The 549,559-nt window shown below is 42.1% G+C and overlaps 1 protein-coding gene across 1 annotated transcript; it reads left to right on the top strand.

Moving 5' to 3' along the window:
* Window positions 1-205,869: 205,869 nt before the first annotated feature.
* Window positions 205,870-468,164, top strand: SPON1 (spondin 1). Its single transcript, XM_028730502.2, has 16 exons — window positions 205,870-206,653; window positions 216,825-216,931; window positions 258,674-258,807; window positions 283,318-283,391; window positions 286,418-286,540; window positions 297,296-297,444; window positions 413,923-413,987; window positions 444,564-444,765; window positions 452,181-452,321; window positions 453,443-453,521; window positions 456,004-456,186; window positions 456,302-456,472; window positions 456,585-456,752; window positions 459,860-460,024; window positions 462,124-462,387; window positions 463,292-468,164. Exons 1-16 carry the CDS (start codon window positions 206,404-206,406, stop codon window positions 463,453-463,455), a joined length of 2,439 nt encoding a protein of 812 aa, XP_028586335.1. The 5' UTR covers window positions 205,870-206,403; the 3' UTR covers window positions 463,456-468,164.
* Window positions 468,165-549,559: the final 81,395 nt, after the last annotated feature.

Consider the following 549,559-nt stretch of genomic DNA (forward strand, 5'->3'; position numbering starts at 1 on the left):
TACCCACAGCGCCACCCGCGGCACAATTAGCTTATGCAGATTATTTTCACTAGGTCACAGCTTTCCAGCAAGCCCATGGGATCTTACAGCTTGCACAGAAGTCACCAAAGCCCTTTTCAGGTGACCTCTGTGCTCGGTAAACACATGTGGAATGGCAGGGATGAATGCCAATGAGAATGGCTTCCAAGGGTCTGAAGCTGCGGGGTGTGTGTGTGCTGTCTTATGGAGACTCTGTGCTCCCATGGAACACCCCTGAGCTCAGGAGACTTCGGACAGGCATCTTCCAACTCAGGGAGGAGGGTGAGAATGATGTCAGAGGGTGGGGCTAATCAGACTGTCCCCGCTGTCCCCGCTCAAGTGTTTATTTTGCATACTTAAATAATGTCTTAAGAGGCCCTGAATGTCTGAACAAAGCCTTTGTTTCCAACAAATCAAGGATTCTCTAGGGAGAGAGCTAAACCAAATATTTATGGCTATTGGATCCTCAGAAGATAAATGACATTTTTTTTGTCATTCATTTTTCTATATTTTCAGTACAGTGCTTGGCGTCTAATATGTAAATAATAAGACAAGTATTACAAAGACACTGTAACCCTCAAGTGTTCTCTCTCATCCAAGGGAAACTAAACAAGTGCTGTGCTGAAAATATCTTATGCTTCCTGCCCACCCTGACAATGCTTCATCAATTAATGAGAAAATTATCATGGAAACATTTAAAAAAGAAATGTCCCTTTTTAAAAAAAGCACAGGGAGTGAGCTTCTAGCATCTGTTAAAGCACACCATCTAACATTCCTCAGATGAAAATAGGTCCTTTATCACACCCCTCAACTAATCCCCAATCCCCCATTTTTGTGAGCCCCCCAGAGCATTTTATACCAGAAGAAGGGCAAGTGCCACCAGCCCTTCACCAATGGGACACAGCAGATACTCCCTCCAACATCATGAGAAAAGTCCTGAATCCCTATTTTATTTTATTCTTTTATTTACAGAAAGAAAAACTCACACCAATCAATAAATGATAGAAAGGGGTAAGATTAGACACAGGTGCACAAAGTCTTTAAAAAAAAAGACTCCTTGCACTCCGCTCCCCATTTCTTTCCACTCAGAGCGGCCATGTCCACTGCCTGCCCCTCAGAGCTGGTGTGTCACATGGGTCTGGGCCTTGATGGTGACAGCCTTTCCTTTTCCTCGCCCACTCTCCAGCAGCTGCTATAGGTTGCCCAAGGGAGGAGGCCGGCAACAGCAGCCATGAAGAAGCAATGGAGAGGCAACAGGATGCTCCCTTGCTGCTGACACCACTTGGGACAAGAACCAGCTCACCCTTCTTCTCGAGCTTGGTGGCAGCTGCACTGCCAGGGGAAACAGGGACATTCTGAGATCAAATCAGAAGCTCAGATGGCTTTCCTAATTCCAGGGCTGTCCCTGGAATATTGGGACACTAGGAGGGCATGACTATGACACAAGGGAAAATATCCAAAGGCAACTCCTTCCATGGGAGAAATTACCAAGAAATTCTTAAGCACCCTATGCATCAGGCAACAAAACAAAAGACTCATTCTCAGCGGAAGAAATCTTTCGAGAAATTGGAGGTCAGGGTTGAACCCCATATTAAACTACATTCTGCGTACGGTTAACCCTGGAGTTTTCACAAAGCAAAGTAGTTTGCAGTTTAAATTTAGGAGAAAGTAGATCAGAGTTGTGAATTGAGAGTTGTGAGACTTTCAGGGAAATTCATGCTGTTGAACAGTTCTGCAGAACTGAAAACTCTGTATTGCTCAACCTGTAAAAAAAAACCAAAGGAGGATCGTACTTTATTTTTACAAAGTAGGAGATAAATTCTACATTGGGAAATATGCTCACAATTTCAAGGACTAGATACAACATTTTTTTTCTTTTCAAACAAGAGAACAAAATCTCATATATATATATATATATATATATATATATATATATATATATGCAGGTTTTGGTGTCCTCGGGTGTCTTCCCGTGTAAAAGTTGGGGTGTCTAGGCGACGTTTCGACGAGGTCTCACTCGTCATCTTCAGGCTGGTGCTTTCGGCTTCTTGTTACTGGAACAGAGCAGGATCTCAGTGTTTGAGTTCCTATAAATACTGTTGAGGGGTGTGGTGTATAGCCTCCAATGTTCTGGGCCGAGAGGAAGTTCCCAGGCTAGTGTGCCTTTTCTTCTTTTGTTCCTTAGTTGCTTGAGGGATATCTTGAGTGATTTCTTGAGTGATATCCTGAGTACCACTTAGGTGGGTCATTAGGTGTGGATTAGTTGCTAAAGCCTTTGTGTCTTGACCTCTTGAACTTTGTGAAGAGTTTTTCTGAGAAGATGGCTGTAGTTGTGCTCTGGCTTGGCTTCGTGTATAGGGGCGAGCTGTGGTTTTGTGGCCTGTGCCAGCCAGATCTGTGTAGGGATTGCAGGGGGGTGCAGCATCCGGAGGTGCCATCATGGTTTGGCTACTGGATGGTGTCTGTAATTTATCTGTGGAGAGGGTCTGGGTTTGGGTCTGGTGTGGTTGATTGGTGATGGCGTTCTGTGTGCCTCTGGATCTGGTGTCAGTTTTTGTGGGGAGGGCTAATTTCCAGATGTCTGGCAAGCGGGATGTGTCGTCACGCTTGTTCATGTTGTGAGGGTGTTTCTCTATCTCGATGGCTTCCATGATTATTCTCTTGTGGTGATGTTCCATGTTAGAGAGCAATTTGGAATCTGCAAAATTAATTTCGTGTCCTGTTTCTTTCATGTGTTGGAAAAGAGAGGAAGTTTTTTCTTCTTTTTTGACGGCATTCTTGTGTTCTGCGATACGTGCATTTATTCGTCTGTTTGTTTGTCCAATGTACGTGGCTGGGCAGACTTTGCAGGGTATTTCATAGACCCCTTGGTTTTCCAACTGGATTTTATCCTTGGGGTTTCTGAGGATATTGGCTATCTTTTGGTTGGCGCAAAAGGCTGTTTTGATATTGTGTTTATGGAGGATTTTGCTAATTTTATCTGTAGTGCCCTTGATATAAGGAAGGAGGGCCATGCCATTGTTTTCTTCTGTGTCTTGGTTTTTGGGGGGTGTTTCTTTTTGGATTAGCTTCGTAACCCTGTTTTGCTGGTATCCATTGGCAATTAACACATTTGAGAGATTCTGTAACTCAGTTGTCAAGTGGTCTTTGTCAGCCAGGCTTTTGGTTCTGGAGATGAGAGTCTTGGCTACGGAGTTTATTTGTGCAGGGTGGTGGTGTGATTGTGCATGTAAGTAGCGGTTGGTGTGTGTTTTTTTCCGGTAGATAGTGTGTCCTAGGGAGCCATCAGGTTTTTTGTAGATTAGGACGTCAAGGAAGGGAAGTTGGTTGTTGGCTTCTATTTCCACGAAGCCAAGCCAGAGCACAACTACAGCCATCTTCTCAGAAAAACTCTTCACAAAGTTCAAGAGGTCAAGACACAAAGGCTTTAGCAACTAATCCACACCTAATGACCCACCTAAGTGGTACTCAGGATATCACTCAAGAAATCACTCAAGATATCCCTCAAGCAACTAAGGAACAAAAGAAGAAAAGGCACACTAGCCTGGGAACTTCCTCTCGGCCCAGAACATTGGAGGCTATACACCACACCCCTCAACAGTATTTATAGGAACTCAAACACTGAGATCCTGCTCTGTTCCAGTAACAAGAAGCCGAAAGCACCAGCCTGAAGATGACGAGTGAGACCTCGTCGAAACGTCGCCTAGACACCCCAACTTTTACACGGGAAGACACCCGAGGACACCAAAACCTGCATACCTATACCCGTGAAAATCTACGAAAGCAAATATCTCACCTCTACGGGGAGGAAACCTTCCAGCTGACAAGAACCTACGAGAAACTAGAAATCCGAAGAGCCACCATCTTATGTGATCTCTTGTTCCTACGCAACTGCCGAGACAACAACTTAATTCCCACATGCTTCCAACTTAAATTCCACTCTAAAACCCCAGCCACCGAAAGGATCCTGAAACGAACTGAACTATCCCTAATCAGAAACGAACTACACAAGAAAAGATACCTACTAAACCAAACCAACAAAGATCTGCTCACTCTTCACCTCAAACTCTGTAACAAAATCCACCCTGCACTCTGGGACAAATGCAAACAACTAGCCGTCTGGAGAGCTGAAACGGAGACCTCACATAAGACAGACACACACACCAACAAACTCCACAAACTAGAGAAACGCCAGAAGCCCAGCCACCCTCCACAACAACCCATGAAACAAACAGTACATAACATATCAGACAGGATCCTCACCTCAACTGAAACCAAAGTACTCTCCAAAGGTTTCAACTTTGCAGTCGCCCCGAGACGCATCCCCACGGAAAACATCATATGCGGAGTCGAAGCTAGCCTAACCAAAATCAACCCAGATGAAGCCAATAAAATCAGACTTGAAGTCACCAACATCCTCTGCTCCAGCAAACCACCCAGAAGCAATTTACACAAAGAAGAACAGAAAGCACTCACCAACCTGAGGAAAGACAACAACATAATCATTCTCCCAGCAGACAAAGGTAATGCCACTGTTGTGATGAACACATCGGACTACCAAGCAAAACTATCAAATCTACTCCAAGACCCTACCTACCAACCTATAAAAACAGATCCCACCACCTATCTGGAAAAAACCACCAAATCCAAAATAAAAGCCTCTCCTATCAGTGAAGAAATCCAGCTAAGAATCATCCCCAGAGAAAAATCATCCAGATGCCCCAAACTCTACGGCCTCCCCAAAATACACAAAGAGGGAACACCACTCAGACCAATAGTCAGCTCCATAGGCTCACCTCTACAAAATCTCGCTAAATTTCTCGCCAAGCAACTTCAGCCCTATGCAGAATCCATCTCTTCACACGTTCCAAACTCCTTCCAGTTCATAGAAACAATAAAGAAGCAAAACCTACATCCCAATGACCTACTTGTGAGCTTCGATGTTGTATCTCTCTTCACACAAGTGCCCATTAATGAAGCCTTGACAGCCATTCAAAACAAATACAATCCCCCCGAATACATCTTGGACCTGACCAACCACTGCCTAACCAACACGTACTTCATCCACAATGGACAAAGATACAAACAGATAGAAGGAGCACCTATGGGATCACCCCTCTCACCGGTCATCGCAAACCTGTACATGGAACACTTTGAAACCAATGCTTTAGACAAGTCAGAACACAAACCCAAACTTTGGCTCAGATATGTTGACGACACCTTTGTAATTTGGCCACACGGGAAGGAAAAACTGGACAGCTTCCTCACACATCTCAACAGCCTACACCCCAAAATACAATTCACTATGGAAATAGAAGCCAACAACCAACTTCCCTTCCTTGACGTCCTAATCTACAAAAAACCTGATGGCTCCCTAGGACACACTATCTACCGGAAAAAAACACACACCAACCGCTACTTACATGCACAATCACACCACCACCCTGCACAAATAAACTCCGTAGCCAAGACTCTCATCTCCAGAACCAAAAGCCTGGCTGACAAAGACCACTTGACAACTGAGTTACAGAATCTCTCAAATGTGTTAATTGCCAATGGATACCAGCAAAACAGGGTTACGAAGCTAATCCAAAAAGAAACACCCCCCAAAAACCAAGACACAGAAGAAAACAATGGCATGGCCCTCCTTCCTTATATCAAGGGCACTACAGATAAAATTAGCAAAATCCTCCATAAACACAATATCAAAACAGCCTTTTGCGCCAACCAAAAGATAGCCAATATCCTCAGAAACCCCAAGGATAAAATCCAGTTGGAAAACCAAGGGGTCTATGAAATACCCTGCAAAGTCTGCCCAGCCACGTACATTGGACAAACAAACAGACGAATAAATGCACGTATCGCAGAACACAAGAATGCCGTCAAAAAAGAAGAAAAAACTTCCTCTCTTTTCCAACACATGAAAGAAACAGGACACGAAATTAATTTTGCAGATTCCAAATTGCTCTCTAACATGGAACATCACCACAAGAGAATAATCATGGAAGCCATCGAGATAGAGAAACACCCTCACAACATGAACAAGCGTGACGACACATCCCGCTTGCCAGACATCTGGAAATTAGCCCTCCCCACAAAAACTGACACCAGATCCAGAGGCACACAGAACGCCATCACCAATCAACCACACCAGACCCAAACCCAGACCCTCTCCACAGATAAATTACAGACACCATCCAGTAGCCAAACCATGATGGCACCTCCGGATGCTGCACCCCCCTGCAATCCCTACACAGATCTGGCTGGCACAGGCCACAAAACCACAGCTCGCCCCTATACACGAAGCCAAGCCAGAGCACAACTACAGCCATCTTCTCAGAAAAACTCTTCACAAAGTTCAAGAGGTCAAGACACAAAGGCTTTAGCAACTAATCCACACCTAATGACCCACCTAAGTGGTACTCAGGATATCCCTCAAGCAACTAAGGAACAAAAGAAGAAAAGGCACACTAGCCTGGGAACTTCCTCTCGGCCCAGAACATTGGAGGCTATACACCACACCCCTCAACAGTATTTATAGGAACTCAAACACTGAGATCCTGCTCTGTTCCAGTAACAAGAAGCCGAAAGCACCAGCCTGAAGATGACGAGTGAGACCTCGTCGAAACGTCGCCTAGACACCCCAACTTTTACACGGGAAGACACCCGAGGACACCAAAACCTGCATACCTATACCCGTGAAAATCTACGAAAGCATATATATATATATATATATATATATATATATATATATATAGTAACTCAATGAAGATTCTGACAAGGTAATAATAATAAATAAAGCAATGTCTGTAAACAGCAGGATAAAACAAAACAAGAAGCAGCAGACTGGAAGAATACACATTTTCTTCAGACTTTCATCTTTGACTAAAGTATGCGCTGTTTCCCACAAGATTGGTCCCCATAAAGTGGGGCTGTTAGAAAGAACAGTGGAAGTCAGGATATTTGTCCATACAGCATTGTCTACTCTTGACTGGCAGAAGGTCTCTGTCCAACATGACACTCTCCAGATGTTTTGTACTACAACTCTCATCAGCCCCAGTCTAGCCAGTGGTCAAGGATGGGAGTTGCAGTCCAAGGCATCTGGAGGGTGTTCCATTAGTTGCTTCTGCTCTAGGTGCTTGCAAATACAGTAGAAGTTTCACCTGTTACCTAATCATTTAACTAAAGATTCTTGGGATTAAATATTTCCCTTTCAATCTGTAGAAGACTTCGCTGTAGTCTAATCTTGAGGTGGCAGAGGAATCAATTGCATTTCCAGATCCATCTTGTTAAAAACAGTAGTAGTCTTCTCGCCAGATTGAATGGGAGGGCTTGGCCAACTTTGACATTGTTAATTTCAATGGGACCTTGGCTATCTTTTATTGAATTGTGTTTTTAATTTGTAAAAGCCCAGCCATATTTTTTTTTATAAAAAAAACCAAGTTATAGATTACCATACGTGTACTTATAACATGCCAATCCTAAATATCTTTACATGGAAAGAAATTATAAGGCTTCCAGTAGAATTTAGGCAAAACTAAATCCAATTAGGATTGCAGCCAGGATGGCTTCTGACATCAGAAATACAGAAGGGAACTAGAAACATGAGGCACTTTTTACTTCCTGGCCAACTCCTAGGGGCCATGAGTGCTTTGGGCCCCACAGTAAAATATTTGAGGGGGCTGGGCCCTCACAATGTTGATGGCCATTCCCATTCAGATGGTGTGTGTGCACTGCATCATGTGGTCAGTTATGTGGGGCAGGGCTTACCTGGGCCCCCACAATATTTTATTCAAGTTGGCACTCCTGGTTCCCTGCAACTCTCTTTAACATCCAGAGGGAAACATCTGCATCTTGCCCCATGGTGAGATGTGCCAACTGTCCTTGCATTAGGAAATTGGCCGAATTACTGTGGTGTGCATGGTGCACACAAAATACAGCTAGCGCTTTTAGAATCTCACTCAAGGGCTCTTTAGTCTAAAATTGTGAGAGGAAGAAAACAAATCTGCATTTTTCCAATACATTATATATTCTGGAAGGAGGAAAAACATGCTTGCTTTAAATCTTCAAAGGATGATGTATAAGCTGGCTACTCTTGATAAGGTTTCTCAGAGGCTAAAGACACTCATTCATAGAAATCTGCCCAGTTTTCCAGTATGAATTTTTCTGTCTTTCAGTCATGGGCTTCTTTTCTGCTTAGGCAGTCACCTCAAATCAGGGATCTTTGCTCTGTGAAGGTACTTATCAAGTCCTGCCTCCATCTTCTCATTGATAAGCTAAATTAAGATGGGTTCTCTCACAATCTTATACTATAAAGGTGCTTCTCCAAACCCGTAAATCATTTTATAGCTCTGTGGAATGCCTCCTTTTTAACACTGCAAAGGATTTTTCTCTTGTCTTGGAAGGACAGTGATTGCTGTGCTGCTTTAGAAGTATTAATAGATATGGAGAACCCCCTTCTGTTTGTACACATTTTTACATTAAAGGCTTATCACAAATGGCAAAACACAAACCTTTTATCTTGAAAGATACTTTAATTCCAAGTCTGCATATTAAAAATCCAATTTGCTCTTCTTAATTAAAGAAAAAGCTTGCATGACAATTTGCACAACCTGAGTTTTATACTGAAGAGGCCTTTTCAATTTGGTAAAGGATATGGATTGCCAATAAATTTGGCAAGTGAAGGCAGAAGTGATTATTGAAAGGGCTTAGCCCCACTCCCATGTTATCCCTCCCATTCACAGGTTGTGCAGATCTTTTTTTTAAAGATCATATTTCTCTTCATCTGCATACAGGAAGCATTGCTTTTAATTCTGCCTTCGCTTTAATGCTGTATTTCTTGAAGCCAAATCCAAGTGAGGGCAGAATTGTTTTCTATCCTCATTCTAAGTAGGAATGTTCCTTCTTAGCCAAAATATATCAGAGTGAAGGTAGGAAACATTATCACTCAGATTTGGTTTGAAGATTGAGGGCAACACTTTATGTATGCAATCACAACCCTAAACATGTGTGTGTGAAATAAAGAAAGAAATGGGGAAAGCCTGCTATTCCCTGCTCTACATTTATTTATTTCCCCCCACTCATGTACCCTGCCAGTTTTCCTTGATTACCAGGCTCTGAGAAAATTTCAGCAAAGCCCTGGGAAGCTCCCAGAGCCCTCACCCCTCCTTCCCAGACACCAGTAAGTGAGATGCCTTGCTTACTGGGCTTTGGGAAGGAAGTTTGAAGACTTTGGGAGCATCTGAAAGGCCAGCAAGGAAGGCGCCAGTTTGCTTACCAGGCTTTGGGAAGGTGATGGGAGGGCTCTGGATACTCCAGCAGAGGCGGTCCCAGGGATTCCTGATTTTTCATGATTTTCCCTTTGTGTACAGATCCCCGGAACCGAACCTTCGTGTAAGTGGCAGGCCAACTGTACACTTCTTGAGACTACAGTAGTATTATCTCTGGCAATACACCAGAAATACAGACATGGCTTCAACAGGAAGAGAAGTCACATTGTAATAGGAGGAGAAACCCATTATCTCCTCTGTGTGTCGATGATGATGTTCAAGTGTAAAGAAGTCATGCATAGATCCCTTCCTCTGTCATTGTAAAGAGATGAGCCACAATCATATGAAGTGAGAACACCAGGAGGAATGACTTACAGAAGAAACAGGGGATGTCCAAGAATATCCCTGGCATTGTTGTTTCCAATCCCAGGGTGTTCCTTTTAAGCGGTATCGTTCATGATTTCACTAGCAAAGGAAAGAGAAAACTCTCTATACGTTAATAACATATAATAAAAGTGTTTGTGTGAACAGAACGCTAGAGCGAGTTAGTTTAGGATGAGATGAGACGAAAACCAAGATTAACAAATAACAATTATCACCTTCCATACTTATGTGCAATTTAAAATGGTCTGGCATGAATTGAGTAAAATATCAGAATACAGATGGCTTAGTAAAAAAGGTTAAAATATCACAAGAACACAGATGGTTTGATTAAAATGTGACAAGAACATCACTCATCCCTGTAAGTGTGATTCGTAAGCAAATTCAGCCAAGTGTGTGGATTTGACTATAGACACCATGATTTTCAGAGTACAGTTCAGAAGTGACAGGATCGTACATGCAACCAGATTTTTTGCCTCTTCAGATTTCAGCAGCAAATTAATGCCGGTTGTTTATACAGCTTTTCTACATGCTACTAAAGGGACAGCCCAAAACATTTTGCTGACTGAGGCAAAGGACAAGGCGGCTTCTCCCTTCATTCTGCGTACCTAACTGAATTGGCAGTTGAATCTTCCTTCAGTACTGGCAACAGGATAGTATCCATAAGTACACTTGATGTCAGGAAGCCAGTTAACAGGAGCTGCTTAACAAGCCATGTCATCCAACAGAAGGGTATGGAAATGAGGCTCAGGAGGACCTGCCAGGGCTGCCCCCGCCACCTCCTTCCTAAACATATGGAACCACTTTAGATCTTTGGTCCATCTAGCTTAGCATTGCCCACACTGACGGGCAGTGAGCCTCTCGGATTTCAGGCAGTGGTCTCTCCCAGTTAGCCAGGAATCCAACCTATGACCTTTCAGATGCAAAACATGTGCTTCCTCACCTACCCACAAGCACCCTATGGCTGTTTCTTGCTGGATCATTGCAATGCCCATCCATGCTGAATCACTGCTTGCTGTTGTTTGTTTTGACATCACTGATGATCTGTTTGGAAGCAGAGTTGACCTGCTTAACAGGTGATCAGCACTGCTCAAGACAACAACATCATTCACTGAGCTGTAAGATGATCACAGGCAGAGAAATCTGCATACTCTGCTGTTTCAAAGGAGATTTTTTGGGTTGTGGCCTCTGTATTAATATATAAGACTTTAAAGCTGAGATTTTATTTCTTGTCTTCTCCAAAAAACCCTATTTTTTTCCATTTAGAAGAGTACTGTATTATCTGTAGCTGGATTTCCTGATTGAACATGAGGCCTAACTTTAAATTCTAATTCTGTCGGCTTTCAACCTCCTCATCCCTGGTGTTGCACGACATTTCCCTGCTTGCTTTTTACAGTCGTTTATTGTACATAGCCAAAGGTCTTTACAATATGTAAAATATAAAATATCCAAAGCAATGCATTAATTAAAGGAGAAACATGTTGTGGAGAGTCATGTGACCACCCTGAATAGCTATTTATACTATCCTCCCGGGGTAACAAAGCACTGAATGAAAATTTATACTACATTATAATTCTTGATATGCCTAGAATGCTGCTTCTTAGCTGCTAGTGCAAATTTAGCTACGCAAAATGTAAAATTGTTTGTGTCTATAAGTTACCACTTCCTGAGATGATTGATTTGAATACAACTGAAGAATAGGTGACATTCTCCCCCCCCTCCTCTGGGCTCCAAAAACAGCAAATATTTTCAATCTTATATATACTTTTCCATTCTATAACTGGGATTTCAAGGTATTTCCCATCCAAATGTGCTGATGGCACCTGTTGAAACCCAAGTTCTGTGAAAGCTCTGCAATGCTCTGAAAAAGGTAAATGTCTTAAAATAATGGGGTCTTGAATGACTAATCTTTATTTGGAGGACATTTTAACGAAGAACAGTTTTGATTGTTCAGTTTGCTGATATTTACTGTGGTCTTCAAGGAAACAGCTGCGAACACACTTGGACATTGGTTGCACTGAAATCTGTTGTTACTTCCTTCCTAGTAAACCTGTGCCAAAATGATATTAAGTGGTTCATTTTTAAAAGGCAAGGGCTGCAATTAAATCTGCCCAAAGCTCTAACTCTGCCTTGGTGAAGTGTCCCATGCAGTTGATTTCCAGCTTCCTCCATGCAGAAGCAACATACTGATTGCACATTAGAAATATAAAGAAAAATGGCTTTATTATTAATCTCCAATTGGGCTGCCTAGGGATTAATTAGCACAAGCATTTAACAGGGATAATCCTTCACTGTTATGTATGGGGACTTTGCTCTGGAGGTGTATTATTATGGGCTTTTAATTTTAGCATTGTAATAACCAACTTCCCTATTAATGATAGGGAGCATTAATAGAAATAGCCAAATAGTATTTTAACTCGTAGGTAAACTACTCAAGAATGAATGATCATAAGCATTTAGGGTGAGCAGACTTTAGTCAGAATTACAGATTATTGTTTACACTCACTGCAGACCCCAAGTAATGCCTCATCCCAGACATTAGTTTATTTTTCACAGATGGTAATGTGTAGTAGTAATTACAGTGGTGAGGATGCCAAGAGAGATGTTCAGTCATTTTTTTTGGGGGGGGGGGGAGGTGTTGCCTCAAATTATAGGGATTAAAATAATGTGGAAAGAAGCTGCCAGAGTGTATAAATTAGATAGTTAAGAGCGGAATAGGCAACGCATGTTTGGGCCCAGCCCAGAGCCAGGCAGCTGTGTTGAGTTAATGGCAAAGTATGAGGCAAGAAGACAGGTGTACAGCTATGAAGACTGGCAAGTCCTTGGATCAGACAGGCAGGCAATAGGCAGAAAGGCTAACGGCCAACAACAGATGGTCAGGTATTCTGGCAACACACCAGAATCTCATAGGGTCTTCTCTCTGTGTTAGGTGTCTAAGGTGTGTAGGTGTATCTTGAATAAGGGTCTCCAGCAGCCAGTCCTCAGCATTTCATCTTGCGCTCCATTCCCTTAGCAAGCCAGGCAGATTCTGTGGATTGGGGTGATCTCTCGACCGCAGTTTCAGCCCAAACCCTACCAGTTTATTCCTCAGTTTGAGCAGGTTGAGAGCTTATACCTGCACTTCCTAAGTCACTAGTGGGCTTCTCTCTCTCTCTCTCTCTCTCTCTCTCTCTCTCTCTGCGTTTATAATGTGAAATTTTCCTGCATACCTATGATGTCCATCTATTCTATAGGGATCCAAGGAGTGCATTATAAACAGAGGCAGCAATTCAAGCTGTCCAAGACCACTGCTGGTCCTCTATGCTGTATTCAACTTTGCTCCTGTTTTTATGACTACCTTATTTGAACTGCTTCACATCATAGCTCTGACATCGTGTCCAAAGGATGGAGAGGATACTATCATCTAAAAATACAACTGACAAATGAAAAAAATTGAGCAAACCCTTATTCTAGAATATTTAGATAACGAATTGAACCATATGTTCACCAACATAGGGTAAATCCATTTTATTCTGGGTTACTTAATCTGCACTGCCAACTATCTCATGGTCCCAAATTCACAAATACTAATACGAATTAGACATTTCACTTCATGTATTTCTATTCAAATGGGAACAGGTTTTATTATCTGCTTTTGCTACTTGTTGACCATCCTGAGTGGATATTCAAGAGTGGATTAGAGAAAGTATATGTAAGGGTATCCAATCTGTTTTAAGCATGCATTCTACAAAGATTTCAGATCAGCAAAGAATTTATCTCCAAGACATGTGGCAACTATCTAATGGATGTTTTCTGCACATCATTTTAAAGGAATAATGTGAATAATTTTATCTCCTTAGAACCCATATCTGCTGTTCTTGCTCTGATAAAGCAGAGCAACATTTTTCCCTATAGAGTTCTGTATTCACTCAGAGGTAATGCTTTTTCTCTTACACATGTTTCTAAAGAAGAAAATGAAACAAGTTCCTCATTCATTCATATAATGGAGTGCTCCCATTACACAAGCCTTAAAAAACCTATATTTTTTTGCTTCTGCTTTTCTAGCAGTACTGTGAGTTATAGCAGAAATGAATTTTAGCTACACAATTTTCATTATATCGTGGGTGAAGTTTATGTGGATATAACACACACACACACACACACACACACACACACATGAAAAGAGAGAGAGAAATTCCAACTGTGTGTTAAGAAGAGTTTTGAAAAATGTATAGCCAAACCCCACTTTAAGAATATATAAATTTGATAGAGACTAGGTGTGTATTGAAAAGCCAATCTGGGCTGTAGTTGAAAGCTTGCATCCTTACTGGATGAGAGGAAATAAGAAAGAGAATGAAAATATAATTAGAGTGATCAATACTCAAGTCCTCCAGTAGGGAATTGTGTCTACCTTGCAGAGAGAAGGAGTGTACTTCAGTCAGTCCACATCTTTCTCTGCCTCCTGGTTGATGAGTGTTCAGGAATCCACTCTAAGCAACCATAATGAGAAATTAACTTCACACTCCTCCTGTACATGTCTGGTCAGAATTTCATTTATTTTGCTTTTTCTGTGGCTTTTTGCAGTCACAAAGACCCACCTTTTTGCTCCTCTATGCCATTTCCCCCCTCTATATCTCCATGTATCTCCAAAGTGAGACTTGTTCATTATCTGCCTTTCAATTAGCTGTTCAGGTGAATTCCTCTAAAACAAAGATGGTGAACTTCAGGCCCAGGACTCTGTATAGGCCACATAGCTTCCTGAGCTATACATCTCAAGTGCCTCTTGCTTGCCTGGATGAAGCATGGGGATGTGTGCATGTGAAGAAACTAGTTTACTGTACAAAAGTGATTTTGCATCTGGCCCCACTCATTACTAGCATCTGCCTCCCCCCCCCAAAAAAAGGTTGCCCAGAGAATTGTGCTGAAAAAGTTTGCCACTCCACTCTAAAAAAGAAGCAAATGACCTCTTGAGAGGCCAGTGTGGTGTAGTGGTTAAGAGTGGTAGTCTCGTAATCTGGGGAACCGGGTTCGCGTCTCCGCTCCTCCACATGTAGCTGCTGGGTGACCTTGGGCAGTCACACTTCTTTGAAGACTCTCAGCCCCACTCACCTCACAGAGTGTTTGTTGTGGGGGAGGAAGGGAAAGGAGAATGTTAGCCGCTTTGAGACTCCTTCGGGTAGTGATAAAGCGGGATATCAAATCCAAACTCCTCCTCTTCTTCTTCTCTCCCACCTGAATATAATTTTAACAGCCTTAAAGGTGTCTCTGTATTGACAACTGAGGCAAATTAAAAAATTGCATTTCACTTGCGACAATTCCAATCCTGCAGTGTTAGCTTGGCCTCCCAAGGTAAACAACACAACTCACTTTTGTGGCTTGGAAAATAGGCTTTTGAATTATCCTCCCAAGTGCATCTAACGTTCCCGCTGATATGTGAGGGTGCTGTATCAATGTTTCTTTTCAGAAATTTATATTATTTCCCATTACACACAGTGTAAGTCCTTTTTTTTGTTTGTTGTTGTTTGTTTGCTGATAACCCACTCCGCAATAACCTTGCTTTGCCAGTCCTTGCTTATATCACATATCATCAAATTAGAAATCCTTTTTGGTTTGTGAGGAACAATAGAAATTGCTCCTTTTAATAGTCCTCCAAGGGGGGGGGGGAGGAACGTGAAGCTATTTATCAGGTTTTGCTACCTAATCAGTACCAGTTGCAAGGAAATAAATAAATGAGTTTCCCCCTTATTAAGAAACTATATCAGACTCATAAAGTGTGATTTTAATTGGGACTGAAAAACATTCATGCTTAATATTCCTTAGATGTTTAATAGTCCTTGCAGTGGTAGCAGCATGCATCATTCAGTGGCTTTGCATGGAACGCTGCAGAATATTATGAAATAGCTTTGTTGGAAACAATACCGAGCTAGTGTTATTATCAGTATTATAGCAAATTTTCTTTTCGAACTCATTCACTAATTTATCCTGCAACCCTTGGCATATAATCAGCTCTCTCTCATTCCGAACAGGTGCCTCCGGGAAGAACACGAAACACCAGCTCCTTCTGAAAACAGCACTGAGCTTAATGCCCTTTAGGAAAAAAATAAACATTTCTTAATTAAAGGAACAGGTCTGATTTATGAGGTATCTGTTTGCTTCTCTTCTTTAACTCAAATGCTCCCTAGGTGCATGTTTTCTTTAGAAAATGGACTGTATCTCTGAAGTAAAATGCCTTTTAAAAAGACTTTTTCTGACTATTGCAGAAGGGCATGAGAGTCAAAAGCCTCCCTTGGGATCCACTTGACAGTTTTTAGATAATTGGTTTAAACAAAGGGTTTCCTTGGCATTGTGATAGGGCTTCATTGATCTATTTTGGGGCTTTTCCTTTTGAATTTGTGCAAAATGATGGATCTGTACCATTACTCCACTACAGATATAGGTCTCCAGAAAAGGGCATTTACTTTGCTTTGATCCTTTGCACAGCTGAAAATATTACAGGTCATCTGGAAACAAAGAAGGAAGCAATTCAGTCCATTGTAGAGCTGAGTGAAAATGACCTCCTGAATGAAATTGGGGTTGAGGGGTTGTTCTTTGGGGCTCAACATTCTCCAACAGTTCCCAAGAGGTGAGTGTAGGTTGACCATTAGCAGTAGTCACAGCATGGCTTCCTTTCCTCGCTTCTTCCAGTGTGGGCTCTTCTGTTTTGTTTTGTTTTGTTTTGTTTTTTGTCCACTGTAAGCAACAACATCACCATAGCAGAGCTCCTGTGTTGTCAGCCTGACTGCCATATTGTGAATGGGGAGACCAGAAAAAGAAAATTGTCAGAAACTTGCTCCACAAAATACCCAATGAAATTTTTTGGGGTTCAGTTCTAACTCAACACAATTTTTAGACTTTAAATTCAAATGGCAACAGCCAATCAGCCAAGTGGGGGAAATTCCTGCTGTGCCCCTGTCCCAACGACAGATGACACACAACGGCATAGCAAGGTCAAGTGCAAAACCCTAAAGTAGGGAGAGTTGGGCGGGTGTTCCTAATGCATGCGCCGAAAGAGGAAGCTCCGGGTCACGTGCATGGGTATAAATAGTCCCCTCGAACCGTTTGGACTGTTTCCCATTTGCCAGATTGCACCCAGCTACGAGGGACCTACCAATCAGGTGCTGTGGCTGGCCAATCGTACCCACCCACAACACAGGGTGCCAGTTTCCAGGTCTCACCGCAATTTGTGCCCTCTTTAAGGGAGCAGTGGCGTAGCGTGGGGGTGCAGGGGGGGCCATCCGCACCGGGCGCAACATCAGGGGGGGCGCTCGCACTCGCAGCTCTCTGCCCCTACCTGGCTCACTCACTCTAGGGGGCACAAATTACTTGCCTTGCCCCGGGTGCTGACAACCCATGCTACGCCACTGTAAGGGAGGACCTGATTTATCAGCATAATGAAAGTTGGTTCTGAAAACTTTAATTCTGCTATGTTCTGCATCTAGAATAGTTAGCTTTCCAAACACAATATTTGTTCAGCATTTACTGAAGGGAATGTTGTTTTCAGACTGTATAGATGTACCTAGGTTATTATGAGCAAACATGGGCAGATAAACAGAAATTATTTCTGGCAGAGTAAATACTTTAATTTGTTATCAACATTCATTTACTTGACATACCCAGGCAATACTGATTGGCCCCTTTCCTTTTGGCCTTCATTCACCAAACAAAGCAAACAAATCAGGGCCACCAGTTTCTGCTCACAAAGCCATTGACACAGACTTTGTCCATGGATTTTCATCTGTGGAACAGGATTTGGCATGAGTGTTTTTAAATGAAATCCCTGCCAATCCGAGATGTGTGTGTGTGTGTGTGTGTGTGTGTGTGTGTGTGTGTGTGTTTTCTCTATGCAAAAATTCATTTAAAAAAAGACTGGAGAAGAAATCAACTCTCTAAAATCCTTGGTAAAAAGGGACACAGATGTATCATTCTCCTGGTGCTTTGGCCGCCTGAATTCATGTGCCCCTCTATTACATGCTCTCTAAGGTCCATTGCTGCTATTTCAAGGATTAGATAATAGACTGCCCAGCTGTGTTATACAGACAGCACAGTGTTCTCTTCTGTAGGTGAATGATTACAAAAGCCCCACACAGTCTGGTCTGTTTGGAAATAATGCTAGTTGTCTGCTAGACATTTCCCTCCACCCCTAGACCAGAATGGCACTAGCCAAAGAGGGTGGGGGGGGGCACACTCTGACAAAGCCCATAACAAAGAAATAACAAAGAGTTGGTGTGTTCTGCTCAGTAGACAGTTCACAACAACTAATAGTTCATTGGCCTGGGAAACAAAGAATGAGCCAGGAATGTCCATTCACTATCCTCTGAAGTAACCATTAGCAGTGTCCTTAATGAAACTCAGTTTTCAGGAAAACAGATAATCAGGTTATTTATTCACAGAAACCAAATCCAGAACTTTACTGTTTCTCAACCAGACTCATTTGTCACAATGTGGATTTTTAAAAAAAATAATGAAAACATATTCTTATGGAATCAGCTTTGTTTATAAAGGTTTTTCCAAGATGGGATGTGCATTTTCTAAAGAATGAAAATTGCTGCTTCCGCCTCATCTCCTTGGACATAGTTATGGCCTCTTCTCCTGCCACCATGTGTAATTTTCATAGAAAAAGAGGTCATGAATCATATTATCTGAGATGTTACTATAGGGAAAATCCTAACTGTTTTCTGATAGGCTTGAATTAAATCCTAACGGTGTAGACAGTGGCAGAGGTATGTATTGGAAGAGTTAATGGTTAAGGATGGAAATAAATCTTTGTTGTCTATGTGTCATTGTTTCAACTTACTGAACACAGACATGGGAATGAATGATTTGGTCATTATGATCCCACATGTTTTAGAACTTAATGTATTATTATGATACCATGGGGATCAACCACAAGCTTAACATGAATCAGCAGTGTGATGCAGCAGCAAAAAAAGAGATAATACTGTTCTAGGCTACATCAACAGAGGTTTAGTATCCCAATGAAGAGAAGTAGCAGTATCACTCTATTCTGCCTTGGTCAGCCCACACCTGGAGTTCTGTGTCCAGTTCTTGGTGCCACAATTTAAGGAGGATATTGACAAGCTGGATGAGTGCAGAGGAAGGTGACCAAGATGATCAAGGGTCTAGAAACCAAGCCTTATAAGGAAACTGTTGAGGGAATTAGGTATGTTTAACCTGGGAAAGAGAAGGTTGAGAGGAGATATGATAGCCATCTTCAAATATCTAAAGGGCTTTCACATGGAGGATGGAGCAAGCTTGTTTTCTCTTGCCCCGGAGGGTAGGGCCCAAACTAATGCTTTCAAGTTACAAGAAAGAAGATTCCAACTAAGCAACAGGAAGAACTTTCTGTCAGAGATCTTTGACAGTGGAACAGCCTCCTGCAAGAGGCTACTTCATTGGAGGTTTAAAAGCAGAGGTTGGATGGCCATCACTCATGTGTGATCTAGTTGAGATTGCAGGGGGGTTGGACTAGACAACCCTTAGGGGCCCCTTCCAACCCTACATGATTCTATGATTCCAAACATGGAGACCAAGCTTTCTTGCAGCTACTTTGAGAAAAAGACATAGCTCAGTGGAACAGCATTTGTTCTGCATATAGGAGGCACTAAGTCTGACCATCTGACCACCTGGTAGGACTAGGAGAGACTCTGTCTGAAACCCCAGAGAGCTCCTGCCAGTGACAGTAGACAGTCCTAAGCTACATGGACCCATGGTGTGATTCAGTATAATGCCGCTTCCTATGTTCCTTGCTATATCAATAACAGGTCTAAGAATATAACATCTTATATTTTTAAATCAGACTGCACTGTGACTAACTCATTTGAGCAACAACATACATGCAAGACCATAGGAGTGCATAGGGGGTGTTTGTTTTATTGAAAGAAAACTGGTATCATGGGGCAGAGAGACACAGTCCGAAGAAGAAGGCTGGAGTGGAGCTGAAATGGATCTGAAGCTTTTGCCTGTGTCTGTCTCTGGAAGTGGCAGTGGCAGTGGGGTGATTGGCTCCAGCAGTGGCGGTAAATGGGGAGGAGGGACTCTTTCTTCTGCAGGCAGAAGCTGGGGATCCATTCCAGCCTTTCATTTCTGCCTTCATCTGTCTCATGTCTATGTCTCCATATGCTTGCCACTTTCGTGGAGAAAGATCTGCAGGGGTGAGGTGCTGTTTTTGTGGTGCACAAGCAGTAGGAGGAGAAGCCATTCCAGCCTCAACCCTCCAGATCTGCCCTGCCTCTTGTTAGCTTGGCGTAGGTCTTTTTCTCTTGCAGGAAAAATACCTTGTTTTGGCTTCTTGACCACTCTTGTTGTTTCGTTAGCTTTTTGTCTCTTTACCTCTTCTTTTTCCTTATTTCTTTGTCTTGTCATTCCCCCTTCCCTTCTTTCTTTATTGAAATAAATAAAAAAATCCCTGAATGTTTTATTCAACCTAATGAAATGTGCTGTGCACATCTGTGTGAAAGATCATTGTTTACCATGTTTGTAGTTGTTTGATCTTTTTTCCCCAGTCACAGTGTAGTGACAGGAATGTAACCTACAAAACAAATCAAGCCTGTCTATACTCTATAGACTATAGTTACCAGATCAACACTGCTTCATCTTAGCTTTCAAACTGCAAAATCAGCATTAAGATAAGCTAATGGGAACCCCAATCAGAAACACCACTTTTCCCCCCCAGAAAATGTGTATATGCTGAAATATACCAGGACAAGTCACAGCTGAAGCAGGGCCCAATTCCTAAGAAGCAAGAATTTACTTCCAAGGGACAGGACAATCCGAAGGGAGAGGAAGAATCACAGGCTGAGAAACTGCTAAATTTAAGAGCTTGTAAACTCAAAAAGTGGAAAAAAAACTCTTCCACTTCCTATCTTTTTTTTCAATGTGGGGATTACTGTATCTCTAAGATTTCCTCTCCAATGGGAAGGAAAATCAACATATCAGCTCCAGGGCCTGCATACTTCCAACTCATATTCTTGGCATGTGTTGGAAGAACAGGAGATCTTTGCAAATCTCCTGCAATTCATTTCACCCCCAACACAAACCTTTTCTTCTGTCACTGATGGAACACTGATGGTGGATGAAAGATATCCAGGCCATATATTTGCTTGGGATCCTTGAGATATGACAATCAAGCAATAATCCCAAATAATTTTGGACTAAACACTGGGGGGATCATTTTGTTCTGTGTTAGTTTTTATTAATTTTATGTGTTGTTGTTCCAAATTGCCCAGATAGCATATGTTATTGGGAAGTATATAACAGTAGTAAATAAATAAATAAGCAAATGAGAGCATATAAAAGCCTCTTAGCATCTGTACCCCTGAAGAGAAGCATCTGACAGTTCATTAATCCTCACTGTTGGGTACTGGGATAGTGAGGAATATATGCTGTTGAAGATACAGGCTTTGTGAAATGTCCAGAAAATGCAAGCTAATGCTCACCAACAGTTAGTAACCAAACATTTTGGAGCAAAGCTTGAAAAGGACATTTTCCTTTATTTGAGGTAATGCCTTAATCAAAGCATTGGAATAGTTCAGCTAAACCCATTATTCTTGTAACTTGATAAGGCTGCATTTTCTATATGGTTCTTTGTGTTGCAGTAATGGCAGAGACATCCATCTTTGTCTCAAACGGGTGGCAACCACCTAATTTCATGTAGGTGGCAAGGTGGGAGGAAACAAGCCGAAAGTGAATGGCAGAAAAAGGGAGGAGGGCGAGGAGTGGCAGAAATAAAAGTGGGGGGAAGGAGTGGAAGAGAGTGAACAGACTTGCCCACTGGTAGTATAGAACCCCCAATAGATCGTCCCTGAGGGAATATGTCCTCAGCAGGATAAAAAGTTGCCCTGCCCTGCTCTTTTTTAAAATATAGCCATGAATCTCCTGCAGCTGGACATTTCTGGGTCTGCTTCGGAAAACAGGTTAGCAAAACCTGCCATGTTTCTCGCATGTTTATACTTCTAACTGAAAAGTATATTATTCTAAATGGATTTATATTCCTGTTGCAGTATAAATAGGGAAGAGATGATTAAGAGCGGGTCAAGATTGCCAGTTGTTATAACATTGGCTTGACCAGGATAAGGCTGGTAGATTGACTGAAACTCCCTCCTTGATTATTTGCAGATCCTGGAGAATTATGTTGTGTGGCCCCAGTCCCATTTTAGCAAAATGTGATTGCGGTGGGACAAGAGACTGTCTGTATTATGTTCTGTGTTCTTCTCTGAAGTTAGAGGCTTGTGGTGGACTTGGTGCCCATTTCCCAGCCTGCTGCAGGCAGCTGTGTTCTCTGACTTGTCGGCAAGAGTAATAATAAGGTATGAGAAAAACAAACAAGTTCAGTGTAAAAGGTATCATTCAAGGATGGTCCAAGACTCTCAAGGCTGGCTCCTTGTCAATGTGGACTCATTTACAAACTTGAGCATGCTGCCGCGAATTCAGGGAAAGCCCTTAGAGTGTGAATGTGGATGACTATATGTTATTTTTTGGGGTCTCAGACCTTCATTCTTTAGCTGTGGAAGGTGGGTACTTTGCATCCCAAGGCTTTAAAGGTAAAGGTAAAGGTACCCCTGCCCGTACGGGCCAGTCGTGTCCGACTCTGGGGTTGCGCGGCCATCTCGCTTAAGAGGCCGGGGGCCAGCGCTGTCCGAAGACACTTCTGGGTCACGTGGCCAGCGTGACAAGCTGCATCTGGCGAGCCAGCACAGCACACAGAAACGCCGTTTACCTTCCCGCTAGTAAGCGGTCCCTATTTATCTACTTGCACCCGGGGGTGCTTTCGAACTGCTAGGTGGGCAGGAGCAGGGACCGAGCAACGGGAGCTCACCCCATCACGGGGATTCGAACCGCCGACCTGACGATCGGCAAGTCCTAGGCGCTGAGGTTTTACCCACAGCGCCACCCGTGTCCCCAAGGCTTTAGGTGCTGACAAATGATTAGGGCAGAGATTATGAGGGTAGCCAGATGCAAAAAAAGGGACAGGGCTCACCAGTGCTTCTTTTTTAAAGAAAATAATGGGGGCAAGTACTCACCATGAAGTTATTACAGTAAGTGCCACAATTTTTAACATGGGTGTGTGTGTGTGTGTGTGTGTGTGTGTGTGTGTATGTACTGCATACTCTACTGTGGCTTATTTCAGTTTTGATTTGCGTACTTGCTTTTTTCATCTCCCTCTTCCTTGTTATATATATCTTTTCGGAATAAACTGCTGAATTGGATTTCGGAGCTGTACTGGTTTATGGAGGCATTCAAGGACTAGCTGTCCTTCCATGTGGCTCAAGCAGATTGGGCAGTGCTACTGGTCACAGATGCCAATGCCCAGGGGCCCTGGGTGCCCGAGCACCCACAAAATTCTCCATGAAGGGGCTGGGCACCCACAAATTTCAGTGCCAGGACCATATGGCACTCACGGCCCCGGGCACCCATGGTCGCAGGCCCACGTTGACACTCCTGCTACTGGTTGTGTAGTGGCTGAGAGAGCAGGAGGGGAGCTGTGGTGAAGCTGCCAAGCTGGAGACTTGGTATTCAGAGGACTATTCCCAAGCAGACAGGCAATGGGATCCGGCACCCTTGCCCTCAGTGATCCATAAGCAGGTGGTGGCAGCTGAAAGAGTAGAACAGGATGGGTTCCCCAAGACTACTATGTCAGTGCTGCACCAGGGGCAACCCTTACATTGCACCAGGTCATCCAGAATGCAGCCATCAGGGGTTTGTCTGGCAACAGATTATGTCTGAACCTTACCCACTTCACGGATGGTTGTTTTGTTTCTGGGTTCAGTGGTACTTTTGATGTTTAGAAACCTAAACGGCCTCAGGATGGGCTAGCTGCCTTTTCCTGGAGAAACCTGCCCAAGAACTTCAGCCTATTTCTGAAGCCCTCATTTATTATTAACTGCTTGTTTATTAGAAGTATTTTTACTACTCTATGATTGTATTCCCAGTGTATTCCTGTCTGCCTGTGTTAAAACAGAAGGTTTTGTTAGTCTTAAGAGAAGTGTAAAGCTCCATATCTTATAAGGTCTCTATGCATTATGTAGTACTGTCTGAAGCAATGTCCACTTTTTTCTTTATATATGCTATCTAAGTACAGCCAGGTCTCTCCCTCTCATATTTAAACGTCATAATTTCTGCCTTATCAGCTGAGATTCCTCAAAGGAAGTTAAGGGCAAATTCACTTTCCCCAGATATTTTAGTGCCTTCTGTGACTGAGGTGGAACTATTCTTCAGGCAAAGTCAAGTGGGAAGAAGGTACTGTACTTGAATTTTTTGTAATTAAGCAAAAATTTCCTTTGGATATTTCAGACTTCTGAGATGATTTGTCTTCGTGGCTCGGTTGCTCCTGGGATAAGGTAACCTATGCAAATATAATACATATAGCAAATAAGAAATAAATATTTTTTCTGCCTGTAATCATATTGCCATGTTTGTCCCAGACAAGCAGGTGAAATAATAAGCAGGCAGACAGAATAGGAAAGGTAATAAACTTCTCGGATTTTTAGAGCAAATGGTACGATTTCATTTATTCTGTAACTTTTATAGTTAGATAACATTGCTTCAGGGTTGCCATTTTCCTTGTGAGCATTTCCTCCCCAGACTTGATGCACTTTGATTTTGTGGGGTAATTTATCAGTTGATCACAGTGATTCTCATAGAAATATCCTCTAGCATTTAACTGGATGTTATGTTTCTGTTTTTCTTATCTTTTTACCGTGCTTAAGACAAGATCTCACTTTCTGACACCAGGAATAACAGAGACACCATCACTGTTTGGGAACCAGAAAATGCTTCTCACAAATCTATAAAACATGATTTTGTTGGAAGCACAAAATGGATGTCACATATCTACACTAGCAATCTAAAGTGAATAAGAAGAAAATTTTCAGTGTGAATTGTTGTACTCTTTCAAGGATCATTTGGACAAGGTCTGTAGCTCAGTGGTAGAGAGCGTGCATTGCATGCCAAAGGTCCCAGGTTCAATCCCTGACGTCACAAGATTGGGCTGGGAAAGAAATAGTCCTCTGAAGCTCTTGAGAGCTGCTACCAGCCAGTGTAGACAATACTGACTTAGATGGACCAATGGTATAAGGCAGCTTCCTGTGATGTATTTTAAGATTCAAAAAAGAAGGAATGTATTTTTCTTTTAAATTTTTCCTTAGCCAATTGGTTTCATGCAGTGTGAGGGTCATCAAAGGAGATCAAGAAGATATGGCATGATGAGACTAGGATGGAGGGATATATTGCCCGTCAATTTGTAGCATGGTCTGCTTTCTTGAACCACTTTGGCACACTAGCATTGTAACTGCAAAGATATGCAGAGTTGCAATGGTACACAGCTTGATGCCTTGTGTCTATTTTGCATACAACTTATGCAAAGACAATGGAGTAGTTATGTGTGTTCTATGTCTATGTTACAAATCTGAAGAAGTGTGCAAGAAGTGTGTATTGAAGAAGTGTGCATGCACACGAAAAGCTCATACCAGTAACAAACTTAGTAGGTCTCTAAGGTGCTACTGGAAGGAATTTTTTTTTTATGTTATCTATTATGTTACAAATGAATAGGGTGGCATTTGTGTATCTTCACAAAAAGCACATTCAGAAATAGATATTTTGAGAAACATGTGTTTAGAAATGCACATTGGAGGGAAATAGGTTTCAAGTAGAAAATAGGTTTTAAATCTCTCCAAAAGATGATATTGGAGCACTCCAAGTCATTTGCCCATGTATGTGCACAGAAAATAGTAGATGTAGCTGAAGGGCAACACATGGAGATTTTTATTGATTGTTGTAGACTGGCCAGGGCTAAGAAGGTGGCTCTGTTAGAATACTACAGGGCTGCATTGTCAGTTCAGAATCCAATACTTTCCCCCTAGAATTCTCTTGACTGCAGATATCTATAGGTTGCTGTGCTGATGTGATTTTCAAATCTGGAGGTGGCAAGGGGAGGTCAGAGAGATGTCTCTTCCCTGTGTGCAAGATAAATTCATCCTGTTAGTATCAAAGATAGATTTCCCCCCCTTAAACACAAAGAAGAAAAAAGATCCTGCCATGTTCCTTCTTTGAACTCTCAACGGATTAATAAAAACAATAGCAGGTTGCTTCCAATCCATTTTGCCTAGCATAACTGCTAGCTAAAGTGTGGCACATGACTCACTCTTGTCAAATGGAGACACTGAGGAATTGGAAATGGGGAATGGGGAGGGAGGGAGGGAGAGCTGCATATGTCTGTTGGAATGTATTGGATTGTTGTTGTTTTTATTGTGAAAAAGCTTAAAATGCAACTTGCTGTTAGCTTCATTTTGTAAAGCATACATTTTAACAACAACAGAATAAATTTAGAAAAGTGTTTGATGCATGTACACTGGTACCTCGGGTTACAAACACCTCAGGTTACAAACGCTTCAGGTTACAGACTCCGCTAACCCGGAAGTAGTACCTCAGGTTAAGAACTTTGCCCCAGGATGAGAACAGAAATCTTGTGCTGGTGGCGCAGCGGCAGTGGGAGGCCCCATTAGCTAAAGTGGTACCTCAGGTTAAGAACAGTTTCAGGTTAAGAATGAATTAAGTTTGTAACCAGAGGTACCACTGTATTAGAAATGGGATCTGAATTACTATAGTGCTGAAGACAGGAACATGGTATTTTGTCCATGTACTATCAACACCATTGTGAGGTTCTAAACAGGCTTCTGTGAAGAAACAAATGCTCAGAGGCCCTTAAGAGTAAACTAACCCAAATAAAAATGAAGTAAAGGTAAAGGGACCCCTGACCATTAGGTCCAGTCACAGACGACTCTGGGGTTGCAGTGCTCATCTTGCTTTATTGGCCAAGGGAGCCGGCGTACAGCTTCCGGGTCATGTGGCCAGCATGACTAAACCGCTTCTGGCGAACCAGAGCAGCACACGGAAACACTGTTTACCTTCCTGCCGGAGCGGTAGCTATTTATCTATTTGCACTTTGACGTGCTTTCGACGTGGGACCTAGCAACGGGAGCTCACCTCGTTGCGGGGATTCGAACTGCGACCTTCTGATCGGCAAGTCCTAGGCTCTGTGGTTTAACCCACAGTGCCACCCGCGTCCCAAAAATGAAGTACAAGATCATAAATAAAAAATCGGAAGGTAAGCGGAAGAAGGTCTGTTCTAATTTATTTACTTCTTTATGAATAGAGACGGAGCATCTGCATTCTATGGCTATTTTATTCCAGGTTAACCTATGGAACTGCCAAACAGTCAACGAGCCATTTATTGCAGCCAAAATTGACATTTATGCCTAGTGGCTGTTGCTGTGTTTCCAATCTTCCCTTAGAGCATCCTCTGAGCCAAGAAGCCAATGGAGATCAGGAAGCAGTCAAAAGTTGTAGGTCTCCTGTGGCCAATTTGTAGATTATTGCTTAGGGCTTTGAACATACTGGAGATGTCTTGACAGCAATATATATATATATATATATTGCTAATGTTTAAAATGGTTATTAATGTCTAAACACATATATACAGAATGAAGAGAATGAATTTATTGAGCATTGACATGTTTGTTTAATCACTGCCCACAACATCTGCCTTGGTTTATGGTGTATTGCATGCTAGGAATGGTAGCTTGTGATATCTCTAAACAGGGAAATGAACAGCTTGAGCTGGCACTACCCACTCAGCTGTGTTTCTCTTTTGCTTTTTGCATACAAATAAATATCAGCTCCCCAAAACACCAGTGTTTTCCCCACTTTTGTGCTGGGACAATCCTTTTTAATTCTTTTTTTGGGGTGGGGGGAATTAAATCATTCAAGTTACAACAGGCTCCCCCATGAAAAAGAAACATATTGGAAATTACACAATAACAATATTTCACCATTTTCTAAAGCAAATTGCACAAACATATCACAAACGTACGGGGATGATATCTTCCATTCTTGTTTTTATCTTGAATTCTCAATGAACATGCCTGCTTTTGTTTTTCCGTGTTTCTTTGTTTGTTTGCAAAGACTTTGTTCAGTGTTGGAAAGGAAATAAATGGGCTGGCATTGCCCACCAAGAGAACACTTTCTATTGGGAAGGAAACCAAAACTAAACTCTAAAGCTAATTCAGAAAACCTTTCTTTGGGTTTCCATGGAAGTAGAGGCAACCAAGTAAGACTCCTACACAAAGAACCCTGAGGGTGAGGGGAGGCTTCAGGGAAGTTACAGATGATGAGAGTCTGTTGGTGCTTGTCCTCTCACAGGGCCTAATCTGTCAAGGAGCAGAACTCTTTGCGCCTCAGAGTACATTGAACACCTCTCAGCTCTCCTTGACATGAATGAATTCCAATGGCCTTGCAGAACAGGGCCTGCAGTCACCTTCCTAACTGTCTCCTTCTGGCCAAATTGCTGATGGCATTAGTTGTGTCGTAACGAAATGCATACCAATGAAGCCTGGACAAAGAAGGCTGTGGAATGAACTCGCTGAAAAGAATCGTTGAGTTTGTTTTGTTTCGATATCAGTTGCTGCTGGTATTAATTTCTATCCTGCACTTCCAGAGGAACCCGGGGTGTCAAACACCAAAAGGGTAAAACAATATAAATAAAATAATAATTTAAAATAAAACTAAGACATTTTAAAAATATTTTAGAACAGTTAGAAACATCTAAAAGCATTTTTGAAGTGCTAAAAACAAAAGCCACATACCCTCACAGCTAGTATTGCTAAGGTTGCCAGGAACAATGTATTTCAACCATCAAATGCCTGGGCAAACAAGAATGTTTCTAAGTTCCTCCTGAAAGGTGAAACTGAGGGACACAGTGGGCAAATGGGGAACCATAACTTAGAATGTTCTGTCACAAGTGAATGCCAGCCAGGCAGCACCCAGTGTCAGCAGCACCTACCTACCTCCCCTGCTGATCCTAGAGCCTGAATAGGTTGAAACTGGGGGAGACAGTCTTTTAGGTTGCTGGGTCCCAAGCCGTTTAGGGCTTTGTATGCTAGTATACCTTGAATTGGGCCTGGTAGCTCATGGAAATGAATCTTTGTCTTGCATCTTTGGGAAAGCTTGCATCCCATACTTTGGGAAAGCTTATGCAGGCCATACAGAACACAACATTGCAGGAGAATGCAAGACTTCAGGGCCCTTCCAAGTCTACAATTTGATGACACATTTAAGCTGTGTATTGCAGTGCAGATATCAATCTCTAAATATATTCCACATTTATCAGTCAAGTTTATACCTGCTATACAAACTGTTAAGCTGGGATTTATTCAGAGATCTCAAAAAAAGGAAAAGAAAGATAAGAGAGTGAGAGAGTCCTTCTTCCGAATGTGACTGATTAAAGGGACTGTGAAAAACTTTGTGGTCAGTAGAATTTAGAATGCAAGTTCTATTTCTCATCAAAGCAAAAGTCTCCAGTTGATCTTTCATGCAAGGTCAAATCCAGATTCAAACCTTTGCCTTTTAACACTGGAATTGTTATTTTCACTGCTTTTAATTTTTTCTTGTTTTTTTTTTTGTAGATTGTTCAGGGAGCTCTTCTGGGCTGAAAAGCATGGCAATAAGGACATGTTTGTTTGTTTTTTTAAACAAATAAATGAACCAACCAACCAACCAACCAACCAACCAACCAAACAACGAAGAAGCTCTTCAAGGTTCCATGGTTTTTCAAAGAATGAGTCTTTTAAGTTGTTACTAAATTTCAATTTTCTGAACTCCACTTATGACAGTATAGGTACTCACAATAATATGCAAATTACAGAGGGAACGTCAGTGAACCCAAGGTTATTTTCTTATTATATTCCCTTTACTATATCCAATGCATTCTTCATAGCACTGAATGTCAGTAAATTCCATATCACATTGCCTCAAATGCCATGCTATGAATGACAGTGTTGAGCCACACAGCAACCAAGAGATAGTATGCATCAGACAGCTTCCAAGCTTTCAGGTGTGAATCCCTTTGAAGTATGAAATCCATATAAGAGAAATAATGTCTAACCCAAAGATTTATTCCCTGTATAGTTTTCTTCATGGCTCATAAAAAGTGATGGATGGACTTAATTTTTAGTTTAATTTCTAGCTGCTCAGTTCAGTAATTCCTATGATATTAAACAAAAATTATTAAGAATCTGGAACTATTCAGCAGTCGTTAGTAACTGAGCACATCAGAGCCTGAGTTGTCATTTTGTTTTCAAAAAGATGGCGGAAGGGATGTGGTAGGGGTGGGGTGGCAAGCAGTTTGGCCTGAGATGGGAGAGAGCGCCTAATTTTGAAAAACCATATTTTGGGGAGTGGGAGAAAGTTAAAATGTGTTTCTGTTTTACTGCGGTCAGCTTATTTCTCTAGCATGGCGTGTCAGAACTGTTACATTTCCATCTCAGTTTATTGTCCATTATATAGCACTTCATAGACTTCTAATTTATTTGACCTCACAAAAACCTTGGGCAGTATCCAATGAAGTAGTTCCATTAGCATAAGGACTTCTGGCTGCACAATAGAACTTCTCCTATCTCTTCTCTCCTGTGTGTCCAATAAATCTCTTCTGGGTTTCCCCCTAGACTTCCAGCACAGGTACAGGGTGAGTGAGGCATGCTGGGAGAGGATGCTGGGAGAAGAGAGGAAGGGGAACTGTCAGGTTCCTGGCCCAAGAAAACAATGACAGTGACTCTTAATCTAAAGAAAGGAAGAGGTCTTTATTCAGGTTAAAGGTAAAGGTAAAGGTACCCCTGCCCGTACGGGCCAGTCGTGTCCGACTCTAAGGTTGTGCGCCCATCTCACTTAAGAGGCCGGGGGCCAGTGCTGTCCGGAGACACTTCCGGGTCACGTGGCCAGCGTGACGAAGCTGCTCTGGCAAGCCTGCACCAGCGCAGCAGACGGAAACGCTGTTTACCTTCCCGCTATAAAGCGGTACCTATTTATCTACTTGCACTTAAGGGTGCTTTCGAACTGCTAGGTGGGCAGGAGCTGGGACCGAACGACGGGAGCTCACCCCACCGCGGGGATTCGAACCGCCGACCATACGATCCGCAAGTCCTAGGCGCTGAGGTTTTACTCACAGCACCACCCGTGTCCCTCTTTATTCAGGTTAGCAGTGGTTTATTCTCACCAGCAACCACAAGCTTCAGAAGTCAAGATTCCAAGGTACAGTATATGAGCAAGGCAAGAGGTTCATGACCAAGCAGAAGCTATGAAGATGTCATGATAGTTGGCACATCCCTCCCACCAAACTTTTAAAGACAAGGTAGGGTGAGTTCACTCATGAGATCCCCCTATGGTTCTGCTGCGCGTTCACAGGTATGATCTGTCATGGAGCGTGTTCTGATCTCACTTATGTTGATGGTATCTGGTTCTTGGTGACAAGACTTTGTCTTGCCCCTCTGCCTCCACCGCTACCTCTACCTCCACTGGCTGGGCAAAGTTCTCCCCTCTCCTTGATGATGCTCGGCAGCCTACAGGAGGGGTGGGGAAGACAGATGGAAGATCTGTTTCATTCTATGTGACATATAGAGTAGCTATAGATACTTACATCCTCGGCAGATTCTGCTGAAGGCAAGGGACCCATGACAGGAAGTTCCACTGGTAAAAAACACACACCCAATGCTGTTTTGTTGGGTACCATCCCTTATATGAAGGATGAAAAGAACCATAATAAACATTTTGCTCATGAGAAGCTGATACAGTGGTGCCTCGCAAGATGAAATTAATTCGTTCCGCGAGTTTTGTCGTCTTGCGATGTTTTTCGTCTTGCGAAGCACGGTGTCGGGAAAGTTTTGGAAAAGCTTCAAAAATCACCAAAGTCTTTAAAAACCTCAAAAAAGGCTACCACACCACGTTCTATGAGTTGCTCCTCGAAGTCAAGTCACAACTGTATTAACGGTGTTAAGAAAAAGGAAACAAACTTGCAAGACGTTTCCGTCTTGCGAAGCAAGCCCATAGGGAAAATTGTCTTGCAAAGCAACTCAAAAAAACCAAAAACCCTTTCGTCTTGCGAGGCATTCGTCTTGCGAGGTACCACTTTACTGTGATTAGTCCAAAGCCTCAGGAGAGATTGGAACCAATTGCTCCCCTTATGATTCCAAGCAGGGACAGCAGTTGTGAACCATTTCTTCTTAGCTCATCTGCAGTCACCTTGCACCTTTAAACTCACTGTAGGAAGCAGAGGAGAGGGCAGATAAAAGGACCTGGAGAAAATAGAGTGGTATCAGCCATCTCTATTTCAGTTCTCAAAGCATCAGAGAAGATACAAAGGCAATCTTTGTCCCTAGTCGATCACAGATACGATCTGGAGAGGTATCCCCATAGACCAGAAGCATGACTCATATCAACAAGGAGACTTGCCTCACTGTGACTGGCCCAGCTCTATGGAACTCCCTCCCATTAGAAATCTGGTAGGCTCTGACCTTCCAAAATTTCAGGCCCCAGGCTAGAACAGTTTTATTTCAAGAGACCTTTGTGCCATCAGTTGTTCTACTGTTTTTATTTTCTGATATTTAGATCTATGTTTAAAATTTTATAGATAGTATGTTTTATTTTTAATTTTTTTCTGTTAGCCTCTTTGAGGCATAGTGAAAGGCGGGATATAAATTCCTTAAATGAAGAAATAAATCTCTAGGTTACCATCTGGCAATTCAAGCTCCATCTCTAGCACTCACAGAAGCTGCAGCGGCTCTTTCTCTAGCTGTCCACGAAAAGAAAAGATGTGATTGTATCACATGCGCACAGTAGGCTTCCAGAGAAATTTCTTCTCTGGGATTATATGGATCATGTGGCTTGTCCCTAAGGAAGATAGCGCCTTGGCATAGGCATATTTTTCTTGACATTCTCAGGATGTTTCTATGCTTCTCCATTGGAATGAGCTGCAAGGCACTATACAAACAAGAATTTATCACTGTTGGCCCAAGCTCCAGTCATATATGCATGCTGGGGCTGAATCCCAAAAACTATTTGCTACTTGCTGTGCTGCTGTTGAATTACAAAAACATTCCTACTGTTATGCTGTGGCTAGTGTAGTACATTCACTTGACAGATTCAAATGCAAGATTTTTTTCTTCTGTTTTGAGTCTTTCCAGTTCTCAAGAGGAGGAAATAAGCTTCACTGGGTGTCTGGCTATCAAAGGAAGTAAAAACAAACAAATAAATAAGATAGGTTTGTTGGTTCAGTGAGTTATCACTCAACTCTTCTTCCGAGGTTGTCATGCTAACATTAAGCCATTGTTATCTCCCAGTTGACAATTTATTCATTTTCCCCCTCCCAAACTGGCTCTCAAGAGTTTGCTGCCCCCAAATGGGGCATTTCTAATCTCAGGTACTCCTCCCAATGGTCACTGAACACCATGCATACTGTATATGCTCAGTTCTGCTGTTGCATTCTGTTGGTAAATATACAGCCACACTGAACATTTCTTCAGAGATGCACACAGAAACTGAGGGCTATGAGCAACCCAAGGTAGCTACAGCTGTAGTTTTTAATTTTGTCCATGGCATTCATCATTCCTCCAAGGGGCTCATAGTTCACTGCATGCGCGCGCGCACGCACACACACACACACACACACACACACCCCAAACATGAAGCTACCTGTGCAACTAATTGAAATATCAAGGATGTCCTTTAAAGAAAAGATTCTTTCCTGCGTTGACTCTAAGGAAGGAACTATATTATGTGGGAAATATACGGGGTTCCTAAATCTGTGTTTCACTCATAAGGCAAATAACTGATGGAGCACTCTCAGGGAAAGAACTGATGGGATGATTAGGGTGCATGTTTGTATAACCCTTTCAACCATCTTCCAATTCTTCCTTGAAAATAGCTCCTTCCTAGCTAAATCAATTCCCTCCTAGCTGGGCTCAGAAAATAGAAGCAACCGCAGTTCTGCGCTATTTTGCATTTGGGGGTAACAACAACAATAACATACAATGATTCCAGCTTGATACTGAAAAAATAATTGGAAGATCAGACTAATTACCCTGAAAGGTTTTGTTATTGTTATTGTCCATTTAAAATATATTTATTTCCTGAAATATTTTCATGTGATTGAAGATTGCCCCAGTGTGAAATGAATCGTAGTGGTGAGGGTTTGAACTGTTATTGTAAAGTAATCAATGATATATGCCCAATACATGTTACCACCTTGATATAATCTGCAATAGTATTTAATTAATATTATGGTAAACTAGACCCAGAACAGGCCTAGGAAGGAATGACCTTATACTCTGTCCATTAGTTTACCTTGTAGTTTCAAAACATTTATGAGAACTATCTGGTTTTAATCAAGGAATGGGGAACCTTTCTGGCCCAGCAGGCCATGTTTTTATCTCCACGCAACCTGGCAGACCAAGTGTAATAGGTGGGCAGGGCCACTCACCTGTCAATTGTTTAACATCAGGTCATTGATGCTCATCTGTCAAAGTTGACTCATGGAGGGTGGGGAGAGTGCCTGATTCACCAGCATGGTTCCTACAGGGGATGTGCTGGCAAAGCAGCGCCCAGCAGAATTAACCTTGCCCTCTCCCATCAGCAGATGTCATCCAGTGATGTCTGCTAATGGAAAGGTAGGTGTTGTTTGGGGGAAATTGGCCTTGCAGGTCAGCTCAGACCCCCTGGTGGATCAGACTTGGCTCACAGGTTGAAGCTTCCCTGACTCTACTCTAATGCCTCATGTGACTATGACATAGTGAAACAAATACTATATCTTCTTTGGTTTCTGCGTGGATTTGCACCTTTTCCATACTAGTGCTTGGAATGAACTTGCTCACTTGAACAGAGTTTACTGAACTAGTTCAAAAATCTCTGAACAATACCTGAAAGTAGGTCCCATAACAGCCAGGTGAACGAAAGCTGAATAAAGTTAATCTTAAAGTAGAATTTGTAATGATTTCTCATTTATCTTCATTTTCATTCCCCATCCTAGTCAGAGGCCTGTTTAAAATAAATAGATAAGTTAGAAAGCAAAATGTGAAAGCAGTATTCTAAGTTTTATTAAGTACATATGGAGGCTGCTAAGGACATTTAGATTTAGTCACTCATTCACTGTAGGCTAAGTAATCTGAAGGAAGGAATGTGACAGGAACGGTGTGCAATGAGAAGTACAGGTACAGGAACAAGTTGAATAATGCCTTGTGCCTTCAACAGCTGTATGGTTGGAACAAATTAAACAGGGCAAGCCTTTTCTTTCTTTCTTTTTGTAGGCACTGCTTTTTTATTTTATTTTTTAATTTTTGCACAAATTTTCCAACTTAACAACTCCAAAACAACATGACAAATATTTGGCTATCACAGCCTAAGACTTCCTTCAACCCCTTCTAATGGTTTTCTAAATTTCTAATTTTGCATTTTATTACTACACTTATTGCTATAAATCCAGCCCTAATCTTAATCCTTTTCACAATAATTCATGAAGTCCTTCTTACAAAACTTCTTGTAACCCTACAAGCGATGTTAAGTAATTACAATTGTCTTTTAGATACAGCATAAATTTCTTCCAGTGCTTTAGGAAAGTCTGGTCCTGCTGGTTTCGAATTTTCCCTCTTAATCTCACCAGTTTGCCATGCCCAGCGGGCAAGCCTTTTCTGGTATGGAAATACAATCATGGGGGAAATTTCACCTGATGACTTTTTGTCTATCAGACCTCTTATTAATTATGTTTGGCCACTGATTTACTTTTGAACACTATGAACAGCAGCTTGCAACATTCTGAATGCTAGGAAAAAAAACGCTGAAGATGAACTGTGTATTAACTAAAAGGTTCATTGGAGAATTTGAGTTGAACTAGTTTGCTTGATAGAAGAACAAACTGAAACTAGTTCCTTTTTAGACAGAATGAACTTAAACCAGATCCATTTCCTTTTTAAAATGAACTTTCCAAGCACTGCCTTCCCCGCACTAGTTCATCTTGAAGTCAGAAAAAGCAATATTCGTGCTCAAGTACTTTCACAAATCCCACCGACCCACCCACCAGATATCTTCTGGGAGCAATGATCTGATAATGAACAACACAGTTTATTGTGAATTTGAGTCTTAAATGATTTTCTTGAAATGTGCATGATACTCCAGATATATTTGTAGTATCATGTACCCTCCCCCAACCCCAACCTTTATCTTGCAAAACTTTACTCACTAAGCAAAGTTCCAGGGCCTGTTTTCACTTAGGCTGTTCATTGACTGGAAAATCTATTGCGGAAGAAGTTGAGTGGGACCGTTGGTATGGCGTTGAATACATCACATATGTCTTCAGATTGACAAGATAATGGTAGCTGGTAAGTAGCTGCTGTAAATAGAACTGAAATTTTTAAAAGGCAGTAAGAGCTTATTTTTTCTGTTGTGACTACAACATTTATAAATTAACTGACATATTAGCACATTTTTTTAAAAAAAGTGATAGCATTTAACAAAGCTATCAGTCTGGACAGGTTCATGTCGTTTTCACATATATTTATAAGTCCCTTCCACCTGTTTCTTCAATAATTTTACTGCACAAGAATATTGGCATTTAACAAACTTTAAATACATTTTAAAAATTCATTTGAAGTATTTTCTCTCATAAGGCACCTTTCTAAACACATTTTCTATCAAGATATGTCCATATCAGAATATTTTGGAATTTTGGAATTGAGTGAATTTTGGAATTGAGTGGATTGGTTAAAATAACAAGGGAGGGGCTACTGAATCCTGAGCCAGCCCCACTGTCATCATGTGGTGGGATCTGACCTGATCCCAGCCTAATCACTGCAAAAGCTCCAGGCCGGCACAGCTCTTTGCCTGCCCCTCACCTTCATATCCTTCCAGCATCCGTGGTATGGCCACAGATGTGATGGTGGCTTGGCCACTCTGTTAAGACCCGGATGTTGGGAAAGATTGAGGGCACAAGGAGAAGGGGGCAACAGAGGACAAGATGGTTGGAGAGTGTTCTCGAAGCTATCAACATGAGTTTGACTAAACTGTGGTAGGCAGTGGAAGACAGGGGTGCCTGGTCCATGGGGTCATGAAGAGTCGGACATGACTAAATGACTAAACAACAACAACAAAAGCAGTGGCTAGAGTTAGGATTGCACCATTAGTTCCAATCCACAAATTAACCCAGGAGGTGCAGATACATCAATTTGTATCTTGTCTCAAAAAGGTTGAATGCCCCAGTTTGGTCCCCATGAGAATTTCTACTTGGTTTTATTGGGAATGGTTTGCCATGTTACTAGAGATTTCCGTGTAATGCAAGATTTGGTTTGGTTTGGAGGTTTGGAACCTCAGTTAACTGGGACCATTTTGGAGGACACCTGCTTCATTTCAGGACCAAATCAGAATCTTGCATCAGAAAATCTGAAACTTTGGGTCTCCCCATCTACTATATATTTCAGAATATTTTTTGCTGTGCATATGGACACTTCTTGAGATATTGTAACCAAATTCTGGATGACGGTTCCTGAGATCAAGGAATGGGTTTTTGTCTACATTTGGCTACAGTTGGATGCCATTTTGAATCAAAATTGGTAGAACATTGCACAGCTGCACAGATATTTTGGATTCTTTGAATGCCCAAGCAATACCAGGTATGACTATAAACAAGATATCAACAAATGGCTGTGGTTTTCTTTTGCTTTGTGTTAGAATTGGACGGAATTTGCAGGTGTAACCTATGGATGAAGCCTGCCAAATTTCAGACAAATAGGTGCAGCAGTGATAAATGTGCAGATATGTATAAAAATAGCCTTTACATTTTTGAAGTTTTTAAAAACAAGAATTGCTTTTATTACTTAAAATATATATTTTTGCAGAATGTGCACAATGGGATAAAATCTGCAGGCATGGTACCTAATGCTGAGGAGAAGAATTGTGCCAATTTTTAGATAGAGGCAGTGGGGTGGAGGAGGCGATTAGTGCTAGGAGACCTTACTGTATGAAATGAAGCATACTGTGATTTGATGAGAATTCCTTTCTTTTCTATGGAGTGAGCCATTTAAATGCAGGCCACCATGCTACAATGTTGGCAGTTTTGTTTCCTTTTTTTGTAAAATAGGCATCATTGTGCAGAAGACCTCATAAAAGGAAATGTCACTTTAAATGCAAGATATTTCCAGCTAAATGGCATTGTAATTGCTAATTTGGCAGACTTATGGTTTTAATGAAGCCAGAAGAAAGACTCTTAGTCACTGGTGTAGTTGAAAACTACAAGCTGAGAAACAAGTAATTACTTAATCTGAAATGAGATTTGTTAAACAAATCTGATTCAAATGGTCGTTAAAGAGTTCCCCCCCTCCCTGTCTCTATTCCCTCTATTAGTTTCTTTACACCAGCCTTCTTAGTGACCCCCTATAATGGTGGTTTGGTTATGTCAGTGTAATTATTAAAAGTGGACTGCTGCCTCAAAAAGCTGTGTGAATGAATGCCCAGTTGATCTGGTTTTTAATTTTTGTCTCCTGTGTGTGTGTGTGTGTGTGCCTGTGTGTTTTTAATGCAGGAGCAACAATCCCTCAGCTGAATGACACCTTTGCCTGCCTCGTCAAATCTCAGAGACATGGAGCTAATTACAGCATTCATCATGATACAAAGTGAATTTGCAGGCTTCCAAGTGCAAAAAGCGACAAAAGGCATTAATTGCCCTACGATGCTCAGCCAAGCTGGAATGTTACAGGAAAAGAAAAGGGTGGAGGAGGACTCATCTAACATTTCTGACTCCCCAAAACTCTGTAGCACAACTCCTAATATTTCCCCGCTAAAGTCCAGCAACAGTAGCAACTTGAAAAGTTCATGCTGTCTTTAATTCACATAGCTCTAAGCCAGCCCAGCAACCTTCTACCACCACCACCCAAGTGTAAACCACTGCTGATCCGATCAAATAGTATTACCTGCTGCCTACAGTTTTATACCCACAACTTGAATTGAACAGAGAGCGGCAACAAATTGTCCCTTAACACAAGGGTCAAGAGATGTGCTGCCTGAATGAGCTGCACAATGCTGCATTGGTAGGAGGTTAATGAAAAAGAGAGGGACTGGAGAATAACTATATAAAGGCCTGAAATATAGGGTCCCTTGGTACTTGACCTAATTGCATTCCTGCTGTTCTACTTATCTTAATCATATTTATTCCTGGATTGTTTTCATTTAGAAACAGATGAGGCTAAGTATCAAGGGTATTCAGGAAGCTCCAAGAAAGAGAATCGGGTTATATTTTGAAGGGCTTTTGAATGTCTTACACATGTTTTAAAAAAGAACAATGACATTTCACATACATTTAAGTTCCTTTGAGCTCTTCTATCAAATGTCTAACTTATTTACAGAATTGGTAGAACATGCACAGACCTCAACACACTCTGGGGAGTTTGGGATTGTTGAAATATATACAACAAAAAATTAATCAATTTGAGTAAAAAAAAAAAAAAAAGGTAAAGGTAAAGGACCCCTGAAAGTTAAGTCCAGTTGCAGACGACGCTGAGGTTGCAGTGCTCATCTCACTTTACAGGCCGAGGGAGCCGGCGTTTGTCCGCAGACAGTTTTTCCAGGTCATATGGCCAGCATGACTAAGCTGCTTCTGGCGCAACGGAACACCAAAACTAGAGCAGCGCACGGAAACACTGTTTACCTTCCTGTTGGAGTGGTACCTATTTATCTACTTGCACTTTTTGGCATGCTTTGGAACTGCTAGGTTGGCAGGAGCTGGGACCAAGTAGTAGAACTCAAATTGCATCAACTAGACCCATTATTTTTTAAAGCAATGTGGACTAACATTACTTTGGGGGCCCCTCTAGAATTGGGAGCCCTAACCTTAAGCGTCATTAGTTTCATAGTACAGTCATACCTTGTGAGTTGAACATTTTGGCTCCCAAACGCCACAAACCCGGAAGTGAGTGTTCCGGTTTGCGAACGTTCTTTGGAACCTGAACATCCGACGTGGGAGCTTCCTGCAGCCAATTGGAAGCCGCGCCTTGGTTTCTGAACATTTTGGAAGTCGAATGGACTTCCAGAATGGATTCCGTTTGACTTCCGAGGTACGACTGTAGATCCACCCCTATTTTGGAGACTCACCAAAAGCCTTAGACCTGAGACTTCCTTTGACAGTATCATGAAATTTAACTTTGTCAGTTTTCACATACTGCTTTTCACCTTCCCATTTGGAAGCCAATGACAGATGATTCTATGATCTATTACTTATTCTTCATTACATCAAAACATATGGTTCCTGTGATTTATTATGACAGAGAAATGCTAGTCTCCCCAGTTGATCTAATTTGGGTCTCCCCTGTCCGAAATCTCTCCCATAACCTTGGTTAGCTTCAAAACTAACAGTGGGTATTGCAGAGTCACCAACATAACCAAATGCTAAAGTTCTTCTTATTAGTAATGAAGCTACCTTTTCACACATAATCCCTGTTCCTAGTCAGACAGTTATAGATCCATGAAGAAACACTTTTATGACACACATGAGTTGAGTTCATGCTTTACATTTTTGGATGCATCTTAAATACATCTTAATGGACATCTATTCATGTAATCTCCAAAGTGGTTCTTAGTTGTGGCATTTATTTAACTACTTAGAGAGTGAATTCTTACCTCAACGAAGTATAATTAATTTTGTTTCTTATAAGGTATTTTCCTATTTAAGATGAGATCTGTGAAGCCACAAGAGTTTATGGATGGCAGTATGGATCACATAGCTGGGAACTTTAAGAGCCAACTAAATAACATCAGTTTATTAAAATATGGGAAACAGCTGTATTGCAGAAATGCCTGCAGGTTGCACCATACATTGTTGTGATTCTATTTTTGCCTAAGCGCCTCCTTGGTCATTCTTTTTCATTCCCTGCAGCAGGGAGGGATAAACTATTCTCATTAATCCACAGATATAGGAATATAGAAATAGATGCAGAAATAGAACAAATGTAAAATAAAAGTGTAGCACAGGCAATTTAGGGCACTAGACACAAGCTGTTAGGACTCAAGGTTTGGTGAATGGTTACAATTTTAACTACAATTACACAGAATGTCAAGCTGCAGCTTTACAAACTAATAAAGATAATAATAGGCCCGGCAATTTGATTCTTTTAAAAAGCCTCAGTAACTCAAAGGGCATAGCTGGGAGTTCTAATATGGATTCACAGAATATTATATGCAATTTCCTCCTTTCCTGCTCACTGCTTCAAGGTATTTAAATTATTGTGGGCTACTTTGTTATATCAGTCGGGCCTTGGGGGCTTGAAATTGTAAGAGGCTACCTAGGAAACTCAAGAGGTTTTCTAATATACTTGTTTGCCAAACAACCTTTTGTACAGAGTTGCAAGGAATCTCATTCAACCCTCTGCAATACCAAGCGTTTCTAGGCTAAGGCTGGTTCAGCCATTGTTCTTGGCAGTTTTAATCATTCGCAGAAGTGGCATACATAGGAATAGAAAATAATGTGACTGGAGCTGTTAATGCAGCAATTTGCCCCAAGTTTTGTGCTCATAGGCTAAAAATATATATAATTACATTCGTATACAACTTTCCTAGATGTCAACTTTTTGCTTATTTGTTTGATAAGTCTGTTTCCAGCCTCCATGGGATTTCTGAGCCCCAAATGGAAGCAGAGATGAAAAAATCCTCATTATCTGGTTATTTTATTTTTGCTTCCTATATGCTTTTTGTAGATGGCCAAGACTATGGGACTCTTAGGAATAAGAATCAGGATGCAGAGTAGTTTAGGTAAAGTTAGAATTTCATGGGCTCATTCTATTCTTGCACAAAGCAGCAAGATTACACCATCTCTTCTCCTTTCTAGAATGCCCTCTGCCCTTCCCTGTCTAGTTTAAGTCCTGGGATGGACAGACCTCTGACTAATTGGGACATTCTGAAATATTGGCTTGAATCAAGATCTGCCACAAACATTTCAAGGAATGAATTTGCCACAGACTTAACTTGAACATGTGGAAATATTGTCTTGGAGCAAGGAATGGATCTATCACCAACATTACAAATAGTTTATTACTTTGGGCACTTCCAGCCTGCCACTAGTTGCAGGTGGGATTCAGTCATATACCAGCAAATTCAGGTTGGGCAATTATAGTTGCTTGAGAGGTCTTGTACTACAACAACAACAACAACAACAACAACAACAACAACAACAACAACTTGAGATTTTAAATGCTTGAGATGTAAAAGTTGGCAGCTTTAATTTGTTTTAAATTTTAAATTTTGTACATTTTATTGTAAGCCATTTTGAGACATGTATGGTGAAAAGCAGAATATAATTTTTTAGATCAACAGACAAACAAACAAACCAACCAACCAAGAAACCTGTCTCTCACTCCCCACTCCCCGGCAAAAAAGGCTTTTTGCAATAAGGAAAGTGACAGAAAAGTTCACAGCACTTATTTTGATGCAACATCATCTAATCTGCCTGTACACTGTCAGTGTTTTGGGGTTGGATTCAATCATGTACAAAAAAAATCAAGTTGCAAGATTATAGTTGATCAGCAGATCTTGTACTACAAACCTGTCCCCCATTCCCCAAAGATCAGACTTTCTGTGATAAGGAATATGATAGGGATGTTCACTGGAAGGTGTGAGATATCACTTGCTCTGATGCATCGTCATCTAACAAATCAGAAAGTAAGTTCATTAAAGAGATAGTATTGCTGGTGTACATGGTCTGTTTTCCCTTGAATTCTCACACCACTCCACCAAAACTACTTTTTGCACCCAGGAAACGCTTCAAAGAGAAGTCAGTTTAGGGCACCACAGAGGCACATTCTGAGAGAGAAGCTCTTGAGAAAACTCAAATGCATGCATGGATGATTTGTGAATGCAGCTCTGGGTTGATTGTGGCCTTAGTTTCCTCCAGCTTCTTTAGAAAGAAACCTGTTATTCTAAAAGGTTGTTTTTCAAATGCAATTTCCAGTGCCATTTGTAGCCTTCGTCATGCTGCCTCAGTGAAGTTGACAGTTGCCTTTAAAGAACAAACAGACTCTTTTTGAAAGCTGATCTTTCAGGCTGAGTGTTTTAGCCAACTGTCTGTCATTTGCTCACCATGCCGGTTGTTGACATTTACCCATGTGCAGCAATATTTAATTTTAAATTTTTGTACTTTGATGTCAAATCCCCATGACAGCACTTTGTCATTTTTCTGCCCCACTGCAGCTGGTGATAGCAGCTGATGCTCTGCTCTGGTCTTTGGGTACCTGGGCTGTTTACTGCTGCTAATGGGAGGCAGTGCTGTCCCTTTGGGGCGTAATTGTTTATGGCGGGTTGCATTTCAGCCCATAAAGAGCATTCCACAGAAGCGATGAGGCTTCTTACATATTATGGAACAATAAGAAATGCATCTACTCCAACAGCCCCTACTTACCAGCAACAGTCTTTATCTTCTTTATCTATCTTTATCTTTTGGTCTCCAAAAGTGTAGGGGTAGATTATGTATGCATGGAATAGCACATACATGAACACTAATACAACATGAAGGTGAACTGTGATATCGCTCACTGATAATCAAGAGGCTTGTTTTGAGGTGTTAAGTGCAATGATTGACAGAGCACATTTATGTTTCCCTAGTATATCTTTAATGAAGAACAACTTTGTTTTTGAACTATGTGATATGAGGGAGGCTGTGACCGCACTCATTCCTTCGTTGGTTGCTGAAAAAAGCAAGGAGACTAACTCAATGACCTAGATGATATAAGTTCCTGGAGCTGTCTCAGCTGCAGCAGCTCTGTAATATCCTCCACCAGGTGCACTGTGAAATTTAAAATCCCGATTTTGGTCAGTTTACATACACCCATTTTCAGTAGCCAGTGCAGCAAACTAAATTAATACAGCATGCTGCGGACAGACAAGACTTCAGCAATGTGTGTTGTGTGTATGTGGATATGTAGGGGGTATGCTCAGATAGTATACTCAGCTGCCTCACCTAGCACACATCATCATGGCTTGGTTGGTGGCACAGCTATGGCATTCACCTGTCACATTTATCACCTCACAGGTTTTCAATTCATCACCATCCTAACCTGATGGCTGGGGAAGATGGGGTTGTTGTAGTCAAACTTGTACCCTCTGGATGTTAGACTGTAATCTCCATCATCTCTGATCATTGGCTAAAGTGGTTGGGGCTAATGGGGATTGTGATCTTAAAAAATCTGGAGGATGCCACGTTGTGGTACCTGGTGACTCAACAATATAACAGGTTTCCTGAGTATATTTCCCAAGGACTCACTTGGTTATCTTTTGCTTTAACCTTTCACAGGGTGAGAACCAGTCTTCTTTCCCAAGCCACTGGTGAGATCTTACATACACTGTGGAAATTTATGGGAAATCATACCTTTTATTTATTGTTTTATTTGCTCTTTCATTGGGTTGTTGCTTGTTCTGTCTTTCAGTTTATATTTATCTATTATAGTGGCTCTAATTGTCCTGCCAATATCTTGGCATAAGCTACCTTGAAGACTGAATGGTGGCAAGGCTGAATATCCTTTTAAAAAAGGAAAAGGAAAATAATAATAAATAAGAGTGCCCCTATTGTCATCTGTGAAATGTTTGAGAGTAATCAAATGATGAAATATTTGGAAGGCCAGTTCTGTGAATTGGCTTTAGCTGAAGGGGCACAAGCAATGACTTGCATCAGTGGAGTGAAATCCTATTACTGGCAGCTCTGCCCTGCTTGCCAGGAAACCTGTTTTTCTCTTTTTGGTCTGTGCATGTTTACATCAATCTCTTTGGCTACTGTGGACCAGAAAGGACCAATGGGACAATGTGGAATGTCTCTGTAGAGGGGCTCCAGGACAAGCAAGGAAACACAACTCACAGGTTAAAATCCCCAGACACGCCAGCTTCCTGCTGTTCCTTCAGAACTGATGCATGCATCCCCAATTGCCATTAAAGTGACCCCTACAGTGGCAGCCACCATGTCTTGAAAAGCCTATTTCACAAGCATATACATGTGCAATTAAAGTAGTGAATGCCACATGCAAAGAAAATAATGGAATTAATAATGCTATTATATGATTTTTCTGATTCGACCTGTACATGGATACACCATGCATACCAACATGTTATCCAGTGAAGAGCCAATGCAGCCTTCTCCAACCTGGTGCCCTCCAGATGTTTTGAGGGACTCCAGCTAGTCCCAGCCAGTGTAGCCAGAAATCAAGAATGGTGGAGAGACGTCATCTAAAATATCTGGAGGGCAGTGAGTTGGGGAAAGTTGTGTTGTAACAGGAGCACGAAATCTACTGGGGGAACACTTGCCTGCAGAGTGCAGATAATCTAAATGCAGACCAAAAATGCACATATAAATCCACCCTGAATTTGCTTGGGAATCCTATGAAGTTAAATAGCATTATTGCTAAGAGTAGAAATGCTACACAGGGCAATTTAAAAACTACACTCAATCACAGAGCTCTCTCTCTCCACCCCCCCCCAGCCCTTTTCTTTAAAAAGCTATGAACAATCTTGTTCTGGCAAGAAATTATCTGAAATGCATTTTCTAACATCTGAGTCCATTTGAGCGCTCCCTTGATTCCCGGAGATGGGAGTGGAAGGAGTTTCGGAGTCATCAATTGCTTCACTTTGGTTCCCCTTTCTCTCTTGCTGGCTTCTGTTCCTCACAAAGGAAAGAAGTATAGGTGCTTTAGAAATTATCTTATAATCAGCATCATTAGCTGGAACTGAAGAGGGGACAGATCATTAGACAACTACTCTGCACAACCTAAGTGTAGGGAGTTGCAGGCATAGGGAGCAAAAGGCTAAAAATAATAGGCCATTTGCACTCAGCAGATGAAACAAGGAAATTGCTAGCATTAAGCTAGCCAACTTCACATGCCTGGGTAAAAAAAGAAAGCTGTAGAAAATTTGAAGGAGAAACTTCACGGGATGAGGAAGATGAGAGGGCAGTGGGAGGCAGAGAAAAGTGGCAATGGAAGTAAAGTGAAGCTCAGAGAGAAAGGCAACACACCAATAAGGAGTTTGTGAAGCAAACTCCAGCAAGCAGAAAGTGAAGGAGAGCCATTTAGAACAAGGCGCATCCAGAATTTCAGTAAATTCACAGGAATATTTCTTATCATTTTTGTCTAGTTGCTGCCCTAATGAGACAATATTCCTACTCAAATGAAGACATAATGTCCCAATAAGCAACAGCGGATGTGAAGAAGCCATGAGATAATTTGGCCCCTTCCCCTGTGAGCTACCAGGAGGGTTAAATTAGCTGATGCATTAAAATGGATACCTAAATTCATTTTAATAACACCTATGAGCGTGGAGATCAGGTTTAGGGCAATGGTGCCATGGAGGAAGAAATGAGCTGTGCAAACTTTCCCCTCTGCTACAGTCCTGACAACAGCTCCCACCCAGCTCCTGTTTGCCCTAGGAGAGAATTTGCCATTGGGAGCTTCGTTTCTGAAAAAAGTTTGAAGCTTCCTGGAGAATTTTTTGTTGTGACTGGTAAGAGGGGGTGAAAGAGTTTCTTCTCCATGATCCCAATCAGAATTCCTCCTTCACCAACACACACATTTAATAAATTGTCTCATGTTTGACCCTTAGAGCTTATGGTTGCTGGAGATAACTTTGGCAAAAAGATGTGATGTTTGGGTGGGGTTAGGGTTGGGGTTGGCGCAAGTAAATTGCTGATTGTCGAAACTGACTTTGTTATGATGGCAGGATGCTGTTGCAGAGATTGGAGCAACTACTGTTGGAGGGAATTGACAAACCATCCTGATCTTACAGGATGCTTCAAATTCCAATAAACAAAGTAAAATAGGAATGGTTACATCATGGGAATTCATGCAGGGCAATACCCCCACTGGGGAGCGGGGAAAGGCTCATGGCAATGCTCCAAGTTACACAATTTAGGTGAACATGCAACTTTACAGTAGAGCAGATAAGCACCATGCCTGCTGTACTCGCCCCAGAAAAATGCTTTCCTTGAAGTGGCAAAGATGAATTCCAGCACTAAAGTACATTTAGGTTCCAAGGCTGAGGAAACATTAGTATGATCAATGAATGCAAAGCACTAACGAGCAATTTAGATGTAACCTGGCTGGCTGTTAAAGCTCGATCCTTCTTCCCATCCTCATAAAAAGGCTGACACCAAAAAACAAGTGCTATATCATGTGTCTGAACACTATGAAGCACTAATTAGAAAATATTGCCCTGTAGCTCTTTCATTACGTGCCTTCACATGAAGAAAGTCGCACAATAGATCTGTCAGACTTTGGCTAATATTAGAAGGAGCATGTTCAAATTTTCTTTATTTCAACTCTGTTAATACTAAGATTGCATTAAAAGCAGCAAAAGGGGAGTGTGTTCTTTGTCTATAGCAAGGAGAAGGAACCTGTAACCCCTTCTGATGTCATTTAGCCACAGATCCCATCAGCCTTCAAGGACTCAGAGGAGAAGGTTCTGATGAGAACCAGATGGCTTCAGCCTTCTTTAGCAGGGCTTCCAGCCTCAGCCAGATGCTGGAAACAATGCTTATCATTCCTGGCCTGACCTTGCTGCTTCTTGCTCCTCTTGACCTTGGGTAACTAAATTCTCTGACCACTGGACCATCTGAGCACATGAATTTCTGTTTGTCCAACCCCAGGACTGGATCTGACTTTGGATACGGACTCTGCCTATAGGCAAGTGCACCTCTGAGACTCTGTTGTTTGGCTGGCCTCCTACTCATCTGAGCTTGCTCTCTGTTGCTCAGCATAAGACTGCAACATAGCTGAGTGGAAAGGTTCAGAGCCCACTTGAGAGCTCCCCTGGCCTCTGACAAGCTTGCAGGATACTTCTCAGAACCAAGACAAGGAGCCAACAGCACTGAGGGTGTGCCATATCCTTACCCATTAACTTTGCAGCACATTCTAATGAGCAAGGAAAATGGGAGGTAGGGACCTGGTGTGATGAGCTATAATTGTCCACAGTTCTTAATAGGCAATGCTCCTAGTAATTAATAATCCCCCTTCAAAAAACAAACAAGAACCAGACAGCTGAACAGATACACAGCTTTCCCTCTGAATCCCAAATGGAGCTGGGCAATTGCATTGTATCTTCCTGACCGGGTTTTATCCTTGCAAGAACGCTGAGACACAGGCTGACTGTGAGATACTGCTTTGCCCTTGGCCACTCAGGGAGCTGCATGACTGAGCAGGGATTCTAACCCGAGCCTCTTAAATTCTATCGCAACTCTTTTTAACATTGACACTTGGCTCTCCCAAAGTAACAGCTAAACTCAACACAGCTGTCATAAGGCAGGGGAGTTTCTGTAGTTACTATCCACCATAGATTTTTCAGAGCCGCCATCCTTAGCTGCCCATATTCAAATTTCCACTGTGTAGGTTTGTAGACTAATCATAGCATGGTATTGCCATTGTTACGGGATGAAGAAAAAAAGGCATTGTGGAAATAAAGGCTGTCTCTTTCATTGGCATGGATCCCAATTTAGATGTTCACAGTCTAGGGCTGGCTAGGGGGCTGATGACTGTGGACATTAGCATTTCATCACAGTTACAAGCAGCTATTGGCTTTATAAACTTTTAACTAGTGAGATGGCGTTCTCTTTTGTTCAGTTTAGCTAAATCAATTGGTTGCACTGCTCTCACAGGGCTGTAGCCATTCTAAGTGTTCTGGGTTTTTTAAAAAAATAATATGATGATTTAATATTTTAAGGATAAAACAGTACGGGAGGTTCACACTGTTAATAAGTGCTTCGGGGTTCACTACTCTTCTGTTATCTTTACATGCTTCATGCTGGTTTTCAAAAAAATTGGGAATGTAAAGGCTTGATTTAACTATCGCCACTTTTTAAAAAGAAACTCTACCACCCAGATACCTCACAGTGGGAAAGAGAGAACTCTGTGTCCTCTTCCTTATAACAAATTATTCTGCTTGCAGACTAGGGGACCACTGGCAGAGCAGAGAAGAACATTCACCTCGTTAAAGCTAGGAGATCACCCTTTCTTTCCAAAATGTACTTTTAGAGGCTAAAGAGGCACATTCAAAGCAAACAAAATTGTTGACAACAAAAGAGCTATACAACTACCTTAAGGAAGAACTCCAAAATATGATTGATTCTAAAGCTGAAACAAAACCATTCAGATGATTTGACTTGTTCCAAGGGGGCCACAAATGAACACAAAGGAGGGTTACTGCCCATCCCTAGAAAAACATGGGTCTGGTGGGAGGAGAGCGAGCGAGAGCCTGAGTGGGAGTTTGTGCAGGCAGAGGGTTGGGTCCATGAGGAGGAGAGCTGAGCGGGGGAGTGAGAGTCATTGCAGGACACAAGCAGAGGGTGGGCTGGGGCTGGGAGTTTGAAAGAGAGAGTTTAAATGGGCAGAGAGCAAGAGAGGGAGTTTGCAGTGTCTGGGCATGCTGCAGTCAAGTCTCGGGTTTTGAGTGGGCAGGGGGTGAGTTAGAGAGTGAGAGAGAGGGTTTGCAGGGGCCTGGTCCAATGTGGGAGAGAGAGTGTTTGCACAGGCAGAGAGCCTGTGGTGTGTCACACTTGGAGAGTGGCAGGGGGTTTGCACGTGACTTTTCCCCCCATTGAATAAACCACTGTAAACACCATGTGCCATTGTAATGGATTGCTTTGAAGCCATTTCCGTACCAGGTAAAGCCATTTTAGCCCTCCAATTCTCCTCCCAACCTGTTCCGTATTTTGCCCGACCTGTCATTTATTTTGCCCGACCAAAGGTGGCAATCCTAGCACAAAGCCAGGTTCACGTTGGCTGCAATCTTTTACATGCCTACCTGGGAGAAACTTCTATTGAACTCAGCATGCCTCATATCTAATTGAGTAGCACATTGGTTTTGATGGCTGAAGAACCCATGCTAGATTGTGAAAAGAAAAGGTGTGACATATTACAACGCTGTCGTTACAAACATGTCACATTAGTGTTTTCTCATTTTCATTATCTCCTGGTCCATCTCTTGGCTCACTGTAGCCCAGGACCTCCATCCACACTGACCAGGAGGTCACTTCAGTGCTGCTAATGCAGCAATTTGACTTCACCCCCAGAAGCACACTCCGTTGCCTCTCGAGACTGACGGATGCCAACTATCTATATCTATATCTACATCTATATTATCTGTGGTTTTAGAGTGTATTTTAGTGCCATGTGGATGTTTTATGACTCTCTGCCTTATATTATTAGACAGTGGCGGAGATTGTATGAAATCTGCTCTGATATGTTTTGACATGACTGGTTTTGTGGATTTCTGTGTGGCTATTTGTTCACAATTTACTGGATTTGTGATTTTTTGTTAGCTTTTCATTTTTAGCTGCCCAGTGAACCTTGGTTATGAGGTGTCAGATAGAGAAATAGATTGGGGTTGTGGCCAATTGTTCCCATCCACAGATAGAAGGCTTCCAGCAGGGGCTTCCATTAGTGGAAATGGGTTGAAAATGTTTTTGCTGAGTCCCCCTGCAACCCTACTGTGAACAAAAAGACACAAATCTGTTGCAGAGGGTTGGGATACCATTGGAGCTCTGTGTATTTAGATGGCTTGGCGAAATACAGGAGAAAAGGGAGAGCTTCAAAAATATCTTCCTCGCAACCCCCATTTTTAGCTCATGGAAGACTGTTTGGTTAAAGAGCCTTCCATTAGTGGAAGAAGGACACAGTTGGATATAGCTCTATACAAATAACAAACAGTCATACAATTATTTGGAGCCACTTCTATCCCTCAGGTTTGGCAATCTCTTTCCCACCGGTTTTTCCTTATCATTCACAATTTACATTATTTATTTACATTTTACATTGTAATCAAACTCTTAGCAGATTTTTTTTCATTCAACAACAACATACCTTGGGCGGTATCCAGTGAAGGAGATCTGCTTGTGCTAGCATCTCTGCTTGGGCAACAGAACATGCCCTCCCTCCTGTCTCTCTGTGTGCCCCCACACCCTTCCCAAATCTGCTCTGGGGGTTTGGGAGCTCCCAAGTGAGACAGGGGGAGGTGTGCAGCAAGAAGAGGAGGAGAGGAAGGCCCCTTGCACTAGCAGACCTAGTTTGTTGGATACCACCCATTACTAACCCCCCCCCCCCCAAATTTCTACTCAAAGTGGCTTCAATGTCTAATGTTGGGCAAACTGTTTGATTCTAAATGGTCATATGGGAGGACCACAAGCAGCTCTGGTCATCGTCTCCTATTTGCAGATTATGGTCCCATTGATGCCATACATTGAAAGCACATGCTTTCCCCCAAAGAATCATAGGAACTGTAGCTTGTTAAGGGCTCTGGGAACTGAAGCTCCATTCCTAGGATTCTCTGGGGAAAACAATGCGAGAGCAAAAGGGGTCCTCCTTGGTGAAGTGGAGGGAGTGTGTGAATGTCTGTGGTCCATTCCTGAGTCAAGGCAGAGAGGTGGCTGGTGGAAAGGGTGTTCAAACCCATTCGCCTCCTCCACTGTGCGCCTCTCGCCCCATCACTTGCCTTGTATGAACAGCAGCCCATTGAGAAGCAAAGTAGCTGCAGTGTTGTGCATTGGTGTGTTTGTGTGTGTGTGTGTGTGGGAGTTGCATGAGTATTGGGAAGGGCTTGAGATTATCATTATCTCCCACCCCCTTTCCCCTCCCCTCCATGTCTCAGGGAACAATTTAAAGTGGTGGAGAGATCAGGCCTCCCCATTCCTTTTGGAAACAGGAGCCTTTGCCATGATTGAACAATTTAAAGGGCAAGTTTGCAAGAAAAGCACTGGTGTATTGCTTGCTTATATATGCGTTCTATGTGGGTAAGTGAACTTTGGCTGCACCAAACCTGCTGAGTCCTGTGGGTGAGTGGAGGGTGCCTCTTTCCCCCTCTGTCACTGGTGGGGAAGGCAAAAGGGGCTATGGGCGATGGTGGAAAGAGAGATGGCTTCATATAAAAGGACAGAGGTTGAAACTGCCACTAAAACTGCCACAGAGTCCTCCCAGCCCCCTTGCATCACGGCGTGCTTCACCTGCCCCCCCCCCAATATTTTATTCAAGTTAGTGCTCTTGGCTATTGGTGACCTATACCTCTCTTCAAGTCAGCAAATATTGCCAGGGATGGTGGAAGAAGTAGTTATTCAGCAACTTGATATTATTATTATTATTATTATTATTATTATTATTATTATTATTATTATTATTTAATATACCACCCCTCATCCGTGGATCTGAGTGTGGTTCAAACATAGACAGTGCTTTAATCCAGTCTCCTACCCCTCAACCATTGTATCCACTGATTAAAGCAAAATAAGTAATTCCATGTCTCACAGCTTAGTAGCTGCTGAAGGCATATATCCAAGATGAAATATGTGATGTGAAGCTTTTCTTGTGTACATTACAAAGATTTTGACAGCAGGCCAAGAGTTTCACAACAGCGCTCTTCATTTATATCTTTCAAAAGAACGTGAATTCCACTCACATTTGATGGTTGACAGATTTCTTGTTTAACCAGATATCCACAAAGAGGTTGACAAGTTACACTTCTTTACATAAAGAACTTGCTTTTCCTAATGGTAGCATATGATGATCTGGTATATCTGGCTGGTGGCATCCATGGTGAAAGGATTGCCATCTAGGCACCAGTGCCCTAGAGTGAAGCACTGTGTGTGGTAGGCTGCATAGGTAGCTACTTAATAGCAGGCATATGTCCATTGTCTCCTCCAGTCTTTCCCAACCCAATACCCTCCAGAATTTTTGGACCACAACTCCCATCAGCCCCAGACTATTCGTCTACTCTGATTGGTGTTAGCTCTCTAGGGTCCTGGGGAGAGTTTTCCCCCAACATCTACTACCGCAAATACTTTTAACTGGAACCGCTAGAGATTGAACCTGGGTCTTTCTGACTGCAAAGTATGGCGTCTACCACTATGTTCCACATACAGAATGGCAGTATACAGTAGAAGCCTATGCATGTAAGTTTCTTTGAGTTCAATAGGGCTTTCTCCCCGGTAAGTGTGTATAGGAATGGGATAAGTGCGTGCACAAGGGACATGAACCTTTAGGGAAGGATGGGATGTTTGATGGCCTAAAATCTATCAAGAGTGGTCAGTGGGGAGGCCTCCCTGTAGCTGTGCCACTGCTGTGTACCAGTACAATGATGGTGGGGTGGGTGGCACCAAGTTCAGGGTACTTTGTATAGGAGCCAACTCCTAGGGGTCATAAAATATTTGAGGGGGCTGTCCCCCCAAAGTTGATGGGCACTGCCATTCAAATGGTGTGTGTGCACCGAGTTATGTGAGTGATTATGAGGGGCGGGGCTTACCTGGGCCCCCACAATATTTTATTCAAGTTGGCACCCCTGGTACTTTGGGTGCACCTGCAGAGCTGATATGGCACTCACACCTGTGTGCCCAAACTACCCTGACCTTGCCACCTCCCTGACCTGCCTCTCACCCTTGTGATGCACAGCAGCAATATTGGCGCTGGGAGGCCAGTTCTTCCATGCAGCCCCTCCCCACTGGCAGATCCCCAAACCTATGGCTTCCTGTACAGTGGTGCCCCGCAAGATGAATGCCTCGCAAGACGAAAAACTTGCTAGACGAAAGGGTTTTCCGTTTTTTTAGTCGTTCCGCAAGACGAACTTCCCTATGGGCTTGCTTCGCAAGACGAAATGTCTTGCGAATTCTTGCGAGTTTGTTTCCTTTTTCTTAAAGCCGCTAAGCCATTAATAGCCGCTAAGCCGCTAAGCTGTTAATAGCCGCTAAGCCGCTAAGCCGCTAAGCCGCTAATAGCCGAGTTTCGCAAGACGAAAAAAACGCAAGACGAAGAGACTCGCGGAACGGATTAATTTCGTCTTGTGAGGCACCACTGTATTATACTTTGCAAACCTTTTCCAGCACTCCTGCTGGTGTGGCCATGCAGCTCCAACCTCACTACTGCCTTGCCTCAGCTTAGTGCCATCTAGGTAAGTTGCAGTGACACCTGTAGTGGTTGGGTGGCTCTGACCCATCACACCAGACAGAAAGGGTGCTTTTTTGTCCCAGCCAATGCAATGTGTTGGTGTAACATTCTCCCACCGACAAAAAATGACTTAGTGATGCAGATTGAAGTGTCCAGAGAGATGTTTCCTTTAAAAAAACCAAAGAGAGCTCAAGAGGATTCTATGTTCCCTGCTCCCCACACTGGGGCGTTCTATTGTTGTCACCCCAGCAAATGTTAATATATGGTGGGGTTTTTTTAAAGTGTCCATTGAACATTTTACTACCATGAAACACATTGGAATTTATCTCTGAATCCCAGATGCTGGGGGTCACAAGTGCTGTTGTGTTTATGTGGGATTCTGGTGAGCATCTGCTTGGCCACTGTGAAAACAGGACGCTAGACTAGATTATGGGCCTATGCTCTGCTATATCTTCTTCTTATATTCTTATTTCCCACCTTAAGAAGGCAGGTTGTGCTTTGATTCGCAGGAAAGGAAATAGCCCTCCAAGCTTATATATCATCTATTTTCTCCCGTGATTGATGCCTAATTGAGGAGGGAGAGTTCAGGCTTGGGGAAGTCTGTTCTCTTTCTTTGTGACAGAGACAATAAAAATGTTGCGGAAAACACCCCTGTGAAATATGAAGTGATTGATCTTCTGGCATGGCTTGTATTTCCGACACCTGGATGTATTGCAAAATTGCATAGATTAATTAAAAGCAGACCTTATATCGAATGGCTCAGGGTTTTCACAGGAGAAGCAGTTCTTCTGCCTGTTTGAAAAGATGGCCGGTGGGGGTAGTGAGGGCAAAACACTGAGCGCATGCAGTAAATCTCCCGTTCTATCGAAGTGCACTGGACTATGGGGCTGCAATCAAACATGCCACCACTGGTTATAGATGGCCCTGTTGCAAAGAATGGAAGGGAGGTGACTCTTAAGGTAGCTAGGTTCTGAACCACTGAAGCTGGCATATTGAATTACGCCTGGAAGCTGGCACACAGTTCATTGACTGCCCCTCTCCAGGCACTTTTTAATGCTCTCTTGCCGCTCCTGTGAGAATGCAGCAGTTTGTTACAGCACCCATGGCTTATTCTTTGCACCAGTGTCCCCATCTGAGTCCTGAGCTCTATTTAATGCAGGGAGAAGTAGGACCATGTTGCCAAGCATGCTAGTATCATGCATGGGACAAGAAGAAATGCAAGGAGCTTCTAAGCAAGTTTGGATGAATGTTCTTAGAATCCTTCATGTAAACTAGAACTCCTGTAGAGAACCTCACAGTCCTTATTTGTGTTGATAATTCTCTGTCTAGGCATAATGGCTTTAGTGTTCCCTCAAATGACCGCCCTAGGAGCTAAGAAGGCAGGACTTTTTGTTGCAGCCTATGGAACTTCTAGCCTTATACATCAACTTTTATTTCCACATCCTACCCCAAAACCCTTGCCTTACCTCCAATAGGGAGACAGAAAGACAGACACACAGACAGACAGACAGAATGTGTAATTCCAATCAGAATTATAGTTAGATTACATTTCTGTCCCCAGTGGTGGAGCAAGTGATTGGGCACCTGGGGGGGTGAGCATGCCCTGCGCCCAGGGGGCGGGGCCAGCCGGGGCAGGACTCTCTGCGGGGCCGCCGAGGAGTCTGCCTGGCTCGTTTGGGACCGTTTGGGGCACTGTGGAAACTGCAGGTGCCCAAGCCACCATGTCACTCCCAGGAGAGACATGTGGCTTGGGCGTGCTGCAGGCCCCGCAGTGAGTGCCACCTGGCATTTTGTCATCCCCCCTTCAGTGGTGACACCCGGGGTGACCTGCCCCCATCACATCCCCTTCCTCTGCCCCTGTCTAGCCCACCTTTCACCGAAGTGCTGTAGACTGTTTTCCCCCATTAATATTTTAGCTTCACAACAACCGTGTGAGCTTCATGGCTGAAATCGAGATTTCAACATAGTTCAACACTCTGACCACTACACCACGCTAGCTATGGTTCACAGATTACTGCCAGCAAGATTTGGCCTCTCAGCCTGGCTTTGAACACCCCATTCCTTTAAATCTTTTGAAATATTACTTTTGTCTTAGTTAGAGCCATATATCCTGTTCCCACATAGCAAAACTGGCAACTGGCCCCATTTATTCCACCTGCGTGGATTCCTCTCCTAGTTAGTCTGCAACCCTGATAATCTCGGCAGCCAGGTTTATGTATGTGCCAGATGTTCCACGGCTTCATTCCGTAAATACATTGCAATATTTTCTTGATTTTAAGGCTTGCCAGTTTATAGTGGTGCATTCTCAGGAAAGGGTGGGGTGGAGATAATAAAGTGCATACAGCACTGCTTCACAAAACAGATACAAAAAAAGAGGGAGGGAGCTGTGTTGTGAATGATTATACTTCTGTGAATTATATGGCTTTCATTCTTGCTCTCCTTTTAACCACATGGTATCATCTCATTAGGACATATGCTGAAAATGAGAGAGTCAGCAAATGGCATGTAAGGGTGCGTAACAAAAAGATGCAGAGTTGGCAAAATTCCTTCCTTTGTGTAAACTAACAGCCTCGATTGCTGGCAGCCTCACTTTATGCTGAACCTACAGTCTGTACTCCCGGCTCATCTGCTCTTGCTCTCAGCACAATCTACAATACCTACTTCTTCCTCTTCTTTTTTACAAAACACGCACAGCTGAAATATGTGTGCTCAGTTATTGGTGACATTAATCTGCCTTACTATGGCTCCTCTTCAGTTGTGCCCTTGTTCTGCTTTCTTAAAGCAAATCTTCAGCAGAGACATGTCACCCTGCAATGGAAGGATTGGGTGTAACGGAATGTAGGGAGGTGCCTTACACTGAATACAGACATTTGCCCATCCATTTTGCCTGCACTAGGGGTTGGGAATCTGTGGCCCTCCAGATGACTCCCATCATCCCTTATCATTGGCCATGATGGCCAGAGATGATAGGGGTCACAGCCCAATAACACCTGTAGGCCTACTGGTTATCCACCCTTGGTCTACACCAGGGGTCAGCAAATTGTTTTCAGCAGGGGGCTGGTCCACTGTCCCTCAGACCTTGTGGGGGTTATTTTTTTTTGGGGGGGGGGAGGGAATGAATGAATTCCTATGCCCCACAAATAACCTAGAGATGCATTTTAAATAAAAGGAAACATTCTACTCATGCTGATTCCTGGACCATCCACGGGCTGGATTTAGTACACCGACTGGTAGCAGCTCTTCAGAATTTCAGGCAAGGGTTTTTTCCAAGCTCTTGCAGTAATTATTTCTAAATTTGTGCCTATTTGTATTACCATACAAAAGTTTTATGGAAATTGGTGTCTTCTTTAGCTTCCTTTTTGGTGATGCAAATCCTTCTTCTTTCCTCGCCCCCACTTTTGTGGCAATACTTAACTGGCTTAGTCTCAGTAGCATAGCAGTTTTTACAAAGTGCATTATACACTTACTAGCAAACTTGGATCTGACGTTGGTCCACAATTCCAAGGAACAAAAAAAAAATCAGTCCAGTTCAAAAAGTTCATTCCACAATCTTGATTCAAAATGGCATCCGACTGTATCCAAACATAGATGAAAATTTGTTCCTTCATCTCAGGAACCACCATGCAAAGTTTCATTATGATACAGTGGAACCATGGTTTTTGAACTTAATCTGTTCCGGAAGACCATTTGGCTTCTGAAAAGTTCAAAAACTGAGGATCAATGGGCTGGCTGCAAAGTCAATGGGGGAAAAAATGAAAAATGTGGCTTGGAAACAGTTCGGTTTCTGAAAATCATTTGAAAACCAGAGCAGTTACTTCCGAGTTTTCGGTGTTTGGGAACCAAAACATTCCAGAATGGAGCTGTTCCGGAACCAAGGTTTGACTGTATCTTAGAGGTGTCCAAGTGCATGGAGAACAGACAGATACACAGATTTCCAAAATAGATACACTAGATAGATAGAATTGATTTGGTGCTCTACATCTCTACTAGTCTTATTGATTTCATGGAGCGCAGTCTCAGGTAAGTGTGTATGCGACTGCAGCCTTAGTAAATCATAGGCTTAAACTTCAAAACAGATGGCAAAGATACGAGTCTGTGCTCCTTTTTACCTTTATTAAACCACCATAGCTTCTTCTTCAGTTTTAATATGCAAAACCACATTGCAGTACATTCATTTCAAATGCACTTCTCCACTTAACAGCCTGCAAGTATATTTTCTATGTCTAATGAAGTTGTACTCCATTGAACTAGCCATTAAAACAGCCAAGACCTAATGTGTCAGGTTTTCTTATTAGGCCAGATTTATAGAAGAGCTTATTCACTCCTTTGCTACTTCTGCATTTAGTTTCCATTTAGTGGCAGCAGAGTATTCAAAATGTTAATGAGTTTGGGTCAGGGTGGGGTTGCTATGTTGATCCCATAAAAACGAGAGTAAGTGAAAAATGACAGGCTTGGGCTCCTCTGGCGATTCCTTGAGGGTGTCAAAGCTTTTGATGAGCCAGTATGGCCTGTCTGCCCTCGTACAGCTCCACAAATGGGGAGATATAAGCAGGGAGCTCCCTGTTACTATTGCAATGAATGGGACTGGCTCTCCATGTGTACATCAGAGTGTGAAAGGGAACTTGGGAGAAAATGAACAAGCAGAGCAAACATGTAACTCTCCAGTTATGTTAGGAAAAATCAGCAAGGACACACTATTTTAAAAGCCATTTTGACAGGTTAAACTACAGCAGCAAAAGCATTGTTCTAAAAAGTATTGTGGCAAATATGAGCAAGAAAGAGAAAGAAACATCATCAGATGAGATTAACAAAAAATAAATTATTCAGTCCTAAGGGAAATATATAATTTACAGTGGTACCTCGGGTTACATACGCTTCAGGTTTCATCCGCTTCAGGTTACAGACTCCACTAACCCAGAAATATTACCTCGGGTTAAGAACTTTGCTTCAGGATGAGAACAGAAATCGTGCAGTGGTGGCACAGTGGCAGCTGGAGGCCCCATTAGCTAAAGTGGTGCTTCAGGTTAAGAACAGTTTCAGGTTAAGAACGGACCTCCGGAACGAATTAAGTACTTAACCCGAGGTACCACTGTATATAGGCAAGTCCGTCTGTCTAAGCAAGTATCCAAACAAGATGGATAGTTAGAATCATAGAGTTGGAAGGGACCCAACTCCATGCAATACAGGAATCTTTTGGCCAATGTGGGGCTCAAACTCATGCCCCTGAGATTAAGAGTCTCATGCTTTACTGACTGAGCTTTCCCAAGTTATATGTCAAATGGAGAAAGGCAGTGGGATCTTTAGATCCCCGAGTAGTAGGTATTGGGTATTGTTCTTTTCAGCCTTTCAGTATAAGTTTCTCTGCAACCTTAAAGGCTCACAGGGTTCACTTTGGTTGGCTGTCTGTTAGTCCCTACACTAAGCAGCAAAAGCGCTGAGGGCAGCTTGTCTCAAGGCATTGTGCACCTTGGTACATATACATTATGTGCACATATTGTGTTGGCGATGGAGTGCATATGAATGTTTCGATTGCAGTTGTCAAAATATTTGGAAGGGGTGACTGGGAAAATAGGATTGGTTCCCAGGCTTGATCACCCTTGATCTGCTCAATGAGAAGTGTGCATATTAATAATTTATAATAAGTTATTATTTGTATCCCACCCATCTGACTGGGTTGCCTCAGCCATTCTGGGCATACTACGACTTACACCAAAGATGTGTTTTTCATTAGGTTAGCATAGCTGAATTCAACAGGACTTTCTTCCAAGCAGATGTCTGGAGGTAATGAGATAGACGTTATATTATCAGTGCAGATAACTGATTTTTTCTAGAAAGGGAGCGTACAGCGGCTGCTGGCAGAAATGGTGCTGATTATCAGCATTCTCTTGGCAAAAAACGTGTTCTTTACAGTCTGGTACTACAACACACCACAGTCCAGTGTGATACAAAGGTCATAACATAGACGACGAGGGGCAATTAAATATGTGGTTTGAGAAGGCGTGATAAATGAAAAACAAAACTTTTCTATGGCTCTGATCAGAGTTGGTAGATCAGATAACATCACACCAAATGTTCACTGATTACCAATTAGTTTCTAATCTCAATCCAATATTTTGGCCTAAATAGTCTAGAACCAGAATATTTTGTGTATTGCCTCCCTGCCTATGAGCCTGCCTGGAAACTTTTTTCCATTTCTGAAGTTCTTTATTGTGTTCCTGCACTGTCCCATATACAGTGGGTGTCATATATACAGATGTAGGGATGAGGGAAGATTTTCAGCAAACTTCCCTGCTCTACATAAAATGAATCATGCTCAGATCAGAACACAGACATGTGGATTAGATCACATGTCCATGAAGCTTTCCAGAGCATGGTCCATCCAACAAATAGTTCTGCAAAGGGTATCTATCAGTCTCTCTTTCTGGCTTTCTTTTTCCTTTACAACCATTTCTAGCTGCTTGCTAGTTGCTTGTCACTTAATAGACCATCTGTTCTATTTAGGATATCCTGGTCTCTGCAATCTGAGAGGGAGGCCCTTGTCGCCATACCACAGCTTATGGATGCTCAACTGGTGGTGGTGCAAAGGAGAGCTTTCTCTGCTGTGGCACCTACGTTCTGAAATCAGGCAGGCACCAATTATGAGGTGTTTCTGCTGCCCCCCCAAATGTATCTGTTTATTGGTGTTCCTGGCTATTACTGCTTGACTACTGTGACTAATATATGGTTATTAATATAGGGTGGCAAGGTGTGTTGTGGACCACTTTGTAAATAATGTTCTAAAGATAAATAAATTTCACAGGGTGGGTGGGTAATGTTAATCTTGTGCTATTCGGAAGAAACCACACTGGGTCATTTAGTTTCACCTCCATCCCATATTTGTTCTGATCTGGGTAATTTAATGAGGATATTCACCCTACTTTGCAATAACCCTTTCCTCTTTAAGAGACTGGACACTCTCTCTTGGCCAGGTGTTAGTCAGGCTTCTTCATCAAGTTTCTCCCAGAGGGTGATAAGCCTTCCACAGTTAAGGAACACACATGCCCAGTCAATGAGACTGCATATTATTTCCACATTACTTATGTCACACACAGCATCAGATGGCAAAGCGTTCTTGCAACTTGATTGCAACACTTTCCCTTTGAGTATTGTGATTCAGTTTTGAGAGGGCTTCCTGGGGGTAAAGTGAAATTTCTTCATGGGCCAGATTCAGCTCACAATATATCTGCTGACTAACATTGCACCAGGCTTCGACCCTCTGGCCCTCTTTCATTGGTCTAAAGATGAGAAGTTGTATGGAAAGAGCACTCTGTGAATTGGATTCGGCATTCTCTATCTCTGACAACTCCAAGCCTTTTAGCTGTGCTTACTAATGGTTTGCTGCATTTGCCCCTTAAGTTTTTACTCTACATTCTGATGAGAAATATCAGCACTGGGCTGCCAGCATGTTATAGGTGACCAATAAACTCACACTCTCTCAGGTTCATCAGGAGTTTTGTCTTGAAACCACCCAGCCCAATATTGTATCTCATGATTGAGCTGTGGCTTACACAGTGCTGAGTGAAGAACATTTTTTTTAATAAAAATGTCAATAACCTGGAGAGGTTTACAGGGACAGCTATACTGAGGATAAAGGCTTTAGATAGCAAGATGTAAATGGAGAGGTTGGATTGTATTTTCTGACACAATCATTATGGCTGACAGCCCTTTCTGAACAGTTACTCTGAAGCAATCCACATATATGCTTGGGTTTCACACCTCTGCAGGGAGGTGGGACCAATTCGGATGGTCCGCCCCCGCCACTTAATGGATCCAAATGGTTTCCAGAGAGTGGTAGGGGATGCTTTATCCCATGTTGATGGCCTTTCAGCCGATTCCCTGGTGGCCCGCTGGAATGTGGAGTTAACCAGGGCTATTGACTGTTTGGCTCCAAAGCGCCCTCTCCGATTGCATGGAGCCCGGAGAGCCCCGTGGTTCTCCACGGATCTGAGGGCAATGAAACAATCGTTGAGACGGCTAGAGCGCCGGTGGCGGATAACCCATTCCGAATCTGACCGGACACAGGTTAGAGCTCAACGTCGAGCCTACCAAGTGGCGATAGCGACGGCGAAGAAGACCTTCTTCGCCGCCTCTATTGCATCTGCAGAAAACAGCAGCAGGAGACTTTTTCAGGTGGTTCACAATTTAGCGGAACCACCTGCGACATCTGGGCCCAGTATGGGCCACATGATCTCCTGCAATGATTTTGCAAAGTTTTTTGCAGATAAAATCGCTCAGATTTGGGAAGAAGTAGACTCCACCGTGGGAGCAGAGCCAGGGCGGGAGAGTGCTAGAGTCCTGTCTAGTCAAGTTGTGTGGGATCAATTCCAACCTGTTACCTCCGAGGATGTGGACAGGCTGCTTGGACGAGTGAAGCCAACCACCTGCCTCCTGGATCCTTGCCCATCCTGGCTTATAAAAGCTAGCCGGGAAGGACTGGGCGATGGGCTTCGTGGGGTGGTGAATGCTTCCCTCCGTGAGGGAGCCTTCCCAGACCCGCTGAAAGAGGCGGTTATTAAACCGCTTCTTAAAAAACCATCTTTAGATGCGGCCACGATGGCCAATTATCGCCCAGTCTCAAATCTTCCATTCTTGGGCAAGGTGATTGAGCGAGTGGTTGCTGAACAACTCCAGGCACGCCTGGAAGAAGCGGACCATTTGGATCCCTTCCAGTCGGGATTCAGGCCTCATCATGGGACTGAAACTGCCTTGGTCGCACTGGTTGATGATCTCCGGCGGGCTAGGGACAAAGGTGAGAGCTGTTTCCTAGTTCTGCTGGATCTCTCAGCGGCGTTTGATACCATCGACCATAACATCCTTCTGAACCGTCTTGAGGGGCTGGGAGCTGGGGGCACTGTCATACAGTGGTTCCGCTCCTTCCTCCTGGGCCGTGTTCAGAAAGTGGTGGTGGGGGATGAGTGTTCAGACCCCTGGGCCCTCACTTGTGGGGTGCCTCAGGGCTCTGTCCTCTCCCCCATGCTTTTCAACATTTACATGCAGCCACTGGGAGAGATCATCAGGAGGTTTGGGCTGGGTGTTCATCAGTATGCGGATGATACCCAGCTCTACCTCTCTTTTAAATCAGAACCAGTGAAGGCGGTGAAGGTCCTGTGTGAGTGCCTGGAGGCGGTTGGAGGATGGATGGCGGCTAACAGATTGAGGTTGAATCCTGACAAGACAGAAGTACTGTTTTTGGGGGACAGGAGGCGGGCAGGTGTGGAGGATTCCCTGGTCCTGAATGGGGTAACTGTGCCCCTGAAGGACCAGGTGCGCAGCCTGGGAGTCATTTTGGACTCACAGCTGTCCATGGAGGCACAGGTCAAATCTGTATCCAGGGCAGCTGTTTACCAGCTCCATCTGGTACGTAGGCTGAGACCCTATCTGCCTGCGGACTGTCTCGCCAGAGTGGTACATGCTCTGGTTATCTCCCGCTTGGACTACTGCAATGCGCTCTACGTGGGGCTACCTTTGAAGGTGACCCGGAAACTACAACTAATCCAGAATGCGGCAGCTAGACTGGTGACTGGGTGCGGCCGCCGAGACCATATAACACCGGTCTTGAAAGACCTACATTGGCTCCCAGTAAGTTTCCGAGCACAATTCAAAGTGTTGGTGCTGACCTTTAAAGCCCTAAACGGCCTTGGTCCAGTATATCTGAAGGAGCGTCTCCACCCCCATCGTTCTGCCCGGACACTGAGGTCCAGCTCCGAGGGCCTTCTGGCGGTTCCCTCACTACGAGAGGTCAAGTTACAGGGAACCAGGCAGAGGGCCTTCTCGGTAGTGGCGCCCGTCCTGTGGAACGCCCTCCCATCAGATGTCAAAGCGATAAACAACTACCTGACATTCAGAAGACATCTGAAGGCAGCCCTGTTCAGGGAAGTTTTTAATATGTGACATTTTAGTGTATTTTTTATCTTTGTTGGAAGCCGCCCAGAGTGGCTGGGGAAACCCAGCCAGATGGGCGGGGTACAAATAATAAATTATTATTATTATTATTATTATTACTTGCAGGACTGTTTAATTAAGAAGGCATCTCTAAAGCAGGTTTCCATCCTGAAAACAGTGCTCTGTCAACACAAGCAATGCCCTGCTTTTACAGCAAGCAACTTTAAACTATTATTCATGACGTACACTTTGTAAACCGTTGTAAGTGTTGTAAGTGTGAAGAAAGAAATATGGGAGAGAGAAGAAGAGTTTGGATTTGATATCTGCCTTTCACTCCCTTTAAGGAGTCTCAAAGCGGCTAACATTCTCCTTTCCCTTCCCCCCCCCCCCACAACAAACACTCTGTGAGGTGAGTGGGGCTGAGAGACTTCAAAGAAGTGTGACTGGCCCAAGGTCACCCAGCAGCTGCATGTGGAGGAGCGGGGACGCAAACCTGGTTCACCAGATTACAAGTCCACCGCTCTTAACCACTACACCACACTAGCTCTCTTTAAATAACTCTCTTTAGAGTTCACTTTAAATAATGTAGAAGCACATTGTGTTCACTCTAGGCCTCAGGGGGTTAAAAGAAATGGCAGGTCAAGATTAGAAGGGCAGTAATATGATGTAAAGAATGGAGAAAAGAGAAGTGAGAAATAAAAGAATAAAAGTGGTAGAAAGGGGGCAAGGTCAAGAAAGGATGAAACAGAAAGGATAGGAAAAGGGAACATGGAAGGAACAGGAGTGGAATGGAGAGTTACAGGAGAGGTCTGGGTGTTGTGTTTTTGGTCTTGGTTGAGGGGAGAGTTAAATTTCCAAGTAGCTATTATGGCTGGTGCTGTAAACCAGCTGTGACCATCAGAGTGTGCATGGACCAACATCATGTGAAAGGAGAGTCTCTCAAACATATCCCCCCTCATACGAAACAAACAAAAGTTCCCTAAACCAGTTCCAGATTTAGCTGAGGTAGTTCATGCATTGAGGCTCCACCAAGTTTTTGTCACATAGCCTGATCTAGCAAACATCCCAATGGCTATTAAACGTGGCCAAAATTCATTGTCAACCATATTCAGCTGCAACAATTTTGTATTCCACTCTAAATTTCCAGAGAGAGACACTAAGGGTCTATGAGAAAGGAAGGGAATATGAGTAGAAACACAATTTTGATGCATACATAAAATGAATTTACTACCTTTTTTTTTTAAAAAAAACCAACACCCCAAAGATTGCTGCTCATCTCATCAAATGGGTGCATGAGGTCACTGAGGAAAAACAGTGTTGCATTTAAACAAGAGTGGGGAACCATTTTTATGTCCAGGCAGGGCCACATACTGGTGGTGAATAGGGCTACAGCTGGTGGTGTGCATATGATAAAGCTCAAAATATGTGGTAAAGATGTGGTCACAGCCAGAAGTACAGTAGGTGGAGTCTCTCTGCCACCTTCTTTTGTCCCCTTCTTTCTCCTGCTTGGCAGGAAGAAAGAGGTTTCTCTTCCTCTCCACATAAAATGGAAGCCAAGAGAGTTGCCAGACAGAGAGGCCTTTGTCTCAGCATGGAAATTCAACCAGTTGCTTAAGGAACCGCAGCTCACTGTATCCACGGTTAAGAACGTATGAAGAGCGTTGCCAGATGAGCCCAAAGGCTCATCTAATTCAGCATCCTGTTCTCACAGTGGCTAACCAATTGTCTACAGGAAATCCAAAAGTAGGACAGGAGTGCAATTCCTCACTTCTGGTTCGAAGTAACTCGTATTCGGAGCCATACTACCTCTGACAGGGGAGGTAGAACATGGCTAATATCCATTTATCACCTTAACCTCTGTGATTGGTCTAATCTTATTTAAAAGGTTGGGCAGCTCATGTGGATTTCACACTGGGTGGGAAGAAAGAGAATGGAAATTCAGTGGACTGGGGATCCGAGGAGGACATAGGGCTATGAAGAAGATTCAGCCTAGATCCAGTCCAGAGACCAGTGCTTGCCCGCCCCTGCATTGAAGGAAAGAAGTGCATAGCAGGAAAAGTATGTATTATGCAGTCCACTTTATCTAAGGTGGCACTTGAAATTTTAAGCATTACTTCCATACTCAGTGGATTTTGTCCTGCTTTCCAGCTGTCATCACTGTTGCTCTTGTGTGTGTGAGGAAATGGCCCATTGAAACATAATGTTCTAAGTATTTCAATTGTGTTCAATATATTTGCAAAAAAATTCAATACTGTTGAGTTCAAACATTGACAACTAAAAATGTGCATTGTGTATGATTCATTAATAGCTGGTGTCTATGAATTGGTACGACTGTAATGCTTAGGCAGGGGTGAATAAGATGAATCTGTGTCCATGCTCCTAAGTATCAGCCCACTCTTACATTTCCTTTTGCCAGTATTATTTTCCCAATAGTCTTTTATCTGCAAGTGTTCACTTTCTAAAGGCCAACACATTCTTTTGTCAAAGGCACTAACGTATAACTAGGTTTTAAAAGCACATTTGCCCTTCGTTGATTTATTGCAGAGGTGTGCTGCTTGGTGATATTTTCTGACATTACTGCATGCTGTAAAGTTCATAATATAAACAGGTTTTGCATATAACTCTTAAGAACCAGGGTTGTCTGAAATATTCTCCCCAGAAAGGTTCTGGGAACACATATACTCACTAGGTTCAAGACACTGTTTCCAAAGGATTTGCATTAACTGACTAGGGACAGGGACAGAACTTTCTCTTTTTCTCTAGGATATCCCTCGGATATCTTCCTGAGAGTCTTGGTTGATTGGAGTCAGGGATTGTTGTGGGCATCTGTTTGTCTTGAGAGACAATGGAGTGCACCTCCAGAGGGGAAGACAAAGTGCTGGATTAGCTTCACTGAAGTGACCTCACTGGAGCGCAAGCCTGGACAGTGTGTATGGAGGTCCTGGGCTACCCAGGCTGGGATTGACCGATTGCCATTTAATTTAAAGCCAGGAAAGTCTTTTACTAGGTCAAATTGGCTGATAAATCTGGAGGGTCTTCAGAAGTCTCCTGGTGTCCTGGCTCCTACCCTTGGATGAAAGACTTGGACTTCCATCTTGGGGAATCCCAAGAGCTGTATTGATAAAGTCAGCATATGGCCTCAGCATCAGCTCTGAGAAAATAAGCAGCTTCCATTGATTTAGAGATGGAGGAACATGTGGCCCTCCAGATTTTCTTGAACTGCAACTCCAAATCATTCATGCCCATTGGTCATGCAGGCTGAGGCTGATGGGTACAGGAGAACAGGAACATCTGGAGGGCTACACATTTCCCCATCCTTGCTTCAAAGTGACAGCTGCAGAGGTGGAAGACTAACATATCATTATTATAATTTTATTTATATGCCATCCCTCTGACTGGGTTTCCCCAGCCACTCTGGACAGCTTCCAACAAAATATTGAAAACACAGACTTCTAAAAGTCAAATAGTTGCTTATCTGTTTGACATCTGATGGGACGGCGTTCCACAGGGCGGGCGCCACTACCAAGAAGGCCCTCTGCCTGTAGCTTCATGTGTTGCAGTGATGGAACAGCCAGAAGGCCCTCAGAGCTGGACTTCAGTGTGGTCAATGGTGGTGGAGATACTCCTTCAGACATACAGGGCTCATGCCGTTTAGGACTTTAAAGGTCAACACCAACAATTTGAATTGTGCTCCCATGCATACTATTTTGAGGAGTAGCCCCCAATGAACTCTGTGAGGCCATGCATAAGACTGTGCTGGAAAAGAAGGAAAGAGCATTTAAGGCTGTATTTCAATACACACTTGAGCATAGTGGCACTTCCTGAGTAAAAGTGTATAAAATGGTACTACAGGTCTCATTGGAATAAATGGAACAAGTTGCAGCTAACCAGTCCCTTTAATGGGCTTTATTGGAATTAAACCATGATGTCTGTTTCAACAGAACATTTTGGCCAGGAGTCAAATAATCTCAAAACTAATTCTGTGCTCCTATGGGTATTAGAGCTCACATTTCTTGAACTGCAGCTTCTGCCCATGTCACATAATGAACCACTTTTGAAAAGTGACAGGACTTTCAATAGTAGTTCGATACAGCAAGGGGATTTGTGGCTTAAAGGGAGCTTAAAGAAAAGTTTGTGACATGCCCAAGGCATTGCATGTGCATATAAGTGAGTGCTTTGGAAAACTACAATTCTGGTTAAATCCTGGTCTCTTCAGAGAAATCAGCTAGGCTTCAGCAAGTATTTCTTTTGAAAATTCAGACTTATAATACTGAGGTGTGCTAAACGTAACATGATCAAAACAGATCTTTCTTTAACTAAAGACCACAGTAGTGAAAAGCAAAAAGAGAAGAGAAGCATGAAGTGCTTTTTAAAAGTCAGTGCAACATCATCATCATCATCATCTTGGTTTGTAATTTTATTCTGCAACAATGTAGAGTAACATATTAGCTTTTCTTTTTGCAAGATTGATAGCTGAGCTACCAAAGGATTGAGATGGACAGCCAGAGACTTTTTAGAAGGGCTTGAAGTTAACTCATTTGCAAAACAAGGCATGAGTGAGATCTCATAAGACCTGGCTACAAGATTGCCTTCTTTTCCTCCACAGGGAATACTGATCCAGGAAATGAATGGTTTGCATCATATCTCTACAACTAAATTGAAACAAAGTATGCCTGACACTTTCTCTGTTTGACTATGCAAAGCGGATGCTTAGCTGTATTTGCCTTCTTCTTTCCATTTAGATTACTCTTATTATTTTCAGCTTGGCTAAAATTCTGATTGTTTTCCCGCTCTCCAATTTTCTTTTAATGCATCAGAAGAATTCAAAGTAAGTGAAGTATGAAGGGTTGGAGGCAAGTACCAAGTCTGGGGTGCAATCCACTGCTTTAATAGCAACCACTTGAATTGCTTAGATTCTTTCTTCTCCAGTGTCTTATTTCCCCACTTTATTTCAAAATTTAATTTATTAACTAAGTGTATTGTTCCACCATGGAACTGAATAGTGAAATAATAAAATTATTCTTACAACTCTGGAGGCTTTCCTGCATGGTCACCCCAAATAATTAATAAATTACATGCTATACATTCTGCAAGTCTAATGCACTGTCAGGATCAGCCAGAACTTGAACCAGAAAGTTCTTGGTATGTATGCCAGTACATTTCGTGGCTGACCATTTGAGGTTGTTCTTCAATGTGTTCCATTCCCATGTCCTATGAAGTTGCATGAAAACAGAGACAGCAACACACCGTGACCCCATGGGCCATGCCATCTCATGGTGACATGAGAGGTAACCACAGAGTTGTATGAAAGTGAGGACAGTGGGGCACATCAGCAGATTGACATGAGGACACAAGGGTTTGGTTTCTTCAGCTTACCATATGCCTGGCTTTCCTTTTTGTAGCAAGAGGTGGTTAGAGGTGAAAACGTTCCTTTTCAGACAGTGTTCACATTTCCACTTTACGAAACAAGGAAGTTGTGATAGTTAACATTTTCGCTGTGTTCTGGGTTTTTTGAGAGAGAGTATAGCTCTCTTGATTTGATCATGTAATGTGAGGCTAACCACTTGGGAAGAATTATGAACTAAATAGGGTAGCCTAGATGGCTGATAATCCGCCGAGCAATTTCAGAGTATCTGCTTCTAAAGAGAACTTTTGTGATGGACACCATGCTATGAGTCTACAGGTGTTTGTGACAGATTTGTAAAACAAAATTAATTCTGAACTAAAAGATTGGGAACTGTGTTAAAACTACCGTTCATACAGTCTATTATTTAAAACGGTGACTCCAAAAAGTATCCAGCAGTCTACTGGAGAAGGCTCCAAATTTAGAAAACATTGCCATCATGTTGGTTCACCACATTCTTCATTCAACAGCACAGCCAGCACAGGACATTTTGCCACTTGAGATATAACAGAAAATGCCACCCTCCGCTGTCACCAAAACCACCCCCTGCCCACCAAAACTGCCTCTCCCTACTGAAGCCACTCCCCATAGTTGTCGCAGCCTGCCACCACCTCCCCCCACTGCTGTCTGTCAAAGCAAACCCCCCCCACTGCCTTCAGGAGAAAAAAATGAGACTGGAGAGGATCAGTGGTGGCAACAGTCACAGCAGCAATAGAGCAGTCCATTGTTAAAGAGTGCCTTTCTTTATTGGCCAACTCCACAATTCTCTGATTCTATGAATTCCCTAAACCAACAATTAAAAAAACCATAAATTGTGAGGGGGAGGGGGAGCTGTTCATGGCCACAGTTTCCCTGATACCTGTTTCAGTCTCACCCCCCCCCCCCCTTTTAATGGCAGGATAGTGACCTCATGTTGCTTTGTATCAAATCATATTTGGTTATCTGATGACAAGCCACTTGAGAATGAAAATAGTGTTTCCTAGCAGTTGCCACATGGGTGATCTGAGCCAATCAGGGATCATGTAGTAAAGAGAATTCTCTTAAACTGCTATTTGGCCAAAGTGATTTGGCTGTGTGATGTCTCAACCAAAGCCAACTCAGGGTGAGGGCAATGCTTTCTGAACTGGCAATCTCTTTTAATAACAATCATAAGGAGGAGAGGGAACACTGGGGCACTTTTCAAACCTTCAGAAAATCTTCATGAAAATGACACCCCCTGCATTTAGGCTCAGCCGTATGGGTGAGAAAGATGAATGTAAAGAGTGGAGGCAAGGTTCTGAGACAACTTTGCTTTCCCTAATACAAAAGCTCATTGTCTCACATGTTTCCAAATGGGAGGGATGCACGTTAATGGCAAGTGGAATATATTTGTTTTCCCACCAAGATTGACACCAAGTTCCAAAGGTCAAGCATCGTCTGATACCAGCTTAAGCCTCACTTTCCCACAGGGGATGGGTTTCTATGAGAACTGACCCAGCTGCCTGTCCATCAGCTGGGGAATTCTCTTACACATCTTTTGTGTAAGAACTGAACTTGTTAGAAGATGATAATTAGCCAGGAACTGGAATCTTTTCCATCCTGTGTGGGCAAATGGGCCTGAGGCAAATAAGCACAGGATGGATATTCAAAAGCAATCACTCTGTGCCTTAATAATTCAACATTTCATTTCCTTCCATCCCCTCCTCCTTGCATGCTTGGATTAAGAGTGACAAATAGAATACAGCTCTGTTTGGTCACTTCCCTACTTTTTTGTGCTTTGTTCAACCAGCCCACCAGCCCTCCAGACCATCTTTCAAGTTCCAACACATGTTGAAAATGCCAAACTTTATAGGAGTGTCTGAGAAGAGTATGCAGTCAGATATATTTCACAACCTCAGAGGGATTCCTGTAGATCAGTGCCTATTTGCACATCATATTGGCTTGAAAATGGCATTTTCCTTCCTCTTGCCCATATCACAACTAGGCATTCTCGAGAGAGTTGATCTTTGTGAATTCCAGTGGGTACTGGATTTTATCTGCACCTCCCTAGCTAATGTGTGGATTAAAACGTAAATGTCTGTCAGATTTTGCATTGCTCCTACTGCTGTGATGCAGTTCTCAGCTTAAAACCCATGTATCAAAATGTGTTTTAGAATGTGTCTTTTGAGAGAGAATACATCTAGAAATGTGTGTTTTTAAACAACGTGTGTTTCAAAATGTAGGTCTTAATACAAATTTTCATGTGGATAAAAAGAGTAAAGTAGCAGATTGAGGTAGAAACAAGATAGGGCAGATGCATAAATGAACAATTTGAAAAGTGACAGGAACCAGAAATGGACTGATTAGGGATGGGTGTTTCATAGCCAGCAGTGACCTGGGTTAAGCACAGATATCACATAATTCACCCCAGACCTTCTAGTTACCCATGGCAAGTGCTAATATAATGCAATCTTGCATTCAGCCGAGACCAAACTTGCCGAAGCATAAAATCAGTTATTTCCAACTAGCTCTCACTTGATTGAAGGAACAACTTCCAGTTGCACAGAAAAAGGACTAACTTGTCACTCACTGAAGCAATTCACCTGTTCGGAGACAGCCACAATTGTTTTAGAGTGGAAGCAGACACTTTTGAAAATAGAGGCTGCAGAACATTATGGAGGTTTGCAAATGATTGTGGCCAGGCTGCAGATATGTCTTCTTTATTACTGATGGTGTTGTTAGAATATATTTAAAACAAAAACAAAAAACAACAAAATTATCACAGGAGACAGGTTAAAAATATCGAAGCAGCTTAAATCTTAAGAAAACATTTAGATAAAATATTTGATTGGATGCATGATGATGGCAAGAGGCACATAGGGAGAAAGAAATAGTCCACTGCACACCCAGGGAAAATAAGTTCATGGTTTGATATAATATTATGGGGTGGGGCTAGAGATGCACAAATCTGTCAAGTCAATTTCCTCTAAGTTTCTTATTTTTAAAATCTTAAGTTCAGTTCTCCGTATTTCCACATCATTTTGAATTTTAAAAAACGTGCTCATGAGAATTCATCAGCATTCTATGTGAATTTCTCTGAATAGATACATTTGTATTCAATTTTGCCTAATGTGCACATTTGTCCAAATCAGTGTTCCAAATACATTTTGTGTGCTATTTTCACTCATTTAGCACGGGGGAGGAACTCTACTTGAATAGATATATTTTGGTATTTGTTACTTGGCTGGAGAACCGCGTTACGAAATTCAGAACAGTGCAAATTTCAAAGGATGGCAGTTTTGGTTTGTGTACTGTTTCGGAAAGTGCGAATAAGGTAATTTCACCTTTAAATGAGAACTGAAGGAAATTGATCCCCCATGCCTAGGTAAGGGGATAGGTTCTTAAGTAGCAAGTGCCGAGTTGTCATTTCTGTTTTCCCTTGTGAAAGATCCTTCAATCACAGCAGGTGAAATGATAGTGCTTTTAACAAAATTGATCTTCTCTCCCCCCCCACCCCAAATCTCCCCCCACCCTTGAAATGGCATGTCATTGACCCTTCTTCATAATGGTGTTCCTACTAGTGCTAGCTTGAGTACGATAATTGCTTTTCTTCATAGGCTGACCGAGGCACCAGCCTGTGAAGTATATGTTAAAGTTCAAATTACGCAGCCTTTGTTCTTTGCTTAGCCCTACCTGCTCTGAATATGTAAGAAAAGAGGGCAGGGAATAAAATGAGTTACAGTTAAGAATTATTTCAGGGTTGAATGGAGGGAGGAATAAATCTGCTTACTATGCTTTCTCTCTCTCCTTTCTCTCTCTCTCTCTCTCCAAAATAAATACAGAGGCTACATTAAATGAGCCAGCACCAGTGGACCCTTCAGGATTTTGTACTAGAATATCCTGACCTCCTTTCCTCTTAATTTTTCTTCACCAGATGGATTTCAGTTCTGTTCATGCCCTTTATTGTGGTTTCCATTATAGCAAAACACATGGTAGCAAAATCCCTGTTCAGCACACCATGTGATTTCACACTGTTTGATGTTTACAGGGCTTCATTGCCAGTGGGCGAAGACACTAAATGTTAAAAATGTTGAACTGTCACCTACCTAAGATTTAACTGTCACGTTAAAGGTCAGCCTTATGTGTATTTTTTCCCCTTTATGCCCTCTTTCCTTGAAAATGTGCATTCATTATTATTTGCGGTACTAATGAAAGACACACACCATTAAGAAATGCAATATGTGGGGTTGGGGGGGGCAATTTCTTACACCCAGCACCTACAAATAATTAACTTGGGAATGGAGGTTGGCATTCTTTCATTACACTCACTAGATTAAACAGTCTACTTATTTGTATTTTGAAAAGTGCAGTGTTATTTACACCATCACCAAATAACAACTTTAAATTTTCAGCGGTGTCTTGACTTCCTCTCTGGATGCCAAGTGCTGTTAGCAGTCAAATATGCCCAGCACTAAATGTCGAGCACTGTAGTCGTGTGCATTCCATTCATTTTAAATTTAAAGTTACACTCCTGCCTTTCAGCCTTGCAAGGTGGCTTATTTGATAATCCTAACAGGAAAAAAAAGAAGAATTAAAAGTTAACAAAACTGCATTCATTTTGAACAATTAATAACGAAGGTATTAAACCTGCAAGCTTATAAATCACTTCACTGGCTTGTAAATGGCAGGCTTGCCAAGGGAGTAGGGGTGGGTGACATTTAACAGTTGACATTTAACAGCGAACCCACCTAATTCACACTTTGCGAAACAATGCACAAACCAAAATACAACCATCCTACAAAATTCAGACTTCTCCAAATTTTGCACCCATGATTAGGCACGAAAATACACTAAAATGAATTATTTGAAGACTATATTGGCTCACCTTGAATTGGGGCCATTACTTTTAATCCCTCTCACCCACAAATTCATCCCCCCCTTGAACAGGGGCAGACTGGTAAATCTCCCTTTCATCCAAGGACATAAGAAGAGCCTGATGTGTATGGCCAATATCTCCATGTGGTCCAGCATCCTTTTCTTGTAGTGGCCAACCAGATGCCTATGGAAGCAAGACCTGTGCACAAGAGCACCCTTCCCACTCATACCATATTGGCCTGTACATAAGCTGCATTTTGCCCCCAAATTCTGACCGCGAAAAGTTAAAGTGCAACTTAAATTCGCAACCTTGTGGTATGCAGCCAGGAACGTGGGGCAAACAGCGCCAGGAGCATGGTGAAGTGGTGCCCGCCCCATGCGTAGTCCCCCATCCTCTCCCCCAAGGCCGGGAAGGGAGAGAGCAAGGAAGGGGTGGCTCCTCCCCCCAGGAGCGGCGAGATAGGGAGCGGCTTATATTTGGGTAATTTTTCTTTTTTACTCCCCCCCTCCAATTTTAAAGGTGCAGCTTATATTCAGGTGCGTATTATATTTGGCCAATACGGTACATGCCAACTTAATGGGGTCAGGAGTGCCCTGGCTCCCGCAACATTTGAATGAAGGGGCCGGGCCCCAACAAAGTGTGGCAGCAGCTGTGCACACACTCTGCAGGGTGCACATGCTACGTCATCACACCCTTGGCATGTGCATGCTCCATCAGCATGGCCCACTACGTGGGAGAGTGACATCAGCATGCAAGGGTGGTGGTGATAATGTAGCATGCGCATGCTGGGGGGGGGGCATGATGACGCAATGTTTGAACTTTTATTTATGAACTTTGTAATTTACTTTGAACTCATCCATTCTGCGAGAAATGAATAACAAGCTCACCTGTCCGAGGGGTGTGTTTTGAAGAGGTCTTGATTTGTTGGGGTTTTGTTTGTTTGTTTTAAATAATGACTTTTCTTTTATTTATGTATTTTCTTTCTTTCTTTTTAAAACTACTGCCAATCTTATGTTGTGTCAGTTTGTTTCTTTGAAGTGTATCATATTGTTTTGACAGCTGTAATTTTTTTTTCATAAAATGTAATTATACAGTGTGTGTGTGTGTGTGTGTGTGTGTGTTCCCATGACTTAGTGCTACTCCTGAGACCTGGAAAAAATGGCTTCTGGCAGCCCTTGACACAACAGGATAACTGTTGGGGTAGTGAGCTTCTCCCCACAGCAGTTTTTGAGTGGGCAATCTTTCCCCTCCCCAATTTCTCCATTTCTTTTCTCCAAAAGCAGTTTGTGGAGAGGTGAAATACTTTTCCCTACCATGGACACTTGGGACTGCTGTGTCTTTGCTGGTGAATGGGCAACCAATTACACAGTGCTGGTTGGGGCCACCCAGAATGCCTCAGAGCAGCAGTGGGCAATACCTGTCCTCTTCAGCCATGAAACCTGTGCAAAAGTGGCTAGCTGAGCAACTCTGGTGAAAAGAGGCATGAGTGTTTCTAACTAGTGTCATGCAACACATACTTCACTGTCCCTTCCTTCAGTTGTATTTCCTGCCCTTGATTGATTTGTACATCTTACTGATTTTTTACATCTATATTATTAAAACTTATATAAAAGAGTGGTGGGAGCATATCCCAGTGCTGGTTGGAAGAGCACCAAGCACTCTGAATAGCATTACATAACACACACACACACACACACACACACACACACACACACACACACAGCCAGCCTCTCCCTCTGGAGAAAGGTCACTTTGCTGATCCACTTTGATAAAGTTAAAATCAGGACACACACACATACCATTTCAGGGTACCTATTTTTATACCCTGAAACGGCAAATTTCTGAAGCTGCAAATTTGAGCCCAAACTATTAAATGCTTGTTTCAGCTTTAAAGCAGATGTGAATAGGGAAAATTTGGGACCCCTCCTTGAATGCATTTAAGGGGGGATGCAGTAATTCATGCAGGGAAATATCCTTTAGAATTGACAGTCTTATTCTTGGCTATCTCTATTCAAGTAGAAAACATTTCTCCTGGTCATTCTGCCATCCTAGGCATGCAGGGGATGGTGCCCAGGAAAGGTTTTTTTTTTTCTAAATTATGGGACTCCCTCACAATGAGGTGCATCCAGCTTCTGCCATATGCTGAAAATGTCTCTTTACTCTGGCCTTTGGCAGTTAAGGATATTTATGTATTTATTGGTGAGACCCACTTCTTTTTTATTGTTTGCTTATATTGTTGCAACTCATTGTGAAACCTTATGGTGAAGATCAGGCAAGAAATCTCCTAAGTAAATAAATAAGATGTGGTGAACACAGCAAGATTCCTCAGGACAGGAGTGTTGAACCCGGGAGTGTGCAGAACAATGTTAGCCTGACATTAGAGGCAATTGCAGCTGTGAATCTGCTGCAAGCAGTTAAAACCTTCTCAATATGTTACTTTCCTTTAATATAACAATATCCTTGCGCAGTACATCCTATATAGCATTGCATGAAAATGTCTCCTTTTGTACTGGCCAAAGTCAGTTAATCCATCTATCCATCAACCCATTAATGCTTCTCTCTGCACAATTCATGATGCTTCTGACAGGCCTGTGAAGAGTAGGGCAGGTTAAAAGCAGCCTAATGAAACACTCCATTACAAACATACCTGACTCAAGTCCCCATCTATCCCAGTCATGATCGATATATCTGCTATGTGTAGACTCTCAATTAGATCAGAATGTGATCAGAATGAGCATGATGTCAGGGGCGGGTAGGGTCGAGCTGGGGGGAGAGACCATTCAACTCATTGGATCCAGTGTCTTAGCACAGAAAAATTGGAAGTATTAAAAGTTTGCCTCTCTCGGGAGGACTCCCAAATTACATTTCCAATAATGTAATGCAGAAGCAGCTTCTCTGATCTACCACCAAATAAATAACAAAATTGTTGTCCGTCTGCACCAAAATGTCCAGCACTCCTGCTTTTGCTATTAACCCTCAAAGGGGGAAGCACTGGAAGGCTACCTGGGAATGAAGCAGTGCACCATGTTGTGTCTCACAGGCTTAGCAATGGCTCTAATAGCCATCACTGTTACTCTATCCAGCCATCACCAGCTTTAGGATGGTGCTGGCAGTTCCTCCATACAGGGCATCTGGGTGAAGGTGTGCAAAATTGAGAAGACCCATAATTGAGAAGATCCATTTGGGGTCACCAAAACTTGGACTCACTCAAGGTGCCATATTATGAAAGATTACAAAATCCACTCCTGATGCAGCTAGTGAGCTTCCATGCGCACTCTAGGACTTAGTCCTTCTATGGTTGGGATGGGGATGTGCCCAAGGGCTGAATTCTCTTCTGGGCAACCTTCTGAGGCACACTTGTCAGTGGTAGGCAGGGCAAAAAGTAGGTGGTGCAAGGGATGCAATTTTCACCTCTGTAAAGTTGGCTTGTTCCTATACACCTGTCCATTCAGGCAAGCGAGAGGCAGTATCAGAGTTTCAGGACACATCCAGCCAGACAAAAGAAAACCAAGGAGGGTGTAGAGCAGGACCAAGGACAGTTCCAAGGGCTAGATAGAGTGGTCTGGAGGGCTGCATTTGGCCATGGGCCTGAAGTTGCCCACCCTTGCTGTAGAGAAAGGGACTGTATTTCTGTGGTAGAGCACATGCGGACACGCACAAGGTCTTAGGGTCAGTGTAAAGGATCAGGATGTCAAAAAAAAAAAAAATCCTTCCAGTAGCACCTTAAAGACCAACTAAGTTAGTTCTTGGTATGAGCTTTCGTGTGCATGCAGACTGAAGAAGTGTGCATGCACATAGTATATTTTCGTGTGCATGCACACGAAAGCTCATACCAAGAACTAACTTAGTTGGTCTTTAAGGTGCTACTGGAAGGAATTTTTTTTGTTTTGACTATGGCAGACCAACACGGCTACCTATCTGTAACTGGATCAGGATGTGTTTAAAATGATTATATAATGCCTCATCTGAAGCCCAAGAGAGCCACTCACAGCCATAATAGCTAATACTGTGCAAGATGGACAAATATATTCACTAGGCAGCTGAGACGTAATGGAGTGGAAGACCATTTTCAGCTGTTCCCCTACAGCCCCCTGTACTCCCCCAAATCTTCTTTAGGGAGTTAAGGGACCCCTTAGGTCAGTGTGAGAAGTAGCTCAGAGGGCTGCAGGACGAAGAAAAATCAGTGAAAGTCCTCTCCCCATTCCATGGACAGAAACCTCTGCTATTTTATGCAGGAAGGAGGAGGAACCAGTTTCTATCATTTTGCATTTGGTGTAGCAGGCTCTTCTATGTTATTTCGCTTTATGGAGACACATCAAGGCTCATCTAGTCAATTTGTGCAGTTACACAGCGATGAAAAAGTAATCCTCCTCTCCATATCCCTTTCAGTTTCCCCCCTTTTGGAACTAAAAGAGTGAACAAGATTTCTGCGGGAAGAGGAGCACTATCCAGCTTTTGTATGACTTGTTAGTGTTTCGGTAGTGCTTTAAATATTTGTTATTATCACACACACACACTTCAAGGCAGAAGTGGCCAATGTGGTGCCCTTCAGAAGTTGATTGACTGCAATTCCCATACTACCTTTGGCCCTGCTAGCTGGCACTGATGGAAATTAACACCCAAGAGCCTCTGGAGGGCACCATGTTGGCCATCCCTGCTGTAAGAGATAATATTATTATCGGATAACTTTATTGGGGTCACCTGTGGTATGCTTTCCAGTTTAGTTTGCAATTCCGTGACTCATACCTTTTGCTGCACTGCATGCCTGCTGTGCTGGTACAGACTCATTTTGACTAGCTATGATTGCTTGCTATGCCTGAAGAGTGTGAGTCACGACCAGCTCAGGCCAGCAAGAAGCAAACAACATGGAGGAAACAAGGGCTGGCAAGAGCTCACCCTGTGTGGTAAGTTAGCCTGAGAGGCCATTAACTTCATGACGCAGCAAAAATTGAATAGATGTTTTTGTTTGCTGTTTCATTAAACTGAGCAGCAGTTGAAAACCAAGTAAATGTTTTCACTTTTGTAAATTTGGGAGTGGGGGAAATCTTTATCATTTTTTTTTTTTAAAACTTTATATACATATTTTTAATTTGCATCTCGCATTTTCTAACTTCCCTTAGTCTTTCTGAAACAGACACTTAAGGCTCCCCGCATAGCCAACCACTGCTATAAAAAAAAAAAAAAAATCTCAGAAACCTCATCAGGAGGGCTTTAAACTGACTAATGTGGGGGAGGGAGACAGTGCTCCTGAAGGTAGGAGTCTATCAATTGATGAAGATGATCATCCAAATGTCATAGACCGAATGGAGCAAAGAGCATGCAGACCTAGTGGTGGGAGGAGAAAATCCTTAAATAAGAGACACGGGGGAATGATTAATGGACTTCAATGTCTGTACACTAATGCGCAAAGCATGGGAAATAAACAAGATGAGCTTGAGCTCCTGGTACAGCAAACTAAATATGACATAATAGGAATCACTGAAACCTGGTGGGATAAATCCCATGATTGGAATGTAATAATGGAGGGATACAATCTATTTCAAAGAAACAGACCAGACAAGAAAGGAGGAGGAGTGGCATTATATGTCAGGGATGTGTATACTTGTGAAGAGATCCAAGATTTAGAACCTCAAAGCCAAAGTGAGAGCATTTGGGTCAAAATTAAGGGAGAGAAGAATAACAGTGACCTCATTGTGGGAGTTTACTATAGATCCCCAAGCCAAACGGAGGACATAGATGATGCCTTCCTGGAACAGATGGCCAAGCATGCAAAAGGAAGGGAGATAGTAGTAATGGGGGACTTCAATTACCCGGATATTTGTTGGATGTCAAACTCAGCCAAGAGCATAAGGTCAAACAGATTCCTCACTGCCCTTGCAGACAACTTCATTGTCCAGAAAGTGGGAGAAGCAACAAGAGGAACAGCCATTTTAGATCTGGTCCTAACCAATGTTGATGACCTGGTTAGTGGGGTAGAAGTGGAAGGATCATTAGGCGCGAGTGATCATGCTCTTCTGAAGTTTACTATACAGCGGAAAGGAGCAGCCAAGCATACTAGGACTCAATTTCTCGACTTTAAGAAAGCCGACTTCATAAAGCTTAGGGAAGTGCTGGGTGAGATCCCATGGACAGTAATACTAAAAGGAAAGGGAGTTCAAGATGGCTGGGAGTTTGTTAAGAGGGAGATAGTAAAAGCACAACTTCAGGCAATACCAATGAGACGGAAACATGGAAGGTGCCTAAAGAAGCCAGGGTGGCTATCTAAAGAACTTTTAACTGAGTTAAGATTAAAAAAGGATGTGTACAAAAAATGGAAAAGGGGGGAAACCACCAAAGAGGAATTCAAACAAATAGCCAGCACGTGTAGACACAAAGTCAGAAAAGCTAAAGCACAAAATGAACTCAGGCTTGCTAGAGAGGTTAAAAGCAACAAAAAAGGCTTTTATGGGTATGTTCGTAGCAAAAGGAAGAACAAAGAAACCGTGGGGTCACTCAGAGGAGAAGATGGTGAAATGCAAACAGGGGACACAGAAAGGGCTGAACTCCTCAATGCCTTCTTTGCCTCAGTCTTCTCCGATAAAGAAAACAATGCCCGACCTGAAGAATTTGGAGCAAATGATTCAGCAGAGGAAACACAGCCCAGAATAACTAAGGAGATAGTACAAGAATACTTGGCTAGTCTAGATGTATTCAAGTCTCCAGGGCCAGATGAACTGCATCCAAGAGTATTAAAAGAACTGGCAGATGTGATTTCAGAACCACTGGCAGTCATCTTTGAGAATTCCTGGAGAACAGGCGAAGTCCCGGCAGACTGGAGGAGGGCAAATGTTGTCCCTATTTTCAAAAAGGGGAAAAGAGAGGACCCAAATAATTACCGCCCAGTCAGTCTGACATCAATACCAGGGAAGATTCTGGAGCAGATCATTAAGCAAACAGTCTATGAGCACCTAGAAAGGAATGCTGTGATCACCAATAGTCAGCATGGATTTCTGAAAAATAAGTCATGTCAGACTAACCTGATCTCGTTTTTTGACAGAATTACAAGCCTGGTAGATGAAGGGAACGCAGTGGATGTAGTCTACCTTGATTTCAGCAAGGCATTTGACAAGGTGCCCCATGATATTCTTGTAAAGAAGCTGGTAAAATGCGGTCTTGACTATGCTACCACTCAGTGGATTTGTAACTGGCTGACTGACCGAACCCAAAGGGTGCTCATCAATGGTTCCTCTTCATCCTGGAGAAGAGTGACTAGTGGGGTGCCACAGGGTTCTGTCTTGGGCCCGGTCTTATTCAACATCTTTATCAACGACTTGGATGATGGACTCAAGGGCATCCTGATCAAATTTGCAGATGACACCAAACTGGGAGGGGTGGCTAACACCCCAGAGGACAGGATCACACTTCAAAACGACCTTGACAGATTAGAGAACTGGGCCAAAACAAACAAGATGAATTTTAACAGGGAGAAATGTAAAGTATTGCACTTGGGCAAAAAAAATGAGAGGCACAAATACAAGATGGGTGACACCTGGCTTGAGAGCAGTACATGTGAAAAGGATCTAGGAGTCTTGGTTGACCACAAACTTGACATGAGCCAACAGTGTGACGCGGCAGCTAAAAAAGCCAATGCAATTCTGGGCCTCATCAATAGGAGTATAGCATCTAGATCAAGGGAAGTAATAGTGCCACTGTATTCTGCTCTGGTCAGACCTCACCTGGAGTACTGTGTCCAGTTCTGGGCACCACAGTTCAAGAAGGACACTGACAAACTGGAACGTGTCCAGAGGAGGGCAACCAAAATGGTCAAAGGCCTGGAAATGATGCCTTATGAGGAACGGCTAAGGGAGCTGGGCATGTTTAGCCTGGAGAAGAGGAGGTTAAGGGGTGATATGATAGCCATGTTCAAATATATAAAAGGATGTCACATAGAGGAGGGAGAAAGGCTGTTTTCTGCTGCTCCAGAGAAGCGGACACGGAGCAATGGATCCAAACTACAAGAAAGAAGATTCCACCTAAACATTAGGAAGAACTTCCTGACAGTAAGAGCTGTTCGACAGTGGAATTTGCTGCCAAGGAGTGTGGTGGAGTCTCCTTCTTTGGAGGTCTTTAAGCAGAGGCTTGACAACCATATGTCAGGAGTGCTCTGATGGTGTTTCCTGCTTGGCAGGGGGTTGGACTCGATGGCCCTTGTGGTCTCTTCCAACTCTATGATTCTATTCTATGATTCTATGATTCTATATTTCATGCACAGAATTTCTATCTATCTACATGCTGCTTTTTAGTCTGGCAAACTGGAGCACAGAAACAGTCTCTTCTTACAGCTATCATTTTCTACTGTAGACAAGGATGCTTCGGGAGTAACTGTTGGTGTTGCGATATTAGTCCCCCCCCCCCTTCTGCAACAATCGCTGTGCTGCTTCCTTTCTCCACTGGGCATGCATACAATCAGAACTGCATTTTGCCAGGATTTGCCTTGGCATTGTGCAGCAACAGTGACGATAGTTCATGCATAATTCAAATATTGTGCATTACAATAATGCGAGGATTGAAAAATACTAGTATCTTGGAGTAAAAGGTAATTTATAGTTCTGTCATTTTCAGGAATTTGAGCTAAAACACTACTTGGCTGCCGGTAAATTTGCATCTTCTTTTCTTTTCTTTTCTTTTCTTTTCTTTTCTTTTCTTTTCTTTTCTTTTCTTTTCTTTTCTTTTCTTTTCTTTTCTTTTCTTCTCTTCTCTTCTCTTCTCTTCTCTTCTCTTCTCTTCTCTTTTCTTAAAAAGCCCTTTATTTAATGTTCTGGGATTTAGCATTTTTCTTTTCAGTGTCTGGAATTGTCTGTAAAGCCCAGGGCTCTTACATCTTCTGCTAGTTCAAAATTGCTTGTCTTAGCTATTGCTCAAGAGCTTAGGCCAACCAGACTTGGAAAAAGGCATGCTAGGGCCAACACACTTAATTGCCCATTGTGCAATTCACAAGGCAGGCTGCTCTACATCCCATATAAATCTCACTGAAATGATGTGCTTTGAAATTAAAGGCCAGCAGTGAATAGTAATAATTAGAATTTTTTAAAAAATGAATGAGTGCTTTCAACTATAGTCTTCATCTTGATTTTCACAGATCTGTAATCCAGATCAAGTATTTGCTGGAGCAACATAGAGCAGACCATGGTGTCCTTATGCAGAAGCTTCCAGAGATGTCCTTGGAAAATAGGGACACTTGGAAGGTTTGGAAGCAGCGGGTGGACTCTGCCACTGCATTCACACAGTCCCACCCCTGCTGCTGGGAGATTGAGCTGTGTGAGATGCTCCTGGTCTAGTGAGGTCTGTCTTGTACCTATTTAATGCCTTTCTTGTGCCAAGCAAATACATTTTGTTTTACCAGGTCTTTTAATTTATGTATCAGTTTAGTACTGTTTTAGTTCTGTGAATTTTTATTCTTCTGTTTTGTGGTTTCAATTGATTGAATGCAGCTGAGCTGTGCTCCTCGGCTCTGCTTTTAGAGTGGTTTGACTTTATGGTTGTGCTTTATTTGCTGCGTTTTATTGTAACTTTGATGCATTTTAACTTGTTCTTGTCCTTGTCTTGTAAACTGTCCAGAGCGCTTCTGTTACAGGGTGGACTTAGCTGGCAGAAGGTGCTTGCACTGCCACCAAAACTATTTGGAGCTTCATGAATAAGGCTAGATCGAGTAGCAGCCCCAGACTATGAACCTTGTCCAAAGCAGGCAACCACTTTCTCTTGAGCCAGTTGCGTCATTTCCTCCATTCCCACTTTGCATGCTGCAATTTGGCTCTCTGATCAACTCCAGCTCTTGTTACCCTCCAACCAACAGAAAAACTACTACTGTCCTGGGGCAGGCTGACCTTGGGGTGAGCCATTTCTGCTCTGGACAAGGCATCTGCAGCCCAGAAGACAAATGCTGAAAAGGCCATTTCACACACAGCCACCACCATCCCTCGTTTGTCGGGGGCCCTCAAAGAAGTGCCTCAGCTCATGATCTCAAGGCACAGGAAAGTAAATGTGGGGAGAGATGATCAGGAAGCGAGGTTCCAAGCTGAGAACAAAGCTCTCAGCCATACCAAACTCAGACAGCTTCTCCATAAGGACACCATGGTGAATTGTCTGCTGAATTCTCTTTCTCTAACAGACAGATCCAGAGGTCGTAGTCTTCTCATTCCCTATACAAGGTAGGGCTGGGATATAGAGCATCACCAATGTGTGTGCATAAGAGAAGGGACTCACCAGGTGGGGTGGAGCCACCATACCAGCTTTCCTGCTATTGCATACTGGGTGGGAGAGGAGCAGGGCAGCATTGGGGTTGGTGTCGTGCAGTTTCACTGGCAGAGCCTCTCAGGTGCTCCTGCTGAATATTCAACATTGTTCATAACAAACAGCCTTGTACACAGCCCTTGGATGTGTGCCCTCCACCTGATGGTGGGAACAAAAGACATCTTGCGGGCCTTTTTTTGCTTTTGGTTTAAAGCTATTTTATTTCCTAGTTCAAACATGATACGGTTTTTGTTATATCTGCAGAACAATCTGATTTTCTTTGTCTGCAGTTCAAAGTCACATACAAGAGTGGATCAGCCTCATGGTTATATAAAATGCTTTTTTGCTACACAGCCTCTGACTGGGTAGCATTAGCTAGCCTATAAAGGATCAAAACATACACATCGAGTGGGGATATTACGGTGGGAATCTCTCTGAAATATACTGTCTGACTTTGATCACTGTTGTCACTTCCTTTCGCAACCTGAAATGTGCTAGTCAAATATTTTCTTTTCTTTTCTATATTAGCATTTTAATTGCTTAGATCCAACCAGCCACCAATATGGAAGGATGAATTCTCCTCTGAGAATCGTGGCTTCATCCTCATTTAGATTGGAGTGGTCTGACCGTAGTAGGGCATCAGAAATGCCAATAAACTGACCGTGCAATGTGCTCTGAGAAAGAGGTGTGCCAGCCATAAAGGGATAGAAGAGAAATTGGATTCCGTTCACACTGAAAGGCGGACTGACCTAAGTCACACTTCCTGAAACAATATGCAAACTGAAAGCCAGCCATCCTTCAAAACTCACACTTCTCCAAATTTTGCCGTACAGTTTTCCAGCCAAGTAATGGGCACAAAACTGCATACACCTGGCTAAAGTGTGCATATAAATGCCTGTATTAGTGAAAATAACACCAAAAATGTACAATATTAGGGGAGTTTACTTGTCAAAATTGCCTCAAAAATATGTATATCAGGAGAAATTAGCACTAAAATGATGAATTTCAATGAGGACCCCCTCCACCTGCCTCTAATCCACAAACTGATGTGGGACTGTGAAGAACTGAAGGCTGGGAAAATGTGAAACTGAAGAAAACCAAAATCGACTGATTTGCTGTTGTACCTTTTAACTAGGAAGGGGGCCTCAAGTAAGTAAACACCATCCCATACTCATGTTGACAAGGTAAAGTGAATGGGCTTCCTCCGTTATCTTTTAGGCCAGTGTGTGCAAGGATGATGAGGTGAGTGAATTTGATCCCAGCATTGACTTGGAGCAGTTGCTCATGTTGAATCTCTAAGCAAAGAGGCCCACATGAAGACCTGGCATTATTGGGCAGCTGGTAAGGACAACACATTCCAGAAGGGTCACATGGGCTGATACATAGGCTGTCTGAGCTCCCACCCCATCCCAGTATTGCTTCTGGTGCCATTTGGTCATTCAGCAGCATGGATGCTGTGCTCAGAGATTTTGCTACCCACATTTCTTGGATGGGCTATGATGTCCAACAATTCAATGATTCTGGCAGCGATGCTAGGGAGCAGAGAGACTGTGGAGTTGAAGACTAAGCCCAAGCAGTGAGCCATTTTTGTGCCTGAGGTTATCTGTAAATACCAGGAAGCCTATTGGGGGCATTTAGCCTGACTCTGTCCCTGATGCTACAGTGTATATAAGAAGTACATTTATCGGTGCTAAACCCTGTCCTCAGCTTATCTGCATGAATGAGTTGGGTGGGTGTGTCTCTGTGTGTATGCCATATCTACCACTGACATGCGGCCCCCAGAGGGTTAGTCCAGAGTGAATGTGGCCCTTGGTCGAAAAGGTTACCTACTCCTGATCTAAATAGGAAAAAATACCTGTCAAATTGATACTCCTGTGCATTTCCACATGTGCATGGTAGTTTCTTGATGCTGGCTGTGAGGAGCTTTTATGGTTTTCTCTGTTCTTCAGAGCTGGAATTTAGTTGATAAATTAAGATTGCTAAACTCAGGCGAGTGTCGCTTTAGCAGTATGATCTCCAAAGCACACAGGAAATAATTTCCTCAGATTGATAAATAACACAATAGGAACTTGCAATCCCTGAGACGATCATGCATAAAAGGGCACGTTCTTTGAGTCAGTCACCCACTAAATGAGCACCGAGCCTTTTACATTCTTAGGCAGGTAAGTCTTAACAGCTGCTTCAGTGGCGGGAGGCTACACTTCCATGGGGAGCTGGATTTTAATTTACATTTTTAATAAAGGGCTGCGCTAGTGAAGCCTGTTGTGTTTTTTTGTTTTCCCAACACGATTAGCTTATTCTTCCAAAATCCTGAAGTTCTTTTTATCTTATTTTCTTGTTACAATTCTGTTTAGATATGGGATCAGTTTCACAAGACCACTCTGCCAGGCACATTGGAATTGTTCATAATGATACATAGTCTGTAGGTTTATATATATATATATCATACATCTTCTAATCGCTGGGGAATGATTCAGACCGTCTCTTGATCATGGCAATAATGCAATCTGGGCAGGGTTGGGGAGCAGCCATCCATTACATATCCATATGTTTGAAATACACTGGAGGTGGAATTGCTGCTGTTAGCTGAAATGAGGGGAGGGAAATTTTTGAGGAAGACTCTTCATTCTTGCCAATTTTGCAGGGGCAGAAAACAGTGGTGGAAGTTTTTGCCCCTTCCAAGTGTGGGGAACGCTTCCTCTCCTTCCTCTTAATTGCTTAGTTACATTGCAATGTTGCCATATTTGAATAGTTATGCAAGGGGTCAGCAAACTTTTTCAGCAGGGGGCTGGTCCACTCCACTGGTCCACTCCACTGCCCCTCAGACCTTGTGGGGGGCTGGACTATATTTTGGAGAGAAAAAAATGAGAAAAAATGCATCAATCCTATGGCCCACAAATAACCCAGAGATGCATTTTAAATAAAAGCACACATTCTACTCATGTAAAAACATGCTGATTCCCAGACCGTCCGCGGGCCAGATTGAGAAGGTGATTGGGCCGGATTCGGCCCCCGGGCCTTAGTTTGCCTACCCATGGATTATGCCATCCCTGATTGGCTGAGAACATGATGCCTAGTTGTCTGGGATCCTATATCCAGGAGAAAAGACATGGGGTGGTGTTTAACTAAATAATTGTGTGAGTGGAACCACTTCCACTTGTGCAGTGGGATTCCTCCCTCCTTCCCCTCTACCCCACTAAATCTGCTCTGAGGTCTATCCCAGCCCTCCAGAGTAGTTTGGATTCTCAAGAGTTATGCACATGGGGAAGAAAGCCCTGTTGCTCAAGCAGAAGTCATTCTTTTCACACAGTTATTTAGCTGAATACTACCTATACTGCTTTAAAAGGATGGTGCTAAAGCAATTGTGGATTTGGCAGAAAACCGCTTTCAGGCAATTTTGAAATAAATATGGGGAACAGAGCTGGAGGCCATTTGGCCCCTTGAGGGCACCATTTTTGAAATGTTCACCTGTGGTCGTTCTAAAGAGCATGTGGTATGGAATTTAAATACTTTGCTCTCTCACTCTTAGGCTGCAATCCTGTACCCACTTACATGAGAGTAAGCCCCACTGAACTCAATGAGACTTACTTCTGAATTGCAATGCATATGATGGTGCTGTTAGAGATGAAAGATGGAGGCAATTGTATACATGTGAAACATATTTGTCTTGTCTTGGATGAACTATTTGAAAGATTCTAACTAATGCATGATCCCTTTTGTTTTAAGAATTTCCCATCTCTACTTTTCTTTTCTTTTTTTAAGGTTTGGGCAGCCTTTCCATCTGCTGTTCATCACAAGGATTTTGCATCTTCTTGACGGCAAGACTTAATTGGCACTCTGAGGACTTATTATCTCTTAATGTCTCCATAATTTTATATGCCTTTCTATATCTCTGAATCCTTTGCCAAACAACGCCATTGTTATCCTAGAACCCTCAAGCCAAATCCCACAAGCTGTTGCCTGAGTGCAGCCTCCCACAGGACCAGGCCATCAGATATTCAGGGCTGATGTTTTTTTAATCAGAGAAAGGCACTCATCAGAAGTTTTAATGTGTGTGATTATTAACTATCACTACGCAGCTTTTTCTCAGGAACGCGAAAAGAAACATATAAAAAATAATGTGCTTGAGGGATGAGGGAAAGGCCGCAAAATATTCTATTGAGAAAGTATGGGGAAATCGTAAGTTTAGATGGGATGTACAAGTGACATATCAAACATTATTTAATTTGGTCCTTCTTGGACTGCAAGTTTCACAGGTTCAGTTTCAAACAGTAAAATTTATTGTTTAGCATTTCTACTGGGGGAAGAGCCATTTATTGAATTAATTTGGGTTTGTTTATTTATTCCATTTATATCCCACCTTTATTTCCAAGGAACTCAAGGTGGTGTACATGGTTCCCCCTCCCCTCATTTAATCCACATCACAAACTACCCTGTGAAGTAAGTTAGGCTGAGAAGGCCCAAGGTCACCCAGTGAGCTTCATGGCAGTTTGTACCTGGTCTCCCAGGTCCTAGTCTGACATTCTGACTGTGACACCACACAAACGAATTCACTGCGTGAGCAAAATGACTACGGGACTTCCGCTTTCTCTACTTCTTCTGCATGTCCCCTGCAGCATCCCCAAATTAACTCTGGAGTTCCCCAGAGCAGATTTGGGGTGGGCTGCATGGGCGGAGGGAGGGAGGGGAAGTTCTGTTGCATGAGCAGGTCGTTCCATGTGCACAGTGATATTGTTTACAATATTTTTATACCATCCTCCATCAAAAAGATATCAGGACAATTTACAGCACGTATAAAAAGGAATAGAAAACAATTTTGCACACTTGTATACAAAGCAAAGGAATAGATCATACATAATGAAACAGGAAATAAAGTTAAACAAGACTGAGCATAATACATTTTAAAATGCCATGAGGAGCAGGCTTTTCAATTAAATGCCCATTTAAAAGCCAGGTAAACCGGGTGAGTTTTAAAATATATATAAAATATATCCACATACTGGTGCACACATGAAGCAGGGGAGGGCAGGGAGATTTTAGAAGAAAAGCACTGAGTAGAACCCTGACCAACTGGTTCAAGTCTGAAGAGAAAACGTTTGAGGCTAACTTCCTGCATCAGTTCAACAGTGGAATGGGCAGCCTGGGTAGGTGGTGGATTCTCCTTGAACCTTTTTGGTCACCTATTAGGGATGTTGCAATAGCGGATGTCCTGCATTGGCGTGGGAATGGAGCAGGATGACCTTTGAAATCCTTTCCAGCTCTATAATTCTGTGATCACCTTCACACTTTCCTTCAGTGGAAGAAGGTGGCATTTTGAAACCATCTTTAGTTGAGCTATTGTAGACATCTTGTGCCGTTACAGTGGTACCTTGGTCTCAAACTTAATCCATTCTGGAAGTCTGTTCCAAAACCAAAATGTTCCAAAACCAAGGTGCGCTTTCCCATAGAAAGTAAGGCAAAATGGATCAATCCATTCCAGACTTTTAAAAACAACAACTAAAACAGCAATTTTACATGAATTTTACTGCCTAACGAGACCACTGATCCATAAAATGGAAGCAATAATCAATGTGCTGTACTATAAAATAAATAAGACAGTATTGTAGATGATGAAAATAATAATATTTTTTCTTTCTTACCTGCACTGATGATAGTCATTGTTTGGATGGGGGGCTTTTATCCATTTCCGCAATCACACAATCAGTCAGTCAGTCAGTCAGTCAGTCAATCAATCAATCAGTAGCTGAACTGGGTTCCACTCAGTTACAAAAACAAATTAACCAAAAAAGCCTCAAAAACAAAAAAAGCAAAATAAATAGCAAAAACAAAAGCGCCAAACTTAATCGGTTCTGGAAGTCCATTCGACTTCTGAAATGTTCGAAAACCAAGGTGCAGCTTCTGATTAGTGCAGGTATCTCATAAACAAGAGCCGACAGCCACATTGTTCGGCTTCTGAAAAACTTTCTAAAACCAGAACACTTACTTCTGGGTTTTTGGCATTTGGGAACCAAGGTGTTTGAGTACCAAGGTACCACTGTATTCTTTAGTGTGTGTGTGTGTGTGTGTGGAGGGTGGGGATTGTTTCAGAATCGGGGATAAAGTTTTTCTGTCTTCAGGTGTAAATCTTATTATCTTTCTGTTTAGATCATTCATAAAGGATATTACTTCTTTTATAAGAGTACAACACATCTCCTCTGTATTTTACTAGCACATGATTCTGATATGGTGCTGAAATTCATTTACCATTTAACTGCAGATAATAACCTTGAATATATCTTTCCCATGGTTTTAATATGTACTTATCGGAATAGAATAGCAATGCTGTCAATTAATTGCAATACGTAATTCTAGAATGTGTTATTATTGATGGAGACTTATTTATGCCAAAAAAGAAAAGATAAAGCAGTAGGCTACAGCAAAGAGAATTTGAACTCGATTCTGCTGTCAGTCTCAAAGGGGCACTTTTGAAATATGTCTGCATTTTTATTTCATGGGCATTAAATGAAATGTTCATGGCATCTCATCAGCCCATACCCTTGACATCTGATTTGTGTTTATTAGGACGCTCAGGTAGGGAGAGAATTTGCAACTGATAAATTGCCAAGATGTCCCCAAAATTCCTTAGATTACATTGAAGTTGCAACCTTCAGGCCACTTGGCTTAGAACGAAGTGATTGATTGGGAAATTGAACTATGCAACCATGGCGTGCAAACCTCTGGAAGACTTGGTTCTTCATAGCTCACAGTTTTGTAGGGGAAAATAACACCAAAGTCAAAACCGGCATCCCGTTTCAATAATACCCCCTTAAAATCCTGAAACTAGTCATTGACCCTCTACAACATGGAATCCTTGGGTTTGCTCTGACTCCAATTCACCCCAGTTTGTCTCATTATTTGGCCCCTACATACAGCCAATGCACAACCAGAGGATCCAGCTAATGAGTCCTGTTAGCATATGCCCTGCACAATATTTTTGTTTGTTTGAATAATGGAGATTTCTCCCTTCTCCTTTCCTTGTTTCCCCCCTGTGCTCCCTGAAATTGGATCGAGGGGTTGAAAGAACCCCTGGAAGAGCACAGGGGGAGGAAAGGGGGATAGTTCTATCGGCCAAGCCAAAATACTTGCCCTGACTGATTACTTTAGTGTGACATTGAATTTCTCCCTGTGTGTGTGTGTGTGTTTGATTACATTACATGGGTACATAGGAGTGAGGTGGTCTAATCAAAATTCATACCCTTTAAAGTACCCTTCAAATCATCAACTAAGGATGTACCATGGATGAATCTGTCAGTTTTCTCAGTTCTCAAGTTCAATTGACCACATTTTCACATCTGTATTGCATTCCCCCCTATTGTATGAAAGATTCGCTTGGAGAACTGCATTACAAAATTTGGAAAAGTGTGAATTGTGAAAGGCAGCTGCATTTTTGGTTCACACACAGTTTCAGGAAAAACAAATTGGGTAGAATTCTGTTAAAGAAGCTCCCATTCCTGCCCTCAATTTCTTGTTAGTCTGAATGAGAAATGGAATAGGTGGGTAACAATACACCTGTGAAATGTCTTTCAAGTGCAGAGTCTCTTTTCTCAAATTGCTGGAGATCACTCCTGTTTGATGAGCAGGAGGTCAGTATTCTTCCATGCAAAATCTTTTTTGTTTTTCCCTGATGTTGCTGAATTGGCACAACATGCATGATTCATGAACTGGTGCTCATAGATATTTTTGTTGCAAATTAAACTGTGACCCTTCCATTTTAGTGATAATGTAATTTAATGGAAAGCGGTAAGAGGAGCATGAAGTAGTAGCCCACTTTAACAAATACGCAGCAAAGTTAGCTATCTTCTTTCTTTTTTAAAAAGCAACCCTACATACTAAACAAGGCAATGGCTAAGTGGAAAAAGTAAACCACATAATATATTCTGATTTAATTGCCTCCAATGAAATATATAGAATTAAGTGCTTCAAAATTATTCAGTGCTAGCTCCAAAAGAAGTACATTTTGGAACTTAAATGCTGAGATGTTTCATTTAATCTTGAAAGCTTTGAAGTGAATGTGAATCTGAATGATATTAGAGCTACCACACGAGGGGAATAATAATTTTCAATAAAGAACCACAGATGGAGAAATTGTACATTTTAGTAGCTTGCCGTATCTGCAGAATATACCAAGTGAAGACAGGTTGAAAGAAAAATGGTTTCCACATGAGAAGCACTTTGCTCTGTTATTAGCAGGGAAACTAGGTGGCCTCTGTTTTCTGGGTTCCCAGACCCACAGCTAATGCCAAGGATCCATTCTTGAAACATCTGAGGAAAATGCTCAGCCTTGGAGTCTTACTGGTTTCACTTCCCTTCAGTCCATCTCTTTATATCATGTGGCCAGACCTATGTGAATGGTGGTTTAGATTAAACCCACAAGCAGCATGCCAGGTGGGATGGAACCTTTGCATTAGCTTCCAGGCAGGTGGGTTGCTGTGGATCACTGGATGGAAGAGGGTTGAATTGGCAGGAAGGTTGGTATAGAGCAAACACACCAGCTGGAGTGGCTCCATCAGTGTGTTTGCACCACACCAAACTCTTCACTACCTGGCCTCTCCTTCTCTCCCTCCTGTGACCAACCTGTCAGGGAGCTAGTATGGCTTTATCCCACCCAACAGGGTAATTCTGATTAAACATCTAAAAAGGACTACCATGGGCATGACCATTGCATGAGCATTTGATGAATGGGGAACATATCACCTTCCTGTAAACTGGTGTTGGGAGCAGGTGTCTATGGGGAGGAACAGAAGAAGTTCCTTTGGAATCTATGCTGTCAATCCATAAGAACATATGAAGAGCATGCTAGATTAGGCCAACAGACCACCTAGTCCAGCATCCTCTTCTCACAGAGGCCCAACAGATGCCTGTGAGCCAGCCATGACAGGCTTGCACAGATATCCTTGCAAGCAACATCAGCTAGCACAAGCCACAAGAGTCCCTGCACCACACAAAGTAGGGTGCTTCTATTCTACCTCTTTTCTGTTTAACTTTTATATGTTGATATTATTATTTTGTACTAGTCTAATAATTGTTGAATATTACTTTTTGTTGTAGGTTGCTTATTTTAAAGTTTTGTTTTATTATCACATTTTTGTATTGCATTAGATTGTTATAAATTGTACATTTTTTGTTTCTTCAGCTTGTAAACTGCCTTGAGTATTGTAAGATAGAAAGACGGTATACAAATAAAAAATGATGATGATAAGAAGCTGTCATATACCAAGTTAGTTCACTGGCCCATTTAACTCAGTATTGCCTACACCACGAATGAGACGCCTATGGCATTCCAGATGTTGTCCCATCAGCTCCAGAGAACATGGAAAGAGGAATGATGGGAGTTGGAGTTCAGTGACATCTGGAGGGATACAGCTTCCCCATCCCTGTTCTGTGTTGATTGGCAGAGGCTCTCCAGGGCTTTGAGGCAGAAGCCTTTTTCAGCCCTATCTAGAGGTGCCTGGGATTGAAACTTAAGACTTTTGGCATGCAGAGCATGGGGTCTAATGCTGAGATATGGCCCTTCCCCAGTTCAGCAGTAGTGCTCTTAATGTTAAATCAAGCAGCTCCCATAAAATGCAGAGGTGATAGAAGATGCTATTTCTTATGGACAAAGTAAACTGTTTTTGACATACTACCCAAGTGCTACACTTTCTGTTTTCTGCAGGAAATGATGGGCCAATTTTTAAATGTCATGTACAAATTGTGAAATTAATGCGAAGCATGGAAAATAAATGACTCACAGAAATAATGATATTGGCATGTCTGTGATACCTTTTCATCTGGGGATCTCTGAAGCACTTTATAAACATTAATTAATCACAATGGCATCCCTTCAAACACATAAAGGGCTCAATGTGCTCTTTTCACCTACCTCTGAGCTCTGCAAACAGTTCTTTGAGAACACACTGCAGAAAGTACAAAAGGCTGGGTATGGGAAGCCACGGAAACCAGAGCACACTAGGTGAGAGGAGTAGAACTATGCAAAAGGTAATAACCAGGGGGGCACATGCAGTTCAATTCCCCCCTCTGAATTTCCTTTGCAGCAGGTGCCTTGAAGGAACCCTCAGACAACATTCTGGACTCCACAAAGTTTCAAAAAGCAATTTCAAGATTCTTTTTTTTTTTTAAGAGGAATTTGGGAGTCAGTGAAATAGCATGTTTTCAGTTGCAGAGGACTCACAAAAATAAACAGATCAGTGTTCCACTGATTTCAAATGGGGGACATTTTACAGCACAATCCCATGTGTACTAACTCAGAAGTGGCCTCACTGTTTGCTGCACATGTTTATCTGTCCATGGGAACAGATGGTTTGGACATCTGATTAATTTTGACAGCTCTTCCTATATGCATCCAGCCCACCCGAACCTGGCAGAATGGAAGAGGAACTAGGCTTGAGAATCTAGGCCATATTTACACTGTGCATTAGATAGCACTTAAACAGTCATGACTCCCTCTAAAGATTTCAGGGAGTTGTAGTTTATTATGGGTGCTGAAAGTTGTAAGAAGACCCCTATTGCTTCAGAAAGCTAGCATTTCTTGTTAAGAGGGATTGGTTGTTAAACAACTCTGGTAATTGTAAACCCTCACATTGTATCCATTTAGATATTCTCCAAAACAAAAAAACACCCCCAAAACATGACATTTTAATGATGCTGTTTATAATTGTATTGTTACGATTGAGGTATTTATATATATAATCCTGATGTAAGCCACTCTGCATACCTTTGCAAAATGTGGTATACATAAGAAATAATTTCTTACTTATTTGGGTGTAAGTGGGCATAGAATTGCAGCCCCAGTTTTCTAGAAGGATCTTCCCACTGCTCCTTGTGAACGTCATCCCCCATGTTGGTCCTCTCATATTTCTTTCCATATCTTCTTCATTCCCTTTCCTTTGCCATGTGCTCATTCTGCTCTTGTGGGTGGACCCTTTTTACAGGTCTCCTCTACTTGAGCCAATTCCACCAGTTATAAATGGGCAGAACAATGTGCCCTTTCAAATTCTTCATACGGTTGTTTGTTCTTGAAGGTAACTGAAAAATCTTCAGGGTAGACAGCTACAGTGGTACCTCGAGTTACAGACACTTCAGGTTACAGATTCCGCTAACCCAGAAATAGTACCTAGGGTTAAGAACTTTGCTTCAGGCGGCATGGCAGCAGCGGGAGGCCCCATTAGCTAAAGTGGTACCTCAGGTTAAGAACAGTTTCAGGTTAAGAACAGACCTCAAGAATGAATTAAGTTCTTAACCCGTGGTACCACTGTATCATGTTTTCAAGATTTCTTAAATTATATTGAGGACTAGAAACAGGCATTTAATGAAAAAAGTTTAGATTCTCAGAAGCCTATGAAGCATTCCCTGCCTGGATTTGGTGCCCCATCAGAGGCACAAACATCTTCACTGAGGATAACTAATAAACATGGATGATCCAACTGCACACATCAACATGGTGGCTGATGTGTGGATTTGTAACTTCTACTGCTGGGAATGACTCAATTTTTCATCAGGTTTCCATGTATAAGGTAGGTGAGGTATTGGCAGTGCTTTATTTTTTAGCCGGAACTCACCAGAACTTAGTTCTGGCGCCTCTCAGGTGTGTGCTATTGCCATTGTAAGAGAACAAGGGAGGCATTCATGGTGAGTTCTGGCACGTCTTTTTCTAGAAAAATAGCACTGTGTATTGGTCACCTTCACATTCAAATTTCAGAATGTCAAGGATTCAAATAAACTTGTGCCAGGAAATTTGCTTGGATAGCAATTACAGCATTTAGCCCTCTGGGAATACGATGGTTCATGCAAAATGCTCTCTCCAGTGAGCATATATTTCATGCAAAGAAATTCTTGGATGCTTGATCATGTCTTAAATTACTGAAGTACTAGCTAATATTCTTTTGTGTAAACATAAATCTGCAAAATCAATAATGGCCTAAAATAAAAATAATTTAGAATAACTATTCCAGGTTTTATCACCTCATTACTTCCCCCTGAGAAATTATCTGTTCCTTTCCTACCAATGAAAGGTTTCTAGCTTTTTGCCCTCAGGAAGCATTCATCTGGTAGGGAGATAAATTAGAAATAGAACTTGGTGGCTGTTATTTTTATAGAAAAGAAGCAGAACCCAAGGCAGGAGCAGCGGAGAGAAAGAATTAAGGCCACAATCCGCACTCCACTGAAGTTAGTGGCAAAAATTCCCTTGACTTTTATAGCTGTTTACTGTACTCTAACTACTTGCCCTTGGCTCAAAGCACCCCAGCTCGGTTGGGCTGGGAAAATATAATCTATTTCACAATCTGCAGAAGAAATACTGTCCCTGAGAGTATTCATGTGAAAGGAACCATGAAATCATATGAATGGCAAAGGTGTGCCTTGTAAAGCTAATTGGAATATAAGCCATTGTTTTTAAACCTCATAAAGAAAATTCTGGTTTACAGTCTCACAAGCAAGTCCTGTTTTTCTATACACAACATTTGTTCAATGAATTGCGAGGTTTCTTTTTGACAAGAGTGTTCCTTTTGTCTGTTTAAAAGAATGAGCAATGAGAAACTGGTAGATATTTGGGAGTTAAAACCAATAAGAATTCTCACACACACACACACACACACACACACACACACACACACCCCCCTAAAGTGTAACTGCAGCAAGCACATGAGCTTGGGAGTGACACCAATGAAATGCTTTCAAAGTTCATTGTGATTATTCCATAGTGCTGTTAAAAAGAAATGCACTAGCTTCTTTCAGAAACTTAGTTCCTGGCTCAAGACATCTTGCAATAAAGAATAGCTTATTTGTAGCTCTTTCCCACAGATATAAGCAAAACGGTGGTTTGTTGGATTGCTGTTCTCTTAATGCGTAACCGACTCAGTACTCCCATGGGACCTTGTACCTTGGGATTTATCCATTCTAGCAGAGAATCCCTTTGGCTTTTCTCTGCTGTCTTTACATTGTACAGCACATGTCGTTTTACCTGGAAATATTCCTAGGGTAGAGTTTGGTCTTTGCAAGCTTTTTAAACAACCACTGAAGACTTTGAAAAACAAGCAAACATATTCCTTACAGACTGACTTCAGTTCAGTAAGTGAGCATGGAGGTAAACAGGATGAGAGGACTTCAGTTTTGCACTGAGACTGTCATTCCATCAGACAGACAGACAGAATGATCACTCCCTGTGCTGTTCTGGGGGTTCCCCCGACCACTCTGAACTAATTTCAGGGGCACATGGGGTGCGCAGAAGCTGGAGAGAGAGGCAAGCACTATGGTGCAGGCAGATGTCCTTGTACAGGGTTTCCATTGATGGGACTCGTTAGTTGAATTATGTATGGTGTTTACATTCATAGTGTTACATTTAGTGCTCCAACTATGAATATCGTGGGCAGCCAATGGGAATAGCTGCTCTGCAATTTGTTGGAATTAGTTGGAATAAGAGATAGCAGCTGAAACTGCATATCTTGGGGACAATGCCAGATGGAGCTAAACTCATATGGAATAGTGAACAAGTCTGTAGGGGGAAAGTGTTGGGGTTCAATCCCGTAAAGATAAAGGAATTATATCATTGTTATGTTGCATGGAATTTATGTGTGCATGTGCACAAATGCCTTGAGGCAGGTAGTAATTTTTTTTAAAATATAAAAACATGCCAGACTATACCCATTTATATATATACCCCGGTATATATATATTCTGTAAGTAGCCTTGGGTTGTTTTGAGAAAGTGATTAAAAAATTTAATAATGATTTAGTTTCCTGCTGAAAATCCGTAGAAATCAAAGGCTGACTACCCAAGACTAAACCTGCTTGCCTCTACTTTGGCATGTGGAGCTGAATTCTTGTCTCACCCCATTTTAAGCAGGGTTTATATAAGCTCAGAGCCAGTGATGGAATCTCAGTAACAACACCACAGACCACCATGACAGATTTTGCCCACAGCCACCCATCAATGCCATGTAGTTATTGGTTATTCTTGAGAAATCCCAAGCATAATGATTCCTCTGAAAAGCTGGTTATGTGTGGGCTAATTCAGTTCACATATTATCCAAAAGAAATTTACATGGTCCAGCTCCATGTCACAGTGGTATTTTATGTGTCAGCCAACCATGCGGATTTCTCTGATCACAGGGTTATTTCTTACACCAGGACCTTTATTCAACTGCAATCACATTGTGAGTGTGCAAAGGAACTGCTAGATCAGTGCAATCCACTTGGGCGGGCCTTGTACACATTATTCTTGTAAGCTGGAGCCCAGCCACATGGAAGTGGTTTTCTGGTAGCTACAATATCACCTAGATAGTTAGCCATAGTGATCCATGACTTGTGTAAATAAGAACTACCAAGCATGACTACGCTGCACTTAAAAGTAATATCCCCCACTTAAAAATAAAATGAAATCCCAGCAGCAGGCATTATATGAAACATTTTTTTACTCTTAAAAGTCAGCTAATGCTTTGAGTTCCCCAAAGCAGCAAACCCATTCTCTAGTTTTAATATCCATTTTAGGTTTATGCATACTAATGAACATTTCATTAAGACTCACTCAAAACTCATTCTTAGCACAGAAAGCAACAGAGTTAAATTCTCTCTGGAGAACAGAAGTTTAATATTTAATGTACGCCTCTAGCGAGCCTTGTCTTGGTCAAGGTTTGAGGTGCAGATGTTGGTTTTTAAAGACTATTTCATCTTCATATATTATAATGAGCCTATAGATAAAGCCTGTCAGCATTTCTGTTGCAAAACCTGTTAACTTGGGTCCTTATATAGCTTGACTATAACTTTTGTTTTTGCTTTAGGCTAAAACTAGTTAAACCAAACTTCAATCTGAGAGCAATTTTCTGAAGCAAATTTGATTCAAACTGCTTTCATTTATTTATTCAGCCATAGTTTAGCTGTCTTAGAAAGTCTTCACAAAGGAATGAAGGATGAGCAAGCTTTTAGAATCCAATTCTGCACTTCTTCTCACAGGAAGTAAAGCTCTAACACAATTTAGTTGGTTGGAGAATGCATTTATCCATTAGGGATGGCAAACCGGTCAGCATTTTACTGGTCTGAGCTGTAAAAGTGTGCTCTGTTTCTGTTAAGAAACTTCTGTTGGGATGCAAAAATCCCATAAACTTCAACTTGCCATGCTTTCGCATGGAGAGGCACAGTGCTCATTCATGAAGGGTTCGCCATAGAGCTCAACAAAGACTTGTCTTTCCATTCCTCTTATTGGGGTGCACAGAGAGGCATGTACAAGTGCACCAGAGCAGTGTGTGGAATGGGACATTTGCACACACCATGCATCCCTGTCATCATCAACCTGGTGCGCTCCAGAAATTGTGGACTACGATTCCTATTAGCTGAAGGGTGCCGGGTTGGAGAAGGGCACCAAAACCCATTCAGACCTTCCCCACTGCTCAGTTTTGTCAAGTCACTTGAGCTTTGAAATGTGAATAATTTGATTGATTATAGCATGAGATGCCTCTCATTCCCTATCAACAGAGCATTGTACTGACCGTGTTTACATCAAGCAGAGGGAAGGAAAAACTATTTCATCTCTTAGGGAGATTTTGGCAGGCACCGCACCCTTACATGGAGAAAACTTGTGATCTCAAATTTCTACCTGTCTGTATCCATAACCCACCAGATTCTGCCAGGGTTTACGTGTAACTGGTTCACACTGTCGTCACTGCTGACCAACCAGCTTCTATTTTAGCTCTGCCCCAAGTTCCTTGATTCCTCTAGACTCTCCAGGCATCTGCCTCTCCAGATTTAACATATGAAGAGCCCACTGGATCAGGGCAAAGGCCCATCTAAGTTCAGCTTCCTTTTCTCTCAGTGACCAACTAGATGCCTGTGGGAAGCCTGCAAGCAGGACCTGAGTGCAACAACATGCTCCCCATTTGTGATTCCCCACAACTGGGATTCAAAGACAAATTCCCTTTGACATTGTAGAGGTAGGACCTAGCCTTGATAGCTAGTAGGCTTTGATAGCCTTGTCCTCCAAGAAATTGTCTAATCCTCCTTTAAAGCCATCCAAGTTATGGACCATCACTGTCTCTTGAGAATTTAACTATGCAGTGTGAGAAGGAGATCTTTATTTTGCCCCATTCAGGCACCACTGTGTATGAGACTAGTTTTGTATTGATACATTGAAAGCCACTGAAAGATCAAGAAGAATTAACAGGGACACACTCCTGCAGTCTTTCTCCCAGCAAAAGTTATCATACAGGGTGACCAAGGCAGTTTTGGTGCCAAAACCAAGCTTAAATCTCAAGTGAATGCAAAGGATTGCATTCTCAAAATGCTTCCCAAACAAGCGACAAGAAGCCACCATTGATTCTACCACTGCCTCTGGGCCAGAGTAAAATAGGGCCTGAGCTACCCGGAAAAGCTCTGCAATGGAGGATGCAATGAAAGCAGCACAATACTCTCAATAATGCATTGAAAGTAATTATGTCATTTTTAGTCATAGTGATTAGTGGGGTGAATAGCATAAGTTTTAGTGGAAGCTGAACTGTAGTGGAATAGAAACAGTCCCGATTATGTTGAACCCAGGACCGGATGGAAATCGCTGCTTCCTTTCATCCCTAACTGAAACTCCCATTATCCCTGACCATTGGGCCATACTGTCTGTGGCTGATGGAAGCTAGAGTCCAACATTACCATGCTGCCGAAAGCTGCTCTAAGCAGTGAGTTTTTCAGAACTTAACATTCTCTTATTCTGGGGAAGAAGAAAAGACACGAGCTCCTTTTACAGATAGTTGGAAGCTAGGGATCCAAACGTTAAACCAGTGCAGCAACCTTACTGTACGCTCGTGGAACACGGACCACTTATAAATGCCATCTCCAACTCTTCAAAAGATTCCATCAATGGTGTCTCCGAAAAATGTTACACATCACTTGGGAAGACAAGCGAACTAATGCCAGCGTGCTGGAAGAAGCAAAGATCACCAGTGTCGAAGCAATGATTCTTCAACATCAACTTCATTGGACTGGTCATGTTGTGCGGATGTCTGATTATCATCTTCCAAAGCAACTACTCTATTCCGAACTTAAAAATGGAAAGCGTAATGCTGGTGGTCAACAATAGAGATTTAAAGACTCTCTCAACGCAAATCTTTAAAAAGCTAGTATAAAGACTGATAATTGGGAAACACTGGCCTGCAAGCGCTCCAATTGAAGAACAGCCTTTACCAAAGGTCTCATGGGCTTTGAAGATGCTCAAACTCAGGATGAAAGGGAGAAAAGTGCTAAGAGGAAGGCACGTTTGGCAAACCCTCACCATGATCAAGTCCTGCCCGGAAACCTATGTTCCCACTGTGGCAGGACGTGTGAATCCAGAATTGGCCTCCACAGTCACTTATGGACTCACTGTTAAAACTGTGTTCATGGAAGACAATCTTACTCGGCTATGAGTGATCGCCAAAAAGAAGACTTTGCACATCAAGTTTCACAGCTTGTTGCTACAATTTCACTGTGTCAGGATGCTTTCCTTTGAAAAAACAGAAATCCCACATATTCTATTTTATGCTTGTTTTGCAACATTTACATGTTGGTCTTACAATATGCTCATTTTTACTGTCCTTGATCTTCACAAAGCAGCACTGACAAGTGATTTCATAAGCCAGTTATTCAAAGTATCCAAACAAAAAAGTTATTTTTTTAAAAAAGCATACACTTTATTATGAGAAAGGTGGTGACATTTTTACAAGTCCTACAAAAGCCCCAAAAGTATCCATTTTATTTTAGTGCTATACAACAGAGATCTTAGGGAAGAAATTCAGCATATGAACTGTGTTATCTCAACACTTCTCACACTTTATTTCTCAATCTGGTGTTGTTGTTAAAGTTGTAAATGCTTCATCAAACTGTTGATCTAGGGATACGGTTGCCCTTGGAGAAGTCAAACTTTTCATCTAGCTTGCATTTCCCTACTTAAATATATCTTATATATATATATAAAATCTGTACTTTGGGGGGTTTTCTGCGGAAAGCCTCTGGAGACCAAAATCACCATATTTAAAACACTATAGCACTCTAAGGCAGATGGTAAGAAAAGCAAATTTTGTTCAAGGGGGAAGATGAAAGAGGGTTGGATCCAATGCTCTCTTTCTTCAAGCATCTGGTTATATTCAGGCTGTATCGGGGAAGTGAGATACTTGCATCTGACAACTAAAATCATGCTGAGGGTCACTTGAATGTTTTGATTAACTCAAGAGGTCTAGGAAAGCATTTTTTCTACCATTTGCACACTGTTCTTCTTAATCCCTTTCTCTGTTTCTATCTTTACATCCCATAACATGCTCTTGATGCACAACTGCACCTTCTCTCCATTATCCCTCCTATTTCCCTGTTTTCCCAATCTGCAGATCTCTCTGCAGCCCCATCACTCACTGACTTTCCCTTCCAGCCACACACTGGACCCCAGAGTACTTTCTCCTTTGTTGGTACAACTATAGGCCCTTGTCTCTTGTTACCTCAACTGTTTCTTTGCACTCTGTGTTATCTACGTTCTCCCTGCATCCCATACTATGAAAACTATTTCCCCATCACCCTGCTCAATAATGCCTACACTTCCAACTCCGTTACCCCTTCTAGGGTCTCTCACTTTCACTTTTATTTCCTTCCCTTTTTGCACTGTTTCAAGTCCCCACCCGCATTGCTGCTTATCTCTGTGCTCTTGGCTGAATCCAAAGCTACAGCCTCCATTCATTGCTTCAGCTCACCTGGGAGCCAAATGGCCAAGACGCAAAACTCTCTGTCAAAATTTTGTTGTCTGGTAAGCAAGCGCTTCTTCACTTGGGTGTGTGACCCATGCTGAACTGGTGTGTTCTATCATGCTATTTGTTTTATGTTCTCTATTGTATTGTATTTTATTTATTTGTTTGTTTATTAAACCCATATCCTGCCCTTCATGAGAAGACCTCAAAACAAGTTACAACAGATTCATACATAATACACCATAGCAAAAGATCACATCATGCCAATAATCTGTCTGTTTCTTACATATACGTCACTGCCTTCAAAAGCTGGTGTAAAAAGGGCAGACCTTCTGTAAGTGCCTAAAAGCTGTATAATGTTTCTGTTAGCCTTAACTGTGTCACTTATCTTGTGAACCATTTAAAGATTCTGTTCCCCAAAATAACCTGACCACATTTTGTGTTTTACCTTTACTGTAGCATGGTGCCTTTAGGGCAGGTATGGAGGACTGGATTCATTGGAGAGAACTCCCAGGGGTCGAAAATATAGCAAAATATTTGAGGGGGTCAGGACCCCCCAAAGTTGATGGGCATTGCCATTCAAATGGTGCACGTACACTGCGTTATGTGTTCAATTATGTGGGGCAGGGATTATTACCTGCCCCCCCCATACTTTATTCAAGTTGGCAACCCAAACTGGATGCTACATGCATCAGAGATATAAGTAGGGCCTGTAACAAAATGAGAGAGTGTGAATTGCACCTGTTCATTGTTCCAGTGAGCCATGCCTTCCTCCCACTACTCATAGCTGTCAACGTTTCTCTTTTTTTAAGGGAAATTCCCTTATTCTGAATAGGATTCCGCACAAGAAAAGGGAAAAGTTGACAGCTATGCCACTACTACACAATTTCTGTTTGTGCTCCCAGTGGTCAGTGAGCATTCAGCGATCAATGAACATGCCAACAATCTTCAGAGGGCTGTTTGGGGTTTTCCACACCTCCCTTTTTAAATAGTTTTACAAACATAAGGTTTCTCCCAAACCTGCTGATACCCAACTCTTGAGCATGCAGAGTGCTGTTTTGGCTACATAAGGACCAGCACTCATCTCCAAACTTCAACAATAGAGGGAATGACATGCAAGCAATGTGTGTTTACAGTGGTCCCAAGCACTTTCCGAGCAATAGCATGGTGGGTTGTTGGTAGGCTTTTCTCACCACTTTCTAGGGTGCGCTTGACTTCCCCTTTCGGCAAGTGCTTATGACTCAGTGAGCTTGCAACTTTCCTCATTGTTGTTTATTCGATAGGCTTGCAAGCAATTTGTACATCACACCTGTTGGGCGGAATGCCAGCTTTTAAACCTGACTTCTCATCTCCCTGCACATGTAAATCAGCTTCCATTGTCAAGTGGATGGGAAACTGGAGGAATAGGCAGCAGCAGTGGGAACTTTGGCAGAGATTGGAAGTTGCTTGATGCTACCACCTGTGAAACTGATTGGCGCTCTGCCAGATATGCAGGAGAAAGTTTCAACAGCATAGGAAGGATCTTCAGCAGGTAACTACAAGCAGAGGTCAAGGGACACAAAGCAGAGATGCTTTCACTTGCTTAGGAAAGAAGCTGTGTCATGATTAAAAGAGCTATGAGAAAGTAAACAAGAACTTGCAAACTCTCAACTGTTTCTATAAAAGCCTCAAGTATTTTGTTTCTTTCAAGCAAGCCTGACTTATGCCAGTCCCTCTTAATAAAGGGTCAACAGGTTTTGCTGAGGGGAATTATAGTTAACTACTTTCCCTGCTTGTTATATCTCTTTAGAGCCCAATAGGTTTTCCTTAATAACCACATTCCTGCTGATAGTTTGTTCCCCCAATTACTAATTTCATGCATCGTTATTGTAGATGGAACAGCAAAAAAGAGACACAACTTTAGTCTGTGGCCTCAAAAAGTGACCTGAACTCATAATTAGAGAGTAAAACAATTTCGAGAAGCAAGCTCTAATTGGGACAATAAACTGAGGGGAGACTAGCTGAGACAACCCCAAACAGTTGATGTTGGAGGTGGGAAACGTGTAAATGTTAAAGTTCTTATTTCACCCTATTACAATTTCAGTGCAATAGAAGCCACAAACCAGAAGCTGTATGCACTACCTTATAATATGAAAAACTGGTGGCCTTTGGGGATCTCACAGCATTCCAGACCTAATGCAAATAGCAGTAAGATTACTGCAATAGTTGTGTGAGCCTACCTGGCTCTCCATCTCATCATCTCCAGTTCTGACAGAGCAATCCTATGAAGTTAGTCCCACTGCATTCATTGGGGTTTACTCCCTTATAAGTATGTTTAGGATTGCAGCTTGAGTTGTGATGCAGATTATCTAAGGAAAGGTATGTCTTCACTTTGAAGTATGAACCATGGCCAGGGATGGTGGAACTATAGTTCAACATCATGTGGAGGGCCACAAGTTTCTCATTTCTGCTCTGGAATGACTGTATGTTTTGGGATGGTGACGCATGTATGAAAACTTGGGTAGCAATTCACATTTCTAGTTGGAGAACTCAGCTAGAAGAAACTGAGGAATTGGGTAAGAAATTCTCCTTGGTTCTGATTGTGATGCAAACCTACCTAAATCACACATTCTGAAACAATATGCGAACTGAAATATACCTACCCTTCAAAATCAGCACTATTCTGAATCTTGTGATGCAGTTCTCCAATAAAATTATGTTCACAAACCTTATATTAGGGGGAAGTACGCATAAAAATGCATATATTAGTGAAAATGAAAAAATGAAAATGGATTATATTGCGGGAAACTGCTTGTTAAAAAATGTTACATTTTATAAAACTGGATACAAAAATGTATAGAGATGCATGCTAAATGCCCGTACATTTTTATGACTTTATAAAAAAATCACTAATGAATGTGTAAAGTATTTCCAGGCTTATGGTTGGAAAAATGAGAAACTGAGATTGACAGATTCGTCCATTCCAACTTTCACATTGATTCTTTTCAGCACCTTCTCATTATACTGAATCAGGTCAGTATTTAACTGCAGCTCCAGGTTCTTTGGTGATAGGTTCAGCTTCGTTACATATGGAAAATAGGTGAAGCATTAAAATGGGATTGGACAACTTAATGGGGAATAAGACCATCAATGGTTACTAATGATGACTAATATATACCACTTCCAGGACCAGAGTCAACATTTGTCTGAATACCAGTTGCTAGGGAACCACAGTGCTGTTGCACTCATGACCTGCTTGTGGGTTTCTCATAGACGTCTGGTTAGCCACTGCAGCAAACAAGATGCTGAACTAGATAAGACTTTGGGGTGATCCAGCAGGCCTCCTCTTAACATATTCACATTATAATAGGGTTCCTCGCATCACTTCCATTAGATACACAATCACAAGACCAAAAAATCTAATTCACTAGAGTGGACACTCGGGTTGCGAACATGATCCGTGCGGGAGGCACGTTTGCAACCCACAGCGTTCACAAGCCACAGCGCCATGTCTGGGCATGCACGGGTCGCGATTTGGCACGTCTGCGCATGCGCAAAGCACAATTTAGTGCTTCTGTGCATGTGCGAGCACTGAAAGCTGGAAGTAACCCGTTGCGGTGCGCAACCCGAAAACATGCAACCTGAAGCATCTGTAACCCGAGGTATAACTGTACTTTATTATACAAGAGTGCAAGCACATTGTAAAAACAGAGCTGTTCCAATAGAAGCCACTACAGATAGGAGAATTCCAATCCAAGATGCTACTACAGAGCCCTCTGATATGTATTGCAACCTGAGCAACTCATCTTTATTTCCCCAAAACAATTTATTTTCCTCTCGCCCACCCTCTCCAACTGCTCTGTGCTGCTATTTCTACACTGATGAGTTGCTACGACCATTGGCTTCTGTTCCAAGCAAATTGCCTCAGAAGAAGGACTGCATCTCTCTTAACTTGCACAACGGCCAGGTCACTGATGGGCATCATAGTCAGTGGGAAATGCTACTTAACTATTACCATGGAAATCCAAATGGAATTTCAGTCCTGCAAGTTCATCAGATTCACCTCAGACCCCCCTGCTGTCTGTTAAAAAAATGCACCGGTGATCTCAGCTCTCACAACCTTTGCATGCTAGGTATAGCTCATGTTGCTTCAATTCTTTGTGTGTTTTTGATTAGGAAGCAGTTGCTACTATGTTCTTCGGCTTTTCATTTTGCACTACACTTACACAAAAGATTACCAAAGTCTGCCCCTGCTCTGCCTAAAAGTAAGGCCAGCCCTGGATGCAGACACAATATCAGACCCAGTTCTGTGTTTGAATTTCCACGGGAGGTTCATTGTATCAAGTGTAATGGGTATGCTATGTACATAATGGTAATGTGATGCAAATGTGAATTGTTAACCCTTAGAAATTTCTGGGACTTGAGGACTAAAATATGTTTGTTGATTTTATAAACATTTTATAAATTTTCAAGAAAAAAACATAAATGTAAGCAGGGCTTTTTTTTTCAGCTGGAACTTGCCAGAACTCAGTTCCGGCACCTCTCAGGTGGGTGCCATTGCCATTCTAAGAGAACAAAGAAGGTGTTCATGGTGAGTTCCAGCACCTCTTTTTCTAGAAAAATATCCCTGAACATAAGCATTATCAATATAATTGGTTTCCTACCTCCCCACCCCTCCCCCCAAACAGAAAATTAATGTGTGCAATTTCCCCATAAATCTATATGCACAATTGGTGGGTGTTAGTCATCAGGATGTTCATATGAATATTTTATAAAGAGGTGCCATACTTCAAAAAAAATCATCCGTATCAGACATGTCATTCAGGGGGAGTGTACTTTAGTTCTTAGTTTCTCAGATTAAGCAATTGTCCACACATTCTCGTTTCTTAAGCAAAATACTGTGATAGAAGGAAGCATGAAGCCATTATTGTGTTTACTAAATGTAAAAACCATTCCTCTGCAAAACTGTAGCAAGCAAGTTATAAAGAAATTCACATTCTAAAAAAAAGGGGGAACCGAAAACTCTCTTCGGGTAATATATAGTCTCTTAAACAAGCCTAAGATGTATGCAGATGTTTGTGCCACTGGTGCAACTGTTCTCTTTAGCATTATGTTTTTATGTCCCCATTCTGTCACTTTCCCTGGTTTTAAACAAACAGCTCCAGATGCCACTGATTTTTTTCTTTAAAGGAAGTTTCCACAGCTCTTCAGAGACTGCCTTAATTAATAACTGCACCAGAGTCTGTGATACATCACGTTTCAGCATTTTCAATGCACATCCATGCCCAACTAATTTGTTAACTCTCCACATGCTCTTTTTGCTACAAAACTAGGGGAAAGGCATTTGTGAACCTCATTGGACATGATTTGCTGTTTTCCTCTTTACAATCCAATATGCCACAAGTTCCTGTTAACATTCAGGCAGAAACACATGCATTTAACTGAATACAGAATATTTCTGACATTACTAGGCAGGAACATGACTTTTGCATTTTATTTAGCGGGGAACGAAAACTTGTTTTGTTTCCGATTTGCTATAAACCCTCTCAAATGTTTAATTTCAAGAGTGCGCTTGAAATGATCATCACTTCTTTTTTTCTAGTTCTATGTTTTGATTTGAGCATTATGTGTATAAATCTCCACTATGCTGGGCTGGAGTGATGGTGGATTGTTCTGCCTGCCCAGTGTGCAGGTGGGCAGAAGTCCTCCCAGCTAAAAGCTCTGAAACATTCTGGGGTGAGAAGGAGCGGAGCTGATCCAGCCGCCATCAGATGATTGTGTCAGACCTAATCTGGGACCAATTGTGCACCACCTCCAGGCCGCTGCAGCAATTTTCCTGTCACCAGCTTCCACCCTAGTGGCATGTGTGGAAGGAATGTGGATTCAATGGTGGCCTGACCACCCGGAAAGGACTTAAGATCATGGAAAAAAAGTCAAGCTGAATCAGGTCATAGGTCTCATCCAGCATCTTGTTCTCACAGTGGCCAACCAGATGTCTTTGGGAAGTCTGCAAGCAGAGGCAGGTTTAGGGCACCACAACCACTTCCTCTGCAAAAGGTGCAGGGGTCAAAGGAACATCTTCCCAAAGCCCAGGAAGTGCTGGGCTTTGGGAAGAAGGCATGAGGTCTCTGAAAGCGTCCTTGAGTCCTTAGTATTTGCCTAGCTTTGGGAAACAGGGCTCTAGGAACCTGCCAGAGCCTCGTGCTTCCTTCCCAAAGCCTGGTGCCTCTGTTACTCAGCTTTGGGAAGGCAACTTTGGGCCGGGGGTGGGGACATAAAATTCCGGACACACAGGGCACCATATTACCAAGGCCCACCCCTGCTGCAAGCTGGCATGAGCACAACAGCACTCTGCCCGCCTGTGATTCCCAGTAACTGGTATTCAGAAGAGTGCTGCCTATGACAGTGGAGGCAGAGAACATTGCCAATGTGGCTAGCAGAGTTTGGATTGTGCCTCTAGTCCAGGGACTGTTAATCAGGTTTACCCAATTAAAAATATAGGCAAGACAAAATCCACAGGTGTATCTAACACGAATCAACCTGTTAAGTGCTGGAGATCACATCACATCACATCATTTTGTGGTGAGAGATTCCTAGCAGTCTCTTACTTCTCACTGCAACTACAGCTTTATAGCGCAATGTGCGAGGGCATACTTTCAAATGAGGCTAGAAGAAAGTTCCCAGTAATCTGATCAATCTGCATTTGTCATTCTAACAGTAAAGAATTCGACCTGGGTTAAATACAGATTCGCTCAGAGAAACATTTTGATTACCTCCTACACAGACTGACACCTAGGCAAGAGATGTAAACAGCAATTGTTGCCTCTCCTTTTTAACTTTTCCCACATACTGAAAAGTCACTGTGTTAATAATGGGCCCATGAGGACTTGATCTTCTCAACAATTATTCTTTAAAATTGCAGTCATTAAAGAATGACATTTGGTGGTGTCTGTGGAAATCTCAGTTAATGAATTGTAAGTGCAGGGCTGCTTTCTAAACATGGATAGGGGAAGTAGGAATCCGTATTGTGGTAGGATGCAGCTCCCACACTACAGCCACTCCAAAGGCTAAATAGTCTTTAGAGCTACAAAAAAATGTAACTATACATATAACAGAGGCTAGGTCAGAGCAGGTTATCTAATTTGGTGGCTCATGTTAAAGCCGAAAGTTAGTCCCCTGAAGTCGTCAAACTAAAATATGCTTCAAAGAAAACTGGACTGTTGAACAAATCATGGGGCTTGTGGGTAGGGATGGAGGAATCAGTGTCCAACAAATATTATCCTTGTTTCTCATATTTTCCCTATTTAAAATTCAGTTCACCACATTTCCACAGCAATTTGCAATTTCCCCACGAAAATTTCTCAGTATTTTACTGCAAAGTTCTCCTAATATACACATTTTTTAAAAATCTGCTGTTATTATTAAGGATACAGTATACATAAAATACATTTTTGTACACGTTGTTTGGCTTGGGAAATGCACTTCAAAATTTTGAGAAGTATGAATTTCAAGGGACAATTGTGCTTCCATTTGAATATTTGTTTGAAAAGTGTAAATGAGGTAGTTTCTCACTGAAACGCAAACAAATAAAATTTCATCCCATCCGTAACTGTGCCACTATTTCATTAGTTGATCAAATCCAGGAAGTACATTTTTCTGCTTCTCCATCTACGCATTCCATCCATGACCTTATAGGTTTCCAGCAGCAGCATAGGTAAGCCGCTTGAGTGCCTGCCAGCTGCCTCTCTGTCACTTGCAGGCACCGCACCACCCGAAAAGGTAGTGTGAGGCTCGTGTCTGCCCGCTGCCTCTCCCTCAGCTGGAGGAGGAGGAGAAAGACAAGATTTTTGAAGCCTTGTTATAGCTAAATAAATAATACGAAATAGCCGTGAAGTTTGCATATCTTAGAAATGATTGCAGAATGTTAAACTCCAGTTGTTGCCATTTTCCTCATTCTTATCAAGTATAAAGCTAAAATAGTCACTATCTTTAACAGCCAAATCCCAATCTGCAAAATTTCATGCGTCAGCATCCTGGGACGTTGTGTAAGCCTGCCAACTGACATAAAAATCATGTTTAAAAGCAGGTTTAAAAGGAAGGCTATGAGTGTGCATAGAGTGAAATTATCCACATAATGGAAGATAACTCACCCAACAGCTTCATCTGAAATTTACAGATGGTGGGTTTTAGTTATCTTTCCTGATTTTAAGTCTCGTAGAATAGCCTAAGAGATGAAATATAAGTTCTATGGTGCTCGTGATACTAAGTCCTTTAAGACCTTTGAGAGCTCATAAAGCATTCGAGGAAATTATAGACACCAATATTGATCAGTTCAAGGATGGTGCTGAGACATCAGCTTACTAATTAGAATGTCCTCCACTTCGTTAATTATCTTTCATGTTCCTCTTTTGTGCAGCAGAAGGAACTGAACAATTGCTAATGATGGATAGCCCACATCCAACTTACTCCGGGTGGTTTATTGAACAATACTTCCCAAGGTGTTTTAAATAAGCTATTTTCTTTCCACTGGCACAATGATTCTAAAATGGCGGCCACCAACAGATGAACAAGTTACCTTTTAGATGGCTTTCTAGATTGGTAGCAGTGGGATTGGGAAACAATGCCACGAAGAAAATGGACAAATTAATATCCTCCTGATTTAAGAAGAGTGGCTGGCAATGTTTTATTGAGCAGGCCCCAGGGCAAAAATTGAGGGAGAATCTCTGCTCTAGCTAATTCCTGTGTCATTCATTTAAAATGTCCAAAATGCTCACTCCTGCTATATGCCCAGTGTTCAGAATTATTTGTAATATTATGTATGTTGGATTTTTTAAAAATTACCTGACAAGCTGAAACACACCTATGTTTTAAACTTCCTCAAAACCCCTCCTAGTAAACATGGGACATCCCACTCCTTCCTCTTCTCTCCAGTTTTATGCTTTTCTTCTTGGATTTACTCTTTATGTGGAGAATTTCAACAAGAAGGCTTTTTGAAATAGGAGTCCTTTAGGCCAAAGCAGCTAAACTCCACTGCTAGCATGAAAACCAGGTTTCCCCTGGAAACATGTGTGTTACATATGTTCAGCCTTCTCACCTGGAGCCTGCACCTGTTTCATTAATAGGTATTATGCAGAAGTGATGGTTCTTGTCCCTTTATTACACCAGGCATATTGCCTACTCTTCTTTGTACTGTAGCAGGACTCCCATTTTGTTCCACCTAAGGCAGAAATGGCAAGCATATGAGAGTCAGATTAGTGGGCAGGAAAAGTGTGGTTCACAAATTTGGAGTGGCAATACATACTCTCCAACATTTCTCCAATGAAAATTGGGACATCCTATTCTACATCCGGAAGCTTCTCCTACGTTTCATCTCGCCGCATACACAGACATCATATACACATCTATATTGGTCACCTTAGCCAATTACAACCTCACTGCTGAACCTACCTCGCAGGATTGTTGTAAAGAAAAATGTGCAAGGGAAGGGATTGTGTGCAACAATTTCTACAGATAAATGGAATAAAATAAAGATTTAGCTGTAAGCTGCCTTGAGTCCCTATCAGGGATAAAGGTGGAATACAACAACAACAACAACAACAATTTATTTATACCCCACCCAGTCACTCTATAATAACAGAAACTGTGAGAATGATCAGGAACATACCAGAGAGTAAATCCTATTGAACTAAGTGGGACTTATTGTAGTGCTGAGTAAAAATGCTTTGGATGGCAGTGTAAGGCTGCACAGTCTATACTCAATCACCTGGGAGTCAGCTCCATGTAATACAGTGGGACAGTGTAAGGCTCCATTTACAATAAAGGAATAAATACTCCATGCTTTTCCTAAGAAATGGCTGGCTCTGAAGCATTGCCCATGCTTACTAGGCATAGGGCAGGTAAAGAGTGGGGGAGCCCTGAGCCCAGCTGACTTCAGTAGACCTTGCATAGGACCAGGTTACATGAAATGTAGCAAGGAACTGTTTTCTCCTCCATGTGCATAAAAGGAAAGATCACTGTGTGATTCTATAGATGTCTGCTCCGAAGAAGTAAGTCTCACTAAGTTTCATGGTGCTTACTTCCAGATATGTGGGCATGGGATTGCACGTTAAGGAAGTGGACCAGGGCCCTGTCATTTCAACACACAATGTTCCTATACATTGTAAGGCCATACAACATGTAACTCTTCAAAGATATTTGGGGTTGTAAATGTTGGACAGATTGTTTTGTATTTTGTTTTGTAAATTGCTTTGAGATGCTTTACGAAAAACAACCCACAAATATTAACAACAACGCCAAAATACAATATGGAGAAACTTTTTTAAATGTTTCAATTTCTGGTTCAGAATCAGCTGTTAGTAAACTGCTGTGTCAACATCCATTGGCTCTTTGCTTCACCACATCAAACCATTTATTCTTATTGTCAGCAAATTTTCCATGCCATGCTTGCCAGAAGTGAATAATGCTGTCAGTTTTCCTTCTTAGTAAAATAAACAATTTATTTCTTCTGAGATCAACAGGCTTCTTTCCTCACATTCAAGTAAACAGAGTGCATGTTCTTCTTCAAGTTTCTCTTTTGGTTCAAGAGGCCTCTTTACCCCCTGCCTGTTGATTTTTAACATGGAATTTTATTTTTGAATAACCTTTAAAATACAGGGTATGGAAAGAGAGAGCACACATAACAATGCAACGGGTTCGCTAAGTACAGGGGAAAGGAAATCCACTGGCTACAGTCTTTAATATGTTATTGTTAAGTTTGTGGGGCAAGTAAGAATGTAATGTCCTAAAGCAATACTCACCAACTATTGAGAAAAATAGGAAATTTAGTTAAATTATTTAGCTGAAACATAATCTGGATGTGTCAATTATTTTGCTGAAACATTTTTTTTTAAAATATGGCTTTTATTCTATAGTTCTTTGCATAAATCCTGGAGGTTTCTCTGGCGATGCTTTGGGAAGGCCCCAAAGTCATAAGTGGTACATTTTATGCAAACTCTTGGCTAGGTACCCCTTTCAGTACCCTTGCAGAGTCTTTTGGGTCTCCTTCTATTTCATAGTGTGAGGGCATCTGTCAAATTTAAGGCTGCACCTTATTTATTTATTTATTTATTTATTATTAATAATATACTGTCCTATACCCGGAGGTCTCAGGGCAGTTCACATAAAAGGATCACAGCATATAAAAGAAAAGCAATAACCCAATAATACCCCTATGTAGGGGGCAATGAGCTGTTTCCAACTTTTACTCTGTAGTATCCAATTATCCTTAAGAGTAGCAATGTCATGGTCAATGGTCAAGTCCACAATGGGTTTGGCAGAGAAGGGTTTGCCAAATTGGGGACGCTGGCGATCCCTTATCTTAAAGTCTGCAAATCTAAACTTCTATTTCTCCTGCTTTCTAAATAACATTAAAAGAAATCAAAAGAGACCAGTAAAAAAAATAAGAAAGGAAGGATACGTCTAAAACAGGTAGCAGATCCTCCCCCAAAGCAGTTCAATGCTGACAGTGGTATGAAAATAAATTATAAATGCAAGGACCACTGTGGTCAAGGTATCTCTGTCCAGGAATGATCATAGCTGATGTATCAGCAGAAGCTGGTAATAGCCGCTCCTCTCTACAGAGGTCTCTTTGGCCTCTAGCAACAATTATGAATTCTGAAGCACTATAGAACAAGAGGGGGACGCGGGTGGCGCTGTGGGTTAAAGCCTCAGCGCCTAGGACTTGCCGATCGAAAGGTCGGCAGTTCAAATCCCCGCGGCGGGGTGCGCTCCTGTCGCTTGGTCCCAGCGCCTGCCAACCCAGCAGTTCGAAAGCACCCTCGGGTGCAAGTAGATAAATAGGGACCGCTTACTAGCGGGAAGGTAAACGGCGTTCCGTGTGCTGCGCTGGCTCGCCAGATGCATCTTGTCACGCTGGCCACGTGACCCGGAAGTGTCTGCGGACAGCGCTGGCTCCCGGCCTACAGAGTGAGATGAGCGCACAACCCTAGAGTCTGTCAAGACTGGCCCGTATGGGCAGGGGTACCTTTACCTTTTATAGAACAAGAGTAGGTGAAGCCCCATCCATAACAGGTAGATCCCACAATTCCTCAACCTAGGAACTATTCACTCCCAGACAAAGGCTTTCTTATCAGGATTCAATTATAGTTCTAACCTCCCTGAAGGATGGAGATTTCAGCAGGACCCTCAAAATTTTGAGCAGAATGGGAGGATTACATTAGGAATGGCAGTCTCCAAGGGATGTAGGTCCCAGGTATTTGGGGATGAGGGCTGTTATGTATTCTGTGTTTGCCTGAGCTTGAGTCTGGACTAAGGATTCTGAGCCCCTGTGTTCTGATACGATACATGAGATCCAATCACAGAACATTTCAGGATTTGGGCCTCTGCCATTGGCCCTTCAACTCCGAGTCATGATTCACAGCTTGGAAGTTTAGACAGCCAATCACGTTGGGAGTGGGAGTGGCCCAGGCCTTCAGAAATGTATATAATAATAATAATAATAATAATAATAATAATAATAATAATAATAATAATTTATTATTTGTACCCCGCCCATCTGGCTGGGTTTCCCCAGCCACTCTGGGCGGCTTCGATAGAAACCAAAAAACACTAAAATATCATACATTAAAAACTTCCCTGAACAGGGCTGCCTTAAGATGTCTTTTGAATGTCAGGTAGTTGTTTATCGTTTTGACATCTGATGGGAGGGCGTTCCACAGGGCGGGCGCCACTACCGAAAAGGCCCTCTGCCTGGTTCCCTGTAGCTTTGCTTCTCACAATGAGGGAACCGCCAGAAGGCCCTCGGCGCTGGACCTCAGCATCCGGGCAGAACGATGGGGGTGGAGACGCTCCTTCAGGTATACTGGGCCAAGGCCGTTTAGGGCTTTAAAGGTCAACACCAGCACTTTGAATTGTGCTCGGAAACGTACTGGGAGCCAATGTAGGTTTTTCAAGACCGGTGTTATGTGGTCTCGGCGGCCGCCCCCAGTCACCAGTCTAGCTGCCGCATTCTGGATTAGCTGTAGTTTCCGAGTCACCTTCAAAGGTAGCCCCACATAGAGCGCATTGCAGTAGTCCAAGCGGGAGATAACTAGAGCATGCACCACTCTGGCGAGACAGTCCGCGGGCATATAAGCAGTTGCTTTGCCCCTGTTGTCCAGTTCCATTAGTTCAATAAAGGTTCTTGCTGTTATCGCCTCATGGGAACCTATCTACACTTCACAAGCTTTAAAATCAAAGCTTGAACTGGGCCTAGAGTTGTTAGCAAAAAAAGAAACAAATGAAGAGGCAGTTATGTAGTGGTCTGAATATTGCCTTATTTCTTTTAAAATAAGGACCCTCCCCGCCCCACAATCCAGGATTCCCCTCCCTTCAAGGTACCAGAGGTTTTGTTTTCATTGCCCTAAAATCAAAATTGACACTGCGACTCAAGCTGCAGTACATGCTAGAGCACACATTACTCAACAGAGTAATCACACAGCAGATTAGGCTCGAGGCATGGATACTATACTGTACTAAGCATTTATTTTACATAAATCAGGGCAAATAAAAACATGGCCTCTCTCCTTATCGTTCTTCTCAGAGAGAGAAACCAAAGCAATACAAAGCGGAAGTTCCGCTCACGCCAGCAATCTGTGCTAGAATGTAAACAGACATGTGACATGCGACATGTAACAATCCCACATATCTGCAGCAAAGGGTGTAATGGAATTCACAACAGAAAACACTCTAGTCATATGGATTCTTTCCTGCCTCCTTTATGTTAAAAGGGAAGCTGTGTATTCTGCATCAGCTGAAGTTTCAGAGCGATTTTCAGGGGAAGCCTCTTGAAGACTACTTCACAGACATTTTTAGTGAGTACAAGCAGTGGCGTAGCGTGGGTTGTCAGCACCCGGGGCAAGGCAAGTAATTTGCGCCCCCTAACCCGTGGATTTGCGCCCCCTAACCCGTGGATTTGCGCCCCCTAACCTGTGGATTTGCCCTAACCCCAGATGTTGCACCCGGTGCGGCCGGCCCCCCCTGCACCCCCCACGCTACGCCACTGATTACAAGTGCACAACAGATAGCAACCAGTTTGGACACAGCCAGTGTAACTGATGATATTTGCAGCAACTCTGTTAAATACATTTTCCCCCAAGTAGCAATGCCAGGTCTATGAACAGCCCCAGACTATGGCAATGTTTTGGCAGAGCAATAATAGCTATCCTGCAGAATACAATCATGCTTACTGCTCCCAGAACATCCATAGATCCCAATAACTTTAGTATTATCATGTCTGGAATGAATTCACTTTCAACCTAAAGGCCTTCATCCATTGGATTATGGTCTTCTAAGCACTAATTTGGGGTGCTTCTCATTCTGGGTGCTGAATAAAAATATATATAAACAAGAGTATGATCAGAATATTGACACAGCCAAATGCAAAGCTGAAAACAGTCCCTCTCAGAGGTTTCACATAAATGTTGAACAACATTGGTGAAAGCACTACAGAAGTCATCAAGACAGATCTCAAAGAGCTGAGCACATCACCAAAGGCTATTATTTGCAGTCATTCTGATTTATTTATTTTTTAAGAGCAAAGCCATTCTTAAGTCAAAACTCTTACTGTCAGTCATTGCAGAAAACATGAGCCAGAATTCCAAAGGCTGTTAAGAAATCCATAGGAAAATCAGAATGGAGGAGTCTGCTCACTCAGCTTCTAGATCCCTGGATCTCGAAGGGTGTGGCATGCCACACTGGTGTGGCAGGAAAGGATGACAAGTGTGGCACGAAGATTCAAGATCAAAGAATTATTTAAACATTTCAGTGTAATATAGTATCAGAAGAGTTTGTCTTAAAGTAGACCTAATATAAATGAGATTACCCAGCAAAAGCAAGCTCACGCTTCTTAATTGCGTTTGTGTGCATATTTAAAGTACATATGCAAGAGGCTTGTTTATAATTATATTCTAGGAATTATTTAGCTGCATTGTTTGATACTTTCTGGATGTCCCATGGTCATATTATGAAGTAGTTGTGTTCTATGTTATGAATCAAGCACTGCTAGTTGTTGTTATTTTTCGCCCACCAATAAATTTCTTATAAATAAAAAAAATTGGTGTGGCGTGAGCAAATTATTAATCTGAAAGTGTGGCCCAGAGAAAAAAGTTTGAGAGCCTCTGTTCTAGATGGTCAGTCAGTCTTCTCCCAGGGCAATGAGAGCAGTCAGAAGCCAAACTGAGGAAAGATGTTTCATATCCATGAATATCTGTAGTTTCCACATATGTTTATGGAGCATGTCACATATTTCAATATGTTAGCATTTTAAACAAAAATGGCAGAAAAAGCAAAGTAAGATAGCAACAAATTGTAGTTATAAATAAGATAGTTTCCCTTCTCCCTCATTTTTTGATGGGCGTGTCTGTTTTGCTTTAAAAGCTCTTTTAATAATGACAATATTTTACATTTCCATTATGAAATATTGAATGGGACATTTTACACACTCTCATACCTCAAGTATTTGTTACCGGGAGGGAGATGTTTCACAAGCAATGCCACCAAGCCTTGTTGTGATTAATCCAAAATGTCACCACAGTAATAAAATACTGTCCACAAGTCTCCTTAAAAACGAGACTCTCTCAGGTAAATGAACTCGCAGGCAATGAATCACTGACATCTGAAAATGCTCTCCCAGAGGCTACTTTTTATGTTTATGACTTTTTCAGATTAAACTGTTTCAGAAATTATACCATAAGGTAGATTGAAATCTAATTGAATAATTCCTCTTTTATTTTATCTTATCCTCAAAATTGTACTATCTCCAAAAATTGTGACTTGAAATATATGACGGGAGAAGCTAATGCAGCTGAAGTATGTCACTGTTGCTTGTAATCAGTCACGAGTCCTTTCTGCGTGGTACTGTTAACTTTCCGCTTGGTGGAAAACGAGAAGCCATTTCATTCTTCTCTGGGAGGTGCAAGACAGCTTGCATTTTTTTAGGGCAGAGGTAACACAAAGGCCTTAGGGCAGCAGGCACAGGATTAATGCAGCGGTCCAGTCTGGTGGGTCCCAGGTGAGCACAAGGGAGCATATTAGAGACGGTTGAGGTATTCAATCTCTGTGAGTTCTGGTGAGAACTCACCTGTTGCCCATGTTCCAAACTAAGGTACGAATCTGAATGTACGGTAATTATCCTTCAGATTTTGTACTCCTCTGGATATTACGGTAACTGTTCCTGGTTCAAAAAATGTATCAAAAAGCATTTGAAAATATGTAGGATAGAACCAATTTTGAACGAATATATTGAGATAAAATGCAGACCCATCAATCTGTATTCCGTGACAACATGCAAATTTAAATGAACTTCCATGCAGACTTTTTTCAAATATGCAGATTAATTCAGAAACGGGTCAGAACAGACTTATGAATGAACACATGGGAAATGGGAACACATGGGAAATAGAAAGAAGAGAAAATCCTATTGCACAAGCAGAAATCCTTGTGCTAGTGGAATGTGCTGGCATTGTGGGGAAGGGAGGTGAAGAGAGGGGAGTTTAATTGGGTTTTTGACTTGCATGGCTGTTATGGGATGGTTTCTTTGGCCTGTGAATAATAAAACAAAATCCTTCCATAGTATATCCATAGTTCATCCATAGTATATCATAGTATAGTATTGGCGCTATATACCTGAAGGAGCATCTCCACCCCCATTGTCCAGCCCGTACTCTGAGATGCAGCTTCAAGGGCCTTCTGGTGGTTCCCTCACTGTGAGTAGTGACATTACAGGGAACCAGGCAAAGGGCCTTCTCAGTAGTGGTGCCATCCCTGTGGAACGCCCTCCCATCAGATGTTACTTTTGGCCAAGTGAGTTTTTGAACCGCCTTGTAGAATTATAGATCTCAGAAGCATCCAGTGAACATCCAGTGAGCAATCTAGAACAAACCCTGCTTCAAAGCATGACATCTTATGCTACACACGGATAAGCCGTGACCCCTGTGATCCCCATCATCCCTGATCATTGACCATCCTAGCTGGGGCGGATGGGAGCTGGAGCCCAGCAATATCCAGCGGTTCCACATCCCTGTCTTTCCCCAGGATATTCTGGCTTGATCAATAGTTTACATGGTGAGATGAGCCTTGAAAGTTACAAGCCAAAACAATTGTTCATATTGTTCATTTGTTCGACAATCCAGGGAAGTTGCTGCAAGACTTCCATGCCTTATTCATGGTCTGAATCCCAACTTTTGAGAGCTCCCATTCGCAGAGAGTTGTGCTCATGGAAGGAGCTTTCTGTTCATCAGGGTCCAAGCCATTGAGTTTATTTTATAACTCCAAATGCTTTTATGTTTCATATTATTACCTTTAGAACTCCCATGTACAGAGGCCAACATGAAGATTCATGTAGGAAATTTGATTTCAGTTTTCAGTGTAATTCAATCCTGAACGCTTCCTCAATGGTGAAGCTCTGTGCTGTAACTGAATTTATTTTTATAATGTTTTGTGCTTGGCTGTGCTGTTGTCTTGGCTAATGATTTCAACATTTTAAAGCGTATAAGAGAGCAGACAGGGAAGTCTCTGTACGGAGATGTTGCTGCTGTTTATCTTTCATGGAAGCTTATAGTTGGAATATATTTGTGGCTTCCAGCATTTTTACTATAGATGCAAAACTGGGAAGCACACAAAGTCCTTCATCTGATCCTTGTAAAATGTCATTAAATACTCCCAATGTGTCTTTGAAATGGAGGATGCATTGATTTATCTGTATTTCTGTTCTGTTCCACGATTGAAATAATTGGGTCCCTTAACTATTCCTTCCATTTGTGTTGTGTGTGAGAGGGGTCTTTTCTGTTTTTATTTAATGCCTTACTTATGAGCACTACTGTAGATACACTTTTAGAAAAACGTGAATTCACAGGTAGTCATTTTTCACCTAGTTTCATTAAGAATGTGTTCATGCACAAACTAGGACAATCCTAGAAATAGATTATGTTGTAGAAGTGAAAGTTAAATGAGTTTGCCTCTTATGTCATTTATCAACACAGAACCAAATTTCAGTGAGAAAAGGTGGCGGGTGGAGAACAAATCAGGAGACAGGAAACTTTGGGGAGGGAACAAAAGAGACTGCACCTCAGTACTAGGCCTCTATTATTCACTTAGTTTTATTTTTGCTTAGCTCAACATTTTTCTCGAGAATTTTCTTGTTCTGAAGCCTTTGGAGCCTTCTCTTGGAGAGGAGAAGGGATTTCTTGCTTTGAGCATATCCCACCTTCCGTTTTTGAAGTTACTAGTCTGCCTTTTTTGGTCTGGGTGTTTGGCTCATGAAAAGTTTTGAACAGATGCAAGTTTTATAGGGTTTTGTTTCTTTGATTTAAAAAAATTGATTTTACCTTATGTTTATTCCCTTGTGAGGCTCAGACTTTGCTTTTCCAATTTTCTCTTTATTTTTATCTGAACATATTTTCCTCCTTGAAACCTGGAGTTATCTTTTTTCAGCTTCCCCTCCTGACTCCACAGAAGTCAGATTCACAGTTCCCTGTTTGGATTGGTAGCTATATAGAATCACAGAACTGTAGAATTGGAAGAGACCCCAGGGTCATCTAGTCCAACTCCCTGCAATGCAGGAATCTCAACAAAAGCATATATGGCAGGTGGTCATCGGAGTTTTGCTTAAAACCTCCAAGGAAGGAGAGTCCACCACCTTCCAAGGGAGTCTGGTCCACTGTCAAACTCTTACCATCAGAAAGTTCTTCCTGATGTTTAGTAGAAATCTCCTTTCTTGTAACTTTAATCAATTGGTTCAAGTCCTAGCCAGAACTAGACAAAATACTCCAGGTGTGATCTGACCAAGGCAGAATAGAGCAGGACTACTTGATTGGGACACTGTACTTCTACTGATGCAGTCTAGACACCTAACAGTTACATCTTCCAGCCTACATTTTACTAGTTTCTCTGCAAGAAGATCATGGGGGACTTTGTCCAGCGCCTTACCAAAATCAAGATACACTACGTCCACTGCATTCCCCTCATCCACCAAGCTTGTAACTCTTATAAAAAAAAGAAATGAGAATCATCTGGCATGATTTAGTTTTGCTAAATCCATGCTGGATCTTAGTAATCATAGCGTCCTTTTCTAAGGGCTCACATACCAACCATTTAATTGTCTTTTCTAGTATCTTTCCTGTCATTGATGTCAAGCTAACTGGTCAGTAGTTATGTAGATTTTCTTTTCTTTTCCCCCTTTCTGAAGATGGGACAACATTTCCCTGTCCCCAGTCTGCAGGGCCCTCACCTGTTCTCAATAATTCTCAAATATTATAGACAGAGGCTCTGGTATTACATCTGCAAGCTTCTTTAGCACCCTTGTGTGCTGCTCATCAGGCCCCGGGTATTTGAATTCATTTAAAATACCCAGGTGTTCCCTTACCACCTTGGGCTACATCATTTCTTCTGTTATGACTAGGTTGGGCACTGCTTTCCTTTTGGGTGAAGACAGAGGCAACGTAGGTGTTGAGCAGTTCCACCTTCTCTGTGTCACCCAATAGCATTTCTCTGTCTTCTCAATGCAGAGGACCAACTACTTGCTTGTTCGTCCTCTCGCTTCAAACACAGCCAAAGAAACCTTTGAAAAATTATTGTTACCTCTCTTGCAAGCCTGATCTCATTATGAGCTTTGGTCCACCTGTGGTTCTCCCTGCAACTGTTGGCTACTATAATTCCTCCATCCTTTAAATTTTTAACTTAAACTGCTATATGGCTGGGCAATTAGAAAGTTTCTAACTAGTTTGGAAGTTTTAGAAGGATGAAATTCAGTAACTGCTTGGTTAATCTAATGTTTTTACTTTTTGCAACCGATTCATACATTTTAAAAATTCTTATATTTCAATTATTGCTGGTTTGTATATTTTTATCACTTCTGTGCGTTGATTTAGATAAAACTATCCTGTTAAATTTATTTTGAGTCTTAACTCTGGTCCCTTTCTGCCATCCCAACTCACTGGAGTAAAATGCAAGAGCCTATTTTCTGCTCTTTGTTAGACCACAAACTACCTTATCAATTAATTTATATATGCATATGTGGATGGTTATCTATACACATTACATGGGTGTATATGTAGTTAGAATAAAGGGCAATATAAATAATTACAAAAACAGATATTTTATTGGCATTATTTTATAAATAGCATAAATGGGTTGTTAAGTGACATTGTCAAGAATGGAATAAATTCTGTTGATCTTAGCTTGTAAAATAAAATAAAATAAATATTTATTTCCAAATTGTTTTTATAATACTCACTTCCCCTTTTTAGAAAATATGTATTGAAAGTTTGTTTTCAGTTACAAACAAGATGCAGTTGCCAGACTGAGTGCTCATGAGAAAGATATAAGGCATTCTCCCCGTAAGTCACAGCAAATAATACAAGAACTAACAGCACACAAACCATTTCTGATCCTTCTGCAACTACAGTGATTTGCACAGGAAAACTTAGATAGGGAGTTCAATAAATCCCCCTTCCAGTTTACCCTTAGCACAAGGGCACAGGAGCTGTCAAACACAGCTCTTCTCCTCTCTGATGCTTATCTGAGTGCACCTCTGCTGCCCAAGACCCCAGCCTGCTGACCTGGGCTCTAAGAAAAGTTGGAACTGCTGGATACGTTTATTTAATCCTTGAAGATATTTGTAAATATTAGGCTTGCATGCCCGGATCTGGCCAAAGCCCAGATCTGAAACTGAATCAGGCCCAATTCGGGAAGCCCACCCAAAGTGATCCTGGACTGTTATGAGACAGTGTATCGGGCATCAGGCGGCAAGAAGGAGGGGCAGGCTTCAGTCTCTGCAATAAACCCCACAGGGCTGTTGACCTTACATTGAACTTGTTGGTACTGACCTTTAAAGCCCTAAACGGCCTCGGTCCTGTATACCTGAAGGAGCGTCTCCACCCCCATCGTTCAGCCCGGACTCTGAGATCCAGCGCTGAGGGCCTTCTGGCGGTTCCCTCATTGCGAGAAGTAAGGTTACAGGGAACCAGACAGAGGGCCTTCTCGGTAGTGGCGCCTGCCCTGTGGAACACCCTCCCAGCAGATATCAAGGCAACAAACAACTATTTTACTTTTAAAAGACAACTGAAGGCAGCCCTCTTTAGGGAAGTTTTTAATGTCTGATGCTGTACTGTTTTTAATATTCAGTTGGAAGCCGCCCAGAGTGGCTGGGGAAACCCAGCCAGATGGGCGGGGTATAAATAATAAATTATTATTATTATTATTATTATTATTATTATTATTGTTGTTGTTGTTGTTTTTAAACTCTAATTAAACATGCAGTTGGGAGGCAGCAGAAAGGCCAGTGTCTCACCTACCATGTTTAATAAGGGCTGGCCCCCAAATTGGGGCCTAGATCTGGGTCTGGTCAGCCCAGAGTTACAGCTACTCCTGGATCCAAGTTCTGAATGGGATGTGGAGGAGCGTGGATCACCCTATTGCATGCTCATTTTCTTAAACAGGTGATTTCCCCCATGACTTCATACATGGACCTTAGGCTGCAGTCCTACCACAGCCACTGACCAGTGGGGTTTCATGGAACAGCAGGACCACCACATACATGTGGCTGCCAAGGCAAGGCATAAGGTGGGGAGGCCTGGAGCTTGCACAGATTGGTCCTAAGACTGTTGTGTGATGGTAGTGGGACCAGCTCAGAATCCAACATATCTTGGTCTAGTTCAGCCCCTCCCTGGCATGAATGCCACATTTTGAGGCCTTCTGTTGGCTGAATTGCTGCCAGTGGCACTTCTGGCCACTTGAACATTCAATGGGTAGGAGAGGAAGCTCTGGGAGGTATCCTTGGGTGACAGAGTAGGGTGGAGGGATGCCTTTTCCCAATCCCTGCTCACCACAATGCAGCGTACCTGTCCCTAGATGTCTCTTTCTGTGGATTAAAGCGGGACACAAACCATGGATTAATAATCCGTGGATAAATGTGGGACATCGGGGACTTTCCAGCTGTAAAATGAGTATAACACTTATCTGCCTGTTCATGTTCAAATTATATGAGTAAAAACTGTAAAACATGTCACATATTAAGGAATCCATTCATCAAAACTGGGTGATAAAACAACTATTAATTTAATTTGGGCTGTTGAAAGGAAAGAGAATCTGGTCCCCCCCCCCAAAAGACTATTTGCTAATAAGAATTATAGTATGGTATCAATTCTGTGAGACACTGACATCAATCAGGACAATGATTAGATTTCCACAGCCATCTTGTTTCTAATGACCAGGAGAACCTGCCATTAGATAATTAGAAGGAACTAGGGATCTGAATTTGGGGGCAATTGACTCGCCAGAATTCAACTCATCCTTCATAGACTGTGAATTTGGGTTCTTTATGGTCCTTTCCCATTTAGCTAAAAGCAAGATATGATTTGTGTGAAGTGTATATCACAGCTACATTGAGCAGTCAGAAAGAATAGCATTAAAATTAGTATACCAGCAGTGGAGGAGGGTGGAGAAACGGTTACACAAAAGCTTCACAGAAAACTAAGCTCTGCAGAAATCCAGCTTCTGATCTTGACTCAAGGCTGCAAAACTGTGAAATGCTTACAAAGGAAGGAAAGGGACAAAGCAAGAGATGAGAGAAGATACTGCAAAACGGAGAACCATTTGGAATGTGAATGAGCAGGAACAAATATTTGAAAAGGAGCAGACAGCTGGAATCGACAGTTGCTAAAGCCAGCAGAATCAATGGGAAGTGTATTTGGAGAAGCTCACGTTACTCATTCATGTTGCTTTATTACCGCATGCTCTCCCTTTCCCTCCGCAGAATAAAGACATAACTTTCATTGTAAGACTTTGGGCCTTTTCACACACTACGCAGAAGCAAACACAGGTTTGTGACTGCGGGCGACTTCTCAAAAGATGTGGATGCTGCAATGAAACAATGCATTCCTCTTCCTCCATATTTTCAGGTCTCATGCCAAGGAGAGAGGGACATACATATCCCCTTCTGGATGGCTGCACGTTATATCCATGCAAGGGAGGAAAAACCTTCCCCCATAAAGGAAATGTACATGCTGCAGTCCAGTTCTATGGCCCTGCAAGCTTGGGCACATAGTCGTTGGTGGAAAGTTTTCATTTTAACACGCAGTGCTACATCCACGCCATACATTTAAAACACTATTATACCACTTTAAGAGGGACACGGGTGGCGCTGTGGGTTAAACCACAGAGCCTAGGACTTGCTGATCAGAAGGTTGGCGGTTCGAATCCCCACAACGGGGTGAGCTCCCATTGCTCGGTCCCTGCTCCTGCCAACCTAGCAGTTTGAAAGCACCTCAAAGTGCAAGTAGATAAATAGGTACCACTCTGGCGGGAAGGTAAATGGCGTTTTGGTGTGCTGCTCTGGTTCGCCAGAAGCGGCTTAGTCATGCTGGCCACATGACGCGGAAGCTGTACGCCGGCTCCCTCGGCCAATAAAGCGAGAAGAGCGCCGTAACTCCAGAGTCGGCTACGACTGGACCTAATGGTCAGCAGTCCCTTTACCTTTATACCACTTTAAACAGTCATGGCTTTCCACCAAAGAGCTCTGGGAGCTGTAGTTTGTGAAGGTTGCTGAGGGGGGTCTCCTATTTCCCTCCCAGAACTACAGTTCCCAGAGTTCCTTGTGAAGAGTGATTGGATGTAAAACCATTATCTTGAATAACCAGGTTAAAACCAGGTAGTACTGACACCATAGTCCCCCTATCTAAGCCAAGGGAAATTCAGGCTATGTCTGGATGTACTTGGGATTCACAAAGGCAAGGACCAAACAGTCCACTCTCTGTCTTTTGAACCCCAAGTGCCACAGCTTACTCGGTAGCATAGCACCAAGCAGTCAGGTATCAGATTCAGAGCCAAACTTAGTCCAAGAAATCATACCAGGATAAATCCAATACTTTATTACACCGCTTATTACACAGCTTATTAACGCAGGCATGAGAACCCATTAGCAATAAAAGGACAATCAAGAAAACATTGTAAATTGTAAATTTGATTACAGAATAGAAAATAACAACACCAGCCCACCTACTACTAATCGTGAGTGTCACGGACCCCATTGAACCAGCAAGCTGCATTCAGGCACAAGTATGTGTTTCACAACAGGGGCCATCAGATAAAAATAAGAAACCATCTTTGCACAAAAAAGACCTGGAAGCAGAAGGGCAGATAATGCTTAGCTAAGCAAGGCCTCAGGACATGCTTCCCAGCAGTTGAGGGTATACGTGCTCATTGACAAGGCAGCCACTCAGCTAATTTCTACACAGTCATAGTAACCTTGATGCCATCTTGCATCAGACACTCACAGGTGTCAAAATAATAATAATAATAATAATTTATTATTTATACCCCACCCATCTGGTTGGGTTTCCCCAGCCACTCTGGGCGGCTTCCAACAAAATATTTAAATACAATAGTCCATCAAACATTAAAAGCTTCCCTAAAGAGGGCTGCCTTCAGATGTCTTCTAAAAGTCTGGTAGTTGTTTTTCTCTTTGAAGCTGATGAGTGGAACTCTCTCTCCCCACCCCCCAGGGAAAACTGTGCACAGAATGCTGAGTATGTTTGTAGCTCTTCTACTTTTATCTGTAAGCCACCTTGAACCCCTCTCAGGTAAATAGGTGGAGTGATTAATTAATTAATTAATTAATTAATTAATTTCCAGATCTCTTTTCCAGATCTCTTTCCTTGTCCAGATCATGAAATTTTGGGGCTTTTCACTGGGCATCACCCCCCCTCTCTTTCAGACTTCCATGCCAGGAATGAGTAGAACCAATTGAAGGCAGTGCCAGAAACTGTGCCCAGATGATCGTGAGATGCTGGCGTTATACAATATTGGGCACAGTTGTATTAAAAGCCACAGAAGGGTGTAACAGGATCCATGGGGTGCAATTTCCCCTATCCATCCCATAAATGGAGTTTGTCAAGGCCACAAATACAGCTAATTAACCCTGCTGAAAAAGTATAAATTGCTCTGTTACAGGAACCATTTAATAGTCAGAGTTTGTGGTACAGGAGGGAAGAGGGGAGCGCAACCCCGCTTTGTGACGAGACGGCCAGTGTGGCATGACTTGCGGGGAGGGAAACAATGCCCTAAGGGGGCGGGGATGTTGAATGAAGAAATTAAGAGAACTGTGGCTTATGCTGTTGCACATAGCAATGAGTCCCATAAAAGTCAGGACAGAAAGAAAGAAAGACCCAGCACTTTTTAAGCAATTCCCGGTCCAGCATTCTCGCTGGTGCTGTGGTTTATTTATGCACCTAGAAGACTCAAATGCAGGATTCTCTTTTGCCTATGACAAATAAACCAGCAAGCTGCAAAGAACACCGAAAAGATAATGCTGGTGGCAGAGGAATCATTGATCTTCCTTAAACTAACATTAATTTTAGAAAGGCAGCTGGAGGGCTCTTGGTCTGCTCCATACAAGCTGACAGCAGTAAATTGGAAAACAAAGCTTGACATCTTTCCATGCGTTCCTTATTGTACAGCAAATTTTTTATAACACCTTGGTTCCCGGCTGGCTGTAAATTTCACTTCATTAAAGATTTCACATCTGGAGCATAAATATGCACTCTTTAAAGTAATTAGCTCTTGGAGTAGTCTGTCTGCAATATAAATGACAACAAACCCCAACACAACTTCTTTGACTGAGCACTTTGGTGATAAAGTTTTGTACAGATGTGAACTTGGAAAGATATCCTTTATTGATGCAGCAGAGTTGGGAGCAAATTCGAAAGGAGGGGAAAGTTTGACCAAATTAATTATAAAAAGGACAGCGCAAGCTTGAGGAAGATCCAGAAAATATACTGGGCATTACCTCACTTTCTAGTTAGGAAAATGAGTAAGAATTGGATGTATTTTTTATGAATTGTAGCTTGAAAGGGCACTGCTTCTTCCTGCTGCCCTCTGATCTGCAGTCTTGATTTTTCATCTACCATTCCAGACCTCAGTTATATCAGAAAGGCTTATGTAACACAATAGGGTTTATTACATTAACTCTAATTGGCCATGATCCAGGATACTGAACAAAAGAAACAATAGCACGAGCACATCCATATTTTGAAACTTGATTAATTTTCTAAAGATTGGTTATTATTATATATTTATCTTACAAAAGAGCAAATGGAAGGTAGAATGGCGAACACAATTCAATGTAAACCACTTTAAAGTGATACATGGGGGTGCAAAATAAAATGTTATTTTTGCATATGTGCCAATGGGGCCTTGAAATGGTGGTAGCTGACCAGGAATGAGACAACAGACAGATGTATGCAGATGGCAACCCTGTGCTCAGCAGCTTTGAAAAAGGCAAATTCCATGCTAAGGGATTATGAGGAAAGGAATTGCAACTGCTGACATCACAATGGCATTATAGAAATCGATGGTAAGACCACATTTGGAATACCATGTACATCTCTGGTCCCCTCACCTCAAAAAGGGTATTGTAGGGTTTGAAAAAGATTCAGGAAAGGGCAACCAAAATGATCAAGGAGATGGAAAAACTGCCCTATGAGGAAAGGTTGCAGTATCTGGGAATTTTTATAGAGGAAAAAGGTGAGTAGGAGGTGACAGTAGACATCCAATGAAGCTGAATGTTGGAAGAGACGGGATGCATAAAAGTCAGTACTTCTTCACACAATGCACAGGAGGCAGTGATGGCTTTGCAAGAGGTCTAGGCAAATACACGGAGGAAAAGGCCGTCCGTAGCTACTAGACCAGGGGTCTGCAACCTTTAAGACAAAAAGAGCCACTTGGACCCGTTTCTGAAGGAAAAAAAACACTGGGAGCCGCAAAACCGGGAAGGTGACATCGGGACAGTGCGTGACTAACGCACACACCGCCCCCATGCGACGTCACAGCCAGTACAGCGCCCGCCACAGTGGGGAGTGTCAGGGCGCACAATGCGCCTCCTCCCATCGCTAGTATCCACCCCGGAGCCGCAGCAAAGGTGTAAAAGAGCCACATGCGGCTCCGGAGCCGCGGGTTGCAGACCCCTGTACTAGACATTGTGGCTGTGCTCTGCCTCCATGGGTGGAAGCAGTAATACTTCTGACTGCCAGCTGCTGGAAACTGCAGGAGCAAAGAGTCCTCTTATGTGTGGGTCCTGTTGGCAGGTTTCCTACAGACATCTGTTTAGGTGTATAAAATTTCATAGTTCACCCATCTCCTATTCCCCCCCCCCATCCGCTGTGACTGTTTATATTTAAAAGAACTAGACATGCTGCTCACTGGAAGGACAGATCGTGAAGTTGAGGATCCAATACTTTGGCCACCTCATGAGAAGAGAAGACTCCCTGGAAAAGACCCTGATGTTGGGAAAGATGGAGGGCACAAGGAGAAGGGGACGACAGAGGATGAGATGGTTGGATAGTGTTCTCGAAGCTACAAACATGAGCCTGACCAAACTGCGGGAGGCGGTTGAAGACAGGAGTGCCTGGCGTGCTCTGGTCCATGGGGTCACGAAGAGTCGGACACGACTAAACGACTAAACAACAACAGACATGCTGCTGGAGGTTGTAGTCTTACAAGAGAAAGAAGAAACTGTAATCTTCCAAGTTGTCAGACAAAAGACTAGAACAAAAATTACAAACGACAACTATGTACAGAGCATTTCTCTCTTGCAAGGCAACCGGTTTTCATCCTAAGATACTAAAATTGCCTGAGAGTCATCTACCTCATGGTTATATAAGTTTGCATCTGATGTAAGGCAGAAACAGACTTTATAAACCAAACCAATAAATAGCCAATTAATCTTTAACAATTTATAAGGAGCAGAATCTTCATTTCATTAATGTTACTAATCAATACCTATACCCATTCAAGAGACAGCACGCTGAAGTGAATAGAGAGACTTGGGTTCTTTTCCTAACTACCAAGCATGGATGGTATGGAAGGTGGGCCATAAATTTGTTTATATTGTACAAAACATGGGAACATAGGAAGCTGCTTTATCCTAGGTTTGGCCATTGGTTCATCTAGCTTAGTATCGATAACACTATCTGGCAGCAGCTCAACCGGGGTTCAGGCAGGGGGAATTCCCAGAGCTACCTAGAGATGTTGGGGTTTGAACCTGGAACCTCCTGGATGCAAAGTGGAAGTTCTACTGTTGAGCTATGGCCCTTCTGTAGCTGAAGCTATTGATAGACTTCATATATATTCTTGTCAGAACTTGAAGCAGGCATTTGATTTCAAATGGGACACTCTTTGTGCTTGGTAAGCTTGGAGGAATCTGTAAATTGGCAGATGAATTTGTTTGTTGATTAGGAATTGTGAAACCAAACATCAAACTCTCTAAGTATTGTTGCATTTCCAGCTTGATCTGTAACCTTTGCAATAGGAAACAGGCAAAAATGCAGGCATCGGTGATACTATCTGAACATTTCCTCAGGATACTGCTCACATAGATAGGAATAAACATTAACATATATAGTGTTTTTCTCCACAAATGTATACCAACTTATGATTTTCAGAATTATTTCCTTCTACGTTTTATTTACATTTCCCATAGTCATTATTGTAAAAAATGAATCTCAATGCATTTTTAATCTAACCCTATTTTTGGAAGACATATGAAAATTGAACCAGAACATAAAGGGAAGGTTTACCTATAGTTGTGTTCAAGACTAGACTGGTTTTGACAAATTCAGAAGCTGCACACACAATATTATTGTTATTTATTTTCTGTGTTATTCTCATTTGGGCATCCATGATACATTTGGAAACGTAGCCTCCAGTGAAGAAAAGTCAGATTCTGTTTTGCAAAGAGGAACTTTTTCTACATATATTACTGTCCGGTCATTTTTTCTACCTTTTCTTCTGAAAGGCATTACAAAGTTTACAATTCATGCACAATATTGGGTTCAGGAAAGATTACGGCTAAGGCAAATTCCGGTTTTCAAATATCTCTCAGCTCAGATTCCATTCATTAATTTGAGTGAAATTCTCACCAGTTTATAGGCTTACTATATTCAACTAGCTAGAGCTTATTTTTTCTAATGATAATGCATAATCTCTCCTCATGTACTTAACAGTATGTGTGAGGGCTTAAACTGAGTAGGGGGTGGCAGTCTGAGAGGTGTGTGTCAATGAGGGACATCCCAGTGTCTTCCACCCTACCTGCTCTTCTTCAGGGTGTTGGGAAAGTCTAACCATGTTCAGATGGATGGGGTTAGAATCCTCATTTCGAACTGGAGCTCTGATTCGGGGGGAAAAGGAACAAAGGAAGCTGCCTTAGACCATTGGTCCATCTTGCTTTCCAGAGTTTCAGGCAGGAGTCTACACCTCAACAGCCCTACACCTGGAGATGCTGAGGATTGAACTTTCGACCTTCTGCAAGCAAAACAGATGCTCTACCACTGAGATATGGTTCTTCCCCTTGTGCAGAGTTTCCGATCTGAGGGAAGATTGTTACCATATTCAGCTGGTTAGAGCATTTCTTTAGGCCATCATAGAGGCTCTGGAACATGTGTGTCTGTACGTTGGGGGCAGGGCTTGCATGCATATCCCCATGCCCAAACATTAAGCCTGCACATGTTTTTTTAAATGTCCAAAGAAAGCTACATGTTGTGGCTCCCAAGGCCCATTTTCCCATGCCAAGAATTAGAGTTTTCAGATAAAAAAAGCTTCTAGTCCACATGCTTGCAAAGCTATCGTTGAAGATATGATTGCACACATGTTGATTAAGATTAACATTTGCAAAGAGTAATGTTTCTGAATAATTTCCAGAATTTACCCAGGGTTCAGTTTCCTTAGAGTGAAGTTCAATGGAGAATGTAGTGTTTTTAGGATATATGGGGTTGCTTCCAGGGCACTTGTCACTATGGCAACACACCTGTTCTTTGCAAGCTCTTTAGACATGTAAATGGAGGGTGTTTGCAGGCCTGGCGAGGGTCATTAACTTAACAGATAGTGGTTTAACCATTTCAGCAGACTTTTCTACTATAATCTACTATGTTGTAGATACAAAATATACAACATTGGGACCCAAGGGCATAATTCAAATAAACCCACCAATCTTAGAAAATATAAAAACCATCGTAATATATATTCAGGATCCCTAATATTCTTGAAAAAGACAGGTAAACCATATCAGATGTAGGCAACTAATGTTGTCTGGTTTTATTGTTGTAAACTGCTGTGGTATATTTTTATGATACAGCGGTATATAAATGTTTAAATAACAAACAAACAAATAATACCCCTGCTTTGTTGCAGTTTTCTGGCTCATGATATGTCTCTGATATGGTCCACAGTGCTGAACAAATTGTTCATCTTTGATACTTGATTAAATGGCAGAAAGATTTTTGTTGTTGTTGTTGTTGTTAATCAACAACAACAATCTTTATTACGGTCCAGAGACCAACAAAACATTACAAATCAATACAGAGTTCATACAGCCTACCTCCAGGTTAATCAAGCACTTTGTTTGGAATATAGGGCTCATTTGTTCTTGCAACCACCAATAAAAACTTTGCCACTGCCAACGTTCTAGCTTTTGTCCGGTCTTCCAGTAGGAACCTGACATAGTGAGCCTCTGACTTTCCCGGGAAAGGCACCAGCAAGGGTAGTATCAGTTCAGCCCTGGCCTGCTCATACTTCGCACAATGTAACAAAATATGATTTATGGAATCGATGTCTTGAGCACACGAGCAAAGTCTGTCCTGGTAGGGAACTCCTCTCAACCTACCATCCAGCACTGCAGAGGGGAAGACATTCAGTCTGGCCTTGGTGAAAAGCCTTCGATAGTTAGGTATTGTCAGATTTTTGATGTAAGATGTTAACTCAAAGACATACCCATATTGAACTCCTGCTGCCAGTGGACTACAGACTGCGTGTGACCAAGATCGCAAGTCACTGTGTGCATTGTCCCATAATCTTTGCTTTAAAACCTTTTGGGCGCCTTCATAGCCCAGGTAATACAGTTGGGGGGGGGGAGACAGACCAATAGAGGTGGCTTTTTTAGCCATGGTTTTCTGCCATTTGCTGACAAATTCCTCATTGGTCAAATGTTGGTACAGACCCTTCCCTAGATTGAACACTGAAATCCTGAGCCAATGTCTTAGGGCAGCCCACCACGCTCTAGCTGAAATTGGGCATTCACCCGCTTCCAACAGAAGTACGGAGTTGGGGACGCAGTTAGGTACCTGCAGCAGAGATCGTATAAATTTTGCCTGAAAGCCATCTAGCTTTGGCAGGTCCCCATTATGCCAGACATTTGCTGCATACAGGAGTTGGGAAACGGGCTTTGCATTGAAAACCCTTAAGGCTGCTGGAACATATTTGCCACCCTTTGTGAAGAAGAATCTATATATGGCTAGCTTTGTAATCTCCGCCTTTTGAAGGGAGGTTTGCCAATGGTGCTTCCAAGATCCTGTATGATGGAATGTGAGCCCTAGGTAGCTGAAGTATTTTACCTGTTCAAGGTTTTGGCCATCCAGCACCCATTTAGACTGGGAGAATCTTCTTTCGAAGACTAAGATTTTAGATTTTTCATAATTAATGGATAAACCATTTCCAGAACAGTAATCAGAAAATTTCCTCAACAGATAATCCTTATGTAAGGTTATAAATGTTTTGCATGTTTTACTCTCTTCCTAGCATGATGCCTTTCAGAGCTGAGTTGGACTTCCCCTTGCTAGCATGACGCCTGTGCCTTTAATGTCAGGCAGGAAGAAACTGAGAAGATGAAGTTCATTTCAGCATGAAAATGATATGAAAAGCCTTGTTAAATTTCTGTCAGGTAGGTGTTAAAGGAGTAGCCTTCCCAGGAAATAATTGGCAATTACAGAAGTCAAGGTTAACTATATAAAACCTGATATTTACCTGATGTTAGGAGACAAACTTTCCTCTTGCAAGCAGCAATGGACAGCATGACAGAGCTGCACCATTCAAATTAAAGGCAAAGCTATCTAGTTTGCAGTTCCCGAAATAATACACGGACTGAAAAAGGCATCCTTCAAAATTTCCACTTCTCTGAATTTTTCAACCACTTCCGCAACTAAGTAGTGTGTACAAAAATGCATATAAGTGATAAACTGTGTGTTAAAATACACATATTTGTGCAAATACAGTGGTACCTTGGGTTACAGACGCTTCAGGTTACAGACTCCGCTAACCCAGAAATAGTACCTCGGGTTAAGAACTTTGCTTTAGGATGAGAACAGAAATTGCGGGGGGCGGGGCAGGGCGGTGGCAGTGTGGCAGCAGCGGGAGGCCCCATTAGCTAAAGTGGTACAGTGGTAAGAACAGTTTCAGGTTAAGAACAGACCTCCAGAACAAATTATGTTCTTAACCCGAGGTACCACTGTAACATACAAAAATACATTACGTTATGGGAAATTGCTTTGCACAATGTGTGCATTGGACAACACTGCATACAAAAATGTGTATTTTAGAATTAGAATATTCACACAAAAATGCTGGTGAACTTCCACGAGAACTTTAAAAGAAAAAAAGAATTGGCAAAGTGATATGGGAATGTGGAAAGCTGAACTTATTACCGTATTTTTCGCCCTATAGGACACACTTTTTCCCCTCCAAAAATGAAGGGGAAATCTGGGTGCGTCCTATGGGGCGAATGCAGGCTTTCGCTGAAGCCTGGAGAGCGAGAGGGGTCGGTGCGCACTGACCCCTCTCGCTCCCCAGGCTTCGCGGACCTCCCCGCAAGCAGCGGGAGCGCTCCCGCTGCTTGCGGAGAGTTGCCGGTATGCCGAAGCCTGCGCGCGCTGAGATCAGTGCGTCCAGGCTTCACGGACCTCTCTGCAAGCAGCGGGAGCGCTCCCACTGCTTGCGGAGAGTTGCCGGTATGCTGAAGCCTGCGCGCGCTGAGATCAGCGCGTCCAGGCTTCGCGGATCTCTCTGCAAGCAGCGGGAGCACTCCCGCTGCTTGCGGAGAGTTGCCGGTATGCCGAAGCCTGCGCGCGCTGAGATCAGCGCGTCCAGGCTTCGCGGATCTCTCTGCAAGCAGCGGGAGCGCTCCCGCTGCTTGCTGTGAGTTGCCGGCATGCCGAAGCCTGCACGCGCTGGGATCAGCGCGTCCAGGCTTCGCGGACCTCTCCGCAAGCAGCGGGAGCGCTCCCGCTGCTTGCGGAGAGTTGCTGGCATGCCGAAGCCTGCGCGCGCAGAAATCAGCGCGTCCAGGCTTCGCGGACCTCTCCGCAAGCAGCGGGAGCCAGCGCTGGGCTCCCACGGCTTGCAGAGAGCTGCCTGTTTGGGGGCTGGGGTTGGGGGAAGCTCGGGCCTCCCCCGCCCCAGCCCCGCGCCTGGGGGGGGGAAATAATTTTTTCCCTTTATTTCCCCCCCAAAAAACTAGGTGCGCCTTATGGGACGGTGCGTCCTATAGGGCGAAAAATACGGTATATAGAAAAATGAGAAACTGACAGAAACTGAAATTGACAGATTTCCCCATCCCTATCCTAGAGTAAATAATTTTTGTACTCTACACACTTTCAGTTTTCTTCTTCCTCTACAGGTGTGGCTTGCCAGTGTAGTCCAACAATCACCCCTTCTGACACCTTGTAATGAACCCTTAGCCTCAGAATGTAATGCATGTCTGTTAAAAGTAAGATGTATTGAGTTCAATGGGGCTTACTTCCAGAGTTTAGAAGTAAGTGTTGAGAGTTTAGCTCAGTCAGTAGAGCCTGAGTCACTTAATCTGGGGATTATGGGTTCAAACCTGACATTGGGTGAAAGATTCCTGTACTGACTAGTCGATGATCCTTGTGGTTCCTTCCACTTCTACTGTTCAATGATTCTATCCCACCTTTATAGATGGTTCAATTTCAGTTTCCACACTAGGGCATTCTAATTATTAGCACATCTGATTTGGTCCAAATTTAGCCAATGGTGAAACAAATACAAATAAGCTATGGTTTTTACACCATCGCAATAAGCGATGGTTTTTAAATTGTACTCTCTAAAATGTGCTTAGTGAACATCACAGCAACTAAATATGTTTTTGCTTGACATGCCATAGTAGAGTTAGTATTCGATCAGTATTTCATAGCATGATACAAGAAAACAGGGAAATGGTTTATATTTGTTTGATAAGGTTAACATTTTTTAAGACACTCAGAATAATTCTCTTTATAAGGCATGTCAAAATAGCATGTCATTATCGTCGCATAGTCACTCCAAACTGATGAATCTAATTTTCCGTAAGACTGACCACTCTTCTGAGATTCCTGCGAAAGGCTGAGGGGATGCAAAATTAAATTAATATACTGATATAATATAGTGCAGGTATGAAAAAACAGTGCCACCATTAGTCTGAGTTGCACTGCTGCATTCATTTTTAAATATTGCCAAGATGCTGTGTAGGGTATACATGAAAATATGAGTTCTCATTAATGACCAGGCCAATTTATGAGAAAATAAATAGAGAGTCTGGGCCTTGTGCCAATGGCATGTATCTGAGAGGCTGTAGAAAGGGTCCTAATGCAAGGGTTTATGAGACTATTTTAGGTAAGGTCTATGTGCAAGTGCATGTGTTATACATATCATGATACAAATGCCCACTTCAGTGTATCTCAAAATTTAATGATGGTCTGCAAAATCCTCAAAGGGTGGTGATTATTGTAAGCCATTGCATATGCTAGGAGCTCTGCAATGCCTGCCTCACAACAGGGAGGGCAAAGGGTAACTCCTGGAGGTACTTGGCATATAATTATCTTTGTGCTTTATTTGTGAGCTCTCTCTTCAACTGCAAACGGAATGAAAGGACCTAGGTGAGTTGCCTCACAGAGCCTAGATAAAATAAAGAGCTTAGGAAAGATTTTTTTAAATAAGCTCACTGACTTCAGCATCCAGTATCTATTTCACAGTTTCTTCACTAGGGCTGCTTGTAAAAACCTCCTCCTGGGCTAGGAGCAATAATTCCCCCATCCATGATCCGATTATGAATGAGAAGGCTGATCTGGTCTATGCCACTGAGACCTGGGTGGGTGAGCAGGGTGAAGTTGGTTTCACCTAGCTGTGCTCACCTGGGTACTTGGTGCAACACCAGGGCAGAATCGAGGGATGGGGAGGGAGAGTTGCTGTGGCCTATAGGAATTCTCTCTCTCTCTCTCTCTCTCTTTCTCTCTCTCCAGGCTCTCTGTCCAGTTCTAAGGTGGGGATCTAGTATGTGTGTTCCTGGCATTGGGAACATTGGTTCCACCACACAAGAGAGCTAGTGGAAGGGAATTTCTCCCACTTTCCTCACACATACATACATACACACACCGCACCATTCCCAAATCTTCTCTGGAGTGTTGGGGAAAACCCAGAACGCATTGGGGAACAGAAAGTTGGAGAACCTTACATCAGACAAGGAGAAATCCTTTCGCTAGTAGAATTTTCTCATGAGTGCTGTGTTGAATACAAGTCTTAATAATGATTCTAAAATGCATCTAAGCATGGCCGCTCATCACCATTAAAAAAAATATGGAATTAAGCCAAATTTAGATACATCTGCTGGTGACACCTGTCAAGAACAACTGTTTTTGACGACATTTCCTGTCCTATTTACCTACAAGGGCATTTGTAATAAAACCTTCTGCAGAACCATGAAGAAACAGTACAGCATTCTAATCTGGTTGGTCCAATTCCTTCTTGTAGAAACTCAACTAACACTTTTCAGCTGTTTTTCTTTTTCTTTTTTTAGGTGCCTGATATATTTTCCTGCTACCAACACTTAGTAGTGAAATTTGGGTCCTGCTATAATCTACAAGCTACGATTTCTCTGGAGTGCCCTCCTGTTCCCCAGTGAAATTACTTAGCACACTACAGTGTGAATTTTGTCCTGACTGCATTTCTTTCCCCACCTACCCTCAGTCAACTCAAATTTCAGCCGAGACAAATTATAAAGCTAAGAAGTAAAGGTCAAGGCAAATTGCTACAGGTTATCTTAAATGTTGGTTTCCAGCTCAGTTATTGCTATTTCTCTGGTGGCTTTCAAGTATTTATGAATGTGGTGGTGGAAGCACTCATATGCCCACCTGCAAACATGTTGCCTACTTCTACGGGATGGCCTGGGCAGAGAAAATGGGGACATTAGCTGAAAATATCCATCCAAGTCTCATTTCATTTGTTCTTTAAGTTGTTTCCCAAGTACAGGTGCGGGCAATCTTTGGCTCTCCAGATGCTGCTGAACTACAACTCTCAACAGCCCCAGATAGCATGGCCATTCGCCAGGGAAGATGGCAGGTGTAGTTCAGCAATATCAGAAGAGCCATGGGTTCCCCACACCTGGCTGAGTATATGGAAGGTGGGTTGGCACTTCACCTCATCTTAGTTGAAATTCCACTGGTGCATGACGAGATGTAGCTGCAGCATCTGCCTTGACTCACTGAAGTAGACTAGCTGTTGCATTTAAAAATAATCCAGCTGAATGAGAAAAAAATGATGGAATAATAATAATAATAATAATAATAATAATAATAATAATCAATACTTCATACACTGTCCTTCAAAGATCTCAGGGTGGTTCACAACAGAAAAATGCAAAATGAGAATACAAAATATACAATAAAATGAAAACAAAGAAACAAAAACAAACCAATAACCCTCCTTCTACAAACACATTTAAAAATCCATAGAATGCTAATCAGCCAAACAACTGGCTGAAGAGAAACATTTTCGCCTGGTGCCTAAAGCTATGTAATGAAGGCACCAAGCGAGCTTTCCTGAGGAGAGCATTGCCCAAGTGGATGGTGTGTTGAACTAGGATGATTTGGATCCACATCATAGCTCAGCCATGAAGGTCACTGACTAGCCCTAGCCAACTTAGCATTGTCTTGTAAACATAAAATAGGTTGATCTCATTCAGTCAAATAAACAAGATGCTATAAACAGGGCCATTTCAGCCTCTGCTGAAATGGCTTTATCCACCTGTAGTGGAAAATTTGTGAATTGGTATGTGTGTGACTGGATGTGAGACTTCCACAAAGTCTCCTCTTATGATAACATTGCCATTGTAATTTTTAAAAAAGTTCTTATCTTGAGAGTCTGCATTGAAATTGTAAACATTTACATGAATACACTTATAATGAACCAATTGGTTTTCTAAAATGTCAGCCCTCTGGATCTGATAACACCTAAAACACTTATAGGTTTGGTGGAGGTTTTTGGGTCAGTCAAGGTTGCTGCTCCTTTTGTTCACAATCTCTTTTTTGCAGGAGTTTTCCTTTGCAGAGGAAGGGAATTTTAACTCTTGAAAAGAAAAAAAGGGGGGGAGGGGGGGAGAAAAGCTTTCATTTATCCTCTACTTTGCCTCATACAACTTTATTAGTCTCTCTTCAGTATTAAAATGACAGAAGAACAATTAAACAAAAACAAATACAATATTTAGATCAAGGTCTTCAGCAAAATTTTCAAATGATAGGGACAGCTTTTATGAAAACTGCACCTTGGAAATTGAATTACCTTGGAACACAAAGCAAGCAAGTTCTAAAAATTAATGTGTTTGAACAGAAATTCTGGTTACAAATCAACTTCAGGAGGAGGAGGAGGAGGAACTGCATCAGACTGTTGCAGTGTGAAGTGCTCCTGTTCAGGTTCTAACCATGCATCTTCTAGGATATTCAATTCCCTTCCTTCCTGGTCCCTCTGCCCCTGATCAGCCAGCCAGTGACCATTCCATGTCAGCTGAACATATTCAGTCCTCATTGGGCTGCACTTGGTTCCTCTCAATAGGATTCCTCCCCCAAGATGTTTTGGACTCCTGCAAGGTTGCAGGTGCCTCCGTCTTGTATGTCGACGGTACTGTTTGAGCTACTTATGAGATGGTACTTGGAGAACAGACTCATGAAGAAAGAGAGAATGTAAAGAAATAAAGCTTTGATGTGAGAAGGAATAGCAGGAATAACAGAAGGAAGGAATAACAACTGGTAGTAGCTAGGAAAAAGAAAATAACAACAACAAATGCCTTGCTCCATCTCTGTAGCTAATACAAGGTGGTTAATTTTTATTTTATTTTTTTTAAAAAAATCAGGAATCTGGATGGAGCCAAGAAGTGCCAGAGCCAGGATAAGCTCCCAATGCCTGTCACCCTCCAGATGTTGCTGACCTACAACTCCTGTAATCCTCACCCAGCATGACTACTGAAGAGGGGCGATGGGAGTTCTAATCCATCAATTCCCCATTCCTGCTTTGGATACTACTGAACTACATAGAATATTGGTTTGATTCAGGGTAAGGCAATCTCCACCTCTATTCCTAGAGTTGGAATTAACCAAGCTATTTCCCAGTTTTGAAAGCAACAGCATTCTGTTTGCTGAGCCCAAATCCAGATCAAAACAGGGGAAGGGTTTGTCAAGCACTAAATGTTCTATGGGTCTAATATGGCTCTCCGTCGTATTTGCATAACTGGTTCATCTTCTTTGTTGGTAGCTTTTTGGTGAAACGGAGGATGTTACATTTTCAAGGCAAGAGGGCCGTTTGCATGTTTGATGGATGGCCTGCAGAGAACTTTTAAAGATCAGAATAGATGGATCACCCTTGACACCCAGCTGTGAATCTCAGATGTTTCTGCCACAGATTTATAATGCTAAGGAGAGCACTTGAGCCGAGGGAACTTTGTTGTATGCATAAGAATGAGGAACACAAGAGCATTAAGGTGACCCCGGGTGAGTCTGGCGCGCATGATACTGGCTCCCTTGCTGTGCGCTCACTCTAGTTGTGTCATAGAGGAACTGCTACTGAAGCCTGTGCTTTATTGATGCTTTTTAAATGATTCTGATCATTAGGGCTCAGCCAGTAGTCCCAGTGTCTGCCTTGTCAAGTACCATCAATATGCAGATAGCATTTTTTAAGCAAGTAAAGCTGTATGTGTTAGGACGTTTAATGAAGCAATCCAGAAACTTCACACCAGAGCTTTCCATGACACACTAGGCACAAGTCAAAAGCCAAGGAAGGGGTGACTGAGTTGTGCTGATAATATATAAGGCAAATTAGCTCCACTGTGGCCATAACAAAGCATCCCTGAGCAGAATAATTAAGACAGAATCTCTTTAAAAGTCTTTGGGAATGTGATGCACCACCACTCAACCACAATGGATAGTTTAAAGTGTGTTATTTTATTGCCCTTAGGGGAGGTAGGAATAGTTTAAAAGTTGTTGTTGTTGTTGTTAATTTAGATTTCTTACTTGTTCTTCACTATAAGGTCCCTGGGTGGGCACAACAGCAACAGCAATAAAATAAAATGCAGACTTCCGGTGCGGCAAAATGGTCATCGCCACGGAAACTATTTATTTCAGTGGATCCACTCGCTGAAGATATAGTATTTACAATGGGACTACAACCTGTTATAAATACTATATCTACAATGACCAATACTAAAATATCAGGTATTGAACACCTGAGGTTTGACGGATGACTTTAATCAAACCTAGTTCACTGGATTTCTGACTAGGTGTAGAAGTGTGATAAGAGTCTTTTGACTAGTTTGAGTGTGGATACAGAAAGTCATGTTACCACCTATTCCACTACATATATACTCCTGATGTACAGGAAAATCCCCCATAATATTTGGCAGGATGTTTCAGGCAGCAACACGATCCTAACACGAAATGGCTGAACAGAAGGTAATTTGGTTCTGTGGTAAGTTATTATTTAATGAATGGTCAGCTGTAACTCCAGTTGACTGGTCTATCAAGTGGTTAATGCACATAGTTGACTTATATGGTCACCCTAGCTCTTGTACCTATTTGCCTGATGCCTTGCAGTAAGCTCATGCCAACACTCTCACTCCATTCCAACACGGACCCTTTCTCTATCCATTAAAAAATAAAAACCCCCAGCATTTATTCATGTTAGCAAAGGCCTCTTCTGCTTCTCTATTCCAAAGAAAAGGGCTTATGACCAGACACTCCTTTACATCACAGTTCTACACCATCATTCAAAACCAATAGCCTCCTCTTTTGATGAGGAAGTCCCTTTCTCTGCTAGAAGAGGTTCCCAGGTTGGGTCATTCTATGGCAGCAGGGCAGTTGATACTAATCCTACATCATGACCACCAATGGATGCTGTAATATATGGAAGGATGGATGTAAATTGGAGGCAAGTGATGTGTCAAGCATGGATTTTGTATTATCATTATTATTTTTTTCATAGCTATTTTAGGGGATTTTAAATTTCTAGAATGTACCCTAAGGTAAACAAATTTCAGTAATTGGCTAAAATAATTTGTTTTGATAATGGTGCTTGCTGGAAATAAATGTACACATGCATTTTATCTTCTGGCCCAGACAAAAATGTACTTTTCCAAGCTAAAGAACTCATTTTCAAATGTACTATCACACTGAGTTCATTAAAAAGATTGAAGGCACATCAAATATATCTATTTTAAGGAAAGATGACTAAAATATGCAGAATGGGAAGATAGTTATTTTGATACATTGTAATTACATCAAATGCACAGGTGTGGAGTTTATCTTTTTAATCCAAAAAATGATTGAAAATGCTTTCAAATACTTTAGCATCTTTTTTGGGGGGGGAGCAATTCAGATTCAGTGTAATCATGTTAACTACACAATTAAATATATTCCTGCCAATAAACATTGCATTAAATATTTTGGAACTTTCACGTGCAAACTTTGTAGTGCTTTCTTAATGGAAACTAATTGCCATGCATATTTCAATAATACATGCATTGCAGTGAACATCCCTTGGAGAGGATGAGGGACCCTGAGTCCAGGGGTCTGGCCATTGGGACTCTTTCCAGGTCTCACCTTCTCCTCAGGTATCACTCCTCACCAACCCTGTTCTGGACTTTTGCTTGGCTGGAATGTCTTCTTAAGAACGTAAGAAGAGCCTGCTGAATCGGGCCAATAGCCATTCTACCCCATCATCCTATTCTCATCGTGGCCAACCTGATGCCTGTGGGAAACCATCAGGCAGGATTCGAGCACAGGAGCGCTATCCCCTCAAGTGATTTCCAGAGATCAGAAGCATTGCTGCCTCCAACTTTGGAGGCAGAGCAGAGCTCTCATGGCTAGTAACCTTCAACAACCCTCTCCTCCATGAAACTGCCTAATCCAGAGGTGTAGCTAGCTGAGGCGGGAGGCACTAGGCGCCACACCACGGGGGGCGGCACATACCATGGGGTCTGCAGTGTGCCCAAGCCACGTGTCTCTCCTGGGAATGATGTGGTGGTTTGGGTGCCTGCAGGTTCTGCGCTACCTGGAACAGCAGTGTGGGGCTTGCATCTGTCCGCTCCCTTTCTCACAGCCACCCTACAACTGAGGGGGAGGCAGCGGAGAGGCGCGGTGCACCCTGCCCTGGCTTGCACCTGTTAGGAGTTCAGCCTATACACGAGTAGGACCCTGGCAGAGACACATGCCCGACTGGCATGTTCCCTCCTTCCTGGTTGATCGTTCAGGAGCTTCAAAAGCTTTCTTCTGCCTGAACATCACAGCAGCCGATGCCAACAGACATTGGCACACTTAGGTATCCGCAGAGTTTGTGCAACTTGTGTAACAGAACCCCAGCAACTCAACATTTTGGCTATTCTACATTATATACACACAGAGAGCACCACAACATGGCTCCCTCTCTCTCTAGCATCAGACAGCAAAGAGAAAAAGGACAAAGGACAATAGTCCCACTTCACGGAACACAGTAACACAAACATCCTGTTTCGATCACTTCCCACTCTGTGGAGTCAAAACATATACCGTCATGTGAAAGACAACAATCCTATGACTGAAATCATAGATCAGGAATTCTAACAGCCCCACCCCCGCCCCTGGGCGCAGGGTGTGCATGCCGCCTCAGGTGCCTGAGCAGCTAGCTACGCCACTGACCTAATCCTCCTTCAAAGCCAAACATCCTTGAACTGTGATGTTGCCTACTGCTTGTCTGGATCGAGGTGTGTGTGTGCTTAGAAAACTGTGACTTTTGCATATCTTGCTCTAACTATATAAAAATAGCATCCATTGTTTTGCCCACTTTAATCTCTAAACCATTGGCGTGAGGCCCTCAGAAGGTTGTGTCTGGGGAAATGTGGCCTTCAGGCTGAACAACATAGCATATGATTCCACCAGCATTCAGAATGAAAGAAGGACTTGATTCTCAAGGCCTCAGAAAAGCTACGCAGTACAAGTTGAGCCGCACAATTTATGTGAAAATGTATTCAGTTTCCAGATCACCCCTTCTAAACATTTGTGGCTGTGCATCTACTTATACTGTTGACCTAAGGTTTGCATCATAATGAATTATTGCAGATGCAATAATTCACCCCCTTCATTTTATGCATGCTTTTGGCACACATCCCTCCTTTGCATAATGATATCATATCATCTGGGTGTCCAGAGAAAAGGTGGTTGAGAAACACAGGCTGAATAAAGTAGCCTCGTGACTACTTCATTAGTCACCAAATCCCAATTTTTGAGTGTGCCCGAATATCTTACTCATCATTGAAAGACCTTTGAGTTGGTCATCACACTGAAGTTTTGGGATTTGGACAACCAGATGTCATTTCTGTGTGCCCAAACTCAGCTCACACACTATCAATTGGCATTACATTCAACCAAGGTTATATGTCGAATATTTATTGGATTCATTTTCAGCTCCTGAAGGTCACTTTGGGTGTACCCCAATTAAATGAGAACGTTTGACGGTAATCATCTGAATAAAGTCCATGATTGGTCCAGATTCTCTTGATACCACAGATCTTTTTAAAAGCATTTTACAGGGATGCTTGCAATGTCTGAGCATGGGCAGAGCTTTCAGACAACCACATCTTTCCATCTGCATTTAATCCTGAATGACTAAAAAAAAAAGAAAAGAAAAAAGAAGCTCTCCAGTTGGACATGTGGATTGGCATTGACTCAGCCCAACTTTAATAATCAAATAGGTAGTGAAGTCCTTTCTTACATGTTTGCTATTAAGAGACAGAAATGCAATATAGTATTGATTTGTCCAACATCATTTAATGCTGTTTGCTGTATCCAGCTAGGTGATATCTGGATTCTAAGTAGGAAAATCATTGAGGTTCAGCTAATAACAAACTGACATTATGCTGGTTTTCAAAACAACATTATGTAAATATGCAGTAATGAAATCGCACCAGGAGAAAGAATCCAGTGAGGTTTCCCCCCCCCCACAACCATATGTATAGTCTAGATTTAAATTCTAATTTTGACATTTTTTAGTAAACATCTATTGGAATATAATGAGCATGACAATATTGAATTGGTATAACTCAAGGCATATAATATCAAAGCGGAAGCAGCCTAGATATTGCAAAATAATATTGGTGCATGATGAAATTCTTTGAATGTTATCTAAATGCCTTATCCAAAGGTTGTTGCTGGTGGATCAATCTTGCCAGCTGATGGTTCTAATAGCCCTTAGTCCTCAGGGAACATTGCAACAAAATGTTTTAGAGAAGCTCTTATGTTCATACTTTGTCATCTCTAAGATTTTTGCATAACACTTTGTTCTGTTTCATTAAATGAAAATACCCTAAAAGTCTTACAAAGTATTTTTTAGGATAGGCATTATTGGATTCTGCATTTATTGGATTTAAATTGCTCCCATATGAATGCATATTTGCTAAATACAAGGCAGGGTGAATGAAGCCTGTTACAGGCGAGTCAAGCTGGGTTTTGTTTTGTTCAAGATTACCTGTATGAAAAAGGTATGAAAGAGGTACAGGATAAATTGTGCCCTTGAGAGTACTTAAACGAATCCATTGACTCTGCTAGAGATGTAGCTGAAGGGAAATGCATTAAGGGAATGTGCCGATAATACCCAGAAAGAATTAAACTTTCTCTCTCACACAGATTAGTTGGCTTTGCAGAATGAACATAAAACATTTGCAACAATACTTATTTTTGTCAGTTTGGACAACTGATAGGTCTAAGTAAAGAACAAAATACAAACAAACAATATCCCCACTTGAACAAATCCAAATAGCCAAAGGACCACAAAAGAACAGCTTTTGTAGACCTCACGGACCTCAGTGTATATATAGTCCAAAGGCGCATTGATCAGTTGGTTGACCAGAACCATGTCAATGCAGTCATGTTGTAACAGTACAGAAAAATAAGGAATAATTAGAATGGGACTGGGAAACCTTTGGCCTCCCAGATGTTGTTGGATTCCGACTCCCATCAGCCCCAACCACAATGGACACTAGCAAATGGTGGTGTGTGTTGCAGTCTAACATCTGGAGGGCCAGAGGTTCCTCAACCCTGAACTATAAATATTTTAAGAACAGAATTATTTCACAGCGAGATCAACCAGCATGGTGCCTTCTAGGTGCTGTTGGGCTCCCATTATGCCATGCTGATGGGAGTAGGACATTTGCTGCAGCCCTGTCATTAACATTTATTGAATGGAACTCTCTTGGGGAACAATATTTTAAGAACAGGCCATGCTCCAATGCTCTGTGGACACAGATTCAGGTGGCGGTTGGGACATTTTTCCTCCTCTCCATCTGCTGGAGTTTGGTAAATATTTTGCAGTGGTGTGCAGAAAGAAATGCAGGTAATTCACATCTTACACTTAGAATACTTACATGGTTGCAACTTTATGTGGGCAGTGGGGAAATGAATGAATGGATGGATGGATGGATGGATGGAGAGCAGGGGAACCCTGCTGCAGGAATTGCTTTTTAAGCCCTCCACCTTGCTTCCTGGGCTCTGGGAAGGGCATATGAGGGTTCTGGGAGTAACCCACAGCCATCACATGTCCTTCCCAGAGCCTGTTAAGTGTGGCAGAGGACAAGGTCCACTCCAGATAAGTAGGAATGGTCACAGGGCATGCAGTTCCAGGGGTTTCTGCCTTTATGCAACTTTGGGTTTACACACGGACCCCCAGAATCAAACCCTTGAATAAGCTGTGAGTTACCTGTAGCCTGGTAAGAAGGGAATAAAGGGATAAAGAAAATTTAGGGCTTGTTACTCATGGCAAACAAAGTCGTTCTAAGTATGTGTTTTACAAGCGGCCAAGAAGTTAACACTAGCACATGCTAGCTCATACTGCTTTTGACTGAACTTGGAGAAGAAGCAGGAAGGAAGTAGAGCCTGAACATAAGTGTTTTACTGTACAAACAAATAGTTACCATACCCTCCAACATTTAGCCGATGAAAAGAGGGACGTCCCATTCCATAATAATGACAACAATTTGATTATGTATACCCCACCCATCTGACAGGGTTGCCCCAGCCACTCTGGATGGCTTCCAATATATATAAAAACATAATAAAACATTAAACATTAAAAAAACATCCCTATATAGGGCTGCCTTCAGATGTCTTCTAAAGCTTGTAATGCTACTTATCTCCTTGGCTGGGGGAGTCACATAACTGCATACCCTCCAACATTTCTCTCATGAAATGTCCTAAGGAAAAGCAGGACAATCTGGGATCAAATCAGAAACCAGAATGGCTTCTGTAAATCCAGGACTGTCCCTGGAAAATAGAATCTGAGTTACTAAAAGTGAAGGAATCAGTGGCAAGGAAGAACAGGTTGCCTTCTGTCTATCACCACCACCACCACCACCACCACCACCACCGGTTCAGGTAGCTTATTGGGAGCATTATTGCTTTGCTCGCAGCACCATCTCTCCTATCAGCTCTCATCTGAGCACATTGACAACAACAGGACATTTAGGAGACATTTTTTTCTGTTAAGGGATACATTCCCTCTGATTTAATCTCCTGGGATCACTTGCTGGTGGTAGGAGGAACTGAAACCAGTTGCATGTGGGGACAAAGGGGTGAGAGGCACTGCTTCCCCTCCCACCCCTTGCAACCCACTTGAATTACGAAAAGGACTAAAGCCCCTGGTTCCCCCATCTCTGCATTATGGTAACCCAATTGTTCTCTACAACGTGGGTTTGGTGGATACTGTTTTACATAAAAGGTTGTGCTTGCATGTTAGCCATGCCTGGAGCCCAAAGGTGTGTTTTGAGAAAGGAAATGGATCAATTGGTAGAACAAGTCCCTTCAAGGAAATATTTCTTTCTTTTTGTGCTCATAAGATTGTCCTGTAGTATTTTAAGGCACCATGTAGCCTGCTTGTGCTCAATTCAAAATGTGTTAGTATAACGGCAGCTGTTGAAGGAATTCCACACAAACACTACACAAATATATATTGTTTTATAAACATTTTTAGTCAGTAATTAATTAGCAATAAATAACCGTTTTAGGGGCAACTTGTCCTTCAGAAATTACCCCCCTTCTCCTCAGCTTGTTTTCTTGACTGTTCCTTGATTGAACAGTGTGTGGACAGTCTTGAAACGTTTTGCATGATTTATGACAGAGACAGATGTCTGTGTGGTGAACAAAGCCCTGTCAAATTTCAGAGACAGTTTAAAAATATATAAATCTTGTGATGATGACGGAACTTTAAGGAAATAGAGAAAAATCTATCGTGGGAGAGGAGGATGACAAAGATAGTGAGAGGCCTCAAGAACAAGAGCTATGAGGAAAGATTGGAGTTGGGTATGTATCATGCCCATGCTCTGAAGAGGATCAGGCCAAGGAGAATTCAGAACCTGCAGAAACCAGGAGGACTCCGGAACAGAAAGCTCCTAAGGTGCTTCAGCTGGGGCCTGGCAGCTCTGACTTAAAAACCTCAGTGTGAGGCAGCAGTTGCTGCTTGAATGATGTCTTTTCCCCAAGCTGGGAGAACTACCTTTGTGTGGCTTCACCTTGGACCATCTCTTGTCTTCTAACATCTATTCCCTGGCTGTGGGCAAGGAACAAAAAAACCACGAGTAAATTCACTTTTTATTTGTCTTAATGATATTTACTGCCGAAGCATGGAAGACGAATGGGGGGAATGCTAGTGCAGTTTTGTCATTTCCAGAAGTGCCTTGCTGGTCAGGTCAGAGAAGTGGTTTGGGAACGGTCTAAGAAGTGCTTCAGACAGGCTGCTTGAAAGGCTGCCATGGCAAGCTGACCTCATGCAAACAAAGGAGTGCACCGCTAAGCTTCTTTGTTCCAAGTTCTACAATCTGTCTCCTGCCAGTTTGACAAGGAAGGCCTGTATGGGATGTGCAGGAGCTCTAGGACAGCAATAGATGTTTTCCGGAGACAGGAAGAGAAGATCTGAGGAAGACTCCCATTTCTATCCCACATCAACATTCCATGGCAAAAAGTGGACTATAAAGATACAAACGTCCTTCCAGCCCTCTCCAGCAATCTAATATCTGCAAGAAAACAGCTAACCGCAATTCTGCCCCCTAAAATGCTTTGCCTTTATGAAGCAGAGAGAGACTGGGTTCCAGATACTTCAGAGAAATCCAGATGGAGAGCTGGAATCTTTTTTTCTTCCAAGCTTATATGGTTCAGCAGAGGATAAACAAACAAACAAAAGCCAGAAAGTGCAAGCTTGGAACAGTGATTTATTTTTTGTTATGTTCTTTGGGAATTAAATCAACCAACTATCCTTATAGCTAGATAATATCAAAACACAGCCTTTCCGATCGCTGCCTCACCTCCTAGGGAAGAATGTCAACACGTTGATGTGGACTCCATTTGCTTCTTCACATTGAGTTAGGGCTCACCAGGGCTTAAGCAACAAATCTGTTTCAAGTGTTCTAGAATATGTGATGTTATAATCAAGAAGAAAACTTCTTAAGCGTGTTTACATGTCTTCTTTCTCATTACTGAGTAGCCAAACCAGACCTCCCACATCTGGTAATAAAGGGTGAATCAGACTGAGGGCAGGAGAGAAGCAGTTTGAGAGTGTGTTGTCTAGCATCAGTGTTGCTAAAGGGTGTGCATGGGAGATGAAAGAACAGAGGTCATCTCTCGAGGTTCTTCACATTTTGAAGACAGAAGTGCAGCTCCTCCTAAGGTCAAAACCAGGGAGCCCCGGTGTGTAGGTAGGAGTGCAGATTTTAAAAAACCAGACATGAACTTCCACTGACATATTTCTCAGTTCAAAATAATACTCCTACTGTCATTATCCTCTTGCTAACATCTCCCGAGAACAATTTGTTGTCTGGCATATCTAGGTCATAAAACGGCTGTTAAAACAGACCATTAGCTGTAGAGTAGTTACAGTTTGGAGACATTGCTGGGGGGCTGGAAAACTTCTCTCTCCACATTGAGAAAGGCAACAATGTTCAAACGTTGAACCAAGAAGGTTTTCATCTAAACTCTCTAAGAAAAGTCCTTTTTTTAATAATGGCATGACATCCAAACCTTATTCAGAAACAGTATTTGATTTTCTATCTATTATGAATGTAATAAGAGAACATGCCCAGGTCCTCAAAGAAATGAAGACTCCTAAACTAGGAAAGACAATATCTATTAAAGCACCATCTCTGCCACCTGATTAACCTCAACCCAACACTTAGAGGCACTCAAAAGTGCTCATTAGGAACTTCCCTTCATTACATTTTAGGGAAATTGTTGTGATTAGAGAAATGGGGACAAGGTATAAAATTAAAGCACATAATCAGTAGATTTTTTTTAAAAGGAAGGAATTTACCCCAACAGGTAATGGGAACCCAAAACAATTTTATTTTATGTACGTAGTGCATTTATCTATCACCTCTCCCAAGTCTTAGCCAATACTCCAGATCTAAAGCTCAACACCAGCTCCTGTGAACTTCTAGAGCTTCAACAAAACTAGGCTTCTGCATTAACTTTCTTAGAGGGGAAAGGACAGTTCAGTGCAGATATAACTTGGTGTGCATGGAGCTGCCCTTTATAAATTGAGAATCTTTGCAGGATATGGGAACTCTTTATACATGCTAAAATCCTGCGTTTGCAAGAAATCAGTAGACCGAAGCATCATTCTGTTGGATCAGGGATTCTAGTGTCAGATAATTTACAAATAAACTCTGAGTTTGCTCACACATTCATGTTCATCATTTGATGTCTGCAGTGCAAAATCTAGCAGTGATTTGCATCCAAATTACCTTCTACACAAGTCTTTTTGTGGAGTCACATCAATGGTGCTCTATCAAAAGTTTAATAATCAGGTGATGACAAATCAAATTATGTAAATGCATGTATGCACTGGGCCCAACCAAAGATGTAAACTTTGGATACGTTTTGTTTTTCCTTCTAATGGCCTTGTAAGATATTAATAAAATCCACCCTCGTACTTCAGGAAAATACTTTCTGGCATATTGTCTTTGGAACCTGATTCTGTTCTTTGAAAAGATGGCACATTTCCCCACAACTTGTATCAAGGGAAATCAACTTGTATTTGTGCAGTGAGCATTCCTGCAAGAAGAATATGGGCTACGTGCCCATATTAGCAGGGCTTTAGAGCAGATCACAAATTTTACATTATTATTTTTTAAATTCCCGCAACTCCATTAGACAATATATGTCAGGTTCTTTTGCTTGTTTAATTTGGGATGTTACCAAACCACCATCAGCCAGGGAAGGTGATTCCTGTTTCTATACAGTATCTCATCTAGTCTAAGATCTTCCCTGCAGTTACCAAGGCAGATCTGAGGCCTAATTATATACCAGGCACCGCCGTATGGGGCATTTCCTGGGAAAAGAGAATCATCTAGCCTGGAGCTAAACCTCAGGCTGTTAATTTTATCCATTCATTAATCCTTAGGAAATGCCCCATGTTGAGGAGGCAATAAGTGTAGCAAGCTGCAGGGAAACGGAGTGATAAGCAACAAAACATAGCTCTACAGCTTTCTTTTAATCAAAGATGCACTTTCAATTAAAGTATTTGCCGTTTATTTTCAGGGGATTAATACCGTCTCTCAACTTGTCCCAATGATTTTGTGATCACCCTGCATTCTGCTTAAAATGAGAAATGCATAATAAATAAGGTGAAGGAACAAGCAAAATAAATCAGTCTTCAGATATTGATCCAGCTCCAGGGACTGTGCCTAGCTGAATCACAGGGTTGGCTAGGGAAAGCCAAAGGTCCACATGGTCAATGGTGTGATCAGCCCTTGGTGATACAAAGTTCTGAGCACACTCATGGAACTCTTGAGTAGATCAATGTCTACCTGCTTGCTTATGACACAATGGGGGAAATCAGCTTGAACGATTTAGCATTCTTATTGATGGAATACTCATACAGTGGTACCTTGAGGTACAAATGCCTCAGGTTACAAACGCTTCAGGTTATAAACTCTGCTAACCTGGAAGAGTTACCTTGAGTTGAGAACTTTGCCCCAGGACTGGAACGGAAATCATGTGCCAGCGGCGCAGTGGCATAATTAGTTAAAGCATGCCTCTAGTTAAGAACAGTTTCAGGCTAAGAAAGGACCTCTGGAACGAATTAAGTTTAGAACTAGAGGTACCACTGTACTTGCAAAGCTGACCATCCATTTAAAAACAATGTCTTTGAATTGAAAGCAAAGGATTGAGCATTGTACTAACAAGAACACCCAGTGTGTATCCTACACCTATTTGTGCTGCCAGCTAGGCCTTGGATGTCTCTAAGCAACAGTGTGAGATCATGGCTTGAAATGCTTTGTATAACTGGATAGAAATCAACACAGTTGCACATGCTTAAGATTTATTATCTTCTTCATCCTGTTGTGCACGTAAACATGATTTACCTTGGTTTTTCTTCTCAGCTCGCCAACACCACCATATATGAGATAACAGCTGCATCTGGTATGGAGGACTATTATAAATGATAGAGAGGAACATGGTCTTCCTTTTATACCCAGCTAAATGACTCCCTCGGGACACGGGTGGCGCTGTGGGTAAAAGCCTCAGCGCCTAGGGCTTGCCGATCGAAAGGTCGGCGGTTCGAATCCCCGCGGCGGGGTGCGCTCCCGTTGTTCGGTCCCAGCGCCTGCCAACCTAGCAGTTCGAAAGCACTCCCGGGTGCAAGTAGATAAATAGGGACCGCTTACCGGCGGGAAGGTAAACGGCGTTTCCGTGTGCGGCTCTGGCTTGCCAGAGCAGCGATGTCACGCTGGCCACGTGACCCGGAAGTGTCTCCGGACAGCGCTGGCCCCCGGCCTCTTGAGTGAGATGGGCGCACAACCCTGGAGTCTGTCAAGACTGGCCCGTACGGGCAGGGGTACCTTTACCTTTAAATGACTCCCTTAGTTTTGACTTTAATTTGTCCCATTGCTCTTTCCTCTGCCTGTTCCCATAAAGTACCCTCTCCTCAAATTCCGGGTTCATAGTAGTAAAATGAACAGGCTGTTGAATCAACCTTTGATGTTCTAGAGAAACATCAGAGAGGAAAGTGTGTGGGTGGTGCTTATGCTTATTCTCCCTTACATTTTTGGATGTCTACACCTGTCACTTAGGAAGAAAGAGCATCTTATCCCTTTGAATGCACCTGAGAAGCTTTTGGGGAAAGGAGTGCAAGTCCCTAGCATTTCCTCTGTTACTGCTTCTTTGAAACTTCTGGTTAGTGTTCCTAGAGAATTAGAGGTGGCATTCAAATGGATATGTGTTTGGACTGGCTTTTTAGTCTTGATAAAAAGATATCCCATATTAATCTTTGTATTTCCCCCCAAATTTCAATAAAATCTATTTAAAAAAAACTATATGGGGATGCATTTAACATTGTCATTTCACTCGAAAAGGGGAGGAGAACCTGTGGCCTTTCAGATGCTGCCAGACTATGGGAGAGATTCAGTGGAGTCCTGTCAGCCCTGCACATGGACTTCTGCTTGCACGGCATGACTTTCCTCACTCTCCTCCTGCCACACGCCCCCCAATAGACTGGGGGTGTTTGTGTCAGGAGAAACCCACAGAAGAGTGAACATGGGGGAAGGGGGGATTATTCCGGGAAGCCAAAATGCTTGCCCCCGATGGAAATAATCACCTTTGTGTGCTGTTGAATTCCTCCCTGTGATTCTGATCATCTCTGATCATTGTTCATGCTGGCTGCAGTTGATGGGAGTTGGAGTCCAACAACATCTAGAGGGCCACAGGTTCCCCATCCCCATTGATAACGGTACTGCTTAAATGATTCTGTTGTTCAGTATATTTTCCTTCATGGAAGGAGCATTTTATCCACCCCCTCCCACTTCAGTGTTTGACCTCATGTTCTTCCCAAGTGCTCTGTTTCAAAAGACTAAGGCAAAATTCTGCAGAAACATTTATCTGTGGAACAATTGCAAAGTGGTTTTCAAAATAAACATTTCCCCAGAACCAATTTTACATATTTATTTTGTTTCTAAACAACATAAGCAACAGTCATTTTTGGCTATGAATGCTCTTGGGACAATGTCATTGAATAGATGCTTGTGAAAACGTTTGCAAAATTGATTTATGGAAGGGAAAAGCAGTAATTCTACGATGAAAGACAAGCTGCAGAAAAGAGAACTAAGGAGAGTGAAAAGGGACAGTCCCCCACCCACCCCATGTCCTAAAACAAGTTCAGAATGTAAATTCTGTTACCTACTCACCAATTCCAACTATCTCCTTGGAGTAAGCCCTCTTGAACCAAATGGGTCTTACTTCTGAAGTGAAATGTATAAGATGTGCACTGTCAACCTCATCTGGGCATGGTAGAAAGAACCAGGGCAAAGTCTAATGTCTTAGCATACAAGAGATGACCTCAGAATTACTCTGGGACAAGGGTTATTCAGTGGTGTTGTATTCTGTTAAGTTTGTGTAAGAAGTTTGACTGGAGCACACCCAGGAGTCGAGGAAGGGGCTGGGGGCTGGGGGGTGGGCAGAGAAGAGAAAATTGCCTGAGGAAATTAGGCTGAGATGTGATTAATAAAGATTTCCTTTGGAATAACTGGAGATCTATTTTTCATACCCAAAATATTGTTAGAGTCAAACATCAGCTTTGATGTATAGACAGTAGAGAGCACAATTCACCTGTCAATAGGCAGGGAGTTCCAGAGATTATGTGCTGCCACACTAAAAGAGCATTTTCTCACAAATATGGAGCTAGTATTATGTGCTACCTGCAACAATGCCAGTTCTGCACATTGAAGTGGTTTAGTGGGCATATTGTGTCCTCCCTTAAAGAGGGCACATGTTGCAGTGAGACCTGGAGACCGACCTCCTGTGTTGTGGGTGGGTAAGATTGGACAGCCACAACACCCAATTGGTAGGTCCCTCGATGTTGGGTTCAATCTGGCCAATGGGGCACAGTCCAAACGGATTGAGGGACCTATATATACCCATGCATGTGACCCAGAGCTTCCTCTTTTGGCTCGTGCATTCGGAACACCCGCCCACCTCTCCCTAATTTTAAGGCATTTTGCGATTGACCTTGCTATGCTGTCGTCTGTCATCTGTCGTTGGGACAGGGGCATGGCAGGAAATTTCCCCACTTGGTTGATTGGCTGTTGCCATTTGGGTTTCGCCTGCTGCGTAGCAAATCGTCACAACTTGTAAGGTTGTGGATAGGCACTGGTTCAGGGATGGGAGAATGGTCTCACCATTCCTGTGTGAAGGGTATTCCGTTAAAGGAATCCAGGGACTCAACCGGTTTGGCATCTGGGTGGTGAACATAGTCTGTTCCCGGCTTTTCGCCTATCCAGGTGTTCACTCTTGGCTGACCTATGCTGGTGCCCTGGGTCAGCACTACCTGCAACAGGGGGACATTTGGGTGGCGGAGATAGACTGCTCCCGGCTATGTGTGGTGTAGTGGTTAAGAGCGGTAGTCACGTAATCTGGGTAACCGGGTTCGCGTCTCCGCTCCTCCACATGCAGCTGCTGGGTGACCTTGGGCCAGTCACACTTCTTTGAAGTCTCTCAGCCCCACTCACCTTACAGAGTGTTTGTTGTGGGGGAGGAAGGGAAAGGAGATTGTTAGCCGCTTTGAGACTTCTGAAGGGGAGTGAAAGGCGGGATATCAAATCCAAACTCTTCTTCTTCTTCTTCTTTCTGCTTATCCAGGTGTTCACCCTAGGCTGACCTATGCTGGTGCCCTGGGTCAGCACTGCCTGCAAGGGTGCAGGGAGCTAGTCGAACCAGAGCCTATGCAACTACTCAACTTCTGTAATCAATAAAGTTGCGGCCTAAATTCTGCCAAAAACAAAACTAAAATTTGAGCCGTGTGTCTTTATTTAGGGGGGAGGTCTCTGGGTCTGAACACGCAAATAGAAGGTAAGGTGATCTTGCAGAAAAATGGGCAACTGCTTCACGAAGCTAGAACAAGACCAGAGTTATCTGTGATACAAGTCAGGGAAAAAAAAGTTCCAACGTTATTTACAATGGATCGGTATAAATAGTTTAAACTATATTGTCAACATAGGAAGATAGGGGGTGCTGCTATAGAATGAGATGAGGCATCTTTTGTATGGTAAATATTCATAAGCCGTGTGAAACAAACATGTCTTCTGCATCGAGATTGCATGCAATTGTTTCAAATGGTGCCTGTGCATATTGTCACTTTTTGCTGTCATGAGTAAATACTCCATGCTGTGTGATATGCAAGAGGTCAGGAAGATAATGAGGGTCACTTTTGCAAAGGCCTGCAATTTTCCTCTTTAGAAAAGAAAGGATTCATAAGCAGCAGCCACATGGCGTCAGAGACACGAAGAAGAGAAACAAAATGGAGTTTTTCCACGAGAATGAACCCTGCAACGTTAAGAGCCAGGAATGCTGGCTATTTCATTCAGATCACTACAGTGCTTACACTGGGCAATGACGAGATCCGCAGAGGCAAAGTGGGTGGTAGATGAAACACATGTCTTCAGCATGTTTGTTTTGCACACTTCAAAATAGTATTACTACCTATATTTGCCACATGGCCAAGGAACACCATAGTGATCAGCTTGTAGAGAATCAGATTCCCTCCCCTCAAGGCCTTCAGTAAAGAGGATTATTTCCTAGTACTAATGTTATGCCCGCAGCAATGTAGGATGGAGATTCTAGTTTATCGCTTTGTTTACGGGGCACAAATAAGTATGCAATTACCCTGTTTGTATACTAATTATATGGAAATAAATATTATTTATCTCCAAAAGGCTACCTAGTAATTTTGCAGTACCATAAAATTAGGGCCTGGAAATGAATATATTAACAAGACTATTTACTTCCTCTTTACAGTATTATTTAATATATCAATACATTTTCTTTGTTATTCCACTGGAAATATTTTTCATCTCTCACTTTTAATATTTTTGCACACAGATTAGCCAGCTGGGGAAGCCAGAATGAGAGAAAGAAGAGGATTCTGTCCAGCTGCCAAACAGGTGTTCTTTGTATTGAATGCAGTGCCTTAGAATTAAAGTGATGCAAGCAAAGGATGCACACCTGTGGGAATAGCTAGGCCCTGGCTTTGCTGCAATCCTCTGAACTTGACTCTTTTCTTCCAGAAGTTTGTCCCAACTGGAGTGGAGTGAAGTTCACCTCAAGTCCACCATTTAAACTCACCAGCAAATGGCAAGCCCATCCACAGAAGCGAATGGTGAATGTAAAAGCAAAGCATATGGATATCAGAGTAGTGACTGCATTTCTCAACTAGTCTTCGTCATTGCATTGAAATATTTCCCTTCTGTTCACTTCCTTGCACTTCCGTTCATACACAGAGAGAGGACCAGAACGCTGAAAAGTAACAGAGAAAACAGAAAGACCAGTCTTAGTGCCAGGATACATGGTGGATCATTTTACCCACCTTTCCAGTGTTACTAATATGCACCAAAGTGCATTAAGATGTATCAAGATAATATACAAATAATAATACTTATTGGTAGCATCCAATGCTATCTCCATGTATAAGCATAATGGGACTTTCTCTCTTGTGCCAGCAAGCCAGATGCAGAGCTAAGGAGATGAAGGTGAAGTCTCATTGTGTGGTTTCGACCCAGCATTTATTCTAGCACCAAGCAAACATTCTCTGGAGGTATTGAGAATGTTTGTCTCCTTTGAAGTAGTAAAAATTCAAGTGAGGTTGAAACTTGGGTGGTAAAAAACTCACCATCTGTCTCAGAACCCCTGTCAAAATGATACTATGTCATAATGTGCACTTGTTCCTGTGGTTTATTGGGGGGGGGGGAATAGTGGCTGCCAGGAGGAACTGGTGGAAGTGATATCTCTACTCTGGGAAATCAGCCAAAGTGGGGGAGCCATGTCATATATAACTCCTATGTTCAGAGACCTTCAGGTACATCAACCCTTGCCATAACCCTGTAAATATCCCAGTGCTGTGATCTCCATTTTGCAGATTGAGTGTGCATGGAGACGAAAGTGAATAACAGTTCTTTGCTTAAGACTATCCAATGAAGTTATCAGAGGAAGATTTGAGCAAGGGACCTACTATGAGCCTCATCAGTTTGCATAGGAAGCGGCCGGCACATGCTCTCACTGTGCCCAGGCTGCATACTGTTCTCTCTGCATGTTAACAGGGAACGTGCAGGACTCTGACCAAGCCAGGTTTGATGGGCTCAGAGGGGCTGCATTTTGAATCATGTCCGGCATCCTTGGGGTGGAGTCTCAAAATATGTCTCAAAATATGTTCCGCACCCAACCTCCAACCCTCCATGTGCATGAGAAGGGGGTAAAATGTGACAGAGGGCTCCTGTCCCATGAAGAATGGGTTATATATTACTGGGCGGTAACTGGAATCGTGTGATTCGCTGCCCAGAGGGAAAGCCTGGGTTGTAATTTTTCTGTGTTGTTAATAAACTTGCTCAATGCCTCTCAGTGTGGGAGACTGAACTGACGTAGAGAGTCAGAACCTATGTGGGTGGGAGATGAACAGGGGAATAGTTATGTTGCCGTTTGTATGATACTGTGTTGCCTTAGATGGAGGTGGGAGCATGAGCTAGTTGTAAATTGTGCTTGATGCTTGTAGACCAGACACTCATTTTGGGACAAATGGTTGGCTGCGGATTAGCTGTGTTATGGGAATGATCAAGAGTGAGGTTTTAAGTGGAAGCATACTAAAGATTATTTGGGAGATGTTACCAGGGAGTGGGGTGGGCAGGGTAAGCATGGCTTCTATTTCAGTTACAGTGGTACCTCGGGTTAAGTACTTAATTCGTTCTGGAGGTCCGTTCTTAACCTGAGGTACCACTTTAGCTAATGGGACCTCCTGCTGCTGCCGTGCCGCCGCCGCCGCACGATTTCTGTTCTCATCTTGAAGCAAAGTTCTTAACCCAAGGTAATATTTCTGGGTTAGCAGAGTCTGTAGCCTGAAGCGTATGTAACCTGAAGTGTATGTAACCTGAGGTACCACTGTATTTGTTGGTTCTGTGATCAATTATTTTTCTATTTGGTTTTCTATTTGGTGTGTGTGTGTGTGTGTATATATATATATATATATGTAGGTTTTGGTGTCCTCGGGTGTCTTCCCGTGTAAAAGTTGGGGTGTCTAGGCGACGTTTCGACGAGGTCTCACTCGTCATCTTCAGGCTGGTGCTTTCGGCTTCTTGTTACTGGAACAGAGCAGGATCTCAGTGTTTGAGTTCCTATAAATACTGTTGAGGGGTGTGGTGTATAGCCTCCAATGTTCTGGGCCGAGAGGAAGTTCCCAGGCTAGTGTGCCTTTTCTTCTTTTGTTCCTTAGTTGCTTGAGGGATATCTTGAGTGATTTCTTGAGTGATATCCTGAGTACCACTTAGGTGGGTCATTAGGTGTGGATTAGTTGCTAAAGCCTTTGTGTCTTGACCTCTTGAACTTTGTGAAGAGTTTTTCTGAGAAGATGGCTGTAGTTGTGCTCTGGCTTGGCTTCGTGTATAGGGGCGAGCTGTAGCCAAACCATGATGGCACCTCCGGATGCTGCACCCCCCTGCAATCCCTACACAGATCTGGCTGGCACAGGCCACAAAACCACAGCTCGCCCCTATACACGAAGCCAAGCCAGAGCACAACTACAGCCATCTTCTCAGAAAAACTCTTCACAAAGTTCAAGAGGTCAAGACACAAAGGCTTTAGCAACTAATCCACACCTAATGACCCACCTAAGTGGTACTCAGGATATCACTCAAGAAATCACTCAAGATATCCCTCAAGCAACTAAGGAACAAAAGAAGAAAAGGCACACTAGCCTGGGAACTTCCTCTCGGCCCAGAACATTGGAGGCTATACACCACACCCCTCAACAGTATTTATAGGAACTCAAACACTGAGATCCTGCTCTGTTCCAGTAACAAGAAGCCGAAAGCACCAGCCTGAAGATGACGAGTGAGACCTCGTCGAAACGTCGCCTAGACACCCCAACTTTTACACGGGAAGACACCCGAGGACACCAAAACCTACATACCTATACCCGTGAAAATCTACGAAAGCATATATATATATATATATATATATATATATATATATATGTTTAAGGGCATATTGGGCTTTCCTGTGACTTATGCCACATTAAGGGTGGATCTTTATTGTCTTTTCTGTTTGATTTTCATTTTAATGTGTTATCTTGATATTGTACTTAATGTTGCAAATGAAAATGTAGTATAGAAATTATTTTAATAAATAGATCTATGCCCACACAGGACATCCACAAGATTTCTCCTTAGCAATAGATGTGCCAAATATTGTTTCCTGCTTAGGAAGCATTGAACTGTATAGTTTTCAAATAGGGGGGAGGAGGTGAAGACCAGCTGAAACTACCACTCCCAGGGGAGCAGTTTATGGGGCACCATCAGCACACATGCAGTAACCGGCTGGAAGAAAATATGCATTGCCATCCATCCCCCAAATTCTCGTAAAAATTGAGCTGATTCTGAATCGAGTTGAGAAGATTCGTCCCTCTCTGAGGTTTTCCAAACTCTATAGTTTAGAATTCCCTAATTGCTCTTCTTGCAATCAAGCTAAGGCCGATCTCACACTTGCATGGGCCTCACTTGATGGCTACAAGGTCAATTGCTGACATGCATATGTGAAGCAGCTACAGTCAGCACTTTCGCATTTCATTACATTGCCACAACTCAAACAGTAGCAGTTCTTCAAACAGATGGAGGTCATTAAACGATGAGGCCCTGAGCTATGTACATCCACGTGTGAATCAGCCTTAAGAACACGCCTTGTCCTCCCTGACACCCTTCTGGGAGCCCCACGGGCTTGTACCATTTAGCAAAAGCTCAACGGCTATTAAAGTGGGAACTTGTCAGCGTCGTCAACACCAGTTCCAAGTGCAACAAAGCCTACTGCCAGCCAGCAGCTTTCTTCTTCACCGTCAAAAGAAACCCCAATTCAAAGTAGGCTTGCAACACAAAAGCTGTTCAAGCATCTGTCTGTCAGGGCATTTCTCATTCCTTCCAGCTAGTTTCTTACTGAGGGTCAAACTGCACATTATACTTAAAGGGTAGCATGCAGCAACCTCAACCCCCTCCCCAAATAATTACAGCTGCTGTAGGGTGGGCATTTGCACTGAGGGCTTCAGTGCATACAGTTTATCAATTTCAATGGGTCTTCTCTGACTGTGCCTTAGTTGGATATCATCTTTTGACTTAATGGCAACTGTCTTTTGCTCGCACCACTCGGTTTTCCTAAAATCATCTATCAAACAACCAGTCCTTAAGGCAGTCAACCCTGTTTGTTGTTATTTGGGTTTCCAGATGCTGTTGCACCTTGCTATGATTGCGCAACGTGCATGAAAATGAATTTGCCTGCTTTGGACCATCTTTCTTTCTTTCTTTCTTTCTTTCTTTCTTTCTTTCTTTCTTTCTTTCTTTCTTTCTTTCTTTCTTTCTTTCTTTCGTTTTGCATCATGGATACTGCCATCAACATTTATTCTGAAAGCAGTGCTTGAAATCTTGAAATCTCACTCTGTTATGCGGTTTGATATATATGCTAGTAAATACAGGGACACTTTATTCCTGTGCAAAATCTTATCATGTATTTTTTATATAAAAAAATCTTTTAAAATTTATCAGAATGAAAGTACTATAATGCTGATAGCATTCTTTTCAAATGGCTGGTATGATTTGTTGTTGAAGGGGGGAAAACCAGCCTAACTGCTTTAAAGCAATAAATTAAAGGGCAAGGAATGTAAGCAGTAATATTAGATATTTATGGCAAATGTTTACTTAATTAATTTAGTTAAATAATCAGTGGGGACCCTCAGCCCACAGCCTAATTAGGCTCATCAGCCAACCGTTTTGGCCCACGAGGCCATTTTGGCCAAGTCTTGCTCACCTGTTCTACACCTGATAGCATCCATGATGTCAGGTGTAGGGCAGGTAATGGCATAGTCGACCTGAAAGAAGGTTTGCAATCACTGTGCCAAACCTCTGCACAGCCGCAACGATCAGCTGATTGTCAGCACTTGCCTTTGCAGTTTGATTTCAAGCCACATGGCCAAAAATGGATCCCTTGACTTCCTTGCTCCATTAAATGATTGGCACATGGGTAGTCCTGCTCATCTTTCCACCTTGGCCCATGGGGGGGGGGGACAAAGGGAAGCAAAGATAAGCTCTACTCAAAGTTAAGTCCATAGTGTGAAGGGAGCGGGGAAGCACATGTTCCTCCTGACCCCTTTCCTGGCATTGCACATCCCACTAGCCCTGCCTGCAATGTCCAGGCATCTCCTGACTCCACCCCTTTGATCTCCACACATTCAGTCTGAGGGGGGAACTAGCTGAGCTCATGTTAGGCTCCTCCACATGATCAGTGGTCAGGAAACAGAAGCCAGCTGGTTTTGAAAGCTCACAGAATGCAATTTAAAACTTTACCCATGTTTAGAAAATATATCACATTTTCTAAACAGTGACATCCCCAAAGGTTAAATATTTGGTTGCCTTTCAAAAAGCATGAGTCAAAACTAAGCGAGAGCACTGAGGATATATTAAAGTATTTTAGCTACTCCTTTCAGCCTTGGGTTCTTTCATTAGTTGCATTGCTGAACTACATAATAAAAATCAGACTAATGCATTTTCTCTCTTTGAACACAGATTTTCATTAAGTTTTATGGAAGGTTTAATCCAATTTATAGATGTTTATATCCAGATCCTACTTCTGATATTGTTTGCTTGCTTTTTCTTTTTACACAGTCATACTAGCCTCTGGCTTCCAAAAGAAATAACTGCAAAGTTAGGAGGTAAAACAGCTCTTATTCGGGACTTCTTTTATGTACTTTATTCATCATCCTATTTGTATGTCGCCTTTATGCTCACATCCAACATCTTACAACCAAGAGAACAGCAAAAAAAAATCTTAAAATCAACAGTCATAAGAACTTGAGCTTTCAAGTAGCCTTGAATTATGGAATCATAGAGTTGGAAAGGACACTGTAGGAAGTGGAATTCACAATGATACAGCATGATCCATGGCAGCTGTATTAAATCACAGCACAATCTTAGACCTGTATACTCAGAAGTCAGACCCATTGAGTTCAATGATAAGTGTGTCAAGGATTGCAGTTTTAATTTATGTAATTCACACACAGCACACTAGCTGTTCTCTCATAGTAGGCAGTTTAGGAATCAACACCATAAGGCCTGCTGGAGCTCAACATTTTGGTCCTCACTAAGAGAAACAGCATCCCTATAATGTCAATTCTTCTTGCTTTATAGACAAAGACAACGTTTTTGACACAAAACCCCTGGCCATCAAAACTGAAATCTAGATGGAAAGCTGGCTACATTATCAGTTATGTATAAATAGCACGGCCAAGAAAGCATTTGTCCCATAAACATAGCCATCTCTAGAAAGAAGCATGTTTTCAGTATTATTTTGGATATGCATGGCCAGTGCTGAATTTACGTATAAGCTAAACCAGCTAAAGCTTAGGGCCCCACTCTCTTGGGGGCCCCCCAAAAATTTAAAGGAAAAAAAAACCTGGATGTACATTTCTAAAATATAAGATAAAAAACAAATAAAATAAAACTTACACACAGCAACAGTGTTTTGTCTTGTGTAGGCTCCTATTTGTTATGTGCAGATGGCTTTAGGTACCTATTAAGTCCATAAATTACCATATAGCATATATTCAACACAAAAAAACAGTGAAAATGTGTTGTTGACAAAGAACAGCTGGACGTATAAAGGGCCCCATTATCTTCAGTAGCTTAGGGCCTCATCAAACCTAAATCCGGCTCTGTGCATGATGAGTTTGGGATATATAAAACTATCTTGTTCTAATGTATCATTTGGTCAAAAATATTCCCCCCCCCCCTTCTCCTTCTTTTTTGGCCTGTGAGTATTTAGACTGTGTCACTTGTTGGCCTTTTCTATAGGTCTGTGCCAATATTTGAATGGAACAATGAACTATTAGTAGAAGCATGGTAGCCATAATGATGAAAGGTGAGGAATTGATTGCACGTTGCTATGGCAGTAAAGCAATCATTTTGAGTATTGTGCTGATTTGTTCACTTACTCGCTCTTTCTCACTTTCCCGATTATTATGGTAACAATGATGCACATGAATTTATTGTAGTACAGCCTCGGAGGGAAGCCTTGCAGGAAAGAAGGATCAAAATGGAGAACTGTCCATTTACAAAAACTTGCTTTCAATTCGCAGCTTCTGCTATTGCTGACATTGTGAAGCAGTACTTTACAAACTTCCACCTGTGAGTGTTTAATTGCTAGGTCAATATGAAAAGAATCACAATACAGTGGTACCTCAGGTTAAGAACTTAATTTGTTTTGGAGGTCTGTTGTTAATCTCAAACTGTTCTTAACCTGAGTTATCACTTTAAGCTAATGGGGCCTCCCGCTGCTGCCACCACGCCACTGCCGCACAATTTCTTTTCTCATCCTGAAGCAAAGTTCTTAACCCGAAGTACTATTTCTGGGTTAGCGAAGTCTGTATCCTGAAGCGTCTGTAACCCAAGGTACCACTGTATGATTATGGTCAATATTAAAAACAAACAACAGAACAGAAAACCCTAAACCAATGACCACCCTCCTGGACTGTCAATATGATAAAGCTTGAAGAATTAAGTTGCTACAATTTTTGATGCATTTCTAATGTAAAATGACTCGCAACACATTATGCCCCGCTACATATATAAAGCACACAATATGATAATAGTATAAACCAGGAAACCTGAAAAGTAAACACAATCGAAGGCATTTAACAAATGAAAAAAGGGGGAAATGATAAAACGAAATAATCAGTGTTGTTCCACATTGCATGACAAATCATGAATACTGTCCATCCCATTATGTATTTCAGCTCCTGCTGTGGGAAAATTTCCTGAATTATGTAGCTCCCAATTGCTATTTCTAGTTCAACAGACATGAACTTTCAAACTTTTTTTTTAAACACACAAACTTTCACCAAGATCATAGTTTGAAAAATTATTGTCTTTCCAGGAAGATAACCATCTCGATCATGCTTTGCTTAGTACAAATGTCAGAGCATAGTATAATACTAAATGCCATAAGCCTCTTCTACAGTCACTTCCAAGTAGATAAATTATCCAAGTGTGCTGATTCAACACATCTAATGCCCACAAGTCATATGCTGACTCTGGTGCTCCCCTACAAGGTTCCCTTGAGCCCAAGTTGCAGATCAGGAGATAAGGGGGGCCAGAAAGAGCAATGGCACTGTTCAAACAGGGGGCCAATCACTAGTTTGTACAGAATGCTTCATATGTGAATACCTTTCATTGCGTGGACAGGCGGAGTCCCCAGATCCCGCGCGGTCCCCCCCCCCCGTCATGTGGAATAACGAGTCATGACAACGTGCTATGGGATTAAATTGGCCACAACTTTATTAAATTTCAAATGTGGGTAGACCTTGGCTCAGGCATTGGGCGTTCTTCCTCCCCAGTCCCCAGCCGGGGACCTAGGGAGCATCAGGGTTATCCAGTGTGTGTGTGGGGGGGGGGGATGGGCCGGCTCTGGACAACATATGTTCAAGCAGAGATAGCCGTCCCTGTTACGCCGCCGCCGCAGGGGAGAGCAATGACGACCTTTCGGCGTACGGCCAAAGCCTCCCTTCAGAAACCCCTTTAACGGGGAACCCTGGTATCGCCGCCGCAAAGAGGAAGATGGACTAAAGGATTCCGCCCAAGGCCTGATACCGCCAAAGTTGTGACGTTTTGCTACGGGAAAGGCGAAACCTGCCAATGCAGGGAAATTCCTTTCCAGCCCTTTAACAGCGACCTTAATGTAGCAGCGCCCGCATACTTGTGAAGAAAAGTTAACCTGGAAAACCTGTGAAGAAAAGTTAACCTGCAAATAAGACATTAACTGAGGGTGGGTAGGGTGGGAGAAGCTCTGGAGCCAAGTGAGGATTCCCAGGTAAGATCCTCCCTCTATTGTGTGGGCAGGTAATCCCTTCCCTACCTGGCCTGGTCTCCTTGGCAACGCTTCCCCCAGGTGGGATTGGACAACTGACTGAGGTAGGCGGATACCTCCAGGTATCCCACCTGAGGGAAGGCAAACCAAGCCTATGCTGTTTCAACAAGCATATAGATGGAAGTTATCCAGTTGAAAGAATGTACTTTAAACAAGCTTTCAACAAAAAGCCCACCAAAAACTCCTGAGTAAGCTTAGCAGTTGTGGAATTAGAGAAGTACTGTCAAAAGCCTTTCAAAACACAATTATTTTCCCAAGGCTGCAATTATGCTAATAAACCTCTGCCCAGGTTGAAGCCCAGAGGTCTGGTGGATGAATTCACAGCCACCTTATCTCAAGGGAAAGTTGGCATCCAACCTGTGAAGTGAACTCTACGTTGGAAAGAATTTCAGTGAAGGCCTTGGAACACATCCCTAGACTTTATGAAGAATGTGAAATGTTCTTAATAACCAACATGAGCAGACAGGGCCTTTGATATTAAGGTCTTATCTAAAAGACACAGGGGACCGCAGGAGAGTGGATTTACCTCCTTTGGAAAGATAAGGGTCTATATCAGTTCTGTTGTTATTCAAAGCTGCAGTTCCAGGGAATGTACAGCAGGAATGATAAACTCTCCACTGTTTTTCTGTTGCATAGGTTTGTTCATATTTCGGCAGTTTCTTCACTACCACTGCTGAATTGGATTTTTAGACGTATGACACTGAGATTAAGCATATTTTATTTATATTTAGGGAGAGAAAATTACTGAACCTAGTCTTTTCAAGATGATCTTTGGAGATAAATATGTTTCCTGGCAGGAAAATTCTACTAATTTCACTGGAAATTATTGTCAAGAAAGAAGTATTGGCTAACAATCTAACATCCCAATCCTACATAGAACTTTGTGCTTCAAAGCTTATTGATTGAAATGGACTAAGAGCTAAATGGACTAAGGGTTACATGGGAAATGGTGGGAAAGCCACAAGTGGGAAAGTAGCAGAGGAGAGGGGACCTCAATCGTTTTCCTAGCTCCAAATCACTTCTTCCTCCCATTTACTTTTTGGCTTTTAGCTGTGTTTGTTAAGCAAACACTCACTGGAAACTGTGATGGGAAATCTGTTTAGGAAATGGTGTTTTGTGTTTTGGTGAGCTGGCAACCCTAGCTTCTCTATTCCCATTCCCCTGTCTGTGGCTTTTCTAGCAGGAAAAAAGCTCTCAGATTGCCCCAACATGCACTTGTGATTAACATGTAATTTGGTCCTAAACCGATTGAAATCACTAGGCTTAGGTATGCTTATCTCGGCATAAGACTTGGCTAAGCAGTATTATAGCAGAGTTTTGCACATAGCAGAAAAAGTTCTTGGGATGAAAGAAATGTACTGATTCCAGGATTTTGCATGAGGAGGGCCCCCTGTAACAATTCAAGCTTCAGGGCCCCCAAAATGTAGCTCTGCCACTGCATTTACTGTATTAATAAATCTATCATCTATCTATCTATCTATCATCTATCTATCTATCTATCTATCTATCTATCTATCTATCTATCTATCATCTATCTAAAAGATATCTGCAAAATCTTAGATGGATCAGCAGCCACCATTGGTCACAAAAGGAGGCATATGGAGGAAAGGCATGTAAGGTGCAGCTTCTGGCTTGAGCTGAATTTACACTGGGTGACTTCAAATACATTATATGTAGGTGTTTCATGTATATCCACTTTGCTTTGAAAATGTATGCCATCCCCTCCTTTGTGTTTCCACTCCGTGGGAAGGAAGCGGTAACACAAACTAACAGGGTTAACATATGAACTGTGCAATTAACAAATGATGTGATTTATTGCATTGAGACAGCTACTCTGCCTTAAGTGAAGCTTGTGGCTTGCTATGGGAGTAAACTACCGTTTACGGAGATGGAAATGTAACGAGTTTGCCGAGGTGAAACATGGCAGCAGACATATCAATATCAATAACACCTACCACATTAGCTTGCTTTCTGTGCACAAAAAAATTAATAAAAGATCTAAATAGACCAATTTTCATGCTTCCAAATGGTCTCTTTATTTAACCTGCAGTAAGAAAATCCATTTGAACGGTGGTGCCAATTGCTTAAAAGCTGCTGTTTTCATGCTTCATTAATATTTTCTAACCCAGTTACTGAATTCCCACTGACAATCCTGCTAAAGCAGCCTTAGTGAGGTATTAAATTCATCCTGGCTCTGAATGGCCAAAGAAGAATTTCTGAATTTCATTACTGGCTGGGAGAGAAGCCTTAATTATCTCTGAATAAACCTTAATGACTAGAATTACCTGGTGTGTGAGTGTGTGTGAGGAGAGAGGGGACGCCTCAGTGTCCATTAGCTATTTAGAAAATGCAGGCACCAACAATCATTACTCATAATGTTACCACTCAGTGACAGCTGCCCAAAGATAGAGGTGCACCAAATTGAGGATGTCAGCTATGCCTTATAAAGATATTCACCTGCCTTTCTCATTAGTGGTGTGTGCATAGTGGCATAGCTGGAGTTTCATTTACTTGCTTCCGATACAGCAGTACAGTGGTACCTCGGGTTACAGAAGCTTCAGGTTACAGACGCTTCAGGTTACAGACTCCTCTAAGCCAGAAATAGTACCTTGGGTTAAGAACTTTGCTTCAGGATGAGAAGAGAAATCGCACACCGGCAGCAGCGGGTGGCCCCATTAGCTGGAGTGGTACCTCATGTTAAGAACAGATTCAGGTAAGGAACGGACCTCCAGAACAAATTAAGTTCTTAACCCGAGGTACCTCTGTATCTTAAGTGGCAAAAGGATAGCTGGAAGAGTAAGGCTTTCATTCGTAGGGATACCATCATGTGAATCTAATGATGTATCAAATTCAATTTTGGGAAGAAGAAAAAAGATTAGGAGCTATTGTTCTCTTAAAGTAAATGTCAGTATACTGGGCTGGATCTTTACTAAGTTGAATTTAGCTCCCAGCGAAATCAGTGGGACTTGAGTTGTGACTAACTTGCCCCACTAATTTCAATGGGAACTTAGTTTGAGTAACTTAACCTGCATCCAGTTTATTGGATTTATGCCGAGGTCAGCGGAAACTGATCTAGTAGGATGAATAAGGCCACTGCCTTACCCAGCCTCAGTCTCCACTCCCATGCCTGCCTCCTTACTTACAAGCAGTCCAAGGAGTGGCACTGCTGGCCAGCTTCCTCCTCCTCAGTCTTAGGGCTGATCCACACTTACCTTTCCTTTAGGGATGCGGGTGGTGTTGTGGTCTAAACCACTGAACCTCTTGGGCTTGCCAATCAGAAGGTCAGCAGTTTGAATCCCCGTGACGGGGTGAGCTCCTGCTGCTGTGTCCCAGCTTCTGCCAACCTAGCAATTCGAAAGCACACCAGTGCAAGTAGATAAATAGGTACTGCTGTGGCAGGAAGGTAAACAGCATTTCTGTGCGCTCTGGTTTCCGTCACGGTGTTCTGTTGCGCCAGAAGCACTTTAATCATGCTGGCCACATGACCTGGAAAGCTGTCTGCGAACAAACGCCTGAAAGTGAGATGAGTGCCGCAACCCCATAGTCGCCTTTGACTGGACTTTACAAGGGGTTCTTTACCCTTACTTTACCTTTCCTCTGCTCTTTCGAGGCACAATCCATGCTATGGAGCCCCATGTTTGAATGCCCTGTGGTTCTTTTTGCTCTGGAGCTTTGCCCCTGAGGTCCTGCTCTTTAAAGCTCAATTGAGCACTGAAGAGTAGGTTATCTTGGGAAAGCTCCGGGGCAAAAAAGAAAAATGCTCAAACATTGAGCTTTTAAGCACAGACCTGTGCCTGGAAAGTGTGGATAAGCCCTCTGTGTAAGAAATTAGCAAGGAGGAGGATGGGGCAAAACTAGAATTAGCTGGCTATCATTGACTCCAGCTCCCCCTACTTATGTCTTCCGCCCTACCAGTTCCAACAGGCATCAGCCACCACTATTTAAGCTAAAAAAATCAAACTCATACCCTTGACATCTAAAGCTGCAATTTAGCACAGAGGAAATTCCCTTAAACTCAGTATGACCTTTCTCTGAGTAAACAAGCTTAAGATTGCATTACCTGGCTTTAACACTCCTGCTTGGATGGTACTACAACTTTATATTTGACTTGAGCTGGCAGCCTGGAGGTAAAAAGGAATTCCCATGGTGTTAGCAAACCTAACTGACTTAGGATGACAGGATGCTTGAAACTCTCTTTTATTATTGTTCTAGGTGTATGCATGAAGGAAATGTGTGGGTGAATTTATTTTATAAAAAGTATGGATAAACCACTTAATATAGAATATCTAAGTGGTGAACAAGAAAGATAAAGCAAAAAAAATTCCTTCCAGTAGCACCTTAAAGACCAACTAAGTAAGTTGGTCTTAGTTGGTCTTTAAGGTGCTACTGGAAGGATTTTTTTTTTGTTTTGACTATGGCAGACCAACACGGCTACCTATCTGTAACAAGAAAGATAAAGAACTGCATAAAATAAAAAATAAATTGTCAAATAAAATTTACAAAATGTTGTGAAAATCCTTCGTTAGAGATTGTATCAGCTGCAAACTAAAAACAATTCAGCTAGGCAAGGCCTGGGTAAAAAAAAAAAAAAAAAAAAAAAGGCTTTCCACAGACATCTAAGCACACAGAATAATGGGCACCTATCTAACTACCCAGGCAAGAGAGTTTCATCTTGTTGGTAACAAACATGCGGAAGTCCCTTTTGGCAGTATGTATAAGCTGAAGCAGTACTAACAAGGTCTCATCAGTTGAGCTTTTTCTAAATTATGGTTAATTCACACAACTTGCCAACTTTTGTACTAGAATGGGAAATTGACAATATTGTACTCTCTTCAGCAATGGTACCTTGCCAGGAACTTCCTTCACCTAATGGTAACAAGAGACGCCCCATTGTATTGGCATTGGAAGATGCACCTGTTTACATGGGCATTCCCTTGTATCTTGAACTGAACCTTCTGTTTGTAATTGCTGTGTGGGTTTTAATGGGTTTTTTTTATTACCTGTTTTAATTATCAGTTTTTCATATTCTAATGTTTGTGCAACTGGATTTTATACTTCATAAATCCCTTGGAAACCTTTTTTTGGCATTAAGCCATATATAAATTAAATCCTTAATGTGCGATGCCCAGGGCTGAGAAGCTAGCTGTATTCCTGCCTCAGGACACCCTGTAGGGTATAGCCAGAAAGCGTTGGCTTGGCCTGGCTTGGATATACTGTTAAAGGTGGCCACTTATGCTTCGCCCAAAATGAGGACATGCAGCGTCAGCCTGAGGTCTTGGAGAACGGTTGACGAGGTTGGTTGTGCTGGACTAGATGGCTCAGCTCACGTGTTCAGAATGTGAATGCGTGCATCTTGACTTGAGACCACACAGTCCAAACTAAACCCACAGGCAAGCAAGCCACATCAGAGACTTGATGTGAGTGAAGGAGGAAAAATGAAAAAATGAAATGTTACCAAAGGTCATCTCATCGTCTCCCTTCTGTGTGAGCCCATCAGGAAAGCTGTTGATATAAGGAAAGAATTCCTTCCTTTCCAAAGTGTTGGAAGCAACAATCCAATTCCTTCACGCATAGATACAAAGAAGCATATGCTACATCGTGGAAAAATAGAGCAAAACCCTGCTGGTTAAGAAGCAGCGACTTCTGTTCTGTTCTGCCTGGCATGATACCCGAATTAGCAGACTGTTTAGCACATATTCTGACAGCTGGAAGCCATCCTCTCTACAAGGAAGCTGCTAGCAACAAGAAATGACAGCGCTCATGTTACAGCGTTTAGCATTAGACATAATGTCGATACGAAGATGATTTGCGGCTTCTGGGCTGCTTGCTGTAAACAGGCAGCTCCTCGTGCCAATTGCAAACCAACAGGATGAGCGCCTCTGGGAACCTCCAAAAGCAGCAGCCCTTTGCTGGCTAACAATGCACCCACTTTTCCCTCGATGCACACCTGATTAGTACTTGGTAGATTCTGAGACAGTGAATTATATATACATGATGTTATGGCCAAGGGGATAAATATATAGTTTTTCTCCTGATTCCCAGTCATCCCACTGTAAGATTTTTTAAACTGTCTTTTTTCAGAATAATAGGCCACATTCTGAAGTCCTTTGTCATGTAGGAAAACCACCTGCATACTAAACTGAGCCTATATTTAATGCTTATAAATGGAAGCAATCTCCTCTGTTCTGATGGATTCATTTGCTCAATTGTATCACAGCTCAGTATCTGACAATAGTGGAAATCACACCAGTGTGCCATCTTAAATACCTTTTTCTTCTCAAAACTCGGGGTGTTTAATAATGAGTGTTTATGGCACACAGCTTGATTTTCACACACAAGGGCTGAGCAAAGGTCTAGCACTCAGCTGACACTGTATACCTTCCAAGCATTTCAGTAACAATCATTATCAACATTTCCATATTGTTTGGATGCTGTTTGGCATCCTTTTGTTCCCCTGGATGATGCTTCTACTGAACACCATTTTTCTCCCTTCTACTGTCTCACTATCACCTGCTTCGTTTACTTTGACAGCCCTGTGATCTAATTTGTTGCGGTGACCCATGTGATCTGCTGGGTATGCCATGATGCTATGTCTCAAGCAATGATGTCACAGGTGCTTGTAAGCAAAAGACTATCAGCACAGCCAACCAGACTATACGGACTATGAGAAGAGTTGACACTAAGAACAGTGAGAGCAAAGGAGAAAAATAATGTCCAGAAGCAGTGCCCCCCCCCCCATGTTTCATGCTTTGGTGGTGAAGAGGTGTTTTTTGTTTAATTCATTTGTATGCATCAGATACATAATAATTTAAAAGCACATCTCAACTAGCAAATATTTGGTGGAGTTTTTGTAGGCAGTAGTGCTGGGCAAAAGGGGTGATTTGTCCTGTCATGTAACTGATGCAAAGAAAGTACTTTTTCCGGGACCTTGGTCTAATTCATCTTTATGAGCATTCCCATGAATCAAGAGCAAATCGCATTGGTTATGTACGGCTGGTGGGCAGCTAATTCATCTAAGGCTCACCTGTCATTGGTTTTTATATAAGCAAGACCCTTCAGTAGCGCCGGACAATGATCCCTAAAGCATAGTTCAGTAAATATTATGAGGCTCTTATGCCTACTTAAAAGTATACTAAAATGCCACATCAACTGTTATTGAAACTGACCATTAAGAACACTTTTTTTTACCATGATATTTAAAGCTATAAAGATCAAGAACCTGTTCCTTTTCTTCTGTGTGTAAGGCCCCTGTATTTAAGAATCAGATAATACGAATGGAAAAATGGAAATCAATGTTTCTCAAGATTACACAATATTACAGCTTACATTACTGTATTGGTACAAGTCCTGTTTGAAATCAAAAGTGGCTATTATACTTTTATTTGCCTAGGTTTTATTCTATAACTGTTTCTTATAGTTGTTTGGCAAGCATAGTTTCTCAGATCCATCAAGCTATGCATCCCAAAATAGTTTCCAATAAATTGTCACGTACTAATGTTAGGTTTTTATTAACTGGCAAGACACCAAATGCTTTTTCTCTGTGTGGGATCAAAGCACGTTGAAGTGGTGAAACGCTGCACAACTACAACTTTTTTCAAGGATGACATAATTCAGTCGTCTTTGAGCTGATGCTGACATTGGAAAGGCATAGGGTAATTATGTTAAAAAAGGAGAGATGAAGACAAATGAACGACTGGTAATGTGGGATGCAGACTGGGCCCTAGCCCTTCCATTGCACGCTTGAAGTGAATCCACGAGTTTAATAACATATTCTTCATCATTTCACTCTTCCTACTAGGTCTGAGAAGATACAAGAAATGAAAAGGCTAAATTGCCTTGGGCTAGTATTTTCAATTAGACCCAGAGATGTTCTCTTACACAAAATGATGTGGTGGAACTCCAGACTGTGCCACTGTAGTGGGGGGATCTGATTTTTGTATCCTTCCCTATGCAAAACAAACAAATGAAACAACTCAAACATGAAGTAGACTAGCACATTGGAGAGAGAGGTTTAGTCTAGTCTAGTCTTTAACATGTATGCAGAGAAAATTTGACCCCACACCCATTAGTGGCCAGTGCTCCTTGAGAATCAAAGGATAGAAGGCAGGGAAACCAAACAATAGGTGAAGCTAGAATCAGTGACTGACAGAGCCACACGCAAACTGGTTGTAAGAAAGAAGGCAGGCAGGTGGGGAATGGTTGAGGGCAGACTTGAGGTTGGTGGGCAGTGCCCCTTTCCCCTAAAGAACCGACTTCCACTGCCCACACCTGCAGTCTGAAGCGGTATAATCTGCCACGTCCTTCTGCTAAATGGTTCTTACACCAAGGAAGTAGAATGATAGCTCAATGTAATCAGTCACTGACAAAAATGCAATTTGTATCAGTGAGTATCTTCTTCCAAGAAATGTTGAACCATCCTAGTTCTTCAAGTAACACTCATTCAAAACCTTTGAATTCCAATCTCATGAATTTTGGTTTTCTTCCACTCTGCTCCTACCTTTCTATTTCCTCCAGGAAGCATGTTGAGGAGTAGAGTATACCGGACATCGCTTTTGTCTGAGCTCAAGCATTAGCTATAAGACTGCATCTTGGAAGGAAGCATCAGACAGATTGGGTGTGGGGTTGGCTGGCTGCTGCGTATACCCCGATGGTTGTAGAGCAAATGTAGTACATGTGCTAAAAGAGGGGACACTATTTTTTACTGGGGTGGGCATTGGATTTGGATGAATTCTGGGTGGAGATGCAATATGAGGCACCACGAGACAAAGCAGGGACATGAATAGTACCTCCTGGTTCTACCAAAGACATGGAATTTTACTGTAATGTTAGTTATAAGAACTATCATATTATTGCATCAGAGTTTTTATAGGTAGTTGATTTTTATGTACCTTGCAGAACAAAGACACCGAGCTAGCAAGATGCAGTAGATAAGGACATATACACTGGAGTTCATTAGGTTGTATTTTTCTAGTTTGTGCCCCACCTTGCCGAGGACGGACATCTACACTAAAGGGATATCAGAAGACAGTCCTCTTTTTGCAAATGTCTTCTGTTTTAAAGTTCACGTTTAGTTAAACCCTACTTAAACAAATAGCTGGAAGGGGGCATTGAGAAAGATGTTGCATCTCCTCCCCCTCCCCACTGAAAGCAAGAGGGCCAATTCTGCAGGGGGCTCCTTTTCAGGCAACTAGTCTGAGAAGACACTTGCAAAGGAGACATCTATGGCACACAGATTTAGCGCCTCTGCTGAACAAATGCAAATCCTTTTTTATTCTTTTTGCAATGCACAACTGATCGCCATTTCACCTTCAGAACTGCCCTGAGGAACAACAACTCATATTGTAAAATCCTGGGTACTAGTAGAAAAAAGCATTGAGCAGTTAAGCGGGGGTAGTACAAATTTTCTTAGAAATCCACAAAGCACGTACAATTGCAATTTCAGTGCACCACAGGATTGTGGACTGGGGATTGTGATCATCTTTATTTGGTAACATACCTGTCTTCAGCACGTTACTCCATTTGAGGCTTCTAGGCAGACATAACATGGAGTCGCCACGAATTTGTGGTGCAGTGCAGCCTTATGTAATCAAGGAATTCAGTAGTATTTTTCACTCTTTTAAGAGCTGCATAATTTGGCTTTCTTGCCATCAGATCCCTGAGAGCAAAGTACTTTTAGATGTGAAAAAGTGACTTGAGCTCACACAATCACCAAAAGAGCACTGAGCGCTTTGCAGTGTTGAACTATCCCATGAACCTCCTCTGAATAATCTTTAGTCCATGTGCTTCTCAGTATGCTGATAAGAAGTGGTGTCCACTTGTGGTGTCTGAAAAACATGATAATGTCCTCTCTACAGATGTGGGAAATGACATGAATGAATGAATGGCTGATTGGGATGGTTCCTTTTTTTTTGTCCAAATGCTATCCTTTGACATTAATAACCACAATCATAAAAACAACATTTTAGCTTATCTTTTGCCTCCACTTCCATCTGCCAGCACCCTGCTGCTAAGTTTCACACAGAAAAGCACTTTGTACTCACAGAACATAGATGGCCTCATCAGTAAGCATGCACATTTAAAGCCGGAGTCCTCAGAGAGCGTAAACAATTAGACCCAGCAGCAAAGGTAGTGAAGTCAACTTTTCCTGCACAAGTTTGCATTGATGTTTGATGTATTTTGCTTTTGTTGCTATTGTCTATTGTCCTGAGCTCCTTTATGAGTTGCATTTTCTCTAAAGGAGCTCAGGAGAATGTACAATAACCACAAAAGCAAAATGCATCAAACATCAATACAAACTTGCTCAGGAAAAGTTGATTCAGTTCACAGTTAAAGGCAAGCCCTGCCTAATTTTCACTAAATAAATAAACAAGAAAATAAATGCAGGTCTCCACATGTTCAGTCTTTTTAGCATATAATTGTAGGATATGGAGGTGAACAACCAAATCACTGAGGCATACTAAAAGGAATGTATAGGAAATACATACCAGTACTCCATAATCAACAAGGTACAATATTTCTGGGAGAAACTGTAGAAACATAACCCCCTGTCATTAACTATTTCTTTAGCATTGATGAGCTAATTTGGGGTTCTTGTGCTGGGAAATTTCTGCTTGTGTTTTTCTTTCCAAGGGTGTATTTGAATAATTCTGATTCCATGGTCTATTTTCTATCCCATTCCTATGCGCCATGGTAGCCTTGCATAACATTAACTCGATTGCGAGGAGACGACTTGATCTTGACTTCTTCTCACAATCAGTGGTGGCAAAAGAACGCTTGGAGGAGCTTTACTGTTGCGTGTGAGATATTGTTTTATATATATAAAAAGCGCCTCCTCGTTTCGAGCACTTCCAGGGGGGAAAAGACATTAGAAATCATTGACAATAACCAAATATAGTTAGGCTATATCTCCATCTATTTGCAAGAACAGCATTCCACGACTTTCAGCTTGACCTTGTAAACAAGAGGTCTCTGTGTTTTGTTTTGTTTTCATTTGTGCAAAGGTCTATTCTAGCCTCTTTCTGGGAATTTATTGTTTTTATTTTGTTTTAAAAGAAGGCATTAGGCTCAATATTAAAAAATAAATTAAAAGCTTCTTAGTATGACAGGCTGAATTCTGGTACACAAATATGGGTACACAAAGTACTTGCTCAGGCTTTTGGTCCATTTAGCCCAATATAATTTATTCTGAATGTCATGAGGTCCCCAGACTCTAAGGAACAGATTTTCTCCATCATCTATTCCCTGTTCTTTTCTTTTTTAAAGTCCGGATTTACCGGGGGGAGGCGTGGTGCGCTTTTGAATTTCAAACAAGTGTTCTGCATAGTGCTGGGTTAATCTTTATGGCCCATTAATTTTTCAACATTTGAAAGGGGGAAGGGACAAAAACAAATTGCCTCCAAGTTTTGCAGGGGGTGGGTGAAATGGCTGAAGAATTTCAGGGAGGAATGTTGGAAGTTGGTTTATTAAAGTTGTGAGGTAGCCTAGCAGTGTTCTTGCTTTAAGTTTCTCTATGCAGTAAGGTAAAGAGTAAAGGACCCCTGGACGGTCACGTCCAGTTAAAGGCAACTATGGGGGTTGTGGGGCTCATCTCAGGGAGCCAGTGTTTGTCCACAGACAGCTTTCCAGGTCATGTGGCCAGCATGACTAAACCGTTTCTGGCACAACGGAACACCGTGATGGAAACCAGAGTGCATGGAAACACCATTTACCTTCCCGCTGCAGAGGTACCTATTTATCTACCTGCATTGGCATGCTATTGAACTGCTAGGTTAGCAGGAGCTGGGACAGAGCAACGGGAGCTCACTCCGTCATGGGGATTCGAACTGCCGACCTTCCAATCAGCAAGCCCAAGAGGCTCAGTGGTTTAGACCACAGCGTCACCCATGTCCCAATTCCATGCAGTACAGTACTCCCCTCGCTTCCCACTTCTCCTTTTTTACTCAGTATTATGTTGCTCAGATCTCAGATGCTCTGGATGTAGCCTTCCCAGCTGCCCAGCTGCCTAAAGACTATGAGCATATGAGGATGCTGCCTGCAGAATGCCTGAGAACAGAACATTCCCTCTCTACAGATAAAATAATATCCTTTTAGCTTTTTTTTGGGGTGGGGGTGGGGCATTCTTTTCCCAGGTGCTCCACACAGTAGCAGACAGTATAGCGGAGCAGTAGTGATCATCTGACCTCCCCACAGCCAAGTCACTGCTGCTTAGTGGAAGGTAGGTGGTGGGGATGTCTGTGTGATGCAAACATAGTGGCAGGAGCACTTCACAAGTAGCTTAGGTACTTGTGAAGCTGAACTGAATGCACTGTCTTATTCACTTAAGGATTGTGAATGGTTGATACAATTGTGCAAAGATATGAAAATTCCTGTCAAATGTCCAATCCAGGTTTACCAGGACAACAAAGCATGTTTGGCTTTGCTGAAGTCTGAAGGTTGTAAGCAAAGCACGAAGCATTTGCAATTGAAACTACAACATGCTAGGGAATGTGTTCAAAAGGGACTCGTAACGGTGTCCTATATGCCAGGTAATGAAATTCCTGCTGATGTATTGTCTAAGATTTTATCAAGAGATCAACACTGTACCTATGTGCAGAAGTTGGGTTTGTACTGATATTGTACGAACATGCTGCCCAGTGATGTTCACAGAAAGGGGGAGGATGTTGGTTTCTATTTCCCTCACTGAGCAGCAACTGCAGTCACAAGACATTGTTTTGCATTCCACAGTCAGAGTTACTGTTGGATTCCCACGGGAATGGGAGACTGGATGTGACGTTCACTGGTTTCCTGTTTTTCACTGCTCTCTCGGTTTCTTTGTTAGAGAGACTGTTGCTTCTCTGCTTTCACAGAGGCAAGATGCATGTTTGTATTCTCTCAGCAAAGAGTATAAATAAAGTTAAGAATGTGGCACATACTGCTTATCCTTCTGCTGTGTGGACTACTCTGCTTGGGCTCAAGAGATAAGACGGGCCGAAGCTGGTCAAAATCTCACACCAGATTGGCTCCACTGGTGCATTTGTGCCATGCCAACCTCCCCACTGCCTTGCACCTCCCCTTCCACTTTGTCCTCTCCTTCCCAGATAAGCAACACTGACTCAGGTGTTGGGAGGTCAGGTGAGCACCACCCCTCCACCCCACCATCCGCTGCTGGCTCTACAGATCCCCTGGCTCCTTCCTGGCTGTCAGGTGTGCCTGAAGCACAGAAAGTAGGGGGAAAGTGGAGTGCCATGCTATGCTGCACAGGAACACCCCTTACACATTTAACAAGGTAAGCACAGTATCCCATAAAGGGGTGGTTTTTAAATATAAATTCTTCCCCTCCTACTCTGAAAGATGGTCTATCCTTTGTGGTTGCCTCTTTTAAAGCACATAAAGTGTTTCACAAAGCTAGGGAATGCAGTCTGGCACACCAGAAGCTATCACTTATGGTCCTTCCCCCTTTGCCACAGAAATCAAAAGAAGACATTCACTTCAGCAGCTGCACTAATAACAGAGGAAAGAGCCCTTTGTCCCAAATCCATAAGTGAGGGATGGGGAGCCTGTGACCCTCCAGACATTGTTGGACTACAATTCCCATCATCCCTGCCCATTTGAAGATGTTTACATGGGAAACAGGAAAGCTGCTTTATCCTGGGAGGAGACACAGTAGACCTCAGTATCCAAGGAATTCTTTATTCGCTCCTACTAATGGTGTCATAGTCTACTGCCTCTTTTTTTCTCCAACAGAAATTATGGCTGCCATTCATTTCTGTGCAAATGTTTGGACCGCTAAAACATATGTGCCAAAGGTTTTGAAAAAGACACTTCAGTGAGGCAAAATGGTTGAGTAGTTGCAGAATCTTTTGATGGATGGTTTCTTAGCCTCCAACAGACAGCAGTCACTGGCTAGTATATTGATCTCTTCTGCCCAGTGATTAAAGGAAAGAGGATTTTCTTTAAACATTGGGTGAACTCCACTCAGCTCAATTTGAGATCAAGGCAGCAATTACAAATGTTGTCAAGGATGCTTTAAAACACCCACGTGCCTATTTTCAAAAGTTCCCCACTTGATCAAAATTCTTTGCCCTTACATTCCTTTCTTGGATGTGCGTTCTTGCAAGTTTCCTTAGAAATGTTCTATCAGAGTGGGAGAAGGCATTGCTTTGCCTGTGCAACTGGAGGAAGCATTCATTCAGCACCAAAGTCCTGAGCTACAAGTTGGAACCCAACCATCCCCATCCACCCAGTACACAAGCAACTGAAGGAAGTCTGGAATGTACCCATGATGTTTGATTTTGTTTTCTCCTCCCCGCTTCCCTTTCCTTGCCCAGTCATGGAGTCTTGTTTAGCTAGAGCAGGGTTGGAGGACTCCAGCTGATGAATACTCCCTTCCCACTCATCCAGTCAAGGATCATGGTGGCCATGAACGCTACTATGAATTTGGAAAATCCTGTGCCAGTTGGTCTGCAGAGCAATACTAGTTCTGTAATTTTCCATTCCTATTTTTTAAAATTTAGTCCTGGGTAGTGCTTTTTTCTGGGGGGACGCAGGGTACGTCCCCTAAATATACATCCCCTGAATGTCCCCTAAATACACATAAATACCCCTAAATACCCCTAAATATTTTGTGAATCTAACGGGAGAAGAAACTAAAAGAATTAAGATTTTTAGTTTCTTCTCTAGCACGGTGAATTGTCAGTTCCATTGAATAGCACAATGAATCATAAGTTGCAATGCTAACCCCAATGGCGGCCTCATTTCCTGTAACTGTGTTTCCTGACTCAGATAGAAGCGAGCCTTTAATGTTTGAAGTAGGAGTTGGAATCTAGCATGGTGATTGGTCAGTTTCATTGTTACCACCTCCGATGGCTGCTTCATTTCCTTTCCCTGTGATTTTCTTGAGTCAAAATGAGAGTACCCCTAAACATTTTTTTTAAAGAAAAAAAGCACTGGTCCTGGGTACAAAGCCTTTTCATCAAGCACCATTTTATTAAAAACAATAGCATAGTCCACTTCTGGCTAACCATATCAGATATGGTCACAAAATCAGGCAAATACAAAATCAAAACCTAAGCTCATAATGTTATCCATGTAAATTCTGAGCTGAGGAAAAAATTCAGGGCAAAGGTGCTCTCTTCAGAATACATCTGGACATTAAAAGCAGACTAAATTCACTGTCTGCATCTTTCCCCCCAACCTTAACCAATACTTCAGTGGTTGAACCAGAATTGCACCAGAAAAGCAATAGAACACATTAACAACAACATACAAATGCATTTTACGGGAATGGGACCTCTAATGATAGAGAGAGATGCTGGAGTAAGTATGATTATTCCATATGAATAATCAATGTATATTCCACATGTATAATCAATATTGTTGCTAATGTATCAATTGATGCATGCTTTCACGTGGAGTAGGGTAAATTTTTGAAAATCTCCACCCCCTTCAACTTTTAAATATGTATCATTAAGCAAACAAATAGATGCCTGAATACCCTAATTGTTGAAGCCCCATACAGGCTCTTTAAGCATCTGTTTGGAGTATGCAAGGGAATGGGGAGGGGGTTTGACAACTTAAGAGTTACCATTTTCCATTTGCAAAATAGCAGACAGCAATAAAGTAGAATGGTGACAGCCCAGATACACCCACACGTAGTAAGAGGGTGCCATAAACCTGCGCTGGTAGTTCTGAACATGTAATTTTGTACAATATTGTTGTTAATTCTGTTCAAAAGTGCTTTAACCTTCAAAAACACTCTGTTGTACACTTTTCAGTAGATTGTTCTAGCAATTGTTGTGCAGAATTAAAGAACCACATGCTTTTTTCTCGCTGAATTGAGTGACAAATCTTTACAGCTTGGCTCCATAATGGATTTAAGTAAGCAGTAATACGGAGAATGTGGAAAAGCTTAAGAATGTAAAAAGAAAAATCTTTCTTACCAAACAATGCAAGTTGTCCTGCACAGCTTTGTAAATCTTTATAAGTGGGTTCCACAATTGCCATAAGTGAATTAAATGACTGGCAATATGGAAAATTTGTAGGAAGGCATCTAAGAAAATAAAGATTTCCTTTCTTAAGAAATAATCCAAACTGCCCTTCACGGCTTTAGAAATTCATGGTGAATGTGAACAACATCCCCCGGTGCATTTACCAAATCTCAGTGGAATTTGAAGCATGAACTATATAAATTGGGAAACACTGAATTGAAAGTACATTGCTCTTGATAAATCCTGATTTATTGTTCTGCACGTTCAACCCCAGTGATAATGAGAGCTCTTGTTCACTTCAGGAGTTCTTCTAACTGAGGTTGTAGTTTTTTATGATAATATGCAGTTAACATCAGAAATAAGAGAAAAGGTTAAAGAGCCTTCTGAGTCAAAGTGATGAATGGTACAATCCTATGTATGTCTACTCAGAAGTAAGCCTCAGCTGAGCTCAATGAGACTTACCCCATGTAAGTGTGTTTAGAATTGCAACCCAAGCCTGAGTAATCCTATACCTACTTATGCTGGAGAAAGCCCAATTAAACTCAGCGGGCCTTGCTTCTGAATAGATTTGTATATGGTGTTTTGTAAGCTATTATTATTATTATTATTATTATTATTATTATTATTATTATTATTATTATTATTATGGTGCTGAAGGGTTGGGATCAGAAGCTTTGCTGGGATCTACCTGGGGATTTTAAAAGTCATAATCTGAGAATTGGATTTGGACCCTGGTCTACAGCTGTAATTTTCTTCTTCTTCAAAGAGTATTATCCATATCTTAAAATATTAGCTACATTTTTATTAAAAAGATAATTTTGCATGTTTCCACTGTAATTACAAGGATATTATAGACTTCTGGTATTATAGCAGGTGCTCAGAAGTAGAAAGGGCAGGGGAAAAGTAAGGGATATAATCACTTGTTCGCCAAAAATTTTTAGTGACAACATAACATTTAGATAATTATTACTCCCAAGACGGGAAGCGAAGTTGAAAAGACTCCAAGCACTTTTCTTTTCTTTCTTTCTTTTTTTTAAAAGTGGGGGGGTTGGTAAAGCAACAAAGTTTTTAGAATTAATTTCTATTTATAACACATTCCCTAATAGAGCATGAATAATTAGGAAAGATCATCAATGCAGCTAGCTTTAAGACAGTGGCTTAAGTGATTATAGGACTTGGGCAGCTATCAGAAAAGAAACACTATTCCATTTTTTTGGCAGCAGTGAGAATGAGTATGACTGAAATACATTATGTATTTTCGATGTGTCAGTTTGAAGAGTTTTAATCAAGTACAAAGGCGCCTTTTACAGTTACTGCTAATTCAAATATGCAAATTTTAATTTACCTCTAAAGGTTATTATAGTGGAGAATATTGATTATTCACATGTAGTAGTGATTGTACGTTAATTTCCATCCTGAGGTTCCAGAGAAAGCTACAACTTTATCCTGTTATTCTAGTGGAAGAGTAATTTTCACGGAAGATTTCAAGCTGAAAATCAAAAACTACTCATTTTGCAGAGACTGTAGCATATTTTATGCTGAACAATAGCAAATGTAATGACTGAAAGGAGAAAGACAGTGCATGTTAACATAAGAGACTTAGGCTCCATCCGCACTATACATTTAAAGGCATATTATGCCACTGTAAACAGTGTCAGGAGCAGGTTGTAAGTGAAGTTAACTCTTTATTCTAGGAATCAAGGTCTGCTCAGGAGGCCAGGCCTCCTGAGCACAGCAACTCATCCTGGTAGATTTTGCCCCACAGTTGTCTAAGTCTCCTCCTCCCCCAGGTTCTTCCTAAGCAATCTGAGATTCTGTCATCATGTCTGTCTTTGCTCCTCCGTCTTCATATCTTTTCTGGTTCTGGGAGACCAGGGAGAGTGGAGTTAGTCTCAGCAGGAAGGGGAGACCCCCTGGCTTCTTCAGCAGCCTGCCTCATCTCTGCCTCTTGGCTCCCCTCTTCTCCAGCCTCCTCTTCTTCCTCTGGGTCTAGACTGCTCTCTGCCACAGACTCTTCCTGCTCACTAAACCCTGTTCACTTCAGCTTCCAACCCCTCCTCCTCCCAGTCTTCTCCCCCTCTTCCCTCTGACCACTCATTGTCGTCCCACCATCAATCCCCTGGCTCTGAGCCTTCTGCCCTTGGGAGTTCCCCAGCCTAGTGCTTCCCACCATTCGTCTGCATCCAGCCACTCCATGACAACAGTTATGACTTTCCCTAAAGAATCATGGTACTGTAATTTGTTAAGGGTGGTGAGAGTTCCCTGGGAATGATGGTTAAACCACTATGATAATTATAGCTCTGTGATGTGGGATAAGGGGTCTCCTATTAGTTACAAATTCCATGGTCACTGATGATGAGAGTTCCCTGGGAAGGATGGTTAAACCACTATGATAATTATAGCTCTGTGATATGGGATAAGAGGTCTCCTATTAGTTATAAATTCCATGGTCACTGATGATGCTATTTGTTGGGTGCTATATGTTTTACAATGTACTACCTGTATATTCTTGCAGTCCATGGGACTCCCTAGAGGAGACTCTTGAAAGTCTCATGGACTGCAAGAAGATCAAACCTATCCATTCTTAAGGAAATCAGCCCTGAATGCTCACTGGAAGGACAGATCGTGAAGCTGAGGCTCCAATACTTTGTCCACCTCATGAGAAGAGAAGACTCCCTGGAAAAGACCCTGATGTTGGGAAAGATGGAGGGCACAAGGAGAAGGGGACGACAGAGGACAAGATGGTTGGACAGTGTTCTCGAAGCTACCAACGTGAGTCTGACCAAATTGTGGGAGGCAGTGGAAGACAGAAGTGCCTGGCGTACTCTGGTCCATGGGGTCATGAAGAGTCGGACACGACTAAACGACTAAACAACAACAACAACACCTGTATATTTTATGATCTGGTGGTATGAGATACTTTTATAAATGAAAATAAATAAATAAATGGTGTCAAATGCTGCTGAGAAGTCAAGGAGAACCAACAGGGTTGCATTCCCTCATCTCTCTCCCAAGAGAGCTCATCAGTCTAGGCAACCAAGGTTGTTTCAGTGCTAAAACTAGGCCTGAAGCCAGATTGAAATGGGTGAAAATAATCTGCTTCTTCCGGCCATACCTGTAGCTAGCTGGCCACCACACTTTTGATCACTTTGCCCCGGAAAGGAACATTGAAAACTCGATGGAAGTTTTCTAATACCCATGGATCCAAGGACAGCTTCTTCAAGAGGGGCCACACCATGGCCTCCGTCAAGGCTGTTTGGAAGGGAAGGTGAGTTGGTGTCCAATGCAGGCATCCAAAGCAAAACAGGCAACTGTAATTGTAAGGAGACATAATGAATGTAGGACAGGCCAAGCCAATGCAAACAGTCCCTCCTGCAATGTGGATTTTTGAATGGATATTTACTGAGACCCTTTGCGGGCATCAGAGATACTGGTGGGCACTTGTGGCACTGCGTTGGGAACCTCTGTTCTGTGAAATCTTTCTGATCCACTAACATGGGCAGATGTGGGTGCCAGTGGATGAGGCTTTCTTTTCCACTCCCACTGAAGTATTTGACATGTGTATGTGTGTACCACTCAGTGCACGTCAGGGTACACAGGCTGTGATCACTCCCATACCTTTCCAATATTGTGTGTTTTGTTGAGATAAAGCACTTTAGATGAGAGGTACAATCTTTATTGAGTTCTGTAGGCTCACACACCAATCTGCTCTGGGCAAGCTGCAGGGAGAGAATGTCATAGGCCAGAAGTCAGCTTCACCTGCTGAACAGCAGCTCAAAGAGGGAGAAGGCAGAGTGACCACCTGTAACTGATCAGCCTTCAAGGACACAGAGGAGAAGGCACTGATGAGAACCAGCTGGCTTCAGCCTTCTGAAGCTAGAGCTTCCAACAGCAGTCAGATGCTGGTAAGAATGCTTGTAGTTTCTGGCTCTATCTTGCTGATTCCTGCTTATATTGACCCCCTGATATATGGATTCCCTGACCCCTGGACTGTCTGACCACACAGATTGCTGTTTATGCAACCCTAGGACTGGACCTGACTTCGGATGCTGACTCCAGGCAAGTACAGAAACTCTTCTGGCTGGCTGGCCACCCACCCCACTGAACTCTGCACGTTGTTGCTCAGCAACGAGACAACAACAGAGTGCAGGTGAGGCCCTCTTTCTGACTTCCTATCCCAGCACTTTCTATTTCCTGTCTAGAGCATGAGTTTATTCATTTAGTTCTGTTATTGTGGTCCCTATTCTTACAATGTAATGGGGAAAGCTACTCTTTTTGTATATTTCTATGAAACTCTTAAGACTTAAAGGTACAAGAGCCCTTGGAGGCTGTCATGTTTGTATCTAGTATCCTTCATTGGCCTGTGTGGATTTGTGCAGTATGTCCTTGCGAAGCTCTATAACTCTCTATTTTTGTTGTTGTTGTTGTTCCTAGAGACCATGAAGCAGATTTTAAATGGTCTACAACTCCCTTTGTGACTGGGAAAATGAGAGCGTCTGGTATGGCCATTTTCCTGCTTCATGTTTATGTGGCTGCACAGGGACAGTAAACATGTGGTTGATTCAAGTCATTAGACTACAGGAAGCTCCCTTGCGCTGTCTAAAAGTCAATTAAACCTTGAGTGCAAATTACCTTAGGCTTCTGTAACTGAATCTTTTCCTTGGGTTACAGCATTTTGATTTCAGGACAGTTCTGAGCAAAAACAAGCATTTGTGGCATGAGTTCAACCTTAGGAACAATCATTTCTCTAGTTCACAGGCCAACAGGAGCAAGAAAAACTTGGCTTGGGGAAATCACATCTGTTTTTAATTTCTGTTGCTTCTGCTGGATTTGAGTTCTATTTGCAAATAATTATCCACCAATACTTAGGAACAACAATGGCTGTGCAGACCAGCTCTCCTTGGTGGATTTTCTATCCTAAGAGTCCAATACAACAGACGCAGGCAAAAGGCTGATTTGTGTTTTCTCAGTACCATGATGTGCTATCTTGTAGTCCTGGAGGGGGACTTTCTGCCCGAACAGAAAATATTCCTAAATCTGAAGTGGTATTTGCATATAAATGCACTCCTTGATAAATTCTTGTTCTAACATTTATTTCTTGGGATAAATAATTTCAGGGGTTTTTAATATTGTTACACACAGTGGCATTTTAGGATATATGGTTTATTTACACATATATACAACCTGGGCCTTTGATGGAGGGGCTCACATCATTAACGCCCCAACCGATCTTGCTTCTCCATTAGTCACAGGTTTGGATCCAGTCTAATCAAGCGTATCTCTGTCTTTCTGCTTCTCTACCTGCATCCTGCTTTCTCGCTGCTCATCTCACACACAACAACCTTGGCTGCAGTCCTTCTAACTACTAGCCAGGTGAAGGCGAATGGTGGGGAGACCACACACTTGCCTTCTAGCACAGAGCAATTTATTTGGTTATACAGTGGTACTTTGGTTCTCGAATGTAATCCATTCCGGAAGGCCGTTCGAGTTCCGAAACGTTCGAAAACCGGGGTACAAAGGGCATATCTGCAAATTCAATTGAGAAAATTGAAAAACACGCAGCGGAAGCCGTTCGACTTCTGAGGCGCGTTCAAAAATGGAAGCATTTATTTCCGGGTTTTCAGCATTCGGGTTCCAAAATGTTTGTCAACAGGAGACGTTCAAGAACCGAGGTACCACTGAACTAATGAAGGTACTTAGGTGACAAGCTAATGCCATTATCTTACAATTGCCTTGTTAGCAACAGAATATCTTCTGTCAGCTTTTAGTGCTTACTGGGTATGGAACCCCAAAATTGGAAGGGACTCATGGCATCATGCAGCCTGACCCTCTCAAGCCTGCAACAATATTATATGTGACTTGACTCTACTGCTTGAGGTTTATTTTGCTTTTTAATGTATAGCTGTTTCCTAAATAAAGGCTTAGTTGTAGGCCATGCAAATTTTTTATTTGCATGTTGCTGTCTCATCCCTTTTTGCAGTTTGTCATAGCTACAAAGGAAAAAGCTGCTCCAGGGTGTGTGTGTGTGTGTGTGTGTAGGGATTGTTGATTTGAGCTGGAATCATGGACTCCCCTATGAAAAAAGCTTACAGCATTTGGGACTTTTTAGTTTCAATAAAAGGAAAGCAAGAAATGACATGATAGGTATATAAATATCTGCATTCTATATGGAGAAAGTGGGTGAAGAAAAGGTGGTGTCCTTCTCTCAATACTAGAAGTCATGGACCTACAATGAAGCTGAAACTTGGAAGATTCAATGCAGACAAAAAAAGGACTGATTCACCCAGCACATCATTAAACTATGGAATTGGTTCCCGCAAGAGGCAGGGATGGCCACCTACCAGATAACAGTGGCTCTCAAAGTGAACCATTCACAGTGGGTCCAGGTGTTAAACAGGGTTGTGTTATCACCCCAACTCTATTTATTATTTTCATTGCCAGGACTTTGTTGAAGGGAAACTCCCCATTGGAATAGAAATCATATATAAAACAGATGGAAAGCTCTTCAATCTGATGAGGCTGGAAGCAAAGAGTAAGGTTACCATAACATCCACCATAGAGCTTCAGTACGCTGATGACAATGCAGTGTGTACACACTCAGAAGATGATCTCCAAATCCTCCTAAATATTTTCACAGAAGCTTGCGAAAAGCTTGGCCTATGGCTCAACATCCAAAAACTGACACTGCTGCACCAACAACCCAAAACAACCACTCTGCAGTGCCACAAATCCAACTCAATGGTGCAAAGTTGGAAAGTGTCAATCACTTCTCCTACCTGGGCTGTTACCTTGGCCAACATTGATGCCAAAATCCAGCATCGCCTGAGCTCTGTGAGTGTGGCTTTCTCCTGATTGAAGTGCAGAGTGTTTGAGGACCAGGACATATGTAGAGAAACCAAAATGCTTGTTTACATAAGCTATTGTACTACCAACCTTACTGTACACTTGTGAAACATGGACCACTTATAAACACCATCAACCAACTCCTCGAAAGATTCCATCAAGCAGTGTCTCCAAAAAAATTTACACATCACTTGGGGAGACAGGCAAACTAATGTGTTGAAGCAATGATTCTTCAACAGCAACTTCGTTGGACTGGTCTTCTTGTTCAGATGCCTGACAAGGCTTTAGAGCTCTCATTCCAAATGAACCAAACCTCAAAAACTTCCCATTGGCTCTGGGAAGTGGGGCAGATGTAACATAATCTTATTTTGCAATAAGGTGTGTGTGTGTGTGTGTGTGTGTGTGTGTGTGTGTGTGTAGGTGTGTGTGTGTGTGTGTGTGTGTGTGTTAGTGTGAGTGTGTGTGTGTGTGTGTGTGTGTGTGAGAGAGAGAGAGAGAGAGAGAGAGAGAGAAATCTGTTGAAATAAAACAGGAAAGCTACTTATTTTGTGCAGACATATCCATTTTAGATACAAACTGCTGATTGCAGATTTTGTTTTGTTGTTTTTCAGTAGCTCAGCTTTTTGAAACAGAATGAATGGAACAATCCTTATATTCTATCTTTAAGGAAACAAGAATGTTTATGATTGGAATATAATTACAAAATTGCAAGTTGCGAAGGCTTTTTAGAACTCATGGAAAGCATATTTGAAAAATATTTATAAACTATTGCCTGCAGTCCTGGCATTCAAAATGTATGATAAGGCTGGTCTCCTGTTGAGAGCTAGTGTTGTGTAGTGGTTAGAGTTTCAGACTAGGATGCGGGAGACTAGGGTTCAAATCCCCATTTTGCCATGAAGCTCACAGGGTGACCTTGGGCCAGTCTAACCTATTTCATAGGGCTTTTGTGAGGATTAAATGAGGAGGAAGAGAGAGGAAAGGCTTTAACAGCTTCAGTTTTTACATAATTTGGATATATATTTTTGGTTCCTTGGTCCAGTTTTTTAAAATACTAAATCATATTTATGTACTTTGTTCATTATTTATGATGATTAAATATCTTTAGAGTATTAAATTGGACCTATATTTGTATGACATATTTCCAATGCAAGTAATTGTTTTGTATAAATTATCTCCCTTTTAAATTATATTTAATGTTTGTTCTTCCAAGCTAATTTTGGACATGGCTTTGCCCACCCCCCTTGCAACTTGCTATTTTGAATACAATATTTATTTGCTACATTTATATATCCATTAACTCAGCCCTCTGGGGATAATTGTTATCTTGGGTCAGACTAGGCCGGACAAGTGAATTCAATGTTGCCTCAGTTCTCTTTGTGAATCTGTGTTCCAGAAGGACGCAGTCCAGATTTATTGTGACTTATAACCCTCTTCCACCTCCCCAGAGGTAGAGAGGTACCAATGAAAATGCTATCAGTCCCTAACCATAGGATTGCTGCTCCCAGGAGCCATTGAAATATCTCTCTCTTGCAGTCAGTTTGTTCAAAGGGTCATTCATCTAAGAATACATGGAACAATGAGATCTAAGCCAGGCAAGGGGGCAATTTCTGGAAAGCAAAAAACAATTTCCCAAGAAGTAGTAGAAAGGTGATGTGCATGAATGCAGATCAAAATATAGGAGCCTCTGTATAAGCATGAAGGCTGAAACCTCCCCACAAGGAGATTGTAGGGAATCTATTTCAGGCCCACTGGCTCAGGAAACATCTTTGTTCAGCATATGCATAAATACATTCGCCAATGGTGTCAGCCTGTCTCTCGAATTTACATCTTATACCCGCTCATTTCTTGACTCTTGGCTGTTGAAAGCCACACAGATGGCTGAACCATTCATTTCTTCCTCTTTCCCCCCTGAATTCTTGAATATTCAATTTTTAATGACTAAGATGTAATCTTGTGTTGCCCTTTTCCTTCCGTGGGAGTGTTGACTAAGCGGAGTTGTTTTCTTCGGGATTGATATGCACTACGCCCTTATGTCATGCTTCTTTTTGGCATTCTGATCCTTCATTATTTCAAGAGCGTGGGGTGGAGAGAGAAACCAAGAGTGGCATACGGGGCCAAAGGAAGCACTCTCTTCCCGTGTCTTGCACAACCATCTCTGGAACATTTGGGTAAGACACCTTGGGGGTAATCTGGGGAGGGGAGGGGGCACACAAGGATCACATGCAAGCAGTGGATGAGGACAAAGCCAAAGGGGTCATTTCTCCCCACCCTGACTCTCCTTGTCCTGGCTCTGCCCCTCTGATGAGGAACTGGAGCTCCTCCTTCTGGTTTTGCCAAAGGCTTTTATCTTCAGATTAGGAACATAGGAAGTGGCCCTATATACCAAGCCAGACCATTGGTCCATCTCGCTCAGTATTGTCTACACTGACTGGCAGCAGCTCTCCCAGGTTTCAGGTAGGAGTCGCTCCCAACCCAACCTGGAGATGCTGGGGATTAAACCTGGGACCTTCTGCTTGCAAAGGCTCTTTTCACAGGTTGCAAGAGGGATCAAAAGCATGACTAAGCAGGAGTTAAGATGTCGAACCAACAAGTACATGCCCCTGCAGCTTCCTATCAGGGCAGGCATTTAGTGTGACAAGCAGCTGGAGCACTGAGATTGGGCAAACAAATGGGCACCCCTTCTAGAAGGCTGGCTAGGTGGTGTTTGTGCACATTAGCAATGGTGTCGGTCTTTCCAAGGGAACAGAGGTGGGGTGCATACCAGCTTGGCATCAGATTTACTCCCAGCTGCCTCCCCTGAAGACTGAAGCTCCTGTGTAATGCTCCTGGAGAAGCTGGGGGGCAGGTGGGTGGGCAAGTCTGGAAGGAAAGTATCGGGAGGCATTGCTGACAATCTGTCTGAGTCTCCTTTGGTGGGGGCAGATCCCCATCCCCTAATCCACTGGGACCCTCCCCAGGAACAGAGATCTCTTGGGGTTTGGAATTTGCTACCTCCACCCATCAGGGACCCGCCCCAGGGTCCTTCAGATCTGAATTCCCAAGCTCCTTGGACTCTTCAGGGTCCGACCCCCCACTTCCCACTCCTTTTCTTGCCCTCTCATCTTTGCCCAGAGGACAGATCACTGAAAGATATCAGTTTGGATTTTTGGGTTTTGAAATTGGGCTGAAACACCTGAGTCACCCTGCAGAGGAATGAGGAGGCAATTTTTGCCAAGTCCATCTTCCCTTTTCAGCCCCCTCACAAAAAGTCTCCTGAAATGTTACCCAAGAGAACTGGGAGACCCTCCAGAACAAGGTGAGAGGTGGATCAGGTGGCTCTGGTGAGAAGGGGGATTTGCAAAAATGGCCTTGTCCCCTGCCCTCCTCCAATGAGAGCCTCTGCTGAAATAGAACCCCTTCTGGGAACTGATGTAGCCTCTCCATTTGTTAAAGGGACACTGGACCAGCTGGTGACCTTCAGAGGTTGTCATCAGCCCCTGCCAGCACCAGGATGGGGGAAGGATGATCTACTGCAATTGTGTTAATGGTTGCCAAGCCATTTTACCGACATAGATGGAGATTAGATGAGGAGGATTTAAAAATACATGTAATTTGAATCTGAGAGGCTGGTTTCTGGCCTTGGCCACAAGTTTCAGCCTGACAACCTATGAAATGTGGGCTAGTTTTGCAGTGGAAGATTTGCAAACTTAAAAGCCCTAGGGAGCAGATCAGTTTTGCAAAAGAAAACAATACACTTTTCCTTTAAAGGTAGACTTTTTTTTCATGATTCCTTAGATATACTCCTTTCAGTTTGACAAACTGACATATTTTCCAACTACACCACAGCTAGGAGCAAGCAAGCTGAAGATTATATTCCACTTTGTGCATCAGCAACAGAATTGCTTGTTAAATTTCCTCCAGCTGCACCTGCGATAAATCACTGAAAACAATGGGGTTGCATGGGATGTAATTGGAAGACAATGGGATTTCACAGGGAGCCATCGTGCAAACTTCATTACTGGTAGTGATGTGGAAAAGGAAGAAAGCCTTTGCTTATTCTTTTAGCCCGTATTTGGAGGTCTGGGATGTACAAGGTGGCAGTTTGCTTGTAAATTCAGGATATTTGGTCCGGGAGCCACTGCAATACAATCTATATAGAAGACCGCAGAGTTATTTCTTTTAATGAAATAATGCTGCTGAATAGAGTTGCCGTCTGATAGAATTTAGCCATAATCCAACTGTTAAATTGAGGGAAATTATTTTATATGTATTCACCAGCGAAAGCCTTTCAGAATCTGAAACCATGTAATACAGTTCTCCTTTATTTCCTTGTACCTATCCATCAGATCCAGGGGAAATCACTGTCCTTATTTTGTATTCTGGGGTGATTTTTGAAACTTTTGTTGCATATATTGTGTTTTCCATCTGCGCCCCCACTCGGGAGAAGAAAACTCATGTGTGCAGGCATGAAAGCAAATGCATGCTGATAAGATCATGGGTAGGCAACCTAAGGCCCGGGGGCTGGATCCGACCCAATTGCCTTCTAAATCCGGCCCGCGGACAGTCCGGGAATCAGCATGTTTTATATGAGTAGAATGTGTCCTTTTATTTGAAATGCATCTCTGGGTAATTTGTGGGGCATAGGAATTCATTCATTTTTTTCCTATCAAAATATAGTCCGGCCCCCCCACCAAGGTCTGAGGAACAGTGGACCCGGCCTCCTGCTGAAAAAGTTTGCTGACCCCTGGATAAGATGATACCAGCACACTTTTTCTTCCCTCTCCATTTCCCACCCCAGTAACTGCCAATCTAGATAGTCAATGGTGCTTTTCTATAATAAATGCAAAACCACCCATGGTGTTAGATCAGTGGTTCCCAAAATTTCTAAGGCCAGTACCCCATTGCTTCCACAAACTTATCCCTGGTGCCCCAGTCTGCATGACCCACTAAGGGAAAATAATGCCATAAAATTCAAAACAGTAACAATTAATTGCACATTTAACCCAATTCCAATTAAAACTATTTGGTTTGATTAATGCATGATGAAAATTGATGAATTTGGTCCAGTGGTGCCAGCTTTTCAAAGTCTGGTGGTCATTTACACCTCCAGTGCCCCCTAGGTAATCCCACTCCCCCCCCCCCGGACGGTACGCTTTGGGAACCACTAGATTTGATTAAAATACAGAAAGCTGCCTTATAGCAAATCAGATCCATTGGCCCATCTAGTTCAGTACTGTGTAGGGGACAGGCAGTGGCTTTCCAACTGAGAGAGCCAGTGTGGTGTAGTGGTTAAGAGCAGTAGTCTCGTAATCTGGTGAACCGGGTTCGCTTCCCTGCTCCTCCACATGCAGCTGCTGGGTGACCTTGGGCTAGTCACATTTCTCTGAAGTCTCTCAGCCCCACTCACCTCACAGAGTGTTTGTTGTGGGGGAGGAAGGGAAAGGAGAATGTTAGCCGCTTTGAGACTCCTTAAAGGGAGTGAAAGGCGGGATATCAAATCCAAACTCTTCTTCTTCTTCTTCTCTCTCAGCCCAAGCCGGAAGTAGTGAACCTGGAACCACCTGCATGCAAAGCAAATCATTTTGCTGAGCCATGGTCCTTTCCCAACAGCATTCAGTTAATGCATTTTATGATTTGGCACTGCTGGAAAAGGACCATGTTACATTGTCAGGAAAATCTTTCTGACTCTCCTTCCTTGGAGGTTCTGAGATTCCTGCATTGCAGGGGTTGGACTAAATGACTCTTGGGATCCCTTCCAACTCTGATTCTATGATTCTATGGACAAATCTGCTTCCAAAGAGCCTTCAGAAATGTTTATTGGTTGGTCTTTTGTGCAGATAAGGACAGTGGCCAGGAAATGACCCTCATTGGGGCTGAGAAGAGGAGTTTCGAATCCTTCCTGCTTCCAGTTTCAAAATGCTGGGGGGAAACTCAGTACAGAAAGAGGGAGAGACTTTTTCAAAACAATTGGTGAAGTGCTTGTTAACTACTCCAAGAGTCCTCTTCACAAGTGCAAAGCTTTCCAAAACCAAAAGACACTAGAAGGCAAAATTCTGCCACAGCTTAATCTCTAAAAAGCCATTCAGAAACTGCTAGTAACTTAATCTCTTTGTACCCATGTGTTGCCAAGAGTCACGGAGACCGCAGTCGTCTTGTTTCCTTTCTGCTATCTCAGAGTAGCAGTGAGTGCCGCAAGGTACCAGACTCACTTCTCCCCAAGCTATACCCAGAAGGTAGGCAGGCAAGCATAAATCCCTTCTTTCCCCATGCTCTTCAAGTCCCCCAGACACTTTCCACTGTGTCTCAGATCAAATACTCCATAAAATACAGAGGGCTGGAGGAGGATTTCACTTGGCCTGTATTTTTAAGCAAAATCAACCAAGCCACACCTCTCTAATCCAGGAATAAGGATGGAACGATACTACGGCCTTCACTTTGTATTTTGTGGCAGTTCACTGCTCAAGATGTGCTAAACATCCAATATTTTAGAATAAAATAAGTTTAGAAAAGCATACATTGAGGTATTTAAATACAAATTTTGTGATTAAATATACTTGCATACGAATGATTGTACAGATTTTTTTGTTTGAAAAATCACACATTAATGTGGAAATGGAATGATGATGATGATAATAATAATAATAATAATAATAATAATAATAATAATAATAATTTATTACCCCGCCCATCTGGCTGAGTTTCCTCAGCCACTCTGGGCGGCTCCCAATCGAGTGTTAAATAGGAAGGACTTATGTATGAAAACATGTAAAACTGACATAGGCTGGAAGTTGACTAATCTGTCCATCCCGAACTATATGCTACAAGCTCAGATCCAGTTTATTACAAACGTACATACCAGATATGCATTGGAGGCGGATTTGAAATGGTTGCAACTGCTTCCTGAGCTCTTTACATATTGTCCCTGCACTAGCCTTACAGCAGCATAAGGCTGCCATTCTCAAATCCGGTCATTGTGGAACAGTTTTGCAACGCTTTCTTCAGCTTGCTTGATAACAGAAGCCTTTGAAATAAATGAGCTTTAAATTAGCTGCTAGCAAGAGGAAAGAAGTATCTACCAGACAGCATAATAATATGTATCGAGAAATAAGGGATTCATTGGATCAGCAAGGTCATAACTAGCAGAATTGCCATTCAGCACACATCCACAACTACAGCTACTTTTTCAACCAAGCTGGTAAACAATATGGTTGGAGTAGATCCATTAAAAGGAATGATCCAAATCAGTCTTTAATGTTAACCTTAATGGGTCTAATCTGAGTATGACCAGCACTGAATACCACCCAATTTGAATTGACCTTAAACACTCTTTCTAGTGAGAAAGAAACACAACGATGATAACCACTGTCCTTTTTTCAAGCAAGGTCAGATCCAGTGCTGGATTTACATATAAGCTAAACAAGCTGCAGCTTAGGGCCCCACTCTCTTGGGGGCCCAAAAAAACAAACAACAAAAAAAACACACCCGGATGTACATTTCCAAAATATAAGATAAAAAACAAATAAAATAAAACCTACATACAGCAACAGTGTTTTGTAAGCTCCTATGATGTAAGTAATGGGCCCCGCCTGCTAGCCTGCTCCCTAAAATATCACTGGTTTGCTCATTTCTATATATAGGGTGCCTACATTCTGCATAGACAGCTGGACATATAAACGGCCCCATTACCTTCAGTAGTTTAGGGCCTCATCAAACCTAAATCCGACCCTGGTCAGATCCATGGTGGAATTCTCAACTTTTCACTAGCTTTTCTTCTGTGTCTTAAACAGAAGTTTGACATACAGAAATGTAACAGATGGGTATGACATAGCTTTATATCTCTGCCAGGGTAAGCTGCACCTGGTACATTTCTGCGTGACAGACTGGTATTTTATTTTTTATTTTTTAAAAAATGGATCCAGATAAGAAAAATGGTTTGCAATCTAAACCCACATTGCCCCATGCCCCTTGCCTATTTCCCTATACATCATGAGGTCCTATACACCATTGCCATACCTAATGGGTGACACGTTAAGCCTTACTGAGACATAGGCAACAGAAAAGAGCCAGAAAGATGCTCCGCTTTCTTGGCTGAATCCAGCCATCCGTGGTAAATGTATCAGTTTGCATGTGTCTGAGACTGATGCATCACACCAGACATTTTAGGCAAACAGACTCTAATTGGTAGAACAAATAGAAACCCCTAAGGATGCCTGTGCTTAATGACATTGCTGGTATTCTATAATGTCTCTACTACAGAAATTACTCATTTCATGGCTGCAGGCAATGCAAGTTAATTTATTTGTATCAATTGCTAAGTTAAAGTGTGCACTTCTAACAAGATATACTGTACTTTGCCTATCTAGGAATGTTTCTGGCAGCTCGGTTTTTAAACAAGGGAGAGCAATACAGTGAAAGGAGCAGATAAAGGGCAATGGAAATCTAAAAAGCGAAATTAACCGATGCAAGTTCACAAGCCTTGCATCTACTGTAAGTAAACATGGCTAAGATTGTGCTGTATAACTGTCGTTGTCTGAGGTTTCTTATCCAAATCTCAAGTTATCCACTGCAACTGTTGGGTTCCCAGATAGCTTCTTGGCACTGTAATCTGACATATATAAAAATCCCGGGTTCTGATTATCAGAATTCTTTAGATATCCCTCAAGCCTTTCAAATAACTCAGATTGTACTTTATATTCCACCTACTAATGTATGCCTGATGAGATACAAGATGCTGGTGAATTAATTCATGTTTAATTAGTTATATTTTGGTCCTTTTGTTAAAAGCAAAGTAGACATTCAGAGAAAGGGAAATGTTACAGTTACAGATATTTGTTAAGTAGAACACAAAGTTCTTTCCATGGATGATGCAACTGTGAAGCAATGGGTCAAATGGCTGATTGGTCTTAAGACTCATTCTTGGTGCAGCTTCCAACTTTGAAATAGAAGAAGGGAGAATAAAATAGGACATTGTCTTCCAAAGGCTTGTCAAGTTATTCTGTCTTTTCCATAAACAATTGCGTATAATTAGTTTGTTTTAGATAACAACATGGCCCATTCAAATATGAAAATAGTCTTAAGTCATGAAAACACGCTAGTCCCTCTGGATCAGACAAAAGCTCAGTCCAGTTCAGCATTTCTCTTTCCAACAATGAGAAGTTAGATATATAGAGGGAGGAGGAATCCATCTAAAACAGATGTATATGTGGAATTTGGTGGTTATGATCCGAACAGATTTTGTTAATGTTGGGTCACCTTTTTCATCAAGCACCTTCTTATCTCTGAGCAACTGGTGCATTGCCGGGGGTGCTTGAAATAGGGGGGGGGAACCTGTCAGGCTAAATATACGCAGAATTATATGAAAGAAAGAAAGAAAGAAAGAAAGAAAGAAAGAAAGAAAGAAAGAAAGAAAGAAAGAGTGTAATGGGCAGTATTCAAATAACAGTTGCCAATAGGCCATTAATAATCCAATATTCTTTTTGGAAGCCATCTAAGTTAGTGACTATCACCGCATCTCCCCTCCCCCCCCCATTAAACAATGGGATTCCATAAGCTAATCATGGATTGTGCGCAAGACTATTTTATCTTACCTGTCCTGATTTTATTGGGTGGCCCCGAGTACAATTCTTATGTATATACTGTGATAAGTGTGCTTGGTTACAGGTTCCTGCTAAGAGCAGTTCAATTTTGCCTTTTCCTCTTTTGCTACTATTTTAAGCATTATTGTTAAGTCTCTTGAGAAGAACTGCTGAGTGAGTTGCTTAAGGTGGATGTAATACTGATATGGCTGGCACTGGATATTGTTAACTGACCTATTGGTACATTTGATGACCATTTGAACTTCACTTTTGCTTTAAATGGATCTTAATGGCTGAAATGTCAATGATATATGGCAGTTTATTAATCTTTTATTGGTTCGGGCAACTGCGCCGTTGCATTTCCATTGTCTGTTCTGTAAATCACTTTGAGCACAATGTATTTGTGGAAAACATGTTACATAATAAACCGACTGGGTTGTATCCAGTGCAAGCAGAATGGGTCATCTTCCTCTCATCCCCTGCAGCCTTCTGCGTGACCTCTAGGTCTTCTCCAGAGGGTTGGGGGACTCAGTAGAGCAGATTTGGGAGGAGAAGGTTGGTACAGCATCTGCTGTCCCATTGTGAGTGCCCAATTCCATTCGTGTACAGTTACATTCTATGGCCATAGAGCATAGTCTATCTTTCTGTTCTTCAGTCCCATTCATAATTTTATGTCCCCCTCTTTTTTATAAATTTAAAAAAGTACACGGAGCACTATCTTTCCCCCACAGGGAAAGTACTTCAGGTACTTGATCAACAGAACCAGGCAAAATTCCAGAGTGTATGAACAAATCATCAGTCTGTGAGAATATAGAAAAGGAATGCATTTGTGGCTAGGACCAAGCATGAGTTTATTGAGAATAAATCTTGTGCGACAGATTTAACTCCTTTTTTGATACAGTTAATAGCTTGGTAGGTCATGTGAGAATGCTGTAGACATAATATACTTTGATTTCATTCTTGTTGATAAGCTCTTAAAATGTGGCCTGGATGAGACTGCTGTTAGGTGCATCCACTATCAGTTGAGCAATTGTATCCTAGGAGTGCTTATGAATGGTTCTGCATCAACCTGGAAAAAGGTCTTGAGATATCTTCCCCAGGGCTCTGTCCTTGGTCCTGTGCTGTTCAGCATCCTTATAAATGATTTAGATGAGACTGCAGATGAGATGCTTATCAAATTGTAGATGACAAAAAGCGGAAAGGGTTAGCTAGCCCCATAGAAAATACAATCAAGGTTCAAAGCGATATGGATAGATCGAAACCTGAAATTCGACAGAGACAAATGTAAACACTAGCATTTTGACTCAAATACATAAATGAAAATAACATAAAAGGAAAGGTTGCAAGTAAAGGATGGGGGAGACCTGGCCTTGCATGTGATCACACACACAACATGAGCTGGGAATGCAATTCAGAACCTTAAAAGCTATACAGTTGTAAGCTACCTTAATAAATGTAATAGTTCAGCTGTGTTCTATACTGATCAGACCACATCTGGGTATGTGGAGGGGGGGGGGATGTGGTTTTATGCACCAAAACTGCATTGCAAGATCCAGAGAAGTGGGAGTTGCATTCTGATTTACGAGCAAGTCTGAGAGTGTCGGATTCAGTAGATCTGCTGCGAAAAGCAGACTGAACAAATTCTTACTTCATCCCTAATTTCATTACACTTATGATGGTGATGACATGATTCAACTGTGACGGGTGCAAGACCCCCAAACTGGATAATGTTTTGTCACTAATACACTGTGATACACTGGGCTGATTACTCAATATCAGAGTGATTCAAGTCCCTGCTATGTTTTTTCTTGGTGGCAGGGGACATTGGATATTGGACATTGGACACTGGACACTTGATTTCCACAATTTCTTATAGGGTAGTATAAGAAATATAGTATGGATGGGTAGAATAGGTGAGTGATCCATTCTGTGTCTTTTATTCATGATAATTGCTAGTGAACTGACTTAACTGTAGAGGCTAATTGTTCGGACATTAGCACCAATGAAAGCCAAAACAGTTTGGAGTCTATGGCTCAGTGAAGTTTCATACACTTCTGTCCAATAGAACTTATTGATATAGACTGTACAGGACCCACTCCTTCCAGGCAAAGTTTCCAAAATTTGCTTATTCCCTTGACCCTGGAGACAATGGGGAACAATTGCATCTTAATATTCCTTTTTACTTTCCCTGGAATAAAAACGATGAACCATTGATCTAAAGGCAAAAACAAAACTTGTTATGTAAGTCTTCCCAGAAAACAGGAACTGACAATTCAGGGTGAATTCAGGAATGTCACAACCAAGTTAGGGGGGAGAAACTAATTACAGGCAGGAGCCATTTTAAAAGGGCCCAGGAGGAAGCTATTAATTAAAGGCACTGTAGCTGCGAAAACGCTTGGTAATAGCTTCCAACTGGACAAGCTGGTGCTGCAGTTGGATTTTAATACTTCTTGTGTGTGCTACAAATCAGGCCTTAATAAAGACAGGAGGATAGATGGAAAACACTGGGAGGCAATGCTGGGCAGCAACATTGTCTGGATTCTTCATAATAATGGAGTGAAAAATTAGGTCTGTTCCAGAGATAACAGCTAGTGTGGAAGCTACATATATTTAGGTCCAGGTCCTGAATGGTAAAAAAAAGAAAGACTCTGGCTTTTTGCATGATGGTAGCATATTAGCAGGGGCAGATGAAGGTGGCTAAACTCAATTATTTAAAGTGCAGGAGGTTTCCTGGAATCAGTCATTCCAGGCGTTAGCTTATACACCCATGTTCATTCCTGCACACACTTCTTCCTAATCTAGAGGCACAGAATTAAGAAATTTGACCTCAGTAACCTTTCAAATGAATCTTTTCCCTTATCTGACAAGTGAACTCTTGAGTTTTTGCAAAACTCACGATGACTGTTCTCGATCAATGTTCTACTAAACTCCTTAAAGCCATCATTCAACTTGCAACAGCATGCCGGAGCTATCTTTGCCCTGACTCAATCAATCTTTAGACAGCCTGGTTTACCAGAACCAGACCTTTAGTATGTGGGTACCTATACCATTCGTTCATAATTTTATTTGTATGCTGCTTTTCCACAAACAGAAACATTCTCAAAGCAGCTTACAAGAAAGGAAACATGAAAGCATTTCAGAAACAAACAGCACAAAACAGTTTCATAGTAACAAAATAAAACAACAGCAAATACAGCAACATACCAAATATCTGTCTGTCTGTCTGTCTGTCTATCTATCTATCTATCTATCTATCTATCTATCTATCTATCTATCTGTCAGTACTACAAATATAACAAGATTACATTAACAACATCCAACAGCTTCATCTTGATCCTAGAAACAGCTCTCCCATGATGTGGCTCACAGTCCCTCTCCTGAAGTCACTTGCAAGGATTGTCGTGCCTGCCCCAACCTCATAGGCCTAACAAAAGGTTTTGCATTTTTTGCATCAACCTGAGATCCTACACAACGACCCTATTAGTCTTGATAAATATTTTAAAGCATTTTTTAATATGGGCTTATTGCTCATTTAAAGCACACAAGCACACCCATCCAAAAACAATCCTGGGAACTATATTCTGTTACGGATGTTGGGAATTGTAAATCTGTGAGAGTTAAACAAGTTTCCAGGACTCCTGGGGAGGGGATGTGTGCATGGTGTATATGCAGCCTGTAGTATGAACTGGAACAATGTGAAATAGACTCATGCTTTTCTACTTATTTAATCATCCATTTTGTGTCCAGAAACTAGGATGAAAGTGCATGGTGGTGGTGATGATGATGATAATAATATATTTTCTAAAGAGCGGAACGCACTATGTCACATTGTATAACATAGGGCCATAGACTAGACGCAGTGTTTCCCAACCTTGTGCCTCCAGCTGTTTTTGAACTACAACTCCCATCATCCCTGACTAGCAAGACCAGTGGCAAGGGATGATGGGAATTGTAGTCCAAAAACAGCTGGAGGCACAAGGTTGGGAAACACTGGACTAGAGTACTTTCAAGGAACCTTTCAACAGTGAGTGATCTGAAAAGGAATCTGTGCCATTCCAGCTGCAGGACCCTTTCACCTTCAAGAGAAGACTCATTTCATTTAGGCTTACTATGAGAATATTGCTAGAACACAGCCAATACATTGTGGGAAAGGTCACCCATATTGGTTGTTCACCATGAGCGATCTACTCATTGAGGAATCAGGTGGTCTATTGGGACTCAAGGCTATTGTTGTAGATATGGATCCACTCTCTTTTACCCATTCAATTCATTCATCTGCCTTCATTAACCCCTCCTGAATTATCACCTGAAATGGAGGGATAAAATAACCCCTGCATGATCCTTTAAAAATGTACGACAAGATGCTTCTTAGGTATGAGGAGAGAATGCATTCACTTTAAAGGAAAATGATGAGGGCACAAGGAACAGTCCTTTTCCTTCATCATATTATCTTCCCTAGTAGCTGCTGTGTCCTGACCAGTCCTGTGCTTTTCCTGTAGCGAGGGATGAAAAAATGCCAGAGATGCATGCCTTGGTGATGATGGCCGGTGGATTGGAAATATCTAAATGATGCATCCTGCCTGGTGCCTGTTGGTGGTTATCTCTGGCTTTCTCAGGGGCTCAGTATGTCTTGAGTTGGCAGGGGTGCCAACCTGAATAAAATATTGGGGGGACAAGTAAGCCTCACCCCAGATAATTGATCGCAAAATATGGTACACACACAATTTGAATGGTAATGCCCATCAACTTTGGGGGCCTGCCCTCTCAAATATTTTATTGGGAGGCAGAGGAACCTCAGTCCCTAGGAGTTGGCTTCTATGGTTGGCAATGTGGACCACCAGCAGCAGCAGTTGGCCACAAATGTGCAAAGTAAGTTAGACTGAAGACGTGAGAGAGCAGAAACTCCAAGAGTCCCTTTTCCAGCTTACTTTACTTATTTCTTTCAAGGGGCTCCTGCTCAGTCCTGATTGACAGTTTTGCAACAGGCCAAAAGCATTCTGCAAAGCGAACCCAATTACAAAGGCTTTTGAGCCACTGAAAATATTGCTGCTGACATGCCTTTTCATCCCATTTGTGGTGGACCTCAGGCCTGGTCACTGGGCATCTCCCTGGGGAATTACTCCTTTCCAGGCCACAGCTCTTTCTGGTCCTGCTCTCTTGCTTCCACAAGCGCTTTTTTCCTGGCTTGTTGTTTTCCTCATAATGTCTCTTGAGGAGCTGAGGACAGAGAAAGATCTAGGTAGGTGTATAGATCCCTTTGACATCTGTGTGGCTGAAACATAGGGCTTCCCACAGATTGATGTTTGTTCCAATTTAGTAGTAAACAGCGACTTTTCCCGAGAAAAGTGTTGGGACAAAAAAACCCAAAAAAACAAATCAGACCGGTGCCTAGAAATCGTGGCACAAACAGAAGAGTGGGCGAGCCCTTACTCTGCATAGGTAAGAGTCACAACTGTTGCTTCACCTGCTTTGGCTTCTGTCCCCACCTGGTCCTGCTCACCCATGTGGCCCTTGGAAGGTTCCTGACAAGGGAATGTGGCCCTTGGGCTGAAATAGTTTCTCCACTCCAGACCTAGCAGTTATTCACTCCAGACCTACCATCAGGTATTTTACCTTTCTGGTCAATATTCTTGCCTTGGATCCATAACCAGGTGTTTTGGTGTAGGAAACATGCTTTGTACCTGAGGGAGTTGCAGTTCATTATTGTGTTGTTTCCTGCACTCTAATCAGCCAGGTCCCCTGCTGGTACACCCAAGCCTTCAAACCTTCCCGCCTCAACTGCACTATCCACCAAAACTAGCAGCTCTCCTGCCTCCATCCAGTGGTGCAGTTTGGTAGTTGAAGACTCTGGGATTAATGATATTGTGGAGACCACCTTGAGATGGCAATGTCCATTATTTGGCTTGTGTCAACATGTAGCAAGGCAACATGTCAAGGAAGTAAACAAGGAACATATCAAGGAAATAAACAATTATCTGACTTTTAGAAGACATCTGAAGGCAGCCCTGTTTAGGAAAGTTTTTAATGTTTGATGTTTTATCGTGTTTTTAATATTCTGTTGGGAGCCGCCCAGTGTGGCTGGGGAAACCTAGCTAGATGGGCGGGGTAGAAGTAATAAATTATTATTATTATTATTATTATTATTATTATTATTATTATTATTATTATTATTATTTATTATTAACCCTCCTGCCAGTTCTCCTTAAGTGGGATCCCAAGGGCACCACTGACTCCATCCACCATACAGTCACAAACCACCTGCCTTATTCTATAACATTTTTATTTCCAAGTAAGTGTCACTGAATGTATTTATTTATTCTTTATTTATTAAATTTCTAGACTTCCCTTCACCCTCGGATAACCAGGCAATTTGTCAGTAGTGCTTTCTTTCGAGTAACCACACATAGGATCGGGCTGCTGTGCAACACATCTTCTTCTTTTTCTTCTTTTATTTGCTTTGGGGGCATCTCTTTAGCTTTGTGCGGTTTTGTAAACCGCCCTGCGGTCTTCGAATGAAGGGCGCTCTAGAAATTTAATAAATAATGATAAATCCTTCAAATAACAAATGATACCCCCTTCTTCGTGATGCTGCCAAAGTTTGCCCTTCGGAAACTTCAAGCCTTGCGGGAGGCTTGGAGGTAAGGGCGGCTTTGACACGTGTCCCTCTACCTCAGGGGTCCTCTGCCCCGGGGGAGGCTTTTTAAGGAGGGCATTCCGCCTCCGTGTCCCTTCTCACCCGCGGAGTTTCTATAGACTGGGGCACGGATTTCGGTGATCGGTTCCCAAAGCACCTCCCGTTCGATCCGCCCAGTGGGGAACACTCCCCACCACACACACACACACACACACACACACACACACACACACACACGTGTCTTGGCGCCGGCGCCGCGCAGCCACCCACGCACCCTTGCTCCGCTATTTCGCCGACCCCTGCGAAGAGAGCGCGGCTGCCTAAGTAAACATCGCCGAGCTGCTAATCACAAGGTCTGAAACAAAACAGCACTTCACTTCGGATCTGGGCAAGATCAGTCCTCCTCCTGCTGCTGCTGCTCTCCTTCGCATCGGCTAAGGTGGTCCTTGAGATCGAGCCGCTTCCCTCCCTTCTCTCGCTTTTCCTCCGCGCACCGGGGGAGCAGCCGGGGGGTCGGGCACCCATCTCGGGCTGCAGCCGAGCGCAAGCTGCGTTGCTTAGTTCCTGGCTTCGCTTTCTCCGGAGACAAGAAGAGGGGAAGAGAGCGCGCGGAGGGGAGGGGGGGATCTTTCCCTTGCCCTCGCTTCCAAGCTGCCCATGCTGCGATTTTTATTTCTCTCTCGCCGCCCCAGCCAGATCTAACCACTGCCTCTTTGTCGAGTCTGCTCCCCTCCCCGCCACCTCCCGCAAAGTTGCTGTCGTCGTCGGGGTTTGAGAGCGCCCCAGGATGGGGCTTGATCCTGCAGCCCCTCGCCAGTCTCCCGGGTACTGGCGAGCCTTGCCGCTGCTGGCGTGCGCTTTCCCCTTGGTGACATTCGCTTCCTTCGCCGACGAGACCTTAGAGAGAGCCCCCAAATCCGAAGGCTACTGCAGCCGGATCCTGCGAGCCCAAGGCACGAGGCGAGAGGGATATAATGAATTTAGCCTCCGCGTGGAAGGCGATCCGGATTTCTACAAGCCCGGAAACAGTTACAGAGGTGAGTGGGGCTGGCCGCTTCCAAAGGGCGCAGCAAGTGTCGGGCAACTAACCGGGATGGTGGGCGGGGGGGGGGGGGGGAGAGGTCTTCCTCTCCGGACGGAGGCAACTTGCTGCGATGCACGACGCTGGTTAGGGGGGTGGGTTGCTTTGCTACGCAAATAAGGAGCAACACTTGTTCTGTTTTTTAAATCGAGTTTGTGTGTGTTGCTATCTCTCCCTCCCCACCCCCTTAATGCTTGCTAACGGGGGTAAGAGGAAGCCCTGTTCTACGACGCAGCACCCAGACTTGCTCTTTTTACCTTAATTGCCCCTTGCACTTTTCCAGCGTTGCGCCTGGAAATTATTTCACTTGGCAGAAGATACTTAATAGGCTGCTAGTGGTCTTGCTGTGAGACAGGAAAAGGAATAGGACTAGAGCGCAGATGGGCCAAGAAAAGGCACCAGCTTTCCTCACAGTTTCCACTTAGGTCCCAGGCTAACTACTTGGCTTTTATGCTACTTGTAATTCCTGCCCTGAGAAAGCACTCTGCATGCCCTCAGGAGCACTCAGGATGAGCCCTGGCACTGAAAACATAGTCCAAGAAGTAAAGAAAAACATGGCAAGTGGATGAAGGAAAAAGAGTTTCACCTATCCCTGACAGCAAGAGTCCAGCAAGAGGGTGAATATTCTACAAAACGTTGCTCAGAGGTTTCCTATAGTTTTCTCAGAATCAGAGTGTCTCCTTATAATAGGGGAAATATCTACAAATCACATTTTCAGCTTGAACAGCAGATCATTGTTAAGATAATAATATCTAACTTCCCTAGCAGGGCACTTCATCCCCCCCACCCCATGATTATTATTTTAAAATATTTTGGGAAAATATTTAAGCCCACCTTGAATGCGCCCTTGAGCAAAAGTGTCAGATCTCATTAACATTGCAAACTCATTAACCTAGTTACCTTATGGTAGCCCCAACTTTTGAGGTAGGCATCTTCCCCCACCCCCACAACCTTTAGCTAAAGTAAGTGAAAGAGCATCCTTCTTCTCCCATGAGGCAAACCCAGACAGGATTATATTCTTAGGAAAGGGAATGTTATCCACTTGTGAATATTTGGGATTTGGTGTGTTTTTTTACAGTTGGGAGGAAAGTGGGTTGAATAAAAGAAATAAAGCTGAATCTACATGTAAAACAACCACCATACCCTAAATTATTCTCCATGAACAGGTGACCAGCTAAACTTTGAGTTTGCAACTCTTTTCTGTGCCAAGTCAACTTGGCACCTGCCTATTTGGTTTCTTAATGGCCTGGAAATATTCTTGCAAAGGTTTGAAAATTACTCGCAGTGAAAAGTTCTACAGAGTATTGTTTTTAGTTGCCAAGAAGGGTTTTTTGTTTCTTGGATCTGGAGGGGGAAATAGACTCTCAAATAAACTTCCAGAACAAACTTGGAGGAAATATGAAGTTTTTGCCAGCAGAATGCAATCAAATAATCATTTGCACACACATTTACGAGTGGTAAAAGTTTTCAGATTCTGATCTCTGGCTCATTAGAGGATGTGACACTGGAAATTTAGCACACATTACTTGTAGTTTTCAAAGCTAAATTCTTCCAGATCCTCCTAAAACTTAGCCAGATGGGAGGAGCATGAGAAAATGTTGTAAGTATAACTTTATGTTTCCTACAGCAGTTTAATGTTGTCACTTAGCTTTATTTTTATTAACTGTCACAAGAATTTAACAAGTCTCTCTCATGCAACATGAAATGACATCACACAGTCTGGGGGAAAAATCTTTCCTAGGCTTAGTTGTTTGGTTTTTTTAAAAAAAGTAATAACAGTGATCTTAGAAAATATCTGTCTTATCTGAACAAAATCTGTGTAAGAGGCAAAGCTGATTAATTAAGGACAAACTGAGGCTTTGTTGCCTATAAATTACCAGGAAGCAAGAAATACTGTGCAGAAGATGCTGAGAAAGACAGCTGAGTTATAGCCAAAGATTCAGCAAATGATGTTAACAGGGACTGAGAGCATTAGTGGGAGAGAGGGGGAACCTCCTGGTGCCAAATCCTTAGTCTATTTCTTATGTGTTTTTGTCACTGCGTGGGGTTTCTGGTAGAAGGCTTTGCCACCTGGAGCTGTTCTTCAAACAGAAAGAGCAAGCATGATTTTCCTGTTCACAACTGCTACTTCTCTTTGGATGAGCACAGGGTGTGAGGTGGTTTTTAACCATGGGAGGAAGATTCACACTTTTGCAGGGAGAGGAATCAACACATGGCAGAGCTGGCAGAGGGAGGCGGCCACTTCAGGCAGATGACTTGTTGGTTATTTAATTGATTGTCATGGATATGTGCTGCCAGGGAGATGAAGAGGTGCTTGTGGGATTTTGTGCCTTGGGTCCACCTTGTCTTGGTGGAGGGCACCATTTGCTGCTCCACCTCAGGCAGCAAAATATCACGGGATGGCCTGGAACTTGGGACAAGTTGTTTTCCCGCCTAGCAGATGCTTCACACAACTGATTTCCCCTTTGGCCATAAGTTCAGCCTCCACGTGGCAGGATGTGTCTGGAGAACGTTCCTGTGGAAGAGTTCACCACACATTTCTCTCTTTACTAGCATATGTTCAGGACATGTTGATAATCTGTGCTGCCTTGTTTGCATTCATGGGCTCAAAAGGGATTCTGTCACGTGGAGGGTAGAAAACATGGCCACATGTGGAAAGGTGCAGCTTGTAAAACAACAGTCAGTGCTCTGTGGTGCCTTTTGTCCTTTCTAAGGAGGGTGGCCATATGTCCTACTTTACAGAGAACACTCCTTGATTTGAAGGGCTTAAAGATAAAGAGCCATTAAACGGGGGAGAGCAGAGAGGGCCTAGGAATTGCCCATCAACAGTTAGCATCTGGACAGCAGACTAAGCAGGCACATGTCTTATCTAGCCTTCCCTACTATCCTTATATGTATTTAAGTTATACTCGTTGTTTCTAAATTTGCACCTATACATACGGCTTTTTCTGTAACAGTACCCACCAGTACAGAGTACCATGACCTTTTTCTTTGCTGCCCATGGCAGCCATTTTCTGTTGGCACCCATGACACTTTTATCAGTATATCAGCACCTCATTTTTTTTTACCAAAAGCAAAGCAATTATTCATATAATTAGTGGGTGCACATTTTAGGCAACACTGAGTCCCATCCAGTTTGTTCTCCCTCTCTTACACTTCTTCTTTGGAGGCAATATGTAAAGGGCCACTGAAATAATTTTGTGCAGATGAGAAAAGCCTCCTTCCTGTCAGTGTACTTGATTTATTTTAGCATTCTCACCAAAATACACTCCCTGGGATTCCAGGGTGGGGTGTGGCGTGGCTAGCCATTTAAACTACTATTTAAATGCAGTGCCTATATGTGCTTTATGTGGTATCTGTAGTGATTGCATTGTTCCAGAAGCAATAGGAGAGATGAGATAAGCCTAAAAGAGTTGTCTTCAGCTGAGAGCATGAGGAGAGTAAGGTAGGAAAGTTCCTTCTCTGCCTGTTCCTCAACCTCCCAGGTCTTCCTTTGCCTGAAGCATGACAAAAGTCTAAGGCTGCAATGTTATGTACATGTAACTGGGAGTAGGTGCAACTGAACACAGTGGGACTTATGCTCAAGCAAACTGAATATGCATATGATTGTGCTGTGAAGTCTACATTTGGGTCCCCGTTATCCTCTTGCCTGCTGTATCCAAGGTAGCTCTCTCAATTCTTTCAGTTAAGTGGCAGAGGAAGTCATTGCCAGCTCTTTTGATTTTCTTTTTAGCATCATGAGTGTAGGTGTTTTCCTAACACTCTGCCTGCTAAAACTTTGACACTCTTAGCAATAGTTTAGAAAAACATTTTTCATTTTATGATTGTAGGTAAAAAGCGTTAAAATATGGCTGCAGACTGAACCCTCCCCTCCTGAAACTAAAAGATACATAAGTACCTGTAATAAACAATTCCTGAGCTTTGCTTTTTTACAAGCTTACAATTTCTGTTCTAGTCCTGTCTCGCAGAGCTGCCAAATTTGCATATACAGTGGTACCTTGGTTCTTGAACGTAATCCATTCTGGAAGTCCGTTCGACTCCTGAAACCATTCGAAAACCAAGGCACAGCTTCCGATTGGCTGCAGGAGTTTCCTGCACTCAAGCAGAAGCCACGTCTGATGTTCGGCTTCCAAAAAAAGTTCACAAACTGGAACACTTCCAGGTTTTCGGCGTTCGGGAGCCAATGTGTTTGTCAACTAAGCTGTTTGAGAACCAAGGTTTGACTGTAGAAGAAGAAGAGGAGTTTGGATTTGATATCCCGCTTTATCACTACCCTAAGGAGTTTCAAAGCGGCTAACATTCTCCTTTCCCTTCCTCCCTCACAACAAACACTCTGTGAGGTGAGTGGGGCTGAGAGACTTCAGAGAATGGATTAGCCCAAGGTCACCCAGCAGCTGCATGTGGAGGAGAGGGGAAGCAAACCCGGTTCACCAGATTACAAGTCTACCACTCTTAACCACTACACTACACTGGCTCTAAAGACAGTAACAAAGAATAATCCCACAGGATCAGAGCAAAGGCCTATCTAGTCCAGCATCATGTCACCCACAGTGGCCAATTCATAAGCAAAAGCACTCTCTTGTTCATGATCTGGTATTCAGTGACATACTGCCTCTGATGCTGGAGGTAATATATAGCCCTTATGACTTGTAGCCATTGATAACCTTGTTTTCCATGAATTTATCTACTCCTATCAGCCCAGCCAGCATGGCTATTGAACAGGGACTGATGGGAATTGGAGTCCAACCACTTCTGGAGAGCCACAGTTTCTGCGCCCCGGTACCATCCCATCAATGTTGGGGCAAAGGGCAGGAAAGTAGTATTACGTACACTCTTATGTGTGGCACCCACCATATTATGCTCTTCTTACTGAGATTAAGATGGCTCCAAAGATAGGTGTTTCCATCAAGTGAAAACCAAGTGTTTCCTGATGCCCAGTGTCCTAGTTACTGTGCTGTGTTTGAGTCATCAGTTTTAATGGATTTTATATTATTTTAATATATTAAAAACTACTTTGGCATTTTGCTACAAATGAAAATCAGTACATAATTTTTAAAAGATTAAATAACTGTGGGAGTTTTGGTTTTCTAGAACTGTGAGCAGCAATTCTGAAACCGAAGCAGAGAGAGGCTCACTAATAGTTCATCCTGACTCCCACCCCTTTAATAGACATGGGACTGTGCCTGAGGGCCCTTTCATATGCAGCAACAATTGTGTGGGGGCCTCCTTCCTATGGTGTGATCTAATGCTGCTAAGGGTTACAATGGGGTTAATCAATCTACATTGGTGGGCTTAATGGCATAGGTCTCTCTGCAAATAGAGGCTTCTTGGAAGGGAGAGTGTTGAAGGAGAAAAACACTCGCCATTTGCTGCATCCACAGGGTTACATAGCATCATTGACACATAGCCCCACCTTTAGGTATGTGAGATAGCATCACAGAAAAGTAGCCAGCTAACAGTGGCTGTGTAAGAAGGCACAACATTTTGAGTAACCATCCACAACTGTCGATGTCACTATCAAAGGTGGGTAGGGAGCTTTAATGGAGAGGAGCATGTATGAAAATCCCTTTGACTCAGCAGCTTTATGTTCAGAAACCATTGGATACATCCTTATGTCTGAAAGTACTTTCAATTTCAGATTTTAAAAACTCAGTGCTTAGATAAGCTTGGGGCTTTGGCCGGGGTGGGGTCAGAAATATCTTAGCATGAAAAGAGCCCTGCTGGATCCGGCCAAAGGACCACCTAAGCCTCTCTGCTCATTGTGGCAAACCAGATGCCCAGGGGAAGACCATAAACATGTCAGAACTCTCCGCACCTTCTGTTTCCAGCAACTGGTATTCAGAGGCATACTTCAACAGTGGAGGTAGAACATAGTCATTGTGGCTAAGAGTTATGGAAGAACCTTATCCTCCATGAATTTGTCTAATCTTTTAAAGCCATCCAAGTTGGTAGCCATTACCATACCTTGTGGTAGCAAACTCCCCAGTTCCCCAGTTTAACTATGCAGTGTGTGAAGATGTATTATATTTTGTCTGTCTTGAATCTTCCAAAATTCACCATCTATTTTTCCTCTTTTACTATTTGTCTAATAATAATTATTTATACCCCACCCATCTGGCTGGGTTTGTCCAGCCACTCTAGGCAGCTTACAGCATATATAAAAACATAAAGCATTAAAAACTTCCCAGCCTTCAGATGTCTTCTAAAAGTTGTGGTTCTTTATCTCTTTGACATCTGAAGGGAGAGTGTTCCACGGGGAGGGTGCCACTACCAAGAAGTCCCTCTTCCTGGTTCTGTGTAACTTCGCTTCTCGCAGTGATGGAACCAGCAGAAGACCATCGGAGGAGGACCTCAGTATCTGGGCTGAGCCATGGGGGTGGAGACATTCTGTCAGGTATACTGGAATGTCCAGCCTGACAAAGAGTTGTCTACATGTCACACAATGAACCTTGCATATAGAAAGCATGCTGGTCCTAACAAAAGGGGTCACTTGGCTGTCTTTGTGATTGGATTTTGTTTTGCTTGGATTTGTTTCACAACCTGGTTTGGATCATCAGATATAAATTTGGCCCCAGTCCTACACATTGCTTACATGATCTGGAAGGTTTGACACATTTTACTTTACATGCATAAATTTGTAAGTCACCAAGACAGACACAGAACATTAATTTAGATGTGCAGTTCACAAGGGGCTTGATAAACCTACCTAAGTGTGTGGGTGGGTGGGGCAAACCAGGAGGGTTGCCTTGCTGAGCACTGGTCAAACCATCATGCAGGGCTGATGGGTTGTGTATGGCTTAGGCTGCAATCCTATGCATACTTGGTTGGGAGTAAGTTCCACTGAAATGATTAAGATGGGACCTCTCCTAGGGAAAAGCACCAATTGGCCTAATTGCTTGGAGTTATAATGTGGGGTTGGGGGCCGTGAGATAGAGGCTATTGTAGAAACCCTACTAGAAATAATAGTTGGCAAACTTTTCCCAATTTGGGTGCTGTATCAGTTGCAATGCACTTTTCTCTTGATTACATACTGGCATGATATTGTACATGAGTACATGGATGGAAATAATAATTGCTAGTTTGTAATTGTGAGTCTGCCGTTTAAAAAGAACACAGCATTACTATCAAATGCAGAAACTTTTAAGTATGAATACACTGGGAGTATTTGTTTGATTTTAGTATTCATGTATTCAGATTTTGCCCTATAACCAGGAGGACTGGGGAAATGGGATGGGGGGCTAATAACCAGGAGACTCGTGTAGTCAAATGACTCTGGACGGCTGTAGCACTGACTTCCACGATGTGATAAAATTAGGAGGCTTGCCATATAAATCATGAGCACTAGATGCTCACCTACTCATGAAAGAGAATACTAAAATGAGAACACATAAAATTATTCCCATAAGCAGAAAAAAATAGATCGTACTGAAGAGTCCCTTTTATTGGTTTATATTAAACTGGAATAATACACTAGTTCCATCAGAGTGTTGAATACTGGTTTGAATTCTCCACTGTATACATTCTTTTTAATAGAATAAACTGTGATCTGCAACCAGTTTAGTTAAGCGTTATGCAATCAATCTGCAGGGAATTCGCAAGTAATTTTGTCCATAGAAAGTGTTTTAGTTTTATTTCAAAGTGGGTCCTCCCCTGCCTAAAAAGTAACCAACAAACAACTCCTCTTTGACAATTTGATGTGACATTTTGGTTTATTGGGGTCTCTTCTGAAAAAGCAATATGAAAACTGAAGTACATTGTTTAGTACAGAGTAGAAAAATATATGGGGAGAGAGATCCATTCCCTTCGGCAATGCACTTTTGACATTTTGCCTAGCTTTGCATTAGTCAGTGCTACTGTGGCTTTGTTGTATAAAGGAAGGGAATTAAGCATTTATCTGTGTAGCTGTGATCCCATCACATTTCTCTGTAGGAGGAACAAATGTGAATCCTACTAACTAAGAAGGGATTTATACAAGAAGGGGTGGAAATGGATATTGACCTAATGAACCACTGCCATAACATACTAATTCTGTTTGCTGAGTTTAGCTTCTCCTGAGATTGTACTTGTTTTCAGGAGTGATATTCCACTAAGATTTGCTCAGAATAGACCTATTGAAATTAATGGGCATAACTTAGTCAAGCTCATTGATTTTAATGGGTCTACTCTACATTACTTTTATGTGGTGATCCCCCCCCCACGTGCTTTTCCCAACCATTCTGTCAATGAGAAAAGGAACTGCATGTGGAAATTATCAAAGGAGAAAGAAAAAATTTCAGTAAATTTTTCATAGATGAGGGGTAGGTTTTTTGCTGAGCTTGCCTCGGTTTCAAGGTGACCATGGGGTGTTTGTGAGTGACCTTTCTTTCATCTCCCCCATGGTCTGCACTTCCTGGGTGACTATACTTTCTGAAAGCACCATGACATCCTCAGCTGGGCTTATTTGTAAGCATGAGAAAGTGTGGAAGCTGCCACTATGTTATTTTGTTCTAAAGTGAAGTCTTTTTATACTTTTAATGAAAGGAAAAGGAAATAAATCCCCCTAAAAACAAAATCATCTGTAGTTTCTGAAGTGGCTGAAACTAAGGAAAGAGGTCAAAGTAGACAGCTGTCTGGAAATATTGATTCTGATCTCTCGTAGCAATGAAAAACAAAATTCAATGGAAGGAATCATTTGGAAAGGAATCAAAACCAGAACTATCAATATAAGTATATACATTTATTGAGAATCTACTTATTTGGAAACTCTCACTGCCAGATAAGACTACATAGAAATAAAGCAGGATTCTGCACAAAGTGTTACTAAAAAATAATAAGAACAGTTTGACCAAAAGTCAAGTTTGGTAGAAAAGGGCTCTTCATTCTCCAATAGGAATCTCTGGCACATCACAACCAAACTACGTGCAACATTTAATGCAAATGCACCTTTGCATTTAACATGCATTGTTTGTTTTAATGAAAATAGCAAAATGTTTGTGGAAGGCTGAGGCTAGTAATTAACAGGATCAGAGCACACATAGAGGGAGCACTTGAACCATAGAATTGTAGAGTTGGAAGAGACCATGAGGATCATCTAGTCTAAACCCCAGCAACGCAGGAATCCTTCACCCAATGCGGGTCTCAAACCTACAAGCCTGAGGTTACGGGTCTCATGCTCTACCAACTGAGCTATCTGCTCCTCCTGAGGTCCTAAAGAAAACCCTTCTCATGAAACTGGCATTTGTGGGGGAGGGGAGAGAGAAACCCTTTGGCACTAACTGGACACTTAATTCCAAATACAAATTTTAAATAAAATTCTCTTGGTGTTGTACAACAGCTCAAGTTCAGGTTGTGTTGCTGGGCTAGTTAAAAGAACAGAGATAAAACTGCAAGTTAAGCATACTTTCTAGAATGTGAAGCCTTGTGCATGAACAGTGGATTCACTCCTTAGTATGACTGCTTTGCAGGAATGTAGGATTCTTAAAAGGAACAAGAGAGCTGCATTAACTGCTGTATGGAACCACAGTTTTAATTCCACTTCCAGCCCACTGTGGGAGATCAGCGCCAACCAGGAAGTTAGCACTTTAAACATTGCTTCTTCTGTGAAATTGCCAAGTGGCCTTTGGACAGCCGCTCTCAGCTGCCACAGCCCCCATCTGAATTATAGGGATAATAGCATTGATTGACTTTATGGTGATCTTGTAAAGATTCCAAAAAATAATGTACATAAAGTATTTTGAAACACTGTAAGGTATGTAATAGGCATATATAAAAGCATTATTAAGAAATGGTGGCTGGTCTTCTAACGTTAGTAAAAAGTTAGCCCAGTGTTTGCCAAGATCAAGGTGGTAGATGTGGACATTTTCCAGGGCCCCAAGTCCAGCAGAGGGGCCTCAAATAGCCCTACCATTTCCACTTTCCACAGAATATCCAAGAAGATCATAAGCAGTCTAAGAGAATTCACTGTTTGCACGCCCTGTTTACTTCAGGTGAAAGGACCCGACTGACAGTGCCATGACTGAAGCCTGCCACCACCCACTGCAGAAAAATAAATGAATCCGGAACCAGTACTGTCTAAAGTATCTTGTTTAAAAGCTCTGTAGAAACAAACTCATTTTAAAAGTCTTATTTTCCTGCCTTTTTGCCCCCAGTAACACTTTCCGCTGCCACTCCAGCTTATTTTCGTGGATTCACACTGATTGCTTTGAAAGAGGGCAAAGAGGGAGAGAAAGAAGAAGACCACGCAGGGACTTTTCAGGTGAGTAGCTGGCTCTTGAACTTCACCTTCAGAGAGTCTGTCTGGATGGTTATTTCACAGCAGGATGGATACTGTACAAAACAACATAATCTATTTGTGTTGATATCAATATCTCTGTAGTTGCAGGCATGGGATAAGCTTTGCAACTCCAGCTAAAGATCAGATTTCTACGGGAAAAGATTTTGGCATGTGCTGTTAAGTTGGCTGCGGAGTTCAGTGGATTTATACACTTATAGTTCAATCTTGGGCATGTTTACTTGGAAGTAAGCCCCACTGAAGTCAATGGAACTTACTTCCAAGTTAAGTATGCATAGGATTGCACTCTTAAAATAATTTGACAGACAAGGTGCAAGAAATCGGAAGTTGATGCTGGTATGCAGCTATTCATAACAAATATAGTCAGCTCCAAATATTTTTGCAATGTTTATTTTGTCCAGCACTTGGTCTCTTTTTGTCCACATTCCTTTCCCCAGACTAGCAGATATTATTTTAATATGGTGGTATTTTGATAGCTATGTTGTTTGAATCTAGTCGTCATCACTTGGAAGTAGGTCCCACTTAGTTCACTGGGGTTTACGCCTAAATAATTATGCATGGGGTGGCAGTTTTGTCTTACTGAAATGTGCTTTAGCAAACTGCAGTCTGGTCTGCTTTGTCCTGGAGCCCTTGAGTTTTCCAAGAAATCATTAATCACATGACTTTCATGTTCCCTAATGGTTCATGAACTAAAAAGCAAATAAAAAACAGCAAGTTCAAGTTAGGAAGGAATATTGTTTTTGCATCTGTACTGCTAGAAAGATTATATTTATCAATTACACTGACTTAGTGAGATCACTGCTGCTCTTGTCGACCTCCTCTGAACTTGGGAGTTTTCTACCTGTAGGAATTTCCGCTGAATTTCATTCAATTGGTCAACAGCTTCCAGTTCAGACTGCATGAACATATATGTGAAATTAGGATTTATGTGCCCCAACTTTACACTTTCTTATACTGAATTGTATTTGATATTTTACTGCCCATTCACCTAGTTTGGAGAAATCATTTGAGCTCCTTGCAATCCCTTTTTGTTTTAACCACCTTGAACAACTGATATCACCAGCAGACTTTACTGCCTCTCTACCTACTCCTAACTCTAAATCATGAATGAAGAAGTTAAAAAAACACAGGTTCCTTGTGGGCTTCACTTTCGACATCTGTCCATTGGGGAAACTGTCCATTTATTCCTACCTTCTGCTTCATGTTCCTTAACCAGTTATGCAAGAGCTTACAGAAGTTTTCTTGCAATGTAACATTGATTTATACTTCAGAATATCAATACGGAAAATACAGTGTATAAATCCAGTGGGCCATACAAAAGTCTTGGGAATGACCTTGTGTAACCTGTTACACAATTTGGCTGGCCCAAACTGAGAAATTCTTCTGAATTTGGGATAACTTTTCTCATGCAATGCTCTTTGCAAAGCTGGAAGCAGCATTTCTGAGAAGGTAAGAGGCTTTCTAGGTACGCGGGTGGCGCTGTGGGTTAAACCACAGAGCCTAGGACTTGCTGGTCAGAAGGTCGGCGGTTTGAATCCCCGAGGCGGGTGAGCTCCTGTTGCTCGGTCCTTGCTCTTGCCAACCTAGCAATTTGAAAGCACGAAGTGCAAGTAGTTAAATAGGTACCGCTCCGGCGGAAGGTAAACGGCATTTCTGTGTGCTGCTCTGGTTCGCCAGAAGCGGCTTAGTCATGCTGACCACATGACCTGGAAGCTGTATGCCGGCTCCCTCAGCCAGTAAAGTGAGATGAGCGCCACAACCCCAGAGTTGGCCACGACTGGACCTAATGGTCAGGGGTCCCTTTACCTTTACCTAAGAGGCTTTCTGCTAATGGAAGAGTGCCCTTAGGTCCACCCTGGTATCCAGCAAGCACATGGTCCTGCAGGTTCCCTCACTTCCTCCCTGAGCACACCATATTGTCATATTGCTGAATTCTCCACCTCGCCCCCTCCGTGACCCCGAATAAGTGAAGTGTCAAGGCTCAACTCTATCATTTAGAGAATGTGTGGGGCAACATAAATTCCTCTTTGTCCATTTTCATCTTAATTGTTTGCTCATTGAAGAGTTTATAACTTGTGCAATCAATCCAGCAGTTGTGATCCTAAAAAATACATAATCTTAACTTTTATTGTGCCTGGGGTGGTTTTGTTTTTCTTAAACCCAGATCATTTTCATACTTCACAGACATCTGTACTGAGTCATGCAGCTTAATTTTTGCTGAAACTTTCAGCAGAGGATGTTTAAGCAGAAAAATAAGCACTCTCTGCTTGATAACAATATTATCCACTATTAATAATATGGGGTTTGCCAAACTAGAATAGGATTTATTCTTGCAGATTTAGTATTCTTACAGGTTTACCATTCTGTGACATGGGCTTAAGCATTTTAGAAAAAAACATATCAAACACTTTCTGGAGAGCCACAAGGAAACTGACAGTGAAAATAAACTCATTGTCCCCTGTTTGTAAGCTCCTTTTCTGCTAATACAGAATTTAGAAACACATGGAGTGTATTGAACATGCTGATGTTCCTGCCTTCAATCTATTTTGATGGACTCTTTGGTTTTTCATATCTGCAGCCTATATATATATGTAAGATTAGAATTGCACATAAAAACATATGGGCCTGACATGTGAAAGGGCAGTCCTATGTCACACCTCCCCCTCCTTCTCTGTAACATGCCACCCAACCTACCTTATGTCTAATGACATCAAGAAGGGAAATAAACTGTAATTCACATTATGTAGTACAGTGGTACCTCTACTTATGAACGTGATCTGTTTCAGGGTGCTGTTCACACCCTGAAAAGTCCGTAAGTAGATCACTTCTGTGCATGCACATGCGGTGAAACTCGGAAGTAAACACTTCCGGGTTTACCATGTTCACAACCCGAAATTCTGCAACATGAAGTGAACGCAACTGTATATATGACTGTATATGAGAGGAAACTTGACGTAGGGGTGCAGATTTTGGTTTCTAATACCTTCTTAGTCTGCCCTTATTAAGTGCAGCAGCAGAAGGGCTGACACTCTAGAGGGAGCAGAATTGTACCTGGGTGCCAGGCCACCTCCCTGCCTCTCACCTGCTTGCTCACAGTAGCGACACCTCCTTCTCTCTTTTGGGCAGTTTCTTCAGGAAAACAGGAATGTTTTCCATCTCCCCAAGCCCTGAAATAGTGCAGCTACCTTGCAGATCAAAGGTCCCAGGTTCAATCCCTGCCATCTCCAGTTAGGGCTGGAAATGAATGAATCTTTATTGCTTTATTATAGCAATAAAAACAACAATACAATACACAAAGAATAGAAATAAAAAGTCAATTATATAAAATACTTTTTAGGGTGTTGAATCAATAGTCAAATAGTGGATCTTATTCTGATTGCCCCAGCTAAAAACCTTGCAACCTTTGCTGTCACCTGCTCATCTTGATCTGCCAAGAGAAAGGACACTGTGGCAGTGGTTGGGCAACCCAGAATGGACAATAAAAGAGGGGTGATAATCTCATTCCTCAAGTCTTTATAAAGAGTGCAAGCCAGAAGGGCATGTGCCACCAATTCGGTACTGAGGTAGGGCTGGAAAATATTGGGAAATATGGTCCAGCTTGGTGTATGGCAACCTGACAGTCTCACGTCCCAAAGTAAGTTCAGCAATACCATTTTTAATATACTGAGGGATTTAGGTCTAACGCGTGGCAAAAGACAAGGAACAACATGGAAATTGTATGAAACAGCAATATTCAAATTGTGAATTTAACAGGCCAGTTTAGGAAGACTAGAAAAAGTTTTGAAGTAGGTCATCACACAAATGTTAGCAAGTACAAATTAGTGTGGATCATTTCCTGTAACTTAATTATAATTTCTCCTTTACGATAAAAAAGGGGTTATTTTCTTCTTTCCACAGTTGGGCGCATTCCCACCATTAATGTCCTATTGTAGCTAATTTCCAATTAACTTTTCAGCACTGACAAGAAAAAGAGGTTTTTACAAGGGTCTGGACTCCAGGCCTAACTTTTTCAGCATCAGACCAGCAAGTTGTTTTTTTTTAAAAAACCCCAGTAAAAACATCCCTTCACTTTGCAGAAGTAGGCAAGAATTTTGAACTTTTGATGAGAGTTGGCAGAAAATTGAATTTTCTAAATATCGGCAAACGCCTCATGGATCTCAGCGGAGGGATAATTATTAAGCTATTTAATTAGTTTTATTATACCGCTTAGAAGCTGAAATCAGCATTTTAATTGGCAGATGAATATTTCAAAAGTTTTTGAATAGCTAAATTCATATTTTTTTGGCATGAAAGAGAACTCATTGTCCTTCCACCTGCAAACACTCTATTAAGTGCTCTTTGTAGAGCTAACACCTGCCTGTAATGCCTGCGTTCATTAAAGATTCAAGTATCAGCTTCACTAATGTGTAGCTTTGCGTTATAGTTGCCCTGTGTGCCACTAGCTGGGTGAAAAACGAGAGTTCATAAATGCTGCATTAGGATTATGCCAGGCCTGTAGTCATGAGGTGATGCCACTATTTTGCAAGCGGCTTTTGTACAGGTTTTTTTAAAAAAACAAAACAAAACAAAGCTTCCAAGCTGCCCAACTCCCATGGGCAGGTTTTGCTGCAGCAGTGCAAGCAAAGGTTTGAGCCACTTCTGTTGAACTGGCATACTGAGTGCCTCAAGTTTGACACAGCCATGCAGAGCTGAGGTGGCACCTCATAGGTTCAGCTATTCCAGCATTGGTGCAAAGCGCAACTCATTCCTTGCATAGTACCATACAGGGGTGTTTTCGGGGAATGTTGCTTTAAATACAGATTCAAACTAAAGTTTGACATATATTTTTAATGTAGAATGTTTTGAAACTTTGAAATGTCGACTAAAGTCATTGTTGTTATACAGTGGTACCTCTGGTTATGAACTTACCGTATTTTTCGCTCCTGACCATAAGATGCAACTAGTTTTTAGAGGAGGAAAGGGGGAAAGCCCCATTTTGGGGGGGGATCAGCTCAAAGTTGTGCAGCTTCTTTTGCAAAGGGGAAAAATCCTGTTTTTATGGGGTTCAACTCACAGTTCTGCAGGTTCTTTAAGAAAGGAAAGGGAGCTGTTTCTACAGTTTCCAGACAGATAATCTAATCACCCAGTCACATGTCGCTGGGGAAACAACCAACCTCCATGTGCAGAACATTCAACAATGGAGGCCTGGGCAAGGGGGCGGGGCCAGAAAGGGAGCCAGCGATTGACCACACATTCACTCCATAAGTCGCAAAGACATTTCCCCTTACTTTTTAGGAGGAAAAAAGTGTGTCTTGTGGAGCGAAAAATATGGTAATTCATTCCGGAGGTTCGTTCTTAACCTGAGGTACCACTTTAGCTAATGGGGCCTCCTGCTGCCGCCGCCGTGCGATTTCTGTTCTCATCCTGAGGTAAAGTTCTTAACCCGAAGTACTACTTTCAGGTTAGCAGAGTCTGTAACCCAAAGTGTTTGTAACCCGAGGTGTTTGTAACCCGAGGTACTACTGTATAGGGCAATGTTGCATTTATCCAGCATTTCACTTTACTCTCCTAACCAACTTTCATACATTTGTAAAAAGAGCATTCAGAAGGAAAGTGTGCTTACTGAATGTAGAAGCAGGAGAAAGCGAAGGATCTGGCATCTGGATCCTTATGTGAAGGGGGAACATGAGTTGCACTCACCTCATGGAAAGTGAGGTTCTAAAATTATCGCAGTGAGTGAAAAGGTGCTAACCAGTGAGACGTCTCGAGGTAAATATCTGTTTAGAATCACACACAATTCTTCCAGTAGAGGTGGGAGGTATGTGAGATCTGGAGCAAGACATGGATGAAGAAGGTGTCATCCAGCAAATAGCCTCTTTAACTATCACTTGCAAGGCTGCTCAGGGCCGACTTGAGACATTTTGCTGCCTGAGACAAAGGGCAAACTAGCACCCTACACTCCATGTGCAGATGCTGACCAGACTACCAGTTGAAGTTATTAAACACTGGCAATGGGATAGTGTCGTGTGTCAAACCCATGTGAGGGCTGCAGGGTGAAGGATAGGCTGCATGGCGTACACACAACAGAGGAGAGTGCTGGCCCTCTTGAGGCAGTTACCTCACACTACCTACTGGCAGGGCCAGTTCCATTGGAGCTTTTTACGCTGCTGGTGTTGATGTGCAATGTGTATTTGCATGCAAAGGCCAGGGCTGCTCTTTTGAGCCTTCTGAGTGGCTGTGGCATCATCTGATTGCTTTAAGGAAAGATTCAAACTTGAACTATTTTGAAATGTAGAACATTTCAAAACTAAAAGCTGTCACTTGATGATGATGATGATTCAATGCTGCAATTGTACAGCATTTCCTCTTAAGCAGTTTTCATACATGCATACACATAGAAGTGGGAGAGAGCAAAGGCCTTGCATCTTGATTATTATATGAAGGCGATTCATGAGGTGAACATACCTATGGAGAATATCACCACTGAACTACATCCTTATCACAAGGCTAAATAAGACTGAAAGCCATGCTTCCCATCATCTTTGCCTCATTTCGCAGCCTTCCCATCTAATCAGTGAAATGGGTTGTGTATTTCATGGAGGGAAAGTCTTTCATATAATGTTCCTTAATTTCAGCTCAGGTCTATTTTCAGTGGAGTTTAGAATCATTGTTGACTTTATTGACTTACAAGTTGGATGATCATCAGAATGAAAACATTTTCTTTCTGTTTTAAAATAGCAAGGTATTAATGCCAGAAAAACACAAGAGCTGCTGAAACAAATGATTAAAAATATTAATTCTATAAAAGGTACCAGTGCTTTCTTTTGAAATGCCACACAACCAAAGTGTATCCATGAAACTGCTTAAAATAATCTGTATGCAGCCAAGCTAGCAGTGTAGGAGACGTACAGAAAAAAATGACAAGGGGAAGATCAGAAAATATCCTATTCATTTTAATTTATGATTCTTTATACGTGATTACAAATCCTCAAAGATAGAACTCAAATTAATGTTTCCACCTTATTTTTAATGCATAAATAGGTTAATATGATGAGAAAGCCTGCAAATCTAGCAATTTTTCAAGTGTTCTGATCATTTTATATCCTCATCAAGTTGGAGTCTTAGCACTTCTGTATTAGATGACTGGCTTGGGTCTGGTCTATGGAGTCCATTTGAGTCTCCAAAGGCTTTTTTCTTGCTGATTTGGTTTTACATGTTCAGTAACTCAGCAGATCTGGTCAGCCATCATTAATCATAAATCAAGGAGGTCTTGATCTTTTAAATAGCCCAGCTGTTCAAGCATCTGTGTAGACTATGCAGAGGCTGAAAAAAAGAAGTTGACTTCTTCATTAGCTTTCTCCTTTCTACCAGTGCCATCGTTGTCACAAGATTAAAGGCTCTTTGCTTAAGATGAAGCTCAAAGAGAATCGGAAAGATGAAGCTGCATCCAGTGCTGTAGTTGCATTCGCACAACAGACTTACACGTGTGCAATAGAAATTCCCTTTCCTCTCCTGCCAATGCCTCTTGCAGCCCCCAAGCACCACTTCTCAACACCTGCTCCAGAGCACTGGGGGATCTCCAAAGCAGATTGATGGGGGTATGTGGGGAAGGGGGAAGCTTCACTGCATGAGTGGAAATCTAATATTTAGTCTCCTTGTGAAAAGAAGCGCCATCATTTTGATGAGTTTGAAATTGGATCGCTATAAAAAGGCTTGTAACCATGATCCTGTACCAAGGTAGGTCAGATTGGTTCAAGCCAGAGACCCAGAGTCTAATAATCGTTCCTGGAGGCATAACAGCAATAGTTTTGCTTTAGGAATTTTTAATCCAGAATCTTTCAAATAAAGAAAAAAATCCTTCCTTTTTGAGCTCCCCTCTACCCTGAATATCTCTCAACCCTCTTAATAAACCTCAAGCCAGAGGTCCTATATTTCCCCGAATGCAGCAGCCAACCCCATCACACAGTTGCTTCAGCAGCTCACCTGAGCTGCAATGTATTTATTTTTACAGCACTGTGTAACAAACTCCTAGGCAAGGCTTTGGATAAGTTACTGAATAACAACCATCCTATTTAGGATTAAGAAGGGTTTTCTCTCTGCCTGTTATTTTCCCCAGCTGTAGGCATTACAGATGGGCACCATTAGAAATCAGCAATTGAAAAAAAAAAATTCTCTTTGGGAGGCAAAATGGAAAGATTTTGCAGACATGCTCAGAGATCCCAGTGATATCTCAGATTGAATTAGATGATTGGTTACTTATCTGACCCTCTGGGAAATGCAACCGAGTTATAGTCAAGTGATTATATTACTGGCTTATGGTCACTCTGTGATCCTCTGTGACTTGTGTATTATGCTCTCTCTGTGATCTCAGCTGTTAAGTGATCATGTTTTGTGTGTGTTTATATGTGTCTGTGTGTATATACACAAAATACACACAGATAGGTCATATTACAATTGCATTTGATTCTGTTCCTATTTGGAGGGACCATGAAGTTACTCAGTTTGTCCTGCAAAATGTCCTAAGCCTTGCATGTGTTAACAAAGTCTCCTATCTTGATGTAATCAGTAGATTTTATCAGCTTGCTCCTATTTCACTCCTCAGTGTCTCTAATGAAATATTGATCAGCATGTCCTACGACTCATCTTTGAGGCACTGCACTGGCTACTCTTTCCAGTTTGAAACTTTGCTTTTTAACAGAATGCTTTGGTGTTCTTCCTTTTGCCCAGTTCCTTTCCCGTTGTATAAAACTGTGCTATGGTTCCAATCCCCCCCCCCCCCCAATTTTATGAACATTCCAAGCTGACTTGTATAGAGTCATTGATAAGATGAATGCAACTGAGTGAGTTGGTTCCAGACTTAGTCTTGCTTAGAGTAAACCCATTGAAATAAATGGGAATCAAGTTACTCATTGCTAACTTAATTTATCTTGATTTCATGGGGTCTACTCTAACTATGACTAAATCCAGTGCTTTTTTCTGGGGCTATGCAGGGGTACGCATACCCTAAACATTTTGTGAATCTAAGTTTGCCTTCATTGAGGGGCAGTATTTCAATATGAGTAGAAAAATGAGAGTACCCCGAAACACATATTTTTTAAGAAAAAAAGCACTGACTAAATCTATATGCAGCCTGTTGCTTTGTCCCATCTCCTGCCAACCTAGCAGTTCCCAAATGTATCAGCACTAGTAAATAGGCATTGCTGTGGCAGGAAGGTAAATGGCATTCCCTTGCTTCTGTCATGGTGTCCCGTTGTGCCAGAAGCAGCTTAGTCATGCTGGCCACATGACCTGGAAAAGCTATCTGTGAACAAATACCGGCTCCCTCGGCCTGAAAGCAAGATGAGTGCCACACTCCATAGTCAAATTCAACTGGACTTAATGGTAACTGTCCAGGAGTCCTTTACCTTTTTATCTTTTTTACCTCCCTAAAGCTCACCCAAATTACTAAAATATGTGACATCTATTGCTAGTCATAAAGTAGAAACGTCGAAACAAATAGACTTCAGGAAGATGACAGTCGGATACCACCCAGCCACTGTTGTGAAGTTAAACATAGAATCACAACAATATGTTAAACCAGTGGTAGCCAAAATGGTGTCCTTCAGTTATTGTAGACTATAGGATAAATTCAAGGTAGCAGTGAGGGGATCACTGTGTCAGCACAAGCCTGACAGAATGATCTCCCATCCACACTGTTCTGGGGCTTCTCCTGTCTCCACTGAGGCAATTTGGAGGGGGGGGGGACCGTGGGAGGAGAAAGCCCTGTTGCACTAGGGAAAGTCCTTGTGCAGGTTTCCACTAGTGACCTTTGGCCATGCTATGTACATCATTTCACAAGGTGTGACCATTTCCATTTTGTGGGTTGTGCCTTTCCCTCCACAGGTTGGTTTCAAACAGCACACAGATCATTGCGACACCAGGTGACTGAAAAGTGGGCAGCCCCATCCGCCTGTCATACTTGGCTTGTGGAGAATGTGAAAGATAAGGATCATAGCGCACCAGTTCCCCATCTCTGATATATATCATTAAGACAAGTAGTTAAGGCCTTATTGTGATACAAAGGATAGCCACAGGCACCTGCCTCCCTCTATTAGCTTAGAGCACCATGCTCCACAGCCTTCTAGCACATAATAGGGAGGTTGTTCCCGCTCTCATGCAGACAGATAAATCTATCTGATTTGCAATGTTTAGCAACACCATGCAAATCACTTTTTCACAAAAGCTAAGTAATTTGATGGCAATTTACACCTGAACTCAACAATCAGGCACTGATTGACAGTAATTAGCATTAGAACAGTCACTCCACAGGCCAGGGGTTCTGCCTGTTTAAGCAAAACTCATGGGGCTTTAGCAAACTGATGCATTTAGTTGGTGAATTAATGCTCATTTGTTTCAAGGTAAATGTCCAGTTAAACGCATGTCATTTAACACATCGGGTTCTGAAGTCTTTCAAGTGCACAACATATAATCATATAAGACAAATGAGCTTATCCATATGTCGGATGCAATGAGGAGAGTGAAGTACATTTTAGAAGAATAGAGTTAAGGTATTTTAAAGCAATTTTGCGGGGTTTGCACACTAGATTTTAGGCAGTTTTTCCATAATTCATTTTGAATCAGACCGCAGGCTGAGCTATAATGACTGTGACTATGATTTTTTATTTATCGAGCCATTAAAAATGACTTAAAGTGACTCAGAAACACAATAGAAATGCTAAAACCAATCATAATAATCACAGTCAACAAAAAAGGACAACAAGCACCAGAACAGGTTTAAATACTCTGGCTCTAACCACCAGATACTAGGGGTACACAGAAGATTCCCAAAGATTCCCCTAGGCACTTTTGATCCTTTCTGACCATTTTGCGTGTAACTCTTTGCATGCTCCACTTCAGTCTGTAATTCTCAGTCCCGGAGATACTCTGGGTGAAAAGAAGTGCTGTGCTTCCCCATTCACTCTAATGGGCCATCTACACATGGCTATAACTTTTCTCCCTTTTAGCCGAAGTGAGTGAAATGTACCAGGATAGAAGCTGCTCCAGTCAGGATTACGCCTGCCAAATTGCAGACAAATAGGTCCATAATCCTCTGAAGCAGAGTGGGAGGTTATCTTTTGCTGGGCGGGAAGTGCAGAACTTCGACTCTTGTTCTTTTTTTACCTTAAAATAATAAAGAGATGATTGAGCAGTGTGTATTTTTGCTTGCAGATGTTTAAAAGCTTTGCAGCTTCTCACCAGCCTCAGTTTCCAGTGTTTTCTGATAGGATTTACAGACTTTGTCTGTGTTCTCCAAGTGACTAGAGGCCTCAAAACAAAGGCTTTATAACATGACACTTTCTAGAACACCGGCTGAAGAGCTGTTTTGTAGAGCTATGGGACGGGGATTAAAGCAGAGTGATCCAGGATTCTTATAAAAAGCTTAAATGAAACTTTCATTTTTAAGAAAAGCCTCTGCTGCTTTGCTTAACGAAATAAACAAATCCAGAGTGCTTTGCTGCTCGACAGGCAATGTTTTAGATAGCCTAACTCCTTGCACAGCCCAGAATTGGAGGGGTTGCCATAGAATCCATGCCACAAAAGACAGAATCAGGATTCAAGATGACTTTAACAGATTAGAAAACTGGGCCCCAACTAGTAAAATGAATTTCAATAGGGGCAAATGTAACATTCTGCACTTAGGAAGAACAGGCTGTACAAATATACTGGAATTGCCAGTGGTCCAATTGAATTCAGTTGAATTTACCCACAGGTAAGGGATCAGTCTTGCTAGCCTGATCCTGCCTTGTTTCCTTCACTCCGGCATCAAAGTAGGACAGTTTAGCATCCCAGTCATATTTGGCTCTTTGTGTCCTGGACTGCAGGAATTCCTTTGAGACTACCAAACTTTTACAGGGATTCTAATGCCAGGGCAATGCCCTTTTTTGCAATGCAACATTTTATTTCATAACCACACTTTTTATATACAGAAAATAGTCATGTGTATGCATCTGCTGAAATATGTCTAACAATCCAGCTAACTTATGTTTTATGTGTTTGTAGTAAACATGGGTTGTTGTTTTTTGTTTGACAGCTGGAAATCCTCAGACTTTAACTGAGGAGCACAGATTTATTTATATTTTCTAGAAGTGTATCCGTCTTCCTACACTCTGGCATTATGTGTTTGTGATTGCTTAACCACAGCAGCAAAAACAGGGTTGTGTATCACATCCACATTGCTATATGCAACTGAAGTGTATCATATATTCAGCTTAAATGTGCATCATTTAACATACAGGCATCTCTAAGTGATGTGGTGCAGATTTGAATAATTGCTGCAGTCTACAACAACTACTAGGGACGTGGTTGGTGCTGTGGGTTAAACCACAGAGGCTAGGACTTGCCGATCAGAAGGTCGGCGGTTCGAATCCCTGTGATGGGGTGAGCTGCCGTAGCTCGGTCCCTGCTCCTGCCAACCTAGCAGTTCGAAAGCATGTCAAAGTGCAAGTAGATAAATAGGTACCGCTCCGGCAGGAAGGTAAACAGCGTTTCTGTGCGCTGCTCTGGTTCGCCAGAAGCGGCTTAGTCATGCTAGCCACATGACCTGGAAGCTGTATGCTGGCTCCCTCGGCCAATAAAGTGAGATGAGCGCCACAACCCCAGAGTTGACCATGACTGGACCTAATGGTCAGGGGTCCCTTTACCTTTACAACAACAACTGCTTTAGTTGTGCTGTGGGTGGTGCCTCTGATCACCATTCCCCTCCCTTTGGTTCAGTGTTTAATTTTAATTGAGTTTCCTTTTTGACACACTTGCAACCCTCCTCCCAGTATCTATGCAGTTTGGATATTATAAGGAGAGTATCATAGCATTTCAAACCAGTGTCCATATGGTTGCCACCTCTCTAACTTTTATGTGCATTTATCACAAGGGAAAGAAGGCACAAAATTTTGAAGAAAGTCTTCAAAGAGAGGCAGATGCTCTGTGAATTCAAAGAGAGTTACAGTGTATCCAGATCAGAGAGACAGGGATTTTTATTTAGCTAATTCCCAATCAGCAGTTTCCACCAGCAGCAGGAGATAAATCAATCTAAACTGATTGTCTATAGCTATTAAATCCGGGATCCTACCATTATAATTAGTGAAGTGTGTTTGAGATAAAAAGGTTGAAATGTCATGTATGTTGTGGCATTTTTTGGCAGTCGGAAAATTATTGGAATGAAGCATCTGCTACCACACTGAATTTAATCTGAAATATATATTGGGCTTTTGTATCACTCAAAAAGCACGTGCAAGGAGAAAATAGGTAGTAAAAGGTGAAAGAAAATCCTAAGAATGTTTACTCAGAAGTAAAACCCACTGGCCTTCTGGGATTACTTCCTGGTAAATATTTCACACCAAGGGAAAAACCAATAGCACTTTTCCTTTTGCAGTGTGGTCCAGCTCAGGGCTGATTCATGCATAACCTTGAATTCATGTGGATCTTCATTCACATACATGGATATTTAGCTTGTAATGTGTGGACAGCTGAAGTAGTAAACCCATTCTTACACTGCAGAAATACATATAGGATCATAGGAAGCTGCCATATACTGAGTCAGACCATTGCTCCATCAAGATCAGTGTAGACGCTACATTGATTGGCAATGGCTCTGCGTGGTTCTCAACAGGAGTCTTTGCCAGGGAATGAAGTGGTGGTGGTGGTGTTTTTTTTAATGCACTGCCACAGATCTGTAGTCCTTCCTGTTTGTCCTATGTGGACAAAATGTCTTGTGGAAATCAGCTCTTAGCCTCTGAGAAACATGTCCAGCTTAATTTTGTTACCTAATGTGTTTAGGATAATGAAAACATTTCTGTTCAAACATTTCTGTTCCACCAGTAACGTCACAGCAACCCTGAGGGCAGCCAGATTGCTTAAAGCCTAACAGAAAAGCCTAGCTGTGCCTTTTTCACTGGCAAAAATCCAATGTTTGCACACTTCACACCACTCAGGTGCCAAATGGCCCCATTGTCACTCACTCACACTGCTGTTGCTGCTGAAGTAGAGTCCTTGCAGCCTCTCAGGTCCTGTACAGGGATGCCCCAAATAAAAGTGGAGGTGGTCCTGCTGCTGTCACTCTCTGCACTCTGAATAAAAGGGGGTAGGGGGCACAATGCTCAAGCTTCATTGAAAACAATAGGACCCATGTTCCACACTCCCCATTCATTTCAATGGGGCTTTCACAGATAAATCTCCCGGTGGATCATGTTCCTACTCAGCTTACTGGAATTTATTGGAGCTTAAAAGTATGCCCTCTTCTAGGACTGTTCATCTATATCAAAGGATGGTCTCTGGGCACTGTTTTCAAAGGCCATTCATCATTATTACAGAGGAGAAGAATGCTCTGTATCCTGTTTTCACAATGTTGGCTGGATAATAACGTGGCTTAAAAACATTGTGTACCAGATTAATCATAAAGATTTCAGCAGTTGTTCCAAAAGGCTTTAAACTAACTTAATGGCTTTGTGAAGAGATGACTATATGAAAGATGACACATTCCTTATCAGGACCACAAGACAGAATACAACACAGTCTGTAGAATTTATCCAACAGGTGCTATATACTACATGAATGGAGAGCCCACTGCACATTTATGTGGGAAGAAATCTCACTCAGTTCAGTTACTTACTTCCCTCCAAACATGTATAAGATTATTAGACTCAACAATATTCTGGTGATCAGGTAACTATGTGACCATGACTAATCCCAGTATATAACCATAGCATAAGAATCCTAAAGTTAATCCAGCCTGTGATCTAGAATGGATGTAAGGTGCATAATAAGTTGGTTCCACTCTAGAATGGTCATGGAGGCAATGAAATCCTGAACTGCAGCTGACAAGAAGGCCTTAGAATAAGGGTTGTTGGGGTTCAAAAACATCTGGGGAGCATCATGTTTGCTACCCCTGGCTTAGATCATTGGAAGCAAGATTTCTCTGATGGTTTTCAAGTGGAATAGCCTCAACCCAGGACAGAAGCCCCACAGTTTATTGAGCATTTTGTAAATTTTTGGGTGGGTGATTCAGTTCTCCATATTTAGTATGTGTTAATCAGACTCAGAATCAATCTTAATTATGAGGACTCCACAAGATGGATTGATGCAATGAAGTCATGGGGCTGTAGGAAGTAATTAAGTGGGTCAGCAAACTCAGCCACCTTCATGGGGGAGGAATTTCCTCAAATTAAATAAACCAAGACTGCTGCTGATTCAGCCATTCATTAAGCCCCCACTTTCTGAGATCCCACAGGTTCAACACACTGAGCATCAATACTTGCAAATATGAAAATAACTCTGATGCTAATAAATATGGAATTGTTTTATTGGAATGCTAATGATTGTCATCGCTTTGTAGCGATGTACATAGTTTTGTAGAAGGGATGGCCTAAGTACTAAGTCCTTCACACCATTTCATTATACTCTTACAACTCCAACTGAGATTAGTATGTGGTAAAAGAAGGCAGGTCATTGTTCTCTCCCAAAATATGACTTAATAAAGCTTGTAAGTGCGGGAAACTGATTTTTGTGCATTGGCTACATGTGGACATCATCACAAACCAAGGCTGATCAGTGGTCCCAACCCACACCGATGTCGCCGCAAGGAGATCAGAAGCATTTACATTGGTATTTTACTGATTTCAAACATCAGTATAAACAAATGTGTTCAAAGCTCATTTTTAATCTGTGTTAAATTTCAGAGTTAGGAAGAAAATTGGCTTGGGTGGTGAAATCTATGCTTCCATATTCCCAAAGATTTTTGCCTTTATGCCAGAGCTACATATACATAGATAAAGGTAAGATAAAAAGGTAAAGGTATACAGACATAGAGAGAAATTCTTTTTTGCAATGTTCACATTCCTATTGTAGTGATGTTCATTAATTTCAGTGGGTCTTCTCTGAGTAAATCTTAGTTGAATGCCATCCCATAATACAACAATAATAATCGATATAACAATTTAAACAGCATTTTTTAAAATAGAGGGAGTGCTGATATTTTATTGATATGATGGTAGAGCACTCTCTCCTAAAATTCGGAAATAGAATATAAGAATAAGAAGAGAAGAAGAGTTTGGATTTGATATCCCGCTTTATCACTACCCGAAGGAGTCTCAAAGTGGATAAGATTCTCCTTTCTCTTCCTCCCCCACAACAAACACTCTGTGAGGTGAGTGGGGCTGAGAGACTTCAGAGAAGTGTGACTAGCCCAGGGTCACCCAGCAGCTGCATGTGGAGGAGCGGAGACACGAACCCAGTTCCCCAGATTACGAGACTAACGCTCTTAACCACTACACCACACTGGTGAGGATAAGCATCTATGGAAACCCAGAGTGCCCTAGAGTGTTCAAAAACTCTTCTATAGTAGAGCATTGTACAGATAACACAAATAGAGCATTAGTCTACTTAGCTCAATACTGTGTCCTCCAGCCTTCCACAACCTGGTGCCCTCCAGATACTTTGGACTACAGCGCCCATCAATCTTAGGTAGTGATGGCTGGGACTGATAGGAGTCATAATTCAAATCATATTGAGAACACCAGATTAGGGACAGCTAGTTTACTCTGATAGACAGCATCTTTTTTACGTCTTTAAATACCAGAGATGGACTTTATACAGGCTATATCTTAAAAGTCCTTCCCGGGTATGTAAAATCAAAATAATCAGCAAACCTGTGGTTTTTATTAGAACAAAAGGAGTGTATATTCTCTTGCTGCCTTGCTAATTGATATTATTAACAGAATGCCATAAATATATAATCATATGATTTTTTCAAAAAGGAGCATTTTGAAGGTTTGGTACGTCCCCTTCCCTCATAGCTTTGACTGTTGCATACCTTGGATTCTTTTGAAGCAATGTGGCTTAAAATAATAAGAGAACAGCTGCTTTTCCTTCATTCTAACAGTTCATCAGCACCAAAGGAGAAAAGTCATCAGCACCAAAGGAGAAAACTCTGTCTTTAAATAAATGGTTTAGGTCTATATCTTTTCATACCTGTCAGGGGTTCAGGGAGAGAGGCGCAGATGAGGGAGGAGAATGAGAGCGAGGGGGAAGGATCCCAGGGCGACGAGGAAGAAGATGACAATGAGTCGAGGGGTTCCATGAGTCTCTCCAGTGAATCGGAGGATTCCCAAAAGGGAGCGCCCCTGGTCAGGCCAAGGGGAGCCACAGGGGGGAGTAGTCAGGAGCAGGGCAGCAGCAGGGGAACCCCCAGTGGGAGTTGGAGATCGGGACCGGCTTCTCCGCCGGAACGGAGTGAAGGGGGTGGAGTTCCCAGTGTGTCAGACGGAGCAGAGCAGGAAGCAGAGAGGGGAAGGAGATCGGGGCAAGACGTCCTGCCGGAAGGGGCGGAGAGTAGTACCGAGAGCAGTGTAACTGTCAAAAGGAAGGTCAGAAGCAGCGTACGCGCGCCAAGTTCAAATGTGGAGGCGCGCGGAAGTGAGGAGAGCCCGGAGGAGGAGCCTGGTCCCAAAGCACGGAGGAGGGGGGAGCAGGCGTCAGAGGATTCAGCCTCTGGGGAATCCCGGAGGGAGGGAACCCAGGGGGGCAGAAAGACCCTGCGGAAAAGGAAGGAGAGGAAGAGGTGGTCCAGCGCAAGCCTCTTAAACTGGTGTAGAGGCGGGACTGATTCAGAAGGGACTTCAGCGGTCTAAGCCTAACAGACGTGGGGTCACGCGCCTCGGATGTGGAGCTAACAATGTTCTTCAATAAAAGCTTTTGTACATAAGCTGGACTTGGCGTTGGTCTCTTGTGAGCTGGGACCTTGGGTGGCCCTGACAATACCATTAGGTGTTTATTTGAAGTTAATTTAGGTTGCTAGTTACATGAACACATTGCTCAAGATCAAAACACAAGATGTTCAAATGAAGGGTTATGCAATGGTAAATCGTAAAATGTAAACCTAGCACAATTATTTTAGACATATTTAAATATAGACCATTCTGCCTGAGAGGAGGGAATTCATACCCCTTAACTGTGCAACCGTTTAATAACATTGTGGTTTTAGTTGTGTATGCCTGAAGGTAAGCTGCGCGTGTTTTGGGCATATATTGAAAGTAATAAAACCAGCTTACTTTCAGAGGACATAGTTAGGTCTCTAGGTGATGTATCATATACATCTTCTCCAGGATTGCTAAAGAATGCAAAGGGATGGGTCCATGCATGTCTCATCTGTCCCATTTTCAGGTTGTCTTCCTGGATGTCACTGCAAATCCTCCCCCAAATCTAAAGCTACAGCATAAGGGTGAAGGCAACCCAAAATTCTGTCTTGTTTGAGGTGCCCTTTATATGCTATAGCAGCAATTGAGGGGGGTCGAGATTATCTGTAGCTTTGTTCAATTGGTGTGGCCAGTTCTCACCATCATTGCCTCAGATCCCAGCTTTGTGAGGACTGTGTGAGAAGGACCTGTGCAATTCGCCCTGCCCATGTGGCACTGGACTTTTACATGTTCTGGATGCACAGTGGAAAAACCCACAGAAGATCAGATCTCACTGCCTTGCTGTTGTACTATAGAGAGAGCACTCTTACCTTGTTGCACTCTTTTTCCTGTGATAAATCTCTGGCTACTGTTAGCAACACAAACATAGTGTCCTGGGTTTCAGGGTGTCATCCAGCATCCCTAGGATCTCATTCAGTACATTTGCAGTAGTGTGGAAAGATGCTGTAATGCTGGAATCAGTCCCAAATCTCTATGGTGCCATATGTGGTTGGGCTGTCCTTGGTGCATGGAATGCTGAGATTGTTTTCCTTTCCATGAATCAGGGAGTGATCTCTACAGTTAATGAGGATGCTCCACTGTATATGTTCAAGCACAGAACAAGAGAAGGCATTATTGTGCAGATGTCTGTGTGCACTGGGCTCCTGCAGAGCTTTTGGTTGTGTTTTAGCTCTTTCGGTAACCAACTGCCCAAGACACATCTATTCATCTCTCCAGGTTTTGCACTTAGGTGGTTGATATTACTGTTACTATTTTTTGCACCCGCTCCAGAATGTGCCTACTTGCAGTAGCAGACACTCATGCTCCTTTCTTGCAACACTGATGTGGTGCCCCCTGCAGGGGGAGCCCAGTGTGGCTCAACCAGTTGCTTTATCCTAAAACCTACTGGAAGAAACTGACTTAGTTTCCAAACTGACCCAAAATATCACAGTTCGACAGTTTGGTTTGGGAACCTGTGTTTCAACCTCCAGAGAAGGGCTGATGAGACCTTTCCCCAGTATGTAACTAAACTGACAGGCACATTCATGCATCATCCATGTGGGAGGTATAACATAATTTTCTTATTAGCAAATACAGTAGCTGTAAGGCAATATTAGCAATGTCCAGAATTGCTATATAAATGGGATCCTTTTGCACAATCACAGCATATTTATGTTATGCAGCATGATATAAGAAGAACCAGATGTTCCCTCAAGCACTGTGAACTCTAGTATTTCCCCACTTATCCCGGCCTAATTTCTGTTTGCTATCATTAAAATTTCATCTACGGGGATTATTATTCTCCGTCTTTTCCTCTTTTTGCCTGAAATTATCCAAGTCATTATCTCCTTGAAGAGCTTGATTGACAGCACTCATAGGTGAAGCTAGCATTCAGTTCAGACGCCAAGCCTCTCAGCAGTGCTGCTGTTTTGCTGCATTATTCCTGAATGTGTCCTTGACAGCAGCATTTTATATCATTGCAGGATAAACAGATCACTTGACACAAATGGCGAAATATATACTAATAGGTTTTTGCATTGTCTAAAACATCTAATGGAAAAGCCTAAAGGCACTTCATATGATACTTTAACGTCTATCAACATTCAAAAGCTTTCTATAATAATTGGGTGTGCTTTATGAGAGGAGCCATACTTAAACAATGAGTTTTGTAATAATCAGTTAGGCATGTATATGAACTTTAATAGCAGGAAGGGGGTGGGGAGCAAAGGTCATGCAAGGATTTACAATGACATGTATGCAGCCTGGTCTTGTGCATGTTTCCTTACCAGTAAGTTTGGAGCACAAGAAAGTGTGCATAGGATTACAGCTTTTAAAGATGGTTATGCTCTGCCAGCTTTAATTATTTTTGTGTGGGAGTAAAATTCCTAATTTGAAAACCAATGCAGTCATATAATATAACAGGGAAGGTGATGTCTTCTGTAAGATGTGTTCTGGCTCTCTGAGCTAGTAATACTTCTGTTTAGCCTGAAGCTTTCCTTATTTTTTTATTCCAGTTCACATGTTACTGTTGCTTAGTATAGAACTAAATAGCAGCCCCTTGTCAGCTTGTACCAGCACCCTCTTTTTGGACCAGTCAGTGGTGTAGTGTGGGGGGAGGGGCCCCAGCCCCATTTTTTTGAGGGAGCATAACCAGGCATCTCCACAACAGGCTCCTTCACTTAGGCCAGAGCTGTGGGAATGGAAGCTGCCCCTGGGTCAGGCCTTCAGGGCTGGAGTAGCGGCAGTGACTCCTCCTTGTGGCTAGTGGGCCGGCCGGATGAGAGGCAGCTGCCACCCACCGAGGAAGGAGGAAGAGGGCGTGACTCGGGGGCAGAAGTGGTAGAGAGGCAGTGGCTGCCTCACCACCCATCTTCTCTGCTGGGCTCCAGCGTGTGAGTGGGCCCCTTTCACCACTTTGTGAGGCTGGGATCAAACAGTCTGATCCCAGGCTTGCAAAGCTGTGCAGAGCTTCCAGGGTGGTTTGAATGCATCCTTCAAATCAGTCCCATCCGGAAGGGAAAGAGTAGGGGGCATGGAAGTGCGCAATGTAACAAGCTTAGGACACAGCATAAGATGTGCTAGAAGTGTTGCAAACATGCAACTCCTGGGCACCATTGGGGTTGTGAAAGGTTGTTCAATATCCCCTCAAACATATACAATGCACGAGAGAATGTTTGCTCTTTCTGCTCAGTTGCTGTTCTAACTTTCTTAGCTTCTCCTGCATTGAGCATGCCTACTTAATGAAGCCTACATTGAATTGGTTACCAAGATTGGATTCTCATCCTCCCTTCCGTACAAAGAGACTTTCTCTATGAGTGAGCATGGTGGTGGCTGATGTGTCTTTTTGCCCATTGATGCAATGGATGATGGGAAACATGCCTGCACCATTTTGTGGTCTTGTCTCTTTTTCTGCTCTGTTTAATGCCACACATGCTACAACAGCCATTTTTTTGACTGGCACCCACAACACTTTCTCAAAGTTATAAATGTGAAGGGAAGCTAAATCCTTCCCACACCCACCATGTAATTCCCTACAGCCTCACCCCAGTCACAAACTGTGGTGAGGTTTGCTAGGGGCAGGAGAGGGAATTTGTCCTATCCACTTGCATGCCTCTTTGTTCTAAAAACCAGACGGCACACCTCCATTTTCATGTGTGGTTAGGCATTTTTGTTGTTGTTTAGTCGTCTAAGTCGTGTTCGACTCTCCGTGACCCCATGAACCAGAGCATGCCTTGGAAACTCTCACTTTCTTCTCAAAGCTTCTCCTTTTTTATGTCCATGGAGTTTTAATGGTAGAATACTGGAGTGGTTTGCCAGTTCCTTCTCCAGGTAGATCACATTTAGTCTAAACTCTCGGCTATGACCTGTCCGTCTTGGGTGGCCCTGCACAGCATAGCTGATAGCTTCCTGGAGTTATTTAAGCCCCTTCGCCATGACAAGGCAATGATCCATGAAGTGGGTGGTTAGGCATACCCAGTGCTATTTTCCTAGAAAAAGAGGTGCCAAGAACCCACATTCTCTTAGAATGCCAATGGTGCCCACCTGAGAGGTGCAGGAACTTCGTTCTAGTGAGTTCTGGCTGACAAAAAGCCCTGGGCATACCTGGCTTTAAAGAAATGAGGTTGGCCCATCACCCCCTGCATAAGAAATCTCATCTTCCAGCATTTCATGCAATGAGAATGTTATACTTTTTCATATGCTTACTGTAACAAACTGAATTTTACAATCAAGTGTACTTGACAACAGCAATATCCGGTCTTGGCTGTGCAATGACTATATTGATATCATGCATGTGTTTCCAAACGTGTGTATATCTCATTCACAATTCACATTCTAAAAATGTACATCTCAATCAGCCTTTCCCGATCTGGTGTCCTCCAGATGTTTTGGACTGCAACCATGCTGGGTGTTGCTAATCAAAACATGTGGCGAGACCAAGTTGGAGAGATCAAAATCTTAGTTGAAAATCTAAAAACCTGGAAGGTATGAAGTGCCCTGAGTGAGCCACGTGCAGGACAGTTCCAACAGGAAGGAGAAACACTTGCCTGACCCACCATATGGTGCCTGAATCCAGGAGAGATGATGCAAGCGTTGTCTCCCACCACCCTTGTAATGTTTCCAGGCCTGTGTGTGCTGCAGCTATTCCCACAAGGGAAAGGGAGTGGGCAGAAAATAATGCCTGGCAGTGGTGGCGGCGGACTGCAAATTCCCTGGGAAGGGGACTGCAGCCAGCCCACAGGCCTTATGTTGTGCAGCCCTGGCCCAACGAAAGCAGCAATTCGATCCTCATATTGCCATCTGTCAAAGCCCAGGCAGCAGATTGTCATGATAACGGATTCAAATGAAAAGTTGTTTAAGATTTTATTACACAATCTCTTGGAAAGTATGTTTGTAGTGGAGTGCTTCCAGAAGAACTCAGCTTTAGCAGATGTGAGATTATACAGAGAATCCCGCTATCAGAGAGCACTCAATGTGAGCATTTAACTTATCTTTAAGGAGTGCGGTATGAGTCTTATGGTACTGGGTACTGCATTAAGCCTTGGAACAGAATTATCTTCTTCCCAGGCAGCTTTATTAGCTACCCCCTGCATTAAGATACCAGATTCTATTATAAAAAGAAGGAACAACCCTGAAGGAATAGCAATGTTTTTACCGCTAGCATTGCATAAAAAGCATGAGCTGGGTTTTGTTTCCTGCTCAGAATTGGAAAGTAGTTTCCTTCTGGGCCAGTAAAACTACCAGTTTTTAAGTTTGGGGTTCTTGTGCAAGCTATTTTCCCCTGTAGCAATTAATATTCATATGTAATTCATATGTAGCAATATACAGTAGCAATTCAGATTCAGTTCTGAGCTGTGGGGATGCTATGAATCTCCGTGATTTCCACTTCCAGTGCAAAGGCAGCCAGCATGCATTACCTGATGCATACAAAAGCACCAGGTTTGAAAATATAATTGTAAGATCTATGGGGATGGGATATGCAGTGAATGGTTAAGAACGTACAGTTAGATCAATAATTGATAATATATATGTGATGTGCAATAATGATTTTGTGTAGATATGCATTATGGTGCCTAGAGGGCTTCTGTGCATTTGAATGTGGAATGTGATGTGCACCTAAGCCATTGCAGAGAATTATCACGTGTGATGATTGTCAGAAGGAATTTCTTTTTAAGGATGAGAGTGCCACACTGGCATTTATGTTAATAGATGAGCTCCTGTTGCTCTGTCCCAGCTTCTGCCAACCTAACAGTTCAAAAGCACACCAGTGCAAGTAGATAAATAGGTACTGCTGCAGCGGGAAGGTGAACAGCATTTCTGTGTTCTCTGGTTTCTGTCACAGTGTTCTGTTGTGTCAGAAGCAGTTTAGTCCTGCTGGCCCCATGACCAGGAAAGCTGTCTATGGACAAATGCTGGCTCCCTCAGTCTGAAGCAAGATGAGTGCTGCACCCCATAGCGGCCTTTGACTGGACTTAACCATCCAGTGGTCCTTTACCTTTTAATACAGGTATATGAGTTTAAAAATCTGCCTTTCTCTGAAATGGTCTCTGTTCCCAGTGTTGATGTGTTTTGAGATCATGCATTCTCTGATGAGGTTCTAGCCTTGAGTTTCATTCTCATAGAAACCTCTCCTCATTTTGGGAATAATAGAACAGGACACTCCTAAACTAAGCAAATGGAAAAAGTGGAGCACTCAGTCTTAAAAAAACGTATGAAATGGAATGTTAATTGGAACTGCCATGAAAACTGTTTTGGTGCTTAGATTGCTTTGTAGCGGATTAGAAGCAATGGAAACCTCTCTCTTCCTTGCTTTCACTATTTGGTGCTGTTAGGGAAGATTTTGGGATCCCAGAGATTCTCTGTAGCTGTGACAGTTGGGTGACTTGCATTCCCCAGGAATTCCTGTAGCGGTTGTGGAGGGAGTCTTCCCCAGAATTCCAACAAGGAAACCCACATGTCCACTTATTCAGCTAAGGCTGCCAAGCATCTTATGCCAGTGTGCCAGAAGGGAAATAAAGGGGCGGATTTCACACATTCCAAACTGGAAACATCCATTCACACATGACTAACCAGTGAGGTGCATGTTTTCTGTGGTTGATCTGTGCTTGTGTCATACCATAATCTTGATCATACAGGTTAATATATATCAGAGATGGGAAAATCTTCAGATGTTCTTGGACTCCAGTTCCCATTAACCCCAAACAACATGGCCAATAGTTAGGAATGATGGGAATTGGAGTCTAACAACACCCAGAGGGCCAGATGTTCTCCAGCCCTGATGGAAAAGTCTAATTTGTGGAGGATCTTGGATTGATGAGCTGTCTGCATGTCTTCTGAGCTCATTCCAGTCCTGACATTCTCTTACTTCCTCTTTATCCATAGGACTTTGCTAGGCCAAGGTGTCTAACTGAGTATCGTTTCTTATAGCAACTGCTTATCATGCTTTTCCATTTCCACCCCCCCCATCCATGTTCTTATTCCTATAATTTCTTAGGCTCTGCTTTCATTGCTAACTTGGCAGCCAACGCTGATGCAAGCTGTAATGCTGAAGATTTGTGAGATCCTCTCAAGAGATAAATGAATTTTCAGTTCAACAAAACAAAGTCTGTAATTCAAGTTCAACAGTATTTCTTTCCCAAGGGTGGTTTTAGCCATGGATTAATTGTTTCTGTTTTTGTAAACAGTCAACAGAAGTCAAAGGGATCTGCTTGTGCCAGTGGGAGGTGAATTTTCTAAACTAAGCCTTTGATGAGAAAGATAAATGTTACATGGGTTATTTATTTATTTATTTGTTGCTACTTTTACATCAAAGCTTTTACCACCAAGCAAGATGGTGATATCATTAAAATAAAATTGAAAAATCCAGTGTTTGTAATCCAGAGCACAATTTTCAGTATTAAAGAAAAAAAGAATATAGAAAATTCAGAAGTGGTTTACCATAGTCACACATAAAACCATACAGTAAAAAAATAAAAATAAAAAAATTGGGTGGGGGCAGAGATCAGCTTACTGTTATGGAAAGAGTGGAATAGGTTTTAGGAGACATTCAAAGGTTGCAACCAGGGCTGACCAAAGACATTTTGCTGCCTGAGGCAAACCATAAAATGGTGCTCCCCTTAGGAATTTTAGTTTGTTGAGTGAATACCATGGAATACCAGGCTCAGGGACGAAATGCAGCCATCCAGGTCTCTCTGTCTGGGCTCAGGCTACCCCCTCTCCTGTCCTCCTGGAGTGTTTTTGACTGACTGAAATGTGTATTTGTATGGAGAGAATGTGCTGGGGATGGTGGAAGAGAACTTTTCTCGCCCCCTTCCTTATTCCCTCTACATGCCCCCCCACCGCCAAAGCCCCCTCTTTCCATTCCACCAAGCAACCTCCCCCTCGCCTTTGAGTCATGGCTAACTGGAGATGGAAACCGCTCTCTTGCAAAGCTGGGAGACTGCATGTCAGGAGGCAGCTAGACATGTGGCATGCTACGCGAGCGAGATTCTGTGGGTCAGTGGCTTGATACTGGCATGGAGAGGAAGCGAAATGGAGAAGGGGAAAAAATAGGGAGAGGAGGGAAAGAGATGTTTCCTCTTGCCTGGGGAGCACCATTCCTACAAGAGGTAGGAATGGCCATCAATGTGGGTGGCTTAAAAAAAGAGAGGATTGGACATATTCAGGGAAGGCTACCAGTGCCTGCTAACATTGATGGCAATGTTCTATCTCTGCTGGAAATTACAGGAAGGGAGAGTGCTGTTGTGTCTGGGTTCTGCTTGCTAGTTTCCCACAGGCATCCTGGCTGGCCACTGTGAGAACAGGATTCTGGACTAGAAGGACATTTGCCTGATTCATCAGGTTCATATGTTTTCTTTTAGGACTAGATCAAAGTTTGGCTAGTAAATGCCCTCTCCACTTCATCATAATCATAAATGTTCTTCTTCTTCCAAGTCATTTCATTTCTATAAGGTAAAGGTACCCCTGCCCATACGGGCCAGTCTTGACAGACTCTAGGGTTGTGCGCCCATCTCACTCTATAGGCCGGGGGCCAGCGCTGTCCGCAGACACTTTCGGGTCACGTGGCCAGCGTGACAAGCTGCATCTGGTGAGCCAGCGCAGCACACGGAACGCTGTTTACCTTCCCGCTAGTAAGCGGTCCCTATTTATGTACTTGCGCCCGGGGGTGCTTTCGAACTGCTAGGTTGGCAGGCGCTGGGACCGAGCAGCGGGAGCGCACCCCGCCGCGGGGATTCGAACCGCCGACCTTTTGATCGGCAAGTCCTAGGCGCTGAGGCTTTAACCCACAGCGCCACCCGTGTCCCTTCATTTCTATACCATTTCATATATTTAAGAGAGATCTCAAAGCGGTTTACAACACAGTAGAAGATCAAATAAAACAATCCCAGAATAAAACATTACTGAAGAAAGTAAAACGTAAAGCGTACATTCAAAGCAACATAATTAATATCGTTCTTTCAGTTTCCTATTAAAGATATCAAAATAAAACATTACAAAGGAGATCAACTACAGAGCGTGCACATTTAGTGCAGCCAAGTTAACAAAAAAACCATGTTTTAATAGTTCTAAAGAAAACATTACTAAATGAAGTCAAATATAAAATGCACATTTTTAAACAGCATAATTAGCAAGAGAATAAAATATTATCATATCTGCGGCTGTTGCTGCCAGTCGTGCCAGTTCACGGCTGGCGGCAGCTGTGGAAGCTCTGGCTTGATCACCTGGGTCTGCACCTTTGTCGCTAGAGTCCGTCATTCCTCCCTCCTAGGCCAGGTAGGAGAAGGCCTGCACAGGACTCACAGCCAAGATTGTCTCCATTGAGGTCACAGTGGAATGCATTCACCCACTCTATTCTTAAAGTTAAGCTAAATGGCAAGATAAAATATAAATATTCTAATAAATCCATGTTTAACACTGAACAATAGATTTAAATCTTTATTATTCTGCTGCGCTGGCACCTAACGGTAAAGTTTATCTTAAGTTTCAAAGAAGTTGAAATCTTCCAAGGAGGTCCACTTTAATCTAATAACCCACGGTGCACTGCAAGAATTGTTTTAAATGAGACTAGGCAGCTAATTAAAGATGTTTTAGTTGATTAACCTTCTGCCTTTTAACTGATTAATTGATTAATCAATGAAAATGTTATTTAATTAGTCTACTTATCAAATGCAAAGGGTTTTGTGCCTGCCCATGTACATTTATGTGAAAGTAAGTCCTGCTGAACACAGCTTGCAACTCCGGTTCTGCCTAGAGGAATTGCTTGGCTTTAACATAGCAAACTCCGTTCTTGCCAACTTCCTCCACTTGCCAAACTGCAAGCGAAGGGGAAACTGCTTGGATCAGAGATCATAGAATCATAGAACTGTAAAGTTGGAAAGAGACCACGAGGATCATCTAGTCCAACCCCCTGCAATGCTGGAATCTTTTTGATGAGGTCTTAGATTGCAAAGTGGGCGGCAGCAGGGATAGGACAGACCAGCCTTGCAATCAAGTATTTCCTGCTCAAAGTGGGAGATTTTGTAGGTAAGCAGGCTGACCCACCTCACAGTCAGCTGAGCAAATACAACAGCACAATGCGTTGCTCTTTTGATGGCTTCTCTGTGTTTTGTTGTCACCAGTCTTTCTTGTGGCACAAGCGAAACTAAGCTAACAGGCTCCATACCATGGGAAGTGTATAATTTAACCGGTGGGAATAGAAGGTTCATGGACAAATAGCAGGTTTAAGTGTAGGGGTTTTCCCTCCCAATTGCACAGTAATTACAGAGGGGCAGTCTGATACTGAAACTGTTCTGTTGGACGCTAGGCAGGCACTTAGCTAAGCACTATGGGAATTCTCTTGTGAGTACAGATTTGTTTCAGTTCGTATGTGAAGGCAAACTTAATGCCCTAAACAATATGGGGACAAAAACAATATTTTGAATTTGCACTTCTCTGAATTTAGAAATGCAGCTCCCCAGCCAAGTAATAGGTACATAAATACATATGCTGAGGCAAAGTGTGCATTAAAATCCATAAATTAGTGACAATAACATACAAAATGTGTTATTTTAGACAAAATTAATTTGCAAAAAATGTGCATATCAAGCAAAACTGCACACCAACAAATGCATATTGGGAAAAATTCACATTGAAATGCTGAATTTTCATTAGGTTTTTTTAAAAAAATATATATAATCACACTTATTTGGAAATGTGGAGAACTGAATTTAAGATTGGAAAAAATGAGGAACTGAAAGAAATGAAAATGGACATATTTGTCCATCCTTAGCTGTGAGTGAGACAGTTTACGAGTTTGAAAATGACTGTCACCATTCCACAGAATTCACATTTCTGTTTTCTGGTTAAGATAACAGATTCCCCGTGCACTTAATTCTGTGGCCATCAGCTGCAGTCTTGGGCTAATTTGAGGGCTTACTGTTACAGCTATGCAGCCATGGGCTGAGAGGAATGATAGAATCAGACTGTGTGAATAGGCTTGCAAGCCTCAATCACATGGCTGGGGCTTGGCAACAGCACTGCAGTTTTTGCAATATTCGGGATCCCTCCCCTTAGAACCCCAAACAGGCCACCCGGAATTAGGGTTGTAACTGAGAACCACAGGAAATGCACCCACCTGGGCACTAGATGTGCCTGGAATGTTAGAAATAATCACATAAACACCACAAAAGCCAAGAAAGAAAACCAGGAGAAAAGCCTTCAATGCAAACAGGGATCAAAGACGGCTGTTCTTTGTATGAATCTACAGGGGTTCATTCACTACACTTCAAGTCTTTTATGGGCTGCTCAAAAGATATCGATTATATACAAATGTGGGCACTGAGCAGAACGAATGATTTGCTGTAGTGAGAAATTAATTGAACAAGCCCATTTCAGACGATGGGATTAAGCTCTCAGCAGCAGTCTATTACCAACACCACCAGAACTACCCAGCTGCAATTAAGTTGCGACGCCTGCCACTCCATTGCATGTTCTGTCACACTTTAATCCAGCAATTAAGGGTTTTCTTGGCCATAGCTTGGTGCGAGTGGTGCATTCCAGAACCAAGCTTGTACTATAAAGACATTCAGAAATGGAATGGACATGGGGTTTTATTTTGAAAATGTCAAAACAGTACTGCTATGGCTGTGACAGCAGCACATTTAATTTTGGAAAGGGCTGGGAAAGTGATTTTTTTTAAAGTATCATAAAATGCCATGATATAAATCAGTGGTATGACCACACAAAGATTATTGTATATTGGCCCCTTTAAAAAAAAAAAAGGATAGAAATGAACTGGAAAAAGGACAAAATGAGCTTGGGAATAGAGGAAAAGTATTGGGGGCATTTTAGTTTAGAAAACAATGACTAATATAGTTTTCTAGATGGATGAACAGTGTAGAGAGAAAGACTCCCCTCCCTCTTTCATAATACCTGGCCCATAGGACACTCAATTAATACAGACACTTTTTCACACACTGAAGAATTAATGACATACAAAATTAATGACGTGTGGAATTCCTTGCAGTAGGATTTGGTGAGAACTACTAGCTTAGACCATTGGGATGAGAGAAATTCAAAGGGCCCATCCAAGACTCTTGGGTGCTTTTAGTGTGAAGCTAGATGTGGAACTTCACTGAGACTGGCCTGGTAGTCACATGAAATAAAGGTGATTGACAGTGACAGTCAGATGAAACCTCCATGTACAGAGGCAGTCTACCTCTGAAGAAAATATACATTAGATAATGACTAGCACTTTCATACATGGCTTGGGAGTAGTGGAAATGGAATGCTAGACTACGTAGACTTTGGTGTGATCCAACAAGATAATTCTTATGTGAACAAAACAAAAGGGTGGGGGAGAAGTATATCTCAGATGTTGGAAAAAGGATAAAGGGGTTGGTAATTTGATGATAACCCCTGTTTGGTTTCCCTCGTTCTTTCTTTCTTTTCCACAAAGTGAAGACACCTGAGTCTGTTGGCAAGTATAACATTTTGGAGTTTGCTGTAGTGTCGTTAGGAGCTTTGACCTCCAAGGTATCTGAATGTTGACCTGCAGGGATGGCGGGAGGGGCCTGCCTCGCCAGCCTGTTACTTGCCAGGAACATGCTGCTGAAGCAGCACACAGCTGGATTGAACCCTCCTCTCATTAGCTGATGAATCCTCAATTCTGCTGGATGCAGGAGATTGCTTTACCAGGGTGTTAACCTGCTCCCCATCTATCAGCTAATGTCACCCAGTGACATCAGTTGAAGGGTTAGTGGACATGTTTTGGTGGAAATGGCCTTGTGTGCCAACTTGGACCCCCTGGCAAATCAAGATTGACCCATGGGTGGGAGGTTTTCCACCCATGTGCTGTAAGAAATTACTGATTTTAGCCATTTTACGCTGATGAAAATATGTTGACAGTGGAGGTTCTGTTGAAATGAACTATTGTATTTGAAAACTTTTTACATTAAAAAAAATGTGGATTAGCAAGTGTTATTCTACTTTTTATAGTAAGCTGAAATGTGTAGGGACATGGTTGGCACTGTGGGTTAAACCACAGAGCCTAGGGCTTGCCAATCAGAAGGTTGGCACTTCGAAACCCTGCAAAGGGGTGAGCTCCTGTTGCTCGGTCCCTGCTCCTGCCAACCTAGCAGTTTGAAAGCACATAAAAGTGCAAGTAGATAAATAAGTACCGCTCCGGCGGGAAGGTAAACAGCGTTTCCGTGCACTGCTCTGGTTCGCCAGAAGCGGCTTAATCATGCTGGCCACATGACCCGGAAGCTGTACGCCGGCTTCCTCAGCCAATAAAGCGAGATAGGTGCCGCAACCCCAGAGTCGTCTGCGACTGGACCTAATGGTCAGGGGTCCCTTTACCTTTACTAACATGATAATAACCATTTATCATTTACAGCATCTCTATTGTTGCTATTCTTCCTGTAATTGGTTTTACATGCAAACATAACCTGCTGAGTCAAAAATCCAAGTTCCTCCTGCATTTGGCCCTGAGCTGTTAGGTATACTCATTTTGTAAGAGTTTTGATTATTATATATACCAGTAGGTATAAATGTAGATGAGCACTAAGGATCCTTGGTGTGAGTGATTCTGTGTACACGGCAGCTCTTGGTCTCATTCTTAACTCTTAATATTCACCTCCATTGGCACTTCTTATTTCATTTTATTTTTCTTTAGCAAATTGACTTTATTTGTCAATTGATTTCACTACCCATTACACTTTAGTTTGCTTTTATTTCCCAAGAGCCATTAGCTTGTGGTATTAAAACCCAGGGAGCGTGGGTAAAGCAGAGGAACAAAAGAAGTTAGAGGAACTGGATTTGTTTTGCCTAAGGGTTGTGTCAAGAGTTATGGCTCTGGGATGGTGAGGTAATACAGTGCCTCTTTGGATAAATAGGTCTTATCTCCCACAATATGTCACTTGAGTTCCCTGGTGATTTATAAAGTCGGCAACAGTATTATGTTACCGAAGGAACAAATATCCATCACATACAGCATGCAGTTAAAGCAACAGCGCTCATTCAGATTTGTTTTCTTACATCCACACAGCAGTGTATATTCTTGTCGTAATGTTCATTCATAGAGTACGACAGTGTTTCTTTTGTTATGATCTATTAAGCACAATTGCAAGACATTGCTAGAAGAAATGGTGGTGTCTTGAATTTCTGAAAAGAAAAGGATGAGCTAAAATTAATGAAAGGGATATTTCCTTATTCTGTGCATGTAGGTTCTACCCCGGAGAAATAACATTCACACAACAGAAAGGCAACTATGACATTCTAATGGATGTTTGAGTGAAATTACTGATAAATCATTGGAGTGAATAAATTTTAGTCTCCTGTACAAGCCCACATTAATTATGGGTCCCTGTCCCACTGCCCTCTTGTAACCAACCTGTTGCTTTAGTTGATACTATCTTGTCTAAACTCCAACATTTTGGTGTTAATGTAGAGTAAGCAGAGGCATCACTGGGGCCAGACTTACGAGGTGCACATTCAGGGCCCCACACAGCACTCAGGCAGCCAAGCAGGGACTGCAGCTTTCCTTTAAATATGAGGTGACAAAGGGTTGTGCTGCCTCGTCCACCACTGCCACTTCTCCCCCTCCTTTCCTCACCCACCATGCTTCCTTCACAATCAATTGTACTAACTGCCTTTGGCAAAATGGCACAATTCCGAGCACAATTCAAAGTGACCTTTAAAGTCCTGAACAGCCTTGGTCCAGTATACCTGAAGGAGCATCTCCACCCCCATCATTCAGCCTGCACACTGAGGACCTCCTCCAAGGGTCTTCTACTGGTTCCCTCACTGTGAGAAGCAACGTTACAGAGAACCAGGCAGAGGGCCTTCTCCTTAGAGGCACCTTCCCTGTGGAATGCCCTCCCATCAGGTGTGAAGGAAACAAACAACTATCTGACTTTTAGAAGACATCTGAAGGCAGCCCTGTTTAGGGAAGTTCTTAATGTTTGATGTTTTATTGTGTTTTTAATATTCTGTTGGGAGCTGCCCAGAGTGGCTGAGGAAACCCAGCCAGATGGGCAGGGTATAAATAAATAAATAAATAAATACAATGCAGGCAGTTTGCTGGGCCACCTTACCCAGAATGCCTTCCTCAGAGTGAGGGGTAGTGCAGGCTTTTAAGCTCTGTTTTGTGATGTGCATCTACACACACACTCCCTGTGCCCCTTGCTCCAGAATGGACAAAATGGTCCCCACTGCATACTCCACAATATAGGCAAACACAGCTCCACAGGACTATCTATAATGGGATGTCTACAAAGCCAGCAGGCAAAGCAAGGCAGGCCAAGGGGGGATGTGATTGGTGAAAGCAGCCTCATACTAGTATCATGTGTCAACTCTACACTACAGTATTTTCTACAGAGCTATTGCTTAGTATGTGTCTTATTGCAGGGCTTTTCAGGGACAGGCTGACTAGTGTTGGAAGGGGGGGGGGGAGATGAAGAACTGCAGGCAAGCTTCGCATTGAAACCTTGGCCTGGTTGAAAAGAGGAGTTTGTAGTTAACTGACAGAACAATCCAAATGCCTTTGCATTGGTCTGGGTTGTTGCTGTTGTTGCTGCTGTTTTTGACACAGCTTGCAGAGTTACTTTGTTGGGGCAAAACTCCCCTTTCCATCCATGTGGTTGGGAAGAAGTGCTGCTGGCAGGATCTCTGTCAGTGGGAGTCAACAGAAAGACCCGATTCCTGGGGCTGAGGCAGGGCTAAGCCAGACCAGGACCCATTGGATCCCAAGACGGCCCTGCTGCCATCATGGACAGCATTGGGCCCAATCTATGCCCTCACAGAACCTCCTGTCCTAGCTGTTGGGTGTGGCAGGTGTACAGAAGCAACAGTGGGCCTGTTGTGCTATAAGGCCCCACTGGGCTGGGCTTAAAATTCACCCCTAAACTGTATGTTTACCTGTCAGAATTACTAAAGGAATGCATTAGAATGGGAAGCTGTTTAATGGAAACAGAAAGGCTGCAGTCCTACCCACAGTTGAAAACAATGGGATTTACTTCTGCATAGAGAGGCGTAGGGATCTGAGCGACATCCGTATTGCCACAACCTGTGTAAGCAGTAGGGCAGCAGTTAAATTGGGCTGTAAAGAGCTATGGGGCAGCATAATGTTTGTAATTTAAAAGCCTCCAAACCTGGGAGCTAGCATTGCCTTGCAATCCATTTTGGTAAACTATAAATAACTGTAGTAGAATCCTGAGATTTGGGGCGATATGGTGAATCCCACTTTGCCTCTTCAGTAGACATTTGCCAACACCATTGGAGAATGAAGTGACTGAATGGAGAGAAATGTGCAACAGAAGAAGTGGTGAGAAAGGGAGTCATTACGAGAACCTTTGCAACACGACTTGACAGCTCTGGAAAGAACCTATTACTTTAATACAGGGAAATATGCTAATAGTTGCCTGATTGCTTGAGAAAGGAAGAATTTAAATTTTCTCTAGCTTTTTCTTCTCTCCTTTTTTTATAACTGTGCCTTGCATAACATGCCGTACTGCATGATTGCAATGAGAAAGGCTTCGGGACTATGTATTTACTGTTATTTCTTTATTTAAATATGCCTGTGTCTTGCCCTTAAGAGGTAATACTTTCCGGCAGTTAACAATAAAACCAATTAAAGCAATCAACATTAATTAAAACAGTAGAAGTAAAAAGACATCATTTTTAAAGCATTTCATCAGCAGATTTAAATCCAAATCCAAATTATTTTTTCCAAAGCCTGGAGAAAGTAAAATATATTTTTTCCAGCACAGGAATGACGTACCGGTAGATAAGGGTGAAACTCCCTGAGATGAGTATTCCTTAGTAAGGGGCATTGGTACCCAAAGCATCTCTTGCTCCTTGTTACCTGCCAAAGAGCACTTTGTCCTCGCTCAGGGGGCCAAAGTCTGCCCCTGCACCCCCTTGGCTTTCCTTTTGAGGAGCCATGGAACTGGCAATGGAATTGGGCAAGCAAGCAGACATTCCTGAGGATCACATAACAGTGGAGGAATATTCCCCCATCAGCCACCTCCTGCCCATCACTGGACAGCCACCACCAAGGTTGTTCACAGAGAGAAGCTCTTTGCCCCTCTTTTCTGTGCAGAATGGAAAGGAGGGTGGGTGTTCAATCCCAGCATCAATTGAAAATTGGGCATGTTTAAGAGAGTATGTCCAATGTAGTATAGGCCAAGATACAGCCGTACCTTGGAAGTCTAATGGAATCCGCTCTGGAAGTCAGTTTGACTTCCAAAATGTTTGGAAACCCAAGCGCAGCTTCAGATTGGCTGCAGGAAGCTCCTGCAGCCAATCGGAAGCCCCACCGGATGTTCGGCTTCAAAAAATAGTTCACAAACCGGAACACTCACTTCTGGGTTTGCGATGTTCGGGAGCCAAAATGTTTGAGAACTAAGCTGTTTGAAAACCAAGGTATGACTGTATTGGAAATAGGAACTGAGCAGGAAGAGAGAACATGCCTCTCATGCCTTATGGATTCTTGGGGAGATATTTATTGAGGGCTTTTGTGGATGCCATCATAGGCAAACTAAAAGGCAACCTTGCACCTGCATATGCCACACTGATAATCCCTAGTTTAATGAGCAGGCTCAAGTTTCAATTGATTTAAGTCAACAAGCATCATTTCAGTGGAGAGGAAGAACCTTCACGTACAGTGATACCTCGGGTTACATATGCTTCAGGTTACATAAGCTTCAGGTTACAGACTCCACTAACCCAGTAATAATACCTCGGGTTAAGAACTTTGCTTCAGGATGAGAACAGAAATCGTGCCCCGGCGGCGCGGCAGCAGCGGGAGGCCCCATTAGCTAAAGTGGTGCTGCAGGTTAAGACCAGTTTCAGGTTAAGAACAGACCTCCGGAACGAATTAAGTACTTAACCCGAGGTACCACTGTACATCTCTATATCTATCTATCTATCTATCTATCTATCTATCTATCTATCATCTATCTATCATCTATCTATCTATCTATCTATCTATCTATCTATCTATCTATCATCTATCTATCATCTATCATCTATCTATCATCTATATCTATCTATCTATCTATCATCTATCTATCTATCTATCTATCATCTATCTATCTATCATCTATCTATCTATCATCTATCTATCTATCTATCTATCTATCTATCTATCTATCTATCTATCTATCTATCATCTATCTATCATCTATCTATCTATCTATCTATCTATCTATCTATCATCTATCTATCTATCTATCTATCTATCTATCATCATCTATCTATCTCTATCTCTATCTATCATCTATGTATCATCTATCTATCTACTTACAAGAAGTCATGTGCCTAATAAAAGCTGTATCACCTGACAGTCCTTTGAGCAGGCATTATATTTATATGAGTTCTGAGTTTGAGTACTTCTCATGATGTCCTATGATGATCCAGACCATTGCTCTGGCCAGTTTCTTCATGCTTGCAGCTTAAACCTGTTGTTTATAACTGCTGCATAAGAGCTACAAGTAAGCATGAAAGACCAAGGGGAATCAGCATAAATCTTGTAGATGGATATTTCCTGCTGCAATCTGCAAAACTAAACACTCTAGGCAAGCTGATTGTACTAAAAGAAAAATGAAAAACCATATCAAAATTTTATGTTTAGCAGTGCAGGATTCTGACTAAATTGTATGTTTATGATCTTGTTAAATATCTTTCCCCAGCTTACTCCATTCCCAAGGTTGTTGGAATCATTATTTCAACCCCCTAAGAAACTCATGCATTTACTGTGTTTGTGTCTGCACTTTTAAATCTCTATCTTTGTATTCCCATTCCATTCTCCATCTGTAGCTTTGATGAAAAAAATATTGTGATATCACCCTTTGAAAGAGGGTGGTGGTATTTTATATGCTTGTTTATATAGTGCAATGGTCATGACTGGCACCCTCAGACCCACTCACCCTGGCACCTGCTAAGCCCCCTCCCTATTTTTATTATTATTTTAGAAACTGAATGTTTGCCTTTTGCAGTGGTTGGTTGTAGGGCGGTTGGTTGGCAGGGAGTGGCCACCGGGACCATAGAACGCCAGTCCTAAAGGATCTACACTGGCTCCCAGTATGTTTCCGAGCACAATTCAAAGTGTTGGTGCTGACATTTAAAGCTTCAAATGACCTCAGCCCTGTATATCTGAAGGAGCGTCTCCACCCCCATTGTCCAGCCTGGACTCTGAGCTGCAGCTCAGAGGGCCTTCTGGCGGTTCCCTCACTGTGAAAAGTGGGGAAACAGGATGCTCTCCCATCAGATGTCAAGGAGATAAAGAACTACACAACTTTTAGAAGACATCTGAAGGCATCCCTATATAGGGAAGTTTCTAATGTTTGACATTTTATTATGTTTTCAGATGTGTTGGAAGCCACCCAGGGTGGCAACCCAGCCAGATGGACAAAGCATAAATAATCAAATTGTTGTTGTTGTTGCTGCTGCATTTATTTATTTATTTATTTATTTATTTACTTATTTATTTATTTATTTATTTATGGAAGGAGCTGGACTCATTTTAGTCCATGTTTCATTTGTTTGCAGGGAGTACATACAGGTTTTTTGCTTGGCATTTGGGAGGGCCTGACCGATTTTTCTTTTGTAAAAAATATGTATTTTGTGATGCCCATAATAGTTCCTTTAGACCTCCAGAGTTGCAGGTTGGAGACCCTGGTCTATTTTTTTAACAACAACAAATTATTATTATTATTATTATTATTATTATTATTATTATTATTATTATTATTATTATAAATTGTTATACCACCCTTCATCTGAAGATCTCAGGAAGTTTTACATCATAAAAATACAAGATTAAAACACAAAAGGCATCTAATTAGTAGGTTGAATCCAGAGAAATGTGCACAAAATGACAGCAACAGGAGTTGACTTTCCTGCCTCCTTCTCTCCCTGGCAGCCCCAGCAGCCCATGGAAAAGGCTCCCCTCAGGTTTGGAGGACTCTCCTGAGTGGGGTGGGCTGTGAGGGAAAGGGGGCTCCCCCAAAATCAGGTGAGCAACCTTTCCCTTACTGACTTAGCCTTTTTGTGCATTAAACATACCATACATTGTCTCAGGATGTTCAAATTGCTGTACCACATTGCAATAGCTCAGGCTGAGAAAAGTAACTCTAATGGCAAAATGATGAAATAATTCCTTGTATATAAAATTACGCCTTGAATATACAATTAATAACATTTTCCATAATGCTTGGGCAATCAGATGCTCTGTTAAATAAGAATGCTGGATACATTTATGTGTAGTTACAAAGGAAATAGACAGTGATTATGGGTAATCAAAATCTGAATTACCATACTTTACATAATGAGACTATGTATTAAATAAGTATGGGCATCTAAAGCAGATACAGAACTACCACAGAATTCATAAAACTACATTAGGTACATAATAATTTGAAATGCTTTTAGTGTTACCTTGCCTGAATATGTGTTTCTCTTTGACATGTAATACTGTATAGGGTCTCTCTCTCTCCTCTCTCTCTCTCTCTCTCTCTCTCTCTCTCTGTGTGTCTCTTCATTAATATCTGAGTTTTAAAAGTCAGTACAAGTTGTGAACTTTTTTGTTTTTTAAAAAAAGATATTTATTAAAGTTTCCAAAGTATTACAAAAAGAAAAAAAGAAAAAGTGAAAATACAAAATAAAAACAGTTAAAAACAATTCAATTTTTCCGTATCTTATCTTTCATTTGCTTGTTTCCCAGACCTCCTCACACCTCCCTTTTTTTGTATTCCAGTTCAATTTATTGGTTCAGCAAATCCTTTCCCTCTTTGTTTTTATCCTAATCTTTAATCTTAATATATTATAATTTTAGATTATCACCTGTTAACAATCCATTTTTGCACATTCCTTTATAACATTACTGCTAAAAACCACTTAGCTTCAATCCAACATCATTCTAACATTCAAAGTTGTGAACTTTTTTTTGAATCTAAAGTCACAGTTCTGTAAGTGGACTCTGTCATTCACAAATCCCCTTTCAGCAAGAGGGAGAAAAAGCAAAACAAACAATTTCTTGTAAGAATCAGTATGGAATCTCAACCTTCTTCAAAGCACTCTAAAATAAATTTTGAGTGGACAAGCATCTGTCCATTAAGCAAAACATTGACTCTGTTTCAAACTTTCATAATCCAGCATTGCATCTTAAAATAACTTGAGAAAATGCGTAAAGAAAACATTTCCCCCCCCTCTGGGAGGCAGTGAGCACTGAGAGGCAGGAACTCATCATCCCAGTCCTTTTTATACAGAACACAAAGGGCAAAAGAAAATGGGATGAAGCTACCAGGAATGTATTTCCTTTCAGTCAAGTGATATTTAAGAGGCATAAAGTTAGTGTATGAGACTGCACAGGAGCCTTTTAAAAATGTTCTGGGGGTCATTCCATTAATTTGAACATGTGGCCTTTTTGTTCCTGCAAGCACTTCAATGTAAACCATGAGATTTTCTGAAAGAAATTTGCCATGCAGAGACTGAGTATGTGTTTCTACATCAGCCAAAATAGATGGTTTATTGGTCTCTTGGGCTGTCTTATTCTTCCTGAAGAGTAAATCTGTGAAGCTCAAAACTACATCTGTGCCCATCAACATAAAGAAAAATTATCCGTTTTATTTGCAATCCAAGGCAGCTGTTCTGTACAGAAATACATGCATACGCACACACACCATGGCTGTTGTTGGCAACAAGTGTCTTTCACCATCCCTCATCATTGTTCACGTCCATTATACATATATAGTGGTACCTCGGTTTAAAAGCAGTCCTGTTTACGAACAATTTGGTTTATGAACTCCACAATTTCACTTTCATAACACAGCTAGCTCCAAATGGCCAGGGATGGGGTTATCTGAAGAATGACCTTTTGCAGCATGGCCTTGACTGGCAGTCGGTTCCCCATGTAGCCCCATCATCAGAGATTAGGTTCTTAACCTGTGGGACCCCAGATATTGTTGGACTACAAATCCCATCATCCCTAGCTAGCAAAGCCAGAGCTCAGAGATGATGGGAGTTGTAGTCCAACAACATCTGAGGACCCACAGGCTGAGAATTGCTGGATTAGGGAGAGGAAGGGCCTTCTCAGAGGTGGCATCCAAAATATGGCCCTCCATCCCTAAGCGCAAGGGTGCCATAGATTTGACACCTCCATTGCTATATTTTCGGTGATGTGCAGGATCCAACCTGTTCTCTTGGGCTTTTCTACAGTGTTTCCTTTTCATTTTTTCAGGATGTGCTTCTATTTTGCTTCTATCTTTGTTGTATTGCTCTTGCTCATCTGATATTCATTGCTTTTAAGTTGCTTCTTGCTGTATTATTCTTGCTGTCTTTATTGTAAAATAAACATAAAATGGTTTGATTGATGTTGATTGTTAGTCACCTTGAAATCCATGTCCAACAGTGGGATATAAATATTAGAACCAATAGGCAAATAAAGATAAGTGCATTTCAGACAGCACAGGTGTATTGAAGAAACGTATAGAAACTACTTTCTATAGTCCCAGAGTTTCAGAAGCTGAAAATCTCTGTTAGATCTTGTATTCATGGTGAATGTAAGCTGACCTGTTCCTTTGGCTCAAGGTGAGCTAGCCTGGCATTCTTTTTCTTCACTTCTCCCTCTTGTTTTCCCTCCATTCAGCCTTAAGAATGAAGGAGGATTTATACACCTTGACCCAGACACTGATATCTGGAAGCCAAGGGTGCCAAGACGGATGATAATATGATTTATATCATATTGGTGCTATTATAAGACCTTGAATTTAGTAGAATTTTATGGTGCAGTTTGATGAAACATTACTCCTCTGCCATGCTACTATTCTTGCCACATAATAGCGGAAGCAATAGATGCTTTATTATTTTCTTCCTGTAATTATCAAGGTGAACTTAGCCTTAAATCAATTGCACATTAAAGACCAGCTTTTCTGTACCTACTATTTATATAGGTGGTGATTGTCCCCCCCCCCCTTCTCCTTACTTGGTTTTATTTTCTCTTCTTTTGCCTAGCACAGCTGGTATTTGGAAATCACCTGTGATGTAAACAAAACAACTATCCTGTCTAAATCAACATATAGGAGAAAATAAACCTAGTTCTATTTATTATTTGTGTTTCACATAAATGTATACTTGCATAAATGTAGAAAACTATTTTTTGTCCTATTTCCCCCCAAATTTGCAGTAGATTTTAGGTATTTTCCACTGAAGTATCACTGGTATAAAAAGGGGAGTGGGTCACTTTGATTTGATTCTTTCTCAGTTGGGATGGGGAGTTACCCAAAGGCTGGCCATGGATCAGAAAGAGGACATCATTCTAAAATCCTGGGAATCCCCAAAGTCAGGCCCTACATGGTGGCCTCAGGAGGTGGAATGCTACTTGTGCCTTTGCATTCACAGAACAGATTTCATTCCAGTGAACATGCCCACTGATAGCTGTGTTCTACTTCTACTGTTGGAGTGGTATGCCTCTAAAATACAAGTTGCTGGAAATTGCAGGTGGGGAAACTGCTGCTGCCCTCCAGGTCTGTTTGTGGGCTTCCCATGGACATTTGGTTGGCCAGCGTGTGAGCAAGATGCTGGAATAGATGTGACTTTGGCATGATCCAGTGGGCTCTTCTTAGGTTCTTAAGAGGAAGGGAATTTTTTTTCTGATTTCTCTGCTCCTTGCAGGTCCCACTTTTTGTCTTCTTCTATCAGCAGATGTGGTCACTGGATCAAAACCATCATGTGAGCACAGTGACATCACTTGGATTCCACCCAGGGTTAACATAGCTCATTTAATTTATGTCAAGGCCTAGAGTCTTTGCAGAGTTCCCCAACCCACATGCTGGATTTTCTGTGGCCCTCCTGAATTTAAAAGAAAACCAACTCCTGGAATTTCAAGGGATGAGGTTATACCAAGATTTTTTTAGTGGCTAATATGGCCCATTCCTAATCATTATATCATATATACATATGGTGTAATTTTGTATAGCATCCAGTCTTTGCAGACACTATGATATGGATGATTGTAATGAAATATATTTTTGTTATGTTTCTTTAGATTATAGATGAAGAAGAGACACAGTTCATGAGTAATTGTCCTGTGGCTGTTACTGAGAGTACACCGAGAAGAAGGACCCGCATTCAGGTCTTTTGGACGGCGCCTCCTTTGGGCACGGGCTGTGTGATTTTGAAGTAAGTCTGTTTATGGTTCAAACATTTTGTTGAAACCTTGCTGAATATAGCGTACTTTATTAAGTTGTGGTGCTTTTTCATGTCTCATGCATATGTGTCAACAGCATGGCGGTGTGTGCAAATGTGTGTGTGTATGTGTATAACATCAGATTTGTCTTTTATTTCTTAAATTATGTATTTTGGGTCATTGCCACTCAAGGTAGCTGGCACACCCTGAAAACACAATACAGATTCAAATGACCAAGATTTTTAAACCCGCTGAAGAGTTTGCAGCATGGATGAAATTGCTTGTTCTTAGTGCAACCTGTTTTGTGATGTGCATCTTGGCAGCATGTATTCCAGTTGTTACCAAATGGCTGGGGCTCTCTTGTATCTGTCATGCACTCCCATAACATAACTAGGCTAAATGTTACACCCATAACAGGGATAAGCACCATCAGCCCCAAACATATCACTTAGTTGAACTAAGTGAGTTGGAGCCATAACATATTGGACTTTCCTGTCTACTCTTCACACCATTGGTAGTTGTCCATAGGAACAGAGAGACTCACTTCATGAAAGCCCCGACTCATGCAAGGGGTTCTAGGTAAGAGAAAATTACCACAGGAAGGTCAATTGCTAGGGTGAGTTTATCGTTGAACCAGGCCTGCTTGCCAGTCAGCAGTATGGGAGACTTCCCTTGCAAGACTCTCATGGTACTGGTCATGTTTAGGAAAGTCTCTTCCCTTTACTTCCCCTGGCAACTGGATGGCATGATCAGAGACCAGACTACCAATTGTGAGCAGATCTTCAATGATGGACAAGAGGTGGTTCACAAAGCATTTACAGATCTTGAAAAAAAGATAGGTAGGGACGGGGGAATGGACAACCACAGATAATATCAGCTATTTATTGTGTAATTAGTTACTTTACATATTGTAAGCTATAGCTCTTCCTTGGGAGCAGAATAAAATTTAGGAAGGGGGAGACAGTCCCAAAACTGACATTGTGTTCCCTATTCCAGGCAGAGGGATGTTTTCTCACTAATAATAGTCAACACTGGTGGCATTCACCCACATAACATCTCAGGTGGATGCCATCCATGATCAGTGATTTATCAGAGTTAATGTTGTTCTTGCCTTGGTGGATGATGGTTAAGGAGGCAAGAACTTCACCACAACCCCATGTTCATATGACACACTAAACCAAACCTTGGCTTAGTTGTCATGGAGCCCTGATCTAAAAGCAATGGGTTGGCGGGGGGAGCAAAGTGAGTGTAAGCTGCTTTCTGGGAACCAGCACACTCGTGTGGTCTTGGTAAGCTATAGTTTGGGTTACCATAACATGAAAAACAGACCAGTGTCTCTGGCTCCCCCTCCCTATCCTCTGCAATTTTCAATGGTTATGTGAAAGGCCCTAAACTGTTCAACTGATTTGCAGTGAGGTTTCCACAAAGTGTCATTTTAAAGGCAATGGCCTGGAGGCAATATATCATTTCCTTTATTTTATTTATTATTTATATCCTGCCCTTCACCACTTTGATAATCCCAGGGTGGGTAACAACAATTTTAAAAGCTATTAACAAAATTAAAACACTCTGCAATAAAAGCCCAATATAAAACAGCAGCCAACAGCTCTGATCAAAGCCTTATACCATCAAAATGCAGCAGTAAATTTCAAAACCTCCACCAACAAATAACAGCAGCATCATGTGCTTATAGAAAGCTGCATGAGCTTTATATTCTGGACATACACATGGGTTATCAATTGCTCTTAAGGGAGAAGACAGAAGGGTCACAGTCTGTAATACCACTGGTGTATGTGGGGAGAGACTTAGTTTAGTCTCCGTGATGTTGGTCACCAATGCCTGAGGCAGTGCCTCTTTGTTTTCACACATTTTTGGATATCCACAGGCAGCCCACAGAATGACTGACATAGCCGGCTTTTCCAATCAATTTCCACACATGTAAAATGGATGAGCATTGCATTGTCTTGAAAAGCCAGTGCTTGCATGCCAACATTTCAGCTGCACAAGATCGCTGGCTGCACCACTTTTAACATCTTCAGCACTAATTGCGCATTATTTTTTCCTGGTGTGATGGTCAGAATATATATATGTTGGTGGTTAGATGTGCAAATAATTGGAGGCACCAGCTGGGAGAAGTGCATTCACTGCAGAAATGGAAACCCTTTTTACGTACATAGTGCAAGGGCTTCTCCAGACTTCCTACAGAGTGGGGGAAATTCATAGAATCATAGAATTGTAGAGTTGGGGAAGTGCCTCATTGCCCTGGACTTTGGCTGATATTTTTATGTTTAATTTTGAAGGCTGTTTTGCAGATTCTTCTGATATGCTAATATTTTGCTTTATGATTTGGTTGAGTTGTGAAATGATTTCTGTTTTATAACTTCTTTTTTATAAATAGTTAGCCACTTTGAATTTATTTCAAATAAATAAATTGCATTCGAAACCACTTCCTCTTAAGAAATCTCAAATTTCTTTCTTCTTCTTCTTCTTTTTTTTTTGCTTCCCTCAAAATTCCCCAGGCCCAGTTTAGACTTGCTGCAAAACAATCAAAAAGGCATTATGGATCTGTTATTACACATGCATAGCTTCCCTTTTAAACTAGGTCCACTGTGCAATGTTAGCACACCAGCACAAACATCCACTCTGGCTATGGATCCCTGTTGTTCTAGCCTATGAAGCAACCCAGTTTCAGCTAGATATGCTGGGTACATAGAACACAGCACAAATACGTAGCTCGGTAGTCTCTGGCATTTCCAGGTAGGCTGGGAAATCCTAAAATCCTGGAGTTGGCAGTCTTGAAATAGATGGACTGATGGTCTGATGCTCTGACTTGGTGTAAGGCACTTACTTAAATTCCTCATATTGTTCTTGCAGAAGCCTAGTGGCACATTAAAATTGGCCAGTCACCTGAAGAAAAGTCTGCAGATTTGCTTTGAAATTCAATTCACGCTAATTGTTGATATTTATTTCTCATCAGTTGTCTACAGAGTTCCACAAAAGCTAGAATCACAATACTGGGAGGAGTTTCTTACGGTGGGGCAGGTTGGCAACGTCGTAATCTTTCGACATCCTGTGTAAAACAAATGTGAAGAAACTGCCCCATAAAATTTAAAAATTTGAGTCAAAAGAGAACTGGATGAGTTTTTTTGAGTATAAGTCAAAAGACTGAAGCCTGTCGAACGGAAGCAGCTTCCTTCATTGTGACTTGTTAGTGAGAATGATTAGCAGTATAATACAGTGCTAAACTGTTGTGCGGGGGCAGCGCAGTACATAGCAATTATCATTTTTGCTTTTGGCACAAACTTAACACCATGTACATTTTTCCCCCTACCAGGATGTAAAGCTTTGTGCACATCTAAATTATAGAGTTTACAGAAAGCCCTCCCCTCCCCCTTCCACTCTCCTGTAGCCTCCGCCCACCCACATAAATGCATACAAATGTTGGACACCATTTTCTCAGCTATTGTCACATCTGTGAAAGCTACAATGCTACCATGAAAAACCCGAAGCGCTCAAAACGCCCCACCCACAATCCTGCTATGAAAGCAGTTGTTTCTGAAAGGCGTAGGGTGGAATTCTGCTACCTTAAGCACTCAACAAGCATTGGCACTATTAGCCGTTTTTATTTCGGAGGCCTTGCATATCTCAGAAAGTACATGACCATTCAGGGTGTATGTCCTGTTCAAAGGACACATTGCTGTTGGGAATGTGTTCATTCTCCATCTCCTTTTTGGGAGACAGTCCTCCTTACAGGTAGGGAAGCTGAAAGCAATGATAGGCCAGAAAAAGGTAAGAACGTAGAAATCTGCCTTATGCCAAGTCACAATATTCATCTATTGAGCTCAGCAAAGACATCACCTTGCTGACAAGGTCCATATAGTTGAAGCTATGGTTTCCCCAGTAGTGATGTATGGAAGTGAGAGTTGGACCATAAAGAAGGCTGATCGCCGAAGAACTGATGCTTTTGAATTATGGTGCTGGAGGAGACTCTTGAAAGTCCCATGGACTGCAAGAAGATCCAACCTATCCATTCTTAAGGAAATCAGCCCTGAGTGCTCACTGGAAGGACAGATTCTGAAACTGAGGCTCCAATACTTTGGCCACCTCGTGAGAAGAGAAGCCTCCCTGGAAAAAAACCCTGATGTTGGGAAAGATTGAGGGTTCAAGGAGAAGGGGACAACAGAGGACGAGATGGTTGGACAGTGTTCTCAAAGCTACGAACATGAGTTTGACCAAGCTGCGGGAGGCAGTGGAAGACAGGAGTGCCTGGTGTGCTCTGGTCCATGGGGTCATGAAGAGTCGGACACGACTAAACAACAACCTTCTATACTGATGATTAGCACCTGTCCAAGGCTTCAGACAGGCGTGTGTTTCCCAGCCCTGCCTGCAGATGCTAGGAACTGAACCTGGGATCTTCTGCATGCAAAGGAGATGTTGTACCCTCAGCTATGGAAACAACTCACATCAACCCTGAGTGCTCCTATCCCCAGTGAAATTCTTCTACTGAAACTTAGAAGTTATTTGAAAACTGAATGTTAGCTTCAGGCTGAAAGAAAGGCAAGATTATGTGAGCATTACAATAAGCCAAATTTGCAGAATGGTTGGAAACTTTGCAACTGTTCACTTTCCTTCTCCTATTTGTATCTGTTGAGTCCTGACTGTCCATGAAATATGTGACCTGGGTTGCATTTGTTGTTTGGCTAGCAGCAACACTGTCAAATAACTTCATCACAATATGATTTTTGTGTGTGGACGGGGGGAGCTTCTTGTGGTAGAAACTGTGTTCAAGCAGAACTGGCAAGGGAAATGTTTTATTCTTTTTAAGACAAAGCGTGGAATTTGTTATTTTTAAGCATAAATCATTCCCCTTATGGTTTATTCATATGGTTCTTTTTCGATGTGAGCAGCCACTAGAGGGTTTGAGCAACTTGAAAAGGACATAAAGTCTGCCAAATTAGAGATTTGGCAGATTTAGAACATAATTTACATGTTGTTGTTGTTTTTTTAAAAAACCATTTGTTTGGAAAATTGTACAGCTGGAAAACTGGCTTTGGTGTTAGCATAACATAATCAGACATTAGGAGTTAGTACCTTGAAGATTTTTGGAGCCCCTGTTTTGTGAGTTTGAATTGTGGACCCCAAAGATTATATTTCATTCTGAAGCTTCCTTTTACCTGAAGGGTCTATGGATGTGAAAAGCACATCTTCTGGAGTTCTAAGGATCTCTGACATTTTTAATGTAAGAGATTCTATATATTCCTTTCTTTTGATTTGGGCTAGTTTACATCTCAAGGATCACTTTTTTACTAGCTACCACATTTTGAAAATAATTTTATCCAGCATCCCCCCCCCATAGAATCTATGCAGTAGTTTACATAGACAAGATCTTTTTCCATCTGACATGTGGAGATTTTAACCAAATCACTGTCAGTTTGCATTTCTTAGTGCAGAAAGCATTGATCTGATGTGTAGAAATCTTTCCTTTTCTAATTAATTCAAGTGGGTTCTGGAAGCTTCACTGTGTGAAAGAAACAAGCAGAAGGTTCATGATGTTTGGGTTATTCCTTCAGAGAAGCTGATTACAGCTGGCTTAAACTGGTTCTGCTATCTCTTCTGTCAAAGTCATACTAAGGATAAAAGTACAGTAAGGCCAGAAGGAGCCTGGGTTTCACTTTCTCTTTCTATCTCTTTTTCCTTCTGGTGTGGTGTTCTGTACATAGTATGCTATAGTGTTAAGGTTTAGACTAATTGTAAGTTATTGTGAGTATAAGCTAAGTCTGCTGCAACTGGATTTATTATGGACAGTGCTAATCCTGAATGTATTGGATTTGTGACCATTTGCCTTCAGTAGCAGCAAAGCTCTGCTGGACGAAATTTAATTGCATCTGTTCTGTTTTTCGGGAATCCTGCAACGTGTTTAAGTTTTTACTCTAACTATACATTGGAATCTACTCTGGATCAATATTGAGTAGAATTCCATGACAAGCACTTCACAGGTGCAGCATTCCATAACCCAGAACTGATAGGTATGATGTTGAAGGTAGGGCTGGCCTGCTCATTAACCTTGCTGAGGCTGTCCCCTCAGAAGGCAGGACAGCTGGAAGGGGCAACAGAACTGGAAAGAAAGGAGAATCCTCATGCACCTTTGCCACTCCTCAAAGGTGAGGATAGGAGCTGCTGCTGCTGCCATCCCAGTCACCCCCTGGGGAGGGAATGGTCCCCCTCCTGCTGCCTTTTCCTCTCTGGCCTCCTTGTTTCTCTCTCATCACTTCAGCTTGCTGGGGCTTCCCCTTGAGTCATCTCAGGTGGCAGCAGAGGCAGCACCATTTTCTGTTTTGCCTCAAGTGGTAAATGGTATTGGGCCAGCCCTGTTGAGGGGATAGAAAGTAAACTGATGCCATTAGGTTTCCCCACCCCTGATCTAACGATTTTGCAGATACCCTTTATGCTCCTTAATAATCCTGTTAAAAAACTGCTGATATCCGTGTTCTATTCTCTGGTATAATGTGTGCATTTCAGCCACTTCTGAAACATGGCAGATACTTCATAGAATCATAGAAGTGTTAGAGTTGAAAGAGACCCCGAGGGTCACCGAGTCCAACACTCTGCAATGCAGGAATCTCAGCTAAAGCATCCATGACAGATGGCCATCCAACCACTGCTTTAAAAATCTCCAAGGAAGGAGAATCCACCATCTCCCAAGTGTGTCCATTAATCACAATTCTGTCATCTGCAGCATTAGCTACCCCTCCCAGTTTGGTGTCATCTGCAAATTGAATGGGCATCCAAGTTGTTTATAAAGACACGGAACAACAATGGGCCCAGGACAGAGCCTTGTGGCATTCCAATGGTCACTTTATTCCAGCTTGATGAAGAACCATTTGTGAACACTCTTTGGGTTCGGTCAGTCAAATCCACATAAGAGTTGCCTCGTCGAATCCACATTTTACCAGCTTCTCTGCAAGAAGATTATGGGGGATTTTGTCTAAAGCCTTACTGAAGTTCAGTCTCACAAGTGTCAGTCACATAAATATATCCCAAGATGGACCTCCTCCTATCCCTAAATCCTGTGCTTCATTATAGTGACATCTGTGTAATTATGATTTCACATGCAAGTTGCTGTAATTTTGGAACACAGCTGTTCAGAATCTCTGCACCAAAAAATAAACCTAGCTGCCAACAACACTAAGAGTCATCTCATTCAAATTCTAGCTGTTTATACTACTGTTCCCACTGATAAATTACCATAAATTATGTGTGTGGAAGAGAAGACAATTACTGTATGATAAAGTACACACATCAAGTATATTGAAATCAGCGACAGGGGTTGTTCATCTCTGGAGGAAAGTTACTAATGATTTAAGTTGGAAAATGTTATTTCAAGGAACTGGGATGTTAAAGTTTTTATGACATCTGTTTCCAGTTTTGCAACATACATAATATGATTCAGTTGTTTATATTATACAGATTATGTACAATATTATACAGCTTTAATTAGATACATTTAAAACACCAAAATATCCATGTATGTTGAGGAAGAATAACCTGAGAAATTTATCACAAACAGTGGGGATGTCACCCTACTTTTCTTTCATTTGTGATTTATTGTTACATGTTTGCAGTCCGTCCGTCCTGAGTTAATTTAACAGATTTTAACTGTTTAGACAGGGATGATATGAGTCTAATTGATTGAATTAGTGCTGTGGGAAAACCTGTCTCCAATTTGTGAACAGTTTGCTTCCATTTTTCTGCCTCATTTCAAAGCACTTTAGAATTTCTTTAGATGTTCATTGGGGTGCAGGTTTGAGCTCACGTATCACTGTATGGTGACTGAGGGTGGTGTGGTGTTTCTTTTCATTATTATTTTTTCTCCAGCCCTCTGAAGCCTCCTCAGCTGCCTGTGCTTCATGATATGAAAAAGTCCCGTGAAGGAGTCAGCTCATGATGTCTCTCCCTGGCCTTTAAGTGAAATGCTAGAGGAGGTTGGGTCCTGAGCGCCTGAGTTTGGCATGCTTGCTGGTTTTGTTTTTAAGGGAAGTTCTTCTGTTTACCCTTCTTTTAAGGGAAAAACAAAATCCACACTCTTGGCATCCACCTAATGATTTTCAAAGGTGAAAACACTTTGCTTTTTAAAAACATCAAGCAACAGCTATTGGGCACATAATAGGCAGCCTTTCCACATTTCTGTGCATTTAGAGTAAAGCCCAGCCGAAGACATGGTGGGGTTTTCAGCTAGTACAGTGACCCAGGAGGCCTGAAGCATGCAAACTGCCAAGTACAGAACTGTAGAATGAAAGAAAAGATTCTCACAAACAGTGCTTTTTTTCTGGGGACACTCAAGCGGACGCAGTACCGCGACCTTTTTTTCTAGAAGAAAAGCACTGGTTAAAAGTGTGGCTGTTACTGTAACAACTTCACAATGAGTATCGGCACCTTTCTTTTCTAGAAGGAAAGCACTGCTCACAAACGCCCCCCAGCTAGCTTGAAAGTAAGGTAAGCACAACAAGAAAAAAATGGCCTTTCATTAATTAATATTTTACCAAAATATTTTACCTGCCCTTCAGTAATTTTCAAATTTGCAATGTACTTTCCTCCCATTAACCGATGGGAGGAATGGTTGGGGGGAAAATGAAGAAGAAATATTTGGCATGGGACTAGGCTGCATACCCATGCATTGTAAGAATTTACTGTAGAGTATCACTTTTGGTGTATTAACCATAGGGTTAATGGATAACTGTAACTTGTTTCTCATCCTGGGGCATATCATTGAATAGAATGAATCACATGAGGTCAGTTTCTTTACTTTCAATAAGGCCATCATTGACTGGGTAGGGAGCAAGGATACAAGCAACATGCTGTTCAGAAGTCACATGGTGAGTTCTACTACATGATGTGGCTGGCTGGGGTGTGTGTGCGCGCATCACCACAGAGATGCCAAGCCCCATGGATTGGCATATAAACCAGCTGTTAGGGGCATATCCCAAGAGGTGGACAATTACCGTATATACTCGAGTATAAACCGACTTTTTCAGCACATTTTTTATGCTGAAGAAGCCCCCCTCGGCTTATACTCGAGTGAGCGTCCTTTCGGGCTGCTCCTTCCTCCTCCTCCGCCTTTGCCGCTGTCAGCGGCGGACGAATGAGCAGACCGAAAGCAGCCCTTTTGGGCTGCTTGTTCTTCCTCAGCTGCTGCCGCCACCACCAGGTTTGTGGTGTGGTGAACTGGCTTATACTCGAGTCAATAAGTTTTCCCAGTTTTTTTGTGGTAAAATTAGGTGCCTTGGCTTATATTCAGGTTGGCTTATACTTGAGTATATACGGTATACTTGCCTGGGTCTTGAAATATCCAGAAGAAGGAAAATAACAGGGAATAAATGTGAAAGAATAAGATAATTTCCCTGAATTATGAAATACTAAGATCTGATTTATAAACTCAATCCCATTGAAGGGTGTCTTAAATTGATTTTAATGGAAACAAGCTTTGGCCTTTAAAGATCTGTCCTTTCTGATCCATTATCGAATGAATCCTTCACTCCTCTGCATTGCAAGCAGTGAAAAGGCAAAGGCCGAGAGGGCTCCATCATTTCCTAGTTATTTGCTGTTTGTAAATGAAAATCATGGTTAATTTAGGAGCCTGACAGCTGTGGAACATTTGCCATTCCACCACAGCTGTCAGTGGCATTGTGATTTGTTTTACAAACAGATGTTTAATTCGACTTCAGTGTGGTTGTCAGGCTTCCTCCGCTTCCTTCGCCTTTATTTAAAGGAAAATAATGAGAGGAAGGAGAAAGTGAAATAAAGGGGATGTTCATTGGTTTGTGTCTTTCCAAAGCATAAATCTGGGCAATTAATAATGACATCAGAAATGTTTTTGGCTGCAGAAGGATTGAACCTAATAGTTTTGGAAAAAACCCACAATCACCAGTTGAATCCAACCTGACTCATTATTGCAAAATGGATGTTTACAAAATGTTTTCTAGTTCTGCGGACAGCTGAAGGGAAAGCACAGAAGGAATATTTTTTCAACACATGCAAAATCTAAATCAATGTTAACAATATTTGGATTTTGTGTGGAGGGATCAATATTACTTACGAACCTTAAACACCAGTAACCATGTAACCCATGATGCAATTGCCTAACAAGTAACAATTTAATATGGAACATTTTTTTTAATGCTAATAATAATGGTGATTAGTTATCATAGCACTTATAGTACTTTTCAGTGTGCAGAATGGCTCGCAGATTTTACTCCACTGCAACGAGTGATGTATGTGGTGGAAATGCTTGTGTATTTCAAGGGATGGGAGTACATCTTTCTGTCCTGTGCACACATACCAATGATATTGGAAAATTCCAAAAAAAAAAGGAAAAGGAGGCAGACATTTCTGCAGTTCATGTATTTGTCTTTGATTAGGATCATGTGGGATCTCTGTCACTGTGAGCCGCAAAATGTCAAGGTGGAGGACAGCTTTGCCTCCTCAGAGAAATGAGGCCTCTTTTGAATAATAATAATAATAATCCTACTTGTCCAACACGCTGCGGATGTCTGCCCGGCGCGAGGGGTGTTCTGCTTCAGGGCGCCTCTTGCGCCAGGCAGCAGGCTGCTATCCGCAGCGTAGGGAGCCCTGCGGGAACTCCCGCAGGGCTCCCCACGCTGCGGATGTCTGTCCGGTGTGCGGGGCGCTCTGCTTCAGGGCGCCCCGCGCACCGGGCGACAGGCTGCTATCCACAGCGTGGGGAGCCCTACGGGGAACTCTCGCAGGGCTCCAACACGCTGCGGATGTCTGTCTGGCGTGCGGGGTGCTCTGCTTCAGGGACCTCCCGCAGGGCTGCCTAGGCTGCAGATGTGTTCCCGAAGCGGCGGGCGCTCTGCTTTCAGCGCGCCCGCCGCTCCAGGAAGCAGGCTGCTATCCGCAGCCTAGACAGCCCTGCGGGACCTCCCGCAAGGCTGCCTAGGCTGCGGATGTGTTCCTGAAGCCTGGAGAGCGAGAGGTGTCAGTGCGCACCGACCCCTCTTGCTCTCCAAGCTTCTGCGAAACCCTGCATTCGCCCCATAGGACGCACCCTGATTTCCCCTTCATTTTTGGAGGGGAAAAAGTGCGTCCTATGGGGCGAAAAATACGGTAATACATAGAAAACACAGAACCATTTTTTAATTCTATTTTTGCTTGCAATTCCATTGGCTGAGTTGATCTACACAGCTCCATCTATGTTCACATCTCACTGTACTCAGTTATCAAAAGTGATCAAACCTATACCAAGAAACAGAAAGATCTGCAAGCACCACCACTTTCCTAAACGCCTCTGTTTCTCAAGAGCAAAGCAGCTGATGGTAGATGTTTTCTGCTCAATAACCAGCTCTTTCCAAAGCTATAACTATTGGAATTCAGCTACTTGAAGTTGCCCACAATGTGAGCAACTTGATGAAGAAATGAAATGAGTGTGTTTATTTCCATGTGTGTCTCAGCCGCATTTCTCAATAAAACCATGCAGACAGAATTAAAGTACCGGTATTACTACTGTCTAATCCATTTCCGCTGTAAAAGCTTGACCACATTTTGATATACACAGTTCAGTCCAGTTCAGAACTGAACCAGATCTATCTGAAATGCAGTTATAGACCAGGGGACTGGTGTAGTTGAGCCAACTCATCATACACAAGGACAGAAGAATAAAGATGATTGGTTTTCACATTGGTATTTTGTGGTGGCCAACAGTGACATCCAACAGTGTCATTGTAACTGCATAACAGGGTTTCTACTAGATCTCATTCCTCCTGCAACTCCCCAGGTGCCCATAAAATCTGCTCCATTAAGTTGGAGTACCTCTGGGGTAGATTTTGGTGGTGTGCAAGTATTTCAAGAGGAAGTAGCGGAAGACCCATTGCACCCACTGGTATGACAAGATATAATACATTTCACATTATGAGATCATTAGTATGGTGGAAATATGTCTAATTAGTTTGATTGCATAAAAACAAAAACAATAGGAAAGGAAAATGTATTCTATAACACAAAATATAAACAGCAATCAGATCAAAAGCCAAAGCTTCAGCTTTCAAGTGCTTTGTGGAACAGTAAGGATTACTTGTCTCTGAAAAGAGGTAAGAGGAACCAACATTCTCAGAGGGAGGGGAAATCATGATTCAGGGGCCAGCACAGAAAAAGCCCTACTCATAATTGACTACAATCTGTAAATGAAATACTGGCTGACCACAAAGCCTCATCGTAGTTTATAAAGAGCAAGACTCAGGACTCAGACTGCATGGAACAGGTCTAAACCAGCACATTAAATTATATCCAGAAAGCAAGCCATAGCCAATGATGTTTCAAGATAGGCAATACATGCCATCGACAAATGGGCAGCTGCATTCTTGAGCCGGTTGCGCTACATAAAGCATATTGCAACAATTCATCCTGGTAGTCAGTCATCATAACAGAAGCTAGAAATCTATATTCCAAAAGTGGGTACATCTGGCACACCAGCTGACGTAGTTAAAAAAAAAAAGTGCCTCTTGGATATCCAGGACCAATGCTGTTTGAAGGCTCAAAACAGCAAACCTGATCCTTAATTGGCGTATGACCCCCTCCTCAGCCAGAACATATATTATTCTAGCTAGCCAATCCTCTGAGTCTCTCAGCATTATAATCTCTATTTTCCCCCAATCCATTGTGAAACATCCTGCTCATGCAAATTGCTTGCTCAAGCAACATCAAGGTAAAACTCGCTTCATGCAAAATGTTGCAAAAAGAATTGAATTTGTCTGGAGTGAAAATAATGATGAACTCTAGAAGACCAGTTAAGTACAGTATATTGACAAGGAGGACAAGTGGCTGTTGCAGCAACAATCCTTTTACAGTCTGACTCCTTGTTTACCAAAAATGTCTGTCTGTCTTGCACTTTAATGAAAAGTGTGTGAATTTGTGTAGATGTGGAAAAAAGAGGCTAGCAACAGTTTCACACAAGCTGTCTGCTGAATGAAGCAGATTTCATAGAATCATAGAATCATAGAGTTGGAAGAGACCACAAGGGCCATCGAGTCCAACCCCCTGCCAAGCAGGAAACACCATCAGAGCACTCCTGACATATGGTTGTCAAGCCTCTGCTTAAAGACCTCCAAAGAAGGAGACTCCACCACACTCCTTGGCAGCAAATTCCACTGTCGAACAGCTCTTACTGTCAGGAAGTTCTTCCTAATATTTAGGTGGAATCTTCTTTCTTGTAGTTTGGATCCATTGCTCCGTGTCCGCTTCTCTGGAGCAGCAGAAAACAACCTTTCTCCCTCCTCTATGTGACATCCTTTTATATATTTGAACATGGCTATCATATCACCCCTTAACCTCCTCTTCTCCAGGCTAAACATGCCCAGCTCCCTTAGCCGTTCCTCATAAGGCATCGTTTCCAGGCCTTTGACCATTTTGGTTGCCCTCCTCTGGACACGTTCCAGTTTGTCAGTGTCCTTCTTGAACTGTGGTGCCCAGAACTGGACACAGTACTCCAGGTGAGGTCTGACCAGAGCAGAATACAGTGGCACTATTACTTCCCTTGATCTAGATGCTATACATTCTGTATAGCAGCCCAGAATTGCATTGGCTTCTTTAGCTGCCGCGTCACACTGTTGGCTCATGTCAAGTTTGTGGTCAACCAAGACTCCTAGATCCTTTTCACATGTACTGCTCTCAAGCCAGGTGTCCCCCATCTTGTATTTGTGCCTCTCATTTTTTTTGCCCAAGTGCAATACTTTACATTTCTCCCTGTTAAAGTTCATCTTGTTTGTTTTGGCCCTTGATTTCATCTGCAACAAGTGACAAAAACACCTGCATTGCCAGTATATCTGTAAGAATGCCATTAATACCAGAGAACTGTTTGGGAAATTCCTTCAGGAGCTTCAACAGAGCCTGACAGACTGGTGTTTGGGAGCAGTGATGGGTCCAATATGGGCCAATAATTGAAGCTGAATCCTCATAAGACAGAGGTGTTCAAGAGGGAGACAGATGCTTAGTGGAGGCTCAGGTGGCCTCAGTGGTTTGGAGTGCCTCTTTCTAGCTTAAGCTAGTTCACCAGCTCCAGCCTCTTTTGGACAGAGATTAAGTTGGTCATTTTACTCATTGCTCTAGTTAACTTCTGGACTGCAGTGTTGCAACATGGTGAAGGTGGATTATGGATAAGTTGGAAGTTTGTTCTGGTTCAGGAAAGCCAGGAGCTATGACAGGAACTCTCACAGGACTGGAATGAAGCAGTGAGCAGCAGCAAAAGGGAGTTATGTGTCCAGAGACGAAATTTCAGCAGTATCAGAATTTTGGGGAAGAGCCATAGGTCCGTGGTTGAACATCAGCTTTGCATACAGATGGTCCCAGGTCCAGTCCTTGGCCTCTTCAGGTAAGGTTGGAAAAGACCACAGTCTGAAACCATGGGGAGTTGCTTCCAGTCAGTGTAGACAATACTGAGCTCCATGGAACAATATTTTGACTCAGTGTAAGGCAGCTTCCTATGTTCCTGTGGAGGCTTGGGACTGAAGAATGGCCCAGAAAGTTTCTCGTTTTCTTGGATATATGTTATCCTTATCTCTCCCTGATGGGAAGTCTGAGAGGGGGGAAGTGCATGCTATCTATTCTCAGAGAGAGCTGAATAACCTATCCCCAAGACAACTACTACTGAGAAACTAATTTCCAAGCATGTAATATGCTTCTGTAGTGTCATTTATGGATGGCGCTAATGTACCATGAATGCTGTGATTTATACCTCCAAGAGGCAGGAGAAGAGGGACCTTATCTTTTTCATTTGCAATTTATCCACATGTACACAATTTGCAAATTACACTATGGATGTGTATTTTGTGCTTGGGGGAATAATTTTCCCAATACAAATATTAGTATTAGTATCTTCCTGCAGGAAGAGCTTGCTGGTTCAAGACTTGCCAGAGCTACCTGAATTATGAATAAATGAGTGGCAGTGTGGAAAGAAACAGAGGGAGGGGGATTTTCCACTGCTATGAAGCTGACAGGACACTTGAGCAGTAAAATGAAGTGAATGTTACAACCCAGGTATATTTCAGCTTTATGTATTACTTATTAACTAGAGTATATATGGCTCGAATGGTTGAAGAAATTGCAACTATGTTATATATACACATGAATGTAATCTGACATCATGTTTGGGGCAGCTTTTAATTATTTAAAAAGGAACATTTGAATGTACTTTTGGAACGAATTCTACTCTTAAATATGTATCCCAAAAGTGTTTCATTAATATGATATTACAGAATGAATAATGTAATGATGTTATATTGTGATATTACAAAACCATAAAAAGAAATCCTCCTTTCTTCCCTCCTGATTTTTTCCCTTCCCCTGAAACTTCATACACAGTGAAGAGAAGCCAATAAAAATCTTTTATGTAAGCAACACTCTCTCCTCTGTTGCCAAGCATTTTTAAAAATATATATTTTGAAATAAAGGGATGTTTGCTGCTTTTCTATCTGCCACAAGCACTTCATAGGAAAGGATATAAATAATATGTGATAAGGAGATGGGGAAAAATCCATACAAGTTTGAACAGTATCTCATAGCAATTGATTTGCTGTTATAAAAGTGGACTGATTTAAGGTTATTGGTGCAATCATACTACCTCTCATATTGGCAACAAATAGGTGAAACATAAATCATTGCACCTTACATAAGCAGAAGAGACTGTATTGTTTCGAGCTACTGATCCTATTGAAGTATACTGCAGAAAGAATTACTTTTCAAATGCACCCACCTCGAGCCTTTAGTTACTTGGAATTCACATACATTACAATGCAAACCTGCAACACTTGCTCAACAGCAGTCATTTTGATTTTTTTAAAAAATTATCAGGAGCTGGCCTCATCCTGACTTTGGCCGAATGGTTTTTAGGTGATGATCTAGAAGAGTCCTTCTTAAGTTTACATGGGGCAAGCGGGAAGTGAGCTGCGTCACGGCCCCACCACAAGTAGGACAAATGTCTGAAACAGGGTCTTGATACATGTACAAATATGTGCATAGGTGAGGCATGGAATTGGGATGCCTTGCAGATCTTCCTGTTCAGTGTGGAAAGTCTGTGGGTGGAGTGGGTGGAGCTAGCATGCATGCAGATGCTGGGGTGGAGTTGGCAAACACATGCCGTGTGAGTTGTCTCAACGTAGCTAAGCTATGCTACTGAAGGTGACTGCGACTATAGCTAACTGTTACCTCCTGCATGCTAGCTCCACCCACATAGCTAACAGATAAGTGATGATTTAGTAGGGTAGATTACCAGGGAAGCTTGCAGCCATTTGGGGGATGGATTCTATAAGTGGATTAAAAATGTAACCGCTCGGACTTAAGGACACAGGAAGCCCTGCTGGATGGAGCTAAAGGTTCATTTGGTACATCACCCTGTGCTCACAGTGGCTGATCAGGTACCATGGGTAGCACAGAAGCACAACCTGAGCACAACTATGCTCAGAGATGGATTTAGGGGAGCGTGACTGGTTTGCCCACACTGGGCGCCAAGCTGAGAGGGTGCTGTAGGAGGTGCTACAACAATGACGAACAGTGGAAGGTGAGAGTCAGTGGGGGTGAATTTTGGTGTCACCCAGGGGGCCACTGAAAAGTCCAAAGTATGCCACTGCCCTAGTCCTGCACAGCTTCTGTTGCTGGGTCTTTCTTTCCTTTCCTTACAGGGTACATTTGCGTAGCAGCAATCCCAGAGTTACCTATCTTTCCAGACTGCTCACTAGGATCTTCTAGTCCATGTCCATGTCCAAGTCCCGTCCCCCCCCCCCCCCCGCTGCTTCACCAATCATCAGAGCTGTTCCATGCTATAGTCCTTGAGTGTGAATCTCTCCTCCTCTTTTAGGAAGCAAATTCTCCTACGTCAGCAGGGGCTGTTGGGAAATGTAGTCCCAAGGTTCCACAGTCCAAATACAATATAAATACATTTTTCAACATATTTATTTTTCTTTCTCAAGGACCCGGGGTTGGAATAAACCAACATCAAGCTGATAGCATAACAATAAGATACTCATTAAAATGTAAAAATGAATACTAAAAAGCACACAGCTGGAAGCATGCACTGCAGCTGTTTGAAGCCAACCCAAGCAAGTTCTGTCCAGAAAAAATGTTCTCTGCTGAGACGACCTGTTGTGACATTTGGATTGGCTTATGCGATGGATTGTACAGTCCAGATAGTGTGCAGACCCTGAGCCTTTTGGGGCATTGTTGGTGTAGCTTGTGCAGCCTGTTTCTAAGAGACATGCCTGGTCTGCAATAGAAACCATTCTTTCTAGGTGTGGTTCCCTCCATGGTTCAGTGGAAACTAGTTGGGAGCCTTGGTCTCACCTGTGTAGCAAGGCCTAGTGGCTGTGCTGAGCTGTTGATCTGTTGTTCACCAATACATATGAATATTGGATTTATCCTGACTCCCATCACTTCTAGGTATGGGGGCAGACCCCTGGCAAGGTTCCTTTCTGCAGTGAGTGCCCTTCCCAAACCCACAGGATACAACAGTGATAAAAAGCGTCATGCATAGTGCGTGTGAAGTAATAGAGTCATTGGTGATACGGGAGCACAAGTATAATATGTTTTCATCAGCCTTCTCTGTCAGGAATGTGTAATTAAGGGCAAACCACATAACAAATGAGGTACTTTTTATAGCAGATTAAGCATCTTTTATGGTGTGAGCACAGTGGAAAGAAACTCAGTCAGTGCTGGCATGGAGTTGCGGTAGTGTGGGAGCTGCTGAGAGCCAGGGGCATAGGAAGGGAAGTGGTGAGGGTGGTCTGCCCCGGGTGCCCTCACTGAGGGGGGTGACATTCAGTGCGCTGGCCGGCCACAACTCCCAAGCCTATCCCAAGCCATTGGAGTAAGGGGGGAGCTGCATGCCTTCCCCCTTCGTTTTGACAGCTTGGGGGAGGCTTGGGAGTCGCGGGCCCACAGCGCACCAAATGTCCGCCATGGACAGCTCACTCTGCCCCCATGGGGGGCTTGCTCCGCCCCCGGCTGCAGGGCGCATGCACCTCTTTGGGCACCCGAGCGGCTATCCCACGCCTGGGATATCCTACATATGCTCCGCCGCTGCTGAAAGCGACACCCCACTTTCCTGGTGTGGGAAGCAGTGCATTGGTGCTATATTGCCTGACCCATGACTTAACACATTGCATTTGCAGCGTCAGGCTGTGCCAGGCTGTGACCCCCAAAGCAAGGTAAGAATGAGCTTGCCAAGCTTTTCCTTCTCTTTTTGCAGGATCCACATCAGCTGCTGTGGTCCCACTACTGGCAAGCCTGTTGCTTCTCAGCAAGCAGCTGGGAGGGTTAGGGACAAGTGACTCGTGCTTCCTTTCCACAAATCTGTGCGGGTCCATCGCTTGTCTCTCCAGAATTTTTAAATTCCTGCGCAATTCTCCTGAAATGTCTTCTGTGGATGGCAGAATACTGGTAATAAATGGACCAATCTCACTGTCCAGGTTTCCAGCACTCCTTGGCCTCCTCTTTTAGGAACATGGCAGACTGATTGATTTAAAATTAATATTTATCCTCATGAACCATCAGATAGAGAACAGAGAGATTTTTTGAGCACAGTACAAACACAGACACATATTTAATTAGATTTTTTTCAAGAAGCTTCTTTGTTTCATTATATATGATGGTCAAGATCCTGCTTTGAAGTGAGTGGAATCACAGCTATGACCCATAGCAGAAATCAAACTGGGGCTGATATTCTATGCTGTCATCCCCCCCCCCCATCTTAAGTTTGCTTGTGCTATTATGGATTATTCAAACTGCCGTGAAGCTTGAGTTCACATTAGGTGCCGCAGAATAGGGTTTGGAATGAGACCTCGCCAAATGTTTGCATTGTCTCAGCTATACCCAGAAGAGAGTTCTGAAAGACACTCACTCAAATAGTTACTAAAATACTTGCCTTCAGCAGTTGACTGAAGGGAGAACCTTTGTCCTGGCCTTTATCACTCATAGCTTTTCTCAAGCAATGTTTGCAAGAATTATGCATTTGCCCAGAGGAATGGTCTGAAACGAGCCTCAACCCTCCCTGAAAATGATGCCATGATTTCAGAAAGGAACCATACTCTGGAATTTTATATAAATGGGATATCACATATATCAAGCTAGGATAGCTCAGTTGGTAGAGCATGAGACTCAGTCGCAGGGTTGTGGGTTCGTGCCCCATGTTGGGCAAAAGAGTCCTGCATTGCGGGGGGTGGACTAGGTGACTCCTGTGGTCCCTTTCAACTCTACAGTTCTATGATCCTATGAAACACCACTGTGACTATGCTGAAAAAGTTGCACTACCTTAACGAGTTTCTAATACTGTACAGCTGAAAAAAGCAAGACCTTGTAAGTACAAAATCTTGCTAGGACAAAGAGAATAGAAATCTTGCCATTATTCAACCCCTAATTACCTCTCATTGTTTTTTAGATGTCTTAATTGTATTGTTTTAGTATTGGCATGGTTGCTGCCTTGGGTTCCCTTGGAGGAAGATGCAACATATAAATTTAGAAATAAGTACAGAAATAAAGCAATCAATTTTGAGAAATGCAGTGTGGGGAGAGAGTGCCAATTTTGATAAACAGCTGAAGTAGTTCAATATATTACAAATTTTGCAAAAGTGATCGTGCTTAATGGACATGTAACATTTAACTAGTTCTTATAACAAACTAGTATTATTATTATCATCAACACCATACTCGTCTCATACATATAATAAAATCATTGTAATTGTTGTTTTCTTTTTAACTGTTGTTAAGGTTGCATTTTAAATTGTTGTGGCTTGCCCTGAGACCTTAGTAAATCAAAATGAAAATAACAATAGTAGCATATGAGGCAATAGGTTGGTGATTGGTAAAAGATTGACTTGCCTAAGGCGGAGGTGACATTTGAACTTGGGGTCTTATGGCCCAGTGTCTTTAGTACTATGCTATGCTGGCCAAATATTCACAGAATACAAAGCTGAATTTTCACCTCTGATACCTTCTTTGTATCCAGTGAACTGTAGTCAACAACAGGATTTCTTTGCAAACATGCTGTGAGATCCCAATCCCTAACAAGGCCGGCATTCAAAATTCCATTGCCTTCACCCTTGACCTCTTCTGCTGACAGCATCTGATTAATTCTAGGTTATTTCTGTAATTACCAACTCTTGACCTTTTCTGCCCATTAAACATTAAAAGTGTAAAGCAGCATCTTTGGGTTTGATGCTTTTCATCAGGAAAACCTGCTCCTTGCTATGTCATTCTTTCTTCCCCATTTCCCCCACAGATCTCTGTCCTTGCCTTCGAGATGTAAAACCTAGCCACCTCTTTGTAGTATCTCAATAGCGTGCAGCAAACTCACAGGATGTTGGCAGTGGAGAATAGCTCTGTGTATGAAAACAAAATGTGACAAATAAAGTGGTCCTCAGATGCATAGCAAAGGGGATACAAACTGAAAGGTTAAAAGCCTGCATCATCTTCTGCCGCAGCTGCCTGAAACGTTAGGAGGAAGACAGTGAAACGTTTAGAGGAGTAGCATATAGTTTTGTTTTGTTTTTTTACATAAACAAGGAAAAGTACATATACTGTCTCCACTTTTAATTCATACAATCTTTTTTGAGCAGTTTACATTCCATATGAGACACTATTGTGATAGACTTTGGGGAAGGGGAGAAAGAAAGGGAGGCAGAGGGTAATGATCTTTTAATTATACTGCATAGTGTTTGTGCAGGATTTTCCTGTCTACACCTCATGTGTAGGTCCTTTGTTTATATAGTTACAGTGGTACCTTGGGTTAAGAACTTAATTCGTTCTGGAGGTACATTCTTAACCTGAAATTGTTCTTAACCTGAGGTACCACTTTAGCTAATGGGGCTTCCTGCTGCTGCCGCGTGATTTCTGTTCTCATCCTGAGGTAAAGTTCTTAACCTGAGGTACTATTTCTGGGTTAGAGGAGTCTGTAACCTGAAGCGTCTGTAACCTGAAGCGTTTGTAACCCAAGGTACCACTGTATTTGTTTTTAGTGGTGTCGTGAGAGATTGGAGGATCCAGGATTCGGTTGGATGTGCTTGATTAGTTGCAGTATGGTTTGTTGTATGTCTGGGGTGGTGGCTGTTGTGTCAGGTTAGCTATATAGTTGCTCTCATTTATTTGTTTGTTTGTTTGTTTGTTTGTTGCTTTCATTTCTCAAAGGAGCTCAAGATGGTATACATAGTTTCCCCCATCTGAATTAATCCCCACAACAATCCTGTGAGGTGGTTGTTGTTGCTGTTGTTGGCATCTGTCTGTCTCGGGTGACAGTGGGGTGAAGTCAAACAGTAGGAGAGTTACAGCATCTGCTGTGGCTGTAGAGAATGATACAGGAGAGACATGTTTTATTGCAGGTGGGGCGTTTGAAGGCATCCAGTTTTGCTGCTACAGGTGCGTCATGGCGTTTCTTCTCTCTGCGCTGCTCCCAGCGGTCATTTCTCCTCTGGTCACTGCTGTGGATACACAACCTGACTGTCTGTCTCCAGGCACTGTGATCATCTGCAAGGGATTCCCTTGCGGTGGGGTTAAAGTTGCCAGCCTTCATGCCATGCTTGTAGACATCTTTATAATGCCGTGTTGGTCTGCCAACAAGCCTAGTGTCTGAATCCTGCTACCCTCAGGTCATTGGGGATCCTGCCATCTTCCTTTTTGTGCATGTGGCCAAACCAGTGCAGATGTCATTAAGACAGGAGTGTGAACTTGCTGGGAATGTGGTCTTAGGACAGCACAACTTTGCATGAGACTCTATCTGGCCATGTGATGTCCACAATCTTTCTGATACAGCACAGGCATTGAGGTGTCACTCCTGGCAGGTGTAAGTTGTTCACGACTCGCTTACATAAAGCATCCTGCTCAACATGCAAACCTGTTCGACTTTCATCTTGGTATTGGTCATTAGCATCACATTCTCCCAAACCCATTCTGGAGAGGTGAGCCGTTGCCATAGCTGCCATGCCAATATGCTTTTGTCTGATTTCTGTTTGCTGCCTTGCCTACTAAATCCACCAGGTGGCCCCATGTTTAAAAGGGACCTCCTTTCCAAAGAAGAGAAGAATGAAGAATCACCAACCCACCACAATCTTGGAATAAAATATACTGGCCATAATCCAATGAAACCTTTCATGAATGTGTACAAGCACACATGTGTATAAATAACTTACTTATTTTTAAAATAGTAGCTGCTTCTACTTCCTGGGCTTTTAAATTTGCAAGACTTTAAAGAACAGTCTTTCATTTCTCACTCTCTCTTGATAATTTGAAGATTAATGGTAATGGTAGAAACAGGCAGCTAAAAGTCAAATGAGAACAGCCCAAGATTGAGTAAGAAAGAGAGAAACAATAACCCCGTAAGCTTCCATGCTGTTATCTGAAAAACATACTTGGCTCTTGTGTGGCCACAGCTATTAAGATTCAGGTCACATCCAGATGATCTTCTTACTGGGCATTCATCCTGATTTGTTTGAACGGAGGTTAGACAATACTAGCTATTTATTGAGCATTCATTCTTCTTTGTTTGCATGACACAGCACCAAGCAAGTGTTAACCCACATTTTCCATTTCATTTTCCTATCGCTTTCCTTATCGTACACACACACGGGATCTTTGGGGGAAATGGGCTTGTAGTGCATGGCCTTCAAATCAACTTTAATTGTGCAACCTGAATTTGCCAGTATGTGATTGAAAATAGCAACAGTCTCAAAGCACCCTTAGAGCAAGATTTCCATGTTGTCTTGACCTGCGGAAACCTTGCTAGTGCAGCAAAAAGGAAAAACCAGGGGTGCCAGAGGAATTGCATGCTGTGGCTTATTTTAATTCTCTTGTGTGTTGCTATGGGTCGGGGTGGAGGGATGCAAAATGTACAGATTTCATTTGAATTAGGAAAAAATGAACATTGCAGGAGAAGAAAATTACAGCTGCTATATTTTAAAAAGTCAACTAACTGTTAGTCAGGAACATTTTAACATTACACTTTATAAAAATGAAACATTGGAAGGATGTTTCACCTGATTTGTTCTGGAGTTTTCATTTTTAGAAGTCTTTCTGTGACCATGTGGTCTTGGCCAGTGTGGGATCAGAGCAGCAACTTTGGCATTTGCAACAGAGTACAAAGAGCACTGGTGTCAATGAAATTTTGAGGACCAAGGAGTGATAGGCAGTGCACTTTTGAATCTTTCCTTGCACTTACTTCTTCTGTTCCATTTTTGTGCCTTCTGTATTCTTCAGCTTCAGTGAACTTTGCAAAATGAGTGTCTGATCTTTCTGAGATGCTAGATTCACCAATTTAAGGCTGCCCAAAGTTAGAGGCAAACACAAAATATAAGCAGTATATTTTGGCAGATTTTTCTTTCAAAGTTACATAATCCAGGTTTGCAGAATCCCTTTCCTTTCTCTTTTGGGTTCCTTGTTGTCGTTGGTGGTTTTGTTTCGCGAACTCCAGGAAGAGCCAGGTAACTTCAGCACCACATAGGGTTGCCAAGTTGGGAACTTGGAAAACTGGTTTTATCTTTCATTTCTCCATGTGAATAGGTGATGAACTAGTGCTGCTGAGAGGCGCTGAGAGTAAAGGGGGCATGTTAATAGTAGTAGGCAATGAACAGAAGAAGTCAACATAGAACTACTAAAAAAAGCAAATGTGTAAATAATCCCCTTCTTAGAGTTGGGGAGCAGAGGAAGAGTGGCTTACCTAAGGTCCCCTAGCATGACTTAGGGTGAGACCAAGGAACTGCTACTGATTCATTGCTAAACCTCTTACCTATTAGCTAATGCTGTACTTGCTCTTGTTAGACTTTTGTTATGATGGATAGGTAGGGCATGAAAAAGCATCTTACAGATTTAGTTGGATTCTGACAGAGGAGGAAGAAAGATGAAAAACTGACATCTTGTCTTAGAAATTGCAATCTTAGTCAGTATGTTCCAACTGATATTTCCCACTTTTGATGTATCTGATGGACTAATTAAATGTATGTTCCTGTGTTTTTTGCTTACTCTAAGCATCCCTTAAGACCTGTCATCCCTCAAGAACTTCAGTGTGGTGACCTCCAGAAATTTTTGGACTCCAATTCTCAGCAACCCCAGCCAACATGGTCAATAACCAGAGATTATGAGAGCTGGACTCCAACAGTATCTGGAGGGCATCACATTGTCTCCTTCTGTTCAAGACCGTCCAGTGCCTTCATACCAACTGATGGATTGAGCTATCTCTGACAGTCTCAACCAATAGCATGGCTCATTGAGGGTGGGGGATGCCAGCTCATGAACCTTATCTCCCAATAAACTTGGTGTGGATCAGAGGTGACTTACTATTGTTAATAGGGCTGCCGTACGTCCAGATTATCAGGATTTTTGTTTTAAAAAGCTCAACAACTTTCAGGGTGTCCTGGTTTTTACTTTTTGAAATATGGCAACCCTAGTATTAAGGGGAGGTGGAAATGTTATCTGCTGCATCTGCACATTTTCTGAACACATTGTTTCCATCTCTCAAACAGGGCAAGCATCGTACAAAAGCGAATTATCTATTTTCAAGATGAGGGATCGCTTACCAAGAGGCTGTGTGAACAAGGTATGAGACACATTCATTTGCTTCTCACCTGTTGATTTGATCTTCCAGAGTAACTAATCAAAAACACAAGTCTGGCATATGTTAGCTATCTCTTTCTGTTGGTTAGGGTGGGCACAGGTTAGTTGAAATTCAGCTGCTTTAAGTCCTATTGGTTTGGAGATTCTCTTTTTGTAATCAGCAAGTAGGCCTCACTTCTCACCTGTGTAGGTTTGGTCTTCCTTGCTATTCATGTGAAAGGTTTGCTGAATGCTCATTGAGATAATTTCAAGGTTGCAAACCTAGTCATGCTTCCAAATTGTTCATCCACACAATTCAGAACTGAATAGCAAAAACATCCATGCCTACACAAATGAGCGCTGTGCTTCACTCAGTCAGTGGGTGCAAATATGTTGGGTTCAAGGTCTGTTAGGCTTAGAGCAAAATTCATTTCTAGGATGCCGGCAAAGGAAAACAGGCTAACTTAACAAGACCAGAAGATGGCCTTGAGGCTGAAATTAATTTATAAGGAAAAATGGGACCTGCTTTGGAGTAAACATAATTAAGTTTCGGCTTGAGCAGGCTGATCCTACATGAATGCCAATATTATGCTGGAATAATGTAGTCACATGAATCTCAGCAGAAAAACAGAGAGCAAAACAAATACCAGTAGAAGTTAGAAATGACATAGAAAAAAATAACAGAAACTCCCATTGCACTTGCTGTCACCACCAATCAGTAGCATTCTGCACAGACATTATCCCCACATTATCCATGCATGGAAGCCAGCAACATATGACAACCACAGTGATACCATGATAATGTCCCTAAACCCCACCTGTACACCATGGGGCCTTTTGAGCTGATTTTCCACTTTTGCACCTGCCCAGCCAACATTGTTGGCAAGGCCTGAAAGCCATTTGCACCAAATGAAACTGTGTAAATTAGAGCATTTTTAAAAGAAAAATATAAGTGGTCAAAAGACGGGTTGCAATTTTCCATCTAATTATGACACAAATAGCCTGAAGACTGGGCATTCCTGAACTGTTCATCTGCTTATTTTACATGTAAGGAGCTGCTTGATAGTCACATAATACATGCTTCATGCCAGGAAACGGACCAGGCTTTAGCTGCTTCTGGCACCAGCCACCAAGCTGCCGAAGCTTAAGCAGATTTAAAGGGCTGTGTAGCCCAACTTTGATCTACGTACGGTAGATCCTAAGCATATTCTTGGAAGGAAGACCTGTTGCATTCAGGGTAACCTGTAAATTCAGTGGGCTTAGGATCACACCAACAGCCTCAACAGAACCCTATCCAACTGCCTCTGGGTACAAGTATTAATTGCAGAATTGTATTATATGAGCTACTGTTCCACACTAATTTCCAAGATCACACATGAACTCAATGGAGCTGCTGCGGTCTCAGACATTACACTGGAAGCACATGCATGGAATTCCCATTAATGTAATGCCCTTCACCATGTCATCTTTATGCACAGTGGTGTATGTGAACCAGTTCAAAGTGGTGCCTGGTGGCTCTGCCCCCAGTATTATCATGCCAGCAATCTCCGCCTTCTGACATCTATACATTTGGTGTGCTATATGTACAGTCGCCATGCAGAATTTCTAAGAAGGGGAATATTGGCAGGAAACTTTCCCTTCTTGTCCAAGGATGTACTTTAACAGAAAGTAATGATTTCTTCAAACCCTCTTTCATGGTGTTTTCAGCTGAGAAGACACTTGTGCTTAGAAGTGCTGCAAAATGCCCACCCTTCTGGAGCGTAACTGCTTTTAAAATTACATCCTAGTTGCATAAATTTTCTGCAGAAGTCTTCCAGAGAATGAGTCCCAGACCTCCTTGGAAAAGAATGGTAATTTCTTGGTGCAGCAATGCAAAGATAATTGCTAGAAGATGATCTTACTCCTGCCCCTTTCATCCCACCAATTTGGAAACACCGCCACATTTAAGAGAATGCCAAGAGGGCCTGGCCTTCATCTTTTTCCCTAGGCCCAAGGATTAGGATAATCTGGCCTTGACTTTGATAGGCTTTTTAAAATTCAAAACAATATACACTGAAGTGTGTGCTGTAAGATGCTTAATTGAATTTTATAAATATGGCATATTTGACACTGGCCAGGCCTTTCACTTTCTTAGTCCATTTAGAAATGCAGATTGTGTTCAATTTCAAACAGCTCTTTATGCTGTGAATGGTGAATGTGTTCAATGAAGTCACTGGAGCAGGTTACGTAAATGAAATTGAGACATCTGTTTCGTGTTCTTGAATACAGAAAAATCGAAAAGAGCGTTAAAAGCAAAAAGGGCATGTCAAGAATTTAAAGTACATTCCGGTTGTTTCTGGAATAGGGAAGCTGTTTGCATTTAAACAGGTTGCAGTACTCCTTTTTTACAGCAGTGTTATTAAATATTAGAACAAATGCCTTGGAGTATATACTATCATTCATTTGTAATACAAGAAAAAGTTGGCAAGTCAATAGGGGTGTTCACGCATTACATTCAGCAGCTGTACTATCTGTACACTTGTGTACAGAGGCTGCACAAATGAACATTCTTTCACACTTGTATGTCTTTAGAGACAGCTTTTACTTGTGTTAATTGGAACATGTGAACAAACATGTTCACATGTTCCAATGAGGGTGCAATGGAACTATTTGATTCAAGCAAACTGAAATTGTAGCTTCTGTATGTGTTTGGAAATAGTGTGTTAACACATGCCCCCATGGATTTGTCATAAGCTGCCAAAAGAACGCGGCATCACCATTGGACTGGATTGGTTCAAGTGTTATTCTATCTTGGTGCATGGTTTTGTATTCCTAGAAATTATGATAAAATCAAGAAGGAAATATCCAGCAAATGTGACTTTAACTGAAGCTCAATGTATAGTGCTAACTTTATATGCAAAAATCTAAACTTCCCAGCCCATGTGCATCTTGTGGGTTGATTTATTTGTAATTTTAACAAAACATATTCAAATGCTGCACCTTCAAAATCACCCATACAGTAAAATAAGGGCCTCTCTTGCTTCCTTTTAGATTCAGCCATGAATGGTGTCACCGATAAACCAATCTTAGACTGTTGTGCCTGTGGAACTGCTAAATATAGGCTTACGTTTTATGGTAACTGGTCGGAGAAGTCGCATCCAAAAGACTACCCACGTGAGTGTGCTGTATTGTATTGTATTATTTTTCTTACTGTACCCCAACCTTCCCCAACCCTTCAGGAGTTTTGAATTGCAACTTTCATCAGCCCCAGCCAAATGGCCAATGATGAAGCATGATGATATTAGTAGTCAAAAACATATAGAAAGTAACAGGTGAGGGAGGTTTTTGTGGGCCATCCCCTGTTGTCTCTTAGAGGGCTTTCTTTATGTTCAGATATTGCACATGCACAGAGGGCCAGTCTGCAGCGAACATCCAATCCAACATACTAGATTTTTCAACTTTTTCAGTAGATACTGGATCATGATATTTTAGCCATCCTCATCACTAGTGAAGGTTGTTGTTGGCATCTGTCTGTCTCAAGAGACAATGGAGTGCACCTCCGGGGTTGAAGTCAAACCACTGGGTTTAGCAGCAATGAAGTGACCTTCCCAGGGCGCAAGCCTGGGCAGTGTGTATGGAGGTCCTGGGCTGTCCAGATGACAAGACCCCCCTTTTGGCCTTGCTGATGTGGTCCAAAGGAAAGCAGAGCAATACATTTGGCACCAGCTTGGCTGCAGCAGTTGCTGGACAGAGGCAGACAAGGTACCATCCAAGCATCCAGATTTGTGAAGGGTTTGCTCCTTAGGCTTTGTTTCTCTGCAAGGCAGCGGAGGTTTAGGATCAGAGTTTTCCTTCTCCTCAATGAGCTACTTTCCCAGGTTGGCGGGCCCCATGTGCCCCACACTTCTCTCAATACCACATGTAGTAGGTGCCTTCTTGACCGTTGGACCCACTATTGGTCTTGTCTGCTCAATCCACCTGAGTGTGGTTTTGCATGCAGGGGATAGACAAGTCCCTAATTCACTGGTTTGAGACCCATCGGCTACCCTCCCCTGGTCTAGCTGGGCAGTCAAAGCTATTTCCCAGAGTGTGGTCACAGTGGCAGGCTGATAGTTCAGAGTGGGAGTGCAAGGTAGGGACTAAAGATGGACAAACTATCCCAGAAGGAACATGGCACATCCCCAACCAGTGGCACTACCTATCCCCTAACACCCCATACACCCCTCGCTAGTGCAACCCCATAGGAAAAACAGTAAGATTAAATATAGACTCAAACCATGTTGCAAAAGTTTTACATTTTTGAATCGGTGCACAAAGTGGATCGAACCCCGATTTGCAGTGATTCAAAATCACCTGGACCTTTGAAGCACCTCTGGATCTCACCTCTATTCTTTTCAATACTGATACATTTTCCACAAATACAGTTAACATACATCTGATTCCTGACATTTGGAGAAAAACGGTCAGGTGGTGTTTGCAGTAGGTGGTGGCAGAGGTGGGCAGAGCTGAACCGCTGTTCTGGCTTCCCAGTGATGTGTGTTGCTGCTGGTTACAAGAGGGTGTGGTGAGATACAACATCATGGACATTGAATTGGTTCACTGTGCCCAGCTCCCCACTGCCTTGCCCCTCCCTCTCTTGGTAACTGGCAGTGATGTATGGTGTTGGGGAGTCAGGTCAGCAACGCAGCCCTGTTGCCCCCCCCCCCCCGGTTGCTTCTGGCTGTTGCCCACAGCTCTCTATGTTGGAGTCCTCAGATGCACAGCCGAGTTCTTGGATCCAGGTGAAATCCAGAGAATATATGAACAAATGCATGTAGATACCAGATTCCTTCCATTTTATATTTCTTTGCTCAATATATTTGGACTTTCCTTTCAGATCTCACGTTTGATCTTTAAATATTGGCTTCACATCGATGACAATGAAGCCAAGTAAATGACCTGGAAGTTTGAGTCACATTTATTTTCTCTTTAATAAAGATCACACAATGGCCAACATATTACCAAAGTTTAAGGGCTTTGTGTATAATTTTATTTTCTAATATTGCTGTGTCCCTGTGCAGCTAGCTGGCATTGATGCAGCCAGAACTTTGTCTACATATCAATTGTTATTTGATATAGTCTACATAGATTTTTGTCTCAACTTTATTAAGTTGAATGCTGCCTAGTTCAGATATAGAACTGTGCACGTTAATAAAAGAGTTTATATTGACATATTAAAATTTGTGGCTTGAATTTGTGGCTGTAAAGCTGAGATTGTGGAACAAATTAAAATGGTTGGCAAGTTTCACAGCTGAGATTCTATAGGATTGTAGACATAGAAGACATCTGAGACATGGCATTTATCAAGTTTATGGGTCTTTTGGCTTATGTCAAAGAATTGTATACTTAGATGAAGTTATTTTTCTACTTCATTGACACTTTTTCTTAATTATGTGGACTGGGTTCCTTGCTTTGTTTACTCGGTTCTTAGGATAATGAATAAATATGAGTTGTTCTTAAGCATAAAACTAGTGTTACAATTGATATTTCAATCTGGTCACCTAACAGTCCCTTGGGTAGTGGGTTAAAAGAAAGACAGTGAAGTAAAATGCTTGTAATGATGTAGTACATTAAAAATTAAACAGCTATTAAGCAGCTATTAAATAGCTTGATGTGAGGACATGTGGTACGCAAGTAGTATTTTTGTTTAATTATGCTTGCCAAGGTACATATTCAAATGAGTGTCTCGGACTCTGATCACGTCTTAGTTTCTGGCAGTGCCATTTTTCTTGAAAAAGAACTCACCACAAACATCTTCCCCATTCTCTTAGAATGGCAATGGCTCCCACCTGAGAGGTGCTGGAACTGAGTTCTGGCGAGTTCCAGCTGGGGAAAAAAAGCTCCGGTTTCTGGGGAGAAATATATACCAATGAGAGTCCACCAACATAGCTGAAAGAAAGTAAATCAGCTTGTGCCACATTTTCATCTTCCTGCAGCCAGCCAATCTGAAAAGTAATTTTTAGTCAGGTGGTCAAGAAGATACAACAAGGTACATCACTTTGAGTGTGTGTGCTTTGTAAATTTAGTGATATATATATATATGAGGGAAGGCATAGGTGAACTGATTGTGAGGCACCGAGAGCTCGAGGGTTGTCATGTCCCAGGAATCAGACTTCATTTGGGGGTGATGGAGTGTACTGGCCTTAGGGGATTATGTCGGCAACCCTGGGTGCCAGAGCCAACAAATTTGGCAAAGGGTATACATGGGCCCACTGGGACACGGGTGGCGCTGTGGGTTAAACCACAGAGCCTAGGACTTGCCGATCAGAAGGTTGGCGGTTCGAATCCCCACTACGGGGTGAGCTCCCGTTGCTCGGTCCCTGCTCCTGCCAACCTAGCAGTTCAAAAGCACATCAAAGTGCAGGTAGATAAATAGGTATCGCTCCGGCGGGAAGGTAAACGGTGTTTCCGTGCGCTGCTCTGGTTCGCCAGAAGCGGCTTAGTCATGCTGGCCACATGACCCGGAAGCTGTATGCCGGCTCCCTCGGCCAATAAAGCAAGATGCGTGCCGCAACCCCAGAGTCGGTCACAACTGGACCTAATGGTCAGGGGTCCCTTTACCTTTACTTTTATACATGGGCCCAAGCTTCAAATTGGGTTGCAGTACAGCTGAACTTTTCCAAAAATTTTAAGTACCGGTAGATGTCGTAAATGAAACTTACTTCTAAATATGGGATCATGTACTCATGATCATAACTCAACACCTTGGTCAAAAGGAAATTATATGTTAGCCAATTCAATTGACATGGCCAGAGCTAATAAACTTAGATGTTTGCTTAAATGTAGGAGGTGGCAGCCCCAGAGTTCCCCAGCTAGCCTGGGTTTCACTCTCTCACAGCCCACCCTATCCTATAGGATGCTGTGTGAACAGATTGCATAGAATTATATGCTATTTTGTACACTTTGATGCTCTATTGACATGCTAGACAATAATTGAAATCAATGCGGCTTACTGTGAAATAAGCATGTGTATAAACTGGCTGAAAGTCAGCCGAGAGCCTGGCTTTCTGATAGTACAAACATCTGGAATCCTGTGGAGAACAAGGAATAGCTTTTTGGATTCATTTATGGGGAACATGGGTTCCCAAGTATTACCAGCCAGGATGCCCCCATTATCATCTGGAATCCTCCCCTTTTGAAAATTGAGTGGTATACAAGCAGCTTACCTCACAGCATAAACAAGCTATCCATTTCCTAGCACTTTGTACACTTAAGAGCAGTCCAAGTGATAAATAAGAATGTAGCGATCACGATAATTTTTGCTCAGCTGTCAGGTAATAAGTTCAGGATTAAATATTGTTAAGCTTTATGATAGTGATATAAAACACACCAGAAAGAGCATTCGTTCTTCTTTACTTGCCTGCATTCCTGTGCGGCCTCACCTCATAAATATGAACGTTTTAAAGTCCTGGTACTTTAGCAGCAAGAATTATTCTCTTTGCTTTATTGTCATCCAGAAATGTGATATTTGCCGCTGATTTTGACACTAATGGAGACAGCACTAACCCCTGCAGAACAACCAACATCAAATTGTAACTATAAATTCCTGGGAGGCCAGAAAGCTTTTCCACCCACCTACATACCCTGGATTTTAAAAATGAAAAGTACCTGTCAAAATTGCTGTTTATTATGCAGAGGCTCTGAAACTATTAAATGAAACAAAACCTTATTCAATCTGGACTGTGGAGAACTGTAGAGTGTTTGCCATTATGGTACAGCAGAAATGCCCATAAATATGTTCCTTGCTGGACAGTTCCTATAAATCTATTAAATTTTAGAATTGTTTATCAAATTATATTTCACTTGCTATGTTAATCTAAGAAGATTTCTCATACTGAGCATCTGGTAGAACTGTTGGTTAAAAATACTTAATGCTGTCATTTATTAATTTCCAGTCACTCCTTGAAAAGATGAAAGTTGTTAAGTCCATACCACATAGTTCTGGAGTTTCTAAGGAACAATCTTTTATGCCTATTGAAAATAAGCTTTGACTAAAAGTGCTGGCTTTATTAGATTTCTATGGAAATAAAAAGCTTTAAAGAGAGCTCAGCTTTCCCTTTGCCCTGAGAGCATTAATATTACTAGCTTATAAATAAGATACCAGCACTTAAGCTTGCTGATGATGTCTCCCTCTGAGTTACTTGCAAACTTTTATTTACTAGTTTGTCATCCAAAGTGCACTTTAATCCAGATCTAATTTTTTAAGGTCTGTTCTTGGCAGTATCCAAAACACACTTCTAAACCAAACGCCTGAAAACACTTGAGACTTGAAATAACAAAACACAGCTTTGAGTGCAGCTGAATCATTTATTAGAAGGCGTAGCTGGCAGCCTGGGGGTGTAGCTTCAGTTTGTGCTCTGGAAAATCTTCCTAATAGTGTGTTTTGTTTCAGTTGCACTGGTGTTTAGCGGCAAAGCGTTTTAAAAGTTTTAATACACTATATACTGGTCTGGAAATAAGGGCTCATGCACACGTCCACTTGTCCCACCACTTTCCCCTGGGGAAAGCCCCTTTTTATCTGCTGTTTACTGCTGAATCATAACAAACATCAATCCGTTTTTCTGCAGATGGATATTTGTTCTGATTCAACTGTAAACAAATGAAAGACAGCTCAGCTTCGTGCTTGCTAGGCATAGGAAAAGTGGAGGTTTGGGTGAGCCCCAAGTCTGATTACATCAATGGAATATAATAACAAGCAGAAAACAAAAGTTTGTGTCTGACTCCTAAGTGTATTTGGTAGAGAGTAGAATCTATTGAACTCAATGGTATTTACTCCAAATGAGTAAACATGCTGCATTCCGTCTATGTCCGGGAAATTCTAGGTGTATGGCAGCCCGAGACTTTTAAGAGAGATTCAGACTAGAGACTGCTTTTATTACTGTTTCTTCATTTTTGTGAGGGATTATTTTGCTTGCTGCATACCTTGTAAAATGCAAATAGCATAGTTGGTGTAGAATATTAGTAAAGAGCATGAGTTATGAGCTTGACAGCCATTGCCTTGCACTGATCATATGTGCTCCCAGACACTGTGGAAAATGGTTGTATTTCAAGTGTTTTCCCCTTACGTAATATTGCAGTGAAGATATTGGCCTATTTCAGTTGTCTGCTGAATGAGCTTCAGTCCAAAGAACTGAGCTGCAAACAGTACAGGTACACTGAAATGCTATGCCAGTCATGAATTCATAAGATTTGGTTATTATGTGTGAAACCTGATCTTAGACAGAATACGGCAGTCGGAAACAGTGTCGGGGCGGAAATCGCTTTAATTTCATTAAAAACAGCTCAGAAACTAAAAAAAGGGAAGAAGTTCAACAACAACTTTTGTGTCTGGATTTTTGCTTTTTGAAATATGGCAACCCTATAGTCCTATCCATCAGACAATATGAAAAATGTTTGTTGTACAGCTATGTGGTTTCTTCAGTCACCCTTTGGACACTTGATAATTGTAACTTACAAGGGTATTGCAGAGCAGGGTGGGGCAAGATCAGGGAAGCCAACTGGTCACTCTCAACTAATATAGCCACCACAGTCGTGCCCCACTATTCCATCCACTCCTGCTATTCATCTCCAAAAGGAGTCAGGGATGCTTTGTAGTCCTTTTGTAAGAAAGCAGGCGACAAAAAGGCAGGGATGAAACATCTTGAAGTGCTTAGAAAATGAAGCTTTTTTGCTTAACAAAGCTTCATTTGCATTTTAGGAGCTGCTTTTTAGGGAGGGCGGCAGGTAGTCTATGTCTACCTTTGTCACTGTTTCCAATCAACTTGGGGTGGGGTGGCTGAATGTAAACAAGCTAGCATTCTAATTGACAGGTCTAGCATCTTCTGTGGATTTATGCTAACTGGGCCTATGATTATTAAAATAAACCTCAAATACACTTTTTGATGTTTAAAACCCGAACCATAATGCCTATTAAATTTTGCCAATATTTTGCCAAAGTACACCTCTACATTCCATGTGAATTTCATGCCAATATCTCAAAAAAACAAACAAACGAAAAAGCTGGTGCCAGGGCAGTAAAGACATTTTAAAATGCTCACAATCCAAAAGTGCCTAGCATACCCCTTGACCCATTTCTCTGAAATTCTCTAGGCTTCATTTTCACAGAAGCTACTTGCAAATTGTATCCAGTTCTGTTAAAAATGTAAATGTTTCAGTTCCACTGTGATTTGTCCACTTAAATCTGCAGGGAATGATAACAAAGCTTTGTTTAAGAAATGAAGTGGGAATGAAATGAAACAACAAAAGGAAGCAATTCCCAAAGCAAAGCATCAAATACGAACCGTGTGTGTGTGTGTGTGTGTGTGTGTGTGTGTGTGTGTGTATTATTCAACTAAGTTACACTCAAAATAGACCTACACTGGATATCACAGATGTGCTTGTTTTTTAAGTCATGTGTGGCAATCATTTTATTGCTTGCTATATATTTCCCAGTAGTTTTTCCTAATGAAGCTTAAAATTGGATCTTCATTTCCTTTCCGATCTATTGGGGCATGTTTCTCTCCTCTTTTGCCTCCATACTGTCTTTCACCTTCAGCTGTTTCAGTTTGCATGCCCTTCATTTGTTCTGCACAAGCATTTCTGTTTTTCTTCTCCATTGTTTCACCCAACACAGTTATTCTAGTCTGCACAATTTCCACATACCTTCTCCTCCCATAACTCTTTCTGGTTCCTCATTCCAATAGTGCAGGAAACATATTCTGTTCTCTCCATTTATTTCAGATATTCGTTTCTCGTTTGCCTTCTTCATGCTGAAACTTTTTGGCCCAGTTTTTGAGCGGATGGAACATTTGTTTCTGGCACCAGGCCTGCAGGGGCCGTAAAACAGCTGCTAAACACTAATAGCACTATGTTGCTTTGTAGCTGCTGGTCCAAGTGGAAGGAGCAAGCAGCTCAGCAACATAAGGCTGTACTCCCCAGCCACCCCCAAGCTACTGTGCACAGTCTAGTGACAGGCAAGCAAGGAGGCAGCAGGATGACCTGCAGGGCATCCAAATTCTCAGGGCAAGTTTGTCTAGTCTTATGTTTTCTGACAATCCGTGTACCATGTTAGCTTCCTCAAGGCTTGTTTCACGTGTGACCCACAATGCCAAGCACAGTTTTCTAGCTGTGACAGAAGGTAGGCCTTTTTACCTCATAAATTATCATGGATATTCCTTCAGTCAGAACATCAGAAGTCAGCTGAAGAACGTAGAATAGATATTCCGCCCCAGCCGCAACCCAAAGTTCTCTGCATACAGAACTTCCAGTGACCTTTTCCATCTCAACTTACTGAAGTGTCAGGAGAATAAATATCAGGTGGTAACCCAATATAGGACCTTCTAAGAGGGGGTGTCCTGATTCTGCCATGTCCCCTGGAAGTATCACTGGTGCCAATGTTCTTCTTATGCTGTCATTAGACAAAGATTGCTTGTTCATTAATGGGACATTAGCTGCTTCTGCAATTGGGAGCCATAGAAGACTCCATGAGTGCTTGTATGGCTGATGACTTTTGTTTTTATCCACTCCTAATTGCTCTGTGGTTTTTTTTAGTATTTTTTATTAAAGATTTCTTGCTTTACAAAAGTATGTGCAATGCCTCTTTTTCAAGTTACATTTTCTACAGATCAGTTCCATTTGTTGAGACATTAGTGTTACATTAGGAAGAGAAGGGGAAAAGAGGTGGAGGTGGCCATGATGAGTGTGTGTGTGTGTCGGATGGCGATGTTTCTATTTTACTTAATGTATATGTGAGGTTTTATGTCAGCATCACTTGTGCGGGTTCTCTTTGCTATTTGCTTATGTTCCTTTGGTGGTGAGAGAGATTGGGGTTGGCCTAGGGTGTGGTTGTTTGTTTGTGAATGGCTGTGGTGAATTTTGTTTTCATGTGTGAGTGGGGTGGGTGGGTGTTTTTGAATCAGGTTAGCCATATTGATTTGTATGCTGTTGGTGGATTCTTGTCATCGTCTTGTTGGGCTGTGTGCTGTTTTGTTTTTTAAACTACAATGTGACCTGCCCTGGTATCATCTAAGAAAGGGAAAACTGAAGTATAGGTGTAATAAAGAAGGAAAGAAGGAAAGAATAACCTCTATGTCTGCATCTAAATTAGCTTGGTTTTCTAAAGGCCACCTAATGTTGCCTTCATTTTATTTGCATTGATTGTGTTTCACGTTAGTTATTGACAAATTAATTTAAATCTTTGTTTTAGTTTTACCTCATCTTTGTTTTTACATTAATTTCAATGGAGAGCCACTGCTGCCTGTAACACTGATGCTTTCCATCCAAATGGCATGCATTTTGTAGCCTTAATTATCAGATCTACCATATTTCATATAGATTGGTGAAAGAGTACTCACCTTATAGGCAGTTAAAAAGACGCACATCTCATAAGTTTCTCAGTGATTTAAGTGGGAGACCCAGTGAAATTTCTCCTGCTTGTAACTATTTCAGTTCAGATGTTGGGAAATTTGTAGGCAATCTGCTTCCATCTCTGTGCAACAGGCCTGCCAAACTGCAGACAGATTAGACAAAAGCCTCACTATTTGATTATTGGAGACTTTTTGCAGACATTGAACCGACGTTTCTTTGCTTCAGATGAGACACTTGACATGCTATGTCAGTTTTGCAAGTCTTTCAACTCTATACAGAGAAATGCATCAGTATACAATACACTGCAGTGCCTCTTTTCAACTTTAGGAATGTATCCATTTGTAAAACTGTGCCTCCTAAGTAAAACAAATGCAAGAAACTAAAATGAAGGTAAGAAACTAAAGTAAAGGGACTTGCACTAGTTTCTTACATTGAAACTAATGTGAAACTAATATGAGAACTATATACTAACAGCGAGCTCGTTCTCCAAAACGACACAATTCTCATGCGGGGAAGAGGTATCAGCAGACTTGGGGGAATGGTGTAGTGTGAAGAAGGGGGGGGGGAATGCAGTCTTATGAGTTTAGAGGGACAATCTGGGTGATATTCTTGGGTCCGTTCCCCCTCCAGGACTCCTGTAACCAGGGAGGGTTAGGATGTAGTAGAAGACACTGCTGAACTGGTCATACAAGTTTCCTTGTAAGGAAAATGGCCTTAGCCGACCACTTAAGTGTTCTCATCAGCTTATCAAAAAGTGAGCTAAGTTGCAATAGCTACAACTAGTTGATGGTGCTCTCCAGGAACTCGGGGAGGCATTTTCCCACTCCTCATACCTGGCTGGATGATACAGCATCCTAGGACGAAGAACGATAGGCCAAAGGGAGCTGGATATGGGAGAGCTGTGTGAGACAGTTGTACTGATGCTAAAAGCTGGAGGGACAGAGACATGTCTGCTCTGTGCTGGATCCAAAGCTGGATTTGGGGTTCTCCTGGTAAGCAAATGGGGAAGCAAGATTTGTTGGAGTGCTAACACTAGGAGCCCCTCCATGTGATACTCAGTTTGTATATATGTGTAAATAAAACCATATATCCTCAAGACCCAACAGTCTCTGTTGACCTTCATTCCAAGGAAACTGGACCCTGGGTAATGAACTAGAATCTCTTACTGAGATTGCATTTGAGGGCAGGTTTCCCCTGAGAGGGGAAACCACCAATAACAGCCCAATGTTGACACAACTTGCTTGGTTGGCATGGAATACTAACAGACTGTGAGGGAGAAATAGAAAGTTGCGGGGAAGAAGAGAAATGTATTGGATTATCCTGGAAAGGGCATGTCTATCTGTCTGGAATGCTGAACACTATAGCTTCAGAAGAGAGCCTTCAGAATGGAGCCCTGTAAATGGAAATGAGACAATAGAAGATAATCTTATATGCTTTCTGTGGCAACATCTCACCTTAACTCCTACAGAAGGCAAGTGGCATTTCAATGTAGGACAATCTTCTCTAAAGCTACTTATTGTATTATTTTATCTTCTTTGGTTAAAGGGCGAGCTAACCACTGGTCTGCTATCATTGGTGGGTCTCATTCAAAGAACTACGTACTTTGGGAATATGGAGGATATGCAAGTGAAGGAGTTAAACAAGTTGCAGAGCTTGGATCACCAGTAAAAATGGAAGAAGAAATTCGGCAGCAGGTAATTGTCATTTAAATTATTAAAACAAAGAAAATCAATTAAAAATGTATAGGTGCCAGGAGCTGAAAATGTGAATCAGGTTTGAAAGATCTTGCTACTATTAGGCTTCACTGTTTTAGCAAACCTTAACAAAGTCAATAAAAGTTTTCCTGGCTAATGATTTTAAGACTTAGCCCTGTGACTGAATATTCAGTAAAGAGCGTCTTCTGATTCTCTCTCTTCTTAATGAAAACATTGAACTATTGACTTTACTTATAGCTTTGACTTAGGACTGTTCTGTACATGTGTGCATTTTTCGCAGATCAATGTGCAAATGATCTGCAGCATCTGCATATCATACACAGGGAGAAATAAGTATGGCATGTGAATTACTGCACTTTATACCATCCCAGATTGGGAAAAAAGGGTCAATTTTATGGGTGAAAATGAAAAGTGCGGTAGCAGATGGTGTCTGACTTCTGGGAATAGGTGTCAAATAAAGCTAGGCTTATACAAACTAAGGTTTGAAAAATCAGTGGTGCAATCCTGAACTCTCACTTGCCATTTTTGTATCAGTAACACATAAAATATTAAGTACAGAAGAGTGGCCATAATTAAAGATAGCTTGTTTGTTAATTCATCTTCTGGGGCCTGTGCATTTAGTAGGGAAATGAGATCCCACTCTTACTGGAATCAGTGTCTCTGCTTGTATTTGTTCCTTTTCCTGAAACTTAACCAGTGAGTCTGTTATCTGTTGCAAGTGTACAGAAAAGAGCAGCATGAATGAAGGGACTAGGGGACTTGCAGTTGTTTTTTAAGAGACCACGGTTTGTATCCAGTGCTCCACATGTGTATTTCCAGTGGCACAATGGGGCTTCCACAGCTGCTCTGCAGGTGTCTCCCAGACAGCAGGAGGAGTGGACTGAAGGGGACAGGAAAGGAGGAAAAAGCACATGGAAGTCTATTGTGGCAATAGAACTACAGTTTAGGATTTGGCCTCTTATCTCAGACCCTCAAATATGAAGTCCTAAAGTTTTAATAGAGAAATATTGATGTCACATATAAAGTCCCATGGAGTGGCTGTATCAGGGAAAACAGTGGGAAAGGCAGTTTTCTTTTTTAAAACTTTTAACATACTGTGAATGCCCTGTTTTTAAAAAATGTTAAATCGTGAATATAAGATAGTATAATACAGATTGTTGTTATTCTGGAAGTCTCTGCTCTAGTGTCTAATACATCATTTGAAATGAAGCTGGTAAGTTTTTGCTGGCTAAATACCTTGCTATTAATTTTTGCTTCAGTATTGGATTGCTGCCTATAATTTCATGGAATTATTGTGAAATAATTACCGGTAAAATAGGAGTTATGCTCACTCTCACATGAACCTTGCAATAGCTAACTTCTCACTTAGAAACCCACTGCACTTTGCCCCTCTAACCTCTTACTGAAGTGTTTTCTAAAAAGTATCTGACAACACCATTAGATATTTGTTCACCTGCTGTTCAATAAAGATTTTTGAAAGAGGCTTAAGAGAGAAGGGCTTTGATTAAGCTAATATTGTTAATATACCTAGCTAACATGATACGATAAACATGTAGCAAAGTTAAGTTTGGAGCCTCAAAGCACTTATATTGGAAGTCACAGGTGGAAAACTCAAGTCTGACCTAAAATCAAGTGACTTATTTGTAGAAATTCATTGTTTAGGAAATGCTGACATGTAGGTGATGCAAGTCCAAATGCTGTAATGAGATAAACTTCCTTCTTTTGACTTCTTCATTCCAGACGAATGTGTTCAAGCTTAATGGAAGTTACTTGATTTCCCCACTCTCCCTCACAGTTGTGGAAGCCATATTTGTGTGGGGGTTTTTTTCCCACCCTAAAAGGGTGGGATAGAACTTATTTATTTATATAGACCATTTATAGCATACCCTTCATCCAAGGATTTTGGGGTGGGTAACAGCAAAATTCAACTAAAATACCACATCCATCCATAAGATCGTAAAAACGCAAGCCTGCCTGGGGGTTTCCCACATGAATGTGGTTGTCCACTTTGGGAAGAAGAAGAAGAAGAAGAGTTTGGATTTGATATCCCGCCTTTCACTCCCCTTCAGGAGCCTCAAAGCGGCTAACAAATGGTCTAGATGGGCCTTTGGTCTGATTCAGCAGGGCTCTTATTTTGTTTTTGTGCTCTTGAAGACAAAATTTCTGACGTGGAGTGCCCATGTGTCCTGCTTAAGAGCGGAATAGAATCACAGAATCACAGAAGAGAGGAATAGAGTCACAGAGCTGGAAGGGACCCAAATGGTCATCTAGTCCAAACTTCTGCAATGCAGGAAACACAACTAAAGTATCCTATTTTAAGACATTCTTTATTTTAGGAGTGGGTAATCTTTGGCCTGCCAGATGTTGCTAGACTACATACCTCCCTGGCTCTTCACCATGCTAGCTGGGCCTGATAGGTATTTGAGTCCAACAATATATAGAGGGCCATAGCTTTGCCACACTTGGTCTGTTTGAAGGACTGCCTTGTGATTCGTCCAAGTCCAGCTCAAAGACAAAGACCTAGCTGTCAACTTTTCCCTTTTTAAAAGGGAAATTCCCTTATTCCGAATAGGATTCCTCGCAAGAAAAAGGAAAAGTTGACAGCTACGGTTAAAGAACCATAAGAAGGAAAAACTGGTTGAAGTTTCCCATCAAACTGAACAGCAAACTGGACAGCAAACTGAAGAAGCACACAGACCAGACTGAGAGGGTCTTCCCTGCTTCAGTGAGATGTATTATATTTCAGCTTAAATTATACAAATCCTTTCTAAATTTATCTCTGTATTTATAATTCACATATGCACCTTCTGGCAAATCAGTGCACTCTTCTGTCATTTTTATTTGGTGATTCTTTTTGACAATGTGTACATAAGTGGCCATCCCAGAGATCACATGTCAACTTGGGTTTTGTACCGTACAATGGTCCCTCAATTACAAAACGTGAAGATTTCCCCATCTATAAAGTAATCCACCTTCAGAATGACTTTATTCTCCATTTTATGACATGGGTAAAAGAAGATATCAGGAAAATTATTTGCTGGGCTGTACAAAAAAATAAAAATAAAGGCTCAGGAATCTGCATCACGGAATGGCAGAACAAGGAGCTACATATGGCAATTGAAGGCAGTGGCTGACCCCCAGGGCTAAATTTGAGTATTTGATATGCATAGGTGGCTCTTGTTATCTTCAAGGAGAGCTTCTGTCTGTGATTCAAGCAGGAGAAATTTGTACCCAGGAGTCTTCCCTCAGGCTATACTAAGGTTTTGTGCTAAATGCGTCCTGAGCTAATACTTCCAGGCTTGAATTTAAATGGGGACTCGTTTTCATATATCAAATGTGAAATGAATGAATAATTGAATTCCCCTGGTCTCACCCAGGTCTGCTTAGCTAAGCAAGAAAAGTGTGTATGCCCATAAGGTAAAGCTTGGCCATTAGAGTGAAATACTGTGCTTCTAATGTGACTTATTTCATTTCCCATAGGTGCATAATGCACCTATGGGAAATGAAATAAGTCACATTAGAAGTGCTGCTTAGGGGATAACTAGAAAATGCAGAGGATGTGTGTCTGCACTCAAAATAGCAGCCTTTGTGCTTTCTCTCTTCTCTCCTTTTGCTCCCAGTGATGTCTAATAATGCACAGTTTGTGATGTGACAGTATCACTTGCAGAGCTTTTCCTGCTTTTGCTTCACTTCATTGGTCATCTCTTTGGGGATAAAGAAAGCAGAGCATGTAAATCCATGTAGAAATCTAGATATTTTTGAGAGACAGCAATGCATTAATGACTACTAGTGAGAATGGCTATATATTACGATATCATAGGCAGGATGCCTCTTAATGCTGATTACTGGGGAACAACAGTGTGAGACTGTATATTTCTTTCCAGGTTTTAGTTTAGTTTTTAAGAACCACCTACAGTTGTAACTATATAAGCTGTTTCAGATGGGGGTTATTTCTAGCCCCCCGTCTGGAGATGCCAGGGATTGCACCTGAGACCTTCTGCAAGCAAGGCAGATGTTCTAGCTTTGAATATCCATGCAATGCAGCAGAAGATACAATATTAAATTTGGGACTTGTGCATTAAAGTGTTTTGTTTTTGTTCTTTCTGCAACACCTTACCTAAAGTTTGAAGTGACAAATATATCAATATATCCTCAGAAAAATCCGAAGAGGTGAAAGTTAAGTGCAACATTATTTTTTCACTTTTTTTCTTTTAAAAAATGTTACCACATGTGTGCAGCATGACATTTGGACAAGATTGCTGGTGCAGGTGATGTTTTTATATGCCAGGCATCATGGTTAACTAGGTTGTGTTCAGACATGCCAGGGGTATATGACTGGATTAGATGAAGGCCCCTCAATGAACTGCATGGCTGAGCTGCGATTTAAAGGATTCCCTGCACCCAGACCTAGCATGCTTACAAACCCATACTAATTATGCCACAAAGGAGAGGAAAAGCAGTTTTCTGAATGCTGAAACATGTTAAGTTCCCTCAGAGTCAGTGTGTAGGGTTGGCTATAGAAATTTACTAGTGTGGTGCAGGGGAGAGGAGTCTGGCAAGAGTTGGTGGATGACATTGTGTGGTACTCTGCAAGGAAAATTTGGTTCTAGTGCCACTTTGAGGCCTTGGGCAAGAAGTTCTGCCGTGCTTCTGGATCAGACCCGTAATGTGTTGTTATCCTTATATGAGGTGACGATGAGGTCATGTGATATGTCTGACAGCCAGTATATACTAAAGTGATATATGTTGCTTGTATTCAAAAGAAGAAGAAGAGTTTGGATTTGATATCCCGTCTTTCACTCCCTTTAAGGAGTCTCAAAGCGGCTAACATTCTCCTTTCCCTTCCTCCCCCACAACAAACACTCTGTGAGGTGAGTGGGGCTGAGAGACTTCAAAGAAGTGTGACTAGCCCAAGGTCACCCAGCAGCTGCATGTGGAGGAGCGGAGACGCGAACCCGGTTCCCCAGATTATGAGACTACCACTCTTAACCACTACACCACACTGGCTCTCTGATAGTACACTGATAGTACAGATTACTATCATTATAGTAAACCATGCAAATTTCCATCCATTTGATAAACATTAAAATGTTCTTTACGTAAGTGCCACTAAATACTGCAGATGTGCTTGGGTTTTTGTTTTGTTTTGTTTTGTTTTGCATATACATGTAAATTGCCAATATAGAATTGCCTCATCTGTATTGGGACGTTATAATTTTACCTTCTTGGGTGAAAAATCGCCACCTGACTGCCTGTTGTTGGTTAAAGTTAAATACCTTGTAAGATAAATTCAATAACTCAAGGTTGCTTTACCCTTTGATTGCAACAACTATTGATTGCTATATGAGCTTTGTTTGCACTTGGTCCAATAAGTGAATTGAGGAAGTCAGCTTCTAGGAATTAATAGTCTGCATGTTGCATAGCTAGTAAATAACTATTACAGGAACCTGTTTTGTGTAATGGACTTTTCCTTGAAAACTCTGGGACAGTAACAGATTATGACTGGTTTTTAAACACTTGCTGCAAGATCCCAATTAGCACCTATGGAAGTTTTCTATCCCTCCTGCCATGCATCTGTATTGTTGAATAACCACACCTTTCCAGTATAATTAATGTTAAAAGTCTGCAGAGAGTAGATGAGCAGGTTTCAGGGTTGCCCATGTACACTCTCTCTCTCTCTCTCTCTCTCTCTCTCTCTCTCCATTGAGCTCATTTTTAGCCCAGGATTTTTTTTCAACACCAGAACAGAGGCCATAGTCATTTCGTATGTAAAGCTCCTCCTAGTTTCCCCCCAAACTGTCTTTTTTCCAGCAGCCTAATTTAGAAGAGAAGGAAGACTTTTTTGTTGTTTTTTCTAAAGGTGAGCTGATAAACTGCAAATTACTCTTCTTAGTCTACTGTGAATTACCCACTGATCTTCCAGTAGATTCCAGTCTAACCTTCTGCCTGCCCTGACCAGCCCATACTTTATGGTACTGCACCAGGTTGTTTTACCAAGGTCTGTACCTACACATCACTAGCACAGATCCCATCTGCACCATACATTCAGAGCAGTATCATACAACTTTATAAACAGTCATAGCTTTCCCCAGAGAATCCTGGCAGGTGTAGTTTGCTAAGGGTGCTGAGAGTTGTTAGGAGACCCAACTTCCCCTTGCAAGAGCTACAATTCTCAGAGTTCACTGAGAAGAGTGATTGAGTGTTAAACCAACCCTGAGAAGGGTTATGATGAGGTGAATCTAATGGTGGCTTGGCTTTGCTGGAAAATGTTTCCTCTTGTGCTTGGTGGGGCATCCAATTTCTGCTTACTCCTTTCTGCAGCCTCCGTGATATACTGTTTTAGAGGGTCCTTCTCCCTTCTGTGGACATAAGGAGCAGGTTTCATAGAGAGCAGTGGGCTGCAGTGGATGGGGTGAATCAGCAAATACCACGTCTCTTGCAGAAAGCAAAGTGCTTTCTGCTGTACAAAGTCACCACTGGGTATCGTCCAGAGTAGAGTGGAGCATAATTCTTCCCCAAATGTGCCAACATATTTGTAGGTGGTAAACCGAATGGTGTTTAACATGTTTTCAGGACTCCTCTCAGCAGCCATAATTGTGTGTGTGTGTGTGTGTGTGTGTGTGTGTGTGTGTTGGCCGCCATCCCCAAATGCCAAGAACAATATATCGTCCGGAGAAAGTGGTGGCTTGTAGCTGGTGATGGAGAATAGCTCTGGTTTGTTTTTTTTTTTTTAAAAAACACCACTCCTATCTTGAATTGACAGTTCTTATTTAAGAGCTCTCGGATTAGCTTTAGTGGTCACCGTGCACGTGATCTGTGTCCTCTTTCTCCCTACATGAAAAATAATTTATGTGAAAGCATTCCAGAATGCTTGAAAGGGCCCTAAGCTGCAAGTTAAAATGTGTTATATTGTAGAAATGCTCAAGTGTCAGAACAGAAGGAAGAGATGTTGCAGTTCAAAATCCTCCTTCACATTGAGAAATCAGTATTCTATGGAACTGCTCCTTCTATTTTTGGAGAGCATTCTCAGAGTAACAGGTGCAACAGTGACATTTAGGAGAGCTCTCATTGGTTTGCCTTGTGGAACTCTGTTGATTAAGGCATGGACTATATTTATGAAATAGAGCACAGCACTGTTGCAAAGAATTTGCAGAGATTTAAATCCATCTGTAGCTGGATGGTGGCCAGATGTTTCGAAATTAGAAACTCTGCATGTATAGATCTACATTTGCCAAAGTACATTCTGAGCTATTTCTGGCCAATTAAGGTAAATGGTTAACTCTCAGTAATACTTATTTATTAGGGTCTGTATTTAGCTTCCATAAATTACCAGTTTTAACAAAAAATGAAGTTTATTTTAGGAATAGCAGCAATACTTTATTACTTTATTATTACTATTGGGAAGAAATCACTTCAGATTTACACAATTTAAATGAAACCCCGGCTTGTCCTAAGGTTACCTTCCTCAATTAACCACCTTAGACTCTCTTCTTGACACTTTAGAAGTTCCCCAACACCTCCAAAATATAAAGAGAGAGAGAGAGATTTTGAATTGAGGGGTTGCCTTAAGAGAATGCTTTCTGCAAGCTTTCTTATTAATCTAAATGGGTAGTACAGGTGTATAAATTATAAAATGGCTTGCTAACGCTGAAGAAAGCCTCATTCTGTTTAGTGTGTAAGTGGGTAAAGTGGGTAAAGAATTGTAGCCCCAGGTTGAAATTTAGAATATTTTTCTTTCTTTTTATAATCATAAAATCAGTGTGTAAGTGTGTTTTGACGTGAAGCAAGCAGTTCATAGGCAGTTGTCTGAGTGAGGTGTCTGGGTTTAGGCTTGTGGAAATTGTATGTGTGGCTACCTGTGTATTCACATAGGTGTGCTAGCAGCATGTTCTTTTAAGTGATCAGCAAAGTTGTGTCCTTTCTATAAACTTGCCCCCCTTCTTCCCTCCCCAAAGAGCCCACTTTTGTTGTATTCTCATTTTGGGGTATGCGGAGAAACCCAGTTACATATACTAAGCTGGCTCCGTACATATTACATCTGTGACTCTTCTGTGAACCAAATTGCATCTCATATTTTGAGGACAGGTCTTCTGCAAGCATGACAGCTGCTATTCTTGTTTTTAATTAGCTGTAAATCAGTGTGTGAGAGACTGAGGTGAGGGGTTCATGGCTATGTTTTGACTAAAGTCCCATGGGATCTGAAATGCAGCAAACTGAAATGCTGATCACCAACTTTTCTCATTGACAGTTTGGCACATGTGAGTTTTTTCACACTGTAATTCCGCCCTCCCTCCCCACCAGTCCTGTGCACTGTGAGCTGGGCTCTATGCAGCGTGGTTTTATTCAGGAGGAGTCAAAAGTCTCAAGTCTCATTTCTCATTAAACTTTTCCTGGCACCTCTAGCTGGAGGCCACAGCACTGAGAAAGTTCAGTTAAGCAAACCATTAGATTTATGATACCTCATATTAGGTTAATTAACGTGCTCCAGCTCTGTGGTTATAACTTATAAATAAGCAAAAGCTTGAAAGCAAGTATATCTTGACACTTCCCATCTCCCGAACCTCTTCATTTGGTTTACCTTTTGTTTTCAGGCAAGTCTGAATTATTTAAAATTAATTGGAAGCAAAATCGATTTGGCAGAAAGCAGCTGCGAAATTTGACATGGAATATTTTGTGCATAATTTATAATCATGCCATAAGAATGGGAGGTGATGTGGATTTAAAATACCTGCACATCTGCATTTTAAAATGTGACATGTTCCTAAAGTGATCTCGTTTTCACACCTGAGACCTTTAATAATGGAGCTTGTGCCTTCTGATTTAGAGAGAAGACTTGTTGATTGCTAACAACGTCTACTTTTTCTGCCTACAATAGAAAGGGGCCATTTGTATAGAAAAGGTCTACCAAGTGTGGGCAAATACCCAATTATTATGAGGGGTAGAAAGCTGGCAATGCTGGACAAAGTGGATGGTGTGAAATGGACAGGCAAAGGCATCCAGCCGAGAAACTGCTTTATACCAGCTATTCCAAGAAGCAGCAGTTCTTCTCTGCCTTACAACTCCTCTTGTTCAGAAATTCAACTCTATTCTTAGCTGTGCAGAACCTATAGAATCCCACGTGCTTATGGCTCTTCTTATAAAGAAACAAACTGAGAAACCCAAGTGTGGACATGGAGTGGTTGAACCTAAGGAGAAAGGGACATCGTCTACTGGGCTAATGGAGAAAACAAAATATATTGTTTTGACCTCGCTGGAGCACATAGAGACTCCCTCTTGCTGAGTGGGAGCTCTATATTCTAATGAGACTGTCTGCTGAAGTGATTGATTTCTCCCATTGCCTTCACACTTTCCCATTTGCAATAATTAATTAAATAATGTCCTTTGCTTTTCAACTCACGTAGGACAAAGCCACTGTAGGAAAATATTAGGAAATTCAGAAGGGCACCATATTCCAGGAGCAGAAATTGATCTCAGCTTTCAGCTTCATACTGGACCACTCCAGACCTCCGGCCTGCAAGGTCTGTGGGCTCATTTCACAGCAGACAGCAGGCTGCTTTCTTTTTCCCATTTTTGTAACTCCAGCGCCAGATTTAGGGTGGTGCAGATGGTTCTGCTGCACAGAGCACCAAGCCAAGGGGTCACAGAATTGAGAAGATCCATAATTGAGAAGATCCATTTGGGGTTGCCAAATTTTGGGCTTGCACTGGGTGCCATATTATTAAAGATTACCAAAGTTTGCCCCTGGTAACTCTCGCTGGCCGTAGTATGGAAGGGAGGGAATGAATAGGAATGATTTAACTTGTTAGTAGTGCAAGAGTAAAGCCTAAGAATTGGTGCACTTGTGAGGAAACTGGCTAGGAATGACATTGTGGTAAAGCCAGTGTTTTTGTGTCACTGCTAAATCAACAAACACACATACAGTGCACAGCTCTGCAAGAAAAGCTGCAATGTTGTCCATCTTTGCTGGACCATAGGACCATCTGACAAGTGCCACACAATTTTCTTTCATTTTTTCTCATTGCAACATGAATTAGAGAAGCCCATTCTTCTGCCCACTCTCCCTTGATTACATGATGCACCTTTCAGGTGAGTAGAAATGGCTTGGTTGAGACCATTTACAAAATAGCTGCCATATTCAATTCATCATGACCTGGTATTCTTCATGTCTGTCTCTACATGGCAAACCGCTCGTGCGTATTATGGCTGACTCTATGCCTAAGGGAATTTTCTCAATGTAAGTTTCCACATGTAAATTGCTACTCGAGAACTGTTGAGGAACCCACATGGCAGCAATTTCAAATATACCAGCTCTCAATCCCTGGTTGATAACTGCTACTATGAATCCTAAATTCCAGTGAAATGAAAGTCCTCATCTTGTTTTCACATCTGGGGCTTCAATTGGAGTATTCTTACATCAGTCTGTTATGTGATTAATTTTCTTCAGTGGTCTATTCGCACATAGTACAAATAATGGAATAGTGTGAGAGAAGTTCAAAGGCGCACTTTAGCATCTTGTGCTAAAGTAACCTTAGTTGGAGGCAGGTGTATCTGTGGCTATTTTTACTGGTTCTATCTCATTCAGCTGTTGTACAGTGGGACCTATCTACATCTCACCTCTTGCAAGGTATCCTCAGAATCTGCTACAGACAGTTGAGGGACCCTCTGGAGCATATTTTAGGGGCACATGGGGGGATATGAGAAAGCAGAAGGCCCAATGCATACGTGGAAGTCAACTTGCACTGTTAATTACAACTCACTGATTCCCAGTAAGTTTCCCCCCGCTTGTACGCTTTTTCTAACACTCTTCTCCAAATCTGCTTTCTCTTCCACTTCCTGCTATCCTTCCCTCCCTTATTGTCCATTGCCATGTTCTGTGGTTTTCTGCTCCTGACCACATTCTAAAATATTAGTACAGAGATCAAACTTACAAGATAAACACTGTTTGGAGCACTGGATATACTTTCAGTTTCTTTGGTTATAGGGAAGTACTGTGGTGAGTTAAATGGAAGCCCGGCATTCATTTTGAATAAAAGCTTTTTTCTGAAACAAAAAAAAATCCTTCATTGCAATAACATCTGGCATTTCCTCTTGCGTACCATTTTATCTGATACCTTTTCTGCAAAGGATAAGACTCTCTTCTTTATTTATTAATCTAGTGCCAGTAAGAGAGAGCACAAAATTGTGTTCCAGGCAAACCCTGTTCTTATATGAATAAGGAAAAACAAAAGAGATTAACCTTTGTGTCCTGTGTCAAGCAGAGCAATTGCATATTCCAATCAATGAACTAAAAATTGGTTCAATGGTTACTGCAGTCTCTCCAATTAGGTATGTCTGAATAAATCCCCCATGTTTGTGAAACTGGGGAGAGTCTGTTCTGGCTGGGAAAACAGCTAATCATTTGGAATCCTGCCTTGTGAAAGTCTGGATGTTTTGCATTGTTATTGCAAATGAAAGGATGGTTGATAAAGGCTAGCGCTGACTTTTGACATAGGAAATGCTGTTCCTTTTTTGCCAAGAGATAAGGTTTGTTAGGCAACATGTACCTTCTTGATATGTTCAAATCCCAGCAGCTGAAAAACAAAAACTTCTGTCAAAACCAATGGCAGTTAATGTCACTATATATTATTAAAAAACTTTGATAATTTTTTACCATATATGGTGCAAGCCGTATCACAGAAAAGCTATAGATGAGATTCATAGGTTCATAGCTGAAAGGAATCATAACAAGGAACAGAGAGAATTAAGGAGGCAGGTGGCGTCATCACATCAGTGCAGGGAATTGTTTTAGCAAGATGTGAGAAGGAGTGAACTGTAAGAAGGGAAGTCCACAAGGAGTTGATTAACAAGGATTAGTTAAGGTTCAAATAAAACTGGGAGCCTTGTACACAGGTATATCAGTCAAGTCACTTGTATTTTAGTTATTGTAGTTGGCTATCATACAGTGCACAGGAAAGCATATGCACACATTCCACATTTGTTCAACTGCAAATACAGTGGTACCTCGGGTTACAGATGCTTCAGGTTACAGACTCCTCTAACCCAGAAATAGTACCTCGGGTTAAGAACTTTGCTTCAGGATGAGCACAGAAATCGCGTGGTGGCAGCGGGAGGCCCCATTAGCTAATGTGGTACCTCAGGTTAAGAACAGTTTCAGGTTAAGAACGAACCTGCAGATTGAATTAAGTTCTTAACCCGAGGTACCACCGTACAAAGTCAGATATTCTCAAGGAGTAATCTAAGAGTTTATATGCTCAGCCTTCGTAATATAGGGACCTGGACCTTGCATTCTCAATCCACCATTTCAAGAGATTAATGAAACAGAGTTTCCGAAATGTGGCCCCAGCCACTGGACTACATGTGAAAGTGTGTCTATGTGCGACTCCACAAACACACAGAGCGCAAACGTTTTGAGAAGAGCTATAAGTTGTGCTTCTCCTAGAGAAACTACTCTTAATATATCACCATTCTAACACATATTTTGGGGCACTCAAGCAAAATTTTACCTTTTAGCTGTATTAATTTGATCTCAGTTGCATTTGGCAACACTGCTGAGATGTTATTCCCAGAAAACATAGAGAAGTCTAGACTCCCTGGAAGTACTGCCTGAGCTTGTCAAAATATTTGTAAACCTTAATAAGCACTTGGCCCACACAGATCTTCTGGATGTACAACAAAAATGAAGTCAATTTCCTTCAAGCAGTATGTACATTGTTTCATTTGTTACTCTGCCCAAAAGTGTGCCAAGCAGGCATTTGTCACATTGTTGAGCATCTTAGGAACATCTTTGATGAAATGCATAATGAGTTTCTGCACATAAGGGATGTTAGGGGATGTATCAAATTATGCAGCACTCTACTGAGTATACTTTTGCTGTGTTGGGCAGGTTTTAAATAAGACAGCACTGAATAGTCAGGGCTAACTATTCTAGGGATGAACAAGGGGCTTTTGGTCCCCTCACCCAGTGTTCCCAAAGAGAGAGAGAGTGTGTGTGTGTGTTACCGGTTACCTACTGTTCACTGCTGCAGTTTGCCGCAGCTTTGGAAAATAGTATGTCACATGCTTGGAGCCTAGTGTCAGTTTATTCATCTCGTAGCCCTCTAACTCACATCTGGATGCAGATGTTGTCCAGCCACGCAGCATTTAAAGGATGTGCATTTGGATTCAGTGAGGATGAAGCTGTTAGTGAAACATTGAATCTGCAGGAATAAATACAGTCTTGGTTCATTACGCCCACTCAAAAGTTTTGACCTGGGGAACTGTTGACAGTTGCCACATAATACCAATCTCGGATTTATAAGAAATTGATACTTTAGTTGGCAGTGCCTACACTTCGAAACCCCCTGTCTATCGATAGCTGGCAGGTGTGTTTGCTTTCCCATGCCTACTTAAAACAGTTTTGTTTAAGCAAGCCTATCAAAGATATGTAGAGGTAACAGGGGTTTTATCTCTTTTTTAAAGTTAGTGTTGATCTTAATCATCTTTTGAATGGTTTAATTTTTTTTAACTGTTCTTACTGAAAATGTTAATGTTTTATATCATTGTAAAGCATGTATAGGTTTTTTTCCCTCCTGGGATCAAGTGGTATATACGTTTTGTTAAATAAATAAATCATTAACTAACAGAGCCACTAGCAGTGAACTAGGCATTTTGGATAGATTTGGGAAGAGAAGTAAATCTTACTTCGATTTCATTTTTAAAAAATCAAAAGTTTGGGTCTAAATGAAAAAAGACTGTACATCTTGAAATTAAAACAGATTAGCATGTGACCGTATGATTAGCAGTTGCAGATGAGGGACTAAATGTTTGTTCATCCCTCCATATGCAAAGCACCCTGCACTAAGGAGATAAGGAATATTGGATGCAATGTTCATAGCAGCTTCCCTTTTCTTAAGGGAAATTCCCTTATTCTGAATAGGATTCCTCTCAAGAAAAGGAAAAAGTTGACAGCTATGCTCAGCTCGCCTGCTCCTTGTTTGCATTCAGAGATGGAGATACACACACACACACACACACACAGGGGCGCGAGTGGCGCGAGTGGCGCTGTGGTCTAAACCACAGAGCCTAGGGCTTGCCGATCACAAGGTCAGCAGTTTGAATCCCTGTGACAGGGTGAGCTCCCATTGTTCGGTCGCAGCTCCTGCCCACCTAGCAGTTCGAAAGCACATCAAAGTGCAAGTAGATAAATAGGTACCGCTCTGCCAGGAAGGTAAACGGTGTTTCCATGCGCTGCTCTGGTTCACCAGAAGCAGCTTAGTCATGCTGGCCACTCTGCGGACAAACTCCAGCTCCCTCAGCTTATATAGCGAGATGAGCGCACAACCCCAGAGTTGTCCGCGGCTGGACCTAACGGTCAGGGATACCTTTACCTTTATATATATGAGAGAAAACGACACACATATATGAGAGAGAATGACACATTCAAGCATTTGATGCCCTGCAGCAATCTATAGCGGGGCAGTATCTTGATCCTATAATTGATATAAAGTACAAACCATAATCATTTCATGCAAATAGCCTCAGGTACATGGCCAGTTGAGATGACTTTTTATGGCTAACCCAACACAATTCATGATTGCCACTCACCATATCTTGGATACGTGATCCTTGGGTGAAGGATGGTATATAAATTTAATAAATAAAAATATCCTTGCAAATTTCCACAAAAGGGCTAGGAAATAAGGCTTTAGGATTTTGCACCAGCCAATTTTCTGCCAAGCCTAAAGTGTCATGGTGCTATTGCCACATTTAAGTGCCTAATGAAGGATGGCAGTGATCATTTGTTCATTGCAGCAGCCTGGAATTATAGGATCAAGATACTGCCCTGCTATAGGTTGCTGCAGGGCGTCAAATGCTTGAATGTGTCATTCTCTCTCATATATATAAAGGTGAGTGGCAATCATGAATTGTGTTGGGTCAGCCATAAAAAGTCATCTCAACTGGCCATGTACCTGAGGCTATTTGCATGAAATGAATATGGTTTGTACTTTATATCAATTCCCAGATAGTTATTGTGTTCAGATGCAAAATAGTTTTTTATTATTAATCTATGTATGTAAAACATTTCTATCCTGCTTTTCACTTCACAAAATCTTCCAAGTTGACTTGAGTATTAAGAATACTAATGACAAGCAATATAAAAAATCAAATCTACCAAATCTTTATTTATAAGGCCCAGCCAACGAAATAAAGACCTAATAGCTAAATAACAGTATCAATTTGTGAAGCATTCTAAAAGGCCTGGATGAATAAAAAATAAAATTATCCGATGTCTAAACAACCACTAACAGTACAATCCAAGCAGGTCTACTTAGAAGCAAATTCCATTGAGATCTATGGGGTTTACTCACAGATAAGTATGCATAGAACTGCAGTCCCTTATCTAGGAGCAAGTCCAATTAAATTTATTGGACATGCACAGGGTTGCACTGTCCAAAGTGAGCCTTCCTGGGGGAGCATTCCATTAAGAGACTCCACAACACAAATGTCCCTTTCATGGGTTGCCCCACCTCTTCTGATCTCTAACGGCGCAACCAGGAAGCAGGTGCCTTGCTTGCAGAGAAAGTTTGGCAGAGTTCTACAAAAGATATCAACTCTCCTGTTTTGAAGATCCCATTCAAAATGACAGTCTTCTTAATACAAATACACTAGAGACATGTTAATTACAACATAGTCATTTGTCTTTATTTTGCAAAGAAGTTTATTTGGACAGCAGCACGCTGTAACAGTACCGTGAGCCATGAACACAATAATCAATTTTTATCAAGACAACATGAATAGAGTACTAGACACTCCTTTACTAATGGAAATATTTCTCTTTTTATTATTACCTTGCTTCATCATTTCCTGCTGTTGGGTTTCATCACATAGCTGCCATTTTTCAATAGACTCCCGCAGTGGGAGAGATCTGGCCACAGTAATTGCTAAAATACTAGTGTTTTTCCCATCTGATAATACTTCAGAATTGAACTTTTAAAATGTATGTGGGTTGTTTTGAGCAGCTATGATTGAAGCATGGATTCCAAGAGTGATGATAGCTCTTTCAGCCGTATCCTTTGGTATGACATTTTGTCACAGAAGTAAATTGGTGGATTTAGAGAGAATCTGTAGTTTTCAGCATCACTGCTGTAATTTGCAAGGGTCAATACACACATTAGCAAATTTCACTTAGGTATTTAGAATCTGGTCGGAACTGTAAGTGAAGAAGAAGAAGAATGATCAGTACTCGTTTTATATTGTATTGCTTTATACTATATTCATGTTCATTCCAGGCAGAAGTCAATAGGAATAGAAGCTGTGGGTATTTAACAGAATATGAATACACACACACACACATACATAGTAGAGTAGACACAGGGAGGAATTCACTGTAACACTATGACAATCATTCTGTAAGCGCAAACATTTCTGCTTACCTAATGGAACAAGCCCCTATCAGGAGCTCGTCCTACACTCGAGTAGGACCCTGGCAGAGACACATGCCCAACTGGCATGTTCTCTCCCTCCTGGTCGATTGTTGGGGAGCTTCAAAAGCTTTCTTCTGCCCAAACATCACAGTGACTGATGCCAACAGACATCGGCATACTTAGGGATCTGCAGAGTCTTCGCAGCTTGCATAACAGACCTCAGCAACTCAGCATTTTGGCTAATCTACTTTATTTACATATAAACACACACGGAGAACTGCAACATGGCTCCCTCTCTCTCTAGCATCCAACAGCAAAGAGAAAAAGACAAAAGACAACAGTCCCACTTCACGGAACACAGTAGTGCAAAACATCCTGTCTCCGTCACTTTCCACTCTGTGGAGTCAAAACATATACCGTCATGTGAAAGACAACAATCCCATGACTGCAATCACGGAGCAGGAATTCTAACAGCCCTTTCCCAACATATTCTGTTTTGGGGGTGACAGAACCAAATCAAGGTTCCTCCCATTCCCAACTATTGCATAGTATAGAATAAGTAAATAACTTGTTCTCCAGACCAATAGAAGAACAGCCCCAAAATCCCTTCTTGGCTCCTGTCTTTCTATTTTTTTTTAAATGATATTTATTAAGATTTTCAGAAATACAGAAAGTAAAGATTAAAGTACATTCAAAGCCTTATTTTCATACATCCACTTTCCGGGACTCCCCCCTTCCCCCACCCCTACCATATTCCCCTTTCATATTGTTGGCTCCACAAGCTCTCAGTTCTAATTAACACTTAATTTGTTTACACCATTATTCGAATTTAAAATTTATACACTCCTCATCAATACCCTTAATAAAAGACAAAAGTTCTCTCCCCAGGGCCCACCCCATTTTCATTCCACAATTTCCCTTTTTTTTAATGATAAGGACACCCCACACAATAGAAATATAAGAAATAAGAAATAAAAAGTATAATAGATGAAAAAGAACCAATTCAGAAAAAAGTTGACAAGCCTTTGGATTTTAGTTCTCCCCCCCCCCCCCGTCCCCGGTTTAATTTCCCCCTGACCACCAAACCATGTTATCTGCCTGGAATTCTTAAAGTCCATAAATCACATATTTCCCCCAACTCCTTGCTGGCTTTTTTTTTATAGTTATTTTTAAAATTATTCTTAAGACATTTAACTTCAAATCCTTAATAAAACTCCCCCCATTGTTCTTTCCAAGTTGTAGTCCAGTTTCCTCTTGTTCCGCTGCTAAAACGTTCTAATTCAGAAATTTAGTAACTCTGCAGGGATTATTGTTATTCAGGAACAAAAACTTGCGTTCAGTCCCTTCCTTTCTTCAATAGAAAATTCTATTGTCTTCTTTAGCTGAACACCCTGTAGACAAAATATTATTTCCATTTTGCAGCTTTCCCAGAAGATAACCAGTCCTGTAAAATTCCAATGGTATTTTTCCACTTACGACCATCTTTGTAATGTCCCGAAACTCCTCTAGGGGGGTTGTTGTAACTTTGTTTTCTCTAGTCCAAAAGTCCGATTGTTATCCATGTTTTCGCCATTTTGTATCCGAGTTTTAACGGGTTGTAGCAAATTGTAACAAATTTAACCAGCCAAGTTCTCATAATAAAATCCTCTCTGAATTTCCGACTTTGACAGCTACTTTGACAGCTGTCAAAATCTCCGACTCTTTTCACCAGGCTCTCTCTTCAATCACCCCGGTTCCCAGGGGGGGGGGGTTACGTTTTCCTTCTCCCTCAATTCTTCCTCCCGCACAGTTCTTGTAGTTTCCCATCGTGGAATTCTTAGTTTTTATCAGCAATACAAATCTTTTTGGACCTTGGTTTCCCAATCCTTGTTTTGGAAGGTTTACAGTAGGGAGGGGGACTGACTTCCTTTTTGGATCCCCCCCCCCGCTCGTATCCAATCCGAAAAAAATTTCTTTTTTTCTCCTTTTGAACCCGGTTTCCAAATTACTCACGGGTTGTTGTTAAGAAGTCCGAATTCTCAATGGAAGAAGTCAGCGCTCTCCGCCGGATGGCATGCGGCTTCGCTCGGCAGGGATAGCAGAGGACTCAAAGCACCACGCTTCTCCCCGGCACCCGATCCGTAGCCTTTAAAAAGGCTCCTTCACGAGTCGGGAGGGCGCTAGCGGTGCCAGCCGAGTCTCCATGTCCACGGCCTCCGTGGCCGTGGTTTTTAAGGGTCCCCGCATCGCCGGTGCGGTAGGACCCAGCCCCTGCCGAGCAGGCTCCCTCCGGAGCTCGGAGGGAGTCCGCCATTCGGCGATGGCACCAACCCGGAAGTCTTGGCTCCTGTCTTTCTAAAAGCAAGGTGGTTCTTTTAAAATGAGATTCAGAAGTACAGTGGTACCTCGCAAGACGAATGCCTCGCAAGACAAAAAACTCACAAGACGAAAGGGTTTTTTGTTTTTTGAGCTGCTTCGCAAGACGATTTTCCCTATGGGCTTGCTTCGCAAGATAGAAACGTCTTGCAAGTTTGTTTCCTTTTTCTTAACACCGTTAATACAGTTGCGACTTGACTTCGAGGAGCAACTCATAGCACGTGGTGTGGTAGCGTTTTTTGAGGTTTTTAAAGACTTTGGTGATTTTTGAAGCTTTTCCAAAACTTTCCCGACACCGTGCTTCGCAAGACGAAAAAAATCGCAAGACGACAAAACTCGCGGAACGAATTAATTTCGTCTTGCGAGGCACCACTTTAATACGAAACACAAGTGAGTGAGAAGATTAAAGATTTTATTCTAAACAGCAAGCAATATATACATACCAAGCAAGCACCTCAATCTGCCACTTCCCTCAAGAAGTGGCGAAGTGACACCCCCCCCCCCGGTAGCCTTGGACATCGGTCTGTGCATGAGCTTCTCTCTAACACTCTGCCCACAAACATCCGATTTATAGATAGCTAACCTGTGTGGCTTGCCTGACTAGCTACGTGCAGTCATACATTACTGGCTAGTGCAAATTATCCATTCTCTAACCTCTCCCAATCTTTCACTTTCTCCACACAATGTCCAGCATTAAAGAAGGTATTCCTAACTGTTGCTTCCTTCCAACAGATTCGGATATTAAAGGCTGTTCTGAGCCATCAAAGAGCTTGACAATAGATAGGCAAAACAGGGGGCAGGAAGGATAACCATGTTAGGTCACTAATTCCTCGCAATACAAGTATCTTCCTAATAGATTGCCCATACAGTTCCCATCTACAGTCACTGGTGAGACCCATGCAGCTATGAAAGGCTGAGGGTTCGAGGTGCCACACTAGCAAAGAAACCCTAGGCTGGCTTCACATTACCTCATGTCAATGCTTCAGTGTGCTGATATCTTGCATTACTTTACTCCTTTGAGGAAGATGAGCAAACCTGCCCCTGCTCAAACATGGAGGAGCAAGAATGTGGAAGGCCTGCGGCATGGATGGAATTTCCAGCAATAAGGGTGATGGATGACTGAGCAAAGTTTCAGGCAACTTGAATGAGGATTCAGGGTACAAATTGTTTAGGAGTCTCATCCTTTTGTCCCTGGGACAAAGAAGGGGGAAGTTCTGCTAAATTGCAGGACTCCTGGAATACAGTGTGCGCAGTTCAGTCAAATAATTTCTCCTTGAATATACCTGTTTTGTAATTTGAAGGAATATCAGGAGACTGTCAAATGCGTAATATTCTGCCTAAGCCTTCCAACATCCTTATGCAACGCCTTCTAAATCCCCTTCAATCTAGGCTTTGTATATTGTGTGTAATGAATCCATTGGCACATATTCTAATACTGTTTGGGGAGAGTATTCATCATTGTTTAATTTCATTTTTAATTTAATTTTCCAGGAGTGCTTTTCCAGTCTTTAATGGAAAAGGCTATAATGTGACATTGGTGGAACGCAATCAGGATTATTTCATTTGAAATGTTTTTGTGGGGTTTTTTTTTTACTCTTGTTGAATAAAGATCATTTCTGAAAAGAGTATTGCGCTTGCAGGTTTCATGCTTTTTTATACAATTCACCACTCCGCCACTGAAATAAAATAAGGTGTGAATGAGTTTGGGAGAAGTTATTTGCCTGAAGGATTAAAACAGATATAGAAATGAATACTGGATATTGTAATGTAAATGGATGAAGCATTTTCATTAACTTCTGAATGTAATCTTATTGGATTTCCTTTGAAATGTATTAAAGGCTGTTTTATCTGTAGGCTATCTTGTTCACACCTGGATGGTTTTATTCCAGAACTTCTAGTTTCAGCTTCTAGGATCACTGAGGCTGCAACTCACAAACTACTTAAATTGAGTGCAAATCTATGGGATTAAGCAATTTCTGGATTGCACTGACAGTGAAGGTTATTACAATAAGGGTTTTGCTTTCAGAATTCCATATACCATAACTGACGGGAGACTAATAGCTTCTGAAACATGCAATGTTGCAAGAAATGGAATAGTTTGAAAAACTTCTGTGCCCCCCTTTTAGGTTAGATTTGAGAATTTGGGCCATTTTTGTTGCCCAGGTTCGATAGACTGTAGTGGCTGCCCTCATAAGTAAGACATAAATTTACCTCTGAGCATCACCTGTGCCATTTATACAAAGGTGTGATAACTGTATAATGCAGAAGAGAGGAAAATACAAATGAACATTGCCAACACATGATGGAAAAAGCTTGAGAGACAGAGCAATGGTGGAAAGGTCATATTTATTCAAATAGGGCAATAGACTAACCAGACAAGAACCAAATTTTGTAAGTATGGGCAGGTGGGTTTGAATTGACACATATGAGGGAAACATCCTCCACTTCCCTGGACATATAAATAGCCCCATTCCATGGCTCCCCAGACAGGGATTGGGAGAAAATTCTCCTTCCCTGCGAAATGAACCTTGGGTATGTGAACCAAACATGTGCACCCAGGCTCCTGTCACTTGTGGACTGTGGAATGATGGAATAGGCTGTGGAAGATGACACAACTGCCTTTAAACCCGTAATGCCTTAGGGTGCCTGTCAATTGAGTTATTAAGCCGCCTTACCAGCCTGTACTGAACGCTACAAGAGGTGAACAGGTTCTGCTAGTTTGCCTCCACCCAAACACATATAAGAGCTCACCTAGCAATGCCTCATTGGAAGGGCACTAGTTCATCATATCACATTATTATTAGTAAAGGTAAAGGGACCCCTGACCATTAGGTCCAGTCGTGACCGACTCTGGGGTTGTGGCGCTCATCTCGCTTTACTGGCCGAGGGAGCCGGCGTACAGCTTCCGGGTCATGTGGCCAGCATGACTAAGCCGCTTCTGGCGAAACCAGAGCAGCGCACGGAAACGCCGTTTACCTTCCTGCCGGAGTGGTACCTATTTATCTACTTGCACTTCGACGTGCTTTCAAACTGCTAGGTTGGCAGTTATTATTAGTAGTATTTATTAGTAGTATTACTAGTAGCATTTATTAAATTTCTATACTGCTCTTCATCTGAAGATCACAGGGTGGTTTACAATATAAAAGCACAAAAATCATGTCCTTCCACAGAGACAATATGGTGGGAGAAAGGGGTTGCCCTGGAGCACAATAAGAGCTCCAATAAAGCAGCAAAAACAAAAGCTCTAGAGATGGAAAATTAAAAGGCAGAATGATGCCTCTGCTATCCTGAATCTTTTCTTTTGCAGTTATACCCTTGAAACTGGCAGAAAGTCCTTCCCCACTTTTGCAGCAAGAGAAGAGGATTGTGAAGTGACGGCCTTTCAGCCCCACTCTGGTTTTTACATTTGCGCGTCACAAACCAATCAAAGAAAGGGAAACCTTAAGCCTCAAAAATACACTCTGCATATTTTTGAGAATTTCATGACTAGCATTTCTTAAAACCAGGTGCAATGACCAGCAAGCAGTCTTTATTCTGATATGTTATGCTGGAAGTGTGTTCAGGAAGCCTATCATTTACTAACCCCTCTGAGTACAAAACTGCAGAGTGAATGATAATAGATAATCTTCCAATGGTTTTTATTATATAGGAATTCTTTTTCCACATATTTCTTTTCAAATTGGCCTGATGTTGCCTCTAAGGCTGATATGATCATCAAAACATGGCCACCCATTTTTCAATTCTCTAAATATTGAGAAGTGAGCTTTGTTAGTTAATGTATCAAAATATATGTTTAAATATGTATTTTGAGAGAAAATAACATTGTAACATTTGGATTTTTATAGAAAATAACACATTTAAATAGTCTTTTGAGAGGATTTAAAAAAACAAAAACCCATGCAGATTAATGCAGAAATGGAATGGAATGGAATCATGAATAAAAACATGCAAGCGTGACATGGACAGAAAGAGACAGATTACCCCATCTCTGTTTTTATATTTGAGAGCCTCACATCAATAAATGTTAGAGAAGTAAGAGTCTGGTTGGTTTTTGCAAACGTTTTCCCTTTCCCAGAGGCCTCCCCCCCCCCATTGAAAATAAAACCCCATGAAAGTCAGTGCAGGACTAATGACTAGCCTTTTCAAAGGCGTTTTTTGTTTATTTTACTTTTGCTGCAAATTCATTCACTACTAACGCAAACAGGTAGAGAGCAATACCATCTTAATTATTTGAACAGGCTTGTCAAAGCTGTTAGTTGTGAGTATTAATTAGCACTGGAATATGCAAAGCTGATAAGTCCCTAAACAACTAGTTTTCAAATCCAGCCAAAGTCACCTGATATAGCCTATTCATGGTACTGAGCACACTTTCCCTGCAGGAAAAGCAACATGCAAAGATTACTATTGGGTGTAACAGTAGGCACCAAGGTTAGATTATTGTTAGACTGAAGTTTGTTGTTTCTGCTGCTGCTGCTGCTGCTGCTACTACTACTACTAAATCATTATTTATCACTAATAGCTTAGTAGAGCATGAGACTCTTAAACTCAGCACTGTGGGTTCAAGCCCCACATTGGGCAAAAAGATTCCTTCATTACAGGGGGTTGGGCTAGATGAACTTTGTGGTCCCTTCCAACTCTACAATTCTATTATTCTATGATCTGAGTGAATATATTTGAGCAAAATGGGTCATCCTCTCTAAAAGAATGCGCTCCCTGGAGAAGCTTGATGCATTTTCAGACCCAGGTGAACACTTAATTATTTGCCCAGCCCCAGTAGGTTTTATTGCTGGTCTTGTGCTCTTACAACTTCTGCTGAATATTACTGGTAATGCTGATTTATTGCTGATGGGCTTAAGGCCACATAAGGAGGTTTGCCCAGTGATGTTTTATTGCCCAGTACGGGAAGGTAAATGGTGTTTCCGTGTGCTGCTCTGGTTCGCCAGAAGCGGCTTAGTCATGCTTGCCACATGACCTGGAAGCTGTATGTCGGCTCCCTCAGCTAGTAAAGCAAGATGAGCGCCGCAACCCCAGAGTTGTTCGCGACTGGACCTAATGATCAGTGGTCCCTTTACCTTTACCTTTACGTTTCCGAGCACAATTCAAAGTGTTGGTGCTGACCTTTAAAGCCCTAAACGGCTTCGGTCCAGTATACCTGAAGGAGCGTCTCCACCCCCATCATTCAGCCCGGACACTAAGGTCCAGCACCGAGGGCCTTCTGGTGGTTCCCTCACTGCGAGAAGTGAAGTTACAGGGAACCAGGCAGAGGGCCTTCTCAGTAGTGGCACCCGCCCTGTGGAACGCCCTCCCATCAGATGTCAAGGAAATAAGCAACTATCCAGTCAGATGGGCTGGGTATAAATAAAAATTGTTGTTGTTGTTGTTGTTGTTGTTATTGTTGTTGTTATATCATTATCTGAAGGCAGCCCTGTTTAGGGAAGTTTTTAAGAATTGATGTTTTATTGTGTTTTTAATATTCTGTTGTGAGCTGCCCAGAGTGGCTGGGGAAACCCAGTTAGATGGGTGGGTATAACAACAACAACAACAACAACAACAACAACAACAACAACAACAACAACAACAACAACGTACCTGGGCTTAAAAAACAAAACAAAAAAACCTTGCACATTCTCCATTTATGGAAACAGCAATACCTTCCTTTCAGGTCAAAGTTCCCTGAAAGACAACCTTTCCGAGAGACCTTGAAATGTCACTCAAAGGGGCACCTTTGACTCCCCTGGGCATTCTATTGCCGTAACTGGGCCTTAGGATCGCAAGGTGCCTCTGGTCACCACGGCGCTTATTTCCAGGCTCAGTTCAAAGTTGCCCGAGTCCCTACTTTGTTTCTGGGTTCGCTGCCGAGTGCTGTTTAAGTTGATGATTAGGACTGGATACTGGACTGGACATGCCTCCACATGTTCAACATAGCCTCTTCTTCAGATACTCCCACCTCTGAAGTGTGGTGGGTGGTGGCTACAAGATAAAGTGCCTTCTCAGTGGTGGCACCTTGACCATGGAACATTGTTTCCAGGGAAACTTGCCCTCCCTTAATGTCATTGTATCACAAGGCAAAGACGTTTCCCCCCTCACTTTTACTGCTTGTTACATTGGCTTTCATGTTGCATAATTTTTTTTTGTAAAAATAAATAAATCTGCTCATTGCTTTTATATTGCGGTGGTTCAGTGTTCTTGTTTTAATATTCTTGATTTAATCAGTTTTATTATGGTTTTAACTTTTTTCCCAAGTGACCTTGGGATCTTGTTGAATAGCAGGGTATAAATACAAATACAAACATAATTATGATTTTTATGAAAGATTTCAGATTCATTTTAAGCACCACCCTCTTTCACAATTCTCCTCTTCTTGGATATAGTGGCCCATATATCAATCCAACATTCCACAGGGAATGAAAAGGAGAAGGGGAGTGAAGAAAGCCTTTGTTCAGTATTAGGTCCATGCTTCAAGCATTCCCTGGCATAGATAAATGATAAGTACACCTCTCTATCTCAAATATGCTTATTATTCCATTTATCATTCTTGCGCTGTTCTGAGTTTCAAATGATCATTCTGCACAGGGAGAAAGAGGAGGAGGAGGAGGAAAAATGAGAAAGAAACAAGACAAAGTGCCATCATTCTGTTTGTCTTTCATTCAGTAAGAAGATTCTTAAGCCATTCTTGAGAGCCTTTTCAGCTGAAAAGCAGGGTAAACAAATGCTCTAAATACCCCTACCCCGCAATCACAAACTGGGCAAACCAATACAGTTTTAAATGAATGTCACCAGAGAGCCTTGGCCTTTATCCTTCTGAGGGGGGGGGGAATCTGTCAATTCCTCATAAAGATTTAGGACATGACTTAAAGCTGCACACACACACAAGGATTTAGGATATGACTTAAAGCCCTAGTCACATATGCGCAGACTTAAGATATGAGTTAAAGTGATACACACAGTAACATAAGACACAGTTTAAAGCCATGCTTAAGTAGGCTTTCCCTACCCAATTCTTGTAGAAGACAGTGCTCCATAAATGCAGAAGCATTTCCCTGTTCTATATGCTTCCTTATAGCAGGCAGCAAGGAATGCTTATGTTTAATTGACTCTTTTAGCCATTCCTTTTATTCAGCTCTTTCTAGTTGTCCTTGTTTGCCTGTGTTTTTTGGGGTGGGTGGGAGTGGGGAATGTTTGTTTTCATCATACTTTTAAAACTAGTTCATCTTACTTTGCACCCAGCCCTACTGAAAGATGGGCTGCAAATCTTTTAAATAGAAATAAATCAATAAAACATAGTACTCTGATCACACACCCAATATTCAATCTCCCCAAAGCAACTTAATATATGGATGGCCTTCAGGGGGAAAAATGTTCTTTATTGTTTTCAAGGTAGAAACATTTTATTTGAGGGTTATTTTTTTAAAAAAGAAAAAAATAGCAACAGCAGCCAGCTATTCATAGGAGAGAGAAATTACTGGCAGGCTTTTTGCTGACTGCCTGTCTGGCTGCTCTTCGTACAAAAGAATCATAGAGTGCTTAAAACAAGAATAGTTTATTCATGAGAGAACAAAGGTCTTACATGAAACTTTTCCTGAGGAAGCAATAAAATTGTATGAATAATCTCCAACAATATGTCATTAGTATCCTTCAATCCAGAAATTTAACCTAGGCAATTACATAGCACAATACATCAAAATCATATTAGCATTTCCCATCTACTATCGTATAATAGCATTATAATATCTGAGTCATGTTTGCTAACTGGGTCTTTAGGCATGCCAGTCACAATGAAATACTTATACAGTTGCAGCCGGTATTAACACTCTTGTACAAATACTTCGGATCAGATTTGAAAAGATGATTAAGACTGAGCACAATGGAAGGAAATGCAATGGGAACGGAACTACTCATGAAAGGCACCTAAGACCGTCAGGTAAGGAGAAAATGAGAGTGCGCTGGTCTGCAGTACTGTTTGCAAGAAGTTCACAAAGCAAAATTATTAAGTACAAATATAACAACAACAACAACAACAACAACAACAACAACAACAACAAATACAGTTGTACCTCAGTTCTTGAATGTAATCCATTCTGGTGGCCCTTCAGGTTCCGAAATGTTCAAAAATCAAGGCGCAAAGGGCTGTCTGCAAATTCAGTTTGCAGAAAACTGAAAAACACACAGAAAACTGAAAAACATGCAGTGGAAACCGTTCGACTTCCGAGGTGTGTTCAAAAACAGAAGCATTTACTTCCAGGTTTTTGATGTTCGGGTTCCGAAACATTTGTCAATGGAGACGTACTAGAACCGAGGTACCACTGTAATACTGTTTTAAATTATATCCCTCCCATCTTGCTGGGTTTCCCCAGCCACTCTGGGCAGCTTACATAATATGGCCTCTCAAATGTATGGAAATGATCTGATGCATACACAGAGCATGTGTGAAATGAGTGTGTGTGTGAACAGAACATTTCCAAACACCGAATTGAATGAAGAACCTCTTCTTACATAAGTTATTCATTTAACTCTCTGGCTCGTATAAAAGACTACATGATTTGATTGCTTTATTGAGGCAAGGTTGGAACTGATGTTGCTGCCTTATCTTCACAGCATCAGAATCCATGGTGGGCAGGTTGTGGGCACCAGTAGTGCTTTTTTTCTGGGCATACTCAAGGGTATTCAGTACTGGCCCCCTTTTTTTCTAGAAGAAAAGCATTGAGCACGTCTTAGGTAAGCCAGGAACCAGGAGCTGTGGGACAATCCTGCAGTTAAAGGTAAAGGTAAAGGGACCCCTACCATTAGGTCCAGTCATAACCAACTCTGGGGTTGGGGCGCTCATCTCGCTTTATTGGCCGAGGGAGCCAGCGTACAGCTTCCGGATCATGTGGCCAGCATGGCTAAGCTGCTTCTGGCGAACCAGAGCAGCGCACGGAAATGCCGTTTACCTTCCCACCAGAGCAGTACCTATTCATCTACTTGCACTTTGACGTGCTTTCAAACTGCTAGGTTGGCAGGAGCAGGGACCAAGCAATGGGAGCTCACCCCGTCGCGGGGATTCGAAACGCCGACCTTCTGATCGGCAAGTCCTAGGCTCTGTGGTTTAACCCACAGCACCACCTGTGCCACCAAGCCTGCTGTTAGGATTAGTTAAAATCATTTAGAACCGAAGGAGAAAAACAGGAGGCAGGACTGAAGAACAAACTGACACCAGAACTAAAGAATAACCAAGGGTGCTGGATCTCAGGAAGACCATGTACATAGCCCAGCCTGAGTGGAGAGAGTCCGGGTCTAACACAGGGTTTCCCAAACTTGGGTCTCCAGATGTTGTTGGACTACAGTTGCCATCATCCTTGAGCATCCTCCTAGCTAGGGATGATGGGAGCTGTAGTCCAACAACAGCTGGAGACCCAAGTTAGGGGTACCCTAGTCTAACAAGTCCCATCAGTGCAAGGCTGTCCACTTGTGCAGCAGGACTTTCCATCCCTCTCCTTCTCTCTGGAGCAGATATTTAGGAGTTTGAGAATCAGACTTCTGGGGGAAGAGGAACTTGAGTGAAATGGCCCACCACCACCACTTTAGTGAGCAGGACCATTCTGTGAGTGAAACTATACTCCTGAGAGATCTGGATAAGGTCAGGTAAATAATTGTTCACATAGAATGATTCCTTTCCCCTCTCTTTGCCCTGTGTTTCCCCCTCACTATCTCCAGATCTCCTCTGAAAGTTTGGGAGAAACCCCAGAAAAGATTTAGATTTATATGAACAGGTTTATATGAAACTAGATTTAAGAGAAAACAAAAAACGCCTAGCGGATCAAATATGTTTCTGTGCTCAGAACCTAAGAGGCAAGCAGGCAGGAGCTGTCCAGCTCCTGTTTGCTGGCCTATTTTTTACATGAACTGTTTAATCTCATGACACGTCCATCCCTCGGAAACTAACAATAGTATCGCTCTTATAGCATTTCTATCTGTGGTGCTTTTGAAAACAATAATTTTCAATCTCAATACTGTAGCAATTATGTATGAAAAGGTAGCTGAGAAAAATTGATATCACTGAACAAAACCTCACGAAAACCCTATTATGTTCTTTAGCTGTGCATCATCTTTAAACGTGTCCCTTTGAAAAGTTAATGATGTGATTGGTACATTACTTTAAAGATGAAGTGAGAATATGTATAATGACAAGTTTCTAATGCGGTGACCTTTTTTAAAGGAAAAAAAAGCTCTTTTTAAACTTTCCCTTTGGCTATTGGATGCTTATTGAGCTTGTCACATAGAGTAGATTACTGATCTTTTTAAATACTTTCCTTGCTCTCAGTAATTGATGTAGTACCATTTCCCCACAGGATATTTTCTTGTAAAATACATTCGTCTTTTCTCTATTAAGATTAAACAGAATGGTCATTATATCAAAAAGAAATAATATTCACTTCTCTACTTACTGCAAAAATGCAGCTATTATCTGTCAAATATACAGATTAACGTTGCCTTCAGGTAGGATTTTAATGGCCCTTTAAATATAGTGCAGATTTCTGCAACATGCAATAACACAGGAGAGATTTTATTCATTAGGGGGAATTATATCTTAATTATATGTGAACCCTAAGGGTTTTGTTGTTGTTCGATTCATGCTTTTAGCAAAGAAATATTTATATATTCATCCCACTACAAATTTATGGTGTAGCTCACATTGTAGGCTAAAAGTTCAGGCTAAAAGTCAGTATAGACTCTTTCCTTTTTAAAAATTGGATATAAAGTTTCTAGTAGTGTTTAGAATGACAGCAAATAAGTTTTTATTTTGCAATTATACTCATATGAACTAACAATGAAGAGCCTTACCGAGACCAAAAATAACACAGAGTAGTTTGATTTATAAGTAGAAACTGAATTTGAATACAACCTGGTAGTCAGCTTGCCCTAATACATCTAGATTGTTGTTATAACTGCTGTAGCATTATTCATTGCTGAAGAAGCAAGCCTCTTATAAATGGAATAGAGGCTTGTCTCCTTGCTAGAAGAAAGATGGGGTAGAAATTAAGTAAATAAATAAATAAAATGGTCAAGCCATATGCAGGTTGCTGTGCCTGCATGTTGCTAATCTGTGTCCATAATAACTTATATTTCTTGTAATAAAAATGTACTAAAGATCATTTGCCTATTTTTATTTTCATCTTCATAATCTTTATGTTCTCTGCACGAAGAACTCTGTTGTGCTATTTCCAATAAATTATATCCAGACAAGCCAAGATCTGTTGAAAGAGAAATTACATTTTATGGAGTTGCTAAATAAAAGCCTATTCATGTATTTTTTTCCTTAAACTATCTTGTCTGTTAAGACACTAACTAAATTACCTCTCCAATCATCTGCCCTGAAGTCTTAAAGATTTTGAATGATGTATGTAAACACCAGCCAGTTTAATTCAGTGTTTGTTTGTTCTTATATGCCCCCAGGACCTTCTCATTTCCTGAATTTTAGATGCCTTGCTTTTTGTAGAAATCATTAAAATGCCTTGTGTAACAACTTGATTCAAAGGCAAGCATGGTGGAGTCTATAGGCCCAATGCTGGTTGGGCTGTTTTCATGTATAAAGAAGCACTAGACCAAACATTTGCTTAATTGTTGCTGTCAAAAAAAGGTCCTGAAATAACATTTTGACCTATACGTTAGTTATGTTTTGTGTCTGGCAACTTGGTGCTTTCCTTGATGCTCTGCCACTCTCCCAGGCTAGAACCACTCTTTGCAGGTGTCAACAATCTGTTCCATTGAATATTTTAGGGCTCATTCAAAAAGAGAACTTGTCACTTAAAGCAGTAATGTGAAACTCCAGCTCCCATCAGCCCCAGACAGTATAGCAAGAGGTGAGGGATGATGGGAGTTGTAGTCCAATAACATCAGGTAGCCCACAGTTTCCCCATCCTGGACTTTAGAAGATGACCAGAAGTCAGAAGTGTGCACATTCCTTCTGCTCTCTGTGTTTGGTAAGACATCTCAGGCATTTTTGCTTCGACTTTATATTCACACACTGGTGTAATAACAAGATTAAATTGTTTTACCATTCCTGTCATTCGATAATATAACTCTCAGATATATCAGAATCATTCACACATGGATCCTGAGCATGTGGTAACTGTTTTAAGTTTGAAGTATGGTGGTAGGTGATCTCAGCTCTGTGAAGGCCACTTAGCATAGAATTATGCAGTTGGTATACTGTTTTATTTTGTTTATTTATTACATTTAGAGGCCACCTTTATCTGCCCAGGAGCTCAAGGTGTTCTACATGGTTCTCTTCCTCCCTATTTTATCCCTACAACAACCTTGTGTGAGATAGGTTAGGCAAAGAGATGGTGAGTGGCCCAAGGTAAACTAACAGGAACAGGAAGCAGAAAGTAGGAATAAATGGGCAGTTCTCAGAATGGAGACGTAATAAGTAGGGTTCCTCGAGGTTCAATATTGGGAGTTTTGCTTTTTAACTTGTTTATAAATGAGTTGTTTACTTGGTGAGCAATATGGTGGCTCAATTTACTGAGGATGTCAAATTGTTCAACAGTAAAAGGAATTGTGAGGAACTCCAAAAGACTCTCTCCAACCAAGAGGAATAGACATGATAAACGCCAAAAAAACCTTAATTTCACATATCCACTACAGTATTGGTGTCTGAACTGGCGATGGCAGACTATGAAAGAAATCTTGAAGTTGTAGATAGCTCAATGAAAACATCAACCCAGGTTGTTGTAAAAAAAGAAAAGGGGGAAAAAAGGCAAAGCCAAGTTAGGGATAATTAGGATGAGGGTTGACAGTAAAACTGCCAGTGTCATAATGCCACTATACAAGCACTTGGAATACTGGGTACTGTTCACATGCCTATACCTCCAGTTATCAGAGGGCTAGAACAACTGCCCAGTGGCAAAAGTCTTCAGTATTTGGGGCTTTTTAGTTTAGAAAAAAGGCAAGTAAGAAGGAACATGATAGAGCTGTATAAGATTATGCTAAAGTTGTTAGAGAGAACTTCCACCATCATACTAGAAATTGAGGTAATCCATTGAAGCTGTATATTGGAAGATTCAGGAATTACTTCTTCACAGAGCACATAGTTCAACTGTGGGATTTGCTATTGCTAGATCTGGTAATCATCACAAACTTTGATGGCTTTAAAGGGAGATGAGACTAATTCATGGAGGATAAGGCTATCAGGAGCTACTTGCCACCACAGCTATGTTCTACCTTCACTGTCAAAGGCAGTGGGATCACAGATGGGGAGAACACTCCTGTGCTCAAGTCCTGCTTACAGACTCCCCATAGACATCTGGTTGGCCACTGTGAGAACAGGATATTGGATTAGATGGGCCTTTGGTCTCATCCAGCAGGGCTCTTACATTCTTCTCTTTTATTGACAATGGTGCAGCAGTAGTCTTCTCTTCTCATTGTTCTGTTATAAATTGGAATAATTTGTACCTTGAACGAGATTCCTGCACAGCTTCAGGAATACATACTGTCAGAAGGGACTGTAATAAAGTATCAATCTATCTTCTTAAGAAAATACGAAAACGTTTGAACTGACCACTCTTGACTGCCAAAATGTAATGCCAATTAGTACAGTATGCAGAAGAGATGGTTCTAATGGAGCTGATTTTGATCAGAGAAGCAGTAAAGGTAGAAGGAATCACTATTTCCCATATTCGTAAATTGGAACGAGGAAAAACACCAAGGAGTTAAGCAGAATGGCTTTCACTGGTTTATTCTTCAAGGACTCTGGCAGGAGGAATGTTGGCTCGATCTTTGTGAGAGCTCAAAAACAGCTGATGATAGTGATAATGTCTTTTATTTCTCTGAGTTTTGTGAGGCGTGAGAAAATAAGATGGGTTCTAAGCAATAGGACAATTCTATTTTCCTCTCAGTACATGGGAAGATAAGGCTGCCATGTGTTGATGAGATCAGCTCTTTAATAGCTGTAATTTATCTGACTGCACTCTGGAGGTAAACATAACATTCCGGTTTAAAGTTAAAAGCATAATGAGGCTTAGGTGTTACCTTAATTCTGTTATCACAATGAGATTGTTGATCTATTGGCATATTTTAAATAAAAATGTCTGATTCTTCTCTGAACAGTATGCAGTAACACTTACTTCACTTCTTTTACTATTTAACATTAAATTTAGCAACAGCGGCCTGCTAGGTAGGCACTGTACAGAACAAAGCTTGTGGCCAAAGTTAGTCCTGCTAAGAGCAGACCCATTGAAATTAATAGAAATGGCTGTCTCACAGCTATTAATTCCAGTGGTTCTACTCTGAGTAATAGAGGTGTTCCTGCTCGAGGAAGCTTATCAGGAAATGGAATAGAAGTTCATAATGTGCAGGTGTTCCTCATGTGCAGGCATGGGGTAAAATCGAGGTGCTCCATATTTTGTTGGGAGCACATTTCAAAGCAAAGGAACTGGAAATTGACCTCATGTAATACTGACCTATCGGCGTTTATTTACCAAAGCCAGACTAAATGCATTTCCAATAGGCTTTGTTTATGTTCTCAGGACGTTGATTGTATGAAGGATATCTTACTGCATTGTGGGCAGTACGAGCAAGCAAGGGACCAACTGATCAAACCCCTACTGGCAAATCTGCCGGGAAAATCTGAAGCCTCCCATATTAAATATCTTTTGGATGACAGGTCTAATGATATTACACTGGCCGTGGCAAAGTTTCTTTCGGAAGTAAAAAGAAACAAAGATCATCAAGCTCGAGACAAAACAAAACGACCGCCTCGGTTTCTGTCTCTTTTGTGATTGGCTGTCTTAACTGTATTTTGTTCTGAAATTGTTCTATGGGTCTTTGGACCGCAATAAAGATTTAATATTACTGACATCAGAATGCAGTTATCCTTCAGTTTTCATACATCAAGGAATTTTTATGATACAGTTCTTAAATTTGAAAAAAAAAGCAAAAGGCATATAAAATGCAGGATGTATCATAAAATGTGTACATAAGCAATGCGAGTTTTTGTGCATGAAAATATGCAGACTGAGGCAGAAAAATAGATGAAAGTGACTAATGAAGGAACAAATGCAAAGCGTTATGGGCAGGCATACTATAAATAGGATCCATCCATCCAAAGAATGAAAAAAGGAATGGAAACTTAGGCAGTAGATAACATGGGTCAGCACTGGCTTTGTCAAAGAGGTTGACCTGAAGGCTGAGAGGGAAGATATTGGATAGAATCAAGTGGGGAAGCTGTTTTAGGAATAGGGAGTCCTATGGTCAAAGGAATGCAGTTGGGAACAGAAGATGACATTGGAAAGACTGGATCAGTTTGAGAGAAAGAGCAGTCAGAACTGGGGAGATTTTAAAACAAGGACTGGAAACTTGAAATAAAACAAGAAAACAAACGTGAACAAAATGGCTCCCATTATATGTGGTCGCATCATTTGATAAAATAGTCTGCATGGGCTTCAGTAGATGAGGCAAGCAACACACTGTAGAGGTGAGGCAGTGGTGACCTAGTGGAGATGGGAGATTCTGAACCATCACGACATTCATCTTATTGCTTAGCTTTTCTTTTATTCTCGACTCTTAAGATGATATGTTCCTTCCATATGCCAGAGGACTGCCTATCTTTCTTCACAATTTCAAAACCAAGAAAGCCCCACAGACAGGAAAGAAGAAAGCATATGGAAAAAAGACTTCTTTCAGGTCCAACGCTTTTTCCTTTTGTCTGGTGTACTATAAATACAAGAAATGACTATGCACTTAGGAAATGGGATAGCAAAAGTTTGTGGATCAGAAGATTGTAGTGAGGTATAATAGAATCCCAGTAAAAAGAAGACCAATGTATCAAATTATATACTATAAAATCCCCCCCCCCCCCCGAAAAAACCAACCCTATAAAATATATAGACATGCATGAAAGGAACAAAATAATATCTAGACAAACCAAGTTAACAACAGAACAATTGTCTAACAATAAAACAACTCCTGTAACAAGAACAAACAAATTTAATACGGCTCAAGATGCAGCCTAAACAGATTTCTTTCATTCTATTCTCCAATTACTCACTATGAAATTATTATGCAGTACTTGCCATATATGCACATTTCTTATATTTATAGTTCTCCCAAAGGGAAAAAAAATGTGCTGGGCCTGAAAAGAATCTTTCTTCTAACACCTGGAGCTCCTTCCTCTCTTTTAAAAATTTCTTTTCCATTGGCCTTAGCTTACAGTTTTCACATAGATGCACAAATGGTGGTGATCTTCTCCAAATGTAGGAGATCTATATTTTCTTCTTATTGCAGTTCTAGAATGCTTTCTAAATTCCAAAATGTAATGCCAGTTGGGGGCATTCTTATGTCCCTAAAGTAACTATTAAATTCATTCTTAACACACTTTCCTTAAAAACACACCAAAGAAAGGATGGGAACAGTGGGTTTGTTTTATTTACTCGATTTACTTTTAATAGGTGTTCTGTTGGCAATGCTTACTGAGTATTGTATCCATAAAATGTTTAACTTTTTAAAAAGTTACTGTTAAATAGATAAAATTCTCTCTTTGGCATAATAACCTCATTAATTATAGGGGGTCGTCTATAAATTTTGACATTTATTTGAGATGAAATACTGAGTGCAATAATGGTCAAGAAGGCAGTGCTGAGGTGAGGCAGGGGGAGTATAAGCCAGCTTTGAGGAGAGATGTATTGATTTAATTAAATTTCTGTCATCTGCCTGGGGGGGGGGATGGCAAATTGGAGTCCACTATATTGGTCAGATACTTCAGATTTGACACAAATGAGGTCTTTATTAATTCTTTGCCTGAGCCCATCACTTGTAGTCACTGCGTTACACGGTTATTTTTGAGATGCGTTGCATTTTGCATCCAGTATAAGAAATCAGCTGCTAGTGCAAGAACGTGTGTCTGTAATGACAGATCAGCCAAGGTGTTCCTACCCAACAGGTATCTGAAATATTGTGGGTAAAATGGCACTGCTTAAATAAATGATATTCTCTGTCTTTAATGCTTGGAGTGAATAAATTTGATGAAAGAGGTATAAACTAGATGAACTTCATAAATTTGATGGAGGTGTAGTACCAAAAGCACGGACCAAACCTAAAAAAAGCACCATCTCCTACAATGATCTGCCTTGACCTTGAGGTCTAGGGCAATACCCAGTGAAGTAGACTCACTAATGCAAAGACCTTTGGCTTTTCTCTCCTGCTCCTCTGCCCATGCATGCACCCATATCCCAGGATACTCTCAAATCAGTACTGGAAGGCTGGAGGAATCCACCAAACAGATTTTAAGGATGTTGCAAGGGGAAGGGGAGCTCAAAAGTCCTTGCACTAGAGGATCTACTTAATTGGCTACTGCCCCTACATTAGAAATGGCTCTTCTCCATGCATCCCCGCAGTTAAAGGATTGGTGGGTATTGAAGAGCCCTTTCAATAGTGGTGCCCCCATGATGGGCACCCAAGCAGCTCACCTGGAGCCAAGCTTGAAGATCTTTAAGAAGCCTTTATTTGCCCAGCCATTCAGTTGATTTTAGATGTTGCTTTATTTCCGCATTGTTTCTGCTGTCTGTTTTTACTCACTGTTCATTCTGCATTGCTTTCGGCTGCTTTGATTGTCGTCTTCACTGCTGCATAGTTTTTGCAAGCCACTTTGAGAAATCTTGGTTTGAAAATGGCTTAGCAGTAATCTCAATAAATAATGTAAGCTAAATCAATGTTAACCATAGCCTACCCATGCAGGCACTGAGGGAGAGAATGTGAAAAGAGTGCTCTGTTTTTGAAATAGATGCTGAACTCTGGCCCTTGCAGCTGTACACACTCGGGGTTTACTTGGAAGACGCCGAGCTGACGTGCCCAACAATTTATTTCTCCTCTTCACAGAGAACTCATTTTCAGACTTGATAGCTGGGAGTCCCCCAAGCAAGCCTTTTGAATTACAGTGGATCATACTCTTTCAGGGTATTAGCTTTCTCCCAATCAAAGCTAATGGAATACCATTTTTCTTTCTCCGTCTACAGCTTTCTTTCTTTCTCGTGGCCAATATGTCCACTCGAAATCACAAGTTTCATACCCAGGAGAAAACAGTGCAAAATGAATTTCATAAAAACCACAGAACCCAAGTTACTCCTAACAAACCTCGACTAGTTCAGGTCAAGCTGAATGGCTTTCCCAGTGCCATTCTCTATTTTAAATTAAGGCAGCAGGAACCATCAATATCTCCTTTTGTTTGAGCCACGAATGGAAGAGATTCTCAGCCCAATTGCCCTTGCCAATTTCGAACCTGCTAGGCTTGTACAATAGAAAAGTGGTTTGATTTCCCCTATTGCTATTGCATTGCTGCACTGAGCTTCGGTGCTATGCAAGATCTTCTGCTCCCCTTTCATCAAATGTCAGTACTTCCTCCAGCTTGCATATAGGGAGCTTTCTGATGTTTCTCGCCTTTGGAAGGAGACATTTGGCAACAAAGAGGGATAGCAACTGTGAAGTTCATAGCTGACATGGATGAGCTTATACAATGACACGTCAAGTAGGACTTGTCCTGTGTCATTTTCTTGAAACAAAGACCATGTGAAGTCATAAAGAACGGCAATTCCCAGACAGTAGCTGTGGTCCTGAGTAAATTGGAACTTTTGGCGAGCATTTTAGGGAATGTAGGAATGCATTTGTACTTGTACTAGAGGTGACTGAGTTATCTGTAGCAAGCTCTGGATTGAGTCAGAAAGATCTGAGAACATCTGTAACTACCTGGAGGCTGAAAAATGGAAGAGTCCAAAAGGGGGGGTCCTGATTCAGCTTCAAAAACTCTCCCCTTCCCATCTTATTTTCCTTGAAGATGTGTTAGGCATACCAGAAAAACTCCCTCCCGGCCATTACCCCAATGGCCCATCATGCTGCCTAACAGCATTCTGCCGTGCTTGAGACATTTAGAGCACATGACTTTCCTAAAAGGATCATGGGAACTGTAGTTTACCCATGATAGAGCTGTAATTCCCAGCACCCTTGATGCATGACAGTTCCTAATATTCTTTGAGGAAAGCCATGTGATTTAAATGTGCTTCAATTGCATGGTGTGGATGTGACCGAGGAGACATGTAACACTTCCAAGAGCCTCTCTGTAATAGTTTCTGAGGCTAGGCTAGCCAGCATCCCCAATAGGAGAAATACTTTTGTTTGATGGAGTAAAATGGCAGCAGTTCTATGGGTGGGTCAGGAGTGGAGTCAGTCTACAAAGATAGGGGAGATTGTACTAGCTGTTTATTTAGGGCAAATACGCCATCATTGTAAGTGCCGGTTTTTCAACTTTTCAAAGTGAAGGAAGTCTGTGGAGTTTCACTTGCTTGTTCCAAGGCCATATTTATCCTTCAATTTCTTCACTCTTTGTGGGAAATTAGACCTTTGATGGTATTTTAATGCACTTTAAATGGTTTAATTTCTTTGGATCTGGCACTATGAAAAGATGTTGATTTCAAATCCAATATCATGTCAATAGAGTGAAAACATTTAATAGGCTTAAATAGCTCATTGGAGTTAAATTAGTTTGTTGAAACCGGCTTGGGCATTAAGGTGGTTGTTTTGAATGCATATCAACAAGAGTACAAATTTAGTAGTATTGAGCCAGGAATATATCATTTTTACAGGCATCAATTCACTAGCTAATTTATGCATCTCCTGTTTGCATCCTTTGTTTCTACCACACCAACAGCACTGATGTGCAGTATAAAAATGAAGCTGTAAAAATGTAATCTGACAAAGACATTTGCATCTCTATGCATTTCTTGTTACTATGAAACAACAGAATTCTCGGAATTAGCAAGACGTCATTGTATCTAGAAACACAGAATTTTTTAAAAAATTAAGTCTCTCTCTCTCTCTCTCTCTCTCTCTCTCTCTCTCACACACACACACACACACAAAATCTATATCTGTCTATCATCTATTTATAGCTATCCCACCAATATGATGAAGCTGTTCACTGCTGCTTCTTTTTTCTTTTCTTTTTCTTTTACAAAGGTTTAGACAAATCATAGAAAACAGAAAAAGAGCTGAATATCACCTTCCCCCATTTTTTTGGTGAATATATCATGGATATTCATGAGATACAAGTATCAAAGCTTTAGAACAGGCATAGGCCCTCCAGATGTTTGGGACTATAATTCCCATCATCCCTGACCACTGGTCCTGTTAGCTGGGTTTGATGGGAATTTTAGTCCCAAACATCTGGAGGGCCGAATTTTGCCTATGCCTGCATTAGAATGCTGGGAGTTGTGGGGAAGTTATACAGTGGATATCTTCCTGTATCCTTCTGAACTGTGAGCATGCTGTTGTAACCCTTAAGGTGATTGTTGCCAGGGGTCCGATCTGTTATCTCACCCTCTGCCACAATTAAAGCTGACTCAAATCCTCTGCTGGAGGTAGTTGACTCCTCTTGCCCAATGGTAGGGCCACCTGTGCCTGCCCACTCACATAAGCAGTGACTACACTCAGTTACACCTTTTGCTACAGCCTCACTGTCTTTGTTACCTGGCGAATTATGCAGTTGAGGCTGACTTTGTCATGAGCCAGCCCTTCATTCAGAGCACCCATCTTGGCTAACAAGTCTCTCAGCACAGCATCTTCCAATTTCGTCTTGTGCATGGAGAGCTCAAGGTTAGCATTGGTGGCTTTAACCTAAGGAGGAAATGGAGATACTGAATTTCACTTCCTACTCCAGGCTGCTTCCCCTTCAAGGCTTTAGGGAATAGAAATCCATAAACTCATGCCTAATTAACTTTATGGGGGTATCCAGATTTGACGATAGATAGGCAGTCTTTTTTGTGGAAGAAATGGGTCGCTTGTGAAATTTATATATTAAATCAGCTGGATGGCATTTTTGTTGCCGTCTTCTGTATTGCTCTTTAAATGTCATTTACTGAGTGCTGAATGACAGCATCTTCAATTACATCGGTTGGTGTCTATTTGTGAACTGTGTGCTTTGGGTGCTCCTAAATTGTTAGATCGAATTATTGGATCTTCCCAGAAAGCTAAATCCACAGATGCTGCTTATAAATGCACCTCAGTCTATGCTCTCATACTCCACTCAGTGTTGTGGGCACAATTTAATATGCTGCTCTTCAATACATCGTGGGTTACATACAAGACTAGTTTAGGACCCACTGAAGTCAAAGGGACTTAAGTAATTAACAACAACATGTCCAACTGACTTCAGGGGAAACTAAGTTCAACCAACTGAGCTTGGCTTTAACCAAAAAAGTTTGCATTTGTGAAGCTGCAGAGCAGGCCTGGATCACCCACCCATGAGGCAAGGTGAGACAATTACCTCATATAACAGGATCCATGGGGCAGCAGATCCGGCCTGCAAGGAATGCATTGTCCACTGCTGCCACCACAGTGCCACTGATGACTGCAGCATGCTGGATCTGCCACCTCCACAGCTGCCCCCCATGCTACCTCTGTAGTGGTTTCTTGGTGTTTGGGGGGGGGGGTGCTTTTCACCCCCTCCCCCAGCCACTGCTGCAAAAGCCTTTGATTCCCACTTCAATCATTGGGTAAGGTTGATTTGATCCTCCCCACTCTCCTGTTCCTGCTATAGATCTTCACTTCTTCCCTTGTTCCTGATATAGATCTTTGCTCACTCCTTCTTCCCTGACTGGGAAGAGAACCATTTTTGTGGTTCGCCTCAGGTGTCAAAATGTCATGGGCCAGCCCTGCGGCAGAGCTAAATAAGCAATACCAAGCCACAGGTTTAAAATGTAGATACATTGTGATGAAAATACAGTACTTGTCAAGAATTTCTGCAGAACCCTTTTGAATCAAACATATCCAAAGTACAAGCTCTGGCTCTCAGGATACAAATCTTCCCCCCGAGCCTGCTGATAATGGTTTTCAAGCCGCTTGCCCAGTAGCTCGACTGCATTCGTTCTCCTAACACCGTTCTAAGAAATGTTTATGGACTAAACATTTAAATCCAGCATTAAAGAAACTGTTTTGCCTTCTTTCAGAAGCACTTTCCCAACTGCTTGCATCATTACTGCTGGCCTTCCTGGTGTGGCTAGAATTAAGTTTAGGCAGCTTTCCCCATCATTAACCTCTCTTTTCAAGAGGTTATAAACATGCTCATTAACATTTACTATGAGTCAAAACTTGGTGTATAGAGTTTCAACCCAGGAGTTTATGCTTTTTACTATGTAAAAATATTGAGTATAACTCTGAAACTTTGGGATTAACTGCTGTCAAGTTTCTTGATTTCTAGCTGCTGAAATATCGATAAAACGTGGGGTTAAAATTGGAGAGGGAATCCCAAATGTGGTTTGTACACCCAGTATAATTGCATTATTTTTCTGTATACTATGTACAGTTAGCTTTAAGAACTGAAAAAGAATTATTGGGTTCTTCCTAATTAAAGCCTGTTAGTCCTGGTGAGGCATTGCTCTCTTGCACAATGAGCCAGAGGCAGAATTGCACCTGCGATTCTGCATTATATCTAATAAGATGCTTCATTTTCATTGCAATCTCAGTATACTCCCATCTGCACAGAAGAGGGAAAAAATAGGAAGGCTCTTTAATGAAGTTCCACCTGCCTGCCCACTTGCTTCTTTCAAGGCTGGGGGACTTATTTCTCCTCCAGACGATGGAGTCAAACTCTCATTATGGCCCAGCTAGCATGACCCGTGGTCAGAGATGATGGGAGCTGTAGTCTAGCAACATCTGGGGGACCACAACTTGATCACCTCTGCTTCAATTGCTTGTTTTCTTTGCACCATGTCTTTTAAAACTATTTATACATTTGTGCCTAACCCCCTCTCCCTTTTCCAATGCAGGAGGTCACCAGCTCCTCCCTCAACCCTCCCTCACCCACTTTCCTTCCCAAACTCGGAGTGGAAAAAATGTACAGTGTTGTGTTCGGGGGCTTGGGAAGATAAATGTCTTTCCTCCAAAGTTGTCAAATACACACGTGCTTGGGAGAAATAGGAAAAGAGTGCTTGGCTGCTGACTTATGCAGGAGCGGGTCAGATCATTTCCTTTTTGGCGTTTGAAGTTATGATCAGCCAGGCTCAGAGTGTGAGGAGACTTGTGTCCTCCAGTTCCTCCCCCTGCCCTTGGCTCCAACATAGCACAGATCCAGGGTTCTGACTGACTGATGGGCTCCTCACTGTCCTCCTTCCTGTGGTTTTCATAAATTTAAATAATAATAATAATAATAATAATAATAATAATAATAATAATAATTTATATTTGTACCCCGCCCATCTGGCTGGGTTTCCCCAGCCACTCTGGGCGGCTTCCAACAAAGATTAAAAATACATCAAAATGTCACACATTAAAAACTTCCCTGAACAGGGCTGTCTTCAGATGTCTTCTAAATGTCAGGTATCTCTTTGAAATCTGACGGGAGGGTGTTCCACAGGGTGGGCACCACTACCATGAAGGCCCTCTGCCTGGTTCCTTGTAGCTTTGCTTCTCTCAGTGAGGGAACCACCAGAAGGCCCTCAGCACTGGACCTCAGCGTCCAGGCAGAACAATGGGGGTGGAGACGCTCCTTCACATATACTGGGTCAAGGCCGTTTAGGGCTTTAAAGGTCAACACCAACACTTTGAATTGTGCTTGGAAACGTACCCCCATTTGCTCATTTCCCCCCTCATTTTTGGCAGTGAGACAGGAGGAATGCCAGATGGACAGCTGTTCCCTTTCTACTTTATGACCCCCATGATTTGTAGTCCATTGCAATCATTCATCCAGAATGCCCCCCCCCAACACACAACCTGTCCTCTGCATCCTGAACCAGCCATGGGAGCTCCTGCAAGCAGAGAGTGTGCTGGGGTGGGGAGGCTCAGCTGATCTTCAGAGCCGGCTTATGGGTGGAGCTCTGGGGAGTCAGTTAAGTCTATTCAGCCCCATTCTTTCAGCCTGTTTGGATTGTCACTTTCTGAAAACATTTTGGAATGACACTTGGCAGTAACTGGAAAGAATAATGGAAAAGGTAAGCTTAAGGAGAAAGTAAAGAGGAACACACATCAAAGCCATTCCACTTAAAAAAGATGGAAGAGCAGCACTGAGTGGTGCTTTCCCTTCCTTTCAGAAAGGGCAAATTTTCTGATTCCCCTCCCCACCCGCCAAAATTGAAGCACCATAGAGATAACACAGAGTGAGGATTATACATAGAAGATGCTCCATAAAAAACAAGTGAACAAAAGCATGGCTTTTCCAGAGTAATCACCTTGTCCAAAAGTGCCCATTATTATTGGTTTTTTCCTGCTTAGAATCTACTTTTAAACAAGTCCCTAAATTCATCTCCTGATATTGCACATTTCAAACCGTCATAAAATATGCATTCATATACTATTTCTAAGGAACTGTTAACACACTATTGTGCCGCTACTCAAGTATTTGTGTGCTTAAAAACTTAATAGAGAGGAAATTGACATAAAGCCAAGGAAATGACAAGAAGCAGCATTAAAACAGTGTTAAAGTAGGTGATAAAATCGAACACTCAAAAAATGAACGCTACTTATTGAACTCATTATGATTTGTGATGGGTGAACTCTCCTCAGCTCAATTCAGAATTGGTTTGGTATGTATGAGCTTCCTCTCCAAAACAAGTTGACTGTTTTTCTTAGCTTTCTCTTCTGGCTCATAAGGTCTGTATGGAGCACAGCTCATACATTTTAGAAAGTATTATTATAGCCTACCTAAAATTCTAGAGCACCCATCTGATAGCAAAAGTGCTGAGAACAAGAGAGGGGTAAGAACGTAATGATAGGGACAGCAATCATGTAAAATATTTGTACAGAAAAATCTAGAAAACCATCAAACCCCCCCCCCCAAAAAAAGGGGGGGAAGGCTGCTTGGTTGCCTCCCAGGTTACATTGTCTGCTCCTCCTCCAAAGTAGACATTATCACCTCTGCTACTCCTTCCATATAATCTCCTTGCCTATAAACTGGTAACTGGGTTAGTCACTAAGGGGCTAAATTTGGGGTCAGTTGGTGATCCCTTGTCTAGATAGACCCTTGGTTTTATTCATCAATGCATTCTAGTGATGCTACAAAACTGGAATTGTCATTAGAGTTCCATACTTTGCTGCCAGCCATCTGTAGGTTGAAATGTGTGAGTTCACGCATTCTTCCTGTAACGGTAAGAAAAATCTGGCATGAACCTGGTTTTGCACTCTAATATAAATTCTGCACTTCAGGATACAAACATTTTAATAATTTCATCCAGAACTAAGGGTGAGAAACTGTTGGAATCAGTGTTATTGAAAATACAAATACTCCTTCTCAAACAAAAGTGGCCCCAATTTGAGAGAGCACAACCAGCACCCAAGCCAACCCTCTTGAACAGGGACTTGCATGCACTTCTTCCACTGCCCGATCCATCTGTCTGTCCCCTTGTTCCCTATCAGTGGAATCTGATGCACAGTGTATTTTCCTGTTGGGAATCCTGAAGCTTGTTTCAAAGCCCCAGAAACCCCAAAAAGAGATGATACTCCATGTGTCACTTGCTTTCAAAACGATGCCCAGGACATCATTTCCTGCCAGAGATTCCTAGGCTTGTAGTAAAACTTCAGAATCCTTGATGGAAAACGACACCCCTTGTTTCAGTTTCCGCTGTTGAGAGTGCCCTCTACCATTGCTGTAGCCTGCTATCTCCTTCCCCTTTCTTCAAGGGACTGGGACTGGGACCAACAGCTAAATGAAGATTTTAAAGAAATGTTCCAGTAGGACACTTGGATATCTATGGTTCATTTTCGGAACAAGCCAAAGGACAATCACTCATCCCTGCCTATAATTATCAGGGTTTGGGCTTTCTTCTCATTCTGCTTCCTGCACTCCAATTTGAGCTGCAGAGTATGTGTGTGCATGCAGAAATCTTAGCATCCCAAGAGTAGAAGTCGATTCAGGAGCACCCTCAAGTTTTGAATGAACTCCTTCAAAAGCAACACAAGCAACGTCCAAGCACTCTGAACACCAACACCTGGATCAACCTCAATATCAAACACAAAGTTCTTCCATCTTGTCTGGATTAAAAACCTATTTCAGATTTACTTGCAACCATCACGTGATTACCACATTGTGTGCAAAAGCCAACACAATCTATCATGGATAGAATACACACAATTGCTGATCTTTCTTAAACTAAGAACTCAGTAACCACCACGAAAAGTGATTGTATGAATTTTCTGGATTTCTTGTCCTTTCCTTTCTCCTCCTGCTTCCCATCAGCTCCCATTTTCAAGCCCATCTGTACTTGTGGGGGCTCTCTTTCTGTTTCTCGGATCATTCCATTGCCACTAGATTAATGTTCAATAGTAGTAGGGCATTTGCTGCATCGCTAACTTTATCCCTAGTTTTCAGGTATCAATCACAAAGGACTCGTTTTCCAAATTAACGTAGTCACACTACCAGCAATCACCTCTAATCTCTCTCTGTAGTCATGTCTCCACATTGCCCAGATGTTCACCATAAGTTTGCTTAATTACTCAGGCATCTCAGCTACCAAGACACAGCCACAAATGCCTTGCTACCTCCCCGTTAATGCTGGAACCAGCCATCAGATTCTTTTTTATGACTCAAATTAAACTCAGTTTAAATAACTTTGTTGACATTTCTTGCAGCTGCTTTGCTCAATTCTGTCTGCTTTATGCTATTATCGTTTTAGGCTTTATCTGTCATAATTCAAAGCAAACAAATAAAGCACTTTGCCAAAATCTTTACCAATCATCTGCCCCATCTGCTGTTCAGTCCCAACCTAATCTCTCTCTCTTCATCACTGTGTTGCCAAGAAAAGCATATCTACAAAATGTTTAATTATTGTTGAGGGATTATTATTATTATTGGCTCAGTTCAGTACTGTGAATATCCTCCTGTTTCTATTGCAAACTGCTGATATTACAGAAAACATTTGCACTTCTGAACTAGAGCTTGGGCCCATGTCATTAACCACACAGGGCCTGATTCCCTTGTGTTGCCTCCAGTCCATCACTTAGGTCCTTCAGAGTTGCTGAAGATGTTGCCAAACGATAGCAGCCAGAAATGACAGTACAGTTGTACTTTGGTTTTCGAACAGCTTAGTTCTCAAACATTTTGGTTCCCGAATGTTGCAAACCCAGAAGTGACTGTTCCGGTTTGCGAACTATTTTTGGAAGCCGAACGTCCAATTGGGCTTCCGCGGTTTCTGATTGGCTGCAGGAGCTTCCTGCAGCCAATCAGAAGTCGTGCTTTGGTTTTTGAATGTTTTGGAAGTCAAACAGACTTCCGGAATGGATTCTGTTCGACTTCCAAGGTATATGGGGAAAGGGGAAGAGCCACTAAGTCTGGTTTCATTACCTCAGACTGTGTTGCATCTTAGCAGCAACAGTAGCACACATCACGACTCACCCCTCTCCAGTTTAATACAACTGCTATAGACTTTGTTAATAATGGTTAGGTCTCCCTAGGAAGCATCCCACCAAAACTCAATAGATTCAATGTGTTTGATATCTTAAAAGAGTGCTTTTAGACCAATGCCCATTGAAATATATGCAAGAAATACCAATGGGTGGGCTCACCCCATCAGAAATCCATAATTAATTTGCCAAGTTACGAATGCTACATTACAAGTTTGGATGAAAGTTCTCTGTTATTTTCAGATCTTGTATTTTATACACCTAGCAAGTAGATAAATAGGTACCGCTCCGGTGGGAAGGTAAACGGTGTTTCCATGCGCTGCTCTGGTTCGCCAGAAGCTGCTTAGTCATGCTAGCCACATGACCCAGAAGCTGTCTGCGGACAAACGCCGGCTCCTCGGCCTACAGAGCGAGATGAGCGCACAACCCCAGAGTCGTCTGCGACTAGACCTAACGGTCAGGGGTACCTTTACCTTTACCTTTTACTATATACATTAATGTTTGATATTTTATTGTGTTTTTAATATTCTGTTGGGAGTCTCCCAGAGTGGCTGGGGAGGCCCAGCCAGATGGGTAGGGTTTAAATTAGGGTCCATCAGCAACCACAACTTGGGAAAGCACTCCTTACAGTGTGGCATCACAATGTGCATCCTAGTGTGACATCACTGCTTTCCTTTCTCTGCTTCATTGTCTTCTACAGTGAGTTTGACAGGCACTTCAGATCCAAACTTTGCAACAGACTGGATTGGTAAAGGGTAACTGAAGGGTTAAAATAAAATGCTGCCATGAGAAAGTGGATTAATCAATGTTTGAATCATTCAAAATTTCATATTTCATGTTTAGGGTTGGAATCCTGTGCTTAGCTGCTTATGCATACTTTCCTTTGAAGTCCGTGTTATTTAACTGTAAGACTGTGTTTCCGAATGAACGCAATCAAATACGATTTTGCTGTTGGCTGCATTAGCATTAGTAATCCAAGCTAAATACTTATCTTTACATAACAATTGATTTCTTAAAACAGGTTATTTTTCATTTCTTTGTTCAAATTAGCTTTCATATTCAATTCTCCTTGATATAGTTATTCCTTTACGACATTCCTTCTTTTTAATTGACAAACAAAATAATGATGGCGAAAATCTTTGCTTTAGGTCACAATTGCACCAGCCTTATTTTCCTGCTTAATGGCTGCTGTCTGTGCAGAGATTATAAAATAGTCCATTACAACCATAGCCACCGTTTTACAAGCGATAACCATTTTGGGCAGTCGTTTCATAGGTCAGTAATCCCCAGGAAGTCTATAATAGTCTCTGTCACCAGACTGTTCAATAAAAATACCTTACACTATTTTTCTTGAGTGCATTTTTCAAAGTCATTTATTTTCAGATCCCTTCCCCCAAATAATATCAATAGACCTCCACTTTTGTGTGTGCATTATTTACTGATATTGTTTGCAAAATGTATTATATCTACTTAGATTTTGGCTAAATTAAGTTCATTTCACAAGCTTTCATAAGAAGGCCTCCTTCTTATCACAAAGTCAGATGATCTTCAAGACCATCCCAAATGGGAGCATTCATTAACACATCTGGCGTGACTGACAGCTGGCAAGAATATGGACAGAACTCTGTACTAATCAGATTTGGGCATATCGAGGCTCACACACTGAATTTTGCAGGGAAATAATCCATACAGAGTTTTAAACATCTGATCAGCAGCCAAAGGCCCCACCATCACCACTCAGGATCTTGATGGGAGCAGGGCTGGGAAGCAATCAATTGACCAGCCGAAACAAATAATTAGTTGATCATCTATCCTTATTTTGGGTGGGATTGCACTGCGCCTGAAGCAGCAAGGAGGGAAGAGGAGAAATTCAATGTGGTTCACATTTAAGGGGGAGCTTTCTTAATTTACATGTTGAGAAGTGAAACATAGCCACACTTTGAAATAGGCATTTCTCTACATTTTGCAGTTCTCCAGCCAAGTAATGTAAAAAAAAAAAAATGCATGTATTGCAGGGGTTGGCAACCTAAGGCCCATGGGCCACAAGCAGCCCACAGGGGTCGTTTAACTGCCCCCAAACTGAGCTGCCCCCAAACTGAGCTGCCCCCTGGCGAGTCCCCGCACGCTGCTCTAAACCAGCAGTGTGGTGCGGGGACTCGCTTTCACAATGCCGAAAATCATGTCTGCACAGACAAAGACGCCAGAAATCCCAGGCGTGTAGGTGCATGTGTGTGCAGATGCAATCTGGCCCACAGAGGGCTCTCCGCTGGAGTGAACCAGCCCAGGCAAGGTTGACCCCTGATGTACTGGGATATATTTGGATAGCTATTCTGTTTTGAGGCAGAACAATAGCCATCATGACTCATAGTGGCCTAATGCAACTGCAGAGGGCCTTTTCCTGGTAGCTACCCATCTCACATCATTCAGTTGCGGCCACCTGGGTCAGGCAGGGCCTCCAAAAAGGATCTTGAGAAATGTGAGAAAGCATTCTTCTGTTCACAAGGTTCAAACCAGCACTTCAGATTCGCCCAGAAAATAGTGCAGCTAACAAAGCACAGGAATAATTTTTTTAACTTGCCCCATTCTGCTTAATGGACATGCAGCTTCACAAACCTTCCAAGTATGTGATTTGATACTGGAATGTCCCTTATTTCCCCCCACCAGTGCTGCCCACTGCCGAGCTTGGGGAGGAGGATGGGCCGGTGCTTTTCCCGAGCAGCTGCTGAGGAGCTGGTGGCTGTGCGGAGGCATCCTGTTGCCTCTCTGTTGCTTCTCCATGGTCACTGGTGCCAGCCTCCTCCCTTGGGCAGCTTGTAGCAGCTGCTGGAGAGCAGGTGATGAGGAGGACAGGTTGCAGCCACTGAGGCCTAGCACCACGTGACGTACTGGTTCTGAGCAGAGAAGGCAGAGGGGAGGGCCAACCTGGGTGGGAAGAATGTGGGAGCAGAGCACAAGGAGTCTTGATTTTTTTGTCACAAAAAAAAATGCTTTGTGCTTCCACATCTGATCTTACCCCTTTCTAAAATTTATTTATTGGGGTGTGTTTTTCTTTTTGTAAATTTACTAAAAATAAAAATAAAATCAGGAGGTTAGTCAGGACCATGGTGGAGGGTGTGTGTGCTGTGTCCTGTTTGTGAGGTGGTGGCAGCACCCATCCTTCTTCTGATAAGAAATGCTCTGTGGGTGAGTGGGGACAAAAATGGGGGGTCGAGGAGGGTGAGAAATATCCCTATTATCATCTAAGAAATGTTGGAGGGCATGCCTTCATCCTTCAATAAGTTTTTCAATAAGTCCCATAAGTTTTTGAGGTGAACCTGTGGGTGGGGTCCTTACATAAGTAGCTTTCAGAGGTGTGGGGGTCTGCAATTGATGGGGGAGCACTTGCCACATTTCTCACAGCAACTCCTACAGTAGGATCTTTATATCCAAGCACCTCGTGTGTGTGTGTGTGTGTGTGTGTGTGTGTGTGTGTCATTTACAGTGGTAGGCAACCCAATCTGTTAATGTCTTATTACATTAAACTTGGAGCACCTCAGGAATTGCTATATAAAATTCAATCAAATATATCCCTGGCCATGGTGTGCCTTAACTTTGATATCATTGCTAAGCAGTAAGCAAGGAATCAATGCAAGTTTATTGAATGTGGCAGGAGATGTGTTTGAAAGTGTAGGCATTGATTTTTCTGTATTATAAACAAACAAATATTGATAAAACTTTGCACATGGAAAATAGATCTTGCCTTTACTGTAATGAACAACAGAAATTTTAACAGGAAAAGCTGCTCAGAGCTGCACCTGTAATAGCTTATGAAGTAGATGTTTTATTATGCTAATATCGGTGACATTAAATTAATATATTTTGGGCCTCCAGCAGAAATTGCTAAGGAACCATTTCCATTTATTTCAATATTGAATTTAATAGCTGTATACTTAATGAAGAATTTAATGAAAAGAGATAATGGAAATTTGATGTATGGAAAATGCAAAGAAGATGTGCATGTAGGGGTCTGGTGTTCTGGTCCACTTCACTTTCTTGTGGTTATTAAGCTTTGCAAGGCAAAACACACACACGTATAATGAGAGAGAGGGAGGTAAATTCCTTCATCTGCAGTAATGTTTTGAAGTCCTGGATTCATCCAAGTAATTAATCTTTTGTTTCTCAGAGGCCAAGAAACGCATCGCATATTGAATACTTACGATTGAATCTATCTATTTGTACAGCAGTTCAGGGCTGGATTTGCCCTTGCAGGACATTAGTATGTGGCTAACAGAGACATATAGGGGACATCTTGTTCACTACCAGGAAAAAGAAGCATAGAGCCTGAATTTGAGCAGAAGGTAGCACAAGTGGAGCAAGTGGATAGAGAATAGTTTTTCTTGCTGTCTCTAAACACTAGAACTCAGGGACATCCAAGGAAGCTTACTGCTGGAAGAGTCGGCGGATGAAGCAAAGCATTTCTTCACACTGCACCTAGTTAATCAATTGAACTTGGTCCCACAAGAGGCAGTGATGGCCACCAACTTGAATGGATTGAAAAGCTAATGAGACAAATTCATGGAGGACAAGGCTATCAGTGGCTACCAACCACGATGGCTATGTTCCACCTCCACTGTCTGAAGCAGTATGCTTCTTAATACTGGTTGTTGGGAACTGCAGGTGGACAGAGTGCAGTTGTGCCCAGGTGAGCTTCCCATAGGCATCTGGTTTGCCGCTGTGAGAACAGGATACCAGACTAGATTGGCCACTGGCCTGTTCCAGCACACGCTTCCTGTGTTCTTAAGAAAGGGAGGTATAAATACGGTAACCTCTGCTCCTGATTTCAGTCTCCTGTGGCTGCTCTCTGGAAGAAGGAAGGGCCATCACATGTATTTGGGCCCCGGGTCCCTTGATATTCCAGTAACATATATTTTTAAGTTACAATGGATTCGGTCAACCAGAAGCATGCTGTAACTGCTTAGTTCTCACCATACTTCCATAGATAGAATTCAGCACAGAATGAAACAAGTATCATTTCTGAGTAAACATGCCTATTAAGCAATGCAACATCAAGGTTTTGCAGTGGGAAGGGAGCTATTTGGGGGTATCTGTTTTGGTGGAGGAATAATGAAAACTGAAATGGGAAGCGTCGAAACCTATGGCCCCTGAAAACCTGCCCTCTTTGGCCCCTTCATAGTGATGGAAGCACCACTGGGGAGAACGAAAGAGCAGCATTAGTATCTTAAACTGTATAAACAGAAGCTTGGCAAAACTAATTGAAGTGTGTTAAATGTATGTTTTTTAAAAAAGTTCCTCTCCATCTTCATTTGAAAGCGGAAACTGAAAGTGTCAAACAATACAAGCAGAGGCAGTTGCAAGCCTTTGCGAGGAGGGGAATAAGTATCCCCATTGATTTGGCACAATGGCTTCTCGATGCATTAGGTATAATTACAGGCTCCAAACCCCCGCTCGCCTGGAGTTGCTGCCCTTTGAAATGGGCACATGCTTTTGTATTCATCTCGGGCTTCATGTACCACTCTGTGGGTTTTACCTGTAACTGCACCAGCGGGGTGTTTTCTCACGACAAAGATGAATGCAGCTTTTTGTGCCATCCCAGCATGATTTGTCCTATTTTCTCATGCCATTATCAAGAAAGGGTAGCATGCATCTATTATAAATATTTGAAACTCGAGCCCACTGTGACAGGCGCTTGCTTGAGCGGAGAAGAAGCTTGAGCTGACGCAAGGATACCTTAGGAAGCAAGGGCATTCAGGGAACTCTTAAAAGCCATCAGAGCAGATAAAAGTTTGAGTCCCCGTCCCCCCCACTTTCATTCCCCCCCTTCTTCTCTGAGCTTTTTTAAAACTCTTTGCAAAACAGCCAGATGCCAATGGTGCCAGAATCAGCACCGCTATCGTATAAGATTAGAAGACTCTCATGGCTGCATAGCACAGTTAGAGAAAAAGAACTGTATGGTCAACCAAACCAAACATATTTTCTTAATGTTTTTCTTGACCCACCCTAACACCATTAGAAGAGTCTTCTAAATATAGTTGTTGTTTTTTTATTTAGCAAGATTTATATATGCTTAATCTCTCACACGGGGACACGAGTGGTGCTGTGGGTAAAATCTCAGCGCCTAGGACTTGCCGATCATCAGGTCGGCGGTTCGAATCCCTGTGGTGGGGTGCACTCCTGTTGCTCAGTCCCAGCGCCTGCCAACTTAGCAGTTCGAAAGCACCCCCGGGTGCAAGTAGATAAATAGGGACCGCTTACTAGTGGGAAGGTAAACGGCATTTCTGTGTGCGGCTCTGGCTCACCAGAGTAGCTTCATCACACTGGCCACGTGACCCGGAAGTGTCTTTGGACAGCACTGGCCCCCGGCCTCTTAAGTGAGATGAGCACGCAACCCTAGAGTCTGTCAAGACTGGCCCGTACGGGCAGGGGTACCTTTACCTTTACTTTTTAATCTCTCACACACCAAAAATACGTAATCACTTTACCTAAAATAGCCTATTTTACTAACTTGGTAAAGAATGCTATAAAAATGGGTGGCCAGTCCAGGCCAGCCTGTGAAAGGAGGGGTGGTATGTCAGAATATTGAGGGGTGGGGTGGAAATAGCAGGGGGAGAGAAACAGACATGGTAGAAGGCATCACTTTCCACTCTGCCCTGTATTTGTTGCATGAGCACCATTTCCATTCTGCTGCCACATTATTCGTCTCGATGTCTGAAATTGCATAACTTATGACATTAATTATGTAAATTATATAAATTACATGTTACAGTGCATTACATTATTTCACCCCATTGATTTCAGAGCACACAGTGCAAACAGGGCAGGGGGTTGGTAATCAATCATGTATTGTTTGTGGACTGAAAGCAACAACAACCATGAGTATTGATCATATTCCCTGAATCGATTTCCATTCTGAACATGGGGTAAATAAGCGAACTCCAGCAATTTCTTCTCATGTTTTGGTTTTCACTGGAATTCTCTGACATCAATATGGAGAGATAAATGTCAGCTGGGAAGAAACTTTCTGAATAATGAACCAGATGCCATAAAATTTCCCCAGGTAGCGGTTTCAAGTTATATTCTATAAACCGTTTTGCAACCATAACCTGCAATCTAGAATAGTTAGACTGGTCTGCATTGAACTGGGTGGAGTACAACCAAAGATGGGTTGGTCAATAGCTACTGGCCATGGTGAGTTAAGTCTCCATGTGGAGAGGCACTGTACAACTGGAGCCCAGATGCTGGCAGTGGGGGTGGGACATTGGCAGAAGGAAAGGTGAGCTCATCCCTTTGCAGAGGCTAGTTAGGCAGTGCTAGACTCAGATTGTCAGGCTAGATGTTAGCTCTGCCCAAAGCACAGTATTTCTGATGCTCTTAGCAAAGAGCGTGAGGAAGAAAAGAGACCTTGTGCAGAATCCATCAAAGGCAAAGGGCAAGAAGTTAATGCAACGTAGCGCTAGTGGTCTCACAGAAGTGATTGGGTGTATGTCTGTACCTCATAGGAAGGAGAGGGAGGAGATATCAATCAGATCGTGGTTGTTGGTTTATTTACTGTTAGGTGGCACATCTTCTCCTTAGAAGAGGACTTGTTGACAGAACCATGTGTTTTCTAGCAAAGGGGTGGGAAAGGAGAGGAGAAGAAACCACACATCAAAATGCAGCCAGCCAGAAGCAGGGGAGGAGCTTCCAAAGCAAAACTGGGCATGATCAAAGCCAGGGATTTCTGGGTACAATATTTATTGTTTCCTCCCCCACCCCCTTTTACACACATACTGAGAAAGAGTTACTCACCCATCAGAACCATTGGAGATAAACCAAGTCCTAAAGCAGCCTTTCTCAACCTGTGGGTCCTCAGATATTGTTGAACTACAACTCCCATCACCCCTAGCTAGCAAGGGCAGAGCTCAGGGATGATGGGAGTTGTAGTCCAACAACATCTAGGGACCCACAGGTTGAGAACCACTGTAAAGGGATGTGAGCCCAAATGTTGAAATCAAAATCTTCCTAGAGAATCAGTGCCCTCCTCCCCATACAAACCTCCTTTTCCGAATCTCTCTCTCTCTGTCTATCTTTCTCTCTCTTTCCATCCTGCCCCTCTGAAGGGACTGCCGCTTGCCGCTTACCAGCTCCCAGATCAGAGGGGGAGGAAAGCACACTTTCAAACACCCCCCCCCCTATGATTCTGCTCCAAACCTCTGCAGACCACGCTGAATTGTAAAAATATGAGAGGCTTTCAAGTTTGTCCTTCCAGGGGCACGTCTTCCCTTGGGTTTCATGCAGGTATTTTGTTGCCTTGCTGAACGGTAGCAACAGCTTCTCAAGATACACAAGGGGAAGTGGTAACTGTTGAATAAACTCACTATAAGAAGATAAACCTATGAAAAAGGAAAAATATGCTGAAATCTACATAAACTTTACCTCTTTTTAGGGGTCTGAGTATCTGTAAAAATTATTCAGCTGCAACAACCACCTAATTTCACAGTACACATTTTCTGCTACTTTCTAGCAAAGTTTTCAGTTAGGAAAGTTTGTAGTATGTTGACTGGGGAGTTGATTTCAGTAAATAAGATCTCCAGGGAGTACGGAAGGGAAAACAGAGATTTACAGTGTTGGTTGTTTAGCAGACAAACTTTCAGCCACAGATAAATAGTGGAAATCGGAACAGAGTTTGAGAATTAATTTCCCCCATAATGCCCATATACCTTTGTTGAATTGTGTTCAGTGTGTTTGGGATCAAGATGGGAGCATAATCACCCTTTCGCTTACAGTTAAACCCTCTCTTACTCTCTATGGCACTTTTGAGCCTCTAATTTGAACACATAGGGGTCTCAGGTTTCTGAGAAATCAGGCCCAGAAATCAGATACAAGGTGCCACTGGCATCTACCTGCAGCTTCCTGTGGCAACACATGTCATTACACTAATTGGCCCATTGCACACTGGGTCTTTTTGCAGGAAAACACATTTTTGCACAGATATGCACCCACTTCCTAGGTACGTGGAAGGTTCCGTGGACAGATCATATGCAGTCTGAATGTAGCAACATGACTGGAGGGTAGGGAGGCTGGTTGGGTGCTGAGAAAACAGAGTTTCCAGTGCATCTACAGAGTCTCAGCCCAATTTTATGATGGGAACATATTACCCTTCAGCTGCTCACAATCTTAAGGAAATCAAGGGAAGTTGTCTACTCTCTTTTCTTAGAGTTGACAGTAGCAGTAGTGTATAATATTTCTTTTTCTCTAAGGAGTGTCTGTTGCGTGTATGGTGTGTGTGTGTGTGTGTGACTGTCTGTCTGTCTGTCTGTCTGTTTCATGGTAGCAGAGGTAACAGTGTTGGTAGGCTGACCATCATCTCACAAACCCCACAATGCCCTGGGCCTAGCATTGTTCCAGGGCATTGTGGGATGGAAGTGGTGATTGCCATAAAAACAGTGGAAAACATTCGGTGAAAATTCTGCAGTGGCATTCTTTTTCTTGGGGAAAAAAAGAAAAATCTCAGCTATAGGATTAGAAAGAAATGTTTGCTTTTGACTTCCTTGCTTGAGTACTGTGGTGTTTAATGTATTTTCTTTCTATAGTTTCTTTTACATATATGGCACAGTTGTGGTGTTTAAACCCCAGGATGTGTGAAATTATGCATTTCTATAATATGTGGGATTTCTCTCACACACACACTTTATTTATTTTTATTTTTTGTCAGAAATGGCCATTTCTTCTGTCAATACTATCTTGGTAATAAACTGTATAATACGGGAAAGGACGCTGCTGCTATCCAGATAATAATTCTGGTTCAGACTTGTCCTCCATCACCAAGCATGTCTCATACAAAATCTTATACACCTCAAAAATATTTCTTGCTAATAAACTAACTCTCCGGTGCAAGGAAGGAAGCGAACTGACAGTCAAGGGCTTATGATGTTACTCCCTACCTTTAGGTAGTAAGATCCATGATTTTCCCAAGTGCTCTCCATCTATTTCAGTTTCTAAATCCCATGCCCGAGGCTGAAGCTTACAAACATAGATCTGTTCTAACACACCTACCTTTGGCAGCCGAGCATCCATAACTTTATCTGAGCTTACTGAGGAAGTAAACTTTAACTGCATTTCAAAATCTCCCCAAAGATTTCAATAAAGTCTGACCAATCCTTGACATTCTGCACTGATAGAAGTTTCATTGGAATAAATGTGGAACTGATTGCTTTGAGTCCCAAAGCTGCAATATTGATCTTTGGCGAACTGTCTTCTATTGCTGGTGTTCTTAATGACAGCTGTTATGTAAGCTTTGTTTTTATGCTGCTCTTTAATACATTTAACACTGCAGAGGGGAAAAATACTGGGGAAAAGGGAAATGCAGTACGCAGCTCCTGCACAAGCTAGTTGGCCTGTTTTCCTTTTCCCTATAGATGTCCCTCAGGGTCATCTATAATACTGGTTTCTTAGACTAGCAAAGCACCCATGGATATGGTGATGTGTTCTTTATGGCCATTCTCTTTTTCCATTTCTAGACTCAATCTTTTAGTTGTACTGGTGATTTTTACTGCATTTGTTTGTTTTTCAGATGTAAGCTCACTTCACTTGGATTTTTAAATGTGTATGGATGTGTGGATGTGAAAAACACATGTTTCATGAGAAAACTGTGATTGCCTTCAGTTCTTTTAGGGGCAAATATCTATCTCTTGCTCTGCAATGTGTGAAATAGCCCTCTTTTCTCTATCTTCAGTCCAAGGTGATGCAACATGGTAAAGTAACTTAGAACATCTTATAAAATAGTAGTGCAAAAGTTAAAAATCTGTTTTAGTCCCAACAAACCATGATCTGTAGGCATGGTTTACATCAGAGCAGTTAACCCAGAAGGATCTTGTCATTTCCACCAAGGAGGAGACAGGGGACACCCCTGAGAAGAAGGCTAGTTCACCAACACAGGTGCCAGATATATGGAGAAACGTGACTCAAAGAAGTAGGAGGCCCAGGGTTCGCTCTGATTGTTTAGAAATACACAATCGCTTTGAAGTCCTCTCCCCTAGCATGGAAGATGAAGAACAGACTCCATTTGAGGATCTCTCCCTCATTACAGTCGATCAGGTATATGAAGACGAGCAGCAAAGTCAGTCCTCAGGGAATGTGCAGGCGACCTTGAAATGGAAGAACTCCCGTTTCCGTGAGTTAAAAGTTCTTTAGATAGCCACCCTGGCTTCTTTAGGCACCTTCCATGTTTCCGTCTCATTGGTATTGCCTGAAGTTGTGCTTTTACTATCTCCCTCTTAACAAACTCCCAGCCATCATGAACTCCCTTTCCTTTTAGTATTACTGAAAGAGATCCTGTGCGCTGTGAAGAGATCCAAGATTTAGAACCTCAAAGCCAAAGTGAGAGCATTTGGGTCAAAATTAAGGGAGAGAAGAATAACAGAGACCTCATTGTGGGAGTTTACTATAGATCCCCAAGCCAAACGGAGGACATAGATGATGCCTTCCTGGAACAGATGGCCAAGCATGCAAAAGGAAGGGAGATAGTAGTAATGGGGGACTTCTAGTACCCGGATATTTGTTGGATGTCAAACTCAGCCAAGAGCATAAGGTCAAACAGATTCCTCACTGGCCTTGCAGACAACTTCATTGTCCAGAAAGTGGGAGAAGCAACAAGAGGAACAGCCATTTTAGATCTGGTCCTAACCAATGTTGATGACCTGGTTAGTGGGGTAGAAGTGGAAGGTTCATTAGGCGCGAGTGATCATGCTCTTCTGAAGTTTACTATACAGTGGAAAGGAGCAGCCAAGCATACTAGGACTCAATTTCTTGACTTTAAGAAAGCCGACTTCATAAAACTTAGGGAAGTGCTGGGTGAGATCCCATGGACAGTAATCCTGGATCTTCTTCATCCTGGAGAAGAGTGACTAGTGGGGTGCCACAGGGTTCTGTCTTGGGCCCGGTCTTATTCAACATCTTTATCAACGACTTGGATGATGGACTCAAGGGCATCCTGATCAAATTTGCAGATGACACCAAACTGGGAGGGGTGGCTAACACCCCAGAGGACAGGATCACACTTCAAAACGACCTTGACAGATTAGAGAACTGGGCCAAAACAAACAAGATGAACTTTAACAGGGAGAAATGTAAAGTATTGCACTTGGGCAAAAAAAATGAGAGGCACAAATACAAGATGGGTGACACCTGACTTGAGAGCAGTACATGTGAAAGGGATATAGGAGTCTTGGTTGACCACAAACTTGACATGAGCCAACAGTGTGACGCGGCAGCTAAAAAGCCAATGCAATTCTGGGCTGCATCAATAGGAGTATAGCATCTAGATAGTGCCACTGTATTCTGCTCTGGTCAGACCTCACCTGGAGTACTGTGTCCAGTTCTGGGCACCACAGTTCAAGAAGGACACTGACAAACTGGAACGTGTCTAGAGGAGGGTAACCAAAATGGTCAAAGGCCTGGAAACGATGCCTTATGAGGAATGGCTAAGGGAGCTGGGCATGTTTAGCCTGGAGAAGAGGAGGTTAAGAGGTCATATGATAGCCATGTTCAAATATATAAAAGGATGTCATATAGAGGAGGGAGAAAGGTTGTTTTCTGCTGCTCCAGAGAAGCGGATACGGAGCAATGGATCCAAACTACAAGAAAGAAGATTCCACCTAAACATTAGGAAGAACTTCCTGACAGTAAGAGCTGTTCGACAGTGGAATTTGCTGCCAAGGAGTGTGGTGGAATCTCCTTCTTTGGAGGTCTTTAAGCAGAGGCTTGACAACCATATGTCAGGAGTGCTCTGATGGTGTTTCCTGCTTGGCAGGGGGTTGGACTCGATGGCCCTTGTGGTCTATTCCAACTCTATGATTCTATGATTATATGATTTCTGCCTAATCAGCCTGATTGTAAGAAGAGGGCAGGTCAGTCAATAACATTAGAAGAGACAAGGTGGACACAGAGGTCAGCATCTGAAGAGGACATGCTACAATAATGCAATTAAGGGTGATACCAAGCTATGTCATACTCAGAGTAGTCCCAAGGAAATCAGAGAACTTAAGTTGTTTAAGTCTCTTTATTTCAACAAGTCTACGCTGACTGTGACTAAAAATGGATATCTCCTGAGGAGTTTGTCTTTCACTGATATATTACAGTCCACCTCCCAAATTTTGCTGTGTTCCTTATCTTCTTACCTAATTCTCATAGTCAGCTGTCACTGAAAATCACTGTTTTTCTGTTTTCTGTGCATATAATTGCTTGGCTCTTAAAAAGAAAGTATCTCTAAGACACAAAATATAAAGTATGTAAATAAATTTTTGCAATAGCATGAGAAAAAATGTGATACATATATTTTCCTTCTCTCTCTTTCTCTCTATATATACAAGAGGTATTGTCTTGCTAAATTGTGAATATAATTTTGTAATATGATGTTCTTTTATTTCAAGATGACATGTCTAGTAATTTGATGAGAAAATTACCATGGCAAATATGTTTTTTTTGAACAACAAAATAAATAGCTACATAAAATTCATGCTGCCTAGTGACTAGTTAATGTTACTCAAGGGCTGTAGTAATTCATATCACTCCTTCGTGAAGAGTTTCCTAGTTTATTTATTTTCTTTCCTTTGTTTAATTTTATGTGTGTGAGAATGAGCTGCATCTCTTCTCCACATGTTTCCTGAACCTAGACACTTCAAGTCCCTGGAGCAAGTATGTGTGGCTAATTTATAACAATATCGTATAGAGTTTGGCAGCTATATTTGTTGCTGAGGCACACTGGGAAATTAAAGATAATCAGAAAGATGTGGCAAAAAGTGTGGACTCAGATAATTTTTCTCTCGTTTCACAAGGAGTGTATTGACCAAAGATATGCCCCAAGACTTTGTGTTTATTAGTGCTTTGTTTTGAGCAATAAACACAGCGCCATTGCAAGGAACTGGAGAAGGCTAGAATTGATGCTTTTGTATTATGGTGCTGGGGGAGAATCTTGAGAGTCCCATGGACTGCAAGAAGATCAAACCTATCCATTCTTAAGGAAATCAGCCCTGAGTGCTCACTGGAAGGACAGATCCTGAAGCTGAGGCTCCAATACAGTGGTACCTCAGGTTAAGAACTTAATTCGTTCTGGAGGTCCATTCTTAACCTGAAACTGTTCTTAACCTGAGGTACCAATTTAGCTAATGGGGCCTCCTGCTGCCGCCGTGCCGCCGCCGCACGATTTCTGTTCTCATCCTGAAGCAAAGTTCTTAACCTGAGGTACTATTTCTGGGTTAGCGGAGTCTGTAACCTGAAGTGTCTGTAACCTGAAGCGTCTGTAACCCAAGGTACCACTGTACTTTGGCCATCTCATGAGAAGAGAAGACTCCCTGGAAAAGACCCTGATGTTGGGAAAGATGGAGGGCACAAGGAGAAGGGGACGGCAGAGGACGAGATGGTTGGACAGTGTTCTCGAAGCTACCAACATGAGTTTGACCAAACTGTGGGAGGCAGTGGAAGACAGGAGTGCCTGGTGTGCTCTGGTCCATGGGGTCACGAAGAGTCAGACACGACTAATAATAATTATAATAATAATTATTTATTATTTGTACCCCACCCATCTGGCTGGGTTTCCCCAGCCACTCTGGGCGGCTTCCATAGAAACAAAAAATACACTAAAATATTACTCATTAAAAACTTCCCTGACTAAATGACTAAACAACAACAACCATGGTATAAACAATTCCCAATAAATTCTTGCCAAAAATTCTGTTCATGGCAGCTGCTGTACTCGTGTGGCGGTTAGGCATTGGTTTAGGGGAATGTGGGGAGGGGAGGTGTGGCCATCACTTGCCCCTCCAATTGATAGGGTATTCCGTTAAAGGAATTTGGGGGTGTCTGGATCTCGTCCAAAGCCTGGGGAGGGGCTAGGGCCAAGCCAGGAACCCCGGGAACCCCAGGGGTGAGCACCAGTCAATAACCATTGATGGAGCTCCCCTTGCTGGTTGTTTACCCTTCGAAGGCTTCCTCAGGGTGGGCAGGAGTCAGATATAGTCTTGATACCAATGCCTAAGCCAATACCAGTCACACTTGTGTAATCAATAAAGTTGTGGCCTAAATTTGCCCAATAACCTTTAAACTTAATTCTGTCTCCACTGTGTCTTTATTTCCATGGGGTGGGTTTCGGGAATTGACGTACAATCACTGGTCTATATACTAGAGCCTAATTCGTCCCCAGAACTTCTAGCATATGAAATGCAAGTAGAAACCCTTTTTTAGCATTAATTAACTCTAAAAAGTATTGAATGTAAGTACCATGGCGGTGAAGGTCCTGTGTGAGTGTCTGGAGGCAGTTGGAGGATGGATGGCAGCTAACAGATTGGGGTTGAATCCTGACAAGACACAAGTACTGTTTTGAGGGGACAGGAGGCAGACGGGTGTGGAGGACTCCCTGGTCCTGAATGGGGTAACTGTGCCCCTGAAAGACCAGGTGCGCAGCCTGGGAGTCATTTTGGACTCACAGCTGTCCATGGAGGCGCAGCTCAATTCTGTGTCCAGGGCAGCTGTTTACCAGCTCCATATGGTACGCAGGCTGAGACCCTATCTGCCTGCAGACTGTCTTGCCAGAGTGGTGCATGCTCTGGTTATCTCTTGCTTGGACTACTGCAATGCACTCTGTGTGGGGCTACCTTTGAAGGTGACCCGGAAACTACAACTAATCCAGAATGCGGCAGCTAGACTGGTGACTGGGAGTGGCTGCCGAGACCACATAACACCGGTCTTGAAAGGCCTACATTGGCTCCCAGTACGTTTCCGAGCACAATTCAAAGTGTTGGTGCTGACCTTTAAAGCCCTAAACGGCCTCGGTCCAGTATACCTGAAGGAGCGTCTCCACCCCCATCGTTCTGCCCGGACACTGAGGTCCAGCACCGAGGGCCTTCTGGCAGTTCCCTCGCTGCGAGAAGCCAAGGTACAGGGAACCCGGCAGAGGGCCTTCTCGGTAGTGGTGCCTGCCCTTTGGAATGCCATCCCATCCGATGTCAAGGAAATAAACAACTTTCTGACTTTTAGAAGACATCTGAAGGCAGCCCTGTTTAGGGAAGCTTTTAATGTTTGATAGATTACTGTATTTTAATATTTTGCTGGAAGCTGCCCAGAGTGGCTGGAGAAGACCAGCCAGATGGGTGGGGTATAAATAATAAATTATTATTCTTATTATATACCAGCAAGCCCTTGCTCCATCACTGCATTGTCTAAATTTACATTTCTAGGAAACCTCACCACCTTTTACATCAAAAGACATAGTTGACTGCCCAGAGTTACTGGGCTGCTTTCAGATTGCCTTCAGTGCCACTGCCTGCCCACTGCTTCCTCTCTTGCCTGCTGCACCTCCTGGCCAAGCCATAGCCTTTGGGTGAAACCAGTGCCAGCACCAGCAACTCCTTGCTTACTGAGTAGAGGTGGGCAAGAAACCAAGTTATTTGGGGTGGGGTGGGGAGGAAGGAAATAGAGTCTTCCCTTCCATCAGTGCCGTGCAGGCAGGGGCTATTGCACATCTGGCTTCCAAATGCCAAGTATCACTGCTGCTTACTGAGAGGGAGAGGGCCGAGTCATGGAGAGCTCCGTGTGATGTGGATGCGGGAGAAGGAGCATCAGGTTGGTGCCACAGCAACACCCACACTGCACTGAGCTCTCCACACCTTGCTGTTACAACTCTGGGTGAATGACAGCAATACTCAGTGTTCGGAGCCCAGGGGTGCAATGCTGCCCCATCTGAGCCACAAAACGGACCCCTGCCGCTCCTTCCTCTGAAGGGAAAGGGCTAGAGGAGGAGCTGAAGGACATAAGAAAGAGAGGCAAAGGGTGAATATACAGTGGTACCTCAGGTTACAGACGATTCAGGTTACAGACTCCGCTAACCCAGAAATAGTACCTTGGGTTAAGAACTTTGCTTCAGGATGAGAACGGAAATCACGCGGTGGTGGTGCAGCGACAGCGGGAGGCCCCATTAGCTAAAGGGGTATCTCAGGTTAAGAACTGTTTCAAGTTAAGAATGGATCTCGAGAACGAATTAAGTTCTTAACTTGAGGTACCACTGTACACTACAAATTTAGAAGGAAATTAGATAAAAGGTGAATATTTATTATCATTATTACAAATAAATGAACTGGGAATAGAAAGTCAGGAGGAGAGAAAGCTGCCATAGGAGGAAAATATATGAATGTAAAAGGGAACAGGGATGAAATAAACGGGCAGCTTTTCTTTGATGGTGTCAGGGTGGATGGGGATATAAGGTACAGGTTGAATGTGAAAGGAGAATGGAAGGGGGAAAACACTGCAGAAGATAGATAAAGTGGCAAGGAGGAAATATAAAAGAAAAAAACTTTCTGAATCACCTAAAATAGTGTGGCTGAGCACCATCCAGAGCAAATGTCTGTATTTAGTTTGAGGCAGCCTGGGCTATGGAACTCCTTGCCACAAGGAATATGATGTGGCAAAGAATTTAGCAATTCCAGAGAGGAATCAGATATCCGCAGAAAGTGATGTTGGCAATGGGCAGAGGATCGTGCCAAACCCTTTGACTGCATCTGCCAGCCTTATCGACTGGCTCTGGCATCATCATGTTTTGATTGGTGGGCCTCAGTAATTTTCAGCCATCTCAGGTGGGCCCTGGAGATAGAAAAACTGAGAATCCCTGCTCTGATAAGAACTATTAGATGCACTGTGGGATTAAGGATAAACTTTAATGCAGTGTTCACTAACACTGGCTGCTTCAGAAACCTTTGCATGCTAGGCTATTGAATAACATGTATGAAAACTGTCCTTGATATGAGAGGCATGGTGCTGCAAACACACAAAAGCTTCCACTTTTTTTTAATCTGCAAAAAGTTGGGAGGGTGTGGATTTTGACAACTCAAAACTTCATTTTCTGTATTGGCATTCAAATGCAGATTCTTGTCTTTGTAGCCAAAATGCGAGAGAGCTTTGAAGAAATGCTAATAGAAAATCCCTGTGATAAGGCACCATTCCTTGGACTTACCTTCCTTTCTTGTAGAACAGTTCTTTGAAATCTAGGCTGCAAAGAAATAAATAAACCATTTCCCTCTTATCAGTATTGCTTTAATGTGCTCAGAAGAGTGAATCTTTATAATGCCAGGAAACCTGATGGTTGATAACAAGCTTTTCATTTACTGTACTGATTGTCTGTTGCTTTTCTGTTTCCTGAACACAGAAGGAGGATTCCAAGAGAAATAGCATTTTGTTGCTCATTTCTTTCCCTTTGTGACTTAGCGCTTCACAGTGCAATTTTAACTGAAATGACATACCACTTTAGGCATATGATGAACATTGATGAAGCCTATTGTGTGTGTGTGTGTGTGTGTGTGTGTGTGTGTGTGTGTGTGCAGTCTAACTTCTAACTACCGAAAATTGCAGTAGCCTTTTATAGTTAAATAAAAAACACTACCTTGAGAGAAAGGGCTAGCAAAGTAGCTTGGATTCCTTTTGAAAGAGTTATTTTGCAATCTTTTATTCTCTGCAAAGCACAGTTTTTTATAGAGATCTTAAGGACGCTAACAGGTTCTATGCAGTTTATGGCAATTCATTACAGTATCTAACAATGCAAATGAATGAATAAAGGAAAGAAAATGTCACAAATAAAGCTAGTCCCAGGATTCTGGGACATCTCTGATCATCATCATCACCATTATTAATTGAATTTATATACCGCCCTATACCTGGAGGTCTCACAGTCTTTCCAATTTTTCAAATAACTTTAAGGTAAAGCCAATTCTTTAATAACTTTATTATTGTCACTTAGAAGCAATTAAAGTTAAACTGCTTTTACCTGCATTTGGTGTCAGTTTTTCTTATGGGCCCATTAGAGTAAAATTAGAGGTATTTGTGTAAGATAGCTCAGTCATTCGAAATTACTTTCCTGTCTCATGTTCAAGCCTTTGATAGCGTACTTTTCATTTGAATTCAATTTTGGAGAGACACTAGGCATGCTAATTAGATTCTCTTTGTGTTCTTTGTAGGCTAAGAGGAAGAAAAAGGGAATTGATATTTTTAGCACTTACTGCAGGACTTAGGCTCTATGTGCAGATATTTGGAACAATGTAGTAAATGTGAATTTTGTAGTTAAACATTGGGTCTTAAGTACATTGATCTATTAAAAATATAATTAGGGCTTTTATTATTTTGGAATCTTATTGATCGTTGATATATTTCTAGGCCTTTAAAGAGATGGAAACTTAATAGTTCTAATTTAGCAAGGTCAAAATGTTTTAATTTCTGTACGTCTGGTCAACGTGAATGTGCATCGCACCAGGATGTAAGGCACACCAGGATTGGCGTTTCAGTTTTTATCTGTGCCCCATTGAACTGACTAGGATCACATTTGCATTGTACGTTTTAGCACAATAATGCCACTTTAAACTGTCATGGCTCTCCCCCCCCCCCGCCCCCCGCATCTAGGGATATGTTGTTTGTTAAGGGTGCTCATAATTGTTAGGAGATTCCTATTCCGTTTACAGAACTACAAGTCCTGAGGTTAATTTAAACCGCTAATTCACAAAGAAAATATCAGAGATTCTCAACAACTGTACCTAAAACTATACAGTAAAAGCCATATGAAAAGTTAAAATCAGAATCAGATAAGTACTACTGATAGATGTATTCTTAATTGGCTGCATAAGACTAATAGAATAGAAAAGTCTTCAACAAGTGAATCTCTATTGTCTTAGACCGAGGTAAAGTTGGCAAACCGGGACACTACTTCTGGTTTTGTGGAGTTCGTAAACCAAATTGTTTGTAAACAGGGCTGTTCCTAAACCGAGGTACCACTGTATTGAGCTGATGACCCTAAAGGCTCAGCTCCTTGTTGTCAGATGAACCTCATCAACTTGGGAAATGACCAATAATTTCTGGGCAGGGCTGGATTAAGGCTCTTAGTGGCCCCAAGTCCTTAAAAATTTTTGGTGCTTCCATACATATATAATTAAAAATATAAACAATAATAATCCACACACAAAAATATTGAAATGAAACAAAACCTACAGCAAGATGGGAAAGTGATTTTTAAATACTTCCTTTTTATTTATATTTGAAAAGAAAATATCCTACTTTTTTTCTAATTGCTAAGTCTTTGATCAGATCCTCAAAACTAATCTTACATAACACATCCATTTCTATACTTAGTAGAGATAAAGCATCGTGCCTACCTTGTTGCCTAGTTGTTCTGTTGGATTTTTAATATATTGCAACTGAGAAAATGAATGCTCAGCTGAGCAATTTGTGACCATTAATGTCAACAATCTGTAACTGGAACATTTCTGTGGTGCCCCTCTTCCCTTGATGCCCTAAGCAAGTGCTTAATTTGCTTAGTGGTTAATCCAGGCCTCTGCTTGGCCAGATGATCTCATTGATCGAGCTGGAATATAAGGGCTCAGGCAGTCCTTGAGGTACCCTGGACCTAAGTTGTTCAGGGATTTGTAAATTAATACAAGAACATTGAACCTAAAGTTCTCCTAGGAAGAGGGGTTGGTTGTTAAACTACTCTGGGAATTGGAGATCAGGGGGAAGAAAGGGCGTCTCCAAACAACTTTTAGCACTGTAGCTACACTTCCCAGAATTCTTTGGGTATCTTAAAGTGGTATCACAGTGCTTTAAATGTATGATGTCGACATGGCCAGTGGGGGTTGGGTTGTACTTCTCCATTGCTTGTCCAGGTCAATATAATGAAGCTACATTCCTGTATATAGTTTAAGCCCTGATGAACTCAGTGTGTTCTCAGTGAGTTCTGCTCCTTTCTAAGCAGATGTGTATTGTTCCACTCTTATCCTAATTTCCTTTTGTCCAAATTTTGTATCAACCAATTTTGTCATTTCCCCCAATAAAAAAATCACATTATTGTAGTGTTTGCATGAGCTGGTGTTTATGTGGTTATGAAAATGGTCAGTCATACTCCCGGCCACATGATTCAGCACTGAGAAGAATAAGTTGGTCACAACCTCCAAAGCTTTCCCTACTGGTTAGAATAAAATAAATTCTGCCACTCAGAATGCAGGTGTATTTATTTCTTTTACAGATGTATATGCCTCTTCACAGCCAGAAATGATCAAAGTAGTTTACAATATGATAAACTGAAACAAAACATTAAGAGTTGTATTCAATGTAGCCCTAAGTTAAAGTCACTTAGTGGTATACTTGTCCCCCTGGTTTTGTGGGATGCTGTTGCACAAGAGAATGCATAAGCAGGTTGCTGGTATTGCTGTTGTATCAATAGATTGCACCAACCATTTTGCAACGATTTTCCACTAGCACAACATTTGTGTTGGCTTCCTCTGTCGTGCAACATTAAAACTCACTTGTCTGTTAGTGCAAGAGCTAGCAGGCGGAGAACATTGCATACAGCCCAGAACAAACACCCCTAAAAACAATAAAAGCATTTTACAATCACACAATTAAAATTCCATAAAGTATCTGGGTCCTGCTTCAGGGAAAGCCCTTTCAAATGAAAAGTAGCCACCTAATCCATAACTGGCTACCTGAGCATACTCAGGATGAGATGGAGGAATAACCTAAGGCTTGCAGGACCATAACTTTTAGATACAACTGTCCTACTTTCCTACAGGGGAAAAGTGTTCATTTCTGTGACGGTTCAGTTTTGTTTTTCAAAGGTAATGATCAGTGTGAAATGGAGCATGCATCTGAATCTTTCTGTGGTTATTCATAATATCTCAAAGAGTAAAATTCAGCAGTTTAGAACAACAAAAGTACCCTTTGGATAGAATGAGTCAAAGACACTAGCAGTAGAGAGAACACACCCACACCCACCCCTAAGTTTTTCTTGCAGGAAATATTTTGTGTGTGTCAAAAGCTCATTGGTTGTTTAACAACTGTGGTAGCTCCAAATTGAGAGTGCCAGACAGAATGCACAATAACAGAGAAAAGTGGGGTGATCACTTTCATAGGAACTCTGGCCGGAGACAATGGAAGCGAGGCATATGGCAACATTAACATTCATTTTCTTTCTTTCTTTTACATTGCTGTAGTTGATAGGACTGCAGGACTCATGTCAGCCTTATGGCAGTGGTCACACCACAGACCATTATAGTTTGCAGTAATGAAACTGTAAATCAAAATGATGCACAACATACAATGATACTGGGAATATTCTCTGGTGTAGTGAGAACGGCAGCATTCTGCCTCTGGATAATCATTGAGTTCATACATAACATGCTCATCATTCTATCATTCATCCAGAAGAGCAAGTGTAACTTGTGTGTTTTAAACAACAAAAGAGATTAAACCTGACAGAGCTTTCGTATCACCTGAACACCTCAAATAGGAACACTGGCGATATTTCAGCTGCAATTCATAGAAGGTGAAATGATGAACTATTGAGCCTGAGTTTCAGCTTCTCAGTCAGCTATTATTGCACAGGAAGTTCTTAATTTGCACCCGAAAGGTAGATGGTTAACTTGTCAGTGAAAGGAAAGGAACAGATTAGGTAGTTAAGGCAAGACTAAGCAGTAGTGACACATCGAAAAATGCAACCTTACATAAGGGACAGAAATGAGGTTAATGAAAACCAGATGGGTATTACATGCAGGAGAGAGGAATGAAATGATTTCAGGACCTTAAAAGCAAGGATAAATGATGATAGAAGGAGGGGCACCTTAATATTTAAAGAGTGCTGGAATGAAAAGTGAAGTATGGAAAAAGTGATGGAATAGACTTTTTAAAAAAACTGTAAGAAAGCAAGATGGGAAAGGCATTATTATTATTATTATTATTATTATTATTATTATTATTATTATTATTATTATTATTCTGCCCATCTGACTGGGTTGCCCCAACCACTCTGGGCGGCTTCCAACAAATTAAAACATGGTAAGACATCAAACTTTAATTACTTCTCTATACACTTCTTCATATTTAGGAAACAATTGTTCTTAAGATGTAATAGAACTCATTGTCCATTTTAAGAAGGATTCAAAATCTACATTAAGAAGATGTTCTGAACACCATTCTGAACAAATCAAAATGACCACGGCACATTCGTAACTAATTTGGAGAGTAACTGCAACTTTAAAGAACAGTACGGAGGAGTGAATATTTTAGCAGCTGTTGCATAATGGTCTGTGCAGCAAAGAGCACAGTGTGCCTTCTTGGAGACAGAGATTGTGCCTTCACAACATTAGACATGCTTTAATAAAAAGGGGCAGGGGGGGGGGGAAGAGACAGTATTTTAGGAGTTTCTGTGACTGGGAAAGTCACCAACTGCTATTTCATCTAAGCGATCTTTTGTATAAATTCATATTTATATTAATTTTAAACAAAAGCAATAGGTAGCTTCTAGAAATCTGCATTGCTTGGGATTATAACTTTTAACAGAGAAATGAGCAATCTTTGCCCCCTTGAAGGTCACATGCTGGTGGGCGGGCAGTAAGCTGCTGTATGCCCCTCTGGATGTGGCTAGAGTCAGTAGTTGATGGGGATCTGTAGATAAATGCACATATTCATTCTCATATACACAGAACTCTTTGATGACCCAAAGCGAGTTGGGAAGGACAGCAGATGGGGTTGGAGGAGATATCGGAGAGGAAATAAAATTTGATGGGAGGGACAGCTAGAGGACCTGACAGGGATTGCATGCAGTTTGTAAGCCGTGAGTTGTTCGCATGTGCTTTAGCAAACTTCTCATACTATTCACAGAATTCTGCAGTTTATATTTAGAGCTACTTCACACCTTACATTGCAATGTACTCAGGTTTTTCACAAAGCAGCCATTCCCATATTTGTATGATACAAACTTAGTCAAATTCCTTCTTTCACAAGCCTGCAATAAAAACAACCGTTATCTAAACTTGAATTTGTTTGTACAAAATTAGAATGTATATCCTCCTAATCTGATTTCTTCATATTCTAAAAATCTGAATGTGTTTGAATTTCTGGGGCTTAAGAAAAAGAAACAAGGTATAAACGGATTACATTTGTCAACTTTACCTAATGTTAATATAGCTTAGTTTAGCTGGAATAACAGCACCGGAAAGGAGAGTGTAAGAATGAAAAGAGAAAGAAGTAATTGTCTTCATCAAAGGTGTTTGGTGGAGAAGAAGAAAAAATTCTATGAAAGGGCAGCTTCATTCTTGTTATGTGTGATAAGATTTGACATGAAGGTAGAATGTATTTGCTATTTTTTTTAAAAAAAGGGAAAAAAAGAAAGCATGGTCTGTCTTACTTCTATTGCAATTTTTTAATGGGAAATGAACCCAGTTGTGCCCTGAAATATCAAGTTGCAAATAGCAGGGCACTTCATATCAGGACTGAATTGTACGAGTTCATTGTCATACATGACAGGCAGAGGGGGTGGAATTGAGTTCTTTTATTAAATGGAGATTCAATTTCCTGATTATTTGGGGACATGAAGAGGATTTTGTGTCATGCCTCAATATTTCAAATCAATTTGATATTGCTGACTAAAAAGTCTGGGGTTTTGAAGTATGCCCTAAAAAGGGTTGGGTGAACCTGCCCAATTTATTTACCAGCCTTATTTCTCACCACCTTCTATTCTCAGGGTAATTAAAAATAACAAAATAAAGAAAATACAACCAATTTGTTGCTCAACAAGATGAACAGCAGATTATAAAATGATGACGTAATAAAGGAGAACAAACAAAATGTAAATCCTTTTATATTATTAACATTTCTGTTAGTGTTTTTTTGCTGTGGCACTGCACATTTGGGACTGGGTTTTTCAAGCTGGGACATGAGGACAGGGTTTTTGCAAATTGTATAGTTGCATATTATTACTTTAAGATCCCAGCTTAGAAGAATCCCAGTTAGAACAACACTAACTTCATGCTTGAGGTTAGGATGTGGTGGAGATTTGCCTCCACCTGGCCCTGCTCAGCTCCACCAGTGGGGGAGGGGCACGTGTCTCTGCTGCCACCAAGGTTCCCACTTAAACCATTGGATCGATGGCAGTTACCACTGATGGTATTCTTGAAGGGCCTGCAGTTTAATATGCAGCGTCAGGCTTGAGGAATCCTCTCACTCACCCCCATCCCGATGACACCGAGAGGCAGGGAGGAAACAAGAAAGCTCTTATGTATGATTTATTCAGTCATCACAAAGACAAAGAATTCTGGTCATTCTCCATAATGGAGTTGCTCGCACTGAGCTCCTCCCCCTTCCCCCTCTAGCAACAACACCTGCTTCTACGTCATCTGTCAGTGGACAATTGTCTCTGGGCTCTTTGTTCTTGCACCCTTAACGAATGTCACATTTTGGGAGAAGGGGGGTCGGTTATGCTGTCCAGTGACATGTCAACCAGCTACTCTGCCTCCCCTCCCCTTTCTCCTAACACAGCATAACTCCACTGTTTGCCTGTCTCTGAGCTGTTATCTTCCTCAAAGCCCTGGTGTAATTTGAGACTGCCTCCCTTCTCTCTGGAAGCTACAGGAGAAGGGGGGGGAGACCTCCACCATTCCTCCTCCTCTTAAGTCCAGTCCCTGACATGCAGTAGGCTGAGTATCATGCTTTTTTGCTTAGTGAATGGACTGTTGTTTAAAAGAGTTCCCTATCAAAATAGCTGACAGGCTTCTTATTGGGCATAGCGCCAGGTAAATGCTCATTCAAATTGCTGGCCAGCCTGTGGTTGACACAGTGTGAGCAACTGGGAATCCCTTCCTTGACTGTGCAATTAACAAAATGCATAACATCTTATGGAACAAGACACTCCTTTCCCCCTCTCCCACCACAACCGTGGATTTGGAACACTGACTTGCAGCTATGAAGATGCAATCTGCACTCCTGAAAACAAAAACAAAAAAACCTCAGGAACATTCAGTATTTCTCTGGTCCTAAATTTTATTGTAGAGACATAGCTTCTTATCGAACACAAGTGGAGAAAAAGGTCCCCTCTAAAGCTCCGGAGTCTCTTCATAATAAGATGCTGGTTTGTTTGTTTTTTTAAAAAAGGATAGCTGTGATCTTTTATTAACCTTAAGTCAACCAAACCACTTGAGGTTTCTTGGCATGTATATGACAACAGAAGGTACCATGCTTGTGAATTTTAAATACATAAAAATGTGCATACTTTTACAAACCACTCGACCTTACGCGCCAGTGTTCCACTGTTGCTTCAATAAAAGTGTTACTGTCTGTTACTGGCTTCCTTCCCAAAGGCTGTGTGATGAGCTCCACGTATGCAACAAGACTTCCCACACCTTTTTTCTGGACTAACTTCTGTGAACTGCTGCACAAACCACCCCTAACATCCAGGGCATATTCAAAAGAGGCTTTGAACATTGTGGGGTAGGTGTCTGAAAAGAAGAGTGGGAAATCCTGAGTGTGTTTACTACCAGCTCGTGAAACTGAGGCCTGAGGCCTGCATGTGATCTTCCTTGGGTGTCGTTCTTTATTGAGCAGCCCATCAATCGTTTTCTATGGCAATATTGTGTAATATTTTTTAGCTGTTTTGGTTATGTTTTATCCATCATCTTGGGACATATGTGAAAGGTGAATGATGATTATGATGACGGTGACACATAGTCCCATGCATGTTGACTTAGAAGTAAATTGTACTATATTTCATGGGGATTATGCCCAATTATGTGTGGATAGGAGTGAAGTCTTAGTTTTAACGGGTTTCCTTACAGACTTTGGAATACTAATTTAACTACCTAGAACAAAGCTCTCCAGGCTCTCTTTGACGTCAGAATATCTAACCCAATAGCAGCTAGAAAGATGGCTCCATCTCTGCCTGCCAGTTCCGTCCCACTTTCATGCCAGTTAACCACCAGTGGGACTCAGCAAGGAGGAGCAGGTAATGAGATTAATATTCAAAATGACTGCAAGAGGGAAGAGATTGGAGGTCAAAAGTACATGACTGTCAGCAAAGGTACCATATGTGCTCAAGCATGTCTCTGCATGGTATTGTATTATATATGGCCATTTATTATCTCTACTTACAAAATAAAAATACAGACAACAATCACAGTTGTGTACTGCTGTAATGATGGTTGTGGGGCAGTGAAGGAAGTTTCCAAAGTTGCACAACCCAAAAATGAGTAAGCCATAACAGGGCATTTGTCTAAATGTGGAGAATAAAATGGCAGATTTATAAAGGCAGATCCACCTTTAATCGTAGGTGTGGGAGGGAGACCTTGAGATCCAGGGATCAAGATCCAGTTAAACACCTGTGTGTAATAGGAGGAGAAAGTGTTTCATGCTGCACAAGATTTAAACCTCTTTTGCATACAAGGCTCTGGGTTGCAGCACTGGATATATTTTCAGAGGCTTTGGGAAAAATAAAATAAAACCTCTCTGTCAACATCAAACAAGGAAAGAAAGGCAAACTCCACTTTCTGTTAAATCAATTCCTGTAGGAAAGGCGACCACCTGAGGAAATTATTTACATATGGAACAAGTATTTGCACAAGTCTCAATATTCAAATTAATCACAGCCCAAGCATATATTACTAATTCCTTTTTTCTTTTTTGGTTTTAAAATGGCCACTGTTATGTTGGTTGTTGGCAAATAGCAGGAACATTTATTCTTTCCCAGGAAAGGTACAAGGCTAAGGCAGGTGGGAAAGATCGCTCATTTCTATTCGTGGCTGGAGATACAGGGCATATGTCAAGATGACTTTGTTTTAGGGGATCAGATGTGCTCTTGCAGAACCAGTGGGTGGGCTGAACTGTCCGTCTGTGATTAAAAGAGATTAACATGGTGAAGCGTCTAACTGAAATCTTCAGCTTCAGAAAACGTAGGATTAAAAGACCCTTTGTGCCCTTTGAAACAAAACCATAGCTGGAATTCAATGGCTGAGTCAGGACTTGCCCATCATCCGCTATAGGGATGGTTTCCAGTTGTGGTTCTTTTGCCTTCTACACCTAACAAAGCACATGGTTCTCTGGAGCCTGTTTTTAGCTTCAGGGGTCCTGCAACAACAAAAACCTATGTATTTATAGAACTAGTCCAGGGGTAAGTGATTAAGCCAAAGTTGCACTATAAACAGAAACAAATGCAGGATGGCCAAATGTGGCCCTCCAGGGATCTTTATCTGGCTCTTGGGACTTTGCCCAGCCCCCCCCCCTAAGGTTCCCCGTGACAAAACAAGTAGTATTCAGTTATGTTTTACTTAGAGTAGACTCACTGAAATTGACGAGCATGGTTAACGTTAGGTCCCCACAGTGTTATTGTGGCACAATCCTAGTGTTAGCCATTCCTCCAAACTGCATTTCCCCATGTGGTGAGAAATCATGCAACGAGGTAGCATGGCTAGGATTCCTTTGGATGAGAAAAAAACACTACAGATTAAAATGCCCACACAATAATATACGTACCCCACTTAAAGGTGAGCACCAGCAGAGGCCAGTTTAGTTACCAAAGGTCTCAGTGAATATAAGGGTCTTAGCCTGGTGCCTAAAAATGGATGATGATGGGGTCAGGGGTCTTCCCCTCAGGATGTGGGAGGGGGAGAGAGACCACTGAAAATGTCCATTCTCATGTGGTATGAAGACCAAGCCTGCCTGTATGTCAGAGAGTCAAAAGTTAGAATGCTAAGGTGATAAAGCAATGGGGATTTAAATTTCATATACTGATTTTATTAAACCAGCTAGTCATTTTTCTGCAGGGTCCAAGTTTATGTAACCACATTTGCTATTTAACTTTATATTCTATGAATGACTGAAATGTGCCTGACGCTTAGCAACCCCTACTAAGTAGCCCCACTTGCCTTTATACTTTACAACATTTGGATGACAAATAATTTGGAAAATAGGCACCCCACTTATATAAACAATTTTGGCCAGATTGCCAATTTCCAACATTATTTTTCAAACTGATGTACAGATGCAGCCAAGACATGGCCACAGACAAGGGGCTCTGCAACATCCAAATAGACAGATGTGCGTCTAAGGCATGTCTAATGCGCCAGCTTCAGAGACCTTGGCCAGTTGTGTGTGTCAAGTTCATGTCTGACGATTAGGCAGTGGCAGTGTGTGCCCCTGTTTGTTTGTTTTCCTTCCCACCTGCTCCCCACATGCTTTGCAAATGCTTGACTAGATTCACATAAATAAAAGAGCACAACATAACTAAAGTTTGGGTAAAGACGTTTCTGCAGTACTTCCATTTGAGAGAACCATTTTGTCGATACCAGAAAAGAACAGTTTGTGAAGTAGCAGTAAAAGTGACTTGCCCTCAGTTTTTGCCAGATATTCCATTTCCCCTCAAAGCCAAACATGTTCTGCTCAAGTAACTCTTGGAACAGCAGAAAGTTTTGCATAAATACATGATGACTGAGGCAGATGTTGCTCTGATAGCTTCTCAGTGGAAACAGATTCTTCATTTGGCTCCCTGTCTCTGCCCATTTGATAATAATCACAGTAAAAGTGAACAGTAGTGACACCCTATTAAGTTTTATATTACTGCACATGGGGGCACTTAATATCCTGGCACTTTAAAAAAGAAAAAGCACAACTTTGAAAAGCCATAAACAGGGTACAAAAACAGAAATAGACCTGCTTTGAAACGTGTAGAGAAATAAGAGTAGGCCTTTTTGCATAATTCCCAATAGGTCATAAAGAATAGGTCATAAAGAAAAGTGTCACTTTACTGTATGACTAATTCCATTAAAAGGAATTGATGTGGCACACTGCAATACATTTCTGAGTTGCTTAACCAAAGATAGCTAAATCATATTCATGAGGAAATCTGACAGTTTCTCCTTCAGTGGTGCAAATGCTCACAGGGCCAACTTTAGGCGGATTTGTGGCCAAGGTGAAAATTTTATACCTACAGGGTAGACAACACGTTTCCTCAACCAGATGTTGTGGTCTACAACTCCTATAATTCCTGACCATTGGACCATACTGACAGGGATTGGTGCGAATTGTGGTCCAAAACATTGGCTACCTCTATTCAAGATCCTGGACCTGGAAGACTGTCTTCATCCAGCTATCCTGCCATGTACAGGTGAATCCCCCTCCTTTTATTCTCACAACTGCTATGAGGTAGGTTAAGGTGAAGAACCTGAGATCACCCAGGTAATGCTGTGGCAGAGGAGGCATTTGAATCCAGGTTCCCGCTTCTAAACACAACACTCAACTCCCTATATCAAACTTACTCTCATGCTCCCACAACTCACTCTGTCACGGAAGTTTCAGTTTGCATTTCTTAGTACAGAAAGTATTGATCTGATGTGTAGAGATCTTTCCTATTCTAATTAATTCTAGACAGTTCTGGAAGCTTCTTTGTGTGAAAGAAACAAGCAGAAGGTTCATGCAGTTTGGGTTATTCCTTCAGAGAAGCTGAGTACAACTGGCTTAAACTGGTTCTGTTATCTCTTCTTCAAGGTCATGCTGACGATAATAAGAGGCCAGAAGGAGCCTGGGTTTCACTTTCTCTTTCTGTCTCTCTTTTCCTTCTGGTGTGGTGTTCTGTACATAGTATGCTTGGTGTTAGGTTTAAACTTATTATAAGTTATTGTAAGTTTAAGTTAAGTCTGCTGCAACTGGATTTCTTATGGACAGTGCCAATCCTGAAAGTATTAGATTTGTAACCATTATGCTCATTTGCCTTCAGTAGCAGTAAAGCTCTGCTTCATTGCCTCTGGACTATTTTTTTTTTTTTTGGGGGGGGGGGGGAATCCTGCAACGTGTTTAAGTTGTTACTCTGCTAACTATACACTGAGTATTATTCCATGACAGGGAGTCCCTGACTTTTCACCATTTTGCATCACAGGACCCTCTGATCTCTGAGACCCAATGCACTATTGGCACGTGCCAATCTATATCACACACCCAAACTTTCCAACTGCTGCAGTTCTCTTTCTCACCCAGAGACACCTTGATTATGTCAACTCCAACCTGGGGAGAGGCAAAGAAAGATGTATCCGCTTCCAGAAGGATCTCCAGCCATTTAGTTCCTGTAGCAATGCATCACCTGTGCTTGGCCATCTTTTATGCAAAAGCCAATTCTCACAACAAAAGGGAATCTGCCGATTAAGCTTGCCCACCCAGTTTTATACCTTCCTGGAACAGTAGTCACCGGTGCGGGAGGTCGCATCCCCCCCAACCTATTTAGTCCAACCCTAATCTCATAACAGTATCAAAGGAAGATGTTTCACTTGCACCCTCAGAGGCTTTGCTTCAGCTCAGCATCTAATAGGGTCTGGCTGTATGGCAGTAAGATCTGCACTGCTGGGGAGGATGGGGGCTTTCAGGGAAGGCTTCAGGGGCTCCTGGAGGGGTCCACTGCCATAGATGGTGTGAGATGCTTTGGAGCTATCCTTAGTCTGGCAGTAGCAGGACTAGACGATGATCTGCTGGGTCTTAAGCTGGCCCATTTGCTGAAGAGAAGCCTGATCTAGGCCCCTATTTTGCACCAACCTTGGCATGGTACACCAAAACAAGGAAAAGAAAAAATGAACAAAAAGTAGTAGTAAAAAACCACCCATACCTTTAGCATTGACAGGCAGGAGTCAGCAAAGTTTCAGATGCAACAGTGGCTCCACCTTTTTGAGCTGGGCAAGGCAGAGTGAGGATTTGTCTGCCTATTCTCATCTACCGTTCTTACTGGAGGTGAACCAGAAATCCAGGCATGCTTTCTATATTGGGATGGGTTTCTGAAACACTGACTTTCTCCTAAACCCCTGATCGTGTTTTATAGAGCTCTTTTTCTCACAATCATACGCCTCAGAGAACATGCTTTGCCCCTAAGAGGCAAATTGCCGACCGGGCACCTCAAGTCTCTGGGAAGCCCTGTATCAGTGTAGTCTTCTATTCCAGCAGATCTGTCAAAAAAGCAAATCTCAGCTCCAGGTGGGGAATTGTGTGCTGCTTTATTTTACATTGTAAGGTAACTAGGCCTAAAGAGGCTCTTATCTCTTGAAACTGCAAAATATTCCATTAGCGGAGAAAGTATTATGCTCCAAAAGAAGAAGAAGAAACAACAGAAGCATACAGAATATGGAATTTCTCAGCCTGTGGAATAGATTTTAGGAACAAAATGTATAGTGGAGTATTTTTTTACATTTTTTTTTAATACTGATGGAAAGAGAAAGAAAATTAAGTTCTAAAACATCTCTGGACTGCAAAGTGGGAATCTCTGTGTGGAATTTTAACAAGGGAATTTTCATGTCAGACAAGACTTCTGGGGATTCAAAATACATTTATTGCAGAGCAGTGGGAGATATTAATGCTTGCCTGTGTTTGATCAGTTTGTTTAGCATTACGCTGCAAGCAAATTAAAGGATAGGCAGCAGAAATTGCCCGTGTCTTGTAGAGATTTGTTCTGTCATTTCGTTTTTGTAATTTAAAGTTGTATAGGATTAGTTTTCTGAATTACACACCATAAAAATTCAATCTCAGAAGTCTTGGTGGAAGTCTGAGGGATAGATTTGCTTAATCGATTAGGCAGTGGCCTGGAAGAACAACTCGAGAAGGAACAAACAAGGGCTGGATGGCCTCTCACTTGCCACCTCCTTTGCTGCTGCTTCAGCAGTGAATTGAAAGTGCTGTGGTGTCATGGCACAACTGAGCCAGTGCTTGCCACTAAACAACCTTCGTTTTACCCTTGGCACCGAAGATCCGATGCACACCATTGGGCCCATGTAAGAGATCAAATGTCTCTTGGGTGTCATGCATAAGAGCAGTAGGAAAAGCCCTACAGGATCAGGTAAAGGGTCCATCTTGTCCAGCATCCTGTTCTCACAGCAACCAACTGGATGCTCAAAAACAGGACATCAGTGCAACAGAACTCTCCTCCCTTGTCATTCCCAGAAACTTGTGTTCTGCCTCCAGCAGTGGAGGTAGAACATAAGCATCATGGATAGACCTTACACTCCAGGACTTTGCCAAATCCTCTTCTAAAGCTATCCAAGTTGGTGGCCAACACTACCTTCAGTGGGAGCAAATTACATAGCTTTACTAGGCACTGTGTGAAGAAGTACTTATTTTTGGTCTGTCTTCCAACATGCAGCTTCATTGGATGGTCCTGAGTCCTACTATTATCAGATTGGGAGAAAAACATTTCTCTGTCCACTTCCTCCAGAGCATGCATAAATTTCTATACCTCTGTCATGTCTTCCTTTACTCACCCTTTTTATATACAGTCGAATGGAATCCATCCCGGAAGTCTGGTCGACTTCAAAAACATTCGGAAACCAAAGCACGGCTTCTGATTGGCTGCAGGAAGCTCCTGCAGCCAATTGGAAGCCGCGGAAGCCCCGTCGGACGTTCGGCTTCCAAAAATAGTTCGCAAACCAGAACAGTCACTTCTGGGTTTGTGACATTCGGGAGCCACAATCTTTGGGATCTAAGCTGTTTGACTTCCAAGGTATGATGGTACTAAAGCATGCCACATGTTGTAACCTTTCCTCGTAGGAGAGTGGCTCCAATTCCTTGGTCATTTTGGTTGTCCTTTTCTACACCTTCTCTAGCTCCACAATAGCTCTATAATATTCTGGTTCCACCTTCCTCTCTACCCCAACTCGCCCCTGACTCAGAAAAGTGCGTTTGTACAGCAGCCCTTGTTTGCCCTGCTGGGTGTGTAGTGTCATTGGGTAATATACAGTGAGCCCAAACAGTGTACTCCCCTCTCCTCACCTGTCCGTTATGACTGCATCGTCATCTGTCATTGCTGCACTTCCATCCATTCACATTCATTCAAGAGACCAAGACAACAGCAAAGAGGATGTATGCTGGACAGGAACTAATAAAGTGTCGATTCCATGCTTTGCTGATAAGGATCTGCACAAGATGCTTTCTAAGGGCAGCGGGCCTCAACTTAGCATCTCAGGGAAATCTGAATACGATTGGCTTTCTCTTGAAGGATGAAACAGAGCTCAGAGGTCAGAATCAAAGTCAGATCTTAGGAAGATTTGTGGAAATTTAAAAGAGAGTGGCAAGGTGTGTAGTCAAGGGCTGGCATGTGGTCCAGTGTGATTAAACAATCAAGAAGAAAGGAGGCGTCAGAATACAGAGGCAGGCAGAGTCAAAGGAATCAGAATCTAAGGATGGAGCAGCTTCAGGGGAAAACAGCTTCAAATAAAACTGTAAAGTGTCTCAAAGAAGAAAGAGAAAGAACATGCAACATCGTCCCAGCAAATGCCAGCTGCCACTTAATAATATTTTTAAGGTAGAGCTATATGGGAGGAAAATTATGTATCTTGGTACTTTCCTGGTACTGGTTGGTTGCTACTATGCTCTTTAGTGCTGCTTCCAAACTTATTTTCCCACCCCAGATTCTGGATCTCCAAACTATCTTCTTTCTGAAGTGGAGCTGGTGAATTCAGAAATTTTCTTTTTGCATTCCTACCCCTCTGCACTCTATTTCTCAGCACCCCTTCTGTTTCTTCGGTCTCTATATTTTTTTATTTCAGTTTCTCAACACATACAGCTGCTGCCCACCCCCATCCCTCCTCACTGAATTTGGGGCAAACTTTTCATTTACCCAGTACAGTGGTACCTTGGGTTAAGTACTTAATTCGTTCCGGAGGTCCGTACTTAACCTGAAACTGTTCTTAACCTGAAGCACCACTTTAGCTAATGGGGCCTCCTGCTGCTGCTGCGCTGCCAGAGCACAATTTCTGTTCTCATCCTGAAGCAAAGTTCTTAACCCAAGGTACTATTTCTGGGTTAGTGGAGTCTGTAACCTGAAGCGTCTGTAACCTGAAGCGTATATAACCCGAGGTACCACTGTAATTCATACCTGGGAAGGAGATTCAGCCACAGGTTGGGCATGCAGCATAACTGACGTGTTGCAACAAGCTGAAAAAGCTGGGCCCACCTCCACCACACAACTTCAGGGAGTGGAGGTGGAGCTGAGAGTGTGCCTCCACTTCAGACAAAGACCATACAAAAGTGAGCCACTTCAGAGTTATTTGGACCTCCTCCAAAACAGGTCCAAAGTTACTGGGGCCATTTCAACCCAAAGCTTTGGAGCTTCACAGGAAATAAAGGCATCTGTTAAAACTCTGATACATGCCTGCAGAGGTGTCCCTGCTCACACTGCTGAAAATGCAGGTGTTGATGCTTGGGCAGATGCCCTGATATACACTCCTTCAGAGCACGGTCCCCATTGACTTTTATCTTGGAGAGACTTACAAAGCTTTGGAAAAGCAAAGGAAGTCTTCCTCAAAGTTGGCCAGAAGCAGCCCCCTAGCCACAGTGGGTCCCAAAGTGATGCCAACACCCCCTGTAGATGTGCATTCGAGTGGCATATTATCCCATCCTATCTCACCTTGAATGAGCTTGGGTCGGCATTAGCTGTTCCTACAGACATTTGGGAAAGGGCAATAAATTGTCTTAAGATAATTAACTGCACAATTAACAGAATGGGCCCATCGGCTCACAAAGTTGTAAACACTATATCTGGAGTTTTGAAATGTGTATCATTCCCTCGCCCCCATCTTCTGCCGGCTTTTCTGCTTGGAGCTTTGTCCTATATGAATTCTGTGAGTAAAGCTAGGCTGCACAGATGGACGTTGCATGCTGTGTAGTGTTCAGTTGACTGGTGTACCAATCTCCCCAAGGCCTTAATAAAAAATACATTAAATTGCTCTTTTTGCAGATAGTTTATATTGTTTTTTAATCAAAGATATGAGAATCCCCTCTGGCCTGGTCTGAGGATTTATGACTGTCAGCATACATTTGGGGCTTGCTGGATAAAAGCCAAGGTCTAAATACCCATTTTACAAGCCTTCATTAAGCTTTCGTTATCAGCTTTTAGCCATTTTATAAGCTTTTAGTTGAAGTAGCCCATGAATACTAGCTCCGGAGATTTTGTTTTAAACAGCAATAATCTAAAGTATGCTGATTCTCCTTTCATAAATTATGACAATATTAAATATTGAAACTTCATACCGATGAAGCACATTTATCACTTTTAAGCTCTAAGAGGAATACAATGAGAAACACTTGCAGATAGCTAGTGTTCCAAATGTGGTGGCTTCACCTGCTAGCAATGTGAGCTGATTAAATGGGGAAATAACATACTTGGGTATGGTGGCATATTTGCATATATAAGAGACACTTTTTTTGCTCAGTAAAACCTATTATGCAATGAACCACAGATGTTTATGCATGCAGTACAGCAGATCTTCTTGGGAAGCCTTTTGTGCTCATTGAAAAGAGGACTAAGTTTTCCTTTACAAAAAAAAAAAAAAAAAGAACCAAAACACTGAATCCAGAGATAATCAGGTGAAAGAGGTTGTTGGCCATTGCTAATGGCATGTGTAGGGAAACAGCTCACAGTGGCACTATTTACAATATGTGGATGCATATTTCTGTCCCCAATGAGACACCTGAAAACAGTAACCAGACAATTGCTTTTGTACTTGTATACCTAGAATTTAAGCAATCTTCATAACCAATAACCCAATCATATCAATTTAATTTATCCATCTGCAATAACATCCAGAATCTATACTGCATCGTAAAGCCCTGTACGGCCTAGGACCCTCGTACCTACGGGACCGCCTCTCCTGGTATGTCCCACGGAGGACCTTACGGTCCTCAAACAAAAACATCTTGGAGATCCCAGGCCACAGGGGCGTTAGGCTGGCCTCAACTAGAGCCAGGGCTTTGTCGGCTGTGGCTCCAATCTGGTGGAACGCTCTGTCACAAGAGACTAAGGCCCTGCAGGACTTGACATCTTTCCGCAGGGCCTGCAAGACAGAGCTGTTCCACCAGGCCTTTGGCCAAGGCACAGCCTGACCCCCTTCTTTGGCAATCCTCACAGAACTCTAGCCCAATGGTTGCCATTAATCTGATTTGAAATTATTTTATAATGAAATGAGTTTAGAATGTTGTATTATTTTACTGCTGTTAGCTGCTCTGAGCCTGGCTTCAGCTGGGGAGGGTAGGATATAAATAAAATTGTATTATTATTATTATTATTATTATTATTATTATTAGGTGCAGTTGCTTCTTAAAAACAACAACAAAAAACTACCCTGGAACCGGTGGTATGTGGTAACTACCAGACAGTCATTTACACCACTATGGGACAAAGATGGTAGGGAATGTCATGTGGCAGAGCAGCTTCAAGTGTGTTCCTGAACAACCCTGATTATCTAAATCCACTTCAATCTTGGTTCAGGACTAAATCAGCCTTGGTCACCCTGATGGATGACCCTTATCTAGAGAGGGATGGGGATTGTGATTGTTTGGCATGGGTATTGAAGGTACTGTATTACAGCAGTTTCATTCCTAACTACAGTTGAGCCCAGAGAGTAACATTGGGGAATGTTCTTCAGCCCCTGTGCACTATTTTGTACCCTGTGCTATTTAACTTCTACATTAAACCATTGGTAGTGGTCATTCGGGGACCAGAGCACAGTGTCACCCATACACTGATGACACACCGCTCTATTTTTTCCATAACATCTGGATCAGAAAAGGCTGTGCGAACCTGGACAAGTGCCTAAATGCAGTGGTGTACTGAATTAGGGCCAATAAACTCAATTTGAATATTGGGAAGATGGAGGCTATGCGTGTTCCTGTGTCCAGAAGATAGGCCATTTCAGGACTAGGTTGCTCTCACTCTGAAGGAGAAGGTATGTAGCTTGGGGTACTCCTGGATGCATCTTTCTAACCAAGTGACCTCTGTGGCTGGGGATCATAGAATCATAGAGTTGGAAGAGACCACAAGGGCCATCGAGTCCAACCCCCTGCCAAGCAGGAAACACCATCAGAGCACTCCTGACATATGGTTGTCAAGCCTCTGCTTAAAGACCTCCAAAGACGGAGACTCCACCACACTCCTTGGCAGCAAATTCCACTGTCGAACAGCTCTTACTGTCAGGAAGTTCTTCCTAATGTTTAGGTGGAATCTTCTTTCTTGTAGTTTGGATCCATTGCTCCGTGTACGCTTCTCTGGAGCAGCAGAAAACAACCTTTCTCCCTCCTCTATGTGACATCCTTTTATATATTTGAACATGGCTATCATATCACCCCTTAACCTCGCTTTTACAAAAATCGTGTGGTACACCAACTATGGCTCTATCTGGATCGGGATAGCCTGGCTGCTGTAGTGGGTTTCCCTTAGTCCTTCTAGTGCAGAATGGAGTTGCTAGGTTATCAATGGTGCCAGTTGGCTGATGGCATGCGGCTCCTCTAAACATCTGTACTGGCTGTCCATATGCTACTCACCAGGTTCAAGCTTCTCATATTAATCTACAAAGCCTTGAGCAACTTGGGTCCAGAATATCTTAAAGACCTTTTGAGTCCTTATTCTGAATTGCTTTTAGGGTGTTTTATGCTTGCAATTTTTTATAGGAGAGGCATAAATGAATGAATGTCTGTCATCCTCCCTCAGCCTGGTACCAAAACAACTGTAGGGCACCAGGTTATGGATGGTTGTCCGATATACACAGAATGACATGGAACAGTTATTTCACATGGTCAAACAGGTTATGAGTCTGTAGTGTTTCTTTGTAACTGAAAATAAATAGTTTCAGGACGCTGAGATTCATCCACTTCCCATTTTATATTTAAAATGTTTTAATTAAAACAGATTAAGGGAGCAAATGGAGGCAGAATCCATTCAACTCACATGTCCTATAGAAATGTGAAGGCAGTTGCCTGTGTGTTCACTCAGGATAATTAATTGAGGTATTTACATACTAATATTACCTAATTAGCACAGTGACAGGATAATTAAGTTACAGTCTACATTTGGCCAAGAACCACAGAATACACAAATATTGCCAGTGGCTTTCACTTAGCTATGTCTTTCCTGTCACACAGAATCCAAGCAGCTGCTGTCCTTAATTCTCTGAGAAGAACCTAGTCACTTTGGAAAGGCTACATTATATGCCTTCCTTTGAAGGAATGGCAGGAAGGCAAGGTACAGGACAGGCCCCCCACAAAAAAGATAATCAGTATTTGGCAAGCTGTTCTTGTCTAGAGAATGCATTGTACAAGACATTTAGTCTGGTAAATTATCCATCAGAAGTGGCCACAGAGAGTTCGTGGCAGATGTTCAATTCAAAATTCATGCTCTTTTTAAAATATGCAAGACGGCAAAATTACCGCGTCTGATGTTTGCATGTGAGAGTCTCTTTTGTATAAAGAAGAGAAAATACATTAAAAAAAATAAATCAGGAGGGTTTGACTGAGAAATTTCAGATCAATTATATTGGACTTCTATATCAGCAAAAATATGGGCAGAGTCAGGCACTAGCCTTTTGTAGCAAGACCATGAATTGCACTGTGCTTCTGGTTACATCCCTTCGACGCCCATGAGGAAAAGATAGCAGGTTCAGCCTAACTACTGAGCAAATCTGAGCTTGTTTGGATCTATCCACCCAATTGGCATTAGCCTGGAAAGACTTTCAGCCTTGCTGTACCACTTCTGTTCCATGCCATACATTGCTTGTTGCTTTGCTCCTCAAAATGGCTCTGTGAAGGTGGTGGTGGTAAGAACAGCCAGGACGATCCATTGTGCACTGGGGGAGATTCAGCAAAGCTTGGGTGGGTCTAAGCCAGCCCAGATGCAATCTTGATAACATAACTAACAGGCCTCACAGCAGGCTATGCCCCTCATAGAAACCTCTATGCTACCTCTGTACACTTTTAATAACTTACTGGTACATGTGTGAGTATGGCAGGGGGACCCCATTGCAGCCAGGAGGCAGGACATAGGCTAAGAAAAGCTTTGAGGATTATCAGATTTATTTCCTATGATAGATTTGTATGTAGCACTTGCTACATAGGATATCCATGATTGCTTTTGGAATTCTGTGTGACTATAAAACATTTTGTTGGTTGAAGTTTTTAATTATCATAGAATCATAAAGTTGGACAGCTGTCCCTTATGGGGATCAAATCCATGGATTTTTTTAAATGAATGCCTTATTTATTATAAAAAATATTGGGATGGTATACAACATTAAAACATAAAGCACAATTAAAAACAATACAGATTAAAGTGACTGGTAAACTAAAAATTAAACAGCTACAAAGGCATGTCGGCAAAACAGTCCTCAAGAGACAAAATATATTGATGAGAATGTTCTTGTTTATTAACAAATAATGAATTTGGTGTGGTTGTTTTTGAAATGTTGCTTGATTAACCAGGGGCATCTTTTTAGTTGATCGAAAGCTTTTTAATTAATCAATCTAAGCAATTAATTAACCAATTAACTCAAAGTTGCAGCCCTGTTTATAAGATATCTGAGTAAATTGTGGTAACATAGAAGACTAATCAACTGTTATCAGAATGATATAAAGGGCACCTGAAACCTTATCTCAATCATTAGCAAAGTAATGACAGGCAATTATGTATAACTTTCAGAATAAAACCAGTTAAATTATATTCAAATAATCCACCAAGCAATATTGAGCAGTACCATCAAAGATGCATAGAGTGCAGCCCTTTGTATATCTACTTGAAAGTAAGCCCCATTGACTTCAGTGGGAGTTACACCTAGGTACCGTAAGTCTTCATAGGAGTAAATTCCATTGAATTCAGTAGGATTTACTTCTAGTTATAACACATGGAATTGCACTATTAAAGATACAATTCAGCAAAAATACAATGTTATTAAAATGCATGATATCAGAGAATGTCCCCAAATCCTTGAACTCAGTCATGTTAAGATTTTTAGTCTCAAAGATGTGCAGAGAGAAGAAGAAACAAAACTGAGTTATGAGGCAATTTAGGGGCATACCCCCCACTGGGATCGCTAGTCACCTAACTTGAGGAAAAGTTCCCTCCTGTCCCTAAAATAGAATATCGCCAAGATCTCCCCAAAGGAATTTGCCTGAGTGCCGTTTCTCTCAAGCCAAGATCCAGTCTCTAGCTGTGATGTCCTTTAGATCCCAAAGGAAATGGTAAGAACATTACCACAAGACCATAAGGGAACTCAGCTGAGGGAAAGCCATTTCTCTTTCTGACAATGCATAGCCTATAGTGAGCTGCATTTTCATTGGGCTTCTTTGGAAGGAAGGGAGGGATATAAATGTAATAATTAACTTAACTAATTCACTTCTTTCTGGCACCAATCTCACTTGACGGTGACACTTGCTGCTGTGAGACTTTGCTTCACAGATCCAAAATGTGCTTCAGGCATGTTGTTTCAACCTGCTGTTTTGAAAGTTTGCCTCAGCACTTCAAATCACAAATTTGTATTGCAAAGTTTCCTCAGCACATTCAGGGAAATCCTAACTAGAGGCTGATAACTGACCCAAGATGAGAGCTGACCCTTTGTCTCGGTCAGTATCGCACCCTCCCACCACCCTAAAGTACTCGAAAACTTCCCTTTTGTTTGTTTGTTTGTTTGTTTACTTAGTTATTTATCACCTTGACTGACATTTACATGCCAAAAGTGCAAATACTCAGGCATCTGGGGTTCTTCTTTTTCTCAGCTTTTGTTGGAATTTTTAACAATATAAATAGATATCCAGAACTGATAAACTGACATAACGATACTTGGGATTTGCTTTCAATTCTTCCGCTGGTGCTGGTGCATGCAGAGTGACTAACAATGCCTGACAGTTTCAGTTTTACTGTAGTTATTGCTTTGACACCTCTTGACTTCCTGCCAACGCAGCTGGCATAAGGCCTGTATCCCTTTTGCCCCATTGGCTGTCTAGAGACCATAGTGGGTTTCTCTTGTTATCCTTGCTGTTTTCCAAACTGCAGCTCTTCCCCCCGCCCCTCAGATATCTCAAATGTTTTCTGCCGTCCATTGCTCTTTGTCCATCCTCTAGGCCCTAGTACAGGATTTTTTTTTCCTAGGGAAGAGGAGAGTTGTTTGCTTTGTGTGTGTGTGTGTGGTGAATTAAAATCACTCAGATTCTGAGGGGAAAAACAGACGAGAACTGCACATAATCAACCTTTCCTTCCCTCCCCCAAAGGTTTGCATTGTTTGCTCCCTTTTTATAAGGATTCTCTCCTTTGCTTTGTTTCATGGTTTCAGTGTTTTGCTTTCAGAATCAAACCTCTCGTACCTGGAAAAATCACTGCCCCTATTTTGATATTTGAGAGATGCCTTGGTAAAACGTTTTTAATGGGAGTGTGCAGAATCATAGTACTGGAAGGTGCCGCAGTGGTCATGTGGTCCACCCCCACTATGGGCATAGGCAGAATTTTTGCTGGGGGGCAGGCTTTGTTGGGGGGACAGAACCTCATATTTGTATTGATTTGTATTAATTTAGGGGGGCAGCTGCCCCTCTGGCCCCCCTGGCTACACCCACGACCCCCGCTGATGCAGGGAATTGTCATTCTTTAGAGTTCAATTCCCTTCCCAGGTTCTCTCTTGAAGTTCCACCTCTTGCTGGAGAATTTCCGTGAACTCACATGTAGCTCACAAAGGCACAAGGCAGTGTACAACCTGCCATTTCACATGTACTGCAGTTGCCATGGTATGCCTTGAATGGATGTATGTTGTAGGGCAATTATATTTTCAAGCCTATTTTAACTACAAGAAGAACCATCCTTGAAATATACTATTGAGTCGAGTGTGAATTTCATGCTCTTTATTCAGCTCGTAGTAGCAATGAATGACTCTTTCCCCAAAACGTCTAGCTATATATACATTATTTACACAATGGGCCCCGCGTGATTGACTAATTCTGGGCTGCTCCTGTAGGCCAGTCAGGTTGCAGATTCACTTCCTCCAGAAGCCTGATTGGCTGCTCCTGCAGGCCAATCAGGTCGCTGATTCACTTCCACCTGAAGCTGGATTGGGTGGCTCAGACTGCTGCATTCTAGATCCTATTGTTCTAGGATTCAGCTCAGTACATAACACCCCTCTTAGTGTTTAACAGACTGTTGCAGCATAAGTATATACAAGCACGTGATGGGTCTTAAATAATGTGTGGTAATGGAGAGGGTTGGCCTAATGAAAGTATTCCAGCTTGCCTCTGTTTTAATCTTGGATAATTTTGCTGGCACATAGAAGACCCAAACTATCAACACATTTTAAGTAAACCCAACAAGAGACAAAGACCGAGGGAACATGGGAAAAAAATAAATTCTAAGTTCAGTCTAAATTTAGCAAAAGGTGGAAGAGTTCAAAATCCCTCTTGTTATATCCTATCAGTGTGATGGGTAAGTGACTGAAAACTGTTCTGAGCCTATGCTGAATGTACTGTTGAGGGTGGGGCTTCACATTCGCCCTGCTCTCCAAGCAATCCTTCTTCCAGGCATCCTTTAATAATAATGCATTAGATATTTGCACATGGGCCTGTCTCTTTCTCCTGAACTGCTTCATCAGTGCACACATGAAAAGTACCACCAGAAAGCTGAGATGGGGTGGGAAACTGGTAGTTGTGTTTGAGCTCTTGTATGAAAAAAAGGTCTCAGAATGCTTCATTCCTCCAGGAGTGCTGTTATAAAAACAAATCCTCAGTGAAGGACAGTTGTGACTGACACCCTCATCTGTTAAACCAATCCAGTCTCTCTTCTCTGTGCAAAGCTGATTAAATACAGTTAATAAAACAGCAACAGAGATCCTAACATCTCAGAAGCACAGCTATAGGGTAATAAGATATAGGCTGCAACCCTAAGCATGTAAGTCCTATTGGACACAGTGGAACGTACATCTAAGTAAACATACATACATAGGTTTGCACTGCACGTCTGAAGAACACATAGAGAATATTAGAAAACTGGATGATTAGTATTGAAAATCATTTGTATGCAACACACTTCAATAGAACTTCTCCATTCATTATTGTTTATCTATGGTGCATTGTAAAAGATGTGAGAACTGTAATTTCCAACCATGCATTAACTGCCTGGGGAGTATCTATCAGCAGGAGCAACATTCCCTGCAGTTTAAACCCTTTTCAGCACCTCTTTTCATATGCTAAAATATTGTGCTTTAGATATTATCTACCTGGAGTGAATGAAATATTAGCATTGTTAATGAACCTGGTAGATAAGTAAACTGGGTTTTAATCCGCTGTAATTCCTTTGAACTTTTTTATTATTATTTCTGCATGGAAGAAATAAGAACTGCTACAACACTTGCTCAGCAGGACAATTTGCACAAATGTCACACCCACAGCAACCTCAATTTGAGAACTGTTTTGCTTGCTCAATGAAAGATATCAAATGTGAATGCACACCCCTTTATCTAAGAACATTGTTGTCGTTTAGTCGTGTCCAACTCTTTGTGACCCCATGGACCAGAGCATGCCAGGCACTCCTGTCTTCCACTGCCTCCCGCAGTTTGGTCAAACTCATGCTGGTAGCTTCAAAAACACAATCCAACCATCTCATCCTCTCCTCCTTGTGCCCTCCATCTTTTCCAACATCAGGGTGCATCCCAGTACAGCTTTCTCCACTCTTTTGTTGACAATGAGTGCCACTCCATTTCTTTTATGGGATTCTTGCCCACAGTAGTAGATATGATGGCCATCCGAACTGAATTCGCCCATTCCCGTCCATTTTAGTTCACTGATGCCCAGGATGTCAATATTTATTCTTGCCATCTCATTTTTTACCACCTCCAACTTACCAAGGTTCATGGTTCTTACATTCCAGGTTCCTATGCAATATTTTTCTTAACAGCATTGGACTTTCCTTTCGCTTCCAGGCATATCCGCAACTGAGCGTCTTTTCGGCTTTGGCCCAGCCGCTTCATCAGCTCTGAATCTACTTGTACTTGTCCTCCGCTCTTCCCCAGTAGCATGTTGAACGCTTTCCGACCTGAGGGGCTCATCTTCCAGCGTCATAACTTTTATATGCCTGTTGTCTTTGTCCATGGAGGTTTGTTGGCAGGGATACTGGAGTGGCTTGCCGGTTCCTGCTCCAGGTGGATCACGTTTGGTCAAAACTCTCCACTATGACCTGTCCATCTTGGGTGGCCCTGCACGGCATAGCTCATAGCTTCTCTGAGTTATTCAAGTCCCTTTGCCACAGCAAGGCAGTGATCCATGAGAGTAAGAACATACTTACTCTCAATGTTCTTTGCCACAAGGACTGAATCATAGAATTTTAGAGTTGGGATAGACCATGAGGGTCACCCTATCCAACCCCCTGCAATGCAGGAATCTTTTACCCAGTGTGGGGCTCAACCTCAAGACCCTGGGATTAAGAGCCTCATGCTGTACTGACTGAGACTCTGCACTGGATTATGCCAAGTCCTGAGCCCAACTTGATATATTTGGAGAGATTTGCACATCAGTCAATTCAGGTTGAGACAGCCAGGGATTGCTCCATTTTGGGTTGGGTGGCCTAGAGAGATACAGGACTTTCAGGGGGCAGGAAAGAGAGGCAGACATCAGGTGGAAAGAAACCCTGACCACCAGGAAAAGGTAGGAGCCCAATGCCACCAGTCTCTTCTTCCTGCCTGATGCCCTGCCCTACAGGATCAATGACTCCACACAACAGCGATCCTAAGAATATAGGTGATGCTTACCTTATTCAACATTAGTGTCTCCCCAGGGCTAGTTCAGAAATGAACACCTGGGTTGATTCAGGGCAAGTCAGTCTGACTGGAGACCCCAGGATCAGAGTCACACAGCAAGTCAGGGGCACTGTGCACAGCTCTATTGTTTTATGTTATTGCCAACAGGGTGGCTTCTATTCAAGCTGGTGTGCACCAACACACATGGTACCCTAGGTACTTACTTGGTGTCTATTTTTCCTCAGTCCTGCAAATTAATTGGCTTGGCAGCTGGGGGTGAAGGAGCATTTACAAGCTCCAAGAATACACCAGGGAGAGCATGTGGCCACAACTGTTTCATTTTCATGGGTATACATTGTATACTATATTTTCCATGCTGTTGCCCCTGTATATTGCTTCAGGACTCCTTCGGAAGTAATGCATAAATGGAATACATGGAACTGAATTGAATTAAGGGGAAGAAGAAGGTAAAAGAGGTAAGGGCTGAAGCTGCTGAAGGGCAACTGTAGGTAATACAATCAAGTCAACCTGCGATGTCAACAGTGCAAACATTTTGCAGGAATGTATCGGTCTTCCCTTAGGCAAAGGCCTGTGTACAGAGCAATTGTGTGTTTAAATGGTTAAAGATTGATGCATTACAAAAAAAGAAGCAAAATGTCTGATGGTTTAATGGTGATATTGAGAATGCCACTCAAGCTATTTGAGTAGTCGGCAACTCTTTCAATATTGTGCTGACCTTGTCTCAGCTAAAATTCCCTATTGGCGGTTATGTTAGTGGCTGTATAAACACAATTGTGCCATCCATTTTATATATTTTTTTCCTGGGATTCATTTACAGACCTAAATGCAGAATATTGAATAATTTCATGGTAAAAAAACCTGCTGATTCCACTCACATTTTTAAAATTCTTAAAATATCCCTTGAGGAATTAAAATGAAAATAACACTCCTGGAATATATATGAGTACAGAAAAGAGTCCATGAAAGTATTCCACCCCCTCCTACAAAAAGCAGCCATGGCATGATGCTGCAGAGAAAACAAAACTTTTAGAAGGACAATCAACTATTAGATAATACTCACAGGGGGGGGGGGATGTTTAAGATTTTATGAGGAAGTAGAATCATAGAATTGTAGAGTTGGAAGGGACCCTGAGAGTCATGTAGTCCAATCCTCTGCAATGCAGGAATCTCAGCTATAGCATCCTCGACAGATGGCCACCCAACCTCTGCTTGCAAGCCTCCAAGGAAGGAGAGTCCATCACTTCTTGTGAGAGTCTGTTCCACTGTCAAACAGCTCTTACCGTCAGAAGGACTAAGTAATTAGTTCTTTAAAGATGCCCATAATGTTGGGGGACCAATTATTTTTATATCATCTGTAAAAAAGACATTTTCTATGGTGATTTTTTTTAAAAAAAAATGCCGTCATCATAACAAAGTGAAAAGAAACAGCTGACCTAGTGTCCTAGGCACCCTCAGTCCAGGAAGTCACATGTCCGATAGTTCATTATTTATTGAAGAAAACAGGCACCTACAGCAACTCCCACAGTGCCCGGGACACATACCTACAAATGCTTCTAGCCTCTAGGCAGCTGTTCCCAGTGCCTATGTTCCCCCTTTCTCCAGCTTATGTAGTCTCATCTGATGGGGTGCGCACACACAACCTGTGGCTTTTCCTACATGGAACAGTGTGCATACCCTTCAACTGTCCTGGGACATCACATTTTGAAGATCACATGAGATCATGGCACCCAAACACATGTGAGGTCCTGGAAAATGGGTGTCCTGGTTTTCTGCTGCGACATGTTGGAGGGTATGTGTGTGTACATTTAAAGAACCATGTTAAAGCAGGGGATCCAAATCTTGTTCAACTCAGATTCAGCTGAGTTGAACATAAGAGTTCGAAGGAATCACAAGGATCCCCCGGTCTTCTAATCATAGCTAAAATTCATGGAAGATAAGGCTATCACTCTCAGAGGCCTATGCTTCTGGGAAGTACAGGGTGGGAGAGTGCTGTGGGACTTAGGTTCCACTTGTGGGTTTCCTATGGGCATCTGTTTGGTCACTTTGAGAACAGGATGCTGGGCAAGGTGGGGCAGCAGGTCTTTTCTTATATTTTAATGTATTTTTAATCTTTGTTGGAAGCTGCCCAGAGTGGCTGGGGAGACCCAGCCAGATGGGCGGGGTACAAATAATAAATGATGATGGTGATGATGATTATATTATATTCTTAGTAAGTAGATCCACTGGTCTGAAGGATCATGGCTGGACTCATTCACGCAGTTCTTATTTCAGAAGTGAGGAGTTTTATTTCAGAGCATTCTAGATAAATGAAGTGCTTCAACCTCTGTTCCTTCTCCCACCCGGTCCTGTCGCCTTGCCTTAGCGCAAACAGCTGATAAGCATCACTGATGGTCTGATGCAGGATAGGCATGTCCATAAGGTACTGCTTTTTTTCCAAAATATTTCCAGTAATGTGGTCATATACCACAGTGCCAGACCCAGTGTGTCATTTAGAAGGCACCATCTGGTTGAGGATTCAGTACCACTAGAGACTCAGCGAGCTCTCAGCACACATTACTATGGGTAGAAGGAACTTTCACTGTTGCATGCAGGGTTCAATAGATTGACACAGCCATCAGCAAATTAACTGTGGTTAACTTGGCTTTAATTGAGTTCCTACAGATTTTTAATGAGATCAACATCTTGATCACAGAGGTCTATCTTTTTCCTCATAATGTTTCTTTTGTTTTCATAGGAAGCTCATTTATTTTTGCCCTTCCATAAATGGATTTTAGCACTTCCTGTTTATCTGGGGAGAAATACCACTTCTAAAATCTCCATGAATCTCAACCAACTTCTGTTTTAGACTGAGATATTTTCCCCTCCCCCTGTTCATTTGCATTTTTCTTGCACACTCTCAACTGATTCCAATCCCCCCCCCCATTCATATTGACAAATCTTATTTATTATGTAGTGTTGAGATGTCATCCCATATATTATGTGGAATCAAACATGTAACTGATAAAGGAATTATTCCTCTCACTCTGAATTGATTTTGTTCACTTTCAGTGACATCTTGCAGCCAAATTTAACTGGCTACGGGCTGCAGTTCTGAGGTGTCAATGTCCCTACTTTGAGGGGGGAAGTTAGGGTGCAAGAGATGGAAAGACAGTGTTCTGTGTAGCACAAGTTTCTAAGTTTTGCCTTGCCAACCCAAACATTTGCAAGAACCAAATCAATATGGAGGTTTACTAGAATAGAAAAGCAAAGGGAATCAGGAAGGTGGAAAGAGAAAACCTATTATTTGTAACAAATCATTTGTCTCAGTGCTCTCAGCTCTGTATAAATTTGTACTTAGTAGGTTGTTTGCTGCTGTTTAGGTCACTTATGGCCATATAAAACGGCAGCATGGCTGTATACCCATCCTGAAGTCTTTGTACTTCTAGCAATACATTACATTACAATGAAATCAGAGCATCCTTTGGTGTGAATTAGAAAACCTGTCTGAAGTGTAAAGCAAGAAATCAGGCTTCATTCTGGATCTCGGCACGTTTTCCAAAGTGAAGGGCCTTTGCTATGGCTTCTCTAAATGAGACATTGGGAATCAATGCAGTGTAATTTGAGAAAGACTCACTTTTCAGGTACAGAAACAATTATAGTTGTGATAACCACTACATTTTCCCTGCCTCTCAAGCCTCCCAGGTCATATCCACTTCTATCAGAACACCAGCATTTCTGTTTTTCTTTGATCAGTGCCAGGGAGAATTTCCCGCAGCTGAAAATTGATGTTTCTGCTTTGCACCAGAATAATAGCAGGTGCATTTTGTTAATATTCGTCAGTCAGATAAGCCTTATACATTTGAAGTATTTGTTTCTCTTTCTAAGTTTATGGGCCAATTTAGCTTTGCATTTCAAATGTAGAACAAAGTTATTTTGTTCTTGGTGAAGTGATTGCTGAAGTGTTTACCAAGAAAGCCCTTATGCAGAGCGATGTGAATGTAGATCGACACAAACCTGTCCTCCTTGTGGAGCAGCTCACTGACCATGAGAAGAATGTCAACTTTAACTGTTTCATCCTACATCCTGACATCCTATATAAAAACTCCAATATAGGTTGGCTGCATGTGTACCTAGAACTAGTTTTTGCACAAGTGAAAAGAAATATTATTTGTCATTAGGGGTGGGCAATATATTGATACTTTGTCTCTTATCGGTATGAACTCCAGACCGCAGGAAAGGTTTCATATTTTTTCACTCTGTAATATATAGAGAATGCACTGCCCAGCTGGCCTTGAAGACCTGGCAGGCAGGAAGCAGCACTTTAGAAGAAGAGAAGAGTTTGGATTTGATATCCCGCTTTATCACTACCCAAAGGAGTCTCAAAGTGGCTAACATTCTCCTTTCCCTTCCTCCCCCACAACAAACACTCTGTGAGGTGAGTGAGGCTGAGAGACTTCAGAGAAGTGTGGCTAGCCCAAAGTCACCCAGCAGCTGCATGTGGAGGACCAGGGAAGCGAACCCGGTTCACCAGATTACTAGTCTACCGCTCTTAACCACTGCACCACACAGGCTCTCTTTACTGCAAAGTAAAGCCTTTACTGCAAAGTAAATGGCCATTGCCTGTCTGCCCAATCTGCAAGGCATAAGCTCCTGCTGACTCTCAGCTGCCTTTGCAGAGTAAAGGGCTTTACTTTGCAGTAAAAGCTGCTTTCTGCCTGCACAATCTGCAAGGCACAAGCCCCATGCCTCTTGCTAGCATAGCGATAATCTTCCCTGCCAAGGCAGGGAGATTCCGATCAGCAAATGATAAGATCCACATGGCTTTGCTATTGCTTTTGTTATGCAGGTTTAAGGCACAAACCTCGCCCTTTGCTAGGCAGCTCCAGCCTTATTTCAGACATCGTGATCTATCGAGATAGCACAATGGTTAGCTGGCGATATATCGTGATATTGAAAACCAGATATCACCCAGCCCTATTTGTCAAATACAGTGTAAATGTGGATATTAGGACATGATATCAAATACAGCTGGAAAGTGTTCTTAATTGATTAAGTCTTATTTCATTCTTGGTTCAACAATTGCTCTCCTCTCAATGAATAATCTTCACAGATTATATTTCAAAAGATTCACAAGGTTACATGGAATTCAAGGCCATACATTGAAAGAACCATGACACCACTATAAACAGTCATGGCTTCCCCCCAAATAATTGTGGGAACTGTAGTTTGTTAAGGATGCTGAACATTGCCAGGAGACCCCCATTTCCCCCTCAGAGCTACAATTTTCGAGTGGTTTAACCATCAATTCCTCTTCACAGGAAACTCTTGAAATTGTAGGTCTTTGAGGCCAATAGGGGTTAACCCTTAAACTACAGCTCCCAGAATTCTTGGGGGGAAGCTATGACAATTTAAAGTGGTATCATTGTGTTTTAAATATGTGGTGTGAATGTGGCCCATGTGCATCTGATTCAACCTTTAAAGAAAGATGCTTCTCCAATCTTTTCACAAAAATAGTTGTTTTTCCTTAACTCCTTCCATTGATTTTAGAGAAATCTATTTTCCTCCCTGTTCTAACTAAATGTACCTTTCTGTGTTTGCAACTGCTGCTTTTTATCTTGTGATCAGTGGATATAGCAAGTTGTCCTTGTCCCTCTTTTTTAGTTACATTTAAATATTTGAAAAGTGACAACACGGTCCCACCCTCACACTCTAATCTCCTTTTCTTTTAGCTAAACAGACCAATTTCATTCATTCTGTCAAAATGGAATTCAATACGATTTATCATTTTCCTAGGTCTTTGTGCTTTTGCAGCTTGTCAACATCTTTATATAACTGTGATACCCAGAATAGAAGACAAAGTTACAAAGGAGGCATTGCTAGTACTAAGCAGAACCCCAGTGTTAAGCCTGGGAACTAATATTTCTGTTAATACAACCAAAAATGGCCGTTCTTTGTTGCCTCAATCTATCCTGGACAATAACTCAAGCAGAATATAGGTTTACCGTCTAAGCAAAATCCTGTGTTTTCTTTATGTGTTTTGTGTAACAAAAGCAGGGAACCTGTGACATGCTAAATGGTGTTGGGCTTGAAGTCCATCCATCCCAGCCAGCATGGCCATTGGTCAGCGATGGTGGGAGTTGCAGACCAACAGCAACTGCTACACTACAGGTTCCACATTCCTGCTTTAAACATTAGTCAATTGAATAACTTTCAGGTTGTTCTAATATATACCCCTAGTGATGTTTAGAGCTAAAGTACAGCAGACTGGTGTTTGAACTGGCATGGCAGGAAGTATGCCTCTGTGGAAGTCAAGCATATTGACTCACTTATAAACAGAGATGTTAGATAGTAGTAAAATATGGCCAGATCGTGTTCACTATCTACAACAACCTCTAAATCTAATTAGGAAACAACAGGGGTGGAGGGATCCACAGCAGAGCATCTATGGCCCTGCTGGCTAGCAGAAGTCAGGGCAGGAGTTGGAGGACAGATTTTTTTGGTTGCTTCTCCCTCTCCCCATGAGAAAACCAGTAGGAGGGAAGTTAACTATGACAGCTTCAGGCTGCTGTAGTTAAGGGGTACTGCTGGGTCACCTCTGAGATGCCTCTAGCACATCTCACTAGCAGCATTCCCATGCCCATGAGGCATTCCAAAGGTACGCTAGAGGTCTTCAGGGTAAACGAGCTGCCCTACTGTTGAAGAGGCACAAACATCTCAACCAGCCTTCAGCAGTGATTAAGATTTCTCTCTTTGACACTCCGTGGGTTTTTTTAAATCCTTCCTTTAGATCAAGGGTAGTCAACATGCTGCCCTGCAGGTATTGATGGACTCCAACTCCCATCAACCCCAGCCATCATGGCAAAAGACCAGGAATGATGGAAGTTGTAGTCCAGCAGCATCAGGAGGTCACCATGCTGACTCTTCCTGGTTTAGTTACAGATCATTCTCCCGCCATTGTTCCTTGCATTTGCTAAAATTGTTGCCTTTCCCCCCTTTGGTTATGAGAACTTTTCTGCTTACAGTAACTCCCAGTTTAACTGCAATCGGTCTTCCTCATTGTTTACACACAATTTCAGGTTTTTTCCAATTATTCTTAAATCTTATTAACAAGATTTAATATTATCACTAGGAGCTGATTATGGAAACACTGAGTAAGATATGGGCTAATAATTAGTCCCTTCAGGACCCTGCTAGAAACATTTGTTTGTATTGATGTCTCAACATGAGCAATTACACTTTGAGGCGTTTAATTAAGTCAAGTTGACAGTCCACCCAAAACGTGAGCCCTGCTTTTTTTATTTTAACTAAGGTTTGGTTAGACACAGTGCAATATAGCGCTGAGTCACATTTCTTCATATAATCAAGCCATGATTGCATTTCTCAAACCAGTAGTTAGTTTATTTGACATGACCTCTTTCGTAAGAAAAAAGTGCAGGCTGGCGTAAATTCACTCATAATAGAGTTCTGTGAATATAGTCGTACCTTGGATCCTGAACGCCTTGAGAATTGAACGGTTTGGCTCCTGGTTGCTGCAAACCCAGAAGTGAGTGTTCCAGTTTGCGAACATTGTTTGGAGCCCAAACGTCCAACTGGGCTTCCACATATTCCGATTGGCTGCAGGAGCTTCCGGAACTGCAGGAGCTTCCGGAACTTCCAGAATGGATTCCGTTCGACTTCCATGGTACCACTGTACAGCACGAAGCAAACTAACTTGGCATTGCGGTGACACCCTCTTGTTTGTCCTTAGTGCTAAGTCATGTGAAGTGGTTCTCTGCATCCCGTTGGAGTATCAGCAGAAATAAGTTGGTGGAGTTACCATTTGGTAGTCTGATAGGGATCAGCGGGTGTAGGGGTTGGCATGAAACCATGCCATCCAGTGCTAAGCCTCAGATGGCTTCAAGCAACCTTCCCAACCTGTTGCTCTGCAGATGGTTTAGAGTATAATTCCCATCAACCCGGGCTAGCCAAAACATCTGGAGGGCACCAGATTGTGGAACAGTGGCTTAGAGCAGATTGCACCCACTTTCTCATACAATGCAAGAAGTAGGGGCAGGGACTGTATGACTGTAAGGGAGCAGGTTTCTCAAGTAGCTGCCTGGCTCTGGACTACCAGGCATGCTGTGGAGCAATGTCACAACAAATGCCGTCAGACAGTCAAACATCTGTTTTGCAACATGTAGAGCAACTTTTGGAAAGAAGTTATATCAGCATTGGTTAAGGATGGGGAAAATATTTGATTCAGTTTGCATTTGAGGGTGAACTTGCCTTATTCACACTTTCTTTCTTTTTTATAATAGTTTTCCATTTTAACAATCCAATCAAATCACATTAAATATTCCAAATTATACAAATACATAAAGTCCAAATATTTTGCTAAATTATAAATTTTTGTTGGGGCTTTCCATGCTTCAAGTTCAGTGGGGTCCAATCACCCTATGTTTCTACTGCCTTGAGTTTCCAATAGTCCCTTCTTTAAATCCTCCTGTTGTTATCCTTCCTTCTTTCATGGCTTCTGAGTTGTTTCCACAAGCGAGTTGAAGTGAACAATAATATACTTCTGTGTGTGCCTTATTCACACTTTCTGAAACAATACACAAAGCAAAGCACAGCCATCATTTGATATATGCAGTTTTCTGAAATTTGCAGTGCATTGCTCCATCCAATTATACAAAAATGCATATACTGGAATAAGGTGTACATACAAAGCCTATACCAGTGAAAATAGCATACAAAAATGCTTTCTATTAGGGGAATTTGCTCTGCAGAAATGTGTCTATCAGGCAAAACAGCATGAGGACTTTAAATATATATATCCAAACTTATGTGGAATGCGGGAGCTGAACTTAAGTTTGGGGGTAAAATGAGAAACTGATAAAAACCCAAACTGACAAATATATATATGTTCACGTGGAGCAACATCATTAAAAAGGGAAGGAGTTTGTACTGTTTTTGTACTGTGAAAGGAGTTGCATCCTTACCGATAGCTGCTGTTGATGGTAACGTGTTAAAATGCATCCATCTTTCCATGGAAAAGCCCTGATTTCATTGCAAACCACAGTGACCTAAGAGCTTATCCCCCTCCATTTTTAATTCCTGTAATACTTTTTTAAGATAAAAAGAACTTCTTGAAAAAATAACATGCTCCTAACTTTAAATAATTGCTTTTATTCTGTATGATCATCTGATTGTGAACAGTGAAAGGAAATACAAAGGGGTTTATGAATTATTTTAAATTGGTTAGTACTCATCAGAACAAACCAAGATTCTGAATAGCCTTCATTGTGGTAAAATTCTTTTTAAAAATGTTGCCACGTGTATCATAATTGCAGCAGGTCTTTACAGTAAAAAGTAATGTTTAAAATATTATTTAAAAGTAAAGTTATGAATACATTTGGAACACAAAATTATTACATATGTCTATTTCATTGAAATAACTCTTTTGCCTTCAGAGTGTGACAGCAAGTTAAGATTTAAATTAACTTTAAATTAAAGCAGCTTTTATATATTGAGTATTATTCTTCAAATGAAGCAGAAATCTATATAATTGTCATTTATAGAACTCTTCATTTTTATTATCTATTATCTTCTAGACTTTAGTTGCACATCCAGAAAATTACAATGTCATTACTGGATAGAAGTTGTGGAGGTTTTTTAATGGCATGGGAGGAGAAATTCTGTCATTTTAGATTTAAAGAATGCAAAAATTATTCCGAGGAAAAATAGTTATAGACTATAAGACATTGTTTCAAGTTACTGAAGCAGATTTGAGCAGAGCTGCCAATGATTGTCCAAAGATCTTGTCAGGGACCCCAGCGTAGCCTACAGCTCCTCTGTCACACATATTGCTGAATTATCTCTGTTCTTCATGGCTAAGAGAAGCATATGGTGCATAAATATATCTGCTATCCATGATGGGGCTCACCTTTTTGAATTATTGCCCTTTGGTGTATTCTTACTTCTTGTTTTGTGCTTGTGAAACAGTTGTAGCTTGGAATGTATTAGCCCGATGTTATCGTGGTACCGGAGGCCACAAGAAGACTGCAAGACATTCCATGGACCATGGAGGCATCTCAGACAGATAATATGTCTTATTAAATATTTGAAATTTCCCATTCCTAAGTGAACAATAGCATTTAGGTCCACTGATGTAGTATCAAACATCCTGAATTGACAATTATGGGTTTGCTGGCAAAGCACCAAGCTAAGCTACATTTCCCATGTTCCATCCTCCATCCAGTCATTCCATTCCTCAAGTTGTTTTGGTACAGTCTGAACACAGGAATTTCTGTCCAATGTATAAATTGAATGACTGTGAGGCCTCCCTTAATACCCAGCCAGGATTCTTCTCCAGAAGTCAAAGTGTCTGCCCACATCTAAAGTGCAGAACATCATGTTCTTGCTAAATGTTATTTAGCAATGTAACATCCGATAACCTGAATGGCATCTAAAATTACTTTTTAGAAAGGAAATCCCGAACTGCTATGTGCAATCTTGGCAGCAAGTGTTCTCTTTGGGGCTTAACTTTATATTAGATTCCTAAAGAGTGAGCATAGGTGTGATATTCATCTACTAAAATGTTGTCTGGATCTTCATTTGAGAATATAAAGCTTTTGCAAGCAGTCCACAGTTGTAAGGAAAGGTTTTGAGGGAGACTTTTAGAAATTGTCAATTAACTGAAATTGACAAGTTCTCTCCTTAAATGCTGAGATTTCATTTATTTGGAAACTGCCATTAACTTGGTCATTAACAAAACAATAGGGCTCCTCCTATAAAATAAAATAATTAAAACTAAATCACTGTTGATGCTGAAGTGTATTTAAAATTAGCTGCAGTCAATAAGGCTGTATGGTTCCATTTCAGCAAACGTAAGGCCACATGGGGCCAATGAGGTTGGCTGATTTATAAGGGGAAGGAGAAAAATGTGCAGGACAAATCAGCAAAAAGAAAAGAATGGGAATTATGTCACTGAAGGCCTAATGGTGAGTAAAACACCACAAAAATGCTGAAAGATTTGAAAGTTTCCTCTGAGCCATGGGAACCAGTGGCAAAAGCTCAAATCTTCCCTTAAAAGTACTGGTCCAGCTTTATTAGGTAAAGGTAAAAGGTAAAGGAACTCTGGACAGTTAAATCCAGTCACATTCAACTATGGGGTACAGCACTAATCTCCACGGTCAGCTTTCCAGCATGACTAAACCGCTTCTGGTGCAATAGAAGCCAGAGTCCTGGTATGCTTTCAAACTGCTAGGTTGGCAGGAGTTTGGACAATGCAACAGGAGCTCACCCCGTAGTGCGGATTTGAACTGCTGACCTTGAGATCAGCAAGCTCAAGATGCTCAGTAGTTTAGACCACAGCACCACCCGTGTCCCTTCAGCTTGATTAGGTACCTTATCAAGATGTCAGTTCGATTAGGTACCCTATCAAGATACTAAAATCCTGCCCTACAAAAGACTTGATCTGTAGCTGATTGTAGCAAGCAGAGAATTTCCACACTTAAGCCATATGGGATGAACTAAGTCTGAGAGGAGAATCCTTGTCTAAAGAGGATTAAACAGATTCATAGAGGATGTGACTATCCATGGCTATTAGCCATGATGGGTAATACAACCCCCAGGCTTGGAGTTAGTACCTTTCTGAATACTACTTGAGGGGAATCTTAAGTGGGGATCTTAAATCTTGTTTTCAGGTGCCCCATGCACATCTGGTTGACTACTGTGAAAGTATGATGCTGGGCATCAGAGTTCTTCTTCTGTTCTTTTGATGAGGAGCAGTGGAATGAGTTTGGCTCAGATAGTCTTCCAAGGCTATCTGTTAAATATTGTCCATGTTTTCATGGGCTCTGCAGTTTGAAGGACTTTTATGTGGCTGAAAGCCAGCCCACATCTCTCTGTGCCAACATCTGGATTAACCGTAAAACAACACAAATTGGGCACCAGTTATAAAACATATTTTGGGGAGGTTGTGGAGGCAATGAACCACCTACCAGTAGCTGGAAACTGCAGGAGCAGAGTGCTGTTGCGCAAAGTCTGCTTTGCAGGTTTCCTATAGGTATCTGGTTGGCCACTGTGAGAACAGGATTCTGGACTAGATGGACCACTGGCCTGATCCAGCAGGCTCTTTTTATGTTCTTAACATCAGTTGTTGCCTTTGGATGTTGCCATTTTTAGCTTAAGGACTAGGTTTAAATTATTATTATTCGCAAGTAGAAAATTGCAACTGTACATGTGGCAAGTTGATTCTTGAGAGTTAAAATCATTTGAGAGGTAGGGAATCCCCCAATCCATTAAAGCTCCAATCAGTACACATATTCTACACTTTGTCCTAGGTTTCTATAAGGTATAAAGGTAAAGGTAAAGGTACCCCTGCCCATACGGGCCAGTCTTGACAGACTCTAGGGTTGTGCGCCCATCTCACTCAAGAGGCCGGGGGCCAGCGCTGTCCGGAGACACTTCTGGGTCACGTGGCCAGCGTGACATCGCTGCTCTGGCAAGCCAGAGCCGCACACGGAAACGCCGTTTACCTTCCTGCTAGTAAGCGGTCCCTATTTATCTACTTGCACCAGGGGGTGCTTTCGAACTGCTAGGTTGGCAGGCGCTGGGACCGAGCAACAGGAGCGCACCCCGCCGCGGGGATTCGAACTGCCGACCTTTCGATCGGCAAGCCCTAGGCGCTGAGGCTTTTACCCACAGCGCCACCCGCGTCCCTTTTCTATAAGGTATAGACATTATGAAATAAATCAAAACTGAAAAAATGAATTAGGCTTAAAATACTGAATCTGATGGGAATGCAAGTGTATGAAAGTATTTTTAAAGTATGTGAGTACAAATGAAACAGTTATTTGTAAGATAGTGTCATCTTCCACAGTACATATGATTTTGTTTTGCACTTCCTTCGCTGCCCTGAGGTAGGAGTGTCACAAACAGAATTTCAACCTTTTAATGAAAAAAATAATTCTGCAGCCATGGAGACAGTCACGTATGCAATCTCTCATCTGACATCTAAGCTCAAAGCTTGGGTGCCCTTATATTCCTATATTATTAATCAGAGTAGAGAGCACCAGAGAGAAAAAGAGACCCCCTCCCAGATGTAAAGGCATGAAAATGAAACTGCCTAAAGTTAATATATACACATCCTGATCTCGGGAACTGTGAGCAAAGGAGAAGTCTCAACGTGTTGCTAAAGGGAAACAGTTAGGGAAAGGAGCCACATAAACACTGCAAGAATTCTGACAGCATTAGTAGAGAGAGGGACTGGGTATAGAAACTGAGCCCCTGTTCCTACATTAAGGGCTATAGCTCAGTGGTGGAAGATTTGCAGAAGGTCCCCAATTCAGCCCCTGGCATCTCCAGGTAGTGTTGAGAGAGGCCTTGTAGAGCCTCTGCCTATCACTGTAGACATTATTGAACTAGACAGACCCATCAACTGACTGAATACAAGGCAGCTAAACCTAAAGCTGCAAGAGACTGAATTGTATGCCAGAGGGGGGGTGGGGAGGCAAGTCAATCCCACCCACTGTGCAAGTAACCTTTGCAAGAGTCTCAGCATGAACATTCAGTCTCACAGAGACACTGCCCATTGGTTGGGTCACCAGCATAGCTATCAATGTTTCCCTTTTTAAAAGGGAAATTCCCTTATTCCGAATAGGATTCCTCACAAGAAAAGGAAAAAGTTGACAGCTATGGTCATTAGTCCTCCAGTCTCTCATGATTCTTCACCATTAGCCATGTTGGCTGAGGGTTATGGGGGCTGGGGTAAAAAAAACATCTGAAGCACACCAGGTTGGACAAGGCCAGTTTATCAGATCAAAAATGGGAAAATAAGTCAAATGAGTGGGGCCTCCAAGGAATTGCCTATTTTTATGGGGAGCCCAGAGAATGGGGGGTGGGGGTGGGCTGCTCCTCTACTATGGTATTTCAAGGCCAGCTGAATATCTTCTGTACCGATCTTCTCATTTCACAGGTGGACAGCACAAACCACTTGCTGATTGATATGAGTGATGGCATTACCAGCCTCCTAACAAAGTGGGTCTCACTTACCAAGAAGGGATGGGCAAGCACAGGGAGCTTGGCTTCCACACACCTTGCCCCTCCTCTCTCCCTCTCAGTAAGTGCTAGCAACTTGCTGTGTCAGGAAGCAGGAGAGTGCCCCACCCCAGCTGTTTCACTGGCCTCCTCTGGATATTACTGATACTTTTGTTGTCAGGTGCTGTGAGAACACTGTGCATGCATCTCAGGCACTGAAGTGCAGTATTCTTTTCTTCTTCGGCCATCAAAGATTGTTATGTTGTCAGCCCTGTTTAGGGAAATTTTCAATGTTTGATGTTTTGTCGTGTTTTTAATATTCTGTTGGGAGCCACCCAGAGTGGCTGGGGAAACCCAGCCAGATGGACGGGATATAAATAAATTATTATTATTATTATTATTATTATTATTATTATTATTATTATTATTATCAATATGCAGCTTTCAGCTTCAAGTGTTTTGCTGAGGAGCAATAGCAGAAGATGGCTATTTTGATCTGCTTTTGGGCCTCCCAAGTGGCAGCTGGTTGGCCATTTGAAGAAATGGGAAGCTGGATTAGATAGAGCTTTGGTCGGATCCAGCCGGACTCTTCTTATGTTGTTCTTAGAGGTATTCTGCATGCATGGCAGAGCTCTACCAAGTGTGGAAATCTTTTCTCATACATTAACACCTGCGCAACTTAAGATTCACAAAACTCAATACAGCCATGTGTAACAGGTTACACATAAAGCTTTCATTGCATTTTGGGATTGCAAAAATTGGAAGCTAAGTGATGAAGCACCTGATAGATGATAGTAACATGACTGATGGGATTTTAGTTGCAGATGGGTAGCCGTGTTGGTCTGCCATAGTCAAAACAAAAAAAATTCCTTCCAGTAGCACCTTAAAGACCAACTAAGTTAGTTCTTGGTATGAGCTTTCGTGTGCATGCACACTTCTTCAGATACACTGATGGGATTTTGTTGTTGTTGTTGTTAAGATCTGGTGAAACAGAAGTTGTGCACTGGTTATGCAGATCAGTTTTTTTCCAGACTCAACATCATCTGAAGTCTCTTTGACTTTGACATGTTTGACGAGATGTGTTAAATGTTACAATCTGTTTACTTGACAGCTCTTTGTTGTTCTTGCTCCATGCTGTCATTAAAAGTATTGATTAAATCATGCAGGTATAAATGCAGACTAAAAGGCTGTGCATGCCCTTGCAAAATTTACTGATCAGAAAGAGCAATATAATATATGCAGAACGAGCAGCCTTCTTTTCCACATGGTATACGCCAGGAAAACCACTTTTTGCTTGTTCCTGTAAGTAGCCACAACTGGGAAATAAAGTACATGTCAAAACTTATTGCAAACATTTTATGGTGCTTCCTGCTCCTGCAATGAATAATGGTGGTGAGCTCATTTCAGTGTAGTAGAATAAATGCTTCCCTTTACAGTGTAACACTACTACATGTATCTTTAAATTCAGAGCCCTCATGAAATAATGAAATAAATGCTGTGCTCAGCAATTGTGTCCTGTCGCTCCATTCCCCCTTCTTCCCACTTTTGGGGAAAAGGCTTGCGTTAAAATGAGATCTTGGAATCCTTTTTTAATGGTCATTTTTGAGCTACCGCTAGGCGTCTTTCCCACTCTCATTGTTTTGGAATTGTCCTGTGAATTCTTCCTTTGTAGAATGGATCCATCAGTTGCTGTTGTTGTTTATTAGACTAATAGACAATAAATACACATTCCATGTCCAGCTTACAACAAATTATTAAAAATACAATATAGAATAACAATATAAAACCAACAATAGAGGACAGCAAAAATAACCAACAACCCTTCATTGTATACCGGCAGCACAAAATAGCTCACAGTCCAGATTTAAAAGTTTTCAAGTCTAGCTATATAAAATGATGGCATATTATGCCTGTGTAAACCTATTCTGGGAGATGCTGGCACTTACCAAAACATAACAATGGGGACAAAATTGTATAATTTGGTGACAGGGACTGAATGTTGTTGTTGTTTGTTTGTTAAATTTGTATACTGCCATATACTTGTAGATCTCAGGGTGGTTTGCAACATAAAAATATAATATAAAAAACACAAAATATGTAGAAAAATAAGACTAGAAACAAACCAATGACCCACCCTTCCGCAGCACATGTAAAAGGGTGTTGTTGTTGTTGTTGTTGTTTAGTCGTTTAGTCGTGTCCGACCCTTCGTGACCCCATGGACTACAGCACGCCAGGCACTTCTGTCTTCCACTGCCTCCCGCAGTTTGGTCAAACACATGCTGGTAGCTTCGAGAAAAGGGTATTGGATGTCAATTGGCCAAAGGCCTGGTTAAAGAGGAACATTTTTTCCTGGCACCTAAAGGTGTATAATGAAGCCACCAGTCAAGCCTCCACAAACAGGGAGCCACTTCAGAAAAGGCCCATTTTCATGTTGCCACCCTCCAGACCTCTTATGGAAGAGGCACCCGAAGGAGGGCCTCAGAGGATGATCTCAGGATCCAAGTAGGTTCATATGAAGAGAGTTTGTTATTGAGATGTATTGCTCAAAGACAGAAAGGGCAGTGTGATACAGCTTGTTCGAGGCATTTTGATTGATTGATTGATTGATTGATGTCTACCCCACTCTTAGACATTATTGCATCAATGGCCATCCTTTTAATAATAGATTATGAAAATTAAGATAAAATTTAGTTGTTTGCCAAAGACACTTTTTTGGTTTTGAGACATACTGTACCAGTGAATGCAAACTGCTTCTCACTAGGCCACTTAAACTCTTGGAATTTTCTTGTAAATCTCAGTATTCACTGGAACTTTAGCAATTGCTATTAAATATAAATTAGCTTTGACACCCCCAAACCTTAATTAAACTTTATAAATGTATAACAAAATAATAATAATAATAATAATAATAATAATAATAATAATAATATGCCGTCAGAACTCCCCCCCCCCCCCGCCATACTATCCTCAGATCTGTTCCATGAGGTTGAGGGAACCCCCAGAAGGGGTAAAGTCCCATTGTGCAATGAGAAATCCTTGCGCTGCTGGAAGCAGTGACTTAATGTTATGTCAAATACAACCCTCAATAGCCATTTTCAAATATTTAAAGAAATGTCTCACAGAAGATGGAATGGACTTGTTCTCTGAAAATTGCAGAAAGGCAGATTTCAGGTGTACATTAAGAGAAATGTCTTAATGGCATGAGCTGTCCAACGGTGGAAAATAGTGCCTCTGGAGGTGGTGGGCTCTGAAGGTACTTAAGGAGAGGATGTGCAGCTGTCTGTCAGGGATAATGTATTCTGCATTACATATGCTGCAACAAGGAGGGGCTGGGGCTGGGGCTGGATGGTCTTCAGGGTCCCTTCCCATTCTTTATGTCTCACATATGAAATATTTACAGGGAAAACTATCTCTTTGGGGGAGAAATTGTGTGTTTGTCGAGACTTAAATGCTAACAAGTTTACAATGAATTGTATTATAATATCTGAATATTGCTTGTGTGTGTGTTTAAAAAAACATGCTCCTTTGGGAAATTTACTTAATAGCTCAGATTGTTCTTATTTAGTTCTTTAATTTTTGTAAATGGATGTTCCATGGAGTTTCTTCTAGTTGAAATTTTAAAGCATGGTGTTTATGGTTCAGAGAATTGAAATAGCTGCAATTACCTGTGCACAGCAGCTGATGCCCATTTAGAATATTTATGCTGTAAATGCTGGCTTGAAAATAACACTGTTAAGCTGATTTGTCACAAAAGCTTTGAAAGCCTGGAGAATGGCCACCTGCTCACAGAATGTAGAACAGTAAACTGGTATTAATTAAAGGCGTTGGATTTAAATGGAGTCAGTGTTTCCACCAGTAGCAGGGCTTCCAATGTTGTGGCTCCTTTAAGGCCACCTGAGATAAGACAGTTACCCAACAATCTACTCTTTCAGAAGTATGCGTCAGACATTTTTACCTACCCAAAACTGTTCTGAATTCCCAGCAACTGTATTCAGAGTTAGGGAAGTAAGAAGGCACCATTTTCTGTTCAGCCCTGTATTAGTCACACATAGCACGGCTTCTGTTCTGCTGTAGTTGGTCTTCTGCCACAAAGTACGTTATTTGCCTCACTTTCCACTGTAGCATAAATACATTACTTACATATTTTACATAATGAATTACATAAATGACATTATCACTACATTATTCTACTCCATTCATTTCAGTGCTAAGGAAATGCAATACAATGGTATCTTGGGTTAAGAACTTACTTTGTTCTGGAAGTACGTTCTTAACCTGAAACTGTTCTTATCCTGAGGTACCACTTTAGCTAATGGTGCCTCCCGCTGCCACTGCGTCACCGCACCGTGATTTCTGTTCTCATCCTGAAGCAAAGTTCTTAACCCGAGGTACTATTTCTGGGTTAGCAGAGTCTGTAACCTGAAGCGTCTGTAACCTGAAGCGTCTGTAACCCAAGGTACCACTGTACAAGTGAGGAGGGAGGGGGAAGTAATCAATGAGCTTAGCACTTCAGCTGTGTTTCTTTGAAGGTTGTATACACATTGGACATTTTGCATTCCTATGGTGTGCTTTTTTTCCATTGTGTTAGACAGTTGCATATGCCATTACCCCCATAGGTAATATACGCTGTGGTTTACACTGAGCCTCTTGGGCTTGCTGATCAGAAGGTCGCGGTTCAAATCCCTGCGACGGGGTGAGCTCCCATTGCTCGGTCCCAGCTGCTGCCAACCTAGCAGTTCGAAAGCACGTCAAAAGAGTGCAAATAGATACAGCGGGAAGGTAAAAGGCATTTCCATGTGCTGCTCTGGTTTCGGTGTTCTGTTGCTCCAGAAGCGTCTTAAGTCATGCTGGCCACATGATCCAGAAAAACTGTCTATGGACAAATGCAGGCTCCCTGGGCCTGTAAAGCGAGATGAGTGCCGCAACCCCAGAGTCATCTGCAACTGGGCTTAACTGTCAGGGGTCCTTTACCTTTACCTCTTTTTTTTTTTTTACCTTTTTATAATAACAGCTCATGGAGCTACAATTCCCAGTGTTCCCTCAGAAGAGGGATTGATTACTAAACCCCTCTGGTTTCACAATTCCCAGGGTAATTTAACAATCAATCCCTTCTCCCAGGGAACTCAACCAGTGAGCTTGACATCAATACCAGAAAAGGTTCTAGAACATATTATTAAACAGTTGGTCTGTGAGCACTTAGAAAAGGATGCTGTGATTGCTAAAACCCAGCATGCGTTTCTCAAAAGTAAGTCATGCCAGACGAATCTCATTTTTTCCCCAGTTACAAAATTGCTGAATCAGGGGGATACAACAGTGGAACAGACTCCCACCAGAGGTGGTGGACTCTCCTTCCTTTGAGGTTTTTAAGGAGAGGTTGGATGGCCATCTGTCATCTAGCTGATCTAGCTGAGATTCCTGTATTGCAGAGTGTTGATGATGCTCAGAATCCCTTCCAACTCTACAATTCTAGGATTCTGGAAACCGTAGCTTTGTGCAAGGACTAGGCATCTCCTAACCACTCTCAGAATCCTTAGCAAACTACAAGTCATGCTGTGGATGTGGCCTAAATACTTCTTTAAAAATACTAATCAGATATTAATCCCCACCACCACATGCACACACACACCTTCTCGGTATTCCTGAATCAAAGCATTTCTTATACTTGTCATACAGGCATTAGGACACTGTTTACTGAGTCCACACGCCTTTAAAAAAAGAGTCAGAAATAGATTTAAGGGGCTTTGGTATCTTCGATGAGATGAAAAAGTAGTTTATGTAGTGTCTGTCAGGGGAAAATTGATTCCCTATTTATAGGGGAAAGAAATGCAAAAACTTGTACGTTCGAAATGATTGAGTTGCTGAGGAGGTAATTCCATCTCTGTCCATAGACGTCACTATATAACTATTGATTTCAGTCCAAGCACATCTATAATCTTCATTTATGATGAAGGGTGGTTTTTCAAGTGCCACCATTTTCCAAATGTCAGGTTATAAGAGCATCCCCATTCTGCCTGAGGAAATCATTGTCATATAAATAAAGTTGTATGGAGAGTCAAATGGGCAAAAACCAGCCTATGTAAACTTCCCAATAGAAAGGTACTTGCAGCTGTTTACTCTATGGAAGACTGGAATTGGGCCAGTGTCACGTGCATAGAGGGCAAGAATGCAATCCACATCCCATCAGAGCTAAAAAAAAAAGCAAAAGGCCCACATGATGTGTCTCTGCATGATTTCAGATTTCAGGTGGGGGATTGAAATCATGTCAAGGCAGTTGCAGAGGAAGAGGGCGGTTCATTCCGGGTGCCATCTATGAGGGGGGTGACAAGAAGGCATCCCACCACTGCGAGTGGAGAACCGTGCCGCTGCGAGTGGTGGATCCCTCCACCGCCGCTGCAGCCATGAGCAGAGGATCCCACTGCCATCCGTATGGCGCTAGAGCAGCAGTATCAGTGCCACGTATGCAATGTATGTAGCAGCGCTGCACATGCACCGCTGGGTGGTTTGCCCTGCCCTTTGACACCCCACACCGGATGCCAGAGAGCCTTCCTTCACCCCTGGTCAAGGCCCCACATAAAATGCTCCCCAGAGCATGTTAGGTGAAAAACTAGCTACAGTTCTGCTTCTTGATGTGCTGATTTTGTAGCTGATGAGACTATTTTATATGGTGAAGCAGTGAGATCTTTGTGTATCCACTCCATGCTGTCTGGAATAGTACAGCGCAGGAACAGGGTCATCACGTGTGGTTTCAATAGAAATCAAATATTTGCAATGAAACTAAGGGAACTGGACATCATCTAGTTCAGTGTATGGTAATGTTCATACAGCAGTAGTCAAAATTCACATTATTTATTTTTAAACACCATACGACAAAGAGCAGAATAAACCATTCAAAGTTTTGTTGAGAAACCTTAGGGCAGGAGAAGCCAAAGACAAGCAACAAAACACCCTCCCCCCTCTCCCCCCACTCCACTAGGGACTAGGGGAGAAATTAGATTCACTTCTTCATTTAGGGTTTCTGAAATTATACTCAAACCAAAGCACAGCCACCCTTCAAAATTCACACTTCTCTGATCTCAGTTCTCTACTGCAGGCTTGTCCAACTTCCAAGAGACTGTGATCTACTCCCACTATAAAAAAAACTGGTGGTGATATCTACCCACTTGATTGACCAAGTTGTTCAGCTTTTTTTTTTTTTTTTTTTTTGAAGGGAGGTGGGAGGGGTCCCACGATCTACTGCGATCTACCACAGGCATCCCGCAATCTACCAGTAGATCACAATCTACCTGTTGGTCATCCCTGCTCTACTGCAGATACTGGGGTAAAGATGCATATGTTGTAGGTAATAACATACAGAAATGCATTCTATGAGGGTAAAGTGCTCTACAAAAATGTATATTTTAGGCAAAATTGCACACAAACACATGCATATTAGGAGAAATTTGGACTAAAAAAATATTCACAGACTGATGCGGAAATGTGGCAAACTGTACAGAGAGAGCAATCGAGAGAACCCAAAATGGACAGATCCATCCGCCCCTAACCTCCACACACATTCCTCCTCTTCCTTAGCTGGCTGAGCACTATTGGCTAAACAAGTGGCAGCATGGTTGGAAATGAGTTTTTCGCCCTTCCCCCCCAACTGCTGCCTTGGCGCACTGGTGTGCTGAAACACAATGTATCCACACACTCTGGCCTGGTGATCCTTGGAAATGGAGTCCTTTTGAGGTCTACAGCAGTGGCATTGCATGAGTCACTTGGTCCATTGTGCACACTGACACATCCTGTGTCAGGCAGCCATTAAGCCCAGGATGCCAGGTGAGATGCTCAAGAGCATTCCTCTCTCTCGGCCTGCCACTGCAGCTCCACAAATCCCTGCCAGACTTGTGAGGAAGCTGGATAAAGAGATGACTAGCAGCCTTACAGGGGAGGTGGGGAAGGCATTTGGGGAGTCATTGATTGGCATGGAGCTGCTGCACATGCTTTTAGTTGGGAATTAAAAGATCACATTTTGTTTGAGCTGGATCCTCTGAGCGTGGCAAAGCATCCCTACTGCTTGGCCACTGATGATGCAGGGCCACAACCAGAAGAAATCTTTTTCACATATTTACCAGCTCATGGGGCCTTCTGTGGCATATTCTGCACCTAGTATTTTGCTTCGAGGTGAACGGAGGCTTTGTCTGGTGCCAGAAGAAAAAGAGCTCCCTGCACAGAAACAGGGGACTGGGCTGGCTTCTCACATATGAGCTGCCATCTGTTGTTTTCACCATCATGTAATGCTTACTAAACAACACGGTACCTGCTATACTTTTTATATATGCTGGAAGCCACCCAGAGAGGCTGGGGCAACCCAGTCAGATGGGCAGAGTACAAATAAATTATTATTATTATTATTATTATTATTATTATTATTATTATTATTAACTTGCTTTGCATATGTGAACTGTTCACTTGATCAGGCAAAAGGCTTTTTGAAGCAACTTTTTGATAACTATGATATTCTCTCATTGATATAATTAGCACCGTCTTCTGAATCTACAGAGCCAGATTTTCAACAGAATAGGATAAAATGCTGTATCATCATTGATTTTGGATGCCCCGATTCCCCCCTCTCCCCATCTCTTCATTTTAACTCTCCTCAGCTGGGAACATGTTCAGCCTGCCTTAATGAAAGCAGCATATTAACTCGGCATCAAAAATTAATTATTTCAAGCTGGCGTCTTAGGATGAGTAGAGCAAATCCCAAACACCAGGAGGAGCCAGAGAAGTTTCACAAGCTTTTAGCGCCGCACGTTCGCTCTCCCCCCTTCTTGGCGAGGGAGAGAGAGAGGGGAAAGTAATGACAATAGCAAAAGCGGCCTGCGCAAAATTGATTTCCCTAAACTGGGGCATATGTGGATTAGAGCTAGCCTGAGGTAGCAGAGTCATTTCTGTCAAGCAGGGGATGGCAAGATTATCACTAACCTGAAAGGACAGCTCAGTAGGAGCTGCCAATTACATGTAATGTATGGTGTGTGGGTTTTTCCTTTAATTGGGGAATCGCTTAAAAAAAAAAAGACAACAGAGAAATCATAGGAATGAGTAGTGAACATCATATCCCCTTCAACAATCTATGGGAGAGAGTTCTGCAGGAGACTGTGGGTAGGGAGAGGAACTTGATAGATATTTCTTTGTACACCAAAGCCTCATTAAAACTGATCCCCTGGTTTTGTTTTGAGGTTTATTACACAACACACAATTTCAGAATTGCTGTATCAGGAATTCTTATAAGCTTCAAAGAAGTGGGGGGAGGGGGGCACCTTTATTCACTCCTCAGCCCCACACAGGTGCGATATATTCTCATTGCTTTTATGAGATTGAGTCAGCTGACAAGGAATGAGGATAAAATCGCTCTCTTTTCTTCTATTTAAGAAAAGCAGCAACATGTCTTTTATTGATTATGTTTTCATAGAAATGGTCCCTTGGAATATAGAAAGCATCCTTCATGCCATTTCCAGTTCTGCTGGCAAAAATAATAATATTGGCATATGAGTTTGAAAGCCCTGAAACTGATCACTGTGTAGAATCCCCCTGTGCTCTCTCACACACACATAGACACTTCCACAATATAGCTTTATTGTCTAATGCCCCTGACTAAGCTGGTGTGCACAGAGCAATATATTTTGTTAATCAAGAGTAACAGTTACTCCAGTGTTTGGGCTCTAAAGGTATAGGGCATGGGAGACCCAGGTTGAAACCTCACTGGAGTCACTACCTCAGCCTAACCTACCTCACAGGGTTGTTGTGAGGAAGACGAATGGGGGGGGGAACCATATATACAATTTTCAGGTCACATATAAATAAACACGAATGTTATATGTTATCTATGCAAATATACTGTATACAACAGACCATGTGGCATTTCCCTTATTTACCAAACTGATTCACTGTTATATAGTGTGGCAGATCCCCTAAATAGATGTGTGGCAGGAGCCAAAATGGTGGACAGGCTTATATAATACTTGCAGAATTATACCTTGTTTGTACAGTGCCTCTTTGCACACTTCTGGTTACATGGTTAACCAATGGGACAGGAAAACAGAGAGAGCAGAGCAGTAGTTCCTTTCTGTGAATGCCATCATTTTACATGAGGCTGGTTTATTTGCGAAGAAAAGAATTGTTGTTTAGAGAAGGGTAACATTAACCTGTATCATCATTATTAAATCATGTGAAATGGCCCAGTTTCTTCCATTCTTGAAACAGGTACCTGAGTTTTCCTATCATGCACACCCACAACCCTCTGATAGCTTCATTTTTTTACTTTTTTATTTTTAAAACATGAGGAACAGGCAACAGAGCAATGACAAGGGCTGCCCTGTAGCCTTTATATCCTGTATTGATTGTACTCTCTTCTGGGTTATCCTTTGGAGCTCATGGGCTAAGATGGGGAACCTGTGGCCCACCAGGACTCCAGCTCTCATCAGTTCCAGCGAACATGACCAATTGTCAGGGATGAAGGGAATTAAAATCCAGCAAAATTTGGAGAGCCTCAGGTTCCCTGTCTTCACATAAGCTTCTAAACAATGTCAGCACCACCTACATGTAGAAAACGCAATGGTGTGGAAGAGAAAGACTTCCTCTTGGGTTGAACCCATGAACAGAACCCAGCAGGAAGTCTGGAACCTGCTCATGGAAAGACCATCCTTGGGGAAAGCTGTAAAGTTACACGGAGTGCCAATGCTAATGTAATTTTCCCATGAGTATGTGCCTACCGCAGGATCCATTCAAAAAGTTACCCTCTCAAGTAATGAACATTATGTCAGAATCATCCCTCTGTGTCACACAAAGGAGGAAATGCACTCCCAGAATAGGAAATGCAATGATGAGCTATAGCTGCCTTCGCAGGAATTATGAGGAGCAATTTGAATTCAAGTGCCTTTTCCGCCGGTTACAAATCACTGCAGAGTGTTATTCACCATAATGCTGTCCAAACATCATTTTATTTATTGATGTTTATTGCTTCTCTTTTGCAGAGTGATGAGGTTTTGACTGTCATCAAAGCAAAAGCACAATGGCCTGCCTGGCAACCGCTAAACATGTAAGTAGGCAGGGAATTAAACCTCCCAAAAGATTTCCTTCTCTGCTGTCCTCTGACAGAATGCTCTGAATGTCTTGCCTTCCACCAAAGTTTATCTCTTTCAAAGAGGAACAGAAAAAATCCAGTTGATTAATGAGTTTCTTTTTTTATACCATTATGTCTCTTTCCATTTATCTCTCTAACAAGGGTGTGTGTGTGTGTGTGTGTGTGTGTGTGTGTTTGAAGGAGGTGAGTACTAGATTAGGAGTTTGTTTTACTTACCAGGCACTATGGACATATATTTGAATCCTCATGTGCTCTCCCTGTTCTGAGCAGTGAGGATATAGCTGCACTATAGACTAATATGCCAGTCATATGCATGCTTACTTTGAAGCAAGTCCAAATGAGTTCAATGGAACATGTTCCCATATAAATGTATAGAGAAATGCAGCCATAAAATAGGTTAACAAAGGCAGCCTTTGTCTATTTTAAAGCAAAAAACCAAAAACATAGGCAGCCTTGGGAAATCCAAATCTGTGAAGATTGTGGAATCTCCAACAGGAAATTACTAGTTTCCTTAAAATTCCCAATTTGGAGGGGGAGCGGTCAAAGTTAATTTGTGACATAACAGATTGTGTTTAAATGCAAGCTTGTGTTTTAGAATATGACTGATTGTGGAGGAATAATAATAATAGACTCTGACATTATCACAAAAAGTGATAGAGCAACAAACATCCACCAATTGCCCCATCAGCTCTCCACATCAAAGATTCCCCTGGCTCTTTTGATTCTGTGCCTACTTCAGAACCATTGGATCTAACTCTCTGAAGCTTCCTTGGGTGGTTGAGTGAGTGGAGAACTATTCTTTCGGATATGGAAGAAAACTTTGGTTAATTCAAACACGAACACAGCTTTAATTAATGAACATATGAAATAGTCATACTGTGCCTTAGTGTGCAACCCTCTCTTCTTTTCCCCCTAGTCTTCATTTCCTGAAAAAGCCACCTCCTTTTGAAATATCAAACACACTTTCCAGAGTATAACCCTAGAAAGGACACTACAGGATTAGGCCGCATTCTTACATGACTGGCACATTTCCTAATATACTAATCTTCTAGCACATTTTCATCTCCTTCCTTTCGTCATGAAATATGTTGCTTTATTCCACAGTCTTCCTCTAGTCTCATGAGATTTGATTGGCTGTGTCTTTCGTGCAGTTTTCTTTTCCAAACTGGCACATTTCTAATGCTTTTTCATCAATGCACACGACGATTCAAGGCTTATGCTTGATTTGGTCAGCTGTGGGGCATGTGTACTTTGGCATTCATGCTCCCAAGGCTTTTGCCTAAACTGTACAGCATCCCCCCCACACACACACACCTTAAATTGTTCTGTGGACCAGTGGAAAATAGCCTTTTCTAAGCTTGTCATTCCAATGTTATTCTAAAACAGCATTTTAAAAATAATAATAATAATGGAAAATCCAATCACAACCCCTCTGGTCTTATTTACTAGGATGTTTTAGCAGTGAATAATTTTAAAAGAATGCATCTCTAACCTTTTACTCACACACCTATTTAAATATTTCCTAAGCGTATTAGCTCATTCTTATGCTTTTGACACCCTTGATGTTTATAGAATTACTTACTTCAATTGCCATGTAATTACATTTCCTATCAGTGCAAACAATGTCCAACAAGAAATGATCCAAATTTTAGTCATTTAAAATTTTATACCAAGTTTTACTCACTACAGTCAGGACATATCTACATATTGCTCATTTTGGGAATTGGATGCCCTCACAAAGCAGATCTTATCTCTGACAGTCCTCACACACAGAGGGCCTTCAGAACCGCAACTGCAAATCCACAGGGGCTCAACCTGCTTTGAGTACAACCAGCTTTCTGTTTTGGCAAAATGTAGATGCCCATCTCATGACAGTAGTACCCTGTGGTACCCAAGTGGCTATATGTCGTGTCTGGAAAGTGCCCTTGTTTATGTCTAGATTAGATAATCCCTTTCAAAATGTCTGCTCAGGACTAAATTTCCAAATGTGGTTGTTGAGAATGGGAAAGGGAGGAGAATTTCAAATTGCTGGAGGAGAATTTCAAAGGCTGTGCAAAATGTGCACGCTCTAATCCTTCTTAAATCTACAAAACTCTGGGTTATCTTTCTATATGTACCCATTGGCCCTGATCCAGACATTTACACAGGAACAGCAAGCGGTTGTAGATCCGCTGCTGTAGTTGTGGGTAAACACAGCTTAGTGCACAAGGTTGACTTAGGAGATTCCATATAAGGCAAGGCATGGAGTTACTAGGGTTGCTTAAAGCACCTCCAATTTGGTTCAGGGCCCAATTTGATGATCTTGATCAGGTCTCAATCTGACCAGAACTAAACCAAAAACTCTTGCCTGCATTGACTCCTCCCCCTCCCTCCAATGCATGTTTATGTCATGGAATTCTACTCAAAATTGATCCAGAGCAGATTCCAGCGTATAGTTAGCAGGGTAAAAACTTAAACACATTGCAGGATTCCCAAAAAATAGGCCAGAGGCAATGAATATTTCATCCAGCAGAACTTTACTGCTACTGAAGGCAAATGGGCATAATGGTTACAAATCCAATGCATTCAGGATTGGCACTGTCCATAAGAAATCCAGTTGCAGCAGACTTAACTTAAACTTAGTTTGGATTTGATATCCCGCCTTTCACTCCCTTTAAGGAGTCTCAAAGCGGCTAACATTCTCCTTTCCCTTCCTCCCCCACAACAAACACTCTGTGAGGTGAGTGGGGCTGAGAGACTTCAGAGGAGTGTGACTAGCCCAAGGTCACCCAGCAGCTGCATGTGGAGGAGCGGAGACGCGAACCCGGTTCCCCAGATTACGTGACTACCGCTCTTAACCACTACACCACACTGGCTCTTATTGTTAACTTACAATAACTTATAATAAGTCTAAACCTAACATTAAGAATACTATGTACAGAACATCACACCAGAAGGAAAATAGATTGAAAGTGAAACCCAGGCTCCTTCTGGCCTCTTATTATAGTCAGCATGACCTTGAAGAAGAGAGAACAGAACCAGTTTAAGCCAGTTGTACTCAGCTTCTCTGAAGGAATAACCCAAACATCACAAACTTTCTGCTTGTTTCTTTTGCACAGAGAAGCTTCCAGAACCCTCGTGAATTAATTAGAATAGGAAAGATGTCTACACATCAGACCAATACTTTCTTCACTAAGAAATGCAAACTGACAGTTTAATCCAGGTCTAAATTTGTGGTTGGCAGCAAGGAGAGGGTGGAAGAAGGAGACATGCAGGCAGAGACTTTCACCAGCATTGTCTTCTTCTCCCCTTCTCTCCTTGTCTCCTGAGCACATCCCTTTTTGACAGCCACAGAGCTCTCTAGACAGACCCAACCAAGAATGATCCAGGGCTGCCTTGACCTAGTCTGGACAAATCCCAGATCTACTCAGATCAGTTTGGAATGCAGGATTTGTCTTGACCAGATGTGCAGACCTGTTCATTAACCTATTTCCATGTGTGGTCTTGTTTCCCCACTCCTGTACAATAGGCTTCTACACACCTGTCTCAGGAGATCCATCTGCTTGTATAAATCTCATTTATGTGCCCAGGTGCCACCCCACCCACCACCCCATCTTGTAAAATAACCAGTCAAAACTCATTACAAGAAACAAATCAGGCCACAACTTTCATTGATTACAGATGGAAGAGGTTTGGCATACGCATTGGGTATAACCATTGACTTGCCAGAAGTAATCCATTTTAGAAGCGGAGGAGGCCTATGACATACATCAAATAGGTCGGAGGCAGGCTGTCTTATATTCCCCAGGAGTGGACCCAAGTGAAGCCCACAGGCTCAGTTCGGCGTCTCCTCCACAGGCCAGCCCCATAGCCTGCCCGCAGTTGGCCAATTTGCAGGTAGGCTTGTATCCACAGCCCTGGATCGTGGTGGGCAAGGCGATGCCAGCTTGCAATGTCACCACACCAAAGATAGTAAGTGGACATCTGCAAACTTTGCTAGGAAAAATTATTGTATTTCAGTATATGCAGCTGTGCTTCCAGCTGTCTAAAGAACAGGGAACTTTACCAACGATTATAATTTCTACACTCAACTTTTCCATTTTGCCTTAGATGATTTAGCAATGATTAAAATGTTGCCTCTGGATAAAATAAAATTAGTCCATTATTATGCATAACATGACAAACTAGTTGTGGCAATATGGGTTGCTAATTTTCCACTGACTAATATGTATGGATAATGTTCTTAAGAGTAATCACTAAGCCTGCACCAGGAAACAGATTTGCCAAAGCATGGTTTTGCACAATATATAACTATGTCAAAATGGATCACTATACATTCAGCAAGATATTACTGCCTGGGAATTAGGCTGGATTGTGATGCATAAAATATTTTCACCCGCTGTTTGTAGTCTCCAGTGATCATAAAGTTACACTACAGTTGTCAAAAGAAATTGCTGCCCTAATATTTCAGTTTTTAAGATATCACTGTTCAGAATAAGGAAACATTTTCTCATGTGATGAAATATGACTAATAATTGTTCCAGTAGTTATCATTGAAGTGTCAGTGTTTGCCTGAAGTTAAACTTGTCACTGGTGTCTGGAAAACTGTGAATGCATTGCTGGATTTTTTAATACGTTGCTTAAAGATTATAAGCATCATCTGTTGTTATACATATGTCATCATTCTAAAAAGGTTATTACGCTTGTCGCTCCTAACATTTTTTAAAAAATAATAATAATGCAGCAGTGGTGTAAATCTGTTTTTAACTAATCTGACATATGGGAACAAATATGGCCGATTAACCCATTTTTATTTTGCACAAGTTGAACTGAACTGAATGACAAAAAGCACAAAATCCTGATGATCACATACAGCAGAGTCATCTACTGTTGCTACATATCATAAACAGAAAGAGGTTGCTATCCAGAGGGTCTTCAACATTAAAAAAGAAAAGTTGCATTTCTCTGTTCAAAGATTGCAAGCCTTGCACAAAGAATTGTCCAGTTTGAGATGTAGTGTCTCTTATTTAAACTCTTTTGGCTTCCTTTGACACTCCAGTCATTTCATCCGAGGAGAAACTTTCAAGTTTGCTTAAGGCAAAAACTCTGGATGACCTAGGGTTGTAACTTGTGAAGAACACCATGGGAAATTTAACTAGTTTTACTGAAACTTTCTTTGGCATCCCTAAGAACTCATTGGACATTTTGCCTGAGGGGGGAAAATCAAATCCACTTCTGATTTCATGTTAGGTGAAATTTCTGTGAGATGCATAGGAGGACAATTAACTGTGGAAAACAGCTGCAGTTTGCAAAACGAAGTATGTCTAAGTTGAATTAACTCTGGAATAGGGCTTTGCCAAGCAGAGGACACATCATTATTTGTCTTACTTATACGCCAGTGCCTTATAACTGAAAATTTATAAGCCTGCTTCACTATGTAAGCAACTTCTCTATGTTATGGACATAGGTTGTTACTATAACATAGTACAACTGTGACAGGTATAAATGAGTTAAAATGGTAGGCATGGTTCTCATGTAACTTTTTGATGTGGTAAAGTCACCATGAGGTGATTTAACTATGTAGAATTCACATGCTGAATCTTTTATTTTAATGCAGCCTTAAATAGTGTGAGAGAAATGCTATTTGCAATGTTTTCAAAGTCTAGTGTACAGTAGATTTTTCTCAGTTTGGAAATAATAGTTTCTCACTATATGAGAATGTTCTGTGGTCTTCAATAGGGTCCCCAGATTTTGTTGGACTACAGCTTAGCCAACTGTGAGGGATGGTGGGACCCAAGGTGAAGAGCGCTTCTCTAATTTATTCAAAATCACTAAAGATGCATGTGGTACAATCACATCAGGTTACCTTACTATGTCAAGAGGTAATGTGGGTCTTAGACTGAATGTCCGATTGCTTCACCTAATGCTTTGCTTGAACAAGAATGCCGGTGTTCATCATCATCATAATGTGGAAGCATGCCACCCATTGAGACAGTTTACTTTAGCAAAAAAACTAAGGACCATTATAGGGAAAATGGGAGGGGGAGCCAATGGCATGGAAGAACTCAAATCCGTTATAGAGAGCTCTTAGGAACTAACTTATAGTGCAGTAAATAGGTATGAAATCCATAAGGCACAGAAATATGGTCTGCACTTTTCTTATTTGCACAGCTGCATACGGCCTGTCTTTGGGGCCTTTATACTTGGATAAAAGGGTTATCATTTGATTGGTTACACCTTTGATGCAACATCATGTTCTTGGCTACAGAATTGTTTAAATATATGTGGTCAATCTGGAATCTTTTTGAAAACCTGTGACCAAAGATAAGCAAGGGGTATCCTTCTAAAAGATAACCCTCAGCTGTCTCAAAAGATAAGTATGCCCTGAGAGCATCTTAACAGATGGTCACTAATATGTGCCGATGTAGGGAGGTCTGCTTGTTCTTTATTCAGAAGGCAACTATTCTGAATGGCACTCTGCTTTAAGACTTGCAGTCCTGTTGCTATAACCTTAGATACCAGAGAAATTATCACGACTGAACAATGTATAAAAAGAGGAGACTGCTGAACAGCTATATACTTACGGTAGATGATACACATGGTGGGCATTCGACGTACCAAATAGGTTAGAAACCCTGTGATTTAGCTTGGGTATCTGAATCAGTCCCACGTGGCTCCCCATCTCAATATAATCTTCCAGAAGCATTACTTGGTTGTCTCCTCCATAAGTGCACACATAGTTTGTCCACCCAAACCAGGATTCTAATTAATTTTGATGGAATTGATGGCCACATTTTCATGGGGTGCAAGAATTGATTATCTCAAATGAAATTAGTTGGAGCATGTGAGGTATATGTTCAGGGCACAAATTGGCAGGCATTCAGCTAAACCTTCAATTGTAGTTTAGAAATTCTTTGAGCCATTCAGATAAATAAGAGTGAATTGATACATTTCATATTTTATCTATACAGCATTGCCGCTTCCAATAACAAAGGATTGTTTCCCTTCCGTGTTGAGAGACAAGATACTTCCCATGTTGGAATTAATAGAGCCAATGGAGGGATGACTCTAACATTGCATGGGTGCAGCCTCATCATATAGAGAGGGGGTGCAAATTATTATTATTATTATTATTATTATTATTATTATTATTATTATTACTTATATCCCGCCCATTTGGTCAGTTCTCCCCAGCCGCTTGAGGCAGGTCCCAGCAGAATGTTAAAAACACAATAAAACATCAAACATCAAAAACTTCCCTAAACAGGGCTGCCTTCAGATGTCTTCTAAAAGTCAGAAAGTTGTTTATTTCCTTGACATCAGATGGGAGGGCATTCCAAAGGGCAGGCACCACTACCGAGAAGGCCCTCTGCCTGATTCCCTGTAACTTCGCTTCTCGCAGTGAGGGAACTGCCAGAAGGCCCTCTGCACTGGACCTCAGTGTCTGGGCTGAATGATGGGGGGTGGAGATGCTCCTTCAGGTTTACTAATCTGAGGCTGTTTAGGGTTTTAAACACTTTGAATTGTGCTTGGAAACGTACTGGAAGTAACATGAAAGTACCATTAATTTTGCAAACGTAGCATCAATCAAGTCAAGTTTTGTAGTGTACTCCATAAAGCAATCTATTTCCTTCTGAAAAAGAGGAAACCTATAGTCATTTCATTGATGAACGTATTTATTTTGCTTAATAGTGATTTAAAGGATTTAAAAACAAACAAACCACAATTTTGCTTTTAAGCTGACCATACTGTTCTTCTGTTGTGTGAACAATGAAAAGAACTGAGAGCAGGATTACTTTGCATTTCTGAACAATATAGTGTTTGGAATGGTTACATGTCTCACAGTGTTGATGTTTAATCTGTCATTTTAGTGAGGGACACCTGAATGCATGTGAATATTTCTAAAGACCGAATGGAGCAGTGGTTGAATTTTTCTTTACTGTTTCAGAAACAACACTCACAGAACATCTGAGCCCAAGTGGCAGGCGGCGTTATTCAACTTTGCTGCTGTCCTTCAGAAAAACTCTGAGTGAAATAAATTGACACCTCAATTCCCTGCCCTGCTCACTGTTGTTAATAACAGTGATGACCCTAACCTGTAGCAGCTGTTTTCATATTCCAGGCTATACAACCCACCTATGGCCATTCCTAAGGGACTCCCACAGGGAAGCAGCCAGGCTTAATAACAGAACAGCTTGACAGCCATAGCACAAAAATGAAGAGCACTTTGAAAAGTGTCCTTAATTAATCAACACATGTCCAGCTGAGGTAATTAACAATACCCTCCGTGTTGTTCCTGTTACATCTCACACTTAGGCTCAGCGTGAAGCTTTATTTGCCAAGTGTAATTTTTGTTGAGATTGTAACTCTCCAGAATCCTGGGGCATACATAGTTTCCAAATGAAGCTACAAATCCATCCAGGGCAACTCATAATACCTAAACCACTTGGTCAGGAGGGACCAAGGCCATTGCAAGAGCTTCTTCCAGGTGATTTTCATGCCATGCCAAACCAGTAACAGTGGCCACAGGGGGGCGGTGAAGCTTCCAAATGGTCAATACTTTTCAGACACAGAATTTAATCATGTACAGTCATACCTTGGATCCCAAATGCTTTGCAAGTTGAACGTTTTGGCTCCCAAATACCGCAAACCCAGAAGTGAGTGTTCCAATTTGTGAACGTTCTTTGGAACCCAAAGGTCCAACTTGACTTCTGTGGCTTCCGATTGGCTCCAGGAGCTTCCTGCAGCCATTCAGAAGCCACCCCTTGGTTTCCAAACGTTTTGGAAGTTGAACGGATTTTCAGAATGGATTCCGTTTGACTTCCAAGTTGCCACTGTACTGGAAAATTTAGGCTGCACAATTAAAGTGGATTTGGTGCTTTTGTGCAACATGATGATGATGATGATGATACCAATAGCAACAAAACATGTCTCTCCCAAAGAGGTCTCTACAGCCAAGTGGTTTGACTTCACCCACAAAGGTGTATTCCTCCACTGTCTCCTGAGGCAGATGGATTCCAACCAATACTTTTTCTAGTAAGGAAAGGGATGGAGAACTACACTGGAAAGTGTGGGATAATAATGGCTTAGCATGGCATTGGAAAACCTCTCCACAAATGAATCCTCATTACACAACAGGCATTGTTTATTGTCCCCACAAACTTCATGGCAAGCAAATCAAGATGAATCTGAAGTAAACAGGTCATCAGGAAGCAACCAAAATGATTGATGTGGCTATGTCCCAGATCAGTGTCACCAGTGCTTAGTAGATGATTACTACCCCCCCCCCCACACACACACATACACACACCTTCATTTCCATTTGACTTTCACCGAATGTTGGCTAAGATACGTTTGATAAGACCAACAACACTTTTAATTACATTAGCAAAGCTGGTGATCATTTCGCAAGTTTACTTTTGTGAAGCGTTTTAAAAACGTTAGAATTTATAATGGAATCAAAGCCCACTCGAAGGAATGTTTCCTGACACAAGCTAAAGAGGGCATTTGAATTTCAGCTTTGTTGTCTATGTGAGGAAATTCTGGTGTAGCTTCCAACGTGTACAGATCATCAAATGGGAGACTGCAATTATATTGCCTCTTGTGGGAGTCCTCTAGTTGCTGTTGCCAATCAGTTTAACACACTGTGGGCACTCTGTATGAAAGTACTGTTGCCATCAGCTGTGGGACCCATGTGACAAGGGTGTTCTGTGCTGAATAGTCCTATAAATCTGAATATATTGTATTGAGGCCCATTGTAGTGCTATGTTGTTTTACTGGGATTGTATTGTTTTAATTACCGTATTTAACTTCTTAATGTTTTAATGGGACTGTTTTATTGTGTACTTATCGGTATTTCTATTTTAATGTCTCTGTGACAGGTTTTTATACTTCTCTATAAAAGTATAACACTTGGAAGCCTATTTGGACTTTAAGTGCTATATGAACTAAAACAAAAACTCTTATAAAACATAGTGCCATGTATTTGAAGCGTTTCCTGCTTACAGAGCATCCTTATTTGGATTTTCAGTTCATTGCATTTCAGAGTCTCAAGGTAGAAAACAATGTATTGTTGAATGGCAACTAAATTTAAAAACATCTGTCAGAGCTGCCCTAGGTCCCAGCTCACAAAGGACCAACGCCAGTTCGTTGTTATATAAAACAGTCTTTATTGAAGCTCAGTTTCTTTTTCACAGCCGCGGCGCGCAGCTCTACGTCTCAAACTCTAGACCGCCGAAGCTCCGTCTGAATCTCCTCCCCCCAGACACCAGTTTAAGACTCTAGCCTTGCTCCACCTCTTCCTCTGCTCTCTTCTCCTCTGGGCCCGCCTGTCCGCTGGGGTCTCGCCTCTCCTAGACTCTTCTGACGCTGAGTCTCCTGAGTCCTCCCCCTCCCTCCGGCGGGCTTTAGGACCTGGTTCCCAATCCGGGTTTCCTGCTGTGCCGCGCGCCTGTACATTCGAACTTGGCGCGCGCGCCCAGCCGGCCACCTTCCTCCTGACCGTTACACTGCTCCTGTCACTGCTTCCCCCTTTGGGGAGGCTAGCTGCACCTGACTCTCCCTCTGTTCCCTCACTCTGCGATGGAGGCGTGGCCACCCTTGACTCATCCTCTCTCCCTGCTGGAGGAGAAGCTGGCCCTGATACATGTGACTCTTCCCCCTCACTACGCTCTGGTGGAGTAGCTGGTCCTGCTCTCCCGCTGCTGCTTTGGGAGTCCCCGCTGGCCCCTTGCTTCTGGTGTGCCCCCCCTGGGACCCCCCTTGCCCTGGAAATCGTCACCCCCCTCTGGGAATCTTCTGATTCACTGGAGAGACTCATGGAATCTCTCGGGCCACTTTCGTACTCCCCTACGCTGCCCTCAGATTCTTCCCCTTCGCTCTCCATTTCCTCTCTCCCCTGTGCCTCTGCTCCTGAGCCCCTGACAACATCATAAATAGAAAATGCCCATCGAAAGTTGGACTTCTCATTTGCTGTCGTGATGACATTGTTTGTTGTTAATTATTATTATTATTATCACCCATGTTGTGGCATAAGAAAAAAAGAGAGATCTAAATTGCAAGAAACATACACCCTAAAGTCTGACATACCCTCCAATATTTCTCCAATGAAAATAGGGACATGCTATTTCATCATCACCATCACCATTGTATTATTTATACCCCACTCATCTGACTAGGTTGTCCAGCCACTCTGGGTGGCTTCCAACATATATAAAAACATAACAAAACATTGAACATTAAACATTTCCCTATAAGGGCTGCCTTCAGATGTCTTCTAAAGGTTGTATAGTTATTTATCCCCTTGGCTTGGGGGAGGGGTCGCATAACTCCATACCCTCCAACATTCCTCCGATGAAAATAGGGATGTCCTAAGGAAAAGTGGGACATTCCAGGATGAAATAAGAAATCGGGGTGGCTTCTGTAAGTCTGGGAGAGTTCCAGGAAAATAGGAATACTTGGAGTGTCTGGTCTGAGTGAATGACAGAACAGAAGGAAAAGGAAGGAGAGATGCCGGTGTAAAAAGCAATGAAATGTGAGCAAGTACAGCTGCAACTACCATTGTCTTTGAAGATGAGGATTGGAAGGTTAGGCAAGGGTTTCATGGAGAAGGGATGCTTTGGGGTTTTTAAATAGTCACCTGAATAAGAGGGTCTTGTATTTCTTAAGGAGTATACAGAATATACAGACTCTGGCTTAGCTGGATCTCAGGGTAGAGAGAGCTCCAGAAACAGGGGAGCGAGCATGAAGAAGGCCTCTTTCCATGTCTCTGTGGTGTGAACGTGCCACAAAAAAGGTCATTGCCAAGCTATGTTCTCCCTTGATGGTTGCAATCACAATGGTGGCACAGAGAAGGAGGTGGCCTCTCTTACTATTACAGCTCCCTGCCCACTCGTGGGTATCTGCGGGGTGTTTTCAGCATCTTTTCCTACTTAAAGCGCAAGTGTTGGCAAAGATGTTGCTCTTCTTGGCTGCTTTCCCACTCATTTCTCCTCTCTGGAGGCAACTCCAGTGGCTACAGTGAGAGTGGGAGACAGCATGCAGATGGATGGGCCGGGAGTCTTCAAAGAGGTTCTGCCAGCTGCTTTTTATCAGCTCTCTTGCAGCAGAAAGAATTCCCCATCGTGTAGTTGAAGAATTAGCCTCTTTTTCTAAACCATTGGCCCTTTTCCCACCCACCCACCTTGTGTGATCCATGCCGCTTCTTCCTATGGCCCACACAAGTAAAGAGAAGGGGAGGTTTCTTCTGCAGAACTGCTCCCGGTGACCAAGCTGACAACTTGGTTTTTGTGCTCCCTGATGCCAGTAAATAAAATAAACACCAGGAAAGCACCTTAATGCTGCAAGCCAAGTCAGGCATGCACTTGCTCAGTGAATCTGAGCACATTAGGTACTGCTCTGTAGCCATCTGAATAGTCTTTGTTGTTGTTCTTATAAAATAGATGCTTAGGCATAAATGCAGTTTGATCAACATCAAAAGGGAAAGAAAACAAACATTGTGGACCATGCCCCCTTCTCTCTCTCTCTCTTTCTCTATTTGAATGATGTTCTACTGTAAATTATATGAAGAAAGCTGGCATTTTTGTGCAGCAGGACCTGTGGGGAAAATAGAATTAACAGGAAAGTAAATGAGCCGTTTCTGAGTAAAGGGACTGCCTCTCAGTGAATCCCCTGTGCTGTTCTGCAGGCGACTCTGGATGTTATTGGTCCAGAAATAACATTGCCACCTCTTGTAATTTTAACACACAGTTTGCCATGGCTGGTGCTGTGATTCTTAACTCCCAAGTTGCTGGAGTTTATAATAACATCCAGGGTTTACTGGCTTCATTAAATAGTTTAAAGGGTGTATTTGTAACTTGCAACAGTTATAAAAGGAAAACAGGACCCAAGCTAGCTCTGGGGACTGAGGTTATATAAAGAGAGGTCATAAGAATCAAACTGTTACATAGCTTTCAATTGCCACATGATAGCAAAGCCAGTCTCACTATAGGGAAAGAAAGGGTACTTGAGTCCTGATATTTTGATGCTCCACTGATATTTTGTGCAGTCCTGAAAATAATGCTTAATACTTCCATGGCAATGATACTCTGTGACTTGAGCTTTGAGTAGGAGAGGAGCAGCTGAACTGTGGTCCTGCAGATGTTGCTGATCTACAACTCCCATTATCCCTGGTCATTGACCATAATAGGTAGGAATTATGGGAGTTGTAGTGCATCAAATATCTGAACAGTTGCAGGTTAACCACCCCTAATATAAAACAAACCTAGACAGCATCTTAAAAATCAGAGACATCACATTGCCGACAAAGGCCCATATAGTTAAAGCTATGGTTTCCCCAGTAGTGATGTATGGAAGTGAGAGCTGAACCATAAAGAAGGCTGATCACCGAAGAACTGATGCTTTTGAATTATGGTGTTGGAGGAGACTCTTGAGAGTCCCATGGACTTCAAGAAGATCAAACCTATCCATTCTTAAGGAAATCAGCCCTGAGTGCTCACTGGAGGGACAGTTCATGAAGTTGAGGCTCCAATACTTTGGCCACCTCGAAGAGAAGACTCCCTGGAAAAGACCCTGATATTGGGAAAGATGGAGGGCACAAGGAGAAGGGGACGACAGAGGACGAGATGGTTGGACAGTGTTCTCGAAGCTACCAGCGTGAGTTTGACCAAGCTACGGGAGGCAGTGGAAGACAAGAGTGTCTGGCGTGCTCTGGTCCATGGGGTCACGAAGAGTCAAACACGACTAAATGACTAAACAACAACAATATAAAACAGTGGACAGAGGTATCAGTGGACAATGTTGGATGCTACATTGACTTCAGAAAAGAAGATGAACTATTTTGGGTTTTTTATGTTGTTGGGCTTATTTTCTGAGCAGATCCAACATGAGAAGTGAGCCCTGTAACAATGAATGTAATGAACTCAAGTTTAAAATGCAAGGTGCAAGCTTTTGAGTCTCCCTATTCTCTTCATGCTCACAGGATAAACAGAAAGCCCTCAATGTTTATCTGTTTTCTCCATGCCTGTAGAATGTAAGATGAGTTGGGGCAGACATTAAATGAGATTACCATTAGGCCATGCAGTTAAGTGTTCAAGTTACTCAAAGTCCCCACCAGGGACAGAGCAGTAAATGAAAAGCTTGGGAACACATAAGTATCCAGATAATTCACTGACAACCTTAAATTCTACTGTGTTTGCTGACTGCGATTCTCTACTAGATCTATACTAAACCTGCATTAATCAGCACTGACAAAGGAAGATTCAAATCAATGAGCTTCACAGTTTTGATAAATGAAAGGATTTAGATAAATATTAATGAAATCCCCAATGCATCAACCCCAGGGATCTAGCAACAAGTCTAAGTCAGTATTGTCAATTAGTTTTCCAAGAACATCCTTATTAACAATGCATCAAGGCATTTTCTAGTAATGCATCGAGTTCCCAATGCATACAAAGTTGAATTAACACAAGGGTTTCTAAGCTGTTTAACTTTATAAGAAAAATAACCTCTATTTTCACCTGTTTGCATTGTAATTTTTTATTTCTCCAAATTAAAATATCAGCAATAGGAGGATATTTGTTAGCATTCTCCTCTTAAGATATAAAAAGTCATGCTTGTTTTTTCTTAACTGTAACCCTAGTAGGACATAAAGTGGGCAGTTTTATGTTTAGACTTAGATGCTCTGTTAATTGGACTGCTCAGCTCACCTTTTCTATTACAACATGGGGATTAGGGATGTCTTGGTGTTCAGTCATCAATATTTTGCACTTCACAGTACCAGTTTCTGAAAATGTAAATCATGACTGAACAAATTGGCATTGGAATTGTTGTTTTGCTCAATTAATCATGTCCTTCATCTATCCAGCTGAGAAGTACAATTAGGGAAAATATGTATTTTGAACACACAAACTTCAAAGAGTATGCTCTGAATGTGGCAAATAACTAGAGTTTTGAATTGTAAAATGCAGACTTATTCTGAACTCTAATTAATACTTATGTTCTCATTTTAATTTTTATTTGTTATCTCCTTCAAAATAGAAATGAAACCTGGTATATTATAGTCCTTTAATGAAGTATCCACTGTATACCATTAGCATTTTATTATACTAATTTCTTTGTAAAAGTATTCCCTTTCATAATTTGAAAATGAAATCATGCATACATAATTTCACCTATGGTCAACAGGCATCACCCAAAAGTTACATAATAATGCAACAAATCTCTCCCCCAGAGAGCTGTCACTGGCCTTGTTGACCAGAAATATCTTTTAGCCTCTCCACTATTAAGAAGCCCAGTGCTATTTTTCTAGAAAAAGAGGTGCCAGAACTCACCATGAACACTTCCCTTGTTCTCTTATAATGACAATGGCACCCACCTGAGAGGTGCTGGATCTGAGTTCTGCCAAGTCCCAGCTGGAAAAAAGCCCCGAAGAAACCCACTGTTCACATCTGCTTCACCTAGGTCAGCTGGGCCCTATAGATTTTCCACATGAAGAGAGGAGGGGAGCTGCCACCACAAGGCCCACTGCCCCCCTTTATCATGCTCAGTAATGCTCAGCCAGCGACACAAAGTCAGTTGTACATGAATTCAAATGGTGACCACAAGCTTGAGATGGTAGACAATTTTGTCTACCTGGGTTTCACCATAACCTGCAATCTCTCCATCATTACTGAGCTAGATAAAAGTATTGGTAAGGCAGCTATGGCAATGGCTCACCTCTCCAAAAGGGTATGGGAGAATGTGATGCTAACAACGAATACCAAGATGAAGGTCTACCAAGCTTGTGTGTTGAACATGCTGCTTTGTGTGTTCAGACTCAGAGACCTCCCCGCTAAATAAACACGCATTTGACTCAAATTTTAGTTTGGTTTTTGGCAGAATTTAGGCCACAACTTTATTGATTACAGAAAAGTGAGTGGTTGCATGGTCTCTGGTTTGACTAGCCCCCTGCACCCTTGCAGGCAGCGCTGACCCAAAGCACCAGCATAGGTCAGCCAAGGGTGAACACCAGAGGTAGGTGAAAAGCCCAGGAACAGACTCTGTTCACTCCCCAGATGCTCCCCTGGACTCAGGCAAGGGCACAACCCCCTCTTGGAGGTTGACCAAACCAAGTTGAGTCCCTGGATTCCTCTAACGGAATACCCTTCACATAGGGATGGCAAAACCGTTCTCCCATCCCTATCACCTGAACCAGTGCCTATCCACAACCCTACAAGTTGTGACGATTTGCTACGCGGTGGGTGAAAACCCAAATGGCAACTGCCAATCAGCCAAGTGGGGGAAATTCCTGCCATGCCCCTGTCCCAACGACAGACGACACTCAACGGCATAGCAAGGTCAAACACAAAATGCCCTAAAAGTAGGGAGAGGTGGGTGGGTGTTCTGATGCACGAGCTGAAAGAGGAATCTCTGGGTCATGTGCATAGGTCCTCCTCATTTAGGGAGGACACGATTTATGGAAGTGAGTCATGGGCAACCGACAACCATCAGGAGCGGTGCCTCAACGCCTTCCATATGTGCTGCACCCGGAGGATTTTGGGCATCACATGGTAGGACAACATTCCAAAGATGTGCTCTCCCAAGCCCACATTCCCAGCATGTTCGAATTCCTGTTTCATTGACATCTATGCTGGTTGGTCATGTCACAAAATGGAAGTTGGCAGGATCTTAGAGGACATGCTGTTTGGGAGCTGGCTTCAGGCACAAGGCCAATTCCCAGACCAACTCTGCGTTACGAAGATTTCTGCAAATGTGGCATGAAGGTTGGCGACATCAGTGGGAATCCCTTGCAGATGACCCCAGTGCCTGGAGACAGACAGTCAAGTCATGAATCCACAGCAGTGACCAGAGGAGAATTGACAGCTGGGAGGAGCGCAGAGAGGAGAAATGTCATGGTGCATCTGCAGCAGCACAACTGGATGACTTTCGCTGCCCCAGCTGCAACAAAACATGTCTCTCCCACACTGGTCTCCACAGCCACAGCAAGCATTGCAACCGTCCAACAGCTTGACCTAATCCCCAAAGGCGCACTCCTCCATTGTCTCCCAAGACAGATGGATAGCAACAACTTCATTGTAGGCTGCAATAACAGCCAAGCACTCTGATCAGTACTTTTGGGAGCCGAGGGTGCCCCTTGCTCCACCACACACCACAATTCATGAAGCCTGCTGGGCTGCCCAATGGCCTCCTGCAGTCCAGGCCCAAGAAAGGGAAAAATCTCAAGGAAGTGGAGCAATATGTAGCAATGTGATGGGGAAGAGACAATGCCTGGCATTGGGCAGTAGCATGGACCTGAAACTGGGCTGCATTGGAAAAGGACAATACCATTGTACCTTGGAAGTCGAACAGCCTAGTTCTCATACGTCTTGGCTCCCGAACAATCGAAACCTGGAAGTGAGTGTTTTTGAACGTTCTTTGGGAAGCTGAATGTCTGGTGGGGCTTCCGCGTCTTCTGCTTGGCTGTAGGAACTTCCTGACGCCAATCGGAAGCCGCACTTTGGTTTTCGAATATTTTGGAAGTCAAACGGACTTCTGGAATGGCTTCTGTTCGGCTTCCAAGATACGACTGTATTTAGGACAAATTGTGTTTTTAAAAGCCATTTCTTAAATGCCATGGTCATGACTCAGATGCCCCCACCCCAACCCAAGGCTGCTACTTGCTTTTTAAAAACCCCAAAACCAAGCAATGCCTTATAGAGCATATACTAGAAGAAGAAGAAGAGTTTGGATTTGATATCCCGCTTTATCACTACCCAAAGGAGTCTCAAAGCAGCTAACATTCTCCTGGTGAGAGCCAGTGTGGTGTAGTGGTTAAGAGCGGTAGACTCATAATCTGGTGAACCGGGAAAGGAGAATGTTAGCTGCTTTAAGACTCCTTCGGGTAGTGATAAAGAGGGATATCAAATCCAAATTCTTCCTCCTCCTCCTCTTCTTCTTCTTCTCCTTCTCCTCCTCCTCCTCCTCCTTCTTCTCCTTTCCCTTCCTCCCCCACAACAAACACTCTGTGAGGTGAGTGGGGCTGAGAGACTTCAGAGAGGTGTGACTAGCCCAAGGTCACCCAGCAGCTGCATGTGGAGGAGCAGGGAAGCGAACCCGGTTCACCAGATTACGAGTCTACCGCTCTTAACCATTACACCGCACTGGCTCTCTAGTTATAGGTGATCATGTTAAAAGAAGAAAAGCTTTTAGTGCTGGGCTTGTTGCTGGCTGCTAGCTAGCATGGCCCTGCCTCCACAGTCGGAGGCAACCATGCTTCTGAATACCAGTTGCTGGAAGCCACAGGAGGGGAGAGAGCTCTTGTGCTCAGCTTCTGTTCGCAGGTTTTCTACAAGCATCTGGTTGGCCACTGTGAGAAGAGGATGCTGGACTAGATGGGCCATTGGCCTGATCAGCAGGTTCTTCTTAGGTTCTTGTTCAAGGAGTTGATTTTGCTGCTGGGCTTCTGCTGCATTCATTGCACCTGTTGTGTTACATTTTGGCTGTGCTGGCTTTGAGCAGAGTTTTATTATGTTTTGAAATGTTTAACTGTTGTTGTTTTTTGCTGATAGTATTATGGTTTTCATAATTATTGCACACTGTTTTGGATGCCACTGCTCCGCAAGAGAACGTAGTATTTTGTTTAGGTTTTCTAAAAAAGAAATTAACACAATAAAAATCCATCCTTTTGATCTATGCTCCTTCCCCCTCCAAGTTTTACTATGGATACTGTACTTCTTTGTTAAGAGCCCAGTGCTGTCAAACTAGTCTGAATGCACTAACATTTTGCAAAAAAAAAAAAAAAGTGCATGGCATGGCAGTAAGGAAATATTTTCTCAATTTGGGAATTATAGAAAAGAAAGAAGACAAGACAGTCCCTTGTCTCTATGGCAACAGGCTAGTGTGCCTAGCTCAGCTGTTTTTCTCCTTTTAAAAATCATTTTATAACCAGTGTATGTCTAGCATAGAAGCATCTCTTTCATGTTGTCAAGAATAGAAGAGTGTGAAACAGTGACACATAATGAAAAACACACTAAAGAATTAAAAGGGAGAGAAAGGAAAACTTATGTACCACAACTTGCGACTACAAAAGCCAACTTTGTGAACCCTGTGTTTTACTAAACACAGCCTAAAAAGGTGGTTGTTGAATGATATGGTTCCCTACTTAAGCTAGGTATGAACGGATTTCCCCAGCTCCATTTCATTATTCTTTGGCAGGTTGGCTCTCTTCATTTTGCTCTGTCTGTCTTCCAGCTTTAATTAATTTCAGAACTGGCACATAAGCAGTTTGCCTCCATTTGTTGACGTTAATTGATTGTTGCATTAGAGTGCCATGTCGGCTTGTAGTATTGAGGTTGGATGGACAAGCTGAGGACGACTCTGACTGTGTCCACCTGGGCTTTTGATATGGCATTATCCAGCACAGGCTCAGGGGTCGAGGAGGAGGAAGTGCCCCATGGAAAGTTGGCTTAGCCAGGAGAACTGGATAGAGGGACACTTCTAAACAAACCACAAGTTGTAAACCAAGAACGAATCTGGAGTGAGACAAACCATGAGCCAGGGTAAAGATTACAAGCTAAAACAAACCATACATTAGCTCAGAAAAGCATAGCAGCATCAGGCTGGGAAAAGGAGCCATCAGCCACAATATCCTCTCCAGGAGCATACATGCTTGCACATTCATGCTAATATCTGGTTTGTCTTAGTATTATGTACCAACTGTGTTGGGAGTTTATGAGGTTTTATATTCTATATCTCCACCTGGCCCCAAGTGATGGGTGGGTTAGAAATATGATATCTCCTGGAGAGGAAACTTGCTCATTCAGGGTACTTAATGTTGTAATTGGGTCATTGGCCACATTTATATATATAAGAAAAACTTATTGGATTCCCACTAGAAAAGGTAAATCTGGATTAAATGTGGGAAAACTATGGGTTGGCATTTAAATGCCAATTATGTGTGGAAGCTGTGGAAGTTATTGTTTTAAGAACCATGAATAATGTTCAGAAATTAAATTCATGGGCAGCAGTATGAATCTGTTTTGTTCTTTATTTGTTCAGATGGTACATCCGTCAACAGTAAAATAAATAAAAAGGAGATTCCATCACAAAAGATTAAGGAAGATTGTGTTACATGCCAAGAGAAAGGGGGGGAATCATATCTGTTATAGGTTTCCACAGCAAAGATGAAGTTGGCTTCATGTGATTAAATTTCTATTTAAAATGCAATGTCAATAAGGAGGAAAAATGATCACAATTACACACTGAAGCCTATATTAGATTTCTCACTTGAATGTTTAACTCCCAACCATGCCAACGTCCTGCACCATATGAACTTGATTCAATTGACTATTGAAAGCAATGGCCAGCTGATTGCAAAACAAAGTTTTAATTGTACCAACCTGTCTTTATTTTCTTTCCTCCTCTGTCACATTTATGGCTGCAGTTTCGAGGTTGTTTTCAGACCATCTGTTGCCCATCCTTTGGCCAAAACATCCTTCAGTCTGGTTCCGACTAATGTGTGCACTTTCTCCATCTGATTTCTTTAGAAATCTGTTTGCGATTCTGTCAGCACTTATGTAAAAAGCAAGTAGTGCAAAATGTAATGGAACTGGCTAAGATTTAAATTAGTTTCCTGTTCTACATCCAGCTCTCAGTCAGGTAAAAACCCAGGCATGTTAGAAGTTCTGAAAGGCTTTGGAAAAGTACTTGATGCTGAAAGAGGTGAGGTGTTTTAAGTCTTAATAAAGGCGCCATGATGTCTGACATCTTTTGAGATTACACAGGGAGTGAAAATACAATTGCAGGCTTGTCGCTGCTTATAAAATAGATTGTCCTTCAGATGGAAGGATGCTATATTGTTCTGGCAAAAGCTTCAGGGCTGGCTTCTGCTATCTCTTACTTTTCAGATATTATAGACAGTTGTACAGCTCTAAAGAAAATAAAGTTAGGGCTCTTCTCAAACAGGCACACTGTTTAAGTGTTTTTATTTAGGAAATTGAGATGTGTGGGCTGGTTCACCTCAGGGGCGGAGCTACCTGCCCTAGTACCGGGAGCAGCGTGGGGGCAGGGCTAGCCAGCCCTTAGGGGTGGGGCTAGCCGCCCGCAGGGCAAGCGTGGGGAAGGGACCGCTAGGGCAGCATTGTCCCTAGTGGCCCACTGCCCGTGCAGCGAGTGTCTGGGAGCGCCACCCACGCAGCGAGTGTGGGGTGAGGCTGGCGGTGGCGCAGCGATGTCACCCACCCTCATGGCTGACACCTGATGTGAACCGCACCCCCCGCACCCACCTTTCTCCGCCAGTGGTTCACCTGTATCAGTATTTTCATAATCCCGTGGACAGTGTGGTCCACCTTGCTCTCGGTCTCTTTTTGTTGGTTGAGCTGACTATGATCAAGTGTCATCATGTTGTACAAATTGTGTGGGACCCCTTTCTGCTACTGCTGTCCTAAATGACTTCTTGAGCTCCCTCTCTTAATATGCTTTATGATATGTTCTGGCAGCAACAAGATTTTAGAACACTTTGACTTTGGATTCAGTTTTGGGGGCCCTTTGCTTTCTTTTTTTTCCCATTGAAGGGGGGAAACTTCTGCCCCTGAGATTTAGACAATAAACTGTTGGACGGGGGGCAGAGGGGTGGTCACTGTAAAACTTGACAAATCAAGATTGCTGCGCAAGATCTACTTCAGTTCCCAGAACAGCCCTTGTAATAGCAATAAATGAATAAATAAAACCAGCACACTAGACTATTAGCACAGAATGGCTCTTTTGCTTAATTAGCATGGCTGCAATTAGTCATGCACTTGGCTAAGTAGCATTCACTCCAGGTGAGTGACGGTCCCTCCTGACAACCACTACAACCTTGGAGTATGGTGTGTGAGTAAAGAGCCTAAGCTGGAAGGAGTGTCACAGTGCTCTGGGAAGTGCAGATAGCAGCACTTGAGGGCACACCAAGCCCTCTCTGTTCAGCAGGCGCCTTTATGATAGCACTGGAGTATACTTTCCCAGGCACCCGGGGGGTAAGATAAACAGAAAACAGAAGAAACTGCAAACAGTGGATGGAAGTGGAATTAGTTGTAAACGCATGTGTGTGTTATTAGCTTCATTGTGATGCATGCAATAGAGTCAAGTAGACAGGTGTCACACTGGGTATATTGCCTTCAAATTTCTCCCGAGTCAAGCTCAGAAAAGAATGTTTAGGGCTTGTAGAAGTCAATTTCAAATGAAAACCCGCAGCAGCGTTGAAGTGGCAGCAAGGTTGGGATTTCAGAGGTGCATTAACAGAGCCAATCCAGCACTTGCACTAGTGCACCTGCACAGCCCTGATCTTGAAGCTGTCATCTCCTGCCCCAGACCACCCTGGTTTATGGCATTGACACTGCTGTATGGAGGGCAGCGGCGCAGCACTATTCCACTGTACTTGGGAGAAGCCTACACATTCACTTAGGAAGAAAAGAATCAACACTTCATGTTGTGCCTGAGCACATCATGTGATCTGCTAAATGGTGCAAACTTCACCGTGAATCCAGAGCACTTATGATTACAGCTCACTTTACCTTTGATATCTGGATTACTATCAGGAAAATTGAATGGTCCCTGAGACGTTGGTTCGCCTTGCTATATAAAGTGTATAAAACAAACCCAGCGAATGCTTGTGACGTGCACTATTTTTTGCTTTACCAGTTAGCCTTGAATGCAGCCTAGGGTGGGCCTGCAAATCCCTCCCACTCAGCGTGATTGAAATCTGAAATGGCATCCTGGGATGTCTGGCAGTGTGTTTTCCTTTGTGCATTATAAATTATGTGGGGGAAGGAAAAGCTCTGTTCATGCCAGCAGAAGAATTCCACCACTTTAACTCTTTCCTTGACCTCTGCCTTACAGCGAGAAAGGAAAGATGGACGAAGAAAAATTATTTATTGCTACAGCTCCCAAGTCTTACATTTCTATTGTTGGAGAGGTGCAGCAGGCCAGGAGAGAGTCACATGCTAATAGACTTTTCACATATCCCTAGGATTAGCTCAGGGGAAATTGCCTGACCTGCCTGTACCTCCATAAAATAGAGAGCCTTAGCTAAAAGGCACTATATTTTTGTTGACTGAATGTGAGGTTGGAAGACCTCTATATATAATACTGGCATTCAGTAAGATTACTTTGAGTGCAAAATATAAGCCCTTTCTTGTATTTTGTGGTCATCACATTCAATACTCCTCATCCCAAACTCACCATTTTCCTTCACATTCTCTGTCAAATGCAAAGCGAGCAATTGCTCCCTGTCTGTGTATCCGCAGTGCTGTCTTACAAAGCTTTGATTCTACCACAGACTTTTTTATTTTCCTTCTCCCAGGTTGAGAGGACCCAAAGTCATCAATGTGCAGGGATTTTTTAAAATATGAAATGGAAACATGGGAGAAATGCCTGCATACATTCTCATAGAAGAGCCTGGGGAAGTCCCATAAGCATGTGGTTCTAGATTACTCTCTCTCTCTCTGATATTTATAATTGATAAAATTGGTGCAGCAAAAATATTGTGTTCTAAAAAACCTCACAGGGCTGTGAGAATTAAATGAGGGAAGGGGAGAACCAACTCAGTCAGATGGGTGTGGTATAAATAATAAAATTATTATTGTTGTTGTTGTTGTTGTTGTTACCATGCATGCATGCCACCTTGAGCTCCTAGTAGAAAAGGCATGATATAAGTTCAATAAATAAACAAACATTGGATTTTATCAAGAGTCCAGAAATTGTGGTCCTTTGACCAACTGTGGTCTGCAAGCTTCATCCAGGTGGTCCACAGTGTCTCTGTGGACTTGTAGTAGAAGATGGGAGAATGAACACCCATTAAAGATTCATACTGATTTTAATTTTTATTGCTTCTTTCATATTGTATGTTATTGTTCAAATTCTATGGAATTCGAATCATAGTACAATAAAATACAACTTATTAAAAAAGATAAGCAATAAAAGATACAGCATATAGGTCAGCTCATCGCAGTTGCTACAACAGGCAGAACACAACCATTTAGTAGTCCACTAAGACACTCAGCTTTTTCCCCAGGTCTTCTGTGCATGAGGTATTTGGGGACCACTGTTGTTTTATTTTGTTCTGTTAATACTGTGTATACAAATTCAGTACACTGATGAATACCTGGGAGCCCCTTAGTTGAAAGATGTAGCTCATGCTTGGTATCAGCCTGTTCCCCACCTCTAAAATAGGGATAATAATCTCACAAAGAATGAAATAGATGCTGCCTTGCTTTGGCACGGTGGTCAAAGATGTATCCCATTCTTCTTGCAGCACCACTGATCCAGCATTAAGAGAAATGCTTGTGTAAGAGCTCTGTGGGAAATAAGAGGGGGGTGTTATTAAAGAAGTGGAGTCTGTAGGAAGTCTGTCAAAACAGGCACATAATCCCGCTGGCCAAGTAAAAATGTTCAGTAAGAATGCTCAGAGCCTGAGCTTCTGTTTATTTTTTAATGGCAAGTGAGGTAGAGTTCTGTGACTCAACTTTACTTGTTTAGCCTAAGATGCCCTAGGCTTGGCTTCCCTGAGGTAGTTCAGCGTGCTCTCTGTTGTGCTAAAGAGCCAGTATATTTAATCAATGTTAGCAGCAGCCGTATGTTTAGTCATCTATATATCTAACCGATGACACCATAGAGGTTGGCCATCTGGCCGAGGGCGTCTTCTTCAGTCCCAAAATATTGTAAGATGAAATTTTAAACTGTGCAAGTCTCTTCTTGTACAACAGATATGGCATGAGCATAAGATCAGGCAACCAATCTGCTGTATCGATGATGAGCAAAATAAATATAATTAATGTTAGTGGCATACTGCTACATAGTTAAAACTCCCCAGGGCAGCCACATTTTATGACGTGCAACTTCCTTTCCTTGAAACAACTTAAAGTGGTTGCTTTCTCTTCTTCTTTTTATTCGAAAAGACACACATCAGACTGAAATGTGTAATTCTGTCCCCGTTTTCCTTCCATCTGCCACTTTCACAATACATAATTAATGGAAGGGTTTTTTAGTGTTAAAACCGTGGCAGCTTGATTACTGTGAAACAGTACATTTAAATTATATTACAGGATGTGATAAGACCTTGTCTTGATGATTTTATCTTCCATCTAAAAATAACAGTGCCATACTCGTGAAACGCAATGACATGGAGTTAGCTGATGTGAAGTGAGTTATTGCCTGGTTCTTTATATTTCTGGAGAGAAATGCACATCCGGTTGTATTAATAAATTGAATAATTTTTATCATTGAAACTGAGACGGAGTCTATTTTCTCACATTGTTACGGTTTTATTACTGGCACCAGCATAATGCAGAGAAGTGATGAGGCCAGCCTTGTAGAATAAATTGATTATGATTAGTTGGGATGAAGTCCATTACTATGTTTCCCGGTTCCCTGTGGCAAATGCCCTTTGCTATTTCGTGATGCCAGCCCTGAATCTGTATACAGCCAGATACGCTTTTTAATGTGTCACAGATTTCATGGGATTGCGATACATTAAAAAACCATGGGGGAGCGGAGGGCAATGCCCCCATACGTGCATGAGGAGGTGGTGTCATTTTGTCTTTTTGCTTCAGGTGCAAATAAGATACCTCTTCCCATTAATGTATTAATGTAACATAAAGAACCAGTGTTTGCATGTCATGTATATTGACAATACCATGAAACTGATTTTGACACTTGCAAGTGTGTCAAAAAAGTTACGCTGCTATTCTTTTATATTATTGAATTTTAGAATTGTATCTTGTTATTTTTTGTTTGTGAGCTGCCAGGATAACACTGTTGTTGGATGTCCTAAACAAATGCGGAAATAAAAATAAAATAAATGCTTTAAATAAAAATGAAGGATCAGGGTAGGGAACTGCCACATCTCCAGAAACTGCTGGCAGAAATGGCTGCTTAGTGTTGCTTCTTAGCAAAGCTGGTGCTGGGAAAAATTCTTGAGGTGATTGCATGTCCAAAATCAGAAAAAGTAACTAATAGTACTGCTGAAAACTTGTCTCTATTAGTGATTTTTCTTTAATAGGAAGAAACATGTATAGATGATGATGATGATGATGATGATGATGATGATGATGATGATAATTTAGAGGGAGATGTTTTAAAAGCCTTGATAAAAGGTTGTGGTGGAGTAGCTGAGAAGGAAATCCCTTCCAAATACTCATCCAGTTGACATTCCTAGCATTGTATTTCCCCCCAATACTGGACCCAGCCATTCCCCATTTATTTCAGAAGACTATTCCAGAAAAAGCAACGTGCAAACTGCAGTGCTGTGAAGATCCTAGTGCAAACACTATTGATTTCCGCAGAGTTTGCTCCATTGCAACAATTCTAAAAACCAATCTGTGCAGCCGAAAATCCCGAACCTGCTACATCATTCGAAAATCTTTGTATTTAGTTCAATTGGTACTCTTCCATCCATCAAAGTGAAGAGACATGTTTGTTCACGGGAAGCAACAACTGAACGCTAATGGCTTGAGACATTAGAATTAAAGTGGCTGAAACACTTCAAAGAAAAGAGCAATCTTATCATAGCTGCCAGGTGATGGATGAGATGACATCAGAAGTCTTTTCATCTGTAGCAGGTATGGTGACCTATCCATCTTGCAAGTCTTGCTGGCCAGTATTGGTCACATTTTCTCCTTGGAGGCCTCTAATGAAGACACAAACAGAATTTGAACTAAGGCTATACTAGCATGCTTGACAGGGACAAAATCCAAGTTCTGTGAAGTTTTCTTCAAAAAGCTTACAGTACATATTTCTCAAAAAGAGAAAATATACTTGTTTGCTACAGAGAAGCACGTGGTCAGAATTTGATTACCTTCCTTGTTCTTTTTACCATTTTTTTTAAAAAAATTAAGGGTGTAATCCAAGCTGAAATGCCATAAGGAGTAGTATGAGTATCACTCCAAATGATAGAAAGATGACGCTTGTCACAAGCTGACAGAAAGCTCCATCATGGTAGTGGATGTCAAATCTGTGAGATTCTGCTGGTATAGCAGGGGAAAGCAGTGTGTGGCGAGGGCAGATATCAATACAGGATACACCATGGCGAAAGCCTCTTTGTTTCCTCAACTTTTCCACCAAAATGGTGTGACCCTGTGCCGGCCCTGAGGCTGGCAACGTTAATGTGGGATGGAAGAAGAAAAGGCCACTCCCATCTCCTGCCCCAAACACAGTGAAAAGGCAGGTCAATGAGAGAGAGAATGTAAACGTATAGTAAGATTTATCTGTTCAATTCTCAATACAATGTTAAAAATGGACACAAAGAGTTTTATTATTTACAAAAAGTTAGAAGAACTCTTAACTGTCCAGATAGACCAATCCGCTGCAGAACAGAAGTATGTCTGAGTGTATGGTTTGCTAACATTAGCATAAATTATTCTTTTCTTAAAACTGATTTTTTAAATATTTTTTAATATTTAAATGATATTTTTATTACTATTATTACTATTGTTATTACTATTATTATTATTATTAAATACACCACTTATATTCCAAAATCACTTTTATTATATTTTAGGACTAAATGTCTCTTTTTCAGTGATGGTGAACTTTATTAATGATGGCCTCAAATTCTACTATTAATCTCAAACTGGCCTCCTCAAAAATGTTGCATGAATGCTAAATGTTTTGTTATTCTGTGAACTGAATTATCATCTAAATGTGAATGGCTTATTGTAAGTTTCTTTAGTGCAGAAAGTTAGTTGAATAATGTATTCAATAAATATTTTAACTCATCTATCTGTCTATCATCTATCTATCATCTATCTATCTATCTATCTATCTATCTATCTATCTATATCATCTATCTATCATCTATCTATATCTATCTATATCTATCTATCTATCATCTATCTATCTATCTATCATCTATCTATATCTATCTATATCTATCTATCTATCTATCATCTATCTATCTATCTATCTATCTATCTATCATCCATCCATCTATCATCTATCTATCTATCTATCTATCTATCTATCTATCTATCTATCATCTATCTATCTATCTATCATCTATCTATCTATCATCTATCTATTATACACCACTCAAACATTTGCACACCTGTTGTCAAAAATCAAACCAATTTCTTAACTTTTCTTCCTCTGTGAAAGAGACTTCCATATTTCTGCCTCATTTGAAGGGTACTTGAGAATTCCTCTAGACTTTTGAACTTACCTAATCATTGTGAGGTGGTCAAGGGTAGTGCCTATGTTGCTGGTTTCCCCCCAGTAAGCATTTCGCCAGCACTCTGCAACATCCCTGACACCCACACTTTCTGAAATGAAAGAAACCATGGAAGGAGTTATCCCATACAGTGGTGGACCTATCTTTTCGGGGCCCTGAAGCTTGACCTGTTCTGGCGATCCCTTCACAACTAGCTATGAGGTCTGGGTAACCACTGTTGTCTTCTTCAATGGGCTTGTTCCATGATGGATCACCCTACATTTCCAACATCTGTGCTACTGACTCTCAAACTTCGGGGTGGATGAAATATATACAACAACAAAAATAACCAATCTGCGTCGTGCCTCTCAAATTGGCTTCTGTAGACCCAAAATTTTGAAGTAATCTGAACTAAAGTCACTTCTGGGGCCCTTCCAGGATTAGGAGCCCTGAAGCTTAAACTTCATTAGTTCCATTGTAGATCTCCCTTGATTCCATTCAGAGTGCAGACCATTAGTGAAATGTTTGATAGAATGAAAGAAAGGACACTCGCAAACATCCCTCAGCAAGGTTGCATTGAACATAGGACGAAGGAGAACACTCTATTAGCAGAAGTATTGCTGCTTGCCCAATGAACCAACCTCCCCTCCCCTCCCCTCTTGTGCCGTTCTGGGGGTTTCCCTGACCCTCCAGATCAGATTTGGGCAGAGTATAGGCAGGGCACAGGATGCGGGAAGGAATCACCTTGCCGGCTTTCACTGATTTAGTTGAATATGGCCCTAAGGTAGGTGCAATAAAAAGCTGCATCCCACATATGAACATATCACTGAAATTTCACTCTCCCCTTTAATAACTTTTGAGAAATTGTCAGCCCAGCACTGGTTCATATCTTATAATATGTATTGCATTCATGGGAGATTTTGTAATAAAGTAGAGATTTAGCTATGATATTTCTTTTTATTTTCTTGTGGTTTTCTCGGAAGAAAGGATGCTGGATTAGAAAAGCCTTTGGTGTGATCTGTGGGGACCCTTCTCAGGCTTTGTGGAGAGCAACAGAGTTGCTGCTTTCTTCCATGTGTCTTTCAAACTTGGAAACATATGGCAGTTCCTGTGACTCCAACATCAATAGGAGAGGTGCTGAGGAGGCAACAGAGCTCTACTCCGCTGTGCTCTCTTTATTTCACTGCTGCCAAGAATTTCTACCAAGAAATGGGAAACTGGCCCAGCATCTTAAGTCAATGGTGGGCCCTCTGCAAGGCTTTAGGCCTAAGTAGATGCACTACCATGCCAACTCTTGATGTCTGCCCTACCTGTCTCCAACACCATATGGCAGAACACTTGCCACATGTCGAGAGATGGCTGCGAAGGGGTAGGAAGACATCTGATGGCATAGCTATACTCCTTCCTTGAACCCTTTTGGGCCTGGTGGTTCTTGTGAGGCTGCCACAATCCTGCGTTGGCTTCAGATAACAGCACATTTTGCCTGACAGATAAGGCAGATGCCAGTTGTCACTGTTAGGTTTGGCAAGAACAGGATTCTACAGCAGCACAAACCCAGTGGGATCAGGCACTGCTTATGCACATGTTAATATGGAGAGATAGTTGCAATAGTTTGGTGCCTAGCAAGGATAGTTCATCTACTGGATAGTTGGACTGCCAATCACTGAAGACCTTTGGATGTTGTTACTGAAACAACCTGATTGATTCCACATGTAACATATCCTCTACTTAAGGGAATCCTTGGCAAGACCTCAAGAATTCGGGTGTGCTGCTTATCACTATGAATGTACTTTGGCAGAAACTTGCACAATACTTGGCTACAACATTTACAAGCTAATGCTATAAATTTCACACAGGCCTGAGCATTAAAATCTAACTAATGTTACTTTTGAAAATGTTGCCAGTTTGAATGCTTTTGTTAAATCCCAGCTAAAATTGCTGTGAGAATATATGTCTTTAGAAATTACCTGCAGTTTAAACCAACATTTTGCCACAATTAAAACAAGCCATCCTTTTGTCTCCTTTGCAAGTGACTTAAAGCACCCATAAAAGAATACCTGGAATGAAATAAAAGCCATTTCATTAAATGCATGTGGTTGTTTTGCTGTTGAAAAGGATATAGTATACAAAACAACAGCATTATCAAGCAGTTTGCCTTATCAATCTTTTATTGCTAAGTTTCAGGTACAGTAAGGAATTCTGCTACCTGCCACTGATCCTAAAAGCACTTTGTGGGAAGTGTTGTGTCAACTTTGGTTTGACTGTTCTCCCGGAAATGTTTTATGGCTTACAGCGCAACTCTCTTTCGCTATACTCTCACTCCATTTGGCATGCAAGCTGATATCGTCTCAAGCAGCAATGTTTAGTTGAGCCATTTCCCTCTTTTTCATTTGCAGAAGAGCTGCTCCCTCTGCTGAATTTTCTGTGGACAGAACACGTCATCTGATGTCTTTCCTTACCATGCTAGGCCCCAGTCCTGACTGGAATGTAGGGCTTTCGGCTGAAGATCTCTGCACCAAAGACTGCGGATGGGTCCAGAGAGTAATTCAAGATCTGATACCATGGGATGCTGGCACTGACAGTGGTGTTACCTATGAGGTATCATAAATATTGATGCTACTCGCTTAGAACATGCACTGTTTAATAAAATAGAAACATGCAGGGGCTTGTGAGAGATGTCTGCTCTAAAGGACATGGTACAAATATCTAAGATAAATAAATTAAATGTGCATGCTTGTTGTTTCTGGTCAAGTGTTGCAACACCAGTTAGAAGCAGGGAAAGCTGGAGTGGCAGCTTCTTTTCTCCTATAGAAAGGGGGCCTCTAGAAATGATTGATGCAGGTTGTTTGTCAATATGTGTTGCCTTGTCTCCCATCTGTCAAAAGTGCTAGATATCCTTGTGGGAGACTAATCAAGAAAGTATCTTGCTGTGGGCAACACCAATGAGCCCTGATATTAGAATTTCTCCTCCAACATTTCTCCGATGAAAATAGGGGCGTCCCATTCCATAATGATAATTTTGCTATATTTACCCCACACATCTTACTGGGCTGCCCCAGCCACTTGGGGCAGCTTCCAACATATATAAAAACACAATTAAACATTTAAAAACTTCCCTATACAGCATTGCCTTCAGATGGCTCAGGGGTCGAATAACTCCATATCCTCCAACATTTCTCCAATGAAAATAAGGACATCTGAAGGAAAAGTGGGATATTCCGGGATCAAATTAGAAACTGGGATAGCTTCTCTAAATCAGGGATAACCCTAGAAAATAGGGATACCTGGAGGGTCTGATACTTTGGTTTCTGTTCAGGAGTAGCATCCAAGAAATTGCAAGGGAAGGGAAAATAATTTATTATCACTTGTGAAATTTCAGGAGGCTTCCTTTCTGTTTGTTTTGCATATCCTACTGGAGGCCTTGCCCACTGCAGTTTGAACATCCACACCACTTGGCTGCTGATTAATAACTGCTACTCTTACTCTTACATGCAGAAATAAGTTTTGCATGGAAATTAATTGTTTCTAAAATGGATTCCTAGACCAGAACTTCAAATAGTTGTATAACTCATGGTATTGTTCCTGTGAAGTTCTGTCATTCTGAAATGTTTGTTTATTACACTTTATCCTGTCCTTCCTCCACACAGCTCAGGGTGACCTCTGTGGTCTTCCTGTTAACATCACAGCAGCCCTGAGACATAGGGTCAGTCCAGTCCAGATAGGTCAATCCATGGCTGTTTTGTCCCTATGGATTAACTTTGGCAGTCATGGTTTTCCCACAGAATCCCCTTTCCCAATGATTGCTTCCATCAGCTCCCATGGGTCCTCCATCTCTCAGGTGCCTATCAGGAACCAAAAGGCACTCTGTGTCCTCACACACCATGTTTTTTTTCTTCTGAATTGACCTAACCACCACTTGTACACTGCCGCTAGGAAACAGTAATGATAGTATGCAGCTGCTGGTTACATCCCCTCCAATGCTGGCTGTGAATGTACAGTCCTTATGCCAGAGTATTTGAGTGTGGGAAAATTTAAATTTAGGACTTTAACAGAAGCAGTGTGTTAGCGTAACATAAGGCAAAGAGTATCCCCTGAGTAGTGCAGGTATAATAGCTTCTGTGTAAGTAAAGAATCAATACATTGTAATTAAACATTGGGCAGGCTCTTGTGGAGAGAGGAAGAGAGTTGCATCTCAAATCAAAACCCCTTTATGTAATTTTATGTGAAGAATTTCTTATTCATTTGATCAGTCCTGAGAGAATAAACATCATATGTCCTTATCACTAGAGGAAAAGATTACCACTTAATTTGCTTCTTTAAGTGGGAAATGGACAATATGCTTTGTCCATTCGATGCTTGGATGCTTCCTGGCATGTTTATTAAATATCATTATTCTTATCCAATATGGGTATATGCTGGCTCTCTGCTGAGCATACGAAAGAGTGGAAGCAGGGCATCTCATTCTTTACAATGTAGGGGGAATCTTCCATGTGTAAAAATGCCACAAAAATTGCCGTACATATATATTGATCCTCAAAAAAATATTCTGTTTGCTATAACTTTTCCAGCTACACAGATTAGAAACCAAGGGTCTTTTTTTAATTTTAACACAAAGAAGCGATTTTGAATGCAGTCTGTTGAGTATGCCCTGAAAATAATTTGTTCCAATTTATGTATATCCTTGCTGAGATAACTAGTGCCATGTGCTGTTTTCTACCCAAGGCTTCTCCAGAACAGTGTAGACTTTATTTCCATGACTCACCACAGGAACTCTGCTATCTTACTGTTCTGTCATTGTATTGCTCTGTGTGGTCTTATCAAACTTCCTGCCTACTATCATTTTGTGCTGTTTAGCGGAATTATTGTTTTTCAAGCATGCTATTGCCTTCCCACTGAATGTTGTTGTTCAAGATTCCACCCCTCCTCCTTCCCTGCATGTTTTTCTCATTTTATGGTTTACTGTCCTGCCTCTTTTCCGAGTCCATTTCCTACCACAGATCAACAACTCCCAATTTACTACCCCGGAATTACACAAGGCATTGTTTACTTTCTTTCACGGTCATTAATGAAGATGTCAGCAGAAACCAGAACCAGCACACTTGTGAACTAGCATAACAGTTTGTCGTTACCCTTTAAAACAGACCCTTGGGTCGAAAATAATGAGGACAAACCAATCTGGAAATTCATCAAAAAATACATAAATACAGTTGTACCTTGGTTCTCAAACAGAATCCATTCCAGAAGTCTGTTCGACTTCCAAAAATCAAGGCACAGCTTCTAATTGGCTGCAGGAGCTTCCTGCACTCAATCGGAAGCCATGGAAGCCCCATCAGATGTTCAGCTTCCAAAAAACATTTGCAAACCAGGACACTTACTTCCGGGTTTGCGGCATTCGGGAGCCAAAACATTCGAGTCACAAGGCATTCGAGAACCAAGGTACGACTGTAGATGCATTTTCCTATCTTAACATATCTTACTGTATCATATACTAAACAATGACACTGATGCTGGAGGCCTATTGCTCTCTAACTAATTGATTTGTTTGTATTGACTTTTGACACTGAAACAAAGTTATCATTACACAAATCCTTGAGTTGGGTTTGCTGGCTGAGTCCTATGGATTGGTTGTATTTGCAGCAGGGGACCGCATCCAGAGAGATACATCTGTATTTCTTATAATTCTACTGAACCAATCTCTGTTAGTTCTGATTGATGAGCATTTGCCAGGGTGGGGTGGCGAAGTGCCAATCAGACTGAATTTACCTTAAAGAGGTATGTGTGTTGGAGGAAGAGGAAAGCAACCCTATTTTATTTTATTTTTAATAAAGTAGAATGCTTCCAGTAATCAATTTGGGCTTCATATAGGATATAAATTTTAGAAATAAGAAGTTGATACAGAACCCATTCTATTATTAACAGACCTTGGTGGCTGAAGGCTCTTTTTCCGCTTCAGACTTTTAAACACCCCACATTCATTTGCAATTGTGTGAGACTCTCCTGACTAGGAATTGAAGGATCTGACAATTTCTATCTGTTTTTAACTTTTCCCATCTTAAATTTTTGCAACAATTTCCTAAGAAGAAACCTATGAAAATTCTTCAACATTTTTGTGTGACTTTTTCCTGTTTAACGCATTTTTGTATGCAGTTTTCACCAATGAGCACATTTTTGCAAGTGATTTCTCCTAATATAGTGCATTTGTGCGTGTTACTTTCCTTATTATATTCATTTTTATGCACTTTTGCCCCTAATATACACATTCCTGTGACATTGTTTGGTAGAAGAACGGCATCACAAAATTCAGAAAAGGGTGGATTTTGTTCGCCCTCCTCACCCTACCCCACCCCACAACCTTAATATGGAAAATCGGAATTAAATGGGAACTGAATCAAATTTCTTCCCCTTCCCTACTTCAAATACAGACTTCAAGTCTGGCATCACTTTCCAGAATGCCCATGTATGTGGCCACATGACACAACGGGCATTCTAGGAAGTGCTGTCTGGATGGAAGCCTTTGTGAAAAGATTTCTGCACTCCTCCAAGTGTAAGCGACGGTCTCTGAGGTATTACCTAGTAAGTTAAGAGCAACCATCCTTACCCACAAAATTTCACAAAAATTATCCCATTCTCCATGAAAGAGGCCAAGGTTGGGAAACCTCTTCTGTAAGGAGCAAAGGGTTTCATGAGAATAATAGCTGCAGTTCAGCACAGTTTTAGTCTAGAGCTGGTTATTGCCTATATAATGCTGAAATACAGTCCTGATAATCTTCTGATGTTCTTTTTGATTCCACAATGTAAATCAGTCCCCTTGCTTATCCATCCAGTTTCTTAAAATAAAATCCATCTGCATATTGCTTGTCTTCTGACAATTCTGTGGAATGGGGTGGGGTTTTTTTAAACTGACTGCCGAACTAATAAAAACAGTAAAAATTATCTGTCGTAGAAATAAAAAAGCCCGCTGCAGGTTCCTAGTAGATGAATCTGAACTGATCGTGGCAGCGAAGCCTTTAGCCAGATATTTCTCATAGTTTCCTAGACAAAGCAAAGGGTCCCTGTTCTTTATGTGCTTCTGCCCCCTGCCTGCATGCTACGGTCATGCTGCAAAAGAGGCTTTTAAGGAAGCTTGCAATGCCAAACGTCTGGAGTTATAGAATGAGCAGAAGCTAAATGATAAAAGCCAATTTATAGTATATATTCAGGTGGATCTCTCCCCCCCCCCAATTGTGCTTTAAAGTTGTGGGGTTTTTTTAAAAAAATGGCTATGGTTTTTAAAGGAAATTGTGGCCTTATGAGGCACACACAACTTCTCTGTTCAGTTTTCTGCCCCTGTTCTCAAGCCTCACTCCCATTAGCTTTGCCTCCACAGTACCATTTCCTGTAGCCATTACCTTCCCCCCACCCAGCCTCGCCAACGCTGGAAACAGGAGCATGGCAAAAAATAAGGGGGGCTGTGAGACACCCAAAAGGGAAGAATTGCACTGGAATTTCTTCAAACAGTGAGGCTCCTTTTAAAGACAATTCTAATGCTATTATACAGGGGGATCTGAGATGGTTCTTTTTTTGAGGGGGAGGAATGGAGAATGAGAAAGAGAATGAATAGATGAATACTGTATGTGTCTGCATGTTTACAGGTGTGTGTGTGTGTGTGTGTGTGTGTGTGTGTGTGTGTGTTAGCATGAATGAGGTGTGTATGTTGCTTTGGCCCCACCTACTTCTGGTTTGGCCACTTCTGGCACAGAGCCTTGAGAAAGTTTCCAAGGGTATGTGGCTCTTTTGCCAACAAAAATGTTTCCGTAGACTACCTGCACATTTCATCCACTTCTGTTGAAAGGGTGGGGGATATACAGTGGTACCTCAGGTTACATACGCCTCAGGTTACATACGCTTCAGGTTACAGACTCCGCTAACCCAGACATAGTGCTTCAGGTTAAGAACTTTGCTTCAGGATGAGAACAGAAATTGTGCTCCAGCGGCGCGGCAGCAGCAGGAGGCTCCATTAGCTAAAGTGGTGCTTCAGGTTAAGAACAGTTTCAGGTTAAGAACGGACCTCCGGAACGGATTAAGTACTCAACCTGAGGTACCACTGTAACCATTATTTTATTTCCCAATACTGAAGGCAGCGGTAGTGAATGGAGCAGACTCAGGTGAACCCTGATCAGAATCAGGCAGCCTATGAAGCACGGAGACCAAGGAAGGTTGTTCTTGCTGAAGAGCTAAGTTGGGGTTTGAAATGAATCTTGTGGTCAGTGCATGCCCCTACTATTTGGACCACGGATCTGGCTCAGTATAAGCAGCTTCCTATATTATTTATAATTCAGAAAACAGACAACAATATCACCTAGAGTCTTTCCTTAAATGAAGAAGAAATGAGTGAACAAATCTGGGTGGGAGAGAGGTTGTTGAGTATCTGATATATGAGTGGTGGGTTGCACTCAGCTTGAGCTGTACTAAAAGACTAGCAAGAATCTGTTTGCTGTGGATCAGAATTTAAAAGATGCACATGTGAACAAGTAACAACTAGGTTTGGATTGACAGACTCCTCCCCAAATCTGGATGCCATATGGACAAAAAGTCCAAGCTATTCAAGAATCCAATTTAGTCTAGCTGGTTATCATTTTTAGAAGAGTTTGTATGGGTGTGTGTCCTGCTCTAAAGAGTGTGCCTTGGAATAAAAAGTAGGGACTAGGTTTCTGCCTAATATTATGTTTATTCATCCATTAACATACAGTTGAAATACCTTCTCTATTGTCATTTCAGTGGAGTTGTGTTTATTTAGGATGGTGTATTTAAAACTTTAGGACATCCATACTAAGTTTTCATTGCTGACTTTTCCAGGAGCCACAAAGGAAGGGCAAAAGTCTCAAGAGAAATAGGTGGGAGAACTGAAATTGGGATGGCAAATGAAAGCTCTTGCCATTCTGTTTGAACTTTGCCTTTTATGTCAAAGTGTAAGGTAGAATAAGCAAGCAAGGTTTTTTTTATTTTTTATTTTAAGTACAGTGCAAGAACTTGCTTTAGTCTGTAGATCAGTCAACCCGAAGTCATTGTGTAAACTGGAAATGATTTATGAGTACTGGCAGACAGAGTTCATGGACACTCGCTAGGAGCCAACACAACGTTTTCTGCGATATTCAATTTTTATATTAAATATTTACCTTCCTGAATATGTATGAGAGCAGTTAATGAGAAATGTGCAAGTGTAGACAAAGTTAGGATTTGAATAGACTGCCCTGTTTATTTTCTGGCTATATTGATTTTTATTTTTAGTAAGGTGTTAGGGTCGCACAACCTTTTGTGCAGTTGATGTCTTGAAATAGTTGAGTGCAGCAATATTTGTTAGGGAATACGAATATCAAATATGTATTTATGCTCAAATTTTGAAGTGTGTTTCGATTTTTACAGAAATGTGGAAACGGAAGATGGGGTGGGTTTGTAGAAGTCATCCATGCTTTCCAATTGAATTTGTAGGTTTTATAAGACAATGCCTATTACAATTCTGGTGGCTTTTCTGCTTTAATTTTTTTGTTCTGGTATTGCTGCTATCAAATTAGTTCATATTGTAATTTGATTTGATTCCATATTTTTATAGAGTATTTGCTGTGAGTGACTTTTACTTTGTGGCTGAAGACACAAAATATATAAATTAATGTGCTCCCAGTTTGTCTTCATTTTAGCTTCAGGCTGTTGTTTTTAATTTATTAATTGTCTTTTGTACAGTCTTCAAGAGACAATGTACAAGAAAAACTGCCAGAAAACCCAGTTTTTAAGAAACAGCAGGTGCATTTTTTAAAAAAGAAACCTAAAACCATAAAAAATAGACAGTCATGACAAATATATACTCATGATAAAGAGTTCAGAATCTGAGGTCAGTTGTAATGGAAGTAGTGTACAACTGAAAACTTTTCAGAGTACTTCTTGATTCTAGTGCTATTATTTTTTGTGCTGAGTGTCCACTAATCACTGTGACATTTTTCATCACGGGTTTCTTCTGTATCTATATCTTTCTGCTGCAGTCACCCAACAAACCAACAGTACCTCAAGAGAAGATAAGGCCTCTCACCAGCCTCGACCACCCCCAGAGTCCCTTTTATGACCCAGAAGGAGGATCCATTAAGTCAGTAGCCAGAGTTGTCATTGAAAGGATTGCACGGAAGGTACCAGTATGGCATTCCTAACAGCAATACAAATTCAATTGGGGGGGAGTGGATAAATCTAATAATAAATCTGGAACATAGAACTAATTTGTTCATTACTAGATTTTTCAACTGGTGCATAAGAAACATCAAAGAGAAGCTATGAATTGATCGTTCTGTCTATGTTGGGTCAGTGGAGACATGAGGGTCCCAATTTCTTAATCATGGTTAAGTGACTGAGAGGGAGCTACCGGTTCATACAGTGACTCTCCAGAGTGCCCAGCTGAGCAAATTCACTACCTTTCACTTTAATCACAGTTAAGGGATGCATTGGCCCCAATCAGTTTGCTTGAAAGGATGACCACTTCTTGCCAATACGTAAGAGTATGAATGGAACTCCTCCTAGAGGCTCGTTTTTCAAGGACCCACCAAAGTTTAGCAGCACTGGGTCTGAGGAAACCAGAGAACTGGATTACTCTTTATTTCCTATGCAGGTGATTTCAGGGTGTGCATAACTGCTTCCGACTGTGGTCGGTAGTCAACCAACTCACTGAGCTAGCAGAAGCCAGCACAGGGATTCCTGCAAATGCAAAATGACCCCCCCCCCGTCCCCCTTCCCCCTCTCCAAATCTGCCCCTGAGCGTTTGGAGAACCCTCAGAACAGCATAGGGAGAGGAGAGGGGAGATCATTCCATCAGGCAAACAGAAAGGCAAGTACAACCCCATAATTCCCCACATGCCCTCCCAGTAACATCTGGCATTATGACTAATGAGATCATCACTTTGGACGTATTCCCACCTTGCCAGCAGTTTAAACCACATTTGCCTTTTACAAAATTCTCCTTTGCATCTTAGCTTGCCATTTCTGACTCCTATTTGAAAACTTCTCCAGAGAGAAGTTTCAGCAGCTCTCATTCTTCAGAAGAGAGGCCTAGGTACCCTTGAGGCTTTAGCTTCCTGGGCTATTTCACAAGACTTACATTTTAAAATGGACCTCATGACTTCACTAGGCCTTCACTAGGTTACACTCCAGGGACACAGATCTTGTTTGTACATATTCAGGCAGCTGATTTTCCATTCCAGCGCCTGCAACTGCATGGTTTCCTCTGCCAATTTAAACACTTGAAAATGTTTCTTTGCAGGGAGAGCAGTGCAATATTGTCCCCGATAACGTTGATGACATTGTTGCAGATCTTGCCGCAGAAGCTCCGGAAGATGAAGGTACTTTTTAACTATGTTCTATTTGCACAAGTTTGTGTTTTGCTTCATCCTCCAGTGCTGCTACTCTATATTTCACGCCTACTGCATTATTATTAGGACAGTATTAAAAACAGGAAGGGGGAAAAACAATTTGCTTACCCATTTGTGGTTGGAGCCAGCATCATTACTTAATAAACACCCACAGTGATGGTGTCAAGCAGGCAGAATTTTTTGGAATTGAAAGCAGCACTATACTAATTTAGAAGAAGCCTAATCCCACTGACTTTATTATCCTGCGCTGGGTTGGTCTTCGTCAGGCTCTACTATTTTCCTCATCTAACTGCTCTTCTTTATTAATGATTGTGTTTGTCTATGAGGACAGGCTGCCCTTGTAAGCCTATAATATGTGTAGAATTCAAATGAGAGCAGGAATGATTCAGCCATATGCACTAGTATCTTAAATCGAGTATCGTAGAGATTATGGAGTTTGTTTTCAAAAGTAAAAAAGGGTGTTATCTCTTAAATTCAAAAGTTAATTGCCTCATTGTCATTTGTTTCTTTTTCTACTTTTGTCTAGGATGCAAGTAATTTCTGTGGTTTCTTTTCCTTTGAAAACTCATTAGAATTGCACATTTACAAGCCTATATTTCAGAATTACTTGTAGAGAAGTTGCCTTTTTAAAAAACTTAAATATCTGAATGACTTTGGCCATCATCTGACTGTGTGACTTCTCAGTATTGCCCTTTTTATCTGGTCCAGAAGCTTCAACTAGTGCAAAATGCAATGACCAGACTGCTTAGAGGAGCAGGTTGCTGGCAACATGTTACTCCAGTGCTGAGAGAATTGCACTAGTTGCCAATTTGATACTAGGCTAGGTAGGACGCAGGTGGTCTAAACCACCGAGCCTCTTGGGCTTGCCGATTAGAAGGTCGGCGGTTCAAATCCCCGTGATGGGGTGAGCTTCCGTTGCTCTGTCCCAGCTCCTGCCAACCTAGCAGTTCGAAAGCATGCCAGTGCAAGTAGATAAATAGGTACCACTGCAGTGGGAAGGTAAACGGCATTTCCATGCACTCTGGCTTCCATCAAGGTGCTCTGTTGCACCAGAAGCAGTTTAGTCATGCTGGCCCCATGACCTGGAAAGCTGTCTTTGGACAAATGCCAGCTCCCTCAACCTGAAAGCGAGATGAGCGCCACAACCCCATAGTCGCCTTTGACTGGACTTAACAGACCAGGGGTTCTTTACCTTTACTAGGCCAGGTTCCAAGTTTTAGTGTTAATCCACGAAGCCCTAAACAACTTGAGCCCAAAATGTCTTAAGGATCATCTGAGCCCTACCTTGATCATTGAGATCTTCTGCTGGGACAGTTCTGGTGGTTCCTCACACACTACTGAAGTTCAGTTGGCCTTTCCTATGGGATTGAGCTTGTAGTGTGGCAGCCCCTGTGCTGCAGAACTCCTTGCCATGTAGAAGGTCCAGCAGGAATCATCTCGGCCATTTTTCAGACAGCATCTGAAAACTGTCTTGTAAAGACTAGCCTTGGGAATCTGATTTTCTTTTTCAATCAACTGATGTTCCTAATGATATTTTCACTGGTGCTTTTACTGAATTTATTATAATCTTGCATACTGCCTTGTTATACTTTTGTGAAAGTGTGGATTATAAACACTTCAGTCAATAAATAAATGAAGTGAAATTCCAGCCCTCCCATCTTCTTTAGCACTATGCTGCAACTGCTAACTTGTCCTGTACTGTTTGAGCATGGAGCAGCATAACAGGAAATAGCTGCTGAAAGGCAGACTAAACAGGAAGATTTTTCATTAAATTCTACTGGAAGATGTTCTGGCTTCTCCATTACTGTGGAATAGCCACTTAATATGCCTCTGTATGCAGTCTTCTAGATGTCTTCAAAGCTGTAAACTGACATGCAGAATAAGTGAGCAACATGTCATACCAGGCAACTCAAAAACTGGTAGAAAAGAGCATGGCTGTCATTCCATATGGAAGGATGCTTTGTAGAGATGCCCCTCATGTTCCTCCTGCAGAAAGTACCAGCTTCAATCCCTGGCATACCCAGTGAAATAATATCACACTAGGAGGCATGTAGAAGAGTTTTGTTTTTGTTTTTAAAACCCCTTGACCTATTTGAGTGGGATACTTTGATTGGCTGGCAATGTTACACTGAAAACATGTGTGTGTTTGCATGCAAAATAATTTGAGTGGCTAGTCTAAGATGCTCTGTGAGCACCTGTGTACATGGCTGAGAATGCCAGATAGCCTATGGCGAGAAGTATTCATAAATGAACGAGATGTGAGAAGATCAAGAAAACAGAAGGCACAATAGATAAATGGGGGTATCAGCAAAATTCATCCCTAGGCTTGTTTGTCCTTTGGAAAGTCATTTGTGATGGTGGTGGCTGTCTTAATATCCTATGGCAGTGAGTCCCTTAGGGTAATTATTATGCACCATGTGAGTAACTGTTTCTTTTTTCTTTTTTCTTTTAGACGACACTCCAGAAACCTGTATCTATTCCAACTGGTCCCCATGGTCAGCCTGTAGCTCTTCCACGTGTGAAAAGGGCAAGCGGATGAGGCAGAGGATGCTCAAAGCTCAGCTTGACCTCAGTGTGCCTTGCCCAGAAACGCAGGACTTTCAGCCATGCATGGGCCCAGGCTGCAGTGATGAAGGTAGGAAAGAGAAGAAGGGGGGGGGGGGTTGAGATAAAGGTATGCTTCTCTTCCCACCCAGCCCACATCCAGGTGAGACTTAGAAAAGAAATGGCAATTGTATTCTATATTTTAGATGGCTCCACATGTATGATGTCCGAGTGGATAACGTGGTCCCCCTGCAGCGTCTCTTGTGGCATGGGCATGCGGTCGAGAGAAAGATATGTGAAGCAGTTCCCCGACGATGGCTCTATATGCAAAGTACCCACAGAAGAGACCGAGAAGTGCATTGTGAATGAGGAGTGCTGTAAGTATTTGATTTAGCCTACCTCGCTGAATCAGCATAAGAGCTGCCTGTGATCCCTCTATTAAACGAGTGCCAGTAGACTGATCTTCTTTCTGCCTATTGTTATCAATAGCTCCTAGTACCTGCCTGGTGACGGAATGGGGGGAGTGGGATGAATGCAGTGCCAGCTGTGGGATGGGAATGAAGAAACGGCACCGGATGATCAAGATGACCCCAGCAGACGGATCCATGTGCAAGGCAGAAACCACGGAAGCCGAGAAATGCATGATGCCCGAATGCCGTAAGTATCTGAGATTCACCCAGTCACTGTGTGGGAAAGTGACATGTCTCCCCCCCCTTGGGATGTGGCTCAACCACAGTTTGTTATACTCAGAGACAAGCAAATTTGCAGGTGGAAGAAAGAATGCACCCTCACTGAGCAGGCAACTGAGCTGATGCTTCTCGCGTAGCCATGTGGCCTAAAGTTAGGGAGGGATGAACTGGCCTGTTTTGGGTAAGTGCCCCTTTCACATATTTTTACCCATAATTCTATTCCATTTCCACATTAATCTTCAATATTAAAAGATCATCTCAAACTACATATTAAAAATTATGAAAACAGTTCTCTTAAAACGTATGTATTTAAATTGTGACACACACGCCATCTTCAAATTATGTATCAAATGCATACTGTGTCACAATATTCAGAGAGGTTCAAACTCAGCAGATGGCTAACATCTGCCCTACGTGTTAGTCCAGGTCCTTTTGCATAAGGATTTGCAAAGACTTCAGCATCCCAAGCGACCTTGGCTTTCTCTCTTCTCTAAAGTCTAAACTACTTTAAATAGCTATTGCAACATCCTACAAAATTCCTTTGTCTTTTGATGATTAATCCCATTTGTTTGGCAGCTTTAAAGCTTCAAATGCAAAACCTGCCATTATTGACTTCGTCTCTCTTTTCTTGGGCTTCACAAAAGAGCACTTGTTTCAGATGGAAAGTTGTGTGATTCATTTCAGCAAAGCCACCTTTAATAGTATTAGCAGGGAGGTTGCATGTGATTATAGAGTGCACTTAAGTAAAATATACCACTTTAACTCAGATTTGAAGTCAAGTCTGTAACATGACGTATGCTGGATATTCTTAATCTAGGCATTCTTTTTCTACATCACTATCTTCAGATAATTTCCTTGGCCAGGAAGATTATGGGCTGTGGTTTGAATGCTTCAGCTGGAGCCAGCAACCCCAGGGTGTTTGACCCACAGTGCCATCAGTTAAGCCTGAAATGGTGCAACCAACTCCACTACCCCATTCTGCTGCATTTTTATACCTGCCCTCTAATCCTAGACTAGGGCAGGGCAGATGGAAGAGTCAAAGACCTTTATAATGAAGAAGTCAGGCCTAGGACAACAGGGCTGAAATATGGAGGGGCTCAGAGAAATGAGGGCAAGGGGAACTGGCCAGAAGGATGAGAATGATAGGCAAAAATAACCCCCAGAATCCCCTGACACAGATAAGGAATAGGCTGAACAGATGAGGAGGTTCACATGAGCAGGATCTGCAGGGGTAAGATACTGATTTGAAATAGCCTTCCAGATCTCTGTTTTGGAAAACCATTTGCTTCTGATTTCTTCTGCAGCCAAAATTATTCACCTTGTAGAATCAATATTCATCTCACTTATGTTCATCTGACCACGGTATGAAAAAAAACCCCATCAGCTGTACATCTATAGGACTGCTCCTGCCTGTTTTATAGGTTTTGGCTGGCTCTCGTGCATATATTAATGGGACCATAAATCAGTTCACTAGATACAAAACTGCATTTCCCCATGTATGGACCATTTCATACAACATTGGCCTGAAGACTCAAGTCGAAAGGAGAGCTCCACGCAGGATAAGCATGCATTAAACATATGCTGCAGAATATAGCCTTCAAATTCTTATTCTGAAGTATGTACAGGCACATGCTAATACGTAATGTACCAAATGGCTCTGAGGCTAACATTAATTAGTATCTCTCAAGCCTCTCCTGTCACTGTGATTTATGTACTCAGTCCAGTGAACCTTTGCATGTTATGAAATCACCCATAAATCAGTCTAATGTGAGGTCTCAATGGATTGACTTCAAGTCTTGTAAAAGAATAAACAGCACCATTGGGTGGCTAGAGGACTAGCCATCTCCAGGCTATAAAAATCATCAGGGAGTGCAAGCAGCTGTGTGCCACCCGCATCATGCCAGTCACCCTTGTTTACTGTTTTTACACATCATGAAACCAGCCCCAGGAAACCGTAGTGGTGTGAACTGATGCTGACCTGACTTTACGAGGTGTGAAAATATCCATTGTCTCAGGCTCCATTGCCTGCCTAGCCAGTGTCACTTTAACTCTGGACTTTGTTCTCCTCAGTTCACTCTCTTGACTGAATTATTCCTGGATTTCCCCCAACTGGTTCTCTTGGTACATTTTCTCATTGGCACATGTAACAATTTCCTTCAAGAAAGCCTAACAAATACCACATTCTAGCATGGGTGAATGAATTCATTTGACCGGACTTTAGAAAAATAATCATTTCAGGTTTCATGAAATACATTCAAAATCACAACAAAGAGCCATAGATGCATCTTCATTGATACAACGCTATTAGAATCTGGAGGCACCAAACTATCCAAAATGATTTTTTAAAAGCTTTGGGGGGGACACACTAATCTTGGGGCCCCTAAATCAATGTATAAGTATTTACAAAGGTATCTTGCTTCATCTCCTCCTTACTGAAGCTGCATTGTAAACATACCATGCTGTGCCAGTTTGCACACCATAGTCATTCAACCACTGGATGTAAATGTGTCCAGAGTTTTCCAGTGCTGTATGATCTCTAACCTCTTTGGTGGAAGCCACTGGGGCTTACAATGATACTTGAACTGTAGCTTTCTCTGATTCCTTACACTGGTGATGTACTCATTGCTCAAAGCTATGTTAAAGTAAACTCGTTTTCTCAGGGCACATGTAGAGTTCCAGTTGAACTGAGCTTCTTGGCAAAAGCAGCTGCCATTTAAATTGGAGAAATAGCAAAGGGGAGATGGGTTAACTCTGTCCCCTCACAGCCCTGAGCCAATTCAGGGTGAGGACAGACTGCTCCCAAGATGGAAAAAAGAGAGACTGGAAGAGCTGATTGCAATTTCTCATTTGCCCCACAAGTGAGAAAGATGGGGTGATGGGGTCACTGGTGTTTGCACCCTGGTAGTCAATATGGATTTGAGCCAATAAGGGTCCTCCTCCATTGCAAGATCCTCCCACAGTACCAATCCTGTCTCTACCAATTGGCCCTGTCCTCCAGCTTTTTCCAAATGGCTGGACAACACTTTGAAATTAAACCCTGGCTGTGAGCTAGTCAATCTTTCTCCCTTGCGCTAGATACCATTCCCTGTATGCTGTCTCCTTGGTCTGAATGGAGTGACTGCAGTGTAACATGTGGGAAGGGGATGAGGACGCGACAGAGAATGCTGAAATCTGCAGCAGAGCTAGGAGACTGCAATGAGGAGCTGGAGCAAGTTGAAAAGTGCATGCTGCCCGAGTGCCGTAAGTACCGATGTCTGGAGTCTGAAGGCCAGTTTGCTGTTTCCCTTCCCCTTCTTTCCTATTCAGCATGCTGCTTGGCCAGAAATGTGGTCATTCTGCTTGCTTTGACAAAGTGCTACTCCTAACCTGATCATAGCCTTGAGTCAAGAGGGGTGATGTACAGCTACACAGGCATTGCCAAAGCACCATTTCCACACAAGCTGTCAGGGCAGGGTCATCGACAAGCAGACTGACATGGGCAAGGAAGTGGGAACATGGAGATCTGGGACAAAGATGTAAGTCAGGCCCAAAGGACAAATGAGAAGGCAGAAATCAAGGAGCAAGGCAGAAATCAGTACCAAATAACAAGAGCTAGAGAGCTGAAGAACAGGGCCGTCTTTACCCAGGGGTGCAAGGGGTGTGGGGCACCCGGGCGCTGAATTCGGGGGGGGGGGGCGCTGTATACCAGTCCCTCTTGATTTGCGGCAGTGAAAAGCAATGGAGCAGAAGTCCCCACCCCCCTCCTCCATTGCTCTGTTACTTTGTAGCATCATATATTCCCAAGTGGTCAGGAAACAAAAGCAGGTTTTTCTGCTGCGTTGTTGTTACAGGTGAGTGATTCCCCATTCCCAAAAAAGCTCAACAACCCCTTGAGTTCACCCCCCCCTAAAAATAGGTCAACCACTTTGGGGGCGCTGGGCGGGGCTTTGCACCCCAGCAGCTCATATGCTAAAGACCACCCTGCTCAAGAAGACCTTGTTGATTGAATAAGGCTTGGCTGAGTGGGCAGAGTCAGTCCAAGGCTTGAAGATACTTTGCTTATAAGCTGTCACTTTAGAAGCTGTCACCACACAGGTCACAGATATCAGCAGCTCCTGACACAAGGGTAGAATGTCTAATTCTATTGCAGAGATCACAAATAGAGAATGATTTCTTCTGTGTCAATGTTGGAGAGCCTATGAAAGGCCTTCCTTGCTGCTGAAAAGTGTTTGCAATGGTGATGCAGAACTACTGCTAGTTCTATCACACACCTGATGCCTATAGAAAGCAGGCTTCGGTTCTACTGCCCACGTGCTGATCAACAGTAGAAATGAAGCTTTCTGGGTCAGCTGCACCTGGTGTTTTGACATCCCAAATTCAAGGCTTCAAAAGTGCCCAAGCCCCTGACTCGTTCTGATGTCAGATGGTTGACAGGTGGGCAGCCCCACCCCCTGCCAGATTTGGCCCATGGAGCCCAAAAGATTCCCCACCCTGAACTCGAGACTTCCCAAAAGATAGCTCATACTTTTAACTGCTAGATCATCCCAGCTTTCAAATGGTGATGACTGCAGGATCTTTCTGTTTCGGCTCCCCAACCTTGCTTCTGGTCTCCTAACTCTGCCCACCCACAAGTGTGTTCCATTATAGAGCCAAGTGCCACTTAAATTCTTTGAAAAGATTTTACCCTTCCAAAGATCCAGGTTATTCTATTAGGCATCTAAGTAGCCTGCATGCTGGGGCTCTGAGGAGAAGAGGTGCCACTGGATTCTGCCATGGGAGGCATGAATGAGTTCAAGGTAATGGGTTGGTTCATTACAGTGGGAAGTAGAGGAAAAGAGTGTAGGGGGAGAGAATAACAGTGCCTTGTTGGGAATCCCTGTGATTCTCCTGGCATCTCTGTGTCTGTGAAAGGAACAGAATGTGAATGTTGTCTGAAGTGGTGCAAAAACAGCCCCTGGGTCTGTGTGCTCTAAAGACGAGCATTTCACTGCTTCCATATTCATTTCTGCCTGGCCAATGAAAGGCCGCCACAGATGGAGAGTAAGTCCCCAGTGGAGTAATTTGAGCTTATTCTCAAAACATAATTATAAGAAGATGATCTAGGTTCTGTGTTGCTATAAAACAACCTTCCCCAAGTTGGTGCTCCTAAGCTAGCATGACCAGGGATGATGGGAGTCGTAGTCCACTGGCATCTGTAGGACACCAGAGTGCAGAGAGCTGCTATAAAATTTGCTCTGAGACCATCAGGGAATTTTCCTGCTTTTTGGTGCCACTATCAGAGCATATTGACATTGTTCCTTAACTTCGTCTGTTTGAGTAGCTTGATGCTCACGGCAGTCTTTCTTGTTCTGTCTGTGTAGCCATTGACTGTGAGTTAACAGAGTGGTCTCAGTGGTCAGAATGCAACAAATCTTGTGGGAAAGGCCATATGATCAGGACAAGGATGATCAAAATGGAACCCCAGTTTGGAGGAGCTTCGTGCCCAGAAACTGTACAGCGTAAAAAATGCCGGATAAGGAAATGCTTGAGAAATCCCAATATTGAGAAACGGCGGTGGAAAGAGCCTCGTGAAAAAAGGAGAAGTGAGCAGGCAAAAGAAGATGTAGATGGCGAGCAATTTCCAGGTATGTGTTGTAGACGTTGCTTGGAACTGTTGTGCAACCAAAAACTGGTTAAAAGAGGGGCAAACAGGCACACAACCCTAGACTACAATGCTAGTTTGTTTGTTTATTCTGAAGTCATTTATTTGTTTGTTTATTGTTTATTGAAGTCATTGTTTGTTTATTCTGAAGTCATTTATAGATTCATTTATAGATTATAGATTTATAGATTCAGAGATCACAGGAATGGTTAATGCACAAAACCCCCCAAAATTATAAAGAAAATACAACATGATTTAAACCAATTTCAGAATAAACACAAAACAGAATAAAGCACATACTAAGCTCCAGACACCCAGTTTTGAAACTTTGGGTTTTATCCCACTTCAGGCATACTCAGAAAGATCCATTAATTTTTCAAGTCACGTCAGACTTAGGACCATTAGTTTTGAAGGGTCTACTCTGAATAAAACTTAGCTGGCTCCAAGCACCTTTTCTGAAATGTAGAATGGGAGCACATTCCATAGCCTCGATCCTCTGCTTCTGTTTGTCATTCGTCCTATCTATTTAATAGAAGGGGCCCAGTTAATGTACTAAGTAGGACTACTGCAGTCCCTTGTGCATTTGGAAGAGCAGCCTATTCACATGGGCAACATCTGCCACTCAGAAGATCCATTGTGTGGATGTGGCAGTTGAGATAGACTCATGAGCCACAGATACTCACAAGGAATTTCTAAAAGTATAAACTTTTAGAAGTATAAACTATTTCTCAAGGTAATATGCCAAATGACCTGTGGAATTATTTATATATCTAACCATGATATTTTAAAAGCTTGAAGTTAAGAACAGAAATCAAAACAAGTGTACAGAAGAGAGAATTTCCGCACGCATTTTTGACCTTCATGCTTTTATTTTATTTTTATTTTAGGTTGTAAGATGAAACCATGGACTGCTTGGTCAGAATGTACCAAACTGTGTGGGGGTGGAATCCAGGAGAGGTTCATGACAGTCAAGAAGAGATTCAAAAGCACTCAGTTTACTAGTTGCAAAGACAAGAAGGAATTAAGAGCCTGCAATGTTCATCCGTGTTAGCAAAACCTGAGTCTTTCAAATAATGCACTCTGAGCTAAATGTAAAATCAACCTTGATTTGATTTTTTTTTAAAAGAAGATATAAATTGTGTATATTAGTTTTCATTTTTGCAGTGTGGTTTGCTTATTAGTCTTGCTGGTGCAAGAGATATATTTTATAAATATTTCCTCACAAATGTATGCTGAGAGTGGCTCCTTGATGCTCCAGCTAGCCCTTAATGCATAAAAATAGTGAAGTCATTGTGAACTCCTAATAACTTTGAAATTATAGACATCTCTGTGTGGACATACCATAATCATAGAAATATTACCTGTAAATACACAGGATGCATGCATAAATTACATTGCAAACATAAATACCTATTTGGATCCAGTTTCAAAATACTCAAAGCAGTGCCTCTGTGATTACACAACTGTGCCAAGGAATTTCTTCAATAATGCTGGTTCAGTAATACTTCAGGTGCATAGTTATCTTTTTAAATTTGTATTTATAGCAATCCTGTGAGACATTTCTTTTTCCTTCGGTAGGGACCACTACAAAATAAAGCATATTTTCTTCCTTCCCACTTTCAGAAGGGAAAGCAAATTTAATCTGTTCACATGTGAATAGAACAAATGGTAACACTTTCTGTCTGAAGGCCACAAATTAACTGTTGGGCTGCTTCTAAGTAAGAACACTATTCACATTTGCCATGTCAGACGTTACGTCAGGACATCCTGTGACCACCAGACAGGAACCGGTGACTGCCAGAAGTTGTGGGACTACAGCTCTGATCATCCCTCAAGCTTTGGCCACTCTGGCTAGGGGGTTGATGGGAAGTGGAGTCCAGCAGCATCTGAAATGCCACAAGTGAGAAGTGGTAAGATACAGGGAAGCAGGCACTCAATTGCATCAGGGATGGGGAACCTGCGGCACTCCAGATGTTGCTGCACTCCATCAGTCCCAGCCAGCCTCACTCATCTCTGATTTGGAGATTATCCTTGCCTGGGGATCAGAACCAAACAGATCTCAGTAGTTTCAGGGGAAGCCATTGCCTTCTAAGAGTTGGGCTAGCATAAATATACAAGGTGTTGTTTAGATGCCTGCTGCAGAGGTGAAGGTCCTCAGCATCAGAGCTTCAAACCTTGCTCTACCAAGTAATTCCAAGAAGGAAGAAGGGGAAGAAGCTTCTCCGCATCACTCCCAAAGCAGCTTTTGCTGGTTTCAGTCACAAAGCTTCCATTTTTCTCTCTCCATCACCTGGCAGAGGTATTGTTACCCTGATGTAATTGTCACAGGCAGCATATATGTTTGTTTCTCCTCGTTCTCTTACTAGCTTTCCAGTAATGGCTGCCATATTTCTGGCATATATTTTCAGAAGAAAGTAACTGTCTTGAGAGACAGTTGTGGTTGTGCTGGTATTATATATTAGTATAAATACAAAAAGTACAGCTCCAATAGGAAGTTGGACAGTGGAGTAAGGACCATTGAAAGGGGGCTGGGGTCAGTAAGTGGGACCTTAGGAACACCCATGGATGAAGCATTTCTGTCTAAAATGTAGGACTACATTACAGACACAACTATGGCATACTGTAACCGGCAAGGCAAATGCCTTGAATTAATCCTTCACCATCTTTCTCATAAAACCCAATATTGGCTGATGTGTGCCATGTAGCTGCAACCTGGGCCCGAAGGATAGGGATTCAGTTACCTGCCCCTAATATAGCCAGTATAATTGTGGAGAACACAACTTGTGTTCAGTGTGCAAAAATCCAAACTAGAAAAAATATGCTGAAAATGCCAGCCGTTCTGTACGTACCTTTATAGAAATACCTTGTATGTTCATGTGTTTCTACTTTCAATTGCCAAAGCTTCAGAAAGATACAACAATGAAAAAGGCAACAAAAAACTCTAGAGGTTATATAAATAATTTTAAGGAGCAAGCTCAAGTCTACCACAATAATGAACAAGTGCATGGATTATTAGTAACATTTTGATGTACTGGGCAAATGACTCCCAGTATTAACGAAGTCTGTATGCATCTTGCGTGCAGAGGAATGTGGGATTAGTGTGGGAGAGGGAAGAAGCATGCATGCAATGTCATTTTGCCAGAGTGGCTCATCTGGTCATGAGGCTGTAAACATTTCCGAAGGATAAGGCATCGGTGAGTTTCCCTGGAATGTCAAAGGTGTAGAGAAAGATTCAGGTAATATATTAGAGTGTTCTGTAAATCATCAGCAGTTAAAAACCACAGTATAAAAAGGAGGGCATCTTTCTGCATTCTCTTCAGTTCTCTATGCCAAACATAATCCTGTACAAGGACTGAGTCCAAAAGGGACTGAGTCAAATTAGAGAGTCCCCAAAACTATAATGATATTGTTGCAGGCAGTGGTCTCAGAATGAAATAACGTGCAGGGTGATGCCACCAGCCGTCTAGAGGTAAGGGACCTCCAACTATTGCAGAAAAGGAATGAATTCTGCACACAGCTCCAAAATTCCACAAGGTTTCATTTTCAATTTGTCATGTAGCTGCTGACATTAATCATCTTGTACCCCTTTCAGAGCTGCAGCATTTATAAACAGCAGCACAGTGTGTTGGCACCCTAAGGGGAAAAAACACATTTTATTGTTTTTGACACAGAGAGATTCACCTAAGACTGACCGCTGAGCTCTGGGAAAATGTAAACACCTCTTCCAACATAATATTTGGTGCACTCGGGGTGTCTTTTTGAAAGGGTACCACGGGCTCATTATACATGGAAACTTAAAAGGTCTCATTTGTAACTATTCCAGAACGGATTCACCTCAGAAGACATGTGTGGTCAGCTAGAAATAACATCACTTTTCTATGTATAATCCAAACTTTGTTTCAGAATCTGCCATTTGGGTGTCTGTGGGGTTGCTAAGCAGAAATCTGAGGAGCTAGGCTCTTAGCTTTTTTACCACAGTCACCATAGCCACTTTGAAAGAGGTCCTTTATTCAAGATAAATATATGTCCTTTCATTGAATGCCTCATAAGAAAAATTAACGTAATCTCAAAAGGTTGGCAGTGTTCTTTTTCTAGAGCTAAAGTGCACCTCGCCTCCCAAATCCTCACTATATTCCTTCTCATAAGCCTTTCCCATCCCTGTCTCTATACTCAAGACCCAGAGACACACCATCTTCACAGTTAGTTCATTGTGGTTGTGAGTGTCTTCTCATGTACCATTTGCACTGAGTAGCCAGTCACTTCCAGTGCAAAGCCACCCAAAGCAATTGAGGGCCAATGGGCAAGGAAGGGAAGAACCAGGGAAAATTCAGGAGGGCCTTCAGCACAGGCGCCGAGCAGAAATGTCTTGAAAGGGCAAGCACACTTATGAGTTAATGCACGAGATTAGGCTGGTGCTAATTTTTGTGTCTCTGGTTTTCAGATATCTAAGATTCAATTATGTTTTGCTTCAATGAATTATGCATTAACTTCCTCACATTATATACTTATTCAGTCAAAATATGCATGAAATATGTAACCGCTGGAGTATGCCCAGTTGCATTTACTTGCAAAAAAACAAAACACCCTGCATTAAAATGTTTTTGATTCTTCTACGCTGTGCTTGTATTAAATGCTAGTAATTGTCCCAGAAAGAGTGCTGGCTCTACTGAACTCAGTAAGAATTTCCATGAACTTAATGATTTGACTTTCACTGTCCCCAGTACTTGATTGACACAGCAGCAGCTCTGTGTAGTTGCTTGTAATTTCTTTAATATCTAATAGTATTTTGCTTGGTTGGCTGACTTTTCAAAGGATTGTGATTCGAAAGCATGAAAGAGCTTGCAGCTGAAGAAAATTTGGTTGTTCTATCACCTGATAATATAGCTGTCCCAGTCCACATTGACAAATTTCTTCTAATTTGATCCAAATAGTGGTGGGAATCATTACTTTTTGTAATAATGATAATGCTTTTTTTAAAAAAGAAAAGAAATGAAAAATGAATGAAAAACAGAATGGCCCCAATCCAGCTAATCACTTTTAGTGGAAATTTAATTAGGACTACCTTGTTCCATTGGTTTTAATGGGACTAAGACTGCAATGCTATACACACTTGACCTGGGAGTAAGTCCACTGAAGTCATGAGACTTACTTCTTGGTAGAGATGTGTATGATTGTGCTGTTAATCACACCTAATTTTAGCTTGATAGAGACTCTTAAGGTTGATTTTTCTATTAAAGAAATGAATCCCAAAGTGACACAGAATGCATAGCATTATTGCAAAGTTACTGTAAACCTTCTAGTAGTGTAACATTTGTTGCAAATCAGCCAACAATAGACCACACTTCTTATCTTGTACAATAATTCATGCCTGTTGCACACTCTGGAACCAAAAGCACAGGTATAGATCTAGGAATTTTATACACCTCACTTACCATTTATTAACATTCTCTGTATTTCATTTTCTTACATAATCTGTAGAAACTTTACAAGCAATGAAACAGAAATGTTAGGGGGCTTATATGTACAATAGGTTTTAATAAAAGCAACTTGGTTTTTTAAAAAAACAAAAAAAGGCCTTTTTGTTTTTATGTTTTCTTTGTTGTTGGTTCTTTTTTTTTTTTTTTTTGGTTCACTATGGAATTTCTGAGAAAGCTGTCATGGATATATTTCTTACCAAAGTCTTGTGTAGATGTTTTGTATGTAGTTGTCCGGCTAACACATTATTATTTTGGAATAAAGACATCTTTACTATGAAAACAACATCACTTGTTTGTTTGAGTTTAATAGTAAAAGTAGATAAATGTTGTAGGCATCTCATCTCTCTGTCTTCAGAAACAATGGACTGTGCCCCCAGGGGTCAAACCACAGCATTAGCAGTACCAAAGTGACCTACCCAGGGTGCAAGCCTGGGCAGTGTGTATGGAGGTCCTGGGCTGCCCAGACAACAATAGCCCCCTCTCAGCCTCATTGATGTGGCCCAAAGGAAAGGAAAGCAACACGTTTGGCACCAGCTTGGCTCCACGAAGGAAGCTTGCAAGGCACCAGCCAACCTTCTAAAAGGCTCTGGATTCCCACTCTGGATATAGCCTTTTATTCTCCTAAAGATATCCCACAGAGCAGTGGGAGTTTAGGATCAGAGTTTTCCTTCTCCTAAATGGGTTACCTTCCCACGTTCACAAGCTCCATCTGTCCCTCACTTTCCCCTACAGTACATGCAAAAACCAGCTTCTTGACTATTGGACCCACTATTGGTCTCATCCACTCAACTGCTGGAGCCTGTCTTCGCATGCAGGGGGAGTCCCTAACTCACTGAGGGTTTGAGACCTGTTGACTATCCTCACCTGGTTTAGCAGGCCAGTTGAAGCCATTCCCAGACACTGGCCACTGTTGCATGCTGACAGCTTCTAGGAGCCACAAGAACAAGCACATGTTGGGGGGCTGGTGATCAGAAACTCAGAACAGAGAGGAAGAAACTGTTTTTGAAGGCACGCACAAACATGGGTAAGTCCTGATGTATAAGGATAAAAAGTTTAGAAGTGTTGATGACGACATCACAAAAGAATGAGATGGTTCTAGAAGGCTGCTTTCCAGACACACAAAGAAAAGACCAGCTCTGTATTTAGGACAGTGTGGGATGTTCCCCCACTCAGGGTGCCAAAATACGGGGGTGCAAAACTGAGAAGATCCCTAATGAGAAGATCCATTTGGGGGGGACGACCCAATTTTGGCCTCACACAGGGCACCAAAGTCCACCCCAGGAAAGAAATTATCTTGGGCTTGTCTAACAAAAAATGTGGTTCCTGTTTCATTGACTTTCAAAGGAGGGCTTATGGTACTTCTAATATAGCATTCATCAGGTTTTGAAAAGATTGAAACCATAGGGAATAAAGAGCACTTTCTGGTCACCTGAAGATGTCAGTTACTGGGGCCATTCTATTGTCTATGTCAGGAAGTGAGGTGTTGGTGGGAAAACTTACACTTAGTTTTGGACTGTGCAGCCAAGTCTCTGCTTTCCAGGCCCTACAAAATGGAAATGGCTAGAGAAAAGGTGCTAGGAAACAGTCGTGAAACATAGTAGAACTTGCTCTCCTGGGCGTAGGAATAAGTGTGTTTGAATCAGAGGGTAACGTTTCTAAAGAGACAAGCTCCAGCAACTCTTTTCTAGAAATAAAACAGTGGTCCCTGTATGATGCTATTAGGAATAGTTCAGAAAAGAAAGATAAACCCTGTCGGAGACACATGCAATAATAAGCGGGGGGGGGGGGAGTTAACTTATGCCAATTTAATTCCCTTGACCTTTGATGAGTGTTCAGATAATGCCATCACATTTCCACTTTAATAACTGCTGAGAGCAAATGTACACTTTCATTTTTCCTCCTTGGAAGAAGCTGCGTTATTGCAGCCTAAAGACTTCACCAGCGAAATGGACTGCGCTAAAGATCCTTCTAAGAGGTATTCCAGACACCTGTCATTCTTCACTCGGCATGCAAACTCATTTAAGGCCTTTATCGCTGGGCTTTCAATATCCAACCTTTACTTCCTGTTGTTTTTTGCAACGTTCTGTGAAACAAAGGCGATTACAGCCCACCTGAATGATATTTAAGCATCCTCTCCTCCTATTTGTAAGAGCCAGAATGGTTTGCACATTAACTGATGCACACCATTAACTGCTCAGTAGGCAAAAAGCAAGAGTATTCCTTACACTCTCTTCCTGGCACCACAGATCTTGTACTGTTGAGTTTGCAGTCTCTCACAGCTCTTGCGAGACTGGCTACTTTGATAATGGAAGACCCAAAGAGTAAACTTCAAAAAGGAAAGGATATCTAGGGAAATGTATATTGCACCCGTTAGCAGAGACACATCAGTAATGCAACTGCAGTCCAGAGTGAAAATCCTGGTAAAGGTTTACTGAAAAAATCTGAACAAAACAGGAACTGAGAACTAATGGGAAATGAAGTTCTAGATCTAATAGACAAAATAAAGACAGGCAAATCACTGTATCTGGATGGCATCTACCTGAGAGTTGTCAAATAACTCACAAGTGAAATGGCTGATTTTCTAACATAAATATGTAATCGTCAGATCAGCCTCCATACCTGAGGACTGGAAAGTAGCCAATGTAGTACCAATTTTTTTTAAAGGGATGAAGGGGGGATCCTGGGAAATTCAGGTCAGTTGGCTTAACATCTGTCATGGTGAAGCTGGTGTAGTTAAAAATAAAATAAGCAAGCATATAGAAGAACAAGCCTTGCAGAAGCAGAGCCAGTATGGCTTCTCCGAGGACAGGTGCTGCCTCATACAATTATTAGAGTAGAAAAATATAGATAGAGGTAATGCAGCTGACACAGTGTACTTTGGCTTTCAAAAGGTTTTCAGCAAGGTACTTGAGTAATTGCAGCATTGCCTCTGGTTGAGTATATGAACCAAAGTGTTCAGCATTAAATTCTAGGATGTTTGAGGAAAGGCAGCTGGACTGTTGCCTTACTATACCACAAAGAAGGCTGAACTTCCTTAGCACTGAGTTTGTCTCTATCTTTTAACCACCTTTTGTAGGCCAGAATTGCCTAGGATAACCACAAAGGAAGAAAACAAATCCTCTCTATGTATGCCACCTTACAAATATGTGAGGACTGAATACGATTAAGCAGTATTATCAGTTTGTCTAAATGCAACATCTAGAACAGAAGAAGAGTCCTGCTGCATCAAACTGAAGGCCTGTGTAGTCATGAGAACAAAAGAGGAGCCTGATGGCTCAGGCCAGTGGCCATCTCCTCCAACATTATGTCCTCACATTGGCCAACCAAATGCTTATAGGAATCCTGGGGGGCATTCATGCAACAAGCAACCTCCAGCAACTAGTACCCAAAGGCACATCACCTCCACAAGTGGAGGTAATACATAGCCATAATGACTAGTAGCCATTGAGCATATGTTAACCTGCTTGGAATTTGAGACGCAATACAAAACTTATCCTATCCTACTTCCTTTAGCCCCAGGAGTACAAAGAGGGAGGTTGCTGGAAGTTAAAGCAGCAGTCTTAAGCCTGGCTAGTAATGCAGAGTGTCATTCCTGGCAGGTAACCCCTTTCTACCTGACTATAAGTACAGTTGGCTGTCCAGTTTAATGCTTCAACTGCTTGTTCCGATATTCTACTCAAGGTTCTTGTGTTGTATGGGTCTCCTGTTGCTTATTATCTGGCATTTGGGCAAAACTAAGGGCAGTTCATAAGGAGGTGGATAGCTGAGTTGGTTAGAGCATGGTTACTGGTTCGATTCCTGTAAGGGACAGCTGCATATTCCTGCATTTATGATTCTGTGAGGTAAATTTCTGAGCCTGGTCATGGGCTTCAGGCTTATGTACTCCCTCCCCTCACTCTTTCTCTGCTTCCTTCAGTGTCGTAAAAGGCAACCACTAGATTACCTAGAAAAAACCTCAAATTCAAATACATGCTGGGGCCTCCTAGCTCAATATTTACCTTCTACACTTGGTGGGTGGAATAAGTTGGACTCACCTTAGATATAATCCCAAATGCTGAATAAATCTGAGGAGGTTCCAAAGTAGCGTCACCAAGGATATTGGTGCAGGGAGGTGGGGCTTGCCACCATCCCACACCTATTCTTCCCAGGACACAGAACACAAGGGACTCCTGTATCAGATCCTAGCAGCTATGTAATGGTGTAGTCCTGACTTGTAACATATTTGCTTGTTTTTGTTAATTTGTGTCCTTGGTAAGGTGGAAGAATAGGGGGAAGAACACTGAGCGCGCCAGAAAATATAAATAAAATACCACTAGATGGTGCTAAAAGTACAGCTATTATTGATATAGTATGTGTTTTGTGGTTTGAAAGACTTGACTATGCAACTGGAGACTATTAAAGAGTTACGGTGCAGGAGGGTTTTCATCTCATTTTAGGAATGTGGAATAAGCTGATCAGTAGCATAAACTATCTTATTAAAACACTGCTTCTAAAAAGTGATTATCTAGTCAGAAAACCTCCCAAGCAGGAGTTCACATTCACAAGGGCTGACCCATCTCTCACCTAACTACCATTAAAACTTCAAATCCACATGCAAAGGGTCCTAGGATATGCCTGCATGCATAGCTGTTTCTGGGCCAAAGACTCACTGAAGGCTCCCATATGTTCACGTAAAGCGAGGAACAAAGGTAAAGGTAAAGGGCAGTTGTGGCCGACTCTGGGGTTGCGGCGCTCATCTTGCTTTATTGGCTGAGGGAGTCGGCGTACAGCTTCCAGGTCATGTGGCCAGCATGACTAAGCTGGCAAACCAGAGCAGCGCATGGAAACACCATTTACCGTCCCGCCAGATTTGTACCTATTTATCTACTTGCACTTTGACGTGCTTTTGAACTGCTAGGTTGGCAGGAGCAGGGACAGAGCAATGGGAGCTCACCCTGTCACGGGGATTCGAACCGCCGACCTTCTGATCTACAAGTCCTAGGCTCTGTGGTTTAGGTTGTGACAAATTCCTGCTTCAGCTTTGCCAACTCTCTCCCCCACCCAACTGTGCCTGCACTGCCTTAGTGGGGAACATTTTTAAGCCCAAACGCCACGTGCCCTTCTAAGCAGCCTTGCAAGAGCCACATACCAGTAAGGGGTGGGACCATGGGCAAAAGTCAACAGCGCAACAAATGTGGACTCTACATTTGTACCCATCAACTAGCTTCTACAAACACACTGCCCTCTATTCTCCACCCAGGCAAGAAAGAGGCACTCTCAGAATTCAAGGACACAGTCTAGCCAGGCAAAACGACTCAGCGGGCTTGTCATTACCTCAGCAACACACAGTGAACCTAGCAACTAGCTTATCCTCTCAGCTGCGAATGAATTTAGCTGCAACTGCAAACTCTCTTCATCTCTTAACAGTGTAACATAATATACACTGTAGCTATGAGAAACATGTAGAGGAATTTCCACATTGTTTTCAGGAACAAAGACAGACCTGGCCCACCCATGCAGTGGGGCAAAGCAGCGGTGGAAACTGCTCACAGCTTCTGCCACCACCAGAGAAGCAACCAAGGTAAGGGAGGTGTTGGCATTGGCAGAGTGACACAGCATTCTGCCACACAGTTTTGCCACCAGTGGCAAAGCTCTCCGGAACAAAACTCAGTGAGAGGGAAGCATTCCCAAAGTCCTTGCAGAGTTTGCCCTCACACATCCCAGTGAGACTTTGCAAGGGCTTTTCCATGAGGTGAAGCCCTTGCAAACCTCATGCCCCGTCCCCCAGTGGGAGCAGGATGTTTTGCTTCAGGCTCCAAAATGTTTTGGGCCACCTCTGACCTAAGACATTAAATATATATATATATATATATATATATATATATATATATATATATAATGAAGGAAAGACCTGCCTGGGGCTTTAAGTGGCTCCAAGCAAATACTTTGTCCTGTCTTTTAACATGTTTAAGATTTACAATATCTCAGAACTGATACTGAATATTACTTTAGTCTGACAAAATCTGACCACTTAAATTTTATCCCAGTGGGATTATTGTGGCTCTTTTTTATGCATTTGTCTTTTTGCATGAGTGTGCTGATATTGTATTTTACCTGATTTTTGGTGTGTCTTTTAATTTTTATTGACTAAATTGGTTTGTGTCACCTAGAGGACTAGGCAAACATGTGACTTATCAATGTAAACAGTAACAAACAATGCACCGGACATGTTAATGGTGACTCCCCAAAGCTTTTGTTTTTATGTCACACCCTTATTGAAGGCTTGTGACTGACAAAATTTATTGTTGCATGAGCTTCTGTCTGAGGGAAACTAACCCATTACTTCATGTCTGTGAGGAGACATATTACACTAGCTGACAGGAAAAGTCTTCTTAAAATATTTCCCATGACATCCTGAGCTCTACATAACCTGTCACCTCCAAAGCTGTTATACTTGCTTTTAACCTACAAATATAAAATCCCAACACTCTCCTAGGTGGGGAAGGAGACAGCTGAGTTAAGAAATCTTTCATTTTTAAAACAGGGTAGCAATCTCTAAGCAGAACTTTCAGCTCAATTCTCATGTGCTTGGCAAGGTAAGGGTATTCTCGTCCCCTCAAGAGCTCATAAGGTTAGGCTCTGTTTGGATTAAAATGAGCTTGTCCCCATTCCTCAGTTCATGTAAAGGAGGAACAAAAGAAGTGTGTGGGGTTTAGGGGTGTTCAGTGCATGGAGGGACCTTTTCATGGTGCAACAGCAAGGCTCTGAAAGCAAAATTTCATCATGCCATTCTCACTTCGTGCCTGTAGAGGGGAGTAGATAGCTATTTTATGGTGCACCGTCGCTCTACTTTTAGCTAATGAATCCTTGCCTTCCATTGTAAAGCCTGAACTGAGGTCATTTACACAGGTGATGTTCAAATCCATTTTTCCCTACCTCTGAATGTCCACATCTATAATTTGCATATAATTCCTGCTTCCTGTCTCTCTTTAACAGCTCCAAAAGGTGACCCATTTCATATTTGGAGAGCCAGCATGCCAGAGGGAGAAAGTTTTTTCTGTCCACCATCTAGGCCAGAGAATATTTCACTCTGTTCCTCCAATAGCTGGTCCTCCCTTCCTTCCTCCCTTTAAAGGGGCTCCTTTTACTGCTGAGGCTTTGTGACTTTCCGAACAAATGCATGAAAAATGAACATCCAAGTTGCATACATTTTAATGCACTTTGCACACATTCTTCCAATGAAATACACTTTGTTTCAATGCCCTAAAATATATACACATATGCATTTACTGACACAAAATATGTTTTTGGTGTGTACATTATGGGATCTAAACTGCAGCACAAACTCTGGAGAGGTGCATGATTGAACTGATAGTGTGTTCCAGTCTGCAAGCACATGCAGGGACACTGAATCAGGTTGGCTCACTGTGGATCAAACAAATTTCTCCCCCATCCCTAGCAGAAATAAAACTGCATGATGGGGAAGGAGCCAGCCTCCTCCCCACCCCTTATTCTTTTGCTTCGAATTGTCACATCAGCAGCTACAAATCTGAAATGAAAAAGAATCTCCAAGCTATGCAAAACTTAAGAGTTCTCTGGCTTTAAGATGCTAGAGCCAGGATCTCTTACTCGAAAGCAGCCTCACCAGTTTGTGAAGATGTGATTTTTGGCCTGCATTCCTTTTATTGTTAGCACATGCGCGCGCGCACACACACACTGCAACCAAAGTGGTCTCCCCTTGAAATCTCACCATATTCTGCCACCATGAAATATCTTGCTGAATCCTCATATGCAAAAAGTGGACTTCCAATGACTATGGTGTACCTTCCCATGGCTGCTTTGGAGGCCAGAGGAAAAGACAGGTCCACAGTTCCATTTTGAGGCTTCACGTCCACCCACTGGCCTATTCGGTTCTCATTAGGATCCTGGGCACAGGGATAAGACCAAAAACACTGTGATGTTTGTGTGGTTTGTGTGGTTTGTAACATCACAAAAGCAGTCAAATACAACATTTCCTGTTTGCCCAGAGCGGACACAGAGGGGAATCTTGCTCCAGCCAGGAGGACTTCCTGTCACACCTGGTCTGGAGCATCCTCCCCCTGTATGTGACCAGGTAGATGGGTGTGACCTTCTGAGACCCCATAAAAGGGCTGGTCACGCAGCCCTCTTTCTCTTGATGCTCTTCCTCTTGCACTATCTTGTACTATTTTTGGCCCTTTTCCCTCACTGCCGTGAAAGCAGCAAAAATAGGATGCAATGTCTTCTGTCCCAAACCACATTCACAAGCCAGCTTGGTATGTAAGTATTTTACAAACTGTGTAAACCTGCTTTGGGATTCCAGAAATAAATAAAGGGCAATGAGATGAATATCTATATCTATATGTTTATTTTCAAATGCAGGTTTGGGAATAGCTATCCACGTGCCTTTCCTCCCTCTAAGCCAAACATCCCTCATAATGATGAGAGTGTGTTGAATCTCACTCTTAATGGCATGCACTTCAAATCATTCAACCTGTACAGTATACTTAAATTACCAATTAACCCTCACAAAAAAAGATCAGGTCGGGTCAACTGAAAAGATCAAGGCTGTCTAAGCACTTCCATTACCACCATGAAGCAATCAGGAATAAACCGACTGGCAGTTTGTGACCTCTGCCCCTAAACAAAGGTCCCGTGCTTTGTGATTAATGGTTGTATGGTTCACCTTTTGTTCCCTGACAAGCAGTACTTAACCAGCTTTCATTTCATTCCATTTCTTTTTTGCATTCTGCTGATCAAGAACCTTCAGAAATGTGCCTTCCTGAGAACAGGCGCTAGGAAAGAAAAATAAAATAAAAACAATTTCAGGAATTGGGTATTTTTTTTATTAAAAAAAGGGGTTCCAGAACTGTGGGGACTCTGGCTCATGATCTTGTTATCAGTTGCATTTCATACAAAGAACCCAGATGAATCAGACTACAGGTCTGTTTAATCCAACAGTCTGTTCCCAACTGTGGCCAATCTGCTGCCTATGGACAGTCTAAAAGCCAGTCAAGAGTGCAGAAGCCATCTACTGATTGTGATTCACAGAACGTGATATTCATATAGCCATCATGACTATAGCTGTCAGGAGCCGTCCTACTCTCAAGTAGGACCCTGGTAGAGACACATGCCTGACTGGCATGTTCTTTCCCTCTTGGTCAATCGTTCGGGAGCTTCAAATCTTTCTTCTGCCCGAACATCACAGCGACTGATGCCAAGAAACATCAGCACACTTAGGGATCTGCAGAGTCTTCGCAGCTTGTGTAACAGACCTCATCTACTCAGCATTTTGGCTAATCTACTTTATTTACATATAAAACCCTCGGAGCATTCTGACTTAGCTCCTTCCTCTTTCTCATCAGACAGCAAAGAGAAAGAACAAAGGACAATAATCCCATTTCACGGAACACAGTAACAAAAACATCCTGTCTCTGTCCCTTCCACTCTGTGGAATGAAAACATACAACGTCATGTGATAGACAACAATCCCATGACTGCAGACACGGGGAATGAATTTTCACCAATAGCCTCCCTCAATCCCCCCTTTAAAGCCATTTAAACTAGCGGCCATCACCAAAATCCATCATACTTGTTAACAATGATCAAGATGCATGCTTGACCAAATAACATATTGATTCATAAGAAAATGTGTATTAAGAATCTAAAAATGTCTTTAACTGACACTAATATTTATTTAGCATTAAGCAACAGCTATATATAACATCCGGATTAGTTGATGTGGAAATTTTGTGATTTGAAGTGTTTTTAGAACCTCAACCACCATAGTGATTATGCAGTGCAAAGTCACAATGTCTTGCCTAAGAATGATAGCTGTTAATTGCTTTCATGAATATGGATCTGAAAACTTGCTTACAACAGAAAGGTGCCATGCACTTAAAAATGTAGATTAGCCATGGGAGCAAGGGTAAATAAGTCCCCACTGCCATATTACTGTCTGAAGTATCAAATATGTTGTATTAAGGGCAGCACAATTAATTGGAAGTCAAATATTACTGGGAATTTGACATTTTGATGTGAATATTCATTGGTATCAGATTCAATATATGGTTATGAACTCCTCCCTGGCTGATTCAATTTTGAGCCTATTTGACTCCAAGCCTATTTTTCACTTCTCCTTAGCAGTCAAGGGCTGAGGGGTATCAAAGACCCATTATTATTTTTGCAGGAGGCTCCATGTCTTCATCATCCTACCAGCCACCCAATCAACATGAAATGGGAGCTTTTTAACACCAGGGCAGTCTTTACCATTTGAAGCAGGGGGTAAAAACATGCTCCCCTGGGGTTGTGGTTGTTGATGTTATTTTTGACAAGCAGTTTGAAAATGGGGGCCATGAGGGAGGTGTCCCTGGACAAAAAAAAAGTACACCAAATTTCAGACAAACATGTCCAGGGACAATTGTGCTTGTTTATTTTACCTTCATTATAGAAAAAGTCACACTTTTCTTGTTCTCGCCTCCCCCTTTCCTGGAAGTGTTCTCTGTAAAGAAAAAGAGAGTGCTTTGGGGGTTCGCTGACACACCTTATTAAAGGTGCAAACCAGCTCAGAGAGATGAAAGCTTGTTCCAAATCAGCTGATTCACCTCATTCTGGGTATTTACAGAAGATGGAGAGAAAAAAGGAAGCAAGGGAAATATGGGTAACAATTGATTTGAGTACCACAATGGCACCTGCTTCTTTTCTTTTTCTTTTTAAAGAAAATATCTGCTGTTGGGAAATTTGAAGTATTTTCCTTTCACTCCAGTTAGCTGTTGCCAGCGACTACTACACATTCACTACGCAAACACTGGTTTTGTATTCTGACTGACAACAAAAGATGACAGGAGCAAATCCACCAGTGCTATTTGGACTTGCAAACCATGGTGAAGCATAGAGAACGTTGTCATTCAACTGACAGAACCCGGTGAATCGAGTCACTGCAATACATATGCTAAGGTTCATATATTCAGGATTTCAAGGCTATTCTTTGTCTCTTGGTGACGCTTTACACTGTGATTTCCTCAATATACGTTTATCATAGGATTTTGATGAGAAAAGACCTGTCTGTTCTTTTACACACACCCACACCCACACACCATGCCAATTTCTTATTTCTTCCAGCAGCGATGCTCAAGAGCTAAAGCATTGGAATGCCTTTTTTCATCATGAGTAAATGACATGTTACTTACAGATACTTATACTGAAGTCCTGGGGATTTTTAAAATGAAAAGCAGCCTGGGATTCGGAAACACAGGAGTGGGGTGGGGTGGGGGTGCTTAACTCTTTTCTCATCAGTCATTTTTCTGTTAAAAATCACTCCTCTGGCTGGTCCCCCCGCAATCCAACAAAAGTCAGAGTCCCAGTATATGTTAATAGGTGATTGATTTATATAAGCTCACTACTCTAGGTTCCAATTTTTTAAAACCATGTCTATGAGAACAGTGGCATATATGATGACTTCATCACATATCAGAAAGGTTATGATGACAAACAGAATTCTCTCTACCATAATAGCCCTCAGAGAGCTACAGTGAGTCAGGAGAGATTATGTGCTCCCAGAAGTATATAAAGGTTCACAGGCGGAATTCAGCTAATGTGAGAAGAATGGTGTCCACTTATGCAATGGGACTTTCCCACCCTAGAACAGATTTAGGGCGGAGGAGAGAGGGAGAGCATTCTGTTGCACAAGGAAAAATCCTTGTGCTGATGGAACATTAGCCATAGTGCTACACTAAAGTCTTCCCACAGAGTAGAATGAGATGCTCATATCTAGTGCTAAAACAAAGTACAGTACCTAATACGCTCCATTCTGCTGCCACAAATGTTGCTATGGGGGGAGGGGGGAGAAAGGGGATGCGGCAGAGGAGGGCCACCCCAGGTGTCACCACTGAAGGGCGGTGACAAAATGCCGGGTGGCACTCACTGCGAGGTCTGCAGCACGCCCAAGCCATGTATCTCTCCTGCGAGTGACGCAGTGGGTGCCCGCAGACTCCACGATGCCCCAAACAGCCCGCCCGCTGCCTCCCCCTCAGCTGAAAGGTGGGTGCGTGGGAAGAGGCAGGCAGACTCCTCGGAGGACCCATGGAGCGTCCTGCCCCGATTGGCCCTGCCCCTGGGTGCAGGGCACGCGTGCTGCCCCTGGCATCCGACTGGCTTGCTCTTGGGGGGTGGGGCTCTAATCCAGCACCAGGAGTATGGATGTAGGGTCTCTTGCCCCATGTTTTTGCCACCAAGTAAGGCCTACCAGCTTGGCTGGCGCCAAGTGCTCCCTTCTCTTCTCAGTAGGCAATTAGCAGTGAGGATCTCTCTCTTCTCTGCTGAGAGAGTATTGCTTTTCATCACTTTCCACAAGAAGAGATCTCAAAGCGACTTACAAGTCCATAAAATTCAAAACACCTTGGTAATCAATTAAAAGCCAAATCCATAGAAAAAGATACAATAGAACCCCCCCCCAAAAAAGTGATCATCCAACAATAACAATAAAAAAGATGGCTCCTACCCCACCCCATTCTGACTGACAACAAAAGATGACAGGAGCAAATCCACCAGTGCTATTTGGACTTGAAAACCATGGCGAAGCATAGAGAACATTGTCATTCAGCTGCCATTTTCTACAGACCCCATCTGTCTGTAGGGTTACTGCTAACTGATGAATGCCGCAAACCAGGCTAGATATCATAACAAAGTCTTACCCATGTTAATGACCCAAGGAAAAGGCACCTGAAAACTGGCACCTGAAAACTGACAATTATGGTATGTTTCCTTCAGAAGAAAACTGCACAAACTCAGGTGTAGATGTACCTGTCTGTAGCACATATCTATATCGGGTTCAATGGCTTTTGAAGTGTCTGAAGCCTCAGAATAGATCCTTCCGGTCTATCAGTTTTGTTCTGCAGTCCATCATATTGACCAAATTGTAGCTTCAGAAGCTAGTGATCATGTGTGCTCTATATAGCATGCAGAGAGCTTAGAAGAACTTGCGGGGGCTCCAATTAGAGAGTGCTAATTGCTCTCTTCCTTTTTTTTTAAATAATTTTTATTAACCGACCAATCAAATCAAATCAAATCACATCACATAAATTCCGAATTACAAAGCCCAATTTTAAATTTTTGTTGGGGAGACCCATATTTCAAGTTCCGAAGGGGGATTCCGATCATCTTCTTGCTGCTGCGTTAATATCCACAAATCTGTCCAAATAATGTTCATAATTCTATCCAGTCTTATCTTGCTGTTTCCACATCTCATCTTGTTTGTATATTTTCTTTTTTTCTTTATGATCTCTTCTGATAATCTCCTTAAGCAGATAAACACCAATTATAATCCTGTGTGAATTTTTCCGTTCGTCCAATCATCATATCAAGATGGTTTCCATATATCATCACTTTCATAAATAACAGCACTCTTTCCATCATTAATCTCACAAATCTGTCACTCTTTAGTCCCTCTGAGGAGGCTCACCCACAATATAAAAACAGCTCTGTTCCTCCTCCCAGACTTAAGTCTTCTGACAGAACTTGCCAAAATGGCAACGGTATTTTTTGCTGCATCATTCCAAAGCTCTTATGCTTGCCACGATCTTCTTGAAACATGCTTTGGTTAGAAAATTATCTCCACACAGTCTTAAATCATCAGCTTAAGTCATTTAAATGGCATTTCTGACTTGTGACTTGTGGGGGGGGGGGATTCTTGGTTAATCACATAGAGAAAAGAAAGGAAAGTTTTCCCCCCTCCCCCATCCAGTCCCGTTGCCAAACATACCGAGCCTTGGTGTGTCTTCTCATGATTTATTCTTGTTCCTCCGACCCGTCTTGTTTATCAGAGATCTCTTCAGTTAGCAGTCTTTACTCCCCCTTCTTCCTTGAAATATGTGCATTAGCTTCCTCCTAATTGTTTCTTTTGAAGTTGCTGCAGCTAGAGGCATGAATCAGAGACAGCGTCCAGGAGCGCCGAGATCCGCACAAGGGCTTTCTGCCTAGTGCCCCCACCCCCACAAATTTGGGGGTGGTATAGGGCACAGCAGGCAAGGGCAGTCATCCCCACACACACTTGGGGGGGCAGGGAGGCTGTTTACTCCCATCACAGCCTCTTAATTACCCCGTGTGGGTCGGAGAGATGTTGTGCTGGGGGCACTGTTATACAGTGGTCTCGCTCCTTCCTCCTGGGCCGTGTTCAGAAAGTGGTGGTGGGGGATGAGTGTTCAGACCCCTGGGCCCTCACTTGTGGGGTGCCTCAGGGTTCTGTCCTCTCCCCCATGCTTTTTAACATCTACATGAAGCCGCTGGGAGAGATCATCAGGGGGTTTGGACTGGGTGTCCATCAATATGCAGATGATACCCAGCTCTACCTCTCTTTTAAATCAGAACCAGTGAAGGCAGTGAAGGTCCTGTGTGAGTGCCTGGAGGTGGTTGGAGGATTGATGGTGGCTAATGGATTGAAGTTGAATCCTTACAAGACAGAAGTACTGTTTTTGGGAGACAGGGAGCAGGCTCGTGTGGAGGACTCCCTGGTCCTGAATAGGGTAACTGTGCCCCTGAAGGACCAGGTGCGCAGCCTGGGAGTCATTTTGGATTCACAGCTGTCCATGGAGGCGCAGGTCAATTCTGTATCCAGGGCAGCTGTCTACCAACTCCACCTGGTACGCAGGCTGAGACCCTACCTGCCCGCGGACTGTCTCGCCAGAGTGGTGCATGCTCTAGTTATCTCCCGCTTGGACTACTGCAATGCGCTCTACGTGGGGCTACCTTTGAACGTGACTCGGAAACTACAGCTAATCCAACTTTGAACGTGACTCGGAAACTACAGCGAAACCCAGCCAGATGGGCGGGGTACAAATAATAAATTATTATTATTATTATTGTCAGCCATCTTCCGATGCGCCCCTAGTGGCCCCCACCGCTAATTGCTCTCTTCTTATGCACCTGCACAAAAGTATAGGCATAAGAGCTGCCATAAAAGTTCCTGTAAGAGCAACAAATTGGTTTTTAATGCAGTACTTTCAGAAGATGAATGCAGTCTGGTATTTCCTGGTCCAGCCTCTCATCTCTCCTACCTGGTATGATGCTGTCATCCTTTAGTGCTGATGATAGTGTGAGCGTGTCATAAAGGGGTGTCTGTTGCACACTCCTTTCATATTCAGTATCAAAGACAGTTTGGTCGTGACAAAACAGGTTCCCCATTCTGCCTTGGCAGAGGTAGCAGGGGGAAAGATGTGTGAAAATAGAATTTGTCATCACAACTACTTAATCTGAATATTTTTCGGAAAGGCAAAATATTTGTCATAACCCAAGCTTAAGCTCCAACCTTGTCTAGAGCACTCTGGAAGTCTAGACAGTCCCATTTTGGGATGTAGCAGGTCCAATCTCTACTTCACTATCCCCATCTCACCAGAATCAACTCTGGAATACATTGTCACCAGCTAAGACAAGGCCAGTTGCTCAGGTGCTTCCTTGTGTTGTCTCCTGTTCTTCCTTAAATTCAGAATTGTTCTGCATAGATTTACTGCAGGGTTTTTGTTTTTAAGGCAGTTCAGCTTTAGAAGCTTCTTCTTCTTCTGCATTTATCTACAGTCATATAAATCTCTCTCTCTCTCTCTCTCTCTCTCTCTCTCTCACACACACACACACACACACACACACACACACACACACAGCATAGTGTGAAATGCTTTAGGACAGTGGCTTGAATCCTATGAACACTTCCCTGGGAACACATTGGGACTTGCTTCTTATATATGTGTATTGTTTCACTGTTATCACAGAATAATAAATGTTATGTGCAACTCCTCTAATTGTCAACTTTGAATTAAATTGTGGTGGCATCACCCTCTTTTGTGACTTCTATAGATAGAATGAACCTATGTTTAATATTCAGGGAGAAGGGCATGATAATATTGCAATCAAGCAGCCAACAAATGAGAAAACTGAACTATAAACATTTCCTTTGCCTTTTCATACGTAGTCAAGACAAATTCACTATTTGCCCTATAGCCTTTAAAAGATCTAAATGGTTGAATATGGGAACTCTATATACCGAGACGGGCTAACTCTATATCCCAAGATGCACAGAGTATTACACACGGTTTGATTTGATATTCCAAAATTGCTCCCAGGCCCAGAGCCTGCAATAGCATCGTTAACCTTAGCTCCAGAATTAGAGTTTCTACTTCAGTTCTAAAGTTCCATTAGCCCAGAGGCTATTTTCATCTTTCTGCCATGTACCCATGCGATTAGTGCTGAAACGGGGCATGTAAAAGAGTCTGCATTTATTTCTGCATGCCTTTTTGTTCACTGGAAATCCTCAGCTGACCTGAGACGAGGTTCATGCAAAGATGATCACAAAGTAAGGCTCTTCACATACATTAAGAGCACAATCCTACGCATGTTTACTTAGGAGGAAGTCCCACTGAGTTCAATGGGATACGTCTAGGTAAGTGCCCTTACCTGGATGAAAGGAGGGTATTGGTAAAACAGCCCTTCTACCAACATGCTCACAGTATGATTTGACCACAGTCTCTTCTCTCTCCATGCACAAGCTATTAACGTGTTAAAATCTTAGATTGCTTTGCTTTGTTTTTTACTTCTTTCTGCTTGTTTCATCTTTCTTTGAGATTTGCTATTTGATTTTCCGTGCTAGTCTCTTCCTCTAATCCTCCTTCTCTGCCGCTCTGTCTCTATTCTAATATCTCTACATCTATGTTTCATTGGTGGTGAAACATAGCATATTTGGGGGGGTGGGGAGCATATAATATAGTCACACAAAAGTAATATAAGCACACAAAAGGTTTATTGGCAAGCTGAAAGGATGAGACTCGTTCCAGGGAAACATTCCAGGAAACATTACTCTAAAGGCATGTCCCTATCTCTAAATCTCTGTTGTCTTTGGAATGATTAGAGATGTCTAAAGCAGAGCCTGTATTAATTCAATGGCAAGATCAGGTCATCATATTCTAGTTTAGTTTTAATGTCCCCAGTTTCTAAAGATGGTTATCATGAATACACATTCACCCTTCCTAGTGCAAATTCAGGCTTTCTTTTTCTGTAGGCTCTTCAGACCCTCATCACTGGAGGAAGAAAAAAGAGCAAGTTCCTACTTTTCACTTGATAATGAAGAAAATTATGTATTTTTGTAAAAAAAACAACACACACAGAGAGAGAGCAATAACTTTCCATTAATAATTTCACTTTTTGCCTTAAAAACCCCCACTCCGTTTTAATCCTGACTTCTTCTTTTTTACATTGTGCCGTTATTTTGGGTGTGATTTGCAGAGTTAACATTGTCTTGTCTTGCTATTTTGTAGAGAATATCACAAGGAGCTGAAGCTGACTTACTGGCATAACCTCACTGGCTTCAGTGAATACACACCAGGGATGGATCTACCCCATTGTGTTCCAAAAAGAAATTGTAAGGCAATAATGTATTTTACACACACTCCTCTGAGCCCAATTGCTCTATGTGGAAATATAGAAATAGACTGCAAAAGGAGGATTCGTTTCAATTTAATTATTCCTGGTAACTCACTGAGAGGAAGCACAGCATCTGGCTTCTCTATCTACATTTTCAGAAGATTGATTAGTACCAACGAAAGGCAAGCAGATGTATTAATTAAGAACTATAAATAGAAAGTGCATGTCTTAGACCAGTTCAACAGGCCAATATGGACATGGTAAGCAACTGAGAGGGACATAGGACAGAACGTGTTTTAGTGCAGTGGGCCATGTTAAGACAGTTAGAATGAGTCACCTCAGATGTAATCTTGTCCATTCTTCAGCCATAGTTAAGGAGTTAACTAGGCCATAGTTAAGCAATTCCACTTCGTGGGCAAATTTCCCCTTGCCGTCAAGCATCGGTATGTGTACACATGGAGGGTGAGAGGTGATATATTTATTGCCTCAGTGGGAAGTTATTCACTGGTAGTGCACAGATGCCATCAGCTTCAGTGCCCCCTTTGCAATTCTTGATGCAGTTTCTAATGTGGCCTGCAGAGGTTATCTTCACAGCATGAAATCACAGATTGACAGATCAACCATCAGGTAGCCAAAATGGTGCACTCCAACTCTTGTTGGCTTCCAACGTCCATCATCATGGTCAGGGATCATGGAAGCTTTAGTCAAACAACATATGGGCACCAGATTGGCTATTCTGACCTAAGATTTCAAAAGCAATGATATTGTTATTATCATTTTAAAGAACACCCAGTAAGCAAAGAGACCAGTGGTTCCATTTGCTCCATGGTGGGCTGATTCTGGGCCAGTTATGTAACATGCAATTGTACAATTTCAAAGGGTCAGTTTTTTGTCTTAAAAGTTGCTTGCTGTCATACACCAGTTCGCACCATTGGAAAGCTGTAATCATAAATGTGGAATAATGCTTCATGCAGTTTTCAGGAGGCGATTGTTATCCCCCCCCCTCAGCTGAGAAATGCCATGACAATAACCCTGTAATGCTTTAGAATAGCAATCTGATAAGCAGATTAGTTTTCAGAAATGTATTCAGGCAGTAGTTAAGTTCTTTTTTATTTATTTCAGCTGTCTCCACTGGAGATTTATTTTTAAATAAATGAACACACATCATGTACTAATAGTTCTGGCTTTGCAGAGTACATCAACCATTATGGGAAGGATCATAAGTAATGCTTTCCCATAAGATCTAAGCGATAGAGTTGGCTGGAGTAATCATCTGTTATTGTAAACATTTCCTCTCCAACATGTGCACGTACCAAATCACAAAGCCTTTAATACAAGAAAGCAATGGAATTAAATATGCTTGCTTAATGCTTCTGGTGCCTTTTATCTTTTGAGATGCGGTGGTAGTTAAAGCCATTCGTGCTAGATTCAAAAAGAATGGAGAGTCAATTACATAAAATTCTATGGTTTGCTACAATCCTTTGCCCAATTACAGATTCTGAAACCCTTTTCTTTTATTGGAACTGGAGGCGCATAATTATTTTTTTCAAGTTGCTTTTTGACAAAGGTATTCAAAGATAAGTGCAGGACTAGAAATAAACTGCATGCCAATAAAAATTGAACAGTAAAAAGAAAATATTTATCAATTGCCAAAAAAAAAGAAGAACCAGCAAGTGGTCAGTAAAACAGCAGGCAAAAATGAAGAGCTACTAAAGCAGTAGAAACATCAGAGCAATATTCTAGAAGTCTTGGATAAAGTTTTAACCTGGCCATTACATATAATTAATGAAGAATCTTCCATAGTTCTCTGCCCTTGACCAATGAAGTGCTGGCACATAGCACTGTGTGGTCCATAGGGAGGCAACTTCCATCCTTCACTACTTACTCTCCTGTCCACTATTGCCTTCTAAGCTTTCAGGTCTGAAGCTGAGACAGGCATTCCTTTGGGATCAAAGCACTTCATCTGCTTACATCTAGCAAAGAAGAATGGAGTTAAGCATCTCCAGCACATTAGTAACCAAGAGAGCAATCCAAACCTCCTTTGCAACAGCAGCTCTTAGTGAGCACATGGGGCTCTAGCCCACGTGACCCACCCTCCTCATATAACATCTAAACAGGGCTATGGATTGTACCATTTGAGACTAACAGACCCTCCAAGTATCCCTGTTTTCCGGGGACAGTCCTGGATTTACAGAAGCCATCCTGGTTTCCGATTTGATTCCCCGAATGTCCCGCTGTTCCTTAGTGTCGTTGTTGTTTAGTCGTTTGTGTCCGACTCTTCGTGACCCCATGGACCAGAGCACGCCAGGCACTTCTGTCTTCCACTGCCTCCCGCAGTTTGGTCAAACTCATGCTGGTAGCTTCGAGAACACTGTCCAACCATCCTTAGTTTCTTAGTAGGACACCTCTATTTTCACTGGAGAAATGTTGGAGAGGATTGTCTAAATATATGTGCAGTTAACATTTAAATGTTCCCCCATAACAAAACAAAAACAAAAAACCCACCCCAAACATTTGACTGAGCATGCTGGTTCTTAAGAACACCACCCTGACCTCCCTTAAACTGAAAGGCAAATGGTCATTGTGCTGGGATCAATAGAGTTGTGTATATTTTCACTCAGCCCACCCCTGAAAGTATTCTTCTGTTCAAATCCTTCTGTAATTAGCAGCAGTACTCGGAGCTAAAAGGCAGTTCGTCCCCTCAATTAAATTTATGAAAATCTAATTCCTTTTTGTATCTATACTGAACTGCAGCAGTACCATCTCCCTTTCAGGCAGGGGAAGCCATTTCAGAGGAGGGGACAAAAATGAAATAAGAGCACAACTTGATTATTGCTCAAATGAGCACAGATATCATTTAATAATACAGGAAACAAAAACATTGGTGTTCTTGATTGAAGTCCCAGACTTTCAGGTTGAGACAGTGCGTTGTTATCACCAAGCTAAATGGGCTTTTTCCCCTTAAGGCCTTATGGCCCTTGTTGCTGTGCTGCCAAAGTACAGGAGCTCATCTGGTCCAGAATTCATTCCTAGCTAGGCTGGCTATTGCATGACATTGCCCTTTATGTCAAAAGAACTCCAGCATGCAAGTGCCAACCTTTGAAATGGAGGCAAACTGGGCAGTATGGCTGTTGGAAAAGGTCTGCAATCACTGTCAGATCTACTTGGCTGCCTCAGGGCACACGGACATGAAGAGAGCTGTTTGGAATTGGAACAACCCGCTGCTGACTAATCCTGCTCCTGCCTCCAATACATTATCCATGCTTTAGGGCAGATATAAACAGCACACTAACACAGTCCTCTGGTCCCGGTCCCAACCCCATATGTGCTGAGTATCTTTAAAGTTGGTGTAAAGCAGGCATGGGCAAACTCGGCCCTCCAGATGTTTTGGACTACAATTCCCATCATCCCTGACCACTGGCCCTGCTATCTAGGGATCATGGGAGTTGTAGGCCAAAAACATCTGGAGGGCCAAGTTTGCCCATGCCTGGTGTAAAGTTTGTGTGGTTATTTCAGATTTTACTAGAGATGGGCAAAACCCAAGTAATCTCACTTCAGAATAGACTGGGACTTTCCAAGCATTTTTGGAGAATTCTAATAAAGTTCAGCTGAAGAAGAAGAAGAAGAAGAAGAAGAAGAAGAAGAAGAAGAAGAAGAAGAAGAAGAAGAAGAAGGGAGTACTTGGTGCTGCCTAGGAATTCAAAGATGTGATTTTTAAAAATTGAATAGTGTAATTTGAGAGGTTTAGGGCTGTGTGCATGCACACCCACACATATGCACATTAACCCAGGAACACGTGAACCCATCCCGAAACAATTTGTGTCCTTAAAGGGGGAGAACTAATGTTTAATTGGGGTTAATTTGGCCTGCCTTCTTGATGTACAGCATCCGAACACAAAGTCCTGCTCCTCCACTCTTGGGAACCCTCGTGCTGAGTTGGGCAATAGTATCCTCAGTGGCATCCAAACTGACTCAGGTTGGAAGCATCCCACCAAACTGGGCAGTGATACCAAACTGAGTCATCCTGATTAGGGCAGTTTCATGCCAAAAAGTGGGGAAACAGACCACAGTCACATTTTAGTCTGCCATCTTGTTTCAAAATGGTGCATGGAATCTAAATGTAGATGACAACTGTCATCTCCCCCTCAGGAACCCTCCTGCCGAATTGGGTGACAATATCTTCGGTGGCATCAATAGACATTAGTCAAGTAGTAGATCAGAATGGAGCCTTGATTCCAGAGACTATATAACTCCGATGGGGGGAAAACAAGTAATAGCTACCACCATCAACAAGAGAGGGCTGTTGTCATGTCATGCCTTTGAGTTTCCCAAGGGCATATTACTGACCACTTTTGGTGCTATACAGACCATTCATCTGATCCAGCATATTATGAATAATAGCAAATGGGAAACAATATTGTAGGGCAGGAATGAGGAACCTGTGGCATTCTAGGTGTTGTTGGACTCCATTCCCATCATTTCTTAAAGTTGGGGATGCTGGCTAGGACTGGTGGAAGTTGGAGTCCAACAGCGTTGGGCTACTTTGGGAAGAACCATGGCTCAGTGGTAGAGCCTCTACTTTGTATACAGAAGATCAGTCACTAGGATCTTCCCATAGGGCTAGGAAACAACCCTGCGTGAACCCCTCGAAAGTCACTGCCAGTCAGCATGGAGACTATACTAAGCTAGATGGATGAATGGTCTGACTTGGTGAAAGGCAGTTTTATAACATCTCTGCTGTAGATGTTTGCTAGATGTTGCAACAAATATGGAGCTACCACCAGAGTCCATGTCTCTTTCTCACTTGATCTAGGTAAGCACTATGCATGATGTGATGCGTCTATATTGTGCATTGGCTGTTGGCCACATAGATGGGACAATGTGCAGCTAAATGGTGTCAAGTCATGTTTTCTGTTTTACAAGGATGTGGGGACAAAAAGATACCATAGTGGCAGCTCTTGCTTGAACATTAAATACACAAAACATTAAATACACAATTGCTTGCTCACTGCTCATCTTGACAAAGCACCAGTTGTTCTAACATCCATTTTCCCATTTTGGATATGAGGAACTGGGGACTAAAAGCTGGCAGTCTTTTCAGTTGGGGGGATTTGAGCTAAGGTTAATGTTCAGCACCCTACCCACTATGTCACATTAACTCTCATACATAGCATAGCATAGCATAGGGACTCTGTCTTTTTTATTTATTTTTGTAAAAATCTGGATTGAGCTTTATCAAGCATTTATGGAGGTCAAGTTGACCCTGATCAAATATTAATGAAGATGCAAATATTCAAAATAATAGATTTTGGCTTTAAATGAAAAGCTGCGAAATCAGACCTTATCTAGAATAGTGAAATGTGATTCTGGCATTTGTAAGCACCAACTGTAAGCATCATCAAGGGGGAAAGGACTGCGTTCATTTTCATCAGCAAGATTAAATTGCAGTTGTGGAGCTTTCATAAATGAAGCACAGAGGCATTAGAATGTTGGGCTTAATTACGTCTTCTGAGCACTATCCAAATACTAATATTTACCTTTGAGTCTACAACTAAATTGCATGTTTTCCAAACCCACAGAAGGCACTTTCTGAAGTCAATATGCAGATTGCTTTGGGGGATGCATCTAATAATTATGCCACTGATTGGAAGTTTCTTCAATAATTTACACAGGAAGCAATGCTGGTAAATTACATTTTTAAAACCAGCAAATCTGTTTGTTGACTGGGTTAATGATCAGGCTCTGAGAATACTCTCCATTTATTTTCTTCTTTAAAATCTATTTATTTTGAGTAGGAGGTCTTTAACTATGGAAGAGGTCACTGTTTTAAAGATAAATCCGTCTTAGATTCTAGGCAAAAGAAAAGAAAAATATTATACAGTACAGGAAAGCCAAATTCTTTTTCTGATCCTCAGAAAGATACCTTCTTCAATAAGCAAACATTCCAGTTCAAATTAATGAATTAATATGCCTATATATCCCTATTTGGATGCCATCTTACCAGTTACTCAGTTTCCGATGCTACTTGAGAATTCAGAGTGTGTGGGCAATCTACCCAGAAGATATTTGTATTTCGAGAAGTTTAGTGATCTAACTTGGTTGCCTTCTTCCTACCCCCTGCTCCTTCCTTTCCCCCTTCTCTAAGCTCTTTGATGGCTGAAGAACAGCTTTTAAAAAGAAATGATGTTTAGAAGACATCTGAAGGCAGCCCTGTTTAGGGAAGTTTTTGATGACTGATGTTTTAATGTATTTTTATTTTTTGCTGGAAGCCGCCCAGAGTGGCTGGGGAAACCCAGCCAGATGGGCGGGGTATAAAATAATAATAATAATAATAATAATAATAATAATAATAATAATAATAATAATTACTACTATTATATTTCCCAGTCCTAATCAGTTGGAAGGAAGTGAGAGCGCTGCGTACCTTCACCTTTTTTGATGTTAGACATTGTTTGAAGAGGGACGCGGGTGGCGCTGTGGGTAAAACCTCAGCGCCTAGGACTTGCCGATCACCTTCCAACCTAGCAGTTTGAAAGCCCCCCCGGGTGCAAGTAGATAAATAGGGACCGCTTACTAGCGGGAAGGTAAACAGCGTTTCCGTGTGCTGCGCTGGCTCGCCAGATGCAGCTTGTCATGCTGGTCACGTGACCCGGAAGTGTCTTCAGACAGCGCTGGCCCCCGGCCTCTTAAGCGAGATGGGCGCACAACCCCAGAGTTGGACACGACTGGCCCGTACGGGCAGGGGTACCTTTAACTTTACCTTATTGTTTGAAGAAAGTAAGGCATTGGGAGAGGGGGCTAAAAAATAACCTGCATGTAGCTAGGAGCACAAAGGCAGTCAGGCGAGCCACGCAGGCTAACAGGTTAGCTATCTATAAATCAGATAGTGCTGGGCCAAGTTCTGAGAAGTTCATGCATGGGCTGATGGCTGCAGGGCCATGCAACCCGAGGGTACCTGATGGATCACCTTGCCACTTCTTGAGGGCTTCCAGGTGGCAGATCGTGTTTGCTTGGTAATGTATATAATGCTTGCTCTTTAGAATAAAATATTTCATCTTCTCACTCACTTGTGTTTGTATTGCCTCTGAATCTCATTTTAAAAGAACCACCTTGCATTTTCTCTTATTCCGGATCATTATCCCAGTCTCAGTGAATATAATGAATGTCTATTAATTGCAAATCTCACAATTCTGTGGATAGTAATGGATGTGCCTTGCCTCACACATAACAGCAATCAAGTGTACTGATTGTTGATCAAGTGACACAACTCCTTCTTATTCTGAAATATCTGACACCCTTTAGAAAATATAGGTCTTGAGAACTTTTACAGAGAGTAAAAGTACAACTGCATGGTTTTTTCCATTGAAAAAAATTGCCATTAGTGCTGAAATTGTGACATACTTATTTTTCTCCCCCCCCCCCCCCAATGTTCCGTCACCCACTATTTTTAGAATCATGCATCTAGATGTCGGTACCACTGACAGTTTTTTCACCTTTGCTTCTCAGTCTGTTCAGAGGAAAGGCAGACAGAATAAGGCCATGAACTGATGCTGTCTTAGGATAAAGTCAGGCTCTGTTAATTCTTTAGCACAATGAATTGCTAATGATAAATCAGGTGGTCTAATCCTTGAACACCATGCGCTTACAGCACATGGAATAAAAGAAGCTGCATGGCTGGGGTGTTTCTTACATTAACATGCTGAATTGGGTCTTTAAAAAAAAGGCAAATCTGAAAGAATTGTGGTCCTTGTTGTGGGAAGACTCTGAATATGATCCTTTGTGTGTCTGTCGAATTTCTGTTCTGAATAGAGCGAGCAGAACTACTGTGTGCTGGGAAGGTTGTAAGGCTAGGATTGATTGGTGTGCATGTATGTGCGTGTAATTTATTATTTAATGAAAAGAAATAGATTAAGTAGCAATTGATCTGTCTCTTACAAAAGGAGAGCATACATTCTAACTGAGTAAGTAATAGATCAATTAGTTAAAAGAAGAATAGTTAATCCACCAAAAAGACGTTTAAAAGTTTGACTGCGTTCTCTTTTCTAAAGTGGGAATTCTCATCAATACAGTATTGTACAAAGCCCTTAATGAAATGAGGAGACAATACAGTAACTGTTTGAAAACCATCGTCTTCTTACAAACCCATCTTTATCCAACTGAGCATAGTCTACAATGAATAGTAAAAGAAACAACTGGAAACAAGGTTAGGAACTGCAATCCCAGGCTGATATTCCCAAAGACGACAATCTGATTTGAAAGTGGGGGAAGACAGACTATAGCAAGGTAGAGTAGAGTCCAGTCAGAAAGCAGGAAGCATTCGTCACTATTAATCTGGGCTCAGAAAACAGGTATCTTCAACCCACGTAAAGTGCAACAATAGATGTGCAAGAACTTCCCCCAGATGTGGTCCTTCAAAACCTGCCAAATCTTGGCATATCAATAAATCAAAGGATCTGTCGGCTCCACAGCCAAAAGGAACTGCCAATTCATGCTCTCGTCCCAAAACATTCCAGCTGATGTCAGCAGGAAACAATTCTATGTGTTGCTGCAGCTCACAGTTACCTCAGGCTGTCAGTGAAAAGGAGTCAAAGGAAAAGTTCCTCAGAGGCCGGATAGAAAGTGATGCAAAGGAGTCAAGTGGGCATGCAATTTTGAGTCAGGAAAGTGTGGAAATGTAGGAGGGATGTCACTTAATGAAGTTTGAAATTCATTACACTGCTCCATTACTTCACAGATGCCCTGCAGTTCCTATGTTGTAACAAACCAGCGCTTGTGTCCACGTACATGGAACTGCTTGATGGTGGGGGAAGCAGACTAGGAGGCAAAGTTTAGTGGGGAAACAGCAAGCAGATAAAATGTACCACCTTCACCCAACATCCCTCTACCAAAAATAGCACCTCCCAAGAGTGATTTCAGTTAAACAACAACCAGAAGCTCTACTGCAACTTTGCTATGCTCACTCACATGTAACATCGCCTTTGCCCCTCACATCCTTTGAAACCAGGGTCATAAGGCTCTGCAAACATAGTTTCACCCTACGATTTCTCCTTATTTATCAGACTCTTCTTCTCTAGGTGAACATGACCCAGCAAGCGTAGGTAATATTTCAAATGGCAATATACGTTTTCAGAGATATGAATAATCTTTTTCTGTGAAACCCATCATTCACAACACTGACATGCAACCTGTACAAAAAGAAACAGTATTTAATACTTTGAAAGGCAACCAACCCAATGTACAGTTGGTTTAATTTTTTCTTAAGCGAAAGATGGAAATATGCCAGGATTTCAGGCATGAGGCATCTACAGTGGCAGGTCATGTATGATTCATAAAGAGCCCTTCTCTTTAGGGATGCTCTATTTGTGCTGTATCTTCCACATAATTTCAGCCAGAAAGGGGGCCATATGGGCAGCAAAGAGCATTGTCAGCTGGCAATAGGTAGAGCACTGAAATGTTTAGCAGCTTGGCCAGCCGATCATTATTTAAATTCAACATGTCACCCTGTTGCATTTCATTAGACAATAACAGGATGGAGCTTAACAACATGCAGGAGCTATTCCTGCTGGAAGCTTACAGCTAAGACACAAATATCTCCTCTCACCAAAAAGAAAAAAATAGTATTTGGACAGTAATCCACAATTTCCTTGGGAAGAAGTTGCATTACATTCACTGGGGTCACAACCACACCATAAAGTGCTCTTATGCCATGGAAAAAGTCATGGCTTCTGCCGAGGAATTTTGGGAACCGCAGTTTGTATAGAGCACTGAGAGTTCGTAGAAGACCCTTGACAAACTACAGATCTCAAGATTGGGGGGGGGCATCATGACCAGCTGCAGCTAGAAATAGCAGTGGAGGAAGTCGCTTGGGTGCCTGGGGCAGTATTCCCAGGGGCAGGGCAGGGCAAGCCGCCAATAGGAGCGGGGCAAGGGCAGGGCAAGCACCGCTGGGCCTCCAGCATCTGTCTGCCTCCTCCCACTCAGCCACCTTACAGCTGGGGGGAGGCAGTGGGCAGACCGTTTGGGCAGCGCGGAGCCTGCGTGCGCCCAAGCCACCACATCTCTCCCCAGGAGAGATGTGTGGCTCGGGCGCAGTGAGTGCCACCTGGCATTTTGTCACCCCTTCAGGGGTGACACCCAGGGCGGGCCACACCCACCGCACCTCCCTTCCTCCACCCCTGCTAGAAATAGGTACTCCAAACCATGAATCAAGGAGTACCTCCGAACTATGTACCTGATCCTTCAGGGGGACTGAAAGCCCAGGATAGCCCATTCTCCTAATTCCTGACACAGGTACCTCCAGTCCACTGTACCTCCCTCTTTTCACAATTCAGCTTGAGTTTATATATACAGTAGACCCTTCTCCATCCCATTACTGCCTCCATTAGGCATCTGGACATCTTTACCCAACTGATGGGAAGGACATATGATACTGAGTCTAGATTCTCACATTTGTAAAACTGACAGGCCATACCATGCAATGCTTTCCTCGATCACCTTTCCATATGGTGCTACCATCATATCATGGGGAAGGGGCATTGCTTAGTGGTATATAGCATCTGCTTTGCATGCAGAAGGTCTCAGGTTCAGTCGTCTGCATCTTGAGGTAGGACTGGGAGAGAACCTGGTCTGAAATCCTGGAGAAAGATGCTGCCAATCTGTGTAGACCATATTCGGCTAGATGAACCAATAGTATAACACAATACAAGGCAACTTCCTGTGTTTTTACCACACTCTGGACCTTGTGGTGCTATAGTGTGACAATTAAACTTAGTTCCCTCACATGTCAATGACTAGGGTAAGCAAATGCTTCAGATTTCCACAGGAAACTGGATGTAAGCTACTTGCAAACCAATCTTTGGAAAGTTCTTACAAAATTTAGACAGCTCTTAAAACCCGATAAAACGAGCCGGATGAGAGTTGGCCTTATGAGTTGGCGTCTCAGAAGTCTGCCTCATTTGAAAAGAAATGTCCAAAGTCTAGAATACAAAAACTGCATAATTTCATTATTTAAAACCATGGACATATGGAGCATTGGCATTTTGTGCCTGTGAGCTGGACTTGCGAGAGAATTATAAATCACAGTAAGGAATACGTGGTTAAATATTAGCATTCAGAACAAATTGCTTGCAACTCCCCCCCCCCCCCCCAAATCTGGATTTTATTCTCATGCTGCTGAGGCAACCTCGAAGCAGGGTGATGCTTAATGTCACCTCTGAGGCACTGCAGTACTAACATCTAAATCTGCTACATCAAGATAAAGAGCTCAACCCCGTACAAATTAAAGCATTAATAAAATATTCAGTGTTCTATAATAAACACTAGTTCTCAGCCTCTGAGATCTCGATGAGATCACTTTGAAGAGTACAAATTGTTTGGAGAGGCAAGATATAAATTTAATAAATGCAGAGATTAAAGGATAAGGTGGGCTATACATTCTTAAAATAAAGAAATGAAATGCATTTATTTGTCATATCACTTCTTCCTTAGCTTTGCTATCATAGGCCTACTTTAAAAGTCATGGCTGGTGTTAAAGCTGCATCTTCTTTGTATGATGGAATTTCATTATTTTAATCAAGGTATGCTAAAACAATTTTCTTGATGAGATAATTAGAAAATGAATGGGTGTGATACATAGCTTGATTAAGAGCAGTCAACTTGATTTTGCAGGGATAGAAATGGAGGACCCTCCTTGAATGTAGGGAAAATTATTCTGGGAACAGCCGATTTCAGTGAAGTACTGTACTGTATACTGTATACAACCCAGTCAGATGGGTGGGGTACAAATATTAAATTAATATCATCATCATCATCATCATCATGTAACAAAGGGGATCCATGCTGCTCTACTGTAAGATTTGGTTCCCAATCCTTTGCAGGAGAATGGCCATCACAAACATCTCTAGATCATAACATAACTTGCAGTGCATAACAGACGCAACAGATAAACTCCAAAGGTCAGCTGAAAGCTGAAACAAAGCTCCTATAGCAGTGCCTCAGTCCAGAAATACCTTGTAGGTACAGAAACTTTAATCAGAGATGGATTTAGGGCAGCACATCTGATTTCGCTGCACTGGGCCTAGGGGGCGCCACAGGGCATCACAACTGTGGTGTTGTGAATGGAGCAGAACAGAAGGTAGAGGGGGGGAGAGAACCACATTTTGGCCTTGCACAGGATGCAGCTGAAATTTGAAAGTCCTCCCCTGCTTTGAAGCACACATGAAGCTCCCACATACTTTGTAATTCTCTATTCTCTTCGATGGAAGAGTCAGAATCAAATGGAAACATATAACCAGGGGTGGTATGATCCACTTTGGGGAGCACTGCTCTAGACCCACCCAAAACCACTGAAACCCCCCTCTAGGCCCTCTTCAAACTGATGGACTCCACTCCCAGGCCCTGACAAAATCTGAAATGTTTGCTGCAAGCATTGGCAACCCAAGTGGAGAAGCTTCTGAGGAGTTAAAATAAAATATCTGACATTGTGAATAACTTATGAGGATGGGCTATATGAGCAATTGCACCAGAATTCAGGAAATTGTCTCTTAAAATATTGATCTAAATGACCTCACAAAATTCCCTCAATTTCAGTGGAGCCAAATAAACTTGCAACAGATGAAGATCTGTTCTCCCAAAAGTACTTTTATGACGAGTGGATTGTGATGAGAAGGGAAAACTGAAAACTGCTGGAAGCAATGGCTATGACTAGCGCGAAGTGCGTGTGTCAAATTTTGTGTGTGTCAGATTTTATGCATGGAGTGGGAAGAGTTTCTTTCTCTTGTAGCACAGTAGACCCATGACATTACCACAACATGGTTTTGAAAAGTCCAACCATCTCAGTGTGACCACTCGCTGTGGTTACAGAATTAAACAAGTGGACTTAAACCTGGACGTGTTAGACAGTACTGTGGTTTACAACATCCTATTTGTGCTAGAAAAGTTAGTTGATTAAAAATACCTGTCTCTGCTGCCCAGAAAGGATTTTTGGAGAAATAGGTAGTCATAAACTGGAACATGAGAGACAAAGAATTGAGACAGGCAGTGTCAAAGTCTGGACTGAGGGAAGCAGGTGGTGCTGTGGTCTAAATCCCCGAGCCTCTTGGGCTTGCTGATCAGAAGGTCAGTGGTTCAAATCCCCGCGACGGGGTGAGCTCCCGTTGCTCTGTTCCAGCTCCTGCCAACCTAGCAGGTAGATAAATAGGTACCACTGCAGCGGGAAGGTAAACACTGTTTATGTCACGGTGTTCTGTTGCATCAGAAGCAGTTTAGTCATGCTGGCCACATGACCTGGAAAGCTGTCTATGGACAAAAACCAGTTCCCTCGGCCTGAAGCAAGATGAGCACCACAACCCCATAGTTGCCTTTGACTGGATATAACTGTCCAGGGGTCCTCTACCTTGCATGCTCAAGGGCTCAGCCAGACTTCCTTTTGTGCTGCATTTCTAGGCACAGGTCTGGGCTTTAGAGCAAAGTGTCTGAGTGTGCTCCCCCCCCCCAGCTTTCCCCAGGAAAACTCACATTTTACCACTGAATCAGTGGTAAACAGCAATAGGGTAGGGAGTTCCTGGCTAAATATACACAACTCCCTAAACTGTTCCTCATAAGGCTTGGTTTCTAGATCCTTGATCATCTTGGTCACCCACCTTTGCACGGCCCCTGGATTTGAATTACTTAATGACACTGTAAATAACCCCAACATTTAAAAACAACAACACCCACTTCTATTTAAACAATCTATGATTTGACAAGCCTATTTGTGGACATCACAGTGCGAGAAGTGACAGTCCAGAATGGGATGATCTGGGATACATCGCTCTGTGCATTTCAAACTTGTCTGGTACACAGATTTCAGGTCAGATGCTACCAGTTATGGGTCTGAGTTGCTGTTCTTCAGAGGGGCTAAATTCATTTTTATTGTGAAATTGCAGCACTCTGGCTTGAGTTTCATGGAATGCAAGTCTGACACTAATTTCAAGCAGCATTTTTCAGGCACCGTGTAAGCATAAATATACGACAGATTATCATTGCTTTCATAAAAGGGTTGGTCTATTGCAGTGTATCAAGACTGTTAAGCAGCAGGAGTCTTAATAAAAAAGGGGGGAAATCACAGAGCAAGGAGACTGACTGTCACACACCTATTAACATAGTCCTATACATATGCAAAATAACCAACAAAAAACCCTCAGCACAAATTAAGATTCAGGTATCCTGTATGATGGAAGCTAATTGCCTGGAAGGCATCCTACAGTTCTTCTGCAAGAGCAGTTCACTCACAATACTGTATATCGCTCCACATAGAAACCACTTTACCCCTTTTTCATCCAACGCCTACACGAAACAAATACAAAGAAGTTCTTCAAAGTGTATAAATCTGCCAATCGTTAAAGCTTTGATAGAAACTCACTGTTTATGAGAGGCAAATTATAACTCTGAAACTTTCTGCAGCTCTCTTGGCAAAAGCACTATGACTACACCAGAACGGACTGACGGTGGAGTCCCATGATGACCTTGTAGAAGACAGGCAATGAACCTTGCTATAAAGGGGGGGGGGGAGAGAGAGAGAGAGAGAGAGAACACTTCTTCATACAACACAAGCAAGTTTTGAAATTCATGCCCACTGTCACTGTGGTGATGCCGGCGGCAATGTCGGCTTATTTAACATCACAGAGTTCACATGAGGAAATTATTGATGTGGGCAGCACAGAGAGTTGGGGCAGGTTGGGGGGCAATGGCATAGTGTGGCGGCAGGGGGGCCATGGCCCCAGGCACAAATTTCTGAGGGGGTGCAACCAGGCACCCCCACGACAGGCTCCCTCATCGAGGCTGGAGCCGTGGGGAGGCAAGCCGCACCTGGGTCAGGCCTTCAAGGCTGGTGCAGTGGCATGTCCTTCTCCTCATGGCTGGCAAAGGGAGGCCCTCACACTCCCCGCCCCAGGTCAGTTGAGAGGGAGAGCAGCAGTGGCACCCAACAAGGAGGAAGGGAAGAAAAGGCAATCAGGAAAGCACTTCAGGAGCCAAGTGCATTGCCCAAAGTGCCTCGCTGGAAGGATAGGAGGCTTCACATTTCTCTGCCTTATCTCTTCTCCTAGGTTGGGGCTAGTTTGCATGGACAGGCTCCCTTGAGTAGACATTGGCCAGCGAAGGGGCTGATGGCTGGCCAGTCCACCAGGGGGACACAACACTTGTCCTGGGTATCAGCAACCTATGCTACGCCCCTGGGTGGTGGATGCCTATCCTTTGAATAGCTGTAGGGGAGGCAGCTGACTGGCTGGTATGGCTTCTTTCATTATAGTGTTAAGAGTACATTTTGCTGCAGCATCTGTAACAAGCGTTTCTGCAGGTACCAGATCCGCCTTTCATATACCTGGATCCCCAGGATACTGGGCTGGTGCTGAAAGTGAGAAGAATGCAGGCCATTTACTGCTGCCACTCTCAGTGGAAGGGCTTATGTGACATTTCCTCGAGCACACAGAGTCTGCAGAGAAATTTCTTAAACACACACGCAGCCTCCGTAAGTCATTGGGGAAACATCTGAATCTTTAAAGGGAAGGCAAATGGTTGTTATATATTGATTTCCATCCACTTCAAGCCCTTTCCTAAGCAATGGCAATGTGCCATTATCCCCATTATAGAGCTCAATGTGAAAGTGCAAAGAGGGGAAACGGTTTGCCTAAGGTCACACTTACACAGGTTCTGAGTAGAGCAGGAACAAGAGATGCATCTCCCGAGTCCCATTCTAGCATCCTACTTAGCGGGAAATCACAGTGCGAGTTGGGCATTTTCTTCTGCCCTGGGATGGCCCTCTATATGTGATTTCAGCTTTTTGCAGCAAAAATTGGCACGTCGCTTTATTTAACTTAATGGGCAAAACAGAAATAGTGAGTATACACTAGCTTGGGGCAGTGCAAGAATCATCTCAATGTGTGAATGTTGAAGAAAGCCATGCTAAAAGCAACATGGATCAAAATAGAATGCGGTAATGCAACATAATTTAGCAGGCTTCCATTCTGAGCTGTAAAAACCCTAGAGTCATAATAGAGGAGAGCTAGAATGGGCCTTAAAATTTGCAAGGTAGTAATATTTAGATGAAGCACTTCAAAATGCTGAAGGTGCTTGACCTGCACTTTCTTGTAATCTTTACAACAACCCTATAAGGTAAATAAATCAATATGGGTGGGATGTTTCCCCTCTTAGTTTTAATTTATCTATGTGGGGCTTATTGACTGTTTGGTTGTAAATGGCTTTGGGTTGCCCTGGACAAGATAAAGCTACTGACAAATTTAAAAATAATAAAAATGACCACTGTTATTATTCCCCTCCAATGTGGAAGGAGGCACTCCTTCCAGTAGTTTGGCTCAAAGTCAACTTTGGGCATTTCAGGTTAACATGAACACATTTAATTGGGTTCAGACGCAATATAGCAGTTTCCTCAGGAGTGGTGCCATTTGGGCCCATCTCACTGCACTGGTTTACATCCTTGCTACTACATTCTCCACAAGTTGTAACCTTGGAGGTGGGGTGCCCCACAGAGTGCATTAAGCAATCCAATCTGGAGGTTAGCAAAGCATAGGTAAGTGTGGCAAAAGTATCTCAGGTACTATTAGACTCCTATTAGCCCCAGCAGGCAAGCAGATACCAGTATCCCGAGCATGTGGGGAAACTTCCTCTAATTCTCACCCACCCCCACTTCCCCCCACTCCTGCTAACCCAGCATGGGGCAAAAGAGGCACCTGCCACCTGCCTGAGTGTGCACCCCCTCCACACCCCTTCCTTCTCTCCCCAGACTCCCCAGACCTGCCGTGAGCTCCACCTGGCTGGCAGGCAGCATGGCCTGAGCATGCACTGCTCGACTCTATTTTCACAGGTCAAAGGAAGCACCTACTGCCAGCCTCATGTGCTTGGTGGGCAACAGTGGCCAGAGCAAAGGTGCTGGCACAGTCCTCTGTAGCAGAGCATTCCAGCAGGGGAAAGAAAACACTACTTGGAACTACATCATAGCAGCGGTGATTGTATCTATGTACCGTATGTGCATCTGTTCATGTAGTGCAGGGCTAGCTGGTGTGTTGCCCTCCAGACACTGATGGACTGCAACTTCCATCAGCCCCAACCAACATGGTCAAGGATGATGGAAGTTGTAGTTCAACGGGCTCCAGAGGGCACCACTTTGGCTACCCCCTGAAGTAGTTCATAAGTTCAGTATATCGCCTAATGTGCTGTTGTAACCCAAATTTGTGACCCAATCTACCCTTGATATAATCTTCTCTCTCTCCTCTCTCCTTGTTTATTTGGCACTGTACTGAGCTTTGGGAAACTGCTTTGGTGCAGCCTTTGTGTTCTATTGTCAATCCCCTCCAGACAAAATGGAAAAGAAGTGGAAAATTAACCCGAGAGAGAGAGCGATTCCTCCCTTCCTCTCCTTCCAAGTAGAACAATTAGTACAGTGTAGTAAGAGCAAGATATAGTTTCATAAACTCAGCAATTAATGAAAGCTGATGTGACAGATGGAAGAACATGCACTGGGAATTGGAAATTAACTGTGCACTTTTTACATTAGACAATCTTCTCATCAGGTTTCTTCCATAGTTCTACAGACTTTTTTACTTTTTAGGTTTTGCTGACCCTGACATTTTGCCACCCATAGGTCAGCAGTACTTTAGATAAAATGATGTAGTAGGTTTGAGATCATTTCCCAACTGGGTACTTACACTTGACCCCGGTGGGCGAGATGAATGAACAGTTTACACCACAGCTCATCTGCCATCAGATTGCAAGCAATATTTTAAAATCTATTGACTCAAGCAATTGCACAGGCTGTTTATCATTAAAGAAAATGGACCAAATGGAGCAGACATATGAATAAAACCTACAGGATTAAAGAGAGGGCAGGGGAATGGATTCTGAAACGTCTAGGTATGCGTCGCTCCAAAACAAAAAAATATGTGTGCCAACTTCTTTGTTCTCAGGATTCATGTGTGAGGAAGATTCTCCTGACCCCACATCCTTGAGGTGCTAACATTAGGCTGTGGTAGACCATGCACCTTCAGGTTCCTAACCCTCCAGGTTTGGCCTGGAGTCTCCAGGAACTGACCTTGATCCCCAGGAATCTCCTGAGACCGATCCTGGAGACCTGACAAGCCACTGTGAGTGCTAGTTGGGCCCACCCACAAGATGCTGGATACACAATTGAGTGTATCCATTTTCTTTTTTTTCTAGGGAAAAAATGGTTTTCAGTCCTCGCTGGCAGCACCTGCGCCTGCCATAACCATTGTGAGCACCACCAGTGAGGCGGCCAGGGTGCACATGACCAGCAGCAGAGCGCACTGCATGGTGGGGGAAGTGTATCACAAGCTGTGCCACCCACTCTCACACTCCTTGTGGAGCAGAACTTGTGCTTTCCAGCCAACCCTTTGGGGTAGCAGCAGTGGCCGGGCCCTGGTAGTGCTTTGTTCATGCCACAGCTCCCCATGTAGCTGAGCATCTCCAGGGTGAGGGAGAAGGTGCTGGTACTGTGTACTGGTGAGTAGTGCCAGGGAAAAAGTACCGAGTATATCAGAAACTTAAACAACTTAATGACCACCTGATACAAATGGAATGCAAATATCAGAGAATCCATAATTCCCTCCATCATAGGATGAAGATGTTGAGTTTTGATGTAGAAATCCTTGTCCTTAAGGTGGGTGTTCCTCCCCAAAAAAGAAGATAGAAATTCTTTTGTTCTTTGTCTGAGTTTGTAAAAATGGAATACATACAAAGATGTGCTTTGGCACAGACCAACAAGGTGGCTGTCACTTCTACCCACTATTGAATGTATACATTGCCATCTTGAGGGCATCTTGCCAGAGGAGAATGTGTGATGATTGTGTGGGCAGCACTCAGTGAGAAAGAACACAAATCTCTCTGTTATACCTACTTTCTTCACAAATTGACGGTGATTTTTTAGGATGCTGCGAAAAACCTTAATTGTAACAATGCCAGCTGCACATTGTGTCTTGGAACGCCTCCATTCAAAACTGAAGAGAAAAGGAGGACAAATTCTGTGGAAGATCAGCCTAAGTCATTTTGGGAAATGTATTTCCAGCTGGCAATGGAAAATTCAGAGAGGAAGAAAAACCTGAAGAAACTGTGTGATGTTGAAACACCACTTTTCTTCGCTGAAGGGGCCTGTCTCCTAAATACAGCCTTCACTTATATGAGACAATATTCTGGAGGCTGCCCACTAGATTTCCCTGGGCTAGTAGTACTCTGCCATTTCCCTCATCCTTTCAGTTCTTTCTCCTGAGCAACTACCCAAGTGGCCCACTGCAAATGCACAGAAAACTCTTCCCCACCTTCTAGTTGTACCCTGAAAACTGATACTGCTGCTCAGAGGTTTCCTGGCAGTCCCCCGAGAACCTAATGTTACTCCAGAGTTGTTCTTTCCCTCTGTCAGGAAGAGAGAGAGCGAGCGAGAGAGAGAGATGGGAAACAGCAGCAGAGCTCAGCAGGAGCTTGGCCAGGTGAACACAATACTTCATGCAGCTCTGGCACCAGGATTGTTGAGCAGAGACAACAGCCCCACCTGCCAATCTCCAGTTAGGACCAGAAGGCCTCACGAGGGTCAGGCAGAGCTGCCGCTAGCCTCAGTGGCATCGCAATAGGGGTGGGGACAGGGCGGTATGCCCCAGGTTTCATGCCTGCGGGGGTGACAAGAAGTCACCCAACGGGGGCTCGCGGCGGTGCAAGCAGCCATTGCGCCGCTGCAGCCACCTTTGGAGGATCCTCCATTCATGGCTGCAGCCGTGAGCAGAGGATCCTGGTGCCAGCAGCAAACCGCTAAGTACAGCGCATGTGCAGCGTCGCATGCATGCGCTGTATGTAGCAACGCTGCACATGCGCTGTACTTAGAGATTTGCCGCCAGCACCGCTTCAGCGCTGTACGGACGGTGCCAGGATCCTCTGCTAATGGCTGTAGCGGCGTCAGAGGGATCCTGGCACTGTCCGTACGGTGCTGGAGTGGCGCCGGCGGCAAACCGCTATATGGCGCAGGTGCGGTGTCTCTACGTACGACGCATGCATTATACGTAGCGATACCGCACATGCGCTCTACGTCATGACGCCTGCTCTGGGTGTTACGGTGCCTTCCTTCGCCCCTGGCCAGCCTCAGCTTCAGGAGGAGGATGGCCCTGCTTGGATGTCTCATGCCCTTCTGGAATTAACTTACAGAAGTGCAGAGAGAAGACAGTTTCTATTATTTGGCAATATGGAACACAATCTGTCGTGTATGCAAAGGGTCCCAGGTTCAATCCCCGGCATCTCCAGGTAGGGCTAGGAGAGACTTCTGCCTGGAGAGCTGCTGCCAGTCAGTGTAGACAATACTGAACTAGCTGGACCAATGGTATGAGGCAGCTTCCTACATTCCTATGTGAGTGTGATGAAGCTGATTGTAGTCCACAGATGCATATGCCATCATAAATATGTTACTTGCCACAAGACCCTTTGCTGCTTTCATCATGAGTAGCTTCTCAGAGCGGTCCAGAGAAAAGACTGGCTTTCTTTGGTCCTTTTCCATGGCTTCCCGATTCTACTTTTCACATTCATCTCACAATAGTCATGACCTGCTGTGGTCTTAATGAATTTCCCAGGAAATTTTCTAGGTGGTTTCCTTTAACCGCTGCATAATGGTAGTTGATATCAAATGTATTAGTTACAAGGGAGTTTTGAAATGTATTAGAGATTTAAAGTAATGAATGTAGCCTGCTGTCAGTAATTCCAGGAATAGGAAAATTGACTCCTTTTTTAAAAAAGCTTTATGCATTGTGGCTTAATGCTGGAAATAAGTTTACTGTTGTTTTTAGGGCTTTCTTGTGAGAGATTGTTTGATACAATTATTTCTGGAGTTGTCTTTTTACAGTATGTCATTTTGTATCCTTTCAGTATGTATTTTGTATTGTTTTCTACAGATTCCCTTGATAAGAGCCTATCTCGACACACTTCAGGAAGCAAATCCCACATTCAGCTGTACGTTTCTCCTTATTGTTTGACATTCCACTCAGCCCTTTCGTTGGGGAATGCACCTGAAGCTTGCTGTGGTACACTCAATTTCTAAATATTTGTCAGTCCAGAACGAAACATCATGCAGTCAAGACATATTTCCAAGGGTTGTCAGGGTTTTTTGAGGGGTCGGCAGCATCAGGAAGAAGTGAAGATCCTGAAGACAGTTCTGGTAGGTCTTCCCCCAAGGCCAGAGCCAGAGCCTTGTTCTCCTCAGAGTCCTCTGCTGCATAGCATGTGATGTCTGGGTCATGACACCCCCTGCTTACTGCTTTTCCCTGCATTTCAAATATTCATAGGCTGACTTTCTGAGTACAATTCACTCATGCAAAGTGTTCTATCTAAATGCTTCTTTGTGGTAGCAGAGAGGCATCTAGAGTTTGGAAAAGTGATTTGGCCAGCCAACATATAATACTAGCCTCAGCTATGATCAATTTAGAGTAGCCCATGTGTTCCTTTTTGAAGTTGTTTGGCAGTGATTGTCTTGAATATTTTGTAAACTGCCAGTTATGAGAACTGGAAGCAGCTCTGCACCCTAGTTGTTCCTTAGTCCCAAGTCCCAGACGGGGAACAATGAGGCTGAAAATAAGAGGTACATCTGAAACCCTGCCACTCACACTGTCTGGGGGAGAGGAGTTCTTTCTTTTAAAATATGTTTGCTGGATGCTGGACTGGCTTAAAATCCAGCCGGCCCTTGGCCAGTCCTGCCCCTCCCAATTCCACCTCATTTTGGGGCCTTATACTTGTCATTGAAAATCTACTCACTATTTATCCACAGTAGGTCCCAATGTATAATTAGAAGAGTAAAAACTTAAACACGTTGTGGGATTCCCAAAAATAGACCAGAGGCAATTTAATTTCATCCAGCAGAGCTTTACCGCTACTGAAAGCAAATGAGCAAAATGGTCACAAATCCAATACATCCAGGATTAGCACTGTCCATATGAAATCCAGTTGCAGCAGACTTAACTTAAACTTACAATAACTTATAATAAGTCTAAACCTTAACACTAAGCATAATATGTACAGAACACCACACCAGAAGGAAAGAGACAGAAAGACAAAGTGAAACCCAGGCTCCTTCTGGCCCTACTTTTATAGTCAGCATGACCTTGACTGAAGAGATGACAGAACCAGTTTAAGCCAGTTGTACTCAGCTTCTCTGAAAGAATAACCCAAACCCAAACCTTCTGCTTGTTTCTTTCACACAGAGAAGCTTCTAGAACCCTCATGAATAAATTAAAATAGGAAAGATCTCTACACATCAGATCAATACTTTCTGCACTAAGAAATGCAAACTGACAATACTATCTACCACTAACATGGCTGGCACCTTATCAACAGATTGCACTCTCAGCAGGTGCAACCAACCCCCAACCCATGTGCTGGTGGAGACCAGCGGAAGGAACCTATAGCCCTCCTCTGCAGCCTGGGTCAGGGGTTAGGATTGCTCTCATGCATTTTGCAGCAGTTGTGGGGCCTAAGAATGAGAATCTAGATGCAGAACAAATGTTTTAACAAATGAAGGTAAAAACATGCCAGTTCATCTCTGAATACACCCTGGAGCAGTACCCTTCAGTGTAGTCCAGAGATGGGCAGTTTGTGATTAGCTAGGGGAGCTGTAAAATACTGGCTTAGAACAAGAAATTGATTTTTCTCACTGCTTGAGAAACACACCTGGAGTGGTTGTTAATCTTTTGTAATTATGTTTGCCCACAATTTTGCCTCTATTTTTGAATCTGCTCTCATATCTTTAAAATTATGGCCCTCTCCTTGTTTATCCTATGGATACCTAAACACTCCTAAAGAAATTCTGGAAGGGTGGGTGGAGAATCAAAAGAGTTTCTTTACGCAAAATTAGTTAATTCCCATATAGTTGCATGATTTCCAGAGATTATTCTGAACTGTCTTCCCACCCCTCTTTTTTCAAAGCAACTAAAAACACCTGAGTCCTACAGAGAGCTTTGAAATTAATGGTGCCCTTGGAACTCTGGGCATCTGTTATCATCCTTGTATTGGTGTAGCTCCACTAGCATGTATTTTGTGAAAGGTGCTAAATTATCGTTGTTTGGGATTAGTTTAATTCTTGCTGTGCCTTGCACATATAAAAATCCCCACAAGATAATAACTGATGCTGAAGGAGACATAAAAGGCTGCCCCAACAAAACAAAAGATTATTGGAGATGGGGAAATCTGACTTGGGACAAGAGGCAGCAAAATCAGATGAAGTTCTCTGCTCCTTGATTAACAATAAGGCTCAAGAGTGTATGCTCAGGAAAATGATTATACATTATCTGCTGTTGTAAAGTGCCAATGCGCACAAGAGGTAAAGTCATGCTGCTCTGATCTGTTCATTGTCTTTGCAGATGCTTGCCTGTGAAATCTAGCAGAATAATTCCCGGACACCTGATGAAAATATTGCAAAATAATACAAGCCCTTTGACAACAGTTAGGCTGCACTGGCTTAGGAAAAAACACACGTGAACCCTGATTATTTGAGGACTGAGATTGCAGTAGGTCTATTTCAAGGATGGCTCTGCAGATGGTGGACTCCCAAGTCCTGTCAGTCCCCTTCCTCCCAGGTAGCATTGATGATGATCAATGAGTTGCAGTCCAACAACATCTGGAGAGGTCCCCCACCCTGGCTTACTTCCTTTGGAACAAGATAGTAGGAATACTGCTGGTGTTTTGTGATACCTGCTTTATTTACAGAGAGGTGGAATTTCACAGCAATAATCACACACAGAAAAACTTTGCTCATCCCACCAGCACCTTATGGTTTTTGCAGAGAAGCCCTAAACTCGTCCACACTGGACTTCAATGTGGATTTGAAGCAGCTGTGCCTCTATTTTTGTGTGTGGCAGCCATACAACATCCTCCTCCTCCTCCTTCAAAGTGCTAGCCCATTCCATTGCTAAATTCAGATTGCCCCAATCCTCAGAAAATCCAATAAGGAACCAAAAACCCCTTATAAAATCACACTACCCAACTGTGGACAAACTGAAGTGCATATATGCTGATGTTTCAGTGGAAGTCATCTACTGCTGAATCTCCCACTTCCATTTTGTTTCATCAGCTCAAAGGAAAGGATGTGGTCTTCCTTTTTCTACCATTTGTTGCTGAAGGCATATTCACAGTATTTTTATTCTTATTTCTAAAACAGCTCTGTTCTTCAGAACTGATCTTGCACAAAACAGCTGTATTAAAAAAATAAAATTTGCTCTTGCAGGTACAGGAGGCAGGGAAGGGGAGGAAAAGAAGTAGCATCTTTACATGTGAGCAAATCATTGCCTAGCTTGAAGCTATATAAATACTGCTCTTTTGTGCAAATCTGGTATATTGAAAAAAATGCATTTCAAAAATATGTCATGGGATCATAGAATTCATGGAATTGGAAGGAGCACCAAAGGTAATCTAGTGCAACCCCTTGCTCACTGACATGCCCACAACAGTTCTCAGGTTTCCTAGTTTGGAGTGACACACATTATTTATTTATTTTTTATGTTTTTAGACTACTCTTTCATACAAATCTGGTATATCAGAAAACTTGCACTTAAAAAATTAAAAAGCTGTGTGTGTAAAGGTAAATCAATACCCACGATCATAATTTCATGCCCACAATCAACCTCAAGTTTCCAGAAATTAAGCTTGATGGGGAACACACAGAGGAATGCATCCTTACTATATCAGGCATCCCGAAACTCGGCCCTCCAGATGTTTTTGGTCAGGGATGATGGGAATCGTAGTCCCAAAACATCTGGAGGGCCGAGTTTCGGGATGCCTGTACTATATGATCCACTAGAGTGGATGGAAACATGAGGGTAGATTTTAGAGGCATAAAAATGGAAAGAACGGGTGCACAAATGAGGACACAGAAATTTTGACCCACATACACATTGACACCCTAGTGTGGACACAGCTTCTGTCTCTCTTCCAGTCCCTTTCTGAATTTCATCACCAGCTTGGTGACATCATCCCCCACAGGGAGATGGGATTTCTGGGAAGAAAGGCATGCTGTCTTCCAGAAGGCCATGCAAAGGTGTTTGGGCCCATCAGGAACAATCCTCTCAACAAAAGGGAATCTGCCAGGCTACACTTGTCCAATCATCTTGACCCACTCTATCCGTCTCTTTTTACAACCAGAGTAACCTCCATGGGGTTTACAAAAAATATTATCTAGATTTCCAGTGAAATGATGAAAAACAATTCCAGTGTCACTTAAATGGCTAGGTACACAAACCAGGAAAATATTGTGCTATTTGTGGAGAGTGATCTGGAGAAAGATGAGCAGATGCTTATGAGTTGATTTGCATGAATATCAAGGAGCTTTGCATAATGGTTCTGTTCTTCCACTGCCATAATCTCTTTCAAGTTAGTGAAGTCTCTCAAATTCATATTGGCTGAACATCTGATATCACTGGCTTAGCATATCTACTTTCCCCTCTACCTTCCTAATCATTTCATGTTATCATACACCTACCTTTCTTAGACAAGAATACATATTCCTTCATAGCCATGGACAAACAAGCCAAAATGAGAAATGTAAGATCCATACTGAACAGCTAGGAAAACTCTCTGAAAATTTACCCTCTCTCTTCAAAACCATCTCCATGGTATTAGGGTTTGTTTCTTCTCCCTACTTCTTTAGTTTATTCATATTTCTGTTAAAATGCAGCTGAAGGCAAAACATTGCAAACAGACAAGAAGTGAACGAGCAAATTATAGTTACTATTTTTTTTTATTAGATCACTCTATTAGATTTTAGAAACTGAAAGAGTAAATACTGATGTTTGAGGCATTTAGAAAATGCTTCAGGATACACCAATGCATTTTTCTCTTTTTTTGAAAATGATTTTTATTTTATTTTACAAGTGTGGAGTTATAGCAATGCCAAGTAAATACCCACATTTAGAGATTTCTCCGAATCTCCAGACTTCCCATCATCCCCTCCATGGGTCTTATTGCCAACATGTTCAATTGCATATTATTTCATAATCCATATTTGTATCTGTCCATATTGCCCATATTGATTGTTACGTTACAAGTGTTATTCGAATCCTGCCATTGTTTTCATCTGCTTGCAGTGGTAGGATACACCAATGCATTTCTACACTGCATAATGTCCAAAGTCCATTTCAGGAGCCTAATCCGGCCCACCAGTTGGTTTAATCCAGCCCCTGTGGCAGTTTATTTCCTGGGGTAAAATCCAAACAAAAAAAACAACACCTCAGCAACTTCAAAAAGCTCAAGAACTTTAATCCTAAGAAAAGTTCAACAACTTTGGTCGGCCCTCACGGCCCTTCATTTCATCAAATCTGGCCCTCTTTAAGAAAAAGTTTAGGCACCCCTGGAGCAGCAAGCAGGTAGAAGGTTTGCTCCCATACACAACCTTTAAGGTTCTTTCAGACCTTTCAAAAGCAAGTGTTGCATTCTCCTTGTTTTAATAGCAGAAATCATGTAGAAACCTGGAGAAAAGACTGAAAGGTAGTATGGTAGCCATTGCCAAACATGTGAAGAGCTGCATAAGAATCCTATGAAGATCCTTCAGATGTGACCACTGCCTCTGAGGAAGAAGCCAGATGCGCTGTTAAGTGTAGAGTTCAGTTTACGTACAGTACAATCCTAGGAAAACCTGTTCAGAAGACAATGCTACTGATTACAATGGCACCTACTCCCAGGTACGTTTCTATAGGATAGCGACCTTACAGCACAATTTTATACATGTCTATTCAGAACTTTCACTGACTTCAATGCAGATTACTTTCAGGTAGGTGTGTATAGGATTGCAGCCTAAAGTTCTATTGATCTTAATGGGACTTGAGTGTACGTAAACTTAGTACTGGATTGTACTCTTCAAGTGCTACAGAACACAAAAACAAAACAAAAACCACACCATTTTCATCACTGACAAAAGCAGATAATATTTAGGGCTTTGTCTCGCATTTTCTTTGCTTTCTTGGTAGACTGAAAGACAGTTTTGACAAGGGAAAACTGCAACCTGACAAAGAAAAGAGCCTGTTATGCTGGCAATCTGTCGAAATTCTCTTTCAAAAATAGTGAAAATTCTCTCTGGAACAAGTACTAATTTGCCCACTACAAGTCAATGCTTTGTTCACAGTTGGAACTTTGTTTTCCTGCTGAAATGGTGTTACTGGTCACATTTCCTTGAAAACTCAAGAGGAAGCACCTTTAAAACCAAAATGGCTGTGCCTTCTCCCAGTTGCCTGGGCCAAATACATCTTTTGTCATAGCCTTGGACTTGAGAACCTTTTACAATGGAATCCCTTGTGGGAACCAAGTGGGAACCATGGTTGCTTGACATGGATTCACTTATGACATCTTTTTTCCTACTCTCCTTGACCATGTTGGTGGGGCTGACCTAGTTGTAGACCACATCTGGAGGGAACCACAGAAGCCATCTCGGATTTAGTGTATAAGATCCTTGGATCCTATACCAAGCAGCAGACTTGGTGTAGGGAACTGGGTTCAGCACTTCCATAGCTGACACTGCTGATCCTCTTGATGCAGCCAGGTCTGTCTCCTCTGTGTCAGTGATGGGGCTGACCCAAATAGGACCAGAACCACTGTAAAGGGGTACCACCCACTCCCAACTTAAACAACTGCTTCAGAATAGTACCATGTTCAATTGTATCAAAAGCTACTGAGAGATCAAGGGAAATCAGCAAGGTCATGCTACACACACATCTCTCCACCTAAGCAAGAAAGAGGCATTATCACAATCGAAGGGCACATTCCAGCTATCCTGAACCCCTGGCCTACGTGACAGCAAGTCTGAAGTCCAACAGTCAGGATACAGTCCAGAGTCAAACCTGAAGCACAGTCCAGAAGAGCTCCTTGGAACAGCTAAGCTGTGGTCCAACCAACCTAAGTAGTTGATCAGGCTACTTGCCTAAGTAGTTGATCAGCTCTGCTTGCATTTTATATTATGCGTGCTAATTGCAGCATCTGTGCTTGATGAGGCATGTGACCCTCACCTGCTCCCAGCCTACTCCAGCTGAGGAATCACACCCCTCCTCCTAGAGCTAGCGAGCCCCACCTGGCCAGCTAGTGAACTGGGCTGTGGGCCCTTGCCTCCTAGAGTGCCCCACCCACTGCTCCCTATACTGGCTGTCTTTGTGGATACAGGGTCCTCTCTGGCTCTGGTGATGGGTCCTGCTGCTCTGGTTCCTGTGCATTGACCCCCAATCCCCTCATGATGACCTCCATCACCCTGTGAGTACTTCCTATACCAACCTCTCCTTCCCCATCTCCAACTTGCCTTGGTGTGTCCCGGTCCTGGATACACCCCTCACCAGGATCCTCTTCCTCTTCTTCCTCCTCCCTGTTGTTCTGCCAGTTCATGACATCAGCTATTCAAAAGCACTCAAGGAGAGGGTGGAGCAGGAGTGGTGAAGGATATGGCGTGGAAAAGGGTGTGGCTTCATAGACCTGGAGAGCCACATTTGGCCCCTAGACCTGAGGCTATACTCCACCCTGAAAATCTCCCCATTTGAAACATCCTTAGTGTTGTCACCATGACCCTGAGTAGCAACAAGGAGTCACAAACAGAGGAGGAGGAGGCAACTGGGTCAGGGAAATTAGAGGTTCAAGCCATGGAGGTGCTGAAACCAGGCACAAAATAAGCAGGCTAGGAATCTCTTCATCTGGAGACTCATGAACCGGGCACAACACCCCCTAAACCAGAACTTCCCAAGTGACTGTCCTGCTTGATACAAGGTAATAGCCAACTAAGAGATGACACAGCACTAGGCTCCTGGTGAAAGGCTCTATACAATTCAGAAAGGAGGTGGAAACTTGATGGTGGAAACTAGCTCAGGAAGTACAAAGCACTTCCACCGAACTCCAGACCACAGTGAAGCAAATTGTCTGCCTTGAGCTGTCCAAGGTTCTGCAGTGTCAGCTTAACCCTACCTGGGACTGACTTTTGTCTCTTGGGCTGCAACTTGCAGCCATGAAATCTTTTCTCTCTGCCCCTCCTTCCACCCACTCTCAAGACTTGCAACTCTTGTTGTTCTGCATCTTTAGTGTTTTCAGCTTTAAATTTTGCAATATGCTTCAACTTTCCAGATGCCTACGTCTGGAAACCATTTAGTGCCCAGAGAATTTATTTCACAACCATAAAATTCAGATATGTACTTCCACTAAGCAGGCATGCACCTCTTACGCCTGTTGTTCAGTTGGCAGCCATGTTTTGATCAGGGGGTTTTGCTGAAAGGTATCCTCAGAGTGTTGTCTGAAAGTGAGGAAGGACAGCGGGTGGATGAGAGGGAAACAACAGCTCCTAAAACCAACAGGGCTGCTGTTTCTGAAAGTCTAATTAAAAATGAATGTTGATTATGTCTTGCGATAAAAGGGAAGGGTCAGGAAGCAAACACTGAGGTGATGGATAATTAATGGCCAGGGAAAGATGCTGGAAAGCAAGGAAGGAAATTAGTATGATAGATGCATTTGCCTTGAGAGGGTGTGAACAACAGGCAATTATCCATTTGCCATGTGCATAGCCACAAGTAACAGTCAGGCCCAAAACACCCTGGGTGGAAACTCAAGCCTCACTAAACTATTTTCACATGGGAAGAAGGATTAAAAGAAAGGAGAAATATACCAGTGGTGCGATCTCTAACATGCTGTACATGGAATTAACACATACTGTGCATGAGAAATATATAAGGAGTGCAACAGGCCCACTGCAGTCTTCTTGTTCAGACATTGCTTGATCAGAACATTGCCTTGGTTCTATATAAAGCTGTTTTTAGGATAATATTTTTATTTTTAAGTTCCCTTTTCCTTTTTCTGAGCTAAGGTTCAATTCAGACTTTGCAGTACCCTGCTCTTTTTTGGGGCACAATCATCCAAAATCTTCATTCAGGTGACTAAGGATATATGACTCTGTCAATCTTGGTTTCTCTCAGTTTCCAATCTTAAATTAGATCCAACCAATTTCTGCCTACATTTGCAGTCTTCTTTTTTCAAAAAAGGCTGCATGAAAATTTGTATGCATTTTCATTGGCATCTCTCCTAATATACACATATTTCTATACCATTTTGCCTAGTATATGAATTTTTGCAGGCAAGTTTTTTTCTCCTAATGGTATATTGTTTTGGTACATTATTTCCACTAATTCGGTTAGTTTGCATTAAAATGTGAGCCTAATTAAAAACAACCTGTTAACATAGCAAATGTCTCTCCCTGTCTCTATCTAGTATGCGCCCTCAAAGGCTATGGATTTGACTTTGCAAACACATATTACGGATGTTTATTTTACTAGCGGCCTAACTGAATCTAAAGCTACTGCTAACCCCAGATAACAAAACTTTTCAGTGGCTGCTGATGGAGTGTTTGAAAGCAAGCAGATGTTTTATAAATCTGTTTCTGCACTGTACTCTTAAGGGTAACATCAATCAAAGCAAATGTCAGGTTGAGAAAGAAGCTTTTGTATTTGCCTGCCTTGGGAAATATCCCTTACAATTCAGTAACAACCTGAAAACTTAAAGCTTTAGATATCGTACAAGAAGCCCAGTCTCTGTTTTAACTATTAAGCAGAATCCATGGAGATTTCATAAATTTCATAAATTATAGATTGTACCTACGGCTCTCTTAGGGGTAGGGAATGCAGAGAGATTTACTCAGTTTTTAATGCAAACCTATTTAACTTGCACTTCCTGAAGGTATATAGTAGCCAAAACGTGGCTTCCCTTCAAAATTCGTACTTCTCCATATTTTGCAATGCAGCTCTCCAACCAAAAATGCATTTTGTGTGTGTGGAAAGAGAGAGAGAGAGAGAGAGAGAGAGAGAGAGAGAGAGAGAGAGAGGAGAGAGAGTTGGCCCCTCAATGGTGTTGTGGAATACTTAGTGAGGAATTATCTAACACACCATATGATAGAAGGGTGGTCTAGAAATATGGAAAATTAATTAAAGATAAAGTACATGAACATCACATTTTATTTTGATGGGGGGGGGGGAATGAAGGATGCACTTAACTTTCCCATGAAATAGCATAGCACTGCAAAGTGCTTTACACTGGCTGAACCATGCCCAGAAGCAATAGCAAGGCAAGTATAACCCAACCCAACCTGGTAATTGTAGTTCAGAACACTGCACGAAGGAACTGAGGGGATGCTCATCAAATTTGCTGATGGTACCTAATCAGTCATTATTCACCAGAGCACTCAAAGGCTTAAAGCAGGGGTAGGCAACCTAAAGCCCGTGGGCCGGATCCGGCCTAATCGCTTTCTCAATCCGGCCCACGGGCGGTCTGGGAATCAGCGTGTTGTTTTTTTTTACATGAGTAGAATGTGTCCTTTTATTTAAAATGCATCTCTGGGTTATTTGTGGGGCATAGGAATTCGTTCATTCCCCCTCCCCCCAAAAAAAATATAGTCCGGCCCCCCACATGGTCTGAGGGACAGTGGACCAGCCCACAGCTGAAAAAAAGGTTGCTGGCCCCTGCCTTAAAGTGTGTGTGTGAGAGAGAGAGAGAGAGGGAGAGAGAGAGAGGTGGGGACACAAACATGCAGACTGAGTACATAAAGATCTGAGAAGGAGTCTCTCAAGAGGATTTTAAGTGTGCAACGATCTGGTCAGCAGGAAGCTAATGACTTGCCTGACGGTCATATTGTTAACTCAGCTGTTATTTGTTTACATCTGGAAACTAGGACAATGCCACCTTGCTCTGCTCTGCTTTCCTGTATATGTTTTCCAAAGGTTTGCTGTTACAGACTTGTTCCTGTCCTTGTGGAACAAGGCATTCTGGATAGACTTGGGCCCAAATGGCGAGAGGCAGCGCCACTTCATTCTCTGCTTGTGGTCAAAACAACTGCCTGGCTCCTTTGGAGCGGTTGTTGGTTATGGTGCCACCAGAGAAAGGGAGGGTACTAGATTATGCCGCCAGAAGTGACAACACAGTCCAAGTGCAGGAGTTTAATTTAAGGAGAGTTTTAATTGGTACCAGAAGTTTGATCTGGGAGTTTCTACAAGCTGGAAGTATCCTCTCCACACATTCTGTTGTAACAATTGGTTCCTCAAAATTTATCTTCTGTACCATGAAAATAAATAAGAACATTATTTTAAAAAATGTGACAGCAAGTGTACCTAGGTGTTTACTCCCCATTTCTTTGTGTGAACTATTTGTGAAGATATAAGCTCCCCTCCCATCTCCTCCACACTTTACAGTGGTGCCTCGCAAGATGAATGCCTCGCAAGACAAAAAACTCGCTAGACGAAAGGGTTTTTTGTTTTTTGAGCTGCTTCGCAAGACGATTTTCTCTATGGGCTTGCTTCGCAAGACAGAAACGTCTTGCAAGTTTGTTTCCTTTTTCTTAACACCGTTAATACAGTTGCGACTTGACTTCAAGGAGCAACTCATAGCACGTGGTGTGGTAGCCTTTTTTGAGGTTTTTGAAGACTTTGGTGATTTTTGAAGCTTTTCCAAAACTTTCCCGACACCGTGCTTCACAAGATGAAAAAAATCGCAAGACGACAAAACTTGCAGAACGAATTAATTTCGTCTTGCGAGGCACCACTGTATATGCCTAAGCTTGCAGCATCCTGGAATTTGATATCTGCTCCACTGCTTTGGTCTTGGCAGGTGCAGCTTATCATGTCTTAAGACATGGATGGAGAGCAATGGCTGTGCACTTAAAGCACACCCCACCCCACCCAAAGAATCCTGGGAATTGTAATTTAGCTCCCTCACAGAGCTACAATTCACAGCACCCTCAGCAAGCTACAGGTCCCAGGATGTGGTGTGTGTGTGTAATTGTGGTTTTAATGTATGGTGTGTACGTCCCTTTTCTCCTTTGCATGTAATAACTCTTGTGAGATTGTTTTCAAGGCGCCTGTAAAATGTCACTGGACGTGTGGTATTAGTAATATAAGTACAAGGGCCAGTAGGTGGCAGTGTGCAAAGAGGTCCGAGGCTGCAGGTAGGAAAAGACTGTTTCTTGTGTGTGTTGAATTTAAAGAAGTCCTGTTGCATTTGAGAATGGAAAAGAGGGGTCATGTGTTCCATGCAATCCCTTTTCATAACATATTTAATTTAAATCAGTCAATTGTTTCCATGTAAACAATGGAAAGAAGCAAAAGTCCTATCAAAGGTAGAATGGATCCCAAAACTTATGGAATATGCAGAAAGGGCAAAACTTACAGGAAGAATAAGCAATCAAGATAACAAACATTTTATAAATGAATGGAAATGGTTTGTTGAATATTTACAGATAAGTTGTAAACAGATAAAAAACATTAGCAGTATTATTGTAACAACCGGTAATTTTATAAGTTTATATTTACAAATAATTAAATGAGCAAGTTAAATTAATTTGGATATGAAAAAGATACTAAAAAAATTAAGGAACCACAGAAAGAGGGGAAAGAAAATCAAATTCTGAGATGTTAAATTGATTGTAAAACTAATGAAAATGTATAAATTTGACAGGTATAAATAAAAAACTAGAAAAAAAGTTTCCATGTAAACACCAAAAGCTTCAAACTAGCCATTTATCAACCTAGTATTTCTGAATAAAGAAATGTTCAGTTGACTCCACCACTTAATTTCCTCTGGATTGTGGTGTGGCATCAGTCCCATTAATATTCAGCAACACAAGGATCTCTCCAATATTTCTGGGGCCAATGGTCCAATTTTCAAAATTGAAGTTTAAAACGAACCTGTCCGAAGGATCTCCACTGGTTATAAAATTACAGTTCGGCCCTTAACTGTAACTTGGAGATGAATCTCAAGGCATTTCAGGCTATTTTTAGACCTATTTAATACCAACTTATTCCCCTGACATGAGCGTAGCCATCTGTCAGATTCCTTCTGGAGCTCAGAAATCAAATGTATAGCTAATTTAGAAATTGCAAGCTACATTATGACCTCTGTATAATGACATGCCACATCTCTGGTAACTCATTTAAAAGTAACATCCTATTGATATTACATAATAGCATTAATCTTCCCTCCCCCCCCCCCCCATATGTGAGGGTAGGGAAATGAAGCTTTGGAGTCAGAATCCATAGAGCTGCTTAGACCCATGGAACAGTGCCAGCCCAAGACATTTTGCTGCCTGAAGCAGAGCCCTACTCCCATCTAGGGCAAACACTTTAAAAGGCGCTTTTCCAAGGTGGCACCCATGGGCACCAGTATGACCACCAATAGCTCCCATGGCACCCACCAAAAGGTCTCAATAAATATTTAATCAGAAATCTAAAATACACAAGAGACCGCTTGTTCTTTCTGCTCAGTTCCTGTTTTCATTGGCTCAGCCTCTCCTCCACTGAACACCCCATCCCTTAAGCATGCCCACATTTCATTAGAAGTCCACCCTTGCAACTATTCTTCTCTCACACAGGACAGATGGAAACACCTTCTCTCCATGGGAATGTCAATGCCTTTCCTCCCCATTCATGGGGCAGCTGATGTAGGAGGGCTACAGCTACACTATCTTTAATAAGAGTCATCTATTCCTGCCGAAATGCAGGAATCTTTTGCCCAACCTGGGGCTTCAACCCACAACCCCGAGATTACCCGCTGAGCTATCTGGGGCTATATATCTATACTTTACAATTTCCCAGGTCAAGAAAGGTTAAGAACAGGGGGACGCTTCTCATTCATAGTTTTGCCCTGTGAAATGACTGTTCCCTTTCGTTGATTTTTCAGCAGGGTTGCAAGAAGGAGCAAAACTGTTCGCAGACTGCGTCATAATCAGGGTGGATGCATTAAAATCAACATATTTCAGCAGGCCACATCCATTGATTTCATTGGGTCTACTCAGAGTAGCACTTAGTTGGGTGACTAAATTTACACCTCTTCTTTCCTCTAAGGAGCTCAGGGTGGTATATATTATTGGTGGGGCTGGGGAACAGTTTTTAAAAACCAAAAACATTAGCTTGAGGCCATTATACAGTCGTACCTTGGAAGCCGAATACCTTAACACTCGTACGTTTTGGCTCCTGAATGCTGCAAACCCGGAAGTGAGTGTTCTGGTTTGTGAACGTTCTTTGGAAACCGAACGTCCGGCACAATTTCTGCAGCTTCTGATTGGCTAAAGGAGCTTCCTGCAGCCAATCGGAAGCTGTGCCTTGGTTTCTGAATGTTTTGGAAGTCAAACGGACTTCTGGAACGGCTTCCGTTTGGCTTCCAAGGTACGACTGTAATTATTATTGGGGTTTATAACTGTCCCATCACCAATAATGGTCACACAACATACGTAATCCAACTGCTGCAGCACTAACTGTCAGGAGCCGAAGTCAAGCAATAAACACACACACACAATGTCAGTCAACTCTTTATTCAAAGCAACCAAAACAGTGCAGGCACAGTAATCCCAGCAACTCTTCCCAGTAGATCTTGCCCCAATGAGGCAGTTGCGAGGGCTGAGGGTCCTCACCTTCCTACAGCTGCCTATCTCCTCTTCAATGTTTGACCCAAGCCATTGTAGACTGCAGTTGCACACAACCAATCTCTGCTCTGCTCTCTTCATTCCTCCATATGTTCCAGGAAAACAGGCTGAAGGGGAGCTTGTTGCTGCAGGAGTGGGAGACTCCCTGGCTTCTTCAGCAGCCTGCCTCATCTCTGCCTTTTGACCTTCCTCCTCTCTAGAAGTAAGCTCCATTGAACAATGAAGACATGCATAGGCTTGTACCAAAGGCGCCAACTTGAGAGGGAGATGGGGGGGTGCGACATTGTGTTTGTGATGTCACACATGTGATGACACATCACAATGGCAGGACATCGGGAGGAGCCAAGGGGTGGAGCCAAACGTGGCTGCGGTGCAGCTTCGATCACCGGCGTCTCCTTTCCTCTGATAGTCATCCTCTTCCTCCTCCTGCCACTGCCACCAGCCAAGAGCTGCTTTCCCACACCTTCCCCTCAGCAGCAGGAAGAGGAGGAGGGGGAGGAGCCAGCCACTGAAGCCATACCACGCTTGGCTCCATGCTCAGCCGCCTCCACCGTCCTGGACCCCCCCCCCCGTAGTATTGGGGGGGGGGCAAAAGAGTTGGGCCCCTAGGAGTTGGCACCCCTGGCTTGTACTGTTTAGGGAGAAGCAGAAGCCAGCAGGCTCTGCAGAGGAAAAGAAACGACAGAGTGCAGCACTTATAAATAAAGTATTATCCAATCAATAGTGATGGATGGTAGGGTCAACCTACCCTCATGTAAGAATGACATTCCCGAATTGGCTCATATCAGTCTGCCACAGGTAGTGACAGGACCCTTTGCTGAGGCCCACCCAAAGCGCTTATTTGCCAACACCCTGGGTTGCAGTTTCAGGTCTCAGGAGCATTTTGCAGTGCAGCCGGTGTCTGAGGCTTGACCATTTAATTATTCCATTTAGCAGGAGTTGAATCCGACATGAAGCTTTTGATAGCAGCACACTCAAGGGGCGGTGTGTTCTTGCCTGTGGCGCCGCTTGAAGTCAACACTTTTTCTTGTGCCTGAAACAGCCACGTTGAGTGTTGCATCTTTTCAAAATGAAATTCATTTAAAGAGTGTCGTAGTTCAATCAAGGTGCCCATCCCTTTCAGCCAGTGTACATTCTGCTTCTCTTACAAAGGCTTCTCATATCGGTATCCTTGATTTCCTTCCCCCACTCAACCCACCCCCCCCCAAAAAAAACATAAGAGGGGTATAGTAGAAATCTGACAGATAATGTACAGAAAGCGAATTGCTGAGCCTTTTGTGAATTATACAATGGAATCCCAGAGACATGTCTTCAGAAGCTCTTGACACCATGGGAGGCCTTGAAAGTCTAGACTCGAAGGACTTTTATATTTTGGAAATACTTTGCTATGTTCTGTGCTTTTCTTTCCTTATACATAGCAGGGCTTGAAAGTGGAAAGTAAATACTTCTGTAACCGAATGATCAAGGCTCCCAGCCCAGAAGTAGCAGATCAGGTTTTGATTATTATGAAGCATTCTGTCGATATGAAACATTTTTTTCCCTTCATTTGTCTGCATTTGGGAGCCGGTTCTGCTGCTTTGGGGCACTCTCTTTGAAGGCCCCGTCTGGACAGTACATTTAAAGCAGTATCATACCACTTTAAACAGCAATGGCTTCCCCCAAAGAATCCTGGGAACTGTAGTTTGATAAAGGTGCTGAGACTCATTAGACCTCCTATTCCTCACACAGAGCTGGAATTTTCAGAGTGGTTTAAAAGCCCAACCCTGTTCCCAGGGAACTCTGGAAATTGTGGGGGGGGGGGGGAGGTGTTCCTAACAACTTTCAGTGCCTTTAACAAACTATAGTTCCCAGGATTCTTTGAGGGAAGCCACAACTGTTTAAAGTGGTATGATACCGCTTTAAATGTATAATACAGATGGGGCCTTAGATGCTATATCAAAAGGATCAGGTTAAGGTATTCTTTATTTAAATATTTGTCTATCATCTACCAAGCACCTACAATTTTCTAAGCAATGAGCAGACATTAAAAGATAAGGCAGCACACAAGCTCATAATCTAATAGACATGATACAAAAAAGGAATGGGAAGGGAAGAATAAAGTAATATGGTTTAATATAAAGAGGTACAGCAGTGATGGTCGCAGAGAAAGAGAAGCCTCAAGCATGGAAAGAGATTGATGTTTGTGTGTGTTTTTGAGCTAGACGAGGAGAAAATTATCGTTTAGCCTTTGGCTTGCTTTTCATATTCTGAAGAGCTAAGAGTGGCTTTATTAAATTCCTTTGCTCCATTTGATGAAGATATTTTTGGGGAAGCGGCAGGATCAAGTACAGAGTCAGTTCAAAGGTATGTTTTATTGTAATGGATGGTGCTGGTTGTGTTTTATTGCCGTTTGCTGATACTTTGCTAATATTTATTTGGAATACTGCATGTGAAGTGAATTCATAAATTTTGTTAATTGTTTATCTTTAGTTACTGCAATGCACGCTATCTGGGACTATCCCTGAGGCTGCAGCTGCTGCAGAACATAGCGGCTAGGTTGCTTGTGGGGACAAACTTTATTTGTCCCCAGCATATAACACTTTAGTCATTGGATTTGCACCCACTGCTTGTCTGCTACTGGACAAAATTCAAGGTGTTGGTACTAGCCTATACTAGCCTATAATGCCCCATGCAGCTCTAGACCAGGTTACTTGAGAGACTGCCTTGTCCCTTATATACCCAATAGGTGCTGGCTGGCTGTGGCAAAGCTTCTCCTGCAAGTTTCGAAGATATCAGAAGCCTGTTCTACAGGAACGTGGAGCAGGGCTTTTACTGTGGCTTCCCCTGTTCTGTGGAACAAGAGGCACCCACCTTCTGCACTGTCTGGAAACAACAGAAGCTATTTCTGTTCTGATAAGCTTTCTCAACTGAATAAATGAGTATTTACTTTGAGTTTCCACTTTGTTAGGGTTTCAGTCTTGTTTTTAATGTATTTGCTGTGTTTGTGTTCTTTGTTTTATCATGTCTCTGCCACAGGTGCCTATTTCGTATTGTTTCTCAATTTATCTGATGTTTGTTTGGTTTTGGTTTGGTTTTTTTGTATTGCTTTTGGTTGTTTTCATTTATCTAGGCCAACTTTTTCTACATTGGCTGGCAGTAGCTTTTCAACTCTCATCCAGAGAGCGTTCCAAGCCATTGCCAACAGGAAATGACCAGGACTGATACATAGGGGAACTTTTGGTGTGAATGCATGTGTTCAACCACCTAGCTACGATTCCTCACGCGAAGACACAGGGAAATGGCCTGGCTTGCCACCAGCACACCACACTGACAGGTGTCTTCTTGCATAGCAAGTTTAGAGAGAGATGGTGAAAGAGGGCAAACTTTTGATGGATGTCACAAACTGTCTCTAAGGAGATTCAGTTTCAAGCCTTTCATGTCATTTTACAATGGGGAAAAGATGTTATTTCAGAAACGTTATGTAATCCATTTATTGTCTCCATTGTTCGGGTAGCAGTACTGGAGTGTTATTACTTTTTAGAACATGTTTTCAAGAGTGGTGCTATCAATTCCAAATGACAAAGCTGGAAGTCTATCACAATCTGCATTCAAAGGCTGTGTGGAACAAGTATTGTGAGGGGCAGACCAAGCTCAGAAGCCAGGGAAATTGAATCTAATTCTCAGCTATGTTCTCCATCGCCATCTTCGCGGGAAAATTGAGGAACCAAACCACTTTTCTCATGGTACTACTAAGAATAATAAGCATCTGGATGCTTCATGGCACTTGCACAAGGGATGCAGTTGCAAATGTAGAAACCTCATTTGCAGAGCGCTGTAACACCATCACCCACAGGGCAGAAATTTACAATCCTACGTGTGGCTTTTCAGAAGTAGATCTCGTGGATTTCAACGAGGCTGACTCCCAATTTAAGATGGTATAGGATTGCAGCCAGGGATTTTGAGAGGGAAACAGGTAGCGTCAATGGCTAATCACTAAGGCCACATTCACACCATACATTTAAAACACCATAACACCACTTTGAACAGTCATGGCTTCTGAATTCAGAGAGCTGCTGTTTAAGAGAGTTGACAGACCCCTCTACCCCTCCCAGATCTACAATTCCCAGAATGGTTCAATGGTCAATCCCTCTTCACAAGGAACTCTGCGAATTGTAGGAAGAGAGAGAGAAGATAAACAAAATGCCAGAAATTTTTTAATATAAAGATATTGTTTAGAGCCAAATAAGCGTTTACAATGTACAAATCTGTATGAGGAAGTATTATGCTAACAAGATAGACATATGCTTTCTTTATCTTGGGATATTTTAGTGAAATCATGCTCTTGATGTGTTCATAATCTAATATAGGTAGGAATGATCAAATGTATTCGTTTACACACTTGGTATAATGTCACCTCAAGGGTGATGCTTACTCTTGTAATTATCAAGGGTTTTTATTTGTTTGTTTTGATATTTATTTATTTATGTGTTATTTAATTTATATACTACCCTATACCCGGAGGTCTCAAGGCAGTTCACAGAACAAAATCAGAATATAAAACCACAAAATATATAATCAAAATAAAAACAACAACCCAATAAGTTCCCCATATAGAAATATTCTGTTCTCACAATAATAAATAAAAGTTTCAAAAACTTTTTTTAAGTGTGAATTAAGTGGAATTAAAATGCAAACTGAACTTATTTCTCTCCTATCATTGCCATTAGCTGAAAGACTACAATGCCTACATTGTAATCTGTCACAGTATAGTATTCTTATCCACTGTGAGGTAAACATGATGTCATACTTAACCTGAAGAGTTTCTGTTGGGAAGGCCGCAGATGCTCAGGTGTTTAAAGAGAAGTAGGGTCCCTCCCCCTTTCTGGGAAGGAAGGACCCTTAAATTTAACAGATGCCTGCTTTCTGTGGATCCTGCTGTGTACCTTTTCCAGATCAATATGCTGAATCATAGAAGGAGCTTCTACAGAAATTAAGACACTCAGAGTGATCATTGTAGTTCTACAATTTACCACAGAATACACTAAGGGACTGGGAGAGGCAGCTATATTAAAGAAGCTGGATATTGCACTCCAATTTAAATCAAAACAATAATCTCTAAGCTTCTAAAACAGAGTTTCCATAGTAACATGTCTTCAAGTATGGGAATATGCATCCATAAATAAGTCATTTTAAGAATTTTCAGTCTCTTTTTTCATTCAGAGAAGCATCCATATTCAGGTTCTAATTCACAGCTCAAGTAGCCCCACAGCTCAAGTGGTGTGGAACTGACACTCACAGCATAGTCTGTTAGCACAGTCTTTATTCACAAAACACTGCACTCTTCCCTCAGATATTTTAATTCATTCAAGCAAACAATATAAGCAGCTTTTGAAATTCTGTAGCATGTTGATACAAATTTTCAGGACCTTTACAACCTTTCAATAAATTTAAGGGCTGTGGGAAGTTTTACATATTTGGGCAGGTTTGTCTAAACAAAAATGTGTTGCTGTTTTAGCAGGCAGCAAAAAGGGTACAGTGAAGGAACCTGCCTGAGATCAACAGGCAGGGAGTTCAAAGGTGTAGGTGCTGCCACACTAAAATATCTATTTCTTATAAATGCAGAATGAGTATGATGTGGCAGCTGTAACAGCTTGAAGCGGTCAAGTGGGCATGTGCACCAATATGCTTATAAAATTATGCTTCAGAAATATGAACATGGTGTTTGCCTTTTTATTTTATTTTTTATAATTTTTTTTATTAAAGTTTCCATAATTTTTATAACAACAAAAACAAAACAAAACAAATACAATAGACACAACAAACAAAAAACAAGTACAACTTCAAATCTTATTTTCTTATAATTTACCTCCCCGACTTCCTCATACCTCCCCTTTCTGTATTCCAGTTTCTGATCGATTATTCAGCAAATCCTTCCCTTATTTTAACTTAATTTTAATCTTACTTATTCTCTTTGACTTATCCATTGCCGCTGATAACCACTTATTTTCTAATCCAACATCATTTTAACATTCATTGATTTTACAATATTTCTTTAAATAGTCCTTAAATTTTTTCCACTCTTCTTCCGCTGTTTCTCTTCCCTGGTTTCGGATTCTGCTCGTCATCTCTGCCAGGCCCATGTAGTCAATCACCTTCATCTGCCATTCTTCCAGAGTGGGTAGATCTTGTGTCTTCCAGTACTTTGCGATGAGTATTCTTGCTGCCGTTGTTGCATACATGAAAAAAGTCATATCCTTCTTTAACACCCCTTGGCCGACTATACCCAAGAGAAAGGCCTCTGGTTTCTTAGGAAAGGTATATTTAAATACCTTTTTCAATTCATTATATATCATTTCCCAGAATGCCTTAATCTTTGGGCACGTCCACCAGAGGTGAAAGAATGTGCCTTCATTTTCCTTACATTTCCAACATTTATTATCAGGCAAATGGTAAATCTTTGCAAGCTTTACTGGGGTCATGTACCACCTGTAGATCATCTTCATAATATTTTCTCTTAAGGCATTACATGCCGTAAATTTCATCCCGGTGTTTGCCTTTTTAATGCAGATCGTCTGCATCTTATGTCCATTTAACTCACGCAATTTCAACCATATTCCACTGAGGGTTGGCTGGCTGAAGTTCTGCAAATTAAGTGTAAGCAAAGCATAGAGCTTAAAAGCTCTTTTTGCACTGGGCTTTCAGGGCACATAAAAAGCTTTAGAGTTCTCTGCCTTGCTTGGGAATCAAAGCCCTCTTGGCACACTGGTTCTGGGATGTTCTTCCGTGATCTCACGGGGCTTGCTGAGTTCCCACAAGATCTTACACAAGCATCCCTAGACTTCTGGAGCCAGCACACCAAGAGGGCCTTACTCCCAAGCAAGGCAGAGTGCCTAAAAGTTCTTTCTACACTGGGTCTGCTTGGGTTACCAAATATCTTTGGCCCCAAATATCTGAAGAAATGCCTGCTTCTATCACAACCTATCCAAATGCAAAGAGGCTCTGTTAGTGGCATGCATAAGAAGGGCTTGTGTGCAATGGCCCCTAGATCACAAAATATCCTATCTTCTGCAGGGCATCTTAAGTAAAGGTAAAGGGACCCCTGGCTGAGGGAGCTGGCGTACAGCGTCCGGGTCATGTGGCCAGCATGACTAAGCCGCTTCTGGGGAACCAGAGCAGCGCACCAAAATCCCATTTTCCTTCCCGCTGGAGTGGTACCTATTTATCTACTTGCACTTTGACATGCTTTCGAACTGCTAGGTTGGCAGGAGCTGGGACCGAGCAACAGGAGTTCACCCCGTCGCGGGGATTCAAACCACCGACCTTCTGATCAGCAAGCCCTAGGCTCTGTGGTTTAGACCACAGCGCCACCCACATCCCCAGCAGGGCATCTTACACCATCATAAATGCCCATCCCTGCAGTCTTGCTCTAGTCTTTTTATCTCTTCAGGAAATGACACTTGAAAGGGGAGTCAAAACTCAGATATCCAAAGAACAGGGGTGGGGGGAGAGCAGTGAGGAGAAATTCCCCCTGAAAGAAATACACGGCTACTTTTTTTTTTGCCTCTCTGTTGCCTTTCTAATAATGCCCACAGAGTTAGAGGTCTCCTAACTTGAGAAGATTTCTGTGTATATATTATTGGCAGCAAGACCTCTCCAAGGAAAAGAAGGGCAGATTTTGCTTTCCCCAAAGCAAGCGACAAAGGAGGAAAGGCATAATTAGAAGGAAAGCCTATAAAACAGATACAGCCATGTAACAACCTTTGTCTTCCTTGTTTCAACAGACTGTAAATGAGACGGTGACAGACAAGTGCTCCCAGCAAAATGCAATCTGTAAGGTTCAATGTTTTTAACTTCCTGAGTCTGCAACCAAGGATGAAATCTTGCCCTTATTAAAGACAACAGAGAGAAGAAAAGGTAATATTGGATGCAGTGAAGTGAAAATTTCAATTCATTTTCCCCCATAAGCTTTATTTAATGTCCAGAAAGGATGAAAAGGAGTTTCCCTGTTTACCTTTTTGGTTGTTTCCCTTCTTCCAGAACTGCTTTTCCTGCTCTGCATAGGATAACTGTGGTTGTTTTGCATACAATGCTCTGCATTTCATACATTATGCTAAAAGAGACTATGAAAAGATATTGTTTTTGGCATATCCTTCATGGGAGACCCTGTTTGATGGGGAAACTCTTGTTTTCCGACTAATCCAGACCTTAAGGCCAGAGCTATAGTGCATGAATCCAGACAACCTAGCGTCATTCACAGCAGAGAGCGGCCAATTGGAATCACTGCAGTTTGATTTCGGCCATTCTTCTGGTGTTCTTTTTTTAGTAGAGGAACAAAGAATCCGTCCTTGTTATAGGATTATGAGAGGGGTACTTTTGTTTTTTAAAAAACAAGTTTCACTTTATTTTTAAAATGCATTTGTTTATTTGTGTACGCTATAGATTTGTAAATCGCTTTGAGGCTTTTTTGTGGAAAGCCATGAAGAAATAAATAATAACTATTGGGTTTGAACTGCTGTTCCTCTTTCAAAACAGACAACAGCTAACAAATGTATTTTGTGGCAGCCTCATCTGTGTCTGGGTTGATCTTTCTCACATTCAAACATTACTCCAGGCTGTTGTTTCATTGCTTTCCCTCATCCCAACCACACAAAACTGTTGCTTGGTCCTAACCCTTCACCACAAAAGGAATATGCAATTTAGCTGCAAGAGTAAAAAATAATAATAAAAAAGCACTGATATTCACTATTGCTGTCTCTATTACGTGGTCTTTGAAGATGGCCACAGATCAAGTGCTCAGCACTTACATATTAAGATGTGTGGTTTTTTTTTTCTTTTGACAGAAGCCTCATCATTTGTGCCCAAATTTGTATCACACCGCACAACACACACAGTCGTGTTTGGGAAAGAATACATTGGAATTCTTAGCATAAATAACTCAGAGGTAAAATCTAGGGCATGATCTAGTGAAAAGCAAGAAGACTTAAATCTGCTGGCTGCAATGGGAGAGATTTAAGTGTGTGCTGAGGTCTCCCTCTGAAATCTATGGCACTGCTCAGAGTCTGGTTTTGGTTAGAGCCTGACTTCATAATTAAACCCTTTTGCGGATTATTTGGGCTAGCCTTTGATGTACTCTCCCTGGAAGAGCAGCTTCCATACAAATAAAAATGGATGGCGCCAGAGGCATAGTTTAAGTAGTGCAACTTGAAGCAGCTCTCAGATTAGAAAGGTACGCATTCTTGCTTCACTTGGTTTTACAGGGTTTTGCTTTCATGAAAACTCCTTGAGTGGTGTTGCAGTGAGTGCTTCTTCTGCACCCTGCAAGCCACAGCGGATACATAAAATTCTCCAGCAATATCATAGACATTTATTTTAAAGAAGGAGCAGCTTTTGTCCATTTATTTCCTCTTTCTCCTGCCTGATAGAACTGGCATGCCAATGATGTGCTAGCTTTTAGATTGTGTCCAGTATCTGGCCAGCTACAAAATGCCATTGCCTCCATTTTTTTCAGTGTGTACCAATATGAATAAAAAATCAGAAAGAAAGGGAAGGGCATTCAGAAGGAGACATTTCCCACATCCTGCCTTCTCACAAGAAGCTTTTAACCTGCTTACCCCCACCCCCACCCGAGAGCAATCTCTTTTCATTGCATAACTACCTTCGCAATTCTGGGACACGGCTGAACTGCAGCTTTTCATGTTCCCTGGAGGCATAGGAAGGAACGGTCCCAATTCTAGGCTGCATCAACAGAAGGATAGCATCCAGTTCAAGGGAAGTAACTGTTAAGCTGTGGGTGAACATATCAGACGACACAGCGATTCTTCAAACAGCTCTTGTTTATTCAGAGGCCAGAACAGAACTGAACTGAAGAGCTCAGTCAGCCTGCTTATATAGAGCTCCAGAACAACGTTACTGTAGCAACTTTCTAAAGCTATCCAATCACTGAACGTCACTTTCGATCCTTCATTTGCATAACTATCTACAGTATCCCCCTGCTGGCCCAGGGTGAGAACTTCAGTACATAACAATAACCGTGCCACCCTATTCTGCCTTGATCAGACCCCACCTGGAGTACTGTGTCCGGTTCTGAGCATCTCAATTTAATAAGCAGTATGACAAGTTGGAATGTGTGCAGAGGAGGGTGACAAAGGATCTGAATACCAAGACTTATAAGGAACAGTTGAAGAAACTGGGTATGTTTAGCTTGGAAAAGGAAGGACTGAGGGTTGATATGACAGGGCTGTCACGGGGAAGATGAAGCAAGCTTGTTTTCTGCTGCGCCAGAGGGTAGGACCCAAACCAATGGGTTCAAGTCACAAGAAAGGGGATTCTGACTAAACATCAGGGAGAACTTTTGATGGTAAGAGCAGTTTGACAGTGGAAGAAACTACAGTGGTACCTCGGGTTACATACGCTTCAGGCTACATACGCTTCAGGTTACAGACTCCACTAACCCAGAAATAGTGCTTCAGGTTAAGAACTTTGCTTCAGGATGAGAACAGAAATCGTGCTCCGGTGGCGCAGCAGGAGGCCCTTTAGCTAAAGTGGTGCTTCAGGTTAAGAACAGTTTCAGGTTAAGAACGGACCTCCGGAACGGATTAAGTACTTAACCTGAGGTACCACTGTACACAGCCCTACACTGAGCAAAAGATTCCTGTATTGAAAGGACTTGGACTAGATAATCCTTGGGGTCCCTTCAAACTCTACAATGCTATGATTCTATGAAAGGGAGGGATTTCCCTTCATCCCAGGATACCCTGGTAGAAAGCTAATCATCTGGGTGGCACATGACTGGCTCCTATTGGCTGGAAGGTATAGAGCTTGATTTTTTTTGGAGAATCTTAGTAGTAGAATCATGAGGGTCATCATATCCAACCGCCTTCAATGCATGATTTTTTTTGCCCAATGTGGGGCTCAAAGCCACAACCCTGAGATTAAGGGTCTCATACTCTACCAACTGAACTATCAGAGACTGCTATTGAAGTTATCCACTCAGATCCTTACCCCCAATTTCCAACTTGTTCCTTGATAACCATGAGAGCCTTATTATCTTTTTATTGTTTCCACTAAAAGTATGGACAATTTTCACTTTACTATAATAAACATATTATAGTCATATACCCTCCAGGTTCCTAAAGTAACCAGTGCAAGAACAAATACATATTAAAATACATATAACTGTATTTGCATAACTGCAAATATTTCTACATTCATACTTATAAAATGATGCTGCAAAACTATTATCAGTATTATTGATAAAATTTGTATACTGCCCTCCATCTGGAAATCTCTGGGTTTGTTCACAACATAAAAAGACAAGATAAAAATTGTGAAATTCATCATATAAACAAGAACAAAAGCAAACCAATATCGCCCCTCCCCCCCTCCCACAACACGTTTAAAAGGCATGCCCATATAAATGCTTATATCCATTTTGTTGTGACAGACAGGTAGCTCAGCCAGTAGAGAACGAGACTCTTAATCTCCAGGGTCGTGGGTTTGATTCCTACATTGTAGGGGGCTGGACTACATGACCGTCATGGCCCCTTCCAACTCTACAATTCTATGATTCTTCAGCGATTATTCCGTCGCAGAAGGACTCTAGGCCAGATCTCTTCATGTGTTGTGCCTTGTTATATAATTGTGTGATTACAGCTGCATGTGGAGGAAAGGAGGACTTCAGTCACTGGCTGAACCAAAGCCCTCTGCCAGGCCTCCTCCCCTCCATCCATGTGTTAATGTGGAAAGTCCCAGAAAGGGAGCTATGCTCCACATGTCTAGGGATCTCCATATGGTTTAGGACCCTCTAAACGGTACAGGAAGCCTACGCACATAAAGCATGCTACTCTCTTCAGACTCCGCCCCCCCCCCAAAAAAACCCATGTAGGGGCCTGGCAACAGGGTGTGGCAACAGGGATGAGGCCATCGCAGGTTCTGTTCCACATGTGATTGTAAGCATCAAGGCATAATGCCTGAACAAGGCCAAATCTGCCAAATCTGTCATCTGACAATTACATTGTTTCGGGGTGTTTATGGGAAGCATTTCATAAATGAAGTAAATAAATAAAGTGGCAATGGTGTTTGGGTCATTTTATAGAAAATGAATCTTGCAACCAATTATTTATAAAGTATAAAAAGAAATATAATAATTACCAGGATGTGATGAAAGCAAAACAAAAGTCACTCTTTTTAAACCAGTGCTTCTATTTTAAACTATTCCACCTCCACCCCCCACCCCTTTCTGCTCTATAAGGTTTTGGAATGAAAACATTCTTTTGAGAAATGCTGCTAAACAGCTTTTCTTGTTAACACTATCCCTGGTCTTTTAAAAATAAACACTTTCACAAAATTATTTCAGCACACGTAAGCAGCCTATTCTGTGACAAATATGACATTAACTGCTAAGGCCTACTGTGTATTTATTTACTGCAAGTTTCCTGATGATACTTGATAAGACAGTTCTTTTAAACAGATGTACTGTGCAGATTGAAAATGCCTTTCAGTTTAAAACAACCTGGCAATGATTTATCTTTCTGTAAAAAGCAGAGCTTATTTAGAAACAATCACTCTCTAAAAGACCTGGGGCACTTCCACTTGACCTGTTTATTGATCCTTCATCCTGATTTGCTTGCAGGGAGATTAGACAACACTGGCTATTTAATGAGCCTTCATTCGGATTTCTTTTAAGGAAAGGTTGGATGATGTTTTGTAAATGCAAGTGTAAATGGTCACACTTTCCAGTACATTTTCACATCACTTTCCTTACTGCAAAAAGTCTGATCTTTTGGAGAACTCACTGGTTCTACACTGAATGACTATTGGTTTGTTGCATAGATGTGCATTTCAAGGCCACAAGGCCACTCTTTTTGTAAAAAGAGTGATTGCTGCATGATGCTATAATTTTATTTCAAGATATTGGAGCTGGTGTCAGAGGTTGACAGAGTTCCTGCCAAGGCCCACACCTTGTTAAGTATAATTGTTTAATTGCACACTGAAATGGAGAATGCCTGTATGCAGGTTGTAAAAGGTTTAACATTGGAAAATTCCATTTGAGTATACTAAGCTAGAAAGAGCACTCTCTAAGCTTCTGAGTTGATAATTAACTGTTAGTGTTCTCTTCTAGCCTTCGCATGAGTGTTTAACCTTAGATCATGTGATTAAGGTATTCAATTGCAAATCTCCATCTTGAAGGGAGTTGCAAGTTAGTCTTTCCCTGGACACCACAGAGAACAAAAGGATGTGATCATGGCTCTCCAGGAGCTGCATAGCCTTAGGCTGGATGCACGTTAATGCAAGCTATAGGAGAGACAAAGATTTTATTTTTACACTGATCATAATATATATATATATATATATATATATATATATATATATATATATGAGAGAAGATGAACCTATGCTTGAATATGCATGTGAATTATACAACTTTCTGGGTGTATCATTGATTGTTTTGTACCTGTTTTTGAAGAAGTTCTGGTTAGTAAAGCTTTGAGTAATACTTATGGGTCCAAGAGGAGTCAGTTTTTATGTACCCAATTGCTTCATGCTGCACAATATTGATATGTGCAATGCCCCTCAGAAGAGGGGCCACAGCACATCTGACGACCAGAGCTCCTAACCTCGCTGGTGCTTCTCTTGCCTTTATACCTGTGATCTCCATCTAGCCGAGAGAGTGAGAGTGAGTAACTGGGTGAATGAGTGAGTGGAGCAAGGAGAAGGAACAACTGCTTCTGCTCATTTTCATACTTGCTCTTTTATCCCCAAGGCAGAGGGAGAATAAATGGGAGCAACTTGCTCTAGGTCAGTTTCAAACACTGGCTATGAGCTGTAAGCACGGACTTTATGTAGAGCTTCACAAACAAGATCTCTGAACACTGCACTTTCTTAAAGAACAATAAACAAAAATATATAAATTGAAGATAAAGTTGATTGTTCAATGGAGCTGAGGACTTTAAAAGCTATCCTGCTATGTTTCCTAGCAACCAAAGCATTTAATCCCTTTCTCAATACTGTCTCAAGCATTTATGTCTCGACTGCATATTTTGGTAACTATTTAGGAATCTCTTTGATTTTTAAGGTTGTTTCGCTGAGGGAACTGATAGCATATAGACTGCTCAAATAAATTTTCTTTGGCATTCAGTCCAAGTGTGTGGCCTGCTGAATTATTTGGTTTTACACAAGAGTAAGGTAAACTTGGGGGGGGGTGAAAGTGGGTTTTTTAACAGCTCCCATGCTTGGGCCCACTCAGCTAACACTTATTCAGAGAAGCATGAGGCCATCTCATTAAAAGGTGTAGTTCACAGTTAATTTAGCGTACATGAATTCAACCCAGCAAGGATGTATTGAAAAATCCATTCAAGTTCTCTCCTAAGTCAATTTTATACATTCGCTGAACACAATAACCTATTGCAGGCTCTATTTTCATCATTATTCCACTACAACAGGGGAGCCATTGTCACCTTTTTTTTTATGAAGTTACCTGACATATAATTCAGCCGAGACTTACATAACTGTTCTTATAACTAAATGTGGTCCAATTTAAAAATGTAGGACAGTTCAGTAACATAAACATGCATACATATTCCCTGAAAATCGGGGGGGGGGGGGGAGAGCTGGAAATTGCCAAGAAGTAACAGTGTTTGTTACAGTAACAGTAACAGTAACAGTGCCGATCGGCGGTTCGAATCCCCGCGGCGGGGTGCGCTCCTGTTGCTCGGTCCCAGTGCCTGCCAACCTAGCAGTTCGAAAGCACCCCCGGGTGCAAGTAGATAAATAGGGACCGCTTAATGGCGGGAAGGTAAACGGCGTTTCCGTGTGCTGCGCTGGCTCGCCAGATGCCGCTTGTCACGCTGTCCACGTGACCTGGAAGTGTCTGTGGACAGCGCTGGCCCCCGGCCTCTTGAGTGAGATGGGCGCACAACCCTAGAGTCTGTCAAGACTGGCCCGTACGGGCAGGGGTACCTTTATCTTACTTTTTAACAGTGTTTGTGTGAGAGTGGGGCGCTGACGTCATGCCCTATTTCCGGTCTTCCCCCAAAGCATTGGTAACTTCAAGATTTGATTATTGTAATGGGCTTTATATGGAGATGCTCTTGTATCTGATCTGGAAGCTGCAACTGGTGCAGAATACAACACCCATCGTCCTCACAGAAGCAGGTTACTGGAAACGTGTTCCTCTGCTGCTGAGAGGGGGAAGGAGCCTGCAGCTGATTATTCAAGGACTGTGCCCGAGAAGGGAACATTCATGAACAGGTAGTTATTAAAATTTTCTGAATCCAGGGAATATTTCTTAAGGAATGGCTTTGCCACAGCAACCTTGGGGCATTCAGGGACCATTCTCTCTCTCTCTCTCTCTCTCTCCCCCCCCCCCCCCCAATGAGGCATTAATCACCTCCCTGGTCCAGCTAGCTGGAGATACAGCTACCAGAAGTTCTATTCAAGGCTGACTATTGAAGTGAAGCAGTAATAAATAGTTGATTGCCCATTAAACATGAACTGTAAACTAGTCAAAAGACATATATTGTAGGAAATTAATTGGGTTCAGTAGTGCTGTGCTCATCTGCTACATTGACTTTCTTTAAATAGAACTGAGAGTCCAGGTGACAGCTCTCCATTCAAAGCATCTGCAATTAGTATATTTACACTCCGGGATTTACTTTGGAGAACAGGCTAAATAGCCAGCTGATGCGCATAATTGGTGCATAGCTAACTTAGACTATGAGGTCACCACAGGCTATCTTTTTCTTTCCTTAATTTCAGGGCAGAATAGAACATGAATCTGCTTGGGTTTTTTAAAGTCCTGTATCACAACAAGAGGTGACAAATTGCATTAGACGAGGGAGCAATTTCAAACACAAGATTCTGAAACTCACAAGGCCACTGTATTTTAAATTTAAAACTAGATTAGGTATTAGAGCCATTTATAGGTATAAAGCAGGCTTCCTCAACCTCAGCCCTCCAGATGTTTTGAGACTACAATTCCCATCATCCCTGACCACTGGTCCTGCTAGCTAGGGATCATGGGAGTTGTAGGCCAAAAACATCTGGAGGGGCAAAATTGAGGAAGCCTGGTATAAAGTAAGGATATGCAAACCCATCATTTCCTTCTTGCAGGCACTCAGACACATTGCACATTCAGAACCAGGACTTTAGAGTATGCAGGTAATAGAAAAGTAAGAATATAAAAGGTTTCTCTAGTCGTACCAGATGACTATGGTAAGCCAGCAAACAGGAGGGCAGTAGACCTCTCTCATGGTTACTCTTCAGCAACTGATACTCATGACACTTTCTGTAGGTACTATATTATTATTATTATTATTATTATTATTATTATTATTATTATTTAAATTTCTATACCTTGAGAGCAATCAGGCAATATGCCTCAATAGTCTGTTCTAAAGCTTTCTTATTGGTGGTAAAAACCTTTAGAATGCAGAGCGCCTCTATTCCATGTCTTGCTCATTCACTGGCAGAATCTGAGAGTGGGCGGTGCTTAAATCTTCCCCAGCAGAGTAGTTTCTTTACCCCCAGTCTGCACCTCCCCTCTCTGCATGGAAGCCTACTGCGCATGGACGGCTTGGGTAACAGGAGGACCTCCCTCCTCCCCGCTTTGCTCCAGCAAGGTGTCCTGGCACCACCTTGCCTCCTCTGAGCCCTGCATCTCCTCTCCACTAGAGGCGTGGCTTCCTTCCTCCGCTGAGGAAGTGCTGCTTCCCACGATCTTTGGGGGCTCTCTGTAATCCATCCAGCTTTTCCCCTCTCGCCCCTGAGCCGATGGCAGTTCCCTGACAGTAATGATAGATAGTAAGGTTGTACATCCAGTTCAGACAAATGCTGATGCTTCAAATGGGTTTTAGACTTGCCCAAGGTGAAATGGGATCTGTATGAGGTTGCAGTAGTTGAAGCAGGGCTACCCTGAATTACTCCATGGCAGCTTGATGGTTCAGACTCTCATGAAGTAGTGATCCTGTGAGCAAGTATCGCTGGATGAGGCCCCTCAGGCAGGGCGTAACCATCAGACCCCAAAGTGGGAGCAGGTGATGGGACTACCAGCAGTCTTCAGCCCCTATAAATATTTGACCTGCTGAGGGAGGGGAGAATATGCTGTAGATCAGACTGTCGTTTGATGTCTGTAGCTGGTGCCAGAGATGATGCCAATAAAGTTTGATAACCCGTTCATTGACTACGTGTGAGTTATTAGAAGCTTGGAGGGAAGACTCAGGAAAGTGACCTCCTCCTTCACACAGACATTAAAAAAATATGCTACAGACAAGCATCTGTTAAAGCAAAATTCTGCCCAAACTATAAGGCTTGCCCTTGCAGGAAAACTAATGCAGCTATCCCTCAGAAGGAGCCAAACTGCCTGCAAACACAAATTTTAAAGTCACAAGACACTGGGACAAATTCAGCATGGTGCTGTGGCAATAATTCCATTAGTGCAAGCATTCCTGTGCCACAGTCCTGGCAAGCATCCCCCATTAGGAAGCTGTTATTTGATCTGGGATGGAAGCTGCAATTTGCATCAGGGAGAAGGCTTGAATCCCCTTTTCCCTTGCAGCAGGATCAATTTGGATCAGGGCCTCATGCAACTATTTAAACAACAACAACAACAATGAAAATGCAGAAATGCATTTAACAATCATGTTGTTTAGCCCAGAGACAATCCTCCCTAGCCAGATTGCTGCAAATATATTTGTTTAAAATTCAAATTTTATACTTTTGCAACAAATATTCATATCTTTCTACAGCCTTTTCCAGATGAATCATGCCTTAAGGCATTATCTATCATCCCATAGAAGCTGCATAAATGCATTTATCACAAATCCATTTTTTTATTTTTTATTTTTGCAGTTTTAATCTATCATCAGGCTCCTACACGGTGACTACTGAAATTCCAGCTGTAACTACACACACACACACACACATGCACATTACAATTTACCTCATGGTTACCATTTAAAGAAACAGAAAGTGCAAACCCAGTGTTTCTCTTGAGACATCATTACTTTTTAAATTATGCTTGGTATTTTTGGAATTTGGCATGGGTTTGCAAGTGCTGAGTCAAAATAGGAGCGAATGATTCCCTAGGACTATTTTCTGCTTTCCATAGTTCCACATCAGCAGAGTATATCCAATGAACATTTTCCACATGGAACCTTCAAAACTGGGTCTTTGAAAAATGTAAAAACTTTCCCCCTCTATTTTAGGATTATTTTTTTAAAATTCATGACAGAGGATTTTCCTTTTTTGTTTCCATGGCTATCCTGATCTGGATTTCTTCCTTTTAGAATGATAGGTTGTTAACCTTCCTTTTTCTCACCCCATTTGAGCAGCATTTGTTTTATTTCAACATAGTGTGTTCTTGTTGTTTGGCAGATATATATATTCTCAACTGGCTGAAACAGCTACAGGCATGCAAGTACCCTTCAGATGCCCATCATCCCTGACTCTTGGACATGCTGGTCTTGTCTGATGTGAGTTGGAGTCCACTAGCTTGGGCTAAGGCGTAGTTGTTTGTTCTTTTCCTATAATATTTAAATCCCTACTTACTAGAACTAGATGCAAAGCAGTGGCTTGGGGGTGGATATACAGACTTAGAATTACGGGTCAAGATGCCTCTGAACAGATCTTCGGTTCAGAAAACTGGTTTTCACTATTAGAACAGGGATCACAGATATTTTTTCCTCACACAAATCCATTCCCTCCCCATTTTTATTTAGGAGAAACACACACACATACTTCTTGTTTCTAGTGTTAAACGGTTAGAAGTAAGATAACCTTGCTCACTGATCTACTATCAACCACTCAGAGATGTAGCAGAAAATTCTAATCTACCTTCCACCACCACCACCCCTTTTCATGCAAAAAGCATGGTGCAATTACAGCTCCTTCTGCGTCACATATACACTTCCTCTTTTGGTGTCAACTTAATCTTCATGCTATTCCTCTCTGCCTCTCTGTTTTTAACCGTTTTGATGTTCTTTCATTTCGCATATTCAATTCACTCTCCTTCAACCATCTATCCATTTCCCAGACATCACAGGTATACAAAATGTGAAAACAGCAAAGAGTCTTGTGGAGCCTTAAAGGCTCTTTGTTGTTTTAGCTTCAAGCAGCACACTCATACAGCTACACACACCCACACACCAGGGAGTTGTGAGCAACAAACACATGGCTTTCCAAAACCAAATGTTTTTGGATATTAGTACAGTGGTAACTCGGGTTACAGACGCTTCAGGTTACAGATTCCGCTAACCCAGAAATAGTACCTCGGGTTAATAACTTTGCTTCAGGGTGAGAACAGAAATCGTGTGGCAGCAACAGGAGGCCCCATTAGCTAAAGTGGTACCTCAGGTTAAGAACAGTTTCAGGTTAAGAACGGACCTCCAGAACGAATTGAGTTCTTAACCCGAGGTACCACTGTACTGTTAAGTGACATGAGAAGTAGCACTGCTCAAATCCCTTCTTTTAGATGACAAATTTTAAAAAGGACCAGAGTCCTCTTTACCTTTGCATATCGTCACTCTCATATAGGAATGGCTGCTTAAACCACGTGAAGATGGCAATTGTATCAAGTCATATTTGTGTGAAACAAGAAAAGCTGAAATATAAATACATTTAAATTTGTGAACTGGCTTTTTAATTACTTAGCAGAACATACAATTTAAAATAGATAGTACAGAAGAAAACATTCTAGCTTTTTTATTTTATTTTAAAGGTGACTGCAATGCTATCCATTGAATGGCACTGCCATTGAATTTACTTCCAAGCAGACATGCCTAAGACATGCACTGTAGGACTACCATTCTGTGTGCTCATTCTTAGAAGTAAATCCTTCAAATTTAGCTGAATTTATTTAATAACCTGACCGCATGTCTCTAGATTATCTAACATGAATATAACCATTTTGCAGAAAACATTAAGAAAAAAAGAGATTCTGAGAGAAAATGAGACTGACAGATTAGTCCTTCCCTACTTTTGAATAGCCTTGCCTAGGATTGTGCTATAAGGTTTATAATCCTGTACACATTCACCTGTGAGCAAGTCCCATTGAGGTCAAAGGGACTAACATCGGAGCAGACATGTCTAATACAGCATGGTTAATCTCTGATAAGCATGTTTGTGAACAAGCAAGCAATCATTTGGGTGAGATGTTATTCTTTTGTTTCTGGTGATGGACTCAGTCCAGACTTTACTTTCTGGATGCCAAATGGAACAGTTCATTAAAGGTTCTTCCTTTCATTATTCTTCTGTCATTTAATGAGGTATTGATCTTTGATTAAGTGATGCTTAGAGGATACCAGTCACAAAATGAACAACTAGTTACACTTTAAAATCCATCAGCCTATCAACTAATATATTGAAATGTGAAGCTTTATTCTGAGTCCTTACTAGGTCTGTGCCCATATTATTATTTTTTTAATTATTATTATATTTTTTTTGGTTAAGCTTGATCCCAATATCTGCTTCCTAGGGTGCTTGGGATGAGGCACATTGGAATGAAGTGTTAGGCCAGCAGTGCTCTCAAGTATTAGTTACCTCATGTTCACATTTTAGCAGTGTTGCAATGACATCATTTTCTGGACCTTGGTGACATTGCTCCTGGTAGTTTAGGAATAATCTAGATCAGGTCACCTAGTAAAGGACCCCTGGGTGGTAAAGTCCAGTCAAAGGCAATGATGGGGTTGCAGCGCTCATCTCACTTTTCAGGCTGAGTGAGCTGGCATTTGTCCACAGACAGCTTTCCAGGTCATGTGGCCAGCATGACTAAACCGCTTCGGAACACCATGATGGAAACTGGAGTGCACAGAAATGCCATTGACCTTCCCGCTGCAGCAGTACCTGTTTATCTACCTGCACTGGCATGCTTTCGAACTGCTAGGTTGACAGGAACTGGGACAAACAGGAGCTCACTCTGTCAGGCGGATTCAAACCACCGACCTTCCGATCGGCAAGCCCAAGAGGCTCAGTGGTTCAGACCACAGCACCACCCGTGTCCCAGGTCACCTAGTAAATATACACGGTTCTATTGCGTGGGTATTACATCATATGCAGGGAGGATTTTTATTATTATTATTATTATTATTATTATTATTATTATTATTATTATTATTTTATGTACTTTGTGTTTATATGTTGTAAACCAATCTTTGGATGAAGGGCAATATATAAATTTAATAAATAATAATAATAAGATGGTTCATAAAAAGAAGTTGGCAGCAACTCTCTAAAAAGCGAGTCAAGCTGTCAAGAAACCTGCTTAGTGAAAAACACCCTCCCCTCCAAAAAAAATGGCAAATTTCTTTATCGTTCTCCTCTTCCGGGGCTTCCCCTTTTCTAGTCCTGCTCAATAGTGGACCTCAATGGACAGGGGGAGAGAGAGAGATGAAAGAAGATTGTCTCTTAGTTAATCTGAACCTGGACCATATAAGTCTTCGAATGTATTTTTTTTAAAAAAACAGCATTTAAAAACTGTCTCACTAACAAATTAGTTTTCAGTGAAACTCCAACATGAGCAACCAACCTGCTTGTTATCTTCTGAACGAATGGAAGCTTTTCATGATGTCTTCAAGCATGGCACCAGAAAAAGCACAAGTCAGGAGGTCACTAGAGCATGCACAGAGTTCCAAGGGGACTATTCTCCAAGAAGGGTGCAGCTGGTGTCTCAGGCAAAACTCATGAAATATCCTCTCAGCCATAGCTTACACCCAAGTATCCAGAAGAAAGACCACATCTACCAGTAAATATGAATATTAGTAAATTTGACAGCCGCTCAAATGTGGGATAACTGTAAAACGCTGACCTCTCCTGCATGTCAGCTATCCAATACTGCAAAATGGCAACTATGCACGTGAGATACTATATCAATTGCTGATGGCAACTGCATGTCACTTTTCAAATATCAGTAAGTACTGACTGCTGCATGTCTGATGTTGTCAAATACTGACCGCTACTGCATGTCAGCTGTCAGATCCAATCAAATGCTAGCTACAACTATATATGTCTGTTGTCACATATTGTCAGATGTTAGCAACTGCATGTGAAATGTCTCTTTTAGTAATGGACCGCTATTATATTTCAGCTCTTGGTGGAATGCTGGAATGCTCCAGTAAAACATTTTGTTGTCAAATACTGGTGCTGAATATACTTTATTCACCACATATCTGGAGAATGCTCACATATACAGAAGATATGAGCCATCAGAATTTTAGAGGAAAATTTTGGTGGGGGAGATGGTTTCAGAGAACACGACAAGAAGGAACAGCAGCCCAATGCAGCATGGGGAATGTGACCTATATGTCTTTCAACCATTAAAAATCTAGTCAGAAGTCTGAAAATCTAGGTGATGATGAGAGCACTGCAGTTAGGAATTAATCGTTCCCTGAAAAAATGTCAGAAAGGAAATGGCAGGGAGAGAAGAAAGGTGGTTACAGAAAGAGATAGAAGTGTGTTGCAGAGGGAGAGAGACGGAAAATGGCAACTTCGCCCACTTTTTAATCTGACCCCACCCATCACTGGCTTTGGCCTCACCTGCTACCTGCCTGCCTGCAGTCCTTGACAGACAACCCCCAAAGGAACCTGTGCCTTCAGGGATGATGGGGTAATAGTATATGAGAGAAAATAACTAGCATGATGAGAATCTTCACTTGTTTCGGAATTTTGACTAATGTCTCCTGATATCTCATGCCACTGCTTAACTTAATTCTACCTCCATACACTGCATTGTGTCGCTTAACTTTACCCCTAAATGCAATGTGAAGGCTTGCTGCTTCTTTTCGTTCTCATGAGGGGCCTGCAATTTGTGCGATTTAATATCATATGCCTATACCCATCTATCTCCTGCAATTGTGGAGAGCTCTGAGGCATGTTTTCATTTGTTCAGAGGCAGGCCAAATTGGAGACATCTCCTCACAGCCTAGAATTCCCACAAAGCAGAACCAGGGACTTTGAGTGTATTCTCACTTTGGTGGACTCAAAATCCACAGTGCTAAGGCACAGATTAGTTTATATTTCTTCATTAATTTACTCTATACGGTTTATAAGCCACCCTCTACAGGAGTACTCTGGGAAGTTTACAGGAATAAACATGGTACATTAAAAGTAGCATTTTCTATGGAAGAAACTTAATCTCATACAGGGACTAGTCTGGCTCATTACTCTTACTGGGTGAGATATAGAGAAAATTAAAAAAAACAGAGATATAGTAGGCTGCAATATATTGTCTGATGATGGGCCTTTGGATATAGGGTTTCCTGACACACAAAGAATGAACCCTCAGCCTCAATTTTTTTTTTATCTACTAAGTCAAAGAGAAATACTTTGCGGAGTTTTGATCTGCAATTACATTGGACAAGTCTGAAGTAGGATAGTGTGTCAGAGTCGCTCAATTAGCCTGGCCATTATTGTACTCCATGAGAAGGTGTGTTTGCATCAGCAGGGGACAGAAAATCATTAGGGACGGTTGATGCCTTGGTTGCTTTCTGGATAGAAACCTGTGGGAAGTACAGTATAAAAGGGTTGATACCAGAGTGCAGGCAACAGATAGAACCTGAATCATTTTTAAAAATCATTTTAGTTTCCATGGATACCATTGCCCTGCATATGCTTCGCCTAAGAAGTATGTCAAAGTCAAATCGCACTGCTTAAAGCTAAATAAACTGTGGAGTAGTGACGTAGCCCAACACTTTGTTAGCAGGGAGGTCACTCATCCAATTTGCCAATTCAAGTACTTAATACTGGTTGCCTGCAAAAGTCGGCAGGAAGAATTCTATGCGAAAACTTCTGCAGTGAATTTCAGCAGGTTCTATTTGGGCTGTCCCACTTTCAGTGTCGACTGAATTTTTGGTTCAAGCATATATTTGTTAATAAAGATTCAATGCATCATGGGTTAGATCAATGGTTCCCAAAGTACTGTCCTGCGGAGGATTACTGGGGAAGGGCATTAGGGGGCTCTAGAGGTGTAAATGACTATCACTGGATCGAGTTCATCAATTTTCTTGAATTAATTAAACTACAGTAGTACCTTGGTTCTCAAACTTAATCCGTTCCAGAAGTCTGTTCCAAAACCAAAGCATTCCAAAACCAAGGCACGCTTTCCCATAGAAAGTACAGCGGTACCTTGGTTTAAGAACAGCCCTGTTAACAAACTATTCAGTGTCCCGGTTTGCAAACTTTACCTCGGTCTACAAACAGAATCTGAACGGTGGAAGGGAGGCCTCATTAGGGAAAGCACGCCTCGGTTTAAGAATGGCTTTGGTTTAAGAACGGACTTCTAGAACGGATTAAGTTCATAAACCGAAGTACCACTGTAATGCAAAGTCCGTTCCAGACTTTAAAAACAACCCCTAAAACAGCAATTTAACATGAATTTTACTATCTAACAAGACCATTTATCCATAAAATGAAAGCAATAATCAATGTACTCTGCTATAAAATAAATAATAATATTGTAGATGATTAAAAAAAAATTAAAAATTGTTACCTGCACTGATGATAGTCATTGTTTGGATGGGGGGCTTTTATCCATTTCCACAGTAACACAATCAATCAATTAGTAGTTGAACTGGGTTCCACACAGTCACAAAAACAAATTAACTGAAAAAGCCTCAAAAACAAAAGCGCAAAATAAAAAGCAAAAACAAAAGCGCCAAACTTAATCCATTCCGGAAGTCCATTTGACTTCCAAAATGTCTGAAAACCAAGGAACAGCTTCTGATTGGTGCAGGTGCTCCAGAAACAATAGCCGACAGCCGCATCAGACATTCGGCTTCCAAAAAACGCTCAAAAACCAGAACACTTCTGGGTTTTCAGCATTTGAGAACCAAGGCGTTTGAGTACCAAGGTACTACTGTAAATAGCTTTAATTGGATTTTGAGTAAATGTGCAATTAAATGTTACTGTTTTGAATTGTATTATGCTACCTTCCTTAGTGGGTTGTGCAAACTGCTATTCTGAATTATTATTTTTCATAGGGTAGGGTAGGGGGCACTGTGGATAAGTTTATGGAACCAAGCGGGCAGTAACCCCAAAAAGTTTGGAAGCCACTGGGTTAGATAAGATAGGTACAGTATTTGTCTTCAGTTGCACCATGTAACAGACGTACCATCTTAAATCTACATTAATATTTCACTGTTCTTGCCCGCTCATATTTGATACTTCACTGTAGATCATATCCAACATCACAGGATTGTTAAATGCTGTCAAGATTCTAATGCTGTAAAGGAGAACATTAGCTGACAGTGTTGCTGTCCCACTAATAGGTGGTTGCTGTGTCTGGAACCATGCTATGGTCAACTTCATAAATGCTCACGTTCTTAGTAGATACACTTTTCTTTTCAGCATCCACATGGGCCTCTTAAACTCCCAGGAGAAGGAGCATGTGACAAACCACCCTCAAGCAGGAAGTTTTGAAGGGGGCTTCTAAAAAAAGTGTGAGTGGACTTATTTAGAATCCTCCGCATGAAAGGCAACTTTGCACAATCAAGGTTCCCATTCACAGGGAGGAATCCTAAGTATTTTCATCCAAATGCAAGCAGTTTCACACTGCTACTTAAAAGACATCTGAAAACAGGGTTTAGAGGAGACATGTTGACTGATCACAAAGGGCTTTCAAATAGGCCTGTCTTGCTCCTTCAAACCTCCAGAAACCAGAGGTGGATCATTCCACACATCCATCAAAATAGGCCTGTGGAGGGGTGGGGAGGATAAGGATGCTGTTTCCAGTCCCCCCCCCTCCCCTGCAGCTAACCAACCGGAGACATTTTCTGTGTGTGACTGTACTCTTTATTTTCTCCAGCACGTCTGGTCCAAGTTATCCCTCATGATGAATTACTGTCAAGTACACAATTTTGTCTGTGGAGCAAACTGGCATCTGGGACAAACCACAGTCTATGGGTTCGCCTTGCTTCCTCCTATGAGGCCAGGAACACTTAGCACTTTATGTAGTGTTATTTTATCCTCCTCACTCAATAACACATTTATGTCCCAATAACTTCCCTGGCGCAGGTAGAGACAATAAAGTACAATTACTAAACAGTCATTTTGTTTCAAAAGAAGACTTAAAGAAACAGTGAATGTTGTAATAAATGTGGTGACTCACATAAACCTGCAGAGAGGATTTAAAATAGTAGTCTCACATAGCAATGGGAGTGGGGGCAGAATTTGTTCTGTTTGCATTTTAATAAGAACTTCCTTAATTCATACTTCCAAAAGTCAACATGAGAGCAGAAACATTGCTATCCTTTGAAAGGTGTACTTCTCCACATTTGCAATCCAGTTCTCTAACCAAAAATGTATACAAAAACACGCATCTTAGGAAAAGTGCACACAAAAATGCATGTTAGTGAAAAGACCATAATCAAAAATACATTATACTAAGTTAAATAGCTTGCTAAAATACAAAGACTGGGGGGAAATTGCACGAAAATGTGTATATTAGGAGAAGTGCAGTGAAAATGCACAAATTTTTTCATGCAGATTTTTTAAAAAATTAAAGACTGATGTAGATACAGGGCAAACTGAATTTAAGACTGTAACACTGAGAAAACAAAACTGACAGATCGTTCATGCGTCTTGGTGAATGAAAGAAGAAGAGGAAAAATATAAACAAAACAATGCAGCTGTTAGGGAGCTTTTTAATATCATAATTATTACTTTTCTTTGCTAAATGGGCAACTCAGTGTCCCTTCAGAAAACATATTCCCAGTGTCTTCTGCAGGACTGCTAACCAGTGCAAAGGGTTTGTGAATTATCGCCTCTTGTTGGCAGCCTTTGCTAAACTTAGATGTGAACATTGCAATATAGGTCAGCAACACCTGATTCAAAGACAGCTTTATTGCAGGCATGTGACAGGCTAAGATAAGAACAGCACTGGTCACTGAAATCCTTTCCCTGGCCATGTCAAACTTCCCTCAAAAGACAGGGAATATTCTTTTGATTGTTAGATTGTGGGCAACCATTCCATTCCCTGGGTGGCATTCAACTAAATCGCTGTGGGAACGGAAGCTGGCACAGCGATTCCCATTAGGGTAGTGGGACCTCCCCCCACAATAAGCCTCCCACCCTACCCAAATTTGCTCTGGAAGGTCAGGAGAACCCCCTTGAACAATGCATGGGGGAAGAAGAGGGAAGATGGTTCCAATGGGCAAGCTGAAATGCTTGAATGCAACCTCTTGAGTCTGGCCCACCCCAGACAGCCAGTTTTCTATCATTTGGTTTCTTGGTCATCTGAGGGAGCCTCTGGTCCCAAAATAGCCAAACAATAAACAGTCAAAAAAACAAAAGAGAACACCTTGATGTAAAAAGCCTTCCTGGGGACAAAGCCAAGCATTTAAGCTTTCATCAGTTCCTGCACCAGGGCAACAGTATGCAGTTTCACCTGGAAATAATATTGATTCACTGAGGCTTGTTCCCAGGTAAGTTTGCATAGTATTTCAACCTTAATAATTAGTAACTGGGTGGGGGAAGGGGTAAGATAGAAAGAGATGGGTAAGAGGCAGGGCAGAAGCAATATGCAATTCGGGAGGGGACAGGGTCTTTCAAGTATCTTCCATGTTCATTATATCATAGGGATGAAGTTATCCTCATGCAAACTCATCTGAGCTTTGTATCTGATGCCTTGCTTCTCAGACCTCCCAGTAATAACTTTATGATTAGTGTCTACCAGGGATAGGGACTTTGGAGTGGTGGCCCCATATCTTTGGAATACCCTCCCTAGGTATGTACATACAATCTCATCATTGCCAGATTTTAAGAGAGCATTGAAGATGTTTTTATTTCAGTGATGATTTCAAGCTGTGCTTGAAAGTTTAGCAGCTGCTGGTTTTAATTAAATGATTGTGAACTGTAGATTGTTGTATTTATTATGCTTCCCAAGTTTTATTTATTCATTTCAAATTTATTTTTGTGAACCACCCCATAAGGGGCAATGTGCCTTGAAAGGTGGGTTAGAAATTCATTAGAGAAATACAGTTTGACAGCTAAATGAAATCTAAATTGATGGTAGGAAATTTTAGAATTGGTTTCAATCAAGCAAAAAACAAAGGGGGGGACTGCAGGTACTTTTGGGGAGGGAAGGGGGGCACTTCCAGAACTTTAGTATCTTTAGAAGATGCTGAAATGATGCCACATATGAATGTACATCTCCTACCTGGGAAGAAAATACAAAGTCTTTTGTAATGCTTATTTGGGTATTGATCATATCTGGGGTGCATTGCTAGAGAACGATTCCATAGGGGGTGCTGCTGCTTCATTAATCAATATAGCTAGTCTATATCTAAAAGAACAGTAAGAAAAGGAAAATAAAGCACACAGCCGGCTTTGAAGCAAACAGTGTCTGTTTGCCTATTCATGTCTTTATGTTGCGATTAATACTCTCAAACAATTGAATGGCAACTGACTTCAACACAAATGCATTTTTCTCAGTTTCCTGCATTATGTAAAAAAAAAAAAAACAAGACAACCCATGCAAAATGGGATCTTTGATGACAATGATAAGTTATTGTTACTCCTAAATATTAATCATGTGCAAATTTGCTTAGATGAACGAAACCCAAGCAGACAGATGTATCCAAGCAGCATTGCTTTAATTGCGTACAACATGTGCCGCTGTTTCACTCATATATTTCAGGCAGCTTTCACACAATTATGTAATTAGAAGTATGAAATTAAGGATAGAAAAGGAAAGCCTCTAATCCAGCCATTTCGGAAAGTGGATAAGCTTGTCTTGGAAGGAATCGCTAAACAAGTTGTGTTTGAAATGTCATTGAATTATTCAGGTGGTTCAGGATGAACATCAAAGCTTTTGATCTGATGTTAGCCTGTTCCAGACAGGGCTTGTATAACAGCCCTGCAAGTCTCCT

The sequence above is a fragment of the Podarcis muralis genome, chromosome 1 (assembly GCF_964188315.1).
Source record: "Podarcis muralis chromosome 1, rPodMur119.hap1.1, whole genome shotgun sequence".
Classification (NCBI taxonomy): domain Eukaryota; kingdom Metazoa; phylum Chordata; class Lepidosauria; order Squamata; family Lacertidae; genus Podarcis; species Podarcis muralis.

What these genes read in the sequence shown, in the direction of transcription:
- SPON1 (XM_028730502.2), top strand. Translation starts at nt 206,404, where the DNA reads ATGGGGCTTGATCCTGCAGCCCCTCGCCAGTCTCCCGGGTACTGGCGA. An exon ending in CAAGAGGCTGTGTGAACAAG is followed by an intron (nt 283,392 to 286,417) that starts GTATGAGACACA and finishes GCTTCCTTTTAG; the next exon opens with ATTCAGCCATGAATGGTGTC. An exon ending in TTGAAAGGATTGCACGGAAG is followed by an intron (nt 452,322 to 453,442) that starts GTACCAGTATGG and finishes GTTTCTTTGCAG; the next exon opens with GGAGAGCAGTGCAATATTGT.